Below are 576,716 nucleotides of genomic sequence, written 5' to 3' on the forward strand. Positions count from 1 at the left end.
CCTCCCACATGCCAATCAGATTACCTCCTCTGCTTTTTATAAGCTACGACTTATAAAAAAAATTCTCCCTTTCCTTCCGACCTCAGCAGGCAAAACTTTGATTACGTCCCTGGTTCTGTCCACCTTGGACTATTGCAATGCCCTATTCCTGGACACACAAGAAAGAGTTCTCAATAAAATGCAAGCCATCCAAAATGCAGCTGCCAGGCTTTTGGGAGGTGTTCCCAAATTTCACTCAGTGTCAGGAACTATCAGAGAACTCCATTGGCTTTCTATCAGGAATAGAATAAAATTCAAAACTCTTTGCATTGTTTATAAAGCTTTGCATAACCAGGGACCAGCCTTTCTCACTCAAAATCTTCCATTACCGTCCCCTTAGACCCTTGCGATCTTCTAACTTACACGAGTTAGTGGTACCCCGTACCAAACTGGTGTCATGGGGTGACAGAAGATTCCTCGTGTCAGCACCCAAACTCTGGAATACTCTACCTTTGGCCATTAAAACCAGCTTGTCTCTTTGGTCTTTTCGAAAGCAGCTTAAAACCTGGCTTTTTAATCAGTGATCCCCTTCCCCTCTTTGGCTGTACATAGCATATATTTTTAGCGCCGAGATGCCCAAGGGCCTTCGTTCGTGCTTTACAAGTGCTATAAATAAATAAATAAATAAATTTGTGTCCCACTGAAATGCAAAATCTTGATTAGCTTCCTACAAACAAGACAATGTTTGCACTAGCGGACCATGACTCACAGTCGTTGATGGATTAAACAAGAGTTTATTCCAGGATAACTACACAGCAGACAGGAGCATCAGGTAAGTAGTGCAACTCTCTTCAACAGCTCCCAGCGATTTGAATGAAGCACCTAGCAACAGGGTAACCAAGCAGCACAACAACATTCCACCTGATGAGCCCTGAAGTTAAGAGCAACTTGAAAGGAAGAATACAACAAAGTTGTACCTCAAGTAGAAGGCCTATGTGAATACACTTGCTCCCCTTTGTGTCCTACTGAAATGCAAAGTCTTGATTAGCTTCCTAAAAACAAGACAATGTTTGCACTAGCGGACCAAATACACCATCATTGTGCATCAAGTAAAAAATATGTCACTTACAACCCCATGCTGCCAGTAATTTAAATCATATTTTCTCAAAAGCTAACGCAGTTTTAAATAGGTGCACCACCTAATAATAACAGCCATGTTGTGCCTCCCAATGATTAGTTTATCAAAGCATTACATATTAGATTGATTTCATTTATGAACGTGCTTGAGAAAACAACATTGTTTGGGTCAGATGGTGATGGATTAAACTTTTCGTTTGTTAGTCAAGTGAATAAGAATTAAAGCTTAAAAAAAAAAAAACACCACAATATGAGTGGTTGTGCTTGATGACTATTGAGCACGGGGCATAAAGGTGCGAAAATTGTATTAAAAAAATGTTTTTTTGATTATTCTGACACCAGTTCTGAACACTAATCTAAAATCTAGGAACAGTATTATTCATTGTTTTGAATTCCCCTTTATTTATTTCAGCCCAAAAGTGTTCATGATTCCTTTGTTGACTTGCATGTGGCAATGTGGTCCAAATGCCTTCACTATGTTTGGATTATAGGTCTGTTTCATTTTTCAAGATGGTTGATTGAGTCTTGACTAGGTTGATTTCCACGCAAGTGTGCACTTCTGAGATCCTTAGCAAGAATTTATTCACGTTCCTTAATTCTGGAGTGAAACATTATTCCCTGTTCTGGCCTATAGCTGGTAGGGTTGTGGACTTGAATAAAAATGTCAGTATAAAGGTTTCGACGACGACCATCTGAGCCAGTGTCGAGGTCATCCTATCTTCGAGGCTCGATACACCCTGATTGAGGCGGTTTGTAATGAAGACCATAATTGTATCTGTCACCTCTCCCTTTCATTCGATGGGGCAGATTTAAGACTTCTGGTGCATCTCTGCTAATCAGCGGAGATAAGCCAGAAGAGTTGTGACGCATCTGTTCACCCTTGCGCCACCACTGATGCGACGCATTTACAATGCAGCGCACCGTGGCGCTCAGATAGGCAGATGCGTGACGCATCCCCGGCGAAAATGCAGCACATTGCTGGAGTTCCAAACGCCTGCTTCAAGTAGGTGCAGGGTTTTGATGCAGCATGGCCCGAAAAGTGACTGAGTGAATCCTTCTAGATTTCACTCAGCAACTTTTAGGAGGTGTTCCTGCGCCGGAACGCCCCCCCCCCGCACCAGAACTCCTTCATGTGGCGCAGTGCTCAACAACGTGACGCATCTCTCAGATACACTGCCAAACTTGGGCTGCGATGGTTTCCTCCGATCAGGTAGTGATAGTGATATCAGTCCCTGGCTGCTCGGAATTTGGTCTGAACTCCATTGCTTCTATGTTTCCAGACCTGGCGTGATTTAGGCCCGGCAATGCTTCCAGCAATCTTAGTACTGTGCTTTGGTTTGGAATGTTGTGAGCACCCTTTGATTTGTAATGTGGAATCAACTCAATCTTTACACATTTCTGAATTATAAAGCCCCGCACCTGTCCCCAGTCCCCCTCTGTGGGGTTTACTGCTGATGACCATACATGGATTTTTGTAGCATGTTTGGTTAACTCAACAGGAGAATGGGAAGTTCTTTGGTGGTCTATATGGGGGAGGGGGGGTGGGAGGGGCTTCCCAATGACCCTTCTTGGTGGTTTTCTTCCCACTAACTGTGAGGCGTGTACATTCCATAAGTCAGGCCTCTCGATAGAGAAAGGTTTTTTGCCACTAGGGGGATCCTCCGTTCTTTGTTCTCTGATTTGCAGGGATCGGACCAAGGAGGCTTCATTACTTCGATCCACTGCTGATTTCTTGGCAGGTCTCCTGTGAGGATAGTTGAGACGTATTTGAACTATGGGTAAAATGACCCGGAAGGCCTCTTGTCACAATAGCCTTGGCTGATTCTGGGCACTGAAATATTGGGTACGGAGTAATGGCAGGAGTTGGAAGTTTAATTGGTTCTTTGGCTGATTCTATGGCTAGCTTCTTATTACTATGTGAGCTAGGGGCTTGCATTTGGGAAGGTGTAATGAATTCAGCCGGTTCTATAGCAGACGTCTTATCGCTAATATTGCTCCAGGCTTGCATTTGTGCAGGTGTAGTAGAGGTGCTTTGTCTTTTTTTCCTTTGCTTTTCCTGGCTTTCCTCAAGTGTTTGCATTCCCTCTTCGTGAGGGAAACTTGTGGCTTGTGCTTGGTGAGACTTGTGCTGGTTTTTCTGTTGGAGCTGACTGTGATGACGAGACGTTTGGTAGTCCATTCATATGTATTATCTCCATGTGTAAGGCAAATTTTTTGTCAGGCTCCATCTGCATGGGAGGTGGGGTGCAAGCTACAGCTGGCTGACTCTTGCAATGGCATTGTGTGCTGTTGACCCACTGATGGCGGGGGTTGGGGGTAATTTCGAGACTCCTTTACTTTTCCTGGTAATTGTGTCTATATGGTGGGAACCGTGGCAAGTGTGTCCATCCTCGAGGAGGAATGACATGTATTGTTGGCGGTAACTGGCTTCGTAGAACTTTTATTATCATATTTGTTCAATGCCTGCAGTTTGTGTTCAGTTTCCTGAACATGATTTGCTAGTGCATTCGATAGATCCACATGCATGTCCATCTTATCTGCATGGTATGTTAATGCCCTTGTATATACCTCCATGGTGCTTAACAACTGATGCCAGGTAGGTGAATCTGGCAGTTGGTTTATATTGCATGTGAAGAGCCTTTCCAATTTCCATATGGGTCTTTTGCTTTTTAATCAGAGCCTATTTGGCCCCATTTACACTTGTTGCGGGTGGCTCCTTGGTATCGATCTTAAGGTGACTATCTTCCTCATAAACAATGTGGCCCCCTGAGCTATTTTGATGTGGGAGAGCAGGGTGTTGATGTTTGCACTCTAAAGAGGAAGAGGAGCAGGACTGAGCAAGAGGTAATGCCATTGGCTGTTCTACTGTAGGAATAACCAACAATCGGTATGAAGGAATAAATAATACACTCATTTTGGTGAAGGTATTTTTACTTTACCTTCCCTATGTTTTTTAGTACACAATGAATATATCATACATAAATTGTCTCATCCTAGCCAATGACACCTAATCAATGAATTACACAAATTCACATGTAAATACTTTACATACAAGGACATAAGCTCTACGAGAAAACCACTAAGTAATAGTGGCTTCTATTCACATCTGGTCAGACCACTCGGAGGTAGTCGTAGTGGCTGTTCTACTGACTTAAGAGGATCTCCCACCAAACCGCTGAGTCATCTGGGTCCTCCTTTTAAGCAGAGTTGTTTAACTAGCTTGGTGACTGAATAGATGTTTGTGTCTGATGTGTCAAGGGCAGGTAACAAGCATTATATTCTGCCGACTCCCTTTGCTCATGTACCGGAGCCTCCATCAGAAGCAACAGCCAGACCTGAGTTCCGCCGGTGATGATATGGGGGGATTGATGCAGGACAGTGATCGAAACTCTGAAATCTTGCCCGGCATGCCTGGGCTCCTCATCAGGCTTGACACTGGCTGTGATGGCTTTGGTAGCTGTTTGTTCTTGGCTATGTTGAGAAGAGTTCCCTTCTCAGAGGATAGCTCTATTTTGATTAACTAGCCCATGGGCTACTTGGGTCGTATAAATGGGCCCCTGCGATACATGATTAAACCATCCATTATCTTTACCTTTTTGGGGCCCTTGGCTTGGGACTTGATGTAATATGGAGTGATGACTAGTGTCCCTACCTGTTGGCTCTGTATCTGAATCAGAGGTTGGGTCCGGAGATCCTTTGTAGTTGATTGTAGGCTGTTCCTTCTGCTTCTTAGCCCCTCTTATGTTTTATTGCTGATTTGGAGGCTCTTTGTACTTTTCCCAACCTCATGGTGGTCTATTAGAGCAGTTACAAATAGATGATATGAAATATTGCTTGATGGAATGCACTGATGGATTCAGAAGCTTGTGGCTGCAGAGCTTCTCAGGAGGTACTAACCACACCTGAGCCTAGCCAGGCCGCTTCCATGCCCATCCCAGCTCAACACTTAACAACAGCCCATAATGCTGTCTCGCGCCCTTTCAGTGGAGTACCACGCTCTGTTTCCGGGTTTCAGGTTCCTCCAGATTCTGCAATCAGCACCGCCTCACCTTCCCCTGTGGCTAAATCACTGCTAGTTCTGCTGGGAAGGGGCACCAGCATGCTTCTGTCTCTGAATAAGAAGATCCAATAGTTGCTATGCCTGATTTGCTTCTCGGCTTGAGGGACACATGGATCAATTTGCTCTCAAAGTTAAGCTATACATTTCTCAGTGATTGTGCTTTGATAATTGAGCTTGCTGCAGCCATGCCTATGCGTTAACACACAACTATTTCCTGGTGTGTGTGATTGTGTGTCCCCCTGCCCCCAGCACTTCTTTTCATTTACTTTTGTTGGCATTCACTGAATACTCACTGAACCCTCCAGAGTTCCGGTCCTGGTCTTCCCGTCTGCTCCTTTGCTCCGGCCTTGGTCGCAAGGCCACTTCTATAGCCACCAAAGCGTGGACCCAGTACTGGGGCCGGTGCCGGTGCCAGGGGTCCAAATATAACAAAAAACAAAAAAAATATTGGTAATCAGTCTGTGATCAGAGCGTAATGTGAAGTCTTGGAGAAGAAAGTGGGATTATTGAATGCAAGGACTGAGACCTAGGAGGGTTCGGTTGAGGACATTAAGGCTAATCTAGGGTCGGCAGAGGCAAAAATTCAAGCACTACGCAGAGATGGTGATGCCTTCACGCGGAAATAATCTACGCCTCTTGAAGATCCCATAGGGGAAGGAAGGGAGCGACATTAAGACCTTCATAATGGCGCTGCTTAAGGATTCTCTGAACCTCGAGGAGTCAGTGGTTTTTTTGGAAAAAGATATTCAGAGGACCCACAGGGATCCGTTTCGATTAAATCCTAGTAGGGCTAAACCGAGGAAGATTCTCATTAATTTCCTCACCTACACTGTAAAAGAGAAAATCCTGAACTTGGCACTCAAGGCTAAATCGTTAAAGGGACCAGATTTCTCATTTGAGGTGCGTTCGGATCTAGCTAAAGTGACCTTAGAGCGTCAGTGGGAATTAGGCCAAAGAATGGATAAGTTCAGGTCATTGGGGGCCACAGTGCAAATGAGATTCCCTGCTATTCTCAAGATCATGTACAATAATAAAATGTATGATATCAAATCTCCTTATGAGGCAGACGTGCTACTGGAATCTATAAGCAGCCCATACCGGGAGAAAGTCTGGCTTAGGCCTTCTTTCTTCCCCGCTCCCTTTAGGTTTATTTTATATATGAACCTTAATTATTGAATATAATGGGGAGGAAAAAAAAGGGTTAGGAAAAATATGACAACAGTTAAAAAAAAAAGAAGAAGAGAATAAAAAAAAACTAGGAAAGAAAATGGTTTGAAAATATTTGATAAGTTGGTGGTGGGATGGAATGTTATGTATAGATTTATCACAGATTTATTATTCATTTAGCACAAGTTAGTATAGTTTAAGGGGTAGGGAAGGGGGTAAGTAGCAGTAGGACGCAGACTTGGCCATTCAACAGGCCAAAGCAATAAGGGTTGGGTTTCCCAAAGGGTGGTGGGGGGCACAGGGGGTTTAAGAGTAAAATGTCCTCATTTGCTGACACCCTATCAGTATTACGTATTCCTAAAGTTTTGTGGTGATAAAATCCAGGGATCTCAGCTGTTTGCTAAGGACAAAAAAGGCCTGAAACTAGACTGTGGCTGTGGGATGGCATTCATGGTAGCGACGAAAGAGACACCATTACTTTGTTGCAGTATCTGTCCTGGAATGGCAATGGCCTGCGCACAAAGAGTAGAAGAGTTAGAATTCTTCAATATTTAAGAGACTCTCCGGCGCATATCATCGCCATCCAAGAAACTCACCTTCTCAAGTCAGAGACAATAGAATTGTTAAAAAACCAGAGATGGGTTGATGTCTTTAAATGCACAGATCAATCAGCGAACATTAGAGGGGTGATGTTTTTATTTAAAAAGCAAGCCAAGGTGCAAATATTGGAATGCAAGGAGGATCTTAGTGGCAGATGGCTTTTATTAAAGACATTATTAGGGGATGCGCTTTTTACTTTTGTGGGTTACTATGGTCCCAATCAGGATGACCCCTCCTGTTTGGACACCATTCGCGGCCACCTCATTGACTTCCCTGATCCCGTAATTTGGGTAGGAGATTTTAACATTGTTCTAAACCCTAAGGTAGATAAATCTCCAAACTCCAGAGCTGTAGTTCCTTCTAAATCACGGCATATGCTTATGACTATAATGAAGCAGATCGGTCTCTCTGCTATATGGAGGGAACGTGCAGGAGACCAACTGGGGTGTCGTTCATCAATCTAAAATACAATCATTAATCTAGAATCGATTATGAATTGTTTAGTTATACCCTCAAAGATTTTGTCAAAGATGTCGTATACCTGCCATCCCACCTGTTGGACCACTCTGCAATAGCCTTTAGTCTAACACGTACACAGCAACAACAGAGCAGATCGTGGTCTTTTGACCGTAGCATCTTATTAGATTATATACATAAAAAAATTATATTAAATACATATAAAATATATTTTTCCTTTAAAAGAAGAATACATTTTACAGCTTTTGATATTTGCTATGTGAGAGTTGACATATATAAATAACTGTGCATAAGAGCCAGTGAATGTGTGAGTGGCTGTATGGATCATTGTGAACTTGTATCAGGGATTGTACAAGAGAGTAAATATGTGTTAGTATATGTTTGAATAAGTAAGGTGTGTATAACTGTATAGTTGAGGAAATGGAGGTGTGATTGATTCTTTGCATGACTGACTAGGTGTGTGAGTAACTCCATGGATGAGTGACAGTCTGTGAGTGTCTGTTTACACTGAGTGTATCTAAGGTTATCTTAGAGTCTGAAGAGTTTCATCGTATTATCACATGAATGATGTCATCAGTGATGTGATCAGTAATGTCAAATGAGATGTCATCAGTGATGTCATCAGTGATGTCATTTGAGATGTCATCAGTGATGTCATCAGTGATGTCATTTGAGATGTCATCAGTGATGTCATCAGTGATGTCACTGACCATGTCATGAATGATGTAATATGTGACATGATCAGCAGTGGATTGCGGGTGCGCGATATATAGTTAGTGCAACTAACTATATATGCGAATTTCGATGGTTTTGTGTGAGTAAAATAAGGTTTTGTAAATGCTAATTCCTAACTATATATGGTCTATAACCTATGGTTTTTTCAGTGAATATATATATATATATATATATATATATATATATATATATATTACCTACTGGCGATCGCCAGTAGGTAGTTATAGTTAGGACCTAGCTACCATAGGAAATCCGCAACATTCTATTGGGAATAACTTTGGCGCCGGTTGGGGAATTTGCGTGTAATTTTCCGAAATTTAGGGCAGCTCTGCTCCGCTCCTTCCCTGAAAGTTTCGGGGGGATTCGTGAAGTGGGGGCTGAGAAAAAAGGGGGGTCCCAAAACGTGTTTTCCCCATGTTAATTTCCATAGGACGAATATACAAGGCTACAGCCTGAACCGCTGAACGGAATTACGCCAAACTTTACAAAATTGTAGGGACTGGTACGCAGATGTGCCTTTGCTATATTTGGTGAAATTTGCTATCTATAGGCGCGCTCCGAGCGCTCACCGGTATGCGTACCGGGGAGCGCACCCGGCGCGCTACGGGAGTGCGCGAGCGGAAAGCTCATTGGCTGTCGACATTCTAAACAGTCCGGAGAGTCCACCATCTTGTGTCCCGGTAGAATCGAGACACAAGAGGTGAAAATAAAAAGGGGAAAATGATTAAAAGGGGGCAGGGTAAACACCCCCTGAACCCCTAGGTTTTCTGAGGGGGGCCTAGAAGGAAGGTTTTTGCAATTTTCGCGGGGTAAGCGATGGGTGCGTTCCCATGTAAGCTCACCAGTATGCGCACCCTGAGCGCACCACAGGGTAAAACAATGAAAGAAAATAGTGTAAAATAAGAATTTGGATTGCTTAGAGGTAGGGTAGCTCTAAAAAGAGCTGTTGTGTTATGTGGGTGATTTAAGTACCTACAAGTAGGTACCGATGCAGAGTCTAAAATTCAAGAGAAAGACTATGTTCCCCTCATCTGAGAAATGTACACCGTCTCCTCTGTAGATATGTTGCATGTTGTAATGCAAGTTATTGTGGTATATAGAACTCATACCATAGTCTCTCAGGAAAGCAGAAACAGATCCTTTTAGGAACCCCTGAGAAGGTCTAGGGGGTAAGGGGCACTCTACCCTGCTCCCTTTTCACGTTTTGAACTATTATATTTCACTCTCTTCTGTAACTACACAAAATGGCGGCGATAGGGTGCATCAGAGACAGACAGTGAGAGAAAGGAGGCAGGAGATGAAGAAGAGATGTCAAATACACATTGGAGAAAGTATAGTGGGAGAAGGGAAGTAAATATGAGAAAACTTACTATGTAACATAAAAATGTTGCACTCTATACTATAAGTATCACATTATACTACAATCACTTCGCTACTACCTCATAAATTAGAAATAAAAATGAATAATATGTCAACAAATTTTTAATTTGTAAATATTAATTTATTGTTCAGAATTTTCATAATTTAATAGAACTTGTAGCATGTCCTCATCTGGAATTTCCTCTTCAATCATATGATCAGGAATCTCCTCATGAAAAGTGTGCAATGATGATTGTTGGAATTCTATTGTATCCAAACATTCGATAAATTCTTCGTCAAGAGATTCATCAAAAAAATAATTTATGTCATCTCCTCCTTGTGATAAAATTGTGCTGTCAATATCCGTGACATTTTGAATTTCAATAAATGTAGTTGAAATTTCAAAAGAAATTTCCTTGGTCTCCTCATTCTGATCAATTTTAATTTCAAATTTCTCGCTGTAAATTGCAGAAAAAAGTAATCACTTTCATTTATCGTTTTTAGTAATACATAATATAAAAGTAGCTTAATCAAGTATTTAGTTCTTCAAAATTAATTGGTAGTGTATAGTATCAGGCAAGAACTAGAAATATAAAGCACTGCACGTGATGAAGCCTATCTTAATCCATAATTATAACAGAATGACTGTAAATAGCTAACAGAAAACATTTTCCAAATTATCTTAAAGTGTACAACATAGTTCCCCTTACAAAGTAACAACTCACCTTTTTGAAAGTAGGAGAAGAGTTAGTACTGTGTAATTCAAACTCCAGAAATTGAGCACCCAAAATTCCTCTCAAAAGTACCTCAGACAGGAGTATCACAAAATGGCTGTGTTTTCCTCTCATTTAAGATATATACATAACCAATCATACTTCATTACACACAAATTCAAAACGAAAGTAACATTTTGATTGGTTCTAAATTTCAATACTTTCAAATGTGTTTTCCCCATGCAATTTTCCATAGGACATTTAGACACGGCTACAGCCCGAACGGCTGAATGGAATTACACCAAACTTGGAAAAATGATAGGCACTGGTACGTAGTAGGGCCTTTTCCATATTTGTTTAAAATTGCTCCAGTGGTTTTTATGAAAAGCAACTTTAAAAACACATATATATCTATAGGCGCGCTCCGAGCGCTCACCGGTACGCGTACCGGTGAGCGCACCCGGCGCGCCACGGAAGTGCGTGAGCGGAAAGTTGATTGGCTCTCGGGTGCCTGACAACATTATAAACAGTCCGGAGAGTCCGCCATCTTGTGTCTCGGTAAAATCGAGACACAAGAGGTGGAAAAAAAGGGGGAAATGATTAAAAGGGGGCAGGGTAGACACCCCCTAACCCCCTAGGTTTTCTGAGCGGGCCTAGAAGGACCCTGAAGGGCAAAAAAACTTTAATTTTTTTTTGCAATTTTCGCGGGGTAAGCGCTGGGTGCGTTCCCATGTACGCTCACCGGTACGCGCACCCTGAGCGCACCACTGGGAAAAACTGTGTAAAAAATTAGAGTAAAAAAATAATTTAGAAAAAAAAGCTGTTGTGTTATGTGGGTGTTTTTTGCACCTACAAGTAGATACCGATGCAGAGTCTCAAATTCAAGAGGAAGACTCTATTCCCCTCATCTGTAAAATGTACACCATCTCTCCTATAGATGCCTTGCATGTTGTAACACAAGTTGTTGTGGTAAATGGAACCCATACCATAGTCTCTGAGGAAAGCAGAAACCGATTTATTCACATGTTTCCTTGCTTTCTCAATCTGTGGACAACATTGGTTGGACCTGTTCCATTTTTGCCTTTGGCATATATTAGAAAATACCAAGGCAGTTTTTGGAAAAAGTGACATCAATTGCCCAAAGATGTCCTTTAAAAGCATTTTCAGAACTACCCCAGTCAAAGTGCCTAGGTCATTGCCACCACAGTGCACAATTATGACGTCAGGGTGTGGTAGATGCATAAAGGATTTTATCAATGGTATCAATTGGTGATTTCTTAATCCTCTCTGTCCAATCCACACAATGTCCACATTTGGTAAATCAAGGTTGTAAATACCTCTGTTACTTGCACATTTTTCACTCCAGTAGACAAAGCTATGACCCACAAACCAGACTTTTGGCATCTTGAAGGTAGATGTGATTGTATTCAGATGAGTTGTGGAAATGAAATGGCAGTTTGAAAGTAGGAATTATGAAACAAGTGGTTGAGATTCAGTGCACTTGAAAAACAAGAAATGATTGGTGCTTTCTTAAAATTCACCACTGAAAATTAGAGTGCATGCTTTTTTTTTTTAAATAAGTCATTTTAATGGCTGAGAAAAAGTCATTTAAAGAAACATTGCATATGATTAGCTAGTACATTGAGAGGTCAAACACCCTTGCTGGATTTTTTTGCAACATAGTATGATGAACTTTTCAACTGTGTGCTGGGTTAGGTGGGAGTTACCATGGTAACAGGGTGAATGAGCACTGGGGGGGATATGTGAATATTATGTGAATTTTTTAAGTGTTGAAATGTACAATTAAAATGTGCAGTTTGGTTTTGAATTTGTGTGGGAAAAATTTTCATTGGTTATGTACAAGAATATAGGTCTGAAATGAAAGGTAATCTGTGCCATTATTCTGAGGCTGCAGTGACAGAAGCATTATTCAGAGATTCTGCTGAAGAAAATCTGGTGTGTTTGACTGACACTGTTCTACATCTTAAAAAGCATTTTTAAAGGTGAGTAATTATTCTTTCTATAAAGATAGACTGCTGTATGTACTATGGGAAAGATTAAGAAGCATATTGTGCTTCTTTATTCCTGCATTGTGTGTCATGTTTTTTTGTAATGCTGTTAAAAAATGTAATGGGGCATACTTGAAATGAATTTTGGAAATGAGTTAGGTTTCTGCCTTGTTTTGTAGTGGTCATTTAAATGGGCTGTACTCTGTGTTAAAAATGATTTACTATGGAATATGTTTTCTGGTAAAATGTCTGGCTTTTAAATTTTTGTCAAGGATTACAGTGAGTGTGTGTGTGAAATAAGGAACTATGGGCCCGATGTAGGTAGCCCTTTACCGATCGGAATCGGCCGAAAATACCGATTTTCGGCCGTTTCCGATCGGTAAAGGGCTATCGAGATGTAGGGGCACATTTTCGGTAATTTTACCGAATCGTTATCATTACCGAATTGGTAAATTTACCGAATCGGTAATATTTACCGATTCGGTAATGATAACGATTCGGTGAAATTACCGAACATGCAATGTAGGAAGCCAATGTTCCATCAGCACATGGCTTACAGAATCGGTATTTTACCTTGGAATACAAATCCATGGTAAAATACCGATTCCTGTGTACATGCACATCTGTGCATGTACACATGTGCCATGTGACAGACAGACGTGCCCTTAGGGCATGTCTGTGTGCCACATTGCACACATGCCCGTTTTGGGGGTGCTAGAGGGTGTCAAAGTGACACCCCCTGCACCCTTGTGAATTCTTTAATTACCGATTCGGTAAATACCGAATCGGTAATGCCTAATCATTCCTATGGGCTTCAAAGCCCATAGGAATGAATGGGCATTACCGATTCGGTATTTACCGAATCGGTAATTAAAGAATTGTTAAGGATTCGGTAACAAATCCAGATGTTGGGACCTACATCCCATTTACCGATTTTGAAATACCGAATCGGTACAATTCGGTATTTCAAAATCGGTAAATGGGATTTACCTACATCGGGCCCTATGTTTTCACATTTTTCAATAATGTCACGTGTGTCTGCTGTCAGTTTGCCTCTCTTAGCTTAAAAGGTAGTCTGTGCCTGTGTTTCATGTCACTTTGCATGTGCATAATCTCTCTTTTTATGTGTGTCATTTCTCTCTTTGTGTGTGTGTGTCATGACATGTGTCTCATGTGGCTAAGATTAAACTGTGAGTCAAGCTCGATTTTAAATGGATCTGGGTGAATAATTTGCTTAGTTGATGTTATGTTATGTTATGTTATGTTATGTTATGTTAAAAAAAAATTGTAAAGTGCAGCTAACACCTTAAGGTTTCTTGGCGCTTGTGCTGAGGGGACAGTGAAAGAAACGTGAGGGGGAGAACTAATTGTAGGCCTCAATGAAGAGGAAAGTCTTAAGAAGGGATCTGAACCTGGTGTGTGGGGAGGGCAACCTAAGAGGAAGGGGAAGGGTTTTCCAAAAAGAGGGAGCTAAAAATGAAAACCTGAGGCCGCCATGCTTCTTCCTCTTGAATCTTGGAACTGATAGCAGGGCCATCTGAGATGACCGGAGATTGCGAAGAGGAACATACGGGTGAAGAAGGGAAGAAATGAAAATGGGACCGTGACCTGCAAGGGATTTAGAAATGATGCAGCCTAGCTTGAACTTACAGCGAGCAGAGACCGGAAGCCAATGGAGACTTTTTAAAAGAGGGCGGACATGTTGATCTCTAGGTTGGCGGTAAATCAGGCGAGCGGCCTGATTTTGGATCAACTGGAGTCTCTTGATTTGATAGTCAGGGATGCCTACATACAGTGCATTTGCGTAGTCGAGTCTGGAAATGACTAACGCAAGCAAAGCCAAGGTAAGAGCCTCGGTAGTGAGTATGCGAGAGATTTTGCGGATTTTCCTGAGCTGGAAGTGGCTAGAGGACACTACTGCGCTGATCTGGGGCATCATAGAAAGATCGCTACTAATGACGACTCCCAGACTTTTGGCTGAGTTGACTGGGCAAAGGGAGCTGCCCAGACTTGCCGGCCAAAAGGATGGTTGCCAAGGGTTGGAGGGTCCCCCGACAAGAACCAGCTTGGTCTTGTCGGGGTTGAGCTTCAGATGGTTTGAGCTCATCCAATTACTAATAAAACAAAGCGTGGTTTGAAAAGTGGAGATTGATTCATCCGAGGAATCAATAGTGAAGACCAATTGAATGTCATCCGCGTAATTGAACGCAGTGACACTCAACCCGCGGAGGGAGCGGATTAGAGGAACCAGATATAAATTAAAAAGAAGAGGGGACAAAGAGTTACCCTGCGGGACGCCGCAGGTCAGCCCGACCAGAGTGGTGGAGAACTGGGACAGTCTGACTGCTTGCTGGCGTTTGATCAGAAAAGACTGAACCCAGTCCAGGGCGGTAACCTGGATGCCGGCCTCTCTGACACGGTCGACCAAAATCCCATGGTCGACCGTGTCAAAGGCGGCCGACAAATCCAGGAGAACCAGGGCCTGACAGATGTTAGCGTCGGCCCCTCTGCGCAATTCCTCCATCACAGAGAGGATGACCGCCTCTGTGGAATGCGCAGGTCTGAACCCGGCCTGCTGGGGGTCCAAAAAGCCCGATTCCTCAACAAAAGAGCTGAGAGTTTGGGTTACATGTGACTCCAAGACTTTACTGAGGAAAGGGAGAAGGGATATGGGGAGAAAGTTGCTCATGATGGAGGGATCTGCCGAGGCTTTCTTCAAGATGGCAACCACCTCGGCCTGCTTAAAGGAGCAAGGAACCTCCCCCGGGGCAAGAGAGTTGTTCAAAAGGGCCAGGGGGGGTTCAGGGCAGGCGGTAAAAGCTTCCCGAAGGGCAGAGGGGGGGCAACAGTCGCTAGGTGAACCAGAAGAAACTTTGTGCAAGAGGGCAAGAAAATTATCTTTCAAAATGAGGGGAATCTGAGTTAGGATGTGAGTATTGGGATGGTGGCAAGAAACAGCAAGCAGAGGAGGGACTGGCGGGGCTTGGACAGAAATACTGTTTTTAATCTTGATAATTTTTTCCACGAAGAATTGGTTCAGGGAGTCACATAGAGACTGAGAAGGGAGGGGTGCAATAGTGACTCTCGCTGGATTGGACAACTCCTCAACTATTGAAAATATATCTTTGGATTTGTTGGATGAATCCAAGATTCTGTTGGAGAAGTAGAGAGATTTAGCCGAGGCTATGGCTAACTTATACTCTCTAAGCAGGGAGGAGAATATCTGTTTGGTCTCAGGGGAATACCCCCGGCGCCAGCGCCGTTCTGCCTGTCGAAGCCCAAGTTTTTGGGCTTTGAGATCCTCGGTGAACCACCTTTGGGCGTCGTGACAGCGCCTCGCTCTAACTAGTTTTACAGGTGCCACGGAGTCAGAGGCAGAAGTGAGCCAGTGAGTCAGACCCTGTGTTTGAGAGTCAATAGAAACAAAAGATCCTGTGCTGGGTGGAGCGAATGTGCTAAGAAGGGAGGTGAATTTGTTCAGATGTGTTTAAAAATATGGAAATACATGTTTTCTTAAAGTCAGTTGGGCTTTAGCATATGTACTAGTAGGGAATCTTAGGCAGCATGTCTGTTAGGCCTCTTACTTCACAAATAGGCTCTAAGCTGTGCAATCAAGATACAGGGTGTGCCGTTGAAATTAAAAAGGAATGTTATGTCTTGCTTATATATATGTTCTCTGTTTTTTGCCAGTAGAGACAGTGAAATAGTATGAGCAGAGACACACATATTGCATGCAGAGACAGACATGGTAGATTACATGTAACATCCTGGTCATGTGCCTAAGATCACACTGTGAGTCAAGCTTGATTTTAAATGGATCTGGGTGAATAATTTGCTTAGTTGATGTGTTTAAAAATAGGGAAATACATGTTTTCTTAAAGTCAGTTAGGCTTTAGCATATGTACTAGTAGGGAATCTTAGGCAGCATGTCTGTTAGGCCTCTTACTTCACAAATAGGCTCTAAGCTGTGCAATCAAGATCCAGGGTGTGCCGTTGAAATGAAAAAGGAATGTTATGTCTTGCTTATATATATGTGGTCTGTTTTTTGCCAGTAGAGACAGTGAAATAGTATGAGCAAAGACACACATATTGCATGCTGAGACAGACATGGTAGATTACATGTAACATCCTGATCATGTGCCTAAGATCACACTGTGAGTCAAGCTCGATTTTAAATGGATCTGGGTGAATAATTTGCTTAGTTGATGTGTTTAAAAATATGGAAATACATGTTTTCTTAAAGTCAGTTAAGCTTTAGCATATGTACTAGTAGGGAATCTTAGGCAGCATGTCTGTTAGGCCTCTTACTTCACAAACAGGCTCTAAGCTGTGCAATCAAGATTCAGGGTGTGCTGTTGAAATGAAAAAGGAATGTTATGTCTTGCTTATATATATGTGGTCTGTTTTTTGCCAGTAGAGACAGTGAAATAGTATGAGCAGAGACACACATATTGCATGGAGAGACAGACATGGTAGGTTACATGTAACATCCTGGTCATGTGCCTAAGATCACACTGTGAGTCAAGCTTGATTTTAAATGGATCTGGGTGAATAATTTGCTTAGTTGATGTGTTTACAAATATGGAAATACATGTTTTCTTAAAGTCAGTTAGGCTTTAGCATATGTACTAGTAGGGAATGTAAGGAAGCATATCTGTTAGGCCTCTTACTTCACAAATAGGCTCTGAACTGTGTAATCAAGATCCAGGGTGTGCCGTTGAAATGAAAAAGGAATGTCTTGCTTATATATATGTGGTCTTTTTTTTGCCAGTAGAGACAGTGAAATAGTATGAGCAGAGACACACATATTGCATGCAGAGACAGACATGGTAGATTACATGTAACATCCTGGTCATGTGCCTAAGATCACACTATGAGTCAAGTTTGTTTTTAAATGGATCTGGGTGAATAATTAAATGAGAGTTAGAGAGATGGAAACTGTGAGGAGACACAGGTGACATTATTGAAATATGTGAAAATATAATTCCTTATTTCATACAGACACTCAGTGTGATACTTGTCAAAAATGTTAAAGCCATACTTTTTACCATGAAATATTTACCGGAGTGAGATGAGACACACGCATACAAACAAATGACACACAGAAAGAGAGAGAGATGGGGAGACACAGAGTGAGATGAGACATAGGAACAGAGTGAGGTGAGACACAGGCACAGAGTACCCTTTTAGTTTAGAGATGCAAACTATGAGCATACACAGGTGACATTATTGAAAAATGGGAAAATATAATTCCTTATTTCATTTAGAGACTCAGTGTGATCCTTGTAAAAAATGTTAAAGCCATACTTTTTACCATAAAACATTTACCAGAATGAGACGAGACACACACAAACAGACAAATGACACACAGAAAGAGAGAGAGATGGGGCAGGCACAGAATTGTTGTATCGGGTTCCCAAGGCCTACATGCTCCGTAGATAACCCACTTACTCTGAAAGAACTGTTGGCACTGATACTGAAAAGTACAAAGAACAAGTTTATTAAGACCCCATGGGGTGGTGGTACATTCCTACAGCACCCTTCGGTAATGCAAGAAGTATCACACCGAACATCGGTGTGACTCGTTCTCTCATACAATTTAAAGGTAATAAAAAGATAGGCGGTACAAAATTACAGAGCTTTATGTACATATATGGTCATTTTTGGAACACAGCCAGCTCATGGGAGGGGTTACAACCCCACTGGTCAGTTTGGCGGCACATTCCTGAGGGGTGACTAGCCAGTTGGGACTGCGCATGTACAGGCTTGACCGTTACTAAAAATAGCCTGTTGCTGGGCAAACTCGAGTGGTCAGTGGTACGGACAACGGACTAAAAGGCACGCTGGCCACGAGGTCGCTCATGATCTAAGATGGCCGCCGTAACGTACAAGATGGCGTTTTCCAGTATAGTCAAGTTAAGGAGAATAACGTGTAGCACAGCTAAGCGCTAACCCAGCCATCGTCAAATTACGACAGACGACCCTTTTAGCGTTTAGCTGAAGCTACCTCATAGTGGACATAGTCCGGGTATTCATCTTCGATATCAATCACCATTAGTTGAGCAGCTTATTTATGCAGTACCATTTCATTCTGAGCAAGAGTACGTCTGGACGGGATGCAAGCTGATAAACACATGGAACATAGGGCGGGACCACATTGTATACATAAGCATACGAAGAACAGTATTCCAATAATGACACATAGAATTGTTAATAGTTTCCAACCCCAAGCTGTAAGCGTTGACCAGAACCATCCTGAAAGAGTCCAAGTTCCATTGTCTGGGTGTATTTCGGCGGCTATCTTGTGCAATTTTGAAATGGCATCATAAACAGATGGCGAATTATCAGGGACGTATACACAGCAGCGCTTCCGATGATTCTACATGCCCCCCCACAGTCAGCTAGAACCACGTCTAGAACCATTCTGTTCTGGAGCGTAACAATCCTAGAAATCTGAAGTTCTTCAGTAATATTCCCTAGTGCAATAGCAGTATCATTGGCTATCATTGGCTACAGCCTCAACAACACGGGTCAATGGTCGTATTTTCCGACTATTCAAAGCAGCCCCCACAAAGGAGAACAGTCCCAAATTAAAGTCCACATATTGTTGCAAAGCAGTATCAGTCTGGTCGATGTCGTCCAGAACAACAGTACGTTTAACACGATTCAACACAAAGTCGTGATAAAGTACATAGTCATTATGATACATTGGTGGGGCGATAAATGCAGGGGGCAATACAAAGGATACATAACAAGTGCCTAACCATCCCAACGGAAGCTGATGATAGCCTTTCGTTCCACAAATAAAATAAGTATTACGAGATGCTACAAACGATATGCCATTTGGACTGTCAAATGTAAGTGTAGTGTTGCATTCACTTTTTCCAACCGGGATTGTACCTTTATTACGTATGCACAAATCAGCTTTAGTGGCAATAACATTAATAACATGTGCACTGGATACATTGATGTTCCTTTGGTTGCTGTAAACACGGGGTGCAGATGTATTATCGGGGCGATATTCCTCCCATTCAAATCGAGTACCCTCAGCTCGTGGATACCCATCCCGGTCATGGTAGCAAATCTTATTCAAACGGAAAAGCACCCCCCCTTTCGTTGGCCATCGCAAAGTGAATAGAAGAGTGTACCAGGCATTGCAGGATCCATTATGTGAAAACGGGAGTGGAATGAGTGGAGTGCCCCCTTTCTTCTGATGCCCAGGCAACATCCCACACACCCAGCAGTTGGAAGTATTGGTCATGTTATGAGTATGATGCAGGATCTGAATAAAGCTATTGTTCAAATAAGTCTGTCGGTGCAATTCTTCATGGTAGGGCAAGGTGAAATGAAAATGTTCAGATGGAGCCGGGGTAGTCGGCAGCAAATGTTCACGTGCAGGCACCACGAGTTCAACTACCCAAGCCATCACTGCTATTACCACAATTGTCAAGACGAATAACGTGGCACCAAGTATTCTTTTGTCTCGCTCTGCAGTGGACCCCATAGTTCAAAAGAGTTCGCAAAAGTCTCAAATAGTTCAAAGAGTTCACAAAGTCTCAAATGTACATATGTGTATACCTAAAAAGGAAAAAAATACGGTGCTGAGCTCCGAGGTAGCCGTTGTTTTCTTCTCCGGGGTCAAGACGGGTGTCACTACTCTTGGCAGAACTGATCCCCCCCCCCTTGAGATTCCCGGCTTCAGTTTCACAAACCCCAGAGCGGTAACCAACCAGTCTCGAAAACAAAAAAAAAAATCTTCTCCTTATCGTGTCCGCAGATCATAACGCTGCCGTCCAGAAACAGTGTGGTCCGGGAAGACTCCCTCAACTTCGGCCGATGTCACAGCTGGGCTCTTTTCTTTATCCAGAATCTCCTTGTAGTCAGTCAGCACGGCAGGATTCACCAGATCAGGAGAAACACGACGGCAGTGAGTTGAGTGCACCCACCGCTTTCTGTTGGTCACTCGTACAGCTGTTCGAGTAGCCAGGAGGACCTGCTCGGGGCCACGCCACCTCGGTTCCAAGCTGTTCGCCCTCTCAAACGACTTCAACATCACAAAGTCACCAGGACGAAGATTGTGAGCCTCTCCAGTAGAATTGTCAGGGAGCGCTTCTCGAACCTGTTGATGAATAGAAAGCAGATCATTTGTTAAACGTGCCAAATAATCGTTCATCATTATACAAGGCACATCATGTATCAATCACGGCTTGGGCACTCCCCAAATATTCATAGGCCTTCCAAACACCACTTCATACGGTGTGAGGCCTGTTCGAGAGTGGGGCACTGATCTGAGAGAGAGCAATGCTAGCGGTAAAGCGTCCGGCCACTTCAATGACGTAGATGCTACAATCTTAGCCAGTTTCAATTTCAACGTGGCATTGTACCGTTCAACAAGACCTGCCGACTGAGGGTGGAACACAGCATGAAACTTCTGCTGGATCCCCAACCCCTTCAACACATATTCCACAATCTTCCCGACAAAATGAGGCCCATTATCGCTCCACAAAAATTTGCAAACTCCAAATCGAGGGAAGTACTCCTTGAGCAACACCTTAGCTGTTGTCAAAGCTGTATTGTCTTTTGTGGGGAAGGCCTCAACCCATTTGCTAAAGGCACACACCACCACTAAGACATACTTAAGGTTATTGCAACGCTCAAGCTGGATATAATCCATTTGGAGTACCTCGAATGGTGCAGACGGTGGAACGAACCCTCCTTTCAGAGTATGGGTTCCCTTTGCAGGATTGTGCTGTAAACATATCAGGCAGGTCTGCACTACTCTCTTGGCAGTATTGGCAATCTCGGGATGCTCCCAAACTCGTGTTAACAATCGAGTGATTGCAAGAGCTCCCATGTGCGCCAATCCATGTGTCATCTGAACCATCGCCTGCAAGTAAGCTGCAGGCAATTTCCATCTCTCCATATCCTTGCTTCTCCAACAACCCTCATCATCTAGTACCCCTTCTGCTGCCCATGCCGCAAGTTCTGATTCAGTAGCTGATTTCTGAATATCTAGTATCTCTGCTCTAGCATCATACCATCGCTCAGCCTGTGATTGTGTTACGTACATGGGGGAGTCAGTTCGAGACATAGCCATTTCTATCTACAAAAGCATTTCCTTAACCCACTTTATCAGTGATCTTTTTATGGGCACTGCATTTAATTATCGCTACTTTCTTTGGACAAAGCAACGCGTTTAAGAGATCACGCACTAGTTCTCCGTGCATAATGTGTACTCCATGAGAAGTCAAAAACCCACGCTCTCTCCAGAGTAGCCCGAAGTCATGCGCTACTCCGAAGGCGTACCGGCTGTCTGTGTATATGTTTACACATAGGCCAGCACTCAATTCGCAGGCTCTTGTCAAGGCTATCAGCTCTGCTGCTTGAGCCGATTTCTGTGGTATTCTAGCTGTTTCTACCACTGTCTTAAGTGTCGTGATCGCGTAGGCTGCGGAAGTCGTACCATCTGGCAGCCTCAAACACGATCCATCAACCCACAGTTCCCCATCCACATCTGGAAGTGGCGTATCCTGTAAGTCGACACGACCCTTTGTCTGTTCCTCGGTCAGGAAAACACAATCATGATGTTTTTCTTCCTGATCCTCCTCAACCGGATAGGGCAATAAAGTGGCAGGGTTCAGGGTAGCGCATCTTTTCAGTGTGATATGTGGCGCCAGAAGTGGCAGGGTTCAGGGTAGCGCATCTTTTCAGTGTGATATGTGGCGCCAGAAGTGTGAGCTCATATCCTGTCAAACGTGCACTCGTGAGATACTGGGTTTTCGTCTGATTCAACAGGGCATCAACTGCATGGGGAACTAACACCAACAATTTGTGCGATAAAACTATTCCCTCACTCTGTCGTATAGCTACCGCTGTTGCTGCAACTGCTCGAAATCACCCAGGTAACCCTCGTGCTACAGGGTCAAGAACCGCCGAAAAGTATGCGCATGGCCTTTGTTTGTCCCCGTGTGCTTGCACTAACACTGATAACGCGCACCCATTTTTCTCGTGCACGTACAACGTGAAAATCTTTGTATAATCCGGTGTACCTAACACGGGTGCAGAACAAAGGGCTTGTCTCAATTGTTCAAAGGCATTTTGACATTCATCTGTCCATTCAAGGGGCATTGGTGTAGTTTTGGACAGTAACGCTAACAAAGGTTTGATAACGTGCGAAAACCCCATAATCCACTGTCTACAAAAGGACGTTAGTCCTATGAAGGCGCGTACATCTCTCTGAGTGCGGGGAATTGGTGTGTCTAAAATCGCCTGAATTCGATCTGATGTTAATGCATGCTCCTCCTTAGACAAAAGATGACCGAGGTAGGTCACCTTGGGTCTACAGTATTGAAGCTTTTTCTTGGAAACCTTATGATTGTTCTGTGCCAAAAAGGAAAGCAAAGCAATTGTACTCTCCTCACATTGTGCATAAGAGTCTGCAGCAAGCAAAAGGTCATCGACGTACTGGATAAGGACAACCCCAGACTGTAACTCAAAAGAATCAAGCTGTCTTTTTAAAGCCTGGCTGTAGATACTAGGGCTCTCAGTGTAACCTTGAGGAACACGACAAAATCTATACGATTTATTATTTAATGTGAAGCCAAACAAATATCTGCTATCAGGGTGGACAGGGATAGAAAAGAACGCATTTTTCAAGTCAATAACACTAAATATCGTTGCCGTTGGTGGCACCAGTGTAAGCAATGTTGTGATGTCAGATACCACCGGGTATTGGGGAATGACAATTTTGTTAATTTCTCTCAAATCAATAATAAAGCGATAGACTTTGTCGTCAGTATCTTTCTTAAGGATCGGGAGAATAGGGCTGTTGCAAACATTGTAAGGAACCTCCTCCACCACTCCTGCAGTTATCAAATCATGGACAATCTGTGTCAGGGCAATTTCACCTTCCCTGGAAATCTTATACAGTGGCACTCGTGGCAAAGGTACTCCCTCCTTTACAGTAATTCGAATAGGTGGAATACGCATCTCTCCCACATCCGTATCTGAGATCGCCCATAACGTGTGCGGGAGAGAGGCCAAAGCTGCAATGTCTTGCATAGTACAAAACCTGTCCGATGCAGGGTAATTGTCATTCAAAATGACCCGCACTCCTTCGGGAGCACAGCGTATCGTTGCTCGAAAGTATTTAAGCAAGTCAATGCCCAGGATGTTATCTGGTGTATGGGGAGATAGCAAAAACTGACCAAAACTGAAAAATCTATCGAGACAAAGTGCAAGGGGTTTTGACAATGGGCTAGGGTAGGGTGTGCCATCAAACCCTACACATGTTATCATTTCGCCAGACAGGGGAGCCCTCGGAACCAAGTTTTTTGACAAAGCGCTATGAGTAGCTCCTGTGTCGACTAATAATTGATCAGTAGAACCCAAAATGCCCGCTTATACATATGGACCTTTCTGATCTACCGGCACTTCAACTGATTCCGTACCCCATCCTACGCAGTCCTATGCATGCACATAATCCTGATGTTCCACATTCTCACCCTCCGATATCTGATATTGATTTCGTCTATCAAAAGTATTTCGTTCATCCTGGCCACGGCCCCTCTCTTCAACCCTTCCACGATCACCTCCGCCACCTCTCGCCCCCGAATAACTACTCCTCGATCTTCCACCTCCTCGACCACGCTGACTACGTTGTTCACGAAGTACCAGACAATCTTCAGCCCAATGCCCAAACTCTTTACAATAGGCACATTGATCCTCCGCTATATCCGTACGACCATACGACGTATTACTTCCACCTCGTCTACCTCTATCATTCCCTCTAGATTGTGTTCCACGAACCTGTGCCAACATCACCTTCGTTTTCAATTCCTTCGCTTTCTTATCAACACTTTCTTTAGCCTCCAATTCCTGCCACTCATAATACTGAGCCATAGTTAACAAAGACGCAGGGGTCGCCGTGGCCCAGGAACTCTCACTCGTTTTTAATCATTTTGCAATCTCCGGTAGGAGATTAGCCACATACTTATCTACAAACAAATGCCTACCCGTATCATCTGTTAATGATTGACCACTGTAATCGTGAAACGCTTCTTCGAAGCGTGTAAAGAAATCTGAAACCGTTTCATCTGACTTTTGTTTGCACGAAGCTAACATGGTCCAATCGATCTTTTTAGAAGGAATGAGCATTTTTAATTTAATCAAAATAGCCGCCGGGAGGTTTAGAATCAACTGACATGGCTTACATGCTGGTTCCCTTTCTAAATCTGCTTCGTTTATTTCTTTCCACGTTCCCCCAAGTATTGTTTCATCATTATTTTTACGAATTAATCTCCACATATCAGGCGGAAGAATTAACCCAAAAAACAAATCTATATCGACAAGAGTCATCACACAGGACGAAATAGCCCCTTCCACCCCTTCATAGAATGCTGCCGGATTCTTACGAAGGTCAGACAAAGAATTTTTCAACGCCATAACATCTGCTCTATTCCAAGGCGTATACACCCAATTATATATAAAATACCCCTTTGCATCCTTCGATGTTTTATCATCGTCTGTACCATCCCCTTTTGGTGGAACATACAAAGGCGCAGCTTCACGCATAGGCATGACATGCATTTTAGAACTCTTATCTGAACCCCGGAGAGAACACTCCTTAGACTGCCCAGTGGACTCCGGCCCGGACTCCTTATTCTTTTTCCGCTCGTCCCGCAATCTGGAAGTCTCATCCCGCAGCTGGATCAGTTGCTTGAAAAATGTATCAACATCTGCAAGAACAAATAAACCTTTATCTAGATTCTCATGATGAACCGATACAGCCTTAGTTTCTAGTGTATCCGAATATTTACGAAATGCGGTAACAACTTCATCAGCCAAAGTAGACAAAAAACACATCAATTCTAGTTCTGTCCAGTTACCCCTCTCGGTAATAACTTCAGCCACAGTTACAAAATTTGTATTCAATTTACGGGCCCAACTACGCAAATCCGCGGATCTTTTTGCAGATAACCTGACACTCGACTTGCTCCCTTTTCCCGACTTATCCTGTCCGTCGTCGTCCGAGTCCACAGTCGGAGCCGTAGGTGGAACGTACGGAGGCGGCGATCGATCTAGTAACGAAAAATCATCAATTTCATTATTAAGGACAGGATAAAGCGGTCGACGAATAGGGAATTGACCAGTCGTTTGCAATTTACGTTCCCGTTCCTCCCTCTCTCTCTTTTCTTGGGCCTCCTTTTCCTCAAGCTGTAAAGCCTTATCACGAGCAGCCTTGCGCTGCTCTTTGTCCGCCAAGGCAACCTCACGTTTCATTCGCTCACGCACTGCTTTCTCCCACATTCGCACACAATCAAACATATTTTGTCTAGACCTTCGTTGAAACAAACACTGCTCCACAAACTGAACCTTACGCAAATCGAACGACCCATGTAGTGGCCATTGCAATTCAGGATCGGTTTTGGTGTATTTATGCCATAATTTACTGTACATTATAGGGGGAAGGCCAAATTTGATGTATATTTCACGGTTTGGAGTTCCTTCTGGGGGAGCCGGCTGTGATTCCGCTAACCTTATTGTGGTACCATTCCCAAGACAGCACATCCCTCGGAGTGTGCTTAAAACAGGCATGTTCAAAAAGTATCACGAAAGCGTGATACCGTATAAAATGGCATTTACAGTACTTCACACAAATGTGCCGCTCAAAAATAGAAAACAAGATTAGAGAAACATCTCTACATGCCTGCCTATGTGAAGTGCACTACACATATAAATTCAAAGTTCACAAATTCACAAATGTTAGCTAACTCAAATCAAAGTAACAGTCACAGAACTTCGGCAAGCGTCCGTAGACTACCTTACCGATCACAAATCATAGAACTTCAGTAAGCGTCCGCAGACTACCTTACCGATCACTAATCTTACCCAAATCGCAAAAGGTCCAGATTCCAACTGCCAAGGTCTTTAATCGAATCAGCCAAACGGCACTTATCCAGCAACGCAGACGATCAAGAACTCAGTCGGAGACCGGCGCCACCTGGAAGGTCAGATCAGAAGGAAAGGAAGAAACACCGTGGGTGCCAAGACTCGGGTCACTCGGTGGCAGTGTACGTGTCCATGGCGAGTGTCCAATCCTTCTTCACGACCTTTCCTTCGGGCATCCGAGTCGCCGATAAGTCCCTTTGTGGTCGCCAATTTGTTGTATCGGGTTCCCAAGGCCTACATGCTCCATAGATAACCCACTTACTCTGAAAGAACTGTTGGCACGGAAACTGAAAAGTACAAAGAACAAGTTTATTAAGACCCCATGGGGTGGTGGTACATTCCTACAGCACCCTTCGGTAATGCAAGAAGTATCACACCGAACATCGGTGTGACTCGTTCTTTTATACAATTTACAGGTAATAAAAAGATAGGCGGTACAAAATTACAGAGCTTTATGTACATATATGGTCATTTTTGGAACACAGCCAGCTCATGGGAGGGGTTACAACCCCACTGGTCAGTTTGGCGGCACATTCCTGAGGGGTGACTAGCCAGTTGGGACTGCGCATGTACAGGCTTGACCGTTACTAAAAATAGCCTGTTGCTGGGCAAACTCGAGTGGTCAGTGGTACGGACAACGGACTAAAAGGCACGCTGGCCACGAGGCCGATCATGATCTAAGATGGCCGCCGTAACGTACAAGATAGCGTTTTCCAGTATAGTCAAGTTAAGGAGAATAACGTGTAGCACAGCTAAGCGCTAACCCAGCCATCGTCAAATTACGACAGAATGAGATGAGACACAAGCACAGACTGAGATGAGACACAGTCACAGAGTGACATAAGACACAGGCACAGAATGAGATGGTGCTGGCAGAAAGTAAGATTAATAATGAAACTGTACTGCACTGTTACTGTGACACATTTGCTGTGGTATAAAGTAACTTATGTTGTAAACTAGTGTTTATATTGTTTAGAAGGAGATATCAATTTATTGAAATTCGTAGACGAATGTTTTATAACAGAATAGTTACAAATTTATTAACAAATGTAAAGCTGTATCAATAAAAGACTACTTTTTACAAGAAAAGAAAACATAGTGAAGATTGTGGATGAAGCATTTAAAGTGAAAAAGCAATTTATTTTGTTTAGTAATCAATAGAATTCGTACACTAGATAAGGTAATCAATGTCTTCAAATAAAAATGTAAGTGGAAAAGAGTAATTAATTGGACTAATTTTTGTGATGTTTTTTCTGGAGAATGGAAGCTTAGTTCAAGTTGTGAGCCATTTTTTAATGAAGAAAGTTACTTTCAGGATAATGATTTGGTGCATGCAGTTGACACCAGTGGTCGAGCATATGAGGTGAAGGGCGGTTGTCCGGTTGAAAAAGAAAAGATTGTGCCTAGAAATACAGAAGAGGTGTTAGCTGATGCAGTTTTAGGGAGATGTCGTATGGCTCCAGTGAATACTTGGAACTGTAGTAGTATTTGTAGTGTGCGACAGGATTCAATTGATTTGTCTCTTAGTTTCTTACGGACATATACTAAGAAAAGTCTAAAACAAAAATGAAAATTTTACAAGAGTTAGATCCTTGTAGAGTGAGAGAAAAAAACAGGTTTGCATGGACATTCACTGGCTTGTCTTTCAAGAAAAGTATGTCAGAGTGTTTTTCACCATTTTAAGATGTTAGCAGTGCATCATAATAAAGTAAGGAAATTAGTGAGAAGTTTATATTATGCAAAAAGTCCAGCACTTAAGCTAAAACAGTTAAACAGTGCTCTTTTGCATGGAACTGAATTAGATGTGAAAAACATTTGCAAAGAAATTGAGTTTTGTTACTTTGGTGAAAAAGAGGACAGTGCCGAAACTTATACAGTAATAGAAGGTAATGTGGAAGAGAATGTAGAGATTTCAAGTACAGAAACTTTTGACCATGAAATTCCAAAGTTTAAGGTCAATGCAAGTGAAAGGCCTAATTTGACTTGTGTGTGTTTTCGACAAACTCATTATAAGAATCAGACTAGATTAGTTGATTTATATGTAAAAAGTGAAATGGAAAATAATAATGAGTGGAAGGACTTTGCAACTTATTTGTTGGCTGAAAATTGTTTTGATTTGGGTTCTGATCAACGTATTTGTAAATATTGTTATAATAAATTAAATGAAAACAGAATGCCTGCTAGAGCTGTTCATAATAATCTGGAGTTGGTAGACATTCCTTCTGAATTGATGGATTTAAATACCTATGAGTCTATTCTGATTCAATGTGTGTATCTTTTTCAGGCTATTGTTCGCATGGAGCCTAAGACAGGGAAATTGCCTCCTTCAGATTTACAGAGAGGATTAAAGGGAAGAGTTGTTTATTTGCCTCTATATTTTAAGAAAAATATTGATACAATTGGTTTAGAAAAAGTAGAAGATGAACCTCTGGGTATTCTAGTTAATGGTTTTCCGACAAAGAGTAAGAAAATCTGGCAAGAATTAGTGGATGTTAGGAAAGTCAAAAAAGCAACGTTGTATTGGGTAAAAAATAATCACTACTACAAAAATGTATATGTAGGAGAAGAGGAAACAACTGTAGAAGAGGACAGGGATTTCTCAGCTGGGCAAATTGAAAAATTTGATGTCTCTAGAAGTGAAGAAATTTAAGAACATTATAGTGTTCATATATTACATTCCAAAGAAGTAATGGGGAATGCTATTGACTTCTTTCAAATGAAAGAAGCAAAAGGAAGTCCCATTAGTGTATGGGAAGAAAGTTTGGAAGCTCGTTGCTTTCCACAGTTATTTGCAACAGGTCAAGGTGGTTGATATGACGACCGACCTGTTCAAATTCCTGCATCTGAATACCGGACTTCATGATTATATGCAGAAGATCCAAGGTTTCGTCAATGCATTCCATATTTGTTCCATCTAGTGTTTGAGAGTGACTTGTCTGGACTTTCTTATGCAGTGAACCATATACTGAAAAGTGGAGTACATCTACAAAATGTTTCGGCAAAGGACTTTATGGATAAAGTAAAAATGCAAGACAGTGTTTTGGAATCTCAGCAAATTAATCTCATGGCATGTCAGCATGGTACTAACGAGTATTGGTACCGTCGTCATGGGGAATTGAAATGTATGCTAAGAAACTTAGGAACTCCTACATGGTTCCTCACTCTTAGCTGTGCTGAGTATGCTTGGGAAGACTTACTTCAATTTCTACGAGAGGCAAATAAAAACATTGAAAATATTGAATACAAGACACCTGGAGAACTGTGCTCTTTGGATCAAATTAATGTATGCAGGTATTTCAATCATAGGTTTGAAGCTATGATGTCTTTTATTATAAACAAAAAAAATCCTCCGCTTGGAGAGGTTTTGGATTTCTTTTGGAGAAAGGAGTATCAAGCAAGAGGTGTTCCTCACATACATATGCTGCTATGGATTAAAGATGCACCAACATTTGGAGCAGATTCAGATGACAAAGTGATGAGTTTCATTGAGCAGTATTCCACATATGCTGTTCCGAAAAGTACAGAAGAAAACAATTTAAGACATCAAGTTTTACGCTTTCAAACCCATCGTTGTGGAAAATACTGTCATCGAAAATACAAATCCAAGGACAAGTTCTACATAAAATGTCGTTTTGCATTTCCACGTCCAGTAACATCGAAAGGAAGAGTGAACAATTTTATGTCTTCTCTGCGACATACTGTGACAAAAAAATCACCTAAAAATACATACAACCTAAGAAGAAATGAGGATTCGAAATACATAAATGACTACAACCAAGTCATTTTGTCCATGTGGAATGCTAACATGGATATTCAATATGTTGCTGACAACTCTATTGCTGTGGCTCGATATGTGACGTCTTACATCACACAATCAGAAAAGAATGAACTGAAGGAAATGTGGGAGGAAATTTCACATGAAAAGAGTCTAAGCAAGAAAGAAATTATACAGTTACAGTCTGAAGATGTTGTCGCATCGAGAAATTGGAGCTTATAAATGTTCGGATCGGTTATCATCAATAAGTCTATATGCCAAATCTAGAACCATCATTTGGGTGAGTCTAGGTATTGCTGCAACACGAAACCGAGTTTTGAAATCTGTACAAGAAATAGAGTATTTGCCGGAGAAAGAACCAAACAGTACAGATATTTTGAAGACAAACATGTTGGATACATACTATCCAAATAGAAGTAGTCATCTAGAGAACATTTGTCTGTATGAAGTTCTGCAAACCTATACTTTTAAGAAGAACGTCACGGAAGATATCAATAAAGGTGTATATGCTATAATTGGATGTGAAGGCTGTCTGGTGAAACAAAGAAAAGGCCATTTGATTAATCATCGAAAATTGAGTTGTGAATCTCCAGACAAAAGAGAATTTTATTACTTAGCTCTTTTGCAACTCTTTAAGCCTTGGCGTACAGAAGAGGAACTACTTGGATATTTTTTTACTTATGAAGATTCGTTCAATGCAACCAAGGATACCATAGGATGTCCTGTTTTTTCAAATTATCTGCAAATGTTGAACAAGGAAATACAGCAAGAAGCTACAATTGCAGCAGAGATTACTAGTTACTAGAGACAGTTCTCAAGACAGTCAAAGTTCTGCTTCATTGAGTCAGGATCCACTAGGAGGACCAATTATCCAAAATGAAGCTGCCACTGCCATGGATGAAGTTGAAAGAGCCATGGAACAAGCTCAGGAGGATGTAGTTAACTTACAAGATTTGGAAAAAGAACTAAACGTTGAGCAGAGACAAATATATGACGAAGTCACAGAACAGATTGAGCATGGTTTATCTCATGAGAAAAAAGAGTGCTCATGTACATCATTTATACCTGTCCGGCTGTACATGAGTGGAGAAGCAGGAACTGGAAAAAGTTTTCTGAGTAAAGCAATTGCAAATTATCTGCAGAAAAGAATGGAGTCATCGCTGTCTTGTGTTGTTACCGCTCCAACTGGGTTGGCAGCACATAACATTAAAGGAATTACTTTACATCGGTTATTGATGCTGCCAGTAGAGCATGATAAAAAATTACAATACTACAAGCTATCTGGAGAAGCTTGTTGTGAAGTTTCCCGAGTCTTGAAGAAAATGAAACTTCTTATTATTGATGAGGTAAGCATGGTATAAAATGTAATGCTTTCTTTTGTGCATTTAAGAATGCAAGAAATTCTTAAAACAGAGTATGATGTGTTATTTGGCGGCAAACACATCATTGTTTTTGGATATCTACTGCAGCTAACTCCAGTGAAAGGACAACCAGTGTTTAAAATGCTTACACATGAAGATACAAGGAAGTGCCTCGAAAGCATTGGAAATGTTAACATATGGTTAAAATTCAAATATGCATAACTGCTACAAAATATGCGACAGGCAAAGGATGAAGATTATAAAAATATTCTACAAGATGTAAGAATTGGAAAAGTAAGTGAGCATGAGAAAGCAGCTTTACATGCACGATTAATATCAAATTTGTTTCCAAACGAAAACATTCTCCCAGAGAATATTTTTAAGAAAATTCCTGAAAACAAATCTGTCATATGCTTGATGCCAACTCTGCAAGAATGTTCAATCTTTAACAACAAAATGTTAAAGATGAAAAATCAAGAGATTGTGAAACTGGAAGCTATTGATAAAAAAGAACATGAAGGAGAAACTATTATTTTGTCAGAAAAGTTGAAATCAAAATTGGATTCTTTAGAGAAGAAAATATTTAAAACTGCTGGTTTGGAAAAGAATCTGTATGCATCTTTAAATTGTCGTATACTTTTACGACGTAATTTACATGTGGAAAGAGGTTTAGTAAATGGAGCAATGGGTCATGTTGTTGATTTAGTGAATTACCGAAATAGAGATGGAATTGAATTTATAAAAAATAAATTTGATGATATTGAAGAAGTACAACAAATCAGTCGTTGTTGTGCCCGATTTTTGCTTGTGAAAGATTTATATGTCCGCAGAAAACAGTTTCCTGTTTCTTTGGCATATGCGGTGACTATTCATAAATCTCAAGGTTTAAGTGTAGATAGTGCTTTAGTGAATATTGGAAGTTCTGTGTTCAAGGAGGGTATGGCATATGTTGCTTTATCTCGAGTCAGAACTTTATCTGGATTGTACTTGATTGATTTTGATGAGACAAAGATTAATGCAGATCTAAATTGTGTAAAAGAATATAATAGGTTAAGAAGAGAGTATGCTCCAAATTTACCTCAATATCCTCTATTTGAAAAGTGTGTGTAGGCCGAAAAAGAAGAAATGAGAAAATTGTAGTGAAGTTGTAGCAAAAAGAAAAAAAGAAGATGAACCAGTAATTGTAAGCAGAAAGGAAAAGGATTCAGTTAAAGATGTTGTTGGATTTCAGTTTGAAAACACTTCTTTTTTTTTTTTTTGTGTCCTCATATATGCCACCAGAAAGTAATTACTCTGAATAGGCGCTCTTCAGGCCACTGACACAAACCTTCCTATTCCAACCCTCGTCTTTGTGGATAGCCCATGAAGATTGCAAAAAGGTAGGGTTGTTACCTATCCAACTTCCTGACGTGATGGAACTTGCTACACAGGAAGGACAGGACCACAAAACCTCTGGCATAATCATTGGACCATAAAGTTTATTTTTCACTCCATGCATTTAAGGCTGACCATAGATTTACTGACTTTTCTCCACCACATAACAAATCAAATTTACTCACCACCATGATGTTTTTAAGACAATCTGCAAATGTCGGAGGGAGTACTGATTTCCATACTTTACAGATTTCTCTTCTAGCAATCACTATTACATAGAAAATAAACTGTGATAAATTATTATCAAGAACATAATCCGATTGGAGGCCAAAAGAAACCAGTCCGGGGGTACATAGTATTGAAAGTGCAAGTACATCCTCCAAAAACTTACACACCTGTTCCCAGAAATTACGTATATTAGGAGATTCAAAAAACATATGAATATCATTTGCATCCTGTAACTTGCATCTGGGACAAAAATAGTTAACAACAGACATCTTGGAGAGTTTCGCAGGAGTCCAATAGACTCTATACATAGTGTATAAATGATTTCTTCTTAGATTAGAAGGTTTGATTATTTTCTGAGACATAGTGAAAGAATCTGTCCACAGTTTATTTAAATTATCTGAAATCTGGAGCGTTGAGGGGTCCCACTGTTTAACAATCTCTGATTCTAAATTTTCCTTATTATCAAGTAGAATTTTATACAATAATGCCATCTCTCCTCTCCTCACTCTAGAGTTGTTAATTAAATCCCAAAGGGGACTCTCGTCCTCTACATCCCAGGTTTGGCTTCCCCACCAAGCTGACAATTGATAAAACTTGAATCTTGTAAGAGTGCCCCCAGTTAAACTAACCAAAAATACCCAGTTTAATGCATTCGAGGCATCTAAAAGGTCCCCCCACCTCAAGAGACCAGCTCTCTTCAACGGGAGGGCTAGTTGATTATTCAAACAATCAGGGGTACCAGGGGAGTCCCATATCGGAGCATAAGAATGATAATAATGAATACTTAGCAACTTACAAATTTGAAACCAATAATGTAGGGCAGCCTTCAAAACCTTCCATCTAACTTTTTTAAAGAATTTTTGGTCTCCAAACTTAAACAAAAAGAAATCTGCATCGTATGGGAGGTCATGCAACATGGCCTGAAAAAGTATACTATTAGACGCAAAGTCCAATTTATTGGCTAAAAGCCTAAAATTTTTGAGCTGGAAGTCATAACAATAAAATAATAAATCTGGAAGAGCCAAGCCTCCTAATTTTAGTCCTCTCCTTAACTTTTTCCATGCTATCCTTGGGGATTTTGTCGCCCAAATAAAAGACCCTATCCTACCTTGTAAATTAAGGATATCTTTTTTATTGAATACTAAAGGGATAGAATTAAACAAAAATGTTACCTTCGATAAAATGATCATTTTAACTAAATTCACTCTGCCGTAGATGTTTAAGGGTAGAGAGTTCCATTTAAGCAAAAGTTTCTTAATCTCCTTTATCACGGTATCCCAACTGGTCTTAGGGATTTCTTCTAGCTTCTGAGTCAGTTGGATACCAAGATATCTCATCTTAGACTTAGCTTCAGGTATAGAGACTGGAGTATTCCAACACATAACATCTGTTTTGTCCCTATTGATGCTGTATCCAGAGACAATACCAAAATCATCTGCAAGTTTAAATAATCTGGGTATTGCTTCAGATGGATTTGAAGTGTAAAGAAGTAGGTCATCAGCATATAAAGCGGTCCTAATTATTAATTCCCCGATATTAAAGGGGATAATTACAGGGTCTCGTCTTAAGGCACAAACAAATGGCTCAATATAAATGTCGAATAGTAGTGGAGACAAAGGACACCCCTGTCTTGTTCCTCTATAAATATGCAACCAATCAGACAGACTACCGTTTACCAATATCCTTGCTCTCGGGCCCCTATATAAGGTTTTTACCCCATTAATGAATATCTCCGGAAAGCCGAATTTAGACATTGCTTTCCAAAGAAAGGGCCAATTGACTTGGTCAAAAGCTTTGGCTGCATCTATTGCAACGATAGCAAGGGGCTTCCTCTTTTCTATTGCATAATCTATGGCCCCAATTACTTGAAATGTGAGTTCGTTTAATTGGCGACCGGGAATAAATCCCCTCTGATCAGGATGAATGATATTTTTAATAACATTTGCCAATCTGCTAGCCATAATTCCAGAGTAAATCTTTAGATCAGAATTTAAGAGTGAAATGGGTCGGTATGACTCAATTTTTACCGGATCTTTGTTTGGTTTTGCGATTAATGAGATTGTTGCATCTAGCCAAGAGGACGGGATTTGTTCTCCCTTGATACAAATTTTATTAAATAATTTCTGTAATGAAGGTACAGTTTCTTCTATATTGTCTTTATAAATCTCTTTTGGAAGCCCATCGGGGCCTGCGGCTTTATTTCTTGCCATCTTCTTTAGCTGAGATCTGATCTCTCCTTCAGTTATTTCCTTTGTCAAAGAAACAATGTCTGTGTTACTTAACTGCGGGAGATCCTTAAAAAAAAACAAGTTTTCTAATTCCTCCTCCGGCCGATTAATTTTTTCCTGATAGAGTTCTTCATAAAAAGATCTAGCTTCCTTCTTAATCTCTCCGTCTTCTGACAGGAGTAGACCCGTTCCGCGTTGTATCAACAATTTAATAATATTTCTAGTCCTCTCTGTCCTGGCTTTCCACGCTAACAGTGATCCACATTTCTCTCCATACTCGAAATTACGTAATTTACTAACTTCCCATTTATTTTTAAGAATTTTTTCAGTTCTTAGTCTAAAATTTGTTTGTAACTCAAATAATTCCTTTTCCAGTATTGATACATTACTTTGATCATCATGAATAGCAGCGAGGAGTTGCTGTTCTTTTAATTTAATCAAACTGAGATCCTTATTATCCTTTTCTTTGGTAAGCTTCCTAATTAGGGTCATTTGAGAGCCATATATTCCCCTTAAGACAGATTTAAAAGTATCCCAGACAATATAATCAGGAGCTGATTCTTAATTAAACTCAAAAAACTCTAATATCTGTTCCTTAATTTTAAGGTTAAATTCTCCATTTAACAAAATAGTCCTATCTAATGTCCATCTATTTTCAGAAAAGTTCTTTTGTATGTTAATATTCATCTCAACCGCTGAGTGATCTGATAATCCATTAGGAATATAAGAAATAGAATGAGTGTTTGCTAGCAGAAAAAAATCTATTCTCGAAAACTGATGGTATTGTTTACTAAAGAAAGAATATTCTCTCTGATTACCGTGTTTAACTCTCCACACATCACACAACATATATTCTTTCATAATGTTCTTCAGCACTGAGAGAGATTTTTTTGGACAATTATATTTGGCTTTTGAAGTGCAATCAACAGCGGGGTCTAGTAGTAAATTAAAATCACCGCCCAGCACTGTGGGAATTGTAAACTGAAGCATATAGTTTTCTAATTTATGTAAGAAAAAAGGATTATCCTCATTTGGACCATAGTAAACACCACATAAAAACTTAACAGTACTAATAGAGATTAGTGCAGCCAACCACCTTCCTGAGTGATCTGTAGCCCAATCATGAACATTAATTCCTTTATTAGCGCTGATTATCATCGCAACACCGTTGTATTAGTTTGCTTTGAACAAAAAACATCCTGAACCCATTTATTCCTAATGAAAACATTTCTGCATTCCTCGGCTTCCAAATGAGTTTCTTGTAGGAGAATTATAGAAGAATCAGTATTTTTCAAAAAATGTGATACACTTAATTGTTTCTTACGGCTCCCTATGCCATTCAAGTTCCAGGAGAGGATCTTGGTATATCTAGATTGAGGCATTGTGTATTTCTGCACTTCTACCTTTTAAGGCCAACATAGAGCGCATAAAGCGCCCTGATCTATAGAGGCTTATGAATAGTAAAGAAAAATACCATTTTGTGACACATGAGGACTTTTTTATTTGATTTTCCCCTCCCCCCCTACGAACCCCCCTCTCCCTCCCCCCGAGGAACCCTGCCCTCCTGGTTGGCATGACTACTCCTTAGGAGGCCCTTGACCCCTTGAGCCCTGCCAATTTAAAAAGATAGAAGTGCAGGTCTCTTATTCTGAATAAACATTTTTATTTGTTTCTTCTTTTTTTTTTTAATTTTTATTATTTCCCAGTTCCCTTTTTAGCACACCACAACGCCCTACTATATATATTTGTTTTCCCCCTCCTTCCTCTCCCCACCTTTCAATCGCACACCCCCATATCACTCTTAATAAGAATTTAACAAGAAAGTACCAGTTAAACTACGTAGTGATACATAGTGAAAAACATACACAATGAGAACAGCCCAAAATTAATCTGTCTGATCCTTCATCTTAGTTAACACTGCATCGGCTTCCTCAGGGAAATGGCACGTATACATTTTGTTATTCCACATTATTTTGAGGAGTGCTGGAAATTTCATTTGCACTTGTGCCCCCATGGAGCGCAGCTCAGGCATTCTGGAACCAAGCTCCCATTGTCTTTGGGCTGTCTTACTGCCTATATCTGATCTAATATGGTAGGGGTTGGCTCGATAATGCAGAGAGGTACGGGAGAGGCATCTAGTGAGAATCAGCTCTTTTACACTATAGGTTTGAAAATATACTAGGATCTTACTAGGTGCTTTTCGATCAGGGTGCAACTTAAATAGATCTCTATGGACCCGCTGAATTTCTGCTTCCAAATCAATGTCTGGACGATCCTTTAGGATGTCTTCACGTAGCAATCTACATACAATCCCTTTAAGTCTTCTACCTCTGCCCCTTCGGGAATTTTTAGAATCCTCAAGTTGTTACGTCGAGTCTGTGTTTCCAACCTTTCCAAGTCCATTGCTAAGGTGCGGTTCTGAGCTTTTAGGGCTGCTATATCTTTGGAGTTCATTTTGGAGGATTCAGTTAAAGATGTTACCTTCCCTTCTAGGACACTGGCCCTAGCGCTGATACCCTCTATTTTTGCCTCTAACAAATCGAATCTATCATGCAACCCCCTCTGATTTTTTTCCGAAATCTCAAATCTCCCCAACAGGTCCTCTCTCAAAGTATATAATAGGGATCCCAGCCTTTCCTCTGCAGTTCCACCTCCCCCACTTGCCCCGGCTCCCCCATTCGAGTAAGAGAGTAGGCTAATATTTTCCATACTTGGAGTAGGCAGTAAGGGAGAACCCATAGGTTGAGAAGAAGGCTCCGTAGTATGAATCCTTTGATCTCTGCTCGTGGAACTTTCGCTAATTTGTATACTATTACAGTCAGGGGGAGATTGTACTGACACCCCCGGTAATTCTTTGAGAAGTCCAGAGTCAAACACCGCATATTTATTACTCAAAGGAAAGGCAGCTAAACAGGCCGTATTTGATTTATCACCTTCATTACATGTAGAATTGCTTGTAGGAGAAGTGGGGTTTCCTACTTCATGTAAAACATTATCATTTTCTCCAGTTTCAGGGATTGTTTCTTTATCACTCTTATTCTTGGAGGACACTGCTTGCTCCATAATTTTAAAGTAGCTTTTTAATGAGGGAGTTCCTCTAAGTAGTTGTGTTTGTTTTATGCCTTTAGATTTTCCTCTTTTAACTTCCCTCTTCCTACTTTGTTTATGCGGTGAGATGGGCGCTGGACCAGCACTCCCTCCTCCCGTCAAGTCAGTGGGACTAAGGACACCTTTTTTCTTAAGCTCTTGTTTAGAGCGCAATTGATAACGCTTTTTTACTACTGTTTTATTGGTACTCTTGATGATAGCCTCTTTAGTTATGGTATCCGAGGAGCAGGCGGATGCAAGCCCCTCCGCTGTTGTTTCTCTTCTGCAGGTATCTTCTAAACTGATAGTAGCTTTATGTGACTCAGGTGCCTCCTTATCTGCCTCCATACAAACAGCCAAATAGCTAGCAGTACTGGTCCCTAAGAGGGAAACCCGGTGTGTGAGTGCAGCTGCTCTGTACCAAAAAGCAATTCTCGAGCGCAGCCATAAATTGTTGCAGCTCACCTGCAGACCGGATTCACTCCAGGCTCGCACTCCACCTCTAGCGCCTCTATTTGTACCTGCTGACCCCGGTCTCAAGCTCCCACTGCCTGGTTTACTCGTTATCCGGTATAACAGACCGGAATACGGCACCTCAGCATACCACCGCTCTTGCATTGAAGATCGTGCAGGTCCTAGTGCCGCCGGATTCCGTGCACCGTGTTCGGCGTTCGGAAGACCGGAGCTCAAACGAGAAAAAAAAAAACACAGAAAGAGGCTCAATAACTGCCTAGCAGGTCCGTATAGTGTATCATTCCTGCTCACCCATATATTAGCTGCTGCTGTTGATATTCAGAATTCCTAGAGACTGCATCTGTGCTCATCTAGGGCAATCAGGGTCGGAGCCTCGCAGCAGCCGTTAGCCTGCCGCCGCCATGTTCCTCGGAAAAAAAAACCTCAAGTTTGAAAACACTTCTGGTGTCAACTGCTATGCTAATGTAGTGGTTAATGTTTTTTTTTTTCCAAACTGTGCAAGAACAGATTGCTGAAAATCGGGACCAAAGATTTAGTTCTTTGTTGAATTCTGTGTTTGAGAGATGTAGTAGTGATAGAACAAAAATACAAAGTGTTTCTGAAATTCGAAATGTTTTAGACATATGTTCTCGTCTAAATCAATTTTCACAGAATATTCAGCAAGATTGTCAGGAATTTCTAATGTATATGCTTGTTGTATTGCAAGATGAAGGTGTAGATGTAGAAAATCTTTTTGGCCTTTCTTATAAATGGCAGCATGACTGCGACAATTGTTCCTTTTCAAGTAGTACTACAATAGACACTGAAAGATTTATATATTTGACTTTACCAGACGGCAAATCAGTGTCTTTTAATAATCTAGTTAGAGAAGCAAATCAAAACATGGTCTGTACTAAATGTAAATCTGCAATGCTATCAACATTATTTATAGAAAGATATGGACAGTATATAATTTTAATTTTCCAACGATGTAGACCTGATGGAACTAAATTGACAACTTTAATTAAAAATGTTGTGGCTTCTCAATTATCAATTTCAGGAAGAACCTTTGCAACTGTAGCAATTATTTACCATGATGGTCCTTCAACAACATCAGGACATTACACAGCTTTTTTAAAATGTCAAAAAGGCTGGAAACATTGTAATGATACTCAATTGACTTTCAAACAACGTTTGCCTTCTGACTTACAAAATTCTTACCTAGTGTTCTTACATCCGAAATTTTAGGGAAGGTAATTGGCCTATGAAGATTGGAGCAGTTAATAAAACTTAGTTTGCTGTTCAAAATGACTTTCCGAGTGAGAGTGATCAAGATAATAAAAAACATGTAGTTCTCATAGAGGTAGTATAAGTGTATCACGTAGTGTGTGATGTGAGTATTATAGGAAATATTAATAAAAAGTAAGATAGAGGTGGAAATAAAACTATTGTTTCATAATGTAAAAGATGTTGGAGCTTTTCTTTCAGAAACTCGGGTTAATGGGAGATTAAGAATACTCTTGAGTAATTTCCAAAGAAAAGGACTTTCCATATACTATTTGGCCTCGTGGAAAAGTATGTGGATCAAAAGTGAGTTAAGATATGTTTTTTCTATATTTTACATTATTTATTGAAACGTTGTATGGGTTTTTTAAACACAATCATTTTGATTGTGGTTTTTTTTGCCCGCTGTCATTTGATGAGTAGTATTGAAGTCACTGTTTTAAGTGAAATGCAATATATTCTGAGAACAGCAAAAATAAACCATATAACATGTTGTACAAATTATTTTGTATTATCAAATATATATTATTCTCCCTTCTCTTATGCTCACTCACCTTTTTCCACCCTCTATCACTCCTTTTAACTCACCGTCACTGGCCTTCTCTCACTCTCCCTCACCTCCCTTCCCTTATTCCACTTCCCTCACTTATCCTCATTCTCCATTCCTTCACAGCCCTTTCCCTCTCTCCCATCCACCACTTTCCAGCTGTCAGTCACTCTACTTCACTCCCCTTCCCCTTCTTTCCTTTCTTTGCTCCCTCAATAATTCCCCTTCTCTCTCTCACCTTACTCCACTTCACTCACTCCTTCTCTCACTCCCTCTGTCCTCTCACATCCTCACTCCCCTTCCCTCACTCCCTCTCTCTTAGCCTCACTCTCTCGGTCCTCTCACTCTCTTACTCCTCTTCCATCACACTCACTCCCTATAACTCACCCATACTCCCTTACTTGCCTTCCTTTGCTCTCTCACTCAGTCCCTTTCTGTCACTCTTTCCTTCACTACCTCTATGTCCTCACTCCTTCACTCCCCTTGTCTCATGCTCACTTGCTTTTATCCTCCCTCTATCTTCACTCTTTCCTCAACCTCACTGCCCTTCACTCACCCTCCTTCACCCTTGTTCTCCTACTCCGGTTCCCTCAGTTATCCTCATTCATCATCCTTAACTCCCCTTCTTCTTTCTCTCCTCACGCACTCACCTTTTCCCAGTCCCTTTGCTTCACTTCTCTTCCCCTTCTTGCCTTCCTTTGCTCACTCAGTCATTCTCCTTCCCTTACTCACCTTACTCCCCTTACTCACTCTTTCTCTCACTCCCTCTGTTCTCTCATATTCTCACTTGTCTTCCCTCACTCCCTCTCTGTTACCCTCACTCCCTTTGTCCCCTCACTGTCTTATGACCCTACATTCACCCTCACTCACCTTCCATCCCTCATTGTCATGAATCCACCATCACTCACTCCTGCTTCCCTGTCACCCACTCCCCTTTCTTTACTCCCCTTTCTTTACTTCCCTTTCTTCCTTTAGTTTTCCTAATGCACATTCCTTTAGTATCTTACTCACCTTCACTTATTTTCTCTCTCCTGCTCTTCTTCTCTGTCACTGAATGTATCCATGTCATTATCCTTTTAGTAATTTGCTCTCCCTCTATTTCTTTTTCACTCTCTCTGACTTTCACCATTCCTTTGTTTTCCTTTCTGAGTCCTTCACTCCTACTTTATCTCTTGTATTGTAAAATCTATATTGTAAATATCATAACTTACTATTTTTTTCTCTTTCACAGATATTAAATTTACTGAAAATATGTAATTAAGTTTACATTACTTATAAGGTAAGTTTGAGGTACAAAATTTACTTTCTCAACACTCTTTTCCTTAACCTCACTACTCTTCTCTCACCCACCCACACCCCCGTTCTCTTACTGCGCTTCCCTCACTTATTCTCAATCCCCTTGTTTACTCCCCTTTTCCTCACTCCCCTCCCACACTCACCTTCTTTCAGACCTTCTCCTTTACTTTCCTTCCTCTCTCTTCCCTTCCTTCACTCCTTCACTCTTTTCCCTTCCCTTACTCTTCTTACTCCACTTCACTAACTCCTTCTCTTACTCCCTCTGTCCTCTTACTTCTACACTCCCCTTCCCTCATTCTCTCTCTGTTAGCCTCATTCTCTCCGTCCTCTTAGTCTCTCACTCCTCTTCTGTCACACTCACTCCCTATAACTCAGCCACACTCCCTCACTTATCTTTCTTTGCTCCCTCACTCAGTCCCTTTCTGTCACTCTTTCCTTCAGTACCTCTATCCCCTCACTTCCTCACTACCTTTGTCTTACCCTCACTCAGTTTTATCCACCCTCTTTCATCCCTCTTTACTCATGCTCTTTGTTATTCTTTCATTCCCGTTCTCTTAGTCTGGTTCCCTCACTACCCCTCATTCCATATCTTTCTCTCCTTTTCCCTTTACTTTCATCCCCCACTCACCTTCTCTCAGTACCTATGCTTCAGTCCTCTTCCCCTCTCTTCCCTTCCTTCGCTCACTCACTCTTTCCCCTTACCTTACTCACCTTACTCCACTTCACTCACTCTTTTCTCACTACCTCTATCCTGTCATATCCTCATTCTCCTTCCCTCACTCCCTCTCTCTTAGCTTAACTACCTCCATCCCCTCACTCTCTCACTCCTCTTCCGTCACACTTACTCCCCATAACTCACCTACACTCCCTCTCTTATCTTTCTTTGCTCCCTCACTCAGTCCTCCTCTCTCACTCTTTCCTTCACTTCCTCTGTCTCCTCACTCCCTCACTCCCCTTGTCTCACGCTCACTTGCCTTTATCCACTCTTTATCACCACTCTTTCCTCAACCTCACTGCTCTTCTCTTACCCTCCCTCACCCCCGTTCCCTTACTCCGCTTTCCTCACTTATCCTCATTCCCCATGTTCACTCCCCTTCCACTCACTCACCTCCCACACTCACCTTCTTTCAATCCCCCTACTTCACTTCCCTTCCCCTATCGTCCCTTTCTTTGCTCCCTCACTCATTTTCCTTTCCTCTCTCACTGTACTCCACTTCACTCACTCCTTTACAATATATAAAGAATATAGATCTTTTTGGAGAATTGGAGGTAGTTCTAAAAAGTGTTATTTTCTTCTTTTTTAGTTTTTTTTTTTTGCTTTTTCCGAACGTTTTCAATTTTTTGGGGTTTTTTTTCAGAACAAAAAAAAAACTAGGGAATGCCAAACTGCTCAACAGGAGCAAAAAAAAGGGGAAAAATTAGGGCTGGGGAGGGCAGCGGTGTTCTTCCCTTTTTCGAACAATTAGTAGGATACTCTGCTCCCCATAACAAAGCAGTTTGTCACACTGCTTACATCTAATGGTGATGTTAGTAAAAACAGGCTGAATGTTCCTCTCCCCGATGATGTTGCTCCTCCGGTGGAAGTCGAGGCGCCATCTCTCGGTGCATTCCGTGCCAGGTCCCTGACACTCTCCCAGGCATAGTTCTGGGGGTGCCTTCTTTGCACATGCATGATCATGGTGGAGTTCCCAAAGCTGTGTTTTTTTCTGGGGGTCACCACAAGACAGAATAGTGTTGCAGATCTTACATTCCACCTTAGGACCATTTACCTTCTTCTCCCCTTCTGGAATGCTAAAAAACTTCCAGATGAAGTGCTGCTTCACTTTTGGCTGAGGTGGTTCCTCCTGGAGAAACTCATCAGAGTCATCACTGCTGCTTGGTGGTCTTGCAGCCATTCTTTGCAAAGAATTGAAGAGAAGAAGGGAATAGGTCTTGCTCTCTCCAAAGTGAAAGAGGTAGTGAAGGAAATGGGTGGGGGTTTTCATTAGTTGTAAGAAAACTGTTAACAACCAATGAAAAGTGTTATTTTAAGGTCACATGAATTGACGAGCTTCTGCTACGCACTCCGGAGCGCTTCCGGGGGCGCTTACGCGGCACGTACGTAGGCGCTTCCGAGGGCGCTTACGCGGCGCGCCTGAATGACGTTTTGTTAGATTTTAGGAAATGCGTTTAAAGGTGAAATACGGTTATTAAAAATGAAAATTAGTACTTTTATGAGTATGCCACTGAATGTCTTGCCTTATTATTTACTTTAAATACATAATTATATATTTTTTCGCATGCGGGAATAGCGCTCTCGCTACGTGTACGGGTGCGTTTTGGGTGCGCGCACCCTTAGCACTCTGAGGTAAAATGGTAAAAAAAAAAAGAAGAAACAGGAAAAATACATTGAAACATTTATTTTAGAAAAAAAATAATAATAATGTTATAAAAAATATTATGATTAATAGTTATAAAAACAACTATTAAATTTTTTTTATAATTCACTTTAAAAATCGTTATAGTGAGGAATTAGCTTTTAAAAAACCTTTGAAATTCACTGAAAATACCATAGGTTTAACACTCATTATAGTTAGGAATTAGCATTTTTAAAAAACCTTTGAAATTCACTGAAAAAACCATAGGTTTCACACCAGTTATAGCTAGCTGGACATTTTACTCATACAAAACCATTGAAATTCCCATGTTATAATTAGTTGGACTCACTATAACTCGCGCACCCGCAATCCACTGCAGATGATGTCACATATTACATCATTCATGACATGGTCAGTGACATCACTAATGACATCATTCGGCATATTTTCATTACGAAAGTACCATGACTCCGCAATGCCAATATAGCGCATGGCATTACATTTTATATGCTTTTACCACGCACACATTTACAACGAAATTTGTTGTAAATGCATGAATGGTAAAAGCATGTTTTTTTAATGTTTGGATAAGGTAAGTATGGGTATAGGGGTATATGTTTTGGGGTACTGAGGTATATCTTTTGGGGTGTTTGGGTATTTTAAGGGTTCAGATATAGTTTTGGGTTATGGGGTACAGGGGTAGTTTTAGGGTTTAGGGATAGGTATGGTTTTTGGGGTACAGGGGTATTTTTAGGGTTCAGGGCTAGGTTTGGGTTTTGGGGTATAGGAGTATTTTTAGGGTTCAGCGGTAGGTTTGGGTTTTCGGGTACAGGGGTATTTTAAGGGTTCAGGGCTACGTTTGGGTTTTGGGGTACAGGGGAATTTTTAGGGTTCAGGGTTAGGTTTGGGTTTTGGGGTACAGGGGTATTTTAGGGTTCAGGGGTAGGTTTGGGTTTTGGGGTACAGTGTTATTTTTATGGTTCAGGGCTAGGTTTGGGTTTTGGGGTACAGGGGTATTTTTAGGGATCAGAGGTAGGTTTGGGTTTTGGGGTACAGGGGTATTTTAAGGGTTCAGGGCTAGGTTTGGGTTTTGGGGTACAGGGGTATTTTTAGGGTTCAGAGGTAGGTTTGGGTTTTGGGGTACAGGGGTATTTTAAGGGTTCAGGGCTAGGTTTGGGTTTTGGGGTACAGGGGTATTTTAGGGTTCAGGGGTAGGTTTGGGTTTTGGGGTACAGGGGGATTTTTAGGGTTCAGGGCTAGGTTTGGGTTTTGGGGTACAGGGGTATTTTTAGGGTTTAGGGGTAGGTTTGGGTTTTGAGGTACAGGGGTATTTATAGGGTTCAGGGCTAGGTTTGGGTTTTGGGGTACAGGGGTACTTTTAGGGTTTAGGGATAGGTTTGGGTTTTGGGGTATAGGGTATATTTATAGGGTTAAGATGGGTTAGTGTTTAAGGGTGTTGGGGTATTTTAAGGAGTAAGGGTGGGTTATGATTATGGGGTGCAGGGTTATTTAAAGGGAGCAGGGTAGGATTAGCACACGATAAAAGACATGGCATGAAGGGCGGAACGTACCAAACGCCCCCAGCGTTTATCACGCCCCCAGCACACGCCCACAGCACAACGCAGACACACCCACAAGGGACTACTTTGCTGGCACGGTTCTTTTACTTTTTAAATGTATGTGGTGGGCGTCTGCATAGCCTATGTCCTTCTGCTGCAACTGCCCTTTCCAACGCTGTATTGGATGTTGTGATTGGTGCTGTACTTTTTGAGTTTACCCGCCTCAAAAGTTTAGGCTGTCTCTTTATATTATTAGTATGGATATATATATATATATATATATATATATATATATATATATATATATATATATATATATATATATATATATATATATATATATATATAATAATATATCTTCTACTGACATAAAAAATAGAATACGCTCTCAAATGGAAAAAGTCCCCTTTCAAACTGCACTCATCCATCCAAATGTGCGCAGAATATAAACATTATGGGCCTCATTTATGAGAAATGACCCATCGCTGCGTGAAAGCAGCGATGCGTCACTTCTCAGTGCGCACTCATTGCGACATTCCTGATGCGTCATATGTAATGTATGACGCATCATGTCGCAAGGAGTTACAGATACGTCAGTATTTCTGACGTATCTGTATGTGCAAAAGTGACGCATTGCTGGAGTGTGACACAAAAGTGACTCAACTCCAGCAATGCGTCCCTTCACATGGGGCAAGCCCAGTTTTAAAATTAGGATAATATTTGCTTCCCCCTATGTGATAGGTGGTTGAACTCCAACTACCAGAATTTTATTAAACACCTCAACCATGAAAGGGATAACTATTTCACCTAATTTCTTATATATTTCCGCAGGGAGGCCATCTGGTCCTGCAGCTTTGCCCTTTTTACAATCTGAAAGAGCCTTCCTGACTTCTTGATGTGTTATTTCTGTCTCCAAGTGTTCCCGATGTGTTATATCAAGTAAAAGTAGCTGAATTGGATTTAACCAATCTTGTATAGATGTTCTATCAGAGTCACTTTCATCCTTATATAATTCCTTTAAATAAGCATGGAAGATTTCTCCCATCTACTCCTCCCTGCTTATTAATGAATTAGTGTGTACCTCCTCTATTTGTTTAATGTGATCCCTGACTCTATTTGTTTTGGCCTTCCAGGTGAGTAGCCTGCCGGCCCCCTCACCATATTCAAAGTGGGCGAGCTTGCTCGCCTCCCACCTATTGGAGATTTTTGTTTGAATTGTACTCTCCAAAAGGGCTTTTAACAAATCTAATTCTGCCCCTAGTGTCTCTCGGAGTTCTTGCTCTTGATCGGTTACACAATTAATCCTTTCCTCCAGCACCTTCATTTGGCACTCCACAGATGCAATTTCCTGCCTGTGCTGTCTGTTCTTATAAACAGTTTTGTTCATAATCAGGCCTCTCCAAAAAGATTTCAGGGCGTCCCATAAGACCATGATGTCTGCTAATCCTATATTGATATCCAAAAAGGCTTTTACCTCCTGGATCAAATACCTGGTTACAGCATCGCCTAAGAGTAGTGTGCGGTCAAAATGGTTTTCTATTTTTTGCTATTCTATTAGCCAGACGGGAAATATGTAAGAGATGGGTCGAGACAACATCCCCTACACAATCGGATTGGTTATTTTCGCTATATAAAACCTCTAAAATAGATTTGGCCCTACTGAAGAACTCTAAGAAGAGTGCCATTTGGAAAAGCTTGTTAAATTGGACTTCAGTCTGAATTTTATTTTTCCTTTTATTAAGCCTCAGTGGAACTCTCATACTGTGCTGGAGAGGGCTATAACCTTCTAGGTTTTAGCCTGCCTAGATTAAGGTAGGCCACCAGCTTCAGTCTTCGGTCTCAAATCCTGAAGAGAGTAGAACCACCCTCTCCTTAACAACAGGAGGGCAGCAACTGGAAGGAAGTCGGTTTTGCTACTGGTAGGCGTGGGACAAAGGGCGGAAATGATTACCCTGTGGCCTACTTCTCTTATTTGAGCAACAGTGGCAACCTTCTGATCTTTTGTTAGCTGAGGTTGGAGGTGAATGAGGAAAAGAAAAAACCAAAGGATAGAGCTGGACCCACTGTGATCGGTAGCCCAGCCGCTGCTGGTTTGAAGAAGATTTCAAGGGACTCTGACCCCTGGGACCAAAGTCACCCCACCTTACCCGTGGACTGAGAAATAGCTCCAGGCAGGCCCCTGTCAACTACAGAGCACCACAAGCATCTTTCAGCATCCCCAGCATCCTGCATCCCCAGCATCAGGACCACTTTATTGAAGTCTATGGTGGTCAAGATGTAAACCATGGAATTGGACTAGGGACTGCTTTGGTGACCAGTTAACAGTTCAACTATTCCTAATTGCCACCTTGACCTTTTCCTTGTTGGAATTGGTTGTCCGGTCTGGGCCGATTTAGCCGAAAACAACTTTCTCAAACTTTTCAAAAGTTTACATACTTTACGGTCACCACTGCTTGTTTGACCTTTGGACTAAAAGTAGCGGTGGGTGGAACTCGCACAGTTTTGTTCTGTGGAATTCCACAGAGTTACATGAAAACTCCATAAGATTTTGAAGAGTTCCGCTAATGAGAGGAATTAGGCACATTGCGCTACTTGCACTGATTTTTAGGGCTGGGAGCTCGTTTTGGGCTGAAAATCAGCGTGAATGGCACTACATGGAGCGCCAGGGGGTGCTGCATCTCAAATTTATTTTGCTGCTGCTCAAGTATATTTTCTACTCAAACGGCATCTTTCTCACTGCTTGTGGTCACGACTGCCTGCGATTGCCCTCATTGGGAGAAAATTCTGCCTGGCGCCCTACTAGTGACCGAAAATTGTGCTTGGGGACGCTAAATTTTGCTCACTCTTGCCAACTTACCATTGGTGAGCCGTGTGCGAGTAAAAACTCTGGCATGTGGAGGTTGGTGGAGTTTGGCCTGAATGCTATATTGCATGCATACTGTGGAGTTGCCAAACCTCCACCAACTCCACCTGATGAAGCAGAATTTATCGCCCACTCTAGGAGAGTAGGATCTGCTCCTATGTTTACCCCCACTTTTTGCTGATGTTTCACTGTTTTTCGACTTTAGTCTGGCTGGGGCCCTGCTAGTCAGTACCCCAGCCTAGCTGCTTTCTCTCTAAATTGATTCCATGTACTATAGGTACACTCCAGTTTGGTTACTGGTGTACTTTTGTGAGTCCCTAGTATGTGGTACACTAGGTACTTAGGGCATAGGTACCCCAAAGACCTACCACTGGCTGAAGCATGTATTATGCCACCCCTGGGAAGCCTTCCAAATAGACACCACAGAACTGCTACTGCAGCCTTGGTAAGGTGGTGCATGCACCCCTTAGATATAGGTTAATATATCTACCTTAAATCACTACACACATACACCTATCAGTCACCCCTTTGGCCGGCCTTATCAATCTTGAAGGCAGGGTGCTGGGTTTTGTGTGAGAGGGTGCCCCTGCATGAGCAGGGCCCCTCTGCAGCCTTCCGAACCTATTCCCTGGGGCTGTTCAGTGATGTAGCCAGACCATATACTCTTAAGTGCATTATAACCTCACGGTAAATGCTAACTTTGGAATGGTTGCACGGAAACATGTCGTGTTTGGTGTCAAAGCACTTTGGAATACTACCCCCCCGCCAGTCCTGGTGGCGGGGGTAGAATTCCACCCTTCTACAGGGAGAGACATGTCCACACCGGTATACCCGGTAATGCTCTTAAAGAGCCCTTGCATCACAAAATGGATGCTGCAGCCACAGACCCGAGTCTGGCCTCCTGCTGCTGGATGAAACTCCGGCAGGGGAGGCCTGGACAATAGGTTTCCTGTCACAGGAAGGTGTAACCACCTCCCAGACAGGCCTTAGTGTATTGGGGCTGGGTGAATGCACTCTGAGAGTGCTTTGAAATCTGCACTGGGGGCACATTTGGTGTCCCTGTCCATAGCCTAGTTCAAACCGGTTGCAGGGGCCACCAGCCCCTGCTCTGGTGCAAAACTGGACAAAGGAAATGGGTGTAGCCACCCCTCTTTCCAAATCCTCCCATAGGTGGGTCCCCAGAGTATTTCCAACCCATTCCTTGGGTATAAGAAAGGAAACCCTGGATACAGGACATTAGATTACACCTGGATGAAACTCTGCTACAGATATCCTGGCAATGCGATGATCTACACGACTAGATGACTGAAGAATCTCCCTTGGAGTAAAGGAGCTACTCCCCTGCTTGGCAGGAACCTAAGACGCATCTGACCGGTCTGCATCTCCGAAGCTCCCGCCGGACTCCGAAGTAATTGCAGCCCAGGAGGTGGATTTCCAGACTTCTCTGAGTCCCCAGCAAAGCTGAGACCCGCAGCCCTTGTGAGTACTGTGGAACCTGAATCCCTGGACACTGTGCACATTTGAATGTGCATTAGCTTCTCGAAGTTCCTTGAGGCTGTGCATTGGGTTACTTGTAGCCCAGACCCTGAGCACCTTTTTCCACCAAAGATTACTTGCCTACACTCCACAAGTGTTCGGTGAGCTGGCCCTTTGTGTTTTCAATCGAGGTACCTTTGCAATCCCTAGTCCATTAACAAGTGGGTCTCTGAGAAGGCCACTCTGACTTTCTATGGGTTTCCCTGGTTGCTCCAGATGTGCCCTGACTCTCCACCACTTGGTGAGTCCCTCGGACCTTGCTGGTCCACACCGAAGCATTTCTTTACTTTCTGCATGGGTTGCTGTTGCCCAGGCTTGTTGGGTCCAAGCCGGTCACCGATGCCACAGCACTCGACATCCTTTGTGGGACAGGTCGAATCCAGCTCTTGGTTGTCGTCGACACTTCCTGGTCCTCGTGGCTGCAGAGTCAAGCTTCACCTCTTCATCCTGAAATAACCCGACATTGGCAGGAATTCGACTATTGTGCCCCTGGTAACTGGCAAGTGACCCAGACTCTGTCCCCTCTGCTTTCAGGTTCTTCTCATCTTCAATCCAGGCTTGGATCACCCCGGACACTTTCCACTTCGACTGCAGCAGCACTTTGCAGCAGATCACCAGTGAAATCAACAACGATTCCTGAAACCAAAAGACACCTAGGCACCAAATTCCCTGGGTGAGGTAACTTGAGTACTCCGGTGCTCCAGTGTGTGTTGGCCCTAGAATCCCTTAAGTCTAAAGGGGTTTGCTCAAAGTCCTCTCCTAAGTGTCCCTAATCTTTAACTTTCGAACCGCAACTTTCCCCGTAGAAGCTAACGGTGATTTGTGTCTGTGTTCTCACACTGCACGCGTCCCCTGTGGGTCACCTTTGTCACTACCTTGGGAGATTCCTTGTGGTCCCTTTGATTCTACAGGCTCTAGGCCTTGTGTCTAGTCAAGTCGTGGTTTATATACCACGTTCTTAATATATGGTTTGGTACGCCCCAGGGCTCAACATATATTGTGCTAATTTACTATGTGCTATTAAGTGTAACTTATGTGCTTTGACCTCTAGCCTCCTAAAGAGACTAGTACGGTGTGTTTAGAATAAATCCATATATGTTATATATATACCTGATGTGGTTCTCCTTTCATTTGGTCATTCAAGAGATTATAGACTGGTAAAACAAGCTGTTTACATTCCTTCAAGACTTAGCCTGAAGGTTGCTCTCCATAGCTACCACTAGGATAGCTTTCAATAAAGGTTGTCTTTAACCTATCACCTCTAAGGGGCTGTTTGGACTGGTACAAGGTGCCCACTATAACTAGTGGACAGCATATGCCAGGCCAGCTTCTCACACCCACCCCTACTGAAAAGCTGAGATGTATGTTTTCCTGAAAAATCTATATCTCCTGAACTCTCTAGTGGATTTTAATCATATTGGTGTCTAAACATTCATAAAAATATAATCTATCTTTGTAAATTGGTGTTAGATTTCTTTTTTGTTGTGTGACTTTCTTATTTAGTTGTTTGGTACTTCGTAATGTTTTACACTAGTTCCTTTGTTTAAGCCTTGCTGCTTAAAGCCACAGCTATCCAGGGTTGAGCTAGAGGTTTTAAAAATAAGCCTGACCGGACCCAACATTGTTTCTTGAGTGTACTACCCAGTAAAGTTGCACAGTCATACTATATAATACACCACAATCCTCACATCTCCAAAGCGTCATGTCACTCTAATACCATCCAACCAAGGCAGTGGTTCTGGTATGAGACTTTTGGTATTAATCCCAAGGTCCACAGATATAGATATCGTGAAGATTTAGTTTATAGCAGTGTCCTATCAACCAAGTCAAATGCTCTGCTGAAGTCAAGAAAAGCGGCACACCTGCTCCTGAACACAACATGTGTGGTAATGTATCATCCATAACATTTACTTGCCTGCGGTGAACCACTTGGTGTAAATGTTGTCACTGATAACAAGCAAGGAGATGGTCCTAATTGGTGCTGTTAAACAGTCCCATTTGAAACAAGATACAATCTACTTTTGTTACTAGGAGGTTGGGGACTGTTTACATTTGCAAAATTTCTGTAAATACAGGAAGCATAGTCGGCCCACTCTTCAGGATTTCTAGCAAAAAATTGTGGAGTGTTTGGCTGCTGGTTGTCTCGTATCCTCTACCTCCCTATGCCCCACCGCTCTGATGCAAGGGAAAGTGTGGCCTGCTCTGGAGGAGCTGCAGTATCTGCAGCTGGTGGTGTAAGGTGCCCCCCTCTGAGTCCCTGAGATTAGAACTAGTTCCAGCTCTCACGACAGCTTTGCACCTGACAGACCCTGAGGATCTGCAGCTGCACAATCTACATACCTTCTGCTGCCATATGGAGCATTCGACCTCCCTCAACCTCAGATAAGTGCCCCCTACCTCATTTTCACCTTGCACTTTCAAAGGCCTCTTTGGAGTTAAGAGGTGGTTTATTGAGTGTACCCGACCCTGTGTTATGCTTGCTGCTCTTGGATATTGCTAGGGGGAGAAAGGGCTGTTTTCTTGACTCTCTGCTGTGGCTGACCCCCATATTTGGCCGTACGTGCTGAGGCATTATCGAACGATGCTGAACAGCCCTTGGAATTACAGACTCTGAAGCACATGCTACATGCACCCCTATTTTGAGGGCCACAAGTAAGCACCTACATATTACTTCTGTTGTACACGCCAATATTGATCCTACTTTAGCAGTCACCTATGGAGGCTAAAAGAGCCCTCCTCCACCCCCGGGCCTCACATCAGTATGGCTACATGTTCTTATTAACTCCCCTCTGTAAATGTAAATGTATTGCGATTTATATAGCGCACGTATCACCCGAAGGCATCAAGGCGCTTGCTTAGGGAACCCGTCCTGGTATTCCCCTGTGAGCTACCCCGGCAGGGTATCCGCAAGGTGAAAGCCAGGCATCCCACCGCGAGGGGCCGTTGTGGAGATTAAGCAAGCTATTGCCCAGAGTTGCAGAGTGTGAACCTGTGAATTGAGTAGGCACCGGAGCGAAATTGTCGAGTCCATGGACATTTTAGGACTCAAGACCCTGCCGAGCCGGGAATTGAACCCTGGTCCCGGGTTGACCTCTGCTTCCAGGTCTGCCTCCTCTAACCAGTGAGCCACACTTCTCCACCCCTCTAGGTCTCTTAGTAGTCTCCTGGAATACTCTGGGAGGTGAATTTGAGGATTTGACTTCATTGTGGCTACAAGAAAACCACAGGCTATAATCCACATCATCACAAAACGGGGGAAGAGAGACCGCATGCTAAAGGACATGCTTATTAAAACTTCTAGACCTCAGCTGGAGGATGCCGGTCCGGCCTTGGGTACAGATGAGACGCTAGATTCTGGGAAACCGGATGCTCCATCACCATCTCCTTTATTGGAGTGTTGTATGCTACCCTGAGAGATGATCCCCAAGCCATTAGAAAGAGCTATCTAGTTATATCAAGGAGTTTTGTCGAAACAGACAGCATTGGCGACAGAGTCTTGGTGCTCAAAGATCTCGAATCAAGCTGAAACAAAGAAATTGAGCAACTCCAGCAGGAAGTCTTCGTCTTCGAGACCAACACTAAGACCTGCAAGCCCATGTGGAAGATTTGGAAAATAGGTCGTGGCACAAAAGCATCCGTATTAGGGGCATCCCATCCAGTCATCCAGTATGGCTGATTCAGACATCACATCATTTGTGACTGCACTTTTTTTGTTCAATTCTTGAAGCACCTCCAGACACTACAATTAATTTGAATCGCATCCATTGAGTAGGTCCTAAAAGGTCAACTCCAGGACACCCTGCTGACATTTGGACATATGTTAATGAGTTCCTGCTGAAAGAATACATCCTCCAAATGGCTCAAGACAAACACCTGATACAGTTTCAAGGACACAATCTAAGTCTCTATAAAGACCTTGCAGCATCCATGCTTCAAAAATGTGGCCTTTCGTACTGTCACTACCCAACTTAGATGGTGTATCATAATCCTGGGGACACCCCTTTAGACTAGTCTACCGACTTGATGTGAAATTTCATCACCTTTGCTCACTTGAAGAGGCATGTCAAATATTGCACATTAAAGATGTCTTCCTGGAGCTGTCTCTCAATGACCGACAGGATCAAGAAACCCAAAGAACCTGCAAAAGGAGAACCAGAAGACTATCCCCTGAGGAGCTATGCCCAGACCCAGAGACAGGCAGTCCTGGTTTCGCTCACTGGAGATTTACCCAACTCGGCAGCAACATGAGGCAGACCACATCCTTTCCTTCTCTGCTCCTCATTTCCTCCTTTTCCTTTCTCCGCACTCCTGGTGGCTGACCCAGGTGGGGGCGGTGAAAAGGGGATAGTGTCCACTGTACATCCATTTTGTCTGTTTTCCTTTCCATAGGGTGCTGAGCCCTGGGCATTGACACTGTTCACAATGTTTCTACAACTGCTTTACCCTTTGAGTTGTTTATTCCTTTGTTTTTAGGGGACCTAGAGACTAGTGATCCCCTTTTCAAACACCCTTACTCTGGATATGGGCTCTCTCACGACACACCAGGCGCTTCATACATACAGCTTAAAGCACCCCATAGAGGTACCTCTGTAACTCACCAACCCCTTGTGCAGATGACCAGTGATCTGACAATTCTCACCCTCAATGATAAGGGTCTAAATAATCCCACTATGAGGCATGCTATCCTCACATACTTGAACCATTCTGGGATACTCAAATTCTTACCAGTGATACTCACAGACTATCAACCAAAGCTTTTCCCTACCAATATTTCTCATCCCTTCACAGTAAACCTACACGAGTGGCAATTCTAGTCTCCAACTCTCCTTTCAAGGAAAGGTAAGTACAACACAGGCCAAAATTAAGGGTATATTTCTGGCATATACTGTGTTATTTTGGGCTCTTATATTTTCACTTAACGAATGGCAGGGACCCTTTTTCCGACAAGCAGTGCAGAGGTGATGAATACCCCAGATCCGCTGGTTTTACAGGGAGGGGAACTGAATTTGGTTTTACAGGTCAATCCAACCTCATCGACAAATGAGAGCCCTTTCCCCTGAGGGGCACTAGGGTTAGGTGACATAGGCTTTACGGACATCTGGCAGGCCATCCATGTGCAGAATCAGGTCTTCACATTTTATTCCAATGCACACAAAACATATGCTAGATTAAATTATTTTTCGAGCTCACCTGAGGTCAGTTCCATTGGGACGGCCTCCGTTCTTTATCAGATCATGCAGCAGTAACTATTGCCCTGACCGTATCCCCAATCAGACCAGCACCCAAAACCGGGTGACTTTGAGACACCCTAATGCAACACCCTGCAGTTGTAAAATAAATCAGTAAAGCGATAGAGGAATTCTTAGCCATTAATGATCCCTCAACATTACCATTACTACACTATGGGAAACTCTAAAGGCTGGTGTTAGTGGGGAGCTGATTGTGATTTCTGCTGCAGACAATGAGATATGCAAGGACAAACTGGAATGCCTGTCCCACCAGGATTTAGAACTGTAATGCATTCCCAAATGGATGGACGCTCCCTGGATATAGCCTCAGCTCGAAGCTGCCCGTTCCCAACTGGCGGGTATTGATATTGATAGAGTGAAATATGCAGCATTCTGTCTCTGCAACATGTATTATATTGGGGGCAATAGATGTTGATGCCTTTTAGATAATAGATTGCAGGTGCAATGGCAGATGATGGGGGTTCAGACAGAGTTTGATTTCTTTAAAGACCTTAATGCAGCCCAAGCCTGTCCAGAGACATGGAAGCCACATACCTTCAAGAGGCCCACACTCCAATATTAGCCCCTGAATAAGCAGCCATTCTTGACTGTCCTATCCGAATTGAGGAACTCATCGCAATTATAGCCCACAAAAAACTTGAATTCATAGGCCCATATACAATACATTTTGCTCATTATTAGCTCCCCTCCTCGCCAGAATATTTAATATGATTGAGGATCTTTCCTCCATTCCCCCTTCAATGTTGACAGAACCCATTGTTATTCAATTTAATTCAAAAATACTTTATTTCAGCCTTTATGGTCACAAAAGCACAGATATACATTTTACAAAGATAAAGTATGCGTGCATTTCAGTATTTAAAAAAGAGTTCCGAATATAAATGTAAAAAAGGTGCTAATTTGAAATAGATATTTTTAAAACATTTAAAAAGGTAGTTGAAAAAGATTTTATACGTTTTTATTTGCGTTAACATTTTTAATATGGATAACCGTAGACACCACATCGACAACAAGTAACGAGTGACTGAATACACTATGGGCAGACTAGTATCGTATTTTAGGAGCCTAAAGGCCTCGACGCAATACTTTGTCCCAAGATTCCAGCATACCTGTTGTAGCCATCGAAATCTAGCCTTCTTGTATGCCGGGCAGACAATTAGTACACGTTGGTCCGTCTCCCGATTATCTGCACAAACTGGACAGCCCTGAGTCAGATAATTTCCCCATTTTTTTATAAAGGTTCTAGCTTATGTTGGTTTTGGACTCTAGAAAAGATAGGGTCAATGTGCCAGTGTCGGAATTGGCCTTTATCTGATTAAGTGTAAATTATCTAAAAATCTTTGACAAGGCCTTCTTGGGAGTTATCGTGCAAGTTGCTTCAGCATTAACCCATCGGTCTCCCATCCTCATATCAGCCAAGGTGTTTTCTAATATAGGACAGCCATGGGATTTTGACAACTCTTTGTTGATTTAAAACCTCCTTTAGCTCTTCTCTAAAGAACTCAAGTTCTGGAGTACTTCAGATAAATCTCCAATAGAGAAGAGGTCTAAGGGCAACTTCCTCTTCAATTGGGTTAACCCCAACGTCCATGCAGAATGGCGTCAGTGGTGTGCTTTTAGGGAGACCTAATAGCTGCCTAATAAAAGAGTTCTTGTTATTAGCGAGGGGATCAGATGGTCGATGGCCACAGATTTCTGCCCCATATAAGGCGGCTCCCCTACCCTGGGCCTTGTAAATATCCATTGCTGGACCAACCATTTTGTGGGTGCACTTCCTAGACATCTTTGCTATCCCCCCAGCTGTCTGTGCCAGCTTTAAGCTAGCCTTCTTGATTTGTGCGGTCCTCTACATTTTGTGGTGAGTGTTAGGCCAGTTGAGTGTTAGGCCAGTAGTCGAAAACAGACACTTTCTCAAAACAGATGGAAAATAGCCAAGGCCCTCTGTATTCCCAATGGGGACTTGTATAAAAAAAGGGTATCATCGGTGAACATCAGGGCCGGAACCCTGTTGTGCGCCAGTCTAGGGGCATCTTTGTCCCTCCCAGCATTCAGAACCTCCACCAGAACCTCCACCAGACCATTGATAAGTAAGAAAAAGAGAGTCGGACCAGGACGCATCCTTGTTTTACCCCTCTGTCTATAGGAATGAGGTCAGTAAGATCACTGTTTTTACCATACCTAAATTGAGCGTACTTGTTTTGAGCGTACTTGTTTTCATGGAGCCGTTTCATCTGGTAACAGAGGTAAGGGGAAATCGCCAAATCTAATAAAATGGACCACAATTTATTCCTAGGGACCAGTTCAAAGGCCGATTTTAGTTCCACAAAGATCAGATAGAGAATGCCTCCCGCCAAAAGCACTGTCTTCCAGTACAGAAGTTGCAGCCTTAGTATCTGATCTAATGTGGACATCTTGGCTCTAAAACCTACTTGGTAGGGACTGAGTATAGAATGTTCCTCTATCTAGCTTTCCATTCAATCCAATAGCACTTGTGCGTATATTTTTTGAGTGACATCTATGAGGCCTATTGGATGATAGTTGACAGGGAGGAGTGGTGAACCCTTTTCATGAACTGGAATAATCTCCGCCCGCAGTCATGATGGGGGAATCGAAATTCCATGTAAGATGGCATTAAACAGGGTCCATAGGTAGGGGGCCCAAATATTAGGTTCATTGCGTAATAGGTCACCTGGGATCTTATCTAGACCTGACACCTTTGAGGGGGATACCCTTCCCCTTATCTCTAGCAGGGAAATTTCAGTGACAGCGAAATTATGGGACTGCAGGGAAACACACTCATTATTAGCTTGCCGCGCTTCTTCCTCTTACCTTGTATAGAGGGCTTCAAAACGGATCTTCCAGATTTCTGCCCCCAAATTTGGGTCTATTGTCGACTTGCCCTCTGTGGAGCCAGTGTTGACTAAATTCTAAAAGGCTTGCATGTCCCTGGAACATAAGGCATATCTCAAGCTTTCCCATTTGTCTACCTCCCACCGTTTTTTTGCCAAGTTAATTATATTTTTATGAGTTATCCGTTTGCCTTTTATCATGGGGCAATCTTTGTTTTTAATAGCTGAGTTTAGTGCTTTCTTAGCCCTCTGGCAGTCACCATTATACCAGGGATGGCCCGTGGGATCTTTTATCTTAGTTTGCCAAGGTACACACTAAAACTTGAGGGTTCTTGCCAATTTCTGTTCGGGCAATATCTGATAGATAAGGGATGATGGTTTCGTAAAGGGATGATATCTTTTCCTGCGAATTACAGAGAGCCACCAATGTGACTTTCCTTGTACAATTAGATAAAAGTGGCCTAGATTCAATTGGATATTGATTTGTATGAATATCCATAGGACAGAACGATACCATATCTAAAATTAAGGCATTATCTTTGCTATCATGATGCAGGATGACCTTGAAATCAATCACCCTGTGCCAGGGTTTAGTGTCCAAAAGAATATAGTCTAAAATAGAGGAACAACCTGATCTATTGTCAGTATGGTTAGCCGGGGAGTCAGATTTAGTGTGCCCATTACATGCCCTAATAGATTGGGTCAGTGTGAGGGTATTCATTTGGAGTACCAATGGGGTCCAAGCCTGGGTGGCTGGTGCATTCGATTCTGATATAGCCAAATGTTTGTCTTCCTCATTAGGATCACCTCCAATTAAATCTTTCAGGGGTTCATATTGGCAATTGAAATCTCCAGCGAGAACCATCGGGTATTATCTGGAATAGTGTGCAAACAACTGGATGATTGTTTGAGAGTTGATGACTCCTGGCCATAGCTGACTGGGCAGGAATAGACATTAATTACGGCCACTCAGATCTTAGTGGAAAATGTTAGAATGACACATAGTATATACCGTGAAGATGTCTCAACCTGTTTTGCAGTGCAACACAGATGCACGGCAATCCATGTACAGAGTCCTACCGCAGGTCTACCCCTTCCTCCGCTGGTGGCTGCTAGGCAAAAGGTCGCATAGCTCTGCTTTATGGGTGCCCTCCCTTGCCCAGGTTTCTTGAAACATGTAGATGTCATTTGCATGAATGAGGGCTCCACACTTTGGATTTTCTAGTTTAGAGGTAAGGCCCGCAAAATTCCACAATAAAACATGACGTTTAGATAGATTTCTTAGTGGCTGGTTTGACTTACTGGTAGCTACTACAGCTGGCTTAAGGCCATTCCTGTTCCCATCACTCTTGGTAGGTATGATTGAGGTGGTTGGTTGCCACTGGGCTATGGGTGTTTGCACATAATTCAGTAATATATCTGGTGTAGTATGGGTATGAGTATGGAAGGGCCCCTCTTCCCCCTCAATTTGGGCACTTTCTTCCCCAGTATCCTTCCTTAATCCCTGTATTAGTTTCTGTCTAGGGCTAACGGAAATCTTATACAGTATCCTCCCATTTGGGTAGTTTTCCCAATGATCCCTCTGCAAACTTGGCTCTGGTTGGGATGGCTGAGATGGTTTTAGTCAATCAACTTGTTCTAGGGGTGCAAATCTATTTACAAGTGGAAGGTTAAGGAGCAACGCATTCAGTTGGTCCTGGGGGAGATTACTACATGGTAAGGCTGGACTACCCTCTAATGCCTCTGTTCTTAAGTCCTGCTCCCCAGTTACTCTATGCTCTAGTACAGGGTTCTGTGTATTAGATTCAGCTTGGGTTGTTCCTACAATGGGTCTTTGTTTCCTACCATCCTCCATACGCTTTCTAGGCTCTTGGCTTTTGTAGGCTAATAGCCTCACTTAGCTTACTTGATACATTTGTGTGAGTGGCCGCATCTTCCCTATTGTTCTGTATTTGTAGGGGCAGGCTCAAAGTAGGATCGCTGGCTCGCCCATACTCGGCTGGAAGGCGGGGTTATTATCGAATATTAGGGTAAGAGGAGCGGGCAAGGTAGTCAATTTATGTTTAATGCTAGTACAAACCCATGCCTCCATGGACATCTGGGTAATATAGGACGCATAGAGATTAGGCGGACGGTGTGCCTTTCGCAGGAAGGGAACCTTCTGAAGGGACGTGGCAACCACAGCACGATCTCGAAATAGCCAATGTTTCTCTGATTCCAGTCGATTTCATTCGAATAGGTAACGCATTTGTGTTGCCTGGAAATATAGCTAAAGGTCAGAAACTTCGAGGCCGCCTTCCTCAGGTGGGAGGACCACTATGGCGTGCTTCAACCGGCGTTTGCGGCTTTGTCAAATAAATTACGCCAACTCAGATTGGGTCTGCTGGATCCATCCAGTGGGAGGGCGGATGGCAGGGTTTGGAATACATATAAAATCTGGGGTAATTTATTCATTTTGGTGGCCGCCCTGCTGCCAAGCCAGGAGAGTGGGTAATGCTTCCATTGGCCCAGTTTTTTGCGAATTAGTGATCGCAGTTAAGATTGATAGCAGCTGTAGCCGAAATGGAGGGGGCCAAGTGGATCCCTAGATAGGGGACTGCATCATCTGATCACTGAACAGGGGGCTGCTCCTGGAGACACGCCTTAGTAGAGGGTGACAGGGAGAGGTCAAGCGCCACAGACTTTTCCATATTAACTTTAAACCCTGAAGCTTGCGCAAACTTTTCAGTTCCAGGAAGCAGGCTCTCAGTGCCGGAACCGGGTTTGATAATGAGATCAAGACATTGTCTGAGTATAAATTAATAGTATTGTAATCACTCTCAAATTTGATCCATGTTATTAATGAGTTATGTCTGACTCGCTGAGCCAAAGGCTCTATATAGAGAGCAAAAAGGAGGGGTGAAAGGGAACACCCCTGCTGAGTGCCCCTACCAATAGGGCTCTTTACTCAGACAGTGGCTGTGGGGAATCGTTAGCAATTTAAGATGCGAGTTCTAAGTTTGTCCTCCAGTCCCACTCGCGTGAGCACTTGTTCCAAATATGGCCAATGGACCCTTTCGAAGGCATTCTCAGCATCAATATTGAGCAGCATATACTCCCCCTGCACCCAGGAGTCGTTCTCAATGAGATGGAGGGCTCATTTGGTGTTATCGCTCATTTGACGGCGGGGGATAAAGCCTGCTTGTGTCTGGGTCTATCAGCTCTGGCATGTAGGGCGCTAGGCGAGCCGCTAAGATTTTGGTATATAAATTAATGTCAATATTAAGGAGGGATATGGGATGATATGCTCTACAGACAGTCCTGTCTCGCCCCACTTTCAGGATAACCACAATGGATTCTTCGAAAATGTCCTCAAGGATTGTCCCTGGCCGGGCAAAGGGATTGAAAAGACTAGTCAAGAATGGAGCCACAAGTTTGCAAAACGTTTTTTCAAAAAGCAGCTGAGTAGCCATCAGGCCCGGGGGATTTAGCTGGTTTAAGAAGCGACATGGTCGCAACAACCTCTTCTATTCTGATTTCCCTCTCTAAGTGGTCTGCCTGTGCTTGAGTTGAGGTGGGCAAGCGAGCCTCCATGAGGTAAGCAGTGCCAGAGGCGTTATCTAGCAGCATGCTAGTATAGAGTTGACCGTAAAAATAGCGAAAGGCTTCAGCAATCTCAAAATCCTCCAATACTCATTCGCGCGAGCGCGCAAAAGCAAGATGGCCGTGATTTGTGAGCTCTGCTTTTAGGGGCCCTTTTTACCCACAAACTTCGAATTTGGAATGCAAAAACTCCAGAAACGATGCTAGCTGCCCTGTGCAGCCTACCTGCTGTTGGGATATTGTTTTACTGGCGCTGAAGACATTGGGAACTCTGCTTTTCTTCCTCTGGTGGCAGCTTGGATCTCCTTATAAGGTACAGCCCAGATTTCCTGTCAAGGGGGTGGAGCAAGCACTCAGGAAAGGGCCTGCCTTTGGCCTAACCACTCCCACAGTCCACTTTAGCTGCAGCACCAGCCTTTTCTTTGCTGCATTTTATTCTCTTTCTTTGTGCTTTACAGTTATTTGCTGTTTCATTTTTTACATTACGAAAAGGGAGAATAAAAATGCACAGAATCCCAGCAATAAAAGGAAACAACAGATATATCCCCCTCCTGTTAAGTCTAAAGTGATGGAATCAAGTGAGCACTCTTTGACATTAATTCTTGACGAACTTCATGCTCTTCGTGCCAACACTGATACTATTGCGTCAGAAATAAAAACTCTGCGTAAAGATATGGCTAGCATGTGCATTAGGGTTTCTGATAATTCCTTTAAAATACAGGATAACAAAGTTAAAATCGACACCTGTACTCCTCTTGTGGCAAACATTTCTCCTAAGTCTGCTCAATTGTTGGATATGGAAAATCATAACAACCAATACTATTTACATATTTTTAATTTGCCAGAAGATGTTGAAGTCTCTAATTGCAGACTATATTTGGAAAATTTGATTCCTGGTCTTTTGAATGTTAAATTTCCAGAACAATTTGAGATAGATAAGGCACAGAGGATTCCATCTCAATCCTCGTCATACCAAGCCACAACAAATGATTTTTAAGGTCCTTCACCATCATCATTTGGTTTTGATAAGGAAAGCGGCACGTAAAATCCCATTCTAAATGGTAAATGGCAATAACATTTTTATCCACCAAGACTTTGCCAAAGAGATTGTTAAGATTTGCAAAGATTTCTCTCACTTGCGTACTCAACTGCGTAGTCTTGGATTTAAGTATGGCTTATTTGATCCTTCAACGATGAGCATCTGGAAAATATTTTCTCCAAGTCCTTCCAACGCCTGGAAGATTTAAAATTGTTTCTGGAGCAGCAATCACACCATTTGCAACGTTGTCCGTGGGTCCCCCAAGGCGCCCCCCCGGCTGCTTCACCTACCTTAGCCGCCGCTCCTCACCGTGCTCCTGAGTTCACCGCTCCGCCGCTCCTTGCCGCTCCTCCCCGCCTGTCCTCCGCTCCTCACTGCTCCTCCTCGCCTGTCTGCCACTCCTCACCGCTCCTCCCCGCCTGTCTGCCGCTCCTTCCCGCGCTCATGTCCGCCGCTCCTCCTCGCGCTCCTGTACGTCGTTCCTCCACGCGCTCCTGATGTCAGCACGCACCTCGCGGCTGGCGCTACTTCCAAGGGACTACATTTTTTTTATCGTAAATTTTTTAAACAACGTGTATATATTTTTTTATATAGCCTATGTCCATCTGCTTGCCCTGACGTTTTCAAAGATGTATTGGGTGTTTGGATTGGTGGTGTAGTTTTCGAGTTTACCTGGCTCAAAGGACACAGTTCTCTCTTTATAATAGTAGTATAGATTAATGTTGCAATTCCCTGCTCACTGGGTTCCATCGGTTCGGTCATGCTTGTTAAGTGCGTGTGCGTTTCACATTTGTTATTGATGTTTCTTTGTGTTTGTCATTTCTGTTGTCATCTTTTGAATGTTAGTTTGTATTTTCAAGCAGCACCCACCGCAAGGTTAAAGATACAGGATGTGACCGCCAGGGTGGCAGTCACATCCTAATTGGTATGGAGGGACCTCCGCTGACCCTACGGACGGTCCCTCCACCTCGGGGGTGGCAGACGCACGCAGGTCCGTCCACCATCCTAATAGGCCTCTTAGATATGATTTTAACTCAATCCTTAGCAAAAGAGCTGGTATTCAGATTTCTAATTCTAAAGTCAGGTTTCATTTTAATGGCAACAGATCTTTTAGCTAATTATTTGCGCATAAAAAAAGATAAAACCCAAATAAATTCAATTCATGGCTCTAATGGTAAAATTGCTCTATCCCACCATTATATCATTAGTACATTTCTGGATTTGCATTCTACTCTTTATAACAAACTGAATTTGAATGATGTCTCCTTGATTGATTCTTTTTTAACTAATTGTGGATCACCCAAGATTTCCCAATCCGATTAAATAGGTCTTGAATCACCTATTACTCAAAGATGAAATTAAACAGCCATAACATGTCTTAAAAAATAAGTCTCCTGGTCCCGATGGTATTCCTGCTGAGTTTTTACAAAGAATTTCAATTACAGCTTATTCCTTCTTTATTTCAACTTTTTACCTTTTTTGGTTCTACAGGGATTTCCTCAGGTTCTTTTACTGAAGCTTCAATTATTGTGCTGCCAAAACCTGATAAGGATTCCACACTTGTATCAAATTATCATCCTATCTCTGGCTAATTATTGACCTATCTCGTTATTGCCAGGGATTAGTAAGATCGCGGAGAAATTCGCCAACCAGCAACTGTCTGCTTTTCTGGAAGCTGCCGCAAGACTGGTCCTCAACCTGCCAAAACACTGCCACATCTCCCAGCACCTGCGCACACTCCACTGGCTCCCCGTCGAGGCGAGAATCACCTTTAAGATGCTCACCCACGCACACAAGGCCCTCCACGGCACCGGACCAGCATACCTGAACAGCCAACTCAAATTCCACGCACCCCAAAGGACCCTACGATCAGCCCAGCTTTCCTACGCCGTGGTCCCCCGCACCAGAAAGACCAGATCGGGAGGCCGCTCCTTCTCCTTCCTCGCGGCCAAAGCATGGAACGCCCTTCCGCTCCACCTCAGACAGACAACATCGCTCCCCATCTTCGCAAGAAACCTCAAAACCTGGCTCTTCAACAGACCCCCTCCTTGATGGAATGGAACCTGCACCCCCCACACCCCCCCACCCCTAGCGCCTTGAGACCCTTAGGGGTGAGTAGTCACGCTTTAACAAACTCCTGATTGATTAATTGATTGGAAGCAAGTGAGTGGCCGGGCAGCTCCCAGACAGGCTTTCGCCCTGGTCAGGGTACTGATACTGCCCTTAAAGTGGTGGTGGAAGAGGCGAGGCAGATCTTGGACTCAGGAGGGTCAGTGGCAGTGATCCTCCTGGACCAAAGCGCGGCCTTTGATACGGTTGACCACCGTATCCTTATTAAACGCCTCAGCAATTTGGGGATCATGGGCTCCGCCCCTGCATGTTTAGAATCCTTCTTACACTCTAGAACCTTTCAAGTCTTGGAAGGCAACATTTGCTCTAAATCGACCCCTCTCCAGTGTGGTGTACCACAGGGCTCGTCTCTGAGCCCGACACTTTTCAACGCATATATGGCCCCACTGGAAGATATCATCACCCCCTTTGGGATTCAATTAGTCACCTACGCTGACGACACACAACTGGTCGTTTCACTCAATCAATCTGATCACTGCTCTGAGAACCTACGGTCCTGTTTGTCAGAAATCTTTGGCTGGATGAACAAATCCATGCTCAAAGTAAACGGAGACAAAACAGAGCTGATGCTCTTAGGACATAGGACCACACCTGTGTCGAGCTCCATGTGGCCCACATGTTTGGGACCAACTCCAATACCAAAAAATGAAATCAAAAGTCTTGGGGTATGGCTTGACCAAGATCTTTCATTCAAAACCCAAGCCAAGAAAACGGCCGGGGTATGTTTTGGCTTACTCCGCACTGTACGGAAAATCGTGCCTCTCCTACCTTTCCACTCTAGGAGGCTTCTTGTGCAGGGTCTGATCCTTTCCAGGTTGGATTACAGCAATGCTTTATACTTGGGTGCTCCAGAAGCCACTATAAATAAACTACAACATATTCAGAACTCGACAGCGAGACTGCTAACTGGATCCTCAACCATGCTATCAGCCAAACCCGCCCTCAGATCCCTCAATTGGCTGCCAATAAGGGAGAGAATCAAATTCAAATCCCTGTGCATTATGCACAAATCCTTACAGGGCAAGGCCCCCCCCATCCTAAGAAGTTTGTTCAGCCCCTATAAAGCCAATAGGGCACGCAGATCTGACCACCTGTACCTCGCTAATGTCCCCAGAGTAAAGAAGGCTCGAACAGGAGGATGTCGCTTCTCCATTAATGCCGCAAAGCTTTGGAACTCCCTTCCTCTCAAGATTCCCATTGAACCTAGTCTCCAGAAGTTTTGCAAGCTTCTGAAAACCTTCCTCTTCCCTTAAAGGTTTTCTTCAGTTCCGCTAGCTCAGGTTTAATCTCTCCTCTTAGCGCTGGGACGCTCACGGGTAACCATGCGCTTTAAAAATCCCATTCCTATCTCTTTAATTAATCAAGATTGTAAATTATATGCTAAAATACTTGCTTCTACATTATCCCCTGTGTCTGATTCTATTATTCATCCAGACCAATCTGGTTTTATGAAGAATAGATATTCTGCTAACAATACAAGAACTTTGCTACATGTCATTGAACAAGTTTCCACTTTAACTCTACCGTCAGGAATTCTCGTATTAGATGCTGAGAAAGCTTTTGATAAAATTCACTGGCTATTCTTATTTCATACATTATTATGATTTAATTTTGGTGACATTTATTTGCATGATATCTGCTTTATGTTCTTCTCCTACTGCTCGTTTATTTATCAATGGCCGAATTTCAAACCAATTCTCCCTTTTTAGAAGTACAAGACAAGGTTGCCCCCTCTCCCCGCTTTTATTTCTTATAGGTATTGAACCTTTACTCATTTTGATAATATTAAAGGAATCAATATTAAGGATGTCATTATTAAAACTTTAGCTTATGCTGATGATGTTCTTTTATTTATTAGTGACCGTTTATCTTCATTCCATTCCCTATTAGGGATTATTTCGAAGTATTCCACAGTGTCTGGATATAAATTGAATACTAATAAAACCACATTTTTTCCTTTAAATATTTATTGTACTCCTGATATATTACCTATAAATGAAATTATTTGGCAAAAGGATAAATTGAAATATCTTGGTATTCTGATCTCTTCTTCAATAAAATCAACAATAACATTGAACTGTGACTTTATCCTAAATTATATTAAAGATAAAACATCCAAATGGTCTTTACCTTTCATGGAGGGGGAGAATAGATTCTATTAAAATGACTATTGCTCCTAAAATCTTCTACTACCTTGCCATGATTCCTACAGAATTTTCATTAAAACATTACAAAGACATTGACAAACTTCTCTCCAAATTTCTTTGGAATATCAAATCACCTTTGTTAGTTATATAAAATTAAAAATTCCCAAATGTAATGCAGGTTTTGGTTTACCTGACTTTTTTCATTACCATAAAGATTTTATTTTGAAACAAAATTCAATATGGCTTAACCATTCTTATTTAATTCATCCACCTAAGTGGCATCTTAACGAGAAATCAATAGGTAAACCATTTCCATTACCCACTTTGTTAACCATGTCAAATAAATCACCAATTTTTCATAAATATGTTATTCTTAAATCTACTAAATTGATTTTTAATGATTTAGATTCAATTTTTCAATCCCCCATGTTCAATACAGAAGACATGTCACCATGGCATAGCCCAGTCATTAAATTAAATAGAAATATACGTTTCTGGTATTCATGGATTAATGCTAGTATTTTTTATCTTAAAGATATATATGAAAACAATGCTTTTATATCATTCGAGGCTCTGCAAACACAATTTAGTTTACCTCAGTCTGACCTTACCAAATATGAATATTTGTGTCATACAATTTTAGATTCATTTCCTTATGGTATTCCTTCTAATGTGAGAGCTGATTTATCAATTTATATTCAAAATGTTTCCACATCATCTCATGGTGTTTCTATTTTGTATAAAAAATTACCTAATTCTCTAGGTACCAACAATAATATGATTTCAGTATTTTGGAATAATGAACTCTCCATCTCCTTATCTGTTGATGCGTGGAAAGACATTTGGCTTAGCAGTATTTGGTTGGTTACCTGTCTTGCTCTATCAAACTAACTCGTATATTTTATTCAACTGTTTATGGACTCCATTACGTTTATTTCAGGCTAAACTTCTTCAATCTTCAACTTGTTGGCACTGTAAAGTACATCCTGGTACTTTATAACACATGCTTTTTTATTGCCCTTTAGTTTTTAAATTTTGGAATGAAATTTGGGATATTATAAAAAGATATTAACTATTCATGATGATGTTTCATTCAAGATGTTAATATGTAAATCTACTGTTCTTTCACACAACTTAAATGATTTAGATGGTAAACTTTTTAATTTTCTAATATCAGCTGCTTTAAAATCCATTACATTTTGTTGGAAAGATGTTTCACTATTATCAGTTCACGCTTGGTCGTCATAGGTGATTTTTAAAAGAAGAGGAGCTCAGTTATCTTTATCTGGTATTGGTCATAATTCTAACTTGTATCACTCTTTTTTGAAACCTGTTGATATATATTTATGTTCTTTATTATATATTTATATCTATTTTTTTGTTGATTGCAATTATATTAGATAATTATTCTTGCTATACTAGCTCTATTTCATAGTTAATGCAATAGTTTTAAAGCTGTTTCCTTACCTTCCCCTTTTTATTTTTCTATGACTATTTGCACTGTTGTTACCTAATGCGATTCATTGGATGTCTTTGAATCTCTATATTGTGATTAGGTACCTTCGCTCAATAAGATTTTTTTCTGTATTGTCTTTGTTTATGGCTTAATATGAAAACTCAATAAAATCTTTGAACACAAAAGAATCCTCCGATACCCGCCTACCATTTCCTCAGCGAATTTTCTGAACCCATTGTCTCTGCCTGGCTTCCCGAAGTTTGTGGGCAAGGAGGCGGCCGTACCTATTGCCCCCGTTGTAGTACGAGTGGGGTAATCGAAGGGCCGCAACCCCTATCTCGACATCAGTCACAAGTGGATGTAAAGGTGACAAACCCAAGAGGTAATCTAGCCTAGCGTATGTTTTAAGTGCGTTTGAATAGAAGGAGTGCTCACGGCTATGGGAGTGGGAGCAGCGCCAGAGGTCACTTAGGCCTAAGTCCTGCAGTCGAGCTAGTCCTGTCACTGTGGACTCGGTGAGCGCAGCATTTAGGAACTACTCTTGCCTTTGTTGGGGGTATCTACCAACCCAAAAGTGAACGCCAGGCCTCCCAGGATAAATTGAAAGGCGAGGAGCCTTCCTTTGATTTCAGTCGCTTTCTGGAGGAATTTACTGTGGAACGTGCAGGAGACTAGAATGGCTAGGCCAACAGATTTAATGGGACCAGATGAGAACATTTGGGTCGGAAACATTCAGGATTTCAAGTGGTGGCAGTCTTTCGACAGATGACGCGTCTCCTGTAGGAGGCATATATCAGCTTTGGCATTGTCAAGATAGGAAAGGACCGCTCTGCGTTTGAAAGGGTTATTAAGTCCCCGCACATTCAAAGTGAGGATTTTAAGAGTGGTAGATGGCATCTATGGGGGCATAGGTCCAAAGACATTGATAGCCAGGCTCGAGGATCGCCTCAGGGGCTGTAGTGGCTGAGCACAAATATCAAAGGGGAGATCCCAGTGGGCATCTAAGTGATGAGAAGAAAAGGTGGACGAGGAACCCCAGAACCAAAGAAAATCAACCCAAACAAAGAATCAAATACAAAACTACAGAAGCAAAACGAAGTCAAGAGAGAAAGTCTGTCATCCTCAGAAGCAATGATAGAGAACAAGGTCATTTGACTCTCTCAAGTGTCCTCTGGAGGGTGTTTTGCAAAAGCCTCTGACATTTAATCAAGGACCGCCCACTGGCCTTTGGCTTTTGGCAATCTCAGACTGGTCAGGCCTTTGGATTTGTCACCTGCGACTCTGTCGCCACCAGCCCAATGGGGAGACCTCAGGATCAGAGGATGTGCCGTGGCGCTCATCATCATCTGGGGAAGGCACAATTCCCAGCAACTGTCAAGCTTCAGTGAGGGGGCACAACTGTGTCAGTTTACCATTATGTCTGAAGATGAACCAGAAGGGATGGCCCCAGGAGTATGAGACACCTTGCTGACAGACATGTTCCATGACAGATCTAAACTGTTGTCTCCGATGAAGAGGAAGGAGAGCCAGTGCCTGAAAAAGCACTGGAGACTGACCCTTGAAAGAGATTGGGTGCATAGCTCTGGCCTTGTAAATGATCTCCTCCTTGGTCTTGAGATCATGTACTCAGATGAGGATGTCTGTAGGTGGAGCATTGCTCACTCAGGGGGGACCAACCCTGTGGACATGGTCTAGTTTGATGGCAGCATTGGGTGAGGCACTGAGGATGTGATTGAATAACTCCCTGGAGAAAGTGAAAATATAATCAGTGTCTGCTGTGGCTTTCACTCCCCGGATGCAGATGTTATTCCTCCAGGAGCGGTTCTCCAAGTCTTCCAGGTGGATCTGCAAAATAAGGTGTTGGTCCTGGAGTCGTATCACTTCCTGCTGGAGAGTGGACAGTTCAGTGTCTCTATTGTCCCCTCTATCCACCAGGGCAGCAACCCTTTCCCCGATGCCATCCACACCTCTGCGGATATCTTTTATTTCAGAGGTAAGCTCTTTCTTTACCGTCTGGAGATCTTCCCGTAAGGTTAAAAAGAGATTCTCCAGAAATTCCTGGGTTGTAGGTTCCTCACCCGAGCTTAAGGGTGGCCCAGGCATCGAGGCCCGCGAAGCGGAGCCATGTGGAAGTATTTTGTTGAAGAGAGAAAATGTCCTTTAGCGTCTTTTCTTTCTTCCCCCTCGTAGTGGACATAAACCCATGTCCCGGCAATCCCGAGACCCTTGAGGCGAGGTGAGGAGGTGGTTCGAGAATAGCTGGTCCAATAAGTGGTTAACAGTACGTGTGAACACCAGGAGAATGTCGCTGATTAGGCTTAGGACCTATGAGCGCTGTATGGATGGCCTCTGCCGAGGAACACGTTGAGGTGTCGTGTCAGAGCCTGACCCGGCCGCTGATCATCTGCCTCCAATGCTATGGTGCTGCGGCACGGAGAGGTGACGGTGGGCTCCCTGGAGGTGAGGATGTGAGGCAGGGCACCTCAGGATGGTGAGCTGTGAGGCAGGCTCACGAGAGACGAGAGTGCAGAATGTCCAACCCAGGGCCTAGGGTGGGCCACAACCAGGACACCCACCCTCCACAAGGTGGGGGTACTCGGGCGGGTAAAGGGCCATAGCAGGGTTGGTGTTGTAGGCCAGGGGAGGCACGATCTCAGGGTGCTAGCGTGTGTGTCCCCTATGTCGGGTCCACCACAACCCGTACCTATTAACGTCAGGGCCGCCACATGTCTCGTACAGAAGACTGCCACTCGCCAGTCAGGGTCTGTCAGGGTGCCGCTCGTCTCTGTGATGACCCCAGATGCTGCCTTGAGGAGGGGTGGGAAACCTGGGGCAGTGGCGGGCCCACAAGCAGTACCCTGTCCTTGCTGGGCCACTACTATGAACCTCCAACTCTCAGCATCTGCCTCTAATGGCAGCCGCACTAGCCCTCACTCAGCGTTGTTGCCAGCAGGCGGGATGTCGTCCCGTTTTGCATTGGGGCTTTGTGGGCTGCCCACGAGGATTTGACAGCGGAGGCACCCCGGGCCACGGGGGTCCAGAAGTCCAGGCCACACGGTGATTGATGGCCCCCCAATCACTCAGGGAGCCCTGGTCCTGCCACGTTGTGTAGAGTCTTTTGTGGCCCACAGGAGCATAAGTGCCCTAGGTCGAGAGACCACCCCCTTCCAGTCTGCCAATCTCTCGGGGGCCTTCGGGTCCATGGACCACCCCACTACGGGCAAGGTAGCACTGAGGAGTGCGAAAGTCCAGGATGCATCCAAGGGTGCCCCACCATGCCGAGTCAGAGGTGCTGTGGCTGGAAGAGTATGGGCATGAGGCAGGCAGCAACTACAGCCTGAGGCCTCAAGCGGCTGCTGGGTGTGCTAAGAGGCAGAGTCAGAGATCAGAGTTCATATTTTCAAAAACACAAGGGAACCCAAAGGGTAGATAAGGACCTTGGGCAACAGTGTTGTATTGGAACAGTGGTCCTTAAACAGAAGAAATAGTCATTAGGATAAATATAGACTAGAATCAGTACTATATTGCGAGTGTCCAGCCGGACATTCAATTTAATAAATCAAAAAAGTCAAAGAACACAAATACGAACACATCAATATAGTGGGACAAAATCCTGCATCCTACATTAATACATGACCAGAACATTTAGGACATTCACATTTCAGTCAAGACAAAGGTAGCTTGTGGAATATTGAACATGATTTGTGACAAGCTTAGAAAAACAGTAATTGCACTTCTTTTATCACATCGAATTAATGTGCATAATGTTTACATTAGTCAATAACGTTTCAATCCTTTTAAGACAAGAGCAGGATCATCATCAGGACAGTTAAAGATACCAGCCTGAATTTATAAAAATGCCTGTGGTGAATAGAAAGAAGGGAGAGAGATTAGGAAGCATCAAATACGAAGTGTAAAACCTAGTACAAGCTGCAGGGCAACCATTGAACAGCCCTGGTGTCAGGCAAGGGCACGGTGCAGGTGGATGGAACAACATAAGAACATGAAGTGGCAATAATACATTCTATAATAAATTACAACATTTAAACTTACATTTCCCAATACATTCAATGTAACAGTAGGGAAAGTGTTGGATAGCGGAAGGGTAAAATGTACTATTCCCACTCCAGTGAGTGCAACAGTAGGGTATGTTTTGGATAGTGGAAGGAATTAAATTTCCCATTCCAACTCCAGTGAGTGCAACAGTAGGGAAAGTGCTGGCTAGTGAAGGGGTAAAAATTACTATTTCCACTCCAATGAGTACAACAGTAGGGAAAGTGTTGAATAGCGAAGGGGTAAAAGTTACTACTCTCACTCCAGTGAGTGCAATAGTAGGGTAAGTGTTGGATAGTGGAGGGATTAAATATACTATTCCAACTCCAGTGAGTGCAACAGGAGGGAAAGTGCTGGATAGTGGAGGGGTAAAAATTACTATTCTCACTCCAGTGAGTGCAACAGTAGGGAAAGTGTTGGATAGAGGAGGGGTAAAAATTACTATTCCCACTCCAGTAAGTGCAACGGTAGGGAATGTGTTGGATAGCATAGAGGTAAAAATTACAATTCCCACTCCAGAGAGTGCAACAGTAGGAAAAGTGTTGGATGACGTAGGAGTAAATATAATATTCACACTCCAAGCAGTTCAAAAATAAAATCTAAATAAATTTAACAATCAAAAATAATATTATAAAAGTAAATAAATGTTTACATTTATAAATATGTTAACATTAAAAAACTGTATATTTAATATAGAAAAAAGATATTTTAAAAGTAATTATAACAAATACCTGCAAATATTATATAAAATAAAAACACCACACTAATAACAAAACACTACTAAATTTTTAAACAAAATATGCTTCCATAATTAACATAATTAATTATCAATTAAACAAATAATAATGAAAAAGAATGATGAATTACCAACACTTTAACCCTATAATATCCACAACACATACCTAAATGAAACGGTAAAATAGTACATTACACATTTAAAATGTATTTTAAAATTAAAAACTATTACTATTAAACAACTAATTATAAAGTAAGTAAAATGTATTTAATACCCATTCTTTACCCCTTTAAAAATAATAACAACACATAAAAAAATAAACTTTTTCAGATGATCTCTAGTGTACCCTGCTTACTTTTAATGCTATGAACAATATTGCATTTATTGACATCTATTCCGATCCGGTAACCTTTGCACAGGAATCCCCGACCATAGACATGCTCACCACATTCATTGAGCTAGTTCCCCCAAACACTAGGATGGTGATAGGAGGTGATTTTAATTGTCAATTTGAGCCACTAGCCCTTCCTACTGACTCTTTGCTTGCTGCAGAGGATTTCATTTGGGTAATTCCTGCATTGCGAATTCCCCTGGTAAGAACATGGACACCATTGGTTTTACAGATCAATGCAGTAACACTAACCCATGCACTGAGAGCATGTAATGGTCGCACCAAGTCAGACCAACCAGGAAAGCCAACTTTTAATAGACTGGGGCAATCATCTTTATTGGACTATATCTAATAGAAGCAAGGATATGGCATTGGGTAGGTGACTTTGCTGTCTGGCCTAGACATGACAGCTGCCACAATGCCTTGGTACTCGACATTAAGGTCCCAGAACTTCATAGTCCCTCAAACTCTAACCCCTTTCTTGGTACTAGCCTATCTTTGGACAATAATAGAAGGCGAATTAGGTAGGAAACACTGAGGCAGTCACCAGGCAAGGCTGCAGCCCCTTATTCCCTAATCATTCCCCCTTTATTGGCAATGGAAAAGGTTGTCCAGACATTTAACACTCTTGATGCTTTCACTGAACTTACGGCTATCCATGTGGATCTCACCACTAGCCTGATGCACTCTAAAGGCCAGAGGCCCCTTAAATCCACTTGGTTTAATAATTCCTGCCGAATGGCAAAGGGTGCCCTCATTGATGCCACAAAATCCAAAGATAGATCTCTCATCAAAACTAGGAGGGCCCTATATAGTAATATTTGAAAGGCAGCCAAAATGGAGTGGGAGTCCGAAAAATGGGATGCGATCAAACAGGCTCTCACTAATAGAGAAATGAGGGTGTTCTGGACCCTGATTTGAACAGTTAGTTCCTCAGAGAACACACCCATTGAACCGAACATCGCTTCAGATGCTTGGAAACTTTATTTCCAATTGGTGTACTCCACTCAGGACATCATTGATCCCATAGAGGGAATCCGGCCAACTGCTGTGGGAATCCCTTTGAAGATGATGTAGGGTTCACTCTGACTGAGGTGCTGAGTGCAATTGGGAAGTTTCCCCTGGGAAAGGCCCCTGGATTAAACAAAGTTCCTGGGGATTTATTTCGGGAATAGCCCAACATCTGGGGCCCATATTCATGTGTAATATTTAATGCCATATTAAGCACCATGAAAATCCCGGATACCTGGTTAGGGGCCAATATCTTTCCAGTTTACAAGAAGCGCTCTCCCCTCCGGCACACAAATTACAGGCCAATAAACCTGATTGATGTAACTCAGAAGCTGTTTGCCAGGATTGTCCTGGAGCGTCTCCAGTCCTGGGTGGATGATCACGAGATTCTAAGTGAGTATCAGGCAGGCTTTCGTAAAAATATTTCTACCATCGACCAAATCTTTAGGCTCCAAATATTATATTGGAAAACGGTGACAATAGAGGGTGGGAGCCTCTACTTAATCTTCGTTGATCTTAAACAAGCCTTCGATTTGGTACCTTGTGTCAAACTAGAGCAAGTGGGCATTCCTCCCTATTTGCTCTCTCTGTTTAAGCGACTACATACTGGAAATCTTGCCCAGGTGAGATACGGGAAATATGGGGAATAAATCCCATGCTTCCAAGTGAATAGGGGAGTTAGGCAGGGGTGTGTTCTGGCCCCCAAACTGTTCTGTCTCTTCTTTAATGCTCTGGTGGACCAACTGAACGAGGTAGACTACATCGATGACCCAAAGCTCAGTCGTGACAAGGTGCCAGCAATGTTGTTTGCAGACGACACCTTGTTACTATCTAAATCACCCATGGGCATCCAAAGGACCCTTGACACCTTCTCCTTATTTTGCAAGAACAGGGGCCTAGTGATTAATTCACTAAAAACCAAGTACATGGTTTTTAATCCTAGTAAAACATCTCATCCTAACCCTACCCTAAATGGTACACAGCTAGAGAGGCTAGCTGTTTTTGACTATTTGGGTGTTATGTTGACGGAAACCTTTGGGTGGGGCCCGCAACAAGAAAAGGCAGGTTTGAGGTTAGCACAGATGACCGGCGGAGTAGCAAAATTATACAGGAACTCAACATCTAGACAACCGGGTCAGTTAACTGAGATCTACAAAGTTCAAATCAGGAGTGCTTTTATGTATGGGGCAAAACTTTGGGGACATCTTCCAGTAGGTGGACTGGTCAAATCTGAGAACAAGTTTATGAGACAGTTCTTGGGCCTACCGCCAAGCATTCCTCGTATCCCCCGATGTATGGATCTCGTTATTAGACCCATTGACGAGCAGATTGGGCTGCGACCCTTGACTTTTTGGTGCCGACTTTGGGCGACTCCCGAACTAACAGCCTATCAGTCAGAACTCAAGGCGATTTTTGGGCTCCCAGGGATGGGAAAACTACCTTGGTTCAAACACATAAAAGATATGTGCCACAAATTAGACCGGCCGAACCTATGGACCCACCCTGAGGAAGTGTCCCCGACAATATCGCAGCTTGAACTGGTTAAAACTTACAGACTGTTTAGACTGGCTGAAATTCAAGGGAGCACAAAACCAGGCCATCTAACCTCTGACTTTCTTAATTTTAAAGATCAGTATTTATTTGGGGGCTACCTCAACACTGTTCATCCGTCCTTGGCAAAGAAACTCTATGTCCAGTTTAGATGGGGTTGCCTACCGGTCCATGCATTTGCAAACAAATGGTCAAAAGCCCCCTCAGTTGGATGTCCTGCCTGTAACAATCAGGAAGAATCATCCAATCATGTTTTTTTCTTTTGTCCAGGATATAATGTACCCAGGAGGTATTGGCTCCTACCAATATGCAGGAACCTGGGGTATAGACAGACACGGGAGGCCTTTAGAGTTTTGAGAACTGACACTCATCCCCGATTGTTTTTGTTGTGTCCTGTTTCTGTTTTTAACTCTATGTGGCTCAGGCGCCGTAAGTTTTTTATACAGTAAATGTCCCCTTCCCATTTCCTACTGCTTTCGACCTTACTAACTCATGAAATCTCTGTTTTAACTGCTTCTTTTTAAATTTGAATGCTTTTTATTTTATTTTATTTTTTTACTTTTTTTATTTTGCAAAAAGAAACAAAGTACAGTGGTGGTCAAACACAAGGCATACTTTCATTGTGCTATACACGTATATGGAGTTCACAGGAAATAGGCAAGTTACATTAAATCATGGGTGTAAGTCTTTGTCTCTTCTGTACAAGGATTTAATGCTTTTTTAACTGCCATGAAATTTGTCTAATTGATTGTACATAGCTATACTCTGTAATGTTTACTGATGCTCTTATTGTCTAAATTCAGTGATGTATGCATTTTATGGTCTACAATGATCGAAATAAAGCTTGAAAATGAAATGGACAAAAAAATAAACAATTACCCAAAATAAATATCAATAATTAACATTTATTAACAAATATATATTATTTAATTACACACAAATTACTTGCCACCCTACAAAATAACTATAAATAATTTGCAATTAATATTTAATATTAATGAAAAACCAATTCTTAATTTATCAATAAAAAAAATACTTCCCACCCTTTACACCTATAAACACCTAAACGCACACCTAAAATTAATTACACATTTACCATAATCAATTACCTCTTCTATACACCCACAACCCGCTACAGAACTAAAGAACACAAAATTCAAATTCAAAAACAATTAACTACTAAAATTGTAACACATATATTAAAAAATATAAACAATAATTATGCATAAAAATAAACATTAATTTAATATAATTACATTACTTCTAACCCTATTCTCCTATAAACCCACAACCCGCTACGGAACTAAAAAATGTGAAATTCGAATAAAAAAAGTTATTAACTGCAAAAAATGTAACACAAAATAAAAAATATAAAAATTCTTATACAAAAAATACATTACATACATGTAAAATATATACTAAAATACATACTATTAATTAAAATATATATATTTTTAAAAACTATCTTTTTTCAAATGATATTAAACACTTCGATATCTTTTAAAGCAATATTACTTACCTTAAGTCGATATTCTTGACCACAATATTCATGCTGTCGACATTTCTCAATCACAATATTTCTGACTATATATTTCTGCAACTCAATATTTTATAACTCCATATTATGTCTGTGCACCGTACATGGCAGCCACTCTAAAGCCTTTTGCCCTTGGGGAACATTTTTGCAGATGAATCCTCAGCGGCTATGGTCAGCCAACGGCAGTGGCAAGGGTGAACGGGCACACCTCTGCTCCATTTCTGAAGGGACGTGCAATAGGGGTGCCTGCTCTCATCCCTATTGTTCGCATTATATAAGGAACCGATGAATCCGGGCTCATCCTAAGATGAAGAGAATACTCTTTGGGGAGAGGAACATGCTATCAGCCTGTAGACAGATGATGCTACAGCAACATTAGAGGATCCTTCCATTTCGTTACCCACCTTCCTTAATGCATTACCTACCTTCCTTAATGAACTGGAGTCATTCAGCCAGGCTGCAGACTTTAAAGTAAATGTGCACAAATATCCAACTCTTAATCTATCACTTCAGACACCCAAACAGCTGCAACACAAAAATCACATGCAATGGGCAACAACATTTATCCCGTATCAGAGGCTTCAACTCACAGCTAAGACCAGACAACAGCAACTCTCAATTATTAGAACTTATATCACCAATTTAAATGAAGTTTACATCACTGGGACATTATGGTCTTTCTTTGCTTGGTTGCATTGCAGCCATAAAGATGATGATTCTACCATAGATATTATTTCTCTTCCAGGTGCTCCCGGTGGAGCCCCCTCCTGGAGTATTACAGAACGTTCAAAAGGAGCATAAACACTTTGTATGGGCAGATCAGAGACCCCACATGAGCACAGACTTAAGCTTTTGATCGCTGACGGATGGAGGCTTAGGAGTTCCCAATCTCTACAATTATTATCAGGCAGCCCAGTGTAGGGTTTTTCTGGAGTGATCCCACGACAAATCTGAAAAGCATAGGCTTTTCATGGACAGAGGCGTGGCGTGGCCTCTGTGGATAAATCCCTTCCTCCACAAATCCACCCAACCAAGAAGCCTTTATCTTTCCCCCATCACTAGATCCTCTTTGGATGCCTGGGACAAAGTAGCTGAGCGGGGTGGACTTTCCTCACTCCCCTCTCCCCTGACGCCATTGGTTGGTAACGAGGATTTCACTCCAGGTTTAGTCTCTCCGCCTCCGGCTTTAAAATACTGAAACCAGATTGGTTATAGATCAACTGGTCACTTATTAGATGTAGCGGGACCTTTACCCTTTGGGAGCCTCCGCTCTGACCATGCTTTACCTGAGACAGGACACCTGCATTACATACAGATCAGACACCGGGTGATGTACCTTTTAGATGTAACTTTTAGAGCAAATCGCTTCCTCACCCCCTTTGAGAGGTGGTTGCTCTCGGAGACATCCAACATACGTTTCATTACTGAACTATATGGCCTACTTTGTCCTGCTACGACCCAGCCCAAATATACAGGTAAGAAATGATGGGAGTTGGAGCTGAGCCTTACTCTGACACAACTTGAATGGGGTATATCCACTACTTGGCTAGGCACACAGCTCGTAACATGGCTAGTATTGAAACAGCTACCAAGATCGCAAGATATTGGTATCTCACACTCAGTAACATGATGAAATCCATCACGAAAACCAGATTTGTGGCGCGATTGTGGCTCATTAGGCATGTTATGCATTTACTATGTGATTGCCACACACTCACATCCTACTGTACACAAGTGCTTGAGTACATTGATACCCATTTCAACACATAGCTTCCTGGTTTCCCTGCCTACATTCATCTGCATCTACCCAACGCACCTTCCCACTCAAGTCTCGCAAGGGCAGACAGATTGGACTTGCACTGGGTGCAGCCCTGCAGAATGTATTGACACATTTGGACGCGGGGCAGATCCCAACAGATCAAGGATGGTTATACCGGTTTTGGCACATACTTGGGATGGAGCGTCTGTCTCTTTCTTATTGAATCAAGGGACCTTTTTTCCCCGAGTTATGGCGCCCGTTCCTGACATTACTGACATCAGAGTTTTGCGAACGCTCCTGTCCCAAATCTCTACGCCTTCTTCAATTACCTGAGACACTCCGTGGCCCTACCTGAGAGAGTTCATGTTATTTTCCACATTAGCCAATGAGATCGCACTTCCTTTTATTCCAATGCTGATTGGTCCTGGGGGAAGGGGAAGTTTTAGGGTTGGTTGGGAAATTCTAATGATGACATGACTAATAGGCCAATGGCTTTGGTGTGCTTTTCTTTCTTGTTGTATAAAACCAAAAAAAGATATTTAAACCATAAAAGCAATCGCAGACATGGTGGTCTGCTGACCCCAGCAGGTTACAATCCCTGTGATGGTAGCGATTCATAGTGGGTCACAATTTACTACATATCTCATGCATATAATTGAGGTGGGTCAATCTGAATTTTGCAAACCAACATGTTTGAACACGTCAGTTCACAAATAAAAGCAGTGCATTTGTTAATATTTGTTGCACAAATTGCAACCAATTTGACCAAATGCATTGTATGAACACAAGGCACCTGATTCCTTGGCAGCTAAATCCCAATGTTCATGTGTTTGTTTACAAGAGTATGCCCCAAAATTAGAACTAGGTCCTGACTTTCTATGCTAGATATGCCTTTATATTTCTGCTTCACATTATAAATGTCACACTTAGGCATACCATTTCTTGGACCATGATCTTCAAATTCCATTTCAGATGTTTACAAACATTATGGAATCAGGAGCATGTAATAAGTATGGTCAATGTGTCCATGAATCTAGGCAAAGTTCGACCAGTAGAGGGCAGCAATGGGTGCCTGGTCCAGATTGGATATATATGTACCTTTAACTGTTTGGATGGTGGTATGGTTCCACATCAAAGTAATAAAACTCTTAGAAGTCACCATTCATGGTCTGCTACACAAAACATAACTTGTGTCCTGCCATCAAAATCAAAACGCATCCAATTTAATTTCAGTATTTTCCAGAGTTCAAGGGTTGTAGTAAATTTGTGAATTTCAACTAAAAAGAGGGAATTAAGTCATCAGGTGTGTGGCTGGATGCATGGACTGGTAAGATTCATGGTTGGTTGAATGCAGGGCTCAACATAGGCAAAAGTTTCAATCCAGCTCTTCTTCCAACACGTACTGCATAGACCCAAAAACTGTGCAATGTGACATATGGATGCCCATTTGGTTGTTTGCAGGAACTAGTCCGAGGTGAGGGCCTCCATAAACCCCATCAGCCATTTGCCGTGGGAACCAAAAACACTGGCTGTGGACCGCTGTTGATCTGCTAATATTGCTTTAAAAAACTCGTCAAAAATTCAGAAGAAAAAGTTAAGATAAATCTGTGGTTCAAATCCTGTAGCATTCACATTGGATAAAACTATGAAACTCACTGCCAAAAGTACAGTTAAAGAGGCTTAACAATTCTAAATTAAAATGTAAAAATGCCTGAAATTGATCAACAATTGTCCACTATACAAACTATAACACATGCCCACTCATAGAAAGTCTGCTGATATATCAGGTAGCAGGAGAAGGAGACAAAAGTAACCTTTATTTGGAAAGTAAAGAGCATAATCAAAGCCTGACTTCATCAAGTTAGGTGTTTTCCAAAATGAGTTTGAGTTGTGTCTCCCATCATTAAGCCGAGATTTAAGTCAGGAATTTAAACTTAGAGATTTGATAACAAATATTCTTATCTTCTACATCTGCTCCAGGTTTGTTTTAGCAGAGAAAAAACAAGGGGGCATATTATCAAGGGGGTTTATCTCCGCTTTTTTGGCTTTAAAAGCCAAGAAAGCGGAGATAACATTATCTCCCTATTATCAAGCTGTCGCTAACACCAGTTAGTGACAGCTAATAGGAAATAGCGACCATCTTGGGCCCCGCTTTGCATGTCAGTGATATTTATCACTAATGACATGCAAAGTGGGCGTGCCAAGATGTTAGCGACTGGAAACAGTCCCTAACATTGCTATCTCCTATTACCAACTTTTGGAGATATTCGCGCTAAGCGCGAATATCTCCAAAAGCTAACACCTGCCCTGAGCAGTTCTTAGCCATGTTATCCAATGGGAGGTGGATAACATGGCTAAGAGCATTTGCTCGATAATGCATGAATATCGCTGACTTTTCAGCGATATTCATGCATTGCGGCCGTTTTTTATCGCATTTGCGATAAACCTTGCTAATAGCAAGGTTTATCTGCGATAAAAATCGCCGATGTACGGCGATAATTTTTGTCTCTAAACAAGTTAGAGACAAAAATTATCGCTAGTTGTTGGTAATATGCCCCAAGGTTTTGTTGGAGTCAATCTGGGATTGTTCCTTATGAAAAGCATGTAGTATTCAAGGCCCACATTTATTAAAGGATTGTGTTGCCCTTGCATCATACAGGTGACAAAAGGGAACACAATCTTAAAGTTAAATTTTACCCTGCCAAGCAAGGCCAGCTTGCCTGGCCCTGCATTCTTTAGTAAATCTGGAGTAATGCATAGCAACACACGTCACTGCCTTGTGTTACTCCGAGGTGAGAAGGTGTTACGTGGTTGAGGGTGCATGGTCCCTCACATCTGCCGGTGCTTTTTGGTGCATTTACAGATTAATCAAGACTGGTAAACCTGGAATCGCATCAAAATTGTATGCCTACCCATTAGAGTCAAAATGAGAAGAAATAACTTTAATTCTCCTTGTTGATGTCTCGTGAGAGTACTGTACGAAGAGGAAATGCCTCTGAGGATTGTTTTTGTATGGCAAGGTGTCATTTCCTGCATAAAAACAATCTGGCTGACACGCAGGCATTCTTCCTGCATGGGGTAAGGGTGCCGGCATTGGCACTAGGAGCCCACAATGCACCAGTGCCAGGAGAAGGCAGAAATGCACTGATTTGTTTATATATACAGCACCTTCTTGCCCTCTCCATTTGATGCAGTGGAGCAAGTTGTCTTGTTGCATTGTGCTGCATCGTTTAATGATAAATCATGATAGCTGGGAAGACTCTTTGAGAAAAAGGTATCTGAGAGATGTAAAAAGGGCTTAATCTTGGCAATAGCATTAAGCACTTAATTCAAAGTTAATTTTCAGTCTTAAAACCCAATAACTCCAGACTCCTGTGGTGTGCCACCAAAGATGTTGTAGTGAAAAGGGGAGAGTTCTCTTTTTTCATCCTAGCTTCATAAAAGGCAGAGAACTCTTCCTGTCTTTTTGAAAATGTTGGAGAAGTTGCATTGGGTTCTCTGAATATGGAATAAGACACCAAATTTGTTCAGAGGCTAAGAGGAATAGTAAGCATTTTGAGTGCTTAAGTGCTGACCTTTAATTGCTGTCATCTCTTGATTATTTTCTGCACACTCCTGTCCATATCATATTTGCAATGTGCTGAGCTATAAGCCCTTTGAGTTTTTTCCCACTGGAGAGATACATTGTAAAACTTATGCACAGTATTGTTATCCAGGTATTTGACCCATTTCCTTGGTTGACAGCTGGTAGGGAACTGAAAAGGAGATGAGGAGGAGGAGTCAATAAAGATGAGCCATACTAACCTTCTTTCCGACATGGAAGGACCAGAATAAAGCTCTATTTGTGCATGGTAATTAAGAATAACTAATTGAATAAAGTTATTAATTCTTAGGAATTAGGACCAAAGTGATACAGCAGGTTTGTTTGGAGCTCCACAGTGAAGAATGAGCTATCAATGGAACATATTGGTGTCTGAAGTCATTAAAGATTCTATGGCACATTTGATAATTTTGCCAGGGCCTTTCCTATACCAGTCACATGGCTGATGCATGCTACTTAAAGATACTTTTACTAAAAGACAAGGGAACCCACTAGGTAAGCAAGGACCTGGGGTGTTGATTAAGCTAAAGACAAAGGTCCTTGACAGGTAAAATGACCACTTCAATAATTATAGGCCACAATATGCACTATAATGAAAAAAAGTCCAGCCGGACTTTGAAGTTTAATTCAATGCTTAAATATGTTTGATCAGACGAACCAACAATGAAACAGTGGGACACAATCCTGCATCCACAATGCTACACACACATTAGACAGTACATATAATTAGGGTATTTCAGGCATATAGAAAAAAGGAGCAAAAAGGAAATTTACTGTGCATTTGCTTCACATATGTGGGAAACACATGGTTTTTTGGCACATAATAGTACACTAGTGTTTAAACCACATATTGTGTCGACGGCGTTTCGATCCAGTTAATAATAAAGGATCATCATCAGGACATTCATTGCTTGCCTGAATTTAAAAGCCTATATTAACAGGGAAGAAGGGAACATATAACAGAACATTAATTAAATGTGTCACTCATAGGACATTGCTAAAGCAAACTCATACCAAGCTTAAGGTGCTAATTGTCATTCAGGTGAAAAGGTGTCAGGCAACCTGTGCCAACCATCCACGGCGCAGTAGTGAGCAAACCATGCCAGGCTCGAAGTATGTGTCGTGAACATGATGTGAACAGTTGGTGCCTATAGCATGCTATAGTGGTATGTTTCAAGGTAGTGGAAGGTAGTAAGCCGTGCACGTACCACATAGGTGGCACAAGGATTTTGAAGTAATGTACATGGGGAAATAATTACATAGGCGCGGGGTATAATGGAGTAGAAGGTGATCCGGCATCCAGTTCTAGAGCCTGGGGATGATGCGGTAGAACTAGCTGAACAATCAATTCTTACGGTGCCTGAGAAAAATGAGCCCAGATTAAACGCTACCCAGGTTAAAATTACCTGGCAAACCCTAATAGGTACAAGGAAGAATGGCTTACCTAGTGGTTTGTGGTTATCAATTGACCACGGAGGGGTGAGCCTACAACGCAATAGGTTTGTGGAGGGGCTGGCACGTGCGCATTATACCTGTTAAGGGTATACAGAAACCAATTCATGTATCGGTAGTAACCCTACTTACTAGTTAGCGCGATCCTAAAGTATGGCGCTTACCCCACAGTGGAGTTGAACAGGATCCCAATGGGGCTGAAGGGAAGCACGTTCCCGGTGATTAATCCGGTTGGTTTAAATTAAGAGGAGCTGGTGTCTGAAGTCATTAAAGATTCTATGGCACATTCGATAATTTTGCCAGGGCCTTTCCTATACCAGTCACATGGCTGATGCATGCTACTTAAAGATACTTTTACTAAAAGACAAGGGAACCCACTAGGTAAGCAAGGACCTGGGGTGTTGATTAAGCTAAAGACAAAGGTCCTTGACAGGTAAAATGACCACTTCAATAATTATAGGCCACAATATGCACTATAATGAAAAAAAGTCCAGCCGGACTTTGAAGTTTAATTCAATGCTTAAATATGTTTGATCAGACGAACCAACAATGAAACAGTGGGACACAATCCTGCATCCACAATGCTACACACACATTAGACAGTACATATAATTAGGGTATTTCAGGCATATAGAAAAAAGGAGCAAAAAGGAAATTTACTGTGCATTTGCTTCACATATGTGGGAAACACATGGTTTTTTGGCACATAATAGTACACTAGTGTTTAAACCACATATTGTGTCGACGGCGTTTCGATCCAGTTAATAATAAAGGATCATCATCAGGACATTCATTGCTTGCCTGAATTTAAAAGCCTATATTAACAGGGAAGAAGGGAACATATAACAGAACATTAATTAAATGTGTCACTCATAGGACATTGCTAAAGCAAACTCATACCAAGCTTAAGGTGCTAATTGTCATTCAGGTGAAAAGGTGTCAGGCAACCTGTGCCAACCATCCACGGCGCAGTAGTGAGAAAACCATGCCAGGCTCGAAGTATGTGTCGTGAACATGATGTGAACAGTTGGTGCCTATAGCATGCTATAGTGGTATGTTTCAAGGTAGTGGAAGGTAGTAAGCCGTGCACGTACCACATAGGTGGCACAAGGATTTTGAAGTAATGTACATGGGGAAATAATTACATAGGCGCGGGGTATAATGGAGTAGAAGGTGATCCGGCATCCAGTTCTAGAGCCTGGGGATGATGCGGTAGAACTAGCTGAACAATCAATTCTTACGGTGCCTGAGAAAAATGAGCCCAGATTAAACGCTACCCAGGTTAAAATTACCTGGCAAACCCTAATAGGTACAAGGAAGAATGGCTTACCTAGTGGTTTGTGGTTATCAATTGACCACGGAGGGGTGAGCCTACAACGCAATAGGTTTGTGGAGGGGCTGGCACGTGCGCATTATACCTGTTAAGGGTATACAGAAACCAATTCATGTATCGGTAGTAACCCTACTTACTAGTTAGCGCGATCCTAAAGTATGGCGCTTACCCCACAGTGGAGTTGAACAGGATCCCAATGGGGCTGAAGGGAAGCACGTTCCCGGTGATTAATCCGGTTGGTTTAAATTAAGAGGAGCTGGTGTAGTACCTGTGGCCAGAATAAAAGGACATAAGCAAGCGTGCCACGGTGCGTTAAGGGGGCCTGAGTGACATGACCCAAGGGAGGAACAGCTTACCTACGGATTGCCGATTGAAGCTCCTGTGGCGGAGCGCGGTAGCCTGTGATAGGGCTCCTGGAAGAAGAAAATGCGGGGCCGTATGATTATCTAATAATTAGCTCAATGCGCGATGAATCGGGTAAAGGGGATGACGCTTACCTCGGGTTCACAATGGAACTCAATTCAGTATCCCGGTGCATAGTTGCGCCGTGGAACCTCTGGTTGTGGGCGTGCTAGGGAGAAATAAGCACGGCGGCCATGCTGAGATGGGAATAAGGGTGGGCGTAAAATCCGTTTCGCGGGCGAATTTGCGGATTTTCCGCGATTTCGCGATCCGCGAATCTCGCGAAATAGCGGTAAAATCCGCAATTCAGCGGGGACGAATTTTCAGCCAAGCAAGGGTTACAGCAGCAGGTGCAAAAGTTGAACCTAATTTCTTTGTAACCTTTTACAAAAGGGTTACAAACAAATTAAATTCAACTTGGACACCTGCTGCTAATTGCTTCCTGGCGCCTCGTTGCCTACTTGCAACTATTCTCTGACCCTGCTCTGACCCTTGAAGCAGGGTCAGAGAATAGTTACAAGTAGGCAACGAGGCACCTGTCCAAGGAATTAAACCTCATCAGGAAGCACTTACAGATATAAAAAACAGGAAGAAGGTAGATGATGGCAAATACACCCATTTTGAGTTGTCAGGAGGGGTTAAACTAAAAGAGACCTTTATAGCACAATTTTCATATGCATTTTGCTAAAAATAAAAAGCTGTATGTTCTGTAGGGGCAACTCAGGATTCTGGCCCTTCAGAGATCCGGCCTCTCTTTCTTTCTCTCGTTCTCTCTCTCCCTCTCTCTTTCCCTATCTTTCTCTCTCTTTCTATCTATCTATCTATCTATCTATCTATCTATCTATCTATCTATCTATCTATCTATCTCTCTCTCCCACTCACATAAACGACTGCATGGGTAACTTCGCTATGCAGGCGGGTCGCGAAGACGCAAAAAGCCCCGCGAACACGCAAAAAACCCCGCGAACACGCAAAAAACCCAGCGAACACGCAAAAAACCAAAAATCCGCAAATTCGCACAAATTCGCGAATTTTGCAGATCCTGAATTCGCAAATCTGCAAATTCCCGGATCGCGAATTCGCAAAATTCGCCCATGCTTAGATGGGAACCGGCAAAGTGTGACGGCCATGTTGAAAGGGGCAAGGCTTAGAACCGGCTGACATATTGGAGTGGTGATTTAAAATTATCACTGAATTAAGCACGGTGGCCATGCTGAGATGGGAATTGGCACAGGGCAAGGCTCAGAACCGGCTGACATATTGGAGTGGTGATTTAAAATTATCACTGACAGTGTTGGTAAGGTGAAGGATTCTTATAGGCGAAGTGATATATTCAAGGAGCATGCAGGTGACTTGACATCTTTAGAGACAATGACGCGCAAAGTGACATATTAGAATATAAAGAGTAACATTTAGGCAAAATTCCATATTCACACGCAATTGGTCGGCTTACATTAATACAGAAGTAAGGTCCACTCATTAATTTAGAGACAAGACAACTGGTTTTCATAGAAGTGAGGTCCAATCCTCATTACGGTTAAGGCCACTTCGTATGCTATCCAGGAGTAGGATCATTTTGAGTTCTTCTCTGTTGAGCAACAGTCCGATGTCACCTCCACGAGGTGGTAGCTTCACGGATTTTAGGACAGTCCATTTCAAATCATTGTCTGTGTGTCCTTTGTCGGTGAAGTGATCCACCAATGGGGCGTTAGGAGTTTTGCAGCGAATCCGGCTGCGGTGTTGACAAATCCTTGTCTTGACTTTTTGTCTCGTTTGTCCCACATATATTAGTTTACATGGGCAATGGATCAAGTAAATCACATCACTACTATTGCAGTTGGTGAAGCCTTTACATTGAATAGTGACTTTGTCAAATACAAAAGACTTGCCTTCAATGGTGAACTCACATACATTACACGAACCGCATTTTGCATGTCCCACTAGTGGTGTTTGGGTCCAGAGGGAATCTATTGTGCTCAAAATGGGGGGATTTGGAAGGGCCGCTCGGACCAAGTGGTCTTTCAGGTTGGAACTTTTTTTGAAAGCAAACAACGGGCGATCAAAATGCAGAATACCTGCGCTCAGAGTGGGTGGCAAGTATGCTTTTTTTCAATTCATTGGACGCAGGTGAGAACGTCTTTACACAGGCTAGTCTTGTGTTGGATTCTTTATCTTTGGGGTAGAGAAGTGCCTCCCTAGGGCAGTACCAGGCACGTTTGGCTGCTGTTCTTACTAGCCTATTGGGGTAACCCCTATGTTTTCGTTTATCTGACAATACAGCAGCCTCCCTAAAGTAGTCTTCCTTGGCGTAGCAGTTCCGTCTGATGCGGAGGAACTGCGAATAGGGCAGGGAGTCCCTGAGGGCTCTGGGATGGTTACTGTTGTAGGATAACAGTGTGTTCCTTTCAGTTGGCTTACGATGTAACCTTGTGTGTAAGTGGCCATCAAGATGATATATATTTAGGTCCAAAAATGGGATGGATTCAGTGTCAATGGAACTGGTAAATGTGAGCCCACAGCAGTTGTTGTTCAGCCAGTGGATAAATAGATTCAAGTTAGCTTCATCACTATTCCAAATTAAAAAAATATCATCGATATAGCGCTTCCAACTAATGATATCTGATGAGGAGGGATTAGAGGGTGTGAGGATGGAATGAGTCTCTATTTGATCCATGAATAGTATAGCCAAGTTGGGGGCAAAAATAGCCCCCATGGAAGTTCCTTCGACTTGTTGGAAATACTGCTGGTCAAAGGAGAAGAAATTTTTTGTCAGACAAATTTCCAACAGTTGGAGTATAAAGATTGTAGGGACACGATGTGGTCTAGGCCTGGTGTTGAGAATGTCACGTATGACCAATAAGGCAGCAGTTTGGGGAATATTTGTATACAAGGACTCAACGTCCATTGTACACAGCAGTTGGTTGCCTATACTGAAGGGTGTTTCTTCAATAAAATTCACCATAGCCATGCTGTCTCTTACATAGCAGTGAGTTTCTGGTACGAAATCCTTGATAAAAAAGTTGACATATTTGCCCAAAGGTTCAAGGATCGAACCACATCCAGATACAATTGGACGTCCTGGTGGTGCAGTAATGCTCTTGTGTATTTTAGGCAAGGTGTAAATTACAGGCATACGTGGCGATTTGGTATTGAGAAACTGGTGCTGTTTTTGGTTAATGATCCCTAGTTCAAGAGCCTCTGTGGTGATTTTCAGAATTAATGTTTGCAATTCTTTGGTAGGATTAGTGGGGAGTCTCAAATAATGGTCAGTGTTCGAAAGCTGTCTCAAAATTTCAGCAGTGTAGTCATCTCTATTTTGTAGGACAATACCACCGCCCTTATTCACACTTTTAATGACAAGAGTTTCAAGATTTTTAAGGGAGCTAATGGCTTTCTTCTCTGCTAAGGGTAAATTGTAAGGAATGAATCTTTTTCTTTCAACTTAAGCTTTACATTTCATGATAGTGATATTTACTGCAGAGTGATTCTCATAGAAAAGCACTGAATTATGTTATAGGCACTTCATAATGAATACCTTCAATTTAGTAATAGCAGAAAGCATGGTTCATGGACTCAATTAGTAACATTGAAACCAACAAGAAACTGATTTGAAAATACTCTTGTAGCATTTTCAGACAATGCTGGGACATGTAAATTGCTTTTGCAAAGGAACAAAGGAACCTGCCTGTGGGTATGGGGATGTGCCCAACTACCATAAACAGCCCCTGTCAAGGCAAATGTAACTCTCACCATGCCATTTGTGAAGTAGCCAGAGTGGCACCAAAGCCAGTAGGGGGGAAAACCCTGTCACAACTCTTTTTTTGGGAAGGTAATTTCTGCAGACATCTTGGGAGGAAGATTCTGTTGCTGCCACCTGAGGAAGTTGAGCGCACACTGCTGAACCAAAGGACTAGAACTCTGCACTGAGGCTACTGTTTTACCTGTGGAGAGTACCCCCAATGACTGGACCTCCTGCCACTTAATCCCAGGATAGAAGAGTGGACTCCAAGGGCTAGTTGGATTGCACTCTGGTAATGCCCTAGGACAGAGATCTTTAATTGTGTGGCGCAACCCCCAGGGGGACCGTGGAGTCCTGGGAAGGGAGTCACACATTCCCCAAAATCACTTGTGCCTGGAATCCAAAACTATTGCTTTCGCTTTGGAAAATGATGGCTAATTTTGATTGTTAAAATAATCCAGCTGAGTCTCCTGTGCTATGAAAAGTTTTCGTGCCAGGGCACCTGGCCACTTGAAAGAAATGCAAATGGGCCCTGTGAGTTAATCTACCAGTGTAAAGGGTGCTTGGGACCAGTGAATCATTGCAAGCTCTGAGATGACAAAGATTTGCTTTTTTTAGTGGTAATGCAAACTGTTAACAACTGGACTGTGAAGTGCTTGCTTTCAATCATAACTGTATTCACACAGCCCTTAGTACCCCTAAGAAGGTGTTGAAGGGACAGATATGTAAAAAAAAAATAGCATGACATATGCCCTGGTATTACTAAAATCTACATTTTGGAAGCATCATTTTATCATAAAACTATTTACAAATTTTGTATCAGTCTATCTTTTAGTGTGGGTAATACAATGCAAGTATAAAATAATGGCTTAGATATTCACAGTGCTTTTTGTCACCAGCTGGGACCTTGTAGCACCAAAAATACACAAGTCACTATTCTCCACTGAACCAACCATGATTTAAATTTGTGGCTCTCTGGTTGCACATAGGCCTCTGCAGTGCATTAACTAATAGAGGTTTCATAATGTACTACAGTGCATTTCACACTGAGTAACAACTTAAAATGTATTTTTTTATTTACGCCGCCCATTATTTTATATGTCGGTGCCTGAAAGTGAAAGACCTAAAACTGTTTTTGACTCTATGGTGGCCCAAGCGTCTCAACCATTCCTAAGAGGCAGTGCAAAGTATCCCTACATGGCTTTGCATGGCCTCATAGATATAGAGTATGGCAAAGCATCGCAAGTCACTGCGTTGCCTTCCTCTGCTTCAAGGAGGTGTTCCATAGGCGTTGCATGGGGATTCCCATGGAGTTTGACACAGCCCCATATTTACAAAATCATGTAAAGCTGGGGCAGCGCCAAAAACATAAGTCTCCACAGGGGAGGCGTAACAAGGAGAATTTTTTTTATTTCTCCTAGTTTTTTCCCTCTTTTCATGTGTGCCGCTTTCTGCAGCTCCCATAGAAGAAGGACAATGCCTCTTGTTTTTGTGAAAGAAGGTGCCCCTTCCTGCTCTAAAGCAAACCTGCCCATGTTGGTGCCAGGCAGGCAATTTGTGCACCAATGCAAGGGGAAAGGGCAGGAATGCACCATATTTTATAAATATGGTGCATTCCTGTCTGTTGACATTGGCGTAGGGCAGCACAGCAAGAAGACATTGTGGTGCTGCCCTACGTCAGTTCCTCATAAATTAGATCTTTTTTTTTTAGTGTACACCTTAGACCATGCCCCCACGCTCACTGATCTTTTGTTTGCTAAACAATGTATAATATGATATCTCCACCATGAAAATGATTAGCTGTGGGAATTGGGGGGCGCTTATGGTCGTCGTTGATGAGAGTACCAGGTTCTAGAACTTATTGTCAGAGGGGGTCTTTATGCCTAAAAAAGTTTGACAAGGGGGTCTCAGCATCAACAAAATTTGAATACCTCTGCCCTAAAGTCACTTCCCGTCCATGCCGCGGGCGGGCGCAGCGAGCGCGCCGATGGCACGCGTGAGGCGCGCCAGGGGCAAACCCGTCTGGGCCCGTCCGGGTCAGACCGGACCTAGGGCCATTTACTCTGCCCATGGTTACTGAACAATGGAGATTATACTCTAGGGAAGACCTTATTAAGCTACGACATAAGATAGGCTCACTATGTGGCCAGTTTGAGAGTTTTGATAACCAATACAGGTGCTGTAAGCTGTGTCCCAATTCTTTCTCAGTGAGGGAAACTGGCGAGCAGGCTCGGAGTGAACTTTGCATGGCACTCCTGAACTGTAGGTCCCTAACGAAGCACGCTGTAGAGATTAACCTAATGATTCAAGATAGTAATCTTGATATATTGTTTTTAACTGAGACTTGGTTATCTCCAAACTCCGAGTTCGATATCGCAACTGCCCTTCTGGATGGATACCTTATTCAATGTCAACATAGGTCACAAGGGAAGGGAGGCGGACTTGCTATAGTCTACAAAGATAAATTCACTTGTAGAATTGAAGATTGCTGTATATCAGACTCGGAAAGCTCTCGATTTATTATTCAAATAACGCCAAATAACTCTCTCACAGGACTTCTTATTTTTCGCCCGCCGAGCGGCGTTAGACTGTTTATAGGATCTCTCCTGGACACTACTTTAGCTGCAGCTGCGTCATCTTCTAATTTTCTTATATTAGGAGATTTAAATCTGCATTTTGATGACTCGAATGATAAGGTGGCCACTGATCTCTGTTCTGATCTTAAATCTTTCGAGCTATGGGCCCGATGTAGGTAGGCCGTTACCGATCGGTAACGGCCGAAAATACCGATTTTGGGCCCTTACCGATCGGTATACTGTCATCGAGATATAGGGCAAAGAAAAAAGTCCAAATCGGAGCGAAAACCGATTCGGAATGAGTACCGAATGGAAAAGAATCCGATACGTACATACCGAAAATTGGATATTTAACGAATCGGTAACACACCGATTCGGATGCAAATACCGAATCGGTCCATGTACCGAATCGGTAGTGACACCGAATCGGAAAATAACCGATTCGGTCCATGTACCGAATCGGTAGTGACACCGAATCGGAAAATAACCGATTCGGTCCATGTACCGAATCGGTAGTGACACCGAATCGGAAATTATCCGATTCGGTCCATGTACCGATTCGGTAGTGACACCGATTCGGAATTAAGCCGAATCGGTCCATGTACCGAATCGGTAGATACACCGATTCGGACATAAGCCGAATCGGAGAACCTACCGATTCGGTAGAATCACCGATCGGGAAATTCCCCGATTCGGACAGATGGGGAGATGTAGGGAGGCACAGAAACACCGATCTCGGCTCAAAATTGGTAGAATTCACTCGGTATTTACCATGGATTACAATCAGGTGGTAACCAACTCCAACCCATAAAAACAGCCCCAAAATGCATTGCAACTTGCAGGATGGCAGCTTTTTATGTCATTGCGAGGCGGCTACGGCTAGAGCAGGAAGGACAGAGGGAATGGCAAAGAAATGAACAGGTCTACAGACAGAGGATAACCCTGTTCATGCTCACAGAGGCAGAGATCCTACAGAGATACAGGCTGGACTCTGACACCAATCTTGAGCTCATCAGGGACCTCAAACCATTGTTGGACCACCCCACCCCAAGGGCACACGCCATCCCAGCACACGTCCAGGTGCTATGCAGCCTACACCTGCTTGCGTCTGGCAGCTATCAAAGTGGAGTTGCAGCGGTAGGAGGGGTGACCCAGAGCAGCCTGTCAAGGTTCTTCCACACATTCCTTGACGCCATGATACACAGGATGGACCAATACATCTCTTTCCCTGCAACCCACGCAGAACTGCTACAAACTAAAGCTGACTTCTACCAGATGGCACAATTTCCCCAAATCATTGGCTGCATAGATGGCACGCACATTCCGATTTGCCCACCAGCTGACACAGAATACATATACCGCAATCGGAAGTCTACGCACACCATCAACGTGCAGGTGATCTGCAATGCGAAGTGCACCATCACAGACCTGGTAGCAAAATTCCCAGGGAGTACCCACGACTCCTATATTTTCCAACAGAGCGGCATCTATGCACGGCTGATGGCTGGCGAATTTGGTGAAGGATACCTCCTAGGTGAGACACATCATCAGACCCCCATAACACAAAGTAGCTAGGTGTAAAACATGTATGCATGTGTGTAATGTTACCCCTTTTCCTTCCAGGCGACAGTGCATATGCCCTCTGCTCTTTCATACTCACCCCCTACCTCAACCCCTCCACACCCAGCCAAAGGAGGTATAACCAGGCCCACAAAAGCACAAGGAATGTTGTCGAACGGACCTTTGGCATCTGGAAAAGTAGATTCAGATGCCTGCACAAGAGTGGAGGTGCAAGGCAGTATACCCCCATCACCTGCTGCAAGATCATAGCTGTCTGTGCAATGTTACACAACCTTGCGGTGAAGAAGGGCACTGAGGTGGAGTTGTCTGACTACGAGGACCATGACGATGACGAAGCTGTGCCACTAACACAGCCAGCTGGGGTGTCTACGCCAAGTGATGGCAGATACAGACGTGAGGAGATTACAGAAAACTATTTCTGAGTGAGTACAGATGCACAGACAGGTAAATGGTTGTGGTGAAAAGCAAATTTTAATACTGTTGCAACACCGTTACTGCACTGATGTGCAACAAAAGAAAATGTAAAAGCTAAGAAAACAAAAGTCTAAGGTCCGGGTTGCCTCACCCGCCCTTGCAAGCCTACTTCTTGGAGCGCTTGGCAGCCCCACTGGGGTGTCCCTCACCCCCTTCAGAATGTCCTGCGGCTTCTGCGGAGCGCCTGGTGCTCCTGCGCGGCTCTGACGCAGCGCTGGCCGGGCTGCTGCGGCTGCTGCTGTCCCCAGCATGGTCCAGGGCTGGATTGGCGGCAGTGTTTGAGATTATCATAGCCTCCATTGCTGTAGTGATGCGGGCCATTACCCTGGTTATTTCGGCGGTGTTTTGGGTTAAACTTGACTCCATATTGGCACCGCGCAGACACAGTTGGGCCGTTGCAGCAGCAAGGTGGCTAATGGAGCGGTTTTGCACGCGGGCATCCCGCCTGCGCGAGAGCTCATGCTCCTCTAGTCTGCCGCATAACTGAGTAATGGCAGTGGTCAGCCTGCCAAGACCTGCTGCTACCTCCTTGTTAGTGTCCACAAAGGCCTTGAAACCTTTCACCATCTCGCCCATCTGCAGGTTGTGCTGGCGGAGCTGGCCCTGGCAGGCCATGATGGACTTTGCCTGCTGCCGTTGGATTTTCACCATGTTCCCTTCAAGGCCCTGGAAGACACTGCCCTCCGGAGCCGGCACTGCAGTGCTGGGAATGGCACGCCGCCGGGTACTGCTGCTGCCGCCCTGCTGTGTGGGCTGGGGTGCCACTGGTGTGGGTGTGGCGGTGGCCGGGGCCTGACCCCTGCTCCCAGGATAGGGTTTACTGGAGCCACAGCCATAATCGTGGCAGGAGGTAGTGTAGGTGCAGGGTGGGCCCTTGTGGGAGAGTTCTCTGGGGAGAACAGCAAGGGGGTGTTCCTGGCATTTGTGGGGAGTGAAGTAAGTCATAGTCAATTGCCAGGTCTCCCTCAATACCCAGCCCAATGGTGTTGTCCTCCTCTTCCTCGGCAGCCTGACTCGTGCTAGGCCCTGCGACTGCACTGGTAGTTGGTGGTGCTGCCTCTGTTGCCTGTGGTCCTCCGCCTGATGGTGCCCCTAGGTATAAAGAAGCATTTGTAAATTGAGTGCCGATGTATTACAGTCAGAACAATTAAAGCATTGCACATGTCCTTGCATCTCCTTTGAATGTGTTCCACTGTTTCCTATCTTGTGATTCTGCACTGCCATATTTTGCTAACTTCTGCTGACTACATATACCATGATGCTTTTCTCTTGTATGTTGGTTACAGTACTGGGCTGGGGTTTGGCTGTGCATTGTGTCTAATGGGGAGGTGTCTGGTAAGGTGTGTCATGATGCGCATGCTTCTTACCTGTAGCTGTGGCTCTGGCTGAGCTGTCCAGGGTCCCGATTTCGGTCACGCTCTCCCTCTCGATGGTGCTGGACACCAGTTCCTCCAGGTCAGTGAGGGGTGGCGCCGGGTTCCTGCCTCCACCTGTCCCTCCAGCTTGCCTCTGGATCTCAGCCATCTTTCGTTTGGTCAGGCTGCGAATATCGTAGAAGCGTTTTTTAAGGTCATCAATGGACCTGGGGGTGACACCTACAGCATTGACCTTTTCTGCTATCTCAACCCAGAGCCTCTTCTTAGTGCTGTCCGGCACAGTGAGGGACAGCTTCCCGAATAGCTGCCTGTGCACCCTCACCACCTCCTCCACCAACACCTGCAGCTCCATGCTACTGAACTTTGGCTTTCTCTTCTGGCCGGCCTTCTGGCTCTCACTGGTGTTTGCCATCTTGCTCTCAACAGTTCTCTGCCTCCTGCTCCCACTGCTGCTAACTGTGAGTGTTCAGCTCAGGCTGGCTCTCCAGAAAGTTCTTAATTAGCTGCACCTGCCAGGGTTGCCACTCCCTGCTTGGGAGGGGGAGGGGGGATCCACCTCATTGGCTGTATCGGCTTTTACCGAATCGGATTTTACCGAATCGGCTTTTACCGAATCGGCTTTTACCGAATCGGATTTTACCGATTCGGTTTGTTCAATGCATTCCTATGGGCTTTTTGCCCATGGGTGTGTTTTCAAACCTCCGAATCGGTAATTGCCGAATCGGATTCTACCGATTCGGCTATTTCCGATTCGGTGGTAGCCGATTCGGTACTTTCCGATTCGGTCCGTGCCGATTCGGTACTTTCCGATTCGGTCCGTGCCGATTCGGTACGTAGCGATTCACAATACCGATGCCGACCGATTCGGTATTATTTCGCTGTTTTTTTCCTACATCTCGTTTTCCGATTTCAGAATACCGATTCGGCCCGCCTCGGTATTTTGAAATCGGAAAATCCCTTTTACCTACATCGGGCCCTGAATCTCATAAATAAAGAGGCTACCCATGTCAAAGGTCACCTTCTGGACCCGATATTTTCTAATATTAGCCAGCTCAACTCTAGCCCTCCACTTCCCATTCCCTGGTCCGATCATTTCCTAGTACCATTCTCTTGGAAAACCTGCACGGATGTGCGACGTGTAGCAGTACCTCGCACTTTAGAGAGGGCTTGGCCCAAGCTATCCCTGGAAAGTTTGAGCCTCAGACTTGAACAAACTGCCCCTTCGATAGAGCCAGATCCGTTGGTGGCAGATATAAGCTTTCGCAACTGGCTGAACAGCTCCCTGGATGCGGTATTACCCCTGAAAAAGATAACAAAGAAAAGTAGTATATTTAAATCACCGTGGTAAACTACAGAGCTCAGAGATCTCAGGAAAATATGCAAAAAACTGGAACATAGGTGGAGGAAAGACTTGGCCGTTAATAACATAGCGGCCTATCATTCTGCCCTGAGACTTTATAAAAATTCTCTGAAAAAGGCCCAGGTGTCTTTTTTCGAAGATAAAATCAAAATGTCATCTAATTCATCTAGGAAAACTTTTAAAATAGTAAAACAACTCCTTAAGGTACCCTCTTCGTTAAGCATTCAGGAGGGCACAGAAGCAAGATGCAACCAGCTAGCGGATTTCTTTGATACTAAAATACAAAGAATCCTTGAAAGTCTACCATATAATGCTCCAACTCTTGATGTTGACACTCACCTGGCGCCTACTTCCGGTCCCTCGCTGGACTCCTTCACTTGCATTTCCAGGGAAGACTTCTGGAAAAGTCCTTTCATCTATGAAGAGTGGCTCTCCATCTGATCGTGCACCCATGTATATTCTGAAGCGGATCGCAGACACCATTGCCCCCTTAGCAACTGAGCTCCTAAACGCCTCACTCACCTGCGGGGTCATTCCACCTAGTTGGAAACAGGCCATGGTCAAAACCCTTCTAAAAAAAACAGGGCTTGACCCTTCTAACCCGGCCATTTTCCGCCCAATTTCGCTGCTACCAGGCCTTAGTAAAATTGCCGAAAAAATGGTCAACCAGCAGCTCTCCTGGTTTCTGGAACATAATAAGCTGCTGAATCATTCCCAAACGGGCTTTCGCCCGGGGCAGGGCACTGATACAGCCCTGATAGTGGTAGCGGAAGAAACGAGGTGCATCTTGGATTCAGGAGGATCCGCTGTCGTGATCCTCCTGGATCTAAGTGCAGCGTTTGATACGGTGGACCACGAAATCTTAATACACCGTCTCGCGAGACTGGGCGTAACAGGCATGGCCTTGCAATGGCTTACATCTTTTCTGAATAATCGAACTTTTCAGATCTGGGAAGGCAGTGCACTCTCCAAATCTACCCCCTTCAGTGTGGAGTCCCTCAGGGCTCTTCTCTGAGCCCTACTCTTTTTAACGTATATATGGCCCCACTGGAGGAGGTGGTTGCTCCTTTTGGGATTAAAATAGTCACCTACGCGGACGACACCCAACTAGTCGTCTCGCTAACACAACAAGAGGGCTGTTGGGACAATCTTTCTGCCTGCCTTACCAGAATATATTCCTGGATGACCAGTTCGCGGCTCAAACTGAATGGAGCAAAAACAGAGATTGTGCTCCTGGGCCACTGTTTTACATCTCTCCCCAAATCCATCTGGCCCCCCTGTTTAGGAGAGTTACCCGCACCTAAAGATAAAATTAAAAGCTTAGGGGTGTGGTTTGAGCCCGACCTGACCTTTAGGACTCAAGCACAGAAAACTGCAGGCATATGTTTTGGCCTGCTCCGGTCGGTGCGAAAAGTTCTTCCTCTCCTGCCTCCTCATTCCAGGAAATAGCTAATCCAGTGGCTAATACTATCTAGACTGGATTATAGCAACGCCCTGTTCTTAGCAGCTCCTGAAGCAACCATCAATACCCTCCAACGGGTTCAAAATTCAGCAGCTAGGCTGCTCATTGGCGCCTCTAGAAGATCTTTCGGCCAGACCGGTCTTGAAAGCACTTCAATGGCTGCCAATACGCAAAAGAATTATATTCAAATCGCTATGTATTACCCATAAGGTTCTTCAGGGTAGAGGACCCCCTATTCTCAGGAGTTTGATCTGCCTCTCGGGCTCTCCGGTCTGACCTTGGAAATCTGGATAAGGTTTCCAGAGTGAGGAAGGTGCGCACTGGGGGACGTCGTTTCTCGGTAAATGCGCCAAAGATTTGGAATGCCCTCCCAGCCGGGATTTGAACTGAACCCTGCCACTTCAAATTCCGGAAGTCTCTTAAAACTTTTCTTTTTCCCAGTGACCCCTAAGTAACGGTACCCTTTTCAGTTTGCTCTTTGTTCTTTTTTGTTAGCGCTGGGATGCTTTCGGGCAGCCATGCGCTTTATGAATTAAATTTCAATTAATACATTTCATTTCAGTCCTCTCCTGCTGGCTCTTAAATGTCACAAGGCAATGCTTCATCTAACATATTTCAGTTCAGATCATATAAAATGCTATTAATTCATGAAAGATAGGAAGGATTCCGAGCAAATGTTTGAAATAATACAGCGGGTGGTGTAGCTTTACCATTTTAGAGAGGACAATCTCAATCTTGCACATGACCGACAGCTATAGGGTCTTCCAAATGGCTGCACTGTTCTTCAACACTGCAGACATTGAAAGGGACTTCCAAAAGGTTACACTATTCTTCTGCACTGCCATTGCTTATCAAATATTGCTTACTATTATCTTGGGATCTCTATAGTAAACATTACTGCTGAATATGTTTATCCCACATGAGATCTTTACACGATTTTGGAAGTTGCATCACAGCCAGTTCTAGGAGGAAGAGGAAAAGGCTATACTGCAAGGTCTTTATAACTGTCTAAACTCACATAGAGCCTTGGCAGATGAGTCCACTTATCAGAGTGCATCATGTAGAACACACGTTTCATCCCCATATAGTAAGACCACATGTGGTTCCTTGGCTGTGGTGAATTTCCCTGCCTGTCCTCTAGCCTGCATACAATTGCCAGGCTTTCTTTTACCCACTCAAATATAATTGAGGACAGCAGGTAGCCCCCCCACTTACCATGTACAGAGCTTCTAGTTTTGCTTATTGCCGCTTGGCTGGCATACAAAACGGGCAACCTCATTCTAAATCCCTGCTCATTGCCAAACATTCTATGCATAGTAAATGAAAATTTCCAACACATTGTGTGAAGCACTTTCTTTAAAATTTCACATTACTGCAGTGTGTGGGAAATATGGAGCATTTGTCAATAAGTGAAGACCCTACAAATATTAAGGGAAGCATTTCTACTCAGCACAAAGCCATTTTGATCTGTATGAACAATTTGGTGCAAAAAGGAGAGTATTCGACTTGTCAGGACCTTACTCTATATCCTTGATACTCAAAATACGACCCGGGGGCTGCATGTGGCTACCTTTACAAGGAGCACCCTGAGCAGCAGGGGCACCTGGCTTCTGCACACTCAACTCAGTGTAAACATTAAAAAAATCCTAAATATACAGCAAGCACCTTTTAAGAGGTTAATTGCAGATAAACGAAAGGAAGAAAGTAGGCCCTTAACCTTAGAAACACCTTCATTTTGAAAGACAGCAAACGTTAAAATAGGATAGTCTTCTCAAAATCCAAAAAGTGTATTTCATTGACCTGTAGAACCATTTCACCCTAGTAAATCAAATTATAGCAGTGCCTTCAGAATTACTATTTTGAAGTGATGGTTTTCAAACATGAACCCAGAAACGTTCATGCCCCTCCCACCCTGACAACAATGCCAGTAGTAGATGGCGTTGTACAGCTCGCATTTTGAAGTTTTGTATTTTCAGCTCCTCTTATAAGTGATGATGAAGAAATAGGAGGGAAAGTGAAATATAACAGTTGCCCAGGGTCACGCAATTTGGTCAAGTGGAAAAGCCGGGATTCATCCCAGATTTTCTGGTTACCCTTTGTGCAACTGATTAAGCAAGTAGATATACATGCTTCGATTCCCTTATGCTCACTTTACACCCTTTCTCTCCCACTGGCATCAGTGCAGCCCTCGGTCTCATCAAAGACCAAACTTTGTGGCCCCCGGGAAAATGTTTGTGAGTACCAATGATCTATATCTTAAAACTAGCATCATTGCTGAGTTTTGGTAGTGTCACAATTAACACCTCAAACATTGCCAGAGGCAAGACACCTTCTTGCAAGGCCAGTGAGTCAGTTCTGTGAGTTGGTACAAGTAGGTCTTGGAAGTGAGGTAAAATGCCACCTGAAACTCATCAGATTCTGGGGGTTTCCCTCTCACCATTTCTTTTATTACAGTCACATTTTATTACACTTTTATTACAGTCACGCTTGATGGGTGGAATTCTTGATTTAATCTCAACCACTGTAATTAGTCAAGGCTTCGTCACAATCCATCCTTATTTTGCCTCCTCAGTATGGCGCATGTATATGCAAATCAGTTCTGACCCGCCTCCAATAGGAACAGCCCAGTGCAAACTGCCAGGTCAGGTCCTCCCTGACCCAGTACACAAGCAATGCATGATCCGTTCTGCCCTGATTGGGGCTCTTCAGTCAGGTATAGCTTGGTTTCAGTGATACAATAAGCATAGAATCGATGTCTGGGTACACCCGTCACTTTGGGTTGAAGGCATGTGATGCAGAGTATACAGTCTAGCCTAACATGGAGTTAAAAGACTTGATAATGTCCTTCCATATATCAATCAGGCCCCAGTTACCACGCCATTCTTTCAAAATTCAGGCCAGCCTCATTACTGGGGAGTTAGTTTGCAGTGAGTAAGACCTATTTAAACAAATATTGCTGATGCAGTTTGAATCATCAACCCCACTATCACCAAATTAAAGCAATTGACCTAATAAATGATAATAGTAACTTGGCTATTCAGTTGGATCATAGACACCGGCCCCTTAGACTCCTTTCAATATACAACCACATACCAGCATAAATGGAACTAGGGGTCTGATTCAAACCAGCTCCCCCCTTGTGTTGCATGACAAATGAATGAAAAGCAGATGACCTCTCCATCTTTTATGTATTTCTCAACGTCCTCTTATCATAAATATGTTTCATGGAGAAATGTTATAGGTGTTCTGCATCTTTTCAAGACAAATCGATTTTATACCTCTTAATATCTTCAACAAGGGGAACTTAGACGTCATCAGGCCATGATGGTGTTTAGCATTTTTCAGTACAATTGCCACTGTGTGCTGTACTTCAATAGGCAGGCAATCACCCCTCATCCTATCAGACTTTCCCATGGTGTGCCCTAACCATGCACAGCACACGGTGGCTACTCATAAACAATAGAGCCAGAAGTATTCCCCAACACACACATCCCAGGGCCGAGTAGCAGCAGTCTCCAGTCCACTAACAGCACTGTAATCATTACAAATGTGCAGCACCTATATCTTTTAAGAGGCAAAAAGTAATGAGTGGGCTAAGCTCAATGTTCAATGACTGCTGTCGGTAACCACTATTGCTTGCAAAAATTATGAATAAACATACGTTTGCTGCCAAGTAATATACAGAGGCTCTGCTTGAAGCGCCCTTGCAAGCTCAAAATAAATTCTCAACAGAGCCTCGCAATATTCAGCATCACAGCAAGTTGTGCGCTATTCAGGGAGTGAACTTCGGTGGGGCCATTTAATTTCCAAAGGCCTGCCTAGATCCCTGGCCACTGTCACGATCAGTATGTCTTCCACTCCCAGAACTCTCCTGCTTCTGAGGGCCACCCTGCAGCACTCCTGCCACAGCCTCAAGATTTCCCCCTTCCCTTGTCAGTGGCCACGCCTAGTTTTGTTTTTCATCTTTTACTAGTCTGTCCCACAATGTTCATACTGATGCCTTATCATGCCAATTTGCTCTCAGTATGTGTGTGCCACCAATCCCAGGCATCTATGAGTTCAAAGAAGAATAGTGCTTTGTCCTTCACCATTATTTTGAGTTTAGCTGAGAACAAGAGGGCGTAGTGCAACCCCAATTCTAGTCAGTGGTTTACTGTCAGGAAATAAAAACACCAGGACTGGGCAGTTAGCGTGTAATAACAGAACAGAAGAACAATACATTTTTCTACTTCAAAATATCTTGCTACCTTTTATTAGATCAAGTCCCTTTGTCTGTAGTTTAAGATACTGACTAATATTGGTGTTGGGACCGAGCTGGGTGGCAAAGATTTAACCAGGGCTCTACATGAAATGTTCTCTAAAGTAGAATTTTGAAAGTCCTGTAGTGTAGTTCCTATATTCCCAATAGGCTCTGCGCATTGGAATAATATATCCTATAGTTTAGAGGTAGGACTGAGGTCTACTAGGTCTCCATTGAATACATTAGACTTAATTGTGAGTGCCAGCTAGCTCAGAGGTCACTAGAAACTTTCTTGAATTCACAAAAAGGGATTCGTTTCTGACAACCGCATAAACATGACAACTTTGTTTCTCCAAGATAAAACTGATCATCAAAGTCTTGGATAAGATATTTCACTTAGTCAATCGTGTATTCTTTGTTTCACCAGAGGTGCAGAGAAATAGAGAGACGGGCGTTTTCAATAAAAAGGTTTTATTGAACAGTCTTCTTTCTCAAGCAAAAGAAATGAACTGCTACAATTGTAACACTGGTTGTAAAATATAATGCATACAGTATAAAGAGTAGAATAAAATAATACTGTAAGTGCATTGTATGGTTCCTAAACCATAGGTAAATACATACATAAATAACAGAGGTTAGAAAGTACTCAACTAGTGCTTCTAAATACGCCTACCCTGATGTACCTAACCTAAGCTTAGTACGAGGGAAGAGGTAAGTGAGGTGTAGCATAAATGTAGTATTCTTTTGCCAAGAATCTGTCCAAGATTTCTCTTAGGGTCTAATCAGCTTCGTACCATAGTTTGGAATGAAGAAGGTCAGGCTCAGAACTCGATTTCCCAGCAACCCGCAAGGGTAGCCTGGAAACACTGGAGCTGGATTTCTCGGCAGGAGAAAAGACAGCGTCTCTCTCAGTGCGTCTGCTGGAGGGTCGGCTTCCTTCGGCACTTGCTGTAGCAGGATGCGTCGGGCAAGTAGATAGTCAAACTGCTCCAAACCACAGTGTGTTTGCTAAGGCAAATGTGGGCATATTTATACCTCGAAGTTGCCTAGTTTGACATAAAGTTGGACATAATAACGTCATTAAAGACTCTCTGTTCTTTGAAATCTCCATGAGATCTTGGACAAGTCAGTTGTTGAGCAAGGGAAAGTCCCTAGCTGCTGAAACCGAGTTTTCCAAGAAATTGTTGTATATTTCCGGAACTAGTGGAAGTAGCCCTGCCGTATTTGGACTGCATGAGCTATGTCTAAATATGGTTATGATTCTTATGCCTATATAAGGACTTGCAGCCTGATTCATGAAAGGTAATTGCGCTCGCAAAGGGCCAGGTTCTGAGAATCTGGCCCTTTGCGAGTGCAATTTTTGCATTTGGGATTCATCATCCCAAATGCAAAAATCGCTATTTAAGAACTTGCAAATTTGCGAGGAATAGCATTATAGGAATCTCTATTACAGATTCCTTAAATGCTATTCTTGAAAAATTTAAAAATTGCAAATTCGCAATTTTGGGCCGCTATTTACCGCTAGGTCAAACCTCGGGTAAATAGCGAAAACTTAGAAAAAAGCTTTTAAATGCATTTTTCTAAGTTGCATGTTACACACACACATGTCTTCTGGACATGTGTGTGTGTAACTTCTGTGTAATTTTACATTTCAGGGGTGTTACAGGGTGTCCTTTGGACACCCCTGCACCCTTGAAATCGCAATCTCATTTGCGATTAGCTAATTGCTAATCGCAAATAAGGAATGAATGGGGAGTTATTCCTTATTTGCGATTAGCAATTAGCTAATCGCAAATAAGGAATCTGTAGGAATCACAAAAAATATTGCAAATCCTACATGAATCCCGTTTCGCGAGTCTGGAATAGCGATTCCTTATGAATCTGGCCGATAGTGATTTATACCTATATAAGAGCATGAATCGGGAAATTTACAATGGTGTCCTAAAATGGTTTACAAAAGTCCTTCAATGCACAATGTTTGAGAAATACAGTTCTCAAAAAGAGAGCATGTTATGCCTTATGGCCTTTCCAGCATCTATTAACTCATAGGCTATTTCTCCTGGATTGCCCATCCTTCTGCATGCCTGTATGTTCAAGGAACCTCACCCGCTAAGCCAGCTCTTTTAGTTTTTTCCATAGTGCTTTTGCACTTGGTTGAAGTTCACTGTGCACTGCTTCCACAAGTCCCTCTGTATCCTCCAGCTTCTTCTGGGTTTCTCTAATTATGCCATGAGTCATTTTGATACACACAAAAGGTGATGGGTGGCTGCTTGTAATATGTCCAACCCACTGACAATATGATGGGGTAGCTCTCCAACCTATCGTTTTTTTGCTCACCATGCCAACTCAGTTTGGAACCAGAAATATGCAAATCAGTCTTGACCCTGTTCCTCATGGGAAAAATCCAGCCAGAGCTGGCAAACCAGGTTCTCCCTGAACTGGACCACATGTAACCCAGGACCGGTTTCATCCATTTTATGGGCTCATCAACATGGAGTTAGCAGCTGGCGATTAATCCACATGTGGCACAAGCCATTTACTTAGAGATCTTAGTCTTGAAATTGATAACACCTTTGGAAAGGAACAAATCCCTGAATCATATCTTTTAGATTTCTGCATTACTCAGGATATCAAGATTTAAGGTTGTGGCTTCTCTTGGTGAAGGCACTTTGGGTGCTGAAACATGCGTAGATACCATCTGTGTTTGTGCCACGCTCTTCCTTTCATTGTCTCAATGCAGACATTATTTACGTCTCAGTCATGTCTTACCCATTATCAGAAAACTAAAAATACCTTTTAACCATTCATATGTATATCAAGGAGATTGACTAGTCTAGTCATTGAAGAGTGTATTATATGTATTGAATATCATTGTGTGTTTTTTTGTCATTTTGGTTTTAGATTTTTGGATGTTTGAGTGTATGTAGACATGATTGAAGCAAATCTGTGGAGTATTTTATTAAATTTTGTTTTTGCTTAAAGTTCTTTCAAGTGTATTTAACATTTTATTTGTTTCAACTATCTTTTGAGTTGCCTTAGGACTTTGCACTTATATGCCAGTCCTCTACTCTCTATATATCTATTGTCCAACAGTGAGCCAACTTGTGTCCCAGTATTATGTATCACTGCTGTAGGGCTACAGCTGGTAATAGAGATTGGTGCCTCGCCACGTGCACCCAAATTGAGGATCTGGTACCCGGAAGTCATTTGGCCTGTTTTTCTGTGTGTCCAGACACAATAAGAAATGATCTCAGAATCTCACTTCTAACTCCTGGGTATTCAGAATTTTCAGCTGCCCTCAGCAGTAGTCTTTTAACCACTCTGGTAAGTAATGATACCTTGTGCAAAATCTGGACAATTGAGGAGTAACAAGGAACAAGAAGAGATCTGTCCTCTAGTTCTTGTGCAGCCATCCTCTCCTCCATTGCTACCGGGACCAACGCCATACATTTGGTACCCTTGCACTGCCCACTACTCCCCAGAGTTTACTCTCTACTGAACAGGATAGCGCAAAGGGGTAGCACTCCAGGCTACATTCTGCGCTAGATCATTCCTGGTATTCACTCATGTGGGCCTCTCTTCATCACAAGCCTTCTGCCGAGAGGTGATGATACATAAGTTGCTCACTAGGGGGCATATGTAGGTAGCCATTTGCGATTCGCAAACACTGAATTTCGTCGTTTGCGAATCGCAAATGGCGTTTTGATATGTAGGTGCCACTTAACAAAATAAGGAACCGCAAAAATTGGGATTCCTTATTTTGCTTATATCATTTAAGGAATCGCAATTTTGCGATTCCTTAAAGGCTATGTAGGGGTGCTTTAAAAATTGTAATTTTTTCATAAGGAATCGCAAAATACCACCTACTTCAAGTAGATGGTATTTTGCGAATTCCTTAAAAAATGCATTTTTAAAAAAAATTCAAAGTGCCATGTGGCGCACAGACATGCCCTTAGCGCAAGTGTCTGTGCACCACATGTACTTACATGCACATTCCAGGGGTGCAACAGGTGTCCTTTGGACACCCTGGCACCCTTGAAATTGCGATTCTCAAATTGCGATTTTCTCATAGAAAATCACAATTTGAGAATGTACCCCTATTCATTCCTATGGGCCTCTTGGCCGACAGGAACAAATCGCTATTTGGGAATCGCAAAATGGAAATTACCTACATATGCCCCAAGGTGATTAGAAGTGCTTTGGATGCATCTGAGGTATAATTGATAAACACTATATTGGAGTACATTTTGTGGGCAGCTCCATACATTTTTTTAACAGTTAGGCATATGCTTTTTTTATAATTGATTCTTTGGAAATATGTGTAGCTTTAATGCTACTATGAGCATATTGTTTCAAAATTATTTGTCCTGTTGAAGGAGTCTCCTAAGTAGGTGGAGTCCTGATATATTGAGGATAGATATTCCTTAATTGCGATTCGCAATTTGCTAATCGCAATTAAAGAATATTAGAGATTCGCAAAAAAATTGCGAATTTTTACCTACATTCCATTTTGCTATTCTCAAATAGCGATTCCTCAAAAATCGCTATTTGGGAATCGCAAAATGGAAATTACCTACATGTGCCCCAAGGTGATTAGAAGTGCTTCGGATGCATCAGAGGTATAATTGATAAACACTATATTGGAGTACAATTTGTGGGCCGCTCCATACATTTTTTTAACAGTTAGGCATATGCTTTTTTTTATAATTGATTCTTTGGAAATATGTGTAGCTTTAATGCTACTATGAGCATATTGTTTCAAAATTGTTTGTCCTGTTGAAGGAGTCTCCTAAGTAGGTGGAGTCCTGATATATTGAGGATAGATATACTACAAGAGACATATATGACAAAATAGAAATAAGATGCGAAGAATAAATATAATACGTGGTCTGACGAGAATGTTAGGGAATATACTCCAGTCAGCTCTATGCGCTCCTTCTGGCACTGATGAATTTATTACTAACTGTGAAGAAATGCATTAAGATTGTGATAGAATTTAATAGAGCACTTTCGAAACTGTTTAGGTAGTTTCTAGTATAAAAATGTATTTCTAAACTATTTGGAAAGTGGAGGAAAGTGCCATTTTTGGTGTGATCACCTATGCATTTTTATTTGACCAATGCTGCTGTTTTTTTTACTCTGGCAGTGGGGCGCTGCTAAACAGGTGGCTGTTGGGGGTGCGCGGGTGTATCTCATGTAATTTATTGTAGAGTAATTATGTGAAAGCACTGCATAATTGTGCAAGATAATGCAGAATTACGCGAGGACTAGTATAAGAGTGCTAAACATTATCTAGTGCTATTTTATTATTGCAAAATGCTGCTTCCATAGTTCAAAATGCACCCAAGCGTCCAAAATGGACTCAAGGATGCATTTTGCGCTAAGAAAATTTGTGCTAAATGCAACAGAACACAAGCTGCTGCAGCCAGGATCTGCTTGCTCTTGCTACATTTATTTTACCTGTGCTCCTGCTTTGGGATTTGTGTGCTAACTAAGTATGCAAACAGCTGCAATCCATAATTTTCAGTAATGTTATTTCAAAAGACTAACCCAAAATTACTCCAGCGTAATTGAAATGCCACCTGTGCCTAGTGCTCTAAAGTTTAGGAAAAGGGGATAACTCCTAATTGACAGCTTTAACATCGCTATAAGATCATGGTATATAGTGTGGAAATACACCCATGGCATTATAAGTTACATGTCACCTATGGCCTACAGCACATATAGTGCCATCTGCTAGTGTCTTACAGGAAAACATGGCTTCATGACTATCATTTTCGCCTGACTGATGTAGTGAAAAACCTACAGTGTGGTTTACATTTTAGTAAATCACCCCTAAGAAGGGCTTTTTGCCCACAAGGTAGGATGCATGGTATTTAAAAGTGGGACATGTGCAAAATTAATGTTGGCATGACCCTACAGTGATAATGCCCATAACCCTTTTCCACTGTGGCAGTCCTAGCTGTCCTATGTAGAAAATCAGAGTACAGATTAAAAAACTAACACTGTATCTTGGGAATGGGAAATGTGGTGGCAGGTGAAATTTGAAAGTGATAGTGGGGCATAATAACCATGAATGAAGTTTGGTGTGTGAGCCAGCAGGACATTTCCATGCGGGATGGGGGAGGTTTTTGCCCCAGACACGTTTTTTCAAAATTGATATAAAATTGTGCAATTGTGATCTATCTATAGGAATCAAACCCACAAATAGTGTATACAAGACCCCTGATTTTCCTCTTCATTTACTAATAGCATCACCATCAGAATGGGGCAGGAATGTTTCTCAGCCTCCTTCCGCGGAAGGAAACACAGAAGGAGGCTGCTTTTGCAACGCCAACAGACACGCAATGGCGATGGAACTTATCAAGGCTCCAGATAGCGCGTATAAATTCTGGTAATCAACATATGAATGGATTCTAGACTACCGAAATATACTGACAGCACCTTGATGTGTAAAGCAAAAGGCTTGAAGGAACAATGCCCAAAGGTTCTGTGCTAACTATCGATTCTTACAACACATACTGCTCACCATAAAGTACTTGCCTAGAAAAAACCAGTTGAGGGCGAAACGCGCATCGGCTATGATGGTTGTGACAAGAAAAGAATCAATAAAAGAACATTGAATATCAATGAACACGGTGCATTTAAATTTGTGGATGGAAAGAACATTTGAAATATTGGACTGACGTGGCTGGATGCCTATTGGATAAGAGTGACTAAAAGGGATGTGCACTGGTGTTTGTGTATATGATACTCTGCCTTACCGTGAGTGGGTAGGGGATCGTTGATTGGTGCTAAAAGGTGGATGAGCACTACATCGGATTTGCACTCCCATAGAGTGATTTAACTAACACTGCAGAAATCTTTAACAAGGGGGATATTTTTCTATGATGAGCTGATCGTACTAAGCAAATCCACCATTGGCTTTTGTTGTTATATTCGCATATTACGAAGGCTTACCAATGCGGGTCCCAGTGAAGTATTACATCCCCCCAGCCCTCGCACTCCGCTACCAGCTCACTGTAGACATGAGGGTATCGCAAGCAGTCTCCTGTAAACCCACCCTTTCCCAGTTGGTTGTGTGATGGGGTCAGTGAGACTTGCCTGCCCCACCCCACCCTGTGACAACCTGGGAGATGGTAGGATAGTGAGGAAGCCTCAGCAATGACTGACAAGCAGCCCCGGGAAGCACAGAATTGATGCCCTAAATGCCTGGAGCTGTTTCTAAAATGTGATGGTGCTACACATCATCTTTAGGTGGTCCTACAAGTCACCCGTTTATAGAAAACCTGTGCAGGCACTACTTTAGTCCTACTGATCTAAAAAAAAAGAAAATGTTACCTGGCACATGTGCACATGCCACTATAAACTGGATTGTTGCCTCACCCTCAAGTGAGCAAGGGTTAGAGAAAGGCAGACACTGAGGCACAGAAATGTTTTGTTATGTATGTCGATGCTAATTGCTAAAACGCAATTACTAGCAATTAACAATTTAGCTATCAACATCCACATGCGGCAAAATTAGGAGGACAATGCCCCAATGCTCATACACATGAAACGCCCCTGAATAGGACACGTATTAAAAACCATTAAACAACTATTTTTAACACTTATTAAAAATCTAATTCAAAGGTGAAGTCAGATTTCTTATAAATACTATGGATAAGTAACTTTAAAAAGTAAAATTTTCCATGTCTGATGTGAAAATTGGTATTAACACTCCGGAAACGGCCATCCTGAATGAGGTGTGACTGAGGTATGGCATTTGTTTCAGGACCTGAATAATAGTTCATTGTGATTAACGGGTCACCTTGAATAGACAGAGATTACTCCTTTGAAGTAAGCATAATGATGGTGTCCTGCCATCTTGCCACCTCAAGGTCAAATCCTACCTGAGAGGTCTATTTGAGCAATAATTTACATTTTTCCACCCTTGAAAGGGAGCAAACAGGATGTCCGGTCAATTCATGTGCATCCCAATCTATTGCTTAGGAACATTGTTTTTGTCTTACTAGACTTCTGTGTCATTCTTCAAACTAGATCTTAGTGGTAGTTGTGGGTGGACACTGCTGATTCTCATAGTCCTCTCCTCTACAAACCTCCAGCATTCAGAGCCCAAGTTCAGTGTGGCTAAAGACTTAGGGCCCCATTAGGATTCCACCACCCTAGCGGTGCTGGGACCAGCGCCAGAGGTGCGTCAGTTCTGTACCGCAAATTAGGATGCGACCACCACCATGGCAGTGGCGGGTGCCACAATGCCAAAGAGGCACGTTGCGCATTGCCATGCACAACGTGGCAGGCACCGCATGGTGCCTGACACCTTGTGCATGACAATGAAAGGGGGTACCATAGATACCCCCCAAGTGCAGCCCTCCACCCCCACCCCCCAGGGGCCCAAATGGCCCCCAAAGCAATTTCTGCCAGCCGTCTGAACCAAGCATCATAATGTGGATGGCGGTACCTTCTATTCCCCACCACCATATTATGCCCCATCTCAGCCAGGCCGGCAATCAGAACGATTGCCAACCAGTGGAAAAGTGGCAGACAAACTTTCCATACGGCGCGGTACCCCCAACCATGGTAATATGGAAGGGGGTAAATGTGGTTGTGATGGTGGTCGGTTCGCACTGCTGGCCGGGCGGTTGCGATTGCGATCCGCCCACCATCATAATAACCCCTCTTAGGCTATTTTGACATTGCCCTGACACATGGCCCTTTGGAACTATTTGTGATAAAGCAAAGTGGAATTACTGAAAATGTGGGTTGGGTTGCCCACAGGAACTTTTACTCCATGGGTTAAGGAGTGCCTAGGATTTACACTCACCCACCAGCTTGTGCCAGACATAAATGAGGCATGATTGATTTGATTTAAAAATGTGTAGAGCGCATGAATGCCCTGAGGCTTCTTGGCGCTGGGTCAGATGCATAGAATCTAGGACTGCCCAAGTTGGAAATCGGGCAAGAGAAGAGCCAGGTTTTTATGGCTTTCCAGAACACTAATAGTGATGGGATATTTTTTATCAAAAGTGGCAGCTGGTTCGAGGTCTTGGCTGTATGCAACAGGAAACTTCTCCCCCCCCCATCTTAGTTGTTTAAATTTTGGAGTCTTGATCAGCTTCGCTAGATCTGATATTCCTAGTTGGTTCATAATGTTTTAGATTAGATTTTAAAAATTGGGAACCAATCCCATGGCAAGCCCTGTATGCCAGGCAAGCTGACTTGAATCGCACCCTTTTCTCCTTTGTAAGCCAATGCAGGCTCCTAAGTCTGTGGGCTACCGGTTCGGAATTAGGGATGTCCAGAACTAGCCCAGCAGCAGCATTTTGTAGTCACTGGAGTTTTAGCATCAGTTGATTTTGAAGCCCTGCATACAAAGCATTCCGATAATCCAGCCTCGAAAGAGCCAGCATGGTTACCAGGGTTTTGCTGGTTTCTTCAGGGATAAACGGAATAGCTTTTTTAGCAGCTTCAAGATGTACCACACCGAGGAGGAAAGTTTGTTTGTCTGGGCTAGAAATGTAGGTTTATCGTCAAATACGAAGCCCAGATTCTTAACTTTATCCACTGGTAATGGGCAATCGCCCAGGCTGTCAGGCCACCACTTCTGTGACCAGATGTTGGGCTTTATCCTTAATAACATGACCTCGGACTTATCACCGTTTAATTTTAAACAGTTTAGTTGCATCCAGTGGTTTGTTGTATAGCGTTTTAGGACCCTAGTGTAATTTACTGATTCATGCCCGTATATAGGTATAATTCACCTTGTCCTTATATTGGCATAGAAATCATAACTATATTTAGACATAACCCATCCAGTCCAAATACAGGCATGGCTACTTTCACTAGTTCGAAAAAGCCACAACAATTTCTTGGAAAACTCGGCTTTAGAAAACAGGGACATCCCCTTTCTTGAATATTGATTTGCCCTAGAAATCATGGCGTTTTCAAAGAACTACCGTTCTTTGGTGACGTTAATATGTCTGACTTTATGTCAAACCAGGCACCTTCAAGTTATAAATATGCCTACACTTGCCCTGGCAAACACACAGTGGTTTGGAGCAGTCCGACTAGCTACTTGCCCAACGTAGCTCGCTACAGCAAGTGCCAAAGGAAGCCGACCCTCCAGCTGATGCACTGACAGAGAGGCTGCCTTTCTCTCGCTGAGAATTCAGCTCCAGTGTTTCCAAGCACCCCTTGCGGGGTATTGGGGAATCAAGTCCCAAGACAGAGATACCAGACCTCCTTCATTCTAAACCAAGGTACGGAGCTGATTAGACCCTAAGAGAAATCTTTTTTTGGCAAAGAAACTAAACTTATGCTACACCTCAATTACTTCTTCGCTCGTACTAGACCTATGTTAGGTACATCGGGGTAGGCGTATCTTAGAAGCACCAGTTGAGTACTTTTATTCTTTGTTATTTATGTATGTATTTTATGGCGTAGAAACCATACCATGCTTTTACAGGAATTATTTATAATACTCTTCTTGCTGTTCGCATTATACTTTACAGCCAGTATTACGATTGTAGCAGTTAATTTCTTCTGCTTGAGAAAGAAGACTGTTCAATAAATACTTTTATCGAAAACGCCCGTCTCTCTATTTCTCTGCACCTCTGATGAAATGAAGCATGCACGATTGACTGAGTGAAATATCTATCTATTGTTTCCGCGACTCTAGAGATACAATTCTTATTCTTGGGAAACAAAGTTGTCATGTTTATCCGGGTGTCAGAAACGAATCCCTTCTTGTTTATTCGAAAAAGTTTCTAGTGACCTCTGAGCTAGCAGGCACTCACAATTAAGTCTAATATATTTGATAGAGACCTAGTTGACCTAAGTCCTACGTCAAATCTATAGGATATATTATTCCAATGCGAAGAGCCTATTGGAAATACAGGAACTACACTACAGGTTGACTTTTTCCATGCATTTCCTAAACCTGTCCGCTGTTTCGTCTACTTGGTTGGAAATGGACACCACTATTTGGGTGTCATCAGTGTAGGAAACCGGGAGAAACCCATAGTTTCTGATGATAGCTGCTAGTGGGGCTACATATATATTGACGAGGGTGGGGCTAAAGGAGGAGCCCTGTGGCACCCCTCACGGGGACTTAAAAGATTTAGATGTGCAATCCCCTATTTTGACTGCGAAGGTTCTATCTCTCAGGAATGATGCAAGCAATGCAAGGGTTGAATCATGGACTCCCCGATCTGCGAGACAGGTCAGGAGTATATCATGGTTAACGGTATCGAAGGCTGGTGATAGATCTAAAAGAATCAAGGCAGCCTTCCCGCCCGCTTCCAATACACTCCTGAGCTCCTCTGTTGTCATGATCCGTGCTGTCTCGGTCCCGTGTTCTTTCCTGAACCCATACTGTGATTGGTCTAAGGCATGGGTGGATCTAAGGAACCCTGCCAGCTGTATGTTCAGAATCTTTTCCAACACTTTTGCCTGAAAAGGTATTCTTGAGATCGGCCTGTAGTTTGCCGGGTCGAATGGATCCAGATTAGTCTTTTTCAGCAACGGTATAACAGATGCAGTTTTCCAGGCATCCAGGAAGCTGTTTGCCTGTATTATTTTATCAAAAATTAACTGGAGTTGTTTACTGAGTAACTCTGGGAACAGATGGAGGACCTTAGGTGGACAAGGGTCTGTAAGACCTCCTGACTTAGTTTTCAGTATTATTTGGTGTATCTGTTCTACTGACGGGGTCACAAACTAGAACCCTGAGTCCCCAGCTTCTCTATACCAACAGAGGTTGAGATGTGCTTCTGTTTGTGACAATTTGGAGTGTTTGGTGGTAATAATAGATTCATATACTGATTTCAGTTTGTTAACAAAGAATTGTCCCAGCGTGTTGCAGAATACAGTGCTCCCTCTATTTGCTTGTTTGCATCAGAATTAGTCAATTTCTTAACTGGGGAAAACAGTTCTTTACAAGAGTTTTTGGCCTCATTTATTTTCTCTATAAAATATGCAGGTTTTTCTTCCAGAATTAGTATTTTTATAGGTTGCCACTGTCCTACAGTAGGTTTCTTTAGCCCCCCTTCATAGTTGGCCCTCTATTTCCTTTCGGCCCTCCTACACATCTGCTTTTGTGGCCTTATTTTCTCATAGAACCAAGGCTCTGAGACATTTTTTCTTCTTGAGTTTGTCTTTTTTATAGGAGCAGCTATTAGGACCGCGGATTTGATCCAGTTGTTTATTTGCTCGGTGGCTATGTTAAAATCAGGGTTTAGTTCAGGGGTGGTCAGAACATGTTGTTCCTGTAGGTTGGGTGTGTTTATTTTAGCCCAGTCCTGGTGTATATAGTGTGTTACTTGAGTAGGCCTTTTCATTATTGCCTGCTTTATCATCAAGGAGAATTTAATGACTTTGTGGTCCGACCAAGGAATTGGGATAATTTCACCATTTGTTAAGTTCGTTTTGGAGGAAAATATTCCATCCAGTGTGTGCTTGGCGGAATGGGTATCCTGTTGGACCATTTGTGTCAATTAGCAACTGGCCATGGTCTGCGAGATCAACAGCGTATTTTTGTGTGTTTCTTTTTCTAAGTTTAGATTGAATTCCCCCAGTATAGTGTAGTCTGCCCCTCTTAATCTGAATTCTAGGAAAGGGTCAAGTAATTGTGTCAGGGGGATTTTCGCTATTGGTTGTCTGTATAGCAAAAGGTATTTGAAGGTATAGTTTTTTGTAATAGCAATGTCAAAGGATAGAATTGTAAATGATGGCTAGCCCAGCCCCTCTTTTTCCTATCCTATCTGCCCGAATTATGCAGTAGCCCCCCAGGAGAGCCAGTGCCAGGTCTATATCTGAGGCTTCATGAGCCCAGGTCTCCATGATAAATAGTAAATCTAGATTGTGAGTTTCGATTAAATTGGCTGCTTCAGTATTGTGCTTCACTAGGGACCGCGCATTAAGCAAGGCAGCTCTGATTACTTTATCTGTCTTCCGACTATCGTGTAGATATTGCTGTGTTGATGCTCCACTCCGAGTGTGGTTAAAAGGGAGTAAACAGCTTGGGCAGTTTTTAGTTTCAGTCATCAGGTTTAAAATAGGGCAGTGTGTAGTGGGTAGGAGATTCAGTAGCTTCTTGCTATTGTAGTTTAGTCTGGCATGCCAAGGCACCTCCTAAGAAACACTTTCAGGATTTGCAAAAGCACAGACTGGCCTGCAGTCTTTACATGAAGGACTGGACTATTCCCCCTTGTACTTAGGTTGAAGAAGCAGACTCCAAAGGCCAATTAAATAAACTCCTGCATGGCTACATGGACAGAAACAAGCTGCAAAAAGCCTTTTGCTGGAATTTCACAGCAGGCGAGTGGCAAATAGAACTTGGACTGGACTTTGCTGGTGGCCTCTGCCTGACATCATGAGAGTCTCTAAATGTCCCTCTGAGGTCCTGGGGGCATTAGAAGTTTACTCCAGTGGTTGTTTGGATACTTTTAAAAAACAAAAAACTTTTTTTTCAGGTTTTTAAAATACAAAAGCAGCAATATACATCTTAGTTCACTTTGCATATTTGTCAAACAGCGATACAAAAAATCAATACCAGTCGTAAAATGCAGTCTTGAGCACAGCCACCAGGCAGGTAATTCTTGTAATGTCACTAGGAGATTATAGAATCAAGATAGGTCCCTCTATGTGCTCTCCCACCCATTCAGAAAAACCAGCATTTGAGTTGTGCAGTCAAGCGCGCCTCTTGAGGCTAACCAGCAGTGTGGCCAGTGGGCATTCTATAACTTATGAAACACAAAAATGTGATAGGATTTATCACACACCCTCCCGGACTATTCCCTGTTAAAGCTGTGAGTCCGATGTGTGACGCCTAATGTCAATGTATGAACGGTATGGGTGGCATATATCTTTAGGCTGAGATGTGGTAGGTAGCATATTGGCATATATTTCGCTATTCACATTACAGTAGGCCATACTGTTCAGCCAGTTCTGGACAGTGGGGGTAGATTTACACCCCCAGTGGATGGCTACTTCTCGCTTTGCCAACAGGAGACCCAGAGATGCAAACTTCCTGATCTTTTTGGGGAATTTGACTGTGTATCCCAGAAGGGCTATTTCTGGAGTGGAGATCAAAGGAATGTTGATCATTTGCCCAAGTGTATGATGAATGCATGTCCAGTAGTGTTGTAGGGTTGAGCAGGTCCAGGTGAGATGCGCAAAGTCGGCATTAGGGGCAGAGTAATTGCGACAGTTGTGCGGTTTAGTTGGGTCAATTTTGTGTGCCATGGCCGGGATGAAATATATCCGGCGCAAGATCTTGAAGTGTAGAAGTTTGTGTTTACTATTTAGTGAAACGTCTCGCATGACTGTGCAGCGTTTGGCCCATTGCTCATCTGTGATTTGTTGTCCCAAATCAGCCTCCTATGTGGCGCGGACTCTGTCGTCAAAGCAGCACACATTGTAAAGTTTGGAAATTAAGTGGACACTATCCGTGCTTTCTATAATCCTCGTGAGAGGGGGGAATGAGGGCATTTCTAGCGGAAAAGATGGCAAGGTGGCGCACAGTGCAGATCTGATGAGGCCCAAGATAAACTTATCCATGGTGCTGCCACATTGGAAGTGGGTGTCTTCCGATGTCGAAAAGATGTGCCCCTAGGGTATAGGTCGCCCACTCGTGTAATTTCAATTGTCGTCAGAGTGCGCTGTTCTAAGCGTTCCTCTGTAATTGGGATCCATCGAGGGTTAATAATGGGTAGTGCAGAGGAATACAACGTACCCGTTCCCGTGAATCTGCGTAGTTTATCACATGCCCAGCTCGTGGTGGAAACGGTTTGGATGTCATGGGGATCTCTGGTAAGGCCAGTTGGCAAGATCGATGAGAGTTTTTCCGGAAGAACAAAATCTGCTTCTTGTCTTAAATAAGGAATGCGGGCATCGGGATGAAACCAGGAATGATTGTAGCTACATTTTGCCACTAAATAATATAACGGAAAATCATGGGCGCTGTATCCTCCCCTGTTGTATGGTAACGTGCGGACGGACAAGCCTGCTTCCCCCCCTGACTAATTGGATCAGAAGTGAAGGAAGCATTTTAAAAAAGGCATTGGTAAGCGGAATTGGTATGTTGTTAAAAAAATATAGATATTTGGGTAGAACAACCATCTTTAAAATTGCGCCAAAGACAAGGTAAGTCTCAGCCATCACTCAATTTGCGTTTCAAGTGTTGCATTAGCACGACCGTTATTCAAACTTGTTATTTGGGCAGAGTCCAAATGCATGTGGACTCCTAAATATTTTACAGAGTTGTTGCACCACTCCAAAGAAAAGTCACAGTCCCACAAATTCGTGCTGACTGTCAAAGGGAAGATGACTGATTTATCCCAATTAATGCCTAGGCTGGAAAAATGGCTGTATCTAATGATTTCCCAAAGCAGCGGATCCAAATTGTCTTGGGGGTGTCTCACAAATAATATTGTGTCATCCGGATACAGCGAGACTAGGAGGGGGCACATGTTGAATTAAATGCCTCTATGGAGGTGACACTCTTAAAAATGGCGTATCAGGGGGGCCATGACCAGGATAAATAACAAGGGGGAGAGAGGGCAGCCTTGGTGGGTGCCACAGGAGAGTTGGAAGGGTCGCGAGAGTGTGCCATTTAGGCGGAGTCTAGCTGTCAGTTGGTGTACAATAAAGTTGTTGTGGCTATAAATCCCATGGGCATACCCATTCACCACATAACGGAAAGAAAGAAGGGCCATTCTAATGAATCAAAAGCTTTCTCCAAATCTAGGAGAATGGCCGCTGCGAGGGTATCAGGGCTAATCCTGTGTAAAACTAAAAAAAGTGTTTGAAGATTTAACATGTTACAACGGTGCGGAACAAAACCAGTCTGAGCTTGAAATATGATGAATTCCATTCATTGGGACAACCGGTTGGAGAGGACTTTGGCTAGTATTTTATAATCTAAATTGAGGAGGGACAGGGGTCTCTATGATCCGCAGTGCTTGGGGTCCTTACCTGGCTTGGAAAGCAAAATGATTACCGCTTCCCAGAGATAGGGGGAGGAGTTGCGACTATAGGGACTCCTGCCTACACCTCAATTAGCTTGTGGGCAATAAGATCTTTGTATTCTTTATAGAAATCACCTGTGAAGCCGTCCAACCCCAGGGCTGAGGAGCCATGAATAGTCTATATGGTGTTGATCACATCCGCCTCAGAGATGGGTTCTGCCAAAACATCTTGCATTAATTTTTCGAGAAAGACAAGAGCTAGCTCGTCTATGTAAGCCTCTTGCACTTTGTATGTGTTCCCTTGTCTAGAGGAATATTGTGATGAAAAATAATCCAGGAATGTGTCTCGGATTTCCGTTGTGGCAGTGTATGTTTGGTTGTCAGGGACCTGTAATTCTGTAATGTAAGTCTTGTGACAAGGCGGTCTGAGCAACTGTGCCAAAACTCTGCCTGGCTCCTCGCTCTCCCCATACCTCCTGGCCGTGTGGTTTTTCCCTAGGTATAGAATTTCCCGGTATGCTGTCTCCCTGTACTTGTCCAGGAGAGCCAAGCGTCTACTCATGAGTGTGGGTGACATGAGTTGCATGGAGGAGCGGTCTAGTGCTGTGATTTCCGGTTCAATACGGGCCAGTGAGTTCCGGATGTCCCTGAGGACTCCTGCATGTTTGCCTATTCATGACACTCTAAGGACCGCGTTGAAACCCTCCCACAGAGTTGCCCAGGAGTCCACCGAGCCGGTATTGATGGCAAAGTAGTCCTCAAGGGCCTCACAGATCTCTGTCTTAAATACTTTGTCTTGTAGAGCGCGACTGGGAAAGCGCCTTTGTCTTTCGAAACCTTAAAAACAAGGGACTTTCAGATATAGTTTGAAAGGGGAGTGGCCAGAATAGGTCCTGGGGGGTTTCCATCGAGGAGCACCAGTCATAAATGTCTAGGGATAGCAGGCAAAAGTCTATTCTCGTCCAGGTGTTGTGCTGACCTGAATACTGAGTATAGTCAGTGGTGTTGGGGTTCCATCTGCGCCAAACATCTAACAGAGTGAACTGGACACAAAGTTCCAGAAGAGCGTGTTGGGCATGTGGCTTGGAGTCCGGGGCCGTTGAAGTACTGTCTTTTCTGGGATTGAGCAAAAAATTAAAATCACCCCCAATAACCAAGGTCAGCGGATCTAAGCTGGTAAGCTGGGTCTGTAGGGTGTGGACAAAGTTGGGATTGTCTGAATTCAGGGCATATGCCAGACTAGCTAAACCTGTCTGCCCATTAGGGAATCCGGAGACCACCAGATAGCACCCCCTCGCCATCCTGCTGCACAGAACCAAGGCAGAATGGGACCCTACTATGTATTAAAATAGCTGTTCCCCGTGCGTAATTGTGGTAGTTAGCAAAATATCTATGTGTCCCCCAGCTAGTGCCAAACTGTGTCGTGTCAGTCTTAGGGAATTATGTCTCCTGTAAGTAAGCGATGTCCACCTTGTGGCGCATAAGGTAGTGGATCACCTGTCCCCTCTTACAAGTATTATTCAAAACCCACACATTCCAAGACATTAGAGAGAGGTCTAAGGGACCCTCTATATTACCAAACCTGGCCATTTATAGAATAGTACATCAATATCCTAGTATTGTAGAGACAAAGAACAATGATGAGCAATAGTGAACGAATATATACAGTGACATAGTTTCATAAAACAAATATAAATTCCCCCATCTCCCCCACCCAGCCAGACCCCAAACGGGGTAGGGCCATTCCCAAAATGAATACCTAGAGCACAGTACCAAATAGCTTTACGCTGGAGCGATAATCCCAAGAAACATTACCCCAGAATAAACCAAACAAATCTCAACGGATACACCATTGGGGGCAGCAACGCCCAACTGAGCTACCAGCTAATTGCAATAAGCCATGCAAAGTGACAAACGTATTCCCAATATCACATTTGGACAAACTGACAAAAGGTACAAAGCCTTGTCAGCCCAGGCCAGAGCTGCCAAAGAGATCCGCACGGGCATGAGACCCACTGAGTGGAGGGGAAGGGGCCTGTGCCATTCTGGCAGGTGAATGATTGTTCTGTTTGTAAATGCGACAGAATTCTTGTTCCTCTGTGGGATTCTCAAAAATGCAAGACCTGCTGTCCACATCTACCTTTAGCCTGGCAGGGTAAAGCATACCGTATTGTAGTCCCAAGTTCCTTAGAGCTGCTTTTACTCTGTTGAACTTGCGTCTTACATCCTGCACCATTGTTTTCCTTTTACCCGTGTAGTCTGGGTAAAAGGAAAGTTTAGAGCCCTTCCAGATTACTTCACCACGCTCCCTGGTCAACCTGAGAGAAGCATCTCTGTCTCTGCATTCCTTTTATGCGCCACTATGGGCCAGGGGGGAGAGACCTGGGTTTAGGGTGAGGTCCCAGCGATCTGTGAGGTCTTTCAATGACAAAACCGTAAATAATGGATTCTGCGCCGAACAGCTCAGTTAATAATGTCTCTACAAAAGGTCCATGCGGCCCGTGGGGGTTGTCTCGGGGACGCCCAATATGTGAATATTATTGCGGCGTCTGTGGGCCTCAAGGTCTTCATTTTTGATGGCCACTTCTTTCAGGATGCGCTCGATTTGTTCCAAACATTTAGCAGATTGCGCAGTTCCGTCTTTGATGTCCGAGATTCGAGCCTCCGCCACATCGAGCCGTTGGTCATGTACCTGTATTTTGGAGCCTAGACTGGAGATGTTTTTGTCGAGTAAGTCGAACCTGCTGTCTAGCGCTTTGAAGCTGGCTCTCATTTCCTGTAGCAGTGAGGTGAACATGTCTGACGAGCCTTCCCCTTGTTCTGCTTGTTTTGCAGACTAAGCCATGGTGGGGCTCTGTTGAGGAGCAGTGTCGACTAGCTTCTTAAATGTCAGTGTCTTCTGCTTGGGGTCTTTACGGCCCATGCCGCGACAGAGCAGAGCTGTTGTGACTCGCGGGTGCTGGCTGGCTTTGTGGTGTTGCCAGGCGCTGTAGGAAGGATGTGTGCTCTAGCGATCGCGAGGCGCTCGGTTGCGTGGTGCAGCGCCAGCAGGAGGCACCGGAGAGTGATTCTGTGATATGAGAGGTGGCGCCGTCGAGTGTTCGAGCAAGCCAAGAGAGTCCAAGGGGGCCACGGAGACACCACTGCCCGTACACACGTGTCAGCACCAGACCTGCTGATTTAATATTGGCGGCTATGCGATACAAGGGCCCGCTTACAAACTCCCAGGTTGAGGAGCGGCCATTTTGTGATGCTGACGCACACACAGTGAAGGCCCCGCTCTGCAGACAGACCGAGCACTGGTCATGATGCAGCGCCTTTCGTGGGGGAGGGGGCCACAGTGGGGGAACTAGCAGGCTGCCACCCGACAGCGGAATGTGCTCTCCACGGCCGAAGAATGCAGGATGGCTCAAATCACAGGCAATTGCGTTGGTGAAAGTTTAAAGGTGTTTAGGCACAGTGGGTGCGCAGAAGGAGTCCCCGCAGGCCTCTTCCTCCAAGAAGTGACAGTGAGGGGGCAACACAGCCGTTCAAGGCAGCCGCCCCTGACTGGTAAAGGTGTGCCTCTTACAGTACGTTTCCTGAATCAAAGTGATCGGCCGCAGAGGAGTTCAAGGCAGAAAGTTCAGGTAGGCTGTATCGTTCCTGGAGTGTGTGCTCTGTGGCACCCAGAAGTTCTGCTGCTGCAGTGCCGTCAGACGGTAGGGGGAGATCAGGATGCAGCACCACCTCACCGGGAATAGATATCGGGAGTCCTCATCTGAACCGGCCGTATAGGTTCATCTCCTCCACATGGGGGCTTGCGGCCTGGGAGTCAGGCGGCAGCGGGGCTCCTCCCCACCAGGCAGTGTCGCAGCACTCGGTCAGCTCCACCGCCGATGTTTCCAGGCAGCCCTCAATCACACTGTTGGGTCCGTGAGGTCTCTGTTTCCGCCACAGCCTGGTGCGCCATGCCGATCGGGATTACAGCAGCTGGATACAGCGGGATTATGGCATTTAGCCGGATGCTTGTTGGAGCTTCACAGCCAGGCGGCCATTTTAGTCGCCGGCTTGGCCACACCGCCCGTTGTTTGGATACTTAAAGAAATTTAGAAAGTTTTGAAACATTTTTGATCCAGAGCTTCCAGAGTACCTGCTGAGAAAAGTATCCGACCAGCAGTTCCACAGACTTTTAAGAATTTTGTAATTCCAAGCACCAGCAGGATCAATTTAATCCATATATTGGACCTGTGCTTCAACACAGTCAACATCAAAACACTCCTAGTTGTTGGTCTACTGTGACTATTGACCAAAATTCATGACTCCTGTTCCTCTCATTGTCTTTATGTTGTTTTGGTGTAATTTTGTTTCTTACATTTTTCTCTATATGGATACATTGGATTGGTATTTGTATTTTGTAATTTCTTTGACTTTCTCATTTTTCTGGTACTTCTGAATATTTTATGTGTTTCCCTCAAGTTAAGCCTCCCTGTTCTCGGCCATATTTACCAAAGGGTGGGGCTCAGGTTTAAAATATTTAAACTTGTGACTGGACCTACCAAGTTAGTGGACACTAGTACTTATATTGTATATGCTCAAAGTATGCAAAAAATGTACAACTTGGTAATTGCCCTTTTCGTGAAAGTTAATTTAAATAAATTAAGGGGGAGATTTATAACTAGAGGACTGGCCCCATAATGGAGGTACCACCCACCTAATTTATAAGACACTCGTTTATAAAGGCATTGTCAGGAACCCCTGTAACTGTGGTTCAGTCAAATGCATTTTTCTATTCTTTTTTTCTTTACAAAAAGAAAATCCTGAAACGGGATTTTCTTTTTGTAAAGAAAGAATACACTGCTCCCCTTGCATAGAACTTTTCTCCCATGGCGGGGGCAACATTATAATGTTTTAATTTTTCATTACTGACAGGTTTTAGGATGATAGTATTATTATAGCATTATCAGTGGAGCCAGCTTGTTATGGAGCTTTAGGACGCTTCATATGTCTCCTGCAGTTTTTCCGGCCACTTCCTGTTAACCTTTTTGTTTCCAGGGTCAGAGGTTTTCATTAAAGTACCCACTGTCCTTGATATTTGCAAACATCTTTGATCGACTGAGGGGGAGTTGTCATCGGCTGTTTTACTTAGAGAGTAAATGTTGTGACCAAGAAGTTGAACAATGTAATAATGTCACAATTAGTAGTCTTCATTAATATACATCCAAATCTTCCTTGAAACACTCTGCATTCAATCTGCAGCTATGCAACTGGACTAGGAATTTCAATCAAATTACCCACACTGAAACGGGGAAAAGACATGTTGCAAAGAAGGTTCGTCTGCACAACAAATAAAAAGTGAAAAACACTATCGTACTTTTTCATATTCGTTGGTCTTAATGCAGCATTTATTTTGGTTGATTACTGTCTTCTGGAAAAATCAACCTGAAAATTACTACAGCGAATTTCCACGATTAATGAGATGCATATTGTCAGGGAGCATTTGATCAAGAATAAGGAATGTAGAATATGTTCTTTTGAACTGAGAAGTTTTTTTCTCAAGTTTCTGTGTTCAGCAAATAGACCTCCTCAAATGCCAAATACAATTTACCTCAAGCAGAGCAAAGTAAGCCCTCCTGGGAAGAAGAATACTATACCAATCAACAACTTACAGTAATTTAGAGAGGTGTACCTTTTTTGACTGAAACAAGATGTGATTTACAAGTGATGTAGGGGGCTGACTCATAGCTCACTCTATGTATTTTATAGACAATAGGCCTTGCAGAGGCAGACGTAAAACATGCAGGAGTTACTAGAGAGTGTTTTCAGATTGAAGCATTCAATGGCATGCTTACATTTTTAGATTTCTTAAATAATTTCATATATTTTCTACTTAGGAAAAACGGATGTAAAGCTTTTGTCAGTATTACAAGCTCAGTGCCCAGGAGCCCAAGTTAATAATCATGTGGTTGAACCAAATGCTGTGCATCTCTCAAAATACCAAGGTAATGTATTCAGAAACATGCATACAGTATGTAGCTTAAAGTGTGTTTGATTCAACGTCGTTTTACAGTGTGTTTTCAAACTTATATCATTGTTTAACTTCATTGTAATGTAATATTTAAAACGGTTAAACATATAATGAGTTATGTTTATGTTTTTCTGAAGTAACCAAAAAGAGTCCACTGATCCTCGAACTAAAGGTACCACCGTAGGTCTTATTAATTGTTTAAGGAAAACAATGAGGTAGGCAGACTATGCAGGGCAGGGTTGCAGCTTTGATGATTGTGTGACTACAAGCGCCCCTTCCATCCCGTGCAGAGCTCATGGGGCTTTATTATAGTGATAACAATATCTTAACCCAAGGATATACCTAATTAGGTATTGTATTTGCATGAAAACAATTGTTTCATCATATTCTTTCTTCACCTTAATATTAATTAGGAAGACCTATTAGGTTGTCTGTAGGAGTGGAATAAGGGATCATTTATCCTGGTCCTGAAAAAAAGCCTTAGGAGATAGGCTAGAAACATGTAGACCAGGAGACAGACACCCATTACAGTGTAAGTCCCCACTCCCCCCCGTTTTTTAATAATACCAGCTACAGGATTTAAATAAGTTTAGATACCACATAGCCAGGAATTTTTTAACAGAAACTCACCTACTTGACCCTCCAGATCTCATATCACCAATCACTTAATCACCCAATAGTCAATACCCTACAAAGTACTCCCACGTTTCCATCGGTTGTAGCGCACCCCGTCTTGCAGCGGGGGCGCAGCAGGGTGGGAGGAGAACCCAATGATGAAGCATGCCACCATGGGACACATCTTGGTGGGTGAAGATTATTTTAAGAAAATGTATTTTTTTCCTAGAACTATTATAAAGACCTACGGTAGGAATATTACTTCTAGGACAAGAGGACTCTTTAAGGCTGAGTCCACGTCGAACCGGACCTCTCACGCCCCCATTTGTTTATTTTATATGTTTTTCTGAAACATTGAGTTCTGTTACATGAAACAGTTTTTTACTTTTATAAAACATGAGTTAATCCAGGTAAGAGATGAAGTGTGGGTGGTAGCTGCTTGCATTTTAAAGAGGGAAGAGAGATTCCCCCAGCAGTCAGGTACTGTGTGTGACAGCAACCGCCTGCAGGTCGATATATAAGGGGCAAATTACAAAGAAGTACGTCCAGTACAAACAGAGAAAAATATGACTGTGCCTATAAAAAGTTGGAGGGAAACCTTTTTAGGACGAGAACCTCCACTCACCCGAGGGTGGCATGCTTCATCATTGGGTCCCCTTCTCACACCCGGACTTTAAGGTCCATGGTGTGGGCTACAACTCTCCAATCTGAGAGGAGCTTGAGGTGTTTTGGATGAGTAGATTTAATGGGGTGAGGGAGGGACAGAGTGCAAAAAATGACTAGTGGTGATTAAAACTACCTCCAAGGTACCAAATAACTTTATTCTGTGGCCCACTATGGATAGATTTTAAAAGAGGACCAGGGTTATGCACCTGGACTAGGAAAGTTCAAGAGGTCAAAAGGTCGACATGTTTCTGCCTTCAGCTGTCCCACAATTGTGCTCCTTGGCATTCATCAGGACCAATGCAATAATAGTTACTCTGTACAAAAGTGAATAAATGAAATTATACTGGCCAATCAGAGTAGCCTGATGTGCGGTGGCCCATATATAATCGGGGTCCATTGACGTTCTGAAAAAACAAACAAACAAAGCACAATAAAACTAGAAAAATTGGAACATAACCAATGTCACATCTGCCTTACATTTTCCAATGACAGCTTACAATGTATTGGACACGAACTGTGGAAATGTCCTGACATTTATATAGCAACTCAGGATTACTCTATTCCAGTAGCAACCCGGTTTTAAACGTCTAACCTAAATGGTTGGTGTCTGGTGTCCACCTTCTTCCAGTGGGTACATCCAAAAGTGACCAAGTAAAGGTAAAAACATTCAAGAAATAATGCCATGGCTAATGTGAGGTAACTCCATAATGGCGGTGTGTTTGAAGTGATAATTATGTATTTCAACAAAGAATATTGCAAACATAATAGAAGTCAATCCTAGACAAATGTGCGCAAAGGAATTACTTCTATTCATCAGAATTACAGAGGTCAAATGAGGGACCAACAGGAAGGTTTACCGAGCGACCCTCGTGTGTCTGCACACTCGTAAAGAAACAAAGAAACAAAGAAACAGAAAAACACATGTGGACATTTTGCCAGACGAGTAGCGGGCATACTTAGTTGGAAGTTGACAACCTTAAGTCTAACTCTGTTGCATGCTCCACTGCAAGCTCAACCCAGGCGTGTGCCCCAACTGCTCGCTGTAAAATACTTAAAAGAAATAGAGCACGTCCCGTTCCAGAGTCCCATAGATCCACGGGGTTTCTAACTATGATAATGCGTGTCCTGGCTAAATATCTAATTCAGAGAATGATCCCAAATCATAATCATAGGAAGCATAGAAGGCGGACCCACCTCCGTGAGTCGGTGCTCAGACTACGGACGTCCCTGCAAAAGTGAAGCCCACCGCCATGGGTTCTCGTTATGAATTAGACCAACAGTGACGAGGGTACTTCAAAACATCCCAGAAATTCTGTCAGTGGTGGTCTACCTTTCAATGCAAGGCACGATTTACAGATTCACGGCCTTTCAAGGAAAGAAAATGAGTGTGTGCACATTCTCGCTGAATATCTAAATCAGAGGATAGTAATCCCGGGGGAAGAAGGGATGTCGTCACCCTATCTATATCATGAGTTTATTGGCTGACGATGATAAAATGTCACAGTCTTATTATTACAGGCAGTACCAATGGAGTGTATCGGATTCAGGCATGGCTTTCTATGTCTCAATATTGATGATTGATTTCTGTTGAGACCATAATAGTCTCGCTAACAGAGAGAACACGTGGCATGCTGAAAGAGAGTGTCATTTATGTAGGAAAAAGACTAGAGTGGTATGTCTTGGGGTTTCAACCTGGTGAACTGCTTGTCTCTCATTTTTGTAGCAACCCAAGTAAAATAACTCTCAAACATGTACATTGTTATTCAGTCTTTATTTTTATTTTTTAGCATCCCAGTTGAAATTACTCTCCAACATGTACTTTGTTAATCAGGAGTAAGCATGGGCGAATTTTGCGAATTCGCAATTCGCGAATTTAAGGATTTGCAAACTCGCAATCCGCGAAATTCCCAAATTCGTGCAAATTTGCGGATTTTTTTATTTTTGCATGTTCGCTGGTGTTCGCGGGGCGCTTTGCGTGTTCGCGCGTGATCGCGAGGCGCTTTGCGTTTTAGCGTTTTGTTTTTTTGCCTGGTTAATCACTGCCACCCTCTCGTTTTTTATGCCCATCTGCCCTCTGTACTAATCGATTCTGTGACCTTCTACCCTCTGTCCCACTCATTTTTTGTCCCCTTCTGCCCTCTGTACCACTTTTGTGCTCTTCTGCCCTCAGCCCCACTTAGAATGGCGCCGGCAAGCTGCCAGCACCATTCTAAAATAGCTACAAATAGCTTCAACAGGAAGCACTAATAGATAAAGTAAAGCAGGTGCTCGAGTTAAAGGTCAAATTAAGTTACACAATTATTAATCACCCCAAGTTTGGGGTGATTAATGATTGTGTAACTGAATTTGAGCAGCACCTGCTTTACTTTATCTATTAGAGCTTCCTGTTGAAGCTGACTTTTGTAACTATTTTAGAATGGCTCTGGCAGCTTGCCGGCGCCATTCTAAAAGAGTTACAAAAGTCAGTTTGAACTTTTGACCCAATCCATTCTGCTCACCGATTTTGCGGGAAATTCGCGAATCTCCCGGATTGCGAATTTACCGAAAATCTGCAAAATCCGCGTGCGGAACGGATTTTCCGCCCATGCTTAATCAGGAGACTCGTGTGCATTCACCATCCTAGACTCCTCTCCCCCATTTGTTTGTTTCATATGTTTTTCTGAAACAATAAGTTCCGTTGCATGAAAGAGTTTTTTACTTTTATAAAACACAAGTTTTGTTTCCTCATCTCTTGTTACCATAACCCTTTCAAATATTTGTAAATATATTCTGAGTTGATCTAGGTAAGAGATATTCCTCAGTACGAAGTGTGGGTGGTAGCTGCTTGCATTTTAAAGAGGGGACAGAGATTCCCCTAGCAGTTAGGTGCTGTGAGTGACTGCACCCGCCTGTAGGTCATTGCCTATGGGGACCATGGGAACACCTTTCCCCACCAGATGTGTGCCCTCAGTGGGCACACTGACAGTGTGTCACTTTTTTCCAAGATGTTAGAGGATATAAGGAAGGAGGTTATGCTAGAAGACAAAAGAGATTAGGGAAGTGGATCGAATGGATACATTCAAAGGAAAATAGAGGTGGGAGAGTGCAGCTTAAAAACAGATTTTGTGACCTTCATTTCCATTTTCTGACAATAATAATCCATTGTTAAGGCGTGACTTATGTTGCACGCTCAAGCTATATGGCCTACTACGCATTTAGCCTATACTCCAAGAAAAGTGGCAAAGAATTCTGTAAGACCCCACTCTTTAACCACATGTGGCATACAAACAAGGGAGCTAGAGTGAGAATTTTGAAAGCTGTAATTTGCACTGCCCGAAGCTCTGACTGTATGCGAAGAATGGGATTATTGCAATCTGGGGAAAAAAAACGAAATCAAACAATTTGAGAAATTTACATTCCTGCTGAACGGGAGTGTCAATTACGTTTTAACCCACAACACAAAATGTTGGAGGCCCCGGGGCGAGCACCATGAGCCTTGTGACTCCGCTGGCTCCCCTGCCTGCACTTATCCTTGGTGCAGCGGGAGCAGGTTTTGCTCCCACCCATCAGGAGCAGTTTCTTTCTCTGCTCCCACCAGGAGGAAGCAATCCCTGTTTTCCTGCTGGGCAGGGAGGGTATTTGTGCTTCCATCCAGCGGGAGCATTTTTGCAGCTCCTCCCGGGTGGGAGCAGACATTTTTCTCCCTGCCTGGACTGTTGCGGGAAGGGACACTGTGACCTAGGGTTGGGCTTTCCTGGGCCATTTAAGGCTTGGTGAAGGGGATGGCTGTGTGTAGCCCCTCCCCCTTTTAGAATAATAGTCCTGGGTGATGGAGACCCCAGGTCCTTAGATGGCTGGGGGAAAGGGGGGCCGGGTGATTCCCCTCCTCTTTTTGAATATTTTTATCCCAGAGGATTGTGGTCTCTTGTGCCTTTGAAGGTTTTGGGGAGGACCTCAGAGGGGCTCGGGTAGAGGGGCCACGCTAGTTATGAGCAAATCAAGGATCACTCTACCTATGGTAACTGTGTAGTTATATCTAGTACCTGGTTACCATGGGAGGAGCTTTTTTTGGTTTGCTGGTAACTTTTGCGCTATTGGACGGGTGTCCACGGAGCTTTCCCAGGGGGGTTGGTCTGCTTCTGCTCCTTCCTTGGAAGTTTTGGGGTGGTTCATCGGGTGGGAAGCTGGGAGGAAAGGGAGGTTGCGGGTGCCATTTCCATCTGCAATTTTCATGGGGATGTTTGAGCAGCACTACAGCTTGGATGACTGGATGAGGTTGCGCTGGATTTGGCCGAAGGGCTGATCCTTGGTCGGGGGGTGCTTTTTTTTGGTTTTGGTGTGGCTCCTTTTCAGTGGTTTGAAAGCAGTTGGCTTTGAGGTGTACAGAGGTCTGGCTGCGATGTGCTATCAGGGAGGGGTGGGGGGTGACAAATGAAGCATTAATTTTTTTTGTATTTGGAGAGAACTTGACCCGTGGAGCACTTCGCACGAGCGGCAGTTGCGTTGCTTGAGGGCACATTGTTTTTTGTTGGGCACAGGGTGATTGAGTGGTTTGCCCAGGGTCACAGGATGTTGGATGTCCTTGCCAGGACTTAAACCTGGTTACCCAGATTTGAGGTCAATCACCCTGGCCGTTGGGCCGACTCCTCTCCCCGGGACATTCTGATTCGCTGGACATGCGTACTGCTTGGAAGACACTGTGTGCCAGTGCTGCCTGTGCACTTGCCTAACCTCGTGCTGCCTTGCGGCTTCTAGGTAGGCAGTCACATTTTTGTGCTGCTGCCGGGTTTGGGGACTCTCTGCTTCCCCACTCTGTGGCTTCAGCTGTGGGTGGAGGGAGCGCACTGGCCTGTCGCGTCCTCTGGTGTTGGCGGAGCATGGGGTCACTGTGGGCTTGGCCACCTGCCTTCCCTCGGGCTGCTTGAGCGGTGGTGCTCCTCTCATGGTGCGAGTCCTACTGGGCATTCTTGGCTGTTTTTTTGTCCCATGTCCAGGGTGCACTTGCTGCTCCGCTTGAAGATTTGGGGCCCCGGATGGGCTTTGATTATGGTTTGGAGGGCTTTGCAGTGCTTTGCATTTTGGGGTTTGTGGTTCTGGTTTTCTTTACCATTTGCAGGTCTCTGGGTGGAGCAGAAATGGGTGTGCTTTGTCCGATGGAGCGAGTGAATTGTTGGTGGTGCGGTGGAGGTGGTGAGTCATTTTTTCCCTTTGGGTTGAGGGGTGGCGTGTCCCTAGCTGTTTTATTTATTTATTTAGCGTTTTATAGAGCGCGAACTTGACCCGTTACGGTATCAGAGCGCTTTACAAGGGTCATAGAGTTATACAAAGGTTAAGCATCACAATATTCACACAGTGCAGGAAATATGATGGAAAGAGGACAAGTATGTAAACTTTATATATACAATTAACAAGAAACGGACTCTAGGTATCTTGGGGAAAAATTAGGTACTCAGGATGGAGGCCAAAGCCGGACTTTAGAATGGGTCTCTGTAGTGATTGGTGGCAAAAGTTAAACCAGGAATTTACCCATAAGGTAGGTTTTGGCTTCCTTCTTGAAGCGTGCTAGAGAAGGGATTCTTCTAACGGAGGGTGGAAGAGAGTTCCATATTCTTGGTGCTGCCCCGTAGAAGGCTCGATTGTGCATTTTTTTTCTCAAAAACAAGCAGGTTGGAGGAGGAAGTTGCTAGCGGCCCGGGAGATTCTGCTTCCTCCAGATATCACAAGTTTCTGTGCAAGATATGCTGGGGAGTTTGTGAATAGCGCCTTGTGCATAATGCATGCCAGTTTCAGCTGTGTCCTGCCCTCAAGAGGAAGCCAGTTCAGAGCTTTCAGGTGTGGAGTAATGTGGTCGAACATCCTTGTGGCGGTAAGTAGTCTGGCGGCCGCATTGAGGCAGGCTTTCAAAGGTGCCATGGAGGTCAAGGGTAACCCAGAGAGAGTGGAACAGCCATATTCCAGTCTAAGATGACAAGTGCTTGGACTGTCATTTTTAGCTCAGGGGCGTCAAGGAAGGGTTTCAGTTTCCTAAGGTAGCTCAGGTGGAACCTGGCTGATTTAGCCATCGATTTGATGTGATTTTACATGTTTAGATTGCAGTCCAGGGTTACTCCTAGAGATTTGGCTGATTCTACGATGGTCGGTGAGCAGTTTAAGGCTGTGAAGGAATTTATCCATAGCTAAAGCTCAGGATTGATTTTTAGTAGGGGAGATTAAGAGAAATTCCGTTTTCTTTGCGTTTATTTTAAGATGATTGGAGGCAAGCCATTGGACTGTCAGTTTCAAGGCCTCATTCAGAGAGAGAATCTCCTCGAGAGAAGAAATTTCAATGTAGATCTGGGTATCGTCAGCATATATATGGTAGAGATATTTGCAGTTTGTAGAACATCGGTAAGCGGTTCTAGATAACGGTTGAAGAGGGTAGGGGATAAGGTTGATCCTTGAGGGACTCCAACCATGACCGGAGAGGGAGCAAACAGGTTACCATTAATTAGAACATCTGTGATCGGTTTTGTCGGAAGAATCTAAACCATTTTAGAACACAGCCATCCAATCCCATCCTTTGTTTGAGGCGTTCAAGTAGCTTTTCGTGACAGACCGTGTCGAAGGCTGAGGATAGATCTAGGAGGAATAGGAGACAGGTTTTGTGTGGGTCTAGGGCTTGGAGGGCATCATCAACGATGTGGAGCATGGTGGTTTCAGTGCTGTGTCCAGGTCTGAACCTGGACTGGAAGTCATCTAGTAGGTGGAAGTTGTTGATGTGTTGACTTACACACACTTCTCCAACACTTTGGCTAAGAGAGGGATGTTGGGCAATTATGTTCTGTTAGACCTGGCATCATTGGCGTGGGTCTCCCTTCATCGTTTCGCTTCCTATCTTTTACGTCGCCTGGATTTAGATGCTCTGGACGCCCTGCCACTCCTAATCAGTACCACAGCGCGAATGGTCCCCATGTAAAGATGACTGTATGAATTAGGATAAACATACAGCCTAGGTCTGTGTAGCATGTTCTAATAGCGAGTTACCCTCCATTTCACTGTTACTATCGTGAACTATCCGTTCTCATAGGCCAGAATTGGCAGGTTGATGATTACCTTCTATAATCCTATCTGACCCCATAACCTGATAGGAACTTCGAGTTTGATATGTTTATGCTCAGAACATTGAGATACACCTTTTAGTAAGGACCCTTTATTTATCCCATGTTTGAAAATGGCTCTTCTGAAAACACTGTATTTTCTTGCCTAAGTTTCCTGTAGGCTTTGCTAGTATGTGTATTGGCCCTCTGGTTTTGGAGCAGCAGGGCCAGCTGGGTCAGACCTGGCTGGAGAGAGAGATCGGTATTCAGGGAGGGGTGACTCTTTGATCTGAGCAAGGGGGTGCCTGGCAAGGTGAATGATGGCTCCACCCTCCCCCACTGGGTGTCTGTTAGCAGACCACGCATTCTGAAAGGGCAGGATGTCGCCTCGTAAACCAAGTGCTCCCTGACGCCACCAAACTGGTTCCGACTGGATTTAGTGATTTGTGGCGTTAGAGAAGAAAAGGTATAAAATACTGCGCTGGAACCTTCTCCAGGTGTGTTCCTTCTGGATGTCAAGACGAAACTCTGTCTGAGTGAACCCAGGAAAGGACTTTTGAAAGTTTCACCAAGCTTGCCGAAGAAGCTTCCCGAGGGCCTGAATCGAGAGCGCCTCCTGCCGAAGTCTCGGGTACATTAGACTTCACCCCGTCAGCCGTTGGAAATGCTGTGCGAGGAATTCTGCTTACAGGTGAGGCTTCTGTTGAGCAATCCGGAGCCTCTAATTCTACTGTGAGGAACACAGACTGGGAACCTTCGCGGAATCTGTGTGGGCCGCTGCAGCTAAGAGAGAGCTGTCGCCGCTGAGGGCCTGCCTGAATTTGAACCTTCGGAACCTTTGCTGAATATGTGTGGGCCGCTGCAGCTAAGAGACTGTAGCCGTTGAGTGCCCATGATTGTGCCAGCCTGATCGAGACCATCCTTTGTCCTGTGGGCTGCTGTAGCTAAGAGAGAGCTGCTGCCACTTAGTGCCCGCACCTTCACCAACTTTGCATCCTTGTGGTCTGTCCTGTGGGCCGCCACAGATAGGTGAGAGCTGCTGCCGCTGAGTGCCCACACCTTTGCCAACTTTGCATCATCGTGATTCATCCTGTGGGCAACCACAGCTAAGAGAGAGCTGCTGCCGCTGAGTGCCCGCACCTTTGCCAACTTTGCATCATCGTGATTCGTTCTGTGGGCCGCTGCAGCTGAAAGAGAGCTGCTGCCGCTGACTGCCCCCGCCTTCACCAACTTTGCATCTTCGTGGTCTGTCCTCTTGGCCGCCGCAGTTAAGAGAGAGCTGCTGCCGCTGAATGCCCGCACTTTTGCCAACTTTGCATCATAGGGATCTGTCCTTTGGGCCGTCGCAGCTAGGAAAGAGCTGCTGCCGCTGAGTGCCCGCATCTTGTTCCCCATTGTCGAGGACTGTCTCTATCGTCTCGTGGGCACCGCAGCTAAGCGAGAGCTGCTGCCACTGTGAGACAACCACGGAGCAGCAAGACGAGAGTCATCGCCACCACCAGCATGGGGCGCCGCAGCCGTGCTGCTGTTGCTGAGAGCCCGCCTGTCCCCTAGTGCCCGAATCACTGTGGATGCACGCTGCGGACCCCTGCAGCCAAGACATGTGGTCGCTGGGAGTCTGCCTGTCACAGTCTCAGCTTTTTCTAGAAGCTGTGTGCTGTATCCCCTTTCAACGGCAGGTATCTAGTGCGCAAAGGGTCAGGTAGGCCCAGGCCTTGTACTCAGTCAGTGTCACATCTGGTGAATACGTTATTGCCTTTTTGAGTCCCTACTGGTTTACGTGCATTGTTGCTTGTTAAAATGCTTTGAGAGTCTTGAGTAAAACCTTAGCTAAAGATATTATTTTTCTATAACTACTTGAGTTGTGTCCTTTTGTGGTGTCGTTACTGCCTTATTGTGCATGGTCATAAATGCTTCACACACTGCCTCTGAGATAGGCCTAACAGCTCATGCTACATTACCACTGGGTTGAGCAGGGGTTGTCAAAGGGAGTAGGCCACTTGCCCTGACTTAGGAAGAAGGGTCCCTATTTGGACATTGGCGCCAGCCATTGCCAACTAGAGACCCCCATTTCTAACATGTTTCATGACCTGACCTGCCATTCACCCTGGCTGCTGGCTCTTGCAGGAGGCATTGTCCTCAGAACTTGACGATAATAACTTATAATAGTCAAGTGCTGATGTCTTTTCTTTTTAATCAGCGACTTGCTGCTTCACTGATTATAAACGGTGGTGTGGGTTGCTGAACGGTTCGGTGACCTTGTGGGGGCGCTCGGCATGTGGTCTCATGCATGTTTGTGGTGACGTGGATCCTCTGTGACTTCTGTTGTCCTTGTGGTGATCCGTTGGGGCTAGATTGTCTCATGTATCTTGGTTTGGAAGCTTTCCCGTTGGAGGGGTGAGCAAAAGCTTAAAGACCTAATTTATTTCAATAAACATGTGGATTCCTAATGAAAAATAATTGAGGGTAGGTTATTAGAATGTGTTCATAAGAAATCATTCCATACTATAATGATCATCTATGAAGGTATTTTTTCCTGGTTATGGCTTGTAGAAGTACTAAGCTGTTCCAAGTACTGTCAATTTATATGGTAAGTAACATTCACAAACGTTCCTTTAGGCATTAAAAAGACGTTCAAAGCATCAGAATTTCCTCACTACCTTATAGTGGGACCCTGTGCCTGAATATAGTTTTTGTCAAGATCGAAGTAGTATGTATCACATTGTGTTGGCCATGATAGTTAATAAAATACTGACTGCCTCCAACGCCACTAAAGCCTGCTTTAGATCCTGATGCTAGCAATGTTCTAGCTCATTTAACCTCTTGTCCTGGACTCTGTAGGTTGGACTCTGATTCTCAAGATGGATTGTTAAGGATAATCTCTGTTTTTGTATCTCCATCCCACTCTCAAAAAGGCCCCAGTCCTTTGAGTGGTTTAGAGTCGATTACCATTCCCCCTCCTACTTGCCTTGCAGTCATGAATATAGAAAAAGCTACACGTGTGGAGAGAAGATGGAAGGAGGCAGAACTTGGGTTGGGAGTGCTGAGAGATGAAGGGCGTGAGTTTTGAGTGTCCAGAATTTAGTTCTGGGCACATAGGACATAGGTCAATTGTTGTTCTTGTAAATGATCATTGTTTTTGGTTTGGTTGTTGTTCCTGTACATGATTGTTGAGTTTTGATCTCCTTGAGTCATTGTGCTCCATCGTGTAGCACATTCTTCGTTCACCCAGGTGTATGTTAGATTCCCCATGTAAGACTAATGGTCTGATTTGTTACCTTTGCCTCAAATTGTAAAGCGCTCTGATATCCTTTGGGATCAAGTTCGCGCTATATAAAACTTTATAAATAAATAAAAAAAATACATCTGCTTTTATTTTCTTATGTTTGTGTTTTGTATTTGTAGTGCCTGATCTTGTCCTCAGTATTTGTGTTAAGTCTGAAATCGCTGGCCCAGAATGGCTGTCCAGTAATCTTTACCTCAACTTTTGGACCTGAAAATTGCTCATGCCCACACATTTGTTACACATGGAAACTGAATAATCACAGCTAACAATTAGCAGAAAACCATCACAGACATCCTTGTCACAAGCAAGGAACACTCTCAATGTCGGAATTAATAAAAAATGCACCTCAGATCTGAAGCCTATTCATAACTCAGTGGCCAGAATCACCCTCAACCTCCTACGCTGCACTCACATTACACCACACCTAAATAAGCACCACTGGCTCCCAGTTCACAAACAAGCATAATTCAAAGTCCTCACCCACATTTTCAATGCATTACATAACGCTGGCCCATCATGCCTCAACAATTGCATTTTCTTCTGCAAACCTTCCTGACACCACTGCTTGTCCAAACTTATATTTGCACATATCCCATCCTTACAAAAAGTTGGTGGTCAAGCCTTTTCCAACATCACTCCTAAAGCATGGTATGACCTGCCACTACATCTAAGAGCCTCCTCCTCACTTCTTGAATCCTGAAAGAAGCTGAAAACCTATCTTTTTGTGTAGTCCCAATAGGCCTTAGATTTAGTTTGATTCACACCTGCTCATGGCCAGGATACCCTCCTGGGTCATAGTGCGCTCTACAAGTCTCCATAACATACCATAACCAAGAAACTCCAAATACAAATTACAGTAAAGTCTCTATACCTCAAAGAGGGCTGGACTTTAGAGCTTTTGATTCACTTTGAGCAGCTTTTCCTTTAAACGAACTGCTATCATGCTATTATAGTGGATTTCCATTTAATAAAAATGTATGCTTAACATTATGCTTACATTCTTTATTTGTTAAAAGGATAGGGATAATTATTCTTCCACCTATCTCTGACCCCGTTTAGGATTTATAGTTCAGCAATTTTAGCCTGCCACGGTTCAGACAGGGACTTTAACTTTTTTTGCTGATGCTTAACATTATGGACATTTCTGCACTAAAACGAAAATAATGCACTTGACAGAACTTTGTTTTCCTGTGATGGACCAAACTAGGCACAAATTAAGTCAAACTGCCACTATGGATTTTAACATATGCTGTGATGTGTGTTTTAATTTCTGTTTACCGCACGTAACCAAAGTGTGCACTATATAATCCTCTGTATTGACATGTTGTTCTCTAAAATTATAAAGGAAGTCTTTTGTATCATTCAGTGCTCTTTCTGCCAGTAATAATTTAGGTCAATAATTTATGAGGCTGCCATTGTTTTGAGAAACTGGGGGGCATATTATCAAGGACCGGTGTTAAAATTATCGCCGTTTTATCGGCAGGAAACTGCCGATAAAACGGCGATAATGGGCTTGATAATACGCCCTTGGTAATTGCCATAGAAGCCCATGTTAACATCAGAACATGGGCTTCTATGGGAATTAACAAGGGCTTATTATCAAGCCCATTATCGCCGTTTTATCGGCAGTTTCCCGCCGATAAAACAGCGATAATTTTAACACTGGTCCTTGATAATATGCCCCTAGATTTGTAATGCCACATCGAATGACGTTAAATTAGAATAGGGAAACTTAATAATAATTTACAGCATAGTGCTAGGATGTGGCAATAGATGATAATGTATAATTCTGAATTGTGATTTGTTTACCTTGCACTCCTTATGTTAATATCGCCCTTTCCATTATCCTTTGTTGTGAATCGTTCTATAAAGATGGTACATTTTGGAGTAGAGCGAATCTGGTTTGCTTGACATTTTGAGAGTTAACCCTTGTCGGATTGTCTCATACTTTTGACTTTTAATATTTTTCACTTGACTTAATGTCATTCTCATGCTGTATTCCAATGAGTCTTACACTGATTCCCTATATTGATTTACTCTGCATTTCAACTAATTAGTGTGTTTGAGTTATGTATTGCACCTGAATTATTTTAATACACCCTCATGGTTTACATCTTACTATGGACTCTTAAGGAATTATTTCAGTTAAACGCTAATTAATTAATGTGTGATTGGGTGCTATTTTAGGACACATTGCCTTAAAGCTTTAATAAATAACAAGAAAAGGGTACAAAGAGCCAGCCGTTACATAGTGAAACTAATAAGCAAGAAGGTACAAAGAACGGCTATCAATAAAAGCAGAGAAGAAAGCTACTTTTTGATTTAAAACAGCAATAAGGGGTAAGAAAAGGAGGAGAGGGAAGGTAAGGATTACTCTTCACCTGAAGAACGAGTTATATTGCATAACCTGAACAAACTATAAAAACAATCTCATAATAATTGAAGAGATCAGCTTGCCAACAAGAAACTTGAGAAAAAAGAAAAGAGAAACTTAAACATTCACGGAGGTTTAAACTTTTCAGAATATATACGAGAGCCTTTTGTTTTTGCAATCTTATCTAGATATAATGTTAGTGGCAACCACAATAAATCTCTATTAACAAATGGCTTACTGGAGGAGGCAAAAGCAATGTATAATCAATGATAATGACACAGATTATTTCATCAGTGCTGAACTGAGAGTTTTGTTGAGCTAAAGCCAGCATAAGGTCAAATAAACTATGATTATATGTAGGAAGATCCAGAGTTTCTAATAGACTTCCTGTGAAAAGAGTGACATTGGAAAAGGGAACTGTATATTAAATATAAGAGAAATATAGGACCAAATTCGCCCAAAAAAGAGATAACATTAGGGCAAAGACAAGAAGATGCATTAGCTCAGCTGTGGGGGATCTGCATGGCCAACAGTTTATGTCAGCTGTGTGAGAAAAGGTAGCTAGAGACATGGGTGTGAAATATAATCCATGGTTTAGAAAGAACATACATTGAGTAACAGAGGCAGATCTAAAGATTTTGATTGATCGGCTCCAAAACTTAGCCCAGAAGCTGATGCTCCATTCACAGCCCAAACTCCGCTTCCCAGGCAAGTTCCACCTTCCTCTTAGTGCGAGAAGGATCAGGAGATAAGGTGTGTTTATAAATTAAGGAGGGTTTAGGAAGAACTGTAAGGATTTTAAGATGAGAATTTTCTTCAGAAGAGTGAGGAATTGAAGGGAGAGAGTAGAATATGTCAAGAATGATTACCATTAAAATGGAAAATGTATGCCAAAAAGAACGGGGACACTTAAAAGTGTATTGAAATTGAGGGAATGAACAAGGGGGTGTACCATCAAATAGGCCAATAGAGGGCTATTGTTAATGCTAATTAGACAATTGTGCCATATCGGTGAACGTATAAAAGATTCTCTCAAATTAATCTTTGGTTCGGTCAACGATTTCAACAAGGAACACATGTGCTTGAATAAGGGAAGTGTAGTTTGGACAGTCTTGGTTGAAAAGGCCAGTACCTCCTTCGTAGAAAAGGGCAAAGCAAAGAATGTTCAATAGTCAGCTATAGAGGCGTGAAGGGGGAGGATTCTGAAAGGAGCAATGACATTGGCAAAAGGATTTATGGCAAATTTGAAAATCAGGAAAAGTAACACCCCTCATTTAACTTTTGGTTTCCGTGGATGTGATAAGGATATTTAAGATGTTTTATTTTTCCAAAGGAATTTGGAGAGAAGAGAGTTTATCTTCTTAAAAAAAACTAGACGGAATGAGAATAGGGAGCATAGAAAAGATATATAGTAAAATAGAAGTAATCATCATTTCAAGCCATCCACACCACAAGAGAAATAGTTGATTCCAAGAGGAAAGGTGTTTGTCAATACGAGAAAGAGCCTCTACTAGATGAGATTCATGCATAAAGATGTTGAGATGACCATTAGAAGGGACAGGAATGTTATTCAGATAACATTGGGTAATGGAGATAGTGGAAGGGGATTGCAGAGTATATAAATGTTTGTCAAATAACATAAATTGACCTAGGATATGCCGATCCTTATGGATAGGCTTCTCATCTGAAGAATACAATCAATGAAAGTTCGATCTTCTGGAAATTTGAGGTAGTTAGCCAGAAGTTTACCTATTTTATTACGTCCACCATAGTAGAAAGCACTACTATGGAGTAATATAGATGATGCATTATCAGTAGTGACTTTATTCAAATTTAGTTTAGGATGAACAAGTTCTTGGAAGATAGAATCCAACGTCGAGGTGTAAAATGTGTGTTCCAGGGCTTTAATATTTGCTAATGTAGCTTTATGTTTTAGAAGGAATTGTTTCTTTTTTCTTGAGACATAATCTATGATAAAACCCTGAGCTGTGGCTTTAAAAGAATCCCATATTACATGGGAGGGTAGATTGGGATCGTTATTCAGTACAAAAAAATCTTATACAAAGGAAGTAAATGAAGAAGAGAAAAGTGGGTCCTGTAGAAGGGAATTGTTAAAGTGCTATCAAGAAGATCTGGAATACGGAAGAAGCATGTCAAAATCAGCAACAACCAGAGCATGATTTAATTAGAGATATGAATGTAAGTTAGGGATTGTGAAATAAAAATATAGTCTAATCGAGAAAAAGAGTTATGAGGAGGAGAGAAAAATGAGAAGTAAATAGTGTCTGGGTGAGATAACCTCCGTGCATCAATGAGGTGTTCTTTGGGAAAGGAATTGAGAAAGTGTTTTTAGGTTTTATGAGGGAAGAAGCGTACCTGGGATTGGCGGTCAATAAAGGGGTCAACAATCTGATTGCAATCACCTCCTAAAATAAAGAAATAGTCTCTAAACTGAATACATTTTTGTGCAACAGTAGGCCAAAATGCATAATCCGGTTGAGTTGGGCCATAAACATTAAACACTGTCAAAGAGATATTATCAATAAGCAATTTAGCTAACAACCATATCCCCTTTCTTGTGATAAAACTTTACATTTCAATTGTTTATGACACAAAATAATAAATAATAACACCGTTTTTTTTAGAAGGAGTAGGGGAAACTAAACCAGAACCAACCTAAAACGTTTTCAATTTTAATGCCGTTGCTTCCGTGAGATAAGGCTCTCGTAGAAAGACCAACTCAGGGTTATAACAGGAAAGATGAGATAAAATTCTCTGTCTTTTGATTGGGTTAATAAATTCTTTAACATTCCAAGAAAACACTCTGAATGTAGAATATCAACAATATATAAAGAGGAACACGTTCAACAGTGAAGTAATGATGTAAGTAAGAAGGAAAAGGAGAAGGAGTGAGAAATAGAAACTGTAATGGTGTAATTGAAAGGGAAAGGGATGCTGAAGTGAAAAATACCAAGAAGACATGTAAATAGAAAAGTACCACATTGGAGAAAGAAGAGAGATGCATAGGGAAAGAGAGGGGTACAAAGAGAAGAAATTGCGGTAGCTTCAAGAAAAAGGGAGGGAGAACAATACTGAAGAATAAAGAGGAAATGGGATGGAAAAGAAAGAACAAGAAGAGACAGTAATATATACCTTCACAGGGGAACAGAAGAAAGAATGAGGAGTTGCAACAGACATACAATGAGAGCATACCAAACAAGGGGCAACTCACCACATAGGGACGTCAATTCAACATAAATAGGAGTGGGAATATGAGGCGGGTACCCAATCAAGGAGTTTCAAAGGACCTATAATAGGAATAGGGAAGCCATGTTAACAAAAATGCAATTAAACAAAGTAACATGCTTCAATATATGCAAAAAAGATTAACATTACAGAAAAGCTATTAAAGTCAAGTGTTAGAAGAAGGACCAGCGATCTCCATCGAGGAAGTAGAATGGGAGTGACTGAATTTACTAAGATCTGCAGGATCCTCAAAAGAAGACATTTTGTTAATAAGCAAGGATTGAATAGGCAATAGCTAGCACCAAGAGAGCAAAGAGCAGGGCGAAGGTCCAGGAATTCCTTTGTTTTTTTAGAGGTGACAGTTGAAACATCTTGAGAGATAAAAAGTCTTATACCAGACCAAAAAGCAGTTTTTTTAGTTTAGCTGCATTTAGAACTTTTAAAAGATCAGTAAATTGCAGAAATAGGAGAATTACTCCGCGAGACTTGGACAGAGCAGATGAGGATGACAATCGCGGACCCAGTCTATGTGCCCGTTGAATAATTAATTTGATCGTCGTGGGGAGGTCCAGAAGCTGTGGGAGGAAAGTGCTTCGCAGGTTTCAGAATTCCTTTAAATAAATGCTCCTCCCAGGTACAGTAATATAGTTCAGTAGTAGAAAGTGAGGAAACATTGATAAAAAGTGGGGAAAACAGCATTTCAGAGTTCAACAGGCTGAATTCTGAGGAGAAATAGTGCAGGGTAGAGTACAAAATGGCGGCTGCAAAACCACTTGTAGAATCACCTGACATTTTTTGGGTCGATCCAGGAACATGGTAAGCTATAATGTCATCCTCATCAGGAGAAGGTGTTCAGAAATTGAGAAACACCCGCAGAATGCCAAAAACGGCACTGGAACCGCCAAAGTCACATTGACGAACCAGGAGGCGGTGCAGAGCTCAGTAGCTAGGCAGCCATCTTAAGTTGCATCACGCGCGCTCCCCTGATGGCACTTTATCTTGATTATTTTATCTGATAGTGTCAACAGTTTAGGTGGAGGATACGGGCACCACAAAAATAGGCACACCAAATATAGGGGTCGATTAGGATCGCGGACGGACTTGCGTCCGTCCGCGACCCCAGAGCAGGAGGGGACCTCCGCATGGCATGCGGAGTTCCCTCCTGTGCAATTAGGATGTGACCGCCACCCTGGCGGTCACATCCTCTATTTTTTACATTGCAGTTGGTGCAGCTTCAAGCTGCACCCGCGGCAATGTTAAAAATGCACGCATTGCATTTGCATGCAGAAAGAGGCAGGCACCGCGCGGTGCCTGCCGCTTTCTGCATGCAAATGCAGGGGGGTACCACAGGTACCCCCATGTGCACCCCCCACCCCCCTTCACCTAGGGGGCCCGCAAACGGGCCCCCGCAGTGAAGATCCGTATGCTTTTCCACGGCGGAAAACCCGCCGCGGAAAAGCACTTTTTAAAGCCCATCCTGATATGGCGGACGGTGTCTGAGAGACACCGTCACCATATCAGAGCTTTTCCGCCGCGGTTGTAAGCCGACCGCGGCGGAAATGCTGCAGACGGAAACCAGGACCCAGCAGCCATCCTAATGTGGCGGTGGGTCCTTGGTCAGTCCGCTGCGGTTTTTCCGCATCCTCTGGGCCGGCGGTGGCTTCCGCCGGCCCCGAGGATGCGGAAAAACCGCAATCATCATCGGCCCCATAATCTGGATTCTGTCTGCCCCAGTGGTTGCTAAATTTGATTATTTGCAGTGTTCCATGTTCCTGAGCTGTTCCGGACCAAAGGAAAGTGAATATAAATATGGCTATATGCATTGTGGTGAGTTTTGGTTTTGCTCAAGTGCATTGTGGTTGCTTGTAGTTTGGAGATGTTCGGTATGAATTACACTGTGTGTGAACTCTTTTGCATTGCAGTTCTGGTTTGCGGGTCTTTAGGTGGCCTAGTTACTGTGATTTTATTAATTATGCCATATATATGAGGTTGGTTTATGTGTTTGTTGTTGTGTTCATCTAGATTTTAATGTGGTCCGAATTGATTTGTTACTGTTTGTATACATTTGTTGACTGGTGGCCATGCCATTGCACCGGAAACCCCAGGTAGTGATTGTCAAGCTTTGCTTTTTAAGGGGGACCTGAACTTGTATTTGATTAACTTCTATAACAATGATTTTGATAAAATTTCAAACTCAAGGTTCACTTGTGTCTAGCTGGGGATTTTATTGCAAGGTTATCTGCCCATCCTAAGGTACAGAATCATAATTATGCTCTAGAGGTAAAGAGGTAGAGGCCTACCCCTCGCCGCTTGATCTGCATAACTTGATGGACGAGGCTGACATTAGTGACCCGGGGTTACCCATCTTCAGGGGAAGGGGCAGCTCATTCATTATTGATTAGATTTTTACTATCAGTAATTTAATTAACCCACTACTGCCTGGTGCCATCATTTGTGGACATTTCGGAGACCATGACCTCATCAAAGTATGTCTGGCCATCCCATCCAGGGTGAAATGTAATGTTGGGGACAGGATTGGCAAATTACAGTCATCCACAGACAATCTTAGAGAGGTATGGAGACTTCAGAATCATGGTTGATTTCTGGGTAAAGGAATAAATGAGAACCAGGGGTTGGTTTTGAGTTGGCTGGCAGATGAGGGAGATTATGGGGTGATATTCAGTTCTTTTGTGGATCTTTGTTTAATCATTAAAAATCCTTTTAAAAACCTTCCAAAGTGACTTACACACCATCAAGGTGGCTTAACCACAAATGCTAAGCAGCTATCCAATCACTCCGGGGGCCCTTGCTGATAACTCAGGTACACTCCTATAGTAGCTGCTGTCTGGAAACAGTATAAAGCAGCTACTGTTAACAGATGGAAGAGCTCGTAGTTTATGCTGCCATAAAAAAAGACTGCAAGTCCTTCTGGACTGCTGTATCTGCTATGCAAATTGCTGACCATACAGTCACACCAATTAGTTGTCATATCCACAATGAGGCATGTGAGGAACACGTTTCCCAAATATATTCTGCTTCAACAACAACAACACAGTTCTCATATATAAAGGTTACCCTATATGAAGTTGTTGCTTCTAATCAACAGAGTTTTGGTGAAAAGACTCCTGGCCTAGATGGAGTCCCTATCAATTAAATGTAACATCAAACTCTGGGCCCTGTAGCTGACTAATGTTTTTAACAATCTCAAACATTCATCAGTACAGAGTTCTTGGGCTACTTCTACTATTGTTCCAATCTTCAAGAAAGGGAACAGGTCACTGCCAAGTTGAGTTGTCTCATCTCACTGATCATTACTGCTGTTAAAATCCTATGAAGAGTATAAAATAAGAGAATGAAGGCATGGACAGCAGAAAGCACAATTATAAATTCTTCTCAATATGGCTTAAAAAACTGCATAGGCACTACTGATCAGTGTTTGAACCTAAATGTAATTATAGTCAAGTACATAATAGCAAAGTAAATACCTTTGCACCTCACATGTATGGGCTTATCCTCGGTGTTTGACTGTGCCCAAAGCTGTGGCAACTTTTTCTCTCAATGGGGACAGATGTGGCACTCATTCACTTTTTAGCATCTTTGCATGAGAATATGAATGCCAGGATAATATTTGGCCTTAATGGTGAAGTTTCTAATGAAAATGAGATTGGTTGCAGGGTGCAGCAAGGCTATGTGCTTGCCCCTTTACTGTGTTATTTTTTGTATTAAGAAGCTCAGTCCTTATTTACCCTTTTGCATCCCTGACTTTTCAAAGGTAAACGGTGCCCCCTCCCAGTATTGCTATATGCCGATGATGCCGTAATGGTGGCCTCTACCCCAAAAGCATTGCACCTGCTGGTGCACTCATTTGTACAATTTATGGCTGCCCTCGTTTTACAGACTTATTTCTCCAAATCATATATTATGGCATGCAACCCTAAGTGTACTCAGCTTTCACATTTTGTAATTAGCACAAACCATTCACAAAGCACTAGCACTTTTTCCTATCTAGGGGGCATGAACATCACCCACTATAAGATGAAGTTGTCTAGGGAAGTTGGTTCACTCTTCAGTCTCACACAAACACCTGTGGGTGGGCACTTTTTCCACTACTATAGGTATATATCACCCAATGGGTACCTGTGGCAACCTAGGGGGCTGAGATCTAGGGTATTGCAGATTGTGTAACTAAGGAAAGAAGAGGATTCCCTTGAGACAAAGCTAAGTGGAGGTTTAGAATACTAAACCTTACAGTGTCAAAGGTACATACAAAAGAAACATATGAAAGTTAAAAATTCATTTATTTTGAATAAATTAAAACACACGATAGGGCAAACTAATCTAGATCCCTAAGAATAAAGCACAATAAAACAATTCACCCAATAATGACCCGCACTATCGAGAACAGAAAAAAATGGGTACAACATAAAAAATTGTTGATTACAACTTGTACATTCCTGCTCCGTGGTTAAACAACCAGTGCTGTACTGCTACGACATCGGCATATCAAATCTGGTTTTGGAGACTTGAATTGTACGGTAAGTAGCGTTGATGCGTTTCGGTGGGTTCTCTTATTGGTTACCACCTTTATCAAGACAAGATTTATTCTGTCCTCACCAGGGAATGTTTACACTTGCCCTGAAATAGATATCGTACAAATAATATACGTCAGACTAATGCAGTAAACATTTTGCATAATGGCTGAATTTTACAATTTCACACCAAAAAACATGCACTTTGGCTGGTCAAAATACACAGATCGTATGATTTTGAAGGTTAAGTAAACAGTTATACAGTTTTTTATCTCCATATTTCCATCCTAGTGAAACAATAAGATTCCTATAGTTATCCTATGGTCCCTTTCATACATATGATCATAATACTTTCCCTTATAACTGAGATACTTGACTATAAATTCTGTTACATTACATTTGGAATTGAGATGTGACCATTGCAGTAGTATACAGAATACAGTCTCTTAATAGGGTTGACATCATCCTAGTTGCACAAAGTCTGCTTATTGATTAAAAAGGGTAAAGAGGGACACAAATGACATTGTTAACACATAGAAAAATGTCCCTTTGATCTGGGATTCTGACGATTGTCACTTTAATCTATAGGCACATGCTTATTCATGGACCGTTAAAGACATAAATGTAAAGGGGGAGACAGGGGGCAGCCTTCATATTATCTATTTGGTGGAGCACCCAGAATTCACAGGGAGAAAGTTGAGGTGATTAAAAGGAAGTCACCTTACCCTGAGTTGAAAGATGGACTACTATTAGTCTTCAGAGTTAACTTCTTGAAACCAGAAAGCAGTATCACTTGAGCCTTTCTTAAGTATCTGCTACCAGTGGGTTGTCCTGTTGGACCAGGTTTACTAGATTAATATCATTAACAGTTAAGTGTGGTTGTCTTATTCTACTATACAAAGGATAGATGCCTACCTGTTATACCTGTTATGGTTCGAATAAGTTCCACTTGATTCGCCGTTCCAAGTTTATTTGGCGAAGTGAAAAAGATAGTTTTTTTTGGTTTATTTGAAGACTAGGCCAGAGTTGCCTGAAGGTAAAAAAAGAGGGGGGAAAAGCGCCTAGGTTTTAGGTTACAGAGTCTTATAATCACAGATTGGTGCACTAATATCAAAAAGATAAAGAGTATACCATTTGAGGTGTTCGTGAAGTCCCAGCTAAGGCAGCTTGTTTTTAAAGTTAGTCCCTTCTGGTCTCTTTTTCCCTCTTGGCTATTTCAGTAATTGTCTTTATTTATGAAAAGAAAGAAGAAGACCATAGTCAGGATACTATCCTGGTCTATTTTGATAGACTGGTATATAGAAACCTGGGGCGAAATTAATGCCCACCTACTCAAATGGCACGGGATTCCAATGTCCATCTAGTAGTCTATCCTGGCCTTTGTTAAAGTACCTGCAAATAGTTTAAGAAAGGCAACACTATATGAATATCTAGAAGGGTATCCTTCTGTATGCATTCTCTAACTATTCTATAGAGTTCCTAGTGGAGCAGAGCCTTGCCGTTCACTCACCTATTCCTTTGGCAATTGTTCCGCCGTCTGTGGGGGTCCGCCTTGAATGCAAGGTCAGCTCGGGCAGTTCTCTGTTAGGAACCCATGGTTGCAGTGTACGCGAACCGGCAGCGTTACAGCAGTCCACCATTTTGTGTATTGGTAGAATTGAGACACAAGATGGAGGGGAAACAATGTTTGGAATTGGTAGAAGGGGGCACGGTAGACACTTTGTGACCCTCTAGGTTTTCTGAGGTGGGCTTAGGACGCTCATATAGGCAAAAAAAAAAATTGACAAATTTCGCTGGGGAGCGCCCGGTACGCGCACCGGTAAGCCAACCGGGGAGCGTACTTTGATGAAAAATAGTGAAAAAAGTTAGAAAAAGATTAACGTTTAGAATGATCAGAGGTAGGGTAGCTCTGAAAAGAGCTATTGGATTCTGTGGCTGATTTAGGTACCTACAAGTAGGTTCCAATGCACAGTTTTAAATTCAGGAGGAATATTCTATTCCCCTCATCTGAGAAGTGCACACCATCTCCTCTGTAGATGTCTTGCATGTTGTAATGCAAGTTATTGTTGTATATTGAACCCATTCTAAAGTCTCTCATGTAAGCAGAAAAAGATTTATTCACATGTTTCCGTGCTTTCTCAAATTGTGGACAAAATTGGTTGGACCAGTTCCATTTCTGTCTTTGGCATATATTGGAATATACCAAGGCAGATTGGGGAAAAAGTGTCAGGGTGTGGCAGATGCATAAAACTATTATAAATAAAACATATAAAATATATTTTTCATTTAAAAGAAGAATACATTTTACAGCTTTTGATATCTGCTATTAAAAAAACATTGAAATTCACTGAAAAAAACATAGGTTATAGACCATATATAGTTAGGAATTAGCATTTATAAAACCTTGAAAATTCACTGAAAAAACCATAGGTTATAGACCATATATAGTTAGGGATTAGCATTTGCAAAACCTTATTTTACTCGCACAAAACCATTGAAATTCGCATATATAGTTAGTTGCACTAACTATATATCGCGCACCCGCAATCCACTGCTGATGATGTCACATATTATATCATTCATGACATGGTCAGTGACATCACTGATGACATCACTGTTGACAACTCAAATGACATCACTGACAACATCACTGATGACATCATTCAATTGATAATACGATGAACCTCTTCAGACTCTAATATAACCTTAGATACACTCAGTGTAAACAGACACTCACAGACTGTCACTCATCCATGGAGTTACTCACACACCTAGTCAGTCATGCAAAGAATCAATCACACCTCCATTTCCTCAACTAGACAATTATACACACCTTACTTATTCAAACATATACTAACACATATTTACTCTTTTATACAATCCTTGATTGAAGTTCACAATGATCCATACAGCCACTCACATATTCACTGGCTCTTATGCACAGTTATTTATATATGTCAACTCTCACATGTACTGTGTTTTACATATGTACTTACTTTGACATACAGCACTGAGATATCCATTCACTCACCAATACACTCATGCACACAGTCAACCACACATACAGCTGTTTCCACATGCAGTTGTGAACCCATACATCTAGTGAATCAACTGCTCACACATCTATGCACAGAGTTATACACCTCCCAGTCACCCACACACATACTCAGTCTCCCATACAAATACTTGGGCAACCAATCAATAACCCATATAGTTACTCATATAGCTACTGATTAACACATGCAGCAGTTTACAGAACAACAGACATAATGATGCACAAATTAAGACAGTTTAGTCACTAACCCATGCACTCAGAGAGACACATTTAATCACTCTCTCATACATTCAGTCATGCACCTACTAAATCCTTCATCCAGACACTTATACATCCACTCATTCTTCAATATGTACGACATATTTTAACTTTACAGAAACATACAGTCACTGGATGATGTCATCAGTGATGTCATCAGTGATGTCACTGACCATGTCATGAATGATGTAATATGTGACATCATCAGCAGTGGATTGCGGGTGCGCGATATATAGTTAGTGCAACTAACTATATATGCGAATTTCAATGGTTTTGTGCGAGTAAAATAAGGTTTTGTAAATGCTAATCCCTAACTATATATGGTCTATAACCTATGGTTTTTTCAGTGAATATATATATATATATATATATATATATATATATATATATATATATATATATATATATATATATATATAATAACTGAAAAAAACCATAGGTTTCACACCAGTTATAGTTAGCTGGAAATTTTACTGACATAAAACCATTGAAATTCCCACGTTATAGTTAGTTGGACTCACTATAACCTGCGCGCCTGCAATGCACTGCTGATGACGTCACATATTACATCACTCATGACATGGTCAGTGACACCACTCATGACATCACTGATGACACCATCCAGTGAATGTGTGTCTTTCTGAAAAACATATATATGTTTTATATATGTATTTGTAAAGGACGATGGAAGAATAAATGGTTAAATAAGTGTGTAAATGGATGTTTGTTTTTAAAAGAATTGATTGGTTAACTGCCCTATTAAGTGTATCTTAGTGAATACATATATTAGCAAGTAACTTTTAAATATTGAAATGTATGTATCAGTGTTTCACTTTATGTATAAGTGGCTGTATGGGTTGGTGACTGACTCAGTGTTTGTATGTGTTTTGAAGACAGCATATGTACAGGACTGTATGGATGGATGAGTGTGTATATGTGTATGTTAGTGAGTAAACGACTGTCTCACTATTGTCTTTTTCAGTAACGACATATGTTTGAATCTAGTATATGTGAGTATTGATTTATAAAAGTGAGTATATGTGAGAGTGAGAGATTATAAGAGTTCCTGCTTAAATAAGTATGTGTTTCTATAAGTGATTGTTTAAGAGAGTAAGTATGTGTAAGTTTTCTTAGAAGTAAAGTGGTAGTGTGTGTATTGCTGTATATGCAAATAAATGGATGTTCAATAGTTTTTTGCATGTGTGAATATGTGTGTGAGTAACTTTTGGATGACTGTCGAAGTGTAACAGGATGTATAGGTGTATCACTACATATAATGAGTGAGTATATGTATGAGTGACTATATAGAACTGTTGGTGGATGAGTGGATGTGTATATAGATGGTGGAATTACTGAATTGCTTGTTGTAACTGGTATCGGTATCTCCTTTTTTTTGAAAATGTTAAATACTATTTTTGAATATGTGTTTCAAGGCTTACATTACACTGAAAGGAGGTCTCTCACTCTGTCACAAGGATGGTGTCATCAGTGATGTCATGAGTGATGTCACTGACCATGTCATGAGTGATGTAATATGTGACGTCATCAGCAGTGCATTGCAGGCACGCAAGTTATAGTGAGTCCAACTAACTATACCGTGGGAATTTCAATGGTTTTATGTCAGTAAAATTTCCAGCTAACTATAACTGGTGTGAAACCTATGTTTTTTTCAGTGAATTTAATAGGTTTTTTTAAATGCTAATTCCTAACTATAACTGGTGTGAAACCTATGTGTTTTTTCAGTGAATTTCATAGGTTTTTTAAATGCTAATTCCTTTCTATATCGAGTTTCTAACCTATGTTTTTTTTTCAATTTGCTGTTTTGTGTAAGTATTAATTTTTAAGTTTTTTTTTTATCATTTTTTCTTGGGGCGCTCTGGGTGTGCGCTCCGGTAAGCTCTTCGGAAAGCGCACCCAGAGCGCTACTTTCGTTCGTGAAAAAAATATGAATGAAAAGTTAATTATAACGCAAAACATTTCGTACCATACAAATAAAAGCAGTTTTTTTTATAAGGAAATGAAAAGGATTTTGCATTTCCGTAAAACTATGATGACGTTACTTCGGCGCGCAACGTAAGTGCCCCCGGAAGCGCCCACATTCGTGCCGCGTATGCGCCCCGGAAGCACCTACGTTCGTGCCGCGTATGCGCCCCCGGAAGCGCCTATGTTTGCGCTGCGTATGCGCCCCCGGAAGCGCCTACGTTTGCGCCGCGTATGCGCCCCCGGAAGCGCCTACGTTCGCGCCGCGTATGCACCCCCGGAAGCGCCTACGTTTGCGCTGCATATGCGCCCCCGGAAGCGCCTATGTTCGTGCCGCGTATGCGCCCCGGGAGCGCTCCGGTGCACTTAACACTTTTCATTGGTTGCTTACATTTTTTTTTACAAAGAATGACATCCCCACCCATTTCCTTCACTTCTTCTTTCACTTTTGTGACTGAAAGACCTGTTCTTTCCTCCTGGATCTTTCTTGGTTTACCATGGCTGCCAGAGAATCCAGCAGTGATGAAGAACCTGAATTCATCAATGAAGTGCCTCCTCAACGAAAGTTGAAGGAACATTTTATTTGGAATTTTTTTTTAAATACCACCTAACCAAAAAAGGTGAATGCTCCAAAAGTGGAGTGCAGGATCTGCAAAGAAGTCCTGTCACGGGGTAACCCCTTAAAAGAATACTCATTTGGAAACTTTACGATGATCCGGCATGTGGAGAGGAAGCACCCCCAGAATTTTGCCCGGGAAAGTGTCAGGGCTCTGGCACAACAGGTTCCCAGTGATGGGGCCTCTACATCCACCGGAGGAGCAACTACTTCTGGGAGAGGGCAATCGCAGGAGCTTGTGCCAAATATTCAACCTGCTTTTAACCATGGTGTCCTCAGATGCATATACTGCAATCAACTCCTTACCTTTGGGGAACAAAGTGTCCAGCTCATGGTTCGAGCATTGGAAAACCATCGCTGCCCTTTCCACCCCTCATTTTTTTTGTTCTTTTTGCTCCTGTTGATTTGATTTGATTGGGAATTTGTATAGCGCACTATCACTCCAGGGAGCATCTTGGCGCTTTTTATGGCTTGTGTATTCCAGGTGGTGGGCGATGTAGTGACACGTACATGAGCAGGTATGTTGGGCCTCTTTTATGAAATGCTCTGAACGTAATTATCAATAATTTGAACAGGATTCTCTTTTGTATGGGGAGCCAGTGAAGAGTGTCAAGTGCTGCTGATGCCGAGGTCTTTCTTGGCATTTTAAGCACTAATCTTGCTGCGGCATGTTGTACCATTTGCAGCTTATGTAAGGCTGCTTTGTTGACCCCAACATAGAGACTGTTACAATAGTCCAGCCTGGATGTGATTAATGCCACCGCTACCGTTTTCCTGGCTGATAGGGGGAGAAAGTCAAAAAAATTTCGAAGACTCTTTATGACATTAAAACAAGAGCCTGCCACTTCACTTGTCTGTTGCTTAAAGGACAATGCCTCGTCGAATTTGATTCCTAAGTTTCGGGCACTCTTTATAGTGCTCGGCGGGGCTTCCGCATTAGATGGCCAGCAGGGCTGGGGCGAAAACACATTGTTTTTCCCAAAAGGTAAGATTTCGGTCTTTGCGGTGTTACATCTCAAATGGTTTGTGTTCATCCACTCAAAAGTGGCTTTCAACAGTCTCTAAGGGAACGGTCAGCAATTGCCGCATCCTCATCTAGAATTAGGACTAGTTGAGTGTCATCGGCATAGGCTATTGAGCTTTTAGCAAAGGAGGAGATGAGCTTTATTAATGGGACCATGTAGAGATTAAATAGAATGGGGCTTAGACTAGAGCCCAGGGGTACCCCAGACTGGACTTCCCTTTCCTCAGAACAGTATTGCCCTAACATGATGGTCTGTTTTCTTTGTCTCAGGAAGTTGGTAAACCATTTCAACACGGTGCCCACTATGCCTACACTTCTCAGGCGATGAAGCAGAATGTCGTGGGACACCGTGTCAAAGGCTGCGGATAAATCTAATAGGATCAGGACTACTCTTTTGCCCTGATCCAAAGCAGCTCTGATTGTTTCTGTCGAAAAGATGAGGGCAGATTCTGTAGAGTGGTGGGAACGGAAGCCCGCTTGGTTTGGGTGGAGAAGATTATTGTCCTCTAGATATGCTGTGAGCTGTTTGTTGATGCATGTCTCTGTGAGTTTGCATAGTGCTGGGAGAAGTGATATAGGCCGGAGATTTGACAATATTGTAGGATCTTGAATGGCTTTTTTTTGGAGAGGTTTGACTACTGCAACCTTCCAGCATGTGGGGATATCTCCTGTATGCAGTGAGGAGTTTAATATGGAAGTAATCATTGAATTAACCTCATCTTTTATAGCCTTAAGTAATAGCGGAGGACAGGGATCAAGAGGAGAACCTGAATTAAGTCTTGAGATGGCTTGGGAAGACTCGGCTGGGCTAATCATGGCAAAGCTTTCCCATGTGGTGGTTCCAGGTGTATCCTTTGGAGGTATAGGGCAAGCTGTGTTTAATGCTACCTGATTGATCTGTGGGAACTCTTTTGTGAAATTTGTGATTTTCTGTTCAAAATATTCAGCAATTTTATCACAGAGAGCTTGGGACGGTGGAATTTCCTGAGATAATATTTTGGGTTTTCTAAAACCGTTGACAATTTGAAATATCTCTTTTTGATTATTATTAGTCGACTCAATCAGATTTGTATAATAGTTTGTTTTAGCAAGCTTGATAAAGGTATGGTAGTTCCTCCTAGCCGTTTTATTGTTTTCCTGATCTTCGCTCTTATATTGGCGTCGCCATTTTCGTTCTAAAAGTTTCACTTCTCCTAGTGTAACCTTTAAAGAGTTGGTGTATCAAGGAGCGGATTTTTTCCTTTGTGTTATTTTAGATTTCGTTCCTCTTGTTGTCATTCTTTCCCCAATAGTTTTCATCCAACCCTTGTAGTGTTCATTGTCAGTGATCACGTTTCCCTCTAGTGCTGGTTTTTCTGCCTCCACCCAGTTCATCAAGTCCGGGTGTTCAATGATTTTTCTCCAGCAGGGGGTTGAGTTGGTGTTTCCTAAGATTGGATTAATTTCTTTTTTATTATCGATTTTTAGGTTAAAACTAATGAACTTGTGATCTGACCATGTTTGGGTTAGTGGTGGCTCTACTGTAATTGTGTTTATATTAGAGCAAATGCAATCTAATATGTGCCCAGCATTATGAGTTGGCTCCACAGTTTGGATTGTCAAACCCAATATGCGTAGGGTATCTTTAAAGCATGAAACGTTAGGGTCATTTGGATTATCCAGATGTAAGTTTATATCCCCTAACAGAGTGAAGTTAGCAGATCGTAGGACTAGGTTAGCAAGCGCTTCCCCAAGACTTTCTAAGAACCGAGTTGCTTGTCCGGGGGGGTCGATATACTAATAGGCCAGAAAACGTGAAAGAATCATGAGCTTGAAGATTAAAACCCAAACATTCTGCTTCTTTTATGTCGGGTATTTCCATGGTGGAACATTTCAGGGAATCACGATGTATAATTGCTAGTCCTCCTCACCGTTGACAAGGTCTGTCCAGTCTCTGTATTAAAAAGCCCGGAGGTAGAGCTTGGACAATATCCAGATTGGACCAGTCTTTGAGCCACGTCTCAGTTACCAGTAGACAGTCAAGTTCATTTTCTGCAATAAGGTCATGTACATGTTGGGTATTCTTACACATGGAACGGGCATTATTAAGGCCTCCCTTGAGAGTCCTATCGGAGTTTTTGGGTCGTTGTTTCATGATGGGTACAATGTTTTGTTTACATTGTAGGCAGCTTATAGGTCCTACCCACTTGTCTACCACAAGGGTTTGGGGACAGTGCATAGTGTGAGTATTCAGAGATAAAAGATAATGTTTAGTTGGTAACATGTAGGTAGTAACCGGCGCAGAGTTTCTAGCCCTGAACCCGATCTCAGCGCGGACGGGCGCAGACGGCAGGACTTTGGCTTGACTTTGGCGCGACTCCGGCGCCGCTGTCCGCGTCCGCTGCACGGAGGAGTGCCCATCTCCTTTTGTAGTCTCCGGCGCTAGAGCGCTGGGACTTCCTTCTTCCCTCAATATGGCCGCCACGAACCACTATTACATCAGGGGTCAGTGAACAATGTATCCGAATGTGTGGGAAATGCAGGAATTAACTTTAAAACACGGCGCAAATCAAGTTTTAACGATAGTTTCCAAATTAAAGTTGCGAGGTGATGTAGGTAGCCTAACACCCGGCTTTCCGCCTCAGGTGTACACAAGTCACAAGTCTCGCGAGTTCTCGCGTTACCTCCTTTTGTAGTCTCCGGCGCTAGAGCGCTGGGACTTCCTTCTTCCCTCAATATGGCCGCCACGAACCACTATTACATCAGGGGTCAGTGAACAATGTATCCGGATGTGTGGGGAATGCAGGAATTAACTTTAAAACACGGCGCAAATCAAGTTTTAACGATAGTTTCCAAATTAAAATTGCGAGGTGATGTAGGTAGCCTAACACCCGGCTTTCTGCCTCAGGTGTACACAAGTCACAAGTCTCGCGAGTTCTCGCATTACCTCCTTTTGTAGTCTCCGGCGATAGAGCGCTGGGACTTCCTTCTTCCCTCAATATGGCCGCCACGAACCACTATTACATCAGGGGTCAGTGAACAATGTATCCGAATGTGTGGGGAATGCAGGAATTAACTTTAAAACACGGCGCAAATCAAGTTTTAACGATAGTTTCCAAATTAAAATTGCAAGGTGATGTAGGTAGCCTAACACCCGGCTTTCCGCCGCGGGTGTACACAAGTACCTGTTTTTGTTCCTGTTTTGAAAAAAGAAGAAAACAAAAAGTTCTTTTCAGAACTACCTCCAATTCTCATCAAAGAGCTATATTCTTTAAAAAATGAAAAAGAGTAAGTGAAATGGAGTGCATTGATAATGGAAAGGAAAATGAGTAAGAAAGAACAGAAAGGTATGAGAGAAGAAAGGAAGTGAAGTAGGGGGACTGAAAGAAGGTGCATGTTGGGAAGAAAAGTAAGGAGAAGAAGAGTGAATATAGGGAATGTTGATATTCAAAGAAAATGTTGAAAAGGAACGGGGGGGTGGAAGGGTAAGAAAAGATGCATTGCTGGAGTTGAAGGCTGAAGGCCTCATTTATGAAGCCATGTGTCACCTCAACACCACCAGAGCGTCACTTTTTGTGACACATCAGTCCAGTAAAAAATGCACCTTATTTATTCATATTTACAAAGTGGTGCATCTAGGTAGATGCGTCACTTTGTAAGCCCCTGCGCCACATTATTCCTACGTCAGCTGTAATGTATGCAAAAGGGACGTATTGACGCAAGAAAGGGTTGTAGAGGTGACGCAGTGAAATCTATGAGATATCACTGCGTCACTTTTATGACGCTGTTGCGTCCAAATCTTACGCCTGTTTCACAGCAGGCGTGCAGGCCCTTTCATATGGGGCTTGACCCCATGTGAAAGTATACATTGCTGGAGTTGCTTCAATTTTGTGACACACTCCAGCAATGCTTCACTTTTGCGCTTACAGATACGTCTGAAATACTAACGTATCTAAAAGAACTTCCAGAATAATACGTCATAAATTTAATATGACGCATGAGTAGAAGACTGAAGGACTCATTTATGAGGCCATGCGTCACTTTAACGCCACCGATGCGTTACTTTTTGTGACGCACCAGTGCTGTAAAAAATGCACCTTATTCAGTCATATTTACAAAGTGACACATCTAGGTAGTTGCGTCACTTTGTAAGCCCCTGCGCCACATTATTCCTATGTCAGGTGTAATGTATGCAAAAGGGACGTATTGACGCAAGAAAGGGTCGTAGAGGTGACACAGTGAATAAACTGGAGGCCTCATTTCTGAAAAGTGACGCATCGCGGCGTGAAAACAACGATGCGTCACTTTTCTGTGCGCACTCCTTACGACATTCCAGATGTGTCATATTTAATGTATGACGAATCATGTCGCAAGGAGTTACAGATACGTCAGTATTTCTGACGTATCTGTAAACATAAAAGTGACGCATTGCTGGAGTGTGTCACAAAAGTGACACAACTCCAGTAATGCGTCCTTTCACATGGGGAAAGCCCCATGTGAAAGGTCTTTTGTCAGTCTTACGCCTGCTGTGAGGCAGGCGCAAGATTTTGACGCAACAGCATCCTAAAAGTGACGCAGTGAAATCTCATAGATTTCACTGCGTCACTATTACGAAGCTTTTTGCGGGGGAACGCCCCCTCTGCATACATTATACCTGCCGCAGGTATAATGTGGCGCAGGGTTTTAAAAAGTGACCCATCTACCTAGATGCGTCACTTTTTAAATATAGCGCAACGAGGCGCATTTTTTACACCGCTGGTGCGTCACAAAACGCACAGGCGGCGCAAAACTGTCGCAAGGCCTTCATAAATAAGGCCCTGGATTTTCCCCATGCTTCACTCCCCGGTGCGCTTCCCGGTGCACTTCCCGGTGCGCGTACCGGGCGCTCCCCCCGCGCAAATCGAATACAAATATTTTTTTTTAAATGCCCTGCGGGACCCTATATTAGCCCCCACATCAAACCTAGGGGGTCAGGAGGAGGCTACCCTGCCCCCTTATAGTCATTTCTCCCTTTTTTTTATGTCACCTCTTGTGTCTCGATCCTACCGGGACACAAGATGGCGGCAGCTCCGGACTGTTTCGAATGTTTACAGACACCCGTGAGCCAATCAGCTTTCCGCGCGCAAGTCGCGTGTCGCGCCCGGTGCGTTCCCCGGTGCGTGCACCGGAGCGCGCCTATAGATATATATATTTTTTTGAACCAAAATTACTCAAAATCCACTGGAGTACATATCTTGAGACATAGCAAAGGCACATCGGGCTACCAGTCCCTACAATTTTGCCAAGTTTGGTTTAAATCCATTCAGCCGTTCGTGCTAAAAGTGAGGTCGACTGCCCTATGGAAATTAACATGGGGAAAACGTGTTTTGGGACCCCCTTTTATCTCGCCACCCGCTTCACGAATCCCCCCCAAACTTTCAGAGAAGGACCGGAGCTCGAAGAGGCCATTTTGAGGAAATTTTCAGGCAGATTCGTCAACCGGCGCCAAAGTTATTCCAAATAGAATTTTGAGATTTAACATTGAAAAAAATCCTAACTATAACTACCTACTGGCGACCGCCAGTAGGTAATATATATTATATATATATATATATATATATATATATATATATATATATATATATATATATATATATATAAGTATATATATATTATATATATATATATATATATATATATATATATATATATATATATATATATATATATATATATATATATATATATATATATATATATATATATATATATATATATATATATATATATATATATATATATATATATATATATATTCACAGAAAAAACCATAGGTTATAGTGGATATATAGTTAGGAATTTGCATTTACAAAACCTTGAAAATTCAATGAAAAAACCATTGGTTTTAGGCAATATATAGTTAGGGATTTGCATTTACAAAACCTTATTTTACTCGCATAAAACCATTGAAATTCCATATATAGTTAGATGCGCTAACTATATATCGCGCACCCGCAATCCACTGCTGATGATGTCACATATTACATCATTCATGACATGGTCAGTGACATCACTGATGACATCACTGATCACAACATCCAGTGACTGTATGTTTCTGTAAAGTTAAAATATGTCTTACATATTGAAGAATGAGTGGATGTATAAATGTCTGGATGAAGGATTTAGTAGGTGCATGACTGATTGTATGAGGGAGTGATTAAATGTGTCTCACTGAGTGCATGGGTTAGTGATTAAACTGTATTAATTTGTGCATCATTATATCTGTTGTTCTGTAAACTGCTGCATGTGTTGATCAGTAGCTATATGAATAACTAGATGGGTTATTGATTGGTTGCTCAAGTATTTGTATGGGAGACTGAGTATGTGTGTGAGTGGCTGGGAGGTGTGTGACTCTGTGCATAGATGTGTGAGCAGTTGATTCACTAGATGTATGGTTTCAAAAGTGCATGTGGAAACAGCTGTATGGGCTGTTGACTGTGTGCATGAGTGTATTGGTGAGTGAATGGATATCTCAGTGCTACATGTCAAAGTAAGTACATATGTAAAACACACTCCATGTGAGAGTTGACATATATAAATAACTGTGCATTAGAGCCAGTGAATGTGTGAGTGGCTGTATGGATCATTGTGAACTTTTATTAGGGATTATATAAGAGAGTAAATATGTGTTGAAATATGTTTCAATAAGTAAGGTGTGTATAACTGTATAGTTGAGGAATTGGAGGTGTGATTGATTCTTTGCATGACTGTCTAGGTGTATGAGTAACTCCATGGATGAGTGACAATATGTGAGTGTCTGTTTTCACTGAGTGTATCTAAGGATATATCAGAGTCTGTAGAGGTTCATCGTATTAACACATGAATGATGTTATCTGTGATGTTGTCAGTGATGTCATTTGAGTTGTCATCAGTGATGTCATCAGTGATGTCATTTGAGATGTCATCAGTGATGTCATTTGAGTTGTCATCAGTGATGTCATCAGTGATGTCACTGACCATGTCATGAATGATGTAATATGTGACATCATCAGCAGTGGATTGCGGGTGCGCGATATATAGTTAGCGCATCTAACTATATATGGAATTTCAATGGTTTTATGCGAGTAAAATAAGGTTTTGTAAATGCAAATCCCTAACTATATATAGCCTAAAACCAATGGTTTTTTCATTGAATTTTCAAGGTTTTGTAAATGCAAATTCCTAACTATATATCCACTATAACCTATGGTTTTTTCTGTGAATTTCATTGGTTTTTTAATAGCAAATATGAAAAGCTTTAAAATGTCAAGTACGTGATAGATAAAAACATTTTCGTATTTATGCACGCTGATGTGCTTTGAACGCTGCACCCCCCCCTCCCCTCTTTTCTCTTAGTAGTACTCTCTCTTTGCAGATAGTGAACGGTAGTTAACGCAGGCCTTTGCCCCCGTTGTAATCCGTCGTGCCTGCTTGTCTCTCCATTTGATTGATTGTTATCCAAGCATTTACTGTTTTAGAATTGGTTCTCTTTGGATCATTCTCTATTTACAAACAAGCACAAAGTCGCAATACTCTGTTTAGTCTTTGCAGATAGTGAAAAATCGTGTAAAAAAATAAAAGTAATCGAGCAAAATCAGTAGGCCACTAATTGGATCTCTTTTTGACCTCGCTAAAATAGAAATATTAGGAACAACCCTTCATGAGAAATACGAAAATAGTGAGATGAACTGAGCTCCACACCATGAGGGCTGCAAGACAGCTCGACTCTGTCACCCACCCCGCCCAAAATAACGACAAACCCTATGCAAATATTAAAAATATAGACAACACACCAGCAAAGAAACAGGGTAAAACATTTTATTAAATAACTATTTACATAACTATTTTATACTTTTTATTGCCCGATCCGGCTAGCTCAATCGATCGAGCATGAAACTCATGCACTCTGATAGCAAGCGTTGCTACTGATGCTATGCAGACCAAAACTGGTTTTCAGTTTGTACATTTTTCTAGATTTTTCAATCCAAGGTTGGTTGACTTTGTAGAACGATGGCTTCAGATTTTCAACATACGATGTGGTGGCGCGGACTGGGAGGGGGCGCTTCGCTCCTGCCCCCTCCCCAAGTAAGATTTTCATACGTGAAAGTACGTTAATGGTTTTGGTCCCTGAGTTGCTTCAATGTCACTGCCATTCTCAAATGGCATAAGTTCTGGATGTTGGGTGCCATAGTTAAGAGTTCTGAGCAGTGCTTGTAACACTGTCTGAAGCTTATTTCCACCTACTGCAGCTTCACTATTCTCAAAGTAAGTGAGTGTCGTTTGTGGACCTGACTGCATTAGAAAACAATGTGATATGTTACCTTCCTAAACAGCTTGACGGAGGCCCCTAAGGGGCGGTGTGATGGCCATGGACTCGGAGAAGACGCTTGGCTCCGACACCCTCCCCAAGTCTTATAGCACTGGTGTAGCCTGAGATCGCCCCCGACATAGGCGGCCGGCTCCCGGGGTCCGGCGGAACTTTTTGCCTTTTGATGACTCTTCAATTCTGGACCTTGTCCCACAATCCGTTTGACCTGAAGACACGCTGTAGTGGGGCGCCCCTTTACCGTTTCAGTTGCCATTCCGCCCGCTTTTGCTACACTGTGCCTCTTCCGCCATTCAGCTGTTTACCGCCCGCTCTTGCGACTACAGCGTCTCGCTCATCATGTAGTTGAGTTGCTCCCGCTCTTGCGGTGCAGCGATAGGCGGCTGCCACAGGACTCTCAAAATGGCGGCCGGCTCTTCGGTTTTGGGCCTGGTCCACTAAAATGGCCCTGGGACACCTTTGAACTCGGACGCTTCCCTGATAGGGCTTGGGTCCCATTCTCGAAAGCGTCCCCTCAGCCGTGAAGATTCTACAAAAGTCTTGGGGGCCTCCGACTCCCGCAGGCTTCTGGTGGGGAGCGGCTGCCATGATTGCTCGTGGAATGGCCACGACGGAGCTACGAGATGGTAGTGCTCTAATGCTGACGCCAGCTTTAGTCTGAAACATCCAGAAACACTGTAGACTACCAATTCGATCAGTTCCGGTAGCGCCCCAACATGACCCGGAAGAGAAGAACTTGCCCTCCCCTCTTTGACTGATGGTTCTTGTTGCCTGTCCCCTCTGTTGTCATTTAACAGAACTTTTTGGACTGCTGAAAGGGGTTGTGTTCCGAACGCTGGTTGGTGGAGACATTTTGACTATATTCTTGACCTACGTTGTCGCGTAATGCGTTATATGACACGCCGCGTTAGCGCACCCGGAAGTGATCCGAGGCGCGGCGCGCAGCGCGTAACGTAAGCATACCAGGTCATGTGACTTGTTAATAAAACTTTTCATTGGTTCATTATACTTTTGTTATTTTAATGATGAAAAGCTTGGTCATATGACCTAAAAATTACGCTTTTTATTGTTTTCGAACATTATTTTTTTTTAAACATATGTTATAATATTCCAGGCTAATGTACTTTCCCGGAAAATTTACAGCTGTCCTGCAAGTAAAATATATTCCTTTTTCGAGAAAAAGGGCGTTTCTTCCTTCCATGACGGAGCCGTTGAGTAAAAGAGATTCGGCCTGCTGTCTTAGTCGCCGATAAGCCTGATTATCAGATTCTTATCGATCACTTTATGTTGCAGAAATGAAAAACACAACTGCCCTTGACCATTTATCTTTACTGCGTTCCTACATATTATACCTTTTATCCGTCATGTAATTGGACTGCTTTATTTCACTTGCCTTTTACTGATTCGAAAACAGTGACTAAAAGTAAAAACTTTACCAATGTAAATACTACTACCGTGTTTTGTTTTAAAAACCTTTATTGTGAAAATGTCAGTATACAAATACGGGCCTATAACCACGTGGGCCGGCCACGGAGCAAACTGAAATCGTATATGATGAGGAGACATTTACACTGTAGAGGAACGTAACGAGCGGGCCATTAGGTTGCAAGAACAAAGGTGTCTAACAGTTGCGGAATCGGTGGACGTACATTTTGTAATTAAAATAAGACAGGGCCACTTACAATAACATTTTCTAGATATACATTTGCGGGCAAGGAGTTACGAGTCCCATTTATACCGGCGCCATTTTGGGCGAGGCCGGGCAGGTCCAAGATATAGTCAAAATGTCTCCACCAACCATCGGCCAGACCAGAACCCCTTTCGGCCCTTTATGCTACAAGATGGTGTCTTCCATTCAGAAAATATTGTTGGCAGCATTTTGAAAGGAAACAGAAACAGCCGTTCTCCTAGTGAGTTTCACATTGTTACATTTAGGAAGAATGTTGAAGAGTAGTATGTGGAAAATCTGAAGCCATTTTTCTACAAACTCTCAATCAGACTTGGATGGAAAAAAAAATCCTGAAGAATGTACAAACTGAAAACCAATTTTTGTCTGTATAGCATCAACAGCAACGCTTGAGTCAGCTTTGTGTCAAGCCGCCATTTTCATTCAATCAATAGCGTCCCCCTGCACACATTCAGGGACCTGGTCGTGTCTTCAGATGAAACGGATTGTAGGAAAAGAAGCAGAAAGGAAAAGGAAAAAAGTTCCGCCGGACCTCGGGAGCCGGCCGCCTATGTCATGTGCGACCTTTGGCCACACCAGGGCAATAGTGAAGCTGCAGCAGGTGCAAATAAGCTTCAGACAGTCTTACAAGCACTGCTCAGAACTCTCAACTGAGGCACTCAACATCCAGGACTTGCCATTCGGATCTTGGCGCCTTGTGCTGGTTCCGACCTATTCACACATCGGTCCACTACTGACATCACCTCATAAGCCAACGGGGCACCCCACGCCGACTTTCGGCGCAGCATTGTAGGATGGCCACACCAGTGCGGCAACTTGCTGGACACAACCTCGGTGCCATCCGGATCTCGGCGCGTTCGACTCACTGTACCGCAAGAGTGACCGCAACTCAGCTGGACACGCCGTCTTTCGGCGCAGCATTGTAGGATGGCCACACCAGTGCGGCAATTTGCTGGATACCACCTCGGTGCCACCCGGATCTCGGCGCGTTCGAGTCACTGTACCGCAAGAGTGACCGCAACTCAGCTGGACACGCCGTCTTTCGGCGCAGCATTGTAGGATGGCCACACCAGTGCAGCAATTTGCTGGACACCACCTCGGTGCCATCCGGATCTCGGTGCATTGTGCTGCCTTCGGCCTATTCGCACATCGGTCCGCTACTGACGCCGCCTCACGTGCCAACGGATTTTCTACGCTTTTTGTAGCCCTATGCCGCATAACAGGTCATGTGACTTGTTTATAAAACTTTTCATTGGTTCATTTTACTTTTGGTTTCCTAAAGATGGAAGGCTTGGTCATATGACCTAAAAATAACACTTTTCATTGGTTTAGAACATTTTTTTTTTCCAAACGATGAAAGCCCCACCTTGTTTCTGGATCATTCAGACTGAAGCTGGCGTCAGCATGAGAGCACCACCATCTCGTGGCTCCGTCGTGGTCATTCCGCGAGCAATCATGGCAGCCGCTCCCCACCGAAAGCCTGCGGGAGTCGGGGGCCCCCAAGACTTTTGTAGAATCTTCACGGCTGAGGGGACGCTTTTCGAGAATGGAGCCCAAGCCCTAGCAGGCAAGCGTCCGAGTTCCAAGGTGTCCCAGGGCCATTTCAGTGGACCAGGCCCAAAACCGAAGAGCTGTCCGCCATTTTAAGAGTCATGTGGCAGCCGCCTATCGCTGCACTGCAAGAGTGGGAGCAACTCAACAACATGGTGAGCGAGATGCTGTAGCCGCAAGAGCGGGCGCAACTCAGCTGGATGGCCGCCACCTGGGGAGGCCCGTTCACGCCGCCTCCCCCACGCCCCCTCCCCCCCCCCCCTCCCGGGCCGCCGCACGCCAATTTTCGGAGCAGCATTGTAGGATACCAAAACCAGTGCGGCAGTTTACTGGACATCACCTGGGTGCCATCAACATCTCAGCGCGTTCTGCTGCCTTGGGACTATTCGCACAACAGACCGCTACTGACGAGGCCTCCCCCCGCACTACCCGGGACGCCCCACGCCAATTTTCGGAGCAGCATTGTAGGATCCCAAAACCAGTGCGGCACCCAGGCGACATCACCTGGGTGCCGTCCAGAACTCTGCACGTTGTGCTGCCTTGGGACTATTCGCACAAAAGACAGCTTCTGACCATTGTTGCTTTTTTGGGTGAAAAATGTTTAAATGTTTTTACAGTTTTTGTTCCGTTCATTATAGTTAAAAGTTAATAAAGTTTTAAAATCTAACTTTGTTGGAGTGCTATATATGTTTAAAAAATCGGGTGAATGGGGCCTTGAATCGGGTTATTGTCATGTGTGGGCTTTGCAAGTGTACTGCTACAAGATCGGACATTTCAAACTCAAATGCACGTTCTTTTTCTTACCTTTCCGAAGCATGGAGCGCAATAGCAGGCAGAGAAAAGGTGATGCACGTGTTGAACACTGCCTGGCCTGGCAAGTTGCTGGCAGTGCCCCGCCCGCCCGCTCCTGAAAGAGGGCACACACACACCGCCGCCCCGAGTACTTCACAAATCTTTAAAAGACCATGCGCTTGTTCATGAGGCTTAAATGGTTTATCACCCCTTCTAGAACCCCTGCATCGACCCTCTGACGTTTCCTGGAAGAATTAGCACGTAACACAATACCAAGCCCTGTCAGCTGAAACCCCCGAGAAATCATGGGGCATATTATCAAGGGGGTTTATTTCCGCTTTTTTGACTTTAAAAGCCAAAACAAAAAGAGATAAAATTATCTCCCTATTACCAAGCTGTCGCTAACACCAGTTAGTGACAGCTAAAAGGAGATAGCGACCATCTTGGGCCCCGCTTTGCATATCAGTGATATTTATCACTAATGACATGCAAAGTGGGCGTGCCAAGATTTTAGCGACTGGAAACAGTCCCTAACCATCGCTATCTCCTATTACCAACTTTTGGAGATATTCGCGCTAAGCGCGAATATCTCCAAAACCTAACACCTGCCCTGAGCAGTTTTAGCCATGTTATCCAATGGGAAGTGGATAACATGGCTAAGAGCATTTGCTGGATAATGCATGAATATCGCTGACTTTTCAACGATATTCATGCATTGCGGCCGTTTTTTATCGCATTTGCGATAAACCTTGCTAATAGCAAGGTTTATGTGCGATAAAATTCGCCGATGTGCGGCGATAATTTTTGTCTCTAAACAAGTTAGAGACAAAAATTATCGCTAGTTGTTGGTAATATGCCCCCGGGTTTTTCCTTGCAGGAATCGGGAAGCGAAAGACTAGCACTGAAATCAGTAGTCTCACGCCTGAATCGCGAGGGTTGGCATGTCTGGATACTCTACAGCTGGGGCCATAAACTACATCCGCAGGGCTAGGTGATAGCCTAGGTCCGGCCTGGACAATCGGACACAGAGGAAGAGGAGTGTCAGAGGGTGCGGTAGTGAATAGGGTGAAAGGGAGGTGTCGGGCGGGCACAGGGTGTGATTCTCAGAGAAGAGCAGCGCAGATGGGGGGAAGTATATGGCCCATGCATGAGAGAAAGAGCGGGGGTGACCAGTGCGTGGGGGAGATGCTTGCGAGGGTGGGGAGCCATGCTGAGGATCGGCGGCGTGCAGAGAGTGGCCCTGGTCAAGGCATCTAAAATGGCTGCCGTGCACGACAAAATTGTGGCATTGGACAAAAACGCAAGATGGCGCAGACAATGTTTATCAATAAGGATTCATTTATAACAAAATATTTACTCGCAGTGACAAAATGGTGGTCAACACTTCCTGATTTCCATCGAATCGAACGTTAACAAACGTCACGCAGCAAAAAAAAAAAAAAAAGCTCACGCACAGAGCAGTTTTTAGCCATGTTATCCAATGGAAGGTGGATAACATGGCTAAGAGCATTTGCTGGATAATGCATGAATATCGCTGACTTTTCAGCGATATTCATGCATTGTGGCCGATGTGCGGCGATAATTTTTGTCTCTAAACAATTAAAACGAAGCACAAAATGGCGAATTCCCGTTTCGCTACCAGTTTGCGGCCCAGTTCGCGGCCCGTGAAGCGCTTCTACCGTGAAAAATAATTTTTTTTTTATTTTCCCCACGGGACCCTTTAATAACCCCAACAACATTCCTAGGGGGTCAAGAGGGGTATACCTTGCCCCCTTTCAATAAATTCCCCCTTTGTTTTTCACCTCTTCTTCTCTCTCGATCCTACCGAGAGATAAGATGGCGGCCGCTCTGGACTGTTTAGAATGTTGACAGACACCGGAGAGCCAATCAGCTTTCTGCGCGCAAAGTTTCGTTTCGCGAAAAGTAAGCGGACCGGATCGCTGCCCGGAGCGCTGTTACAGATATATATCTTGTTTTGAACGTTAATTTCTCAAAAACTACTGGAAAACATATATTGAGACCTAGCAAAGGCACATCGGGCTAACAGTCCCTACAATTTTGCCAAGTTTCGTGCAAATCCATTCAGCCGTTCGAGCTAAAAGTGAGTCCAACTGCCCTATGGAAAAATGAATGGGAAAAACGCGTTTTGGGACCCCCCTTTTTTCTCAGTACCCCCTTGACGAAACCCCCCCAAATTTTCAGGGGCTGCTCAGAAACAAAATGTGCCATTTTCCTGAAAATTTCAGCCGATTCCGTCCACAAACGCCAAAGTTATTAGACATAGAATTTTCAAAAATCCCATAGGGAAAAAATCCTAACTATATATACCTACTGGCGACACGCCAGTAGGTAATATATATATATATATGAAATAAACTTGAAGCTCTGCACTTCCATTCCATCCTTGGTGAACAGAGACATGAACCCATCGATGTGAGGCCAGATAATAAAGATGTTTCCTTCCTCTACGGCGTCATGTGATCAAGGCCTCTGGGCAGGCCGAAACGTCATGCTGGCAGGGTGCGCTTTTGTGTAAGAAACACCGAAATTGCTCACCTGCATTCCTGGGTCGACTCTCGGTTCTTGTCTTTGAAACGCTCCTTGCACTGGGGGCTCGGTGATTGGGATTGAGCCTGCTGCATTTCTTCAACCGGTTCTTGCTTTTCCGGTTTCGAGTCGAACCCTCCTTCAACTAGTGGCAGAGCGGGCATGAAGCTTCGACCTTCGGTAACCCGGAAGTCATTCCATGCTCCCGTTTGGGAGTTACTGCTCTAGCCCCCAGATGCTCAAACATTCACTGCTCCTGAGAACGGGATCGGCGCAGCGAGACGGCTATTTCTGCCTGGGCCTGGTACTCGCTGCGGAGGGGGGGATTTCCTCATTGTCCAGTGAAGGAGTTTGCTGGTCCTGTGGCAGTGTCATTGCGGCGACTGCTCCGACGACCTGTGAGTACGCACTAGCATGTCTATATTACCCAGAGCCATGTCAGCAGACGCCCTAAAAGGTAGAGAGGAAGCAGCTCTCGACATGTTTGACGACTCCCCGTCAAGGGGGGTCACATGTGATTTCAACTGCGGAACCAAGGAGTGAGCGGGGGTTCCAGTGTCCGTAAAAAATGTAAAAGGCTGGAGAAACTAATGAAAAGGGAACAGGCTAAGTGGTGGGAACATTGATCACTTAGAAGGTATTACGGGGGTGGGATGCATTCCTAGGGGTTTAAGGATCATGCTTGCCCCCAGTTACGAGCTCCCGGATCCCAACATGCTTAAGTAGTGGGCAGAAACTAATTTGGATTCATCACACAGACTATTTACCATCTTAGTAAAATATGCGGAAAGTGATTGTGCCGCACTACAGATACAAATTGAGGAATTAAATGGTGAAATTGATGCTTTGGATGTTGGGGCAGCAGTGGAATGTACAAAATTAAAAGATGAGATGCTGGTCAGACTACGGAAAGAGGAGATTATTAAAAAGAGGAAGGCGTTCAAGTCCCAGTGCGATAAGATAGATTACCAGGAAGGGCGTATCTCTCACATTCGCCAGGAAATTTTAACCCATCAAAGCAACAACTACTTCCCACACACCCTCTTCCACACAGGCTACCCCAAGTTCCACTGTGGCTCCGCTCGTGGGCTCTTCGGTTTCTGACTTGAGTTCTATGCTTGATAGTGGGTCTGACACAGAGGCAACTAGAGGCGACCCCCGTTTGAGGTTTACCCAGTTTTATCAGGCACGGGAGGTGGATTGCCTGCGCCAGGACAGGCATGAAACATTGCGCCCCAGAAGCCCCAATCAGCACCATGCCAAAATAACAACATCAAGCGTCGCAGGCGCCGACAAGCCAGCGCAAGGCACAAAACTAAAGAAGAGAAACTACTCCAGGAGATGGAACAACAACAAGAAGTAAGCACATCCACGCATATAACCAGTGAGCCTTCATTGATCAATCTCACCAAAGTCACCCTCACCAAATCTGACCTCCAAACTCTGTCGCTGGGCTTATCATATAGTCCAACGAGCAACTTTGACTATGCAAAGACCAGAATTGATCTTTTTAAATAAACTCGCAAACTCAAGTTGCACAAATTTTTCCTTTGCAATAAATTCAAGCCTGTTTCCACTGGACCATTAGGAGCAAGTGTGACGCCAGGTCTCAGCGTCAATGATCTGCAGCTGATGCAAAATTTGGAGGCATTGCAAAATGAACAACCTAACTCAGACTGTATGGAGGAACATTTAGTTCTGAACACCCCGGGTTTTACCAACTTTAAACCTCGGTCTACTTTCACGCCCCTAATGCTGCATGTATGTATGTATGTATGTATGTATGTATGTATGTATGTATGTATGTATGTATGTATTTAATGCTTATTAAGCGCGGCTGTCACCCGGGAGGGTATCCTGGCGCTGAAACCGTATCTAACCATCAGGCGAGATGTATTTACATTGCTCTTGGAAACAGGTAAGTCTTGAGATCCCTTTTAAAAGAGGGCAGATCTTGGCTGCTCCTCAATGCCAGAGGTAAAGTATTCCATATGTGGCGTCCGTGAAACTAAACGCACGGCCGCCCATCCTCACTCTATTAATCCTGGGGATTCTCACCAGGAATGCCGAGGAAGATCTCAAAGGTCTGGCAGCTTGATACCAAGAGAACAGATTTTGAATTGGTATTGGTCCTAGTCCATGCAGGGCCCTGAATACAAGGCATTAAGCCTTGAAGGCAGTCCTCTGCTGGACCGGCAGCCAGTGCAAATCGGCTAGTGCTGCAGACGAAGAAGCAGATCGTGGCAAAGATAAAGCCAGTTTAGCAGCCATGTTTTGGATCCTCTGCAACTTTAGGATCAGGATCTTAGGAGCTCCCAGAAGTAGTGCATTGCAGTAGTCTAACCTACTGAGGATAGAACTCCGCAATACCTCTTCTCTGGCTTCCCGGGGAAGTATTGGTAAGATCTTGCGTAGGGCATGAAGCAGGCCCATGCAGGTCGCTGTAGTCCTATTTACAGAGGCATCGAGCTGTAAGTTGGGTTCAAACAGAACTCCTAAATTGCGAGCCGATTCTGCAGCTTCCACCGAGCCCGGGATAGAGGTAGGCCAAAAGTTATCCAGTAACCCTTGGGGGAAACGGTCAAAGGAACAGTGGAGTACTTCCGTTTTTGACCCATTGAATTGGAGTGAGTTAGCTCGCAGCCAATCTGCTGTAGCCGACATACAGCGGTGAAAGGTGTCCCTCAAAACTATCTTGGTACCGTCAAATGAAAAAATCAATTGAGTGTCATCGGCATAATTGATGACTGAAATGCCGAATGACTTGATTAGATCTACCAGGGGTCGGAGATATAGGTTGAAAAGGATCGGGCTGACCGCAGACCCTTGGGGGACACCTTGGTTCACCTGTCGTGTGGCTGATCGAAATGGTGGTAACGCCACAGCTTGCTGTCTGTTGCTAAGGTAAGATGTTAACCAACTTAGAGCCAGACCGTTTACTCCCACGTTTTGAAGACGAGCCAAGAGGGCCTCATGGTTCACCGTGTCGAACGCGGCCGACATGTCAAGCAGCACTAAAAATGCTGACTTGCCCCTGTCAACACGCGTTCGTAGATCGTCCAACACAGTAACCAATGCGGTCTTGGTGCCATGGGCCGGTCTGAAGCCAAATTGGGCTGCATCCAGACAGGAGTTTGTTTCCAGGAAGTTGGACAAGGCTCTCGTGACCCATCTCTCAAGAATTTTTATCGCAAATGGTAAAAGCGATATAGGCCTATAATTGGCCGAGCATAGTGGGTCTAGAGAAGCCTTCTTTAGCAATGGAGTTACTATTGCCAGCTTCCAACTGTCTGGAACTGATGCTGTAGTCAATGACTGGCAGCAGATGGAATGGAGTGGAGGAAACAACTCAGCTTGAAATGCCTTCCAGATCTTATGAGGCATTGGATCGAGTGGTGAACCTGAGGATACGCCATTGGCCAAGACGCAGAATTCCTCTAACGAGGGAATAGGAAAACAAGACAGCTGAGAGGAAACTGCCTTGTTATTATCCCATACGGGTACCGAGTGGCAGGGGGATTCCAAGGGGGGGGGATAGTGACAGCGCAGACTGTCCGGACACTGAAAGTCCATTCAGGATGGTCCTTAATTTTCTCCTCGAATGCGAGGGCCAAGGAATCACAGAGTTCCTGGGAGGCCGGAATGGCTGGCACTGTACAGGATGTATTAGATAAATTATTAACCAGCTTGAATAAAGTCTGCGATTTATTAGAAGCCTTCTCCAAGGTGTCTTCTAAAAATTTGGCTTTAGCGCTTCTTAGCTGGGTCTTATATACTTGCAGGGCCGTTTTATATGCTGCCCTGTCCAGCTCCTTATACCCTCTCCTCCAAGTACGCTCCGCCTGTTTGCAACGGAGCTTATGCTGTCCAAGATCATCAGTGAACCACGCATTAGCTCCTCTTGGTCTGTCCTTCACCCTTTGCAAAGGGGCCAGCTCATCCAAGGAGGTCAAGATTTGCTGGCAAAGGGCATCATAACTCTTGTCCACGCTATCCTCCACCGGAAAAGTCCTGGGCAGTATATTGGGTCGGATCGATTCCCTCAGAAGGCGGGACCATTGCCGATTAAACTTAGTGCTGCCCAAGTTACTTGATTTTAACGGAGCAGACAAGACAAAAGACATATTGATCAGTAAATGATCGGTCCAGCACTGAGCCACGACCTCATTCACCACAACCAATTTCTTCTCGGCAAATACCAGGTCTAAGGTATGCCCCTTGTCATGAGTAGGTGACAAGACCAGCTGTGCAAGTTGAATATTGCTACACGCTTGGCAGAGTTCCCTATAGGCCAGATCATGAGGGCCAGAGGGTCAAAGATTAAAATCACCCAATACTAAAAATTTGGCATGGGAGTTAGAGAGGTCGTAGATTAGATCGATGCATAATATTGACATTTTTCATGAACTGGATACCAAGGAAATTAAAGCTTTGCATGTCACGACATTGAAAAATAAACGTCAATATCTGATACAGAACAATAAATATGTCAGCTTGGTTAAAAAATTACAAGGGGACAGCAATATCATAATCCGACAATCAGATAAAGGTGGTAATGTCGTCTTGTGGCCTCAAACACTATATATGGAAGAAGCACTCCTCCAACTAAACGATCCCTTGTGCCTCAAACGCTGTGATGCCATCGTGATGAGGAAAGCCCAAGTGGACTTCTATCCTCTACTAATGGGATTGAGATGTTCAGGACTTTTAAGCTAGGACGAATTTACGTTTTTAAAAAATGAACATCCTGTTACCCCTGTTCTTTACCTAATTCCCAAGGTACATAAAAACCCAGAGAGACCACCTGGCAGACTGATCATCTCTCCCCGCAATGGTCTGTTGGAAAACACCACTGTATGCATAGATTTATTCCTGCAGGAATTTGTATGTAGTCTGCCATCTATCATACAGGATTCTGGCAATTTCCTGAGGAAACTTTCTGTTGTCACCTGGGATTCTGACTGTTGGCTTATAACCTTGGATGTATCATCATTGTACACCAGCATCCACAATCAGGATGGTGTGACGGCGGTCCAATACTTTCTGGGCAAGAGACCTATAGAGATGTCAGAACACAACAAAATGTTTCTAGCCATGATTACCTATTGCCTAAACAACAACTACTTTATGTTTAACAACCAACACTTCCGGCAGATTAGGGGTGTTGCCATGGGGTCCTCTTTCTCTCCCAGTTACACCTGTCTTCATATGGGCTACTGGGAGAGACAGGTCCTTCATGGTAGCCATCATGACATCTGTGTTGAACATATTGGGCATTGGTTTAGATATGTCGATGATATATATTTGATTTGGCGTGGTTCCTACCAACAGGCTGTTGCATTTATTGAGTTGATCAATTCCAATGCTTTTAATCTGTCATTTACGTCTAGCATCAGTCAGACTAAGGCTTATTTTTGGGATGTTGAGATCGAGGTAGTCAATGGTAAGCTTGAAACCTTGCAGTACAGAAAACCTACGGCGGGCAACACGGTGCTGCATGCCAAAAGTCATCATCCAGCGCATCTGATACGCAGCATCCCTTACGGGGAAATGCTGCATATCCGACGTATTTGCAGCACTGAGCAACATTGCCGTCAAGCTCAAGAGGCCAGCAAAATAAGGTTTTTGGCCAGAGGCTACAAAGTTACTGCCATAGACAAAGCTATCAGAAAAGCCAATTTCGAGAAAAGAGGCCCTAATTCACAAGAAAAGTCAGATAGCAAACTCTGGTGAATTAAAACAGCCCACCAAATTAATCTGGACATATAACAGACAGCATAGGCCCTTACGCAAAATTGTTAACAAGCATTGGAGTCTTGTGCGTAATGATCCAGTTATCGGTGAGCTTATGGCATCTAGACCAGAAATAGCTTTCAGAAAGGCACGCTCTATGAGTGAGGCTCTTGTAAAATCTAGCCCTGAGGTGGTTGCTTCTAGTACTTGGTTGCAGGCCAGCAAGGGCTTCAGAAAATGTGCCGACTGTAAAGCTTGTAAACATGTCGTCAGCAAGACTAAGTTTGTTACATCATTCTCTGACATTCCTCGAACCATTGGCAAACAACTAACTTGCAAGACTGAATACGCGGACTATGTGCTGGAGTGTCCGTGTGGCCTGCAATATGTTGGGAGTACCAAGTTGCAGGTCCACAAACGGATACTCCAGCACATCAGGGCCATCAACACCAATGATGCCGCGTATCCAGTCGCATGTCATTTCAAAGATAAGCATGATAATAAAAGCGAGTTATTGCAATACTTTGTGATAGATGCCGTTGCCCCCTTGAGGAGGGGTGGCAATAGGGAGGCTATTCTGCAAGCCCTAGAAACCAGGTATATCGTGGAATTAGATAGTAAGACCCCCTCTGGCCTCAACGTGACCAAAGATTTTCATACATGCCTTTATTTTACTTCCCTGAGATTCACTTCATTTCTGAAATTTTGATTAAAGCTACAATAATAGACAGTTGCCTTCCCACTGACTTGATTACCATCCTGTCCTGGGTTATTATATGATTTGGGGTCTCCCCTCCTATTTGTACTATTCTGGTACCGTTCTTGAAGTCACATGTATATATCTACATTATAAATATTTTTAACTTCACTACAGATTCACGCTCACATTTTTGCACAATTTTGCACATGCTTGGCAAGGCACAAAAACTCTACAATGGGGACTTGTTTGAACAATTGGTCCACTTGGGCAGGCAGTTTTTTGCACATGGCGTCATTTTGCACAGTAATATCAGCGGTGAAATAAATTAAACTGATCGGAAGAAATGAGAAATGGCAATATGAATTTAATGGTTGTTTGACATTTTAGCAATAGGATGTTTTTTCAACTTTCGTCTACTTTTATGTATAGACATACTGAGGGCTATTTTCTCAATGGGTAGAGCGTCATTTATTTAGTTCTGTATTGACTGATATCTGACCAAATGAATGATAATCAATTTAGGAATATGACAGTCATTTGCATATTTGCACAATTATATTTGCACTAGTATAAAATTGCTGCTATATACAAAACATTGCTGGCATTTGCACAATTATATTTGCACTAGTATAACAATTGCTGCTATATATATAACAAATTGCTGCTATATTGTTTAAATGAATTTACTCGGGTGTATATTGATTGTAGATAGGACATTTTAGCAGCTATCTTTAATCAAATGGGGTACATTTCATTTTTTAAGATTCGTGGCATGCTCCAGTCTTTTAACCTGTCTTTGCAACGACCAGTCTGTCATCAGTGCCCATTGTCCTGTGTTTTGTGATATCCAATCATGTGCATATTTTCTATGCACTTGCACTTTAAAAGATGTTTCCTTCCTCAATGGTGTCATGTGATCAAGGCCTCTGGGCAGGCCGAAATGTCATGCTTGCAGGGTGCGCTTTTGTGTAATTAACACCAAAATTGCTCACCTGCATTCCTGGGTCGACTCTTGTTTCTTGTCTTCGAAACGCTGCATTTAAGTTCTGCACTCCTGCAGGTTTTGTCAGTGTATCCCCTATTGTTGAGTCTGGCAAAAGGGTTCTTTTTGGCCATTGTCAGTCCTTCTGTTGTGCTGCAATTCCGGGTCATCCTTAAGCATTCAGCATATGGGATGGACTGCTTTAGTGGTGTGGGGTGAAAGCTATGCGTGTGCAGGAGGGCATTGCCTGCTGTTGGTTTGCGGTACGCGTGTGTCTGTATTGTGTTGTTGTGGACATACAGCTCTAAGTCAAGGAACTGGATGGGGGTGGTGCTAATAATACATGTGAATTTTAAATTTAAAACATTTTCATTCAACTCACATGCGAATTGTTCTGCACTCTCAGGACTGCCCTGCCATAGGATAAAAATATCATCAATGAACCGTTTATACACAATAATGTTGTTGGTCATGGTTTCTGAATGAATTACTTGCAATACCTGCTCCTCCCACAAGCCCATATGCAGATTCGCATAGCTGGGGGAGAAGCAAGTTCCCATGGCTGACCCCCGCATTTGTTTGTAATGCAGTTTATCGAACATGAAAGTGTTGTTTGTTAAGCACCACTCAGTCATTTCGATCAGCATGCAGGTGTGTTTGTACAGGTTGATTGGTCTTTTTCCAAGATAGTGTCTGAGGGCATGTAGGCCATCCTTGTGCCTGATGCTTGTGTACAACGATTGTACATCCAAAGTCACGAATATATAGTTCTGTTTCCATTCCACATCATAGATTTTGGCTAGGAAATCCCCTGTGTCTTTGATGTAAGCAGGTAGTTCCTTCACTTCGGGCTGTAAGAAGTGGTCTATAAAGACACTGGTATTTTCGAAAAGGCTCCCTATTGCTGATATGATCGGCCTGCCAGGGGGTACTTTGTCATTCTTGTGAATTTTTGGAATTAAGTAAAGTTGGGGAGTTACCGGGTAGTCATTCTTCAGGAACTCAAACTCGTGTTTATTCAACAATCCCATCCCTTTCCACTTGTATAGTCCGTTGTGGTATTTTTCCTGTATGCCTATGATGTGTGTTGGACTTATTCTCATATAGCATTCACGATCTTGGAGCTGTGTGAGTGCTTCCTGATTGTACAATTCAAGTGGCCATAGGACAATGTTGCCCCCCTTGTCTGACCATCTCACCACAATGTCAGATCTTGCTTTAATTTTCTCCATCAAGTTGTTGTATTTCCTTATTTGATCACCATTTTGTGTCATACCCTCCTTGGTTCTCCGGATAGACAATTCTTTAAGGTCTTTTATCACGCAATCCAAGAAGAGATCTAGTCCATCTTTCGGCATCATTGGCATGAATACCGATTTGGGTCTGAATCCGGTTTTGACCGTTTGGTAGATATTTATCTCTGAGTTTGCAGCCGCCCCACTTGTGTGATCAGGTCAGTTCCCTTTTGCTGTTCAAGGTCTATCAAATCCTGTAGTGCCTCCATGTTTGCCACGCTAAGCATCTGGCCCTCTTCACATAATGCTGGTGGCTCTGTTGCGTGCTGGCTGTGATTAAAAAAATACTTTTGTAATTTAAGTTTACGAACATAAAAGAATAAATCTATGCGTGTTTGGGCATAGTCAAAGTTAGTGCTGCTACAGTACGTGAGGCCCAATGATAAAATTTCAAGTTCCTGTGGTGATAACTCCATGTTGGTCAAATTGATTACTGTGTTGTCACCTTCCATCATCGTCGTTTGTTGCGTCTGTATTGCTCTTTTGTTTGCTTTTGCGCTTGCTTTTCCCCATCGTCTGTCTTTTACCCACCGGCTTTTTGTCTTTGCTTTTGGTTTGATTGGCCTTTTTCCCCCATCTTGTCTCAACAGGAGTCGCGGTCGTAGCGTCCTGAGGCGCTGCATCCGTAAAAAAGCCAGTTCTTGTACTGGGGTGGGTGCGGGGCCTGTAGCTTCCACGCTGTGGTTGCTTTCTGCATCAGTGTCGTATTCGGAGCTGACTTCGTTTTCGCTCTGCTCTGTTCCAGCATTTTGATTCCCAGTAGCTGTCACCGGTAGTTGGCGCCTTATTTGATCATATTTTCTTGCAAACGTGTATATTCTCCCGTTCATGTAGTCATTTCGGTCCCTCTGTAATTTTATAGCCTTTCTTTCTTTGATATCATTTTCATGTTTTAGTATTCTCGCCTTTATTTCTTTCATGCCATTCGCAATTTCATCTTTATTCTCTTTTGTATCAAGTTCTTTTAGTATTTCTTCATTTCGTGTTATCATTTTGTCCCTGTCGCTTGCCGCAAACTTCACCAGGATTTTAAGCATATTTTGGGACGACTGTGCACTGTTATCTGCCCACATCTGGAGCATTTCAGGGTCGGGGTCCTCATATGTCGGGGCCACTAGAATTCTAAGCCCCCTGGGTACTCGCCCAACATCGAGATATCTGGTGAGCGATTTTATTTCCCACCATTTCGCTACCTCTTTCTTTCGGAGTTTTTCCAATTCTGCTAGCAGTTTCTTTGTATCGTCTTTCTCTGTTACTTGTAGTTGGGCTGTCGCTTTGTTTTTGCTGCCTTTGCCCATGTCTGTGTCTGGGAATATATCCAGAGCTGTCTCTTCTCTTTCCTTTTCCCATTCTGCAGCCATACTGAGTGTTTTTCCTAATTATGTATTATTTGCAAAGATTCACTACCCGTCTGTTTATCGCCTCTCACAGTCAGGCTACCTCTCCCATGAACCACGTTATAAGCCCGCTCCCTGCTATTCCCAGCACGTGCTGTCTTACCTTATAGTCTCCGATTACTCTCCAGCGATCGTAGACTCCCAGACAGTCAGCTTCGCACTGGTTTCACAGGTTACTCGGGTCCTTTGGTGACGGTTCCGGGGGGCGCTGTGTGTCTTTTTCAAAAAGTCAAACCACGCAAAGTTTCCTTGTAAACACAGCGCATCCAGATCGGGGAGGGTCAGCGTTGGGTTTCCTGGACAACGAACCCTTCGTATTGTGACCAAACCAAGCTTTCAATAAAAAGAAGGCGCTGACTCCGTGAATCAAAATCCAAACGATATTTAATTACTCAGTTGCTGCTTAGACGCGTTTCGGCGGCTTGCTCCCCCCTTGTTCACTACATCTGCATGAACATTTTGTTAAGCTATATATACACACATGCAAGATCACATGAGCATGAGATTGCCTTACAGGTTGCCAACTGGCTAACGGTTGTTATGGTTACAGGGTTGTTACCCTCATGGACGGACATAGAAGAGTTCGTGACTTGCACATTACAAATTCATGGCAGTCTTTTTACAATCTTTCCTGAACAAAAAAACACAATGATTACAGTTTTTCAAATTTATCCCTAATATGCTTGATGTTAACATTCACACACGCATATTTAAAAAAGAACACCCTTTGTTGGATAGAAAGTATGTATATGAAATAAACTTGAAGCTCTGCACTTCCATCCTTGGTGAACAGAGACACGTACCCAGTGATGTGAGACCAGATGATATTTTTTTACAAGAACCTCCAACCTGATGCGTTTCGGGTACCTAGTACCCTTGCTCACAAGTCAAGTAAGAAACCTCATTTGCCATTTTGAATACAATGCTGTGTGTAAGTGCAAGCACCAGGTGGTAAATAAACATAGAAAAAACACTGGCAATCCCTTGTGAATGCACTGGCAAGTCTGTTTTTCAAACATTTAGAAATTCTGCCACTAATGAGTCACTTTTACAGACATGAGTCAAAATATTCCAGCATAAATGCACAAATGATAAAATTGAAATTTGCCTATAAAATCAAGGTAAACATTCTATATTATAATTCATTAATTAGAATGAATAAAAAACTTTAGCCTTTGAGCACTTTACATAATCACTTTCTATACATGAAAGCACTACATTTTAAATTTATGAAACATATAATAAATATGCATTAAAAAAACATGAAAATAGTAGTTATTGTAAAAACTGTGGCTGTGCAAATTGCAAAGATTGTTTGTAAACAATATACCTTTGTGGCTCCTATCTGTATCAATAACAGTAGCAATCTATTTTCAACTACCTGCTTGAATGCTGCAGAGTACCCATTTCGATTTTCAGGCTGAGATGTGCAAAATTGCAAAAGACAGTGCCAGATATACCTAAAGTGCTAAATGATCTAAGTAGACCTTCATAAAGTGCTAGTGCTAAATATACATAAACAAATATACAACAACTAAAACCACTTGGCAATTAGGTAATACTCCTATTCAACGATGTTAAAATGCACTGAATTTTAATATGAGATTTGTGTCATGTCAACTGAAACCACACTGAAATGATCATGTAATCATTGGCTGTTTTTACTTTTGGTTTGTGAACTTTTATGCTTTGGCACCCGAATAAAGTTATTCTGAATTAAAGTTTTTCCTGAATTTTTGAGGTAATTGATGAAGTTTCTCATCAAAACCAAGATCCCTTGATATTCATGTTTGTTTAACCTTATCAGCACAGTGGAGATGTGTAGTTATGATGTTCCACATCCACAACATTGTAGGACATTTCTCTGTGCTGTTACTAAAGGACTAGTTTTGAATGCATTGTCATTTGGACTGCTGATTGTTTACTTCTTTTTGGATGGAACTAGACGCTGGTGGCAAACTTACCTATGTGTGGGTGATAGTGCGAAAAGGTATTATTTCCTCTCTGAGTGAAATTAATGTACCTCTTGTTTTTTGTCCTTTGTCAAGTGCAGCAGACAAGGAATTATGTTTTGAATAGATTCAAATTGTTTTTTAGTTTTTTTTTTCAAGAAGAGACCATTGCGTCACATGAATGGTGCTACTAATGGTTGATTGTCACAAGCCGTCCTACTATGATAGGCTTGTTGTAAGAAATTGTGTTTTTGGTTGAGGTGGGTGTCAAACCTTCTCAAGTAGCAACCACAAAACATGTTAGGGTGAACCACAAAAGTCATTAAATTAACCTTTAACCCTATGGTACTCTATACTACGCCATGGTGAACGGAGAACGGATCCACACTAGACATCAGCAGGCCAGGATGCTCACGGCAGCTCAGCAGACCGTCGCTGGCCTTAACTCACAGCTCAATCCTTGACCTGCCACAATCCCACCAGACCCCCCCGGGCTCTGCCGGGTGTCGCTGATCGCTAACGGCCGTCCCACTTCTGCGTGTGATTTGGCACAATTTGCGGGGGAAGAAGCGGCAGCAACGGAGGAAGGAAAGAAACACCAGGGAGCCAGCGAGCATTGAGCTGTAAGCACCAGCACAAGCAGCAAGAGGTGCGGCTAAAGGCCTGGTTAGAAAAAAAACAAGATCCAGAGACAGGATATCCCTAATCGTGACTTGACCCCAAAAGCCGTGGACAGGAGGTGAGTGAGCTGGTGGCCTCATGGACCAAGGCAGTTGTAGCTCCCCAGGGGGGGTCAGAGAGCAGATCAGTGGGTAGATCAGTGAATGACTAGAGGCCAACAAGTCAATAGGTGGCCAACTAGATGAAGCAGGAACATAAGCAGCCCATACCAGCCCATATCACCATAAAACGACTTATATAACTACAACCACAAATACAACCACTTCTGCAACCCCCATACAAACACCAAATACAAACTGCACACCATTGGCACACCATTGGCATACCACTGGCACCGCTTGTCCACACCAGTCACAACATTTGCAACAGGTGGAGCAATAAGTTAGGCCCGAGTGATCTGAGCGGAACCACTCAAAAGGCCAATTTAAAGAAGGGTTAATAACATGTTACACAAGGATAGATGGGACAATAACGCCAAGACAGAAATACTTTCAAATCTTTAAAATCTTCAAATACATTTTTATAAAGGATGAGTACCTTCAGCTAACACTTCAAACCAGCAAGATCTGAGCAATACTGAGTCCAAGCTAAGAAAGGACAGAGGGCTGTGAGAGACCCTAGGTGGTTGGTGTCTGTGGTTATAGGAGAGGAAGCAGCCAGGGTTAGCCCGATGTGGCTTGCCCCCATCCCACAGCCTGCTATCTCGCTTAGCCCACAGTGCTCCCCCATGTGCCACTTCTTAGGGCTATGTGCCCGTGTGCCTGTACGCATGTCTACTTGAACCCCAAGTACTAGCTCCAACTTAGACCCATCCACCAAAAGGCAAGAGAAGACGGATAGCTAAGGACAGCCAAAAAACTGGTGTGGAAGGATAATGACAAAGGCGATAAAGGCTATCCCTGACTCGCCGTTGAAGGAACAAGGCAATAGAAAGAGAAAAAATAGGAGGGCCACCACCAAAAATCTCCATTCCCCTCTCCATCCAACCATAGCACAGCAGATAGTACAACAGCAGCTGAAGACGGAACGTGGAGAGCTCGTAACTCCCAGAAAAGGCCCAGGCACAAACAAAACTAGAAGAAGCCAGGGAAGAAGAGAAGGCTAAAGGAAACGTGGAAAGGGGGCAAACAAGTCAAGATCCTTTGTACCAGCCAGAGTTGGAAATGCCTCAAAATTTTTAAAAGCTCACTGGGAGTGAGAATGATGGCCCTGGACAGGCTATAAGCTGCTCACCAGCCAAGTGAAAGAAGTAAAAAGACAAAAATGATGGCCTTAACCCTAACAGAGACAATCAGAAAGAAAGCCCAGATATATGGCTTGCACACCCAATGAAAAAGGAGGAGAACAAGCCACAAGCAAGCACACACCTCCCTCATAACATCATCACCTCAAGGGGAGAGGAAGGACTCTTAAAGATCTTCCAAAAACATGAGACAATCAGGGCACAGGCAGAGGCAGAATCTAAATTAGAAAGGCAACTACCCTCTTAATCATGGCAGAGGTCATCAAGGTCACTGAGGGCAACAAGGACCCCCAGCTGGTAAAGACTTGATAGCCGGTAAAGAAGGTAGACAATCTCCAGACTCATTACAAACAACAACAATAGAGCCGTTGGATCAACCATCGCAGGAACAACTGCACCACCAACTACTGCAAAGCATTATTCAAACTCAACGCCCCAATAATGCAAGGGCAATATGTATTAAAAACCCAGGATTTGGAATTACCAGAGGAATGGGAAGAACTGGTAGCTTCATACACCCTGGTCTCTTGAGATGAACGACAAGGAAACAACAGGAGCTCTCCACAACATAAGATCAAACAAGGAAAACTGCAGGAAAAAGAAGACACCTGGACCTCACTGCTGAATATAATGCACATTTTCGGTAGTGCCATGCAACACCAATCTGACAAGATGGATATTCAACTGTCAGTTTTAAACTCACTTTCCGTCTTTGTTGCAAACATCGATGCCAAACTGGCAGGACTTAACAACCTGATGAGGCGGGTCCAATCAGAAACACATTACTCAAACCAGCTGCACCTGTGTAACAATTGTTGACAAATTGTCAACACTACCAACAGTAATGGACATTCTCTAATCTGACATAAGAGAGGCTGTCACAAACCAATCAGCGAAAAGTACAGCACCTTCCAGAAATAATGAGCCACCAGTGACAAACTCAATAACCAAGGTTCGGGGCCAGCTTACTTACAACCTAGCATCAGAAGCAAAGCTGCCCCACAAGGTCTTGGAGCCAAAGGAAAAGATTCTAATACGCCATTGTCTCAAAGATATTCATCCCTCCCCCAAAAGGGAAACTTTGCCCTTATAAGTTAACCCCCTCAGGCAGCTGACTCATCAGTAAGCACACAATCCTCTAAACAGCAGAGGAAACTGAAGAGGAATGGGTGAAAACGGAAATTGATCTAACCAATATCTCCCACTAGAGGCCAGAGCCCTGGCAATCAACCATAGAAAGACTCACAAGACATCTCAACCTTAGGGAGAGACTCATCCGATCAGAATCATGAGTTAGCAGAGAACACTACTCTGGAAGGGCGGCAGGAGGAAAAGGAAGCATTACCCTAAAGAAAACCAAGCAACAACACAAACAGTAAGGATAAACACCGAAAAGGAAGAGGATGCACACATGGGGACATGGCTACAACAATAGGTCCTCACACAGAGACAGGCCAGGTAGGTGAAATGAACTCACAAGGCCCGGTACCAAAATGCAAACTGATTGAGTCACTTGGCGAACAAACAGCTCAACAGGACTCACTTGGCAAACAAACAGCTCGACAGGACTCAAAAACAATTGTGTTTCACCCGGAGTATAAATCAAAAGGATAAGCCGACACACTAAACAGGAGAAATATCTAACGTCTCCTGAAGTCTATCAGCAGACTGAAGAACTTAAACACCAATGACCTAGAGTCCATCGAATTTGTGGAGGCACCGGATCAAAGTAACCAAAACAGTCTAGGCCTCACCAGACTTAGCTGAGAAAGTCTTAAAAGAGCACGCCCAACTTGATGCCTGTTGCATTAAATTGCGGCCCTTTATTAAACTAAGATACCTGAAGCCCCTACTAGCCGAACTAAAAAATCAACCACAACCCCGACAGGACCAACTCAGTACCCGATCATACTCAATATTGTCAGAACCCTTCAGCAAATCCCCCAATATTAATGAATCCATCAAGCAGCAGAATCTAATGTATAGCCGCACAAGAGTGGGGATGGATCTCCAGGACTATAAACACCAAAAGTCATAATCTCTGACATACCTTGCCCACGACACCAAACACAAAAAATACTCTGCTCCTTGAATATCAACAGCATTGGAGAAAAGATCTCGGATCCGGAACTACAGCAATACTTTCAAAACTTTGACATTATTTAATTGCAAGAAATGTGGTGCGAGGTACCAATAGACCTACCAGGATTTAACTCACACCACTTACCAGCTACAAAGAGCACCAAATTTGGCCATAGTAAGGTGGGTCTTGCTACTTAAAGCTCTTTAAGGAGCATTTATGCAGTGGAGCCACTGCTCCACCACTTGGCGCCCCCCAATGCAATGCAATCACTTAGAATTAGGACACAGGTGGTGGACAAAAACTAACTTATGATACTAATACATGTATATCTATACCCATTTGATAAAACCAGAGGCAGCCACCAGCTGGAGGAAGAATGGATAAAAATACTAATGGAGGAGCAATCGAACAGCTTGATTATTACGGGGGATTTCAACCTATACAGGGTCAGCTAAACAGTTGACGACAACTACGTGGAAAAGGACTCATTTGCATGGGACACAATACAACAAGAAAATAATACTTGCGGAAGACATTCTAAAATAGCACAGAAGCTTCTTGCGACCTTAGAGCTGCTGGGCCTCCGTGCATTAAACAGTAGACCTACAGGAGATCACCCACAGGCAGCAACATTCCATTATGCTGTAGCAAGTACAACAATCGATTACACTTTTATCTCTCGTCATATGTTCTCAAAAGTAGAGGATTACCACATCTCAACCCTAGACTACATGGATCACTTGCCTCAAGAATCATGATAAAAGTGTTGCCAACGACTCAATTACAGCTAGCAAATGTAGACTGTCCAGAGTATACAACTAATGAGAAAAGAGTAAAATGCAAAACAGACTACCCGGAAGGCCTTTTGGCCCTTGCAAAGCAAATTCTAGGAGAATTCAAGTTGCAGAGCATGATACATTACAAATCTGGGAAACATTCATTAAAAAGGCAAATAAATCAACAAATAGTTGCATAACCGCACCACCAAATGAACTTAAAAGCGACCGCGGGCGGATGTGGCCGTTATCAAAATCGCAGCAGAAGGGCTGATCCTGCTAAAACTAAATGCTGCTGCAACTGTTGTTTTTTTAGCTGCACTGGATGGCTTTAGGAAGCCCTCCATTGTTGCATTCATAGTTGAAACATGTCCACTTCTAATTCTCCAAATCAAACGAACTCAAAAGTGACATTGGGCAGATGAGGTCTTTGCTAAAACTGCAGCAGATGATTCGACCGAGCTATAAAATAAAAGCTACCACAATCTTTGGCTTTTAACTGTACTGAAAATCCTGCTATCTGCTATCTTAGCGCATTGAACCTGCCCTCTTTTCTCCCTTGCTGGGGACTTGGAAAAACAACACCCAAGTGATGTCATTTTGAAAATTTTACCCAACCTCTCTTTGCTTTTATATGCTAAACTATGTTTTGTAAAATGAATATTATAATTTCTTCCTTATTTATTTGTGTTTTAAGTAAATTATTGTAACGGTTTTAATAAATCATGCAAATAAAGTATGTTATGTAAAGCTATGGTAAGCTGGCACAAAAACAGGCAGGATAAACTCAGACTGTATTAGGTTTTTATGCAGCACACAAAACATGATAAAGTGAGAGCAAAACACAAGAAAAATTCTGCACCAATTTACACAATAACATAGTAAAAATCAATAAATAATTTAAGATGCAAATAATAAAAATCCAATCAGTAGAACCGCAGATATGGAATTTCAAAGATTAAGATAAATATAGCACCTCAAAGCACAAGGTGCCACTCATGGCCATCTGGTCATGCTAGACTGGGGGGAAGTAGCAAGTTCAGGCCAACTGTGATGGAGCATAGGCAGAATTCAGGGACCAGATTAGTTCCACTGAAAAGGTAACTTTTCAAAGTTCTGTGCGAAGAGCCCAGTTTATGGTGGAGGAGGCTGGGAGAAGTGAGGAGAGAAATGCAGATGGCCATTGTTGTAGTGGGAGTTTCCGACCACGCTTTGTGAATCGTCGTTGATGGAACTTCGCTTTGGTGGTTAGCGTGGGCTGTCGCTGCTGTAATGCAAAAAGCAGATCTTGCATTGCTGGCGGTCTTTATAGTGTGAAGAATGGTGTTCACCGGATCTTTGAGTTGGGAGTAGCCCTGAGCGGCAGAGTCTCTGCACAAATGGGCTCATTCACAGTCACAAGGAGTTCAAACTTTAGGACTTCCCCATTCTTCACAGAGGAGTATACACTGATGGAAGCCAATGGTCCACGACCTGGGGAGGCACCTCTTGGGGATCAGAAACTCACTCTGTCAGAAGCTTGCCGGGCTCAGGAAGGTCCAGGCAGGTCCACTTGAAGCAGGTCTATGGGGCAGCTGCAATGAGGCCTCTGGAACTTGTAATTTCCATGTAGCTCATAGTTGGAGGTCACTCTCATAGTCCTAGGCTCAAGGAGATGGTCCTCTCTCCTTCAAGCCACAAGGTAGACCGCAAGCAGCAGGTCAGTCCGCTGAAGAACAAGGCAGACCTCAGGCAGCAGTGAAGTCCTCTGGTATCAGCAAGGTAGTCCTCTGGGATACAGGGCAGGCTTCAAGCAGCAGTGCAGTCCTCTGTGAAACAAGGCAGTCCTTTTGAAGTCTTCTACAAAGCCAGGAGTGTACCAAAGAGTGTTCCTGAAGGTCCAATAGTTATATATGTTGCCAGTCTTTGAAGTGGGAGAAATGTCTAGGCCTGTCTACATATGGTCTTGGAAATTTCCATTCTTCCCCTCCCAGTCTCCAAGGTGCCTAGGGTGAAAAAATTCTGATGTCAAGTTCTTTGTGAGTGTGCTGGATATAGCACATTAGAAACCTAAGTAGTCAGGGAACATCCTCCCACCCTGGCAACATCTAGTCCCCTTTTTATCACTGAAAGTGGCATTTCAAATTACAATTCCTTAGACACCAAACATGATAGTCCTACCTACTCCCAAGCAATAGTTATCACTTATCAAATATAACAATTTAATGCAATGTTATCATACAGGAGAGATAGTCCTTGCAATAGTGAAAAATGATGTTAGGAATGTTTCCCTATCAGGACATGTAAAATAAAAGTACATGTTCAGTCTTTCCAATACACTGCACCCTAACCAATGGGCTGTTTAGGGTCCTACCTTAAGGGTGACTTATATGTATTAAAAAGGAAGGCTCGTGCTTGGAAAATGGTTTATTTTCTGCACACAGCCTGCAATGGCAGGCCTGAGAAATGGTTTAAAGTGCTACTTAATTGTGCCGCACAATAAGTGCTGCCAGAGCACTAGTAGCATTTTATTTTATTGACCCTGGGTATTTGCAGTACCACTTTACTAGGGACTTATAAATAAAAGAAATGTGCCAAATGGGTGTAAGTCAATTGTATCATGTTTAGATGAATTACCACAAGCACTTTAGAACTGGTTAGCCGTGTTAAAGTGCACAGCATTAAAAGCCAAAAAAAACAAATTTCAGCAACAGGAGGGAAGAAGAGAAAAGGTTTCGGGGAAGACTACATCAAAGGCTGTCAGGTCTAACATAGGTGTTGCATAGGAGTGTTGCATTGTGAATGGTTGACCTTTACTTTAGTGATGCTATTACTGGTTTAGTGTAATTGTGTATTTTCCTCCAGAAGATTCCCTTGCCAATTAATTTTTTGTAGCTTGGCCCCTATATGTGTATGTGGTTAAAAGAATAGAATGAGCCAAGGACATGTGCTTTACTTTAGATGGTACCTTCATTGTGAGGAAGCTTGACTATCTGAGATGGAAGATGCTCGAGAGAAAGCCACAGCCTTGACCTGTACAGTTTGAAGCATGAATGATTGGGATTGTAAGGTATTTAAAAGGGAACGAAAAAGAATAAAAAAACAAGTAAAAAATGTTGTGAGCCATTGTTTAGAATCAAGATGGGGCATGCAGAAAAGGGTATGGAAAAGCAATACAGTGTTAGGTGGGGGGTGTTTCTTGCAATAGTGAGTGATACTGATAAAAAGTAAAAAGATAATGGGTCTGACAAAATTAAAATAGAAAAGCAAAATATTAAGAACAATTCAAATGAGGAGGGCACATTTTGGAAGGCATGTGCAATAAGACCTTCTCCAAACAATGATTACGATCAGAAATCAAGACTTGTGAAGCAGGGAGGAGCAGGAGATCCTTTGTGCAGCTGCCAGAATTACACGTACAGTGCCAGAAGTTCCAACAGCACCTGTTTATGAAGTAGCAAGTCCAAGTGGAGTTGATCCAACTAGTGTTATCATTGTGCCTACCATGGTTGTTTTAGCTAATGTGCCAACTGTTGACACAATAATAATTATTGCTGTGGCTACTCCAGAGCAACTAGAAGAATCAGCAAGAAAAGGGATTAATATTTATAAGCAAAAATGTCAATATGTGGACATTTCGTGAGGTAGTATTACTATAGAGAGATACATTCTCAATAATGTGGATGTTTTCAATTAAATGATTAAAGAAGCAGCTACTCATGGATGTGATGCATATGAGAAGTTTGAGGAGCTGGCATTAGTAGGTGTGGACAATAAATTCAGCTCCGCCGCTGGAGTGCCCACTTGCTTGTAATGCTGTGTTTCAAAGAAACTCCGCCAACCAACGCGTGTGACTTGCCAAAATTAATAAGGTGAGCGAGATTTGCTGTCCCCTAGTGCGATATTCTGGCGCTAGGACGGCACCCAGTGAGATTTTCTCAACAAAGGCAGTCGCGGACAGCGGTGAGCAGGGTCATTGTGAGCAGTGAGAAAGTTGCCACTCGAGCAGAAAATCTTTTCAAGCAGCGGCAAAGAAGCAGCACCAACTGGCGCGCTGCGTGGTTCCGTATGTACTGATTTTAGAGCACTCGGCAAGCTCCATGTGCTAAAAAATCAGCGCAACGTGTTGAATCTGCACGCTTGCGGAACTCTGTGGAATCTTGCTGAGTTTTTATGTAAATCCACAGAGTTGCAAAGAGTGAAACTCTGTGAGTTCCATTCACCCCTACTAATAAGAAAGGTTTACGCAAAATGTATATAATGTATATGACTAAAGAGGAGATAAATGAAATGTATTTACTCTGCCTACAGTCACACATTATGAAGTTAGCAAGCTGTACTAAAGAATGGATGGCTCTAAAAAATACAGAGAACAATGAGGACCAAAACCTAAAGGGGTGGCAAAACACAGAAGAAAAATACATGAAAAGAATTTGAAAAATAAATGGTTGTGACTGAGTTTCCAGTGTGAGAAGATCTGAGGTTTGCATTTTCAACGTGTACATGTGATGTAAAGCAATGATCAGAATGCAACTGTTATTTTTCAGGGTAGCGGTAGGGGTTTTGTAAACAGTTTACATGGAAATGAGAACATTAATATATTGAAGAAGAATGATTCCTGCATAACTGTGGGTAGCTTGGGCATTGGAAGCAAGAATGCAGACAACATCCAGATCAAATTCAGAATGATTTTGATCCCAAAATGCAGCTGAATTCAAATCAGTTAGCCCAGATTGATCCCTGAAATCTCAGTTAATGGTCCCAGCTAAACCGTCTCCTGTGCAAAATATACAGAACAAAGGACAATATGGTATGAATGTACCTGTAGTTCCAGTGATGAAGCAGAATATGCAAAATAGCAAAGTCCTTTAATCACCAATGATGAAGGTTTTCCCCACTTAACATCAAATGTTAGTGACTCACAATGACGGTGCCTGAAAGGGGGAGGAGCATTGCATGCTTGGTGGAGTCCTATATGTAGAATACACTTACCATATGTAAATGGTGATGTGAATGGCCACTAAGTATCATTGCTGATTGATACCATTGCTTCCCACTCCACTGATTGTCCCATGGTAGGCTGCAAACCTACCCCTGTTGAGAAAAGAATTCAAAGTTGTTAGTATTAGTGATAGACAGATAACGAACCAGGTCTTAGCAAATCTGAGCAAACGTTACAGTAAACATTGTCCAACTTGAGAGTGATTGTGAGTTCATAAAATGTGACACAAGTTCTGTAAGCTTATTAGGTAGGGACATCCTATACGAAATTGAATAGCATGAGCTATTGTGTTCCAGATGCTGTTGCAATGGAAAACAAGATGAAGCCTTACCCTTCAAAATTAAGGGTGTGATTTTAATATTGCCTGGACTACCGCCATCCCTGCATGGCAGCGGTTACAAGAACTCCATCGAGTTGATGATATTCCGCCAGCCATATTTAGGTGTGTGTTGGGTGAACCACTGTGCCAGCAATCTTCCTTCAGCCTGGCGGTATTGCGCCAATTCTATTTAGATGTTCCTGTTGTGCAGTATTGTCCTAGCAACAATTTGCTAATGGAGTGAGTCCCTGGTGGAGTGGAGACTGGCAAGTGCTACTTAATAATGTGCCAATACACATATATGTCACGTTTGGATCAAAAACATATGTAGGCAATGCATTATGTCTTTTTGTGTTACATATTGCATGCCAACCACATAACATACACATACAATTGAATGCACACCCACAGGCACCACAAGCACAACAACCACAACCACAAGACAAAAATTATTTTTTTGAAGTGCCAATACAGGTGTGTTCAATTTACAGCTATAAGCAGGAAAATGAACACTCTGCATCACACCTAAGAAAAATATTGTATGTAAGAGCAATACACAAGATCCATGAGACTACAGCAATTGCCAACACACAAGTTATTTTAGGACAATTGTACAAGTAGTTTACCTTAGATCCCAGCACAATGGAGTTGTTTGGCATCATGTTAGAGTCAGAGTCGCAAGGGAGGGACCTGGGCTAACAGGTACAAGATGGAAACGAAAGAGGAAAACAGGAAAAATGTACATCTTTGCCTCTTTTCGTTCAATTCCACAGGAGGTATTCCTACCATATTTGCCTCAAATCAATCAGCTCAGAGGTTTTCCTAGGCTGGATTCCTGCTGCCAGCCACTTCTGACTATCGTGCTGTTGACCTGAGTAAAGATTCCTGGTGGAGGCGGCGGGACTCTGACGGTCTTTCGCCCATGGACCCACCAACATCTAAATCGGGTGGGCGGACTGCCAAGTAGGCGGGCGGTGAAACCATTGAAATAGTGACCGTGGGACTGATTTCACCAAGATCTAAATCAGGCCCAAAGTAATTTGTATCTAGTTTTCTTAAAAGATAATTTGCGAGGCGTGGCTAAGCCGCCAATTGAGTGAGATGCGCTTTCTCATATCTCCGCTCTCCCCCGGCCTTTCATAGCCTATCCATCAGTATCAGGGCCAGTGAAACCCCACCCTGAGTCGCCCGAACACCGGAGAAGCTGTGGGTGGGACAGGAGCTGAAAATTGTTCCTCTAGCTCCCTGTGGATCGACCTACCCAGTGCTGCAGATCTCCCTGCAGGACAGCACCTGCCATATTGGGGCCTGACTCAGGGCTGCAGATCTGAGCCTAACCCTTGGGGGCTTCCTCCTTGACCTCTGGAAACACGAGTAACAGCTCCGTTCCCTCCCCCAGGAAGATGCGGCTTGAACTCACATGCAGTTTTGGCTGCCCCCCTTGATATTGACAAAGAGGACCACTGCCCATTTCAAACTTCTCTCCCTTAACCTGAGGGGTCTTAATGCTCCTAACAAAAGGAATCAGATCTGGTGCTATTTACTTATTCAAGATCCAGATATTATCTTCCTACAGGAGACTCACCTCATGCCATCTGACACACATAGAATGGCCCATCCTAAATACCTGGCACAATTTTGGGTTCCCTTCCCAACCAAAACTGCTGGGGTCACAATCCTATGCAAAACAGGACTGTGGGTGGTAAAGGACAGGGATGGCAAGTTCTTAAAAATTGTGATCCAACATAATACACAACCTCTTGGTCGGCTTAATACATAGATGCCCCTAACCAATCACAGGACCTGTACCGTAGAAACTTATTGAAAGAACAGGCTACAGGGGAGGGGGACCGACTAATCCTGGGGGAGGGACTTTAATTTGGTTTGGGACCCTGACCTAGACCGCAGCATTACATCCTTTCAGGGCACTGAGGCAATGTCTGTGGCATTCAAGAGGGCCCTCTCGGACCTGGGCCTCATAGATGCCTGGCACTACCAATTCCCGGACACCCAAGATTACTCTTACTACTCACATGTTCATTGCTCATATTCCCACATCGATTATTTCGATTATTTCTTCCTCTCACACTCATTCATACAGGACCTAGAATATGCCCTCATCTCAGACATCTCCATTTCCTACCATGCTCATCTGGAATTGCTCTTGCAAGGACACACCAACACACCAACACAGCGTGACCCCGACCCCGCTGACGATGGCCCCCCATATCCTACCCGACCCCGTCGACGTGGCAGAGATACGGCTAGAGTCTATTTCACCTCCAATGACCGACCTGAAAATCCATACTTTATCTTGTGAGACACCTTGAAGGCGACACCCCAGGGTGTAATCACCTCAATCGCAATAGCACGTAGACGGGAGACCTGATTAGTTGAAACCAGCCTGTACAGCGACATCAAGGTGCTGGAGTGACTAGCACATTTGGCTTTGGCGCCCTCCAGAAGCCACAACTGTGACTTAGCATGCTCTGGGGCTAACTGAGGGTGCATCGGATAAACAAGGCATACATGTCACTGCTGGCACTGAAGCAGTGATACTATGAAGGGTGGGAGTGGGATCTGTTCTTGCGTGCAGGCTACATAGGCAGGTGGCAAGGGACCATATTGCAAAGTTCAAAAGTGTGGAGGGTACCTGGGCTATCTTGGAACACTATAAACAACAAGCATTCTACGCTTTTTACACTACCCTATATGAGAAAGATCCATCCTCCCCAACTGAAATCAACTCCTTCCTTTCTGCATGTGCGTTTGCCCCCTTTTGACGTACACCACTCACAGCTTCTTTAAACACCAATCACCTTAACTGAACTCCAACGGGCACTAAAAGACTTACCAATTGGTAAAACTCCAGGTCCAGAAGTCCTCCCGGTCTCATTTTATCGTATGTATTTTATTAAATAGAGGACCATTTACTGTGACTTTTTAACACATTCTCCAACAGCACAGGCACATATCAGGGTTAGCGACCAGCTTGCCCAGCCCAAACATATATGTAGGGGCACCAGGCAGGGCTGCCTGCTCTTGCCCCTACTTTTCACACTCGTGGTTGAGTCATTGGCAATCGCTATGCGACTAGCTGGAGACATCAAGGGCATCTCCTTTGGAGGCACTGAGCACAAAGTAGCACTATTCGCTGACAATCTCTTGCTTATCTTGACTGTCCCTAGGAATTCCCTGTCTAATTTGATATCACTCATTTACTCTTCTGAGGGAACTTCAGGTTTTTAAATCAACTTGGCCAAATCCCAGACACTGAATATATATATTCCTAATAATGATATGCCAGAATTTCAATTGCTCATCCCTTTTCAATGGGCTCCACACTCACTCCACTCTCTTGGGCTGATCCTAATCCCCTCTTTTTCAACATGGACCCAGGCAAACTGGCCGGAGTGTAGGAAATCAGTATTAGAAGATTTACAAACTTGGAAGCTGCTCACAATTTCCTGGCTTTGTAACGACGGTCAAAATATCTATTCTGCCAAAACTCCTATACCTATTCCAAATATGTGGAAGCGGAGGTAGAGGTGTGGCCCAGCAGCCAGGGTCAATGACTCCGGACCACGGGGTTCACGGTTTGATCAGCCCAGCACCATGTTACTCTGGGCAATAGCTTGCTTAATCTTCACAAGGGCCCCCAGTACCGGGAAACCTCTTCGGAGGTAGCTGTGCGCTTTACAAAATCAAGGTTATTATTATTACAAATGCTGCCAACCCCTATACTACAGACAGACATACTGCATCTACAGCGGGACATTACCATTTTTATTTGAGCAAGGAAGCATCAGAGATTTTCCACCAAACTCCTCATGCTACCCAGGGATGGGGGGGCCTGGCATGCCCTAATCTCCTGTAGTACTACTGGGCGTCACACCACCGATTAATTTTGGAATGGGTGGTCCGCCAAAGTGAGAAATACGGGTTCCATATGAATCGGGCGGTGGCCTGCAGACCGATTTGGAACCTGGCTTGGCTCCCGCGGCATGCCCGGCCTCGTAGCACTTATATAGCCACCCTAATGAAAACAGTCTTAGAAATCAGTGACAAAAGTGTAGTACAAAAGGGCCTCACCTCCTTTCTCTCTCAAACCGGACTATCCCCCTGCTCTATAGTCACAATTCCTCTCGACATCAAGAGAATGCAAATGCTGTACGAGCGAAGATCTCTTTGAGGGAATTATGTTCAAAACCTTCAACGAGTGCAAACACAATTTTCACCTACCGGATGAGTCTAGACTGCAATATTACCAAATCTCACACCACTGAACACTCAAGAGGCAACTCGGCCACTCAACTCTTTTGAATTACTAGTCCGCCGGGCTTGATCTCTCGCACTTACCAAGTACCTCAACTCTCTACCCTGACAAGACTTCACTCATACCAAACACACTGGCATGTTGATGCTACAGAGGAGATCCCCCCAAACCAATGGGAGCAGTTACGGCACGACATTCCCAAAATATACAAAGCATACCCCAGCATGAAACTGCTTATACACTTATGACAAGATGGGACTACACCCCCTGCACTTGCAAAAGATTTTGCCTGCCTCCTCTCCCTTCTCTGGCACTGTCAATCTGTGACTGGGGACTTCAATCATATCTTGTGGTCCTGTCCCTCACTGACCCTTTATTGGAAGGAAGTTCTGAGCCACAGCACTCACTGCCATGACCCACTCCGATTGGCACCTCCTCTCACACATGCTTGGTGCAGCTAAACAATTACTAGCCCTCCATTGGAAGAAACCCTCTGCACCCTCCATCATCCTATGGTTTACTCGTCTTTGGTATGTTATGGCGATGGAACTTCTTTCATGTCGGGTGACACACACAGAACTCAAATTCAAATATTCAAATGTATCTTGTAGCCATTGAGCGACCACTTCTCCAACTGGAAAACATTTGCTTCACCCCATCTCGGCTCCGTGACCTCCAATTGTTTAAGGACCTTTCGCTAGTCCAGGGTGCTAAAACCCCTTGGGAAAATCCTTAGCTTGAAACTACAAAGAACCAAATGTCTACCCCTTAACCGCCTATAGGAGGCCTTGTTGGGCCTACTTGAGATACCTCCCCCTCCTCCCACTTCCCCCTTCCTGGCTCCTTCTCTTCCTCCTCTACTTTTCTTTCTTGTACATTTCTATGTTTCTATTGCCACAGCTTTTGCACCTTTAGCAAGATACAGTTACGATCTTAGCCGTTATGCTACTAGGAATGTGATGCACAATGTTAACATTCCCACTATAGTTGTGTAGCCTATAATGCAAGATGTACACTATTGAAACGCTTGTCATATGCCTCCATGCTGTGGTATAAGATTTAAAGCTTTTAATAAATAAATTTGAAGAGAAAATCAAAAGATCATTTGCTTTTTGATTTGAGACACACAGTGAATTTGACATGTAAAAAGATAGGACTAATTAAAAGTACAGAGTCAGCAAAAAACTTTCAGTGATATTAATGTAGACTTTCCTCAAACTCCTCAATGTAATCTTAAATGAGAAGCAGAGGAGGGAATGAAGCCTGTAACTGAAAAGACAATAGAACAGTGAATTCTAAAGGAAGTGCTAGCTTGTCTCAGAAATTACACATTGAAGGGAATTTTGAACAACAAGCGGAAAATACAGGGTAGTCCCAGATCTTCAAAATATCAACAAAATGTGTGGTATCCAATCCTGCTGTGATTATAGTTCAGATTCCTGCAGATGCAGAATGGTACACAGTTACCGACTTATGCCAAGAATTCTTCTCCATTCCTCTTAATGAAGATAGCCAATATCTTTTCACATTGAGTACCTCAATAAAGTTCTTTTGGTGCTGTATCCTACAAAGGTATGCAAAAGCCCCTCAATCCGTAATTAAATTCTAAAGAAGAATTGGAAAATCTGCAACTACCCTGTAATTCGGTGCTCATAAAATATATTGAATATTTGGTTGCAGCAAAAACAAAGAAGATTGTAAGTTGGATGCAATTACGCTCTAGAACCCTCATGCTGATAATAGTTGTAAAGTGTCTCTCACGAAAATGCTTTATTGTATGAAAGAAATAATCTATTTGGGTTACCATATTAAAAACAGGGCAAGAAAGAACATGTTTCTGCAATACTGAGACTGAATACTCCAAACACACGAAGAAAAGTAAGAATGTTCTTGGCTCCTGGGAAATGTAGAGAATGGATTAATCCTGTGCAGTTTGAAGACAAATGCATGGGTGCCTTCCTCATGCTCTGAGATTAACTCTGTAGTGCACCTGCTCCAAGAATGTAATTTTTTAAAAAGATTTCTGCCTATTCTGCCATGAGAGAGAAGGATGTACATTATCTGTGCTTGTTCAAGAATAAGACAAAATCAGAAGAACCATGGCTTATTTTTCTGCCACATTAGATCTAACTGCTGCTGCACGAATTGGATGTCTGAAGCAGTTTGCCTTGCTGTTCAGTACAGTAAAGGGATTGTGAAAGAAGGGTTACATATATAAGCTTACACTTTGTATAAGTTTACTACTTCTACTTTTAGTTAGTCACAAACTATGTGCAGATTTTTAAGAATCTGCACTCCATATTACTTATGTGTGCAGAGTTTTCGGGCCCAGAACTCCACACACATAAGTATAGGGAGTTCAGAGTCACAAAACCTGGTGTGGAGTAACTTTATTGTTTGATTAATAAAAATCATTACAATGGTGAACATGCGAGCAATATAAAACATATGTCATGAATAGTTATAAAAATATTTACATTTGTACGCTCACAATGGGAATGAAAGATAAAATTCATCAGAAAAATGATTTAAAATCCTAAAAACCTATTGATAAAAGAAGTTGTAAACCTTAGTTATCCGTTCTAGTTTTTCCATCTAATCGAACCACATGCAGACATTTGCTATTAAGAAATAACAATTGATAACTTTGATAATATAGTTCAGAGTTTGTGGTGAGGATACTGGGGTTACAATCCATTTATGTAATGAGCCCCCTGCATACAGTGTTTAAAATAATTCCAGGGATGCACAGGAAAAACAAGTCAACCCGTACGCCGGGGCCATTGTCAGCTATTCTTGTGTAGTACAAAGGACTATGCAAATCGGAAGTACAACATGGGCGCAGAGCTTTGTCTGTCTTTTGATGGATATCCGTTGGTGGCTTACAGAGTCTCACTCTTTGTAAATTTTCTTGCTGTTCCTGTAACAAACTTGGTGAACCTGATGTTAAGCTGTGGATTATCCGGGTTCATTGATGCAAGAATAGCCTGAGGGCGTGTACGAATACCAAGTTTGTTCCATTCACTCTTTAACAATTTCCTTCGGTCGTCATGAGCTGCAGGACAAAGACATACCACGTGCTCGATTGTTTCTGTATTGCTCCCGCAGCCTTTGCATGTTACATTTGGATTTGCACATCGCCATCTCGGCAAGTGATACAGAAATGGCCATTCACCCATTCTGAGGGCCAAAAATCTTTTCCACAGCACTGAGTAGGTACATGACAGATGTGGTCCCATAATCACTGGCTTGAATCCTGATACAACTGTCCAGGCGTGCTTACGTTGAACCAGTTGGGCTCTGTCTGAGTGCAAGGACCAGAGACTGACATTTCTTTTGATATGGGTTTTAAGTACCTGCTGCGATGGATTAGAGGTCCAGATTTCTTCTATATTGAGGAGTTGTAAGGAATCCTGGTGTGTTGTTTGCTAATATCTAAAAGTATTAAACTTACACAAAAATTTTAATTTACGTTAGTGAACCAGACCTTATTTTGTTAGTCCCTCATTCAGTTGAGATTGTGCTGACTCATACACAAACTCAGCATCTGACAAACAGTTGTTTTTCTACATTGCAGTGAATAATTTTGGTGGCTGACAATATTTCAATCAGAATAATACCATGACTTAATAGTAAGTTTACCACTAGGGATACTCCACAGTTGGGGCAGAGAACTCTCCACATAAAAGATGAGCCAATCTCATATTTTTATTGTAGAGTTCCCAGTCCTGACCATGGAGTCTCTCTAATCATAAACTTACTATTAAATATTAACTATTATGCCATCTCTAGTCATAAACTTATTATTAACTATTGGGCCATCTTCTGGCCATTTTTTATACGTCTGCTAGATAAACAAATCTCAACCAAGTTACACAAAGTATAACATGATAGAGCCAACTTCTTGCCCAAACTCATAATTCGGCCAGAAAAACATTTCTCAAAGAAGTTACATGAAGTCAAATGTGATAGAGAGAATTTATCTTATTTTAACTGGACTGTTCTTCAGGACCCGTTTGTTATTGATCAGATCAAGATCATCTCCTATCTCCTACCCCTTTTCCTATACACTCGAACCTGCCTAATGATACTTCTCTCATCCCAGGACGGTCGGCACTGCCATTTTGAGGATCACGTTTTCTGTCTTCCCAACTGTAATGACTATAGAACTCCGGGAACATAACCTGTGCTTTTAATCTAATTCATTATCTGACATTTTCCCAGCTCTGTCAGTATGTTGCTATGCACCACTCAAATCACAATCCATCCTTTCTTTCTTCTTTGATCCATCGATTTGTGTCCAGCTCCTTATCAGACATGGATCCTGTTTCACTTGATGCACTAGACACCTACCTGGAATTCAATTGCTGCAATGCCCATAAAATAAAATACCCTTCCAATCTAACAAAAAAGGCCTTTAAGAACTTTAAACACAGACTTCTCAATATGTACCTAGAAACCTTCATGTCTGAGCCCTTCTTCTGTGCATATAAAGGAACCATAATAAATAATGTCATCTTCTACACAACAAAAAGAGCTCAGTGGAGGAGAGCCCTCCATGCTCTCGATCTCTACATCCAGGAAAACCTCTCATAGCCTAAGACTATATGTTGCTTCCTCACCAGCCTTAAATACAAAAATAACCATCTCCATTTATAACAATAGGATAATCCTCATCCAGTGATCAGTCCACAACATAGATCTATTCAACAAATTCTTCCCTATCATCAAACATGCAGTATCTAATAAGGACTTAGCCCTCTCTCTAGATCATCCTAGATCTACACACCTCCTGCAGGTACCCCAAATGTTGTGCTCGCCCAGGCTAGCACCATTAAATGGTCCACCATTATCCTCTAAACACTCCACCACAGCAATAAGCCCACACAATACCAACTCATACATACCTCCTGATGGACCAGAATCATTCCCATCAAATCAACAAACCAATACACACCTACAAATAACGGCTACAAAAAGGGACACAGAGTCACACAGCAGCGAAAATATCTTCACCACACTGACTTCACCCCGATGTCAGAATACAAGCCTAAAACCATCATCAGCAGCCCTCCCCCTCACCATCTCTCTCAGACCAACCCAACTACACAATCCAGAGCCCCCCAACTCCTGGCCCTCTGCCCCAAACCACGACCACATACACCCACACCTCAATAGAATCTAGACTTGGCAAAATTACACAAGACCTACACGAACTCCAGTCTGACCTACAGAGCTTAATAAATATCCTGTCAGAGTTGGTCTATAACAGATGGCCAAAAAGGACTCCAGGAAGTAATAGCCTCATCCATACACAACATAACATAAAACATAACATAACATGTGTATTTGTAAAGCGCGCGTTCACCACTAAGGGTATGTTGGCGCTGAATAACAGATGTTTGTTGTTACCCAACTCAATGGTACTCATTTTATCGACCTCAGATGGATGAAAGGCTAAGTGGACCCGCCGGGATTTGAAACTGTGACCATGAGGTCGAACACAGACCCCTGCAGTAGACGCATTAGTCCACTGAGCCACCAGACACGGCTGGAACCCAACACATACCACTCATGACTACCACAAACAGGCACTCCTTACAACAGGTTGGCGACCATCTCTTCACCCCCTCTCACAAGATGGCAATCTATACCCTACCACAATGCATCCACAAGGCCTGTCAGGCAACAGAATCCGCTATCAGACAATGACATACACTCCCTCCACCTCACATATAATCCTGCACACCACAGACAACCTGGCTCCCATACTAACAATTGCCTTGAACCCACACAAAGAACCTAGGCCTAATTCCAGAGAAGTACATTAGTCCAACCTGAAGCAGGTCCCCTTTGTACAGACTCCTTCAGTAGACACCAAACCACACCTGAAATGCATGTTTCTAAATTGCAGATCTGCCATGTAACACACAGTGGACATTGCTGACCTCATCCTTTACCCAAAAGCTTGACCTCTTACTCCTAACAGAAACATGGCTAAATGACTCCTCTGCATCAATCCTAGACATATTAGTCCCACCCAGCTATGACATTTTGAGATTAGACAGACTGAACAGACTGGTTGGAGGCATTGCCTGCATACACCACAGTAACCTTGCGGTGAGCCAGTTGCTAACCGGTGAGTAACAACAAACTACTCCGAACAATGCACGTGATCTGTCACCCTCCAAGCGACAGCCTCTCCTTCATCTTCATCTAACAAATCATCCAAGTCATCCTAGTCATCACTACCAACATAGGACAAAACTTCTCCCAGATCTTCCTCGGAGACTTCAACCTTCATTAGAACGACCCAAAAGACCCTTCAGGTAACAGCCTAAAAAGTCCTTTTTAGCGGACTTTAACCTGAGCCAAATCTGCAACAGCCCTACACACTAACTGGGTGTGACCCTGGACCTAATAATTGATAAAGCAAACTCCACTCAACTCGAATCTATTGTCCCATGCCACTGGACAGACCACCACTGCATCACTTTTCTCATCACCAAATCAGTGAGGACACATAAACCGCAAATTAAGAAATCCAGACAATGGAAAAGGATCACTTGGGACATAGACCTTAATGACTTGATATCCCTCAGCAATACCGCCCTGCCTCCTCAAGCGCACATGTCAGATGTCCATGAACTTACAAACCACTACAACAACTCCATGACGACCATTCTTGATACAGTTGTGCCCTTACTGCTAAAAAGCCGTCCACTAGAAACTCCAAAACATGGTGCATTGAGAGCCTAAAGGAAGAAAGACGCAATTTGAGACTAGCCAAATGAGTTTGCAGATTCTCACCATACCTAGAACACCTTAAGCACCTGCAATCACTGAGGAACACATACAATAATCACATTAGAAACTCAATAGCAAATTTCTTCAGAGTTCAACTAGACAAAGCCAGAAATCATCCAAGAAAACTGTTCAAAATTGTCAAACCTCAATCTACTCAAAAACGGAAAAATCCCTGCACAATGGGATCCCTTCAGCTGCCAAACTGCAACATATTTGCTTCCTTCTTTCTTGAAAAGTCTAAAAAGATTGAAAGTGATCTCGAAACATCGATTGAGCTACTCCAGATGATACCCCCAAATAGCCCAAGCCTGCATATAATCGTTCAGCACCCAGACCTACAAGGACTCACCCTCACAAACTAACCATTGTGGGACAGTTTCAAAACCTTTGATGAAAATGCCATTCTTAATATCATAACAACACTTAAACCGACAAACCACTTCTGCTACCCTCTACCAGCTAACATCTTCAATGAGATAAACATTTCTTTACTCCCTCTCTGGACTAAGAGAGTGAATGCTTCACTACTCCAAGGGGCTTTACGAGACTGCCTAAAATCAGGGCAGGTAACCCCTATTCCAAAAAAAAACACAGCAGATCATAGGAACCCAGATAACTTCTGTCCCATCTCCACCATCCCCTCTCTGGCAAAGCTACTTGAGAAATGCGAACATACCCAGCTATGCAATCACATTGACCAATTCCACTTTATTGACCAATTCCAATTGGGTTTCTGTCAGGGTCAAAGCACAGAAACAGTCCTTACACACATAGTTGATGATGCACTTAAAATGCTAGATCAGAACAAATATTGCCTCCTAATCCTCCTGACCTATCCTCAGCCTTCAACACGGTCAAAAAAGAGAGACTCCTTGAATTACCTGCATACAAAATGGGATTACCAGTGGTTGTCCCAAATTGGTTCACCTCATTTCTACACAACAGATCTCAAAGAATTAAGGTTAACCAATCCTTGTTCCCAACTACTCCGGTCACTTTAGGGGTACCTCAGGGTTCCACCTTATCACCTACTCTCTTTAACCTGTTAATTCAGCCTCTGACTGAAATTCTGAAAATGTCCATTGTACAATACCACATAATGCAGATGACACCATACTATACCTTAAAATCTCCTCCCCTGAGTATATCCGTCTACTCAACACAACTTTGCAAAAACAAAAAAACGGCAAACCAAAAACCACCATAAATTCAACTCAGTCAAAACGGAATTCCTCTTAATTGCTCCACCAAAAATATCCCTCAACAGTGATAATTGAATGAAACACCTAACAGCCTTCAACTTCCTTCCACACATTATAGATTCCACAAGATCACTAGGAATTACACTTGACAAGAATCTCAACATGCAGGAACACATCAGCTCAGCCACCAGAGGAGCAAACTTACAAATGAGCATTCTAAGAAAAATAAAACCCTTCCTCACACTTGACAACTTTAAATCAGCAGTGCAAGCTCTAGTAAGCCTCAGATTAGACTATGGGAGTGCTACCCTATGTGGTCTGCCGAGATCCAAGTTGGCTCCTCTAAGGGCATCCCTTAACTCTGCTGCAAGGCTCATCACTGGATCGAAAAGGTACAACCTAATCACTCCAGACCAGAAGGCACTAAACTGGCTCCCTTGTGAGGAAAGGATTCAGATGAAAAATGCTTGCTTGACCCACAAAGCCCTATAACACCGAAGTACCTAGCTGAGAAACTGGGACCGTCCGGCAGTGGCAGATCATCTAGAATCACCACCATCTTACTGCTAAAACCTCAAACATTTCAGAAAAATAAAACCTGCAACTGATCCTTCTCCGGATTGGCACCTAGAATCTGGAACTCCCTGTCCCCTGAAATCTTACTGATCCCTTCAATAACGTCATTAAAAAAAAAGTAAACTACTTTTAATGAATAAGCCTCTACTCTGAACCCACTGACTCATTCTCTGGATACTGATATGACACAATTCTCTAACCAGGGCTTGCGTGTCTGAGTCCCGGTTTGTAACTCACTGTCCCAGTCTTGATTTGCAACGGACAATGTCAGTGTCTCTTGGGTATCTATTTTCTATTTACTGAACTATTTGTAAAGCGCGCTAATACACTTTTAAGGTCAATTTCACGCTATAAAAAAGTTTATAAATAAATACATAAAAATAAATCTTGTAATTTGTGAATACCAAAAACAGTAAACTTACATTGAAGTGTAAATTTACCCTTATGAATCAGGCCTCCACTTGTCATTTGTACAGTGTTCCCTTCTTCTGGTTTACCATGCTTTCTTTCTGCTTTCTTGTGTGCCGTTTGCTATCCAACCTGTTTATGTGTTGTCCTCTGACACTCAACCATAGCTACTAATGCCTTTTCCCAGAACACATGCATCTGCCACTTCAGCTCACCAGTCTTGTGGTCTTCACCAAGCCGCTTCAACCCTTAATATGACAGATGCTGACTTCAGGACAAGTTGCCATTGACCTTCACAACCCTCTCAGTAAACCGAAAACATCAACCATTATTTTTTTTGTATGCTTGCTCCATCTTTCCAAACATGTCACCCCCTAAATTCATCTCCCCCCATTTGGCTTGACCCTTCATATTTGGGAATCCCCCTTTCCTGGACCACAACATTAAATGTTAATTTATTATGGCTGCAGAATATAAACACTCCTGCAGTGAGAGATCCAGATTGATAACCAATGAGTGAGCAGCCTTTGGCTGCGGCAGTAAAAAGTGAACTGATGTCTTCATTGGACTTCACGAGAGAATTTTAAATGCATTAATTCCAGAAAGGATTGAGTTAATTTCTGAATACAATAATCTCTTCCTCAGAAACATTCAGAATTTGTATTTTCTGCACCACATTCTATGGGTATTGACATTTACCTCATATTGTACACCTGCTCAGTTGTGCTGGTTTTAGCTGCTGACATTTACCAATGGAAAATAGCTGCAGTGCAATATTTACGGCAAATCTCACAACTTTGATTTCTATGCAAAGATGAGATTGCATAATGATCTGAATGTACCCTTAACTGTGATCTGGACCATAGTCTGTTTGCGCCAGCTAGGCAATTCAAACGTTTAATCGATTACAACACCAGTAGACAGTCTACAACAATCTTATCCGCATTAGAGCTCAAAAACGCAATTGTTTTCCAATTGCAAGCAGTCCAGCTGTTTTCACTGTAAACTTAACTCGGCAGGGGTGTTTTAATACTTCTATAAGCAAGGCTTTGTGTGTGGTAAATAAAATTTCTATATGTACTTTGATCTGTGCTCAATCGTTGCTGTTTCTTTCCTTGGACCTATACTTTCCCCCTTCCTACAGTGACTTGGATAGTCATGGGTTATTATAAACCTGCTTTCTCCTTGTCTCAGCTATTCAACCTTAATACCATTAAACTGCTTGGGGCACGTTGACACTTTGAAGAAAAATGTTAAAGAAAATGATAAGCACATATATATTTTTTTCAGGGCTTGTCACCAAAACATCACATCTTGGAAATATACATTTCACCTGGAATGAAATGACTGTAGAAGAATATCAAAGTGAAATGGAGGATAAAAAAGAGCAAATCAAATATGACTTTATCCACATGATTCAGGTAAATATCCACTCTGTATATGAACACTGGAATAAAGAAATCAAGTTTTGGCAAATAAAAGGATATACACATTAAGCTGACAGACCATATTCTTGAAAAGAAAGTTTCTTTAGCAAATATAAAAAAGCCACGGTCACTGAGAGTTTGACAGGATGGAAGAACTCTTATAAATTTGCTGTTCTTCTTCCCTCCAAACGTGTAGCTCCCCTTCCCCCTTCAGAGCAGGGAAACCACGATTGACTCCCAGCAGTCAATAAAGGCTTTGCCTTGTCCACCACACTAGGCTGCTTTTCAGGCACTAAGAGGACAACTCTAAAAGGGCCCGATGAATATTTTCCAAATGACAAATAACAATGAAATGAAATGAAATTTGGTTTTGTAAAGCGCGTTGCTACCCGTAGGCCTCGTAGCGCTGTGGATAGGTGGGGCCGGATAAAACCGTCAAGCTATTGGCGAAAGAGAAATGTTTTCAGACTCTTGCGGATTTTTTTGAAGATCGGGTTCACCGCGCAGTATGAGCGGCAGGGAATTCCAAGCAGCGGCCGCGTTCCATGAAAAGGAGCGGCCACCCCACCTAGCACGTTTAATTTTCTTAGTTGAGGCCAGAAAGGTTTTGCTGGAGCGCAGTGATCAATGTGAGTGGTAAGGGGTGACTAGGGAGCTGATCATTGCAGGGGCTTTTTTCCACAAGGCTTTGTGCGTTATGCACATCGCCTTGAATCGTATCCTGGCCTGAATAGGCAGCCAGTGTAATTCCTTCAAGGCGGTGGCTCCCGAGTGTCTTCTGGTTAATCCGAGAAGAAGACGTGCTGCCGCATTCTGGGTTACTTGAAGTTTTTTTTATCGTGCTGACAGGTGCACCCAAGTAGAGGGCATTCCCGTAGTCAAGATGGGACAGGATAAGGGCCTGGACCATTATCCTTCAGGCTTGAAAAGAGAGGAGGGGGAGAACTTTCCTCAGCATTCTCATTAGCCCAAAGCAAGTGGCGGAGAGTTTGGTGGCTTGCTGATTGAAGCTCAGGGTGTCATCCAGCCATACGTCCAAGCTTTTAATCTGTTCTTTTGGCTCGTGGGTGGGGGTACCCATGCAAAGCGGCCAATCAATGTTGGGTCTTGGTACAGCTGTTTTTCCCAGGAACATTAGCTCCGTTTTGTCCCCGTTCAACTTTAAGTGGGACAAGGTCACTCATTTTGGTACCGCTTCTAGACATCTGGCCAGGTTGTGGGGAGTGTCTCCTGGCTGATTCATGGCCACCACTAATTGGGTGTCATCAACATAGGTTACAATTTCAAATCCATAAGGATGCATGATCTTTTCTAGAGGCTCCATATATACGTTAAAAAGGGTGGGGCTCAGGGAGGAGCCCTGGGGCACTCCCTGATTGAGGGGCCAGATTTTAGAGTGCGTGGCTCACTCTGCCACCTGAAACTTCCGATCCTTTAAGAAGGACCGTAGCCACGTAATGGCTTGTCCTGCCACTCCAAGCTGTTTTAGGCAGGAGATTACAGTGCTATGGTTCACGGTATCAAAGGCGGCACTAAGGTCTAACAGCAAAATTGCTGTGGTGCCGCCTTGATCCATGTGCTTCCGGGCTAGCTCTGTTACTGTCAGCAGGGCAGCCTCTGTCCCCAGTTTTAGGCGGAAACCTGCTTGATAGTCATGGAGTAGATGGTTAGTCTCCAAGTATTGCATCAGGATGGAATTTATATGTCTCTCAAGCAGCTTACTTATCCAGGGGTGGAGGGAGATGGGGCGATAGTTGGCCATGTTTACAGGGTCAAGGTTGGGTTTCTTTAGGAGGGCCCTAACTTGAGCACACTTCCAGGCCTTCGGGATGTTTCCTGTGGTGATCGAAGTGTTCATAATATTTAGAATGGTTGGTCTGATAGAGTCTGCCACTTTCAGCAGATGGCGAGGGGGAGCAGGGTCAGTGGAGGATCCCGATGTTACTTTAGGCATCAGTGCCTTAAGGGAGTCTACATTCAGCAGGGGAAATTCTACTAACTGACAGAGGGAATCTACATGGGTATTGACTGTCTCCAGAGAGTCCTGTTCGTTGGAATTAAATGAAAGGGAGATAGACTGAATTTTTTGGGGAAAAATACTCTGCCTGCCTATCGCAGCGGCTTTGAGCTTCGCTGGGGTCGTGCAGGATAGACAGGGTACTAATCAGGGATTTAGCAATCCGAAAGATTTCCCTCGGGGCGTTAGCTGTGGTCCTGATTTTTTCCTCAAAAAAAACGCTGATTGTGCCAATGCAATTTCAGCCTTATATTTCATGATGGATTCCCGGTGGAGGTTCTTGTCTTGCATCCCCAGTGTGCGTCTCCACAACCTCTCTAGCTTTCTACAATGAACCTCACACACTGGGAGGAAACACTATGTAACAATTCACAGTGATTCCAACACACATGGAGAAAACGTCATGTGCCACAGGACCATATGTTTTCTTTTCAGAAACAAATCACCACTTTGGAATGAAAAAAACAAGCATTGGCAAAACTAAAAAGGCCCATCTTCCCCCTCCCTCTCCTCCGGGGAGCCTATCTTCTTTGCCAATGCTATTTTTCTCATAAATGGACACCAAATGTGTGCACACAGACATAGTAGCCATCTTGTGATGCTTTTTCTTAAAGAACATACAAAATTTCAAAGATGGCTACAATACAACATGCGGAGGTTGGGAGGTCTTCATTGAATGATTAGCACTGTGCATGCACACAGTAATGCAGCAACAGCCTTTCTAATTTAGTTTAAATTTAGCGTTCTAGGATCGCAGGAATGAAGTATGCATGAGATGCCATGAAATGGGAAAGAAGCAAGCTGCCTGATAGTAGTGTGCCTCCGTAAACACTTTAGAGAAACCATTTCAAAATAAGAGGGAAAAAAATAGTTATAGACAGTTGAGAGGGCCGGGGGCGGAATATGTAGGAGCAATGCAGATCCTCCAAAGGCAGGGGACCTGCTGCAGGTCTGCCTCATGCTCCTAAAAATAACCATCAACAAGTGACTCCTTATCTTGAATTACTAAGGACACCCCCTTCAAGGAGAAACATAACTACTATGCAATTCAGCACACAAAGAAAGTTGTATCAATTGATGACCATTCTGTCTTTTATATACAATTTGGGAATGAACAATGGATGAAGGTATGGCTTGATTTTAACTTGAATGACTTACTATGTTGCTCTAATGTTGCTGCAGTATGAGTCATTCAGGAACTGCATCGCATATCATGGAGAGATGTCAGTTTAATATATTACTGGTATTGTGTGTTGACATGCTGATTTAGATTTCAAATTAAAAGGTAATGAAATAGACTTGAACCTGGGCTGTGCCACTGACGTTTTGAATGTTAGAGAAATGTTTGTTTTCTTTGTGTCCTGGTCAAAGTGAGAGGGATCCCCATGTCCTGATAACCTATAAGCACTGGTTGAAAAATACCTGGTCAATTGTGAAGGGTGCAGATCATTAGAGTGAAGGAGCAGATCCATCACTACGCTGACCGGCAACACCACCCTCCTGAAACAGCTGCTTACATGATGACACTAACTCAGGGAATGAGTGACTGCCATATATGCATTTCCTCCTCACAGATGCACCTATACGCCTCCCCTAGCAGACATACATTATTGCAAATGCTACCACTATTAATCTATGAGCACATCTGTTACCACGCTAGGTCCATCCTCTGAAGCATGAAAAGAAACAGTGTAAGGGCAAAGGAAGACGCCAAGGCCAAAAGACTGTTTTGTCCAATTGGAACACTGTGGCAGATGGAATGGGTACAGGTTGGTATTCTCACCCAGAACTCCATGCACAATAGTTGGAGACACATCTTCACCATTCAGCACACTATAACCCATGAATGTCCTGATGATCTTCCTAGTAAGACAGAGATGAAGTCAGTATACTTACAATAATAGAATGACCAATAACTGTGCCCACATTAGCACTATTGAGCAGACAACACTGATGACAATGAGATCTCCCTATCATCATCTTTACCCTGTTGGATGCTCTAAACATTGTGCTGTCTCACAGCATCCTTTTTATTTCACATCACCAGTGTGACTAGTCACCACCTTAAAAGTCTCCCTGATTTGGAGTGCGACTCTGTCAAAGCTGCCCACTCCTGCAGCAACTGTTGACCCACCATTTTCTATTAGTCACATACCTCTTGTTGTCACTTTCTTATAGCATTCACCACCCTGTGGATTTGGTACATCACATTCAACTTTTGCCTAGTACCAGTGACTGGTAAGAGGCAAATGTTGCCCCCATTACTGATAATGCCCATATGCTTAGTCAGGGATTCTCCTCTACCAGCATTTGAGTTTCTTGATTGTTGGAGTTCCATGCAGTGCTCTCATGGTATGTACTCATCCTAGCCTACTTATTGACATGACATTCTGGACACTTAAAACTATGGAAAATTCTGTTCTAACCAGTGCAGTCGAAGTTCTAACATTAAGTCAATCCTTTTGCATGTGTTTCTATGTTTTTCCATCTTCTAAGAAAGTGTATAGTGATGATCCAGTTATTTGCTCTGGTGATTGCAAGGGGGCAGCGACCCCCCTGCTCTTTTTTTGGTCTTTTTCATAGGGGAGATCTAATACTGATCTGGGTGGGCGTTTTTAATTCTGCTTTGTGTCCAGATAGTGACGATACAGTGTGCGGCCTAATGGATGTGAGAGAATGTAGCATCCCACATTTTTCTCATACCCCACAGGGCGACGCCCTCAATAAATTCTTCTTCTTCTTCTTAGGTATGAGTTTTGCAAATGTTATGACTTCCCTGCCCACACAGTTTTCGCAGACTTTTCATGGCAGGGGGATGAATACCACTATTGATTTTATAATAATCCCAAATAGGACAGCTGCGAGGGTCCAAAGTTTTAAATCCCATAAAAATGTCTTAAGTGACCACTTCCCCCAAATGGTGGCGATAACAGTGGAAAAAAAATGCAGAAAACACACCCTAAAAGAACCCTACATTTACAGCATTTAGAATGAAACAAAATAAACAGGTATTCGTTGAAATGGGCCCAGGTAGAGACTTCTGAAATAACGAAAGAAGTGGTAGAAAAAAGCTTGGACGATATTATGATATGCCTTGAGGAGTCCGCACCATATGGAGACATATTGGGGGCTTATATACCTATTACAGTCTCCATCAGGGACTCTTTGAAAAAGGAATTAAAAATGGGGAAAAGTCAGAAAGTGGGTTGGTTTGATAAAAACTGTACAAAAGCAACAACTTAAAGAATGCCCTCTAAAAGAAAGAACAAGACAGAATAGAAATAATTCAAGTAAGGAAAAATTATAATCAAGCACTAAAAGCAAGAATGAAAGAACTAAAAAAGATCGACTGGGCTGACCTACATAAGGCAAGCTGAGATATTGATAGCACTGCATTCTGGCGTGTGGTTAACTCTCCTTTTATGAGAGCGGAGACAACTCCGAGACTGAAAATTTGCATTAGTGAGGATCAATGGGTGGAGCATTTCTCGAGAATGTATGCGAAGAAGAAGGAAGTCAGCCTGCAAAATGATTGCCCCTTATTACTTAGACCCACTAAAGTGTGCTTTCCCATTAATATAAATTTTACTCTGGACAACAAAGTCCAACTTGCCCTGAAAACCAGCAAGGGTAATAAGGCCCCGGGACCAGACGGGGCGCCTATAGACATATTTAAACATAATCTAGAGCTATGGGGCCCCATTATAAAACAGGTTCTTGTAGCAACCTGCAAAGTTGGTCTAATAGGTTCTTGGTCGGAGTCAATAATGGTCCCAATCTTTAAAAAAGGCCACAGACTAATTCCAACATGCTATCTGCCGATCTCTCTACTAGATTCATTGGGGAAGGTGATGGGGCGCATTATTTTAAATCGTATTCAAGAATGGGCAGAGGACAATAAAATATTAACCGACCTGCAATTCGGCTTTAGGGAAGACCTGGAACTATAAAACAGGGCCTAAATGTAGCTATTCTGACAGAAAAAAATACAAGGGCAAAAAAGGGGAGATTGTACCTGGCCTTCGTCGATCTCTCCACTGCCTTCGACTGTGTATTTCACAAGAAATTATGGAGAACCCTCGAAGCGATGGGAGTCGAAGTGGCCTTGGTCCAAGTGGTCAGAAGATTACATTCTAATGCCAGAGCCAGGGTAAGGTTTGGATTAAATGGGGAAAACACTGCCTCATTTGCTATAGAAAGGGGGTTAGTCAGGGCTGTGTCCTGGCACCCTTCTTATTTTCCCTGTATACAAATGGGTTAGAGCGGGTGATGCTGGATGGGTGCCAGGACCTGCTTCAGGAACAAAATCGACCTATACCGACCCTACTCAATGCCGATGACACAGTGATAATGGCCCGAACACCAATAGAGCTACAGCCGGCTCTACATAAATACAATGAGTATATGGAAAGCCTCGACTTAAAGATAAATGCCGCACAAACTTTTATAATGGGCTGCGGGAATGCCACTAGGAAAGAGAAATCTATTTTTATTGTTAGGGGTAAACTCGAGAATACAAAATCAAATCCTTATTTGGGTATCCTGAGGGATAACAAGGATTCCTGGAAACAGGCCATAAGGGCGAAGAAACTCTTATTTATGAAATCCATGCCTGCTCTTGTAAATTTTGCGCCGAAATTAGGAATGTGGCCACCATTGGAATTGATAAAGATATATGAGGCCAAATGTGTTAGTGCGGTTTTATATGGGGCATGGATTTGGGGATATTGTAATGTATCAGCGATATAAAAAGTAGAAAACACTGTTATTCGCTATGTATTGGCAATCCCTCGTTCTACTTCAACGTTCGTCTGCCATGCAGAGCTGGGGATGCATTATATAACGGATAAAATGGGAGTCCAGCCACTCTTATTGTGGTATTGTATTTGGACATCAACAAAGACAACATTCAATCAAAGCGTTATAAGCAATTCCCTCAAACTAGAGCAAGCCCTAGCAATCAGATGGCTGAAATACATTAAAGATTTTAAGATGGACTTGGGACAGCCTGATTTTTTTATTAATCCATTACAATTGAATAATATTTCTAGAAAAGATTTTAAAAAACAGTGTATGCTTCACATGGACGAATTAGGATATGTTAGTGAAGCTCATAAGCTCACAGTCTGCCAAAACCAGTTGATTTTATCTACCACAGGAATACAACCATATTTGACCTATCAGGAAACTGGATATGATAGATTTGTATTGGTTTGATTTAGATTAGACTGCTTTCATCATCTAGTTTCATTTCCTGTAATTAATGATTGGTCTAGAAATTTAGGACCTTGCCCATGTGATGGTGTTGCAGCCCAATCAACAATACACGTTGTTTTATTCTGTTAATACTATGGGGTATACAGAAAAAGATGGATTATTCAAATTTTTAAAATGTGGGGTCTGAGGCAATGTCGCCCAGCCTATTTTGCACTCCAATTATTGGAGAATGATTGTTATGCCAAAAATATAGCACTATTTTAAAAAAATGTAATAAAATCACGGAAAAATTTAACACATTTTTAAGAAACTTGTCTGTTTTGCACAAAGCATCTTTGTTGAACATGAAATTGGTATGGAGTAATGAATTTACCCTTGTATGGGTGTTTGGGAAAAAATTATAATATGATCTGTGTCTCCCTCTAAAGCAAAGATTTTAAATATTTGTGTTTTGTATCTGTGTGTTAGGCTTTTATGTTTTTTTAACATTTTGAAACGAAAACCGAATATATTTGAATTTAGTCCTCACTTATCCACAATATGCTTTGTGTTCAAGAAATGAGTGCATCAACCAACCCATGTAGCAAGGTATTGTATATCCCTGGTCACTCCACAAGAGAGAGAAAGATAACATAAATCTCCGGGTCAACAACTTTAGCCTCTTGGTTGGAGAATGACACCTAACCCTGATTCTAACTTTAGACAGGTGCTTTCCTACTTTTTGAGATGATAGCAGCCCTGCCGCCTAAGCAACCTCTAAAACATATTCTTAATCATTGGACCAAGAACACATTTAAGGGGAAAAGAAGATTTAAAAAAGAAGAAGAAAGAGAAAAATAACAAGAGACAAAAAGGAGAAGAGCAAAAAATGTGTATATTGTGTGCAGTTCTAGTGTGATACATTTGGAGTATTAATCTCCACCCATTTATCCCAAGGTTTCCAGTTTTTGGTTTTCCTAATCTGTTTACTAGATGGATCTAATGATGCTACCCTCTGAATAGAATAGATCTATTATTCTTCCATAGGGGAGCAGGGTAAATTCCATTTAATACAGAGCTTTCTACGAGCAAGCAAGATCAATGTGAAGAAAAGTGCTTTGTGATTTTTTGTTAGTGATTGATTATCTAAATCCCCTGGTAATACCCCAAAATTATTGAAAGTATAGTTAATTTTATTTCGTGACCCATAAGACCTGACATGATCTTACCAACTATCTGTCAAAAAGAAAGTATTGCAGGGCAGCACCAAAACATATGTGCCTTATTTGCATTATCTTCTGCACATTTCTGGCATTTCTTTGGGCTATCTCGTCAATATTATGGACTATTTGAACACCAAAACATCTGATTTCCTTATTTGTGAAATCACTTCTAGAGAGGGCGTTCCATTTAATCAATTCTGTGTTTTGTTGATTGATCACATATCCAGATGCCCTCCCAAAGCTCTCTAACTCATCCCATGTCAAAGGGATTGATTTCTCTAGGTCACTACTGAAAATTATAAGATCATCTGAATATAGACCGATTTTCTTTCCCCAACCATTACATTTGAAGGGATGATATTCTGGCAGGCTCTCAATTTGCATGCAAGGGGTTAAATATATATATTAAAAAGTAAAGGAGAAACGGGGCAGCCCTGTCTAGTCCGCCTACCTATTTTTATTGATCTTGTAAGATTAATGTTAATGAGGATTTTAGCGGAGGAGTTATTATATTTGCTTTAATTGCTGTTAAGAAGATTAAGGCTCTGAATGATTTCAAATAGAAAAGAGCAGCTAACCCGGTCAAATGCTTTAGCATCATCGAAGGACATTATTGCTAATGGGATCTTCTATATCTGCGCCATGTCTATTGCCCTGATTAAGTCATGCGTTAATTTGCAAAGCTGCCTCCCTTTCATAAACCCTTTCTGGTCTAGGTGTATAAGTGGTACTATTACCTTATCCAGGCGTTTGGTTATAATCTGTGTGTATAATTTATGTTCGTTATTTAAAAGCAAAATAGGCATGTAAGATTCACATGTTCTTGGGTTATTGTTTGGTTTTAATAGAATAGTTATGGTAGCTTCTTTCCATGACACAGGGAGGTTATGACCCTCTATAAAGGCCAAATTGAACAATTGAGTAAGAAAAGGCGTAAGTTCTTCCTTTAAAATAACATGAATCTCATTTGGAATAGAGTCAGGGCCGGCGGCTTTCCCCTTTTTAAAACTGCTAAAAGTTGAGCAACTTCCTCCAGAGTTATGAGGTGCTTTAGTTGACTTTTTTCATTACTTTGAAGAGAAGGAAGATCTAACTCTGAAAGAAAATCATCCATGTAATCTTCATCTAATACTGTCTCTTCTGTATACAGATTTTGGAAAAATTAAACAAAGGCTTCCTCAATCCCAGAGTCATCCGTAATGATGATACCAGTGTTTGAACATCGGAGGTCCTTTATCCAATTTCTAGACTGGTCAGCTTTGTTTTTCCACGCAAGGAGTTTGTCGCACCCTTCCCCATAATTGTGATGAGACAACCTACTGGCCTCACGCTTTCTTTTAATTTTTACCTCTAGATAATCTGTGACCTTATGTCTCACAGCTGTTAAATCTCTTAAGGCAGTGGGGGCCCCTAAGTTTTTTTTCAAATCCTCCTGAGAAGTATGTACTTTATAACTATAACTATAAGTATAACTTTCTAATTTCCACCTTCACTCTTCTATTTTGGGCAATAGAAATAGTTGTTAAAAAAACCTCTAAAATATGTCTTATACGAATCCCATACAACTTGTAGGGAGGCTGAATTAAAATAAAAAACCCTTTAGTTGCTATTTTTAATTTTCCAATTACTGTATTTTCTAAACGTAGTCTACGATTTATGGTCCACCTACGAGATGGCGGGCCCTTAAGCATAGCAATTTCTAAGACCACCGCGGAGTGGTCAGACATATGTTCTGGGACAGGACTAACCTTAATGGTATTTTTATATGTAGCAGCATCAACCAAAAAAAAATCGATTCTGGAATGGTGACCACACTTCTTATTATGAAAAGTGAAATTGCCTCCAGCTGTCCTTATCTTATTACTCATCTCTCTTCATACATCCACGAGCCATATATCTGACATCAATTGCCTCAGGGCAACTCTCATATTTTTTGTATTTACCACTGCTCTGCTTGAGGTTGTCTTGGTTAGGGTCTAAAACCAAGTTAAAATCACCCCCAAATATGATAGGGTCATTTGTACTACTTAACTGAAAGAGTAGATTGTATAATGAAGCTGGGTCGTTTAAATTAGGTCCATAATACCCTACAAAAGTCAGCCAGGAACCATTTATTTTAGCCCTAGCGATTGCCCACCTATCTAGGAGATCAACCGTGCACTCACCGAACATAACTTGGGCAGTATTTCGAAACAAAAGAGCAACCTCTTTTATTGTACACGTTTGAGTTGTGCAAATACAATGTTCTAACCATTTTAGATTGTTTTTAATTGATGTCCATTCTTCTTTAAGCAAATGTGATTCTTGAATAAAGAATACATTGTTATGTTATGTTATGGTATTTTAATTTATACAGCGCACAGCTACTCAGAAGTGTTCCCGTGCTAACAGCAAAAAGGCAGAAGATGCACAAATACCAATTAAAACAGTAGGGTTATTAAAGTGTTCCTAAACAGAAGAGGATCCTGAGTGGCTCTCAAAGCCAAGGGCAGCGCATTCCGGCCAGACAAGCTTTGCGCACAAAGGAGTTCCCCCCCCCCCCCCCAGTCGCTGGCGCTTAAACTTCAAAGTCTGCATCAGCAGCTGTGAAGACGGACGCAGCTGTCTCGCTGGTGTATAAAAAGTAAGTCTCTTCTGCAAATAGGTAGGACCAAGTCCGTAAAGGGCCTGTTGCACAATTGAGAGCATTTTAAATTTCAGGCGAATTTCGACAGGAAGCCAGTGTAATGACCGTAGAAGAGCCTGAGCTCTGTGCCTGGATGACAGCCCCCCTAGGAGTCTGGCAGCCGAGTTTGGAACCACTTGTATTTTCTTCACAAGGAAACCTGGGCCGCCAACTAGGAGGGCGTTGGTATAGTCCAATCAAGAAAGAATCTGTGCCCGAACAACCGTCTCTCTGGCCGAGCTCGGCAGGAAGGGCAGAAACTTTCTCAAACTTTTCAACACACCAAAACAGGTGCCAGCCAGTTTTTTTACATGCGTTACAAAATTCAGATTCTCATCGAACCAAACGCCAAGCTTTTTGGCGGCACCCTTATTCTCAGGCGGGCAAGGAAAACCAGGAGGCCATTGCTATCAGAGAGTCTGTAATATTCTAGGATTCTCTTTCTTCTGGAAGGGACCCTAGGACCTTTGACATTCCATGACATAATTTTCATGCTTTTAGCTAACCCTGTCCTAACTGTGTCTATCCTAAAAGACAGAAGTATTAAAGGAATGCATTTTAAGAATGCTGCTTACATTTAAAGAGGAAATCGCAAGTCTTTCCGGACCAATTTGAAATATTTGACTGTTATTCACAAATGAGGATTTTTTTTTCTTTTTTCCCACATGCTCCCCCACCCTGTATATAAACCAAAAATAACTACATTTTGCATTTTGTTTTTGACCCCACCTCCCTGCCCTGGGGGACCCTTCCTTGATGAGAGAGGTGTAACAAAAATACCTCTTGGTTTTGGACTGTGTCTCTAACAAGGCAGGATTTTAGCGTCATTTGGATGTGCTTTTTATCTGTGCAATCAGGGCATTTGCCTCTACGGGATTCTTGAAGTTAAACATTTTGTTATTCCACATCACTTTTAGAGAGGCGCAGAATCATAGATTTGCTGTGGCACCCAAGCGCCTTCATTCTTGCATATATTTCCAAACTGTCATTGTTTGTCCTGTGTGATGGACAAAATATCTGATCTGATGCGGAATGACCAGTCCCCGTTGGTATACACTCCTGCTAGGATCTTTCCTTTAGTGCATAAGACTTAAAGTGGACTAGGCTCCGTCGCAGTTTTTATTCCCAGGTCTTTTTGTAAAGAGATCCAGGTGAACTCTTTGTATGTCGTCCTCTACGACTGTTTATCTATGTCAGGTTGCAACTCTCTAAGAAGGTTAATTATGAAAGATCTTATATCACCTCCCTCCGCATCTTCTGGTATTAACATGATGTTGTTTCTTCTTGCAGTATTTTCTAAACTTTCCAGTTTCTCCCTTAGATCTTTATTGTTATCCTTTAATCTTGAAATTTCTGATGCCTTTTTTTCCGCTTGTTTCGTGAGAACCTCCATGGCCCCTACTCTTTCCACAATGTCATTCATTTTAATTTCTAGAGTTCCACAGACTGCTTGAATTTTCGTCTGGTTACTTTCTGAAACTGCTAAATTTTCTATGATTTCTGTGAGTAGGGTAGCTAGTAATCCCGCACTGGGTTATGATCTGTACTAGATGGCCTACTCTGTAGACTCCCTTGTGACTCAAGACTAGCAGTTTGATTAACACTTACAGTGTTATCAGTGTATCCGTGATAACTGGGCTATCATTTTCAGCCGAGGTTGCCAGAGGGGCGAATCTATTTTCAAGAGGCACTAGATTCATGTCTATTCCTGTTCTCCTATCGTTTAATGCATTAGGTATTTCCAAAAGAGACCGTTGTATCAATTCCCTCCCGTTACTTAGGGTTACCCAAAGAGTATATTCAGGACTTTGCTGGTTATCCTGCGTGAGCTGGGTAGATTGGGTGGATAGAGACAAGTGAGCTTGGACCTTAAAATATGATCTCAATGATGGAGTAAGGCGAATATTTGCTGTTTTATTGTTAGATTATTTTTTTGTCTCCTTAATTGAGGGGGTCTTCTCCTTCAGAGACCTTTTATGCCGTGTGGCCCTGGAAGTTTTAGTGGGGTTAATTTGCACCGTAGGTGGAGCAGATTACTTATTGGTAGCCTCAGGGTGGTACTGATTTTTGCCCCAGTACAGGAGGATGTCGGGGATGAAATGGCAGCCGCTAGCTAGAAGCAGTTGTGGGCTCCCGCTCTACCGCGGCGGATAACTCGCAACAGTAAAGTAATGGATATGAATGCTATGCGAATTTAAACAGCAATGTCAGGGCAGTCTTTACCGGTAAATCTACTTACGCTTTCTTTACTTTTCCGGTGATTTTTTCTCTTCATGTTTGCTGTGGACACTCGGTGAGTGAAGATGGCGGTCGGAGGGAAGGAGACGCCACAGAGAAGTCACTGGTTGGAAGCGGCTGTACAGATTGCACAAGGCAGGCACACTGCTGCTAGGTTGGCTTCCGGGGCAGTGGGGGTCAAGCGGCTGATTGTGTGGGTTCCTGCCTACAAGCTTTGTCTATCCCCGGGGGTCCACAGGGGATTTCCCTAAAAAGCGGTTTGTCACGCAGTCAGGCATTAGAACTGGCAGATTTCAAGATAGGGATTCGGCGTTTTTCGAAAATGCTGGATTCCATTCATGTCATCCACCAATGACCCTGGTAATGATGAGAAGGGGAGACTGGGGGCCTAAATTAAAACGAGAACATATAAGGGAGGAGAGAGGAGAGGCAAATCTGTGAGGGCCCAGTCCAAACATACACAGGGGCTAATAGAATTAAACAGATATACCCTTTGAAGTAGGGATATCTGGGTCAAACCTTCGGCCGCTACAGGGCAGCAAACGAATGCAGGAATCGCCACCCCCCCTGCTCTTAACCCGTGGCCGCCGGGCGCCAAAAGCAGGAGCCGCTATTGGCATCAAATGTTCTAGATACGCCACTGCTGGTAATGACAAGGTTGACTCTACACTCATGTTCACACATGGGATTTCTGGTAAATACCAGGGAAAATGGCATTTTGTTGTTCTGAAGTTGGTTCAAGACACAGCTATCATGTGATTGACGGAGTCCAACATCTATCCTGTTGATCTAAGCCCATGCGTCTTTTAGCAATTAAAATCAAAGAGGGAGCGAACATAAATGAGAGATGCAGATTTAGAGCTCTGGCAAGGATGGTGCATCTCAATGAACATGCAATGTTGAAGCATGCTGAATTTCCTTCTGGAACAGACAGACATAGATTAACATGAGCACCATCTCCTACAGTTTCACAAGGAGCCTACTGTGATATGCTCAGCACTATTGTCAATCCCACTGATGATGTATCTATCTACGAGAATATTAACAGAGCTCCTCGGTTGAATATATGATGACATTCCGCACTCAAAAATCCCGCATACCATGACTCCGCATTATTTACAATGCGGAGCCATTACTCCGCAGTACAATCACTCCGCAAAATTTAACCCTGCATATAACTTTCAACGCATGCCTTTACAACGCAAAGGCATGTGTGGTGAAGTTATATGTGAGGTAAAGTTAGAAAATGTACTTACACTTTATATAAATAAATAAATATATATATTGCCCCTAAGGAAAGTGCGAAGTGCACGGAAACGCGTCGGGCGGACTGCAAGGAATGACGGAGATTGGTATTCCATCCTGAAATGCAATAAATAACAGTTTTTCAACTGGCCTGTTGCTGAGTGATCCTTCGAAAGCTGAGCCTTTGTGGAAAAACAAATCAACACGACAGCTGCGTCGTGGAAGGAGCACCGCCTCAGTATGGTAGGGGGGCCGGTTTGCAGAGACTGTCCCTGATGGAAACGGCGACAGCAGGCTGCTACCAATGCGGGGGAATCCAAAAACCGGAGCACACTGAAGTGCTTTTAAATCACAGCGAATGAACATTAAATAGCGCTGTGAAGTTCTTCAATTTATTGGACTAGCAGGACCCACTGTGGGCTTTACCAGTGGCAGCAATGACTACAACTCCCATAAGTGTCTTGGGATCACGTGCTACAAAGCACCCAGCCTGCATTACTTAAATGTTAGCTTGAACTGCCTTTAACACTGCTTTGCCATTTGCCCCTGAGGAAAGTGCGAAGTGCACGGAAACGCGTTGGGCGGACTGCAAGGAATGACGGAGATTGGTATTCCATCCTGAAATGCAATAAATAACAGTTTTTCAACTGGCCTGTTGCCGAGTGATCCTTCGAAAGCTGAGCCTTTGTGGAAAAACATATATATACATATATATATATATATATATATATATATATATATATATATATATATATATATATATATATATATATATGAAAAAACCATAGGTTATAGACCATATATAGTTAGGAATTCGCATTTACAGTGATCAGTGATGTCATTTGAGATGTCATCAGTGATGTCATCAGTGATGTCACTGACCATGTCATGAATGATGTAATATGTGACATCATCAGCAGTGGATTGCGGGTGCGCGATATATAGTTAGTGCAACTAACTATATATGGAATTTCAATGGTTTTGTGTGAGTAAAATAAGGTTTTGTAAATGCGAATTCCTAACTATATATGGTCTATAACCTATGGTTTTTTCAGTGAATTTTCAAGGTTTTGTAAATGCTAATTCCTAACTATATATGGTCTATAACCTATGGTTTTTTCAGTGAATTTTCAAGGTTTTGTAAATGCTAATTCCTAACTATATATGGTCTATAGCCTATGGTGTTTTCAGTGAATATATATATATACATACATATATAAACATATATCATCTGTATATCTATATAAATACAAACATAAATGCATGCATACATATACTTATATGCATACAGATGCATGTTATTTACATGAAAGTTGAAAAAACACTAATAAAAGCAAAGCTAAAAAGCCACCTCATTACAAACAGAATGGCTTTAACTTAAACGAGGGCGAGATCTATTGCATTTTCAATGCTTGTTTACTTTGGTTCCATCAAGAAGGCATTCAGATGTGTCACACATTTGCCATAAATTCTGAATGTTAGCACTCTAGTTGCACATTAGATCACTGTAGTAAAGCTACTGCTCACCAGGGACGTCTGCTGCTGGTATTCAAAGTGCATGTTTCAGTCTGCATGTCAGAATATTTTTAATGAAATAGAAGAGGATTTGAGAAGTCACTCAAAATGATCCCTAATTTTTCTTTCTGAAGCACTAATCATACTTTCTATGGCAAAATTAACCCCCTCATGTTGTTCCTTTTTAAATTGAGTGTTTTCAGACTTACCACTTCATTCCAATCAAGATGGCTTCTGGTGTGCCATACTTTTGTCATAAGTAAGACTGTTAGCGCTCTAGTTGTTCTTTAGAACACTCTGGGACATTCTGTCATTGGGCTATACTTGGGGTACATCTGGGTGATATTTGGGCTACATTTAGGCTCTTTTGTCTCTGGTGGCCATCTTGGGAGACTGTATGTCAGAATTTTTTAATGAAATTGAAGAGGGTTTGAGAAGTCACTCAAAATGTGCCCTAATTTTTCTTTCCGCAGCACTAATCATAATTCATATGGCAAAATATACCCCCTCATTTTGTTCCTTTTTAAATTGAATGTTTTAAGAGTTACCACTTTATTCCAATCAAGATGGCTTCAGGTGTGCCATACCTTTGTAATAAGTAGGACTGTTAGCGCTCTAGTTGTTCTTTAGAACACTCTGGGACATTCTGTCATTGGGCTATACTTGGGCTACATCTGGGTGATATTTGGGCAACATTTGGGCTCTTTTGTCTCTGGTGGCCATTTTGGGAGACTGCATGTCAGAATTTTTTAATGAAATAGAAGAGGATTTGAAAAGTCACTCAAAATGTGCCCTAATTTTCCTTTCTGCAGCACTAATAATACCTTCTATTGCATAATATACACCCTCATTTTGTTCCGTTTTAAATTAAATGTTTTAAGAGTTACCACTTTATTCCCATCACGATGGCTCCAGGTGTGCTATACCTTTGTAATAAGTAGGACTGTTAGCGCTCTAGTTGTTCTTTAGAACACTCTGGGACATTCTGTCATTGGGCTATACTTGGGCTACATCTGGGTGATATTTGGGCTACATTTGGGCTCTTTTGTCTCTGGTGGCCATTTTGGGAGACTGCATGTCAGAATGTTTTAATGAAATAGAAAAGGATTTGAGAAGTCACTCAAAATGTGCCCTAATTTTTCATTCTGCAGCACTAATCATACTTTCTATGGCAAAATATACCCCCTCATGTTGTTTCTTTTTAAATTAAATGTTTTAAGAGTTACCACTTTATTCCAATCAAGATGGCTTCAGGTCTGCCATACCTTTGTAATAAGTAGGACTGTTAGCGCTCTAGTTGTTCTTTAGAACACTCTGGGACATTCTGTCATTGGGCTATACTTGGGCTACATCTGGGTGATATTTGGGCTACATTTGGGCTCTTTTGTCTCTGGTGGCCATTTTGGGAGACTGCATGTCAGAATGTTTTAATGAAATAGAAAAGGATTTGAGAAGTCACTCAAAATGTGCCCTAATTTTTCATTCTGCAGCACTAATCATACTTTCTATGGCAAAATATACCCCCTCATGTTGTTTCTTTTTAAATTAAATGTTTTAAGAGTTACCACTTTATTCCAATCAAGATGGCTTCAGGTGTGCCATACCTTTGTAATAAGTAGGACTGTTAGCGCTCTAGTTGTTCTTTAGAACACTCTAGGAGGCTGCAGTAGAACACAAAGGAAACAACTGACAGTCTCTGTCCTTGTTGGATGTACATGTTTTACTGAGAATGTCAGACTTCATTTTCACATGACTGAGAAAGATAATGTGAATTTACAGAAAATATGCTTTCAGTTTAGCTTATAGATCCCCTTCCAAACCACTGTGGGAAAATCATGAGATATTAGTTTTCTTTCAAACAATATTCATGATATCACAGCAGAAGGTTTTTTCACATGGTAAAATCACCTTAGAACCCACCACAATTCCTAAAACGAGTATGGTACCATCAACAAATGATTTATAATGTAACTAAAGTCCTATAACCCTCTATTAACTACAATGCTTTTTAATGAGGTGCTATCATGTATATTGGTCCCAAGATGGCTGCCAACACTTCTTGGATGAAGTGCTGACAGCCAATCAGATCAGATGTGTGGTTAGGCTCCGCCCAGATATATATCTTTTTTTGAACCTAAATTACTCAAAATCCACTGGAGCACATATATTGAGACCTAGCAAAGGCACATCGGGCTAACAGTCCCCACAATTTTGCCAAGTTTCGTGCAAATCCATTCAGCCGTTCGAGCTAAAAGTGAGGCCAACCGCCCTATGGAAATTAACATGGGAAAAACGCGTTTTGGGACCCCCCTTTTTTCTGGGCCCCCCCTTGATGAAACCCCCCAAATTGTCAGGGGCTGCTCAGAAACAAAATGTTCCATTTTCCTGAAAACTTCAGCCAATTCCGTCCACAAACGCCAAAGTTATTAGACATAGAATTTTCATAAATCCCATAGAGAAAAAATCCTAACTATATATACCTACTGGCGACCGCCAGTAGGTAATATATATATATATATATATACATATCTATACTACTATTATAAAGGAAGAACTTTGAGGCTTTGAGGCGGGTAAACTCGGGAACCACAGCGCCAATCCACACACCCGATACATCGTTGTAATCCTCAGGGTGTGCAGATGGTCATAGGCTATATAAAGTTAAAAAATACGTTATATTTAAAAAATGTACATTATAAAAAAAGTAGTCCCCTCGAAGTAGCGCCGGCCGCGACCTGCGTGCTGACGTCAGGAGCGCGGGGAGGAGCGGCGTCCTGGAGCGCGAGGAGGAGAGGAGGACATGGCGCGGGGGAGGAGGTGAGGAGCAGCGGACTGGCGGGAGGAGTGGTGACCAGCGGCGAGGAGCGGTGAACTGAGAAGCGGGGGCTGAGGTAAGGCTCCGGGGAACAATGTCAGGCAGGCTGGGTCGGGCAGGCGGGGGACGGGGACTTACACCAAAACAGAAGGATAGAATTTAAATCGGCTGAGGTAAGGCTCCGGGGGACAATGTCGGGCAGGCTGGGGTCAGGGCAGGCGGGGGACGGGGAGTTACAACAAAACAGAAGGGTACAATTAACATTGGCTGAGGAAAGGCTCTGGGCGACAATGTCGGGGCAGGCGGGGAACAGGGACTTACAGCATCTGCCATGGAAATTTATGCAGAGCGCCTCAACACTGGGCCCTTGTGACATCCGGGGGACAATGTCGGGGCAGGCCTGGGACGGAGCGGCCGGGGGCCCGGGCTGCTGGGCAATGTTGGGGCAGGCGGTGATCGGGGAAGCCTGATTGCTCCCGGACAAGGTCGGGACGGGCTGCTAGTATATATATATATATTCACTGAAAAAACCATAGGTTTCACACCAGTTATAGTTATCTGGAAATTTTACTTGTATAAAACCATTGAAATTCCCACGTTATAGTTAGTTGGACTCGCTATAACTTGCGCGTGCAATGCACTGCTGATGACGTCACATATTACATCACTCATGACATGGTCAGTGACATCACTCATGACATCACTGATGACACCATCCAGTGAATGTGTGTCTTTCTGAAACATAAATATTAGTGAGTAATGTTTAAATATTTAAATATATGTATTAGTGTTTCACTTTGTGTATAAGTGGCTGCATGGGTTGGTGAGTAACTACATGTGTATGTATATGAGTTATTAGATTTTTTTAGTATCAGTATGAGTGTCTGTATTGTTTAGTGTGGGTATTACTTACAGCATTGATGCATGAGTGACTGACTCTCTGTATGTATTTTGAAGACTGCATATGTGCAGGACTGTATGGTTGAATAGTGTGTATATGTGTATGTTAGTGAGTGAATGACTGTCTCACTAGTGTCTTTATCAGTAACTACATATGTTTTAATCTAGAATATGTGAATATTGATGCATATAAGTGAGTATATGTGAGAGTAAGAGATTGTAAGAGTTCCTGTTAACATAAGTATATGTTTCTATAAGTGATTGTTTAAGAGAATAAATATGTGTAAATTTCCATAGAAGTAAGGTGGTAGTGTGTGTACAGCTTTATATGCAAATAAATGGATGTTCAATAGTTTAGTTGCATGTGTGAGTATGTGTGTGAGTAACTTATGGATGACTGTCGGTCGGAGCAATTTTGCCACGCGCCCCGGGGCGCGTACAGGGGAGCGTCCCGTTAGCGCTATTGCCGCGAACGAAAACAACATCGTGACGTTTCGCGCAGTCGCGTGATGCGTATTATGATGAACTGCATAAGCGCACCCGGATCACATACGATCGCGCAACGTCTCGACGCGCTCTCTGGGCGCGTAGCGTAAGCGCGTCAGGTCATGTGATCTGAAAATAACACTTTTCATTGGTGCAGATCAGTTTTGGTTTCCAAATGATGAAAGCCTTGGTCATGTGACTTGAAAATAACAATTTTCATTGGTCCAGAACAGTTTTTTTTCCAAATGATGAAAGCCCCCACCTTTTTTCCTTATTCTGACTTTGTCCTTTGACTGAGGAAGACCTTTTTGGAGTTCTCTCTCTACTTTTTACTAGTTTGAAATGGCTACATTAGCAGCAGCAGCTGGAGGATCTGCCCCACCACCACCACCATCTAAAGAAGATTACATTGGTGGTCAAGAGGATGAGGAGCAGAATGATAAATAGGAGGAACAGAGAAGGGAATTCCTGCCTGAAAATAAACAGCCCTACCAACCAAAAGAGCACTTTATTTGGGAGTTCTACAAAATCCCAAAGGGTTTTGAAAAAGTCAACGCTGCAAAGGTGACTTGTTTAATTTGTGGTGCTGAGTTGTCCAGGGGGAACCCTAACAAAAAGTATTCCTTCGGGAATCATACAATGATTCGCCACATGATGCGTTTGCATCCAAACAATTATTCTAATGCAGAGTTAAGGGACCTCTGCAGTAAGCTACCCCCATCAACGTCTAGACCCTCAACATCAAAACAACCCACTCCATCGGGTCCGGGGGCAAGAGACACATTGGCTACTATTCAACCTAAGTTTGCCGATTACATAATCGTGTGCAAATATTGTCACAAGACACTTTGCTATGGTGAGCAAAGTATCGAACTTATCATGGTTGCTGGTGATAACCATAAGTGTCCAAGAAAACCCTAAATGTTCCTGATTTTTTTTTTGCTCCAGTTGAGCCATTTACAATTTCCTGTTTTTTGTTTCTCCCCATAAGAAATACAAAAAAAATATAAAAGTGTTCAGAAAAGCCCCAAAAAGTGAAAAATGTTCCAAAAAACAATACAAAAATATAAAACAACAAAAGAATAAAAAATTAGTTCTTTTTAGAACTACCTCCAATTTATAAAAAAAATGCTACAATTTTTGAAAACTCTGTCATTCTTTTTTCCCTATGGTACGCTCCCCGGTACGCTCCCCGGTGCGCGTACCGGGCGCTCCCCCGCGCAAATCGAAAAAAAAAACATTTTTTTGCCCTGCGGGGCACTTTTATGACCCCCACATCAAACCTAGGTGGACAGGGGGGGTCTACTCTGCCCCCTTATGGTCATTTTCCGCTCCGGACTGTTTGGAATGTTTACAGACACCCGAGAGCCAATTAGCCTACTGTTCGCAAGTCGCGTGGCGCGCCCGTGCGCTCCCCGGTGCGCGTACCAGGGAGCGCTTATAGATATAAATATATATTTTTATCCTAAATTACTCAAAATCCACTATAGCACATATCTTCAGACATAGCAAAGGCACATCGGGCTACCAGTCCCTACAATTTTGCCAAGTTTGGTGAAAATTCATTCAGCCGTTCGGGCTAAATGTGAGGCCAACCGCCCTATGGAAATTAACATAGAGAAAACACATTTTGGGACCCCCCTTTTATCTCGGCCCCCACTTGACGAATCCCCCCCACATTTTCAGGGAAGAAGCGGAGCGGGCCACGAACTTTGAGAAATTCGCAAAGATTCGTCAACCGGCGCCAAAGTTATTCCCAATAGAATGTTGCGGATTTCCAATGGAAAGAGATCCTAACTATAACTACCTACTGTAGGTACCACAGTAGGTAATATGTATATATATATAGTGTATACATATATATATCTATATACATACAGATACAAATAAATATATAAAAATAAACCAAATAAAGCATATGTATATAAATAAATAAATATTTATATTTGTTTTAAAATAATTAAAAAAATATATATATATATGTACAATTAAAAAAATACACTTAACACTCTAAAAACAAATACCACCCTGCTCCCTTAAAATACCCCAGCACCCCAAAATCCAAACCCACCCTTACTCCTTAAAATACCCCAACACCATTAAACACTAACCCATCTTAACCCTATAAATATACCCTGTTCCCCAAAACCCAAACCTACCCCTGAACCCTAAAAAAACTCCTGTACCCCAAAACCCCAAAATACCCCTGAACCCTAAAAATACCCCACTACCCCAAAACCCAAACCTACCCCTAAACCCTAAAAATACCACTGTACCCCCAAAACCCAAACCTACCCCTAAACCCTAAAAATACCCCTGTACCCCAAAACCCAAACCTGCCCCTGAACCCTAAAAATACGCCTGTACCCCAACACCCAAACATACCCCTGAAACCTAAAAATACCCATGTGCCCCAAAACCCCAAAATAACCCTGAACCCTAAAAATACCCCTGTACCCCAAAACCCAAACCTACCCCTGAACCCTAAAAATACCCCAAACCCCAAAACCCAAACATACCCCTGAAACCTAAAAATACCCCTGTACCCCAAAACCCAAATCTACCCTTGAAACCTAAAAATACCCCTGTACCCCAAACCCAAACCTAGCTCTAAACCCTAAAAATACCCCTGTACCCCAAAACCCAAACCTAGCTCTAAACCCTAAAAATACCCCTATACCCCAATACCCATACCTATCCCTTAACCCTTAAATACCCCAGCACCCCATAAACAAAACTCACCCTTAAAATACCCCTGAACCCCCAAACTAAAAACATATACTTACCATACACTTAAATATAAAAAACATATGCTTTTACCAATCATGCTTTTACAACGAATTTTGTTGTAAAAGCATGCGTAGTAAAAGCATATAACATATAATGGCATGCGTTGTAAAATATTGCTGAGTAACGGTACCTGCGTTATCATGGTATGAGGAGTAAAGGTATGCAGAGTAAAAAATGCGGAGTGACAGTGTTTTACCCCTCAGTTAGGTGCACAAAAGACAATGTCTATCTAATATTTTGACCCTTAAGCATACCTAAGTGCCATCAGAGCTAATGCACCAAGACAGAACCCACAGGGATGGAGTTTATGAATGAATGATTGAAAGAGTTTTTGCATAGGGCGACGTTCACTCCAAGGAGCATCTTGGTGCTTAGCGGGCAGAAAAGGGGCATCTGGCGATGATTAACAGAGGAAAGGGTGACAGAGAGAGAATTTTAAATTAGAGATTGCGCTTGGTGGTCTGGGGTAGCAAAGATCCATGTTTTGCGGAGCTTCCTAAAGGTGAGTGTGTGTGTGTGTGCCTCAGCTGAGTGGGTAGGGCGATCCAGGCTTTTGTCCTCAGTACAGCCATTGTCTTCCCACTCCAGGTAATTGGGTACAGTTATCAGGTACTCTGATGTGGACCGCACAGTACGTTTGGTGTTGTTTGGCTTGATTTTTGATCTTAGATATTCTGGTCCAGTTTTGCTTATGTGAACTGGTAGCCAGTGAAGTGCTTTGAGTGCTGCAGCTGAGGGAGAGTCCCTGGGGAGCTTGAGTACCAATCTCACAGCAGAATTCTGGACCACCTGCAGTCCTTTCACAACTGTCTTTTTTGTTCCTGCATAAAGACTGTTACAGTAGTCCAGACGAGATAAAATTATGGCCACTGCAACAGTCTTCCTGGCGGGCAGCGGGAATAGGTCAAAACATTTTCCGAGGGTTTTTATGGTTTGAAAACACATGCCTGCGATGTTCTTGTTTGTGAAAAGATAGTGTGGGGTCGAAGTTCTTGCTTGTGAAAAGATAGTGTGGGGTCGAATTTTATTACTACATTTTTGGCTGTATTGACTGTTGTGGGTGGGGCATCAGAGTCAAAGGGCCCCCATTGGGTAGGTCTAAATACATTGGACTTTTCAAACAGCATAATTTCTGTTTTGGAGCTATTACATAAAAGGTGATTTAGTTTCATGCAGTTCATTACTGCAGGGAGACAGTGGTGGAACTTCTCTTACACCGCTGTGGAGTTTTTGTCCAGAGTGAGGATCAGCTGGGTGTCATCGGTGTATGCAATCGATTCAATATCGAAAGTAGCTATCAGAGAGAGTAGTGCGTCATGTAAAGAATAAATAGGGTAAGGCTCAGAGATGAGCCTTGGGGGACCCCTGATGACAGCCACTTTTCTCCCGATTTGTAACTATCCAATGTTACAATCTGATACCTTTTATCTAGGAAAGATGTAATCCAAACCATAGCCTTGTTTTTTATTCTGTTGTGTTCCAATCTGTCTCTCAGAATTTCACGCGAGAAAGTGTTGAACGCCGCTGATAGATCCAACAGAATCAGCACTGCCTCCTTGCCCTGATGCAAGGCAAACTTGAGGGTCTCGGTGATGTGGAGCAGCACTAATTCAGTTGAATATCCTGGTCTGAAACCTGATTGCTTGGGATGCAGGGTATTAGTTTCTTGCAAGAAGTCATTAAGTTGGGCAATGACTAGTTTCTCCGCGATTTTGCTAAGGCATGCAGTAGTGAGATAGGTCTGAGGTTGGAGAAAGTGGTAGGGTCGGGAAGTTTCTTTTTTTGGAGTGGCTTTACAGCAGCAAATTTCCAGATGTCAGGGATTTTTACTAGCCTAAAACTAGCATTGATGATCTGGTTGGTACCGGGATTTACTATGTCTACCATTGTATTTAGGATTTTCGTCGGGCATGTGTCGAAAGGTTAGCTTGACTTACAGGAAAGGATGGCCTACCTGGATTGTTCTAGATTGATTTCCTTGAAACCTGTGAGTTCCCTTTTTGTTCCTACCACCTGAGCATTGTTTGACTGTGGTGGTATGTTAGAAAAATCTTTCTTTAGGTCTTTAATTTTCTTGTTGAAGAACTCAGCAATGTCATTGCATGGTTCCTGTGTAGGAGGGATTTCACGATTAGATTTGTAGGGTTAGTGAAAGATTTCACTATATTAAAAATTGTTCTCAAATTGTCATCAGCCCTGGTTCTTACATTAGCATAGTGTGTCTTTTTCTCTATTCTGAATTGTAGTTGGTATTCTCTGAGTGCTGATTTGAAAAGCTTCATATCTTCAGCCTCATAGTGCTTCCTTCACTGTTTTTCTGCTTGTCTGCACAGTCCTTTCAAGGCTTTCAGGTAAAGGGGTGAACCAAGGGGCTGATTTTTTACTGATGGTGGTTTTCTTTACTGGAGTTAAAGTGTTAGTCATTGACAGCATCCATTCATTAAATAGGTTATTGTCGGTCTCCGGATTTCCAGGGGGAGTGGGTCTGGTGGTTTCCGCCATGCTCTGTAGATTGGGATTTGATAGCTTGCTATTCAAATTCCTTGTGAGGTCCAATTTGCTGGAAAATTTTTTCGTTTGAGCATTATCATAGACAAATTTGAAAGTAATTAACTTATGGTCTGACCAAGTTATCATGACTGGAGGGGCAACCATAAGATTTGCAGTGTTAGTGCAAATTCTGTTAAGGGTGTGTCCTGCCTGATGTGATGACCCCTGTGTTTGTTGTTTTAGTCCTAGTGTATTTATGATGACAGCTTCAAGATGAAGATTAAAATCACCTAGGATTGTAAAATTTGAGTATCGGACCACAAGAGAGCTTAGACTTTCTCCCGGGGTATCTAAAAATGTACCCACTGATCCCAGAGGACTGTGGACAAGAGCCCCTGCGAGCGTGGTGCAGTTGTCTAATTTAAAATTAAAGCAGAAACTTTCTGCATCCTTTAGTTTGGTGATATTTGTGATAGAGCATTTCAGGTGGTCCTAAAAGAATATAACTATTCCTCCTCCCTTTTTACCATTTCGATCTAATCTAGAGATGGTATACCCCTGGGGAACGGCTTGCACTATGTCTGGGTTGGAGCATTCTGTCAACCATGTTTCAGTGACAAAGAGGCAATCATAGTTGTAATCTGTCAACAAGTCCTGGATGTGAAGAGCATTTTTTACTAAGGAACTTGCGTTTATAAGGCCGCAGTGAACTTGTTTATGGTGAGTCTTGCCCTTGGGAGGAATGCTATGTTCCATCATAGTGCTGGACTCATGGTTGATAGTGCATTTGTAGGTGACAGAAGTGTGGGGGCCTTTAATAATTTCCGTGAGTGGTAGGGTTCTGCAGTTTCTAACCTGTAAGTTAAGTGAAAGTCATTCTTCCCTGGTGTATTGGAGATTTGGTTTTGGACCGGCAGCATTTCTGGCCCTGGCCGCATTCCGTACGCGGACGGGCGCAGACGGGCTTGCCTTAGGCACGCCCGCTGCACTCGTCTGCTGCGCGACCGGCTGAGCATTGAGCAATATGTGCTCTCCCCGGAAGTAGCGTTCAGCTAGATTGCTACCCCCCTACTCCCAAGATGGCTTCTCTCAGATCTCGAGAGTATCCAAATACTCCCTCTACACAAACGGGACTTCCCGCGGCGGACAAAGGAGTAAGGGGCAAACAGGTAATAATACTGTTTTATCAGACAGCACTCACATTACAACAGTACAACACATTAAAATAGTTCAAACTTTAGGATGACCCGGACTGTGCAAAATGCAAGTAGCAGCAGTTTAATCAGCAGCAGTTCTAGTGTGCGTTGTTGCAAGTACTAGCCCGCCCTTTACTCGTTTTCTAATTGCTCTATACCCCTTCTGTGATATGTTGACCCGCGTTTTTTTCTCTCCTTTGCCCTTGTAGGGAAGCACAAATGTCAGAATTAGCAAGCGTTTTCAAGATTCATCCATGATTGGGAATGTTTGTGGGCCTGTTGTACTACTGTAGCATAAGGTGGAGCAGGGCCAATAGTTGTCAAGTCACAGATTATAGGATAGTGTCTTTGAGCACTTCTCAGCGTGCATACCCAAGAGTTGTGCTGCACTGCATATCAGACACAGTAACAGTGTGTTTAGTAGATGTTCTCCACTTACTAAATCCTACATGCAGCTCTGCCCTTGTGGGAGAAAGAGGTAATTTATTAGGGCCAGCAAAGGTGGCATACTTGGAATCCATACTTTTGAAAGCCCCTTGGCCTGAACTGCAGTCCTAAACTCATTCTGCTTGGAATGGTTTTTAATATGCTAAGCAGGTGAAATTGTTAATAGGCCCACTTTAAATTACACTGAGTCCCTAAGTACATTGGAATAGTATGTATCTCTTGGATATATCATATATCTAGAGTATTGTCTGATCCCCACTGAGAATACACTTGTCGAACCAGAGGTCAATACGAATATTATGTTGCTCCTCTCCAATATAAGGAATCCTGTTATAAAGATTTTTATTAAACATGTTTAGTATACTGACCCTTATGCACCCAGCACCAAATGATTAAGTTACCTCAAATTCAGTCTCAGTTAGCTCCAGAGATATAGCTGATTATCCTCTGTGTATTAGGATACAGGGATGCTTAACTGATTTTGAAGACTACCGATGATCTAGTGTACAGGATGAACAATACAGGTTCCAGAAAGGAGCCCTAGTGTGGCCAAATGGCATAAGGTCTGGGGAAAATCATCTAGCCCGCTTGAGTTCTATGGTACAGAATGATACAAGCCAGACTCTCTCCATGAAGCCAACTATGCTGATCAGGATTAAAATGAGATGATGTAGCACAAGTAAAGTTTCTGAAAGAGCTTGTAAATAGGTACCCACAATTCTAATCCAGATGAATTCTCATCCAGCACCAATACAATTATGGTCTCTAATTGTGTTTCGCTACTTGCTGACATTTTTGATGAGTACAACTGCACCGCATGCGTATCAAGTAGGTGAAATTTAGGTAAACACATTTGAGACCTACAATACAAGAAAGATAATAACAGAAAATTACTTGTACATTGCATTAAGCCAAATGTGAAAATTGCTGAGCAGCCACAATGCCATTTCTAAGTGATACTGCTATTGTGAACATCTCGTTGACATTCTTTGTCCAGTACCTTTTTAGTGGAAAAAATATACATTTTGAATGCATTTTGTTAATTGGATAATATTATTAGCACAGTTCTTAGCACACTATTCTCAATATATCTGAATCATTATTTTTAGGTGCTTTATTATGTGAAAGATGTCAAGAAAACTATAAACTACTTGAGAAGTTGCTTGGCACCTGGTGGGAAACTTCTTATCATTCTAGTGTCAGGTCGGTAACTTTTGAATCTTTACTTGCCTTGCTAATTTATATGTATTGCTCTTTATATTTTTATTTCACTTGTGATTTTAATATAGAGTGCACCTTGTCCCACACTTACTAGCAATTATTCAAAGAAGATGTAAGTGAAGACATGCGATAAGTTTAGAGAATGTGTCACATGCCAGTTTCCTCCCACAAATTTAAAAGTATATTATGTGTTCGCTACTGCACTGTTTACTCTTTTTGTTTTTCCCCATAGCATTCCATAGCACCTGGGCCTGGGTGAAGCTTCTATTTCAAAATGTAACATACTCTTTGATTGTAGACAGTAATACAAATTTTAATAGCATTACAATAATATTTTTGTCATCCCTTTGAGGTTTCCTCCTTTCCCTATACGTAGTGAGTGTCGCTGAACTCAAAATTTCAAAGCGCTAGTTCAGTTAATTCACATATTTTTATGTTTTGCTTTTTGACTATGTAAAACATTTTTCCCTCATGTTCTCCTTCAATTATTGGTATGACTTGTACTGCTTGCAAAAGTCCTGTCCCTGCTACCACATTGCATGGCTATTTCATCACCTTCATGTGGACAGATCAGAAAAGTACCTAGGCATAAAACTTGTTCAACCAAGCAAAACCAGTCTGCAGCATGGCTGGACAACAACAGATGCTGACACCTACTCAAGTGACCCTGAATTTCAATTTACTATGATCAAGGGTCCCCAAATATAACAACAATATTGACATTTAGGTCTGGTTTCCCTATGAGTCTCTTTAGACCCTAGGCTTTGGTTTATAGATGGGTGAACAAGGCCTGAGCTTACAGCAGTTGGAGGGCCTAGGCAGCACCGTCTTTTGGCATCAAATTTATAAAACATTGGGTCATTACTATTTGAGAGGGGTGGAAGCCCCTACTCTAAAACTAAAAACAATCCTTTACAGGGGGAACCACAAAAAGTCACTAAATTAACTTGTGCTTAGCCCATTGATAGCTTGGAACAAAAGCAGTCTGGCTTCACTCAGAGGGAATCACTGGCGTAACGAAAATTGAGGGGGAGTCCCTGCACAGAACAAAGAGGGGGCCCCCTCTAGGCTCAATCAGGATCTCTCTGGCCAGAGTGCAGTGCCGAGGGGCCCCCCAGGAGCTTGGCCCCCCCCGCACAGCGGGCGCTGCAGGGGCCTGTGTTACGCCGCTGGAGGGAATGTGTAAAGTATTTATGCAGCACACTAACAGTAATAATGTGAAAACACAACACAAGAAACATTTCAAATCAATTTAGCAAAATAGAGTCAACTTTAATAAATAAAATTATACCAAATAAAAAAAATCCAATTAGCAGAACCAGAGTTATGGATTTTTAAACTTTTTTTGTAAAGTTTTTCGCCAAAAAGAACAAAGTGTATCTGATCGCACAAGACTGGATGAAAGTCAAAAGTTAAGGCAGGCTGTGATGAAGTTACAAGGGGTGGATTGGGCCCAGGCACAGCTTACCTTCAGACTTAAAAGAAATTTAAGAATACGTTCTTAGGGGTATATTCACAAGAACGTTTGCTAAACATCACCAGAAAATGCTAACGCACCTTCACACATTGCAGCCCATTGCGGGAAAATAACACCATGCCAACGTGGGATTCACAACACCATGGTACCATGCGATAGACCACCGAAACCGCGGGCAATGTCTGTGATACAACCACCGTGACAGAGATAAAAACACAAACCCCAATGCGGAAAAAGTCACGATGTGCCCAAACGCGATAAGAAAACAGTGATGACCAGCGCAAGGCCAGCAATCCCCACGCGTAATGCGGGAAAAGCACAAGATCTGATGGAAATTGCCACCAAAAAGGACATCGACTGCGTAGTACCACTAATGCACCCTGAGCCACTGCAGAGGACAACATGTACCCTCCAATACCCATGGATGAACACCCAAGAATGCACCGACCATGGAGTGGGTGGACGGGGGGAGCCGGGTACAATGGTACACACACAAACACCAAGTAGTCCCACGTACCCCATGTGCCCTAAGGGGCACCCACACCACACATCAACAGGCACACAACCAACACATGCACACGTGCGAAACACAGCAAACATGCTAATACTTCCGCCACACTGACAATGCAAGAGACACAACATGACTAGTAGCGTGGCTGCAGTGCAAGCCCCATGACAATATACACGGCACAACACTGAGGTGGCTGAGTGCGGACCACAATCCAGAAAGGAGCAGGTCACACTCAAACACAACCACCTGCACAAACAACCCCTGATGTTATCCTCACATCTGTGGACTGACCATGCCCAAGAGGCACAACTCGACAAAGAGCACAAGTCACCCAAGTCTGCAACATCTCAGCACCATGGAAGCACAGAACTGATGGGCACACCGCCTGAAAGGGCCCAGTGGCAGACAAATCAGAGCCGCACGGGCAAATCAAACACTGTGCAGAATACGCACATAAGTACAAGTGTACCTCGACATTGACAACATCCTGGTACAAACAGCAACAGCTCCACAACAGATCACAGGACACAACTGGTGCCCCAAATGTGCAGGACATGGGAAACTGTGACATGACAATGTACAAGTACAACCTGCAACCTGCAAATATCTTTTCTTCACACATGATATGTTTGTGGGCAGCTCGTACTGTCTCATGATCGCCAGGGAAGGCCACAATGTCAAGTGCTCATGAGAAGTAATTGTCAATGATGGTGTTCCTAGGGGCGATTCATGCCGCAGCTGCAGTGGGATTTGGGCCACCTGGCCCATCGTCCACATCATTGTCCAGTACATCTGTAACTGGGATCCCTGGGGCATAGGTGCATACACAGATGTGGTGCAATACACAACATGCAATGATCATCTTGCACACGATCTTTGGGATGTACAGGAGCTTTCAACCTGTGCTGTCCAGGCATCTGAAACTTGACTTCAACATGCTAAATGTGCGTTCAACGATGCCCCTGGTGCATATGTGGGCTGCATTGTACTGCCTCTGGGCGGATGTGTTCGGGTCTTGGAGTTGTGTCATCATCAAAGGGCAGAGTGCATATCCTTGATGTGACATGGTTGCGTCCACTGTTCACTACTCTCTGGTCACCAGCAGTTGTGACCTGCATGAACATATTTGTGGTTTGCATATTCACGTCTGTCCTGCACATTCACGCCTCACTTACCGTTGTGTACATTCCCATTCACGGGTCTCTTGCTTCCTTCGCACATGGCTGCATTCTGCATCTACACACGTTCAGCTGTTGTGTGGCTGTAGTGCCATGATATGGCTGTATGGTGTGCAGGGGTAGCCCAGGATCTCATGGAGTGGTGTTGTCGTGTCTGGTAGGGGGGCATGTTGATTGTCATGTGTATGTGGTTTTGTCACATGTGCATTCTCACAGTTGTGCCTTGTGTGATGGTGGCTTTGAGGTGCATGGTGTGCTGGTTTGGCACTTCCCAACTAGCAGTCCACTTCCATATGTGCCATCCTGGAAGCGCTGGTTTATGTTGGACTGTCGGAAGATGTAGGAATCGTGCACACTGCAGGGGTCATTTGCAACGACATTGGTGAAGAGTCCCTGGTGGTCCACTATTACCTGCATATTGATGGAATGTGTGTGATTTCTGTTGTGGTAGTGGTGTGCAGTATCCGCAGTGGGCACAAGTGGGACATGTGTGTAGTCTATTGCCCCTAACAGGGCCGAGAATCCGGCTACGGCATAGAAGCCCCACTATTGCCTGCACATTGATGGAATGTGTGTGATTTCTGTTGTGGTAGTGGTGTGCAGTATCCGCAGTGGGCACAAGTGGGACATGTGTGTAGTCTATTGCCCCTAACAGGGCCGGGAATCCGGCTACGGCACAGAAGCCTTGCTTGATCTCCTGCTGTTCCTGCGCAGTGTTGGAGAAGTGAAGGTACTGGGGTATGAAGCTGAGGATGGCATCCAGTACAGGTGTGACGAACTTTGTTAGGGCTGGCTGTGAGACCCCACCGACTCTGGCAGTGTTTGGTTGGAAGGTACCAGAGGCCAACAGGTGCAGCACAGCCAGCTGCTTTGTCTGCGGAGGGATGTTGGTTCTCTGCTGTGTTGGCACCGTCAATCTGTGGGCGATGTGGGTCATGATGCGGATGATGGTTGTCCTTTTAAGCCTGTAGTGGGCAATGACTTCCTTGGGCTTTAGGTCTGTGAGACTGGTGCGTTTTCAGTAGGTCCCCTGTCTTAATTTGCGCTGCCTCAGTGGTGGTCCGGGGGGCAGGTTCTGGTCCTGGGGGTGGTGGCAGTGGGTGTTGTGGCCCTGTTAGGGCTCCAAGCTGCATGATGAGTAGCTCCATGGCGTCTTTTGTTCTTCGGGTGTTGCTTTGTGCAGGGCTAAGTTGCCTGCTGCAGGTAGTCGTCCGGCTTTACACCTGCTGGAGGCAGGTGTTAATTCCTTGCTGCTAACTTGGCTTATCACGTGGTTTTGACTCACATCGTGGATCTGGCTCTTCATTGTGAAAGTGGTGTTGTTTTTTTTCCGTGTGTTTTTGCTCTGGAACGCCTACTCAACATCTCATTAGGGTTATTTGTTGGTGTCCATCGTGGAGGTAAATTTTGGGGCAGTTATCACAGGAATACTGGCAATGTCCGCAGATTGCATCAGCTTGTGAAAGGGGTGTTAAATTAATCTCTGAATTTAATGCGGTAAGGTGGGGATAAATCAGAGTTACGTCTTTGTGAATATCCCCCTTAGTGTCGCAGCGTGGCAAGGTTCCAGGCTATATCTGAGAACGTCTTGTGGATGACAGAGAGCCACTGGACGAGATCTCAGTAAAGCTGTTGACCAGGCTTACTCAGTACAGGGAAAGTAAGGAATTCACACCAAGGAGATTGCCATTGTCGATGGGGTGCTACTTGTCATTGAGGCAGGAGAAGTTTTCTACCTTTTGACTTAGACGTTTTTCTGGAGCTAGATTCCTTCAGCAGGAGGAGGCTAGAGGTATCACCAAGGAGGGTTCATGAGGTTGGATACCCTCATTGAAGGGTCCAGCTGAAGAGGATTTGCTGCTGTGGAGAAGAACATAGTGGTAGCTTTGGAAAAGTCAACCCCAATGGTAATGCGCCTTTTTCGGATCTGTGTGCAGGTAGGCAATGGTCTTCTGTCGGTCCTAAGAGCATTTTGTGATGGAAAAAGTTTTAAGTCCAAGTTTTGGTAGGAAATCCTCACTTTAGCACCACACCAAGTGTACCGAACCTGGTAGTGTCATCACTTAAGAGCTAGGACTCACTCCAGCAGTGACCATCAGCAGCAAGCAGGAAGGGTGAAGAGCCTCTGGAGGTAGTGGTCCTTCATTCAAATAGCAGGTCCAGTCTTTCCCAAGCAGCACAGCAGTCATTCCAACATCAGGGCAGCAAGACAGTCTTTCTTCTGAGTGTTTCCCAAGTCCATAAGTGATATGATTCGGGGGTCTGAGAGTGACACCTTTTTATCCCCAGTGTAATATCTTTCTGTAGGGGGCAATGTCTGGCCTTCCTAGCTCTGGCTCCGAAATGTCTAAGGTGACAAAAGGCTTGTGTCCGGCACAACTCATCCTCAGCCATCCTGCCAGAAAAGCCCATACTGTCACAACTATGTCATTTTTGTTCATATGTCTGGGAGGAGTACACAGCAGGAGAGCCATTCACATTTATGTGACCCAGTAGACTGGCAGTAAGGCACGCTGGTTTAGGCACAGAAAATGCCAACTTCCCAAAAGTGGTATTTTCAGAATCGAGATTTAAAATCCAACTTTACCATTAAAGAAAATTTTAAATTACAATTCATTTGAGTGTATACATAATTTCTCTACCTCATAAAAAGTGACTTCAGGAATTTTACACTATAAGGACATGTACAGCCTGAACCCAGATCTCCTACTTTTCAAATACCTTGCTATCTGCCTTAGTGCCTACCTTAGGGGTTACTTATGTATATTAATATGAAAGGTTTAGCTCTTGTAAATGGTTTATTTTTCCAGATCAGGATGGCAGTTTAAAACTGCACTACAGGCTTGAGACATGTTTTAAATTGCTACGTTAGTGTGGCACAATGATTGCTGTGGGACTATTAGTGGTACAAAAGGGGGTGGTAATGGACGGAGCATCTGAACCGATCAAACACTCACACCCAGTCAAAAGATCTGGGTTTAATCTATCACCGTTCTTTAGCCCACTCTGCCACCCCAGTTCAGACATGGCTATTTGCAAATCAGTCTGACCCTGTGCCTCATGGGAACAGTCTAGCCTGAACTGCCAAGCCATGCCTTCCCTGGACCTGAAACAAGCTTCTGAGGACCGGTTTCTGGCATTCCAGCCGTCTTCATCCCGGCTTGCTTGAATCCAGTGGCAAAGTGAGGAAGGGACTCACGTCTGAGCATACCCTGCCACACTTACGGCGGCCAAAAGCGGTACAAAAGGGGGTGGTAATGGACGGAGCATCTAATTTAATTTACAGGCCCTGGGTATGTGTAGTACAATTTACTAGCAGCTTATAAGTAATACTGGGTGAAGTTAGTGTAGCCGCGCCACGCAAGGCTACGCAAATGTAGCACAAAAACTCTGCAGTGCTACGCGTAGATATTGGAACATGCGGAGTTGCTTGTTTCCGCATGCTCGCAAGATGTTTTTGATGTTTAGCAACATGGATTACATGTTCGGGGAAAATATCGCGTGAACTTCACCACGCTGTCGCCAATGGTCGGGGCCATCTTGTTTTCCTTTTCTTTGCATGGTTCTGGGGCCTGTTCTTCAATCCCTCTCTAATCTTTTCAATCCTTTGTTTTTTACACTGTTTTTCAGATTTTTTTAAATTATTATCTATCCCTCTCTGTCCCTAAGTGTATATTTTGCTTTTTATTTCTACATTAACTGAGTTTTTTAAAACTTTTATCTACTGTTTTATATTACTTACTTTTTTACTCTACTACTTCTTCTCCTGACTTTGTTTTTTACTCCTACATTTTATTTTCTGCCTCCCACCCATCCCAGAACCATCGCTAAGCTATTGGATCCAAGGGGAAGGCGCTTGCACCCAAGAAGAAGAGCCGCCTTCCTTGAGGCAGACTGCACCCAGAAGGTGTGCAGGCCCTGTCCCTTTTTAGCGAGACAGAGGTGGCCCTCCATTTTTTTCCGCAGCGCCACCTCCCCTTGACCTTGGCAGCAGGCAGCAGGCCTGGCTCTGGGTATGCTACCTAGGAGCTTCACCGCCGGTGGGTGAGGGTGCGCTGAGCAGTGTTTCGCTGCTCTGGGGTCAGGCATACCTTTAACCAGCTGACCCACCGGTGGTCAGATATCTTGGACCAGGAGCAGGACCTGCTGGACCTGCTAGGTGTTGATGTCGTCGGGCTTGGTGAGTAGCTAATACTATAATACTAGTAGTATTTTGTGTTCTGTAGACTGTGTTGCTGTTATTGTGAAAATATTTTTTTTCCGAGTAGCAAGATTGCTGCTGCTTACATTGCAGGTAAATTAAGTTTACAAATCTTCAATGATTGGTATTCGTCTAGACACAGGTGCTCGACGCTACTAATCTTACTTGTTTGCAACTTTGCGCTCACTTGGGCTGATTATGTAAGAGAGTTTACTTTAGAGAACTTAAGTTAGGTGATGCTAGAGAGTCTCTAGTCCTTCCTTTGTCCTCCTGTCACAGAGATAGTAGTCGATTTATAAATAGTTTAGTTACTTAGTTACTCAAATTTGAGGACCATTACGGGGGTCTGTTTCTCCACTTTGAAAACTCTACGTAGGTTTTTTCCCCTCCTATCGAGAGAGGCTAAAGAGGCTGTTATTTGCGCTCTAATACTCTCCAGGTTAGATTACGCGAATGGCCTGTTCTGTGGACTACCGGCCTATCTGATCCACCGTCTTCAGGTCATACAAAATGCCGCTGTGAGACTCCTGTTCAACATACCTAGGAGCTCCAGTGTTCGCCTCCTACTCTGCGACCTCCATTGGCTCCCAGTTGCCCTTAGGATTATGTTTAAAATTCTTGTTCTTTCCTATCTCGCTGTTCATCAAATTGGCCCAGTTTACCTGAGGAAAAGGTTTTCCCTTTATGTTCCTAACCGCTCCCTCCGGTCGGCCAATCTGTGCCAAATGTCCGTGCCTAAATATAAGTACTGCAGACTAGGCGGCCAATCCATCACAGTCAGAGCCGCGAAAGCCTGGAATGTTCTCCCTCTCCACATTAAAACAGCGCCTACCATCATTGCTTTTAAGAAAGGACCAAAGACCCATCTCTTCAACACTACTCTGTAGGTCTCTCTCCACTTTCTGTTATGTCATCCCAGGAACTGTTTGCTATGCCCTCACTTTTTCTAGCCAGGATACTATTTTTTATTAATAGAGCGCACTATAAAAGCCTTTATAATAATAATAACTTAGTATTAGTTAGCAATTATATAGCGATCTACATGGCGCATCCTCTGTCACGTCACTTGCTGCTGAGTGCTGTTTGCGCCAGTCCTTAGTAGAACCTTTTGTAGTTTGTTAGTGAGTGAGGAATAGGCTTAGCAGAACATCAGCAGCAACCAATCAACAATTTGGTGTATGCAAAAATGTATGCATGTGTCCTCCATCTATCCATTTTTGCGGACTAAAATAAATGGAAATGGAGACTTAGGGCCATTTACCGATTCTAAAATACCGAATTTTACCGATTCAGTATTTTAGAATGAGTAAATGGTATGTAGGTATTAATTCAGTAATTTTTACCAAATCTGTAAAATTCGGTAAATACTGATTCGGTAAGGGCCTCCAGGCCCATAGGAATGAATGGGGAATACCGATTCGGTAAATACGGAATCGGTAAGGGGGGAAGACCTACCAGGGTGGCAGGGTGTCACATTGACACCCTGTTGCACCCCTGAATAGTGCATGGGTGCACATGTGGCACACATACATGCCCTAAGGGCATGTATGTCTGCCACATGGCACTGTTAAAAAAGCACAAAATTGCTTTTTTAACGGTTTTCATTATTTACCACCAACTTGTAGTTGGTGGTAAATAACGAACCCTCACAGGTGAAAAGCACTCACTTGAGTGATTCCTACATTTCAGATTCGGTAATTTACCGAATCAGTATTTAAGAATTCGGTAAATTACTGAATTCTTAAATACCGATTTGGTAAATTACCGAATCTGAAATGTAGCCACCTACATCCCAAATGCCTCGTCAATGGCCAAAATTTGGTCATTTCGGCCGTTACCGACCGGTATTAGGGTACCTACATCTGGCCCTTAGTGAACAATTGGTCCTTCTGGAATAGGTGGTACTTAGGCTTAGGATTCTGAAATCAGAATGAAATACTGGATTATGTTCATAAATAATAACAAGACGGTCCGCAAATCCTGCAATACTACTAGTTGATCAGATGAGATAGGTCAATTGTATTGCAATTGTTGTTTCCAAAAAAGTGTTTTTGAGCGTTTTTTTAAATATTTCATTTTGTTTCACACCAATCATCAATGTTTGTCTCTTTCTTTATTACATCTTATATGATCAGCACCCAGGGGCAAGAAGACGAGGTAAGAGTCGGCGGCAGCAGGACATGATACCTCCCAGGGCCAGGACCGCTCATCTACAGAGGGCTCCGCTGCTGGATCCAGTAAGTCCTCCAGTTGTTATTATTATAATTATATTTCCCTAACTTTTACTGCACCGTATTTTTTCTGAACTATTATTTCTGTTTTCTAATTCTATTTTTTATCAAATCTTCTTCGATCTAGACAATCTGTTTCTAAATTCTTGTTATCCCTGCCTCTAATTGCCTCTGCTCTGACTCTCTGTACTACTACTATATTAGTCTGTCTGTAGCTAAGCCTTCCCAGTTGGCCACTCTTTATTTTTATTTAAAAGGTTTTAAAATTCAGATTCACCAATAGCTCTAGCCACTGAGTCCAGTCCTTTGGGTTGTCCTCTTCTAGTCTTATTAATCGTGAGGCTTTTTGACAATTTCCACCAACAAATGCGCAACCAGAAACTTTTACTATTTATGATAGGATAGGACATACTACTACTAGTTTCTACTCAAGTACCAGATTTGTACTAGTGATGTATGTGGTATAAGTAATATGTATTTTAACTTTTTTTTCAATCTTGCTAGTGAAAAAGAATAAATAGGGGTAGGTGTATATGGCATCTAAAAAATGTGTAATCTTTTTTCTAGATGTACCAACCTCCAGTGCCGGGGATAACTGTGGGGCAGGTGACGCCAGCCAGAAGGGAACAGTGGATGCGGCAGCTGCCACAGGGGTGGGTGAGCCAGCAGCAGTGACGGGCGGTGGTAAGTTATACTTATATTCCTTACTTATTGACAATAGTTACACACTTGCCTCCCAGGGTGTACACGGTAGGTTAAGAGTGACTATGTTGTTGTGAACAATGGTGGAAGAAGACACCCTTTACTTAGCATCAGAGCAATGGCTTTAGCGGCAGGAGTAGTAGTTGAGAGAATAATGGCCTCTTCTGTCTGACTTCAACTCAGCAGGGAAAGTTTTATGGAGAAGACTAAGAGTCAGATCAGATGACCTTGATGGATAGGTTGATCGAAAAGGGAAAGAAGGATGGAAGGAGGAAGGATGGGCGAGATGTAATATATAAGACTGGCAGAGAAGGATACGTGGGATAAATGTATAGGTGGCTGAAAAGGAATCAGGTGAATGGGTGGTTGAAGGACGGGTGGACGGTGAAAGAAAAGATGCCAGCCTAGGTGGGTGAAACTGTATGGGTGATAGCAAGAGTCCTCTGGGGTTTTCATGGGTCAAACTCAAAGGCAAGCAAGGAAGGAAGGATGCATGGGTGGTGGCTTAAAGAAAAATAATAAATGTTGTTGGTGAAACAAACTAAGGTTTGTTGAGAGATTAAGAAGAATGATAGACTTTGAATGGATGGATGCCTGGGTGGTATTCCTCATAGCATAGGTGGAGACTGTGACTGGATGAAAAGTCTTTGAAGAGAAAGTAAAAGAAAATAAACCATGACAGAGTAGCAAAGCCAAGGAGAATACAACAAAGTTGTAACTATTTTCAGAATACTCCCTTGACTCACAGTAGTTTGCAAGCACAGTATATAAATTTAGAATGTAATGTATGTTGTTATCAAGCGCCTTCCGTCAACTCTGAAGCCTACTCTGTTAATTTATTTTTGACTGTGTGAGCCTGCCATGGGTGACCTGGCCTATCAGCTGCATGATTGGTTACACACTCAATCAAAACAAAGTACCTCATGTCATCCCATATATAAGCAATGATCATTTGGATCAGATATCATCTGCCTTGTAGTAGTCAGGACAAGGTAAAAGTGAAATTGAGCAGTTGCCCTTGATGTAACAGAGTATGGCCAGTGCCACCCATAATGGAAAAATAAGGTGATTGTGTAGGCAGCTTCCTTACCTGCAGACAGTAGTAAATAAATATAACGTGAGTGTGTGTCACAAGTATGTTTGTCTTGGGCGCAAGCTTATTGAGCTGACATGCCGGCTACAAGGTTACTTAATTTACCTAAACAAGAGAGAAGAAGAAGACTAGTGTACTTGAGTCCATAGTGCTAGTATATTGACTGAAACTTACATCAGTACTGCATCTAATAAGCCCTTACTGTAGATACCAATCCTGTGCCGATTTTACTAGGGCTGATAATCCTGTTCTTGCTGTTGTTGATAGTGTTGGTGACTGCTGTGAGCCAAACGCACTGCCCTCATGCTCTGAAGTTGAACTTGACGCCGGATGCCCTGCATTACTTGTGGGTTGGAGTAGCAGGCCTATAATTACCAGCTGTTCTTTTTCAAAGTCACTGGCTACCTCAGCTATCCAAGTTTTGTACTTGGCAACATCCACTTCTGAAAAATGAATTAATGCCTTAGTGTTCAGTGCTGATTTGTACCGTGGATCCAGATTTGTGGCAGAAATTTAATGTTTATCTGACACAATCCTAGGGCCTTATTTATGAAAAATGACGCATCGCTGCGTGAAAACAAGCGATGCGTCACTTTTCACTGCGCACTCCTTGCAACACCAATGATGCGTCATATTTAATGTATGACGCATCATGTCGCAAGGAGTTACAGATACGTCAGTATTTCTGACGTATCTGTAAGCGCAAAAGTGACGCATTGCTGGAGTGTGTCACAAAAGTGACGCAACTCCAGCAATGCGTCCTTTCACATGGGGAAAGCCCCATGTGAAACGGCTTGCGTCAGTCTTACGCCTGCTGTGAGGCAGGCGCAAGATTTTGACGCAACAGCGTCCTAAAAGTGACGCAGTGAAATCTCATAGATTTCACGGCGTCACTATTACAAAGCTTTTTGCGGGGGAACGCCCCCTCTGCATACATTATACCTGACGCAGGTATAATGTTTCACTGGACTGGGGTGAGTGTGTGACATTGATCCACATTCGGTCCATAACCTGTGGTGTTTGCATATTCCACCCTAAGTGCGCTGGGGATGCCCAGACGTGGGTCCCAGGCACTCCACACCACTGGAGTCAAGCTAGCCGGGCTGATGAGAGGTGTTACCTCGAAACCGGTCCGGTCCTTGGATGCTTGATTCCGTTCTGGGAAGGACATGGCTTTTGTAGTTCGGACTGGACTGTTCCCATGGGGCACAGGGTCAGAGCTGATTTGCATATCGCCATTGTCTAACCCAGGGTGGTGTGGAGAGCAAAAAAACGATGGATTTGGGCCCAGATCTTTGGACTGGGGTGAGTGTGTGACATTGATCCACATTCGGTCCATCACCTGTTGTGTTTGCATATTCCGCCCTAAGTGCGCTGGGGATGCCCAGACGTGGGTCCCAGGCACTCCACACCATTGGAGTCAAGCTAGCCGGGCTGATGAGAGGTGTTACCTCGAAACCGGTCCGGTCCTCGGATGCTTGATTCCGTTCTGGGAAGGACATGGCTTTTGTAGTTCGGACTGGACTGTTCCCATGGGGCACAGGGTCAGATCTGATTTGCATATCGCCATTTTCCAACCCAGGGTGGTGTGGAGTGCAAAGAAACGATGGATTTGGGCCCAGATCTTTGGACTGGGGTGAGTGTGTGACATTGATCCACATTCGGTCCATCACCTGTTGTGTTTGCATATTCCGCCCTAAGTGCGCTGGGGATGCCCAGACGTGGGTCCCAGGCACTCCACACCACTGGAGTCAAGCTAGCCGGGCTGATGAGAGGTGTTACCTCAAAACCGGTCCGGTCCTCGGATGCTTGATTCCGTTCTGGGAAAGGACATGGCTTTTGTAGTTCGGACTGGACTGTTCCCATGTGGCACAGGGTCAGAGCTGATTTGCATATCGCCATTGTCTAACCCAGGGTGGTGTGGAGTGCAAAAAAACGATGGATTTGGGCCCAGATCTTTGGACTGGGGTGAGTGTGTGACATTGATCCACATTCGGTCCATCACCTGTTGTGTTTGTATTTTCCGCCCTAAGTGCGCTGGGGATGCCCAGACGTGGGTCCCAGGCACTCCACACCACTGGAGTCAAGCTAGCCGGGCTGATGAGAGGTGTTACCTCGAAACCGGTCCGGTCCTCGGATGCTTGATTCCGTTCTGGGAAGGACATAGCTTTTGTAGTTAGGACTGGACTGTTCCCATGGGGCACAGGGTCAGAGCTGATTTGCATATCGCCATTGTCTAACCCAGGGTGGTGTGGAGTGCAAAAAACCGATGGATTTGGGCCCTGATCTTTGGACTGGGGTGAGTGTGTGACATTGATCCACATTCGGTCCATCACCTGTTGTGTTTGCAGGTATAATGTGGCGCAGGGGTTTAAAAAGTGACGCATCTACCTAGATGCGTCACTTTTTAAATATGGCGCAACAAGGCACATGTTTTACGCCGCCGATGCGTCACAAAAAGTGGCGCAGCAGCAGCGCAAAACTGACGCAAGGCCTCATAAATGAGGCCCCTAGTTTGCACCCTTGTATTTTCAGCTAAGCGAAGGGCTAAGCTCTCATCAACTCATATGCTTCTTTTGTTTCTCCACATCTCTGTACGTTTCAGACACCGTCTTCATCTGTTGCTCTAACATGTGTAACAATGGGATAGCTTGGCCCATGGTACAGTCCTCCTTGCTGACTTCACGTGTGAAGAGCTCGAAAGGAAGTAGCATCTCTGTCAGGCATTTAACTAGGTGCCATTGGTCCATCTCAATGGTCATGCCTTTCACAGTAGCATCCCCTAGTCTTTGCATGACATCGTCATTGATTAGGCTGTATTTATTTATTTTTATTTATTTATGAAATTTATAAAGCGCGCGGCTACCCCCAAAGGGGGTGTCCCGGCGCTGAGGACAGCAGCGGCAGTGACCCTAGGAGCTAATAGCTGTAGAACAGCCATGTCTTCAATTTACACCTGAACTGAGATTCTGATTCGATCAGTCTGAGGGTTAACGGAAGGGCATTCCTTAGCTTTGCAGTGACCACTGCAAAAGCTCTGCCACCTTTTCTTGCTCGATGGAAGCGGGGGGAGCATGAGACGGAGTGGTTGGATCTGAGAGCTCGTAATGAGTGGACTTGCTTCAACCTGGGTCTGAGATAACTTGGTCCCTTCCCATTCAGAGCCCTGAATGTCAGGACCAGGGCTTTGAACTGGATGCAAAAAGATATCGGGAGCCAGTGTAGGTTCTTTAAGTGCGGGGAGATAGAGTGGCGATAAGGGATGTTACATAGCAGCCTTGCTGCAGCGTTCTGAACAATCTGCAACCTATGCAGAAGATACGCTCGGGCCCCTACATATAGGCTATTGGTATAGTCAAGATGGGAGGTAATGAGGGCATGCACAATGGTTCTCATATAATCCATGGGCAATTTGCCAATGCAGACATAGGGGACTCTTTGGATTTGGGTTTTGCAAGATAACTCGTTGTCAATTTGAAAGCCCAGATTCCGAGCAGATTTAACGGGAGACGGGGGAGGGTTCCGCTCGAACGGCCACCACATGGATGGTAGTGATGTTGATTTTTTGTTGAAGAACAGCACCTCAGTTTTATCGGTGTTCAACTTCAGGGTATTAGAAGTCATCCACGATACAATGTTAGCGAGGCAAGCTTTGAAATTAGCGAGTCCAATGTCAGAGAGGTCTCTAAATGAAAACATTAGCTGAGTGTCATCAGCGTATGAGACCACTCTGACACCATGGTCCTCGACTACCTTCGCCAGTGGTGACAGATAAATATTAAAGAAAAGGGGCCTGAGAGCCGACCCCTGAGGGATTCCACAACCAATGGGTTTCTTATCTTTGGACAGATAGGGTCGACACCACGCCTGTTGTGTTCTGTTTGTTAGAAATGATTTTATCCATGCCAAGGGAGTGTCTCGTATCCCTATATTGTGGAGTCTTTCGAGCAATATGGAATGAGAGACGGTGTTGAAAGCCGCGGACAGATCGAGGAGCACTAACATGGCTACCTCGCCTCTATCCATGCACTCCCTAATCGTCTCTCCAACTTCTAATAGCGCTGTCTCCGTACTATACCCGGATCTAAATCCGGATTGTGAGTCATGGAGAAGATTACTAGATTCCAAATAGTCGGCCAGCTGTTCTTGCACAACTTTTTCCAGTAGCGTAGCAGGTTTGGGGAGAAGCGATATGGGCCGGTAGTTGCTGTATACAGACAGATCAGCCTCTCCCTTTTTTAGGATGGGAATCAACATGGCCTGTTTCCATTCTGTCGGGAATTGGCCAGAAGAGAGGGAGGAATTCCAGATGGCAATTAGAGGGGAGGTGATCACCGTAGCCAGGGTAGTGAACACCTGGGCGGGAAGCCGATCAAGAGGTGAACCTGATTTGCATCGCTGAATTTTTAGTAGGGCAGTGTTCAGTGGGATGGTATTGAAGGCACTGAAGATCTTTTCGTTAGAGAGGGTGGAGTGCTGGGCAGAAGGGCCCTCTCTGGGCCCCTCAGTAGGAATAAAGGAGGAGAAAATATCAATAATTTTATTGTGGAAAAAGTCAGAGACGCCATCGCAAAGTTCTTGACTAGGTTTCGTAGGACAAGTACGGTTTAGTGAAGTCCTTCACAATTTGATAAAGAGTTTTAGCTGAATTGTCCGCAGAGTAAATTTTATTGGCAAAATATTCTTTCATGGTGGCCTGTTTTAATTTGTGGATTTTTTTAGGGTAGCTCTGTATATGACTTTAGCAGGAGGGTCGTAGGTGAGACTCCACAGCCGTTCGAGCTTCTTACATTTACTTCTCTCTTCACGTAGAGTATGAGAGAACCAAGGGTCAGAGGGTTTCAAACAGGCAGAAGAAAGGGTTTGTAAGGGGGCAATAGTGTCAATAGCTGTGGAGAGGTACGAGTTAAACTTATAAACATCGGCATCTAAGTCATCCGGGGATTGCCATTTCAGGTTGGCCAGCGAGGGTTGGAGCGCGTCACAGGTAACATTATATCACTTTCCACCTAAGTTCTCTGCCCTACTGCACCTGGCCAGTGGGGGATGGGTAGTCAAATTGAAAGGGATAAGGAAGTGGTCTGACCAGGTGAGGGGAAGTGGTGGCAAGGTTGTAAGGGCAGGCAGATTTGTGAATACAAGGTCCAGGGTGTGACCCGTACTGTCGTCCAGGTTTATGCCAGCCAAAGTTTCCACCAGGGACCTCGCTTTTGACCAGGAAATGTTGTCAACATGCAGGTTAAAATCGCCTAAGATGGTGAAGTGTGGGTGTTTCAGGGAAAGGTCTGCTAGGGTCACTAATAACTCCGTGAGATATGAAGGCTGGGTGCCTGGGGGTTGTAAATCAGGGCTTCTGCAAGGATTAGATGAGTAGAGTCAGAGATACTGAAGTACATCGCTTCAATAGGGCCAGTGTTTGCTAATTTCCTAGAGGTTATCTTCAATTGGGGCCGTAATATTATGGCGATCCCTGCTCCCACTTTTGTTCCAGGCCGACTGATCTCAATAAAGTGGTAGTCCAGGGGAATCGCCAGAGAGATGTCTGGATTAGATGTGTCTTTAACCCAGGTCTCAGTCAAAAACATCATGTCCCAGGAATGGGAATTTAGGGAGAGCCAAATGTCACTTGCGTGACGAGGGAGAGATCGGCAGTTAAGGAGACAGGCTTTTATTTCTTTGGAAGGCTCTCTGTGTGGCTCATTTTTGCAACTGTCTTGAGGGCAGTCTGTTGGGGGGGCGAGAGAGAAGGAGTAGTCATTACACACAAAGTGCCTAACAAGCAGCCGGGAGGGGTTGCACTTGGTGTTGCAGCAACCGGTCGACGGCCTCAGAGCTAATAATTGGGACCTTGACCAACAGGTTAGTCTCGTTGGAGGGCCATCAGCAGCATGCCTGGCGCTGGTCGCGGCACAGGTGCGGACCGGCGCAGACGGGCTTGCCTTTGGCTTGCCCGCTGCGTGCGTCCTGGAGTGCATCTCCTTAAGTGGCTGACGCGCTGACCCCTGACTCCACCCTCCCAGCGTCGTGAGTTGTGATTGGCCAACCTGCCTACCCTCAGCATCAATCGGGAAAGCCTGTGGTGGACCGGGGTAGAGGCGGAAGTAGCTGGCATTACGAGTGAGTGAGTGCAGAGGAGATCAGGCACACAAAAGGTATTTACAATAAAAGCTGATTTTAAAAGTATCAGGGCAAATTAAAAGCAACACAACCTGTAGCAGCTAGAGCGACCAAGTACTAGCACGCATCCACAGCAATCAGATAGCAGCCTTGCCTTAAGTGGCTGACGCGCTGACCCCTGACTTCACCCTCCCAGCATTGTGAGTTGTGATTGGCCGCCCTGCCTACCCTCCACAGCATTTGAGCAAGGCCGTGGTGGACCGGGGTAGAGGCGGAAGTAGCTGGCATTACGAGTGAGTGAGTGCAGAGGAGATCAGGCACACAAAAGGTATTTACAATAAAAGCAGATTTTAAAAGTATCACGGCAAATTAAAAGCAACACAATCTGTAGCAGCTAGCATGACCAAGTACTAGCGAGCGTCCACAGCAAACAGATAGCAGCCTTGCCTTAAGTGGCTGACACGCTGACCCCTGACTCCACCCTCCCAGCGTCGTGACTTGTGATTGGCCGCCCTGCCTACCCTCCACAGCAATCGGGCAAGCCAGTGGTGGTCCGGGGCAGAGGCGGAAGTAGCTGGCGTTACGAGTGAGTGAGTGCAGAGGAGATCAGGCACACAAAAGGTATTTACAATAAAAGCAGATTTTAAAAGTATCAGGTCAAATTAAAAGCAACACAACCTGTAGCAGCTAGAGTGACCAAGTACTAGCACGCGTCCACAGCAAACATATAGCAGCCTTGCCTTAAGTGGCTGACGCGCTGACCCCTGACTCCACCCTCCCAGCATTGTGAGTTGTGATTGGCCGCCCTGCCTACCCTCCAGAGCATTCGGGCAAGCCCGTGGTGGACCGGGGTAGAGGCGGAAGTAGCCGGCGTTACGAGTGAGTGAGTGCAGAGGAGATCAGGCACACAAAAGGTATTTACAATAAAAGCAGATTTAGAAAGTATCAGGGCAAATTAAAAGCAACACAACCTGTAGCAGCTAGTGCGACCAAGTACTAGCGCACGTCCATAGCAAACAGATAGCATCCTTGCCTTAAGTGGCTGACGCGCTGACCCCTGACTCCACCCTCTCAGCGGCGTGAGTTGTGATTGGCCACCCTGCCTACACTCCACAGCAATTGGGCAAGCCCGTGGTGGACCGGGGAAGAGGCGGTGGGCCTGATTTTTCTGTACGCCTCTTTCCAGTCCTCCTCTATACCACTCAATAATCCCCCATTTACCTTTATTTTATTCATTTGTGACTTCGTATTTGTGTATTTTATGTTTTTGTCTTTTTCCTTGACTTTTTTGTACTTTTTTTGTTTTCACTTTTCTTCCTTAGTTCTTCCTTACTTCTTATAGTAATTCCTTTCTTTTCCTATTTCTTCTTTTTAGACCTCACCCAGCGCCATGGCAGAGGAAGGCGAGACAGAGAGAGGCAGCAGCAGTGCAGCTGTTAGCCACACACCTTGCAGTCGCTGTCACTGCCACGGGTGCCGCCCTTGCCATTTTTTCAGAGGTGAAGGTGGCTGTACTTATTTATTATGTGCAGCGCCACCTCCCTTCCATGCTGGCAGCAGGTGTCTGGCCTGGGAGTGAGTATGCCCTGCAGGAGTATCAGCTGCTTAGGGGGAAGGTGCACCAGAATGTGCACCAGAGCAGTGGAGTCCAGAGCTTACCCAGCAGCCGTTGATACACCACTGAGTGGACATACTGGACCGGGAGATGGACCTTCTCGACCTGCTGGGTGTTGAGGTTGTGGGGCTCAGTGAGTAATTATTTATGTGTTACTTGTGTTCTATAATGCATTTTTTTTTCAAATAGCATGCTGTTCACACTCAGAGTTAAGTTAAGTTTCTGTTATGAATATTATGTGATCTAGTTTGAGCTAGCAATGTGCTCGGCGCTACCTAATTGTACTCGCCGGCATTCCCTTGGGCTGATTTTTTAAGAAGTCATGAAGACTCCTCTGTCCTGTCACTATAATAATGGTATAGTGAGTTAGCTTTCTTTGTTCCTTTCTTTATGTAGCTTGTACAGTCCCAAGCATTCTCTGATTGATGTGTAGTATGCACCTATGCATTTTAAAGGGATACTGAGCTACCTATTCAAAGGAAGTTGAGAATGAGATGAGAAGCAAAGATAATTTGTTACAATGCATTATTAGTTCCAAAGAAATTTGGAATAAGACTTAGGTTTAGGAAATTAGGACTAGGTGAACTCGATAGAAAGTAAAAGTACAAAGATATTGTGTTTGCATTTGCCTGTCCAAATATGTACCACTAATCTATTTTATTCTTCTTTATTCCTTACATCAGCACTCAAGGGCAAGAACAGGGCATTGGAGATGGGTCAGGGAGCCGGGGCTGCCACCTCCGGTGCAGAGGCGGGTGAAATCATCTTGTCTGCAAACAAAATAAAGTCCAGGAATAACTGTTTCTTCTCCTTGTACAATTTGCTACCATGTACCTCCCATAATTTCAAATGTGTATTCGCAATGACTAATTCGTACATGTTTATATCCAGATAATGTTCTTTGTTAGGCTTGCCGTGGTTTCCCTTCTGACCTCATGTTTGCTTGCATAATTTTTGCTGGCCTTGGAATTCTGGCCACTTATGGGCACATGCATCAAGCTAGGCAATTGTGATTCCTTAGTAGCGATTATTAAGGAATCGCTATTAAGGAATCGCAATTGCCTATGCATGTAGGTTTTGCAAAAAAATTGCAATTTCTACACATTTCCTAATAGCGAATGGCAATGCATTCCCATTCATTCCTATGGACCTAGAGGCCCATAGGAATGATTGGGAAACAGTCACAATTTGCGATTGCCAAATAGGTAATCGCAAATTGCGAATGCAATTTCAAGGGTGAAAGGGGGCCAAAAGGACACCCCGATTCACCCCCAAAACTGGCATTTGTGGACATGTGGCGCACACATATGCCCCAAGGGCATGTTTGTGCACCACACCACAAGTAGAATAATGCAATTGTTTGCATTTTACTAAGGAGTATAGAAAAAAAAGGAAATAAAATTTGATGGTAATTTGCGATTCCTTAATGTAAAGTTGCAATCTCAGATTGTTTCTTGCATTGCATTTAAAAAATCACAAATTTTGATTCCCTAAATGCATTTGCAAAATAAGTAATCGGAAATTTTGCAATTACCTAATTTGCGAATAGGTTTGGGCTTCATGCATCCCAAATGGCTAAATACCGGTCACAAAGTGGCCACATTTGCGAATAGGCCCTTTTGGGATCTGTATTTTGCTTGATGCATGTGCCCCATACCACTGCTAAACAGTGCTAAAGTGCATCTGCTCTTTCCCTAAAACATCACAAGTATTTGCCGATGACGCATCTCTGACTGCGTCAGCGGAACCGACTCATCACTTACATCCGGCCAGATCAATGACGATGCACCAACTCCTCTGCTCCTCACATCAGGTCCTCGACAAGGACTCATTCTCCATCCAAGGTACTTTTTCAGTGGGACAAGTTTGGTCCCTGTATTTGACATGCATTTCATCGCAGTTGGTTGAAATTTTTTATTTATTCTTTTATTTTTCCTGGTCAAGCATGAACAGATGTCCCTGGTTGGTGCTTTATGATTTTAACCACTATGTTTCAATTTAATGTTTAAAAGTTCAGAACTAAATTTTTCTTACTTGGTGTGGATTCATTTTGTGTGGTGTTTTCAGTGATTCACTCTATTTTGTACTGCGCACATACTTTGCACATTGCCTGCTCTGTGCCAAGCTACCAGAGGGTGAACAAAGGTTTTTTAGGGTGTTTCTGACTTACCCTGACTAGGAATGTGGTTCCAACTTGGACAGGCTACATAACTATGCCAACTAGAGCCACAGTATCTAACACTGGTGATCAGCGGTGAAGGTAGGACTTGTGTGTTATCAGTGTCTTACAGTAATTTGGAGTACGCTACCATTCATATATTAGACCAACTCAATTGACTCTGATCCCCATTGGCATTTTTCCCTACTATCTTTGATTGACATTTTCACTTTTTTTCTAATCTCACTGTTTGGCCTTCTTGTTTCTTCCTAAAATCATGTCTCTGATAGGAGGTCACACATTTCAACCTGCACCTGAAGATATTGATTTTGAATTGACCAAATTTCACGGTGGTCCAGCTCAAGGATGTCTGCAAGGGATTTGAGATTTCCACTCAGGACTTTACCAAGAAGGTGGAGCTGCAAAAGGCACTGAGGGATTGGGTAGAAGCTTGTGTTGCAGCATCTGTACCCCCGGAGGAGGAGGATAAGATAACGGATGATGAGGAGGAGGAGATGGACCAGAAATCACTGGAGAATCTGGAACCACCTGTGGGACAGGAGGCAAACACCCTGCAAGGAACAGTGGTCACCCCAGAGCAGGGAGCAGTTGTAGTGTAGTTCCTATATTCCCAATAGGCTCTGTGCATTGGAATAATATAAACAGCAGTGTAGACGTAGGACTGAGGTCGACTAGGTCTCTACTGACTATATTAGACTTAATTAGTTTTGCCAGCTAGCTCAGAGGTCACTAGAAACTTTCCTGAATGTTCAGGAAAGAGTTAACTCTCCGGATTTAGACAAGAAGGGATTAGCTTCTGACAACTATACAAACTATACAAACATGACAACGTTGCTCCCTCAGAAAAGAGTGTATCTCTAGAGTCATGTGAAAACAATAGGCAGCTATTTCACTCAGTCAACCGTGCATACTTAGTTTCACCAGAGTGCAGAGAAATAGAGAGACAGGCGTTTTCAATAAAAGGTGGTATTTATTGAGCAGTCTTCTTTCTCATGCAAGAGAAATGAATTGCCACAATTGCAATACTTATCATAAAGTAAAGTGCGTACAGTAAAAGTAGTATTATGAAATAATACTGTAAAAGCATTGATATGGTTTCTTAGCCATATGGTACTTTAAAATGGATAAAATATATACATACATAAAAACATTGACTAACGTATTCAACTGGTGCTTCTAACTAGGCCTACCCCGGTGTACCTGACCTAAGCCTAATACTTGGGAAGGAGTAAGTAAGTAGCAGTTTAAGTTAAGTTGGTTAAGATTGTTTTGCCAAGAATCTGAATCAAGAATCATCTTAAGGGTTTAGTCAGCTCCGTACCTTGGTAATAGAATGTGGGAGGTCTGGTATCTCTTTCTTCAGGACTCGATCTCCCAGCAACCCGCAAGGGTGGCTGGAAACACCGGAGCTGGATTTTCTCGGCTGGAGAAAAAGACAGCGTCTCTCTCAGTGCGTCAAACGGGAGGGGCGGCTTCCGTGGGCTCTTGCATCAGCTGGGCTCTCGGGCAAGTAGATAGCCGCTCTGCTCCAAACCACTGTGTGTTTGCTTAAGGCAACTGTTGGTATATTTATACCTGAAAGGTGCCGAGTTTGACGTAAGGTTGGACATAAGACGTCACTAAGAACTAACAGTTCTTTCTGGACTCCAGGAGTTCTTGTTCAAATCAAAACAAAATCAGGGGGATTTCCGAGGCTGCTGGAGGCTTGGTTTGTTTAAAGAACTTGTTGTGCTTTCTAGGAGTCAATGGGAGTAGCTGTGCTGTGCTTTGGACTGCATGGGCTATTACTGTATATATATGATTCTTATGCCTTTATAAGGATATTAATAATTATAACCACATAAGGGCATGAATCGGGAATATCGAATTGGGGTCCTAAATAGAAATACAACACAGTATGACATCCAGAGGCCTGTCCTAAGAGCAGCTGGAGGGCAGATGGTAGGAGAGAAAGTTGACATTGGAGATGACCAAGCTCACATTGGAGAAATAGAAGGTTAAGAGAGCCTTAGAGGAGAAAATAGTGGCCCTGGAGGAGAGCAAACTCGTGTTGGCTCATGAACTGAATCTGAAGGACGATACGGCCAGGTGGGCAGAATCCAGCAGTGATGACGGCAGCAATTTTTCAGTGCCCTCTGACAGAAAGATATAGATGCCTAAAAGTCTGGTGTCTGTCTTTGTGGTGGGAGACAATATAGACAGATGGTTTGAGGTCTATGAAATTGCTTGACAGATGCATAAGCTCCCCTGAGGACGATTGCAGAGCTAGTCTCGTGAGGCATATCCCGTGAGGGTAAGGACACTCTACAGACACTTGAGGGGAGTGACAGGATAAGGTTTCCTCCCATAACGGATACCCTAATCAGGAAGTTTGGTTTAATCCCAGAGAAGTACAGGCAGAAGTTCATGGACAATGATAAACCATCCCAATAGACTGGGTGGATTGTGTGGATTCCTTTTGCTAGGCACTGGATGGTTGTGTGAAGGGCTATTATATAAAGGATTATCAGGGGGTGAATAATTTGTTTACAAAAGAGCCCATGTTCAGTCTTTGTTTTCCAGGTCTGTGATATTAAGCTTACTGTAACCAGTGAGTTTGCTAAGGAGGCTGACTGCTGGGTTAACACCAGCGTCCACAAGAAGGGGGATCATTACAACAGTTGCTAGGGTCCTCACCAGAAGAAGGGGAGGGCAAAAACCCCAAAGCAAGGAATGATTTTAAGGACAGCAAAACAGTTCTTTGGGTCAGGACTCCTATTCTCCTACTGAAAAGAAGAAGAAATGGTTCCTTGACAGTAGATCTGCATGGAAGGCATCCCTGAAGTGCTTCGACTATCAGCAGGAAGGGCAATTTAAGGGAGATGCCAAGTGTCCCAAGCGGAATTGCCCCCCACCAGTGGGCAGTCACTGGGGTTGGCTAGTATAGCGCTTGGAGAGGAGATTACCTCCAATAGTTTGGGGAGAGCATAGAGTTAACCCTTGTGTCCATTGGTGAAGGACAGGTGGTGCAGAGAACTCACATACCTGTAAATGCTAGTAAGGACAGTCAGTGGGTCACCATCAATTGGCAGAGAGTGGAGGCTCTGAGAGACCCAGGACCCAGCATGACAACCATCAGGTGTCATCTGCTGTCTTCAGAGTAGGTAGTACCTAATGAGTTCCACCAAGTTGTTGCTGCTGACAACCATGAAAGCCACTAGCCAGTGACTCTGGTTCTCTTTGAATGGTGGGGGTCTTACGTTCATTGAGAGTAGTTGTCCATCCATACCTGTGAATTGTCTGCTTGGCAATGACCTGGACCATACCTCCCTTAAAGAGGTGTAACTCAGGTCTCACGTGGAGATGTTGAGATTGCCTGAGGGGGTATGCCTGACCAAAAGGCCTATGGCAGCCAGACAGGGTGGTCAAGAGGACCTGGAGACTGGAAGAATGGCCCAGGTACATGCCAAAAAAGAGGAAATCCACTCTAGTGACTTCCACAGTTGGGGAAGAGGCTGAAACTGATGGGGATGTGCTGATACCTACAGGGGAGGATGTGGATAAACTAGGGGAACCTGACTGAGCTGTCCAACTGGTAACAGGAAGGGTGTCCCACCAAAGAGGAATTCTGCAAGACACAGAGAGAATGCCCTACTCTTGTCGGTCTGTGGCACCAGCCCGCACCCAGGCAGCTGGTGACGCCTCTAGAAAGCACTTGAGTTATTATATAGTGAGCCTGGGTCAACTGAGCCTAGTGTAACACGTATGTTGGTGGTCACCCAGTGCTTCAGAACCTTTCTACAGGGCCTGGCTCCTGATGTGCCACTGGCAGGTCATTTGGGACAAGACCTTTGACAGTCTTGTCACCCACACGTATTAGCCTAAACTGAGGCATACTGTAGGTTGTGTCCTACCTGGTAGGCAAGCTGCAGGACAGGGGGGAAATGCAAGGCACCCAACAACTTTTCTTCTCATTTAGCACTCGCTTTGAGAGGGTGGGCAATGACATCATTGGGTGCCCGGACCCCAAGACAGACATGGGCAACATATTTGTGCTGGTCTTGGTGGATCATGCCACCGGTACCCAGAAGCTATCCCTCTGCGGACAGTGACTGTGCTTGCCATGGCCAGGGTGCTGTTGGGGATCTTTACCCATGTGCGCTTCCCCAAAGACCTGGTATCTGACCAGGGTACCAACTACATGTCAAGGAGTGTATGGTAAGCTACAAGTTCTCAAATCCTCAACACCTCAAACCAATGAGTTGGTTGAGAGTTTGAACTGAACTCTAAAAGGCATGATTATGGGTCAATTAGGACCCATGAGGCGTAAGTGGGATGTCCACATGCCATGTCTTTTGTTTGCGTACAGGGAAGTAGCACAGAGGGGGGGTGTTGGCTTCAGTCATTTGAACTTCTGTATGGGCACCCTGTGAGAGTGCCTCTCAGGTTGATAAAAAAGGGTTGGGAGAAAGCTCCTGGGCGTGCACCCAAGATGTGGTCAGCTGCATGCTGGCCCTTCACAACCAAACAGTCCACTTTGGGAAACTCGCTCAGGAGAATCTGGAAGCTAGCCAGGAGGACATGAAATGCTGGTATGACCAGAATGCCATTCAAGTTGCTTTTCAACCTGGCCATAAAGTGTGGGTGATAAAGCCAGTTGAGCTCTGAGCTCCACAAGACTGCTGGTCTGGATCCTATGAGGTGAAGGACTGTATGAGTGATGTCACCTACTTGATGGACCTCAAAACTCCTTGGAACCCTTTAAAAGTAATGAATCTTAATTGCTTCAAGCCCAACTTTGAGAGGTCTGAGATGGCCATGCTCTTGGTCACTGATGATAGGGTGGAGGAGGATAGTGTACCGCTTTCCGATCTCCTATCTTCCAAGTAGCTGGATGAGTCAGTGGGGGGTGTCAAACTCTCCCCTACACTGACCCTAGATCAACAGAGAAACTGCAGTCCGTTGTTGGGGCAGTTTGCCTCTCCATTCTCACTCTCCCCATGACCACTACATTGTGTATCCATGATATTGATACTGCAGAGCAGATCAGTGAAAAACAACATTTACAGGCATGGGCGTCCGCAGAAATGTTTCCAGGGGGGGCAAAAATTTAACTTCAGTGTTTGAGGATCTAATTTCCGTTTGCTTTTTTAAATGTTTAAGCTTGTATTTATTTTGTTACTAAAATATTAAACATTACTTCTGAACTGAGCTTCCCAGCTTCATGCAGTTTTGCACAACTAGACTACTTCAATGCAATATGTGAGAACATGAGGCTGGGAAACTCGGTTCAGAAGTAATGATTAATATTTACAAATAAAAAATAAACACGAGCTAAACAGTTTAGGCTAAAAAAAAAAAGCTAACGGATCTAATAATAGATTTTTTTTGCTCAGATGTGGGGGGTATAATCTACTGCCTCCAAGCACTTGTCTTCAAGGCCCGTAAAAGGCAGACGGCCCATTGTCATTCTTTATGCGATGATCAGCAGCAGACAGAATGACAATGGGCCCGTCCACAGTCCACATGAGGTCGGGGAGGGGCTGCTGCAGCCTCTGGAGTTCAGAGAGAAGTGCGAGAGGCCCCAAGTGGGAGAACGTTTAAACTCCTGGGGCTTCTCGCAGGGGAACAGCACAGCCTGCTGTAGTTGTGAAAATTAGGGATAAGAGGAATGTTGATGGCCTTCGGAACGCATGGGGTCTGCTACAGCAATGTGCGCTGCCTAAGCGATAATATCACATCGTCATTGGGCCAGCACCGGATAGACCGGCGATCCAGGGGGGGGCAAGCGCACCCCCTTGCCCCCCCCTGCGGAAGCCCATGTTTACAGGTTGTCTGGCAAAGTGAGGGCTAGCATTAAGGAAGCTGCCATTAGTGGTAATTGAGCCCTAAAACAGCCATTGGGCTAGCCCAGTCTTATTGGTCCCCAAGGCTGCCTCTCCAGGTAATGCACCAGAACTTTTTGTGTGTGGACTACCATGGGCTCAATGCGGTAACCATGACTGGCGCACACCCCATCCCCAGAGCTTATGAGCTCATTGATTAGCTTAGAGCTGCCAGGCTCCTTAGCATATTTGACTTAACGTCTGGGTACTGGCAGATTGCCTTGCCCTATGGGGCAAAAGAGAGGTCTGCGTTCGCCACACCAGAAGGGCAATTATAGTTCTGGGTCATGCCCTTCAGGTTAAGGGATGCCCCTGCAAACTTCTAGAGGTTGGCCAACCAGGCCCTGGCTGGGTTGGAGAACTTCAGTGCCCCCTATCTAGACAGCATTGTGGTCTTCAGCTCTAGCTGGAAAGACCGCCTATGCTGCCTCAAAGAAGTGCTTCAGACTCTGAAGAGGGCAGACCTGACTATCAAGGCCAGTAAGTGCCGGATAGGGCAGGCTTCGGTGGTCTACTTGGGTTACTAAGTGGGTAGTGCCAAGTTGCAGCTCCTACAGGCAAACATTGAGACAGTTCTCTCCTTGAAACCCCCAAGACCCAGACCTAGGTGAGCTTTCTTAGGCCTCACCGGCTATTACGGAAAATTCATCAAGGGGTAGGGCACCATTGTTGCCCCATGACAGAGCAGACTTCCAAGAAGCAGCCACGTCAGGTGATCTGGACGGAGGCATGCCAAAAAGCTTTTGACACCCTGAATGAGGCCATGTGCATGGCTTAGTGCATTCACTCTAGACAGCCACACACAAAGAGAGCCTAGGTGTGACTGATGGGCCATTCACATCCCGATGGGCAGGATGGGAGGGAGGAGCTGATACTTGCACCTGAATTTGGCTAAGCCTGTCCTCAAATAAAGAGTGGCATACCCCCTTGTAGTGAGTCTGGAGCCAGGGCAGGAAGGGCAGGGACCTTGCGCACTTGAGAAGCCTCTTTTAGAAGTCTCTTGCACTTCAAATGCACAACTGGGTATAGGTACTGGACCACTGACAACACCAACTCAGCAGACTTCTGTACCTGAGGACATTCTTCGAGGAAGAAGGACTGCTGTGCTGCTGAAAGGACTGTCACTCTGATGGATCTGCTGGACTTTGCTGATCTCCTGCATAGCCGTGACTGCCCTGGTGCCTGCTGCCCTCCTTGCCTGGGAGTCAGATGGACAGGACCTTCATCTCTACATCCCCAGAATCAAAGTGTCTCCAAGGGCTTGCCTCCTGTTCTTTACGTTCCCACAGATACCAAAGACTTCTAACAACCCTTCTGCAGCCTTTGGACTCGGCTAACTGTGAGTCATGCTCTGTCAAGTAGTGCCAATCCACTTCTGGGCCCTTGGAGGTGAGTTTTCAGGCCCTTTTACTTCAACATTCATGCATCACCGTCATTGTGCCCATCGGAACCAACATATTCCCCTTGGCGCCAATGCACTGCTGCTGAGGAAAAAGACGTTTCCTTGCCAGCTGCACAGCTCGATGATAACGCATCAACTTTATTGAGAGGGGTTGGCCGACAACACATCTCGGACTGCTCAGATCGAAACAAACACATTGCCTACATCCAGCCAGATCAATGACGATGCATCGCCTCCTCTGCTCCTCACATCGAATCCTCAATGACAAGGCATCCTCCATCCGAAGGTACTTTTTCAGCAGGAAAAGGTTGGTCTCTGTATCTGAACTGTGCTCCATTGTGGTCAGCCTGAACATTTTGATTTACCCCTTTCAAACACAACCCGATATCCTTGGTTGGCGCCTTATACTTTTAAACACTATATTTCAATTTAATCTTGAAAAATTCATAACATTCATTCTACTTATTGGACTTATGTCATTTTGGACTTGTTTTGTTCATTAAAGTAGGCTTTATTCTTTTAACCTGGTGTGGATTGAGTGTGGTGTTATCACTGTTTTACTGTCTTAAGTGTTGCACAAATACTTTGCACAATGCCAGTGGCGTAAAGAAAATTGAGGGGGGTCCGCCGACAAGGTACATGGAGGGGCCCCGCTCCAGATTTAATCCAGAGCTCTCAGACCTGTGCTGCAGTTCGAGGGCCCCCTACACAGCAGGGGCTGCGGGTCCTGTGTTACGCCACTGCAAAATGCCTCTTAAGTTAAGCTTGCCTGCTCTGTGTCAAGCTGCCAGAAGGTGCGCACAGGTTAATTTAGAGTGTGTACCTGAGTTACCCTGACTAGGATTGTGATCACTACTTGGTCAGGGTGCATACCTCTGCCAACTAGAAATCCAAGTTCACAAATTTAATATAACATATGAAGTACATTGAGGCTGTTAGCGGGTATCACAAGATGCATGCTGTGGTAATACATCAAAAACCATTCAAGCAAGAATAAAATGAGAAAAATGCGGAAAAAGATCTCTCCAACCACATACGAGATAATGCACTTAAGGTAAGTGAACTCAGAAAGATTTTTATAAAAAAGAATCATAGAACCCAATAAACCAATGAAACTAAAGAAGAGGTGCAAAGTAGACCCCCGGAAAAGTGATAAAAGAGTTGACATGTGACAAGAAAAGAACGATGTAAAAAAAGCCAAATAGTATCACGTGATTAAGTCAAAAGTAAGATGTGACCAGAAGGCGTTGAATTGAGGTGCCCCTATATGCAGCAATGGCTAGGCCTTACCTACAGGTTTAGATAGTTAGAAACAACGTTGGAAACTGGACAACGCATTAAGCAGGATAAAAACAGCTGTTGAGTAAAATTAACAGAATAAGTTTAAAACAACCTGGTCATTAAAGCTTCTGGGTCCAGAGGCTATAATGATAATAATTAGTTACCTATTTGTTGCATTAAGGGTACGACGTCGAGGATAAAGAGCAGTGCATAAAGCTGCTCGCAGTACTGCAACAGGACGGATCTAGAAGAATATGTATACAATCAAATATCTGGAAATGCAAAAATTAACTACGTTAAATGAGAGAAGCCATGTAAATGCAACTACCTGATCCTGTTTGATAAGACAATCAGGAAGAAATATGGACCGCCAAGGATATGAGGCTAGGTCTGTCCAGTTGAGGACATTTAAAAAGCTGTGTAGTAAAAACAGATCTGGCTGAAATACATAAACAATGCGAAAAGTGATCAATAAATTGTACTAGTTTACAAAAGATAATGCGGCCTAGCTCAAACAGTGGAAACACTGTCCGTGTGAAGTTACCTGGGCTGGAAAAGGGCAGTGGAGAGCCCAAGTCTTGGATGAACTGTAGGGTATCAATGTTTTGGAAGGGAAGAGACGTCAAAGGCACCTACAAAGGATGATCTGGAACAAAAAACCAACAAAACTATCGTATAACGGCATGTCCGAGATGATGTCACGGTACGGACATGAATATTAAATTAAAATGTGAAGCCCGGGAATATATTTGCAGCTGACCTATTCACCGAGTAAACAAAATGAAGCAGAGCAAACTGCAAGTATGAGAATATACAATAGTGAATACAGATGACCCAATAGTGAAATGCAAAGTGCGTACCCCACAAGATAAAAAGGAAGCTATACAAGATAAAGCAAGCTTGAAAAAATACACCATACTAATGAAACACAGGTACTAAAAGGCGGGGACTTGATTGAGTACGAGTTTGAAACAGAGTAATCCTGTAATATAAAGAAAGTCCACACATACATCAAAAAATGACTATCCTTCTAGTGGTTGGTTTGTGCTAGTCAGGGAAAATGATGAGTTTTCTTTAAAATGACCCTCACCCACCAAAAGGTCCCTTGGTGGCATTATTCATCATCAGGTTCTTCCTGCCCCCATGCTACGACCGATGGAGAAGTGGGAGCCCTTTTGCGAAGTGATTAATATTTACTATGTAAGGGTGGAAGGGTCAAGGAAATGTTGTGAGTTAAAACATACCTGACTAAGTGGATCCTAGACTTTATTAATTCCTGTGGCTTGTATTATTAAAAATGGGGAGAGGGGAAATGTACACTATAACATGCATGTTCATATACACATTCCGCCTTGATAGTTAAATATGTGCGTCATGCATGTCCTTAAAAAAAAAAAGTCCAAAACACCGCAAAAGGATGTGACGTATTTTGGTGGAAGTCCAAATACAAGAAATGTCAGAGAACCTTGCCCCACAGCCCATTCCTGTAATGCAGCAGTCAGTAGAGGATCCAGCTACCAGTATCCCCAAGTAAATGGTTTGCACCTGTATTGTACCCACACTATTTTTCCATGCTAATCTTTTTTTGTGCTGCTTCGCGTCACTTTGTGTGAGTCTTTTAAATATCTGTGTCTACAGGGTTTTGGAGCTTTTTGCATGGGTAACGCCCTGATACACCCACTATGCATGCATTAAATCGAATTTGGCGCAGAGAGACGCAAAACCATTTGTGCGTCACGCTAACCTTCAAATATGGCGCAAATACTTACTTGCTCCTAACTGAAAATGTGTGGGAGGTTTTGCACCGATATGCGTCATGGGAGCACCAACGCAGACTCTTTGAAAATATGCCCCAAGGTACTATACATATATATATTGCAGTTTTATTGCTGCGACCCAGAGTTATGGGAGTGCTTTACATGAGCCCAAGTTATACTACTTAGGGACACATTAATTTTTGGGAGGCACCCGGAGAGTAGTGATATACCGAGAATCACAGTTTGTTGAGCCGATGCTCGAACCTGCTTCCTCAGCTCCAAAGTTGGCAGCTTTGGCGTTACATCACATCATTTCATATAGAGGATAATGCGTCCTTGATTGCGCATGCAAATCTGTGTAAACACCTCAAAAACTTGGCCAGCTGGACAGGAGGATTCTTGCTATTGCACTAAACACAGATAGGGGCTTTGCCTTAGTTACAAGGCAGCGTGAAGCCACTTTAATGACATTAAGTGGCTTAACGCTGCCTTGTAAATAAGGCAAAACCCCTATCGCCACTACAACGTCCTGTAAAAGTGACACCGTGGTGGCGATAGGGGCTTGTAAATAAGCCCCTTAGAGGCATATATACTACAACAGCATTAGCCTCCTTGGCTTAACGCAACTACGCCACTTCTGAAATGGGAAGCTGCACCATATATACAACATTATGATGCAGCCCGCATTTTCCTCTGTGCTGGCACTAAATTTAGCATCCTAGTGCCAACACAGGCTCCCTTGAAACCATAGTGCATGGGTGTCTGCATTGAGGGGAAGATTGTTTATGTGCAGAAAGGTCTCCCTTCATGCACATATACAATCTTTAAATTATGTTTTGTAGAAGTTGCAAACATAATTTTTTTTATTGATTGTTTATGTGCAGGAAGGGTCACCTTTCAGCACATAAACAATCAATGGCCTTTTGCTATTTCTATATGTGCTGCACAATTAAACATTTCTCCTTGTTGCGCCTTTTTAAGACCAGGTTTTCCCTGATCTTAATTTTGGCACTGCCCCTCTAAATATGGTGCAGTGTCAAAATAAATGGGTGCTGTGGTGGAACACCCACAGAAAAACCCATTGCCCACCCCTTTCACATTAAGTATAGTGTGAAAGGGTGCCTTGTTTACAAGGCAGCATTACGCCACATTAAGTGGCTTCACGCTGCCTTGTAACTAAGGCAAAGCCCCTATCGCCACTACAATGTCCTGAAAAGTGATGTTGTGGTGGAGATATGGGCTTGTAAATATTCCCCTGTGTTTCTCACTTTCCAAGATCACCACTGTTATCTGTGGAGTTTTAAGGTACTGTCATTTCACCAAACATTCTGTGAAGGCCACAATTTTGGTATATCAGATGTTCAGAAAGGCACACATATTCATGTCAGATTAGAATAGATCTCTAGATAATGCACACCAAGCTAGCTTGAAGAATGTTCAACATTGGGTGAAGCAAAATGCACTCTGTCTGAATAGCCAAAAGACTGAGACCATCCTCTGGGCCCTGCAAGCCCATCTTTGCTTCCTATCGCCTGGCTATATTCTAAGGGATTTTCAACGACTTTCCAAAGTGCAGAATGATGGTGTCTTGTTTAACAAAGATTTCACTTTCATCCAACTATTGAACACAATTAGCATGAATGCACTTTGAAATATCTGTGAGAAGTTAGCCTGGCATATGCTGTCCACTATTCCAGTGGGCACCCTGTACCAGTACAAACAACCCTTATTGATGGTAGGTTAAAGACAACCTTTATAGAAAGCTCTCCTAGTGGTAGCTGTGGAAAGCAGCCTTCAGGCTAAGTCTTGGAGGAATTTAAAGCAGCTTGTTTTACCAGTCTATAATCTCATGAATGACCACATGAAAGGAGAACCGCACCAGGTACATATATAAAATATATGTATTTATTCTAAAGACATCCCACTAGTCTATTTATGAGGCTAGAGGCAAAAGTACATTCAGCAAGACTTAATATCACACAGTAAATTAGCACAATATACGTTGAGCCCTAGGGGCGTACCAAACCATATATTAAGAAAGTGGTATAAGAACCATGACTTGCACAGACACAGGGCCTAGAGCCTGTAGAACCGCTGGGGCCACCAGGAACCACCCAAGGTAGTGGCACAGGGGAACCCATGGGGGACGCGTGCAGTGTGTGAACACAGCCACAAATCATCATTAACTTCTATAGGGAAAGTAGCTGTTGGAATTTTAAAGAAAAGGACACTTAGGAGAGGACTTTGAGCAACCCCCTTTAGAATTAAGGTGTTCTAGGGCCAACACCAACGGGAGCACTGGAGTACTCGAGTTACCTCACCCTGGGAAGCCGGGTGCATAGGTGTCTTTTGGTGTCGGGTTTCATCTTCGTTTTCAATGGTGATCTGCTACAATGTGCTGCTGCCGTCGTATAAGAAAGGGTCCGGTGTGATCTAAGCCTGGATCAAAGATGAGAAGAACCTGAAAGCAGAGGGGACAGAGTCTAGGTCACTTGCCAGTGATCAGGGACACGATAGTCAAATGCCCAACGATGTCGGGTGATTTCAGGTGAAGATGGTGAAGCTTGACTCTTCAGCCACAAGTACCAGAAAGTGTTGACGACAACCAGGATCTGGAATCAATCTGTCCCACAAAATATGTTGAGTGCTGCTGTGTCGGTTTTCGGATTGGACCCAACAAGCCTTGGCAACAGCAACCCACGCAGGTATCAAAGAAATGCTTCGATGTAGACCAGCAAGGTCCGAGGGACTCACCACTTGGTAGCAAGTCAGGGCACGCCTGGAGCTTCCAGGGAGGTCCAAGGAAAATCAGGATGGCCTTCATAGGGACCCACCAATTGACGGACCAGGGATTGGGAAGGAGCTTCAAACTGAAATGCAAGAAGTGGGCTCACGGAACACTGATGGAGTGTAGGCCCAAAATCTTCGGTGCAGAAGGTGCTCAGGCTTGGGCTACAAGCAACCCAAAGCACAACTTCAGGAAAGATTGGGAGGTTAATGCCCTAGCAAATTTGCACGTGTACAGGGGTTCCGGTTCCACGTCACTCGTGAGGGCAAGTCTGGAAATCCTCTTCCTGGGCTGCAAATACTTTGGAGTCTGGCGGGAGCTTCAGCGATGCAGACCGGGAAATGCTATGTTGGTGCCTGCTTGAGCAGTGGAGTCACTCCTTGACCCCGTCCTCTAGTCTTTAGTAGAGTGTCGAAGTTCCAGGATTCAGTTTCAGAGTTTCATCCATGTGTAATCTAAAGTCCTGTTGCCAGGGGTTCCTTACTTATACTAAAGAAAGGGGGTGGACATACTCTGGGTACCCACCTATTGGAGGGTCTGGAAAGAGGGGCGCCTACACCCATTTCCTTTCTCCAGTTTCGCACCAAAGCTAGGGCTGGTAGCTCCTGCAACCGGTTTGAACTGGGCTATGCATAGGGACCCTAAATGTGCTCCCAGTGCTGACTTCATAGCACTCTCAGGGTACACCCACCCATCCCCAATACACACAAGCTTGTCTGGGTGGTAGTTACACCTCCCTGTGACAGGAAACCTATTGTCCAGGCCTCCCCTGCTGGAGTTTCAGTCAGCAGCAGGAGGCCAGACTCGTGTCTGTCTCTGAAGCATCCATTTTGTAATGCCAGGGCTCTTTTAAACTATTATCGGTTAGACCGATAATACCCTCCTTATGCGAGAACCTCACATCTTTTTTCATGGAGAAAATAGAAAAAATCTACAAAGCCTTTCCCCCATTGCCCTCCTATGTTCCCACAGATACTATGGCGACCTCCATACTAGCTGATATACCTGCACTCAGTCAGGAGCAATTCCTTCATCTATGTAACCAAGTCAAATCAGGTTCACCAGCAGACCCCCTAAAACCAGACTACTTTAGAACCGTGGATAGGACACTGCTTGGGCCCCTTAGGGATATTATCAACTCATCCTTTTCCACTGCCATCATTCCCGCCAGATGGAAACAAGCTTGGGTCACGCCCATTATAAAAAAGCCCACATTAGATCCTACCCTACCTGAGAATTTTAGGCCAATTTCATTACTTCCTTGGCCTGCCAAGGTGGCAGAGTCATATGTCAATTCTATCCTGACTAAATTCCTGACAGCCAACTCCATCCTGGATAATTCTCAACATGGCTTTCGGGCGGGCCACAGTACAGAAACGGCCCTCTTAAGTGTGACGGAAAATCTCAGGACTATCCTGGACTCCGGTGATACCGCAGCACTGATTCTTTTAGATCTCAGTGCTGCCTTCGATATGGTTTCACACGAGGTGCTGTTGTTCAGACTGAAGGAGATTGGAGTTACAGGTCAGGCCCTGAATTGGTTCAACTCCTTTCTATCAGGAAGGACATTCAGAGTATCTACTCCCCCATTTATTTCCAAAGAATGTCCCATCAGACAGGGGGTCCCCCAGGGGTCGGCGCTCAGCCCCACACTATTTAACATTTATGTTCGACCATTAGCTGAGGTCGCCAGGAGAGGGGGGCTGTCGCTTGTATCCTACGCCGATGACACCCAGCTGGTGGTGGCCTTGAGGGATGGAAATGGGATGAGCGCAAAGAACTTCAAACAATGCCTCATTGACATTACAACTTGGATGACCTCTAACTATCTACAGCTCAATGCTGGTAAAACTGAGGTACTGTTGGTAGGCAAAGAAGTAAGTACCTGGGACACCAAATGGTGGCCTGAAGCTCTTGGCAATCTACCAGATCCCAAAAACCACGTAAAAAATCTCGGAGTTTGGATTGACTCTGCCTTGAATTATACCCAACAGACAAAAAAGGGCGCGGCCACCTGCTTTGGGATTTCGCGAAATCTCAGGCCAATCCTAAAGTTCTTTGACCCAAAAACCCGGCAGATAGTGGTTCAGTCTGCCAACCTTTCTCGGCCGGACTACGCGAGTTCCCTGCTCCTTGGAGCAAATCTGGAGGAGAAAACAAGCCTGCAACGCGTCCAAAATGCGGCAGCCAGAGCGCTGACCGGTATCCCCCGGCACCAGTCAGTGGCAAACACCTTAATTAAACTGCACTGGCTCCCGGTGGAGAAGAGGATCCACTTCAAGACATTATGCATGGCGTTTAAAATTTTGAAAACTGCATCACCGCCCATGCTTACTCCCCTTCTATCACCTTACTTACCCAGACGCACCCTCGGCTCAGAAGGCCAGAACTTGGCAAATGTCCCCCGCATTAAGCTAGCCTGGCTGGGTGGTCGCTCCTTCCGTTATCTTGCGGCCAAGCTTTGGAATGCCTTACCTCCCCCGATCCGTGGCCTGAACGATCTTCTATCTTTTAGAAAGGCATTGAAAACCCACCTCTTCTGCTAAGCTGGTATTGTTATGTTCATTGCAAGTTCCATCTGCAGCTACACCTTTTGTCTTTAAAGCGCCGGGACGCCCCTTTGCTGGGGCAGCCTAGCGCTATATAAGCTCTTTTAACATAACCAGTATTTAAATGTCTCTCCCTCTAGAAGGGTTTAATTCTACCCCCGCTGCACATCTGGCGGGGAGGTAAGATTCCAAAGTGTTTGACGCCAAACACAACATGTTTCCTTGTAGCCATTCCAAAGTTAGAATTTACAGCAAGGTTATAATGCACTTAAGAGTATATGGTTGGCATCACAGAACAGCCTCAGAGAATAGATTCCGAAAGCTGCAGAGGGGTCCTGCTCATGCATGGGCACCCTGCCTTCAGGATTGATAGGTCATGCCATAGGGGTGACTGATAGGTTTCTATGTGCAGTGAATAAAGGTAGACATAGGTAACCTATATCTCAGTTAAGGGGTGCATGAACCACCTTACCCAGGCTGCAGTAGCAGTCCTGTGGTGTCATTTTGGAAGGCTTCCCATGGGTGGCATAATACATGCTGCAGTCCCTGATAGGCCTCTGGGCAACCTATGCCCTTAGTACCTAGTGTACCATATAGTAGGGACTAAAAAGGGTACCCCAGTAACAAAACTGGAGTGTACCTATAGTGCATGCAATCGATTTAGAGAGGAAGAAACTATGCTGGGATCCTGGATAGCAGGGCCCCAGCCAGACTGAAGTCAAAAAACAGTGAAACACCATCAAAACGTTGGGGTAACCATAGTAAGCAGATCCTACTCTCCTACAATTCTCCCTGGATATCTTCTTTCACAAAACTTACCTTGCTACTTTCATTGTTCTCATCTCACCTAGGCTACAGCAACAGGCTGCACATGATTCTGCCTAGGTAGACTTTTAATAAATTGCAACCCATTCCAAAACTATCATGTTTGTTGTATATTTATTGTGAGACAATTGGATGTTCTAAAACTCATGTTTAGGACAATCTACTGACATTGGATCAGAAAGAGGAAAAAATTCAAGACTTGTTTGCAAGGCAGACCCAAGGCTACCTTGCTAAAGTTATTTACCCCTATCAGCGTTCCAGACGACCAAAATCAGCCTCTGTGAACATAAGGGATCATTCTTGTAAAATTTGGTGAAAAAGTTTTCTTTGTACAAGATAATCCCTCTAGACATTTCCTATGACTGAGGAAAGCTTGAAACATATCTCTTCTGCTTGGCCCTCAGTCCGATTGTACTGAACTAGAATGCATGTTCCAATCATTGCCTCATGTGCACTTGCCCCTCAGCTGGTCAGAGCCAAAAAGTTGGTTATGGTAATTTGGTTACTTTTTTCCACTAATCCTACCAGATCTCATCTCTGATTTTGTGTCTGTGGTGCAGCTGCCTGGCTGCACAGGGGCAGGCATGTACCACTGGGTGCCGGGAGGGGCTGGGGTGGGTTCCATGATCTCATTTGCATTTTTCTCCTAACCTTCCTCTGATCCAGCCCTGCTGTTCAGCTTTTGAAAAATGTTACTGCAACCTTTTGAACTCTTCCCATTTGTCCGTTACTGACAACAACTTTGAAAACACAGTGACCTCCTCACATTCACCCTTGTAAGCTCCGCTAAATGTCTGGACCGCTAGGACACACAACTGTGCAACTTCACCAGAATATCTGTTTTCAACTGCAATGTAACCATTGCCACTTGGGGGCATGGCTAACCGCCTCAAATGGTTTTGTGAGGCTTCGGATCCTGGGGGGATTAAATCCTGAAACATCGCCAGTCACAGACCTGATACCAGAGATTCCATTGCAGCCCTGCAGCCCATGAGTGCCTGTGATGCCAGCGCACTGATTTAAACTCGATCGGAGTTGGGGATCGGCTGGTGGGCCGCTCCAAAGAGAAACCACGAACTCTGCGGCCTGTCTGCATCGACACAGCTTATATTGCTGCGCTGCATCTCTTACTGGCTGTGGCGACTCTGCCCCCACCCCCCCGGATCCTGCGCCATGCCTAGTGGCGGTGTCCAGCAGGCGGCTGAGGTTGATTGAGCCCAAGGACACAAAGCAGTGGAGAGCTGCAGCGCTCGGATGCCGTGGGAGATGTCTGGTGGTATGCAGTAATGTGGGCTGCGCACTTCCATTGTAGCCAGTCCTACACATCTCGCATTGTGCCCTTCCTTGCCGCTGCTGGGGGACATGCCCAGTGCTGCCCCCTGACCTTGTCTCAGACTACCCGCTGCCCCTCTCCTGCCCCTCTCCTGGTCGGGTGGTGTTGTCGGGCCAACAGGAGGGCTCATCATGGGGCCACTCGCGAGATGCTGGTTGCCCGAGCCCTATCATCGGAGTGGTGCTCCAGCTGCAGCCCCAGGCCTGCAGTTCCCAGAGACTGCTACAACCTGCTCATCCCCTGGTGCCAGCAGGGATGAAGCTGCATGACCTCTGCCTTCCTCTGATGGCACAGGCCCGGTGCGTGCGGCCGAGATCAGGTCCAACTGCCGGCCCGCACTTGACTGCTGGAGCAGATTACTGGCGGGAGTGGCTGCATCATCGGGGGCTGCGAAGGAGGATCACAGACAGCCTAGGTGCCTTTTGATTATGCGGACCCTGGGCCCCCTGGTGAGTGCCACCGTACGGTGCCGTATGCTGGGCCTGCTGAGCACCCTCCCTTAACTTAAAACTTAACTTAATGACATTTGTTAAGCGCCTGGTTGCACAAAGAACAGTGCGTCCCCGCGCTGACAATCCCACTAAACATCTCTTCAGCTTAGCTCACAGAGGATGAGCACTATGGTCAGGGGAAACTTTACTGATTATGTCTTGGGGAAGAGATGGGTTTTCAGCCTCTGTCTGAACCTAGTTTCAGACGGTTCCATCCTCAATTCGACCGTCCTCCCATCCTTGCTCTGTGGATCCGTGGAACCACTAATAGCATGCTGCTCATCGACCTAAGAGGGCGTGAAGGACGATAGATTGGAAGCAAGTCCTGGAGATATGGAGGTGCTTTTTTGTGAGCTATGCGGTGGGTAATGCACATAGTTTTAAATTTAATTCGTTCCTTTATTGGGAGCCAGTGCAGGGAACGCAATGCATGTTTCCCAGAGGCTCTCCTAGGGAGGTTCAGGACCAGCCTGGCAGCTGCGTTCTGGACGCGTTGTAACTGTGTAAGGCCTTTTTTACTGAGTCCACATAGGAGGGAGTTCCCATAGTCTAAATGGGAGGTGACCAAGGCATGTACCATTGTTTTTCTGGAGCTGGGGGGCAGTAGGTCCAGGATTTTCCTCAGGACCTTCAAGATGCCATGGCATTTACCGGCAACATTACTAACATGATTAGTGTAGGATAGATTAGAATCAAGAAGAATGCCAAGGTTTTTGACTGTGTCCACCGGGGCAGGGACAGAGCCCAGTTCTATGGGCCACCAGGCAGATGTCCAGATGGAAGGACAGGGACCAACAATAAGAACTTCCGTCTTATTACCATTGAGGCGGAGATAGTTCTGCTTCATCCACCCATCAAGTGCCACCAAGCAGGCCGAGAAATTCTCAGCATCCACAACTGGATCACGGGACAGGTTGATCACCAGTTGTGTATCGTCTGCATAGGAGACTATGGCAACACCATATGACTCCACCAGTTTGGCAAGGGGTTCCATGTACAGATTGAATAACGTGGGGCTCAAAATCGAGCCCTGTGGAACCCCTTGTCTAAGACATCTTATACTGGATTTACATGGTGGACAATGCACTTGAAATCTCCTGTTCTTAAGGAAGGAAACCAACCACTCATGGGCAGGTCCGGTTATTCCCTTTTCACTCAACCGGTCCAGTAATACGGAGTGCGATACGGTGTCAAACGCCGCACTTAAGTCCAGTAGGACCAGTGCGGCCGTGTGACCCTCATCCGCCCTACACCGCAGCAGTTCTGTTGATAGGAGGAGGGCGGTCTCAGTCGAGTGTTTGGCTCTGAATCCCGACTGAGACACCTGAAGAGTGCGGGATGGACAATGTGACAAGGACATGCATTTTACTTCACACGTCCTGTACTTGGCCAGACTCGTGCACAGACGGACTTGTGCTGTCTCCCTGTAGTGTCTGTGCAGAGGGGTGTGACTGTGATTGTTACCCACTGGTCATGCTGGGAGACCTACTGGGATGCACTCTTTGGACCCCTGGTTGGTGAGGGGCGCTCGTGCTAATGGATGGCGTGGCTGACTACCTCTACAGTTATGGATGCAATGGGAGGCGTGTAGTGATTAGCTGACACGGGGCCCCCCTGCACCTGATTATGCCCGCCACTGGTCTGCAATTGGAACTGTGTGAAGTCCATCGCGGAGAGCCTCTGTTGGGTACGTGGATCTGAATACTGTGAAGGAGTGTGTGCGGGGGTGTCTTCTGAGTTGTGCCACATCTGGGTTCATTCTGTCTGTCGCACCCCGTAGTGTATTGTGCTGTGATGAAGGTATCTACATCTGAAATAAACATACACAGGCTGGATTGCATGTGCTCTCGGCCCTCTTGTGGATAAGTCTGTTAAGATTCTGTCCTCAGGATCGGTTTGTTGTTTAGTATATCCACCTCTAGATCTAACCAGCGCCTGAATTGTCGTGATCCCAGTAAACAACCACAAAATTAAATACAATTAACAAAAATCAATTGACAACAGTTTGCTAACATTGTTTTTATTTTCAATGTAGCTCAGCCATAATATTCAGGCAATTGAAGTAACACTTATAATTTACTATAAAGTGCCCTGAAAAAGGGGGAAGGGATTAGTGCAGTTCAATAATAACCTCAATAAGTCTGCTACACACTAAGTGGATCAGCAGTTGAACTAATTCAAACCATAACCGAGTGCAGGCGGCATCTACTGAAGCAAACAGAATGAATCCCTGAGTCGGTAGCTACGCGAGGGCTGCCGACTCAGGGATTCATTCTGTTCGCTTCAGTAGATGCCGCCTGCACTCGGTTATGGTTTGAATTAGTTCACCGATTTTTGCCGACTCCGTGATTCATTCCCTTTGATGCAGATGTTGCCTGTACATTCTCATGACCTGAACTAGTTCACCGAATTCTCCTCCTGATACGGTGACCGCCATTCAACTGCTGATCCACTTAGTGTGTAGCAGACTTATTGAGGTTATTATTGAAATGACATCTTGTCATGTTGTATAAGACTTGCTGATTTTCCCGCCACAAAGTATATTTATTGTGACAATTTCCATAGTAGACACGAAGTTGCCCAATCAGTTTTTTCATTCGCTGATGCATTTTTTACGTAGTTTGATCACTGAGATTACTATCCATAGGAGAATACGTTGTGTATAACCAGAGACTGCTGCTTCTTCCATGATTAATCTGGACCGGTACCCTTATTTGAACTAGACACCGACTCGACCAACCAGAACTACGTTCTGCGTTCCGTTCAACGCTCTTCAGTGGTTTTGAGACCAGACTTATGCCTTACATCTAGTCCTTGCATGTTTCTGCCTTGTGGGAGTAAATCGCTCTCTACCAACAACAACCAGCATCTACGGTTGTGCCCCCTTCTTTTCGTCCTGATGAAGACCCCATTGCAAGGCATCAACTTCTTCCTGCGGTCACAATAGGGGTCGAAACGTCGACTGTTTTGTGTGTTTCTCAGCTTCATCCCATGAACAACGATATCTAATACTTACATGAAGCATGTTATACTATAAATAACAATTTGGAACCTATGGTCATCACCAATTTGAACTAGTTTTAATTCCTTTGACTGTTTGTAGCCTCTGGCTCTGTGTTTTTTTATGTCACTTACCCTTCCTACACTCACTGCACTAATCCCTTCCCCCTTTTTCAGGGCACTTTATAGTAAATTATAAGTGTTACTTCAATTGCCTGAATATTATGGCTGAGCTACATTGAAAATAAAAACAATGTTAGCAAACTGTTGTCAATTGATTTTTGTTAATTGTATTTAATTTTGTGGTTGTTTACTGGGACCCCTTCTCTCAGCAACATATGTACCCAGGTCCCAGTGACTTATTTGGGTGAACCCCCCTTTACCTAACTGAATTGCCGTGATGGCACAGAGCATTGGGAGGATCAAGCGGGGGATGTTGGGTTGGAGGGGAGGAAGGAAAGGAAGGGAACAGCGGGGAGGGAGATCTGAAAGACACAAAGAAACAGGATACAATGAGAACACTAACTATCTTGATATGCATAAAACATTTCCTTACACCCTATATTACTATCTAGTTCATCTACCTGTAAAGGAAAATACGTAATCGTTGATGTACAGAGCTGCCTGAATGAGCGGTGGATTGCTGGTGTATCACTGCATGAATACATAAGGATGGTAACATGTGAACATAGTTGTCTACACACATACTGGATACCACAAGATCCCATAAGATTCACCCTCATGCAGCATTGAACATACCCATGTCTGAACTCCCAATCGCATCACAGGGATAGAGTGTAGCCACTACCACCCAAAAGGAACCCCTGTTAAATAAAGGAGTTATGGACAAAAGGTTAAATACACAAGCTACCAATACTGTCACATCAATACTGGATACGTGCAAAGAAAACACTTCATAAGAGATACTCCAATAAACCTGGGATCAGGAACTTCCAATATAATACATCTTATGTGGGCCTGTGTGAATCCCAGCATGAATAGACAAAACAAGACTTGTCTGTGGACAGTACGAAATGCAAATCAAAGAGGGGAATAGCCCAGTGGATCTCAGAACATCCACGTCCCCGTCGGCCGGCAATACCGACCGAATCACCTCCAAAAACAGTAAGTAACTGATCCCCAAGCGCAAGGTGCAGCTTGTGACCTAAACGCGGTTCAGGGTCCTCTAAACTCAGCGGTCCTGCTGGGAACACTAATTGGTGCAGAGCACCCTTACCGCACCACGGAGAAGACACAAATCGAAGTAGCAGGCAATCCTGGCATTTGGTAATGGAATTCCCGACGCCGAGCCCGGGCTTCAACTTCCTTTTATGCTTCCTCTTGCGAGTTCCCGCTCGCGTCGAGGAGGCTCATGGGATATGTAGTTCTTGGCTCTTGGCCTGCAGGGAAACGAAGTTCGATTGTGGCGCGATCGTGACAGTACATACCCCCCTGCAGCGAGAGGGAGCCTCACGGTCCAGGTTTAGCAGGACGTCTCCGGTGGAAAGCAGACACCAAAGCCGGCGCATGGATCCCCATGGCCGGCTCCCACGAGTTCTCCTCCGGTCCATACCCCTTCCAGGACACCAAATACCACAGCTTATGACCCCGTACTTGGAATCCAACAAACAACGGACCTCATATTCCAGTTCACCCTGCACCAGCAACGGAGGGGGACGTGAGCGTCCCTTCGTCCGTGAAGGTTTCAATTAGGAGACATGAAAAACAGGATGAATGTGCAAGTGAGAAGGGAGCTTCAACTTCACCGCCACGGGGCTCACACGCTTCAATATGGTGGATGGCCCAATGTACCTGGGATTGAAAATGCTGTGCTTCCTGAAACGCGATTTCCTAGTGGACAGCCACACAGCATCCCCCCCAGCAGTACAACGGACCCTGCCTCCGGTGCTTGTCGGCCGCGGCCTTGTACTTGAGCTTTACTGACTTGAGATGTTCCTGCGCCTTAGACAGTGTCTCACGGATGTGCACCACTCTTTGTGCGACCTCGGGAAGGTGCGTATCGGCTCTGGGATGAACAAATGGGAGGAATCTGGGATGACAGCCATACACACAATAAAAAGGTGTAGTCTTGGTGGAACTATGCGCTGCATTATTATAAGCCACTTTAGCCAACCATAGATATTCCACCCAATTTTCCTTGCCAATGTCAACATAGCATCTCAGATATTGCTTGAGAGTCTGATTTAACCGCTCCGTCTGTCCATCGGTCTGAGGATGGAAACTAGTGGAGAGAGCAGTGTCAATGTGCAGCGAAGAACATTATTTCTTCCAGAATTGTGCAGTGAACTAAGATACCCTATCGGACACGATCACACTCGGCTAGCCGTGTAAATGGACCACGTTAGCCAAGATCAACACAGCCAACTGACCTGCGGATGGCACCTGTTTGCAGGCAATAAAATGCCCCATCTTCGTCAGATAGTCGACCACCACCAAGATCGCAGTACATCCCTGATCAGCAGGTAAACCCACAAGGAAACCCAAGGAAATCCAATCCCAGGGGAAGGATGGAGTGGGCTGCAACAGGCCCTGTGGTCGGACATGATCCGACTTCATCCGCGCACATTGTACACAGGAGGACACCCAACTCCTAACATCAGGCCGCAAGGAGGGCCACCAGAAGTGGCGCAAAACGCGTTCTACAGTCTTAGCAACCCCAAGATGTCCGGCACAAGGGGACTCATGACACCACACAAAGACCTGTTTCCGCAGACGTAATGTGGGCACCAACAACCATCAACATCGGAAGGCCGCCATATAACCTCCAGTCAGAGTGACCACGGAGCCAGGTCCTCCACGAGAAGGAATCAACCCCCTTCCTCACATCCCTCAAGAAAGTATCTGGCTGCATCGCACCAGCACCATACCCGGATCAATGATGCTGGCCTCAGAGACACCCTCAGACGGGGAAACCGTGGACTGGCTCCTGAGAGCATCGGCCTTCCGACTGTCCACCCCAGGGCGATAGGTGATGACGACATTGAAACCAGAGAAAAACATCATCCACCTAAGCTGTCTAGCAGTGAGATGACGAGCAGCTGACATAAAATGCAGATTCCTGTGATCTGTGTAAACAGTGACCATATGACTGGCCCCCATGAGAAAATGTCTCCATTCCTGAAAGGAGCCCCGGATCGCTAAGAGTTCCTTCTCAGCTATGTGATAGTTGCGTTCTGCCGGGTTCAGTTTCCTAGACATATATGCCACCGGGTGAAGCTGGCCTGTAACCGTATTTCTTTGAGACAAAACAGCCCCAATTGCCACCTCAGAGGCATCTGCCTCCACCACATATGGTTTCTCAGGGTCAGGATGGGCCAAAACGGGAGCCGACACAAAAGCTGATTTAAGGACAGAAAAAGCTGTTTGATCGTCATTAGTCCATACGAAAGGACGTGCCTTCTTTAGCAACTGTGTAATGGGAGCTACAAGATTGGAAAACTGATTGATGAATCGCCTGTAAAAGTTGGCGAACCCGATGAAGCATTGCACATCGCAAATGTTACATGGAACAGGCCAATTCATCACTGCCGAGACTTTTCTTTCAGCCATCTCCTGACCAGCAGGGCTCAGCATGACCCCCAAGAATTCCACTGTACGGACACTAAAATCGCACTTACTCAGTTTGCAGAATAAGTTGTTGGATTGTAGGATGTCGAGTACGCTTTGTACATGTTGGCAATGGGAGTCTTCCGACTCAGAGTACACCAGAATGTCGTCTATGTAGACAATCACATAACGGTCCAGGATGTCACGAAGGACATCGTTCAAGAAGAACTGAAAAGCCGCAGGGGCATTACAGAGCCTGAATGGCATCACCCTGTACTCGAACAGACCATACCTGGTCTTAAAAGCGGTCTTCCATAAATCCGCGCTGCGCATGCGAACCAAATGGTATGCCCCTTTCAGATCCAGTTTCGTGAAAACAGTAGCCTTTTTTACTTGTTCCAACAAAACACTGATCAAGGGCAATGGGTACCTGTTCTTCACCGTTATGGCATTCAAGGCCCTAAAATCCACACAAGCCCGCAGCTCGCCATTGGCCTTAGGAATGAAGAAAAGGGGCGAGGCAGCCGGGGACTTAGAAGGACGTATAAAGCCTAACCTCAGAAGCTTGTCCAAATACGCACGAAGGTGTACCTTCTCAGGTTCTGTTAAAGCATAAATACGCCCACTAGGTACCAGCCCCTGGGACCAAATCGATCTGGCAATCACACTGCCGATAAGGAGGGAGTTCCTTGGAATGAACCTCACTGAACAATCTCGCATATCTATGGTATACAGCAGGGAGTTGGACACTTTTCTCTGCCGCCGTGGCAATAAATGACCCACAAGACAATTCCCTAGCTGGTTTCATCGACCCACCACAACAATGTTCCAAGCAAAACTCAGACCCCATGTGAACAATTCTTGTTTCCCAATTGGTACTAGGGTTATGTTTCTCCAGCCAAGGCAAACCAAAAATGATACCATATTGTGGGGCCCTGATGATGTTAAACGTGATCAACTCAGAGTGTGTATCTACATAAAGGACCTCTATTTCTTCAGTGATATAACTTATGGGACCAGTACAGAGATTCCTACCGTCCACAGCATAAACATCCTCAGGTGTCTCTTTCTGAACTAATGCTACACCCCTACGTTGGGCTTTTTGCATGTCCATAAACATTCCGGTTGCCCCTGAGTCAACCATGGCAGACGTGAACACCTTTTCACCCGCAAGCATCAACATAATCGAGATAAAGAGATGACCTTTCACTGATTCCTTTTTGTCACTCAAAGAAGGGACGTACAAAGGACTCCAAGAAACCCCTCAGTTTTTCTCAGAGCCTCTCAGTTTTCCGACACAGTGTCAGCACCAGTAGAAGCCATTCGAGTACCCCGAAAGCGATTGGTTTTGGGGTTCACAGGGCATTCCCTCACATAATGACCCTTTTTTACGCAATACAAACAAAGACCCTGCTTGTGGCGTGTTTCTCTCTCAGCTGGCATTAAAGCCGTTCTAACAGCTCCTATATCCATAGGTTCAAAGGAGGCAGCCGGATTCGAGTCCATGGTAGCATGCCTATCGCCCATGGGCTTCCTACGGTAATCTCCCCTCCTTTCACTGAGCCTATGGTCTAGTCGTAACGCCAAATTAATCAAATCCTCACCAGAGGTGAGTTGGGGGTCAATCTGGGCTATAACATCCTTAAGCTCCTCATTTAACCCTTGGTGAAACATTGAGACCTGTTTACTTTCCGACCAATTGGTTTCAGCCACCAATCCTCTAAAAGCTTCAAAAAGACAACTAAGTCTTTCTTACCCTATCGCAACTCTAGCAACTGTCGGTCTGCAGTATATGAGTCTGCCCTTCTATCAAACACTCTCAAAAACTCAGTTTTAAAGGCTTCCCAATCGTGCAACAGAGGATTGTTGCGATTAACTAAAGGTACCGCCCATTGTGCGGCATTACCTGCTAAGTATGAAATCAAAAAGGCCACCTTGGCTTGGTTAGTAGGGAAGGACTTGGGTTTGCAAGAATAATGTAATGCGACCTGGGTCAGAAACAATTGAACTTTGTCAGTGTTCCCATGAAAACGTTCCGGAGAAGCCAACGGAATAGACACGGGCATCTCTACCACCACTGAAGCAGGGGGGTGCAGCCCCCACATCAAACGGATTACGCTGAATACCATTTATCCTTGCTCTTAAATCAGCAGTCTCCTACCTAGAGGCGGTCACTTCTAACTGAAGGTTGGCCAAAACCGCAATAACATCCTCTAAAGTGGTCATAGCTACACAACCCGACCGGGAGGACTACATTCTTGGGTCGGGAATTCTGTTAAGATTCTGTCCTCAGGATTGGTTTGTTGTTTAGTATGTCCACCTCTAGATCTAACCAACGTCTGAGTTGCCGTGATGGCAAAGATCATTGGGAGGATCAAGCGGGATATGTAGGGTTGGAGGGGGGAAGGAAAGGAAGGGAACAGCGGGAGGGAGATCTGAAAGACACAAAGAAACATGATACAATGAGAACACTAACTCTCTTGATATGCATAAAACATTTCCCCACACCCTATATTACTATCTAATTCATCCACCTGTAAAAGAAAATACGTAATCGTTGATGTGCAGAGCTGCCTGAATGAGCTGTGGATTGCTGGTGTATCACTGTATGAATATATAAGGATGGTAGCATGTGAACATAGTTGTCTATACATATACCGGATACCACAAGATCCCATAAGATTAACCCTCATGCAGCATTGAACATACCAATGTCTGAACTCCCATTCGCATCACAGGGGTAGAGTGTAGCCACTACCACTCAAAAGGAACCCCTGTTAAATAAAGGAGTTATGGACAAAAGGTTAAATATACAAGCTACCAATACTGTCACATCAATACTGGATACGTGCAAAGAAAACACTTCATAAGAGATACTCCAATAAACCTGGTGTAAGGACCTTCCAATATAATACGCCATATATGGGCCTGTGTGAATCCCAGCATGAATAGACAAAACAAGACTTTACAAAATGCAAATCAAACAAGGGAATAGCCCAGTGGATCTCAGAACATCCACGTCCCCGTCGGCCGGCAATACCGACCTAATCACATCCAAAAACTGTAAGTAACTGATCCCCAAGCGCAAGGTGCAGCTTGTGACCTAAACACGGTTCAGGGTCCTCTAAACTCAGCGGTCCCGCTGAGAACACTAATTGGTGCAGAGCACCCTTACAGCACCACGGAGAAGACACGAATCGAAGTAGCAGGCAACTCTGGTGTTCGGTAATGGAATTCCCAATGCCGAGCCCGGGCTTCAACTTCCTTTTATGTTTCCTCTCGCGAGTTCCCGCTCGCGTCGAGGAGGCTCATGGGATATGTAGTTCTTGGCTCTTGGCCTGCAGGGAAACAAAGTTTGATCGTGGCGCGATCGTGACAAAGTCACACATCCACTGGCACGTTTGCTCTTTGGGACACTCTGATTGGGTTCGAAACACTCTGCATGGTGCCCCTCTGCCCACCGCATTGCTTGCGCAGTGCACATCCGGTATGAATCTGTGGCCGTCATGGGGAGGTTAAAGGGGAAGACTCTGGACAATAATCCTGTTACAGGGGGCTTGACGGATGTACCAGCTACTGCTGATAGACCCCCCTTTCCCGGCTTCTCCTCTTCCTCCAGGACTCTCAAGGTTCCCCTGATAAACTTGACCTTATCCTACCGGAAGTCAAAGACTCCTGTAAAGCTTTAGAACAACAGATAAAAACTCTTACAATTGGCTTTAAACTTCTCTGGGCAGACAATGCAAAGCTCGCCAATACAATCCACGCGCATGAGACGGCCCTAGTGGGCATGGAGCCCCGGGTAGCTTAACACTCTAAACAGATAACTGACCTACAACACCTCGTTCAAGGTCTATAGGACAGGGTCGAGGATGCGGAAGGCAGGAACTGATGGAATAATATACGCGTCATCGGCCTTCCAGAGGGTAGCGAAGGCCTCAAAGCTACTGATTTCATGGAAACCTGGTTTAGGAACACGTGGCCCAGGAGGGCTTGTTGCCATTCTTCTGTGTGGAGAGGGCTCATCGAAATACTACTGGGGCGCCTCGATCTAAACTACTGAGACCGAGATGTCTTATTGCGAAAAGTGAGAGAATGAACGCAGATCCAGTTTGAAAACAATCAAATCTCTCTCTACCCTGACTATACAGTAATGGTGCAATGCCAGCGCTCTTCCTTCCAAGCAGTAAAGAAGAAGCTGCGGGCAGCCCAACTCAAATATGCCTTAATGTTTCTGGCTCGGTTAAAAATGATACATGACCGGAAACAAACTTTTTTGACAGCCCATACGATGTAGAGGAATGGTTGGAGGGGATGAACTTTGACTCGAGCCAAGGAGGATTGTCAGGCTCTGTACATCACAATCACATAGGAACTTAGGGACGTGGTCCTCGCCGTGCCGCCAAGGGCTTGCACGGCTCCGCCACCACTGGCACTGTCCATGAACAGATGATGTCTGGCAGGACTGAGACGCTGGCAATAGCTAACTCTTTCAGTGACAACAAACTTAAGATTGTGACCGACTCATTGGAGGACAGCATCATTCAATTGGACTCTGAACATAGTATCACCCTGTTTCCATCAGTGACACCTCAGACTGTTTATGACCTGGCGGATGAATAACGAGCCTTGCCTGGTCACCGAATGTTTTCTACTGCTGCAACAGGGCCACACATGCACTATGGTGGAACTACTGATCCTACCTGTATCCTTTCCTATTCCCCACCTCATACGACTTAACCTAAACCTGTCATGTAACGTTAGATGCATCATTTGTTGCATATTAGCACTTAGGGCCCAAACTGCCAGACAATGTCTCTCTGTTTAAATTTGATGGTCATCTCAATGTTGTGCTCTAATGTAGTCTGTGATCTAGGGCGACCTGTTATATTTGATGAAAATGCTCATATGTATAACACCCCCCCATGCTCTGTTGAGCTACTGGAACCTCTGAGACTACACTAGTGGCATTATTTGCAGTGGTGGTGACCCCCCTCGAAGCGAACGCACTGTATTATGCTATTTGTATGTTTTTGTTATTTGTTTGGCCCAGCATAGTTCAATAGCTGAGCCGAGTGTTATTAGTTTGATGGGGAAGGGACACTCCTGGCCCGTGAAAGATACAGGGCTCCAGGCGATGGGGAACGTTGTGTACACTATTGACCCATGCATAGTCATTCCACCACTTCAGGCCCATATAACTTGCTGACTTGAAACGTGCAGGGACCTGGCTCTGTACATAAACGACATAGAGTTCATGCACACCTCCTTAGGCGAAAATCTCAAGTTGTTTTTATTCAAGAATCACCCCTGACTGATTCGGAGGCCTTGAAGGTCCAAAAAAATGGAGTGGCCAAATTTTCTCAACCAACTACTCAGCTTTTGCACGAGAGGCAGACATATGGATCCGCCACGGTGTCCCATTTATAGAACTGGACCGCCACGTGGACAAACAGGGCAGGTACATTTCAATGAAGGGAACCCTCGATGGCCTACCAGTGATTTTGGCAGTATTTATGCCCCAAACTGTGATCAAGACAAGTTTTTAAATCAACTAGGCATAGCCCTGACAGGATGTGACACATATCCCTGGATATTAGGTTGGAACTGTAACACTGTTTTGAATGTGGCCTTAGATAGATCCCATCCCCTGCTGCATGGCGCTGGCGCCCACAAGCAAGCTGCTGCCCTGGAATCATGGACGTATGGTTGGGGACTGAGAGACGTTTGGTGAATACTACACCCCACACATAGGAATATTCCTTCTATTCCCCAGTACACAACCTTATACTAGAATTGATAGGTTTCTATGTTCCATGCACTGTGCCACCCATATACAACACTCCACATACCTGGCCAAGACCTTTTCTAACCGCTGCCCTTTAGAGATCACACTTAACTGGGGCAGCGAACACACCCCGGTCCCAACTTGGAAACTGTGGCCCCAGCTACTAGAGGATGCCCCCTTTCGTATCATGCTACCTACAACTATCACAAATTACTTTTCTGAGAACTGGAACACGGAACACGGCTTCCTCCAATCTTTTTGAATGGGACGCACTTAAGTTGGTTGTGAGGGGTGTGGCAATTGGATCGACAGTGAGGGCTCGGCAGGAGATTCATAGAAACCTTATCTGTATAGATAACTTAATGACCAAGTTAGAACACGCTGCAGCAAGGGACCCAGCCAAGCAGGCCCCTTTACCGGACACACGCATCTGGCATGCTGAGATCCTTTAAACCTTTCGGGTCATTGACTTTAGGGCTTTTGCACAATTGAAGCATACCAAGGCTGATAATTCTGGATCGCTGTTGCCTCGAATATTGAGAGACAGCCCAACACTCCCCTCATCACCCGGATTAATGTACCTAACAAGGGCCTAGTCCACACTCAACTAGAGATAAACAATGCCTTTTGTAACTATTTCTGTACTCTGTATAGCGAACCTACACATATTGGTGACACTGTAGTGGATGACTTTCTCAATGGTTTCACATACCCATGTCTTACAGCAGACATACAAAAGGAGCTTATGGGGCACCATTACTAGACATGAGATACGGCCCTCGACGGCCTGCCAATAGATTTCTTTGAAACTTACTCAGACGTTCTTGTTCCAAAGTTAGAAGAGCTGGGACAGCCTTAGAGTCCGGTCACCTGGCCCATTCCACCATGAAAGCCTTAGTCATTTCACTGCCCAAAGCAGGACGAGATGGTGCAGACCTACCTAGTTACCGACACTTGTATCTATTAGCGACCGAATACAAGATCCTAAGTAAGGTTCTAGCCAACCGACTCCTACCCCACCTAACTAACCTAATTCAGAAAGACCAATGTGGTTATTGCCTGCACGCAGTACCTTCCTAAATATTAGACGCTTACATCACATCATGCAGGCTACCCCAGCGGAGTATGCTACCGCAGGCTGTATAGCATTGGACCTACGCCAAACTTTTGACTCCATTACATGAGGATACATATTCGCAGCCCTGCGACGCTTCGGCCTTCCGCCAGAATATCTTCAATGGGTGCGTCTGCTATATACTGGCCCTACTGCAAGAGCTCATACCGGAAGTCATATCTCATGAGAATACGCTATACACACAGGCACACGGCAGGGATGTCCCCTTTTCCCTCCATTGTTTGTCCTTGCCCTGGAGCCGGTAGCGATAGCATTAAGGCAGACTGCTGAACACCTTGGAGTCCTAATAGACGGTACCACACACTTAATCTCAATTTATGCCGATGATATACAAATTTACCTACGTGATCTCTCTGCCAGGGTAGAACTTCTCCCCAAAATCTTTTCCACCTTTGAACATATTTCAGGGCTGGCCATAAATGAAGGGAAATCGAATGCATTCTATCTACATGACGGACCTCACCCAAACACGCTCTGCTTCGGTGATTATAAATTACCAGTAGCCCATCATACATTTAAGTATTTAGGAATCCAGATATACAGAACACAGGGGGACCAACTAGGTGGTAATCTGTCAAAGGCGATTACTGGCAGACGCTTCAGTGTCATTTTGGACATCCTTGCCACTCTCTTCTGTATTTCTTTGTGAATTTAACTCTCGTTGTGCCTCAGTCTACCTTTTGAATTCTGGATACAATACTGCTGGAGCTTGTTTGGGGGAAGGGCTGACAGAGGATAAGCCTCAAGAAACTTCAGTTAGAACCTCATAAGGGCGGATTGGGGAAACCTGTCTTTAGAGCCTATTAGCATGCTTGCCTGCTCCAATGGTTGTCTTATTGGACAGCAGGCAGGAACCTGCAGGAAATAGGGTATGAAACCTGTGACTAAGAGCGGGGAGCCCAACACACCCTGCTCCTACCGAAGGTAAAAATCCCCCTGTTGCACCTCCACTACTTAAAACAGCACTTCACTCCTGGATGAATGCCCTCCTTTACACCCCAGCTGCAATTTCATATCCTGGTAACATCCCACTTTTGGGAATACTGACCGCTGGTGGCATACTCATGAAGGCCTGGCTAAATGTTTGGGCGGATGCAGGAAAAATGAAGGTTAGGTCGCTGTTTGGCGATGGTACCCTCCTGGATCATGATGCCTTTGTGCAGGCCACTAGTGTGCCAGGCCAACTTTATTTAACCCAATCAGCAGTCTCTCACTATGTAGGACGACTTGGGCACCTCAACGCACTGAACCCCCGCAACACAAGCTAGCAAGATCTCTCTACTGTATGGGGGAGGGTAGCCATCTTATTAAATGGTTATACATTGGCATCCGGGCACAAGCTTCCATTCCACTCACCGACCTTAGAACAAAATGATCAGAGACAACCGAAGTTGCACTGACTGATAAAGCATGGACAAGTGTTCTGGAACATCCTAAGCGTGTATCCCGCAATGCCAGACTCAAATTCATACAATACAAGATGTTACACATCCTATTTAAACCCAAAAAGAATTCAACACATGTTTCCAGACGCCCAACATCACTGCCCATGCTGCAGATCCGAGGAAGCAGGCTTTACTCACATGGTATGGGCCTGTCCGCAACTTCGTGACTACTGGAGGGGGGTCCAAACGGCACTCAGGGAGAATACACATCTACAGCTCGTGGTGTGTCTGCTGGCCCTCCATAAGCGCACAAGTGCTTTGAAGGTTCCACTGCGTTTCCTTGACCTTGCCCTCACACTAGCCATACGAGCGATCACCATGAGATGGAAATCCCCTAGATGCCCTACTTTACCTGCATGACAGGAAGAGGTGGTACATTGTTGCGGTGCGGAAAGCATGGCAATTAGACGCGAAGAGGCCAGCAGGCTGGGTTAGCATCCCATTTCTATGGAATGGGATCTCATGCCGGAAGGTTTTAAAGCACTAGCTGGCACATGCATCAACAATACCTTTTGCAATTCCTTATTAGCAAAAAATAAGGATTCGCTAATAACGAATAGCAAAAGGCATGCATGTAGAAATTGCTTAAAAAATAGAGATTTCTAAACATTCCTTAATTGCGACTCGCAAATTGCGAGTCGCAATTAATGAAAGGTAGATTACTATACAAGAAACGACAGGCCAGGAGGGAGGGTGGTGGGAGAGGGGTTATATGTTAATGGGGTTGTTTAGTTATATATTACTCATCGAACTGCACAATATTGTATATTCTGTATGTGCACCCATTTTTTTTTGCCTTGAGACTATCCTCTCCTAGTTTGGCATATGCTAGCACTTTTCTTTAAAAGTGCATGAAGGAAATTAGTGTATACGATTAAAAAAACACAGAAAATTCCATGCTGTACTTGTCATGACAAATCTGAACTCACTCTGTGGTGCTCAATAAAGTTTGTTAAAAAAAAAAACATTGCCACTTTGGTGAGCTGTACATTTAACCACTGCAACCTCTGTTGGTAACTGGTGCTGTGAGCACATTTTTTACATGTTCCCGGTTTCGGATGGGAATGCCAGATGAGGTCATGAAAAGATTTTTGTGACCATAACTGTCTAAAATTAGGGAAAACACCATAGCCATACTGATTATCTCTAAATATAGTCACTCTCAATTGTGCTGTTAACCTGCATGCTCTGGTAAGGGCACGTAATTCTGCAACTTGTGCTGAGGTAACACCTCGAACCCTTGAAGCTTCCACATTATTAATTGTACATACAGCGTAAGCTGCTCTCAGGGTGCTTTCATTATTTCTCAAACATGAGCCATCAACAAATATTACAAAATCAAACTCAATCAGGTGTTCATTTTCAATGTTGACAGGTTGGTGCATAAGTCTGTGCCATCTACAGAATCATGTTTAACTTCATCACAATTCGGTTGATGGGTAGAAGTGTTGAGGGATTCCGAATTTGGCATCACCTTAAAATCACGTTCTCCGATGCCAGGATTTGCTGCTCATACTTAGTGAGCCTATTGTCAGTCATGTACTGGGCTTTCATTCTGTTGAGTAATATCTTAATGAAGTGAGGAACCATTACCGTGAAAGAATGTCCCATCACTATGATCTCACTCCTCTCAATATGACACCAAAGACTGTGACCGCTTTAACACAGCCGGGCTGTCCTGCTGCTACAGGGTCATGGGTAGTAAAAGAATAAACCACAGGTACATTTGAGTAAGCACTAAGCGAACGCAGCCTCTCTCACACTGCAAAACAATGTAAAAATCTAACTGTAATCTGGCATTCCCAGAGCTCTAGGAAAGCTTTCAAGCAATCGTTGCCCCATGGAAGTGGGTCAGTCAGATCTTGGTGTGTCAACCTCAGTAAAGGCATAGCCACTGTGAAAAAGTTAGGTATCCACTGCCTGCAGTAGCCAACCATTCCCAAAAACACTCTGACTTCTCTCTGTGTTTGGGGTGGAATAATCTGCAGAATTGCCTTCACTCTTTCTGGGGACACCTTCCAAGCTCCTTTTTCAATGATATGCTGCCGATATTGGACTTCTTTCTGACAGTATTGCAGTTTACCCGGAGACACTTTGGCCTTATTTACAAGAAATGACGCATTGCTGCGGTAACGCATTGATGCATCAAATTTACTTTCACCTGCAGCAAACATCATTACGACACCATGGATGCACAGTATTTACAATATGGGGATTCATGGTGACAGGATGATTAAAAAATACTGACGGATCTGTGGGCAGAATGCCACAAGGCATCAGGCCTAAAAGTTGTGCATTGCTATAGTTGGACATAAGACTGACACAACTGCAGTAATGAATCAAAAAAACAGAGGCAATGCATCAGTATTAACTGACGGAAGTAGCCTACTTTATGGGGACTAGATGTAAAACTCACCTTGGACTCTTTTACAATGGTCCTGTATGTATTTTATATAAATAGACGTCGTTATGTACCACAATGCCTACGTATATGTGGCATATTGTGTGAGAGTACTATATGTGTGGATACAAGTCATTAATGTTGTGTAATGTGACATTTAATGTGATTCCTGCCATATGTGTACACTTAACTGTTGAGGGGACGTTAATTCCTTGCAGATTAGATTGTTGGAAGTGACTTCAACTGGCCATATTCCAATGCCACAGCCTATGCACCATCCCTATGCCTGGTTTTTAGAGGCGTACAAATTTAGAAACATTGCAAGCGCAGCTCCCAGCTTCATGATTATACATGACTTTTTCAAAAAGTCTTTAATACCACTTCATCAGTTTTACGTGGGATTTTACGTGGGAACGCCTACCTTGCATATATCAATTTTAAGGTGACACAGCTGATTCAGACAAAGGTAAAAATCAATGCAGGCCAATGAAAAGTGATGCACTTGCCTAGATGCATCCCCTTGTAAATATGGATCAAAGAAAGTGCAGCCGGTATGTCAAAAAGAATGACGCAGCAGGGGAGCAAGGTCCTTGTAAATATGCCCCTGTGTGTCCATTCTCAGCTAGGTGATTCAATAATGCAATTGTATCTTGTTTGCAAACTTCTCATGTCTCTGATGCCACAAGTATGTCATCAATGCACTGCACAAGAACTAAAGTGTAGAACATCTGTAGTTTTTCAAGATCTGATTGAGAATGGAAATACTCTCTGCATAACATTGTGGAACTCGGCATCATGCCAAAACCCTCTGTTGAAAAATTAGGGCAAATTGGAGAAGATAGCCTGACAGCGGCCCACGACGTTTAACCATTCTGAAATGCATAGAATCTGATAAAGAATGGTCCAGCACAATCCAATATTTACCATTAGGTTTCTACAAACACATGATCGGAGAGTTGCTGAAACTTCCAACAAGCTCTTTTAAAATCCATTTATTCAACATGTCTTCAATTACGGGCATTATACCTGTAATCGTTTATGGAGTCAAATTGTATGGTGGTGTTCTTGGATACCCTGCTTTTGGCTTAACTGTGAATCTGACAGGTTCTACACCTTTAATCAGTCCTCTAACCTTTCCTGTAAAATCAAATACTTCTGGGTTCACTGTCTCTTTCATATCAGGAATTACTCTTCAATTGTTCTCACTGGAAATAATGCTACTTTTAACAATGGGGTCTCTAGTTGGCAATGGTTTGCACCCTGTCCAAGTATGGACCTTCACTCTAGTCAGGGTAAGGGAGTCACATAGTTAAGATTTCCTCTGCTCAACCCTTAAGTATGTTAGCATGAGCAGTCTGGCTTATCCCAGAGGCAATGTGTGAAGTATTTCTTACACACACAGTAACACAGGGAAAACACCACAAAAGTAATTCACACCAGTTTAGAAAAACAGACAATATTTATCTGACTAAAACAAGACCAAAATGACAAAAATCCAACATTACAAATCAAGATATCTCTTTTGAAAAGCTCACTTAACAGTACAGATCATTAAAATCAATAGTTCCAACTGGGGTTATATTGACTTTGTGACAGGTACTAATCCAACAGTTCAGCACCGACCATAAGGAAGTATGGGCCGGTTGAGGAGTCACACAGACCCCTGGTTAGAGTACCTTAGAGAATGAGGAAAGGAAAGACTTTGCACATTGTCAATGAGGTGAGGCATCGCTAGGCCAGTGCTGCATCAGTTCCTTACTGCCACAGGGGAGGGAAGGTGTCCGTTCCTTACTGTTTAAGGGGAGTTGATGAGGATTCGGCGGCGATACGTCGGTGTTGATGAATTCAGAAGGTCACACACGTCGGTTATAGACTCCTCTGTGTTGCAGATGAGGCCTTGGCATCAACAAGTGTAAGGTGGGGCAGTGTGTCGTGCTGTTCATGAGTGGGGCCCTTGGCTGTGGTGCAGGCAGCATAGCGGCATCAATGCGGAGAGCTATCATCAGGGAGGTCAGGGGTGTGGCGTGAGTCGGGTGGTGCATCATGCTCTTCATGAGTGGTGTCATTGGCTCTGATGCAGGCAGCGACCTCGATGATGGAGTTGGACTCAATTAGTTGCTGCCATCGGCAACAACAGGGCTGTAGTGAAAGTCAGGGCAGGGCCTACAGCTCTTTATGAGCAATGCCCTTGGCTCAGGTGCAGGCAGCAACATTCCAGATGGTGTTAGGGTTGGTTTTCTTGAGTTGCAGCACCAACCACACGGTTATAAGGGCCCAGAAACTGGATTTGATACCACTTGGCAATCAGACCTCCCAGCCAAGATGTCCAGGTGCTGTTAACAAGATGCAAGTGAAGTCTTTGATCAACCGGAACACCTCTACCCTGTGAAACAACATATCCTCCAACCACTCATAGTAATCACGCACTGATTCTTTTGGATCTTACAAAGTTCTTTTAATCTTTAACCAATCAATATCTTTTGAAAGAACCTTGCCTTTCAGAACACACAATTCTATAACTTTAAACAACTGTAATGTAAACAAACAAATCTTTGCTTCACTAAAGAAACAAAAAGGCAACTCAACCATAGAAATATAATGTTTTTACACCTTCCAACTTTTCCTCTCAAAAAACGATTTCCACAATCGCAAGTGAAATCTAGACCAACGAGAAATCCCACTAATAAATGTGGCTTCATTCTGTGCACACTTAGGTTCTGCTAACACTCATCATTATAAGAACATTCACAACAATTCCATTGAAGTCCCTATCTCAATAGTGTAGTCAACAGTACCTCACGATCTACATCACAAAATCTTAGAAGACATGAAAACCATAAAGTGTATTCTTCACCTTTCTCAACATCAATTAAGTGTATTTCACAGTTTTCCCAACATGCATTAGTTTCTATAGACATCTCAATATCAATCTTAGGCTACGTCAAGCCTGATAACTTCATCAACTTATTCCCAATAAACACATAAACATTACTAAGTCATGCAGCACACATACTCCATAGTTCTCTCCAATAAAACACCACAATAATTACCTTCAAAATCACATCTTGACAGTATTCAAGTTCTGGACATTGCGCTTTTGGACTTGGGCATTAATCTAACTTGGGCAAATATTTAATGCTCCTCCTCTCAGAACATAAACCATTCCTCTGCTACCAACCTTTTCTGGAGTGGGAATCAGTTTTAAATACGGTTTACCATCTCACACAAGGCTGATCCCTAGTTGGGTCTCTCAAGGTGGCCTGGACCTTTGTTGTTGTTTTAGAAAAGATCACGAGCAAAGTATCACAGAAATGATAATCACAATCGCTATTCTAAGCGCAGTCCATAACAAGAGCTAGGTGTCAGTTTTGAAGGCTTTTACAATGTATTTAATAAATCATCTTCATTCGAAGTCATAAGTTGTATGCATTAGTTTCCGTGAATCATTCATGAACAGAAATAGATAATACAATTGATTTATCAGAAGTTCATAATAAATGCATTAGGCATGTTCTATAAATGAAAGAATCCCTATTCTAAGAAACGTGCAAAAAAGGTGTCAGCTAGAGCCCACAAAGAGTTCAAGCTTGAGAGGGTGAGAGATCAACCATAAACATCATCGGTAATTTAAAAAATCTACAATCGATCAAGAAGAACTTCCCCTGAAGAGATGTTTGAGAAACTCAGTAGAGTCTTAGAGCAATGGAGAATAAGGTGGGGTAGAGGGGGATTTGTAAGTTATAAAGTCAACGGATATAATGGGTCTGAAGTTGGCAATGGGAAATTGGTGAAAAGGTGGGGAATACCATATTCTAGGAACACACACTAATATAAACAGTTGGAAACAATGTTGCAGCTAATGTTGCATCGTCTCCTCCTTTCATCCAATCTGCCCTTGTTGCTCTCCTAGGGATAGGGTCACTCATCTTCTTCTCACAATACACTGGACTTCAGACTACAGTGTTAGATTTTAAAACTAAACTGAAGCTCTATGCTCATGTTAGCACATTTGCAGATTCAAACTATTTTCCCAAATAGTGTTCAAACTTCCTGAATATGAAATTTAAAATTTCTCTCACAATGATCTATGTAGAAATCTAAACTTCTAAAGTAACGAAAAGAAAATATTTGCACCACATCATCCTCTGGTATCAAAACAAGTATGTTGAAGGAGGTGAAGTCCGGTTTGTGTGCTGCATTTAATACGTGGTTATTGTTCCTAATTCTACTAAACTCACAATTCATAAGCAAGCATTTGACAGCTTTCTTTCAATAAGTAGAAACATTTTGCAGAGTTCAGTAGAAATCTGTTGTGTGCAAATAATTGAAAAATAACAACACGATCATAGAAAAGTCAAAAATGTATTATTTTATCCACGTTTCAGCACATCTAGTCAAACTACTTGTTAATCAATGCTGCTTGGAACACATTTGAGGCGTAGTACGGGTAAATATAACTATCTACTATAATTTTACACATTTTAAACTTGTTTTTCATTCATTTTAAGTTTGTGCGTTAATATTGCACATGTATTATATATTTTGCGTTTTATTTAAAATGTCCCTTCATGCATAACCCAGATTCTGGGAGTAAGTCTTCTCAACCCAGGATGCTCTAAATGGCTACCATGGGCACAAATTCTATACATGCCTGGCAGTGTTGATCCTGTCCTGGGCTACAGAAGGCCAACGTCAGGTCTCTCCAGCACAGCTCCTCACAGTCACCGACTGTTAGGCAGCCTTTACTTCATACAGGTGAACCTCCAGGACCCCTCTTCAACAGTCAGTGGGATCCATCCTTTAAGGTTGCTCAATGTAGCTCCTTCTAAGAAAATTCAGATCCCAGAATCCTGACATAAGAGTTCGAAGTCAAAGATTCAAACACTGGAACAGATAATTATTTCTCTGTCCCCCCAGGTGTGGGATTGCTGGAACAGGTCAATGAGAAATGTCTCCTTGGTATTTATCATACTTTTCCAGATGCAAATGTGTATCGCTGAGTCCATTTCTCAGGGGGCGTGGACCTTATTCACACAGACTGCTCTGTGATATTTCCATGATTTGCAGATTTTGGCAGGAAGATAATGGAGCTTGGTGTTTCTTGTCAGGGGACGTAAAAGCCCCTAACTCACTTCTAAATGTCCCAGTAATGTTCCCCGGTTTTATACCAGGTCACATCCCAGCCTGGCAGGCTGATCTGCAACCTCTATCTTATCTACAAATCACATGCAGGAGACCAAAAATAGACACCGGTTTGCATAAAGTAAGCACCACATACATATCTATGCTAACTCTGTCCGTCCATAAAGAGCAAATGTATTTGCAGCAACCATATTCCTTAAGGATGTACCGAAGGACCCGGTTGAAATTTAGTGGTAAACTTTTTTAAACTGTAAAAGCCATTGGGAAACTAGGACACTGAAAATAATAGATGAAAAAAGGTCTCTTGACCTCCTCCACTCCATGCACCATACACTAAGGGCCTGATTCACAAAGGAAAACTCACACTTTCGCATAAATTGTTTGCTATTCACAAAGGGATTTACGAGTAGTATCTTTTCTCCGTGAATAAAAAGACCTATGTTTTTATGTGCAGAGACTCTGCACTCGTAAAGATACTACTGTAAATCCCTTTTTGAATTGCAAAAAATCGTAAATTGACATGAATGTTTAAATTTACATTTGTGAATTTGGCCCTCAGCATGGGAGTGCCAGCTTTCTACAAGAAGAGCACTGACAGAGAGGAAGAGAAAAAAGCACGATACCTGAACAGCAATTAGTATAGGACACCCTCCACTGTGGCAAGGGACAATATTTCTATTAAAACATGTTTCAGTAGTCTCAGCACAGCCCTTCGTTCTCCCGGCTTCTAAACAGCATAGACATAATTCTGATGGGGATATCCTGATTGGCTGTCAAACAAAGGTAGATTTATATAACACAGCACCTTCCTACGCCCTGAGAATATTATTTTTATCATGTTCATCCTCATCTTCAGAGTGTATTGCACTATTTAATGTGTGTTTCTCTGAAGATGAGAGCTTTCCACATTTGTATGAATGTACTGCTGGAAAGAGTTCAACTTGAGTGCACTGCAAGATAGTCAGCACTGTCCAAACACTTCATTGGCACTATTTACCATGCACAATGCTGGAGGCATCTCTACCAGCCAAGACGCAGATAACATGAGTCACTGGGTGTGCTGGAAGGTAGCACCCAGTACATGTCAAGAAGCTGCCAGATGAAATCCAGCATCTTTTATGTTGCAGGTGATAGAAAGTTGTACGGTAGGCTGAAATTTAACAGATGTTTGCAGCAAGATCACAGAAGCCTCAAATATGTTATTTTCATCGGAGCCTGTCATTATAAAAATGTGGAAAAAATACTACAGTACAGCCGGAATGATTCTCGGCACTGTAGTAGACCACAAGTTAGTGGACTTTTAAGGCATGGGCAAAGTGGCCAGTTGCTGGAGGGCCACACCTCCATAGAAAAATGAACTTTTTTTCTTTCTCACATCACTGACTTTCTCTCTCTTCACTCAATGTCATTTTAAGGAGTTTTGGAGACTTTATGGTTTAAATCTTTTATAGAGTTTTCACAAAGAACAAGACAATAGGGCCATATTCCGTTAGGCAAGGTTAGCAAGGCAAATGTCAATGTAAATGCGATAAGTACATCCAGTGCCTGCCAAAGCAGGCAGCAATGTAGGCCGTCTATATCTGTAAACACAAAACAGTGGGTCCCACCCCCATCCCTTCCCCCCTCCCCCCCTGTCCACCTATCTAAAAGAAAAAGTCCAGTGTAGTCTAGAGGTAGAAAATATGTAAGGAGCATCAGTGTTTGTGGTGTCGTGCTCCCTTGGTCGTCTTGGGTTCCGGGATTGGAGTGTCGGCCAGCCTGAGAAGACGTAAGTATCTGGGGCAGCTCAGTTCGCGGAACTCCCCTGTGAGCAGAGTCAAGAAGGGACGCCATAGCTCTGGGAATTTGATTCCCCGGCCGGCCCGTACCAGGGACAGCTTCTCCATGCCGAGCACCATCCATAACCTGTGCAACCAGCCCGTGTGTGGGGGAGCCTGCGGGGTCCTCCAATGTGCTAGGATGTTTTGTGTGGCAGCTCCTAATGCAATCGCTATGAGGCGACCCCTCCAAGATTTCAGGGTATACATCAGGGTGTTGGGCAGCCCCAGTAGGATGTAAGCAGGAAATCAGGGAAGTTGAGTGTCCAGGTGGGAATCAATTTCATCTATTATCATGTCCCAATACCCTTGTATGCGATCGCAGCTCCAGAGTAGGTGCTCCAATCTGCCCAGTTCTCCGCAACCTCTCCAACAGCGGTCGCTAATGTGTGGGTCAGCTTGATGAAGGCGTGCAAGTGTGAGGTACCAGTAGGTGGCCACTTTGGTTAGGGTTTCGGTCAATCTGGTGTGGTATACGGAGTGTCGTGCCCTGTGGTATATACCACTCCATTCCTTGTGCGTGAGAGTTCTGCCTAGTTCCCGCTCCCATCGGCATCTGCCTGCGTTGTATGTATGTATGTTCGTGAGGAGGAGGTGTTGGTATAGGTCCGAGATCAACTTTTTCTCGAATGTGCGAGTAAGAAGCCACTTCTCATAGGGGGTAAGAAACTGCTGCGCACCAGGCTTAACATCAGAGTGGAGTGCCCAGTGTCGAACCTGCAGGTAGGCTAGTCGGTCGTCCTCTGGGATGCCGTAATCCTCTTTCAGCTGCGAGAAGGAAAGGATTCCTTCCAAATTGAAGAGGTGCCCTAGTTCTCTGCAGGGAGAGCGGCGCCAATTCGTGAATGCTTTCGGGTCGAGGCCCGGAGTGAGGTCGGGATTATCAAAGAGCGGTGTTAGAGGGGAGGGGAAGGAAGACAGTTCATGTTTGGACACAACCCGGTCCCACACTTCCATGACCGTGCCTGTGATATAGGAGGCATAAAGATTAGGCGGCCGATGGCGCCTAGGAAGAAAGGGGATCCCCTGTAGGGGCTTCCCTGCTACTGCCAGATCTTGAAAAAGCCAGTGCTTGCCTGACTCTGGCTGATACCACTCCACCAGGCTCCGGAGTTGTGCCGCTTAGAAGTAGAGCTGGAGGTCTAGTATCCCTACGTCGCCATGACCGGGTGGGAGGACTGCAATGGCTTGTTTAAAGCGTGGTCGACGACCCTGCCATATATAGCGTGTCAGCTCGGACTGCATCTGTTGGATCCAGCCGCGCGGTGGTCGCAGGGGGAGGGTTTGGAACAGATAGAGAATCAGTGGTAGCAGGGTCATTTTGGTGGCGGCTATCCTCCCCAACCAGGAGAGGGAGTGTCGTTTCCATCTCCGGAGTTCTTCACGGAGTTGCGTGCGAAGTTTGGTATAGTTTACTTCTATCGTAGTGGGAATGGTGGGGCCCAGAAGGACCCCCAAGTAGGGGACTGTAGAGTCGGACCACTTCACATCGTGTTCTGCTCGCACTTCGGAGAGGGTGTCAGGTGATAAAGAGATATTAAGGGCAATCGATTTCTCCATGTTGAATTTAAACCCGGAGGCAAGCGCAAAGCTATGGAGCTCAATGAAAAGCGCCTGAAGTGATTGCACAGGCTCGGTAAGGCAGAGCAAGACGTCGTCTGCGTAGAGACTAATTTTGTGGATGTCACCCCCAAATTAAATGCCCTTGATGAGGCGGTGCTGCCTAATCCTTTGCGCCAGCGGCTCCATGTAGAGGGCAAACAAGATGGGGGAAAGGGGGCAGCCCTGTCTGGTCCCTCTTCCGATCGGGAAGCGGGAGGAGGTATGCCCATTGACACGGACCGTGGCGTTAAATTGTCTATAGTAGTTCAGAATGCGGGTGCAGAGGACTTCCCCGAAGTCAAAATGGTGCAGGACTTGTTCCAAGTATGGCCAGTGCACCCTATTGAATGCTTTTTCCGCGTCGATCGTGAGGAGCCTACAGTCTGGGCGTGCGCGAGAACCGGCCTCGATGAGGTGGAGGACACGTCTGGTATTGTCACTGGTCTGTCGCTGGGGTATGAAACCCGCCTGGTCTGGATCCACTAGTTGTTGCATCTACGGGCCAGTCTGCCTGCTAGAATACCTGTGTAGAGTTTGAAGTCGATATTTAATAGCGAAATCGGACGGTTCAATCCACAACGGGTAGTGTCCCTGCCCGGTTTTGGGATGACTGAGATTGACGCCTCCAGGAGTTCCGCAGGGATCGCGCCAGGCTGGTCGAAGGAATTGAAAAGGTCACGTAGAAGGGGGGCTACCTGGTTGCAAAATGTTTTATAAAAACTTGCGGGGTAGCCATCTGAGCCAGGGGATTTCCCAAGCTTCAGGCGGGAAATCGCTGATATCACCTCCTCCAGGCAAATGGGCCTGTCCAGGAGATCCGCTTGCGCCGGATTCAACGACGGGAGATGTGCTTCCTGCAGGTATGTCTGACCTGCTTGCAGGTCAAGGGTGTCCCCAGTGTAGAGGGATTCGTAGAATTTCCCAAAGGCTTCCGCCATCGCCGCGTCGTCCGTCACAAGGCCTCCCCCCTCCGTTTGTATGGCCCGAACCCCCTGTTTTTGGCGTTGTTCCCGCAACTTGTTCGCTAAGAGCCGGCCGCATCGGTCACCACCTGAGTAATACGCCTGCTTGAGGCGTAGAGCTGTGTACTCCGCAGCGTCTTGATCTAGCACGGCCAGCATCTTCCTCTCGGTGCATAGTTGCCGCCAGGCTCGTGCAGCCCCCGTGCGCTGGTGCATTTGCTCCAGCTCTGACACTCATTGCGAGATTTCGTCCCTCTTCTGCGCCCTGTCTTTGTTATTGGCCATGGCTATGGATATAAACTCGCCACGCAGGACCGCTTTCAGGGTTGCCGACTGAGTGGCTCTCGAGGTGTCTGTATTGTGATTGTGGGTCAGGAATTGCGCGATGGCAGTTTTGATCCGCTCCACTGTGGAGGGAGTATGCAGGAGGGTCTCTCGGAGGCGCCAATGTCGGCGCGGGGTCCGTGTCACTGGCATGAGGAATGTGGCCACCATTGGAGAGTGGTCTGAGAGCGAGGCTGGCAAGATGTCAACCTCCTGTGCCTGCGCTACCAGTGGGGAGGTGCATAGGAAGTAGTCCAGCTTGGCGTATGATTTATGGCCCCAGAATGATAGGTGTAGGCGGTGCTGCGTGGGTGGAAATGTCTCCAGAGGTCAGTCAGGTCAAGGTTGTGCAGGTAAGCTTAACTGGCGCTGGAGAGGGCCCCCACCTGCCCCCACCGCTGACATGAGCGATCTTGTGTGTTATGAAAGACTAAGTTGAGATCTCCCCCCAGTAGGAGCCGGCGCTCTGTGTTTGCTGTGGCTGCTGCTAGCGCTGTCTTGAGAAATGTTTCCTGCCTCTCATTAGGTGCATATATGGAGCCCACCATTAACGTCTGCCCTGCCAGGAGGAAGCAGTGTACCAGCAATTTCCCTTTGATTTCTGCCTCCCGCTGCAGAACCTTGCCTGAAATTGACCTGGACACTAAGATCGCTACCCCTGCTGTTTTCTTAGAGGATGAGGAGAAAAGCTGTGTAGGGAAGGCTTGAGATCTAAGACGGTGCTGGTCTTTGGGTAAGAGGTGTGTCTCCTGTAAGAGGCAAATGTCGGCTGCGGTGTGCTCTAAGAGGGACAAGACTGCCCGGTGCTTAATGGGATTATTAAGGCCCCGCACATTCACAGAGAGCACTTTAAGCTTGGTGTGTGACATCGGTCAATCGGGTGCTTCTGGGGCTGTGAACCGTGTGCAAGAAACAAAAGGACAAGAGCTCCTCTGGGAAGTGTCTGAAATAGGTGGACAAGGGTAACCCGCGCAGCAACCAACCCCCCAACCCCGACCCCAACCCTCCCCCTGTCCCAACCCCAAAACTCCCCCCCTACCACCCACCCCCCGACCTCCCCATCCCCCATCAAACAACCCCATGAGCAAACCATAGTCCCAGGTCAGTCAACTTGTAGTCCAGACCTGTGGAAGTTCAACGTGAAGGAATGTGGCAGCAGCAGCCCCAGCGGCTCCCCGGCCCCTTCCCCCCCTTGCAAATATGATGCATTAAATCAACCCCCAAACCTCAACGTGTCAGTCAGAGTTCGATGTGTCTTTGACCACCTCTTGGATGGCCGCCGCCTGTTCCTGGGCCACAGTCTCTGGATCAGGTTTGAGGTCCTTCTTGGGATGTCGGCGTCTCCGTACTCACTGCCACCCATCAGATCGCGATGGTGAGGGTCCCTCATGCGACCATCGCGATGATGTTCCTCCAGGCGAGTCATCCTCCGTCATGTCGATGCCTAGTAAGGGGCACGTGTCTCGAAGGGAGCGCATCTGATGCAGGGCTCCTTGCCATTTGAAGATGATCTGAAAGGGATGACCCCAAGAATATGGTATCCCTTTATCTTGAAGAAAAGACGTAACTGCGCGGAAGGATTTCCATTTCTGGAGCGTAATGGCCGAGAGATCCTGAAATAAGGCCACCGAATGACCCTGGAAGCTAAGAGGTTGTTTCTGGCGCGCCTCTCTCAGAATGCGCTCTTTCAAAGGGAAGTCCGGAAGAAAGGCCAGAATGTCCGGCGGAGGGGCAGGGGCCCGCCTCGCTAGGCCCACTCTGTGTGCACAGTCAATGGGGACCTCGAAGTCGGCTGGTTCCCCGAGAATCTCCCTGAAGAGTTCCTGCAAGTAGCACGACACGCTATTACCCTCAGCCTTTAAAGGAACACCCCATACGCAGATGTTATTTCTCCGGGAATGGTTTTCAAGGTCCTCTGCGTGCGCCTGAAGGTCCACTTGTTGTTCCCAGAGCTGGAGTACCTCCTGCCGCAAAAATTCGACTTCTTCACTACAGGCTTGGTCTGCGTTCTCCACTTCCGACACCCTCTCACCCAGGCCGTCCACATCCCTGCGCAATTCTCGTTGCTCCCCGGCGAGATCTTGTTTCAAGGCCGTGAAATCATCGCCCAGGGTATTCAATAAGGATTCTAGGAATGCCTTTGTGATAGGGGCAGTTCCGTCGTCCTGCGCTGTAATGTTAGCCGGAGTAGTGGACGAGAGAGGCGTGCGAGTCTTGTCTCCCTTCGCAGCGCCCCTAGCCAGCATGTCTGGTATTGTGCGGCCTGCTCTGCTTCCCGTGTTGGCCATGGCACCCGACCTCCGAGGGGTGCAGAGTGGGGTGGGGGCCTCTTCTCTGGCCATGTAGGAAAATTGGACAGTCTCTAGGGGCCCAGGCAGAGAGGCAAGGAGCAGGGGTACAGGGGAACGTCATGGGAGGGGGTCCTTCGCCCTGACGCAGCTCCCGCGAGGGCCTGTCGTGGTAAGTACCAGGTGGTGTCGGGCAGCGGGGTATAAGCAGAGGGGTTTCCACTCACCACCCACCTCAATGTCCTGTGTGGCGGCGACACTGTCCTCGGGTGGTAAGAGGTGGCAGGGTAGCTGTAGTGGGCACCTGCAGGGGGCTCGCTGCTCGCAGCCCCCATCGCACCCGGTTGCTCCTTTCCCAGGTCGCAGGGATGGCAGGCAGAGCAGCGTGGCTGGCCGAGGCCTCCAACAGCAGCGTCGCGGCGTAGGCCTCCTCGGGCGTCAGGAGCGGGCCCCCGCCGCCAGCGAAGCCGGGTCAGGTCGGGTAGGTGTCAGCCCCTCGATGGTGGGGCGCGTGTGACCATCTAGGAGCGATGGGCGGCACCAGGGGAGATGTCCGGTGCTATACAGCGTGTCCGGGCACCATGGACGCCAGATTCACCATCCGCCGCCGAGCAGGCCCAAAGCCAGGGACTCGATTTTTGGGACAGCTGCTCTCTATGCGCCGCCCGCAGGGGTTCCGACCGTGCTGTGGCCGGCACTGCGCACCCAGTGAAGCGATGGCAGCAGAAGTCGATCACCAGCAGAGACCTCCGCAGCACAGTCCGCTGCCGCTATCCCCTTCCGTCATGGACTCCAGCACCCAGGCGTCCAGTCCGCGGCAGCTAGGCCCCAAAGCCGGGGAACTCAAGTTTCGTGGCAGCGCACCGATCAGCTCCAGATGCAGGTGCACCAGGGTCAGGACGCTGCCGCACCTCCGACAGGGAGGCGGCGGAGCTCACGGGGACACAAAGGGTCGTTCCACGGATGAGCACCAGTCCACTGCCCTGGCAGGTAGTTCTTTGGGGGCCAGGGCCCCCAAAGCGCCCGCTCACAGTGCAGCGTTGCGCCCATGGTGCATCACTAAGCACGATGAAAAGGCTCGGCCCGATGGGTGCAGGCAGATCCCCGGCTGGTCAGGGTCACAGCGCTTGGTGGCGCCGACAGGGGTTCAAGAAGCTGACCGTGTGAGGGGGCAGCAGGCTGTATAGAGGGGCGAAAGGGGTTCAGGGCCAGGGAGCCTCCGGATTCACGTCTTGTTTTGGAAACTTTAGAAAGACCTATTTCAACTGATTTTGTTTGACTGCATTTCAGAAAATTTGATTCAAACCATGGCAGCTTGAGCCAGAAGAAAATGAGTAAAACAAGTTCCAGTGCCAATTGCTATAAAAGTTGCCCACAAGTTCCCCTGAAATGTGAGGCAGTGAAGTGTGAACAAAAGTGAGGACCCAGTGACAGCTGCAGGGGAATCGCCGAATACTCTGCATTTTAAAAAACAAGCATTGGCAAAAACCAGTAGATCTCGCCTCTGAAAGAGCTAATGGCTTTGCCAATGTGTTTTGGTCAAGTTGTACACCAGCAAGGCTGCTGTTTAGCATGGCTAAAAGTTAGTGTCATACAGTTGAGTGTTGTAGAGCCGATTGGAGTAGAGTAGTGAAAAGTGAAGTAGGTGGCAAACGGTGAAGTAAAAAACTAGCAAACTGTGGAGTAGAGTGCATGGGCATAGAGTGGAGGGGCATAGAGTGGAACTAAGTGAAGTAGAGTGGAGTGTCAGAGTGACAGATTGGAGTGAGAGAGTTGTAGAGTGTAGTGTCATAGAGTGGTGTGGAGAAAAATGTTGTAGAGTGTAGTGTAGTAGAGTGGAATAGATTGGAGTACAGTGTTGTAGGGTGGAGTGGAGTGGTGTAGAGTGTCATAAAGTGGAATGGCATAAAGTGGAGTAGTATAGAGTGACTTGAATTGGAGTAAAGTAGTGTGTCAGAATGGAGGGTCCTAGAGTGGATCAAAGTGTCATAGAGTTGAGTGGCGTAGAGTGGTGAGGCATAGCGGCATATGCATCAAACTTTACTTCTGAGACTCGCAATTCGCAATTTTTACCGAATTGCAATATGTGAGTCACAAACAGCAATGCATGTAAAAAATCGCAATCGCGAATTGCGTGAATGAAATTGTGACTCACAAAAATTGTGAACTCGCTATTTACGAGTCGCAAATAGCAATTTGCAGAATACTATTCACCATGATGATGTCAGAACCAGGAAGTGGCCACACCCATGCAGCTACCTGTGTGCTGAGAGTGAGGAGGAGGAGCAAGAACACTGGAGAACTGCAATTAGGAAGTGTTTGTGTTTTGGAAACTGGTGCAGACAGCAGCATGGCTAAGCATTCACCCCTGAAGGAGAAAAAAAGGTAGAAGAAGTTCAGTGAGAAGTAATTGGAGTTACTAATCGAAGAAGTGGTGAGGAGCCATGACAAATTGTTTGGGAAACTTTCACTGCAAGTCCCTGAATCAAAAAAAAGAAAACTGTGGCTGGCAATGCAAACTAAATTTAATGCAGTGGGAGATGCTCACCGCAGCATAGGAGATTTGCCCAGTCGTGCAAAAGAAAGGATTGCGGATAGGCTTGCGGAAGCAAAAAGAACTGGAGGTGGCCCATCAACCCAAGCCACCCCCACAGCCATGGAGGACCTTGTGGAGTCTACCCTGCAGCTGGAGGCAGTAGTTTGAGTCACAACAATGGATTCCTCTGCACCACCCAGTACCTCACAAGGTAAAATGCATGCAACTTCATTACCACATTTCAGTTTTAGCTAACAAACATTGTAAATGAGATCAGGCTTGTGCAGGATATAGCATTCCTGTCCATGTTTTACTTATTAAAACCAAAGGGGATGATGGATGGAGTGTTGAACATTGCAAGCATGTTTTACTTATGACACACCAATGCATTATGGGACTTGTAGTCAGCATAGGCACATGGCAAGTCTGGTGTCTAACAAACAAGATGAGTTCAAATCCATTGCACCAGGGAAGTCAGTCTACACACACACACACACACACACATTGCAATTCAAAATAACTTTATTGAACAAAACGCTGTACTAAAACAGGAAACATGTCCCAAATGCCAACTAATCATGTACTGTTCCACATCACAGATGTATGTGACCAAGAGTCTGAGGACAGTGATAGACATGCACCACCAGAGAATGGGTCTCAGTCAGAAGAGGACATTGCAGCACCACTAGCACTCACTGCATCATCTCCAAAAAAATGCAGGACCACTGTGGCCCCATTGCCAGCATTGGAAAGTGAGGATGAGGGACAACCTGAGCCCACAATAGCAAAAGCAGTGGTTACACCCACATCTAGACCACGCGAACTGTTGCGACATGGGAACATGCGAGTTCGGAGAAGAAGGGCAGCAACACTGTTGAGATCTGGAGCAGGCGACACTTTCACATCGCATGATGGCCTGGAGAGGGCCATGTTAAGTGTACAGCGCCTGCAGGTGAAACACATGTGTTTAATGCAGTAAAACCTATCAACTCTTCCATGCAAAGTGGGGGACATGTGTAACAGCATCAACCATCTAACTACTGCTGTGCAGGAAGGTCACAGGGAAAGCAGAGAACAATTTGGAGAACTGACTTGGGCACTCAGGCACCTATGCAGTGTCCCATCGCAAAAGACATACCCAATTACTTGGACGCGTGGATGGGATCACCAGAGCCACCAACCATCTCAGTACTGCCACAGCACAACTATCACAATGTGCAACAGCCATGCAGTTGGAAATGAGTCATTGCTGCAGTGATGTTGCTAATGGACTGGTCCAAGTGACTAATGTTGTGGAGTAGGTGCAGACCATTGCTGTTGTTGGCAGTTGTATAATAGGGTGGGGAAAGTGAGGAAGCCTCCAGCCTCAGTAGCAGCTTGGCACCAGTGCTGGACTCCAGGAGGTGAGTCACACGGAATACGGCAGAATCAGAGAGCTCACAAAGGGATGCGTCTGACCCTCCCAGAATGGGCAATAGGAGTGAGAGGATGCAGGAGATAGTGTGGCCATATCCACAGCAAGTGTCACTGGTGAACCAACCAGTAGCAATATTTGTCTGGGCTGAAGTAAAGTTCCATGACATACTATATTGTGCATACATCATTGTATTCAGGCTATGCAAGTGTGCATTAACTCAACAGTTTAAGTTGTTTTAAAGAAATCTATTTGGCAAAGTAACAGTGTTGTGTTGTGTTGGATTAGTACTCACATCAAAAATAATTCTGTGTGATTTCTGCATGTCGCTTTCTCCCTTTAGCTGCACTTGCTGCATTTCCTGCATGTTGTGCGTGTATGGTATCTTCTTCCTCATCAAGGTCACTATCCGATGTTTCAAGTGGTATGCCTCTTGTAGTCGCTATGTTGTGCAACATGGCATATGTGGCAATTATCTTACAACAGGTGTCTGGCCTGTATTGCAAAGCACTGCCAGTTTTATGGATGCAGCTAAAGCAACTTTTCAGAATTCCAAAGGTCCTCGCTACCACATTTCACATTGTCCTGTGTGCTGCATTGAACCGTTGTTCACTAGGTGTGCTTGGATGCAGGTATGGTGTCAATATGAAAAGAACGCACAGCATATTCGCTGTCACCTGTGAAGAAAACTTGTAGGATTAACAGGAGTGTAACCCGTAGACCAGTTCAGGACTGGGTAGGTAAGATGCAACAAGAACACAGTGTCCTGAAAGGTGGGAGTCGGTAGACAATTATAAATAGCATGCACATAGCATTATTTGAGCAGAAAAGAAGGAGAATACTCGTTTTTTAAGGCAAAAGATAGTTATTCATCTTTATATAGGTACATCAGTTCCAAGGTCGGACGTATACAGTTAAGAACAGCACTGCATAAATTGAATTAGTGACAACCACATGGAACTTGGTGCAAAAAAAGTGTACATAAGTGCAAGTGGCGACGCAAGTGAAAAGTGAACAGCGTTGGTGGCGCACTGTGCATAAGGTGCAAACTATTTACAGTGAGTGGCTTATTTAATTTAAATGTAGAGCCACAAGGAAGAAGTGGGCCTATTGATCAGGCTGTTAGGTCGACGGCGTTTCGATCCGGGTTAGGTCGGATCATCATCAGGACTAGTTGTCTGGATAATTGCCTTCTGATTCGGGAACGCTGGGGACGTCGATTAACTCAGCACACGCGAAGCACGGCTGATTCCTATAGCCGGCGAGAGCATTGAGTCAACCAGCAAGCTCCTTCGTGCAGCCCACAGACGACCCATTCTGGGGCTCCAAAAGTCACCCTGACATCTCCCAAGACTGTTGCTTATAAGGATTCTACTCACCCAGGATCCTCCCAGCACTCCTTCATCCAGTCAACCAGTCCTGATGATGATCCGAACTAACCCGGATCGAAACGCCGTCGACCTAACAGCCTGATCAATAGGCACACTTCTTCCTTGTGGCTCTAGATTTAAATTAAATAAAATGAATCGTGCCTGCTGTGATATCACAATGTCACATGCGCCGTTAAGCCACCCACTGTAAATAATTTGCACCTTATGCACAGTGCGCCACCAACGCTGCTCACTTTTCACTTGCGTCTCCACTAGCACTTATGTACACGTTTTTTGCACCAAGTTCCATGTGGTTGTCACTAATTAGATTTATTCAGTGCTGTTCTTAACTGTATACGTCCGACCTTGGAACTGATGTACCTATATAAAGATGAATACCTATCTTATGCCTTAAAAAAAGAGTATTCTCCTTCTTTTCTGCTCAAGTAATGCTATGTGCATGCTATTTATAATTGTCTACCGACTCCCACCTTTCAGGACACTGTGTTCTTGTTGCACCTGTGAAGAAACAGCATATATATTAGTAACTGTGATCTTTCATCACAACATGTAGATATGAATGAGACAGTGGAATGTGTTTACAGAGCAGGAATCCTTCTCCAATTTCACCCCCAAGTAGACGTGTATGTATGCCGCTGTGCCTAAAGATGTAGGAATCATGCGTACTACCTGGGTATCTTGCCAAAATGTCTGTGATTATGTACTTTGCATTGCTTATCACCTGTATGTTCAGTGAATGAAATGACTTTCTATTCCTGAAGATATACTCATTCGCTGATGGAGACATATGGCTACATGTGTCCCATCTATGCAACCTTTTAAAAGGGGGATATCTGATAACAGTATTTTTTAGTTTCAAACAACTCCTGTGGGGTAGTTGGGAATCTGATGTGTTGGCCCATCCACAGCAACATATCGACCAGGAACGTGTTGAAGAAATGCAAAAGTAAACTTTGTGACACTCTGCCAGGTGTAGTTATTACCCCCTGGAAGCTACCAGATGCTAGGAGGTGCAGGTAACACATGACCTGCACATGGGTGGGGATGGCATGTGTTCTGCGAGATTGTGGCTGCAGTAGTGGGTCTAAATCAGCAATGAGATCATATATCATTGTTGCATTCAATCTATACTTCTCATAGATTTCTTCATCTGTCTTCCCCAACAGAGTAACGCGCACTCTGAAAATGCGCTCCTTTATTCTCTTTTTTCTCTGTGCTGCTACTCTTAGCCTCATCCTCCTCGTCATGACATAAACCGCTGCCATTGTGAAACATTCTGAGGCCTTCTGGGCCTTTTAAAATACTTTCCTGATGTTTCCCACCTATTCTGAGGGTTTTCACCTGGTTACCACCTAGTTTGATTTGGTGGTGTTTTGGGAATGCAAAATTACGATTCGCAATTTTTTTGCAACACTTCATGCATTGCTGTGCCACTTCACAACAGCTAATCTAAAATAAGGGGGGAACATCCTTTACAACGCGGATGTTACACCGCAGTTCCCTTACGACGCAACTTTTACAACGCAAGTTGTAACAACGAATGGCGCTGGGGGGCGCTCCAGGATAGTAAATAGTTTAATTTACTATCCAACTCCTTCCCTACTATCCACGGGGACTGGAGTTGGAATAGTAAATTAAACTATTCACTATTCAGCCCCCAACAACGCAAGTCGTGGTAACGACTTGCGTTGTAAAACATGCGTCGTAAAGTACTGCGATGTAAAACATCACGTTGTAACGACATACATCCAAAATAAGGATTCGCTGTATTTGGTAATAACAATTTTGGTAAGCGCTAAATTTAGCAAATACTTGCGATATTCTGCGATTTGGGTCGATGCATTGCTTGCTGCTATTTTGCAATTGCAAACGCTCATTTTTTGCGATTCACACTGTTTGCGATCGCAAAATAGGTTGCTGCATCTGGCTCATAGTAAGTACAATAGCTACAGTGGTTGCAATTGGCAACACAATTCAACATTGAGCTCAATGGGTTTTGCTAGATAAATGCAATTGATTACTTTATGGATTACTTTTCTAACCCCAGGACTGGATCCTAAATTCAGTCCCAGGACATATACTGTAAACAATTAAGTAAAAGCATTTTGGTTACAGTAGTGATTTTTAAAGAATATAAATGTATTTTCAAAGTTGACACTTAAAACCTTTTCATTGAAAACCAAGCAATGTTATCCTAGGGGAGGAAATTCAAGTCACAGGTAAAGTGGGTTCTCGTTACTTTTGTAATCCAGTACTCTACTGTACTCCTATGTTCAGCACTGGGACCTCTACCTAATACAGGTAAGTAATCACGTGTTGGTAGTTGGAAAGATTTTTAAAGAATGTTTGTAGTTTGCAAAAATCGACACTGAAGAAATTTCACAGAAAAACAGTCAATGGTTTCCAATGGAAGAAAATTGAGGTTACTGGTAAGTACAGTTGTGATTACTTTTTCGGTTCAGTACTGGGCTAAAAGGTACAGTACTGGCTTCTCTCCTGATCACAGGTGAGTAATTCGGCTGATTTTAGATGAATATTTTAAAGTTTCAAAACTCCACGCAAAAGAAATTTCCAGTGAAACCAGTCAATGTTAACCTATGGAAGGAAAATGAGTTATCAGCTTTTAGGTAAATACTTGACTGGTGGAGTTAAGGTTCTGGGCATAGACTCAGGGGTCTCCCAGGGTCGGAAAGGTACAGTTGTTACACCCCCAGCGGCACAGGGGCAGCCGAGTGCAGAGAGAGTAGGCCCAATTCAATCCATTGGAGGCACGTGGCTGTGGGAGCTGAGTTCCTGGTCACTCACTCAGGGCAAGTGGGTAAGTAAAGTAGAGTAGTAGTTGCACTTCCAATGGCACTCAGGGCGGCTGGGTGCAGGGTGCTTTTGAGCCGTCGGGCTCTCAATGTTATCCAATGGAGAAGCTAAAAAGTGGACAAAGGCTGCAGACTCGGGGACGGAGATTCTTTAGGTGCAACCACCACTTCGAGAGGTAAGTTGGGATCTTGGAGAAGAGATAGGTACCCCAAAGGAAGGCACAGGGGGCCGCTGGGCACCGGGTGCAGGGGTGACTTCTGTTGTCGGGAAATCTTACTCTCAGATGGTAGTGGTTGGAGGAGTCCCTGGTTCTGAGGCTGCAGGCATCGTCTGGTTCATCGAGCAGGGTCTTTGGGCACTGGACTTCAGGTCCCAGTTGCCTGGGGGACGTCTTTGCGGTCTTGGTTCACTGAGGCACAGGCCGGGCTCGGGGGGGTGCAGAGTGGGCTGGATTTGCGTTCCTGGCTGGCACCAGGGGTATTGCTGTTTGAGCAGAACCACTGCTCATGGGAGTCACAGTCTTTTGAAAGGTTCAAGGCAGGTAGGTCCTCCGGGGTTTTCGATGTTGGTGTCCGCAGGAGACGCCAGAGTTTTGCAGGAGCAGGTTCAAGGATCAACAGGCCTGTAGGGTTCTGGGGCCAAGTCAGTGGGCGTTGTCCTCTGGTTAGCAGCTGCACGGCAGGTCTTCTTGTTTCTTGTTCTACTTCTTATTGCAATCGGAATCTGAGGAAGAAAGGTTCAAAGGTGCCCCTAAATACAAAATTTAGGGGCGTTACAGGTAGGGCAAGGACAGTGACCAATGGGTCCCTGTCCTGGGTGAGTACACCCCCTAGCCTGCTCCTCTCCTGTGGGAGGGGGGCAAGAGCCTAGCTGTGATTGAGCAGGTCTCCTCATATGCAAGATGGCCGAAGCCCGGAGTTGTGCTTCACCTCGCCTCTCCCACCTGAAGGGTGGAGTTGGCATACACTGGAACACCCGCTTTCCTAACTTAGGGTTTCCTGCCATTCTTCCCACCAGAGTGGGGGTCAGAACCGGTGGGGGCCGGTTGCTGAGTACAGCAAGTGGCCTGGAGAAGCTCACGAAGGCAGCATGCCTTTGAAGCTTCCCCTGCCCATACTGGGGAAGGAGGCTTTGCACCTCGTCCCAGGATGTGCATTGTTTCAGCCCCCCGAGAGTGGCAGACTCTCGACCCAGGGGACAAGTAACCTGTCTGGTGGTGGCAGCCTCAGTAGCCAAGCAGTCAGGACACTGGGAGTTGGTTAGGTTTCATGGGGCATCTCTAAGATGCCCTCTGTTGTGCATTTTACATTAAATCCCACACTGGCATCAGTGCGGGTTTAATGTGCTGAGAAGTTTGATATCAAACTTCTCAGTCTTCAGTGAAGCCATTATGTTGCGGTGGAGTTCGTAATGACAACCTCCCAGCACCATATACTCTTAATGGCAGCACTGCACTTAAAAGGCCGAGGAATGGCCCTGGTTACTGTAGGGCCACAGGGCTCGTGCACCTGTGCCCATGCCACTGGCATAGGGCACCCAGCTAGAGGGGTGACTGACGGATGCCAGGGCAATGAGCTTGTGGGCATGGCGCACAGGGATGTGTGCCATGTCGACTCTTTGTTTAGTTATTTACTTAGACACTCAGCCTGCAAAGGCAGTGAGTGGGTGTCAGGGTACAGGGCCCCTAAGGGTGGCACAATAATTGCGGCAGCCCTTTGGAGTCTTCTCTGGTGACCATGCCATGGGTACCTAGGGTACCATTTACTAGGGAATGACAGGTGGCCAGAGATGCCAATTGGGTTTCAGTTTCAACACAGTTTTAGGGAAGGAACACAGGCCCTGGGCACCTGGTTGGCAGAGGCCAGGGCACACTCAGTCAAAGCACATCAGCAATTCAGCAAAAAGTGGGGGCATACCATGCAAGGAAGATGGCACTTTCTCATAGTCATCCATATCACTACTGTTTGTTGTGACATGATAGAGCATCCCTGTAATGCTTCATGGTTACAGAGCCTTCTCATGGTCACTTTGTATCTCGTCAAAGCCCTTTCCCTGTTTCCTATAATCAAACGTCCTCAAGGTCTTGTCAGCTAGGGAGGAATCTGTATAATAAGATCATTTTGACATAATTTATGAAAGTGATAGTCAAAGGGTTAAGCTGAATCTTCAGTGGAAATATTTTTAGTACCAAGCCAGAGAAGGTGAGGGCTTGAATCAATGATTTTCTGAATCTGGCAGACTCTAGTAGGAGGGAGCTTGTATTTTCTAGAGAGCAACCACCACCTGCGTGAATTATATTATTGGTTAAGAGCTCAGGAGTCCTATAATGCACAGCTTTTGTGAGTCAGGCAATCTCTCTTCAAAAGGAAACTTGTTTCAATTGGAAGACACTGTAGGGATTTGAGTGAAGACGTGATGTGGTCAAAACGCTTCATACCTGTTATTAGTCTAGCTGTGGCGTTGAAGGATGCCTTTAGTGGTGCCAGTTGTGTTTTGGTGGATGTGTTAGTGTGGCGTTTCTATTGTCAAGTCTGGATTTGACTAGGGATTGTACTGCTATTTTGAGGTCAGTTGTTGGGATGAATGGTTTCACCTTCTTTAGGAGTCTGAGTTGGAGGAGTGTCCCACATGTGCTGATGTGAGTTGCATGTTGAAATTTCTGTCTAGTGGTATCCCTAGGGATTTAGACGATTCAAAAATAAGTGCGTGCAGTCAAGAGCATCCAGGTGCTTCAGCTATTCCTGAAGAGAGCGGATGCTATGTTATCAAGCGACAAATAGGAATTCGGTTTCCAGAGCATTAAGTTGTTGTTAGTTAGCCAGCTGTGGATCTTCTGCAGTGAATTGTTGAGATGGACAATAGCTTATAGGCAGGAAATCGTTATGTATCATCTGCATACATGTGGCAAGCAGATTGGCTTGTTTCAGGAGATCTGTCAACGGTTCCATATAGAGATTGGAGAGCACTGAGGAGATTGTGGAATCTTGGTGCTCCCAGTCTGACCGAAGATGGGTTAGAGAGCCTGCTACCCAATTTGGCATGCTCTGATTGGTTTTGTCAATAGGAAATGATGAGGTTAAAAATACAGAATGGCACTAAAAAACTATGATTGATTCTGTAGAGCTGCTTGTGCCACCTTCTACTCAGACAAAGTCTCTTAATCCAAAAACTGGCCCAAAACTCTATTCAGAATAGAAAAGGAACTCTCTGACCCATAAATTGCATCTTCTTTGCTGACATTGTCCCACATACAAGGCAAGGAGCTGATGTACTTCTTTGTCAAAAAGGTAGCGGACATCCAGCATTCTCCAATGGCTAGCCAAAGGGAAACATCCCAGGTGACCAACACCATACTTTACTCCAGACCAGGGAAGTCTCCTATCACTGAGGACTCATTTACCTCAGCTGATACACAGCCCTGACAGAAATTGAATTTGTGGGCCATGATGGACACTCCTCTGTTTCTGTCCATACGTCCCTAATCCAATCAATTAATTAATGCTCTCCGCAAGAATCCTTCCCCCCTGCCAAGCTGAGCATCCTAGATATAGACCCTGCCGGTAGTACTTCTCAATTCCTCATTACAGGAGACTCATATTCCATATGCCATGGTCTTGTCTCTCCTGAAGCAACCTAATCTGGACCACACCAATTTGTCAAATTAAAGACCAATCTCTATGTTACCTATCCTATCTAAAATTTCGGAAAACACTTTAACAAACAACTCACCACCTTTATGGAATCCCAACATTTTTTACATTTGTCCAAATTAGATTTCAGAGCAGAACATAGGCCCTCATTAGGATTGCGGTTTTTCCGCATCCTCCGGGCCGGTGGAAGTGTCCGCCGGCCCGGAGGATGTGGAAAAACCGCTGCGGACACTTCAAAGACCCCCCACCAGATTAGAATGGCTGGGGGGTCAGGAAGACTGTCCGCCGCTTTTCTGCCACGGTCGCCTTACGACCGCGGCGGAAAAGATCTAATATGGAGGCGGTGACTAACAGACACCGCCAGCCATGTTAGGAAGGGGGAAAACTGATGCCTTTCCGCGGCGGCTTCTCCGCCGTAGAAAGGCATATGGAGATGTCTTTGGGGGCCCGTTGCGGGCCCCCATGGTGACGGGGAAGTGGGGGGTGCACATGGAGGGTACCTATGGTACCCCCCTGCATTCGCGTGCACAAAGCAGCAGGCACCGCGCAGTGCCTGCCGCTTTGTGCATGCAAATGCGATGCATGCGTATTTAACCTTGCGGCGGGTGCTGCTTCAAGCAGCACCCACCGCAATGTTAAATATTGAGGATGTGACCACCAGGGTGGTGGTCACATCCTAATTTGCATGGAGGGACCGCCGCTGCCTCTGTGGACGCTCCCTCCTACTCTCCTGCGTCCGTCCGCCATCCTAATGAGCACCCTAGTACTGAATCTGCCCTTCTAGGAGTCATGGAACACCTTAGGTGGCTCCTAGATAAGGGTGACACTGTTGTGCTGATTTTACGCGATCTAGTGTGAATCCAAGGTCGATTTTGGGTTTCATTTTAATATTACATGGTAAGGCCTCCCAGCCATACCGCATAATATGACCACTTTGCCACATTAGGTATGAATTGTTTTTAACTGTGATGTATCATTCTGCCTCGGCCAGATTATTCACCCTGGAACTAGATACAGAATAGGAATTCTGGGATTGTCTGATGTATTAATTCCAACAAGCCATGTATATCTAAACTTACATTTGAGTTCATCCTGTGCCAAAAATAATCCCACACTGCAGGAAAAAAACATAAGTTGCAGGAGAATTTTAAAAATTATTTATTTATATATTCCAAAATGTACAACGTACATTATGTAATGTACAATGTATAGGCTCTGCGCATTGGAATAATATATCCTAGATATGTGTAGTAGGACTTTTGTCTACTAGGTAGCTATTGAATATATTAGAGTTATTTGTGAGTGCCAGCTAGCTCAGAGGTCACTAGAAACTTTCTCGAGTTCACAAGAAGGGATTTAGTTTCTGACAACCGCATAAACATGACAACTTTGTTTCCCCAAGATAAAACTGATCTTCAGAGTCGTGGAAACAATAGATAGATATTTTACTCAGTCATTCGTGCATGCTTCGTTTCACCAGAGGTCCAGAGAAATAGATAGACGGGCGCTTTCAATAAAAGAATATTTATTGAACAGTCTTCTTTCTCATGCAAAAGAAATTAACTGCTACAATTGTAATACTGTTTGCGAAGTATAATGTGTATAGTAAAAAGAGTATTATAAAATAATACTGAAAAAGCATTGTATGGTTCCTAAAACATAGATAAATACATACATAAATAACAAAGGCTAAAAAGTACTCAACTGGTGCTTCTAAAATATGCCAACCCCGATGTACCTAACCTAAGTCTAGTTTGAGGGAAGAAGTAAGTGAGGTGTAGCATACATTTTTTATTCTTTTTGCCAAGAATCAATCCAAGATTTTTCCTAGGGTCTAATCAGCTCCATACCTTGGTTTTAGAATGAAGGAGGTCAGTCTCAGGACTTGATTTCCCATCAACCCGCAAGGGTAGCTTGGAAACACTGGAGCTGGATTTCTCGTCAAGAGAAAAGACAGCGTCTCTCTCAGTGCGTCTGCTGGAGGGTCGGCTTCCTTCGTCACTTGCTGTAGCAGGATGCGTCGGGCAAGTAGATAGTCGAACTGCTCCAAACCACTGTGTGTTTGCTATGGCAAGAGTGGGCATATTTATACCTTGAAGGTGCTGAGTTTGACGTAAAGTTGGATATAATAACGTCATCAAAGAGTCTTAGTTCTTTGAAAACTCCATGAGTTCTTGGATAAATCAATATTGAAGCAAGGGGAAGTCCCTAGCTGCTGAAGCCGAGTTTTCCAAGAAATTGTTGGGGATTTTCGGACCTAGTGGAGGTAGCCCTGTTGTATTTGAACTGCACGAGCTACGTCTAAATATGGTTATGATGTCTATGCCTATATAAGGATATGGTGATTTATACCTATATAAGGGCATGAATCGGGAAAAGTACACTAGGGTCCTAAAATGCTATACAACACCCAGCCCACTTTATTATGTTCATCATTACTAAGTTCAAGCACTAAAACATATTCTAAAGCATGTGTTAACAATCCCAATCAAAAATACATAAAAATGCATTTGAAAATGGTTGCACACGAAAAGAATGAGCGTTTGTATTGTACTGCACGTATTTTAAAAGCAATGATTTCATTTCAATCATTAGGCATGTTGTTAGTATTGCTAACTGAAGTTATCATAACAGTTACATTTATGAAATGGCTCTAAATACAGAAAAAAAAGTTGAGACCATCCCATAGCAGAGTATATAAACTGTTTTGGTTTCTTGATAAGGTCAATATTGTTTCTAGGAAGTGTTCAAAGAATAAAAGTTGAGACCATCCCATAGCAGAGTATATAAACTGTTTTGGTTTCTTGATAAGGTCAATATTGTTTCTAGGAAGTGTTCAAAGAATTCTTGTTCTCTAAGAATAGTTCTACTTTAAGCAGATTGCTTTGTGCCAAAGTTCATTTTGGAATAAAAATCAAATCAAATCGTAGAAAAATAGAGTTCCGAAGTTAGAAATTTTTGTTTTGAAAAAGCGAAGGCCGAATTTCAGAGTTGAAAGGAACACTGTGTGCTAACTTTAAAAGTTATTCTCGGTGTCAGAAGAAAACATTAAATTGTCTAGGCTGGCAAAGAAGTCCTCTTCCACAGTAGATGAAAGTTGAACCACTTCATTAAGTAGATCAATCGTACACAGATGAGAAGCATCACCTTCAGCATCAGTCTCTTTAGCAATGTTCGCAGTAGATGGTACCTGTGTGCCTGATGGTCCGCGTATCTCACCTTCAGCTGGAATTGCTGGTGAGATCTCTATGAATGCCGGCATCAAGATTGGTGGCCGTTGGGGGCAACACAATACATGAGCCGTTACCAGACCCAGTAAGGTGTCAACATCCGTTGGCAGTGCTGATGGAAGTGTTTGACAGATATCCAACACGCATTCCTCTCCACAAAGCAGGCATTGTAGAACAGGTAAGATGCAATCTTGCCCTATTGGTCCAAATGACAGGAACCACGTGGTATTCAGATCTCTCAAACAAGACAAGCCAAGAATCTGTGTTATGCGTTCACCATACAGTATTGCCAGAAGAGCGTTCTCCATGGTAATCTGGGTATCGCTGGTGACCGGACTTGCCATAACGGAGCAGGAGGAACAAAAATAGTATCCCTGCTACGAGTCCCAAGATGAGAGGCAGGCCGCCGAACACAGAGTGCACGAAGTTAGGAAAAATGCCCAGGACTGCGTCAAAGGGTGCTAACAGTCCCAAATAAATCGTCTTAAATACATGTACAATACCACTGGTATCCGACATGTTTAAGATATGACCTAACATTTCTGCGAAATGTATGGGGCAGTTTGTTGATAATAAGGCATGTATCTCCGCAGAGGAACTTGCAACTTGCAGATCATACGTCTCTCTGAACAAGGTCAGTGGCACCGTTTTTTGTAAATGAATGGCTTTAATTCTGCTTAAGGTATCAATTCGTATAGAAGAGATGTTCAGTGAAGGCCACAGTGGCGACTCCCCGTCTGTCTTAGTTTTTGGAAACAATACTTGCATACAGCATGTGACCCTGGCTGACACACTAACGAGATAGGCTATTCCTGGCATCATTCCACAACAGCAGTGATCATTCAGCATTATGTAGCTCCCATTGGAAAGCTGCCCAAAAATTGGATCTATCACTGCTGCCGGGGAACCCTCAAGGTGGCATGATAAGTTGTTTGAAGAACCATCACAGGCTCCGTGTAAATTAATGCCTTGACAAAGAAGTGTACCACTCAATGTTGTTTTACAGTTGTTACCACTAAGAAATACCTCCTTTTCCCCACTCCAACATTTGTGTGTGTATGGTAAATCCCAGGTCGACTTTATGTATTCTTTACCCAACCTTTCATACAGGCCTGCTGGTATGTGTTTTAAGCAATATTGAAACTGAAAAATCGTCCCTGGTATTGTGATGGTGTCATGTATTATCCATTCAATGGCTGGTTTCTCAGAAACAGTTCATGGTAATCTCTCCAGTTTTTCTATGCTCAGCACCGTATAGTCTGCTCCCCTCTGTGCCAAAGAGATTTGTTTATCTGTAAGGTTAAATACAGTAAACAATGACATGGTGTTCATTAGACGCCAAGGCACATAGCCTGAACGAAGGTATTGTAACGTCCAGCCTAGCAGCATTATAGAACACAATTGAGACTAGCCATGTTGTAACATTAGCAACTCCTGTTCAATTATGTCTATGGCAGAGGATACAATGCTGTCCAAAGAATAAATTCTGGGCGACAGAGTTGTTAACCCATTGTCAACTACAGAGAGAGCTTTCTCTAAATTTCCCATATTCATAATGCAGTTTCTATTTGTGGGACTTTCCATGCTTCATTATAAGCAGCGTATATCTGGCGTATATGAAACGTTTATGGCATTGTTTGCGAGGTCCAAGTAAAAATTCTCTCAAATCAATGCCATCTTTAAGTAAATTTAAGTGTTGTTTTATATCCGGTAGTGCAGATTTTTGTAGCCACTCAAGGCACAGTTTTTCTACACTGTAAGTTGTTATTATCCCTGGATGTTGTCTCTGGATATATATTGGATCTGGCCTAGTTACTGTAAACCCTTGAGTCTTGTTCAGGAATCTAGCTTGACAGTTATTCATGTCTGTGGGCCAGATTAACCATTTTTTCCAATCAGGAATAGTTCTGTTGTGTTGTAAAATATAATTACGTCTACCTCCTCATCTGTAGTTCTGTTACTATCAGGTGTGGGCTTAGATATGGACGGTTTGTTTAAATCTTTTATCTTAGCCAGGCCAAGACATGATGTCTGTTGAACAGTTTCATTTAAGAACATTATTTGTTCCGGGATGATGCAGGCTCTGAATAATGCTTCTAAACCTAGTACCTGCCAGTCTTAGTGCCCCAGACAGTTTTTGTCCTAATGTTGTCTTTCCAAAAGTCAAATCCTAATGTGGACAATGGAGCATAAAAGGCGCAGAATAAATTTGCTTAGTATTAGTCAACATACTTTTCATGCCTGTCTTATTAACATTTTTAAAGTAAAAAGTTTCTGGATTTTTGACATTAAAACCTGTAAAGTATGGACATTTTTCATAAAATGTTTTCGAGCTACCTTTTGGTGGCGTTGGACAATGTTCCCATTGATTATATGTTGAATCATTTCTTGGGTTTGCAGATTTGTGCAAATAATGATGACCACAATTATTAAAACAACACATTTCTTCATAATTTGATGAACCATCTAAGTCTTCATATTTTGCAAATTTTGCCGACATTTCTAAGTCTGCCATCATGTTATTAACAGTCTCAAAGTCCCAACCATCAGAAAATGTACTGGGTGAAACAAAATCACTCAAGGAAAACTTAAATTGGTGTGGACTCTTCACCAGCTCGACAGGGCCATAAATGTCATAATCAGTTCTATCCCAAGCTATACCACCAGGTAGAGGAACGGCTGTGATGTTTACTGATTACAAGTCTCTTTGCTCACGATGAGATGATTTGTGTGGCTTCAGGAGCAAGTTGGTGTTCTTACTTGCTGTGTCCATTGTACTATATTTTCCATCTATCAGCTTTCCAAAACTTAAAACAAGAATGAGCCAAAGTAGGAGAAAAAGTATACCTAACACAATCCAAAATTCAACCCATGGTGAAACCAGATATGTATTTGTAAGCTGGTGAAAAAGTTCTGTTACTTGTTCCTTGAAAGTTTTGTTTGTTTGCGTTATTTCAGGCTCACTGGGATCCTCAGATAAGGTATTGAAGTTGATGAAATAGCCACAAGCAGTTCTGTCAATGGTTGGTATTGCATCCGGATTATTTGAAATCACTGGAGCTGCTTGTTCCCTTGACATGTTAGTATAGTCAGATGCTACATAATTGTAGACGGGAGTTTCTTGACAAACTGTTATTTGGGTTTCAAGAGGCACAAGTTCCATCCCTTTGTTGAACAGTCCTTCTTTTCTCACTGCAGATTCTTCAAAGGTGATGAGTCTTTCAGTTTGAACCTCTTGGATGGTAGCCAGATTTGGTCGTCTGCTACATCTTTGGAGCCCACTGGGCTTTCTACTTATTATCGGCCACATGGTTTGGTTTTACCAGGTCAATTGATACGGAATGGTTCTCCTTTTTCCAGCAAGGGGCGGCAGTAACACTGTTCTCGATCCGTGGACTGCTAGTACAGGTACTGGTTTTCTGTAAGAAGGCCCAAATTCCTTCTTATCCGCTATTTTCTCTCTGACCAGACCCCCAATCTTTGGAATCCAGACAGGTCTTGCTGGGACAGGTGGTTTTTCTTCAGTGGTCGTTGGCTTTTGTATGGTGTTGCTTAGACTTCTTTTTTCATTTAAGTCCTGTAAAACAGCCAAACGATCTTTGATATCAAAGGGTTTTTGTTCTACCACTGAAGTATGATGATCGAGGTTTTCAACCAACATTCTAGTACCAAAAAGGATTTCATATGGAGTGATTCCACCCAGAGAATTTATTGGCAGATTATTAAGACTACGTTGGACACTTATTAGATGTTTACCCACCAATCACCCGAACCTAATACCCTGGCTGTTATAGATTGCTTTATGTCACAGTTTTTTCTTTCCACAACCAAATTTCCCTCAGGATGGAATGGACTTGAGTACCTCAATGCAACGCCCAAGCTGGTCATGGCATCCTTGTAGGCCCGAGAGCTAAAAACAGGACCCTGGTCAGAATGTAGCGTGCTGATTGCGTATGTGCCGTTATGGCCACATCTAAATGAATCTTGAAATGAATCCACTGTGACCATGATATATTTATAGTTACCATTCCTCTGCAAAGGACCACAGTGGTCAAGATATACAAATGCTAATGGTTTATCTGAAATTAGAAGGGGCGTCTGCGCCGGGCGTTTCACTGTTGAAACTTTCATTTTCTGGCAGATTTCACATTCCAAAACATAGTTTCTGGTTTGTTTCCTCATGCGTGGCCACCAATATCTCTCTTTTGATAAAGAAACTGTGGCGGAAACACCTTCATGTGCTGCTAAGATTAGTCCTAACCTGTGTTCCATGTTTGGGATTACTCTATCCCCCACTCCAGGGATTCGAGCAAACGGAACATTATTTGCATCAGTTAAGTATGAGTACTTGAGTGGAAAGCCTTTTGGTAGTGTTTTACCACTGTCTTTTATTGAAGCAGTGACAGCTTGCATTATTTCGCTGTCTGTTTTTGTTTTCGAACAAGTGATTGCAGATACGGAAGCCGTTTGCACAGCTGCCATCGCGGCTTCATCAGCCAATGAATTCCCTTCAACGTGAACGCCATCATGTTGATGACTCAGTGTATGGATAACATGGGTCTTTTGTAGTTCTTTCTGTAAAAGAACTACTAGTACCCAAAGCATTTTATGCTTGATTGTGCCACCTTTTGCGTCTTTGAAACCGTTTTGAACCCAGTTCTGCAAATATTCATTGTAAGATTGGATGCAGTAATACGAATCGCACACTCTGATTGTGGGGAATTCTCGATCGGTAATTTCAAGCGCCATCTTCAAAGCCTGTAGTTCAGCTCGCTGAGCTGTACAGTCTCCGAGAGATTGAGTTTTTGTGACCATAAGTCTGAATTTACCATCGAGCCAGCGACCTTAAACGATCGCGCACGCAGCACTATAAGCTTGTTTTCTGCCAATTACGGGCTGTGCTGATCCGTCTGTATAAATTCTACATTGTAATGTTCTAGAGGCAGAATTTCAGTGGGCAGAGGACATTCGTGTTCGTATTGGAGAAATTCTTGAGTCTTCAAGTAGGGGTCAAAAACGTATTTAACGTCTGTTGCAGCAAGAGAATTAACCCATTTTATCCATCTTGGATGTAAAGCTTTTGCATTTGGAATGCTTGCCTTTGTCACTGCCTCTAAGGCAGGTACAGGAGTAACAACTTTTATGCGTTTACCCTGTGCGAGGGCTCTCTCTCTTGCTACTGCAGTTTGAACCGCTGTCAGAATTTTTTCTGTTGAAGTGAATTTCATTTCAGCTTGTGTGTACAAATGTGATTTGTAAGCTATTGGAACCTTTTCACCTTCATTAAAGGTTAGGTATGTGAATCCGCATCTCTCTGGAATGATTCGGACTACAAGGTTTTGTTCATTTACTCATGTCGGTAAATGTGTTGTTGCTAACATGTCTGTTTGCACTGAACGCAAAATTTCTGTGTGTTTTTGAGTCCAATTAGTAGGTTTGAAATCAGGTTTGATTAATTCGTAGAGAGGTTTAACTCTTTCTGCGTAGTTTAAAATGTCCGTCCTGACTCGTCAGAAGCGGTCGCTCCTCCTCACGCTGCTTCCCCGAGCTTCATTCTGGTATCGTGACCACAAGACCACTGCCTGCATTTAACTGCGCTTGAATTTCTGAATAATTTTCCTTCGTGAGCCAGATCGCCACATAGCGCTTCATTACCTGATAAATTGTGCTGATTAACATAGTAGCGTAGCGCTAGTCTCAATTGTGCTGATTAGCATATTAGCGTAGCGCTAGCCTCCCATAGCACGCTGCAACGCTCTGCTTTCTTTGTGCTGCCTGCATTTAACTTTATGCTTAATTCTGTCCTGTGCCGGTCCCACTAGCATTGTCATAGCGTTTTTACACACTTTGTGCCCCAACCCTGCATTGAATTTGGTCGACTGCCATCTTGTTTTGGTTGTTGTTTTTTTGCCTTCCCTCCCCGGATCTCCACCCCGCCTCCCGCCTCCCAGCTGCTCTGCCTTCGCCCCTCCACTTCCTGCATATGACACATGCTTTTGCGCGCAGCGTTCACACGCGGCGGTCGCGCCCCATGCACGCCGAAGGTGCGCCAAAGGTAAGCCCGTCTACGCCCGTCCGCGCCTGGACCGCGCCCAGCGCCAGTCCCCTTGGCCCCCGCAAACCGCACTCCTACCGCACTACGTATGACGCCGCCACCCTCTTAGCCCTCAACCCCGGATGCACTCCACAATGCTACAAAGCTGCCCCAGGACGTTCCCATGGTCCCTTCGCCTGCCACTCCTGCAAGTTCGCCTGCATCAAGACCTACACCAAAACATCTTCCCCCAGACACAGCCCCGACTCTAACCACCTGAAGTGCATCCTACTAAACACCCGCTTGATCCACAGACACGCCACTGAACTCTGGGACCTACTCGACACTGCTTCACCGGACATCGCCTTCCTTACAGAAACCTGGATGAACGCTTCATCAGCGCCCGACATCGCCATAGCCATTCCGGACGCCTACAAGATCATCCGAAAAGACCGCACCAACCAAACAGGAGGAGGCATCGCCATCGTCCATAAGAACACCATCAGAATCACGACCAGCTTCAACGACAACCTTGCAACCGCCGAACACCTCCACTTTCAGATCCACACCGACCCCATAACCAAGCTTAGAGGCACCCTCATCTACAGACCACCAGGAACCCGTCAACAATTCAGCGAAGACATCACTGACTTCATCAGCCAACATGCCCTCGCCTCCGAGAACTACATTCTACTGGGAGACCTCAACTTCCACCTGGAAAAGAAAAATGACAGCAACACCACCACCCTTCTGGACAACCTGGCCAATCTTGGTCTCAAACAACTTGTTGACACCCCCACCCACATAGCCGGACATACGCTCGACCCAATCTTCACCTCCAGCAAGCACATCTCCTTCGATCGCACCACAGCTCTCCATTGGACGGACCACAGCTGTGTTCACTTCAGCTACAAAACTGCCTCGACCCACAACCGCCCACAACATATTCCACGAAGAAACTGGAATAAAATCACCACCAACCAACTCCTCACATCGCTCAAGCAAAACCCTCCCGCCCTATCATCGGACCCAAACCAAGCGGCCACCAAACTCAAACAATGGATCACTCACAGCGCTGACGAACTAGCACCCTTGAAAAAACACCAAACCAAACAGGGCAGCAAAAAGCCCCCCTGGTTCAACGAGGACCTTAAGAAATCCAAGAAACTATGCCGTACTCTCGAGAAAACATGGAAAAAAAACCAACCACTGACAACCTGACCACCTTCAAGACAGCCACCCGCAAACACCACCAATTAATCCGATCCACCAAGAAGTCAGCATTCAAGGATCGACTCAACAACAACGCCCAAAACAACAAGGAGCTATTCAACATCGCCAAAGAATTTACCAACCCCACTACTGCCTCAAACAACATTACTCCCTCCCAAGAACTATGCGACTCGTTATTCTCTTTCTTCTACAACAAGATCGCCGACATACATAACAGCTTTGAGAACATTTCCAAAGAACAGTCCACTCCACCCACCTCCGAACCTAAACCGCCCTCTAACATCCTGAACTCCTGGAACCCAATCACCACTGAAGACACCATCCGCCTAATGAACTCCATACATTCAGGCTCGCCAACCGACCCCTGCCCCCACCACATCTTCAACAAAGCAGACTCCATCATCGCACTCCATCTCCGTGATGCCATCAACTGCTCCTTCAACTCCGCTACCTTTCCAGAAAGCTGGAAACACGCTGAACTCAACGCCCTCTTAAAGAAACCCACAGCGGACCCCTCTGAACTTAAGAACTACCGCCCCATCTCCCTCCTCCCATTCCCTGCCAAAGTCATTGAGAAAGCCGTCAATAGACAGCTCGCCGCCTTCCTTGAATCCAACAACTCCCTCGATTCCTCACAGTCCGGCTTTCGGGCCAAACACAGCACCGAAACCGCCCTCATCGCAGCAACAGACGATATTCGAACACTACTGGACAACGGAGAAACAGTTGCCCTCATCCTACTCGACCTCTCCGCTGCCTTCGACACAGTCTGTCATAGCACCCTCATACAACGCCTCAGCAACATCGGCATACAAGGAAAAACCTTGGACTGGATCATCTCGTTCCTCGCCGGGAGAACCCAGAGAGTCCGACTCCCCCCATTCATATCAGAGGCCACCGAAGTCATCTGCGGAGTACCACAAGGATCATCACTCAGTCCCACCCTTTTCAACGTTTACATGAGTCCCCTCGCATCCATCGCGCGACAACACAACCTCAACATCATCTCCTATGCAGACGACACCCAACTGATCCTTCCGCTTACCAAAGACCCTAACACCGCCAAAACCAATCTTCATGAAGGTATGAAAGAAGTAGCTGAATGGATGAAAAACAGCCGACTAAAACTTAACTCAGACAAAACGGAAGTCCTCATCCTAGGATCATCCCCCTCCGCCTGGGACGACTCATGGTGGCCATCGACCCTGGGCTCGGCACCCATACCCACAGACCACGCACGTAACCTAGCTCATCCTAGACTCCTCCCTCTCGATGACCAGACAAGTCAACGCCGTCTCATCCTCTTGCTTCAACGTACTTCGTATGCTCAAAAAAAACTTTCGTTGGATCCCCACCGAAACTAGAAAGACGGTTACCCACGCCCTGGTCACCAGCCGACTGGACTATGGAAACACCCTATACGCCGGAACCACATCCAAATTACAGAAAAAACTCCAACGCATCCAAAACGCATCAGCCAGATTCATATTGGACATCCCGCGCCAAGCTCACATTTCCGGTCACCTCAAAGACCTCCCTTGGCTTCCCGTCAACAAGAGAATAACGTTCCGTCTCCTCACCCACGCACACAAAGCCCTCTACAAACTAGGACCCGAATGCCTCAACACTCGAATGTCCTTCTACACACCGACCCGCCAACTAAGATCCTCCAATCAAGCCCTCGCCGCAGTTCCACGCATCCGCAGATCCACCATGGGAGGAAGATCCTTCTCCTACTTGGCGGCCAAGACCTGGAATTCTTTCCCCACTCACCTCCGCCTTACCCAGAACCACATTTCCTTCAGGAAGGAACTTAAAACCTGGCTATTCGATAGATAGTGCCCCCCTCCCCCAAGCGCCTTGAGACCCTCTGGGTGAGTAGTGCGCTATACAAATTCCTGAACTTGAACTTGAACTTAAGTTCTTCCGAAATTCAGGAATCCTAGAACTGACAGTAAGTTTTTCAGCATTTTTGGAGGTTGGAGCAGCGAACATTTTTCTAAAAAGTTCGCTGCCAGGCTTTTCCCTTCACTTGAAAGTTTGTATCCTAAGAATAGGATGTTGAGGGGGGCAATCCTTGATTTTTTAAAATTGAATTTGTACCCTTCAGAGGCGAAGCCAAGTATTATGGTGTTCACCCTGGTCAAGTGCCTGTCCAAGTCGTCGTCTGTAAGATAGATGACATCGACATAAGATAATGCTTCATCATCATATGTTTGCAGTAACCCAGGACTGTTCTTGAATCCCTGTGGGAGAAGACAGAAGTGACGCTGTGTCCCCATAATTGAGAAAGCGGTCAAGTACCTGCTTTCAGGTGCGATATTTTGACAGAAGAAACCGTTTGAAATATCTAATGTTGTTTTATATTTTTTGCGCACAATGTTATTCATCAATGCTGCACTGTGTGCATTTTGTACTGCAAATGTTTTGCAACAAGAGTTTAAATGTCTGTAGTCCAAAACTAGACAATATGTATTTTCTGGGTTGGGGACAGGAAACAAAGGATTGTTCATGGACGAGGTGCATGTTTCAATCACCCCTTGGTGTGATTGAATCTCCCTGACCTGTTTTTAGATTTTTGTGTAGCTGGATACTGCTTTTGAGCAGTTGGTTGATTTTTTAACTGGATCTTATGGTGAGTAGAATCCTCATCCCATCCCACATAATTTTTGTATAATACTGGTGTCTGAGCCACAGCCCATTTTCAGGCATAGGTGTATTTTTTACGAATCGGAATATGATTTGAGAAGGCTGGCATAATGATCTCTTCGCCATGTGGGCACTCCCTGACAAATTCAGGTGGCCAGTCTTTTTCAGCCAGAAGAATGTCATAACCCTTAGATAGTTTTTCCCAAAAGAGTGCTTTTATTTTACTAGTTATATCCCCCTCTATTCCGAGTGTTACTTCATATAACTTATGTGGTACACTAATCCTGGTATCTGCAGTTTCAACCTGAATGCATTCATTCAGGTCCACCGTCTCCAGATGATCCTTCGGGATCTTGCGAGCTATGGTAACCTCGGCTGCGCTGTCCAGCAATGTCTGGGCCCACGCCCTGTTAAAGATCCTTGGCATGTCTGATTTTAAGACCTTCTTTTTGGTAAATTGAGTTTTCTTATTTTTCAAAACGTGTTGATCCTCTTTGGACTTCATGCGTTCTTCCTTGTGTTCTGATCGTCCTCTTCTTTCGGATTTCAGCGAGGAAGTCTGAAAGATACGAGAGGAACGTGTATCAGTATCTTGATATCTATCAGGTTTTCTCAAATTTTCCCTGTTTTTGAGGTTATACCTCTTTTCAGAGGGCTCCTTTTGAGGAGACCTTCCTCTGGATTCAGAATGCTTCTCTTTAGGAAGTGTCTGTCTAGTATTTTCCCACTTCTTTTTAGGAGTAGTGAGTGTGTTTTTGATAAAAAAACTTTTTCTGGATTTTCTGTTAGTTCGGGCTTTACTGGTTTCCCTCCCAAACTATCTCTTCCTAGTTCTTCATAGGATGTTTCTATTATTCTGGCAAGTTCATATGGTTGCTCAATTACATCAAGTTTTTTAATTGTTGGCGGATTGCCACGGATGCTGCTTCACCTTTATTATTTGCTAATATTATAGCTGAGACCTGTTTGAAATCTTTCAGTAACTTCATACCAAGATTTAAAGCAGGTTCTTCCCCGTATTCATTTTGAATCTGTTTCAGGACGTCTGGTATTAACACCATGGACGGAACACCATGTGTTTTTGTGTAGATTGCAGCAAAGACTGTACCCCAAGTGTCACAGTCCTCCAGGTGTGGTGCGATCCCCATTGGTAAACAGATTGTTAGAATCCTGTGTTTCTCATGAGGTGTACTTTCAGGGAATACTGCCTCGATCCGAGTAATTGTTTGAGCTAACCAGAATGGAATGTGTTCCCTTTTTGTGGGTAATTTACCAATGACTGATTGTATGGTCTGTGGTGTAATTTTGTTTGTGTTCCCTTGATGAAGGGTTTGTTGTGAAATTCTGATAGCAGGTTGGACTGTTAGTGTCTGCATACCATATTGTACTCGATTTCCCAGCAACCCACAAGGGTAGCTTGGAAACACTGGAGCTGGATTTCTCGGAAAGGGAAAAGACAGTGTCTCTCTCAGTGCGTCTGCTGGAGAGTTGGCTTCCTTCGGCACTTGCTGTAGCAGGATACGTCGGGCAAGTAGATAGTCGAACTGCTCCAAACCACTGTGTGTTTGCTATGGCAAGTGTTGGCATAGTTATACCTTGAAGGTGCCAAGTTTGACGTAAAGGTAGACATATTAACGTCATCAAAGAGTCTCAGTTCTTTGAAAACTCCATGAGTTATTCGATAAATCAATTTTAAAGCAAGGGGAAGTCCCTAGCTGCTGAAGCAGAGTTTCCCAAAAAATCGTTGTGGATTTTCGGTACTAGTGGAAGTAGCCCTGCCGTATTTGGACTGCACGAGCTATGTCTAAATATGGTTATGATGTATATGCCTATATAAGGATATGGTGATTTATACCTATATAAGGGCATGAATCGGTAAAAGTACACTAGGGTCCTAAAATGCTATACAACAAGAGGGCATATTCAGAGATTTACATTTACACCTGCATAATTTCAACAAAAGAACAAAGAAACAAAAATCCAAAGTTCAGGAACGAAAAAAAAGAAAACAAAGTGTGCTGTGTGCATACATGGACATGACATTAGGTAGGGAACAATAGACAGCTCTGCAGCTGCGTGGTCATTAGACATGATATGCGTGATCGTTCCATGGATAAGTTGCTTTGGGGAGAAAGGTGGTGAATGAGGTGAGAGGTTAGAGGAGGGGGCAGGGAGTATACTAATAGAAGTTCTAGCTCAGCTTCTACCCTAACTGTGGATCCATCTGTAAGGGTGAACAGATTGAAGATAAACTTCCTTATAGTCCTGTAAATTGTATATGAGTCTCTAATATGAAGCAGTTGTATATATTTCAGATATCCACTCATTATGACCATGTAGGTGTGGTAATCTTCAGTGGCATAGAACAGAGATCTTGGCCATGGTTAGTTCTCTGGAGAGTAAATGTTGTTTATGGTTTGTTAAAGAGGGAAGTCAGTCATGTCATGCAACATGATCAACTTTCGCGTTAGGGGTAGTGGAATAGCAAGGGTTTTGTTGAGAGTATCCCCTACTCTAAGACACAGTCCAAGTATGTTTATGCAACCATTGAGAACATGCACTATAACACACCCCACCTGGACACATCTCCAACAGTTCATGTAGTGAAGTAGACTGGCTGTAAACAGTTGTTGTGGGGTACAGTACCAATCCTGAATTCTTATAAGAAAGAACATTTCATTCCAGATACCTCACCTCCCATCCTGCCCATCAACATTCTGATTATTTCTTTTCATTCCATAGCAGTGTATTCAATTTGTAAAATGACTTGCCATTTCTGATAGTAAATGGCCTGGCTTGCAATTGAGACATTAAAAGGTTATAAACTGCTGACATTACTCCCCCTTATGAAGGCCCCAATGCGTTAGGTATCGTTCAGTTGGGCAGTTCTGTACTTTTCAGGGTGGTGCCCCTAGTCGGCTCTGAAGACAGGGCCAAAGCTTTACATATTAACATTTTTGTTTGAATGTTAAGTGGAATTTGTCTTGTAACATTTCTAAGGTTTAAGGTTACCCTGCGTCAGGAGCTGTTCAAGGGAGACACTAGCCGTTGTCTGTATTGATTCCCAATTTTAACAAATTATATTTGAGAAGAGTTTCACTCGCTCTGCCAGAAGGTTGAGGGGTAAAAACCCTCCTCAAGCAGAAACTACAATTCTTGTCAGTGTGGAGCACAAGCAAACCCCAAATTCACCTGTGCACAATTCCTTGGTAGCATGGCACAGAGCAGTCAGGCCTATCTTAGAGTCAATGTGTAAAGTATTTATGCAGCACTTCAAACAGTAATAAAGTGAAAACAAAAGGAAGATTCCACACCAGATTAGATAAATAGAGTAAAGGTTAATAAATAAATCAAGACAAAAATGAAAAAAATCCAATTAGTATGACCGGAGATATGCAATTTTCAACTTTTAGTGAAAATAGCACAGAAAAGCACAATAAGCACAAACTGTGGATCTCTGGTTATGCCAGCCCGGTATGAAGTCACAAGTTCAGGCTGACCATGATTGAGCACTGTCCTTCTACAGGGACCAACTTAGGCCTGTTGAACAACTGTACCTTAAAGCCTGGTTGTACAGCATTGCAAGGTCCGGCGTCGGGGATGAGTCACACAGCTGAGGTTGATGAGTCGGTTCAGAGGAGTTGTGATGCTGCGATGCGAGGTCCTGCATTAACATCCAGGCGCCTATCAATGAGGCGCTTGCGCTATGACGTTTTGCATTGAGGATGTGTCATGCAGTCTGAGCGATGCATCTGTTCCAAGTAGCTGCGGGCCTGCAATGCATAGTCTGGCATCATTGTTAAGTTTGCTGTCCATGAGTGACTTGTGATGTGATCGCCTGCGGCAAGGATGTGTCATGCTGTAGTGGTTCTGATGAGGCTACGGGCTGTGAGGGCAATGCGAAGTCCTGATAACCAGAAAGGCCATGCAGAAGAGGTGATACATCGGTTCTGAATGGAGTTGTGCCATGCAGCAGAGAAAATGCAACGGTTCTTCTGGTTACATGAAACTGAGCCCTTACAGGCACTCTGGTGGTCCTGGGTACAGGTTTCATGTCCAGTCCTCACTCAGTCAGGAGGGTTGCAGGGGCAGCAGGCCAGCACAGCACAGCAGGCAGTCTTTCAGGACAGCAGCCAGCAGAGTGGCAGTACTTGTAGCAGCACAGCTATCCTTCTTCCTGGCAGAGTTTTCTACAGGTTCAGAAGTGTACCGAGGCCCAATATTTACACCTGGTGCATTCCTTTAAGGTGAGAAAAATTTCTAGAGGATTACCTTTGAAGTACTCAGGTTTCCTGCCTCCACTGGCTCCAGACATAGGGCCTGATCAGATACTCTGTCAAAAACATGACAGCTGCATTACAATTGGCATAGGATATAATTCACTTGTAATACGGTGGACGGGTTATCGTCACGTTTGTATGGTGAGTATCCCATCATGAATATCCCATCAGCCAAGATCTAAATCAGGCTCTAAGCCTATTGAGTTATCGGAGGAATAGAAAAAAGACCAACTGCCAGCTACACCTTGTCATGTGACCCAGAGGCAGGCTGCAGGCACTAAATGGGTAAATGGGTAGGGCAGAAAAAATACCAACTTTTCTATAATTTGCATTTCCAAAATTGTAATTCAAAATCCAACTTCACCATGATGGAGGATTTTTCATTACAGTTCTAAAGACTTAAAAAATTAACCCTTTACCTGTTACCATTTGGAAGACATCTTTAAAAAAAAGTAATGAGTTAATTTCACTGTTATCCCATGGTAGAGGCAGGCCTTGCAATATTGAAAAATTAATTTAAGAGTTTTTCATTATCAGGACATGTAAAACTTAAAAGTACATGTCCTATTTTTTAAATACACGGCACCCTACTCTCTGCTGTCCAGGGCCTACCCTACGGGTGACTTAAATGTATTAAAAAGTGAAGGTTTGAGCCTGATAGTAGGTATTTTTTGCCAGGTCAAAATGGCAGCTTAAAACTGCACACACAGTCTGCAATGACAGGTCTGAGACATGTTGAAAGGGCTACTTAAGTGAATGGCACAATCGGTGCTGCTGGACCACCAGTAGCATTTAATTCCAGGCACTGGGCACATGTGGTACCACTTTACTAGGGGCTTACATGTATATAAAATGTGCCAATTGGGTATAAGACAATTTTATCTTGTTTAGAGGAGAGAGTATGTGAGAGGCTGGCTCAGTATATGATTTTCACTCATGTAAGTGGACACTTTGCACTGATCCAGGCAACGCTTATGGTGATTTAAGTGGTCTTAGACAACCTCAGATCTCTCTAAGCGGTAGCTGTGGAGGGAAGCCTTCAGGCTTAGTCCAGAAGGAGTGTAAAGCAGTTCGTATTACCAGAACATACCCTCAGATGCATCAAGCATCCATTTTGCGATTCCTTATTAGCGAAAAATAAGGAATCGCTAATAAGGAATAGCAAAATGCTATGCAAGAAGAACTTGCTCAAAAAATAGCGATTTCTTAAAATTCCTTAATTGTGACTCGCAAATTGCAAGTCTGTTTATGCAACCATCTCAATTGGCGAATCGCATTTAGCGAATCGCAAATTAAGAATGCAATTTCAAGGGTGCTGGGGTGTCCAAAGGACACCCTGTTGCACCCCTGAAATTGATCTGTGCACATATGTTGTGCACACACATGCCCTTAGGGCATGTGTCTGCGCAACATGCAACTTTGAAAAATGCACAAAAGTGCATTTTTCAAAGTTTTTGCAAATTACCATGAAGTTGAACTTCATGGTAATTTGCTACTCCTATTAGCGAAATCGCACATTTTTTTACTTTGAGGCATTGCATTTAAGGAATCTCAATTTGAGATTCCTTAGCCCCAGTAACCAGTAGCCCCACGGAGGCCGTGTGTAGAGTGGGAACACAACAGTGGGATCAATGCAAGTCAATGAGTAAGTCGGGCTGCAATTTTAAAGGAAGAGGACCCTTCCCAGCAGACCCTGAAGAAACCCCATAGAAGAAAAGAGCTTGGAGAGCCACCCAAACCGTGGATACCTTAGGAACCAGGATACCTGCAACAGGGAAGCTGGGTGCATAGGTGAGAAGTGGTGTCGGAAACCGTTGTCGAACTCAATGGGAGACTTCAGAAAGATGTTGCTGCTGGAGAAGCTGAAAGTGTCCGGTGGAACCCAAATGTGGATTCAAGATGTTAGAAACCTGCAAGCAGAGGGGACAGAGTCTATGCCACTCAGGAGTTACCAGGAGATACAGAAGACGAATGCCCACCGATGATGGGTGTTGTGCGAGAGTTGAAGTGACCTTTAAACTGCAGCTGTGTGGACCAGGCAATGCTGTGGAAGACCAGGAGCTGTGTACAAGCTGTGTCAGATAGGATGTTGAGAGTTGTTGGGTTGGTGTCTGGCGGGAGCACAACCAAGTCTTGGCAACTGCAACCAACAAAGGAGTAGAAGGAGGTGCAATGTCGGGACAAGCAAGGTCCAGGAGACTCAATACAAGCTGGGGAGTCAGGGCAAACCCAAGCAATCAGGAGAGCCCACAAGAATTCAAATGTGACCCTTGACATGACCCACAGGCTGGAGGCACTGGAGTCGCAAGAGGACCTCAAGCAGCTACCAAAGAAGCAGGCCCATGGTGCAAGTAATGTGGTGTGGTTAAATATTATGGTCACTGGAGATACTTGAGGTTGGGGCTACATGGAGCCCGAAGATCTTAGAGAAAGGAAGCCAACAAGCCTTTGCAACTGCAAGTCAATGCAGTGCACAGGGGTTCGGTTTCTGAAGCTCTGACGAGGGATACTGGCCTCAAACTTTGTGAGAGGACAGGGCAGGTCTAAAGGGATGTGAAGAACCATCACCTATGTTTCTGAGCCTTTTGGAGTCTATAGGATCCCAGGATCAGCAGATCAGTCAGCTTAGTTGCAGTGCCTGCAGATGCAGTGGAGTGGCTTCTTTACTTCAAGGGAGATTCTTTTAGGTGTCTTGGATGTCCATAGGCCATGGACGGGTTCCTGTATGGAGCACAGGCATGGATGTTGCAGCAGATGAGCAAGGCGAAGAGATCAGGAGCAGCAGGAGTCTTCCCGGTTGCAGTCTTGATGCCCAGAGCGAAGTCCAGCCAAATCAAGAGTGCCCAGGTGGTCGAAGTTGAAGTAGTCTCTGGACTGTATCATGTCCCACAACTCATCTAGGGACCCATCTACAGGTAAGCCCTTAAATGCCCTAAGGAAAGGGTTGGGACGATACAGGGGTCCCTCCCTAAGAAGGGGCTGGACAAGGAGGAAGATATTCGCCTGTCCTTTGTCCAGTTTCACATCAGAGTTGGAGCCAATGGCTCTCTGAACTGGTTTGAGTTGGACTATGCATGGAGGGCACCAAATGAGCCCTGCATGCAGAGTATGGGGCGCTGACAAGCGCTCCCACCCTGCCCCAATACACTAAATCCTGTCTAGGATTTGGTCACCTTTCCCTCTGACAGGATGCCCATTGTTCTGCCTCCCCTGCCAGAGCTTGGCAGGAGGGCAGAATTGTTTCTCCGATCAGCAATAGCCATGTTGTGCTGTCCGGGTCTCGAAGACTAATACCGGGAGCACTGAGGGCCTAACGGAGGGCCTTTACAGTGCTTGTAATCATACCTCCCACACAGCGTACAGTACGGAGGTATGATTCCAACATGTTTGATACCAAACATGACAGGGTTCGTTACAGGTACTTTCGAGAAGGTCATCGCGTAATGATGGGGTGCCCCTCTATATGTTATATGACTTCTCACAACCCGGGAAAATGGACTCCGAAGGCATTAAGGTTGTCCTGCTCATGCAGGGGCACCCTCACACTTAGAACCATGCACCCTGCCTTAAGGATTGAAAAGGCCTACTATAGGAGTGGCCTATAGGTTTTAAGTGCAGTGACTTTAGATACAGTGAAACCTATATCTTTCGTAAGCGGTGCTAGCTCCAGCTCACACAGGCTGCAATGGCAGGCCTGTAGAGATAGCTTGAATTGTCTCCCATGGGTGGCATAAGACATGTTTCAGTCTATGGGGGGCCTCCGGGGTACCTATGCCCTGGGTACCTTAGTACCATATACTAGGGACTTATAAGGGTACCCCAGTATCCAATAAGGGCTGTACCTAAGAACTTAACATAACAATTTATGGAAGAAAGCAGAGAGACTGGGGTCCAGTTTAGCAGGATCCCAGTCAGACTGGTCAGAAACAGCAGTACATAAAGCAAAAAGTGGGGGTAATCATAGAAGCAGATCCTACTATCCTACAGAGTACACACACCTTGGTATTGGTAAAATGCATAGTGTACAATGGCCAACAAAAGCAAAATCAGCAAATAAAATGGAGTAAGAGGGCAAAAAGCCTGCGGATGACATTGCAAGAAAGGCTAAGTCCAACACAAGGCTTAAAGGTATACAGGGAAAAGCAGTTCGCAAAGGGCTGAAAGTAGACTGCAAGTATGCACAGTTAGTCAAAACAAATAAATACAGCATAATACTCTTTCACCTGCTTTAGGGAGATCACCTACACCCCTCAGGATGTCCTCGGGTAAGGTCTCCAGACAACTGTTCTTTGCAGAGGTTTTGGGAGGTGCCAAGTCACACAGCAACACAAAAATCCATGGAAGCCATCCGATGAGACATCAATGTGGTGGGGGCTAGGTTAGGAACAATGGAATCCAAAATGACGACCCTTGCCATTGAATTTAAAACAATTTGTACTGAAATAGAAGCCTTCAATGACAAGTAGAATGTATCGACAAGAGAGTATAAACACTTGAGCATAGTTTGAAAAATGCAGATGTCTGGCACGCTGACATTTGGCATGTTCCTCAGAAGTAGTAGAATTAGAGTATAGATCACAATGTTCGAATCTACGGTATCCACAACAATTGGGAAAAGGAATATGTCAACGGCTTCCTTTTGGAGCTTCTACCTAACCTTATGGATTAGTCCTCACTGTCCCTGGTTCTCCAACACGCACATATGATCCAAAATTTCTCAACAGCCAACGGGGACACAGACAGACAGATGATCGCCTACTTTCCCAGCTATGAATAAACTTGGCAACTACTGCTGGCAGCAAACAAACATGGGCCATATGATCTCAATGGCTATAAAATCCAGCTATCCTCTGGCTTTTCTAGAGAAACAAATGGCAAAAGAAAGGCCTTCTTTTCTCTAAAACCCAGGCTTTGGACATTAAGTTTGGCCTTTTGGAATCTGTAATTACATGGATAACAATGGATGTTAAATGAAAAGACTTTCATGAACCTGCTTATCTAATGCGCTTTCTTGAGGACTTGTAGAGTTCAAGTATGAAGATCAGATCACGATTATTTAGAGAGAATATCACCCCCTGCACAAAGACAACCCTCATAATAGCCATAGGTGAGCCAGCTGACCTTCTTTTCTGAGCTACACGGACATAACAAGATCCAGAAACTCCCTGCAACTGCCAAGCTAACCTGCTGCCTGGATCTACAACTGGACCTGCAACTGTTCCTGCATAAGCCCTGCTGACCTCTGCTTGAGTGAGTTCCTGACCCCTAAGTCATGCCTCTCAGATCCTGAACTTTTGTTGGGGCACTGTTGAGCTCCCCTGAATTTTTCTGACTCATCATGACTAGGTTCCAGAGAACTGAGGGGCATATTATCAAGAATGGCATTAAAATTATCCCCGCTTCAGAGGCAGGAAACTGCTGCTAAAGCGGCGATAATGGACTTGATAATATGCCCTTGAGAATTCCAATAGAAGCCCATGTTCACACCAGAACATGGGCTTCTATGGAAATTCACAAGGGCATATTATCAAGCCTATTATCGCCGCGTTAGAGGCAGTTTCCTGCCGCTAAAGAGGCGATAAATTTAACACAGTTTCTTGATATTATGCCATCAACTCTTTTCTCTACAGCATCCACCAGCAATGCAGCCCTGACAGTCTGATGTGCCGACAGGATCTTTGAGCTTCAGCAATGAAAGTCTGTGATGCCTAGCTAGCTCTTCCCACTACTTCTACTGAGACCCACAACACTCTCCCTGGTCCTCATGGCCCCTTCCACCATGAACAGATCTCTTGACACTTGACTGAAAAGGTAACTTTTTCATATGGACTAGCATGGCTACTGTATCTGGCACACACTCCATTGCTGTTGGCTTTAACTTGTAACTTTCACCTGGTCACGCAGAACCAGACCTCCACGGGTGGCACTTTGGGATTTTTGGCGCAATTTTCACTCTTAAAATTCATGACTCCAGTTCTACTTATTATACTTTGGTTGTTTTGGTGTGAAGTTATTTATGAAATTTTACTCTATTTATCGAAATTGTGGAATTTGTATTTTGATGTGTTTTCACTTTTTTACTGTTTGAAATGCTATATAAATACTTTACACATTGCCTCTAAGTTAAGCCTGACTGCACAGTGCCAAGCTTGTGGCTTCACCCTGACAAGAATTGTGGTTGCTGCTTCAGAAAGGCTTCAACACCCCTCAACCAGTAACCCAATTTCTTATACCTTCTTTAAGTTCACAGGCTAGCCTTAAGGTCAGCAGGTTTTAACAAATCAGGAGCAGGGGTGGGGTTCTTCTTAGCTCACAAAGCATAACCTAATGTGTCTGAGAGAACGTGTTCTTGTTGATGATGTACACAATATACCCCACTAATTGCGGGGACAAATAGAGACCGCATTGTCAGAGCTGAGCGACAGTTCCAGTCCCAGGAGTATATCCTCACTAACTTCTGTGCTGTACTTGTAGAATGCAGAATGGTCTCTCCTTGTATAGGGAAGCACAGCTTCTCAATCTTTTCTCTAATTCATTCAAGTAAATCAGTGATGAAGGTCATGCAGGTTCAGTTAAAGTCCCTTTTGTAGAGCTATTTCACATGTTCCCTCTTTAGGGGTAAAGGCTATTGGTATTCAACCATTGATCATCTTTGTCACTTTTTCTTTGTTCCCCTCTAAGTAACAAGTCCTGTACCCCAACCGATGATCTAATTGGGAAAGGTGCCAATGAGTTAATGTGGCAACTCAGTACACATTTAGGTATGCTAAGAACTATCCTTGATGGTGGGGGATGGGTGCTGCTGTTGAGGGAGCTGGTGAATCACCTCAATGACAATGCATGTTCTTACAGAGGTGTTTGGTACATTTCCTAGAGACAACACGGAAATGGTGCAGTTATGCACAATGCTGGAAAGTGGAATGTTGCCCAGGCTGATAGGATTTAAGGGCGCATGGCAAGGGATTCTGGTCCGGTAAATGCCTGCCTTTGCAGTCTTTCAAGACATCTTCTTTCCACTCCTCTGTATGCAGTGCCAGTACCTGGCTGCAGTTTCTTGTCTGGGTGTGGTCCGCACACCACCACCTCAGTGAGTGAAAAGCAGGTTCCTCACTCTGCTTCCCACTCGCTTAGTGGCAGCCGGCTATATATAGAAAGAAGCTCTCCTCTGGACTTCTTAATTTCTCCTACCCTTTTCCTTAACTGATATGTGTCTTGTGCCAGTTAGATCATCTCTTGGACTTCAGTTTTCTTGCAGGCCATCAGAGCTTCGCATTGAGGTGACCATCTTCATCTGTGGCCAGACTCCTGAGATGTTGCTGGAGACTTGGCTTGAAGATCAGAGAATGTTCAAAACCATACGATCTGAGAAAAACTGACCACTGACCGTCAGGCCAATTCTTTGCCATTTGTGATGAGTACAATTGCAAAAAAACAAAGGAAAAAAGTGTTACTCCAAATCTGTGTGTATTAGTTGATAGTAGTGATGTTTTAACTTTTGCCCCAAACACATCATATTTTCCAGGCATCTGGAATTGTTTTAAACCTCAATAATTTAAAAATTGACAAATTCCTATGTAGACATTACTTTTCTAACCCCTCTCTCCTTTCGAAGAGAGCAGATACACCAACCAAAGGATGCCCAGAATTACATTTTAAAGTTTGGTAAGACCTAGCTTTATGAATCAGATAAATCCTTTTGCTCTCTGATACCCCATATAAAGCTGCCAATGGCTAATTCTATTTGCCTAAAAAAAGAATTTGGCAAAAGCAGTAGGATTGCATGAAACAAAAAGGATCCATTTTCACAATAATATATTGTCCAATGAGACTAATCTGTAAGCAGTACGAGTGACACATTTTGAATATTCATTGAACATGTTGCATCATCAATCATGAACCAATGTTTCCCTCTCGTTTGTAATTCAGAATACTCTGTGTTTTAATAGTGTTCTGTTTATACCAAGATACTATGCCAATCTGCAGGCCTTGCCTTCGATATCGGAAATAGTTTTGATGGCATTAGTAGAATATATGGCAGTGTCATCAGAATGAGCTGTAATTTGAATCCTGACCCCACTGAGGATGATGGGGATATTGAATGTGTTGTCCATTTTCCAATGTAGATTGAGTTCAAGATAAATTGCGAACAGCAATGGGGATATTGGGCAGCACTGGCAGGTGCCTCTGTAAATCAGGAATAATTGGGACACTAGCCTAGTAATAACAACTTTTGCTTCTGGGTTTTTGTTTGTGAAGTGCCAGAACCTGGTTCACACATTTCACACTGAATCCTATCATCCTCAAGGTGGCCATAAGAATGGCCACCAACCTCTATGAAGCCTTCTCTGCGTCTAGAAGGATCATTCAAACTAATCTATTAAAGTAGCATCAAACAATGAGATTGCTTCATTTTGGTGAATGGTAGTATAACGTCCAAGTATAAAGCCAAGTTGCTCTGTACTAACAAGTACTTCAATAATGGAAAAAGGTGAGTGGCTAAGATTTCGGCATATATTTTAGCATCTTTGCCATATAGGTAAGTAGGATACTATGTCTTCAGCAGAGTTCGCCTTTAAAAAAACTGCAATATTGATTGAGTTCTATCAAATGGTATTTCAGGTCCCCGTTCTATACCAATGATAGTTACTCAAGTATAAGAGCTAATTTATGTATAAATACCTTATAAAATTTAACAGAAATGCCATTATTTACAGTACCTTTCCCAGATGGTAGGGATACTATGGCAGATCTAATCTCTTCTAGGAAGATATCATCACACACCCCACACACAACCCCACACATACCACCCCACAGACCCCCCCCCCCCCCACACACACCAATATCCGTGTCATGGATGGTGAAACATTATTGGCTATTAAAACATACAAGTGAGTTTTATTTGCACAGGTCATCTTAAACTGAATTTGACACATGAAGTAAATTGATTTGACTTATATTCACACAATTTAGTCATGCAGGAAATCTGGGATTTGAACCCAGGCTTTCCAGTAACACTTAGTGCACTAAAGCCATTGAGTAGGTTGTTCATTTCTTTTTCTCAGTCCCCTTTAAAACCAGTATATAGTTTTTGTACAATTCTGTAGGATGAATAGTACACTGTAAAATAAATGCTGATCACAGGTTAATCTAACACAATATTTAAAAATAAATAAATGTACATAATGAAGGTGAGGGAAAGCAGGACACTATCTACTAATATCACTGGCTTTTTCAGACATTAGCTAGCTATTCTATGCAGCGATTTAAGTGCTTTACAAATCGTATGGATAATGCAGCAGGGACAGGGCTAGGGAGCGCAGAGGCGGAATCCAAAGGCGAGGCTAAAAAGAACAAATTCTGGAACCATTGTGTTGATTTTTCACAATCAAGTAACTACATATAAAATAACACAGAGCTTAAATGGAAAATTAATGAAAGTTAAAATATTCAGTGGGAAATGCTCTATTTTATCTTATGAAACCGCTATTTGTTAATGCAATCACTGCAGATGTCTATGTATACAATCACAGGCCCATAGCATTCAATCCTGGTGCAGCTGGGAAAGTGACGTGTATTTTTAGTGCTACGAGGTCCCTGAAAGCACTGTGAATGTGTAAATCATTACTTTAAAAGCGCGTTACACATAGTATAATATAGGCTGTCACAAAATGTGCATATACATTTAGGTTAAAGGTAAAAAGTGCATCTAAAGTACAGATTTTAATAATAAGGGGATTATACAAGGTACAACATTTTTATAACTGTCCATTTAAAGCACACACTCCCCAGCTCGGCTTGGAACACTTTTACAATACTTCTAAAAAAGAAAATATCTCTGCCATCAGGAAGCTTCAAGTAACTCCATCAATTAATGCCTATATCGGCTCCTAAGCAACCTTTACATTCGCACATTTAAAAGTTGTGCACATTTGCATTTCTTTCAGGAAGCATGCACAAGAAAGCTTGTTTTTTATCTGTCTGCCTCTCCTTCAGTATTACAGCCCAGGCGACTCCCTCCCTTCCACTCTATCTGGGGAATTTGAATTGCTGGAATTAACTTTTGTCCTTTAGCTGAAAGGTTAAAATGACTGACAAATGAGTGCCCGGAGGGTTGACTTATACGAGAGATGAGGTGGGCATCAAAGGGTTTCAGCCCCCACCCCTATTGGCATCAGAGGGCTTCAGCCCCCACTCATTCCCCCCCCCCCCTCGTGTGTAACGGCCCGGGACCGCTCACAGCCACACCCGAGCACTTCACAGGTCTTTAAAGATCTTGTGCATGTTAATAGGTCCTATTAACATGCACAAGGTCTTTAAAGACCTGTGACGTGCTCGGCAGAGTCGAGCTGCAGGGGCTCTTAGAAGGGGTCAAACAACAACAAAGCCCTATTTCCGGCAGAAGTCATCTCATCGCGCGACACACCTACGGTTAGGGCGCGACACAGTAATGTGTCGCGCCACACAGTTTGGAAAGCTGTGATCTAATAAGCTAGATTTTATTTTGTTTAGCTTCAGGTTATTAATGGTTTTTGAGTGAGACTATTGAGTCAGGAGTACATACTGAGTCCTCATAATATACACTATGGGGCGGATTACATTGTTGGTCGGAAAGGCTCCGACAGACAGTCAGATTCTCCTAGACAGTGTCAGAAACCTTCAGACTAGTTTACAATCTGCTAGACCGATCATGATGTTTGTGGTCGGGATGTAAGTGTACAGTCATTCCGAATCGGTTCCGACAGGTTCTTTGAGTATTCGTGTCGGTTGGAAAAGAGTCTTAAACTCTTATGGACAGCATTTCTGACCTCGCACTTAGGAAATCGATTTTCAACAGCCTTTGCTAGTCTGCTTGTCTGACACAAAAAGGCTGCCAGGAAGTAATTTTGGGGGCCCCCAGCAGGGCCCGCTTAATCATGAGGAATCAGGTTGGGGGTCGAGGTGATACCTAAGGGACCCCCCTGTAAAACCCTTCACTGCTTGGCAGGCACAGAAGGGTGCCTGCAAGAGGGTGCAGGGTTGTCTGCACCCCTCCCCCCCCCCCTAGGAGCCTATGTTACAGCCGGTTGTCGGGTGGAATGTGGGCTCGTATATGGAACAATGGAACTCCATCCGAACGGTGTTCTGTTGCATCATAATCAGGCTGGTGGAACCGCTGACCCTGAGTCGGTCAATCCCGATTCAGAGTTGGTGTTGGGCAGAAAGTTTCCGCACAACATCCTAAACAGCCCTATATTGTGCTCGCTAAAAGATTAGGAATTGTTTGAGGTATCTCCTTTAGTTGATGGACAGTGCCTCCCTGACTAACTTGAAGAAAGATGGAATGGTTTTATTCAATTTTCTTTACCTTTATAAGTTATGGCTTTACCAAACGATTTGCCATATTCAAAATCTGCTCTCATGCATACTTTATAGGCAGAAGCAGCTTGCTTCCTCAGTGAATGATCCTCCTCAGTGAATGGCCAATTTTTGTTCTATATTCAACCACTTGCAAAATAATATATTTAGTCTCATGGATCTTGACTATATTAATCTAGTAAGTTCCATTTCTAGTGTCAATAGATTTAAATACATGTTTTCCTCCCTTTTACTTTGTATCCTACTTCGATTAGAGAAAGATATCATAGTAGTTACCCTGAAATATGCTGTGGGAGTGTTAACAATCCATGTTATTAGTCAGAAGCGCATGTGGGGTAGTTAAAACCCCTTTTGAATTCAAGATCAAGGAAATGGGAGCATTAGTTATTACATTTCTGCTTTCCCTTGATGAATAAATAAGATGACCGTGCTACAAGTCACTTTAGGGGAGATTTCAATACAAGCATTGAATGCTATTTTATCTGGTGCTAGGTCCAAATCTATATAGGATTAATATTTATTGAGAGGAGAGTAATAAGTGTAGACTATTTAATCTCTTTTCAGCGCTTGGCAGAAATCAATAAGACCATGAACTTTCATCAACGCTTGTATTACATTATAAGCTCTTGACATCCAAGATGTGGCATGGTGAGCAGAGTCAACTTTATATTCCAGCGCTCAACAGAAATTGCTAAGTATGACTAACTTCCCTAGTCAAGCTTTCAATCCTAAAACTAGCATATAATAATCTGAGGATCATCTAGATTATTATAAATTACACATATGCCATGTAGAACATGATCCATCTCTGGGTAGGCTATGATCCATGTATCAAATCGGTTAACATCCATCTTAGACACTGTCTTAGAGACAACAGAACCACTCCTCGGATAGATATTTATTGTGAAGTACTTTCAACTAGATTATAATACAAGTGGTGAAAAGCAGCAAATCTTTATAAATGGTATTTGTCTCTGCTCATTTTAGAGAGTCTTTTAAACCACATACATTCCAGCTTCTTAAGTTTATAGATGCCATGTAATCATAAATTCATAGCAGCTAAGAGCCTCCATTGTGCTTTGTTTTCATTTTTTTTGCTCACTAATTTCTGTCAACAAGAATACAAACTTATTTTGCCCTTCTCTCCCTTTTATTAATGCAAAAATCCCTATGTCCTCCGCAGATTATGTACACCATTATTCCCTGTGCCAGCATTTAATCAGCCTTGAGTAAGCCTCTTGTTCAGTCTACATCAATAGTATAGTTTCCATGTCTATTTCTTGAAGACTAATTTTTTAATTTCTACCATTGTTTCAAAATGTCAACAAGTTCCATTTCTGTAAGAAGAAAGTAAGTATGGCCATGTCTCTGAATCTTCAGTCTGACGGGTTTCTGCAAATAAACCGGTGCTCTTGTTGTTTTCAGTGGTTCAATCATTGTACATAGTCGCCACAGATGCACAACATTTTAAATGGCTTAACCGGATCAACCAGAAAATGTGTAGTGCTAAACAGGTTTGAATTAGTAGGGTGTACCTTGAGATAGCTTGTTTGTCATAATAAAGATTTATATTTATCAAAATGAGTCTTTGTCTGGTAGCAGTAAACAAATTAGATTGCATATTTATAGACAAATGAAGCCGATTGGCACATGGAATTTGGTAGTCAAAACCCAAGTCAGTTAGGGCAGGAAATGCTTTTTGGAACAAGTGTGTAATGTGTTGCTGAAGATCACTCCCCTCTTGCCATTCTAGAATACCAAACACCTGAATATTATCCCTCCAATGTTGGTTCTCTAGATCGTCAAATTTTGCAGTGGATTTTCTGAGCTTGTCACTCATGCCCTTAAACTGATGCAGTTATCCCTGCTGTTTCTTCCTTGGTCTGAGCAGTGCATTTTTCATAGTCGGCCATCGGCTCAGTTAGGGTACAGTTATATCCAGCCACCACTGCTAAGAACTGTTAGTTCTTCAGCTTATCAGGCTTGGGCTTCACATAGTGTGCTAGTGGCTCATTTCTATGTATCTGAATCAGTTGAAAGATGGTCCCCAAGGAAAGTTCTATTATCTGTGTGCGTCATGAATTTTCCTTAAGTTGCTGGAGCTTTAATGGATTGGTAAACCAAAATTGCCCAATTAGTCATTCCCACATCAAAATGCTGAAAAAACCCATCACAGATGGTTGACTCTGTCTCACTTGGCTCTTTACACTCCTGTGCTGATACTGGTTTTACTGTAGACTCTTAAGTTTTTGAAACATCCTATGGTTTGCCCTGCAGTCTAGGTACTTCTTTTTTATAGTCAGTCATGTTTGGATCACCTCTCTTATTTGTAAGTTTGAGCACCCAATTTCCAATGGAAAAATTGTTAGGCCCACCTTTGAGCCTATCTAGTGCTGTTTTACCCCTGACTACCTGTCTAGAATAAAGAATATTTTACATTTCAGAAGAGTCGCTGGGGCTTAAAAAAGCAGTGAAACATCAAGTGTATGAGATAAATCTGAGTCAGTGGTGTTTATATAGGGAAAAATAGCACCACTCACGAAAGTCTACAAGTAACTCTGTCACTTTAGACAATGTTGTATGGAGGTGCTGCAGTGGTCGAAGGGGGTGAAAAAACGTAGGTCAACTGTGGGTGGAGAATCAGAGGGCTGGAATAACGCAATGATAGGATCAGTGGGCGGAGTCAGAGGTGTGGCCAGAATCCACAAATATCCCAATTTTTAGTATTTGTTTGGCATTTCACTGGCCAGTTTAATCAACCAATGGATACACATGATTATTTAAGGTTTAATGAGTTATTTACATTAAAATGCATTCAGAAAGTGGGATATGCTTCTAATCACAGAATGTCCCAAATAAGATAAAATGTGGAAGCCCAAGCCATTTGTCTCCAAGCCATGGAGTTTCTGTCATCAGCACTTCTCTCTTTTTCCACAACAGAAGTTCAAACATGAATGGCAAAATATCCTTCTTTGCTAATGTTTTCTATATAATTATGGCTCTGCCATATTTGCCTCATAATGCAAGATCTGCTGCATGATCTGACCATTTAAACTAAGAAATTGCTGTAGCTCAAATGTATCAAAAGTTGATAATAAATGTGACTTGTGTTGCTGCGGAGTGAACAGCCTATTGCAAAGGTTGACTGATCACCTTTCCCACTGCTGCATTTGTATATTACACTGGTACTAATAAGGCAAAATCTTTCCAGAGACTGTTAGCATGTGTACACATGTCAAAATAATGAACTCTTCGAAAATATGCTGCATTACGCTTCAGCCTTTTTTTAATGATCAGCGTAGTCAACAGTGCGGCATACTTTTGTCCCACATTGCTGTATAATGAATTCCAGTGGTGATACTGTAACATAGTATCGCTTATAGGTCATTATGGGTCTTTTTACATCATTGTTTAAATTTAATACCTTTTTTAATTCGGTTTTAAAAAGTATTTATTATCTTATTTATCCTATTTACTAAATTGTATGAACTGCATTTTTATGTATATTGTCTTTTATGATGCAAATCAAATAAAGACCTGTTTGAAAGTAAAGAATTCCAGTGGCCCCACAGCAGACCGCACATGTTAAAAGTGCTTATAAATGAAGCAGAGAGACTGACAAGTTTGCAAACTTAGTTTAGTGTTCGTGTAAATCCTGTATTGCCAATCCCTGTTGAGTTGTTCAAATGAAAAACTAGGCAACCACAACAGCAGACTATAGATGTTGCGCTTCACTATCTGATTTCTTTTGATCTATTCATCAGTGCACAACAATTCATGTACCTGCTATCGTTCGGTACCACTGCTATGCAGAATACTTGATTTGAAATGGTGCACCAGTACTGTACAGTAGGTGTTCCTTTTTCTTTTCTTTTCTTTTCTGATCATTTAATTCCATATAAAACATCCAGCCAATGTGTTTCATTCAAATAGATAACTTGAACTTCATCAAGGCTTTTCAATTATCAATGGATTGTGGAATATTCCCAATACTTTGTACGATAAAATCATAAGGTTCCTTCTTTGTGTATAGGAAGCTGAATCATCAGCAAACAAAACGCCAAGAGTTAGTCAAGCTGTGTGGACAGTTTGCTGCGCATTGCGGCGCAACTGACGGGCTATTAAACCAGTGGCTATTCGTATGGACTATTAGTAAAGGAAGGTTTCACTATGGAATTAAAAGACCAGAAAATAAAATAAAAAAGGAACACCTATCCTTATGACTGTCTGCTTAATTTTGGATAAAGAAGAGTACTGGTGCACCATTCCATATCAAGTACACCAAGCATTGGCATAGCCAATAGGTCTCGCTTTGGGACCTTATACGTGTTTAACCATGCAACAGTTATTGTTGTTGCACCAAGGATATTGTGCTGCATAACTAAATACTTATAAGGTCCCAAAGGCGAGACCTATTGGCTATGCCAATGCTTTTTGTGACATGCAATGGACAAATACATGCGAAAAAGATCTTAGTACACAGTATTCCTTCTTGCATGGTTTCCCCCTGGTAAAGCATAGCCGAAATAGCTGTGCAAAACAAGTAACCTGAGAAAATATCTTGAGTGAAAGGTGGAAAACTGGTGCAAAAATGTTTTGGTTGATTGAAATACTTGCAAGTAACTTGAAATGAAGGGCTTACGTAGCTGGGTTGTATTAACTAATACAAATAAATGCCCATGTCTTTAACACGGAGTAATTATGGCAGAATATGGGCGTTAGCTGAAATACTATTGAAAATCCAGCAGGGGGCTCGGATGGCCATATAGTACAAAGGAAGTGCTCTGAGAGGCTGGGGACCAGGGTGTTGATTTTACGGGTGGGCAACCCAGAAGGATCATTATCTATGCAGCCAGACAAACAGCCCTGAGAAAATGCACACTATTTGTAGACACGGATGTATGATGTTACAACGCGTACTTTTAGCACGCATACCATTACCACGGATTTTTTACAACGCAGGTCATTTTACAACGGATACCTTTACAACGCAATACACTACAACGCAGATACTATTACAACGCATACCATTACAACGTAAGTATAATTATAGGTAAGTATATAATATTAATATATAATGTAAATATTTATTTTTGAATTATTAAATTTAATTATTTATTATTTAATTAATAAAAAATATATTAATACAATTATTTTTATTTTTTTATTTGTAAATATATATTAAAAATAACCCTGTACCCCAAAACCCAAGCCCAGCCCTAAAACCTAAAAATACCCCTGTACCCCAAAACCCAAACCCAACCCTGAAACCTAAAAATACCCCTGTACCCCAAAACCCAAACCCAGCCCTAAAACCTAAAAATACCCCTGTACCCCAAAACCCAAACCCAACCCTGAAACCTAAAAATACCCCTGTACCCCAAAACCCAAACCCAGCCCTAAAACCTAAAAATACCCCTGTACCCCAAAACCCAAACCCAACCCTAAAACCTAAAAATACCCCTGTACCCCAAAACCCAAACCCAGCCCTAAAACCTAAAAATACCCCTGTACCCCAAAACCCAAACCCAGCCCTAAAACCTAAAAATACCCCTGTACCCGAAAACCCAAACCCAGCCCTAAAACCTAAAAATACACCTGTACCCCAAAACCCAAACCCAACCCTGAAACCTAAAAATACCCCTGTACCCCAAAAGCCAAACCCAGCCCTAAACCCTAAAAATACCCCTGTACCCCATAACAAAATACCACTAATAAATGTTTTTAAAAAAAAATAAACTTACCTATAATTATACTTACGATGTAATGGTATGCATTGTAATAGTATCTGCGTTGTAGTGTATTGCGTTGTAAAGGGATCCGTTGTAAAATGACCTGCGTTGTAAAAAATCCGTGGTAATGGAATCCGTTGTAAAAAATCCGTGGTAACAGTTACATACCGTAGACACGTGTATAACTCTCCCCTTCCCAAAACTCCAGAAGGCATTTCAGCTCCATCGCCGCAGTCACTCTATGGAACAAAGTTTTGATATAAACACGCTTTCTGGGGCTACGCCCACCACTGGTCCAGTCGAATTCTACCTGCAAAGAAACTAAGGGTGGGCGTAGTTCGCGTAGCCGCACTCCGCGAAGCTACGCGAAGCCGTTCTCGCACTACGCGAGCTTCGCGAGCTTGCGTAGTAGCTTGCTGGTCCCATTCGCAAGCCGTTTTTCTTGCTCGGGAGCGCGTAGTGCGTGTTCGGGGCGCTGTCTGCGTGTTCGGGGGTTTGTAGCGTGCGACCTTACCCATGTGGTGGGCTATGGGCGCGGCCATCTTGTTTTTTCAATTGTCCCGCCCGCCCGCGTCCTCTACTTCCTCTTCCGGGTCGCGAATAACGCGTTTGCGCGGTGCATGTCTTGTTCGGGAACACAACTACTTGTTCACTTGTTCGAGCGTCTGAATGACGTTATCGTGTTCTCACAGTCAGGTTGAATTGTGCGGCCGGATTCCAAACATCGTAGCGAACGCGACCGGGAGAGAAAAGCGAGAAAGCGAACGCAGAACCACGGTAAGTCATTACTGCGCACACAAGAATGCTATTGAGCGCACAAGAAAGAAAAACTACTATGCTACGCTGTAGATTGTGAAGTAGGCAACAGCTTCGCGTGCTCCGCGAAGTGTGAAGTTGCTGAAACTTCGCAAACTCCGCGAACGGAGCGTAGTTCTCCGTCCAGGCCTAAAACAAACCCGCCGACTGGCTTTTTATCAGGACACATACCCAGGTATTAGTGTGACTAAAAGTGGCCGATACATAACCTGTCTGAGCAGTATACTTAGCAGGCAGCCCTGCAATGTATATATACATTGTAAAATGGCTGTCTCCGCTACAAGTGAGTGACGTCTGCTGCACACAGCGCCATGTGGGAGATGGTAACGTGACACCCAGGGCTCGAGTCGGGGTACCACACGGGTGGACGGCGTCCCCCCACTTATTTTACCAGGTGGACGCCGCCCCCCTGCCAAACAGCTGGACTTCACTCTTTGGCATCTCTGGGACGAGATCGGAGCGCATCTTTCGTCCGGTCGTGACGTCACTGCCGGTGACAGCGTCCCCCCACTTCTCTTTTTAGGACTCGTGCCCTGGTGACACCTAATTAACAAATAGTAATCGGAGCGGCACAATAAATGAGCAGGGAGGCCACATGCAATGCTTTGTCCTGTCATGCTTTGCAATAAAAGCCCCTGGGTTGCTTGCAGGGATCAGACAAGCCTTGATAGACGGCAGATAAACCCATGTTGACATTGCTGAATGGACTGCGCCGGTGCCGTCTATTTTCATGAAGCTCACTCCAATGCCGATGCTTTGTTGGGAATGAGTGCCGTGTTTAACCCTGGGTTTGTGTATTGTTGTGTTTGGACAGCTGTTTGCCTAGGACAGCAGTTCAGTGTTTCCATTGATTAAATCGTGCTTTTTTTGCATTGTTAAGCTTGAATGGAAAACCACCAAGGTGTGTGAGAGGAGAGGACTGTATAAAATCTGTGTGTGGCTCATGTGAGTGAAAAGCTACTTTAACAAGTACAAACGTGTCTCACTCTCGGCACAGCTGCCGGGTTAACTGATGCTGGGTAAACAAGTGGGAGGGGTGGGGGGAGTGTGGCCGAGAGCAGGGATGCACAGCGTTCACCTTGCGGGAGCAAGCACGATAATTGCTAATGGATGGCGACGCTCGCTCCTGCAAGGGAAACGCCAAACGTGCACGTGTTACAATAGAAAGCAATTCAAAACCTGCACGTTTTTGGCCAAAATGCTGACCAATTCCAAAGGGTCCCCTCCTCAGCAGCGCATGCCCTGCGTAGGCGAGACCTAAAAATCCCTGGTGAGTTGAAGCTACTATTGCTGAAACAAGGCCAATGGAGGCACCTATGGATGAGGCAGACTGGCCTTAAGGGCAGGGCCAGCTTTAGCACTGGTGGGGCCCTGTGCATTAATGTTTGTTAGTGTGCCCCAATGACCACCTCCTCCATGGGCTCCCTCACTACCACACTTTTACAGTCCCCTCAAAAGTCTCCATAACCACACTCTCTCTCATATGCATTTAATTTAATTTACATTGCCACTCATACCATTGTAGTGTGTCAGAGCACTTTACATCACATAGACTACACAGAGACAATCAATATGTGTGTAAATCACTGTATAGAACATGTTACATAAGACTAAGTACTGCAAGGTGTAGGAGTCACATGACAACCATACAAATAGGCCGTATAGTTTAATAGTGATTGGTCTCGGAGAAACACAAACTCATAATTTAAAACGTAATACCATGGTTGGGGGTTCTCTTTAATAATCAGAATTGATTTCTATCCAAAAGAACACTTTCTGCAACATTAGGATAATCAAAGACTGGGGGAAAAATATAACACTCTAATGTATACCTTGCAGTTTGTATGCAGCTCTTAGATGACAGTTAATAGCTCACCATTCTATGTTAGGATTTTAACTTATAAAGTGCAAGTACCAAAAGGATGTCTCTGACAAAAGCAGTAACTCACTGACCTATTTACATTATGTGCAATGTGTTATCTGCATGATACATGTTCTTTGCAGGAGGCATATTAACCCTCTGTGCTACCTTTCATGTGAGTCAAAACTTCCACTGGACAAAACTCAGATCTCTCTAGGAAGAACATTAATCACCACTGTCATCATGACATTTTTATTGTTGCCGAAAATTGATGGAGGCCAGGAAGTAGGCAGCAAGCGCTTTTAAAACCATGATATACTTGCAAACATGATGCCTCCACCCAAAGTCAGCACTCGGTGCGGTCACACCGGTTGCACCACCCTAGAGCTGGCCATTTAAAGGATCATGTGACCTCTGTGACAGAGTCACTGTTGCTCTAGGGTCTGCGGCTTCATAGGCCTGCCCTGAAGACTGGAGGTTAACTTTAGTATGGATTTTGGTGGACAAGCCTTAAAGGTTAACCTACACTTGTCATGCTAGGGTCCACCTGCTGGTGCTAAGACATAAGGGCTTCTAAGGTCTTGCGTGGCCTTCTAAGATCTTGCATGGGATTGTGCTCCCTCAGGAGAGTGGTGTGGTGGACTGTTTAATAAGGCTGAACCTGGTTCCCCAGTTCCAAATTCAGCAGCTCTGGCCATAGTGCCACATCCTCTCCCCAACAGAACAAGATATTTCCCCACTGAGAAAAACTCACACTGACTTCAACTACAACCCAATTGTGCCCGATATAAACACCTGGATGCAGCTCAATTTTAATTACGCACTAGACAAAAGCAATATGCTGCCTACAAATAAAAAGTAACAACATCCTGGAAAAAGCAAACACCCATAAGGATTAAAAAATTTAGCAAACTATGTGAAATGTAAGCAGGAACAACATGGTTACCTTAACGCTGTAAAAGTGTTGCTAATGTGTTTGGGTGTGAATTGGACCAATCTGGCCACTTTGCTACCACTCTGTCTTACTTTATTTAGATATTTATTTTTCATATTTTTAACCCTTTATTCCTGATGCTGCACTTTGAAATTAAAATGTCAGAAAATACGACATTTCCAGCAAAAGTGTTTGTTTTTTTGGATTCATTTCACAGTGGAGCAAATAAAAGAAAGGAGAGGAAAGAGTGAGAACCCGGTCTTTAACTCACGGTTTTCGGTAGGAGAGGAACTGCTAGGCAGAAATAGAGGGAAGAAGGAAAGAGTGTCGGGGGCAGATGAAGTGGCAGAGCAGAAGTGGACACTGTCTTAGTCTTCTCTGGGCAAGAAGGAAAAGAAGCAAAGACAGTGTCTTGTTACTTATCTGCCGAACGACAGGAATGCTGATCATTATCTATAGGCCATGGAGATTTCTTGCATCCTGGGACACATGTTTAAAACAAAAAAGTAGGGGAAAGGAATCTTTAGAATGAAAGAAGTAGGGGCACGCCGTGCCCTGCTGATCCCGACCACTATGTTGCTGCTGGGTAGAGAGACCACCTATAATGCGGCCTAGGCCAAACCAACAAGGCAAACACAGTCCCTAGCACATGCTGAAATTGCAATTAATATTCATGCAGTGTAATATATTCAAATATTCAGTCTTGTTGTGTTCCTTTTTTCTTTATTCTTTTTCTTTTTTCTGTAATTAGGTTAATTCTTAGCCAGCCAACACGGGTTTCGTCCCCAGAAGGAAAATAGTCCCACAACTTTTTCAAGGCTCAATCCTCTAAATACCGTGACTTCTCATATGGTGATAACTCCATCCAACATGATGATAAAATCTGGGTGCATATAGGTCCCAATATTAGCGTAGGTCCAATGAATAATGGCGATTTCTCTGGTTCTGTCCTCCACTTTTGTGCAGTGAAAGTGACGCCCACATTTTTAATAGATATGTTGCAATATACAACAGGTTCAACAAGGCTGCTAAAATTGAGCAACAACTTCAAGTCTGTTCCAAAAATATTGATTGCAATTTCAACATGTGCTAGGGACTGTGTTTGAAACATCAAGTGTATGTAGGCTCATTTAAAGACCTATTTTACTTTTCTGGTCTAGCACTTATAGACTGGGGTACCAATTGTGCATCAGTCCACCCTTTGCGGATGTACTCATTGTTTAATTCAGAGTGGTTATCTTATCAGAGGAGCTCAAGCTTTCTTTGAAGGTTTCTGAGTCTGTTCCAAAATTAGTGAATTGCTTTAGTTTCTCATGTGAAATAATGTGAAAAACATTGGAAGACACCAATGCTATTCCACGAGAATTGAGTGCAACATTTGTCTCTGTTTTGTTGCTGAACAAGTGGCTTTGCTGGATACTTTTTTTGTTATCCCAATCCATCTTGCCTCTCGATGGAGCCCCTGCATGTGCCCTGAATTCCACCCCAGGTGAATCTGAGTTCTTCTCATGGAGCTGGAGCACAGATATCACAAAATATTTTGCAGCTAAGTTCTCTTGCATGGCAGCACAGAGGCATGAATTGACCAGGAAATCCTAAACATTGGCTGTGCCATCAGTTAGAAGACTGGCTCAATTTGACACGTACTCAGGCATGCATTGTCCATTCTGGAATGGCTAATTCTGGTTGCCAAATCATCTCCTTTCTGTTTGCTTGAGCCCCAACTGGAACACTCGTCACCTAGGGATTGAAAGCCACGGCCACCGCTGTTGCTTCTCCTGGGTACAACCATGAAACTGATGGTTGCTGTTGTCACCCACGGAGAGTAGATAAGTATGGCTATTGAAAATACCAAAACTGGCTTCAATCCTCTCACTCTTTTGCTCCATAGGTGAAAACTATGTATCTACATGGTGCGGGACAGGCAGGAGAGCTAAACAGCACTATCTGTGTCTCGCTTTGCCACAATCTGTCTCCCCCTTAACAATGCCTAATTCATAAAAATAATTGTGAACGTGAGACTAGAGGAACTCTAGTTGCATCCCATGGTTGGCACTCCTCATTGTTTGTCTTTCCTTATTGTAAGAAAACGACTTTCATTCAATATTGTGATGTTAATCTTTTATTATGTTTCTTAGTTCAAATTTCCATGTTTGGAGATTCAGTTCAATAAATCATTTCAAAGTTCATTACAGATCATGGTAGTCATTTGTAGAACTCAGGCACTGTCATTTATGTGGGTCCAATGCATTTCGGGCATTGATGACAAGCCCTTCGTCAGGGAATTGACACTAAAAATAATGATAATGACATAAATTAATCTGAGACCTAAGGTGTGAATGTATAAAAAAACGATGCAAAACAAAATGCAAAATGTATCAGGATAACATGTTAGTTACAAAGACAACTCGTGATAGGTAACGGTTGTGTGTGGTGAGGTGTACATATTCCAAAAAGCGATACAAACAAAAGACAGGGTATGACAACATTTGTGTCCGAGGTAATAGCGTGAAAAAGTCATGTTGGATCGCGTTTACACATGGTGTTAAAAAATTAGATTCTGAAATTGCCGATGACGTGATTAAATGAACACTTAGATTTAATTTGCACTTACATGCCTGTTGATCAAGGGAAATCGCGTGATCTAAAGAGGGAAAGATAAACAAAGAACCGTCAGCGCCTCTGGGCGTGCGGTGTTCCGTAATGCTCGCGTCTTGTAAAAGTGGGGTTGTAACCACTAACCTGAAAGAAATCTGAAACGGGTTTATTCGGCCGGTGATCATCTCCTGTGGAACGCCGGTGAAAGCGATAGCTTCCCGCATTGGTTTAATTCAAAAGTCGGGAATCACGTGATTGGTCACGTGTGATCGGGGGGTAAACAGACTGAGGAAGTCCTAATTCGTGGGGAAAATGAACAATAAAGGATGGGTTTGTTTTGAAAAAATGGCTCGGGTCGAAAATTAGATTATATGGCGAGCCGTGAAAAAACTGTAAACGCAGAAGGTAAAAAAATAGGACTAAACGTCACTATGAGATCGGTGGAACGAGTTCTGATGCAGAAATTGGGGTTTGGGAGTGGTATATAGAGTCCAATACGATCAAAACATAAAATCTAAATGTGATGTGAAGAGGAGTATTATGTGTCAATAGTATAAGGAACATACACATTAACAATCAATTCGATATACAGAGCAGATACTTTACAGGTAACATGCAAATTCTATTCTTTCGTTCAATCCTGTGGGATTCTGGGTTGATAATTTCTGAATCCAATAATTTTCTCTTCTTAGTAGGAATTTATTATTGTCTCTTCCTTCTTGTTTGGTTACAGTCTCAAGAACAATTAACTTTATTTGAGAGACGTTGTGGGATTTCTCAACAAAATGAGCTGATAATGCTGACTTGGAGTTTCTCAGTCGGATGTTGGACTTGTGTTCCGTGAGACAGACTTTGATACATCGTTCGGTTTTCCCGATATACATTTTCCCACATGGGTACTTAATCCCATAGATTAAGTTGGCAGTATCGCAGGTTGCGTTCACTTTGAGTTTAATGGCATAACCTTGACTTGGGTGGTTGATGATGTTCCCTTTGATTATGTTATTGCAGTTGCCGCAATTTAGACAAGGTTTGGTTCCTGTGTAAGTGGTATTCTCTTCTGGTTTCTGCTGAAGAATTTCTCCCAAGTTTTTAGCCCTGGTATATGCAAATATAGGTGGTTGGATAAATGCATTTCTGAAATCTGGTTCCATATTGAGTATGGCCCAATGTCTCATAATGATCTGTTTGTATTTTCTACTACTCGTGGAGTATTTTGAGACCACTACTGTCCGTGTTTGCTCTGTTTTCATAGTTGGTGTTAAAAGTTTGGGTCTATCCTGTTTGTCAATTCTCAATTTGGTTTCCTCGATTAGGGTCTTGGGGTAACCTCTATTCATAAATTTTTGTGACATCTCTGTGAGTCTTTGTTTGAGTGTTATTGTGTCCGAGGTGATCCTTTTAACTCTCGCCATTTGTGAATATGGTAGGTTACGTATCAAATTGGGTTCATGGAAGCTAGAGTGTAGTAGCAGGTTGTTCCTGTCGGTGGGTTTTACGTAAAGATCTGTGATAAATCCATGAGGGGTTACCGCAACCTTCACATCCAGGAAAGTTGACCGACGTTTCTGAGATATCCCAGGTAATTCATAAAAATAACAGAAAAAAACAATGTCACATCATCACGTAGCTGCATCTTGCTTTTGAGCCATAGATTTGCAGGTTTGTAAAGAAATTCCTCAAATCAGGGAGTCACTTGGGTCCACATTTTGCGATCAGCCCTTAACCTCTTTGGGAAAGTATTCAGGAACTTGCAAGGCTCTACAATGAAAAAGTTCCCACCGATGAGTCTTTCAAGAAAGAACTAACAGGAAAGGAGTCATTCTGAAGCTGAGATTTCTCCTTTTACCTCATAGTTTAGGCTTTGATTGTAGCAATGATGGTACTATGCTGGGGATTTCCACACAAGCAGTGCTGTCTGTGAGTCTGATTATGAGTAAGTCGATTTCTGGTTTGTGCATCTCTTTACTTTCTCCTCAAGCATTCAACATTGTTTTATAGAACATGACTTACTATGTATAATAAACTTTATTTTCCCCTTCACAGGAAACAGTGGATGGAACACATTATGGAAACAACATGACCTGTATTGTGCCAAGGACGATACAGGCTCAAACATCACTTCTTCAGATGTGAAGACAATTCTAGATGAGCAGAGAGTTAACTATGCATATTACCATTTACCATCTGAAATAGACATTTCAGAATGCTATGTCAAAGACAGCAGAGATGGAGAGCTTCTGGTGGATTTCATAACACGCACAATTGACTATTTTAAAGTAGCCCCATCTGACTGGGTAGTTGCGTTATTAGACATTTTAAGAAAACAAGACTGCAGTGATGAGAAAGATGGAAAGTTGTTTTTTAAAAAACATCTTGGTACAATTGTGATTTCACACTGAATACTTGATGTGTGCATTGCGAGTAAATAAATACAATTAAAGTTAGTGTACCTAGTGAAAAGAATGAATATTTCACTCAGTTAAATTTCCTTTACAGATGCATATTCAGTCAGGTGTGACATATTAGGTGATGGCAGTAGTGTAAATGGATTTGTATTAATTAATCATAAACATCGTGCTTTAGTTGCATATAGGCATCAATAAAAATGTGCCTTCCAAATTATACTTTTCCAAATTTAATCATGTTGTGGAGTAGAGGAAACTGTTTACAGTTAAGTTTTCTGGTGTTTGCAGGAAGGAATATTTTTCTTTTGGTGTCAATAGTTTTTGTATTATAGTTTGTCGGACAATTCCAAATAATATTCGTGCATTCTGTGTTAGACCGGGACTTTCTCTGTGCAGTACATCAGGACAATTTACTACATTTATAATTTACAACATAATGAGAAGGCAGTATATTTGCTGTTAAAGTCAACTATGGAAAATTAACGTACACCACATTAAACATACTTTGCACAATTCACTGTTCAGGGCCTCATCATGAGTGTGCCAGACAAATTGGCGTTAATTTGCACCCACAGAGTTAACAATACTGAGGGTCCAATTAACACTGGGGGTACAACATTAACATGGATTGCTGGTTGAATCCTGAGATTCCCCTGAGTATTTAGAAATTACCTTTGGAATTCCCCTTATATTTCATAATTTCTCTAAGACTTTCATTCACCTGAGGGACGTCTTAGGGTAAATGTAAACAATGTTACTGTTGTGGCATTCTTGCACTAAAGTCAGTACAGGGAAACAGCATGCCCACTAGATCAGAAAAGCAAATGAATACATGGGTTGCCAGTTTCTTTTCTGAAAATCAGTATTTTGTGAATAATCAGTTGCATTATAAAAATGAAACAAAATGTGCCTGACATTGCATAAACAACCAATTCACCAAATATTACTCAATCTTTATTTTTTAGGCTCTTTCTTATTGTTTTTTATGTATGTAAAATGGATAATTATATTTCTACTATGTTTTGGTCATGTAAAAGTAATAAAGGCACATTACTTCATATGGTATTTGTTTTATGTAAATGTGTTTTATTTATTTTGAACCATGGAATGGTCGAAATCCTTCAAAACTTTGCAAAGTAATGTTCCCCATTCATTTAAATATGTTCTTTTGTATTTCATTCATCTTTTCTGATTGCAACTCTACTTTTAATGTCAACTTATTGGACTTGTTTCTTGATGTTGCTTTCAGGCAAATATCTTTGTGCTTTGTAACATCAATCATGGTTGAATCTTGTACGTGATAATCATAGGCTTGATATTACTAATTAGACAATAAAGTTAATTTAATAGTGATTTGTCGTGGGTGCCTCTTAACTATATTTTTATCCAATTGCTCAGCTGCTTAAATAATGTTATATTTTTTAAAATCTATTCTTCTAATGTCTTGCTTCTTTTATTCTGTACTTTCTCTTACTTTCATTTACTCCTTTCTATATGTTCATTGTAAATAATTTGTATAACTCTTAAAAGTAAAACTTAAAAGTTTTTCCAATAGTAAAGTAAGGAAATGGCCATAATAGGATTGCTATTGCATGTTTTATTTTATATAATACTGCTTTTATTGATTTAAATACAATTTTATCAAACAGAATAATGATATTTGGGATATATTTCTGGGAATTTTTTTTAATTTCAAAATAGTTTTTATTGTTTTTACAACATACAACATACAACATATAACATATAGTCATCACCGCATGTAGTTACTGAGTGGCCTTCTATACTGGCTGTGTTGCTGGCAGCACATTGTCACCATGTAGATGCTAGGCTGCACCCCCTATCAGCTGTCGCTGTAAGCGGAGAGGGGTGTGAAGAAAGGGGGAAGGAAAGGAAAGGACTTAAGGAGGTAGCATACAGAAGTTGCTTTCCTTCTTGTTATTGCCTTAAACCAGTGAGGGAGAGCCACACGCTGCTTTTTGCTCGTAGTTTTCACAGTGGCTTAAAAGGGTCTAGAAGTTTGTCAAGGGATGCCCACATCTCCCTGTTAGGTTGTCTCCATGGTGAGTTGCGCAGGGCAGTGTTGTCCGCACCTCTGAGGTATGTCACCCAGTTGATCGAACGCTTGAAGCTTGCCTTGGAGGTGTCCTTCCATTTGGTCAGTACTATTTTGACGGCCGCTGTTAGTAGGAGATCTAATAGGTCTCTATCCTGTTGTGAGTCTAACTCCGTTATCATAAATGCTGTGGTGAGTGTGGCAAAATCTGCTTTTAGTGTGCACCCTAATGTTTTATTTATAAAGGTGAATATTTTTTCCCAGATTTTTTTGACCTTGGAAAAGTGGTAAATGAGGTGCGCCAGGTCCCCCTTTTCTTTGTCACAGTTCCACCATTTGTCATTTTCCCTCAGGCCCAGAGTCACTAGTCGAGCCGGTGTCCAGTATATTTTATGCAGTAACCAGAATTTTGTTTGCGCTAGGACCGGGGAGATTTTGTTTTGCGTGGGAGAGGCCCAGAGCAGGTGTAGATGTTTCTCGCTTATTGTTGACCCAAGTTGTTTCTCCCAGTACGTGATCGTTTTTTTGTCGAGTTTGGTGTCGCTGGGGCATAGTAGCTTGTAGAGGGGCATAGTACCTGGTGGCCTATTTTATTGAGGTTTGCCATATATTGGATGATAGAGGGCTTATGTTTTGTGAGTCTTGCTTTGGTCAGAGCTGTTTCGATTTTAAGGAAGTTGTACAGCTCTATGTCCAGTAGCTTGTGCTTTGCTCTTAGCATGTTGAAGGAAGAGGGCCTTCCAACTTCCTCCGGTTGTGCCGGGTATGTGATACCACTCCTTTTCCATGTATCTATGGAGAGAGGTTTCCCCTGAACTTTATCTTGGTATTGGCCCCCAGTGATTCCCACATTGATTTTTTTAACAATGTGCCCCATTTTCTGATATACTTTAAGCAAGGCATTCCTTGTGTTTTCGAATATTGGGTTTCTTGCCTGTGTATGTTTGTTGGCTGTGAGGAGAGCTATTGGGCCCAGGTTGCTCAGTATGGCTCTCTCAATGGTGAGCCAGACTGGCATGTACACCTGGGCGGGTAGGACCCAGTATGTCCCCTGTTTCGCCAAACAGGCAGTTTGGAAAGTTTTAAAATTCGCCAAATTTAGTCCCCCCAGTTTCTTGATTAGCCTTAGCTTTTTAAGGCTAATCCTCGCTTTTTTGTCTCGTCATAGGAAATTATTTACCATCTTGTCGATTTTGCGGTGGAACTCATCAGTTAATGTAAGAGGGAGTATACTCGACAGGTAATTAACCATTGGGGTGATCATCATCTTTATTGTATCAATCCTTCCCCACCATTTCATGAATTTGGGTGGGATCACTGAAATAATATCGACTGCCAAAATATCGACTTGCCAAAATATCGTGGACAAAATATCGACAGTCAAAATATCGAGTTTGTATCTACAAACAGGTAAGTACAAAAATATCGAGTACAAAATATCGTTAACAAAAATATAGATGTAAAAAATATCGACTTTATTAAAAACAGTGTTAAATTAAATTAATATTAAATTTTAATTACTAAAATATACTTAAAACGACTTAAATTAAATTATAATAATAAAATAATAAATGAAAATAATAAAAATAATTTTTTAAAATCTTATTTGTTGACCCTGAACCCTAAAAATACCCCTTTACCAAAAAACCCAAAACTGACCCTGAACCCTAAAAATACCCCTTTACCCAAAAACCCAAAACTGACCCTGAACCCTAAAAATACCCCTTTACCCATGACCTGAAAACTGACCCTGAACCCTAAAAATACCCCTTTACCCATGAACTGAAAACTGACCCTGAACCCTAAAAATACCCCTTTACCCATGACCTGAAAACTGACCCTGAACCCTAAAAATACCCCTTTACCCATGACCTGAAAACTGACCCTGAACCCTAAAAATACCCCTTTACCCATGACCTGAAAACTGACCCTGAACCCTAAAAATACCCCTTTATCCATGAACTGAAAACTGACCCTGAACCCTAAAAATACCCCTTTACCCATGACCTGAAAACTGACCCTGAACCCTAAAAATACCCCTTTACCCATGAACTGAAAACTGACCCTGAACCCTAAAAATACCCCTTTACCCATGAACTGAAAACTGACCCTGAACCCTAAAAATGCTCCTTTACCCAAAATTTATCAATATTATTTAATTACCAATTAATTATTAATTAACAATAACAATAAAGTAAATATATTAGAACATTAGGTGTAATTATTTTAATAATTAATATTATTTTATCAAAATTAATTACTTAAAAATAACACAAAATTATATATATAAAAAATGTACTCTAATTAATGTAATTAACTAATTACAATTAATTAATTAACAATTATTTACTAATACAAAATATATTCAAAATTATATTAATTAATTAACTAATTAATATTAATTAATTATCAATTAATTATTAATTAAAAATATTAACAAACATATATTAATTAATTAATTATTATTAAATTACTTCCCACCCTATTCCCCTATAAACCCACAACCCGCTACAGAATTACATTACGCATTTATTATCAAAACAAAATTCATGTAATAAAATATTTAATAACATTAATACACACTATTCACACATATTATTACATAAAAATACACTATAAAATATTATATATTATTAAAAAATCGATATTTTTGCTATCTATATTTTATACAGTCGATATTACTTCACTTACCTGAAAAACGATATTTTTGTAGTCGATATTATGTCCAGTCGATATTTTGTCCAGTCTATATTTAAAACTCGATATTATGTCCAGTCGATATTTTGGAGTCGATATTTTGTCTCTATACCATTTGGGTGACCAGGCCTCCAGCAGTTTCTTTATCTTTTATATTAGTAACTTTTCGTTGTGGTCGAGTGTGCTTTTGAGGTCTTTGCCAAAATGTATTCCTAGGTACTTGATGTACCCAGTTTGCCATCCCAATCCAAAGTTTCACAGTATCTCCCTAGTGGTGTGGATTTTAAGTGGTTTACATTCCGATTTGTCCTTATTAAGTTTGTAGCCTGAGTGGATTGAGTACTTTCCTAGAGTCTCCATGAGGGCCATGATGGAGGATCTGGGTTTCTCTGTGACTATGAGGATGTCGTCCGCATGCTTGGCTAATTTGGCTGTGGTATTGTTGATGGTAATCCCCCTACTCTTCTCATTGGTCCCGATATCTTTGATCAAAGGCTCCAGGGCCAGGAGAAACAGTGACAGGGATAATGGGCACCCCTGGCTTGTCCCCCGTTGAAGGATGAAGGGTTCAGAGACAGCCCGTTGACTACTATCTGGGCTCTGGGGTTCTCGTACAGTGCCATTACCTTCTGTGTATGTGTTTCTCCTAAGTTGTATGACAGCATGCATTGTTCTAAGAAGTTCCAGGATACCCTGTCAAACGCTTTCTCTGCGTCTAGTGTGACAGCAACGCCGGTTCTTTGTGTTTGGATGCTCTTTCTAGTATGTGGCACAAGAGTCTGGTATTGTCGCATGACATACGGTTCTTTAGAAAACCGACTTGTGAGTTGCCGATCAGACGTGGGAGAACCTTGTTTACTCGTGTTGCTAGAATTTTGGCGTACACCTTGCAGTCTGCATTGATTAGTGAGATTGGCCTGTAGTTTTGGGGTAGCTGAGTGTCTTTGCCTTCCTTGGGGATAACTATTATATTTGCCTCTGACATTATTGGTGAGATCGCTCCGAGATCCTTGCAGTGATTGAACACTTTTTTCATGGGCGGTAGCAGCTGTGTGAGGAATGTTTTATAGAAGGTGACCGTGCAACCGTAAAGCCCCAGCGCCTTATTCTCCTTAAGAGACTTGATCGCCGTTTCTATTTCTATAGATGTCATTTCCCGTCCCAATGCTAGGGCTTCCTCATTAGTTATTTTGGGCAAGTTTAGTCTGTCTAGGTATCCTGTACAGTCTCCCTGTTCTAGCAAGTAGTCCTTTCTGTACAGATCTTCGTAGAACTCTCTGAATGTTCGTAGGATCTCCTTGTGTCTTGTGTGTGTGTTTTCTTGTGAGTTTGTGATCGATGAGATGGTGTGTTGTGTTTGTTTGTGTTTCAGATATGAAGCTAGTATCTTCCCTACTTTGTTCGCCTCGCATAGGTTAATTGCCTTGCATTTGTTCACCCATAGTCAGGCCCTCTCGCTCAAAATTTTGTTATATTCGTATTTTTTTTGTGAGTTCCGTTAGGGCGCTACTGTTTTTTTTGTCTATGACGTGGATCGACTCTAGGCTTCGGATGACTTTTTCTAGTTGGGTTAGGTATAGGTTAGCTCTTTTGTTCATTTTGGATTTGATATCTAATATTGTGCCCCTGATAGTTGCCTTGAGTGCATCCCACGTGATCATTGGGTCAGTCTTGCGTGTGTTGTTCAGTCTAATATATTCTTTAATTGCTTCTTCTAATTTTGTTTTTGTTGGCCTGATCCTTCAGGACATCGCTATTGAACCTCCACCTACGTGGTAGGTCCTTGTTGTGCCGCCCACCCAGTTGTAGGCCAATGCACGAGGGATCAGAGATAGTTCTAGTCGCAATGTCAGTGTGCTCTACTAGGTGAGTGTGTGTTCCTGAGATTAGTATGTAGTCTATCCTACCATAAGAGTTGTGTGGGTTGGAGTTAAAAGTGTAGTCCTTAGTTTCTGGGTCTTGAGGTTAAATCTGGTGCATATGTTTTTTAGCATGTTGTGTGCGCTTGGGGGAGTGAGTGGCACTGCGATTGTCTGTCGAGGGTGTAGTCTAGTGCTAAATAGTTGCCCGCCATTCTAGGGGATGGTATTCATCCTTTTCGCGACTGCCTCCCAGAAATCAGTGTCATCTGTGTTTGGCCCGTAGATGTTCACCACGTGCATTGTGTTGCTCCCCCTTTTTCAGTTGTGTTACCAACACCCTCCCTTCTTCATCACATTGCTGGTCTACTAGTGTCATCTTGGAATTTTTGTTTATGAGGGTGATCGCCCCCGCTTTTTCCCTGTTGCGGGAGAGCAGGCGACCTGACCTAAGGCGTTCGCTATCCTCCAGGGACAACCTGGTCTCCTGTAGCAGGAAGACATTCTCCTTTGTCTTTGCTAGGTAGTCTAGAATTATTTTCCTCTGAACTGGGTGGTTGAGGCCTTTGCCGTTCAGGGAGACTATCTTTAGGCTAGATAGTGTGGCGTTTAGGCTATTTTGTGTCATTGGCTGTGTTCGCCATTTTGCTTTGCCTCTTACATAGAGCGTTTATAACCTTCCTTCTTGAGCGCCCCTACACGCTGGCTGTCGGCTAGTCTTTAGGCCTTCTCCCTTTGGCTCTCTTAACCCCCCACCAGATCTTGGTTTTAAGCTACTTCTTGTGTGAAGAGATGTAGATAAAGGGAATAGAATAGAGTGGAGGACAGTGGATAGATCCAGAGAAAGTATAGTGTACAGACAGTACGAACGTAACAAACATCCCTCCCCTCCCTCCATCCCTCCCTCCCGCCCCCCAGTTTCCATAAATTGTATTCTGAACGTGCGACGGCAAGATCCCCATTCCGTCCCCTCTGGGAGACTGTTGCTTCTTTACCTATGGTTTCTCCTAATTCCCTAATTGTCCCCTTATTGTACCTCTTTTTGCTATTTCGACAGCGTTTATGCAGTTTCTTGTTATTTTTGTCAGTCCTTCCGAGTGTTCTCTTGACTTTAGGCCCTAGTTTAGGCCCACCTTTAGGCCCTCCCCCCCTGCCCGCCCCTCCCAGTGTATACACATTTTTCACCACTAAAATAAAAGGATATATAGTCATCTCCACTTCCTCTGTCGTTATGGGCTGTGAATATTGAGGTAGGTGAGACTAAAGTTTTGTTTGAAAAGGTAGATCAATGAATGCAGCACTCCGTTTTGAGATAGATGTGTTGTGTCGCTGGCATCGGCATTGCCCTTGATTGATCTTGGCTGGGTGCCGAGGTATATTCTTGAGTACTGAGGTAGACTCGTTTTAAATCCTGAGTGAGTATTACAAGTATTACAGGTGTTGAATTCCCGGTTCATTGCACTCTTAGTTCCGGTGATGCTCTTCTCTTGCTTGATCCTGGCTGTGCGGTTTCCATCTCTTGGTGCGACGGACCTTGTAAGTATCTGGAGAGCTCCCTTGGGTCCTCAAAGACGAGCGTTTTCCCTTTGTCACTAATTCTGAATTTTGCTGGTCGCACAAATGAGAAGATGATGTTCTCCTTCCTTAGTCTGTCCCTCAAGGCCAAGAAACCCTTCCTTAAGTCAACAGTGGGTTTGGAGTAATCCTGTGTGATGTTTATCTTGTGGCCGTTCCATTGCATATTCTCGGTTTTTCTTGCTACCCCGAAAATGGCATCAGTATGTTGTGACCATAAAGGTTTGCAAATTATTGGACGCGGACTGGCCCTATTTGTGGTTTTGAAAGATGGCACTCTGTATGCTTTGTGTAGCTCGAAAGGGTGGTCAAATGTGATGTTGGTGACTTTGGGGATCATGTCTTCAATTAGGGCCATGCAGGACCCAATTTTATCTTCCTCCCCCTCCGGAACACCAAGAATCCTTATGTTTCCCGTTCTGTTACGGTCATCAAGTTCTGCCGTCTGTCTTTCAAGTATTGCCATTTTCTCCGATAGTGCCTGGAGGGCTTTATTTGTCTGTTGGTCTCCATCTGGTATGTCGCTAACCCTCTGTTCTACCACCGTCAGTCTATTGTTTCCCGCGTGGATATTTGCTCTAACTGCGGCCAGCTCTAGTTGTATTCCGTCCGTTGTTTGTTTTGTAGTTTTGGCTAGGTCGTGGACCTCCGCTAGCTTTTTCAAGATCATGTCCAGTGTGCTGTTGATGTCTTGTTTTTGTTTGATGGGAGAGTCTGTTAGTGTGTCCCCTATGTTTTTCTTGGACTGCTGTGTGATTTTGCCTTCGCACCTGGCCATGGTTGTCAGGCCCCTCTTCTCTAGTAGGACCTCAAATCTTCTTTCCCCTTTCTGAGCTGTGTTCTTGTGTTTCCGCCCTTGCAGAAGAACATTTGGGTCCCCTTTGCGATCCTCTTCCCACGGTGTGCGTTGTGCGGTCTTGTCTTGTTGCCTTGTGGAGCCTCCTTGCGTTCCATTAACTTTTGTGGCTTCTGGTGTGCTGGGGATCTTCTCCTGTTCTTGCTCATGTTGTCTCTGCACAGCTCTCGTTGACACCACACTTCTATTAGTGGTATCTGCATGCCCTCGTTTTTTTTTTCCTGAGTTGGTCCGCCGTCCTTGGTGGAGGTTTGATGGGGTTTTGGGGGGGGTTTGCTGGATCTGCTTGCTATGCACAGCCGTTGTGTTGTGCAGCAGTCAGTTATTTGTCACTTGCAGTGGGCAGTGTACAGGCAGTGTCCAGGGCAGTGTGCATCCCCTGCTCTGCCTCCGGTACTTTGTCCTAGTCCTCCAGGGACGTGTGTCAGCCAGCTGTAGGTGAGGGGGTCAGCAGGCCCATATTTGTCTTTATTGACCACTGTGTTCCAGACTATGGCCGTCCCAGGCGACACTTTCTCTAAAGGTTGCTGCCAGAAGTTCTGCCCCTGCAGGTCGACCAACCAGCTTGCGGTATTATAGCTGTGTGTGCCACTTTTCTGCCCCTAATGCCTGTATTGCTTGGCTTGGTTGGCTGTATTTTGGTAATAGCTCTTGTTGGATCTAATTGAGTGTTCGAGTCCGCTGTGGACAGTCGGTATCCTCCCCACTTTTTTGTCTCTCAAAATTGCACCCCTCTGCTCGGTTTCGGTTTTATTTTCACTTTTCTATTTTAGACTTCCTGGATCTGTAATACAGCCTCCTGCACATTTACTTTACTCTCTCGGGATTTAGTTTGCAAACTTTCCTCGTTATTGTGTTCCCTTTGCAGTTGCTCCCCGCTCCCCCGCCTCACTGCACCACTGCACCGCCCCTCTTTGTTTGTGCGTTTTCTAAGATGGCGGCCCCCATCAGGTTACATTCAGTTTCGATACTGGCTTTGTGGACGTCCCGCAAGGCAGCCTCAGTGGTTGCGGGCTCACTAACCTTAAGGTAGGCGGGTTTTTAGTCGGTTGGTTTTCACATCTGTCCTGATCTTCTTTATGGGCGCCTTGGCTGAGGTTTTGATCTCTCCTGGTGTGTGGGGGTATGGCGCTTCGTTCCTTGCTTCCAAGATGGTGTCTCCCACTTGGTAGGATCCGATTCACTTACCACTGCTCGTCGTAGGGCTATTCTGACTCTTCTACACCCCCGGGGGTGTCAGACAGAGGAGCCTCCAGCAGTTGCAGCTCACATAAACCTTGACGTTGGTCTTTTCTTACAGGGTTCCTTTGTGGGCACCGTAACTACTTCTCTTCTATGTTGCTATCTTAGAACACTCTGCTTAGAGGCTGCCAAGGTTTTCTTTCCGCGATTATGGCCTTTATAACCCACTGAAAATATTCAGTTTTCGTTCTATCTTCCTCCGGCCCTTTTCCGATTCTTGAAGGAGCCTCTACCTCCTCTTAGTGTGGCGTAAGTTCGGGAATTCTTCGCTTGCTCCCAGGGTAAATGTAAATTGATACTTGTATAGCACACTACTCACCCGCAAGGGTTCGGACAGAGCATCGGATTTAGGCAACTGTCCACATTGCCGTTCAAGCCACACCCCCCTCAGAGAACTTCTGATAGAAGATTGGCTTATAGAGACCAGAGAGCTCTACTTGGAAGGTCCAGTTTTAATTTTTGTGTAAGATGACTGGGTCTGCAATTGTGGGCTGGTCAATGCACTAATCATAAGGTTTTAAATGTGAGGCAACCCTCTGTAGGTACACAATTTGTGTCATACAAGGTGCAAAGACAATGAAGTACGAGCAGTGTGACCAATAATTAGTCTTGAATGATCTGAAGGTGATGAGCGAGGTAAACAGGGAGTCCAAGGTAGAGGGAGTTCCCACAATCCAACTGAGAGACTATCAGAAGTGTATAACTGTCTAACAGGCTGAAGAATGAAGTATGGGGACACAGTTCTTGTTGGTTAAAGATTAAACCCAAATTCCTGGCAATGAGAATTAGTGCCTGGGAGATTCCCAGTTCTGCTGGTCACCAAGATTTGACTACAGAGTTTTTTTTTCGGCCAAACCTAAGAACCCCTATTTTGTCCACACTAGGTTTAATGCAGTGAGAGTTCATTTCCCAAACAACAGAGCTAATGCAAGCAGAAAATCTTGTCAAGACCAAAGGAAAGGGTAACTTTGGCTGACAAGGTAATGTAAACATTGTACAGCATAGGACTAGTAGAAGATCAATTAGGAACCTGCCCAAGTAAAATAAACTACATTAGATTTGAAAGGTAGTAGATAGACTGACTATGCTCTCCTACAGAATGCTCAATTACAAATCCCCAAGGTCAAAAGGGGCTTTGATTTTTTTTTTTTTTTAAATATATTTTTATTGCAGGAATTAGTAAATCGTTACAATATCGACCAGCATTGTATCATAAGCAATATCAACACGGTAAAACCCTCTTGCTCCCCACCGTAAGTTTCGTACACAGCCATCCGGCCCACAACCCTGGGGTCGGGCGGCGAAATGCAATGGGGGCTCAGCAGGATGCTTGAGCTGGTCCGGATGATCCACTGTACGTCATCTGCTTTTCCAAACAAGGCTATAAATTCAAAAGAAACCCCCCACCCTCAAAATACTACTTCTAACCAAAAGAAAACCCACCCAACCCCGCCACCAGCGCCTGGGAGCTACCGCTACAGGATCTGCCATGGGACCCACGGGGAAAGCAATGGGATTAACAGTGCAATCGTTTACCGGGACTCGGGGCGAGTCGCTTCTTCACCTTCAGAGTCGCTGGGGGCACAATAATCTCTAAGGGCCTGCACCAATATTTCCCACTCCAACGCGGCCTCCTGCGCCTTTTCATTACGCTGCCTCCAAGCTAGTTGATATCTCAGCGCGCTCTCCCCCGCCGCCCATTTCAAAAGCTCACTGTGCCATCTGTTGCCTGTCGGACCAACTCGTGCCTTCCAGTTCCTGGTCACCTCTCGTTTAGCAAGGAGGAGTCCTAGGTCGATAAATTTACTAGAAATTTTATTCCTGGGGGTATGGGGGAACCAGTGTAAGAGCCCTACCGCCGCATCAAATGATAAGGACCTCCCCGTCACCTCCTCCAGGGTCTTCTCTACTTCCTGCCAATAAGATGACAGACCCGGACAGGCCCACAACATATGAAGGAGGTCCGCCTCCTGAGCTGGGCACCTAGGGCATTCCGCCGAATTCGTGGCAAAATATCGCCTAATTTTCACTGGGGTCAGGTACGCTCTGTGGAGCACGTAATAGTGGACCAGCTGGAAACGGGCGTGACGTGTGCCCTTCCAGGCTCGTCTCACCAACTGGTCCCAGGTCGGCTCCGGGATCTCCTTGCCAATGTCCTCCTCCCAGCGGTTTCTCAGGGTGGTGAGAGGAGCCAACCCTTCGTTGATCAGCCTGCCATAAAGGCAAGTGACCGCCTTCACCGTGCCCGCAGACATCATCACATACTGGCACACCTGAGAAAAGGGGGGTTCCTCCTGTCCGCTCTTCCAGTGTGCCTGGATTGCTCGGACAATGGCCGAGTGCAGCAGAAAATCACCACGGGGGATCTCGAAGCGGTCAATAAGATCCTGGAAGGACAAGAGCGCTCCATCCTCGTACAGATCTCCAACCAGCTGTAAGCCGGCATCCTCCCAGGCCGCCAACCGTGACCAATCCCCTCCGTGGGGGAGGGCCGTCAGCATCCCCAACGGTATTTCAGGCGCATACGGTGTTCTCAGTTGGCCTCGGGCGTGGGCCCGATTCCAACACAGGCAGACAGTCCGCTCCTCCATCGACAAATCCCGCAGGGCCAAACGCTGTCGCAGCACTATCAAGGAGAGAACATGCCTGGCCATGCCCGTCCCCCTCCTGTCTTCCGGGCCCCGGAATTCCCTGGCGATCTCCTGGGTGAGGGACTGGAGCTGCGCCGCCAGATAATACTTTTCAAAGTCCGGCACCGCGAGCCCCCCCTCGTCTTTCGGCCTCATCAGGGTTTTGAGGGCTACCCGCCGGCGGCCCGACCCCCAGAGGAATCCGACCACCATAGAGCGTAACAGTCGAAACGTGGCCGGTGGGACCTAGATCGGTAGGGTCCGAAAGTAATATAAGAGCCGGGGAAGCGCCACCATTTTAAGCAGGGCGATCCGTCCCGCCACCGAAAGCGGCAGCGTGGCCCAAAAGTCCATGCAGCCTCGAAGTGCTCGAATGCTGCGGGCAATGTTTCCATCCAGGAGGTCGGGTTGGTCGTGGTAGACGAACACTCGAGATACTTAAAGCAGTCGGGTTCCCATCTAATCTCCCTATCTAGGGTAGGGGCGGGAGCACCTCTGCGCACCGGAAAGAGACAGGTCTTGGACCAATTCACTCGGAGGCCCGAAACCTCCCCAAACTCTGTGAGCGCCACCGCCGCTCCACGTAAAGCGTCGAGCGGGTCCTCTAGAAAGAGCAACAGGTCGTCCGCATACAGCGAAACATAATGCTGGCCCGCAGGCGTCCACAAGCCCGTATAGTGGGCTCCCGATCGCAGGTGCAGCGCGAGTGGCTCCACCGCTAGCGCAAAGAGAAGTGGGGACAATGAACACCCTTGCCGCGTGCCTCGTTCTACCGGATACTGTGAGGAAATCAGTGGACCCGCCCGGACCCTGGCTGATGCAGAGGCATAAAGAACCGCGGTCCACCTAACAAAGCCCTCCCCGAGGCCGAATCTCCGCAGCACCGTGCAGAGGTAGTCCCACTCCAGGCTATCAAAAGCCTTCTCTAGGTCCACCGACAAGACGACCGGGGATGGAGCATCCACAAAAGGTTCCCCTAGCAAACGGAACAACCTGCGAATATTCATAGTCGTGTTTCGCCGTGGGATGAAACCAGCCTGGTCTTCATGCACTAGGGAACTCATGTGTCCCAGCAGCCTCGAGGCCAAGATGCTGCTCAGTATTTTATAGTCCACCGTCAACATCGATAGGGGACGGTAAGACCCTGGGTCGGACGAGTCTCGACCCGGTTTGAGGAGAGGAACCACCAACGCCTCACACATCGAGCTCGGGAGTCGCCCCAGCCTCTTCGCCTCCCTGTAGACCACCAACAATCGAGGGGCTAGGAGATCAGCGTAAGCTGCATAAAACTCCACGGGTAGGCCATCCAGGCCTGGGGTCTTGTTTCTCGCCATCCGTTTAATGGCCCCGCGGATCTCCCCCAGTTCAATGTCGGACCCGAGGGCCTTCGCCACTTCTTGCTCCACTACGCGGAGCTCCAGCGGACGCAGATAATTATCGAGCCGGGCAGGGTCCCGTGCGGAGCGACTGCGGTACAAACGTTCATAATAATGCCGGAAGCAGCTAAGAATCTCCGGTTGAGTGTGTACCTCCGTGCCGTCTGCCTCACGCATACTTGTCGTCAATTGGGACTGGCGCGTAGGGTTGGCCAACCATGCCAGCAACGCGCTCGATCTGTCTCCCTCTGCGATGGATCGGACCGTATAGGCTTTATAATCAAAACAGCGAAGCCGTTCGACCTCTGCCGCTACCTTTTCCCTCGCCTCCGCCGTTCGTACCTGCAATTCCGGGTGCCCAGGGCGGCGAATTTCAAGCTCGCGGAGTTGCTGGTCCGCTGCGTCTAAGTCAGCCAGGATAACGCGCCTCATGCCCACTTTCTTAGAAATACAGTAACCCCTCACCACTACCTTAAAAGCGTCCCATTCTAACGCTCGTGTACTCGCGGTGCCACCGTTGGACGCAAAATATTTCACTACCTTATCCCCCAGGTCCGCTCTGAAAACACTGTCCTCAAGGATCTCGGGTCGCAGCTTCCAGGTGGGCACCGCCGGCGCCCCAGGGAACCAGCGAAGGTCCAGCAGGAGTGGGTTATGGTCTGAAATCGTTCTGGACAAGTACTCAGATCGAACCGCTGCCGAAACCAGTTCGGGCGACCCAAGAAAGCCATCCAGTCGGACATGCAACTCATGAAGGCTCGAGAAGTATGAATAATCCCTAGACGCGGGGTGGTGCGCCCTCCAGATGTCCGTCAAACCCCATCGGGTCTGCCAATCCTGACGCCCCTTAGCCGTGCGACGAACCGGAGAGTCGGGAAGTGGTGGATGGGAGCGGTCAATATCCACGTCCACTACGGAGTTGAAGTCTCCCCCAAGCAGAAGGGGCCCGGAGAAGAAGTGGGCCAACGAGCTTGATAGCCTGGAAAGGAAGGCAGTCTGGTCCACGTTAGGAGCGTACACACAGCAAACGTTCAAGTCCCTCCCTCCCAGGGTGCCCGAGATGGCCACGTAACGCCCCTCCGGATCTATCACTGTTCTCGTGACTTGGAAGGGGACCCCTGCTCTGATCCATATTAGCGCCCCTCTGGCATACGCGGAGTACGACGTGGAAAAGACCTGCCCCCGCCATCTACGCTGTAGCGCCGCCCCTTCCGCCTTGGTCAGATGAGTTTCCTGCAGCAGCGCCATTTGCACTCCCCTACGCACTAAATAAGCGTGGACTTTGTGGCGCCTGGACATAGTGTGAAGCCCCCTTACGTTCCAAGTAACACATTTCAAGTTAGGAACATCAGCCATTGTCCCATATTGTTCTCGCCCAGTTTCCCCGACCGGGCTCCCACAAAGAAAAGACATCATACATCCCAGTACTGATGGCGGCCATTTTCCCCAACCAAAACCACACAACCCAAGAACAAACCGAACTCCCACCCACCCACCCCAGAACAGGACCCAAACTACACCATCCAGATCCCATCCAAACCTCGCCTTCCATCAACTCAATACCCCCTACTAATCCTACGGTCGCCACCGTAGGAAGGCCTTAAGGGCCAGGTGCATGCCGGGCGGAGGCAGTGGGCCCTCGACGCTCAAGCCACCAGGACTAAAACAAGCCCTAAACAGTACCAAAACGCCCTCGGGGCAGAAACAGGGGCACCCCACCCCTCCCTCCCTCTTAGTCAGCATCAGTGGACGGCAACCGCCTCCCCCCTGCCGGGCCCCCACCCAAAATAAGGCAGCACACCCCGTTACCCTTGACCATCCAAAAGGTCCTCCACCGATTTCGGTGTGATCACCGGTGTATGGGCACTATCAGTCACTGAGTCCTCCGATTCCGATGGTGCCTCCTCATCACCCGGGTTGTCTTCCTCCACAATGGCTTCGTCCCGTGCACCAGATAACTCCGACAATACTTCCAACACTCCCCTCCGCTCCGACGATGTCTCTGCAGTTGAGGGCCCTCCTGTACGGCCGCGGCAATTCCTGATCCTCCTGGATCGCCGTCTCTGTTCCGGCTCATCTGCCTGTTGGGACGAGGAGCCGAAGCCATCTTTCCCTGTCCTGTAAAGTTCGAGCCAGGCACAGACATCCTCCGGGGTGTCGAAGAACTGAGTTTTGTCATCGACAATGATGCGGAGCCTCGCAGGATAGAGGAGCGAGCACTGAATGCCCTCGCTCCTGAGCTCGCGCTTGACCGCCAGAAAGGAGAACCGCTTGCGTTGAGTCTCATAGGTGTAATCCGGGAAGATGTTCACCTGACTGTTCGCCACTTTGAATGGACCATTATGTCTGGCGGCATTAAGGATTAAGTCCCTGTCCCGAAAGTGCAGTAACCGTGCCACCACCGGTCTCGGGGCGCGTCCCTGTTGCGGTGGCCGCGCCGGGACTCGGTGGGCACGCTCCAGAGTGTAGAAGGAGGATAGCCCCTCCAGGGCCACCGTGTCACGGAGCCAGGTCTCCAAGTATGTCACCATGTCGCCCTCCTTGATCTTTTCCGGGAGGCCCACTACACGGATGTTGTTCCTTCTGTTGCGGCCTTCCGCATCCTCCGCCCTCTGCTCCAGGGACGCAATTCGGGATAAGGCATCCTTCATCGTTGCAGCCAAGGTCCGCTGCGCCGGCTCCAAGGTTTTCACCGAGCTCTCCACTTCCTTGACCCGGTCCGAAAGTTTGCCGTGGTCCGCTCTGAGGAGGCCTAGGCTCGTCGCCACCTGGGCAATGTCCTGTTGGAGGGCCGATCTCGTGGACGCTATCACCTCCAGGATGCGGTCGAACTGTTGTTGCATCGGTGCGCCATCAGAACTCTTTGGGTCCCCACGTTCCTCTTTGTCCAGGGCTTCCGAGTCTGAGGCAGTCGGGGTAGTCCCCTTGGCTCCTCTAGGTTTCCCCATGTCACCGGGGGCACTCCGTGAAGGTCCCGGAGTAGGCGTCTCCGGGTGCAGATGTCGACCACGACCCTCCCGGTTACTGGTCTTCAAATCGTGTATGGGAGACCTCCTTCTCCAGGGCCTGTGGAGACTTCTCCGCTTCGGCTCACGCCACCGCCACGGCGTCCGAGGGCACCGGTGAGGGGGCGGAGATAATTGCCGCCGAGTCGGACAGGCCCGCTCAGCCGCTAGAGACCCGGGGTGAGGGTCACCAACTCCACCGGACGATTTGTGGCGCCAAAGTGTCGCGCCTCCCATGGAAGTGGACTGGCCAGGAAAACGTAGCTAGGTGCGGTGTCGAGAGTTGGGCCACCGTCTGGATCACAGGGCGTCCGCTCCCGGGGTCCCCTATAACATGGGCAGCCGCCCAGTCACTCAACCGAGCGCAGGCTCGTTGTAAAAAGTCCGATCCAATTGATATCTTGTGCACAGAGCCGCCGGGGATGGCAAAGCCGGGCGCAGGTCGCTGCTCGCGCTGCTCCTCCGAGTCAGTGGGTCCGACCAGGGGGACAAAGAAGTCCGGGCGCCATGTTGGGTCGCACTCCGCAACTCCGCAAACTTCGGTGTTACTCCGGATCAACCCTCGTCCAAGCCCCACCAGGGGCCCCGGCAGGTCTCCGTCGGTCCGCTCAGCGGAATGCGGGGTCTGGGGTGCCCCGCAGCCTCCAATTTACAGGATAATTCCGGGCTCAGTCCCGGAGCCGAGCTCTCAGGCGACCATCGCCATCGGCGCCCAAGCCACGCCCCTTCTGTTCAAAAGGGGCTTTGATCAGAGCAAAATGAGATATGTATCAAATACCATTGACAGGTCAAGTAATATATGAGCGGGGACATCTTAGTTCAACTGTTATTGAAATGACAGCAGTTTTTGTGCTGTGAAGTGGGTGAAAACCAGATTGAGAGTAGTTCAAGAGCTCGATGCCTTTAAGGTATTGTGAAATATGTTTATTTAATGTTCCTTTGATGATTTTAATCAGAATGGGTAATAGCAATGTAGGAAAAAATTTGGATAGGATTTCGAGGTCACAGGGATTTTTGTTTTGAGAAGCAGAACAACACTGGTCTCCTTCCAGCATCTGGTGCTGTGGTAGAAAAGATTGACTAAAGTAGAGTGGACAGATCCTATCAACTAAGAGGCGTGACCTGCTATACTGGGGACAGTTGTCAGGTGAAGAGCCCAACTTAGTGGCTGTGGCAATAAACCCCAATAGTGGAGAATAATTTACATTCTGAGAGAGCGATAGGTTGTGCCAGAGGATTCTTCCAAGAATTCCATATCGAGACCGGAGATGGTTGAGGAGGAACCTTTTTCTGAACTATGGCTATTTTGTTAAAGGAAAAAGAGTACTGGTCTTGGCAGAGTTGAGATGAATGGAAGATAGATTTGAAACAAGCTGTGGGAGCAAAGAAGCTTCTGACAAGGCTGAACATTTCTCGCAAAGAATTGGCCAAGGCCATGAATTTCTCAAAAGAGCAGGAGGTGGTATTTCTGCTTTATAGCTTTGTTGCAAGAGACATAGGAAAGGCATCATTGGAGTTCTAAGGCCTTGCAATGATGTTTAACTCTTGTTAATTTTTCCAAATACCATGAAGTAGAGGGAGATATGCAGAATGAAAAAACAACTTTTAAATGGGATGGTCTCATCAAGGTTATTTATGATCTAATTATTGAAGGCCACAGCTGAATTTGAGGGAAGAGGTAAACTTGTAGGGCCTAACTTTACAAAAGGATAGACGCAGATGAGAGGAGGGATTAGCCGTTATCGAAGGCATATTAGAGGACATGGAAAAGATAAGGGGGGGTAGCAAGCTGATATAATCAGGCTAAGGGCATGATAACTATCATATAGTGATTAGTGGCTGCTTGTAAGTGCTGGTACAGATTTTTTTCAAATCTGTTGTTTTTAGTTTCCTTTGAAAAATGTGTTCAGTGATATTGTGTGAAGAGTGTGGAGGCTTAATAATTTTACTGAGTTACGTGTGGGGTTTCTGCATTTTTGTACTTCCGATTCCACCACAGAGGTTCCATTTTAGTCACACAACTCTAGTGTTTGGAGTCAGCCTCCATTCCTGGCATTTAAACTGGGCCATTCTGCAGATGCAGGATGGGTTTTAAGTGCTGGTACAGATCTTTTTATACCTGTTGTTTTTAGTTTCCATTTAAAAGGTTCTTAGAGTGACCCCATCCGCAGGACAATATATATTCCTCCAACCTGTGTGCCCTGTGTGGAAGAGGAGAGTATTGAAGGTAGCAAGGCCCTGTCGAGTGGATCGCCTGTCCGAGGTGTGAGATAAAAACTGCTGCCATGATCGGGCATCAGTGCCCGTCTGCAGTACAGAGTTGATGACTCCTGTATGCCAGGACAGGGCCACCGTGAATTGGGCTATGGGCTGTGCTGCATCGATCGGGCTGGAGCTCATATGTAGCGCCAAGTCAGCTACCTCGTATGCCAGGAGGTGCCACGGTGAAAAAAGCATTGGTCCTTGGCCCATAGTCCTGGTCAGAAGAAGAAGTTTTGCAAAGCTTCCCGTTCTCCCCCAGCCCGTTTGGCTGCTTAGAAGACAATTTTTACGGTCTCAAACTTCCCTTCCAACAGTCCATTTCCAGACGGAAAATGTGATTTAGGGTCTGACTCTTTAACTTTTTATGTTGGGGCTCTTCTTTTGAAGTATCCACTCATTTGCTCTCTCCCCCTCTTGAAAAACATTCAATCACAGTAGGAGCTACTCCAAAGATTATTAAACTTTGTTTATTAACATTTTCATTTGTATACAACAAGCAGCTCGTGGCATGTACAGTAAATCATAATCAAGTTACAGTTCTTACAGTGTGTACCCATCATACCTTGCATGTACATCAATGACAGTTTATTTGTTGTTTTGTTCTCTATATAGATCACAACATATTTACATTTCAATGAGGCTTACACATTAACCCCTTCGATGCTCATGACGAGCTGAGCTTGTCATAACCACACCCGTGGTTGCTGTCCAGCACAGCAGGAGAATATCTCAAGCAGGGATCAGGTTAAGTTTCCATTCCGTGAGGGTCCATTATTATCCTGCGTAACAGAGGCCATGTTCAAGGGGTGCATGCAGGCATGACTAATTGACAGATTGGTGCTGAAAAGTTACTCCTCCCCCTCCATCCGTGAGATCTGAAGAAGGTAATTTGGGAGAGGACCCCACATGTCTCAGGGTCTGGAACTTGGCGGAAGCAATTCGGCATATATGCTGTTTGGTTCTGCTAAATAATCTGGTAATAGGAGCTCAGTCACAACCAATATCTTCATATACAGATTGTAGTTGTGCTCCACTGATCAACAAACTAGCCACGATTCCGGAAGTATTAAATACAATAATTGAAGACCTAAGAGGAAATGTATTCACCCTCGGACAAAAATGGGAGCGCAATTGAAAAAATGATCAAGTATTTAGTTGATGAAAAAAATGAAGCCCAACCAGGAAACACCAATTATTGCAAACAATACAATCGGAAACACCAATTATTAGGCCTGAGCGGTAAATTCCGTTCCGCTCGCGGAATTAGCGGAATTTGGGTAATTTTGAGTTCTGCAGAGAATGCGGAATTGCCAAAAATTCCACGTTCCGCGGTTTCACAAATGTTTTGCTTGTTTGCGCTGTCTAAATGCGTGTTCACGAGATATTTCTCCCTGAGCATAAAAAAAATGGTTGCGAACAGGAAAAAAGCATCGTAAACACGCGGAACAAGCAATTCCACGTGTTTGCAAAACTTTTGCGTGCTTGCAGAGATTTTTTACCGTTTCCCAGTGCTTTGCGTAGCGCGACTACGCAAATTCCGCCCACCCCTACCAATTATCAAAAAGACTGAAAAAAACAACAGAAAGCAAAGAACAAAGTAACAATAGCTTAAAAATTGAATTTACCCCTGATATTGAGTTATTAAAAACAGGGAATAGCCTTCTGAATTCAAAAGGACCAACAAACGTAACTTCGAAACATGTTGACAAAGTTATAGAAGTAACAAAACCCCTCTATCATATGTTTCATAAAAAATTGTCCGGCGGAATGAATAAAACCATCAAAGACTCGTTATATCATAAAAAATCGAACTATCGCACAATGAAAAGACAAAAATACAATTTTACCAATCTGCATTAACTGAAGATATTATGGGTACCATAAAAAATCAGAAGGAAAGTAAGACAGCACAAGAGTGCGTAACAGAAAGAATAAAAATTCCTAGTACGTCAAATATAATATCCCAGGTTAATCAATCAGTAAAACAACCTTCATGGACCTAGGAACCACTGAAACATTTAGGAGAACCAAACGAGCAGGATCTACTAAAATATTGTAATCCACTGCAAAAAGCCAAAATAAAAAAAATCTGTTCAAAAGAAGGGAGGAGTCCAATTGATTTTTAAACCATAATATAAATCCAGGGGAACAACGACATCCTGAATCGTGGTAACATCTTGAGACTGTGTAAAGCAATATTGTCACTAGAAAGAATGAGAAGCACTGATAGTGCACCAATTGAATTTTTAGGAAGTGAAAGCAGCAATCAAGAACCAACTCTGGTAACTTGGATCTCACCCACCTCTCTAGATATTATTATACAAGAATATGACCTTTTTTTGGCTTGGGGAATAAAAGTTTCGAGACCGCTTCAACCTTCCCACCCAAGCCTATTAAAATCATCAAAAAAACACAACTAAATATTGGACGGGATCGGAGAATGACCAGGCATTCTAAATATAAAAAAATCCAATAGGACAAAATATGGGACAAACATCAAAATTCATTACTGCAAAAGAAAGATAACAAAATGGAGGAGCTACAACAAGGGTGGTTGGCGACAGCATTGCACGGAGTAAGGGAGGATTGACAACTTACAAATGATGATCCCAAGAAGGAAGTAAAAAATCGAAGTGCTACGATACAATTATGCTTCTGGAACGTAAATGGAATTCAATCTAAATTACAAAATGAACAACTGACCCAAAGGTCAGAAGATTTTTAAATAATCAGCGTACAAGAGACCTGGGCTGAACCCCTTGCACTTTCCCTCCGGGATGTAGCTGACCGCTTGGGCATACCAGTTAATGGCACACACCACCTTATATCCATGTACGCGTACGCTATCTTATTATATGTCCGGGATCTCACAGGTACTCACGATCCGATGCCGGAGGTGTTTGGTACATTTGAACAGATTTCGGGTCCGGAAATAAACCCACCAAAATCATTAGTCTTCTTCTTTCAAGAGACTCCTCACCACACTCACATACAGTTCGGCGCCCATGACATACCAGTGACCCTTGACACGTTTAAGTACCTTGGAATTCAGGTGTACAGATCTCCCGTAGATCAGATCGATGGAAACATTCAGAAGGCGATAATCAAACTTAGAGGCAGTGTGGGGTTCTGGAATTCTCTGCCCCTGTCCGCGATGGGCCGCATTGCCATTTCCAAGATGGTGATGCTCCCTCGCCTTCTCTATTATTTTGTAAATATTCCGGTGATCTTACCCCAATCTATTTTTACTACTTTAGATACTCTATTGCTCCAACTCATATGGGGGACAGGCAGGAAACGTCTGAGTCTCTGGAAACTCCAGTTGGGTACGAAAGCAGGCCAATTGGGGGCCCCGGATTTCTGGGGATATTATTATGCTAGCCAACTTCAGTGGCTCTCCTATTGGACTGAGGGCCGGAACTTACACGAGATTGGATTTACGCCTGAGAGACTAGGACAAGGAGAGCTCCATTCCCTACTGTTACCTAAAGCTAGGATCTCCACAGACTGTCCCCTTCTGTTGAGATGTGCCTTGACTTGCTGGAGGAAAACCCTTTCCTATACATCGTCGACCCCACCATTTGCGGCGAATATCCCATTGTTGGGAATACCCACGCCACATGGCAGGCTCACGCGAACTAGGCTCCGGGAGTGGACGGATAGCAGGATAGAGGAGGTTGGTTCTTTCTTTGGAGATGAGACGCTCCTAGATCATGCTACGTTCCTGCAGATTACGGGCGCCCGCCTCATTTGTATCTGTTACACGCAATGGTTGCACATTTTATTAGAACAACCTGGGCACCACAAAGACTTAAACCCATGCAGCACGAGCTAGTGCACCTATTGTACTACATGGGACCGGGCGGACACTTGGTCCGCTGGATCTATACTGGGATAAGGGCTCACGCAGCAATCCCATTAGAGGCCTTGAGAGCTAGATGGGAAGATGACACAAACACAGAGCTTACAGATAGAGCATGGCAGACTATACTAGAACATCCCAAAAAGGTGTCTCGTAATGTAAGATTTAAATTCATTCAAACAATGATACGCCATAGAGCATATCTTACCCCTAAGAGAATACATCTTATGTTACCGGGCGCCCCTCACTGCTGCCCTCGCTGTGGGGAGGACGTAGCGGACTTTATCCATATGATATGGTTCTGCCCACGCTTACGTGTTTATTGGAATGAGATTTGCCGCATACTTAATACCCTCACAAATTTGCCGGCCCCTACGGAGGCTTTACCCTGCTTATTGGGGTTACAGCATAGATCTGGGAAGCAGAAAGTTGGATTCAAATTTACAGACTTGTCGTATGTTTTGGCTATCAGGGCTATAACCATGAAATGGAAGTCCCCCCAGACCCCCCTCAGTAACAGCATGGCAGGCTGATTTGTTGCAGTGGGTTAGGGCGGAAGAAGTGGCCCTTCGTAGGGAGGAAGAGAGGGGGCTAGGTAAACATCCAATTGCTCTGGAGTGGGAAGCCCTCTTGCTCGCCCTAGAGGCGATGGACCTCACCCTAAACTCTCTGGTTCGGCCCCAGTGAGACACGTCTCCTTTTCCACATACTGCGCTTTACGACCCCCTTTAGGGAACAATGGACACATAGTTTTTAGCATTCCATACCAAGTACTCTACGGACTGCCGAGGATACCTGCGGGAGGTGAGGGTTTGAGCTGGAACGACCAGGAGGGGGTGGGGGGTGGGAAGGAGATTGTTGGGGTAAAGTTAGGTTAGCAGATTTGTTTATTGAAAAGGGAAATGAATACACGACATTGTATTGATAATCGAACTATCTACTGTATGGTATTGCACTAATTTGTGGGGGGACTGCCAGAATCTGTCGTTTAAGTGGATTGTGATTAAGTTATACTGTACAGGGGCAATGATTGTAAATTGCTGCAATTGGTCGATCTAGAATTTGGGAAGAAAATGGAAAATGACTGATGATGCTTCCCATTGCTCTGTATCTTACTCTTGATTCTTCTGCAGTCAACAATCAAGTGTGTTTAAAAAAAAAACAAGAGACCTGGGCAAACAAACCCTTTAAATTAGAGGGCATTAAGGGTTACTATATGTCTGTCACGAAAACAAGCAAATTCGGCAGATTTTGTGGGGGACTAGCTACCTTCATTTCAACAGAAATAAAAATGTAAGTGAGGGGGAAATACAAAATATAACCTGCTGTTTGACTATGATATGAAGATAAATGGGCAAATAAAACACTCCTATTATTAAATGTATATGTATATATACCCGGATGGCAGTTCAAGAAAAGCAATGGCTACTAGTTTGTCAACTATAATATTGCAGCAACTGGAAAAGGACATGCAACCTGAGGTCATCATTACGGGTGATTTTAATATGAACATGTTATGGTCTTACGTGAGAGATGAAGAAATATAAGAACAGAAGTACTTATGGGCAATTCCAAGTCCCTGCCCCACATCGGACACTAGGGAAGAGAGAAAAGGGAAAATTGGAAAGAATTTTCTAAAAGATCTAGAATACTTTGGTTTAAGGGTGCTAAATGGACGTTTTCCGCAAGATAGACCACCTGCCTGGACTTATCAAGCCTTGGGTAACAAGTCACAAAAAGACTACACTGTAGCGTCATTCAAATTATTTCAAAAGATTTAAACCTTCCAGATTGGTGAAGCAAATGGAAGTGACCATAATCAACAAATAATTGAGTTAAATTTAAACTGTGTAAGGCATGGCGAATATGTGACACTGCTGGAAGATATAAATATGGTAAACTATAAGAAACTTTATTGGACTGAAAACACCAAAGAATCGATCACAGCAACATCGAAAAAATGGTTGAAATTTGTTTTGATGGGGAAGGTTCGAACGCTATTGAAAAATGGCCCCTCTTTACAAATAAATTACCCTAAGTCAGAAACAAAAAGTTAGTAATAAGGAGTGGAAGGGTATAAAATCAATGGCGCTGGTCAAACTGTCTTCAGAAAGTCACCTATTAAAAAAAGAGAGCAACAAAATCTTGAGATTGGTTAAGAAACACCCAGGGGATCACATCTATGGAGATACATTAAAGACAATAAATGCAGAAGTAAGAAAATTAATTTGGAATGAGAAAATGCAAGAAAAACAAGCACTATGAACCAAGACATTTATATACCAGCAAAAAGCATAATGCAAGGGAGTTTTGGTCTTTAATTAATAACCTAAATAGATCTGGCAGAGTAACTACATCCTCTGTCATCCCTGAGCCAGATTGGGTCAACTTCCTTTATTTACACCTAAACTCCAATGCAAACACAAGCACGGAATGGAGTCCCGGTGTGAAACTCAGAGGATAAAAAGAATACTGCCATTTCTATAACGGAAAGTCACGTATCCAAATTTATAAAGAAACAGAGATTTGACGGCGCTTGCGATCCAAATGGGATTATAGCGGCCTTTTATAATGAGAATGCTTTACTTTGGGCCAAATACCTAACATTAATATTTAGTCAAGCAGTGCAAACATCAACCATCCCTTCCTTGTGGAGGGGTTCCATAATCTCACCTATTTATAAGAGCGGTGAGTGGTCAAATCCAGCTAATTGTAGACTAATAACACTGCAAGATATTGAAGCTAAGGTCTTTGCAATAGTTCTTCTGAAAGAACTAACAGAATGGGCAGTGGGAAAGCATTTAATTCCTCCTAACCAATCAGGTTTTATACAAGGACAAGGCAGGACAACGAATATATTATTACTTGGAATGTTAACAGAAAAATATAAAGTGAAAAAACAACCGCTATATTTATGTTTTGTTGATTTTAAATCAGCTTTTGACTGTGTAGCTAGACAAATCTTAGGCCTTTTAAAAGCAATTCAATTATTATATACAGAGACATGGACAAGGGTTCAATTAGGTAATGGCTCACGGTTATCATGAAGAATAGATACATCTCAAGGTCCAAGGCAAAGATGTGTATTAGCGCCATACTTATTTAATCTATTTTTATCTGACTCACCGAAATTGGCTAACAACAAATTTCAAATGCCAGAGCTATTCAGTAACCCGGACTTGATCTGTGGGGTATCAAAGAAAGCACTAAAAAAGCTATGCATGAACCACTTTGACTTACTAAGATGCTCAGGGGAGATTACGAAGAAAACGGTTATCCAACACCAACTGTCTTTGATCTGTTTTACAATACAACCTTATCTAACCTTAAGCACAATGGGCTTTGACCGCTTCATTCTGACCAGGTTTAGGTTTAACATTTTTCATCGGCTGGTCACATTTCCAACCAAAAACGACAGGAACAGAACCCTAGAACAATGCCCATGCGACAATTTGTCGTTACAGTCTACTTTTCATGTGGTGCTATTCTGCAAATTGTATGAGGGGGAGCGTAGCGGATGGATCAAACAATACCTTAGACAGGGAGCCTGGCGGCAATGTAGGCCCGCGTACCTTAGCCTGCAACAGCTGGGAAATGGTAAATGTACCATGGTTATGATAGGTTTTTTAAAAAGTGTTTTAAGGAAACATAACTTAATGATTTGCTAAACTTTGATATGTGACAGACTATGTATAACTCTGATTTAATACTTTTTTTTTAACTCAAATGTTATTTATTTGTTAATACATGAAATGTTAAGATGTATATATATGTATTGCTGCTTTTCTGATTTTATGCTATGAAAATCGAATAAAGCTAATCTGAGTGAAATTTATTGTACGCTGAAGATGTTATCTTACTCAGCCAAACAAAGACAGGGCTGCAGCGACTTATAAATAAAATATCAATATATTCTACTAAGAATAAGATGGTAATAAAAGAAACAAAAACAAAAGTAATGGCAGTTTGCAATAGGGCACCGAGCCATAGTAAACATAAATGGTACTTACATAATCGGCAGGATGAACAAGTGAAAAACTACAAATATTTGGGCTTATGGTTTGACGAGAAGGGCTCATTTTTCCAACACAAAACAGAGCTGAAAAAAAGAAGTAACTGCTTGATTATGGCCTTTTGCTCATTACATAGCTCTCTGGGTGGTCCAACTTATCTACCGCTATTAAAGGTTAAAAAAGCGAAATGAATGCCCAGACTCACTTATGGAAGCGAAGTTCTCTGCGGTATGGATTCTGTACTTTTAAACAATGCTATAACAAAAACATTTGAAATTCTGTTTCGACTGCCGGTTAATGCATCAGAGGCCCAGATCCGACTGGAATTTGGCTTTTGTAATCAGCAAGTTGCAAGAATGGGCCAGTATGTAAAGGTATGGAAACAAATAAAAATGGATACTCTGAATCCAATGAGCTGCCTACTCTGGCAAGAAATGCAACAGAACCAAACTTTTCATACAAACCTCCAAAAATCACTAGAAGAACTATCTGCATACGAGATTAGGAAGATATCAATAACACCATTATCTTTTAAAAAACTAATCAATAGAGTAATAAAACATCTATCACTTCTAAAGGATAAAGAGTTATCCATCAAAAGATCACATGCCTGGAAGTCAAGGCGATCTGCCAGTACCCAGACGTTAAATCAAACGTGCTAAGGTACCATGCAGCCCCTAACCGATCAATGAGCTCATCAGCTCTGGGGATGGGGTGTGCATCAGTCTTGGTGACTGTGAATTGAGCCCTTTGTAGTCCACACAGAACCGGAGTTCAGGTGTGGCACCCGGCGTGGCAGCCTTTGGGACCAAGACCACTGGGCTCGCCCAAGGACTGTTTGAGGACTCATGGACCCCTAAATATGACATCTTGCAGATTTCCTCCTTAATGTAAGCCCTAACCTTGTCAGTTACTCTGTAAGCCTTGTGCTTCACAGGAGTACTGTCTCCAGTGTCCACATCATGGACTCACCACTCTGTGACACCATGAACCAAGGAAAATAGATCAGAGAATTGCCCCAACAGCTGGGCGACAATCTTGCTGCTGATCAGGGGTCAGTGTGGCAGAGAGGCTGACACCATCCACTGACCCATCTTGCTCTGTTGCAGACAAGAGGTCAGGAAGAGGCTCGGTCTCCTCCTCCATTCCATCATCTGTCGCTGGGAGCATGCCCACTTTGGACCTTTCTAAGTGGGGCTTTAGGCAGTTAACATGCAGGACCCACAAGGGGTTCCTGGGAGACCGTAAGTTCACCAAATAGGTGACATCTCTCTTGCACACCACCACCTCATATGGACCGGTCCACCTGTCCAGGAGCGCACAGGGCTCCACAGGGCTCATGACCCAAACTTTTGGTCCAGGCTGAAGCTCAATCAGAGTGGCATTCTGATTGGACCAACGCTTCATCTCCTCCTGGCTGGCTTCAAGATTTGACTGAGCGAGATCTCTGAAACGCTGAGTCTGGTTCCTGAAGGCCAGCATGAAACTATATACATCCTGGGGAGGTTTCCTGGGAGATTACTCCCAGCCTTCCTTGACCAAACTCAAAGGTCCTCTTACCGGGTGACCATACAAAAGCTCAAAGGGGCTGAACCCTAGAGACTTTTGTAGCACCTCTCGGTTGGCAAACAGAAGGCATAGCAAGAGGACGTCCCACTTACGCCTCATTGGTTCTTCAAGACCCATGATCATGCCTTTAAGGGTCTGGTTGAATCTTTCAACAAGCCCATTTCCTTGTGAGTGGAAAGGAGTGGTAAACTTGTAGGTAACACCATACTCCTTCCACAGGGACATATAATTAGAAGTTTGTACCTCGGTCAGACACTACCTCTCTGGGGAACCCCACACGGGAGAAGATCCCCATCAGTGCACGTCTTACCACGGGGGCCGTCACTGTCCTGGCTTCCGGGTACCGGGTAGCATGGTCCACCAAGACCAGGATAAACCTGTTGCCCATGTCTGTTTTGGGGTCCAGTGGCCCCACAATGTCAATGCCCACCCGTTCAAAGGGGGTACTGACTACAGTAAAAGGTTGGAGGGGGTACTTGTGCCTCCTTCCAATTTTCTCACTTGCTGGCAAGTTTGACAGGTCCTACAATGAGTATCGGAAATCTTCTGCATCTGGCGCCAATAAAAGTGGGAGACAAGCCTTGCAAAGGTCTTGTTCTGCCCCAGATGACCAGCTAAAGGAACATCATCAGCCAAACTCAGAAGGAAGGCTCTGAAGCACTGGGGTACCACCAGCACACGGGCTGACCCAGGCTCAGCAACCTTAGGCTCGATATATAGGAGACCGTTCTCCCAGTAGATCCAATGTGATCCAAACTGATCACCTGCTGCCTGGTTTGTGCCCTGTTGACTCAAACCCACAAGAGAAGAGCATTTCTGCTGCTCTTCAAAAAATTCCTCTCTGGAGGGACCCCTTCTTGCCACCAATGGGTCAGCTCAGGTAGGTTCCCCAATTCAGAAACGTGCTCCCCCTGTAGGTTCCAGGGCATCCCCTCAAGGTCTGCCTCCTCCTGGACCGTGGGAACAATGGGGGCTGGTTTCCCGCGCCTCCTACCTCTTCTCTTTAAGGCATGTCCCTGGGCCATACTTTCAGGCTCCAGGGTTTCTTGAACACTCTTAGCTTCCATAGACCGAGTGGTCACACATGCCCACTCAGGCTGATCCAACACCTCTAAATGCGCCTTCCTCTCCACCTAGCCCAAGGGGAGCTTTCTAAATCATTGCCAAACAGACAATCAACAGGCATGGATGGCCTCACAGCTACTTGAAGAGTACCAGAGACCCTCCCCCCACTCAAAGGGAACTAGAGCCACCTTGCAGCGGCTCTCAATATTGTCAGCGGCAACAACTGAGAATAATGCATTGGGGACTACCTGCTCTTCAGACACCAAGTAACACTTGACAGCTGTCACACTCACTCTGGTGTCTCTCAGAGCCTCCACTCTATGGCCAATGATGGTCACCCACTGCCTGTATTTCTTAGTGTTATCAGACAGCTGAGTTCTAGGGACCATCTCAAAGTTTCCTAATGAGACAAGGGACATTTTTGCGGGACCCCACCCACCTTGGACACCCATCTCCTCCCCACCCAGTTCTACACTGGCCATCTGATGGGGTGGTGCACGGGTGGCACATCCTGACCCTTTTGGGGACACTGGTGATCATACCAACGGTGTCCCACCTGCTTACACTGAAAACTGGTAACAGGCCCCATTGGAAATTACTTTGGGGACCTTTTAGGAACTCCCTCTGTTTACCCTTTCCCCCCCCACTCTTCTGCTGGCGACCCTGCCCACCTTTGCCGGAGTCTCCCACAAGACCCTTGTGGACCCTGGTACTCACCCAGTGGTCCGCCTCTTCAGCAAGCTTTCTGGGATTAGTCAACTTGCTATCAATAAGGTGCTGGCTTAGCTCTGGAAAACAATTAGCAGACAAGTGCTCCCTAGCAATCAAATCATAGAGCGCTTGAAAATTATCAACATTGCTACTCCTCACCCAACCATCCATAGCTCTGCAAAAGAAAGACACATATTCTACCCAAGTGGTTCCCTCCAGCTTCTTACAATTCCTGAACCTCTGTCTATAGAGTTCTGGAGTTAGCCCATACCTTGTCATCAGTGCTTCTTTCATGTGGGCATAAGACATCCTATGAGTACTGGGCGAGTCTAACAAAGTATCCCTACCTTCAGTTAAAAAGCGACCCCACAACCCCGCGCCCCAATCCTTCTCAGGGACCCGGTGGGCCAACATTGCTATCTCATAGGCTGCAAACCACTGCCCAATATCCTCATTCTTGTGAAAATCTTTGATGACATCCTTGGGAATATGTATTCTGCCTTCTGAAGGCACAAATGGTGCGTTGCCACCATAGGAATTGATCTCTAAGCCCTTGGCCTTGATCTCTAACTCCCTCAACACTCTCTCATGCTCCATTCTCATTCTCTCCCTTTCCAAGGACAACCTATTATTTTCTGTTTCCCTCTGACTCTCCATTTTAAGCTTAGTCAACTCCAGCTTCAGTGCCCTATTTCTCTCCATGTCTTTCAATTGTCTGGGGGACAGGTCTTTGGAAGAGATGCTGCTGCCGGGTGGGTATGGAACCCCTCCCCTGGCTGGAAATTCAGGCCTACCACAAGATCAGGGACATTTCTGGCTTCCACCCAGGCCCTCAGCGCCTTTTGGTAGTCTTCCTTTTTATAAATGCCTGGTGTAGCAACTTTCAATGTCCTGCAGAGATACTTGAGCTGTTTCACAGTGTAGGTTTCCAACCTCTCTTCCTCAAAATCAAGATCCATAGATGCAACAGATGCTGGTTTACTCATGGTAATAAGAATTGGGAGTTTTCAGGAAACTAACAGTCCAACGAAAAAAGATTCTAAAAAAAAGTATGTGGTCGCGTTTGGTCTTCACTCAATAGTAGTGTACACCAATCACTGTACATGAAACACAAATGCAAAGTCCAAATCCTCACCGTTGACCGCCAATGTTAGATCTGGGGGTCCCTAGTTGGCAATGGTATTCACCTTTGTCCAAATAGGGACTCCTACTTCTAAGTCAGGATAAGGGGATTACACTACTTAATAACCCCTGCTCGCCCCCTTGGTAGCTTGGCACAAGCAGACAGGCTTATCTCAGAGGCAGTGTGTTATGCATTTGTGAATATACACAGTAATACAGTGATAACACTACAGACGGACACAACATAGGTTTTATAAAAATAAGTATTCTTTATATAGACTTAAACTCAAGACCACAAACAACAAAAATCCACAATCCTACACTTAAGATTACTGAAAAGATTATTAAAGTTGCTTAGTTCAAGTTGATGATGATTGCGACAAAGTTCTCAACAAAGTACCTGGATGCGTAACGCAAAGTAAAGAAAAGGCTTGCAAAAGAGGAGATGCGCTGGTTCCGTGATCGGGGGGAGAGGATGCGTTGTGCCTCATGCTTGCGCAGAGTAGGTAATGCGTCGTGATCCTTACCGGTGCGGAGGTGATGCTTAGATTCTCGGCCTGCGGGCCCGTTGCATTACACAAGATGGCGCCTTGATGCGATGCGACGATCTGGTTGTGATGCGAGAAGATGGCACCCTTGATGCGGCGATGCGATGATGATGCGATGACACCTTGGCAGCCTTGCAACAGCTCTTTACTTTGGAGCTGCGACAGGCCCTGTGACACGCTTCTCCGGTGATGCGATGGCGACTCTCACAATGGTGTCACGCTTCTCCGGTGATGCGACAGCAGACAGCTTCGATGAACACACGCTTCCAGGGAGATGCGGTGAAGGCTCGCTTCTCCGACTTTGCGACAATTTCAGCTGCGGCGGCGACGCGCTTCTTCTCGATGCGTCGCGCTTTCAGCTCCCAGTGGCACGGAAGTGTCTGGAGTCAGAATTCCCAGCAAGGAAATTCAGTGGGGAGCTGGAGATGAAGGCTTTTGTCCCTAAGAGTTCAGCAGGAGGCAAGCACAGTACAAGCCCTTGGAGAATATTATGTAGATGAAAGTCCTTACAAAGATCCTTCTCCTTTCCCTTGGCAATGAAGCAACCACTGCAGGCCAACCCAGCAAACAGCACACTGGCAGAGGGGCAGTACAACTCCTGCAGTTTCCTTAGTTCTTCTCCTTGGCAGAAAGGTTTCTTGTCCAGAAGTGATATCATTTCTTGGGATCAGGGTTCCAGTATTTATACCCCAAAATCCTTTGTTCATTTAGTGAAGTAGTGTGGCTCACTGGTTAGAGGCGGCAGACCCGAGAGCAGAGGACGGCCTGGGACCAGGGTTCGATTCCCGACGCGGCAGGTTTCTGGACCAGGGTCAGCGGACTCGATAATTCTCTCGCCTCGGTGCCCACTCTGATCAGCGATCACACTCGGCAACTCTGGGCATTAGCTTGCCTCATCTTCACTAACGGCCCCACCAGACCGCCGGGGATGCCTGGTCTCACCCTGGAGGTACCCATTAAGGGACCATCTCTCAGGGAAGCCAGGAAGGGTTTCGCAGCGGTCGAAGCGCCTTGGGACCCTACGGGTAAGTAGTGCGCTATATAAATGCCTATACATACATTTAGGCAGAGAGGCCTCTGCCTAGTCCAAACCAGTTCCCGAGCACTTTGTTTACATGACTCTATTCTTCCTTTCACTGTGCAGGGCAAAGACATCAGCCGCCCCATAGGAGGTGGAGACAGCACAGGGGAGGGTAGATACAGTGCTGGAGCACTCTGTTGACATGATTCCTCCTCTCCTTTCACAGTGCAGGGCAAAGACATCAGACAAGCCACAGGAGGTGGAGCCAGCATTGTATAGGGAAGGCTCAGCCCTATTCAGGTCCCAGGTGCAACTCCTCCCTCCCATCTAGATGCAGATCTATCTATTCACCACTGGGCTGCCCCAGCCTGTCTCCTGGAATCCCCCAGCCCTGTCACTCACAAACTCAGACAAGGATTACATAACCCAGCAGAGGCAGGCCTGGATATTTAGGCAAGAAAATACCTACTTTCTAAAAGTGGTAATTTCAAACACAGAATATTAAAACCAAATTTACTAAAAGATGTATTTTATTGTCCTGAGTTCAGGCATACTATATTCGAATTTCTACCATGTTCCCTGAGTCAGTTAGGATTATAAGAATGTAATAATCTAACTGCCCATTCTGACCTATGAGAATAGGTAGCCTTAAATAGTGAAAAACGAAAATGGCTGTACTTCACCATTAGAACATGCTACACACATCAGAACATGTCCTACCTTACACTTACAATGCACCCTGCCCTTGGGCCTACCACAGGGGTGTCTAATATGAAGCAAAGGGAAGGTTTAGGGATTGGCAAGCGGGTGCACTTGGCCAAGTCGACATGGCAGTGCTACACTGCACATAGGCCTTGCAATGGCAGGCGTGAGACACACTTGACAAGCTGCTTCTGTGGTTGGCACACCTGCGTGCCATGAGTGGTACCGAACCTGAAGATATTTTTTGGCAGCCTATGCAGCACCCCTACATACATGCCTATTACCTGCTGACTAGTGGTAACAACCACGAAACACGTGTCCAGGGATGGCCAACGCGACTTGGATTTTTTGCTCAAGACCCTGGCAGAGGCACACCCGCTGATGCTAACTACATGGACCACAGTGCTTTGGGGCAACACGCTGATAGGACAAGCAGTGTGCGACCATTTGGACTTTCATTTATATTCAAGCTCCCTTGAGCTGGTGGGGCTGACGAGCTGGGTTACGTACCTGCGTGCCACGAGTGGTACCGAACCTGAAGATATTTTTTGGCAGTCTATGCAGCACCCCTACATACATGCCTATTCCCTGCTGACGAGTGGTAACAACCACGAAACACGTGTCCAGGGATGGCCAACGCGACTTGGATTTTTTGCTCAAGACCCTGGCAGAGGCGCACCCGCTGATGCTAACTACATGGACCACAGTGCTTTGGGGCAACACGCTGATAGGACAAGCAGTGTGCGACCAAGTGGACTTTCATTTATATTCAAGCTCCCTTGAGCTGGTGGGGCTGACGAGCCGGGTTACGCACCTGCGTGCCACGAGTGGTACCGAACCTGAAGATATTTTTTGGCAGCCTATGCAGCACCCCTACATACATGCCTATTCCATGCTGACGAGTGGTAACAACCATGAAACATGTGTCCAGGGATGGCCAACGCAACTTGGATTTTTTGCTCAAGACCCTGGCAGAGGCGCACCCGCTGATGCTAACTACATGGACCACAGTGCTTTGGGGCAACACGCTGATAGGACAAGCAGTGTGCGACCAATTGGACTTTCATTTATATTCAAGCTCCCTTGAGCTGGTGGGGCTGACGAGCCGGGTTACGCACCTGCGTGCCACGAGTGGTACCAAACCTGAAGATATTTTTTGGCAGCCTATGCAGCACCCCTACATACATGCCTATTCCCTGCTGACGAGTGGTAACAACCACGAAACACGTGTCCAGGGATGGCCAACGTGACTTGGATTTTTTGCTCAAGACCCTGGCAGAGGCGCACCCGCTGATGCTAACTACATGGACCACAGTGCTTTGGGGCAACACGCTGATAGGACAAGCAGTGTGCGACCAATTGGACTTTCATTTATATTCAAGCTCCCTTGAGCTGGTGGGGCTGACGAGCCGGGTTACGCACCTGCGTGCCACGAGTGGTACCGAACCTGAAGATATTTTTTGGCAGCCTATGCAGCACCCCTACATACATGCCTATTCCCTGCTGACGAGTGGTAACAATCACGAAACACGTGTCCAGGGATGGCCAACGCGACTTGGATTTTTTGCTCAAGACCCTGGCAGAGGCGCACCCGCTGATGCTTACTACATGGACCACAGTGCTTTGGGGCAACACGCTGATAGGACAAGCAGTGTGCGACCAATTGGACTTTCATTTATATTCATGCTCCCTTGAGCTGGTGGGGCTGACGAGCCGGGTTACGCACCTGCGTGCCACGAGTGGTACCGAACCTGAAGATATTTTTTGGCAGCCTATGCAGCACCCCTACATACATGCCTATTCCCTGCTGACGAGTGGTAACAACCACGAAACACGTGTCCAGGGATGGCCAACGCGACTTGGATTTTTTGCTCAAGACCCTGGCAGAGGTGCACCCGCTGATGCTAACTACATGGACCGCAGTGCTTTGGGGCAACACGCTGATAGGACAAGCAGTGTGCGACCAATTGGACTTTCATTTATATTCAAGCTCCCTTGAGCTAGTGGGGCTGACGAGCCGGGTTACGCACCTGCGTGCCACGAGTGGTACCGAACCTGAAGATATTTTTTGGCAGCCTATGCAGCACCCCTACATACATGCCTATTCCCTGCTGACGAGTGGTAACAACCTCGAAACACGTGTCCAGGGATGGCCAACACGACTTGGATTTTTTGCTCAAGACCCTGGCAGAGGCGCACCCGCTGATGCTAACTACATGGACCACAGTGCTTTGGGGCAACACGCTGATAGGACAAGCAGTGTGCGACCAATTGGACTTTCATTTATATTCAAGCTCCCTTGAGCTGGTGGGGCTGACGAGCCGGGTTACGCACCTGCGTGCCACGAGCGGTACCGAACCTTAAGATATTTTTTGGCAGCCTATGCAGCACCCCTACATACATGCCTATTCCCTGCTGACGAGTGGTAACAACCACGAAACACGTGTCCAGGGATGGCCAACACGACTTGGATTTTTTGCTCAAGACCCTGGCAGAGGCGCACCCGCTGATGCTAACTACATGGACCACAGTGCTTTGGGGCAACACGCTGATAGGACAAGCAGTGTGCGACCAATTAGACTTTCATTTATATTCAAGCTCCCTTGAGCTGGTGGGGCTGACGAGCCGGGTTACGCACCTGCGTGCCACGAGTGGTACCGAACCTGAAGATATTTTTTGGCAGCCTATTGAAGGACTGGGTTCTTTTGGACCCAGCGGTGCCAGGGCACAACACCTGAAACCTTCGTGGGTAACCTGCTCCGGCGTACAAGTCACAGAGACACGGGACACTTCCTTGGGCGTCAAAGATTCAAGGTTTATTTGCTGCAGGGAACACAGAAGTCACAGGAAGTACATCAAGTGTAGTTCGGGGAGACTGCTTCAAATTGGTTCTGTGGATCGCTCCTTTTATACAGTTTTTACCCATAGGATAACATTGAACACAAAAGTTTACAACCCGGTTCCCACATTTAGCTCCCAGAGGGGTCGCTTTGGTCACTTTGAAACACACAAGGTCCGGAACATAAGTGCGGAAACATTTGGCGGTTCCCAACTGTAAAAACCCATCTTCCCACCATTAGCAAATTCCAATCAGCAGTAAAGTAGATCGAAATAGGAACGAAGACAGGTGCAGAGGAAGACGGAGACAGTGGGGAGATCGGAAAGGGTGTAAAAGGAGAGGTATCGAGAAACACGAGATACAGGCATCAAAGGGACGTGCCTAATGAGATGCACGGCTTGAGACAATAAGCCCGTGCGGCCAGATGAGCCTCGAGCGGCGCCACCTGCCTTACAGCAGCAACCCCCCCCCGCCATAAAGACACTTACAAAGAACATGTGTCTTCCGCAAATATCTTGGGAGTCCCAGGGTCGCGAAGCGGACAGCGTCCGTTCGCTGACTACTTGAGGGCAAGAGACAAAATGGATGCCGTATCTAAGATGGAACCCGTGGGTACAGATGAAAAACCCACATAACAAACGAACGGTTTAAGTTAGCACAGCGAAACTGCGCACACTTACTAGACTCGTCATTTGCGGTTCGTAGATACCAGACTCGACCATATTCGTGCGAGTCGAAAACACCACTTACAATTGTCACGGAACCTCAGACGCTCCTTTTGCCCTCATGTAGGCAAGCACTAGTCAGAATCATATTCAATATTCATCAGACCATCAAGATGTCGTTGTAGCATAGCTCTGTCCAATCGAGTCCCCTTGGTAACAGATGGTTGTCTCATACACGTTGTAGCACAGAGGCCACATAAGGCAGGACCACACTGCACACAAAGGCAACACGTGAACAGGAACACTACCACAACTCCGATGATCATCAGAATCTTCCAACCCCAAGTCGATATCAGGCCCCAAAACCATCCAAGTAGCGTCCAATCCCCTACATCCACGTGTATGGATTCGGAGATCTTATGCAACTTCGAGATGGCTTGATAGACAGTAGGAGCATTATCTGGAATGAAAATGCAGCAGCTCGAATGGATCACCTTACATACCCCACCGCGATCTGCTAAGACGACATCTAAAACCATACGGTTTTGTAACGTCATAAGTCTCTCCGCCTGAAGTTCTGTGGTGATATTACCAAGGGCACTGGCAGTAATATTAGCTGTCGATTCTACCACTCGAGTCAACTGTCTCAGGTTCCTACTATTAACCATAGGTCCCCAAAACGGGAGGAAACCCTTGAAAAAGTCTCCTGCCTCTTGACCGGCAGTGTCCTCTTCGCTAATTACGCCTCGTACAACTCTAGTCTTATGGTAATCGGCATCTACAGTGAACGTCGGAGGCAACAGATTTGCAATAAAACATGAGCCCATGAAGTCTGCGGGCAACCATGTGTATGCACGATCATAACAGATGAAGTATGTACCCTTGGCAGCCAGAAACACAGGGGACGAGAACATTGGCAGAACGTAACTTTCAGTGCAAGCACTTGCTCCAGGTAGGGCTTGCGAACCACGACCCACAAGACAAAGATTACCAGTGTGGGGTACGACCCATATTGGAGGCGAGCTTTTAAGCTGCTTTTCATTAGTGAACATACTATATTCCCCTCTACTTAGGACCCTATAGGCTTGGACCTCCTCTTTAGGGATAAGAAAAGGATCATGGATCTCATCTTCCATATCCTCTATTGCCATCGATAGCAGCCTCTGATATGAGGTAGGACCAGAGTTGGGGGAACGTTGTTCTTGAATGGGGTGGAAACCCAGTGTGCTTCGAAACATTGTTTGGAATGCTCGAGCTGACCCTTGGGAACTATACGGTAACACCAGATATGGAATTCCCTTACCCGCAGTATGTGGCATCAACCCACACACCCAACAATTAGTAGTGTTAACCACTAACTGATGCTGATGGAGGAGCTGAATAAAGGAATTGTTGCGGAATTCTACACGTCTAGCCTGCTCGTGTTCCGGTAACATATGAAAGGAATGGGGAGAAGCAGTAGTGGTAAGATTAGGGTGAGGAGTAGGAGTAGGGGTAGCAGGTAAGAAGTAAGACATAGTGTAATACACCCCACCCGCCAATAATGCAGAAGCAGTCAAAAACAACACAAACAATTGAAATATGAAACATTTGGTACGACTGAGTTGCTGCAGCTTGAATCTGTATGCCTGAGCTCCTTCCAAATCATTCAGCTTCGAAAATGCCATTCCCTACGACCGTCCGCAACGTTTCTTGACGCACTCCGTTCTGTGCAGCAATAGTCAATCCCCAGGAGTTCCTAGGAACCGACGGCCTTTAACCTAGCGTCAAGACCTACTGTCCAGAAGGAAGTACGCGCGCGGCCCTACGGCCTTCAATACACAATATGTATATATATAAGCACAATGTTTCTCAGCTGTGGAAGTAAAAAAAGATACAAGGAAGAAGCTTGATATATGTACAAAAAATTTCAATGATACGAATGTTCAAAACTGATCATGGGAAACGAAGATATTGCAGTTGTCAATTTCAGCAAAGCAAGAAAATTTTATTTGTCCTTAGTGTGAGATCGCAAAGAATATCGATGTTTCCCGGGACGTGTCTGCTCGTCGAACAAAGGATCCGTTGAAGAAACAGCGTCCTGCTGATCAGTTGGTTGATCTGGTCTTGAGTCTTTTGCTGACAAGTGTTCAACAGTGGCTCTCTGCTGCGCTGAGGATTCTCCAACAAGCTGTGCGTCACTGAAAGGCACAAACGCCGGCAATGTTTCTGTTTCTGTTGACGCAATGCCTTTCCTTACCCACGGGTCTGCCGGCAAAGGAATAGGGACTCGCTTACAATGGGTAGCATGTACCCAATTTTTCCGCCCCTCTAGACGAACGGCAGTCCTCGTGGCCAGGAGCACCTGGTAAGGTCCGACAAATCGGGGGTCCAGATTGTTCTTGCGTGAGAAGTTACGAGTAACCACCCAGTCCCCGGGCTGGAGCTGGTGGCCTGGACCCTCCGTCTGCGTCGGCAAGGCGTCGTAAACCTGTTGGTGAATTAACCTCAGTTTAGCAGTCAAGTCATGTAAGTAGTCAATCAACATCGGATACTCAAGATCAGAGAATATTCCTGGCCTAGGAACCCCCCACACATTCGCAGGACGGCCGAACACTATTTCATAGGGACTAAGCCCTATTCGGGAGTGTACAGTCGCCCTAGTTGACAGTAATGCTAGAGGCAAAGCGTCAGGCCACGAAAGACCAGTCGTAGCCTGAATCTTTGCTAGCTTTAGTTTAAGGGTGCCATTGTACCCCTCAACCAATCCAGCTGACTGGGGATGATTGGCGCTGTGGAATTTCTGATTAATTCCAAGGCCCTTACACACACTCTTCATCACACTTCCAACAAACTCACTTCCGTTATCTGACCACACGACTCTAGGCATTCCATACCGAGGAAAATATTCCTTCAGTAGGATTTTCGCAGTAGACAAAGCAGTATTGTCTTTGAGGGGATAGGCCTCAATCCATCGGGAGAATGCGCAAACCACAACCAGAACGTATTTCAGGTTATTGCATCGCTCCATATGGATGAAGTCCAATTGGATCACCTCAAAGGGATATGAAGGAGGAGCAAAACTGCCAGGGGGAGTTGGGGTTCCTTTGCCAGGATTGTACATTATACACACCATACAATTCTTCACCAAACGTTCAGCACATTTCGTAATGCCATCATTCTTCCACACAGCAGCCAGCAACTTGCAAATACCTTTCGCGCTAATATGTGCTAACCCATGTGCCATTGTCACAACGGCCAGCACATACGCATCAGGCAACATCCATCTTTTCTGATCTGACAAATCAATCCAACAACCATTCGCATCCAACTTTCCCGTACTTTCTTTCCACTTCGTCTTTTCAGTCTCAGTGGCCTCATTCTGAATCGCTTTCACACTCTCTATAGTATCCTCACACATACTCGATTCTGTAGGCCACCTAACCGAACTCGTCACATACATTCGAGTGCTAAGGTTCCGGGCAGTCTCCTTAGCAATCTCATCCGCAAACGCATTACCACGACCAACATCATCCGTCACTTTACGATGCGCACTACACTTAACAATTGCAACTTGCGCAGGCAAAGTCAATGCATCCAAAAGATCGTTCACAAGCTGGCCATGCTGTATTTTCGTGCCATGCGACGTCAAGAAACCACGCTCTCGCCACAATCGTCCAAAACTATGCGCTACACCGAAAGCGTACTGGCTATCGGTGTACACATTCACACGTTTCCCTTTCGCTAACACACATGCTCTAGTGAGAGCAATCAGCTCTGCAGCTTGGGCAGAATTCTGATTCAATCTTGCAGTCTCAACAACAGTATTCAATGTTACAACAGCATAAGCAGTAGTCACATCGCCATTCGGCAACTTAAAACATGACCCATCCACATACAGAGTGCCATCCGGGTCTTCCAATGGGGTGTTTTTAAGGTCCACTCGACCTTTCGTTTCCTCTTCTGTCCGCAAGTAACAGTCATGTTCTGCTACTTCATCTGACTCTGCACTAATTGGTAACAAAGTTGCCGGATTTAGGACATTACAACGTTTTATCTGAATATGGCTTGCCAAGAGCGTCAATTCGTACCCAGACAACCTCGCACTCGTCAAGTGCTGAGTTTTCGTTCGATTCAAAAGAGTATCGACTGCATGCGGAACCATCACCGTAAGCATATTATCCATGACCAATCCTGCTGATTGTCGGATGGAGACCGCAGCTGCCGCAGTTGCTCTCAAACAACTCGGCAATGCTCTAGCTACTGGGTCTAAGGTCGAGGAAAAATATGCACATGGACGTTGCTTACCACCAAAAGGTTGCGTTAAGACGCTCAAAGCACAACCTTCCCTCTCGTGAACATATAGCGTAAACGGCTTGCTGTAATCAGGGGTACCTAACACAGGAGCCGAACACAATGAATCACGTAATTCAGAAAAACTTTTCTGACATTCTTCCGTCCATGGTAAAGGAGTTGAAACATCCTTGCACGTAAGAGCCACCAATGGTTTCGCTAGCAATGAAAAATTAGGAATCCACTGCCTGCAGTACGACGTGATACCTAGAAAGGCACGCACATCTCTTTGGGTTTGTGGCACAGCCATTCGCGCAATCGCTGCAATTCTCTCAGGGGTCAATCTCCTTCCCTCCTTTGACAATAAGTGACCTAGATAGGTTACTTCTTGACAACAATATTGGAGTTTAGAAGGTGACACCTTGTGATTTAACTCACAGAGATGTTGCAGCAACGACACTGTAGCAATTTTGCAAATGTCCTGAGTATCAGCAGCCACCAATAAGTCATCGACGTATTGGATTAAAGCCGCACCAACCGGCAACCGAAACGCATCCAGTTGACCCTTCAAGGCTTGACTGTAAATCGATGGACTTTCACAGTAGCCCTGAGGAGCGCGTTTGAACCGGAAGCTACGTCCACCAAGAGAGAAACCGAAAAGGTCCCTGCTCTCTTCGGCAATCGGGATGCTGAAAAATGCATTTTTCAAATCAATCACCGAAAACCATGAAGCAGTAGCTGGAATCAGAGTCAGTAGCGCCGTGATGTCAGGCACAACAGGAAATTGAGGAACCACAATTTTATTTACCTCCCGTAAATCGATAACAAAACGATAAACAGGCGGTTTGGTAGGATCAGTACGTTTAAGAATGGGCAGTACAGGGCTATTGCACACGTTTCCCCGAGTTTCTTCAATAACATCTTTCTCGATCAAGTCATAGATGATCGCTAACAAAGCTCGTTCACCATCAAGGGAGATACGATATTGGGGAATACGTGGCAATCGCACATTCGATTTCAACTGAACAACATAAGGGGAGATATCAAGTAGGCCCACGTCATTTGGACCCGTCGCCCACAAAGACGCAGGAAGAGAACTCAATTCCGGTGGAAGCTTATCGAGAGACAAATACATGGGAGAGACTGCTCTCTCTCCTAACGTAAGCTTTACACCCGCAGGAGAACAATACAAAGTTGCATACAAGCGTTTAAGCAAATCCAGACCCAAAAGATTTTCGCCACAACCAGTAGTCAAAATCAACGGAGCTTCGAGCTCACGAGGCCCAATTTTAAGGGGCAAAGGGCGCGAAACTGGATTGCTAACGGGGGCGCCAGAGAATCCAACGGAAACATTTGTTAAGCCAGACAAAGGTGCGCCAGGGAGTTTCGAATGCATGATAGAACTTTTCGCTGCACCAGTGTCCAACAGAAAAGGCTCAACGACGCCCGATGTAGCAACTGCGACGTAAGGCCCTCTCTGGTCAACCGGAACTGATACCACTCCCTCTCCTTGTCTTTGGCTGTCCTAGTAATTACTGTCGTCAGTTCCCTGATCGACGTAATAATCGTCTACATTGTACTGTGCAGATCGTCCTTGCGATGATCCACGTTGATCGAAACAATTATTGGAATTTGATGAATTGTCTGAGCGATCGTTCTGAGCACCACGACCTCTACCACGTGATGCCTGTTGTGAACCACCACGACCTCCTTTAGACGCATTACCGCTATTACGTCCATTTAAAGCAGGACAATCAAATTTAATATGTCCCTCCTGTCTACAATAAGCACATTGATTGTACCCTAACGAGGATCTTTGGAAAGAGGAATCATTACGCGGCTGCGATCGATTCAATTGCGACTGCGATCTATTCTGTTGAGGCGCATTCTGATTAGAACGTGGCGGATACGCTTGTTGTAACAACACTTTAGTTTTTAGTTCTTTCGTCTTTTTGTCAGCACGGTCATTCTCCTCTTTCTCCCTATTCTCATAATATTGCGCCGTAGCCAATATCTGAGCTGAGGTAGAAACGGCCCATGCACTTTCTGAATTCCTTAATTTATTGCTGAGATCGGGCAACAAGTTCGACACAAATTTATCCACAAACAACCGTTGTCCACCCTCAGTACCCATATCTTGCCCACTATGATCAATGAATGCTTCCTCAAACCTCGTAAAGAAGTCTGATACACTCTCATCTTTCTTCTGCTTACAGGCTGACAACTTGTCCCAATTGACTCTCATGGCTGGCATAAGCGTTTTCATTAATGTTATTATTCGCTGAGGAAGAGCAATAATCAATTGATCGGGTTTAGTAGCAGCCACTTGTCCAGCATCTGCCGCTGTAATGGCAGCCCAATCACCACCTAATTCATTTGCGTGATCTTGGTGACGAATCTTAGCCCATACCGGTTGCGGTACGACGTTGCCAAACAACATATCGATATCAGCAAGATTCATCACCGTAGCATCTACGAGCTGCGATAATTCCTTATAATACCCAGTAGGATTTTTACGAGGATCGGGCAAAGATTGTTTCACCTGAAGCACTTCCGATCGTTTCCATGGGAGGTGTATCCACACTCTCTCAAAATGTGCCAATATCGGATGAGGTTGAGCATTAGGATCAGCTGGTATCCAAACCGGCGGAACTTCACGCATAGGATATTGGCCAGACTCGTCTGGTTGTTTTTCAATATCCTCCAGAAATAGTGCATGAGGAATTGGAGCGGGACGAAGAGATAGCAACCGCTCAATAGCACGTCGAACATTAGTATCCACTATCAGTCCAGTTGCGAACTGAAGCCGAAGGTCGGACAGGGCGGTCAGCACCTCGTCAGGCGCATCGGCCGCTATCTGATCATGTAGGAACTTGCACATTTCGTCAAACACATATCTCTGAGTTGGTATGTTGAATTGACTAAATGTCTCGAGAACAACACGGGGTGGATTTCTAAGGGGGTTTACCATCCAACCCATCGCCATATTATATAGCGCAACACGCTCTCTGTTTCCAGGAAGCTGGCTACGTCTCTGAGGACCATCAGAACCAGCGGACCCACGAACAGGTCCGAGTGACTGAAAGAAACTAGCTGCAATAGGAGAATTACGATTACGAGTAGAGGGAGAGTGATACGACACAGGACTAACAAGAGAAGGAGTAGAGACAGTAGCAACAACAGGGGTTAACAACACAGGAGCAGTAGCGGGAGCAGGAGTATGTGGAAGCGGAGGAGCAGTAGGAATAGAAACAAACAAAGGAGTAGGAACAGTTGGAAGAACGGGTGCAGGTTGAGGAACAGGTGGAGGAACGATAGGTGGAAGAACAGGTACGGCAGGGACCACAGGAACTGCGGTACCCTGTACGTACGGAGGTGGCGACTTCATAAGATAGGACATTAAAGGATCCTCAACTGCCTCTTCCTTCTTATCCGACTCCGTAGGCAAAGCAGGATAACTTATCTATGGTCATACGCTGTAGCCTCTCAAACACTTCCTTATCCTTATCCTCCTTATCACGCTGAAACTGCTCAGCTTTCTTCACTATGGTAGCAACAGTATCTCGCTGACTACGTTTATTTTGTCTGATCTCTTTCTGTCGGGCTTCTTTGCGCCACAACCGAAAGGCATCAAACATGGCCGGCCTTGATTTACGTTCGAACAATTTTATTTCCAAATTATCTAAGATCGACGCTTCGAAGCTACCGTGAGGTGGCCAACGAAGGTCGCCGTCTTTCTTTGTATATTTAATCCAATAATCGTTAAAAGCAATCGGGCCTAGCCCATGTTTGCTATATAAGTCATAAGTAGGAGTTCCAACCGGAGGTATCGGACACGAGTCCTCCAGCAGGGAATCCGCACCACAAGGTCTAAAACAACTGAACAAAGTACTGCGACCAGGCATCTCGCACACTAGCCGAGTTTCACAAACTTCAAGGGTTACGGGATTTACCAAGTCCCAGCAAGAACAAAACCCTCGGTTTTTGGCGGCTGCAGTCGTCAAACAAATACACCAACAAAGTACGCTAGCAAAGTGTCACCGACAAAAACACTCACACAGCGTGAACAACAAAAACACTCGCTAAAGTGTCAACAACCAAGAACTCTGGGAGCGACCCACAAATACTTAACTCTAAGATCGATGGCGTCCTCAGGAAGGCCCGTCAATCGTCTCGCTATACCAAGGTCTACGCCAGGCGCCAAAACAGGTCTACAGTCAGGGCAGCAGTCCGTCGCAGCCGTCAGGAGGCGGGAATCTTCGCGGGAAAAGTCTTCGGGCCACTTATTTCGACAACAGGATCGATGAAGCGGGGTGCACCTTCCCTCGGAGATTTCACACGAAGTTCCTCACGATCGTCGGGCTTGGACCGGTACCACTGATGCAGCCCCACGTTGGGCGCCAACTGAAGGACTGGGTTCTTTTGGACCCAGCGGTGCCAGGGCACAACACCTGAAACCTTCGTGGGTAACCTGCTCCGGCGTACAAGTCACAGAGACACGGGACACTTCCTTGGGCGTCAAAGATTCAAGGTTTATTTGCTGCAGGGAACACAGAAGTCACAGGAAGTACATCAAGTGTAGTTCGGGGAGACTGCTTCAAATTGGTTCTGTGGATCGCTCCTTTTATACAGTTTTTACCCATAGGATAACATTGAACACAAAAGTTTACAACCCGGTTCCCACATTTAGCTCCCAGAGGGGTCGCTTTGGTCACTTTGAAACACACAAGGTCCGGAACATAAGTGCGGAAACATTTGGCGGTTCCCAACTGTAAAAACCCATCTTCCCACCATTAGCAAATTCCAATCAGCAGTAAAGTAGATCGAAATAGGAACGAAGACAGGTGCAGAGGAAGACGGAGACAGTGGGGAGATCGGAAAGGGTGTAAAAGGAGAGGTATCGAGAAACACGAGATACAGGCATCAAAGGGACGTGCCTAATGAGATGCACGGCTTGAGACAATAAGCCCGTGCGGCCAGATGAGCCTCGAGCGGCGCCACCTGCCTTACAGCAGCAACCCCCCCCCGCCATAAAGACACTTACAAAGAACATGTGTCTTCCGCAAATATCTTGGGAGTCCCAGGGTCGCGAAGCGGACAGCGTCCGTTCGCTGACTCCTTGAGGGCAAGAGACAAAATGGATGCCGTATCTAAGATGGAACCCGTGGGTACAGATGAAAAACCCACATAACAAACGAACGGTTTAAGTTAGCACAGCGAAACTGCGCACACTTACTAGACTCGTCATTTGCGGTTCGTAGATACCAGACTCGACCATATTCGTGCGAGTCGAAAACACCACTTACAATTGTCACGGAACCTCACTATGCAGCACCCCTACATACATGCCTATTCCCTGCTGACGAGTGGTAACAACCACGAAACACGTCTCCAGGGATGGCCAACGCGACTTGGATTTTTTGCTCAAGACCCTGGCAGAGGCGCACCCGCTGATGCTAACTACATGGACCACAGTGCTTTGGGGCAACACGCTGATAGGACAAGCAGTGTGCGATCAATTGGACTTTCATTTATATTCAAGCTCCCTTGAGCTGGTGGGGCTGACGAGCCGGGTTACGCACCTACATGCCACGAGTGGTACCGAACCTGAAGATTTTTGGCAGCCTATGCATCACCCCTACATACATGCCTATTCCCTGCTGACGAGTGGTAACAACCACGAAACACGTGTCCAGGGATGGCCAACGCGACTTGGATTTTTTGCTCAAGACCCTGGCAGAGGCGCACCCGCTGATGCTAACTACATGGACCACAGTGCTTTGGGGCAACACGCTGATAGGACAAGCAGTGTGCGACCAATTGGACTTTCATTTATATTCAAGCTCCCTTGAGCTGGTGGGGCTGACGAGCCGGGTTACGCACCTGCGTGCCACGAGTGGTACCGAACCTGAAGATATTTTTTGGCAGCCTATGCAGCACCCCTACATACATGCCTATTTTCTGCTGACGAGTGGTAACAACCACGAAACACGTGTCCAGGGATGGCCAACGCGACTTGGATTTTTTGCTCAAGACCCGGGCAGAGGCGCACCCGCTGATGCTAACTACATGGACCACAATGCTTTGGGGCAACACGCTGATAGGACAAGCAGTGTGCGACCAATTGGACTTTCATTTATATTCAAGCTCCCTTGAGCTGGTGGGGCTGACGAGCCGGGTTACGCACCTGCGTGCCACGAGTGGTACCGAACCTGAAGATTTTTGGCAGCCTATGCATCACCCCTACATACATGCCTATTCCCTGCTGACGAGTGGTAACAACCACGAAACACGTGTCCAGGGATGGCCAACGCGACTTGGATTTTTTGCTCAAGACCCTGGCAGAGGCGCACCCGCTGATGCTAACTACATGGACCACAGTGCTTTGGGGCAACACCCTGATAGGACAAGCAGTGTGCGACCAATTGGACTTTCATTTATATTCAAGCTCCCTTGAGCTGGTGGGGCTGACGAGCCGGGTTACGCACCTGCGTGCCACGAGTGGTACCGAACCTGAAGATATTTTTTGGCAGCCTATGCAGCACCCCTACATACATGCCTATTTTCTGCTGACGAGTGGTAACAACCACGAAACACGTGTCCAGGGATGGCCAACGCGACTTGGATTTTTTGCTCAAGACCCGGGCAGAGGCGCACCCGCTGATGCTAACTACATGGACCACAATGCTTTGGGGCAACACGCTGATAGGACAAGCAGTGTGCGACCAATTGGACTTTCATTTATATTCAAGCTCCCTTGAGCTGGTGGGGCTGATGAGCCGGGTTACGCACCTGCATGCCACGAGTGGTACCGAACCTGAAGATATTTTTTGGCAGCCTATGCAGCACCCCTACATACATGCCTATTCCCTGCTGACGAGTGGTAACAACCACGAAACACGTGTCCAGGGATGGCCAACGCGACTTGGATTTTTTGCTCAAGACCCTGGCAGAGGCGCACCCGCTGATGCTAACTACATGGACCACAGTGCTTTGGGGCAACACGCTGATAGGACAAGCAGTGTGCGACCAATTGGACTTTCATTTATATTCAAGCTCCCTTGAGCTGGTGGGGCTGACGAGCCGGGTTACGCACCTGCGTGCCACGAGTGGTACCGAACCTGAAGATATTTTTTGGCAGCCTATGCAGCACCCCTACATACATGCCTATTCCCTGCTGACGAGTGGTAACAACCACGAAACACGTCTCCAGGGATGGCCAACGCGACTTGGATTTTTTGCTCAAGACCCTGGCAGAGGCGCACCCGCTGATGCTAACTACATGGACCACAGTGCTTTGGGGCAACACGCTGATAGGACAAGCAGTGTGCGACCAATTGGACTTTCATTTATATTCAAGCTCCCTTGAGCTGGTGGGGCTGACGAGCCGGGTTACGCACCTGCGTGCCACGAGTGGTACCGAACTTGAAGATATTATTTGGCAGCCTATGCAGCACCCCTACATACATGCCTATTCCCTGCTGACGAGTGGTAACAACCACGAAATACGTGTCCAGGGATGGCCAACGCAACTTGGATTTTTTGCTCAAGACCCTGGCAGAGGCGCACCCGCTGATGCTAACTACATGGACCACAGTGCTTTGGGGCAACACGCTGATAGGACAAGCAGTGTGCGACCAATTGGACTTTCATTTATATTCAAGCTCCCTTGAGCTGGTGGGGCTGACAAGCCGGGTTACGCACCTGCGTGCCACGAGTGGTACCGAACCTGAAGATATTTTTTGGCAGCCTATGCAGCACCCCTACATACATGCCTATTCCCTGCTGACGAGTGATAACAACCACGAAACACGTGTCCAGGGATGGCCATCGCGACTTGGATTTTTTGCTCAAGACCCTGGCAGAGGCGCACCCGCTGATGCTAACTACATGGACCACAGTGCTTTGGGGCAACACGCTGATAGGACAAGCAGTGTGCGACCAATTGGACTTTCATTTATATTCAAGCTCCCTTGAGCTGGTGGGGCTGACGAGCCGGGTTACGCACTTGCGTGCCACGAGTGGTACCGAACCTGAAGATATTTTTTGGCAGCCTATGCAGCACCCCTACATACATGCCTATTCCCTGCTGACGAGTGGTAACAACCACGAAACACCTGTCCAGGGATGGCCAACGCGACTTGGATTTTTTGCTCAAGACCCTGGCAGAGGCGCACCCGCTGATGCTAACTACATGGACCACAGTGCTTTGGGGCAACACGCTGATAGGACAAGCAGTGTGCGACCAATTGGATTTCATTTATATTCAAGCTCCCTTGAGCTGGTGGGGCTGACGAGCCGGTTTATGCACCTGCGTGCCACGAGTGGTACCGAACCTGAAGATATTTTTTGGCAGCCTATGCAGCACCCCTACATACATGCCTATTCCCTGCTGACGAGTGGTAACAACCACGAAACACGTGTCCAGGGATGGCCAACGCGACTTGAATTTTTTGCTCAAGACCCTGGTAGAGGCGCACCCGCTGATGCTAACTACATGGACCACAGTGCTTTGGGGCAACACGCTGATAGGACAAGCAGTGTGCGACCAATTGGACTTTCATTTATATTCAAGCTCCCTTGAGCTGGTGGGGCTGACGAGCCGGGTTACGCACCTGCGTGCCACGAGTGGTACCGAACCTGAAGATATTTTTTGGCAGCCTATGCAGCACCCCTACATACATGCCTATTCCCTGCTGACGAGTGGTAACAATCACGAAACACGTGTCCAGGGATGGCCAACGCGACTTGGATTTTTTGCTCAAGACCCTGGCAGAGGCGCACCCGCTGATGCTAACTACATGGACCACAGTGCTTTGGGGCAACACGCTGATAGGACAAGCAGTGTGCGACCAATTGGATTTCATTTATATTCAAGCTCCCTTGAGCTGGTGGGGCTGACGAGCCGGGTTACGCACCTGCGTGCCACGAGTGGTACCGAACCTGAAGATTTTTGGCAGCCTATGCAGCACCCCTACATACATGCCTATTCCCTGCTGACGAGTGGTAACAACCACGAAACACGTGTCCAGGGATGGCCAACGCGACTTGGATTTTTTGCTCAAGACCCTGGCAGAGGCGCACCCGCTGATGCTAACTACATGGACCACAGTGCTTTGGGGCAACACCCTGATAGGACAAGCAGTGTGCGACCAATTGGACTTTCATTTATATTCAAGCTCCCTTGAGCTGGTGGGGCTGACGAGCCGGGTTACGCACCTGCGTGCCACGAGTGGTACCGAACCTGAAGATATTTTTTGGCAGCCTATGCAGCACCCCTACATACATGCCTATTTTCTGCTGACGAGTGGTAACAACCACGAAACACGTGTCCAGGGATGGCCAACGCGACTTGGATTTTTTGCTCAAGACCCGGGCAGAGGCGCACCCGCTGATGCTAACTACATGGACCACAATGCTTTGGGGCAACACGCTGATAGGACAAGCAGTGTGCGACCAATTGGACTTTCATTTATATTCAAGCTCCCTTGAGCTGGTGGGGCTGACGAGCCGGGTTACGCACCTGCGTGCCACGAGCGGTACCGAACCTGAAGATATTTTTTGGCAGCCTATGCAGCACCCCTACATACATGCCTATTCCCTGCTGACGAGTGGTAACAACCATGAAACACGTGTCCAGGGATGGCCAACATGACTTGGATTTTTTGCTCAAGACCCTGGCAGAGGCGCACCCGCTGATGCTAACTACATGGACCACAGTGCTTTGGGGCAACACGCTGATAGGACAAGCAGTGTGCGACCAATTGGACTTTCATTTATATTCAAGCTCCCTTGAGCTGGTGGGGCTGACGAGCCGGGTTACGCACCTGCGTGCCACGAGTGGTACCGAACCTGAAGATATTTTTTGGCAGCCTATGCAGCACCCCTACATACATGCCTATTCCCTGCTGACGAGTGGTAACAACCACGAAACACGTCTCCAGGGATGGCCAACGCGACTTGGATTTTTTGCTCAAGACCCTGGCAGAGGCGCACCCGCTGATGCTAACTACATGGACCACAGTGCTTTGGGGCAACACGCTGATAGGACAAGCAGTGTGCGACCAATTGGACTTTCATTTATATTCAAGCTCCCTTGAGCTGGTGGGGCTGACGAGCCGGGTTACGCACCTGCGTGCCACGAGTGGTACCGAACTTGAAGATATTATTTGGCAGCCTATGCAGCACCCCTACATACATGCCTATTCCCTGCTGACGAGTGGTAACAACCACGAAATACGTGTCCAGGGATGGCCAACGCAACTTGGATTTTTTGCTCAAGACCCTGGCAGAGGCGCACCCGCTGATGCTAACTACATGGACCACAGTGCTTTGGGGCAACACGCTGATAGGACAAGCAGTGTGCGACCAATTGGACTTTCATTTATATTCAAGCTCCCTTGAGCTGGTGGGGCTGACAAGCCGGGTTACGCACCTGCGTGCCACGAGTGGTACCGAACCTGAAGATATTTTTTGGCAGCCTATGCAGCACCCCTACATACATGCCTATTCCCTGCTGACGAGTGATAACAACCACGAAACACGTGTCCAGGGATGGCCATCGCGACTTGGATTTTTTGCTCAAGACCCTGGCAGAGGCGCACCCGCTGATGCTAACTACATGGACCACAGTGCTTTGGGGCAACACGCTGATAGGACAAGCAGTGTGCGACCAATTGGACTTTCATTTATATTCAAGCTCCCTTGAGCTGGTGGGGCTGACGAGCCGGGTTACGCACTTGCGTGCCACGAGTGGTACCGAACCTGAAGATATTTTTTGGCAGCCTATGCAGCACCCCTACATACATGCCTATTCCCTGCTGACGAGTGGTAACAACCACGAAACACCTGTCCAGGGATGGCCAACGCGACTTGGATTTTTTGCTCAAGACCCTGGCAGAGGCGCACCCGCTGATGCTAACTACATGGACCACAGTGCTTTGGGGCAACACGCTGATAGGACAAGCAGTGTGCGACCAATTGGATTTCATTTATATTCAAGCTCCCTTGAGCTGGTGGGGCTGACGAGCCGGTTTATGCACCTGCGTGCCACGAGTGGTACCGAACCTGAAGATATTTTTTGGCAGCCTATGCAGCACCCCTACATACATGCCTATTCCCTGCTGACGAGTGGTAACAACCACGAAACACGTGTCCAGGGATGGCCAACGCGACTTGAATTTTTTGCTCAAGACCCTGGTAGAGGCGCACCCGCTGATGCTAACTACATGGACCACAGTGCTTTGGGGCAACACGCTGATAGGACAAGCAGTGTGCGACCAATTGGACTTTCATTTATATTCAAGCTCCCTTGAGCTGGTGTGGCTGACGAGCCGGGTTACGCACCTGCGTGCCACGAGTGGTACCGAACCTGAAGATATTTTTTGGCAGCCTATGCAGCACCCCTACATACATGCCTATTCCCTGCTGACGAGTGGTAACAACCTCGAAACACGTGTCCAGGGATGGCCAACACGACTTGGATTTTTTGCTCAAGACCCTGGCAGAGGCGCACCCGCTGATGCTAACTACATGGACCACAGTGCTTTGGGGCAACACGCTGATAGGACAAGCAGTGTGCGACCAATTGGACTTTCATTTATATTCAAGCTCCCTTGAGCTGGTGGGGCTGACGAGCCGGGTTACGCACCTGCGTGCCACGAGCGGTACCGAACCTTAAGATATTTTTTGGCAGCCTATGCAGCACCCCTACATACATGCCTATTCCCTGCTGACGAGTGGTAACAACCACGAAACACGTGTCCAGGGATGGCCAACACGACTTGGATTTTTTGCTCAAGACCCTGGCAGAGGCGCACCCGCTGATGCTAACTACATGGACCACAGTGCTTTGGGGCAACACGCTGATAGGACAAGCAGTGTGCGACCAATTAGACTTTCATTTATATTCAAGCTCCCTTGAGCTGGTGGGGCTGACGAGCCGGGTTACGCACCTGCGTGCCACGAGTGGTACCGAACCTGAAGATATTTTTTGGCAGCCTATTGAAGGACTGGGTTCTTTTGGACCCAGCGGTGCCAGGGCACAACACCTGAAACCTTCGTGGGTAACCTGCTCCGGCGTACAAGTCACAGAGACACGGGACACTTCCTTGGGCGTCAAAGATTCAAGGTTTATTTGCTGCAGGGAACACAGAAGTCACAGGAAGTACATCAAGTGTAGTTCGGGGAGACTGCTTCAAATTGGTTCTGTGGATCGCTCCTTTTATACAGTTTTTACCCATAGGATAACATTGAACACAAAAGTTTACAACCCGGTTCCCACATTTAGCTCCCAGAGGGGTCGCTTTGGTCACTTTGAAACACACAAGGTCCGGAACATAAGTGCGGAAACATTTGGCGGTTCCCAACTGTAAAAACCCATCTTCCCACCATTAGCAAATTCCAATCAGCAGTAAAGTAGATCGAAATAGGAACGAAGACAGGTGCAGAGGAAGACGGAGACAGTGGGGAGATCGGAAAGGGTGTAAAAGGAGAGGTATCGAGAAACACGAGATACAGGCATCAAAGGGACGTGCCTAATGAGATGCACGGCTTGAGACAATAAGCCCGTGCGGCCAGATGAGCCTCGAGCGGCGCCACCTGCCTTACAGCAGCAACCCCCCCCCGCCATAAAGACACTTACAAAGAACATGTGTCTTCCGCAAATATCTTGGGAGTCCCAGGGTCGCGAAGCGGACAGCGTCCGTTCGCTGACTACTTGAGGGCAAGAGACAAAATGGATGCCGTATCTAAGATGGAACCCGTGGGTACAGATGAAAAACCCACATAACAAACGAACGGTTTAAGTTAGCACAGCGAAACTGCGCACACTTACTAGACTCGTCATTTGCGGTTCGTAGATACCAGACTCGACCATATTCGTGCGAGTCGAAAACACCACTTACAATTGTCACGGAACCTCAGACGCTCCTTTTGCCCTCATGTAGGCAAGCACTAGTCAGAATCATATTCAATATTCATCAGACCATCAAGATGTCGTTGTAGCATAGCTCTGTCCAATCGAGTCCCCTTGGTAACAGATGGTTGTCTCATACACGTTGTAGCACAGAGGCCACATAAGGCAGGACCACACTGCACACAAAGGCAACACGTGAACAGGAACACTACCACAACTCCGATGATCATCAGAATCTTCCAACCCCAAGTCGATATCAGGCCCCAAAACCATCCAAGTAGCGTCCAATCCCCTACATCCACGTGTATGGATTCGGAGATCTTATGCAACTTCGAGATGGCTTGATAGACAGTAGGAGCATTATCTGGAATGAAAATGCAGCAGCTCGAATGGATCACCTTACATACCCCACCGCGATCTGCTAAGACGACATCTAAAACCATACGGTTTTGTAACGTCATAAGTCTCTCCGCCTGAAGTTCTGTGGTGATATTACCAAGGGCACTGGCAGTAATATTAGCTGTCGATTCTACCACTCGAGTCAACTGTCTCAGGTTCCTACTATTAACCATAGGTCCCCAAAACGGGAGGAAACCCTTGAAAAAGTCTCCTGCCTCTTGACCGGCAGTGTCCTCTTCGCTAATTACGCCTCGTACAACTCTAGTCTTATGGTAATCGGCATCTACAGTGAACGTCGGAGGCAACAGATTTGCAATAAAACATGAGCCCATGAAGTCTGCGGGCAACCATGTGTATGCACGATCATAACAGATGAAGTATGTACCCTTGGCAGCCAGAAACACAGGGGACGAGAACATTGGCAGAACGTAACTTTCAGTGCAAGCACTTGCTCCAGGTAGGGCTTGCGAACCACGACCCACAAGACAAAGATTACCAGTGTGGGGTACGACCCATATTGGAGGCGAGCTTTTAAGCTGCTTTTCATTAGTGAACATACTATATTCCCCTCTACTTAGGACCCTATAGGCTTGGACCTCCTCTTTAGGGATAAGAAAAGGATCATGGATCTCATCTTCCATATCCTCTATTGCCATCGATAGCAGCCTCTGATATGAGGTAGGACCAGAGTTGGGGGAACGTTGTTCTTGAATGGGGTGGAAACCCAGTGTGCTTCGAAACATTGTTTGGAATGCTCGAGCTGACCCTTGGGAACTATACGGTAACACCAGATATGGAATTCCCTTACCCGCAGTATGTGGCATCAACCCACACACCCAACAATTAGTAGTGTTAACCACTAACTGATGCTGATGGAGGAGCTGAATAAAGGAATTGTTGCGGAATTCTACACGTCTAGCCTGCTCGTGTTCCGGTAACATATGAAAGGAATGGGGAGAAGCAGTAGTGGTAAGATTAGGGTGAGGAGTAGGAGTAGGGGTAGCAGGTAAGAAGTAAGACATAGTGTAATACACCCCACCCGCCAATAATGCAGAAGCAGTCAAAAACAACACAAACAATTGAAATATGAAACATTTGGTACGACTGAGTTGCTGCAGCTTGAATCTGTATGCCTGAGCTCCTTCCAAATCATTCAGCTTCGAAAATGCCATTCCCTACGACCGTCCGCAACGTTTCTTGACGCACTCCGTTCTGTGCAGCAATAGTCAATCCCCAGGAGTTCCTAGGAACCGACGGCCTTTAACCTAGCGTCAAGACCTACTGTCCAGAAGGAAGTACGCGCGCGGCCCTACGGCCTTCAATACACAATATGTATATATATAAGCACAATGTTTCTCAGCTGTGGAAGTAAAAAAAGATACAAGGAAGAAGCTTGATATATGTACAAAAAATTTCAATGATACGAATGTTCAAAACTGATCATGGGAAACGAAGATATTGCAGTTGTCAATTTCAGCAAAGCAAGAAAATTTTATTTGTCCTTAGTGTGAGATCGCAAAGAATATCGATGTTTCCCGGGACGTGTCTGCTCGTCGAACAAAGGATCCGTTGAAGAAACAGCGTCCTGCTGATCAGTTGGTTGATCTGGTCTTGAGTCTTTTGCTGACAAGTGTTCAACAGTGGCTCTCTGCTGCGCTGAGGATTCTCCAACAAGCTGTGCGTCACTGAAAGGCACAAACGCCGGCAATGTTTCTGTTTCTGTTGACGCAATGCCTTTCCTTACCCACGGGTCTGCCGGCAAAGGAATAGGGACTCGCTTACAATGGGTAGCATGTACCCAATTTTTCCGCCCCTCTAGACGAACGGCAGTCCTCGTGGCCAGGAGCACCTGGTAAGGTCCGACAAATCGGGGGTCCAGATTGTTCTTGCGTGAGAAGTTACGAGTAACCACCCAGTCCCCGGGCTGGAGCTGGTGGCCTGGACCCTCCGTCTGCGTCGGCAAGGCGTCGTAAACCTGTTGGTGAATTAACCTCAGTTTAGCAGTCAAGTCATGTAAGTAGTCAATCAACATCGGATACTCAAGATCAGAGAATATTCCTGGCCTAGGAACCCCCCACACATTCGCAGGACGGCCGAACACTATTTCATAGGGACTAAGCCCTATTCGGGAGTGTACAGTCGCCCTAGTTGACAGTAATGCTAGAGGCAAAGCGTCAGGCCACGAAAGACCAGTCGTAGCCTGAATCTTTGCTAGCTTTAGTTTAAGGGTGCCATTGTACCCCTCAACCAATCCAGCTGACTGGGGATGATTGGCGCTGTGGAATTTCTGATTAATTCCAAGGCCCTTACACACACTCTTCATCACACTTCCAACAAACTCACTTCCGTTATCTGACCACACGACTCTAGGCATTCCATACCGAGGAAAATATTCCTTCAGTAGGATTTTCGCAGTAGACAAAGCAGTATTGTCTTTGAGGGGATAGGCCTCAATCCATCGGGAGAATGCGCAAACCACAACCAGAACGTATTTCAGGTTATTGCATCGCTCCATATGGATGAAGTCCAATTGGATCACCTCAAAGGGATATGAAGGAGGAGCAAAACTGCCAGGGGGAGTTGGGGTTCCTTTGCCAGGATTGTACATTATACACACCATACAATTCTTCACCAAACGTTCAGCACATTTCGTAATGCCATCATTCTTCCACACAGCAGCCAGCAACTTGCAAATACCTTTCGCGCTAATATGTGCTAACCCATGTGCCATTGTCACAACGGCCAGCACATACGCATCAGGCAACATCCATCTTTTCTGATCTGACAAATCAATCCAACAACCATTCGCATCCAACTTTCCCGTACTTTCTTTCCACTTCGTCTTTTCAGTCTCAGTGGCCTCATTCTGAATCGCTTTCACACTCTCTATAGTATCCTCACACATACTCGATTCTGTAGGCCACCTAACCGAACTCGTCACATACATTCGAGTGCTAAGGTTCCGGGCAGTCTCCTTAGCAATCTCATCCGCAAACGCATTACCACGACCAACATCATCCGTCACTTTACGATGCGCACTACACTTAACAATTGCAACTTGCGCAGGCAAAGTCAATGCATCCAAAAGATCGTTCACAAGCTGGCCATGCTGTATTTTCGTGCCATGCGACGTCAAGAAACCACGCTCTCGCCACAATCGTCCAAAACTATGCGCTACACCGAAAGCGTACTGGCTATCGGTGTACACATTCACACGTTTCCCTTTCGCTAACACACATGCTCTAGTGAGAGCAATCAGCTCTGCAGCTTGGGCAGAATTCTGATTCAATCTTGCAGTCTCAACAACAGTATTCAATGTTACAACAGCATAAGCAGTAGTCACATCGCCATTCGGCAACTTAAAACATGACCCATCCACATACAGAGTGCCATCCGGGTCTTCCAATGGGGTGTTTTTAAGGTCCACTCGACCTTTCGTTTCCTCTTCTGTCCGCAAGTAACAGTCATGTTCTGCTACTTCATCTGACTCTGCACTAATTGGTAACAAAGTTGCCGGATTTAGGACATTACAACGTTTTATCTGAATATGGCTTGCCAAGAGCGTCAATTCGTACCCAGACAACCTCGCACTCGTCAAGTGCTGAGTTTTCGTTCGATTCAAAAGAGTATCGACTGCATGCGGAACCATCACCGTAAGCATATTATCCATGACCAATCCTGCTGATTGTCGGATGGAGACCGCAGCTGCCGCAGTTGCTCTCAAACAACTCGGCAATGCTCTAGCTACTGGGTCTAAGGTCGAGGAAAAATATGCACATGGACGTTGCTTACCACCAAAAGGTTGCGTTAAGACGCTCAAAGCACAACCTTCCCTCTCGTGAACATATAGCGTAAACGGCTTGCTGTAATCAGGGGTACCTAACACAGGAGCCGAACACAATGAATCACGTAATTCAGAAAAACTTTTCTGACATTCTTCCGTCCATGGTAAAGGAGTTGAAACATCCTTGCACGTAAGAGCCACCAATGGTTTCGCTAGCAATGAAAAATTAGGAATCCACTGCCTGCAGTACGACGTGATACCTAGAAAGGCACGCACATCTCTTTGGGTTTGTGGCACAGCCATTCGCGCAATCGCTGCAATTCTCTCAGGGGTCAATCTCCTTCCCTCCTTTGACAATAAGTGACCTAGATAGGTTACTTCTTGACAACAATATTGGAGTTTAGAAGGTGACACCTTGTGATTTAACTCACAGAGATGTTGCAGCAACGACACTGTAGCAATTTTGCAAATGTCCTGAGTATCAGCAGCCACCAATAAGTCATCGACGTATTGGATTAAAGCCGCACCAACCGGCAACCGAAACGCATCCAGTTGACCCTTCAAGGCTTGACTGTAAATCGATGGACTTTCACAGTAGCCCTGAGGAGCGCGTTTGAACCGGAAGCTACGTCCACCAAGAGAGAAACCGAAAAGGTCCCTGCTCTCTTCGGCAATCGGGATGCTGAAAAATGCATTTTTCAAATCAATCACCGAAAACCATGAAGCAGTAGCTGGAATCAGAGTCAGTAGCGCCGTGATGTCAGGCACAACAGGAAATTGAGGAACCACAATTTTATTTACCTCCCGTAAATCGATAACAAAACGATAAACAGGCGGTTTGGTAGGATCAGTACGTTTAAGAATGGGCAGTACAGGGCTATTGCACACGTTTCCCCGAGTTTCTTCAATAACATCTTTCTCGATCAAGTCATAGATGATCGCTAACAAAGCTCGTTCACCATCAAGGGAGATACGATATTGGGGAATACGTGGCAATCGCACATTCGATTTCAACTGAACAACATAAGGGGAGATATCAAGTAGGCCCACGTCATTTGGACCCGTCGCCCACAAAGACGCAGGAAGAGAACTCAATTCCGGTGGAAGCTTATCGAGAGACAAATACATGGGAGAGACTGCTCTCTCTCCTAACGTAAGCTTTACACCCGCAGGAGAACAATACAAAGTTGCATACAAGCGTTTAAGCAAATCCAGACCCAAAAGATTTTCGCCACAACCAGTAGTCAAAATCAACGGAGCTTCGAGCTCACGAGGCCCAATTTTAAGGGGCAAAGGGCGCGAAACTGGATTGCTAACGGGGGCGCCAGAGAATCCAACGGAAACATTTGTTAAGCCAGACAAAGGTGCGCCAGGGAGTTTCGAATGCATGATAGAACTTTTCGCTGCACCAGTGTCCAACAGAAAAGGCTCAACGACGCCCGATGTAGCAACTGCGACGTAAGGCCCTCTCTGGTCAACCGGAACTGATACCACTCCCTCTCCTTGTCTTTGGCTGTCCTAGTAATTACTGTCGTCAGTTCCCTGATCGACGTAATAATCGTCTACATTGTACTGTGCAGATCGTCCTTGCGATGATCCACGTTGATCGAAACAATTATTGGAATTTGATGAATTGTCTGAGCGATCGTTCTGAGCACCACGACCTCTACCACGTGATGCCTGTTGTGAACCACCACGACCTCCTTTAGACGCATTACCGCTATTACGTCCATTTAAAGCAGGACAATCAAATTTAATATGTCCCTCCTGTCTACAATAAGCACATTGATTGTACCCTAACGAGGATCTTTGGAAAGAGGAATCATTACGCGGCTGCGATCGATTCAATTGCGACTGCGATCTATTCTGTTGAGGCGCATTCTGATTAGAACGTGGCGGATACGCTTGTTGTAACAACACTTTAGTTTTTAGTTCTTTCGTCTTTTTGTCAGCACGGTCATTCTCCTCTTTCTCCCTATTCTCATAATATTGCGCCGTAGCCAATATCTGAGCTGAGGTAGAAACGGCCCATGCACTTTCTGAATTCCTTAATTTATTGCTGAGATCGGGCAACAAGTTCGACACAAATTTATCCACAAACAACCGTTGTCCACCCTCAGTACCCATATCTTGCCCACTATGATCAATGAATGCTTCCTCAAACCTCGTAAAGAAGTCTGATACACTCTCATCTTTCTTCTGCTTACAGGCTGACAACTTGTCCCAATTGACTCTCATGGCTGGCATAAGCGTTTTCATTAATGTTATTATTCGCTGAGGAAGAGCAATAATCAATTGATCGGGTTTAGTAGCAGCCACTTGTCCAGCATCTGCCGCTGTAATGGCAGCCCAATCACCACCTAATTCATTTGCGTGATCTTGGTGACGAATCTTAGCCCATACCGGTTGCGGTACGACGTTGCCAAACAACATATCGATATCAGCAAGATTCATCACCGTAGCATCTACGAGCTGCGATAATTCCTTATAATACCCAGTAGGATTTTTACGAGGATCGGGCAAAGATTGTTTCACCTGAAGCACTTCCGATCGTTTCCATGGGAGGTGTATCCACACTCTCTCAAAATGTGCCAATATCGGATGAGGTTGAGCATTAGGATCAGCTGGTATCCAAACCGGCGGAACTTCACGCATAGGATATTGGCCAGACTCGTCTGGTTGTTTTTCAATATCCTCCAGAAATAGTGCATGAGGAATTGGAGCGGGACGAAGAGATAGCAACCGCTCAATAGCACGTCGAACATTAGTATCCACTATCAGTCCAGTTGCGAACTGAAGCCGAAGGTCGGACAGGGCGGTCAGCACCTCGTCAGGCGCATCGGCCGCTATCTGATCATGTAGGAACTTGCACATTTCGTCAAACACATATCTCTGAGTTGGTATGTTGAATTGACTAAATGTCTCGAGAACAACACGGGGTGGATTTCTAAGGGGGTTTACCATCCAACCCATCGCCATATTATATAGCGCAACACGCTCTCTGTTTCCAGGAAGCTGGCTACGTCTCTGAGGACCATCAGAACCAGCGGACCCACGAACAGGTCCGAGTGACTGAAAGAAACTAGCTGCAATAGGAGAATTACGATTACGAGTAGAGGGAGAGTGATACGACACAGGACTAACAAGAGAAGGAGTAGAGACAGTAGCAACAACAGGGGTTAACAACACAGGAGCAGTAGCGGGAGCAGGAGTATGTGGAAGCGGAGGAGCAGTAGGAATAGAAACAAACAAAGGAGTAGGAACAGTTGGAAGAACGGGTGCAGGTTGAGGAACAGGTGGAGGAACGATAGGTGGAAGAACAGGTACGGCAGGGACCACAGGAACTGCGGTACCCTGTACGTACGGAGGTGGCGACTTCATAAGATAGGACATTAAAGGATCCTCAACTGCCTCTTCCTTCTTATCCGACTCCGTAGGCAAAGCAGGATAACTTATCTATGGTCATACGCTGTAGCCTCTCAAACACTTCCTTATCCTTATCCTCCTTATCACGCTGAAACTGCTCAGCTTTCTTCACTATGGTAGCAACAGTATCTCGCTGACTACGTTTATTTTGTCTGATCTCTTTCTGTCGGGCTTCTTTGCGCCACAACCGAAAGGCATCAAACATGGCCGGCCTTGATTTACGTTCGAACAATTTTATTTCCAAATTATCTAAGATCGACGCTTCGAAGCTACCGTGAGGTGGCCAACGAAGGTCGCCGTCTTTCTTTGTATATTTAATCCAATAATCGTTAAAAGCAATCGGGCCTAGCCCATGTTTGCTATATAAGTCATAAGTAGGAGTTCCAACCGGAGGTATCGGACACGAGTCCTCCAGCAGGGAATCCGCACCACAAGGTCTAAAACAACTGAACAAAGTACTGCGACCAGGCATCTCGCACACTAGCCGAGTTTCACAAACTTCAAGGGTTACGGGATTTACCAAGTCCCAGCAAGAACAAAACCCTCGGTTTTTGGCGGCTGCAGTCGTCAAACAAATACACCAACAAAGTACGCTAGCAAAGTGTCACCGACAAAAACACTCACACAGCGTGAACAACAAAAACACTCGCTAAAGTGTCAACAACCAAGAACTCTGGGAGCGACCCACAAATACTTAACTCTAAGATCGATGGCGTCCTCAGGAAGGCCCGTCAATCGTCTCGCTATACCAAGGTCTACGCCAGGCGCCAAAACAGGTCTACAGTCAGGGCAGCAGTCCGTCGCAGCCGTCAGGAGGCGGGAATCTTCGCGGGAAAAGTCTTCGGGCCACTTATTTCGACAACAGGATCGATGAAGCGGGGTGCACCTTCCCTCGGAGATTTCACACGAAGTTCCTCACGATCGTCGGGCTTGGACCGGTACCACTGATGCAGCCCCACGTTGGGCGCCAACTGAAGGACTGGGTTCTTTTGGACCCAGCGGTGCCAGGGCACAACACCTGAAACCTTCGTGGGTAACCTGCTCCGGCGTACAAGTCACAGAGACACGGGACACTTCCTTGGGCGTCAAAGATTCAAGGTTTATTTGCTGCAGGGAACACAGAAGTCACAGGAAGTACATCAAGTGTAGTTCGGGGAGACTGCTTCAAATTGGTTCTGTGGATCGCTCCTTTTATACAGTTTTTACCCATAGGATAACATTGAACACAAAAGTTTACAACCCGGTTCCCACATTTAGCTCCCAGAGGGGTCGCTTTGGTCACTTTGAAACACACAAGGTCCGGAACATAAGTGCGGAAACATTTGGCGGTTCCCAACTGTAAAAACCCATCTTCCCACCATTAGCAAATTCCAATCAGCAGTAAAGTAGATCGAAATAGGAACGAAGACAGGTGCAGAGGAAGACGGAGACAGTGGGGAGATCGGAAAGGGTGTAAAAGGAGAGGTATCGAGAAACACGAGATACAGGCATCAAAGGGACGTGCCTAATGAGATGCACGGCTTGAGACAATAAGCCCGTGCGGCCAGATGAGCCTCGAGCGGCGCCACCTGCCTTACAGCAGCAACCCCCCCCCGCCATAAAGACACTTACAAAGAACATGTGTCTTCCGCAAATATCTTGGGAGTCCCAGGGTCGCGAAGCGGACAGCGTCCGTTCGCTGACTCCTTGAGGGCAAGAGACAAAATGGATGCCGTATCTAAGATGGAACCCGTGGGTACAGATGAAAAACCCACATAACAAACGAACGGTTTAAGTTAGCACAGCGAAACTGCGCACACTTACTAGACTCGTCATTTGCGGTTCGTAGATACCAGACTCGACCATATTCGTGCGAGTCGAAAACACCACTTACAATTGTCACGGAACCTCACTATGCAGCACCCCTACATACATGCCTATTCCCTGCTGACGAGTGGTAACAACCACGAAACACGTCTCCAGGGATGGCCAACGCGACTTGGATTTTTTGCTCAAGACCCTGGCAGAGGCGCACCCGCTGATGCTAACTACATGGACCACAGTGCTTTGGGGCAACACGCTGATAGGACAAGCAGTGTGCGATCAATTGGACTTTCATTTATATTCAAGCTCCCTTGAGCTGGTGGGGCTGACGAGCCGGGTTACGCACCTACATGCCACGAGTGGTACCGAACCTGAAGATTTTTGGCAGCCTATGCATCACCCCTACATACATGCCTATTCCCTGCTGACGAGTGGTAACAACCACGAAACACGTGTCCAGGGATGGCCAACGCGACTTGGATTTTTTGCTCAAGACCCTGGCAGAGGCGCACCCGCTGATGCTAACTACATGGACCACAGTGCTTTGGGGCAACACGCTGATAGGACAAGCAGTGTGCGACCAATTGGACTTTCATTTATATTCAAGCTCCCTTGAGCTGGTGGGGCTGACGAGCCGGGTTACGCACCTGCGTGCCACGAGTGGTACCGAACCTGAAGATATTTTTTGGCAGCCTATGCAGCACCCCTACATACATGCCTATTTTCTGCTGACGAGTGGTAACAACCACGAAACACGTGTCCAGGGATGGCCAACGCGACTTGGATTTTTTGCTCAAGACCCGGGCAGAGGCGCACCCGCTGATGCTAACTACATGGACCACAATGCTTTGGGGCAACACGCTGATAGGACAAGCAGTGTGCGACCAATTGGACTTTCATTTATATTCAAGCTCCCTTGAGCTGGTGGGGCTGACGAGCCGGGTTACGCACCTGCGTGCCACGAGTGGTACCGAACCTGAAGATTTTTGGCAGCCTATGCATCACCCCTACATACATGCCTATTCCCTGCTGACGAGTGGTAACAACCACGAAACACGTGTCCAGGGATGGCCAACGCGACTTGGATTTTTTGCTCAAGACCCTGGCAGAGGCGCACCCGCTGATGCTAACTACATGGACCACAGTGCTTTGGGGCAACACCCTGATAGGACAAGCAGTGTGCGACCAATTGGACTTTCATTTATATTCAAGCTCCCTTGAGCTGGTGGGGCTGACGAGCCGGGTTACGCACCTGCGTGCCACGAGTGGTACCGAACCTGAAGATATTTTTTGGCAGCCTATGCAGCACCCCTACATACATGCCTATTTTCTGCTGACGAGTGGTAACAACCACGAAACACGTGTCCAGGGATGGCCAACGCGACTTGGATTTTTTGCTCAAGACCCGGGCAGAGGCGCACCCGCTGATGCTAACTACATGGACCACAATGCTTTGGGGCAACACGCTGATAGGACAAGCAGTGTGCGACCAATTGGACTTTCATTTATATTCAAGCTCCCTTGAGCTGGTGGGGCTGATGAGCCGGGTTACGCACCTGCATGCCACGAGTGGTACCGAACCTGAAGATATTTTTTGGCAGCCTATGCAGCACCCCTACATACATGCCTATTCCCTGCTGACGAGTGGTAACAACCACGAAACACGTGTCCAGGGATGGCCAACGCGACTTGGATTTTTTGCTCAAGACCCTGGCAGAGGCGCACCCGCTGATGCTAACTACATGGACCACAGTGCTTTGGGGCAACACGCTGATAGGACAAGCAGTGTGCGACCAATTGGACTTTCATTTATATTCAAGCTCCCTTGAGCTGGTGGGGCTGACGAGCCGGGTTACGCACCTGCGTGCCACGAGTGGTACCGAACCTGAAGATATTTTTTGGCAGCCTATGCAGCACCCCTACATACATGCCTATTCCCTGCTGACGAGTGGTAACAACCACGAAACACGTCTCCAGGGATGGCCAACGCGACTTGGATTTTTTGCTCAAGACCCTGGCAGAGGCGCACCCGCTGATGCTAACTACATGGACCACAGTGCTTTGGGGCAACACGCTGATAGGACAAGCAGTGTGCGACCAATTGGACTTTCATTTATATTCAAGCTCCCTTGAGCTGGTGGGGCTGACGAGCCGGGTTACGCACCTGCGTGCCACGAGTGGTACCGAACTTGAAGATATTATTTGGCAGCCTATGCAGCACCCCTACATACATGCCTATTCCCTGCTGACGAGTGGTAACAACCACGAAATACGTGTCCAGGGATGGCCAACGCAACTTGGATTTTTTGCTCAAGACCCTGGCAGAGGCGCACCCGCTGATGCTAACTACATGGACCACAGTGCTTTGGGGCAACACGCTGATAGGACAAGCAGTGTGCGACCAATTGGACTTTCATTTATATTCAAGCTCCCTTGAGCTGGTGGGGCTGACAAGCCGGGTTACGCACCTGCGTGCCACGAGTGGTACCGAACCTGAAGATATTTTTTGGCAGCCTATGCAGCACCCCTACATACATGCCTATTCCCTGCTGACGAGTGATAACAACCACGAAACACGTGTCCAGGGATGGCCATCGCGACTTGGATTTTTTGCTCAAGACCCTGGCAGAGGCGCACCCGCTGATGCTAACTACATGGACCACAGTGCTTTGGGGCAACACGCTGATAGGACAAGCAGTGTGCGACCAATTGGACTTTCATTTATATTCAAGCTCCCTTGAGCTGGTGGGGCTGACGAGCCGGGTTACGCACTTGCGTGCCACGAGTGGTACCGAACCTGAAGATATTTTTTGGCAGCCTATGCAGCACCCCTACATACATGCCTATTCCCTGCTGACGAGTGGTAACAACCACGAAACACCTGTCCAGGGATGGCCAACGCGACTTGGATTTTTTGCTCAAGACCCTGGCAGAGGCGCACCCGCTGATGCTAACTACATGGACCACAGTGCTTTGGGGCAACACGCTGATAGGACAAGCAGTGTGCGACCAATTGGATTTCATTTATATTCAAGCTCCCTTGAGCTGGTGGGGCTGACGAGCCGGTTTATGCACCTGCGTGCCACGAGTGGTACCGAACCTGAAGATATTTTTTGGCAGCCTATGCAGCACCCCTACATACATGCCTATTCCCTGCTGACGAGTGGTAACAACCACGAAACACGTGTCCAGGGATGGCCAACGCGACTTGAATTTTTTGCTCAAGACCCTGGTAGAGGCGCACCCGCTGATGCTAACTACATGGACCACAGTGCTTTGGGGCAACACGCTGATAGGACAAGCAGTGTGCGACCAATTGGACTTTCATTTATATTCAAGCTCCCTTGAGCTGGTGGGGCTGACGAGCCGGGTTACGCACCTGCGTGCCACGAGTGGTACCGAACCTGAAGATATTTTTTGGCAGCCTATGCAGCACCCCTACATACATGCCTATTCCCTGCTGACGAGTGGTAACAATCACGAAACACGTGTCCAGGGATGGCCAACGCGACTTGGATTTTTTGCTCAAGACCCTGGCAGAGGCGCACCCGCTGATGCTAACTACATGGACCACAGTGCTTTGGGGCAACACGCTGATAGGACAAGCAGTGTGCGACCAATTGGATTTCATTTATATTCAAGCTCCCTTGAGCTGGTGGGGCTGACGAGCCGGGTTACGCACCTGCGTGCCACGAGTGGTACCGAACCTGAAGATTTTTGGCAGCCTATGCAGCACCCCTACATACATGCCTATTCCCTGCTGACGAGTGGTAACAACCACGAAACACGTGTCCAGGGATGGCCAACGCGACTTGGATTTTTTGCTCAAGACCCTGGCAGAGGCGCACCCGCTGATGCTAACTACATGGACCACAGTGCTTTGGGGCAACACCCTGATAGGACAAGCAGTGTGCGACCAATTGGACTTTCATTTATATTCAAGCTCCCTTGAGCTGGTGGGGCTGACGAGCCGGGTTACGCACCTGCGTGCCACGAGTGGTACCGAACCTGAAGATATTTTTTGGCAGCCTATGCAGCACCCCTACATACATGCCTATTTTCTGCTGACGAGTGGTAACAACCACGAAACACGTGTCCAGGGATGGCCAACGCGACTTGGATTTTTTGCTCAAGACCCGGGCAGAGGCGCACCCGCTGATGCTAACTACATGGACCACAATGCTTTGGGGCAACACGCTGATAGGACAAGCAGTGTGCGACCAATTGGACTTTCATTTATATTCAAGCTCCCTTGAGCTGGTGGGGCTGACGAGCCGGGTTACGCACCTGCGTGCCACGAGCGGTACCGAACCTGAAGATATTTTTTGGCAGCCTATGCAGCACCCTTACATACATGCCTATTCCCTGCTGACGAGTGGTAACAACCATGAAACACGTGTCCAGGGATGGCCAACATGACTTGGATTTTTTGCTCAAGACCCTGGCAGAGGCGCACCCGCTGATGCTAACTACATGGACCACAGTGCTTTGGGGCAACACGCTGATAGGACAAGCAGTGTGCGACCAATTGGACTTTCATTTATATTCAAGCTCCCTTGAGCTGGTGGGGCTGACGAGCCGGGTTACGCACCTGCGTGCCACGAGTGGTACCGAACCTGAAGATATTTTTTGGCAGCCTATGCAGCACCCCTACATACATGCCTATTCCCTGCTGACGAGTGGTAACAACCACGAAACACGTCTCCAGGGATGGCCAACGCGACTTGGATTTTTTGCTCAAGACCCTGGCAGAGGCGCACCCGCTGATGCTAACTACATGGACCACAGTGCTTTGGGGCAACACGCTGATAGGACAAGCAGTGTGCGACCAATTGGACTTTCATTTATATTCAAGCTCCCTTGAGCTGGTGGGGCTGACGAGCCGGGTTACGCACCTGCGTGCCACGAGTGGTACCGAACTTGAAGATATTATTTGGCAGCCTATGCAGCACCCCTACATACATGCCTATTCCCTGCTGACGAGTGGTAACAACCACGAAATACGTGTCCAGGGATGGCCAACGCAACTTGGATTTTTTGCTCAAGACCCTGGCAGAGGCGCACCCGCTGATGCTAACTACATGGACCACAGTGCTTTGGGGCAACACGCTGATAGGACAAGCAGTGTGCGACCAATTGGACTTTCATTTATATTCAAGCTCCCTTGAGCTGGTGGGGCTGACAAGCCGGGTTACGCACCTGCGTGCCACGAGTGGTACCGAACCTGAAGATATTTTTTGGCAGCCTATGCAGCACCCCTACATACATGCCTATTCCCTGCTGACGAGTGATAACAACCACGAAACACGTGTCCAGGGATGGCCATCGCGACTTGGATTTTTTGCTCAAGACCCTGGCAGAGGCGCACCCGCTGATGCTAACTACATGGACCACAGTGCTTTGGGGCAACACGCTGATAGGACAAGCAGTGTGCGACCAATTGGACTTTCATTTATATTCAAGCTCCCTTGAGCTGGTGGGGCTGACGAGCCGGGTTACGCACTTGCGTGCCACGAGTGGTACCGAACCTGAAGATATTTTTTGGCAGCCTATGCAGCACCCCTACATACATGCCTATTCCCTGCTGACGAGTGGTAACAACCACGAAACACCTGTCCAGGGATGGCCAACGCGACTTGGATTTTTTGCTCAAGACCCTGGCAGAGGCGCACCCGCTGATGCTAACTACATGGACCACAGTGCTTTGGGGCAACACGCTGATAGGACAAGCAGTGTGCGACCAATTGGATTTCATTTATATTCAAGCTCCCTTGAGCTGGTGGGGCTGACGAGCCGGTTTATGCACCTGCGTGCCACGAGTGGTACCGAACCTGAAGATATTTTTTGGCAGCCTATGCAGCACCCCTACATACATGCCTATTCCCTGCTGACGAGTGGTAACAACCACGAAACACGTGTCCAGGGATGGCCAACGCGACTTGAATTTTTTGCTCAAGACCCTGGTAGAGGCGCACCCGCTGATGCTAACTACATGGACCACAGTGCTTTGGGGCAACACGCTGATAGGACAAGCAGTGTGCGACCAATTGGACTTTCATTTATATTCAAGCTCCCTTGAGCTGGTGTGGCTGACGAGCCGGGTTACGCACCTGCGTGCCACGAGTGGTACCGAACCTGAAGATATTTTTTGGCAGCCTATGCAGCACCCCTACATACATGCCTATTCCCTGCTGACGAGTGGTAACAATCACGAAACACGTGTCCAGGGATGGCCAACGCGACTTGGATTTTTTGCTCAAGACCCTGGCAGAGGCGCACCCGCTGATGCTAACTACATGGACCACAGTGCTTTGGGGCAACACGCTGATAGGACAAGCAGTGTGCGACCAATTGGATTTCATTTATATTCAAGCTCCCTTGAGCTGGTGGGGCTGACGAGCCGGGTTACGCACCTGCGTGCCACGAGTGGTACCGAACCTGAAGATTTTTGGCAGCCTATGCAGCACCCCTACATACATGCCTATTCCCTGCTGACGAGTGGTAACAACCACGAAACACGTGTCCAGGGATGGCCAACGCGACTTGGATTTTTTGCTCAAGACCCTGGCAGAGGCGCACCCGCTGATGCTAACTACATGGACCACAGTGCTTTGGGGCAACACCCTGATAGGACAAGCAGTGTGCGACCAATTGGACTTTCATTTATATTCAAGCTCCCTTGAGCTGGTGGGGCTGACGAGCCGGGTTACGCACCTGCGTGCCACGAGTGGTACCGAACCTGAAGATATTTTTTGGCAGCCTATGCAGCACCCCTACATACATGCCTATTTTCTGCTGACGAGTGGTAACAACCACGAAACACGTGTCCAGGGATGGCCAACGCGACTTGGATTTTTTGCTCAAGACCCGGGCAGAGGCGCACCCGCTGATGCTAACTACATGGACCACAATGCTTTGGGGCAACACGCTGATAGGACAAGCAGTGTGCGACCAATTGGACTTTCATTTATATTCAAGCTCCCTTGAGCTGGTGGGGCTGACGAGCCGGGTTACGCACCTGCGTGCCACGAGCGGTACCGAACCTGAAGATATTTTTTGGCAGCCTATGCAGCACCCCTACATACATGCCTATTCCCTGCTGACGAGTGGTAACAACCATGAAACACGTGTCCAGGGATGGCCAACATGACTTGGATTTTTTGCTCAAGACCCTGGCAGAGGCGCACCCGCTGATGCTAACTACATGGACCACAGTGCTTTGGGGCAACACGCTGATAGGACAAGCAGTGTGCGACCAATTGGACTTTCATTTATATTCAAGCTCCCTTGAGCTGGTGGGGCTGACGAGCCGGGTTACGCACCTGCGTGCCACGAGTGGTACCGAACCTGAAGATATTTTTTGGCAGCCTATGCAGCACCCCTACATACATGCCTATTCCCTGCTGACGAGTGGTAACAACCACGAAACACGTCTCCAGGGATGGCCAACGCGACTTGGATTTTTTGCTCAAGACCCTGGCAGAGGCGCACCCGCTGATGCTAACTACATGGACCACAGTGCTTTGGGGCAACACGCTGATAGGACAAGCAGTGTGCGACCAATTGGACTTTCATTTATATTCAAGCTCCCTTGAGCTGGTGGGGCTGACGAGCCGGGTTACGCACCTGCGTGCCACGAGTGGTACCGAACTTGAAGATATTATTTGGCAGCCTATGCAGCACCCCTACATACATGCCTATTCCCTGCTGACGAGTGGTAACAACCACGAAATACGTGTCCAGGGATGGCCAACGCAACTTGGATTTTTTGCTCAAGACCCTGGCAGAGGCGCACCCGCTGATGCTAACTACATGGACCACAGTGCTTTGGGGCAACACGCTGATAGGACAAGCAGTGTGCGACCAATTGGACTTTCATTTATATTCAAGCTCCCTTGAGCTGGTGGGGCTGACAAGCCGGGTTACGCACCTGCGTGCCACGAGTGGTACCGAACCTGAAGATATTTTTTGGCAGCCTATGCAGCACCCCTACATACATGCCTATTCCCTGCTGACGAGTGGTAACAACCACGAAACACGTGTCCAGGGATGGCCATCGCGACTTGGATTTTTTGCTCAAGACCCTGGCAGAGGCGCACCCGCTGATGCTAACTACATGGACCACAGTGCTTTGGGGCAACACGCTGATAGGACAAGCAGTGTGCGACCAATTGGACTTTCATTTATATTCAAGCTCCCTTGAGCTGGTGGGGCTGACGAGCCGGGTTACGCACTTGCGTGCCACGAGTGGTACCGAACCTGAAGATATTTTTTGGCAGCCTATGCAGCACCCCTACATACATGCCTATTCCCTGCTGACGAGTGGTAACAACCACGAAACACCTGTCCAGGGATGGCCAACGCGACTTGGATTTTTTGCTCAAGACCCTGGCAGAGGCGCACCCGCTGATGCTAACTACATGGACCACAGTGCTTTGGGGCAACACGCTGATAGGACAAGCAGTGTGCGACCAATTGGACTTTCATTTATATTCAAGCTCCCTTGAGCTGGTGGGGCTGACGAGCCGGGTTACGCACCTGCGTGCCACGAGTGGTACCGAACTTGAAGATATTATTTGGCAGCCTATGCAGCACCCCTACATACATGCCTATTCCCTGCTGACGAGTGGTAACAACCACGAAACACGTGTCCAGGGATGGCCAACGCGACTTGGATTTTTTGCTCAAGACCCTGGTAGAGGCGCACCCGCTGATGCTAACTACATGGACCACAGTGCTTTGGGGCAACACGCTGATAGGACAAGCAGTGTGCGACCAATTGGACTTTCATTTATATTCAAGCTCCCTTGAGCTGGTGTGGCTGACGAGCCGGGTTACGCACCTGCGTGCCACGAGTGGTACCGAACCTGAAGATATTTTTTGGCAGCCTATGCAGCACCCCTACATACATGCCTATTCCCTGCTGACGAGTGGTAACAATCACGAAACACGTGTCCAGGGATGGCCAACGCGACTTGGATTTTTTGCTCAAGACCCTGGCAGAGGCGCACCCGCTGATGCTAACTACATGGACCACAGTGCTTTGGGGCAACACGCTGATAGGACAAGCAGTGTGCGACCAATTGGATTTCATTTATATTCAAGCTCCCTTGAGCTGGTGGGGCTGACGAGCCGGGTTACGCACCTGCGTGCCACGAGTGGTACCGAACCTGAAGATTTTTGGCAGCCTATGCAGCACCCCTACATACATGCCTATTCCCTGCTGACGAGTGGTAACAACCACGAAACACGTGTCCAGGGATGGCCAACGCGACTTGGATTTTTTGCTCAAGACCCTGGCAGAGGCGCACCCGCTGATGCTAACTACATGGACCACAGTGCTTTGGGGCAACACCCTGATAGGACAAGCAGTGTGCGACCAATTGGACTTTCATTTATATTCAAGCTCCCTTGAGCTGGTGGGGCTGACGAGCCGGGTTACGCACCTGCGTGCCACGAGTGGTACCGAACCTGAAGATATTTTTTGGCAGCCTATGCAGCACCCCTACATACATGCCTATTTTCTGCTGACGAGTGGTAACAACCACGAAACACGTGTCCAGGGATGGCCAACGCGACTTGGATTTTTTGCTCAAGACCCGGGCAGAGGCGCACCCGCTGATGCTAACTACATGGACCACAATGCTTTGGGGCAACACGCTGATAGGACAAGCAGTGTGCGACCAATTGGACTTTCATTTATATTCAAGCTCCCTTGAGCTGGTGGGGCTGACGAGCCGGGTTACGCACCTGCGTGCCACGAGCGGTACCGAACCTGAAGATATTTTTTGGCAGCCTATGCAGCACCCCTACATACATGCCTATTCCCTGCTGACGAGTGGTAACAACCATGAAACACGTGTCCAGGGATGGCCAACACGACTTGGATTTTTTGCTCAAGACCCTGGCAGAGGCGCACCCGCTGATGCTAACTACATGGACCACAGTGCTTTGGGGCAACACGCTGATAGGACAAGCAGTGTGCGACCAATTGGACTTTCATTTATATTCAAGCTCCCTTGAGCTGGTGGGGCTGACGAGCCGGGTTACGCACCTGCGTGCCACGAGTGGTACCGAACCTGAAGATATTTTTTGGCAGCCTATGCAGCACCCCTACATACATGCCTATTCCCTGCTGACGAGTGGTAACAACCACGAAACACGTCTCCAGGGATGGCCAACGCGACTTGGATTTTTTGCTCAAGACCCTGGCAGAGGCGCACCCGCTGATGCTAACTACATGGACCACAGTGCTTTGGGGCAACACGCTGATAGGACAAGCAGTGTGCGACCAATTGGACTTTCATTTATATTCAAGCTCCCTTGAGCTGGTGGGGCTGACGAGCCGGGTTACGCACCTGCGTGCCACGAGTGGTACCGAACTTGAAGATATTATTTGGCAGCCTATGCAGCACCCCTACATACATGCCTATTCCCTGCTGACGAGTGGTAACAACCACGAAATACGTGTCCAGGGATGGCCAACGCAACTTGGATTTTTTGCTCAAGACCCTGGCAGAGGCGCACCCGCTGATGCTAACTACATGGACCACAGTGCTTTGGGGCAACACGCTGATAGGACAAGCAGTGTGCGACCAATTGGACTTTCATTTATATTCAAGCTCCCTTGAGCTGGTGGGGCTGACAAGCCGGGTTACGCACCTGCGTGCCACGAGTGGTACCGAACCTGAAGATATTTTTTGGCAGCCTATGCAGCACCCCTACATACATGCCTATTCCCTGCTGACGAGTGGTAACAACCACGAAACACGTGTCCAGGGATGGCCATCGCGACTTGGATTTTTTGCTCAAGACCCTGGCAGAGGCGCACCCGCTGATGCTAACTACATGGACCACAGTGCTTTGGGGCAACACGCTGATAGGACAAGCAGTGTGCGACCAATTGGACTTTCATTTATATTCAAGCTCCCTTGAGCTGGTGGGGCTGACGAGCCGGGTTACGCACTTGCGTGCCACGAGTGGTACCGAACCTGAAGATATTTTTTGGCAGCCTATGCAGCACCCCTACATACATGCCTATTCCCTGCTGACGAGTGGTAACAACCACGAAACACCTGTCCAGGGATGGCCAACGCGACTTGGATTTTTTGCTCAAGACCCTGGCAGAGGCGCACCCGCTGATGCTAACTACATGGACCACAGTGCTTTGGGGCAACACGCTGATAGGACAAGCAGTGTGCGACCAATTGGATTTCATTTATATTCAAGCTCCCTTGAGCTGGTGGGGCTGACGAGCCGGGTTACGCACCTGCGTGCCACGAGTGGTACCGAACCTGAAGATATTTTTTGGCAGCCTATGCAGCACCCCTACATACATGCCTATTCCCTGCTGACGAGTGGTACCAATCACGAAACACGTGTCCAGGGATGGCCAACGCGGCTTGGATTTTTTGCTCAAGACCCTGGCAGAGGCGCACCCGCTGATTCTAACTACATGGACCACAGTGCTTTGGGGCAACACGCTGATAGGACAAGCAGTGTGCGACCAATTGGATTTCATTTATATTCAAGCTCCCTTGAGCTGGTGGGGCTGACAAGCCGGTTTACGCACCTGCGTGCCACGAGTGGTACCGAACCTGAAGATATTTTTGGCAGCCTATGCAGCACCCCTACATACATGCCTATTCCCTGCTGACGAGTGGTAACAACCACGAAACACGTCTCCTGGGATGGCCAACGCGACTTGGATTTTTTGCTCAAGACCCTGGCAGAGGCACACCCGCTGATGCTAACTACATGGACCACAGTGCTTTGGGGCAACACGCTGATAGGACAAGCAGTGTGCGACCAATTGGACTTTCATTTATATTCAAGCTCCCTTGAGCTGGTGGGGCTGACGAGCCAGGTTACGCACCTGCGTGCCACGAGTGGTACCGAACTTGAAGATATTTTTTGGCAGCCTATGCAGCACCCCTACATACATGCCTATTCCATGCTGACGAGTGGTAACAACCACGAAATACGTGTCCAGGGATGGCCAACGCGACTTGGATTTTTTGCTCAAGACCCTGGCCGAGGCGCACCCGCTGATGCTAACTACATGGACCACAGTGCTTTGGGGCAACACGCTGATAGGACAAGCAGTGTGCGACCAATTGGACTTTCATTTATATTCAAGCTCCCTTGAGCTGGTGGGGCTGACAAGCCGGGTTACGCACCTGCGTGCCACGAGTGGTACCGAACCTGAAGATATTTTTTGGCAGCCTATGCAGCACCCCTACATACATGCCTATTCCCTGCTGACGAGTGGTAACAACCACGAAACACGTGTCCAGGGATGGCCATCGCGACTTGGATTTTTTGCTCAAGACCCTGGCAGAGGCGCACCCGCTGATGCTAACTACATGGACCACAGTGCTTTGGGGCAACACGCTGATAGGACAAGCAGTGTGCGACCAATTGGACTTTCATTTATATTCAAGCTCCCTTGAGCTGGTGGGGCTGACGAGCCGGGTTACGCACCTGCGTGCCACGAGTGGTACCGAACCTGAAGATATTTTTTGGCAGCCTATGCAGCACCCCTACATACATGCCTATTCCCTGCTGACGAGTGGTAACAACCACGAAACACCTGTCCAGGGATGGCCAACGCGACTTGGATTTTTTGCTCAAGACCCTGGCAGAGGCGCACCCGCTGATGCTAACTACATGGACCACAGTGCTTTGGGGCAACACGCTGATAGGAGAAGCAGTGTGCGACCAATTGGACTTTCATTTATATTCATGCTCCCTTGAGCTGGTGGGGCTGACGAGCCGGGTTACGCACCTGCGTGCCACGAGTGGTACCGAACCTGAAGATATTTTTTGGCAGCCTATGCAGCACCCCTACATACATGCCTATTCCCTGCTGACGAGTGGTAACAACCACGAAACACGTGTCCAGGGATGGCCAACGCGACTTGGATTTTTTGCTCAAGACCCTGGCAGAGGTGCACCCGCTGATGCTAACTACATGGACCACAGTGCTTTGGGGCAACACGCTGATAGGACAAGCAGTGTGCGACCAATTGGACTTTCATTTATATTCAAGCTCCCTTGAGCTAGTGGGGCTGACGAGCCGGGTTACGCACCTGCGTGCCACGAGTGGTACCGAACCTGAAGATATTTTTTGGCAGCCTATGCAGCACCCCTACATACATGCCTATTCCCTGCTGACGAGTGGTAACAACCTCGAAACACGTGTCCAGGGATGGCCAACGCGACTTGGATTTTTTGCTCAAGACCCTGGCAGAGGCGCACCCGCTGATGCTAACTACATGGACCACAGTGCTTTGGGGCAACACGCTGATAGGACAAGCAGTGTGCGACCAATTGGACTTTCATTTATATTCAAGCTCCCTTGAGCTGGTGGGGCTGACGAGCCGGGTTACGCACCTGCGTGCCCCGAGCGGTACCGAACCTTAAGATATTTTTTGGCAGCCTATGCAGCACCCCTACATACATGCCTATTCCCTGCTGACGAGTGGTAACAACCACGAAACACGTGTCCAGGGATGGCCAACACGACTTGGATTTTTTGCTCAAGACCCTGGCAGAGGCGCACCCGCTGATGCTAACTACATGGACCACAGTGCTTTGGGGCAACACGCTGATAGGACAAGCAGTGTGCGACCAATTGGACTTTCATTTATATTCAAGCTCCCTTGAGCTGGTGGGGCTGACGAGCCGGGTTACGCACCTGCGTGCCACGAGTGGTACCGAACCTGAAGATATTTTTTGGCAGCCTATGCAGCACCCCTACATACATGCCTATTCCCTGCTGACGAGTGGTAACAACCACGAAACACGTCTCCAGGGATGGCCAACACGACTTGGATTTTTTGCTCAAGACCCTGGCAGAGGCGCACCCGCTGATGCTAACTACATGGACCACAGTGCTTTGGGGCAACACGCTGATAGGACAAGCAGTGTGCGATCAATTGGACTTTCATTTATATTCAAGCTCCCTTGAGCTGGTGGGGCTGACGAGCCGGGTTACCCACCTGCGTGCCACGAGTGGTACCGAACCTGAAGATTTTTGGCAGCCTATGCAGCACCCCTACATACATGCCTATTCCCTGCTGACGAGTGGTAACAACCACGAAACACGTGTCCAGGGATGGCCAACGCGACTTGGATTTTTTGCTCAAGACCCTGGTAGAGGCGCACCCGCTGATGCTAACTACATGGACCACAGTGCTTTGGGGCAACACGCTGATAGGACAAGCAGTGTGCGACCAATTGGACTTTCATTTATATTCAAGCTCCCTTGAGCTGGTGGGGCTGACGAGCCGGGTTACGCACCTGCGTGCCACGAGTGGTACCGAACCTGAAGATATTTTTTGGCAGCCTATGCAGCACCCCTACATACATGCCTATTCCCTGCTGACGAGTGGTAACAATCACGAAACACGTGTCCAGGGATGGCCAACGCGACTTGGATTTTTTGCTCAAGACCCTGGCAGAGGCGCACCCGCTGATGCTAACTACATGGACCACAGTGCTTTGGGGCAACACGCTGATAGGACAAGCAGTGTGCGACCAATTGGATTTCATTTATATTCAAGCTCCCTTGAGCTGGTGGGGCTGACGAGCCGGGTTACGCACCTGCGTGCCACGAGTGGTACCGAACCTGAAGATTTTTGGCAGCCTATGCAGCACCCCTACATACATGCCTATTCCCTGCTGACGAGTGGTAACAACCACGAAACACGTGTCCAGGGATGGCCAACGCGACTTGGGTTTTTTGCTCAAGACCCTGGCAGAGGCGCACCCGCTGATGCTAACTACATGGACCACAGTGCTTTGGGGCAACACCCTGATAGGACAAGCAGTGTGCGACCAATTGGACTTTCATTTATATTCAAGCTCCCTTGAGCTGGTGGGGCTGACGAGCCGGGTTACGCACCTGCGTGCCACGAGTGGTACCGAACCTGAAGATATTTTTTGGCAGCCTATGCAGCACCCCTACATACATGCCTATTTTCTGCTGACGAGTGGTAACAACCACGAAACACGTGTCCAGGGATGGCCAACGCGACTTGGATTTTTTGCTCAAGACCCGGGCAGAGGCGCACCCGCTGATGCTAACTACATGGACCACAATGCTTTGGGGCAACACGCTGATAGGACAAGCAGTGTGCGACCAATTGGACTTTCATTTATATTCAAGCTCCCTTGAGCTGGTGGGGCTGACGAGCCGGGTTACGCACCTGCGTGCCACGAGCGGTACCGAACCTGAAGATATTTTTTGGCAGCCTATGCAGCACCCCTACATACATGCCTATTCCCTGCTGACGAGTGGTAACAACCATGAAACACGTGTCCAGGGATGGCCAACATGACTTGGATTTTTTGCTCAAGACCCTGGCAGAGGCGCACCCGCTGATGCTAACTACATGGACCACAGTGCTTTGGGGCAACACGCTGATAGGACAAGCAGTGTGCGACCAATTGGACTTTCATTTATATTCAAGCTCCCTTGAGCTGGTGGGGCTGACGAGCCGGGTTACGCACCTGCGTGCCACGAGTGGTACCGAACCTGAAGATATTTTTTGGCAGCCTATGCAGCACCCCTACATACATGCCTATTCCCTGCTGACGAGTGGTAACAACCACGAAACACGTCTCCAGGGATGGCCAACGCGACTTGGATTTTTTGCTCAAGACCCTGGCAGAGGCGCACCCGCTGATGCTAACTACATGGACCACAGTGCTTTGGGGCAACACGCTGATAGGACAAGCAGTGTGCGACCAATTGGACTTTCATTTATATTCAAGCTCCCTTGAGCTGGTGGGGCTGACGAGCCGGGTTACGCACCTGCGTGCCACGAGTGGTACCGAACTTGAAGATATTATTTGGCAGCCTATGCAGCACCCCTACATACATGCCTATTCCCTGCTGACGAGTGGTAACAACCACGAAATACGTGTCCAGGGATGGCCAACGCAACTTGGATTTTTTGCTCAAGACCCTGGCAGAGGCGCACCCGCTGATGCTAACTACATGGACCACAGTGCTTTGGGGCAACACGCTGATAGGACAAGCAGTGTGCGACCAATTGGACTTTCATTTATATTCAAGCTCCCTTGAGCTGGTGGGGCTGACAAGCCGGGTTACGCACCTGCGTGCCACGAGTGGTACCGAACCTGAAGATATTTTTTGGCAGCCTATGCAGCACCCCTACATACATGCCTATTCCCTGCTGACGAGTGGTAACAACCACGAAACACGTGTCCAGGGATGGCCATCGCGACTTGGATTTTTTGCTCAAGACCCTGGCAGAGGCGCACCCGCTGATGCTAACTACATGGACCACAGTGCTTTGGGGCAACACGCTGATAGGACAAGCAGTGTGCGACCAATTGGACTTTCATTTATATTCAAGCTCCCTTGAGCTGGTGGGGCTGACGAGCCGGGTTACGCACTTGCGTGCCACGAGTGGTACCGAACCTGAAGATATTTTTTGGCAGCCTATACAGCACCCCTACATACATGCCTATTCCCTGCTGACGAGTGGTAACAACCACGAAACACCTGTCCAGGGATGGCCAACGCGACTTGGATTTTTTGCTCAAGACCCTGGCAGAGGCGCACCCGCTGATGCTAACTACATGGACCACAGTGCTTTGGGGCAACACGCTGATAGGACAAGCAGTGTGCGACCAATTGGACTTTCATTTATATTCAAGCTCCCTTGAGCTGGTGGGGCTGACGAGCCGGGTTACGCACCTGCGTGCCACGAGTGGTACCGAACTTGAAGATATTATTTGGCAGCCTATGCAGCACCCCTACATACATGCCTATTCCCTGCTGACGAGTGGTAACAACCACGAAACACGTGTCCAGGGATGGCCAACGCGACTTGGATTTTTTGCTCAAGACCCTGGTAGAGGCGCACCCGCTGATGCTAACTACATGGACCACAGTGCTTTGGGGCAACACGCTGATAGGACAAGCAGTGTGCGACCAATTGGACTTTCATTTATATTCAAGCTCCCTTGAGCTGGTGGGGCTGACGAGCCGGGTTACGCACCTGCGTGCCACGAGTGGTACCGAACCTGAAGATATTTTTTGGCAGCCTATGCAGCACCCCTACATACATGCCTATTCCCTGCTGACGAGTGGTAACAATCACGAAACACGTGTCCAGGGATGGCCAACGCGACTTGGATTTTTTGCTCAAGACCCTGGCAGAGGCGCACCCGCTGATGCTAACTACATGGACCACAGTGCTTTGGGGCAACACGCTGATAGGACAAGCAGTGTGCGACCAATTGGATTTCATTTATATTCAAGCTCCCTTGAGCTGGTGGGGCTGACGAGCCGGGTTACGCACCTGCGTGCCACGAGTGGTACCGAACCTGAAGATTTTTGGCAGCCTATGCAGCACCCCTACATACATGCCTATTCCCTGCTGACGAGTGGTAACAACCACGAAACACGTGTCCAGGGATGGCCAACGCGACTTGGATTTTTTGCTCAAGACCCTGGCAGAGGCGCACCCGCTGATGCTAACTGCATGGACCACAGTGCTTTGGGGCAACACCCTGATAGGACAAGCAGTGTGCGACCAATTGGACTTTCATTTATATTCAAGCTCCCTTGAGCTGGTGGGGCTGACGAGCCGGGTTACGCACCTGCGTGCCACGAGTGGTACCGAACCTGAAGATATTTTTTGGCAGCCTATGCAGCACCCCTACATACATGCCTATTTTCTGCTGACGAGTGGTAACAACCACGAAACACGTGTCCAGGGATGGCCAACGCGACTTGGATTTTTTGCTCAAGACCCGGGCAGAGGCGCACCCGCTGATGCTAACTACATGGACCACAATGCTTTGGGGCAACACGCTGATAGGACAAGCAGTGTGCGACCAATTGGACTTTCATTTATATTCAAGCTCCCTTGAGCTGGTGGGGCTGACGAGCCGGGTTACGCACCTGCGTGCCACGAGCGGTACCGAACCTGAAGATATTTTTTGGCAGCCTATGCAGCACCCCTACATACATGCCTATTCCCTGCTGACGAGTGGTAACAACCATGAAACACGTGTCCAGGGATGGCCAACACGACTTGGATTTTTTGCTCAAGACCCTGGCAGAGGCGCACCCGCTGATGCTAACTACATGGACCACAGTGCTTTGGGGCAACACGCTGATAGGACAAGCAGTGTGCGACCAATTGGACTTTCATTTATATTCAAGCTCCCTTGAGCTGGTGGGGCTGACGAGCCGGGTTACGCACCTGCGTGCCACGAGTGGTACCGAACCTGAAGATATTTTTTGGCAGCCTATGCAGCACCCCTACATACATGCCTATTCCCTGCTGACGAGTGGTAACAACCACGAAACACGTCTCCAGGGATGGCCAACGCGACTTGGATTTTTTGCTCAAGACCCTGGCAGAGGCGCACCCGCTGATGCTAACTACATGGACCACAGTGCTTTGGGGCAACACGCTGATAGGACAAGCAGTGTGCGACCAATTGGACTTTCATTTATATTCAAGCTCCCTTGAGCTGGTGGGGCTGACGAGCCGGGTTACGCACCTGCGTGCCACGAGTGGTACCGAACTTGAAGATATTATTTGGCAGCCTATGCAGCACCCCTACATACATGCCTATTCCCTGCTGACGAGTGGTAACAACCACGAAATACGTGTCCAGGGATGGCCAACGCAACTTGGATTTTTTGCTCAAGACCCTGGCAGAGGCGCACCCGCTGATGCTAACTACATGGACCACAGTGCTTTGGGGCAACACGCTGATAGGACAAGCAGTGTGCGACCAATTGGACTTTCATTTATATTCAAGCTCCCTTGAGCTGGTGGGGCTGACAAGCCGGGTTACGCACCTGCGTGCCACGAGTGGTACCGAACCTGAAGATATTTTTTGGCAGCCTATGCAGCACCCCTACATACATGCCTATTCCCTGCTGACGAGTGGTAACAACCACGAAACACGTGTCCAGGGATGGCCATCGCGACTTGGATTTTTTGCTCAAGACCCTGGCAGAGGCGCACCCGCTGATGCTAACTACATGGACCACAGTGCTTTGGGGCAACACGCTGATAGGACAAGCAGTGTGCGACCAATTGGACTTTCATTTATATTCAAGCTCCCTTGAGCTGGTGGGGCTGACGAGCCGGGTTACGCACTTGCGTGCCACGAGTGGTACCGAACCTGAAGATATTTTTTGGCAGCCTATGCAGCACCCCTACATACATGCCTATTCCCTGCTGACGAGTGGTAACAACCACGAAACACCTGTCCAGGGATGGCCAACGCGACTTGGATTTTTTGCTCAAGACCCTGGCAGAGGCGCACCCGCTGATGCTAACTACATGGACCACAGTGCTTTGGGGCAACACGCTGATAGGACAAGCAGTGTGCGACCAATTGGATTTCATTTATATTCAAGCTCCCTTGAGCTGGTGGGGCTGATGAGCCGGGTTACGCACCTGCGTGCCACGAGTGGTACCGAACCTGAAGATATTTTTTGGCAGCCTATGCAGCACCCCTACATACATGCCTATTCCCTGCTGACGAGTGGTACCAATCACGAAACACGTGTCCAGGGATGGCCAACGCGGCTTGGATTTTTTGCTCAAGACCCTGGCAGAGGCGCACCCGCTGATTCTAACTACATGGACCACAGTGCTTTGGGGCAACACGCTGATAGGACAAGCAGTGTGCGACCAATTGGATTTCATTTATATTCAAGCTCCCTTGAGCTGGTGGGGCTGACAAGCCGGTTTACGCACCTGCGTGCCACAAGTGGTACCGAACCTGAAGATATTTTTGGCAGCCTATGCAGCACCCCTACATACATGCCTATTCCCTGCTGACGAGTGGTAACAACCACGAAACACGTCTCCAGGGATGGCCAACGCGACTTGGATTTTTTGCTCAAGACCCTGGCAGAGGCACACCCGCTGATGCTAACTACATGGACCACAGTGCTTTGGGGCAACACGCTGATAGGACAAGCAGTGTGCGACCAATTGGACTTTCATTTATATTCAAGCTCCCTTGAGCTGGTGGGGCTGACGAGCCAGGTTACGCACCTGCGTGCCACGAGTGGTACCGAACTTGAAGATATTTTTTGGCAGCCTATGCAGCACCCCTACATACATGCCTATTCCCTGCTGACGAGTGGTAACAACCACGAAATACGTGTCCAGGGATGGCCAACGCGACTTGGATTTTTTGCTCAAGACCCTGGCCGAGGCGCACCCGCTGATGCTAACTACATGGACCACAGTGCTTTGGGGCAACACGCTGATAGGACAAGCAGTGTGCGACCAATTGGACTTTCATTTATATTCAAGCTCCCTTGAGCTGGTGGGGCTGACAAGCCGGGTTACGCACCTGCGTGCCACGAGTGGTACCGAACCTGAAGATATTTTTTGGCAGCCTATGCAGCACCCCTACATACATGCCTATTCCCTGCTGACAAGTGGTAACAACCACGAAACACGTGTCCAGGGATGGCCATCGCGACTTGGATTTTTTGCTCAAGACCCTGGCAGAGGCGCACCCGCTGATGCTAACTACATGGACCACAGTGCTTTGGGGCAACACGCTGATAGGACAAGCAGTGTGCGACCAATTGGACTTTCATTTATATTCAAGCTCCCTTGAGCTGGTGGGGCTGACGAGCCGGGTTACGCACCTGCGTGCCACGAGTGGTACCGAACCTGAAGATATTTTTTGGCAGCCTATGCAGCACCCCTACATACATGCCTATTCCCTGCTGACGAGTGGTAACAACCACGAAACACCTGTCCAGGGATGGCCAACGCGACTTGGATTTTTTGCTCAAGACCCTGGCAGAGGCGCACCCGCTGATGCTAACTACATGGACCACAGTGCTTTGGGGCAACACGCTGATAGGAGAAGCAGTGTGCGACCAATTGGACTTTCATTTATATTCATGCTCCCTTGAGCTGGTGGGGCTGACGAGCCGGGTTACGCACCTGCGTGCCACGAGTGGTACCGAACCTGAAGATATTTTTTGGCAGCCTATGCAGCACCCCTACATACATGCCTATTCCCTGCTGACGAGTGGTAACAACCACGAAACACGTGTCCAGGGATGGCCAACGCGACTTGGATTTTTTGCTCAAGACCCTGGCAGAGGTGCACCCGCTGATGCTAACTACATGGACCACAGTGCTTTGGGGCAACACGCTGATAGGACAAGCAGTGTGCGACCAATTGGACTTTCATTTATATTCAAGCTCCCTTGAGCTAGTGGGGCTGACGAGCCGGGTTACGCACCTGCGTGCCACGAGTGGTACCGAACCTGAAGATATTTTTTGGCAGCCTATGCAGCACCCCTACATACATGCCTATTCCCTGCTGACGAGTGGTAACAACCTCGAAACACGTGTCCAGGGATGGCCAACGCGACTTGGATTTTTTGCTCAAGACCCTGGCAGAGGCGCACCCGCTGATGCTAACTACATGGACCACAGTGCTTTGGGGCAACACGCTGATAGGACAAGCAGTGTGCGACCAATTGGACTTTCATTTATATTCAAGCTCCCTTGAGCTGGTGGGGCTGACGAGCCGGGTTACGCACCTGCGTGCCCCGAGCGGTACCGAACCTTAAGATATTTTTTGGCAGCCTATGCAGCACCCCTACATACATGCCTATTCCCTGCTGACGAGTGGTAACAACCACGAAACACGTGTCCAGGGATGGCCAACACGACTTGGATTTTTTGCTCAAGACCCTGGCAGAGGCGCACCCGCTGATGCTAACTACATGGACCACAGTGCTTTGGGGCAACACGCTGATAGGACAAGCAGTGTGCGACCAATTGGACTTTCATTTATATTCAAGCTCCCTTGAGCTGGTGGGGCTGACGAGCCGGGTTACGCACCTGCGTGCCACGAGTGGTACCGAACCTGAAGATATTTTTTGGCAGCCTATGCAGCACCCCTACATACATGCCTATTCCCTGCTGACGAGTGGTAACAACCACGAAACACGTCTCCAGGGATGGCCAACGCGACTTGGATTTTTTGCTCAAGACCCTGGCAGAGGCGCACCCGCTGATGCTAACTACATGGACCACAGTGCTTTGGGGCAACACGCTGATAGGACAAGCAGTGTGCGATCAATTGGACTTTCATTTATATTCAAGCTCCCTTGAGCTGACGAGCCGGGTTACCCACCTGCGTGCCACGAGTGGTACCGAACCTGAAGATTTTTGGCAGCCTATGCATCACCCCTACATACATGCCTATTCCCTGCTGACGAGTGGTAACAACCACGAAACACGTGTCCAGGGATGGCCAACGCGACTTGGATTTTTTGCTCAAGACCCTGGCAGAGGCGCACCCGCTGATGCTAACTACATGGACCACAGTGCTTTGGGGCAACACGCTGATAGGACAAGCAGTGTGCGACCAATTGGACTTTCATTTATATTCAAGCTCCCTTGAGCTGGTGGGGCTGACGAGCCGGGTTACGCACCTGCGTGCCACGAGTGGTACCGAACCTGAAGATATTTTTTGGCAGCCTATGCAGCACCCCTACATACATGCCTATTTTCTGCTGACGAGTGGTAACAACCACGAAACACGTGTCCAGGGATGGCCAACGCGACTTGGATTTTTTGCTCAAGACCCGGGCAGAGGCGCACCCGCTGATGCTAACTACATGGACCACAGTGCTTTGGGGCAACACGCTGATAGGACAAGCAGTGTGCGACCAATTGGACTTTCATTTATATTCAAGCTCCCTTGAGCTGGTGGGGCTGACGAGCCGGGTTACGCACCTGCGTGCCACGAGTGGTACCGAACCTGAAGATATTTTTTGGCAGCCTATGCAGCACCCCTACATACATGCCTATTCCCTGCTGACGAGTGGTAACAACCACGAAACACGTGTCCAGGGATGGCCAACGCGACTTGGATTTTTTGCTCAAGACCCTGGCAGAGGCGCACCCGCTGATGCTAACTACATGGACCACAGTGCTTTGGGGCAACACGCTGATAGGACAAGCAGTGTGCGACCAATTGGACTTTCATTTATATTCAAGCTCCCTTGAGCTAGTGGGGCTGACGAGCCGGGTTACGCACCTGCGTGCCACGAGTGGTACCGAACCTGAAGATATTTTTTGGCAGCCTATGCAGCACCCCTACATACATGCCTATTCCCTGCTGACGAGTGGTAACAACCACGAAACACGTGTCCAGGGATGGCCAACGCGACTTGGATTTTTTGCTCAAGACCCTGGCAGAGGCGCACCCGCTGATGCTAACTACATGGACCACAGTGCTTTGCGGCAACACGCTGATAGGACAAGCAGTGTGCGACCAATTGGACTTTCATTTATATTCAAGCTCCCTTGAGCTGGTGGGGCTGACGAGCCGGGTTACGTACCTGCGTGCCACGAGCGGTACCGAACCTGAAGATATTTTTTGGCAGCCTATGCAGCACCCCTACATACATGCCTATTCCCTGCTGACGAGTGGTAACAACCATGAAACACGTGTCCAGGGATGGCCAACACGACTTGGATTTTTTGCTCAAGACCCTGGCAGAGGCGCACCCGCTGATGCTAACTACATGGACCACAGTGCTTTGGGGCAACACGCTGATAGGACAAGCAGTGTGCGACCAATTGGACTTTCATTTATATTCAAGCTCCCTTGAGCTGGTGGGGCTGACGAGCCGGGTTACGCACCTGCGTGCCACGAGTGGTACCGAACCTGAATATATTTTTTGGCAGCCTATGCAGCACCCCTACATACATGCCTATTCCCTGCTGACGAGTGGTAACAACCACGAAACACGTCTCCAAGGATGGCCAACGCGACTTGGATTTTTTGCTCAAGACCCTGGCAGAGGCGCACCCGCTGATGCTAACTACATGGACCACAGTGCTTTGGGGCAACACGCTGATAGGACAAGCAGTGTGCGACTGTGAGAAGTTGGCCTGGTATATAATGCTCACTAATTCTAGTGATCACTTTGTACCATGCCAAGCAACCCTTATGATGATGGTTGTAATTCAACCTTGTAGACCAGTTATCCTAGTGGTAACGTGGACAAAGCAGTCTTAGGCTAAACTCTGAAAGGCATGTGAAGCCAGCTGTTATACCATACACAACCCCCTTGAATACCAAATGAAAGGGACACCACACAGATATATATTGAAAATATATATTGATTTATTAACTATTAAAATCCCCTGGACTCTTTATGAGCACAGAAGCACAAGCGTTAAATCACAAGACAGTTTAAAATACACAAAAGTTGCACAATATGGATGAGCCCTAGGGGCCACCTAAACCATATACTAAGAAAGTGGTATAAGAGATACCAAGAGGAAAGTGAAGAGGCCTAGGGCCTTGGGAATCGCTGGAGCTATTCGAGACTGGCAATGACTAAGTCGGGAAAGGCCCACGGGACTCGGGTGCAGTGTTCAAAGTGCACGCACTTTTCAATACAAAGTCTATGGTGCGTAAAAAGCACAAAGTTAGTTTAAGGGCACTTCCGCTGAACCTAGAGGAACAAAACTTAAGACACAGACCCTAGAGGTGTGTACCAGTGTCGGGACACCAGCTTTGCAATGTTACCTCACCCACAGGAAGTGGGTGCACAGGGTCGAAGTGGCGTTGGGTTTTGACACGCAGGTTCTTGGCGCTTGAAGCTGAAGATGCTGCAGGCGATGTGAAGGAGAAGTGTCCGGTGGATCCAAGGGTGGATCTGAAGTGGTGAAGACCTGAAAGCAGAGGGGACAATGTTCAAAGTCACTGACCAGTGACCACCGTGGAACCAGATTGGAACCAGGCGATGTCGGGTGCAAACAGGTGATGAGGTGTTGCTTCTCTCTGCAGCCACGTGGACACGAAGAGGTCAAGGACGTCCAGGAGTGGATCACGAGCTGTCCCTCGAAGGCTCTAGCTGATGGGGGTGTCGGCAACTCGATTGAAGCAAACAAGCCTTGGCTAATGCAAGCCACGGGGAAAGTGAAAAAGGCTTATTACTCGGACCAGCAAGGTCAGAGTGGGTACTCCTTTCTACAGGAGCGAGGGCAGGTCGGGAGCAACCAGACCCACAGTGTAAATTGTAGGTTTCGTCGCCAAGATGGCCGCTGGCCACGTGACAAGCGGCCGGGATGGCGAGTCGAGTGGCACAAAGCAAAAGGGCCCCATGCAGATCGTGGAGATGCTGGAGGGCTGATCTTCGGTGCAAATGCTGCTCGGTTGTGGGGCTTCTCAAACCCAAAAGCACAGAGTCGAGGGTGCCTCGGGTGCTGCGCAGTCAGCGTCTCGGGGGACTTTCAAGATGGCCGCTCTCACGTCTCTCGGTGCCTCCACGGGTCCCTTCTTTGCAGGGACTGTGGATCGGGCTGTGAGAAGTTTGGGAAGCTGGGTCTTGTCAGGCTCTAGGCTCGGGTTCTGGCGGGAGGCGGCGGCAAAGCAGACGTCGAGGTGCTGGGTGGTGCCTGTGTTCACAGGGTGGCCCCTCCTAGGCCACAAGGGAGATTCTCTTCAGTCTTCTGAGCAGCAGAATGTCGAAGTCCAGTCTTCTTCTTTGTTTAAAGTTGATTTCAGGATGATCTGCTGTGCAATGGCACTGCTCCCTCTCTTATTCCCATCTGAGGGGTGGATCTCCTGCTAGGTCCCTCCCCTATGGGTGGGACCAGGAAGGGGGGTGGTTACACCCCCTCTCCTTTGTCCAGCTCCTCGCCAGGACTGGGGCTGGAAAGCCCCAGAACCGGTTTGGGCTGGCTTATGCACAGGGACACCTTGTGTGCCCCAGGCATGTCTCAATCTATTCAGCCCTGTCCTACCCAATACACAAAACCCTGTCTGGGGTGGTGCTCGCACCTCCCCAGGCAGGAAACCCTTTGTCCAGGCCCTCCTCGCTGGAAGGACTCCCAGCAGCAGGAGGTCAGATATGTGTCTGTGGTGGCAGCATCCATTTTGTGATGCTGAGGCTCTGTTTAACTTTAACCAGGGTTAAGGCTACACACATGTCGTGTCCCTCTAGAAGGGTGGAATGCTATCCCCGTCGCCAGAACTGGCGAGGGGATAGTATTCCAATTCGTATGACACCTTACTCAACATGTTTTGATAAAGCCAAACCAAAGATAGCATTTAACCGCGAGGATTATAATGCACTTAAGAGTATATGGTATGGCAATATCCCAGAACAGCTTAGGGATTGGTTCCCGACAGCTGCAGACAGGCTCAGCTCATGCTAGAGCACCATCTCACATGTAACCATGCACTCTGCCCCCAGGATTGCAGGGGCCTTCCATAGGAATGGCTTACAGGTTAACATGTGTCCAGTTTAAGGTTAGATATAGGGATACTATATCTAAGTAAGAGGTGATTACACCAACTTACCCCAGCTGAGTGATCAGCCAGTTGTGTCAAATCTGGAGGCCAGGCCAGGGGTGGCACAAGACGTGCTGCAGCCCCTGGTAGGCCTTGGATGCACCTATGCCCTGGGTACCTAGGGTACACTGTTACAGGGGCCTATAAGGTGAACCAGTTCCAATTATGTTATGCACCTAGGGTACATGGAGTCCATTTTAAGGAGAGAGCAATCAGCCTGGGGCCCTGAATAGCAGGATCCCAGGCCAACTAAGTCAAAAACCAGCTAAACACCAGGCAAAAAGTTTGGGGGTAACCATAGTCAGATATCCACCTTCCTACATAACCCCCCCCCCCCCAAACGAAAGGAGATAAGGCTATCCTTGACCAGGTAAGCCTATATTGCCTAAGTGGCCATATAAGGAAGTACCAGCTCTGGCTTGGTAACCCCCTGTCTCATGGTCCACTAAGCAATCCCTCACCCTAAGGGTATCTGAGGGTCTCCACCATAGGGAATCTCTACCTGTGGTGTGTCTTTGCAAAGTCAAAGGCTGGTGTTGAGATGGAGTACTGAAGTGAGTTTCCTCTGTAGGGCTCAGCTTCCTCCAATCACTCGCCACCATGTGTGCCTTTCTTTCTCTGACTGAGTTGCACTGTGCTCTCAGGGTCAACCTCTGGCTACCTAAAGCTGGAGGCTGGGTCCCTCTGTTTGGCTTACTGGAGGGACAGGTCAGGTTTGGGCCCTTAGGGTCCCAGGTTTGGCTGTGCCCAACAATATCCATCTGGGGGAGGTCCCTAACTACTTTTAAGGGGGATCCCTCAGGAGTTTTTAAAGCTTGCACCTCACTAGGGCTACTAGTTTCGGTGCCCCTAATCTGCTGATGGGGGTGCTTTATTTGACAGGGGGCCCTTTGGGTCTCACTGTCCTTCTTGTCCTCTGCAGCCCTGGGCTGAGTAAGGCAAGGTAGAGAGGGGCAGGTTACCTGCTCCAGACTGGGTCCCACCTGAGAAGGGTCCACTGCCATCAGAGGCTCTGTCAGGCCAGGCCTAACAACCTCTGGGACAGTTCCTTCATCAGGGGTAAGATCAGTTCCCTGAGGAGGCTGATCCTTTCCTAAAGTCTGGTGGGAGGGAGATTTCTCTTCCTCCTCAATGCTCTCTGTTTGGGTGGAGTGATCCATCATTTCAGGCTTCACTACCCAGGTATCGGTTTGAGTTTGGGCTGTGGCCATCACAGCCCCACCAACCTTTTCAGGAGGAGACTCCGTTTGGGTATGGGCTGTTACTAGTACAGCCCTGCTACTCTTTCCAGGAGGGAAGTTATCTAAAGATGGGGCTGAGGTTTGCTCAGCCCTCCCAACCTTTTCAGGAAGGACATCTTGAATTGGGGCTCTAGCCATTACAGCCCCACTAACCTTTCCATGGAGATTTACCATTCTAGAATGGGTTTGCTGTTCAACCTCAGCCCAGGCTGAGATTTCCAAATCATTACCCAGTAGGCAATCTAGAGGCAAGTTTGCTGACACTGCCACTCTCTTTGGGCCAGTGACACCTCCCCAGCTAAGATTGACTACTGCCATGGGATGATTGGATTCTATGCCATCAATGTTTGTCACCTGATATTTGGCATCAGGTAAAAGTTGCCTTGAGGGGACTAGACATTCAGCCACCATGGTGATGCTAGCCCCTGTGTCTCTGAAGGCCTCAACTTTCAAGCCATTGATGAGGGGCTCCTGTCTATACTTGCTCAAAGTGTTTGGGCAAGCTGTGAAATTGGCAAACCCCATGCCAGTCTCATAGACAAGAGTATCTGAGTTAGGGGACCTGGATAGGCCAGAGTCCACCTGTCCTCCAAAATTAAACCCACCCAAATTCTTGGGGGTGCTCCCACCACCTGGGGGACCACTGCTAACAGTGACAGGAGGTGTTGGAGCCTTACCTGGAGGTATATTCTCTTTATTGCCATTCTTGGGACAACAGCTATCTGTTTTGTAATGCCCCACCTGTTTACAGGTATGACAATAAGGCTTTTTCTGGGATGTAGAAGTGTCTTGGGACCCACCCCCATTCTTGGAGTTTTGGGGCCCTGGGGAAGTCTTTTCCTTACTTTTATCCCCACCCTTCTCTTGAGGCTTGGTAGTCTCTTTCTTTTGGTCACCACCCTGGTTCTTAGGCCTGATCCTGGTTCTGACCCATTTGTCTGCCCTCCTACCCAATTCTTGTGGGGAGGTCAGATCAGAGTCAACCAGGTGCTGATGTAGAAGCTGATTTTGACAATTACTTAAGATTTGCTCTCTCATAATTAAATTATACAATCCTGTATAGTCAGTAACCTTACTTCCCAGCAACCAGCCCTCCAGAGCCTTAGTGGCGCACTCAACAAATTCAGACCAGTCCTGAGTCTGTGTCTTCTGGGTATCTCTGAACATTAACCTGTACTGTTCAGTGGTTAAGCCTAACCCATCAATCAGAGCACTCTTCAGGACCATGTAGTTTCTAGAATCCTCATCACTAACTGTGAGGAGTCTGTCTCTGCCTCTACCTTCAAAGGAGAGCCACAAGATTGCTGCCCACTGCTCCTGAGGGATCTGCTGTACCATGCAGGCTCTCTCAAGTGCAGTCATCCATTTGTGGATATCATCCCCAGCTTTGTAGGGGGGCACAATCTTACTCAGGTTTCTTGTATCAAAGGACCTGTCTTTATCCTTCTGGATATTGCTGCCACCAGTGGATCCTAATCCACTCTCTCTAGGCTGTCTTGCTCTAGCAAGTTTCTCTTGGGCCAGGGCAATCTCTAACTCTTGTCTCTGGACTCTCAATTCAGCCTCTCTAATTTGAGATTCTCTCAATTTGGCCTCATGTTCCCTTCTCTGAGGGCTAGTCATCCTTTTTCTGGAGTGACCATGAGAACCTCTAGAAGCATGGGAGTTGTCAGAGTCACCTGAGTGAGTCCTTCTCCTCCTAGGCTTCTGGTTAAGTCCACCTGGGGGTCTGAATGGGTTGTTACCTGATTCATTCCCAAGTAAGCTTAAGTTAGCCTGGTTCAGTCTGCTGACCAGCACCTGACTATTTCTGTCATTATCTGACTCACTGCTTTCCACCTCCTCCTCTTCCTCTTCCTCTTCATCTACCTGAGGAGCTCCAGTGGTGGAGGCTTCCTCATCTACCAGGATGATAGGGGCAGGGGTGTCTACAGTGTCATCCTCTGAAGGATGGCCTCCTTCAGCATTCCCTGTGGGGTTTGCTTTAGAGGGCTTTAGAGTCTCAGACTGGTCTAAGAGCTCTCTTAGGTGGTCTGTTGTAGGGGAAGGCCCTGTCTTCAGACCCCTTAAGACACAAAGCTGTCTTAATTCCTTAAAGGAAAAAGTAGCAAACTGGGATGGTGCCCTTGGAGGGTCACTCTCAACAGGAGTAAGTCCACTGGACCACCCCCTGTTCCAGACATTGCTCTAGTGTGGGTGGATGTGTTGCAATCTACCTACACTGGTGTTTACCTACTAAACCTATCTAGTAGTTGTAGCTAGGGTGTGCTACTCCCTTTGCTCTACAACAACTAGGTTCAGTAGAACTTATGTATACTAGTCTTGTTTTATATGTACCTAGCAGGTACCTGTATGATCTTTCAAATGATAATCTCAAAGATTGTAATGGTAAAACAACAGCAAGCTCAGATCCCAATCCGCTGCTCACCAATGTGAGAAGTTGGCCTGGTATATAATGCTCACTAATTCTAGTGATCACTTTGTACCATGCCAAGCAACCCTTATGATGATGGTTGTAATTCAACCTTGTAGACCAGTTATCCTAGTGGTAACGTGGACAAAGCAGTCTTAGGCTAAACTCTGAAAGGCATGTGAAGCCAGCTGTTATACCATACACAACCCCCTTGAATACCAAATGAAAGGGACACCACACAGATATATATTGAAAATATATATTGATTTATTAACTATTAAAATCCCCTGGACTCTTTATGAGCACAGAAGCACAAGCGTTAAATCACAAGACAGTTTAAAATACACAAAAGTTGCACAATATCGATGAGCCCTAGGGGCCACCTAAACCATATACTAAGAAAGTGGTATAAGAGATACCAAGAGGAAAGTGAAGAGGCCTAGGGCATTGGGAATCGCTGGAGCTATTCGAGACTGGCAATGACTAAGTCGGGAAAGGCCCACGGGACTCGGGTGCAGTGTTCAAAGTGCACGCACTTTTCAATACAAAGTCTATGGTGCGTAAAAAGCACAAAGTTAGTTTAAGGGCACTTCCGCTGAACCTAGAGGAACAAAACTTAAGACACAGACCCTAGAGGTGTGTACCAGTGTCGGGACACCAGCTTTGCAATGTTACCTCACCCACAGGAAGTGGGTGCACAGGGTCGAAGTGGCGTTGGGTTTTGACACGCACGTTCTTGGCGCTTGAAGCTGAAGATGCTGCAGGCGATGTGAAGGAGAAGTGTCCGGTGGATCCAAGGGTGGATCTGAAGTGGTGAAGACCTGAAAGCAGAGGGGACAATGTTCAAAGTCACTGACCAGTGACCACCGTGGAACCAGATTGGAACCAGGCGATGTCGGGTGCAAACAGGTGATGAGGTGTTGCTTCTCTCTGCAGCCACGTGGACACGAAGAGGTCAAGGACGTCCAGGAGTGGATCACAAACTGTCCCTCGAAGGCTCTAGCTGATGGGGGTGTCGGCAACTCGATTGAAGCAAACAAGCCTTGGCTAATTCAAGCCACGGGGAAAGTGAAAAAGGCTTATTACTCGGACCAGCAAGGTCAGAGTGGGTACTCCTTTCTACAGGAGCGAGGGCAGGTCGGGAGCAACCAGACCCACAGTGTAAATTGTAGGTTTCGTCGCCAAGATGGCCGCTGGCCACGTGACAAGCGGCCGGGATGGCGAGTCGAGTGGCACAAAGCAAAAGGGCCCCACGCAGATCGTGGAGATGCTGGAGGGCTGATCTTTGGTGCAAATGCTGCTCGGTTGTGGGGCTTCTCAAACCCCAAAGCACAGAGTCGAGGGTGCCTCGGGTGCTGCGCAGTCAGCGTCTCGGGGGTCTTTCAAGATGGCCGCTCCCACGTCTCTCGGTGCCTCCACGGGTTCCTTCTTTGCAGGGACTGTGGATCGGGCTGTGAGAAGTCTGGAAGCTGGGTCTTGTCAGGCTCTGGGCTCGGGCTCCGGCGGGAGGCGGCGGCAAAGCAGACGTCGAGGTGCTGGGTGGTGCCTGTGTTCACAGGGTGGCCCCTCCTAGGCCACAAGGGAGATTCTCTTCAGTCTTCTGAGCAGCAGAATGTCGAAGTCCAGTCTTCTTCTTTGTTTAAAGTTGATTTCAGGATGATCTGCTGTGCAATGGCACTGCTCCCTCTCTTATTCCCATCTGAGGGGTGGATCTCCTGCTAGGTCCCTCCCCTATGGGTGGGACCAGGAAGGGGGGTGGTTACACCCCCTCTCCTTTGTCCAGCTCCTCGCCAGGACTGGGGCTGGAAAGCCCCAGAACCGGTTTGGGCTGGCTTATGCACAGGGACACCTTGTGTGCCCCAGGCATGTCTCAATCTATTCAGCCCTGTCCTACCCAATACACAAAACCCTGTCTGGGGTGGTGCTCGCACCTCCCCAGGCAGGAAACCCTTTGTCCAGGCCCTCCTCGCTGGAAGGACTCCCAGCAGCAGGAGGTCAGACATGTGTCTGTGGTGGCAGCATCCATTTTGTGATGCTGAGGCTCTGTTTAACTTTAACCAGGGTTAAGGCTACACACATGTCGTGTCCCTCTAGAAGGGTGGAATGCTATCCCCGTCGCCAGAACTGGCGAGGGGATAGTATTCCAATTCGTATGACACCTTACTCGACATGTTTTGATAAAGCCAAACCAAAGATAGCATTTAACCGCGAGGATTATAATGCACTTAAGAGTATATGGTATGGCAATATCCCAGAACAGCTTAGGGATTGGTTCCCGACAGCTGCAGACAGGCTCAGCTCATGCTAGAGCACCATCTCACATGTAACCATGCACTCTGCCCCCAGGATTGCAGGGGCCTTCCATAGGAATGGCTTACAGGTTAACATGTGTCCAGTTTAAGGTTAGATATAGGGATACTATATCTAAGTAAGAGGTGATTACACCAACTTACCCCAGCTGAGTGATCAGCCAGTTGTGTCAAATCTGGAGGCCAGGCCAGGGGTGGCACAAGACGTGCTGCAGCCCCTGGTAGGCCTTGGATGCACCTATGCCCTGGGTACCTAGGGTACACTGTTACAGGGGCCTATAAGGTGAACCAGTTCCAATTATGTTATGCACCTAGGGTACATGGAGTCCATTTTATGGAGAGAGCAATCAGCCTGGGGCCCTGAATAGCAGGATCCCAGGCCAACTAAGTCAAAAACCAGCTAAACACCAGGCAAAAAGTTTGGGGGTAACCATAGTCAGATATCCACCTTCCTACAGCGACCAATTAGACTTTCATTTATATTCAAGCTCCCTTGAGCTGGTGGGGCTGACGAGCCGGGTTACGCACCTGCGTGCCACGAGTGGTACCGAACCTGAAGATATTTTTTGGCAGCCTATGCAGCACCCCTACATACATGCCTATTCCCTGCTGACGAGTGGTAACAACCACGAAACACGTGTCCAGGGATGGCCAACGCGACTTGGATTTTTTGCTCAAGACCCTGGCAGAGGCGCACCCGCTGATGCTAACTACATGGACCACAGTGCTTTGGGGCAACACGCTGATAGGACAAGCAGTGTGCGACCAATTGGACTTTCATTTATATGCAAGCTCCCTTGAGCTGGTGGGGCTGACGAGCCGGGTTACGCACCTGCGTGCCACGAGTGGTACCGAACCTGAAGATATTTTTGGCAGCCTATGCAGCACCCCTATATACATGCCTATTCCCTGCTGACGAGTGGTAACAACCACGAAACACGTGTCCAGGGATGGCCAACGGGACTTGGATGTTTTGCTCAAGACCCTGGCAGAGGCGCACCCGCTGATGCTAACTACATGGACCACAGTGCTTTGGGGCAACACGCTGATAGGACAAGCAGTGTGCGACCAATTGGACTTTCATTTATATTCAAGCTCCCTTGAGCTGGTAGGGCTGACGAGCCGGGTTACGCACCTGCGTGCCACGAGTGGTACCGAACCTGAAGATATTTTTTGGCACCCTATGCAGCACCCCTACATACATGCCTATTCCCTGCTGACGAGTGGTAACAACCACGAAACACGTCTCCAGGGATGGCCAACGCGACTTGGATTTTTTGCTCAAGACCCTGGCAGAGGCGCACCCGCTGATGCTAACTACATGGACCACAGTGCTTTGGGGCAACACGCTGATAGGACAAGCAGTGTGTGACCAATTGGACTTACAACCAATGCTGCTGAACTGCTGTTCACGAGTAATCATCCGAGCAGTCTGAGACAAAACTTACCCTTTGGACAATTCCTCAGGATTCGGAGGAATTGTTCACGCAAAGAGGAATATTTTGAGCATGCAAATTTATTCAAGGAGAGGCTTCTCCTAAGAGGATATCCGAAGAAACTACTAAAGATGTCTCTTAAAAGAGCATGGTGGACGCCACGTGAGACATTAATGCAAAAGAAAACTAGAGTGGAGCAAAATCGAGTGGTGTGTGTGTCAACTTTTTGCCCTGCGGCGAATCAACTCAAGAAATTGATAAACCTGAATCGGCATTTAGTGAAAGATCTACATGAGGATTTCAGGAATCCGCCTTTGTTTGCTTTCAAGAAAGAAAAGAGTGTGGCAAATCATATTGTGAGGGCAGCCCTACCTAGTGAGAAATCCCCGACTCTAAGAAGTCTATTTGGTTTTCCACAGACTAAAGGACACCATAAATGTGGAACTTGTGTCTGTTGTCATGAAACCATAGAAGAGACGTTGTTCTCGTTTAATAACATCAATTGGAAGCATGAAGTTTTTACTAATTGTAAAACAAGGAATGTTGTATATGCGATTTTATGCCCCTGTCCCAAGTTATATATTGGGAAAACAACTCAAGAGGTAAGACAACGCATCACTCAGCATCAATCCAGACTGCGCAGAGAAGTTGAGAATGCGCCCTTAGTACATCACTGGTTGACCCAGAAGCATGATAAAAACAATCTCAAATGGACTGTCTTGTCTAAAATTGAAAATGACCCAAGAGGGGGTGATTTGGAAATAAGATTGAACCAAAGGGAAGCTCTGCTGATCATGAAATATGACACAGCGGTTATTGGATTAAACGAGATCTCTGAAATTTATAAAACCAATCCTTGAATCCGGATAGAGGACTTCATCTCCCACAATCCTCCTGTTTCTGACATACCACCGACAGCACTACAACTCCCAACACCCTCCACGGCTAAGCCACACCCATAAGCTACATCGCAGTGAGGCTTCAGTTACCCGCCATTGATTGCAGGGTAAGGAGCAAGTACTTCGAATGATCGCAGACTTCGAGCACCGGAGCACAATCACGGTAAGAAGGATCCCTGTGGCGCCAGTGAGCGCCAGCACTCAGCGTCTGTCGATCCACGATTGACGGTAACACTCTATTCCCGTATTGTTTTCCCCAGCTTTTTTGGCGCCGGCACCGAATCACCGGACCGAGCGCAACCCAACTGGGATGAACCTTTATAACGCCTACGCGTCGCAGTGAAGGTAAGCGCGCAGACCCGCTTTGTAAAGATCAGTCTAGACATAGTGATGAGTGAAATCCATAGTGAGACTGAGTACACTTTCTTTGTTTTTCAGCACCCTTCGCTCCCCCTCCACTTGGAATACATCTGTCTTCTCTTGTTTTCTTTGGATCCTTGACCCACTATTTGAGGTAGGCTTAGGGAAACTGGGTAGCGATGGAGACGTTGATCTCTTAGTTTTTGGCTAGTGACGATTGTTTCCTTTCTCTTTGTAGTTAAACTGTGGTCCTGAAGAGAACCCTAAGAATTGCAGGGTTCGAAACGCGTCGACCGACCCGGTCCCGTGTCATTCTTTTGAATCCACATGGAATGTGTCAACTGATTGAAGGATTATTTTCTTCTGTTTTTCAAATTTTGAGAAATAATTATGATTAATGTGTAAAAAGACAGCAAATAAGATTGTTTTGTACATACACAATTGTTTTATGACACTGGGACCAGTATGAATATGGTTTAGTATGAATGGACGGCCAAGTATGTGTTGAATGTGAGTTTGTTTGAATCATTGTACATACCAATTTGTGTTTTCTGTTTGTATATAAATGTAAAATATTTTTCATGCTTTTGTATTCCCATGCACAAAAAGAAAAAAGGCTAAAAATTAAAATAGTCTTCACACAAGAATTAAAGTAAAAAGTTGTAATTGAAAAAGCAAGTGTTCATGCTATTCTTCATGTATGCTTTAATGACGGTTGTGCCTTAAAAAATAGCTTCTCAGTATAGGCAAGTTTGTTGTTTCTTCAGTTCATTGTTGGCTCAGCCTTGCTGAGTTTAGAGTCAAGACCCTCTTTGTTATTTAAACTGTATAGCGGGCGCCCGCTCGCGAGGTTCTGTTGGGCAGATAAGGAGCTGCCACAGGACTAACCCTGGTCCACCATTGATTGGTCATCAGTGCACTTTCAGGTCATGTGGTGGGTTTTAGTGTTTGTTTAATATCTTTTTTTCGTTATCTCATCTATCTGTCACACACTGTTTTTTCAATTCCTTCTTTTCCTTGCACGTGTGTTCAGTTGTGGTATGGCTGAACAGGACACGGTAGCCTACACGGAGGAACATATTCAAAATCTTATAAGAGATCCGCCTCCATTTGCATCAGCAACCCTTAGTATCGCGGCAAACACCCTAAACGAATCGGAGAAACTTACACGTTTACGTAAAAAACAAATCAGAACGGATCTTCACGGACATTTTCTACTCCAGCATTTAAAATCGGGCACGATCCCTGCAGGACTTCAAATTCGCAACATTCCCGTCGTGTTCACAGACGACCCTGAATATAAAAAAGGATTCAGTGGTGTGGAAACAAAGTGTAGCAGGGACCTGATGGTCCTCACTATTGAGACAGCACACAGAATTTCGGTAAAAGAACTAGAAGAAATTGCAGTGCTAGAAAAAGAAATTCAAGATAATCAATTAATAACTGACTGAAAAGGACTATTGGAAAAGGTGGAAAAAGAAATCGGTGAATTCAAGGATTTCACAGTCGCCCAAAAAAACAATAAATTTGAGCTGGACAAGAAAAACTTTTCCCTGGAATCCGTATACCCATACTTAAGAAAAGATTTCTATTCGAACTCTGACTCACGGCGGTTCCTCCAGGACAACCAAGGCCGATCACGTCGTAAATTTGTCACATTCTCAGATACATCATCTTCTGGAAGTGACTCAAATAATTCAAACAGATCCTATCAAAATAGGCAAGGCAACCAACAAGATCAGGGGCAAAGACAACAACAAAACCAGGCTCCTTTTTTAGGACAAGGCCCACAGAAGAGCAGAGGACGCTCACGACCCGTCCAGCCATGGGAAATGAGGACACGATCCCGGTTCTACAAGAACTAGACCTCCCATCTATATTCAACTTATCCGATAGAATTTTGACAGAAGCTGAAACATCTATTTTGACAAAGGGACTTGGATTTGTCCCGTCGAGACCCACAGATTTCATCAAGATGAAGTTAGAAACACTTGAATTCTGTTGCAAAATAAGATTGAAAACATTCTTTTTGGACATATGCGAGGAACAACAACCCGAAGTAACGGGACTAAGAAAGAAATCTACTTTTTGCCCAGCCGGCTCAAAAATACCAAAGGAGATTATTACTTTTGAACGGACGGTTCTATCAGGAATATCAGCCCTAGAAAAAAAGAGGGACTTCGTTAAATACAATCTTGCGAAAGCTGAAAAGGATGCTTTAACAACCTTGAAAAACGATAAAACAGTAGTCGTAAAGCAAGCAGACAAGGGAGGAGCGGTGGTCATCTGGGATATTAATATATATAAAACAGAAGTCTACCGCCAACTTAATGACAACTCATGCTATAGACGCATTACAAAAAATCCCACAAATGAAATTCAAAGTGAATTGTTTCAAGCGATTCAGAGAGGATTCGATCAAGGTTTTGTGGGACCCAAAGAACTGGCATTTTTACAAAATAAAAATCCACGAACCCCAGTTTTTTATTTACTACCAAAAATTCATAAGGATGAAGTAAATCCTCCAGGACGCCCTATAGTTTCTGGGTGGGAATCCTTATTAGAACCGGTTGCTAAGTACATCAACTTCTTCTTAAAACCCTTCATTGAAGAAATCCCAGCTCACCTCCAAGATACTACTGCTTTCCTCCAAAAAATCAGCACAATATCTTTTGAAGAAAGTGCACAGCTATTGGTGATGCTAGACGTCATTTCGCTGTACACTCAGATTCCTCAAGATCAAGCCCTTGAGACGCTTTCATTTTTTCTGGACACACGCGATAGACCATGTCAGGTTCCTTCAGAATTTATCCTGCAGCTGGCATCTTTCGCATTGAAAAATAATTTTTTCACTTTTAATTCCGAATACTTCCTCCAGGTTAAGGGAGTAGCTATGGGGTGCCCATTTGCCCCGGAATTAGCAGTTATGTTCATGGGTCTCTATGAGCAAAAGTTCATTTATAACGACAATCCCTTCAGTCACCAGATTTCGCATTACATGCGATATATAGATGATGTTTTTCTCATCTGGACTGGGAACCTTGAAACTCTTAATATGTTTGTTGAGTGGCTTAATGGACGTACAAGTGATATAAAATTTAATTGTACGTCCTCTAACCAATCCATCACATTCCTGGATGTCCAAGTTGTACCTCGCAATGGAAGCCTTGAAACAACTTTATTCAGAAAACCGACAGATAGAAACAAGGCATTGCTGTTCACGAGTAATCATCCGCGCAGTCTGAGACAAAACTTACCCTTTGGACAATTCCTCAGGATTCGGAGGAATTGTTCACGCAAAGAGGAATATTTTGAGCATGCAAATTTACTCAAGGAGAGGCTTCTCCTAAGAGGATATCCGAAGAAACTACTAAAAATGTCTCTTAAAAGAGCATGGTGGACGCCACGTGAGACATTAATGCAAAAGAAAACTAGAGTGGAGCAAAATCGAGTGGTGTGTGTGTCAACTTTTTGCCCTGCGGCGAATCAACTCAAGAAATTGATTAACCTGAATTGGCATTTAGTGAAAGATCTACATGAGGATTTCAGGAATCCGCCTTTGTTTGCTTTCAAGAAAGAAAAGAGCGTGGCAAATCATATTGTGAGGGCAGCCCTACCCAGTGAGAAATCCCCGACTCTAAGAAGTCTATTTGGTTTTCCACAGACTAAAGGACACCATAAATGTGGAACTTGTGTCTGTTGTCATGAAACCATAGAAGAGACGTTGTTCTCGTTTAATAACATCAATTGGAAGCATGAAGTTTTTACTAATTGTAAAACAAGGAATGTTGTATATGCGATTTTATGCCCCTGTCCCAAGTTATATATTGGGAAAACAACTCAAGAGGTAAGACAACGCATCACTCAGCATAAATCCAAACTGCGCAGAGAAGTTGAGAATGCGCCCTTAGTACATCACTGGTTGACCCAGAAGCATGATAAAAACAATCTCAAATGGACTGTCTTGTCTAAAATTGAAAATGACCCAAGAGGGGGTGATTTGGAAACAAGATTGAACCAAAGGGAAGCTCTGCTGATCATGAAATATGACACAGCGGTTAATGGATTAAACGAGATCTCTGAAATTTATAAAACCAATCCTTGAATCCGGATAGAGGACTTCATCTCCCACAATCCTCCTGTTTCTAACATACCACCGACAGCACTACAACTCCCAACACCCTCCAGGGCTAAGCCACATCCATAAGCTACATCGCAGTGAGGCTTCAGTTACCCGCCATTGACTGCAGGGTAAGGAGCAAGTACTTCGAATGATCGCAGACTTCGAGCACCGGAGCACAATCACGGTAAGAAGGATCCCTGTGGCGCCAGTGAGCGCCAGCACTCAGCGTCTGTCGATCCACGATTGACGGTAACACTCGATTCCCGTATTGTTTTCCCCAGCTTTTTTGGCGCCGGCACCGAATCACCGGACCGAGCGCAACCCAACTGGGATGAACCTTTATAACGCCTACGCGTCGCAGTGAAGGTAAGCGCGCAGACCCGCTTTGTAAAGATCAGTCTAGACATAGTGATGAGTGAAATCCATAGTGAGACTGAGTACACTTTCTTTGTTTTTCAGCACCCTTCGCTCCCCCTCCACTTGGAATACATCTGTCTTCTCTTGTTTTCTTTGGAGCCTTGACCCACTATTTGAGGTAGGCTGAGGGAAACTGGGTAGCGATGGAGACGTTGATCTCTTAGTTTTTGGCTAGTGACGATTGTTTCCTTTCTCTTTGTAGTTAAACTGTGGTCCTGAAGAGAACCCTAAGAATTGCAGGGTTCGAAACGCGTCGACCGACCCGGTCCCGTGTCATTCTTTTGATTCCACATGGAATGTGTCAACTGATTGAAGGATTATTTTCTTCTGTTTTTCAAATTTTGAGAAATAATTATGATTAATGTGTAAAAAGACAGCAAATAAGATTGTTTTGTACATACACAATTGTTTTATGACACTGGGACCAGAATGAATGTGGTTTAGTATGAATGGACGGCCAAGTATGTGTTGAATGTGAGTTTGTTTGAATCATTGTACATACCAATTTGTGTTTTCTGTTTGTATATAAATGTAAAATATTTTTCATGCTTTTGTATTCCCATGCACAAAAAGAAAAAAGGCTAAAAATTAAAATAGTCTTCACACAAGAATTAAAGTAAAAAGTTGCAATTTAAAAAGCAAGTGTTCATGCTATTCTTCATGTATGCTTTAATGACGGTTGTGCCTTAAAAAATAGCTTCTCAGTATAGGCAAGTTTGTTGTTTCTGCAAGCCCACTAGCAGCATTTGATTTGCAAGCCCCGGTGACACATGGTGCACTGTACTAGGGGCTGACAGATAAATCAAATAAACCAATCATGGAATAACCAATTAGTACATACGTTTAACATAGAGAGCACTTGCACTGTGGCACTGATTAGCAGTGGCACAGTGCCCAAAGCATAAAACCAGCAAAAGCATATCAAAACAGAGGAGGCAATCCATCAAAAATGGAAGGGAGACTCATGCCAATGATGCCAGGTCTAAAACTGAAGAAGGAGAAGTTTGCTTGGAGTTCTTAGACAGAAGACGCCTTTCAGTTATTAAAAGTTACCTTTACCACAGCACCAATTTTGCAGCATCTGGATTTGGAAGAGTCGTTTTTTATTGAGGCTGATGCTTCCGATTCGGTCATTGGTGGAATTCAGTCTCAAGGGCACAAGAAAACTGGGCAGCTTCATCCGGTGGCTCTTCAGTCCAGAAAGTTAACTGAGGCAGAGGTCAACTATGCAATTAATATTATTATTATTTTGAATTTTGTAGAGCGCACAGCTACCTCCGACGGAGGTGTCCCGGCGCTGAAGACATAGTCTCAAGAGGGTCGAGAAGGAGTGGAGTGGGATCTGTTAGATCTGTGCGAATAACCAGGTCTTTAGTTTTTTTCGGAATTCGGGTTCGGACGTCAGGAATCTTAACTCTGTGGGTAGCTGATTCCACAGTTTGGAAGTGGCTACTGCCAGGGCCCTTCCTCCTGTACGTGTAAGGCGAAAGCGGAGGCCAGATCATGAGGTGAAGATGATTGGATCTCAGGTTTCTTGGTGCTTGTGAAAACCTCATTCTGCGACGTAGGTAGGTTGGGCCTCGGTCATTGAGTGCTCTGAAGGCTAGTGTTAAGGCCTTGAATTGAATACGGAGTTTTATTGGAAGCCAGTGTAGTTTGATTAGGTGGGGTGTGATGGAATGGCGGTAGGGGATATTACAGACTAGCCTGGCCGCAGCATTCTGGACTTTTTGAAGTTGGTAGATGAGGTAAGTAGGGTCGCCTACGTATAGGCTGTTGGCATAGTCCAGATGAGCAGTAATGAGGGCATGAACTACTGTTTTTCGGGATTCAAGTGGTAGGTATGGGATGATTTTTTTTATCATTCAAAGTTTCCCGAAACATGCTGAGGTGACTTTATTGATTTGAGTTTTGCAGGAGAGGGAGGTGTTGAATTGAAAGCCAAGGTTGCGGACGGTTTGAACTGGTTCTGGGGGGGGGGGTTGAGTTCAGATGGCCACCAGAGATTGGAAGGTATAGGCGATTTTTGATTGAAGAACAGGACCTTGGTCTTGTCAGTATTGAGTTTTAGGTTGTTCGCGGACATCCAGGTGGCGATGTTGAGCATACAGAGGCGAAAGTTGTTAAAAGATTTTTCAGTGTGTTCTTTGAAGGAGAACACCAGTTGGGTGTCGTCAGCGTAGAAGGTTACTTTGACGCCACAGGCAATAGCAGACAATGAACTATTGGCAGTGAAGCATGATTCAGGAATGAAGGAATTATTTATTGGGAGCTAAGCATGAGATTACGATCGTCACGGACCACAGAAATTTGCTGTTTTTAAAGTCTGCAAGAACAGTTACCCCCAGACAATTGAGATGGTGACTTTTCTTTGCAGACTACAATTTTGTCCTTGCCTGATACAAAAAAAATGGGAAGACGGATGCCTTGTCTCGAGTCGATACAGGAGAAGGTAAAGAACTCACTACTGAGTGATTGATCATACTTAAAGAAAAGATCCTTGGAACCATTCAGTATGTTGAATTGGAGGAAAACCTTAAGAGTTACCTTTCAGATGAAGATAGGTTGAAATAGACCGAGGAAGGCTCTGGAAGAGAATTAAAAGATAGACATCTCTATTATCAAGGAAACCTTTATGATCCATATGAAGAATTACAGAAGTAGGTCATTCAACATTGTCATGATAATCTATTGGCTAGACACAAAAGAGTGAAGAAAACTTTGAAATTGATAAAACAAGAATTTTGGTGGCCAGAAATGATTTGGCATCCTGTGAACAGTGCGTCAAGGAAAAGGTAGTCAGGCAGGCCCCTCAAGGTTTGCTGATGATTTTATCTGTAGACCCCTATCCATGGCATTTCAGTTTCCATGGACTTCATCGTAGATTTGCCCTCCAGTCAGGGTTATTCCACAATTTGGGTGATAGTTGACCATTTTTCTATAATGAGTCATTTCGTCTCACTCAAATCCCTGTCCAACTCTGCACTGTTGGCTATTTTATTCTCAGAACGCATAGTGAAGGTACATGGAATTTCTAAAGTGGCGATTTCAGATCGGGATCCCCAGTTTATTTACCATTTTTGGAGAGCCTTTTTAAAAAGATTGGGAGTCAATTCTCGTTTGTCCATGGGTTTCCATCAAGAGACTGATGGGCAAACTGAGAGGGTAAAGCAGGATTTGGAGCAATACCTGCGCCTATATCTGATGGAGCAGGATGGTGAATGGCTGCGTTCGATTTGGGCGGCAGAGTTTCCATTCTTTCTTAACTTAGGCAGGCACCCTAACATGTTAGTTGGGAAACAGGGGAGAGAAGTTCCGGCAGTGGAGGTAGTGGTAAAGGATTTGCAAAAGGCCTATCAGACTGCCACCAATAATCTTGTGAAAGCTAAAGGTTCCTTTAAGCAGCAGACTGACAACAAGAGAAGAGAGAATCCAGTTTATGAGTCAGGTGATGTGGTTTTGATCTCCACTCGCAATATCAAATAAATACATCTTTTTTTATTGATTTTAAATGTAATGTCACTCACTTACACGCAATTGCTGATATCAGGGGTCAGTTTGGAGGGTTGATTCGGCTCTGCTTCACGGAGGGGCGCCATCTTAGGGAGGACATGGTTGGCAGACTAGGCGTTCCCTAACTTGAAGTTTAAAAAACGAGGCTGGCGCGAGCGCGCGTTGTTAGCTCACCTGAGGCTTGAGCCGGGAGAACACGGAGGCATTGCTTGTCTTGCCTGCTATTTGTTATTTGCACATTGTTATTGAGCTGCTAAATGATACTAAGTTCTGTTTTTAATATCTTTTTTTATTGATTTGCAATGTAATGTCACTTACTTACACGCAGTTGCTGATATCAGGGGTCAGTTTGGATGGCTGATTTTGCTCTGCTTCACAGAGGGCCGCCATCTTGGGGAGGACTTGGTTAGCGGACCAGGCTTTCCCTAACCTGAAGTTTAAAAAAACGAGGCTGGCGCGAGCGCGCAGCATTAGATCTCCTGAGGCTTGAACCGGGAGAACACGGAAGCATTGCCTGTCTTGACTGCACTTTGCACGTTGTTATTTGCACATTATAATTGAGCTATTATACTGAGTTCTGTTTTTAAAATCGTTTTTTATTGAATTTAAATTTAATGTCACTTGGGGGGCGGAGCTAGCCTGCAGAGGAGATGGCCGCTTAAGCCGTCCGCTCCCCGACCAGATTAATTATCTTGCAAAACTATCCTATTTGCCAGTGCCTAACCTGTGCCAAAACGCAAACAAACGGTGTCGGACAGTGAGGGGCACGCAAGCTGAAATCCTTGCCTGACTCAGAAGTGGGGAAGTGCTGCTGAGAGCCGGACCGCGCTTGCAGGCGGGATAGACAGCTACGTGGCTCACCGGGCTCTGCGTGACGGCCCCGGCCTGCCCTGAGAGACACTGAGGTGGGTGCCGCCTGGGTAAACCTGCACACCGAGCCCGCTGCTACGGAGCTTCGTGGAAGTAGACCGGTGCCTGTGGTAAGGAGCGGCAGGCAGGGGAGCAGAGCCGCAAGTGCTGCGCCGGCCCGGTGGCCTGAGACGGGCGCGGCGCAGTAATTGAGGCCCCGGCTCCAACTGGGCCTACGGACCTCCAAAAACCTGAGACATCGGCGGAGAGTAACCGCTGACCAGCTGGGACCCGATTGCCTTGCCATCAGCTGTGGTAATCTGCGGATCACTGGGTGCTCAAGCCCAGGGGGGAAACAGTAGCGCCTGGAAATATCAGCACAGCCCAGGAACTGTGCAGAAGTGCGCGAGAGCAGCTGCTGAGGGCACCACGCAGGGAGGGCTACGAAGCCCCAAGCGCTGCTGAGAGACTGTCATCCCAGTGCTGCTTTACATCGGTACTTGGACCTGGGGCCTTGCATCACGTGGCCTGGTACTGACCGGGTGTTGGGTCTGGGCAGTCTCGCGACACCAACCCCCTATTGAGGCCCTGGTGTCTCCCAGTGAAAGTTGCGCCATTTACGTGCCCTACACTGCAGCCTAGTGTACCACGTGGAAGATAGGGATATTATAGCATTGTGAGTGTGGGCGCTTGGGGGATGTTCCGAGGTCTCGTTTCTTTGCCCTACCCCGCCTGCCACGCTGCACCTGCAGACTTGATTCCCTCCCCTGGAGGTTATCTTATAAGCGCGTTTACTAGAAATTGAAGGGCAAGAGACCACGCGTGACACTACGTCAGAGAGGGAGCCTGGCTGCTGAGTGAGCGGGCTACTTGAACGTTGCTCTCCACCTTTACCCCAGGAAGCGTCTGCCTGTGTGGTCATACGAGGCTAGTGAAAATACGAGAAGGCTCCCCTTCACCTTTAGCCCTGAATTGCGACTGCAGTGGGCCGCGTACACGCTGCCTGCCCTAGATTAGTGCTGTTAAGGCCGCATGAGGGAAAGGTGTACTGGACTGGCTGGTGCCTGTGGAATTGGAGTCGACTAGGAACGCCCAGGTCGCACGCAACCAAAGCTGTCGTTTGACAGCAACAAAAAACCCAAATCCATGGACCCGCCATCAGGTGAAACGACTGCGGGAGCTGAGAGATCAGGTGAAAACGATATAGCTGAACCCGACATTCGCTGTATTCTAATGGCCATGGAAAAGAACTCACAGGGTGGAATTGCCTCCCTAGGCACTAAAATGGACGCCCTCACGTATCACATGGATCGGATGGCGGAGAGGCTAGACAAGCATGCCGAGTGCCTCGACATGTCGGAACGCCGTATAGGGGAGGTGGAGGAAGCGCAGACGACTCTGGACTTGGAACACAAACAGCTGGGTAAGGTGATCCAGCTTCTTCAAGATAAAGCCGAAGATTTGGAGGCGCGGTCGCGCAGATGCAACATACGCATCATAGGCCTTCCAGAGAACACCCAAACTGGAAACATGGAACAGTTTGAGGAATCGCTGCTTAAAAAACTGTTTGGAGACACAGCATTTTCAGGCATGTTTGTTATAGAACACGCTCCTCGCACGCTTGCCCGAGACCGAAACCCGGGGCTCCACCGCAGCCCATTGTGGCAAAGTTACTCAACTACCGGGATCGCGATACTGCATTGCGACTGGCCCGTGAGAAGAAACCATTAAACTACGAGGGCAGCACGCTATCCTTGTTCCCGGACTTTACCACCAAAGTACAGGAAGTGAGACGCCAATTTGTTCCCATGAAACGACAACTACGGGACCTTGGGGTTGATTATGCAATGCTGTACCCTGCCAAATTGAGGGTTAATAGACAGGGCAGATCCACTATTTTCACAGACCCGAGGGTGCTCCAGAAGGCCATGAAGAATTGGTGCAAGGAAACCCGAGGCGCAGACAACGACGGAGGATTCGAAGAAGCTGCTGGGGGATCCATAGAAGAGCAGGACTAAGGGTGATCTATATGTATATGTAAGGTATTTGTGCTTTTCAATTAGCGCCGTGGAGAGAGACTGATCCTATCTGCTGATAGCGCTGGCCAAGCGGTGAGAGGGGGTTAGTTCAGGGATTGTGATTTGCTGGAACTACTGGTCTGTAAGAGGGACATTGGTACATGCGGTGTCGCCTGGGAGGGAGTGAGCTTCCACAAGAGACTTAACTACACTGAAACCCATGCAGACATTAGCTCTTGAACTTTATTTGTGCATGACACCTGGGTGCCAGTGATCATATAGTGACATTGCATTTGTCTCAGCTATTCTACTGCTCTCTTTCTGTATGGCCTATATTAGGTGTGCAATACAGGATAGGCGACAGGGCAGGGAAGATAGAGAGAATAATACAAATTTGAAACTGATTATTATCACCTCATATTGTCGTGGAACACTGTTTGAATTTTCTTAGAGGGCACTGGCTAGCACTCGTTTTTTCCTTTATGGAGGCGGAGGGGCGGGCGAGGTGGCAGAAACATTGTATAGACGCTGTTATAGACTCACTATGAGCGAGCTACCTGCGCCCCTGTGTGTGTACCACATTTCCTTACGTAGTAGTTGTTTTTGCTATGTGCTGATTGTTATGATGGGGACGATTTGGAGGGGAGGGGGGAAGGGGAGTGAGTTGAGAACCCGACTGCTAGGGGCAATGCGGGGTGGGGAGTGGGATGGGTCAGGGCACGTTAGTGGTTATTTGAAAGTGTGGGGGAGGGATGAGAGGGGCGGGGATTTGGGGCGCGGCCATGTTGGGGTTGGGCATGCGTGGGTGGGGGGTAGGGCTGAGCTGCAGGTTTTTCTATTGTTGTTGTTTAGGCAAATGGTTTGTTGAGGATGTGCTGTGGACCTATATTGGCTGAGACGTTGACAGATGTGCGCGTTGTTCCCTGACAAGTAGCAAAGTGCTTGGTGACATGAGCCCTCATTGCCCCTGCAATGGCCCAACACAGACACGGCGATGAAGTGCTCCCCCCATACAATCCTCCCCTGACATGACACAACAACTGCAGGATAATGATACTATTACTTTACTGACCTGAAATGTTAGGGGTCTCAACAACCACAGGAAGGTCCGGCCGGCGGGTACTTCAATACCTTTCTAGACACAAGATTGACATTGCGTTATTACAGGAGACCCATTTGCATATGGACAGTCCGACACTACATTATAGAGGGCTACATAGTTGTGTACACGCCGCTGGCTTCACATCGAGTGCCAGGGGAGTGCTGACTTGGGTGAATCCGAGGTACCCTTTGACATTTACTCCAATTGACTCGGATTCCGAAGGACGTTATGTAATCACAAAATGTACTGGTAAAGGTATGACATTTCACGTGATCAACACATATGGCCCTAACTTTGACTGCCCCTCGTTTTATATGACGCTTGCTAGCAAAATTAGAGATTTGGAAGAAGGACAGGTCCTGTGGGGTGGTGACTTTAACCTGACACGACAACCAGCCTTGGACCGCTCGGATGGGCCTAGCAGGCGCCCTTCTGCCTCATCACGAGTCCTAGATGTTGAGATGACTCGACTGGGATTGCAGGATGTCTGGAGGACCAAACACCCATCACAAGGGGGGTACACACACTTCTCATCACAACATGACATTCACACCCACATTGATTATTGGCTCCTCTCTGCGCACCTCCTCCCCAGGGTACAGGCGTGTGTGACCACTCCCCGGTGCTTGTTGCTCTCCGCGCTCCGGCGCGTCATATTCCTCCCTTTTCATGGTGACTACCTCCTTATGCGCTGCTGGATGACGCTTTTCACGAAGAGTTAGCCACTGCCATTGACGACTTTTTTTGCAGAAACGAGGTCACGGTGGACTCCTTCCTTATTGTGTGGGAGACCTTTAAAGCATATATGCACGGAGTCATTATTTCCAAACACGCTGGAGTCCTCAAATCCATTTGTGAACGTCTGTCACTCTTAGAGAACAGGCTGAAGGACATAGAGGCACGTCGTCTGCGTGAACCGTGCGAAGATCTGACGCAGGAGCTTGCGCAAACGATTTGTGAATACCACGATGAGGCGGACGTTGAGGTGAAACATCTCGGGATCGTATGGACAGAATGAGCGCCCGGGTGCGGTTTTGCCCAAGATGGCCAAACAGCGCAGGCAAAATGTGACCATGTCCGCTCTGAGGTCTCCGCTAACTGGGGAAGAACTGGACGACACTCAGGTTGCGGCCCGTTTCCGAGAATATTATGCTGCGCTATACACCTCTATAGGGCCGATATCGGGAGATCGAATCGAGGAGTATTTAACATACATCCATTTACCTTGGCTCACTAACACTCACCGCGAGTTCCTAGCGCGTCCGTTTGAGAGAGAGGAAATAGTTTGGGCGTTGTCTTCTATGAGGGCAGGCAGTGCACCGGGCAGTGATGGGTTTCCGGCCTCATTTTACAAGATGTTTTCCGAACTGCTTATCCCTAAATTTTTGAGGCTTGTTGAACAGATTGCGGAGGATGGTGAGATGCCCCCAACAATGCGGGAAGCAGTCATAATAGCTCTCCTAAAGCCTGGTAAGTCTCCGGAGGACTGTGCCTCATATCGACCGCTATCTCTCATCAATGTAGACGCGAAGATCTTTGCAAAAATCATTGCTAATCGTTTCAGCCCATTGATCCCGACGCTTGTGGCCCCCGAACAGACGGGATTTGTCCCCAGCCGCACGTTGACTTATAATTTACGTACAGTGTTTGCAGCATTCCACACACACGACAGGAAGTGCCGGTGGTAGCGGTCTTCCTGGATATGGAAAAGGTGTTTGATTCTGTCGAATGGCCTTTTCTTTGCACTGTGTTACGGCGCATGGGTGTTTGGGGAACTTTTCATTCAATTGCTGAACACGCTCTATACATCTCCGACGGCACGTGTCTTTATAGGTGCGCATACGACGGAACCCTTCAATATAGGACGCGGCACTAGACAGGGCTGCCCCCTCTCTCCTCTCCTTTATGCCTTCGTTGTGGAGCCCCCAGGGGTGCTCTTTGCGTGAGTATCATGGACACCGCAGTATACGTTTCCCTGGGTACAATTTGATAGTGTACACGTACGCTGACGACACATTACTTTACGTACGAGACCCGGAGACTAACCTCTCACGAGTGTTGAGAGAAGTGGTCTTGTTCGGTTCGCTCTCTGGGATCCACGTGAATTGGAACAAAACTGTAATGTTCCCACTTACCCCAGCCACGAGAAGGGTAGACTCGGACTACCCTATACAATGGACCACTGATTCAGTCAGATACCTGGGAATACGGCTCCACACAGACGCGGAGGTGGAGAAAATTATGGTGTGGCTATCTCCAAACTCCAAGACGATGTAGAAAAATGAATTCACCTTCCTCTCTCCTTGATGGGCCGCATCTCACTGTTGAAAATGATCGTACCCCCCATTTCTTATTTCTTTTTAGCAATATCCCCATGGTATTATCTAGTGCATTTTTTAGACAGTTGCATACTCTGGTGTTGCGACTGGTTTGGGCTGGTAAGCAACCAAGAGTGGCGTGGGATATCCTTATACGTCCTTACGATGACGGGGGCCTGCAAGCTCCTGGTCTGGAATTATACTATCGTGCTGCACAGGGCGCCCATGCGAATGTATGGATGCACGGTCCTGTTAACGCTCCCCACATACTTATTGAAGGTATAGTGGCTGATCCAACTCCGTTGCCGGCACTCATGGCTCAGCCCCGAGATCGAGGTACGGGACTACTAGACTCGTTAAACGCTGTGACACATGCGTGGCACTATCTTATGGATGCACAGGCCTGCTCGCTACTGTATGCCCCGGGGGCCAGGCTGGAATGGTGCTCATTGTTAGGCCCATGCAGAGACAAAGGTGTCCTGTCATTGCTTGCATAATTAAACTTAACCGCCATGGGAGATCTATTCCTTAGTGGCACGGCTCGCACATGGGAAGAAGTGGACATAAGAGACGGACCAAGCGCTCCGCTTCTAGCTCGATTCCAGTTCCATAGGGTGAGGCTTGCACTCAGAGGCTTGCTCGGGGGGATATGGAAGAGCCCCCAACGATACGGACGTACGAATATGTAGTCACGGCTAAGTCTCCAGCTCATCTAATATTGCGACTTTACCGTGACACACTGTAGGAAAAAACAACACATTACGCAAAGCCTAGATTAGCGTGGCAGATGGATTTAGAGATTGATCTCCCTGAGAAAAAGTGGAAATATTGTTGCGCTAACGTTAGGAGGGTATCCCTTAATGGTCCGACACCGGTTACTGCATTTTAAATTTCTTAATAGGGTGTATTATACCCCTGAGCGATTGTTCCGATATGGACTGCGTGATGCTCCCAACTGTGTAATGTGCTCAGAGCAATCTGCAGATTTTTTACACCTCGCCTGGCTCTGCCCGAAGATCGCAGATTTTTGGCACGAGGTTTACACCGAGGTGAACAGGGTCACTGACTTGTCGCTGTCCCCCTCACCACAGCTCGCATTGCTGGGATACTCCAAAGAAGTTGCGTCCGAACTTCGCAGACTGGTGGATATTGCTTTCCTTGTTGCAAAGCGCTGCGTAGCGCTCACCTGGATGAGAGGACCCGTCCCGATGCTGGCCAGATGGTCTCGGGACATGCTATACTGTTGCACACAAACAGGGTTATACAGTGAGTTATTACCCCCTCGCAATCCACCAAAGAACTGCTGGGCGCTGTACCTTGAGAGGAGGTCTGTAGTGGAAGATGGTGATTCTGGGGACGCATGCTTGGGGTTGGGGATGGGGAGTGCGAGGGAGCACACACCACAGTGCGATGGGGAGGTGACATAATTGAAATATTATCTGGACTGATACTGACGATGTATGGGGGTGTTCGTGTACCGACAATATTCTAAACTTACCGCTATATCTTGTCATACCACTATTCATGTTATTGATTGAATTTCTTTTTGGTGACAGCGGGCTGTGAGGTCGGATGTGGGCGACGTTGATGGAGGGATACGTACTGATAAAGTTTATGTTACCTTCACTGTGGGCACTTGATGAGTGAGGAATTGTAATGTAAGCCAGACAGGGGATATTGATATTGATGTTGCTGTGGGTAATGCGCACATGCAAAACTGAAACAATGTTATTCTTCTGATACGGATGTCAGCGTTTCTGCCGATTGATTGTAACTTTTTGATATGCCAATAAATTTTAAAAAAAATGTATGTCACTTACTTACACGCAATTGCTGATATTAGGGGTCAGTTTGGAGGGCTGATTCTGCTCTGCTTCACAAAGGGCCGCCATCTTGGGGAGGACTTGGCTAGCGGACTAGGCTTTCCCTAACCTGAAGTTTAAAAAACGAGGCTGGCACGAGCGTGCTGCTGCCACGCCAAAGGTGAGCCACAGGCAAGCCCGTCTGCGCCCGTCCGCGCTTGGCCCATGCTCAGCGCTAGGATCCCTGAGAGTTTTGGGGCTGGTAAACCTCCTACAGCTACTATGGAAGAACAACACAGTTGGAGTTATATGGTGAGGGTATTTGCCTTTCATTGGAGGCGTTGCTAGTTCCCTTCCCTGAAGCATGCTCCAAATGTGGAAGATTCCTCCCTAAAATCATGATGCATCCCATTTCTCCAAGTGTCAATATGAATTCAGGGCCAGTTGGAGGCGTTGATCAAGTATTCAAATGCATTATGCTTAATGCTAGATCATTGGTCAAGCATAGTTCGGAGTGTGCAAGGCTTATAGAGGAAGAGGAGATAAAAATTGCCTTTATTATAGAGCCATGGATGGATAATTATTCTGGCCCAGACATAGTGAAGGCTACCCCTCTGAGGATTTTATGTTATAATTTAGACAAGCCTTGTAAGAAAGGTGGAGGATTGGCCGTGATGTATCACGGTGTGATCAAGGCAGTTTTTCAGCCTATCACTATGGAGGCATGTGAAGCCTTATTTTTTTAATTTTAGTCTATCCCATCATCATACTTTTAAAGGAAGTTTACTGTACAGGCCTTCAGGAGTAAGCAACTCCATCTTGGTAATGTACAGGAAGAAGGTTTATGTACAGATGACTATACAATCATGGGAGATTTTAATTTTTATTTAGAGGCACTCATTGATCCGGACACTTTGGCCCTGAATGATATGATGAATGGTGCTGATTTGAGGTAGTTGGTAAATGGGCCCACTCATGCAGCAGGACATACCCTAGGTGGTATTTTTTCTAATCACCAGGTCTCAAGTTTATGGGACAACTGCCACTCGTCTGATCGGATCATGCCACCATCCGATTCGAGTTGACACTGATGGGGCTGCGTATGATGGGGCGGTGCCCAAAAGACCCTATAGCCACTAGAGCATGGAATAAAATAGAAGGTGCAGCCCTGCAGGAGCTTCTAATTGCCATGACTGTTCAGTGGGAGTGGATGAAGCCTCTATGGTTTATGCAAATTGCCTGGAACAAACCTGCGAGACATTAGCTCCAGTTAAGACTCTCCGCCCCAAAAGATCGCAACTTTCTGCGCCATGGTTAACGGCGGATTTGAGAAATGAAAAACTCATGTGTAAATGGCTGGAGCAGAACTGGATGATGGGATATAGAGAAACGGAGAAAACCCTCATCTTTTCTTCCAAACAAAAGTGCTTTGCAACCCCCATTGATTTAGGGAAGAATTCAGCTAAAGAACTATTTAGAACTGTTTCTAATCTGGCTTCTCCGAGTCCAGCCAGAGTTCAGCCTAGTCAGGTACTTTGCTAAGACATTGCCAAGTTTTTCCTGACCAAAGTTGAGTCCATCTTTTGCGCTTTTAGCGTGTCGAGCACTAGGGGAATTTATGCAAGTGGGGTCACATTTTCCTTGGAGATTAGCAGCAGCAGCAGCAGTGGGGGCTACGAGTGAGGTGAACCACGCTCCTCATCCTTGGCAGCAGCAGCAGTGGGGGCTACGAGTGAGGAGAACCACGCTCCTCATCCTTGGCAGCAGCAGCAGTGGGGGCTACGAGTGAGGAGAACCACGCTCCTCATCCTTGGACTTCGATTTTACTTCTCGCGTTTCCCGCTACGCGGGAACAGATTGCAGCAGAGCCTGTCACCAGCAGCTGTGGGGGCCACGATCCGGTGGAGCACTACGCCAGCCACAATCCAGCGGGGCAGTGAGACGCCCTCCCGCCATGCCCTGCCTAGGTGTACTTAATCGGTCTGCCAGTCCCGCCCCGCGGGACGAGCCGGGCGAAGCCCGGGCCAAGGGCGGGCCTGTTTAAGCCCGTTCAAGACCGGCAAAGGACGGGACGGGCAACCCCTCTAACGTCTACTCCAGAGACAAAGGTCAGTGTCCCTGTTCAGCCACAGTTTGTGTTGTAAAAATCTGCTTTCTAAAAAGTAGCTGAAGATAAGGATAAAGTGACCACTATTGCAACAGTAACTACTACAGGGGACAATTGTGGTAAAAATCCTAGTGGGTCTTTGATGGGCACCCTGGACAATTTTCTTATACCGGTGTCGTCAGCTTTGGCTAAAGATATTGAACTGACTGAAAAGAGGTTATCCTTGGAACCTCTTTTCGACAAGCGGTCATCTATGGGAAGCTTGGATGGTACTGGGTCCCCTGTTCCTAATGAGTCTAACCCTGATGATATTTTATCCTCCTCGGAGGATGAAGCCAGCAGCTCTATTTCTTACACAAACAGGCATGCACTATCCCCAGAACAACAACTTATAGCTCCTCTAGGGAAGTCTAAGCAAAGCATTCCCCAGAAAATTTGCAAAAAAGGGGCCGGGTCAACAACCAAAGGGAGTCACGGCGGAAAGTAAACGGCCAGGGGTGCAATGAAGAGAACATGCTACGGGCACAAAAGGGAGGAAAGGAAAAGAACGAGTGCCGAAAGAGAGTGTCTTATCCAATAGTACTGACTGCCCTAAACCACTGAGAACAGCTAGCAAAGAGACAATCTCTCTGTCAAATACCGAACGTGAATTACCAAAGGAGTCGGGTGCCTTGTTTTGGAAAAAACTGGAAACTGTCCTGGAGAAGACAATTCACCCGATACATGAGAGGCTGGACTGTATTAAGACTAGATTGGTATGCCTGAAACTCTCGATGGCATCAGCCCAGAAGATGATGGGAAACGGGGGTAGTGGGACAAACTGTAAACAGACTATCCCGCAAGGTCAAGCTGATGTGGATGTAACCTTGAATTGTTTGTCAAATGGTAGTAGTAGTATAGTGGTAAATAAGCTGGAGGTTCTTAGAGCTACTGCTCCATTGTCTAATGCTGGAGGGGTTAGCCAACCTCCCCAGCTAGTTAGGGATAAAATCGTGGCAATTAGTAAAACAGTAAGTCACGCCCCCCTATCAGCTAGTAACCCCTCAGCTTATGTGGCACCTAATGCACCTACTGTAGAATTCCCCCCTGAATCTGCCCCCCTATGTGGTCATATTGGTAGGGATTACGTCATTGGATCAAGGTAAGAGGGAGATACACATGGAATTAAAAAATAAGTGCACATTCTGGCTTAATGATAATCGGCCTTTGCCAACTCATGTTCGGGCAGAGATTTTATCCGTTAGAAGTGTAAATTGGGTCGGCAGGAGTGTAAAGACAGTTGGGGGGATTGTGTTATTATTAATTTTAGGGACAGGAGATGTGTAGAACATATCCGCAATTGGCAACATATAGATCCTAGATCCCGGATCCAATCGCTCCCACTAACCTATTTTTACACCCCAGCACAGGATCCACACAGAGAAATCCTCCTATGGAATGAGCAATTTAGTTACCCCGTTGAACGGAGTCTAAGACTACATAATAGGTTCTCAGCCTTGTCGGGACTGGAGGAGTGCGACTGACAGCAAATAAAGGAAGGGGATGAGAGTATGATCATTAAAAGTTCATGTATTGTAAATGTAGCCGGGAGTGAGGAACTAAAGAATAAAAGTGCAGGATTAACTGTGGGTGGGATGAGTCCTAGGGAAACTATTAGAACGGGTATTACCCTCCAAAAAGGTGTAAATCATCTCCCTTGGTTTCCTGTATCTAGGAAAAGCCCTCCCTCTGTAACTGCCCCAATAATGATGCCACATTCCATCCCCACTTTGGCAAGGAAAGTAATAAATGGGGGACCACGACCTCTAGCTTGCTTGACTTCATTGGTGTCATGGAACTTGGCTGGTATGGGGACCAACTTAACGTCACCATGCTGGCTAAGTTTCATTGACAAATTTGACATCTGTCTTTTCCAAGAGACCTGGTCTGTTGAACCGGTATTTATTTCAGGTTACTTGAACTTCTATGTTCCTGCGGTGAGAGGGCGAAGGTGACGCCCAATGGGAGGAATGGTGATCTGGATTAAACAACAGCTAAGTTGTAATATTCAATTATTGCCAGTCAGGCATCGAGACATTATGGCAGTTAGGTTTAGCTTTCCGGGGGGTCAAAAAATTGATATCTTTAATGTGTATGCTAGAGGTGTACCAGGTGGTAAAAAGTCAGAGGTGATAACGGCATTAGAACTACTGACTGAATCCCTACCAGATGGGGTATTGCCGCTAATTGTGGGTGACTTCAATACAACCTTTGAACCCCTAGGGCAGGAGGATGTAAACCTGTTGGAAGAGGAAGACTCTAGATTGAGTGTTCCCAACTGGAGGTTAGGTCAACAGTTAAATGGACTGAGGTGGCACTACAGCTGAATGGGTTTTGTTTTGGTAACCAATTAAGGGCTGCAAATGGTCGGACTTTGTCCGATAGGAAGGGGGAAAATACCTATGATAATGGCACAAGATCAAGTAAAATTGACTACATACTTGTACATTTGAAGCTCTGGCACACTTTGGTGGATGTGGAGGTGAGGTCCCGTGCCCAGAGTGATCATAACCCTCTTACAGCAATTTTTAGGTTAGTCCAGGAGGGAGTGGTAAATAAGCCTGGAGAGCTATCAGCCCCTGAAACCTTTTTAGCAAATGATGAGCGCCATCTTAAGTGGTGTAAAGTGATTAATCAACCAGAAACACTTCATGCCATTAAAAGTAGCCTAGATATGGTACTTGGTAAAATTGGAGCAGATGGAAAGGATGGTACCAAGTATAGTCCATTTGAGGAAGTTCATATTGAATTGTTTGAAAATCTTAAAGCGCACTTTTGTAAACCAAGTACTGCCGGAGTAAATGCAAGGAAAAAAGTAGAAAGGCGGTATAACAGATCATGTAGGGAAGCTCGGGTTGAGCTGAGTTTAGCACTAAAAACAAGGAATTCAGTGACAATAAGAGCCGCCCGGTGCAACTATCGGAAAATGATTGGTAGGGCAAAAAGAGAATGGGATGACCAGATGTGGCAGGATCTCAAGGGAGCATGCCAGTCTAAAAACCAAAAGCTCTTTTGGGATACCTACAAATGGGAAGGAGGTGGGTGTGCGGACAGCCCACAAAATAATGTTCCCCAAAACTCCTGGATTGAATACTTCAAGCCCCAGTATGCTAGCATAGAAGGCCATTTAAGCATTGCGGCTCCTAGTTTTAAATTTTATGAAGGTATTGTTTTTAGCTTAGGGGATGTGGATAGAGCCCTGAACTCAGTAACCGAGGGGCGTGCTCCAGGGATGGACTGCATACCTGCAGACTTATTCCTTAGCGATAAAGATAGATGGAGATTATACATCAGCTGTTTATCTAATGCTATTGCCCAGGGGATGGCTGTTCCCAACTCATGGAAAGGTGCAGAAATTGTGCCTGTTTATAAAAAAGGGGACAAATCCCTAGCGGGCATTTACAGGCCTATTAGCCTGATCGATTCCGTACAGAAAATAATGGGCCGACTGGTCCTGGGAAAGATCCAGGACTGGATGGATGAGGGGGAGATCCTGAGTCCATTGCAAGCCGGGTTCCGCCCTAGGACCAGTACTGTAGACCAGGTTTTTCGATTTATTGTCATATATTGGCGAGTAGTTGTCCTAGAAAAAGGGGTATTATATGCAGTATTTGTTGACCTAAGGGCGGCATTCGACCTTGTCCCACGAGGGAAACTTTGGCAAGTACTGGAGGAGCTAGGCATGCCCCTGGAATTGCTGACGTTGATTGTCCGCTTACACAAGGACACTTATGCTAGGGTCAGATGGGGCAGACAGGGTGAGGTTACAGATGCCTTCCCGGTGGAGCGGGGAGTGAGGCAGGGGTGCGTCATGGCGCCAACCCTGTTCTCGCTCTTCGTGACCGGGGCGGCAGAATACCTTTCCCTGGTTCCGACTGATGCCCCGATGATGGCTGGAGAGAGCGTCTCGATCCTAATGTTCGCTGACGACACTTTGATAATTTCGAAGACTCCCAGTGGACTCCAAAGGGCGCTCCAGCGCTTTATGGATTTTTGCCGTTTGCGTGGGTTGGAAATAAACACAGCTAAAACTAAATTTATGGTCCTCACCGAACCTAAACGCCCTAAGCCAATGAAACGGTTTAAGGGAAGTGTATTTATGAATAATTGCCCGTTAGAACAGGCTGAATCCTTTACTTATTTAGGGGTCAATCTACAGAATGACATGTCTTGGAGTCCCCAGTATGACATGACCGTATTAAGGCACAAGCAACAAGCGGGCATTCTTCTTAAAAGATATAAGTCTTCCTTTACTAAACCTATGAGATCATTGCTGGAAATTTATGGGATGAAAGTTTTGGGCTCTGTCCTATATGGTGCTGAGATGTGGGGGTTCTCAAATATTTGACATTATTAGAAAATGAATTTCTGAGAAAAGCTACCCATGTTCCCCAAAGTACCTCATTAGTTCCTCTGTTTTGGGATCTTGAGTTTGAGTTTGAGTTTAAAATTACTTTTAGAGCGCACGTATACCAGCGGTTTCTTGGCGCTATAACTAACAGGATCCGGGGCTAAAAGGCTGGGAGGGCTAGAGGAGAGTTATTGAAAAGACTTCGTAAACAGGTGAGTCTTGAGGTGTTTACGGAATTGTGAGTAGAGAGTAATGGTACGAAGTTCAATGGGAAGGGAGTTCCAAAGGGTTGGGGCAAGGGTAGCAAATTTAGAGCCTCCCCACTTTTTTCTCCGGTAGCGTGGGATGGTGAGGAGGGACTGGGAAGACGAACGAAGTTCCCTGGTGGGAACATATGGAACGATCTCGGAGGAGATGAACGCTGGTGCCAGGCCAAGTCGGGCCAGAAAGGTGATGGAGGCGAGCTTGAATTGGATTCTGGCTCGCACTGGGAGCCAGTGTAGAGATTTCAGAAGAGGGGTAGAATGATGAAATTTTGGAAGTTTGAAGGCCAGGCGGGCCGCCTGGTTTTGTATCTGCTGTAGGGGGCGCAAGCTATATGCAGGAATGCCGGCATACAGGGCGTTGCCATAATCCAGGCGGGACACCACCATGGCCAGGATGATAAATTTGAGAGCAGAGAAAGTAAAGAAACGAGACACCCTGCGTATAGTGTGCAGTGAAAGGAAAGAGGAAGATACCACAGAGCTAACCTGGGAGTGAAGGGTGAGTTGGGAATTAAGTTTTATGCCTAGAGTTTTGACAGAGGAGGAGGGTGCAGGAGAGGGGCCAAGAGAGGGAGGCCAGAAAAGGGAGGACCAGGGGCTGGATGAACCACCAGTCAGCACCAACTCGGTCTTGTCGGGGTTAAGTTTGAGGTGATTGTGGTTCATCCTGTCCCTGATGTGGAGCATGACAGATTGAAAGTTTAGAACAGAAGAAGGGGAAGAGGAAAGATTGAAGACAAGCTGGAGGTCATCCGCATAATTAAATACGGCGACCTCCATCTGTTGGAGAGAGAAAATCAGAGGGGCGATATACAGATTAAACAGGAGGGGGGAGAGGGAAGAACCTTGGGGAACCCCGCACTGGACTTTCCGGAGGTCCGCTGTGAAGTCACCCAGGCGAACAGCCTGGGTACGGTCGCTCAGGAAGGAGGACAACCAGACCAGGGCGGTCCCCCCGATCCCCGCCGCCTTGATACGGGAAAGTAAGATGGTGTGATCCACCGTATCAAAGGCGGCTGAGAGATCGAGGAGCACAAGGGCCTGGTGCTGATTAGTATCCATACCCTCCCTGAGGTTGTCCAGGACCGAAATGACAACGGACTCCGTAGAGTGTGCGGGGCGGAAACCGGCTTGGCGAGGAGGCAAGAGCTCTGTGCTTCTCCACAAAGGAGCTCAGAGCGCAGGTGACATGGCGCTCGAGCACCTTGGCCAAAAATGGCAAGAGGGAGATGGGGCAGAAATTGGCGGGGACAGAAGGATCTGCCCCGGGTTTTTTCAGAATAGGCACAATTACCGCAGACTTCAAGGGGTTGGGAACTACGCCTTGAGCAAGAGAGCTGTTAAGGAGGTGAAGGGGGGGGTCTGGGCAAGAAACAAAGATATGACGAAGGATGTGAGCCGGACAGGGGTCAAGTGGAGAGCCAGATTTGACCAAGGGCACCAAGGAGGTCAAACATTCCCGAGTGATAGGGGGGAGGGTGGTGAGTTCACCCTTGGGAGGGGGACATTGGGGGTCAACAAAGGAGGGAGAGGGAGGAGGGATGTTGGCCTTGATGGTAGCAATCTTGGAAAAAGATCAGTGCAAGACTTAGCCATGCTGCGTCCAGTTTTATACTAGAGCAGAATATGGACAACTGAGGAATTGTTTCACTACGCTAGGGGTCTCAAGGAAATTATAGAGAAGGACCGCTTTCACAAAATCAGCTGGTTGAAAGCAATTAGATCTCATCTAGGGAGAATGGGTTTTATTGACCTGTGGGATGACCCAACAAACGCTGTCTTCCCTTCTAAGGCAGAAATGAAGAGGAGATATTGGGAAATGATTATAACAGAGAAATGTGCCATGATTTTGTCAACTCATTTCACAGAGCGCTTTCTTGAATTCAAGGCCTACCCAGCATTGGAACCATATTGGGATGCAATTGAAAAACCATTAGATCGTAAGCTCTACTTTCAACTCAGGGCAGGAACCCTTCCCATAAGGTCATTCACCGCAAGGTGGACAGGGAATACAGAAGATAAATGCCCTAACTGTAAAGACAAGAAAGAGACGATAAGCCACTTCTTGTTCTTTTGTCCTTTATATGCAGCAGCACGTGACAAATGGATAAAACCAATATGTCGTCAAATTGGCTTACGAAAACATGATGAGGCATTGAGAATACTATGTACTGATCCTGCCTCCCGATCGCTATTGCTATGGCAACATTTTTGAAATGGGCATGGATAATTCGATTGAAAGAAGATTGTTAGTAGCAAGGGCTGATGTGTATTATCATGTTGTGGGGCCTTCCCCTGGTGAAATTAACCTAGCCTATGTGACAATTAGATAAATATCGGCTATATCGCCCATCCCTTTTTTTTTAAGAACATTCAACATAATCTTCTGGTGTTTAATTACTTTTTAAAACTTCTTTAAATATTTATATAAACGTTTAAAAAAAAAGTGATTTTGTATTATGAAAAATGTATGCTTGTGATACTTTTATGATCAATTTGTCGAATAAAGTTTTTTGAAATGCAAGTGGGGAGGAACCAAAGGCAACAACAGTTCTTACTGCCACTTTTGAGAATTTTTAACCAGTGTCCTTTGAAAACATTCAAGAGCGGGGTCACCTTATGACCCATGTCCAGTTGCAGTGACCAAGCAGGCTCCGGTCACGATTGCGTCAATGCTATTATCAATTTTTAGTGGCATGTTTGTAACTGGGCAGTTTCCTATATGTTGGAAACTAGCCTCTATCGTGCCCCTATTTAAAAAAAAAACAGTCTGGGCCCTAAGGATACAAACAATTTTTACCCCATTTTTAGGCTTCCGTAACCAGCAAAACTGATAGAAAAGAATATGAATACACAACTTAGCGCCTTTCTAACAGAGACACAAGCTTTGGACTCTTCCCAATATGGCTTTAGGAAAGGTCATAGTACAGAGACGGCCCTCATCAAGGCCAGAGAGGAGATTAGGGGAGCTGTGGATCTGGGGGGGCAAGGTAGCCCTGGTTTTGCTGGATCTGCCAACTGCCTTTGATACGGTCCATTATGACATTTTGATGGACCGTATAAAGGCATGTGAAGTCCCTGGGAAAGTCTGGGGCCTTTTAAGATGCTTTTTATCAGGCAGAAGTCAAATTGTGGCACTTGGAGATCATCAATCAAAAACTTTTGCACTGCCCTGTGGGGTTGCACAGGGATCTTACCTTAGCCTCACGCTTAGCCTCACGCTTTTTAGTATGTACGTTTCCTCCCTGGCGCCTATTGAAAGGGAATTTGGTTTTGGCCTCACATCATATGCAGATGACACCCAAATTGTGGTTTTCCCGCTACCGGTGAAGAGACAGGTTTAGACAACCAATTCCAAAACTGTATGTTATCAGTGAGGAGTTGAATGGCAGAGAACTGCCTAAAACTCAACACTGGTAAAACTGAGGTCATATTGTTTGGTAACAATATTGACTTCTGGACTCCAAATTTGTGTCCAGAGTCGATAGGTTCTTTTCCCACGCCCACCAATAAGGTGAAAAACCTGGGTGTGATAATAGTCTAACTTTTAGTCATCAGGTTAACTCAGTGGCGTCTAAAACCTTTTATGTGATCAAAACAATCAGGAAAATATTGCCCTTCCGGCCTTCGAGCAGCTGGCTAACAGTAGTCACAACTCTTGTAATGTCGAGATTGGACTACTGTAACAGTCTGTACCTCAATGGTCAACAAAGGCTCCTGAATAAACTTCAAATACTGCAAAATGCAGCAGCCAGACTGGTTCTGGGCACCCCTCGGTTTGCACCTATTGCCAGGGAAATAAAGAAATTGCACTGGCTTCCGGCAAGGAACCACGTTTTCTTCAAAGCCCTTTGTCTGGTTTTTAAGGCGCTGCAGGGTTCAGTACCTGACTTTTTAAAACAGCATTTCTGCTGATATACACCAAAAAGACCATTTTGTTTGTTAGGGGCCAGGCAGGAGTCAGTGCCACGCATAAACAAATTTCGATGGGGAGGCAAAAGTTTTATATACGGTGCGGCAAAAGCCCGGAACAAACTGCTGTTTCACTTAAGAAATATCATGAACCTCCCAGCTTTCAGGAAGAGCCTAAAGACCTGGCTCTTTGCTCAATAAACTTCTTCCATTTTTTGCCACAGGAGATGTACCTAGCTCCAGGACACCCCCTGGGTAACAGTGCGCTGTATACATTTCATTAACATATGCGATTAAAAGGGATCAGGAAATTCCATCCTCGATTTTTGGGGCCTTTTCAGGTAGAGAAGATGGTTAACCCAGTCAGTGTAAAGATTCAACTCCCTTCAATTTTAAGAATGCACCCTGTGTTCCATGTGACTTTGATTAAAAGGTCCTTCCACCGGCCCCAGTTCAGTTCCAGTCAGAAGAAGAATTCGAAGTAAAACAATTCTTAGATTCTAAAGTAAGGAACAGGAAGTTCTATTACCTTTTAGCCTGGAAGGCTTTTGGTCCAGAGGAAAGGTCCTGAGAGCCCAGTACAAATTTTGATGCCCCTAGACCGATTCTAGAATTTCACAAGCCCCAACCCAAGAAGACTAAGGTGGGAGGAGAGGGTTCTTTGGTGGGCAGCACTGTCAGGACTGGTAAATTTAAATCTCGACTTGGGGTTTATCAGGCACTCTATGGTCTAAAAAAGAAGATATTGATTAATTGCTCATTAAACAAGAGACACAGTATTATTTCTAGAAGGCCTATTCACTCTTTTACTAAGAATGCTCATTTCAGTTCTCTGGGGTATTCCAAGATGCCAGCTGTCATCTGTGCCGTTCCTAGTCAGCACTGTAGTGTTTGGCCCCCAGTTGAAGATTAGTGTACTTCACACACGCGCTCTATGCATGCTGCGCACTTCAACTGTAGATTCATGGCGTGAGGCAGTGTTTTGTTTTGCGCATGACTAATTCTGAAGAAGTTTCCTCAGGAGAGTAGCGTTTTCGCTATTATCGCTGCTCTGCCTGACTCGTTTGAGTGTTGGGAGCATATCTTGTGGAAATACTTTTGAGTTCCAGTCTCCAGGTATTTAGGGAATACAACATTTTCCTGAGACTGGTGAGTACCTTTATTTTTGTAAACTGTAATCCGTAGATTTTCAAAGAAGAATCCAGAACTGCAAGTAAGTCCTAAGCATACCCTTCAGTGAGGTGTACAGTACCTCTCTGCATAAGGGAGCCTCTAAAATAAAGTACATTCGGGACTTGCAGAGAAATTTGAGTGAATTTAATAGGAGGCAATTGTGAGTTTTTAAATAGCTTTACAGGCTACACAGAATACCATCTCAAAACAGACTCATTAGGGTAGTTTGGTCACTGTGCAGTTAGTACAACTTCCTAAGAACATATTGGAGAAGATACTCAAAATTTGTAGTGAATTTTCTACACATTAGTACAGTTGTCTATCTACACTCGACTCTACGCCACAGTAGATGTAAATATATATATATATATTTGTACTTATCATCTTTATTTGCATCCAACATCTGTGAGAGAAAAAAGAGAGAAAATCCAAAAGCCATTTAAGAAGAAGAAATACAACAATTCAATGCTACAAGTAGGAGCGCAGTAGTATCAGTGCGTATTTTAAAGAACTATACTTTAAGTAGGTCTTGTCACAAACTAACAAAACTAAAGAGAACAGCCAAACCACTGTGTCTAAAAGGTAATTAAGTTCCATGGGAGGAGTAGGTTGGGAGTATTGAGAGAGCATTTGCGTTTGAAGTAGTAATTTCTGTTCTTGAATTTACAGGTGTTCGTGAGAATCCTTGCAGGGTTTCCAGTGAGGTGAACACAGCAGTGGCAGTCTCTCTTGTTTTTCCCATTCCCCTTCCCCCTTCTCTACTGTGAGTGAATATACTTACTGGCAGGGGAGTCTGGGATTTGGGACTTGCTCTTCTGCTCCTGTGGAAGCCAAGTTACGAGGTACGTGGTACTTGACAGAGATACATAGCATTTTGCCCGGATATCATGGACGCCTTGTCATTGAGCTCAATCTAAACTCTGGCAAGGGGCACTCCATGCCCTCTCTACTGGCTACAAAATGTGTAGCCTTTATGACTGGGACAAGTCCCATTGTGTTAGGATGAATGTGCTTCAGAACAACTGGGTCCCTCCCCCACATTTCCATAGCTACTAGATTAGGAACAACCGGGCCCTTTCGAGTCCTTTCACCCGCATGTAAAATGCTTTTAAAAAATGGGTGTTTCTGGGTCAGGATCCTTCACCTTACAATTTCTCTTAAAGTTTCCCTCCTTGTTGCACTTGAAGAAAATCACCACCTTGCACTTGTAAGGACTACCCTACACTCCCTTCTCCTGATGATCTTTCCAGCTCACACTATTACCATTCCCTTGTTTCCTGGGCCATCCTTGAGTCCCATGAGAAGTGCCCTGGCACTTACACTCTATTAGGACCAGTCTGTGGAGAGTTCTCCTCCTTCCTTTGGCTTAGAACCATGCTGATCTAGCCCTTTCGGAACCCTATTAGTTAACCACTTGTCAGCCTACACTGCAAGTTTCTCTGGATCCTTTTCTGTCAAGCCTGATAGATATTGCCTAGGTTGGGTAGAGCACTTCTCCTTGAGTCTCTCTGTCACGATCAATTGGTTAAGGGACCAAAAGTCATCAGCCTCCATCTTTCTTACCCACTCATTCCAATCAAGTAACACACCACAAATCTAAGTTTAAAATGAAAAAACATCTGCCCTCTTGCAGTCATTGATTCTCTGAAGGCACTGAGCTGGGTTCAGCCAAAATTGTCTAATCAGAGATTCCTTCATTCACTGATAGACCATTTGGGGTAAGTGTCTGGTTCGTCTCTCTGTGAGTGGTGGCTGTGACTATCCTGTCTCTGGTATCTTACCTCGCTGATGGTGTGCAAGTGCTCCCACAGGGTCCTCACTTCCCTGGTGGGAAGTGGCGGATCAGGACACAGTTCTTGATGGTCCTGGTGAATCACTCTGGCATACAGGGTCATCGTATCTCACAGTACATGGGATCCTGCCTGATCAGCACAGTTAAATCCTTTATGGTGGACCCTCCTGGCATACAGAGTGGCCACCCACTACTGCACAAGGCTATGGTCCTTACTGCACAGCCATGTTGTTCACTGCAGCCCCTCCTGGCATACGAGATAGTCAACTCAGCACTATGCATGGGGTCCATGCAGCGTGTCATATAGCTTAATTCATAGCAACTCACTCCTGGCATACAGGGTTCACTGACTCTGTCCTGCACACATGCAAAGAAGGGATCAGTGTAGCATCCATTTTCTCAAACCTCAATTAGAAGAGTCCACTCGACAGGGCTCCCCACTGGACCTTTCTCCATTCAACAATCTCCTCTTCCTCACAGGACACACTGGTCTTGGTAAGCAGGCAGGTGCAGGTGCTCCAGGTCAGGTGGTCTTGGTTTCCCTGGGTGATGTCCCCTCACCCAGCAGGCAGAAAAATAGGACTTGCCCCCAGACCTGGTCACAGACAGAAGTCCTACAGAACTTCCCCACCTCACACAACCCGTCTGGCTGCTTGGCAGAAGAAAGCTTTTAGGGACTCTAACTCTCCTTCTTATGGTGCATTTCCAGACACCAAATTCGATTTAGGGTCTGAATCTTTCAGGTTTTATGTTGGGGTGTATCTTTTTTTCTACTCCTCTGCTCTCTCTTCCTCTTGTGAAACCAGTCTGTCTCAGCAAAAGCGACTCTGACACATATAGTCCCACAACACAGGCTCTGGGTGTGACTAGAATTCAAATCTTGGATGTAAGCCACAATGATATGTGCATCAAAAGGTGAGCCCAGGGGTCCCAGACCTATTCTTTGTTATTCTCTTATCAGTAGGTCTGGGCAGAATTCTGTGGAGGGGCAGAGTGGGCAGTGGGCATGCTGGAAAAATGAACAACAGATCCCCGTGTGCCACAGCACCAGTAAAAAGTAAATGCAGGCTCATGCTACGCTGCATTCACCACCTTGAGCTGCTCCTCCTCCTGACAGTCATGCAGGTTGTACTCCAGCCAACATTTACCCAGAATAGAGGCTCAACTGCCCGAGCAGGGCAGCCCACAGACCAGGACAGCGGGAGGAGGAGACACTCCTACCGTCTGTGGATGCCAGGGTCACAGAGTCTTCTGAGGCGGTCAGTCCAGTGTAACTGCAGATGCAGAATATAAGGGTCAGCAGCACACACTGTGCTTGCGGCGAGACCTGTATGACACTTTTCAGAGGCTTACATACAAGTGGAAGGTTAGCTGCACTGGAGGCGATATTTCAGTGATTCACATTTCACAATATTAATCAGCATCTAATTGGCCACCTTCTGCTGGAGGAGGGGTGATCAGGTTATGGGTCATAAACTACAACGTTCCACCACACTCGAACTCACCCATAGAGCACCCAAAGCACTGCTTTCAAAACTTTCTAAATAAACAAGCATTGGAAATTGCATTAGGTTTCTCATATTGGAATAATAATTGAAGAGGTGAGGAAGCTGTGTATGAGAGCAGGGAGAATGGTGTGAGTGCAGGGTGATTGGTGCATGAATGAAGGTTGATAAGTGTCTGAGATCAGGGTGAAAGTGCCTCAATGCATGGTGATTGGTGTGTGTTCAGTGCAGAATGAGAAGTGTGTGACTGTAAAGGGTGAGAGAGGTTACCCTGTACAAGGTAGGATGTGTGCAAGTATAGGGAGAGCGGTATGCCAATAGTATAAATGCAGGATGAGCGGTTTGAGTTCATGGTGAGAGGTGTGGGTGGAGGCTGAGAGGAATGTCAGTGCAGAGTGAAAGGTATGTCAATTTTGTGTGAATGCAGAGTCAGCACTGTGTGAGTGGTGAATGAGCACTACCTGACTACCAGTGTAATGTAAGGGTGACTCTGCAGATTAAATGGTGGGTGAGTGTGCAGGATGAGTGGTGTCTGCGAGTAGGTGAAAGGTGTTTAAGTGTTGTACACAGTTACAAAATGAGGCAAATCACTGCAGTGTCCTTTGCTGCTCCCTGCAAAGTAAATGGCAACAAATGCCATTTTTCCATTCGCTCCTCGAGCTGTGCTATACTTAAAAAGTACTACACACTGTTGCCACTGTGGCCACCTCTCTTTCTGTTGAAAGCCAGCAGCTGTTAAAAGCGATAACAGGACTTTGAAATGGCATGGTTTAAGAATAAAATGAAGGGGTAAAAATACATTACTTTGACAAATAAGATATGTGTGTAAAATAAAATTACTTGGGGCAAGAAAAAAGAATGTAGGACAAGACAAATGTGTAGGAGAAGAAGAAATAACAAAAAGGAATATAAGGGCATGAGGTAATGAAAGAGCTGAACTAACAAACATCTGCAAAGTTAATAGGTCTGGGTTTAATGTGCTAATCAATGCCAATACATTGGCACATGCATTTGTTTTCTGGCTTCACTACATAAAAGCCAGACCTGTTGGCTGCATACATGCTCATTTTGTTTCAAGCAACTAAATTAGCGGCAAGTATACATATGTGTGTGTGTGTTGTAAAGATACGTGCATGTCTGTGACATGCTTGTGATTCCTGACTAATACTTAAGAATAATGGTTAGGTCTGTTGTAAGCAGCACATGTAGTCCTGAAACAGGGAGGGTTGAAGTGTATGCTGATCAATACAAATAATATGAAAGACCTTTACAAACAACATATATGAAAAGCTGTTAAATTCATCCATACACTTGTATTACATTCACTAGTATCATACAGATAAAAAGTAAAAGAAAAGTCATCTGGCCGAAGGTCTTCCTAGTGCATATGCAATGCATACAGCGTTTGTAAACAACACAACCCAACCTCATTTGCATGCACCCAGATGCTTGATCTAGTTCATAAAACTGTGCTGTGCAAGCCTGTTCATTTAACCATTTGTTCATAATCTTTACAAACACTTGGTTGTACAGAGGACTGCAAAAGTTGGGAACAGATTTAACCAGAAGGCATACAAGCGACACATGCCAACATTCGGAAATACTCAAGTGGAGACAAAGTTTTGCGAATTAACGAACACTGTGTTTTTTAAAAATCTTATTCAAGTTACTACAGCCAAATAACCAGATGTATCAAGATAGGATTTTGGGATTCCCTATCGCAAATCACAAGGATTCGCAAATAGGGAATCACAAAATGCAATGTATGAATGTGTATAGTACACCTTTTGCGATTCCTAGGTGGTTGCAAATGACCTACCTCATGAATATTAATGAGGTAGGTTTCAATTTGCGACCCCCTAGGAATCGCAAAAATCACAGGGATAGTGGCCTGCTGAGATCAGCAGACCACCATGTCCGCGATTGCTTTTAACTAAAGCAATCTTTTTTTTTGTAAAGCAGCCCGTTTTCCTTAAAGGAAAACGAGATGCTTTACAAAACAAAAAATTAAAAGTTTTCTTTTCATTTTTTAATAGCAGGCAGTGGTTTTACGAACATTCACATAGGGGAAGGGGTCCCTTAGGGACCCCTTCCCATTTGCGAATGGGTTACCACCTACTTCAAGTAGGTGGTAAAATGAGAATGTGTTGCAATCACAATTGCGATCACAAAACATTCATACATATAAATGCGATTCAGTATTAGGAAGGGATGCCCTAAACACGCCCCTTCCTAATACCGAATTGCAAACCCATTTTGCGATTCGTTAACAGGTTACTGAATCGCAAAATTAGGTTTGCTAATTCGGAAAAAACATTTTGCGTTTGCAAACAGGCAGATTCTGTGAATCTGCCCATTTGCGAAAGCAAAAATGCTTGATACATCTGGCCACTAGATTTATAACTAAATAGCGAATCTGGCGCACCTTAAGAACATTATTCGGACAAAAAAGAGAGAAGTCTGTTTCCTAAAAATAGAGTGAGGTGCTCCAGATGTAGAATAAATCGCTACAGAAAAGACTATGTTAAAAAAGTGAATTCATGCATGCAGAAAAACAGCTGGTGGTACCAAAGGAGGGAAGCAAAGGGGCACATGCCAGCAAATTCGGAGAGCAGGCAGGCAAACATCCTAGCAGTTTACAGAGATTAAGCAGGCAGGTAATCTGCACAGCAGTACATATAGATAAAGCAAGCAGCCAAGCATCCCATCATTTCGAGGAGATAGAACAGAACAGGCACGCTCCCAGCAGGTCGCAGAAACTGGACAGCTAGTGCTAGACTTGGCTTTTTAAGCGGGTTTACCCCAGACTTTTTGCTTTTTAGCCTCCTGTATTTTCCTCTGTTTTGTTGGTTTTAGGACTCTGGACATATGTTACCACTGCTAATCAGTCCTAAAGTGCAGACCCATCAATATTGTGCTTATGGATTGGTGGTTCCATGATTGGCTTATTTTATTTACTACTAAGTCCCTAGTAATGTGCACATGTGTGCCCAAGCCCTGTAAATCAAATGCTGCTTGTGGGCCTGCAGCACTGATTGTGTCACTCACACAGGCAGCCTTTCCAAGGTGCCTCAGACCTGTCACTGCAGGGTCTGCTCGTAGTTTTTACTGTCAGGTCGACCTGGCAAGTGTACCCACTTGCCAGGCCCACACCTCCTCTTTTCTTACATGTAAGGCCCCCTTAGGTAGGCACAAGGTCCCCCATGGGTAGGGTGCAGTGTATGCGAAAAGTAGGACATTTACTGGTGTGTCTTACATGTCCTTTTAGTGAAAGACTCTGTATTTCGTTTTTCACTATTGAATGGTTGTTTGTCCAATAGGATTAACATGGGAGTTGCCATTGGGATAAAATAGAGTAATGGAATGTAGTATACCTGAACTCAGAATTTAAAAAATACATCTTTTAGTAAGGGTGATTTTTATATTAGAAAGTGGGTATTTTCTGTGTAACCATCCTGTGTGCCTCTGCCTCAGGGTTTAGAGTGACAGGAGGAGGGAATGTGAATTCACACTAGACAGACAAAAGGTGAGGTTGAGGTGTGTCCTGCCTTTCTTGTGCCAAGCTGAATAGACCTGGCTGCATTTAAAGTAGTGGGAGGATTGGTTGTTTGCACCTAAATGGACTGTGTCTGTGTTCCATAATGCTGTCTCCACTCCATAGGGAAATGTGATATCAATATTTGGGTTAACACGTCTGTGATTCAATACTCTGAACTTTATGGTAGCTTTTCAGTCCTTGACTTCCTATCATGCGACTCCTCCATTATGCCCTGTGATGATCATTTTACACAATGACCTTTGCACTTATTGTTCTTTTGTAAATATTTTGGGGCATATTTATATTAAAGTGGAGAAGCAAGACATTAAGCCAAGAAGGCTAACAACATGCTTCGTCACTTTAGAAATGCAGGGCTGCACCATTTTTACTAGAATATGGTGAAGCCCTGCGTTTCCCCCTGCACTGGTGCTAGATTTAGCAGCCTAGCACCAATGCAGGCACCCTCGCACCATAGTGCAAGGGTTTCTGCATTGAGGAGAAAATTGTTTATATCCTCCTAGTATTTCGCAAGACGTTTTTTTAATGAAAGGTGCATACTCGCTTGCTTAAAAAATAGTAATGTGATGTACCAGCTAACCACATTTCAGTCAGAAAGTGTGATTTTGCAAAATTGTCATTACATTTAAAAAAAGAAAATTAGGCAGTTTTGTGCAACCCTTCGTAAGTCCTTCCAAGCCAGCTGCACTTACTAGGACAATTTAGGGGCATATTTGATTGATGAGCTTAATCCTGATGCCCTATTTTTAACGGAAACTTGGCTTCAGATTGGCAACGACCCGACCTTAATATGGGCCACTCCTCCAGGCTACACCCTTAAGCACCTCGACCGCCAATCGGGGAGAGGCGGGGGCTTAGCTATTATATATAGGGACACCTTTAAGTGTCGGGTCACTTCTAATTCCTTGCTGACCTGTGAGAGCTTACACTTTGGACTTGATCTCTCCCCTACCACCACTTTTTCTGGTATTCTACTCTATCGACCACCAGGCTCCCTCAATAATTTTATCACTCAAATTACTGATCTCACCGCTAACGCAGCCGTGACCTCATCTAACCTCACTCTGCTTGGGGATTTTAATATCCATTCAGATGACCCCCAGGATACGGCAGCTAATAACTTGCGGGCCAACATGCAAGCGTTAGACCTCTGCCAGAGAGGCTATCAGGCGACCCATAAGAAGGGACATCTTCTCGATCACATATACAGTAATATCAACCTTAATGTAGAGTCCCCTGTTCCTCTGCCTTGGACCGATCATTTTTGGATACCGTTCACCTGGCTTTCTAACTCTTGTCCCCCTCCTGAAGCCTCTATAAAGTACATGGGCAGGAAATGGTCCTCACTTCCCCTCACCGATTGGACAACGGCCCTTACTCAAGACCCCCCGAGAAATGCCTTGAACCCTGCCTCAGCTTCTAGCAACTTTGATCACTGGATCTCCAGCACTTTAGACCAAGTTCTTCCCAAACGCCTTGTAATCTCATCAGAAGACCGAAAGTTGCACCCTGGTACACTCCTGCTCTGAGGTTATTAAAGCTTGACTGCCGCAAACTAGAGAGAGCGTGGAGGAAGGACCATTCTCAGTCTAGGAAAGACGAATACAGGTCCGCAATGAGGCTCTATAAATCAGAGATTAAAATGGCGCAAACCTCCTTCTATGAAGGTAAAATAAGTGCTGCAGCAAATGCGCCTAGAGAAATCTTTAGGATAGCTAAGTCCCTCATTTCAGCTCGGGGTGAGCGTCCTTCTGTTGAAGGGGCACAAGACCGCTGTAATGAGCTAGCTGCCTTTTTTTCCAAGAAAATCTCAACCATAAATTCATCTTTTAGTAATCCTACAGTCAATACCCCCTCCGTCCCTCCTAGGCCAGCTGACTCCTCGGTTCCCTGCAAACTGGACACAATTCCGCTTCTTGATGCCGCCAGCCTGGATAGATTAATCTCCAAAGTTTCTTCTGGCTCCCCCAATGACCCGGCAACCCCCCGGATCCTTGTCAAGGCACTGGACGTTATTCGTCCTGTGATCCTGGAAGCTTTAAACACCTCCATTGTGTCCAGGTCGGTCCCACTCGCTTGGAAGTGTGCCATGGTGAGGGCGCTTCTCAAGAAACCCTCCCTGGACCAGAACAACCTGTCCAACTACCGCCCCATTTCGTTGCTTCCCTGGTTGAGTAAACTGCTGGAGAGGCACACCAACAATATCTTAACAGACTATCTGGAGTCCAGCTGTCTGTTGCGTGCCTCCCAGACAGGTTTTCGCCCTCAACATGGCACAGAAACTGCCATGTTGGCGGTCACAGAGGAAGCAAGAACGACTTTGGATCGGGGAGGAAAGGTGGCCATTATCCTGTTAGACCTTAGTGCCGCGTTTGACACGGTGAACCATGCCATGCTAGTATACCGACTGGCGGGCATGGGCGTGTCGGGCGCAGCCCTGGACTGGCTCACCTCCTTTTTGAGTGAGCGCTTTTTCCGGGTCTTTGAGGGTGAGACAGTCTCTCCTAAACATCCTCTCAGGTGTGGGGTCCCTCAGGGCTCCTCCCTGAGCCCGACCCTCTTTAACGCCTACATGGAACCTCTGGACAGGATAGTCCATCCCTTTGGTGTGCGTATAGTCACCTACGCGGATGATACGCAGCTGGTGGTCTCGTTAGACCACGCAGATGGATCATCCAACACCTTAGGCCCCTGTCTAGAGGCTGTTGCCAGTTGGATGCAAGCTTCCTGTCTCAAGCTTAACGGGGAGAAGACAGACATCATTCTCCTTGGAAATCCCTCCCCGTCTGCTCTTGCACCCGTCTGGCCACCATGTCTTGGCGCTCCTCCTGCGCCCAAGTCCCAGATAAAGAGCCTCGGGATCTGGCTTGACACTGCCCTTGATTTCTCTGTCCAGGCTACTAAGACTGCTGCCACTTGCTTCAGACTAATGAGGATGCTCCGGTGGGTGCTCCCTTTGCTCCCTTTCCAGGCGAGGAGGATCATGGTCCAGGCCCTCATTCTCTCTCGCCTGGATTACGGGAACGCTCTCTACCTGGGAGCACCGGCTTCGGTCCTTCAGAGGCTCCAGGTCACACAAAACAGTGCGGCCCGCCTATTGTTCAATCTGTCCCGTCGGCAGTCGGCGAGGAAGGCTCTGAAGGACCTTCATTGGCTCCCAATGGCTGCCAGAGTGCAGTTCAAAGCTCTGTGCATCATGCACAAATCCTTCCACCGTGTAGGCCCAGCGATTCTGCACCCTCTGGTTACGCCTTATGTTCCAAAACGCCCCCTTCGGTCTGGTACCCTGCAGCTGGCCACCTCCTCTAGAATTAACAAAGTCCGTTGGGGTGGCCGCTCTTTTTCCCATTCGGCGACCAGACTCTGGAATGCCCTCCGGGGTAACAGCAACCTCCTCTCGTTCAGAAAGGCCCTAAAAACGCATTTGTTTGCTAAATCTCTCTGATCTGCTCCGAGCCTGCGCTAAAACCATTTTATCTTCAAGCGCTGCGAGGCCCCAGGGCGGTTATGCGCTATACAAATGCAATTTTTCATTTCATTTCATTTCATTTGCTAAGAAGTGTCGAATCACGGCGATAGCCTCCTTATCTTAACGCTGCGTTCTGCCACTTCTGAAACTCAGGGCTGCATTATATTTATAACAATATGGTGCAGCCCTGCGTTTCCCCTTGCACTGGTGCTATCTTTCGCAGCCCTGCGCGAATGCAGGCACCCTTACACCATTGTGCAAGGGTGCTTGTTTTCAAGGGAAGATTGTTGATGCGCAGGAAGTTCCCACTTCCTGCACGTAAACAATATTTAAATGCAGTTCTGAAACTTCTATGTGTGCTGCTTAATGCAGCACACATAGACGTTGAAAAACTATTTTTTTTTAAATGACTGTTTATGTGCAGGTAGGGGTACCTTCCTGAAAATAAACAATCATCGGCAATTTGCTGTCTCTATGTGTGCTGCACAAGGCAGTGCACATGGAAACAACAACATCAAGGAGAAAAAGCATTTCTCCTGTTTAAGACCAGGTTTTCCCTGGTCTTAAATGTGGTTCTGCCACCTATTAACACTGCCCTTGTCTATAGGAGACAGCGACAAAATCAATGGCTGTTGCAGTGGATTGCCTACCGCAACAACCATTGCCCTCCCTTTTCACGCTAAACACAGCGTGAAAAGGTGCCTTATTTACAAGGCAGCGTTAAGCCACTTTAAGTGGATTAATGCAGCATTGTAAATAATGCGAGGTCCATATTTCTATCACAACATCACTGAAAGTGAATTTGTAGTGTGATAGGGGCTTGTATATATGCCCCTATGTCTATCCTAGAGGTCGCTTCCTGATGCCCATTTTGAAAGATGCGAATTTTAGGCACAGCATGGAAGCCACAGCTTATATTCAATCGGTACCCTCATTGTATATGTACTGGTCTGTGGTGAATTTTTTTACTGTGTGTAATCAAGCTGCGGAAATAGTTGAGCTGTTTTTTATGTTTTATTAAGCTTGGCCATTTTTACTGCTATTTATGTGATTTTATATATATTTTACGACTGTAAATGTACTTTTTTTGTTGTTGTTTTGAACTGTACTTTTACTTTTATGGTTGATGTATCCAATCGAATAAAGTATGACCTGATTTGACTTGTCCTAAACACACTTCACCAATAGGTGGTTTGGTGAGAGACATTGATGAAAACATCCCCTGCCAAATCGCCAGTGAGACAAAAGTGAAAAACTACAAGCCATAAATAAAGCAGATAGCCTGCAGATATGAAAAGTACATGCATTTGAGTGCCAGCATCTCCATCGACTGGCCTTAAACACATCGCATAGAAAAGTGGGGACGAATTACAGTAACTACACCACACAGTGCTAGAAGTATACCCCAGTACATCCCTGAAACAAGCAACCTACCCACTCTAAATCAAGTCAGTGATGTTGACAGAATCCCTCCCTTTGGTGTGCTTGCTGGTCTTTCTCGGAGCCAAACAGTGATGTCACTGCTCCTCAGGTTAATTTTCTTGCAGACAGCAAGCCACTTGGCACTGAGGTGAACAATACCTAATAACAGAACCCTAGCACAAACAAGAACTTGAAGAAATATCACAGGAAGGGAAGACACAAAAAAACGCTATCCAATGACTGCTGAGAAACCAGAGGAGCCAGTGAAAGAAAGAATCGTGAAAAGAGATGTTTGGTCATATCCGGGAGAGCACTACCACTGAGAATATTTATTGCAACACCGAGGGGGATATTTACAAGGAAGTGGTAGAGAGAGGCGTTACCCTTCCTGGCTTAATGCCTCTCTCCGCCACTTATGATGCGCAAGCCTGCACCATATTTATAACGATATGGTGCTGACCTTGCGTTTCCCCCAGCGATGACGTAACACTTAGCAGTGAAGCGCCAAAGCAGGCCCCCTTGCACCATAGTGTAAGGGTGCCTGCATGCAGGGGAGGATTGTTTATGTGTACGAAGGTGTTCCTTCCTGCACATAAACAATCCTGAAATGCCATTTTGTCACGTTCATGAATGCTGCTTAATGCAGCACACATGAAAGTCACAAAATTACATTTTTTAAAAATATTGTTTATGCACAGGAAGGAGGACCTTCCTGTACATAAACAATCCATGGCATTTTGATTTTTTCAAGTGTGCTGCACAAAGCAGGACACATGTAACAAGCAAAAACGAGCAGAAATAATGCATTTCTCCTCATTTCGCCAACTAAACACCAGGTTTTCCCTGGTGTTATTTTTGGCACTGCCTTCTATGTGCACCACCCTTGTACATAGGGGGCAGCATCAAAAATATTGGGTGTTGTGGTGAAACGCCCACCACAACACTTACCCCTTTCACGCTAATCATAGTGTGAAAGGGAGCCTTATTTACAAGGCAGCGTTAAGCCATGTTAAGTGGCTTAACGCTGCCTTGTAAATAAGTCTAAGCCTGTATCGTCACCACAACGTCGATTAAAGTGACATTGTGGAGGCGATAGGGGCTTGTACATATGCCCTGAATGCAGAAAATCAAGAGGAACTGTGAGGATTCCTTGTTTCCTTGTAGAAAGAACAGAAAGGCGAATAGCTCACATTTGACTTTCACCAACTTCTACCTGTGAGCTCGTGGTCACAATTCCAGGCCCTGTACTACAAGCCTGTTACCACTTCACCTGCTGCTGTTGTGCCTACAGGCATGTGCTCTGCTAATCACAACCTCAGAGGATAGAAATCAGGAAATCACCCCTTTTCTTAACCAGTACTTTTCATTGAATTTCATTAGAGTGTATTTATTGTACATGTGGGATTCGTGTCAATTTAGCAAATGTGTAGTGCTTTAGCACATTACATGCAAACATGACATTTGCAATATGACTGTCATGTACCTCTAGGTTAGACTAACAAATGGATGCCTAATAGTTTCTGCACAATGTGTCGCAGACAACTTTGATAGGTACAAAACATAATTGACATGTTCTTGATTGTGACTTCAATTATGTGTTCACTCATTTGTGTGTCTAATGTTACTTTAACTACCAGTGCACCATGGCTACAATTAAAAGCTAACCATTGGCCCCACTGGCCTTCTCTTTCATGTTCTTCACGTCTTTCAGGAGGTCCAATGGCTAAAATCAAAGTACTTCCGTTCACAGCAATGGAAAGTACTAAACCTTGATGATGACATGTGAAAAGGGGAAGTGCCCCTTTTCACAGCTACAGTTGTCCACCATCCCCGTGACACAACACAAAAAGTTTCACCCATCTGCCCACATCACTGGATACTCTGGAAGCACGACATAGGCTCCCAGTTATTCATTAGTAAGGAATGTGCAAGAATTCAAGAAAGGATTTATCATGAAAATAGTAGATTTATTGTAAGAGAGCACAGTACAGCAGCTAACATCTTCAAGAGCAGTACACAATTCATTCCATGGAACATAGAACCTAACAAACCATGGTAACAGATTACAGACTGAGTTTTAAGGAGAAACAAGAAATAAGGATAACATTAAAGAAACAGTAACATAATTTTATATATAGAACATAAGTATGCAAAATATGCCACACATCTTATCTCTTAAAAAGAAAAAAGAAAAAAACTTAAACAAAAATTAAGCTAAACATAGTCCTTATACCTAGCAGGAGAATAATTAACCCTATTGCTGATTTTCACTCTGGACGCTACAGATGTGTTTTTATCAGACAAACTCTGATCAGGAACAACTCTCCTTGGATCCAAATTGTTTCTCAAAGAAGATCCTTCTTCACAGCTTGAGGGTTGAACATGAGAGTGATTATCTTGACATTTGACAACATGTCTAACATTCCAAACTTTCCCATCATTGGTAACATTACTTTTCAAATTAACTTTAACAACTTTGCGAATAGGACCATATTTGGAAAAACCTTTTGCAACAAAACCTGGCTTCCGTATTCTCACAAAATCACCCACCACAAAAGTAGGAACTTTAACTTTGTGTAGAAGCATCATAATACATAAATACATCTTAATTTTGTCCTGACGATGTTTAACTCTCAATGAAGTACTGAAACTATCCGCTGGCAGAGTGTCACAAATGTTTTCTTTAATCCACCAGGGACAAAGTTTCGAAACAGGTTCCCTACCTCTCAAAAGATGGAACGGACTGAGTTCTGTAACAGAATGGGGTGTAATCCTGTACATCCAAAACTTTTCACGCAAAACACGCTTCCATTCAGTTCCACTCTTCCTAGCCCATTCCACACATTCCTTGAGTACTTGGTTGAACTTTTCTACTTGGCCATTACCCTGTGGTTTGTATAAAGTGTAATATGCCTTATACCACATGAACGAAGAAATTCTTCCACTTCATAAGATTTTAATTGCACACCATTGTCTGTAATTAGAGTCTCAGGACTTCCTTTTCGTGCAAAAACTTCTCTGAAAAACTCCACAATCACTTGAGAAGTGGCATGAGAAACAAATCTAACTTCAGGCCACTTAGAATGATAATCAATTAAAACAAGGGCAAAACGTGCATCTTGGGTAAACAATAAAATGGACCTGATATATCACATGCCAATTTACGCCACAGATTTTCTGGCCAAGCTATACGTATCAGGGGCGCAGGGTGAGTTTTTAACATTTTATCACTATTAACGCAAAGAGTACAGTCCCTCACAACTCTAGCAATCATCTTGTCCATACTAGGCCACCAAAAACTAGATCTTATGAGTCTTTTCCTAGAAGACATACCAATGTGACTCTCATGAGCAAGTTTTAGATTAACATCTTGCATGTGATCTGGGGGGACACACTTATTAGACTTTCCATTGTCAATTTCCAACTCAATTAGATACTTGCTGAAAAGATTTCAACTCTGGAGGTACAAGAATAACTCTAGGCCACCATTTTTTAATATAACCTTTCAACAGATCCCAATTCTTATCTCCATTAGTACTATTTCTCCAATCATCTTCAGAGATAGCAGCAAACTCACTGGCTACAAAATCTCCTAAAGAAGCAACAATTTCCACATCATCTTCCCCATTATTCTTACTTTCCAAATTACAAGGCAACCTGGAAAGACAAGCAGCTGTCACATTACTTTTCCCTGGGACATATTCCACCGAAAAATTGTACACTTGTATTCTAGACATCAATCTACTAATGCGTGCAGTGGCATTCTGCCCTCCATCTGGAGAAAGTATGGCAACCAAAGGTTTGTGATCCATTCTTAAAAGGAAACGACTTCCCCACAAAACATTTCGAAAATGTTTGATTCCCCAAACACATCCCAAAAGCTCTTTTTCAATAACAGAGTATTTCCTTTCTGTTTCATTCAGAGTACGGGAATTAAACGCCACACACCACTCATCCTTTCCATATTTTTGTGATAAGACTTCTCCGAGGCCATAATCACTGGCATCCACAGTAACACTAAATAGTTTATTGACACAAAATGGTTTCAAGGTAGGAGCATGAGCAATTTCATTTTTTATCAGTTGAAAAGCAGATTCTTGCCTCTCACCCCATTTGAACTCAACCGTTTGCCTCATTAACTCTCTTAAATGTTCCATCTTGGCAAGACCCCAACTCAACTCTGTCACAAAACATTTTGCATTTGTTATCTTGGAGGGTAAGACCATGCAACTCCAAACGTTTGCAAACCTCCATCACATGTTTTTTGTGAGAATCATTATTCGGGGAGAAAACAAGAATATCATCTTGAAAACACTTGACTTTGCTCTCAAGATCTTTAAAAATATGGTGCATGGCACGTTGAAAAACTGACGCCGCGGAGGCTCGCCCAAACAGAATTCTTTTGTATTGAAACAACCCTTCTGTCATAAGAAAAGCAGTCAAATACTTTGAATTTTCAGTCAGCACAATTTGATGGTATGCCGACCGCAGGTCGAAGGTGGTAAAAACTTTTTCTTCCTCCAGCATACATACAACCTCACTAATCCTAGGTAGAGGATGACAGTCTACAATTAGATTGCATTTAACACACTCAAGTCCACACACAACCTTAAACTTTGGTCTGACTTGCAAGCTAAAACAATGGGTGAAACTCATTCAGCAGATTCGATCTCTTCAATGATGTCCTCCTCAATAAGTTTTTGTAGTAAGATTTTGATTTGCTTTCTAATATTGATTGGTACATTTCTAAATTGTTGTTTAACAGGAATAGACCCCTTCTTTAGTTTATTCTGATGTTGAAAGTTATTAAGCTTACCTAAATATTTAGAAAAAACTTTGGGAAATGACTCAATATTTTTATGAGCCATATCACTAACATTAATCACTCCTCTGATAACATCAGACTTTTTTACACTTATCGGTGATGACCTTCACAGGATCAGAGTTTCTTGGATTGAGCATAATACCTAGGCTCCATTGATCCTTCCAACCAAGTATATTCACTCTCTTGAGCTCTAGTATAACATTTGTATCTGTTCAAAGCTATGCTAGACGTAGGTTTGAATCCAGCTTCCAGGCGTACCATGGCATCTTCAAACACATTTCTATCACCACCACCATCAAATTGAGGAAGTGTTCTGAAGACAACTTGCCCTTCAGAACCTAAAGAGTGTAACAAAATGTTCTTCCTTTCTGCAGAAAATCTATCTCCGTCAATAGCTTTTAAAAATGTTAAAAATGAATCCTTCCATCTGTTCCAAGGTATGGGAAGTTCACCTATAGGTTTGAGAAATTTAGACACTGAAACTGCATTTTTGCATATACAATGTGAAAAAAATATTGTTCATTTAATGCATTGAGTAGAACACTGTAACTTGCCACAATTAAAATAGTGTAATCCTTATAGAAAAATGAAAAAATAAGGAGAATAACTAAATTATAATAAGTACAATTAAGTAAAATTGTCCAATATAAAATAGAAAAAACCTATAATGCTGGTAAAATACTCTTCATGTGAAGTCAGTTTTATCGTTGGTCAGCGCTCGTGAGCCCCGATATTATTCTTGTAACTAAGTTCTCTATGAAACGCCAAAAGAGCGTGAAAACTGCCGATACTGCATATGTTGTCAAGGTAACCCAAAATGGCTGTCACGTATACACGATGACAAGGAGCGTAACGTGAGGCCAGAGAGTCAATGAGGAGGAATGAACGTGAAGCAGAACGTCTCTGACAGGGCTAGAGAGTGACAGGAAACAAGGTTCCAGGGAATCGCTTGAGAGGATCGCACGCACGCTCTTGGTTTGAAGGTAAACAGAGCGCGTGGGACCCATTAACGAGGCTGTTTGCGGTAATCTTGATAAATAATAATGATAGGCTTTACCTTTAGAATGCACCACTATGAGTAGAAGAGGAAAATGTCATATCAATGTAGACGCAATTCTCGGAGAGATGTAAATTTAACAATAGTACAAGTCAGCATCTAAAAAAAACTAGCAAAATTGTGACAAGAAGATTCAAATACGAGGACAAAATTAAATCCAATAATAATGATGAAGTTCTCAACGAAGATTCATAAGGATGGTAGAAGTCCATAAAAGATAGTGGTGGAAAGTCTTCAGAAAGAAGAAATAAAAAACATAGGTTCAACAAAGTGGTCGCTCCTGTGCTCAGGATGAACAGTAGCAGACCGGATACTTTGTCGCCAATTTTGTAAGAATCCAAGAAAGGATTTATTATAAAAATAGTAGATTTATTGTAAGAGAGCACAGTATAGCAGCTAACATCTTCAAGAGCAGTAAAAAATCTGTTCCATGGAACATAGAACCTAACTAACCATGGTAACAGATTACAGATTGAGTTTTAAGGAGAAACAAGAAATAAGGATAACATTAAAGAAACAGTAACATAGTTTTATATGAAGAACATAAGTATGCAAAATATGCAACAGTATGCATGTCGATACCAATGCCTGGACAACTCCTCTATGGTGTATGCAGGCAAGTACAATTGTACAGGTGGGTACTTACATGTTTCCCTTTTGTTTAGACACACATCACCACAGCAATGTTAGTTGGCAACAGTCACACTGTGCTTCATTACCCACCTTACCCACCTCTGACAAATAGAGAAGACCTTGGGGAGATGGAAACTTGGGCCAAAACTGACACTGAGCTTCAGAACAACCTGGTGAGAGAGAGAACTCCATGCCACACTGATGGAGCGTATGTGATGTCTAGATTGGAGAGCACATATGGCCTGCAGCAACACAGAGCTTGACAAAATAGGCAAGTTACTGGCCTGATTGGTCACGCCTCACTGCTTAGAGACTGGGAGGGAACACAAAAAACCTCACAAAAAGGCATTAATGAAGTTTTCAGCACATACTATGTCACACTATATGAGAGGGACACACCTAATACTCACTTTCCATGATATGAGGCTATGGCTGAGCTGGTTCTGTGAATTAGTACATGAGTCTCTCAGTGGGTCAGTAAGTGGGAGCATGAGCTTGACTGGATCTGTGAGTTGGTGCGTGAGTGTCTAGGTGAATCTGTGAGTGGGTGCATGATTCTCTTAGTAGGCCTGTGAGTGGATTTATGAGTCCTGAATGGATCTGTGAGTGGGTGTTTGTCTCTGAGTGGGTCTGTGAGTGAGTTTATGAGTGTCTCAGTGGATCTGTGAGTGAGACTGTGATTCTCTGAGTGTGTCTGTGAGCGTGTGTATGTGAATATCTGAGTGCTCTCTGTTTGGCCCTCTTCTGATTTGTATTGCCTTTTCTGCTTGTTTTATACCCTCTGTTTTACCTTTCCTGCTAATTTTTGTGCATCTGTTTTGCATTTTCTGCTCATTCTGCCCTCTGTTTTGCCCTCTTCTGCTCTGTTTTGCCATTCCTGCTCATTTTTCTTCCCTCTGCTTTATCTTTTCTGTCCTCTATTTCTCCTTTTAATACCCTCTGTTTTGCCCTTTCTGCTCTTTTTTCTGTCCTTCCGTTTGCCTTTTCTGCATGTTTTTCTTTCCTCCTCTACACAGTGGAGGGGGCAATGCAGCTCTGCTCCCTGGGTTGATTAGGCCCTAGGAACCCCACCCCTGGCGCTTGGCCTTAAAATAATGGGTATTGGGGACCCATGTGATGCTCCTCCCTGAGCCGATTCGGCCACAGGGACCCCATTCCCTGGGGCCCTGCTTTCATTGAATAGGGGCAGCGGCCATGCTGCCCCCTCCCTGGGTTGACTCCAGGCCTTGGGATAACATCCCCCATGGATTTTTTTTATAAATAAAGCCCAGGGGGCTGGTGTTACCCAGGGCTCAATAGCCTTAGGCCCGTGCATCCCCATCTTTTAAAAATAAAAATTGCCGCCTGGACCTGCCCCACTCAGTGGTTCAAAACAAGTGTATTTGTTTCATATTTGCCGTGGACTTGTGGCTCCGTCACATTTTCCCAGCTAAAAATGTTAAAAAAATATTTGTTGCCCTGGTGAGGTCCCTCTGGTACCCAATGACCAGAGCTAAGGGGTCAGGGTAGTCCTACCCTGCCCCCTTTTCTTTTATTTAAAACAATGTTTGTGGGACTCAGGTGAAGTCAAGTCCCAAGATGGCTGCCAAAACTTCCTGGTTGAAGAGCTGCCCAGCTAACTAAATTTCAGCATGTGGGCAGGTGAATCCTCGGAGGATCTGCGTCCTTATCTATCCTAACTTGGTTTGTTTTAATAAGCAAAAAACTACCAGACAGATTTACACCAAATGACAAAAGGGTTCTTTCTGGACTAAGAGCTACCATTTTGCCAAATTTGGTGCAATTCCGCTCAGTGGTTCGGCTGTAGTCATGCCTAAAATCTCTATAGAAATTAACATGAGAAAAACGTAGTTGACCCACCGTATTTCTCAGCCCTCGAAGCGCCCCAAAACTTTTCATGCACAACAAGAATCACCAGAGCACTTTCTTTGGAAAAAGTTGTGAAGATTTGCAATACGGCACCAAAGACATAGGTAAGACAAAAATGCTTTTCCATTGGAAACATGGTCCTAGCTCTAACTACCCACATGCCCAAAACCACAGCACACTTCAAATTTCAAGGGGTGAGCCCTCTCCAGCCACTGATCATTTAATATGGCACTATTGTATATGTATATGTATTGAGCAGCAATCCTCAGCTTAAGCATGAACATAAACAATGGATTCATTTGCTCACATATTCATGAATTAATTGGGGGCCATTTTGTAATATCTATTTGTATTACTTTTCATACTTGCCAATTAAGAATGTATTTTATTTTTATAGACACATTATGACCTGCTAATCCTGACTGAAACATGGCTAAATGACTCATCTGCTCCTACCCTTGACCTACTAATCCCTCCTAACCACAGCATTACTAAATTGGATAGACCCAGTAGACCAGGTGGAGGCATAGCCTGCATACACAACATCAACCTGCCAGTTAAACACACAAATCCCGTTCTATCCACCTGTGAATACCTTTGCCTCAACATCACTTGCAACAAAATATCTATATACAAACTATACACAATTTACCACCCTCCAGGAGACAATCTGGGTTTCATAGAACAAATCATGGAAACCATTGAAATGTTAAAATATGCTTTTTGACGCTTTAGTAATGTCATGTATCAATTAGCATTTGCGATACCCTTTTCTTTTCAGGCTCTATTATGCGTGGTGTTTGAAACTAATCCTTCTCTGTTCCGAGAAATCTCCTTTGCTGAGTTTTGTTTCTGTAATGAAGAACTGCTTGCGTTAGTGCATAGTTTCCCGCGATAAAAAATCTCTCCCACTTGTCTGGCAGTCAGATCGTACCACTAGCCAGAATTGCCTTCAGTGTATCCCAGACATGTTAAGATATGAGAGTAGAAACCTTTTCTTTGTTTTTCACTATCCGGCCACATCTGTTTGGAAAGTTCCACGGTGGGCGTGTTTTTAGCTAACCATGCAATGTACAAAACGTATCTTCATGCTTACGATTTTCCAATTCTCTATATAGACTCTTCTGAAGCTGTGCAGACGGAGCCTTGCTCTTAGCGTATATAAACAAACAATGTTTAGTGTATATTCTTCATTGTCTCACTGACTCTTCATTTGGTATGGAAGGCTGACAGGTGGTCTGCAGTGACCTGGGTGGCCCTAAGCAGGTCACTTATTTCGGCAACAAATGCTGGTCAACATTGTACGCAAATCTTTCTAGGAGACTTCAACCTCCACTGGAACGTTCTGAAAGATTTTGCAGTTCCCAGTGTTAAAACCTTTTAATACCTTTCTTGCTGACCTTAACCTGACCCTAGTTTGTGACAGGTCCACATTCAACAAAAGGATTGACCTTAGATCTTATCACCGGGAATCCCAACTCAATTAAGTTAGAATCTATCCCCCCACTGATCACCATCGCATCACATTCTTCATTAGGAAAGCTGTGATAACCAACACAACCTAACTAACAAAACCCAGATTTTGGAAAAGGAGCATGCACAACAGCACTGTAATGAACTGACCTCTTAGCAACAATGTCCTGCCTCCTCCTGGAGAGATATCAGATGTCCTTGATCTTAAAAATCACTATACTAGCTCAATGTTGACTGTTCCTGACACAGTCACTCTACTACAACTAAAAAGAGTGTCCGCAAAAAATTCCAAACCTTAGCTTAATGGTAGCATCAATACAGAAAGATGCAACTTGATGCTAGTTGAATGTCAGTGGAGATCAACTCCGTCCCTTAAATACCTCAAGCACTTGAGATCACTGAGGAACAGATACTGCACAAGCATCAGAACTTCGAAAACAAATTGTTTCAGAAACCAGCTGGATCAAGCCAACAACTGACCCAAAAACTTCTGAAACAAATAAAAAATCAATTGAACTGCGCACCTATTTTGCCCATTGCTGGATCTAATCCACTACCAAACTTCAATGAATTTACCTCCTTCTTTCTTCAGAAGACAGGGAGCTTGAAACATTATCTGCAGATTACTGTGGAACAACCTCCTCGCCCACCTCAAACCATCCTGTCCGCCTACTGTTCTACTGTTCCTTTGTGTCCCCCGGAGCACTTCCCCAAAAATAATGCCTCATGGAACTCTTTCAAAAACTTTGAGGAAAGTAACATTTATAATATTCTAACAATGGTCAAACCCTCAAACCACTTCAAGAACCATCTACATCCTAACTCTCTCAAGGAGATCATACCTGCAATACTCCCACTTTGGACAAAGATTGTCCATGCCTCCCTCCTTCAAGACACTATCCCCAACTGCCAAAAGCACGGTCAGGGTTCCCCCATCCTACAAAACACCAAAAGCGGATAAAACTGACTTAAACAACTTCAGATCTATCTCCAATATTCCTACCCTGGCGAACCACCTTGAAAAATGTGTTCCTATCCAACTCTGTAACCACATTAATTAATTTTGCTTATTAGACCAATTTCAATCTGGTTCCATCCAGGGCACAGCACTGAATTGGCTATCACATACATAGTGGACAAAGCCCTAGAAATGCTGGATTAGAACCAATCCATTCTTTTAATCATCCTTGACTTATCATCGGCATTTGATACAGTTAAGCATGACAACCTACTAGAAATTTTGGAACAATGTATGGGGTTATCAGGATCAGTCCTTAACTCACCTCCTATGTCCATAACAGGACTAAAAGATTCAAAGTTACTCACTCACTATCGTAGACCATGCCGGACGCAATAGGGGTCCCACGGGGTTTCTCACTTTCACCCACTCTTTTCAGCCTTTTCATTTTTGTGTTCATCCAACATCCACTATCAAATGTACGCTAATGATACTCATCTATACTTAAAGGCCTCGGCTCCAGAAGACATCAGTTTCCTCAACACAACCCTTCAAAAAACTCAAAATTGGCTTGCATCCAATCACCTCAAACTAAAACTTAAAAAACGGAATCCCTCCTAATTGCCTCACCTAACCAGATACCGCCTGGGTAATTGAAGGTGTGAAAGAAAAGTGTGTAGGTGGTTAGAGGACTGCATGCATAGTGGACAGGGGTTTGTAGCAGTGAATGTGTTAAGGCCTGGGTCACTGCATGAGTTCCAGGGTAATGCCTGAATGATTAGAGTACTGCAAGGAGAGTGCCTGGGTGAATTTGGCGCAGTGAATTGATTAGTACATGGTGCTAAATGTGTTACTGGAGGAGTGCAAGGGGAGTGACAAGGTGTTTGCTGGTGTGTATGGATACTGACTGGGGTACTGAAGGTGTGAAAGACAAGTGTGTAAGTGGTTAGAGGACTGCATACAAAATGGACAGAGTCTTTATAGCAGTGCATGTGTTAAGGCCTGGGTCACTGATTGAGTACTTGGATACTGACTGAATGATTAGAGTACTGCAAGGAGAGTGCCAGGGTGAATTTATAAGTATTTGGGTTTTGTCACAGTGTTTGGATTAGTACATGGTGCGGGATGGCTGACTCGAGGAGTGCATGGGAGTGACAGGGTGTTTGCTGTAGTGTATGGGTACTACCTCAGTAATTACAGGTGTGAAAGACAAAGTGTATAGGTGATTAGAGTACTGCATGCATAGGGTACATGGGTTTGTAGCAGTGCATGTGTTATTAGTGATTAGGTTTTGGCACAGTGAATACATTAGTACATGGTGCTGAATGGGTCACTGTAGGAGAGCAAGGGGAGTAACAGGGTGTTTGATGGAGTGTATAGATACTGCTTGGGGAATTGAAGGTGAGAAAGACAAGTGTGTAGGTGGTTAGAGAACAGCATGCGTAATGGACAAGGGTTTGTAGCAGTACATGAGTTAAGGCCTGGGTCATTGAATGAGTACTTGGGTACTGACTGAATGAATAGAGTTCTCCAAGGAGAGTGCCTGGGTGAATGTATACGTGTTTGGGTTTTGAAGCAGTGAATGGATTAGTACATGGTGCTGGAGAGCTGATTGGCGGAGTGCCTGGGAGTGACCCGGCATTTGCCGGAGTGTATAGTTACCGCCTGGGTAATTGAAGGTGTGAAAGACAAATGTGTAGGTGGTTAGAGGACTGCATGCGTAGTGGGCAGGGTTTCGTAACAGTGCATGTGTTAAGGCCTGGGTCTCTGCATGAGTATTTGGGTACTGACTGAATGATTAGAGTAATGCAAGGAGAGTGTCCGTATGAATTTATAAGTGGTTGGGTTTTGGCTCAGTGAATGGATTAGTTTATGGTGCTGAATGGGTCACTGGAGGAGGGAAAGGGGAGTATCAGGATGTTTGCTGTAGTGTATGCATACTGACTGGGGAATTGAAGGTCTGAAAGTCAAGAGTGTAGGTGGTTAGAGGACTGCATGCATAGTGGACTGGGGTCTTTATAGCAGTGCATGTGTTAAGGCCTGGGTAACTGAGTGAGTACTCGGGTAGTGACTGAATGATTAGACTACTGCAAGGAGAGTGCCTGGGTGAATTTATATGCGATTGGGTTTTGGCTCAGTGTTTGGATTGGTACATGGTGCTGAATAGCTGACTAGAGTAGTGCATGGGAGTGACCGGGCATTTGCCGGAGTATATAGGTACCGCCTGGGTAATTGAAGGTGTGAAAGACAAGTGTGTAGGTGGTTAGAGGACTGCTTGCGTAGTGGACAGGGGTTCGTAGCAGTGCATTTGTTAAGGCCTGGGTCACTGCATGAGTACTTGGGTACTGACTGAATGATTAGAGTACTGCAGGGAGAGTACCTGAGTGAATTTATAAGTGGTTGGAATTTGGCGCAGTGAATGGATTAGTTCATGATGCTGAATGGGTTACTGGAGGAGTGCAAGAGGAATGAAAGGGTATTTTCTGGAGTGTATGGATACTGACTGGGGTACTGAAGGTGTGAAAGACAAGTGCGTAGGTGGTTAGAGGACTGCATACATAATGTATGGGGTCTTTGTAGCAGTGGATAAGTTAAGGCTTGGGTAACTGAATGAGTACTTGGGTACTGACTGAATGATTATAGTACTGCAAGGAGAGTGCCTCAGTGATTTTATAAGTATTTGGGTTTGCACAGTGTTAGGATTAGTACATGGTGCTGGATGGCAGACTGGAGGAATGCATGGGGAGTGACAGTGTGTTTTCATGGAGTGTATGGGTACTACCTCAGTAATTGAAGGTGTGAAAGAGAAGTGTGTAGGCGGTTAGAGGACTGCATGCGTAGCGGACAAGGGTTTGTAGCAGTGCATGTGTGAAGGTCTGGGTCACTGCATGACTACTTGGGTACTGACTGATTGATTACAGAACTGCAAGGAGAGTGCCTGGGTGAATTTGTAAGTGGTTGTGTTATGGCGCAGTGAATTGATTAGTACATGGTGGTGAATGTGTTACTGGAGGAGTGCAAGGGGAGTGACAAGGTGTTTGCTGGAGTGTATGGATACTGACTGGGGTACTGAAGGTGTGAAAGACAAGTGTGTAGGTGGTGAAGAAATATAAAATCGATACTATATAATGTTGTCATAATGTATCCAATATATATTTGCTACTTTGATAGAAACCTCTTGTAAATACACTCAACCCATGTATAACAAAACTTAGGCCTGAATCGAACAAACAGCATCCTGATTTCATTTCCCTGGGCCTCTTTCGTTAGTAAGGAAAACACATGACATACTGCTGAGCGGAGAGTCTGAAAGGGTGGCCCGGGCTATGAACAGAGCATTGATTCTAACTTAGGAAACTCAAGGTCACATCAGTCTTTCTTTCAGGATGAGCACATTCTTGCAGGCGCCATGCCTGTACTCCCATGCACCAGAACCAAAGGGAGGCACCTTTACTGACCTACCCCCGGAATAGCTTGAGCTAAGTTTCAAACTAATGTATTGTGCCTTATATGGGTCTTCCTGTTGGTTTCACAGTTGCTGGTACTTTTGCATGTGCGGGGTTTCAATGAGGTATGCCGAAAGTATATATGCACTGTCTTGAATGTGATCCAGCAGTCTTCTCTGCACACCTTTGAGAGCTGTGGCGAGAGGAAGGCTCCCCTATATAGGGTGCTTTGCAAAATAAACGATTGAACCTTTTCCATTGCTGACAGATTTATGTATGGTAAATAAGGTATATGGGCTATTGGTAAGTATAGCTCTATGGTATATTTTTTGTAGTACTTCAGTTGGCGACTCCGCCGGGACTCCGAGATAGGGTTGTCCCCTCCTGTAAACAGGAGAAGAGGGATGGGGAGGGGTTCTGGTCGAGGGGTTGGACTGAAAAAAGATCCTAATTGAGAAACCAGTTTGTGGTAGAAAAGGAAAATTCCACTCTTCGACCCAGTGACCTTCCCAGCTGCTAAATAACCCTTCGCCGGAGTCCTTCAGGCTTAACCCGGGAACAGCAGACCGTGTTGGTCTATAAAAGACGTTGGCGGTGGAGAACGCTCAATCAGACCTGAGTGCACCAGGTGAGTGAATTGTATTGTATGGAATGAGCACTTTTTAAGAAGTGGCTCAGAAGAACAGTTAACTGCGTATGGAATAGTGGTTAGTGAACCACAAGGGAATCTGGGGGTCTGACGTGGCAGAGGTGTGACTGCACGGGCAGATGCCCCACAGACGTTTTTGGTGATTAGTTGGGACAACGTCGGACGCCTTAGTGTTGCACGGTGGGTGCTCACTCGGCCGGATCCTCTTCAGAAAAGCCCCCAGGAGCAACTGGGTAAGCGCAGGGTCTGGGGTGGCACCCATAACGCCTGGCCCAACCAGCACAGGACTGGGGGATAGTCTGTAAGAGGGTCCGTGGTGCGCCTGTCTGATGATCCCAGGGCAGTCTCTGGACTGTCTCTTTTGTGAATTCTTTTGGTGGTCTGGAATCCAGGGTGATCGATTCCCCGAACAGGAGTCGAAGGGCTCTGTTCGCGTATGAGACATTTCGTCGTATGGAATTGTAAAGTCATGTTCCGGAGTATTCTATCGATCGAAATTTATGCACTTTAAGTATATTATGTACATTGACTTGCTGTAAGTTGAAAAAGTGAAAGAGTGTGTGGTGAGTAGACGCGTCTATCAGTGTAACTGCGGTTGGAATGATATGATCTGTTGAATACATAAAAATGCCTTATTTTAGTAAATTATGTTTTGGCTGCTGCCGTCGGAAAAATGGGCGGCTGGAAGAAAGACAGCCCACTCCTCCGGAAGTCAGTCCTAGTTTTGACATGTACGTTAAACATGGTATTTCTCCCATTTTGTCTAATACACTGTGGAACAAGTATACTAAAGGTAATGCAGAATTACAGTGGCCTTTAACATCGTCTTTTGATGAAAGGAAAATTAATTACTTACAGAATAAATTATTTTTGAGAAAAAGCCGTCAGACTATGTTTGACTCATTAACTTTATGGTTAAAAGAGGCAAAGCGACGGCGAATACGAGAAGAGAAATTAGGAAAGATTAAAGCAGCACAGACAGTAACTCAAAAGGCAGTGGCATATGAGGAAGAAAAAGTAGAGAAGAATATCGAGCAATTAGATAGACAGTTTAGATTGCAGACTGATAAAAGTTATGTGACATGAACCGAAGCAGAAGACGAAATAGAGGAACTATTAGAGGCTCGCTCTCCGCCACCATCTGCACCCCAAGGTTTGTACCCAGCGGTCCCAGTGGACCGTACAGGAAGGACGGGAGCAGCGGTTGCTACCGCTCCAGTAGCTGTGCACCCTTCTGCTCCGTTGTCTGCCCCTCCTACCCTCCGTCCCACTACCTCAAATTTAATTACCTTGTTACCGGGGATGGTGGATGCTCCCTCCGTATCCCCAGTATTTTAACACCCCCAGGTAGTGGAATGAAGGTTACCCCTAAAGGGATGACCGATGCCTCTGCAGATGACAGCAACAACGCCCTGTGGGAGGGATGGAGGGTCGACAAGTTTTTACTCGATCATCCTTAGGGGATGAAGAAAGATGGGCGTAGTTGTTCAGGCGTCCCAATGGATGCGGAATCCAATTGATACTTTAGAGGACATTTGGAGCACTATGAAAGCTTTTGAACCAGTTACACAACAACTAGCATTAGAGCATATGGCAATAAGATTGATTTCCTTATGGGAACAATGGTTTTCAAGAAGGGCTGGCCCCTCAGATATTATTCGATATCAAAGATCGAGCTTTTAAATTCGAATTACAGGTCGACGAGGTGTTTCAGAATGTCGAAACTTTGATTAATTATCGAGACAGAATGACTAGGAGATGCCCAGATGTAGGTACACAGTACCCTATGAGAGAAGTGCATCCTCTTTTCCATCCTGAGGTTCCCGAAGTATTGGACGGAGGAGGCCAAGTCGTTAGAGCATTTGTAGAGGCACATTTTCAAGACCAATGGGTTTATACTCCTTGGAGGCGGAGTGAAGTCCTTACTTTAAAAGCTCAGCTTTCTGACCCTCGAAAAAATCCTACGGCTTATTATAAAGAATTAACTGAAGCTGCGAATTCGGCCATTATGACTTTAGCTGATATGGAGTTATTTTTCGGTCTTTTAGTCCCAGTAGATATATGGAGACAAGTGCATGATTCAGATCATGCCGCCGAACTTGGAGGGACCTGGGACCAAATCAAGGCATGGGACAAGGATCGGAAGCATGGTAATAAACTTAAAGATGAGATTTTAGCTATACCGGCTCAAATTATTACGTTTATGCAAACCTTTATTCCCCCGCGAAAGGTGGATTGGGACAAACTAACAGCTTGCAACCAGAAGAAGGAAGAAAATATATCCGACTTCTTTACCCGGTTTGAGAAAGTGTTTATCGACTTCAGTGGACAGGATTTGTCCACAGAAGGTGGCATACGGCTGTTTGTCAATAGATTTGTCACTAATTTGCTACCAGAAATAAGAACGTGATTACAGGCTGCCGAAAGTACTTGGATCACGTCAACCCCTTCAGTTATTCGTAGTATGGCTCAGTATTATGAGCATCGAGAAAACGAGAGCAAGGATAAATCTGCTAAGAAGGTTAAATAATTGAAAACCCGGGTATTGTTGCAGCAAGTCAGTAGAGGGCAAAATGCCAGAAGGGGAGGAAGGGGCTCTTTCCCGAGGGGCACAGTGATTTGAGGAGGTGGAGGACAAGGACCCCCAGTAAGATATGATCAGTGCTCAAATTGCAGACAAGAAGGACACTGGCGAGCCCAGTGTCCATTAATATGCGGACGGGGTGGTTTTAATAGAGACGAGGAAGAGGGGGTACCGATTGGAGTAGTATGAGACGTAGTGACAGGTCCGGCGATGAGTCACAGAAAAACTATTTTGATGATTTTCAAGGAAGACAGTACTACAATGAGGATTATCGAGAAGACAGTTATGTTGGAAACAATTATGCATGAGACAGCCACGGACAGAGCAGGGCCATATATCAGTACCAGTTGACCAACAGGGACCTTACGTAAAGGGACAGTTGATCGGGACATCTGAGAAGTTTTTGGTGGATACTTGAGCTATGAACAGTTCTGTTGCTCATACATTGGTCCCAGGGGCTGCTCTGTCTGGGCAAAATACCGTATCAGTGGGGTTTTCAGGAATCCCCGTGGTCAGCCCCGTTTCAAAACCACTTCCCTTTACTATTGGGCCTGTTACTGTGGATTCACCATTTTTGCTTACTTCTAGTTGCGGCGAAAATTTGCTAGGCTTAGATATATTGGAAAAGTTGCATGCACGTATTTATTGTTCCCCAGACGGTGTGTATCTTACATTTCAGCCTCCCATTGAATGTATATCTCAATGTTTAGTCAAAAATGCACCTCTCCCTCCTGAGTTTGCAGATATACCCCCCAATCTTTGGGCGAAAGGGGACACGGATATCGGACTGTTGAAAATCCCCCCTGTATCCATAACTCTAAAACCAAATGCGCATCTATCACGTATTCCCCAATATTGAATTTCGCCTGAAGGTGAACAGGCCTTATTGCATGTTATTCGTGATTTAATTAAGAAAGGAGTTGTAGAAGAAACAGCAGCAAATATTTGTAATAGTACCATTCTACCGATTTTGAAAAAAGCTCCTTTAGATGGTGATCCTGATTATAAAGATACTTATTGTTTTGTAATTGACCTTAGAGAGGTTCATAAAATAGTGGTTCCTCAATATCCTGTGGTCCCAGACATTACTGCCATCTGGACTATGATTCCCCCTACCGCACAGTATTTTTCGGTCGTTGATTTAAAGAACGCTTTCTTTAGCATCCCCATATATCCAGACAGCCGTCATATTTTTGGATTCTCATTATCTGGCCGCAGTTTTAGATTTCGTCGTGCACCTCAAGGCTTTACTTAAAGTCCTAGTATATATAGTCAGGCTCTGAAAGCAGTATTGGATGAATTGGTTCTCCCTCCAGTGAATGTCCTCGTCCAATATGTGGATGATATTCTGGTGGCATCTGATACGGCAGATGGTTGTAAGGAAGCCACTGTTAAACTGTTGCACCACTTGGCTGCTAATGGTAATAAAGTGTCCTTGTCTAAATTTCAGTATTGTCGACAGGAAGTGACCTATCTTGGTCATTTACTGTTGAAAGCAGGGAGACGATTAACTCCTGAACGAATAACTGTTATTACTAACATGTCTGTGCCTCGTACTCAGCGTGATGTTCGTGCTTTTCTGGGCATAACCTCCTACTGTCGCCAATGGATTCCTAATTTTTCCCTTCTGGTTAAACCCTTGCTGCATTTGGTTACCAAAGATGTGCATGAACCCTTGCCCTGGACAGATGAATGTCAAGAAGCTGAAGGACTGGGTTCTTTTGGACCCAGCGGTGCCAGGGCACAACACCTGAAACCTTCGTGGGTAACCTGCTCCGGCGTACAAGTCACAGAGACACGGGACACTTCCTTCGGCGTCAAAGATTCAAGGTTTATTTGCTGCAGGGAACACAGAAATCACAGGAAGTACATCGAGTGTAGTTCGGGGAGACTGCTTCAAATTGGTTCTGCGGATCGCTCCTTTTATACAGTTTTTACCCATAGGATAACGTTGAACACAAAAGTTTACAACCCGGTTCCCACAATTTGCCCCCAGAGGGGTCGCTTTGGTCACTTTGAAACACATGAGGTCCGGAACATAAGTGCGGAAACATTTGGCGGTTCCCAACTGTAAAAACCCATCTTCCCACCATTAGCAAATCCCAATCAGCAGTAAAACAGATCGAAATAGGAACGAAGACAGGTGTAGAGGAAGACAGAGACAGTGGGGAGATCGGAAAGGGTGTAAAAGGGGAGGTAACGGGAAACACGAGATACAGGCATCAAAGGGACGTGCCTAATGAGATGCACGGCTGAGACAATAAGCCCGTGCGGCAAGATGAGCCTCGAGCGGCGCCATCTGCCTTACAGCAGCAACCCCCTCGTCATAAAGACACTTACAAAGAACATGTGTCTTCCGCAAATATCTTGGGAGTCCCAGGGTCGCGAAGCGGACAGAGTCCGTTCGCTGGCTACTTGAGGGCAAGAGACAAAATGGATGCCGTATCTAAGATGGAACCCGTGGGTGCAGATAGAAATACCCACGTAACAGACGAACGGTTTAGGTTAGCACAGCGAAACTGCGCGCACTTACTAAACTCGTCATTTGCGGTTCATAGATACCAGACTCGACCATATTCGTGCGAGTCGAAAACACCACTTACAATTGTCACGGAACCTCAGACGCTCCTTTTGCCCTCATGTAGGCAAGCACTAGTCGGAATCATACTCGATATTCATCAGACCATCGAGATGTTGCTGTAGCATAGCTCTGTCCAACCGAGTCCCCTTGGTAACAGATGGTTGTCTCATACACGTTGTAGCACAGAGGCCACATAAGGCAGGACCACACTGCACACAAAGGCAACACGTGAACAGGAACACTACCACAACTCCGATGATCATCAGAATTTTCCAACCCCAAGTCGACATCAGGCCCCAAAACCATCCAAGTAGCGTCCAATCCCCTACATCCACGTGTATGGATTCGGAGATCTTATGCAACCTCGAGATGGCTTGATAGACAGTAGGAGCATTATCTGGGATGAAAATGCAGCAGCTCGAATGGATCACCTTACATACCCCACCGCGATCTGCTAAAATGACATCTAAAACCATACGGTTTTGTAACGTCATAAGTCTCTCCGCCTGAAGTTCCGTGGTGATATTACCAAGGGCACTGGCAGTAATATTAGCTGTCGATTCTACCACTCGAGTCAACTGTCTCAGGTTCCTACTATTAACCATAGGTCCCCAAAACGGGAGGAAACCCTTGAAAAAGTCTCCTGCCTCTTGACCGGCAGTATCCTCTTCGCTAATTACGCCTCGCACAACTCTAGTCTTATGATAATCGGCATCTACAGTGAACGTTGGAGGCAACAGATTTGCAATAAAACACGTGCCCATGAAGTCAGCGGGCAACCATGTGTATGCACGATCATAACAGATAAAATAGGTACCCTTGGCAGCCAGAAACACAGGGGACGAGAACATCGGCAGAATGTAATTTTCAGTGCAAGCACTTGCTCCAAGTAGAGCTTGCGATCTTCGGCCACGACCCATAAGACAAAAATTACCAGTGTGGGGTACGACCCATATTGGAGGCGAGCTTTTAAGCTGCTTTTCACTAGTGAACACACTATATTCACCTCTACTTAGGACTCTATAGGCTTGTACCTCTTCTTCAGGGATAAGCGAAGGGTCATGGATCTCACTATCCATATCCTCTATTGCTATCGATAAAGGCTTCTGATACGAGGTAGGACCAGAGTAGGGGGAACGTGGTTCTCGAATGGGGTGGAAACCCAGTGCGCTTCGAAACATTGTTTGGAATGCTCGAGCTGACCCTTGGGAACTATACGGTAACACCAGATATGGAATTCCCTTATCCGTAGTATGTGGCATCAACCCACATACCCAACAATTAGTAGTGTTAACCACTAACTGATGCTGATGGAGGAGCTGAATAAAGGAATTGTTGCGGAATTCTACACGTCTAGCCTGTTCGTGTTCCGGTAACATATGAAAGGAATGAGGAGAAACAGTAGAGGTAAGGTTAGGGTAAGGAGTAGGAGTAGGTGTAGCAGGTAAGAAATAAGACATAGTGTAGTACACCCCACCCGCCAATAATGCAGAAGCAGTCAAAAACAACACAAACAATTGAAATATGAAACATTTGGTACGACTGAGTTGCTGCAGCTTGAATCTGTGGACTTGAGCTCCCTCAAAATCATTCAGCTTCGAGAATGCCATTCCCTATGACCGTCCGCAACGTTTCTTGACGCACTTCGTTCTGTGCAGCAATAGTCAATCCCCAGGAGTTCCTAGGAACCGACGGCCTTTAACCTAGCGTCAAGACCTACTGTCCAGAAGGAAGTACGCGCGCGGCCCTACGGCCTTCAATACACAATATGTATGTACAAGCACAATGTCTCTCAAGCTGGGGAAGTAAAAAGATACAAGGAAGGAACTCGATATATATATATATACACAAATCACAGTGATACGAATGTTCAAAACTGATCACGGGAGACGAGGATATTGCAGTTGTCAATTTCAGCAAAGCAAGAAAATTTTATTTGTCCTTAGTGCGAGATCGCAGAGAATATCTGTGTTTCCCGGGACGTGTCTGCTCGTCGAACAAAGGATCCGTTGAAGAGACAACGTCCTGCTGATCAGTTGATTGTTCTGGTCTTGAGTCTTTTGCTGACAAGTGTTCAACAGTGGCTTTCTGCTGCGCTGAGGATTCTCCAACAAGCTGTGCGTCGCTGAAAGGTACAAACGCCGGCAATGTTTCTGTTTCTGTTGACGCAATGCCTTTCCTTACCCACGGGTCTGCCGGCAAAGGAATAGGGACTCGTTTACAATGGGTAGCATGTACCCAATTTTTCCGCCCCTCAAGACGAACGGCAGTCCTCGTGGCCAGGAGCACCTGGTAAGGTCCGGTAAATCTAGGGTCCAGATTGTTCTTTCGTGAAAAGTTGCGTGTTACTACCCAGTCTCCGGGCTGGAGCTGGTGGCCTGGACCCTCCGTCTGCGTAGGCAATGCGTCGTAAACCTGTTGGTGAATTAACCTCAGTTTAGCAGTCAAGTCATGTAAATAGTCAATCAACATTGGATACTCAAGATCAGAAAATATTCCTGGCCTAGGAACCCCCCACACATTCGCAGGACGGCCGAACACTATTTCATAGGGACTAAGCCCTATTCGGGAGTGTACAGTCGCCCTAGTTGACAGTAATGCTAGAGGCAAAGCGTCAGGCCACGAAAGACCAGTCGTAGCCTGAATCTTTGCTAGCTTTAGTTTAAGGGTGCCGTTGTACCCCTCAACTAATCCAGCTGACTGGGGATGATTGGCGCTGTGGAATTTTTGATTAATTCCAAGGCCCTTACACACACTCTTCATCACACTCCCAACAAACTCACTTCCGTTATCTGACCACACGACTCTAGGCATTCCATACCGAGGAAAATATTCCTTCAGTAGGATTTTCGCAGTAGACAAAGCAGTATTGTCTTTGAGGGGATAGGCCTCGATCCATCGGGAGAATGCGCAAACCACAACTAAAACGTATTTCAGGTTATTGCATCGCTCCATATGGATAAAGTCCAATTGAATCACCTCAAAGGGATACGAAGGAGGAGCAAAACTACCAGGGGGAGTTGGGGTTCCTTTGCCAGGATTGTACATTATGCACACCATACAATTCTTCACCAAACGTTCAGCACATTTTGTAATTCCATCATTCTTCCACACAGGCGACAACAACTTACAAATACCTTTCGCGCTAATATGTGCTAACCCATGTGCCATTGTCACAACAGCCAGCACATACGCATCAGGCAACAACCATCTTTTCTGATCCGACAAATCAATCCAGCAACCACTCGCATCCAACTTTCCCGTACTTTCTTTCCACTTCGCTTTTTCAGTCTCGGTGGCCTCGTTCTGAATTGCTTTCACGCTCTCAACAGTGTCCTCACACATACTTGATTCTGTAGGCCACCTAACCGAACTCGTCACATACATTCGAGTGCTAAGGTTCCGGGCAGTCTCCTTAGCAATCTCATCTGCAAACGCATTACCACGACCAACATCATCCGTCACTTTACGATGCGCACTACACTTAACAATCGCAACTTGTGTAGGCAAAGTCAAAGCATCCAAAAGATCATTCACCAACTGGCCATGCTGAATCTTCGTGCCATGCGATGTCAAAAAGCCACGCTCTCGCCACAATCGTCCAAAACTATGCGCTACACCGAAAGCGTACTGGCTATCGGTGTACACATTCACACGTTTCCCTTTTGCTAACACACATGCTCTAGTGAGAGCGATCAGCTCTGCAGCTTGGGCAGAATTCTGATTTAATCTTGCAGTCTCAACAACAGTATTCAATGTTACAACAGCATAAGCGGTAGTCACATCACCATTCGGTAACTTAAAACATGACCCATCCACATACAAGGTGCCATCCGGATCTTCCAGTGGAGTGTTTTTAAGGTCCACTCGACCTTTCGTTTCCTCTTCCGTTCTCAAGTAGCAGTCATGTTCTGCTACTTCATCTGACTCTGCACTAATTGGTAACAAAGTTGCCGGATTCAGGACATTACAACGTTTTATCTGAACATGGCTTGCCAAGAGCGTCAATTCGTACCCAGACAGCCTTGCACTCGTCAGGTGCTGAGTTTTCGTACGATTCAACAGAGTATCAACTGCATGCGGAACCATCACCGTAAGCATATTATCCATGACCAATCCTGCTGATTGTCGGATGGAGACCGCAGCTGCCGCAGTTGCTCTCAGACAACTCGGCAATGCTCTAGCTACTGGGTCCAAGGTCGAGGAAAAATATGCACATGGACGCTGTTTACCACCAAAAGGTTGCGTTAAGACACTCAAAGCACAACCTTCCCTCTCGTGAACATATAACGTGAACGGCTTGCTGTAATCAGGGGTACCTAACACAGGAGCCGAACACAATGAATCACGCAGTTCAGAAAAACTTTTCTGACATTCTTCCGTCCATGGTAAAGGAGTTGAAACATCCTTGCACGTAAGAGCCACCAATGGTTTCGCTAGCAATGAAAAATTAGGAATCCACTGCCTGCAGTACGACGTGATACCTAGAAAGGCACGCACATCTCTTTGGGTTTTTGGCACAGCCATTCGCGCAATCGCTGCAATTCTCTCTGGGGTCAATCTCCTTCCCTCCTTTGACAATAAGTGACCTAGATAGGTTACTTCTTGACAACAATATTGGAGTTTAGAAGGGGACACCTTATGATTTAACTTACAGAGATGTTGCAGCAATGACACCGTAGCAATTTTGCAAATGTCCTGAGTATCAGCAGCCACCAATAAGTCATCGACATATTGGATTAAAGCCGCACCAACCGGCAACCGAAACGCATCCAGTTGACCCTTCAAGGCTTGACTGTAAATCGATGGACTTTCACAGTAGCCCTGAGGAGCGCGTTTGAACCGGAAGCTACGTCCACCGAGAGAGAAACCGAAAAGGTCCCTGCTCTGTTCGGCAATCGGGATGCTGAAAAACGCATTTTTCAAGTCAATCACCGAAAACCATGATGCAGTAGCTGGAATCAGAGTCAGCAGCGCCGTGATGTCAGGCACAACAGGAAATTGAGGAACCACAATTTTATTTACCTCCCGTAAATCGATAACAAAGCGATAAACAGGCGGTTTTGTAGGATCTGTACGTTTAAGAATGGGCAGTACAGGGCTATTGCACACGTTTCCCCGAGTCTCTTCGATAACATCTTTCTCGATCAGATCGTAAATGATCGCCAACAATGCTCGTTCACCATCAAGGGAGATACGATATTGGGGAATACGTGGCAATCGCACATTCGATTTCAACTGAACAACATAGGGGGAGATATCAAGTAGGCCCACATCATTTGGACCCGTCGCCCACAAAGACGCAGGAAGAGAACTCAATTCCGGTGGAAGCTTATCGAGGGACAAATACATGGGAGAGATTACCCTCTCTCCTAACGTAAGCTTTACACCCGCAGGAGAACAGTACAAAGTTGCATACAAACGTTTAAGCAAATCCAGACCCAAAAGATTTTCGCCACAACCCGTGGTTAAAATCAACGGAGCTTGGAGCTCACGCGACCCTATGGTAAGGGGCAAAGGGCGCGAAACTGGATTGCTAACGGGGGCGCCAGAGAATCCAACGGAAACATTTGTTAAGCCAGACAAAGGTGCGCCAGGGAGTTTCGAATGCATGATAGAACTTTTCGCTGCACCAGTGTCCAACAGAAAAGGCTCAACGACGCCCGATGTAGCAACTGCGACGTAAGGCCCTCTCTGATCAACCGGAACTGATACCACTCCCTCTCCTTGTCTTTGGCTGTCCTAGTAATTACTGTCGTCAGTTCCCTGATCGACGTAATAATCGTCTACATTTGACTGCGCAGATCGTCCTCGCGACGATCCACGTTGATCGAAACAATTATTAGAATTGGACGAATTGTCTGAGCGATCGTTCTGAACACCACGACCTCTACCACGCGATGCCTGCTGTGAACCACCACGACCTCCTTTAGACGAATTACCACTATTACGTTCATTTAAAGCAGGACAATCAAATTTAATATGTCCTTCCTGTCTACAATAAGCACATTGATTGTACCCTAACGAGGATCTTTGGAAAGAGGAATCATTACGTGGCTGCGATCGATTCGATTGCGACTGCGATCTATTCTGTTGAGGCGCATTCTGATTAGAACGTGGCGGATACGCTTGCTGCAACAACACTTTAGTTTTTAGGTCTTTCGTCTTCCTGTCAGCACGGTCAATCTCTTCTTTCTCCCTATTTTCATAATATTGTGCCGTAGCCAATATCTGAGCCGAGGTAGAAACGGCCCATGCACTTTCCGAATTCTTTAATTTATTGCTCAAATCAGGCAATAAATTCGACACAAATTTATCCACAAACAACCTTTGTCCACCCTCAGTACTCATATCTTGTCCACTATGATCAATGAATGCTTCCTCGAACCTCGTAAAGAAGTCGGAAACACTCTCATCTTTCTTTTGCTTACAAGCTGACAATTTGTCCCAATTCACCCTCATAGCTGGCATAAGAGTTTTCATTAATGTTATTATTCTTTGAGGGAGAGCAGCAATCAACTGTTCAGGCTTAGCACCACCGACTTGCAACCCATCTGCCGCTACAATGGCCGCCCAATCACCACCCAATTCATTTGCGTGATTTTCCTGACGAATCTTAGCCCATACCGGTTGCGGTACAACATTGCCGAACAACATGTCGATATCGGCAAGATTCATTATCGTAGCGTCTACGAGCTGCGATAATTCCTTGTAATACCCTGCAGGATTTTTGCGAGGGTCAGGCAAAGATTGCTTCACCTGTAACACTTCCGATCTTTTCCATGGGAGATGTATCCATACTCGCTGGAAATGCGGCGGAACAATAGGAATAGCAGTAGCATCGCCGGGCATCCACACTGGTGGAACTTCCCGCATAGGGTATTGGCCAGACCCGTCTGGTTGTTTTTCAATATCCTCAACGAACAATGCATGAGGTATTGGAGCGGGACGGAAAGATAGTAACCGCTCAATAGCACGTCGAACGTTAGTATCTACTATCAGTCCAGTTGCGAACTGAAGTCGAAGCTCAGACAGGGCGGTTAGCACCTCGTCAGGCGCAACGGCCGCTATCTGATCATGAAGGAACTTGCACATTTCGTCAAACACGTATCTCTGGGTTGGTATATTAAATTGACAAAACGTTTCGAGAACAACACGAGGTGGATTTCTAAGGGGGTTTACCATCCAACCCATCGCCATATTATACAACGCGACACGTTCTCTGTTTCCAGGCAGCTGACTACGTCTCTGAGGACCATCAGAACCAGCAGACCCATGAACAGGTCCGAGCGACTGAAAGAAGCTTGTCGCAAGGGGAGAATTACGATTACGAGTAGAGGGAGAAGAATAAGACACAGGACTAACAAGAGAAGGAGTAGAAACAGTAGCAGCAACAGGGGTTAACAACACAGGAGCAGTAACAGGAACAGTAGCGGGAACAAGAGTATGTGGAAGCGGAGGAGCAGTAGGAATAGAAACAGACAAAGGAGCAGGAACAGTCGGAAGAACGGGTGCAGGTTGAGGAACAGGCGGAGGAACAATAGGTGGAAGAACAGGTACGGCAGGGACCACAGGAGCTGCGGTACCCTGTACGTACGGAGGTGGCGACTTCATAAGATAGGACATTAAAGGATCCTCAACTACCTCTTCCGTCTTATCCGACTCCGTAGGCAAAGCAGGATAACATTTATCTATGGTCATACGCTGTAGCCTCTCAAACACTTCCTTATCCTTATCCTCCTTATCACGCTGGAACTGCTCAGCTTTCTTCACTATGGTAGCAACAGTATCTTGCTGACTACGTTTATTTTGTCTGATTTCTTTCTGTCGGGCTTCTTTGCGCCACAACCGAAAGGCATCAAACATGGCCGGCCTTGATTTACGTTCGAACAATTTCATTTCCAGATTATCTAAGATCGACGCTTCGAAGCTACCGTGAGGTGGCCAACGAAGGTCGCCGTCTTTCTTTGTATATTTAATCCAATAATCGTTAAAAGCAATCGGGCCTAGCCCATGTTTGCTATATAAGTCATAAGTAGGAGTTCCAACCGGAGGTATCGGACACGAGTCCTCCAGCAGGGAATCCGCACCACAAGGTCTAAAACAGCTAAACAAAGTACTGCGACCAGGCATCTTGCACGCTAGCCGAGTTTCACAAACTTCAAGGGTTACGGGATTTACCAAGTCCCAGCAAAGAACAAAACCCTCGGTTTTTGGCGGCTGCAGTCGTCAAACAATACAACAACAAAGTACGCTAGCAAAGTGTCACCGACAAAAACACTCATACAGCGTGAACAACAAAAAACACTCGCTAAAGTGTTCAACAACCAAGAACTCTGGGAGCGACCCACAAATACTTAACTCAAAGATCGATGGCGTCACCAGGAAGGCCCGTCAATCGTCTCGCTATACCAAGGTCTACGCCAGGCGCCAAAACAGGTCTACAGTCAGGGCAGCAGTCCGTCGCAGCCGTCCGGAGGCGGGAATCTTCGCGGGAAAAGTCTTCGGGCCACTTATTTCGACAACAGGATCGATGAAGCGGAGTGCACCTTCCCTCGGAGATTTCACACGAAGTTCCTCACGATCGTCGGGCTTGGACCGGTACCACTGATGCAGCCCCACGTTGGGCGCCAACTGAAGGACTGGGTTCTTTTGGACCCAGCGGTGCCAGGGCACAACACCTGAAACCTTCGTGGGTAACCTGCTCCGGCGTACAAGTCACAGAGACACGGGACACTTCCTTCGGCGTCAAAGATTCAAGGTTTATTTGCTGCAGGGAACACAGAAATCACAGGAAGTACATCGAGTGTAGTTCGGGGAGACTGCTTCAAATTGGTTCTGCGGATCGCTCCTTTTATACAGTTTTTACCCATAGGATAACGTTGAACACAAAAGTTTACAACCCGGTTCCCACAATTTGCCCCCAGAGGGGTCGCTTTGGTCACTTTGAAACACATGAGGTCCGGAACATAAGTGCGGAAACATTTGGCGGTTCCCAACTGTAAAAACCCATCTTCCCACCATTAGCAAATCCCAATCAGCAGTAAAACAGATCGAAATAGGAACGAAGACAGGTGTAGAGGAAGACAGAGACAGTGGGGAGATCGGAAAGGGTGTAAAAGGGGAGGTAACGGGAAACACGAGATACAGGCATCAAAGTGACGTGCCTAATGAGATGCACGGCTGAGACAATAAGCCCGTGCGGCAAGATGAGCCTCGAGCGGCGCCATCTGCCTTACAGCAGCAACCCCCTCGTCATAAAGATACTTACAAAGAACATGTGTATTCCGCAAATATCTTGGGAGTCCCAGGGTCGCGAAGCGGACAGAGTCCGTTCGCTGGCTACTTGAGGGCAAGAGACAAAATGGATGCCGTATCTAAGATGGAACCCGTGGGTGCAGATAGAAATACCCACGTAACAGACGAACGGTTTAGGTTAGCACAGCGAAACTGCGCGCACTTACTAAACTCGTCATTTGCGGTTCATAGATACCAGACTCGACCATATTCGTGCGAGTCGAAAACACCACTTACAATTGTCACGGAACCTCAAAGCTTTTAATTCTTTAAAGACTGCTCTTTGTTCTTCACCCGTCTTGGGTACTCTGGACTACCGGAAACCTTTTGTACTCTATGTGCATGAGGTGGACGTTGTTCTCTTTCAGTGTTAACCCAGGGTTTTTGGTGGAAAACAAAGACCCTGTGCGTATTTTTCGGCAGTATTAGATAATGTTGCCAGAGCCCTTCCTAGCTGTCTAAGGGCTACTGCTGCTGTGGCGGTGGCCATTCGACAGTCGGAGGGGATTGTTTTGAATACTGACCTCACAGTGATGGTACTGCACGCTGTGGACATAATATTGAATCGAACAAAAACTCAGCACCTCACGGGAGTACGATTAACTGGTTATGAATTAACTTTATTTGCACCCCACATTAAAATAAAACAATGTGCCACTCTGAATCCAGCCACGTTACTACCCCTCCCTTCGAGTGATGTAATGGACGATGTCCATGATTGTATATTTCGGACGGAAGAAGAAACGAAGGGACGTGTAGACCTCACTGACTCCCCTTTATCTGACCCACAAGGGGAGTTGTATGTGGATGGCTCTTGTTTCAAGTTACGAGCTGGCACGACAACAGCTGCTTATGCTATAACTACCCTTAGAACAGTAGTAGAGACCGCTCGGGTTTCTCAGCAATCAGCGCAAGAAGCAGAACTAATAGCATTATTAAGAGCCTGTGAACTGAGTGAAGGGTTGAGAGTAAATATTTTTACCGACAGCCAATACGCCTTTGGTGTGGCCCACAGTTTTGGGTGGCTGTGGAGGGAACGAGGATTTCTTACCTCCCATGGTCAAAGAATACAACATGGCCCATTGATTGAAAGATTGTTATATGCCTTAATTTTACCAGAGAAGGTAGCTATCATTAAGTGTAGTGCCCATAAGAAAATCATTCATACTACAGGAGAAGGAAATGCCTTTGCAGATCAGGTAGCGAAGGAAACAGCACAAACTAAAACGTCTACAATGTTCCCCAGTGTAGCAACCCAATGGGTGGCGGAGACTACAGTATTTGATAATACTATTGAAAGTGTTAAAGAATTGCAGAAAGAAGCCACGCCTGATGAATTAGTAAAATGGGAACAGGAAATAGGGCGGTTAGACAATAACGAATGCTGGATTGACTTGACTGACAGGCAGAGATGGCTATTGCCTAATGCACTGGTGTACGCGGTAGTAGTGATGGCCCATGGCACTGCCCACATTGGAGCAAAAGGTATTTGTTCATTATTGGACCCAGTGTGGAATAACTCGAACATACCCAAAACTGCTGCCCATGTGGTTAAATATTGCATGGTCTGTTTACAGCATAATTCTGGAGGAAGGGAGACAGTCCTTAGTGGAAATTTTGCGCCCCCTTCTTTACCGTTTGAAGTATTACAGATGGATTATATTCAATTCGACAGAGTAAACAATCTCAAGTATGTGTTGGTGGTGGTTTGTGCATTTAGCAAAATGGGTTGAAGCGTACCCCACCAAGGAGAATACTGCCCTAGCTACTGCAAAAGCCCTAATTAAGGAATTCCTGCCCCGCTTTGGTTTGCCTCGAGTTATATGGACAGACAATGGGGTACATTTTAATGCAGAACTCGTTAAATATGTTTGTACAGGATTTCAAATAAAATATAATGGCATATTGAAATTGAAAATGGCAAAGATACAGGAGAGTACGGGTTTGAGTTGGCCAGATGCACTGCCCCTAGCATTAATGTCAATATAGGTAACCCCTCATTCTCGGGCTGGGCTGTCACCCTATGAGGTCGTTTTTGGTCGACCAGCCAATGTGTGGGGTGTTCCAAGACCTAGATCCCTCCGTGATCTTGATTACCCTATGTTGACAGATTATCTGTACGCTTTAAAGACCTGCGTTCTGCTCATCAACAGGTGTCAGCAGTACTGCAGCCGCTGCCGGAGGGTCCCGGACATCGCTTAGAGCCAGGACAGTGGGTCCTCGTGAGAAATTATCAACGGAAATCAAGTCTGGAACCCAGGTGGAGCCGCCCCTACCAGATCCTCCTGGCCACTCGGACAGCAGTGAAAGTGGATGGGAAAAAGAATTGGATCCATGTGTCGCATGTGAAGAAGCTACCCTTGCCGCTTCCTTCTGATCAGCAGAACCAAGATGGAGTTCTGACACAAGAGGGAGAACGAAGGGTGAGGTTTGTGCCTTTCTCGGACGACATTGAAATTGGGCAAGAGGAAGGATTGCTGATACCACTGTAGTGTAGTTCCTATATTCCCAATAGGCTCTGCGCATTGGAATAACATAAACAGCAGTGTAGACGTAGGACTGAGGTCATCTAGGTCTCTACTGACTATGTTAGACTTAATTAGTTTTGCCAGCTAGCTCAGAGGTCACTAGAAACTTTCTCGAATGTTCAGGAAAGGGTTAACCGTCCTGATTTAGACAAGAAGGGATTAGTTTCTGACAACAGCATAAACATGACAACTTTGCTCCCTCAGAATAAAGAGTGTATCTCTAGAGTCGTGTGAAAACAATAGACAGCTATTTCACTCAGTCAATTGTGCATGCTTAATTTCACCAGAATGCAGAGAAATAGAGAGACGGCGTTTTCAATAAAAGGTGTTATTTTATTGAGCAGTCTTCTTTCTCATGCAAGAGAAATGAATTGCCACAATTGCAATACTTATTATAAAGTAAAGTGCATACAGTAAAAGTAGTATTATGAAATAATACTGTAAAAGCATTGATATGGTTTCTTAGCCATATGATACTTTAAAATATATACATATATATATACATACATATATATCAGGTAATCCACTTTCAAATGCGCTGAACCAGAATCTCGCCAGCCGGCAAGGAAACTCGGACACGGACCAATTGGGCGCTGATTTTTCTTTATTGCAGAGTTTCTGTCAAAGACGTTTCGGCTCAACGGAAACTTGTTCACATGACGTATATATATACATACATAAAAACATTGACTAACGAACTCAACTGGTGCTTCTAAGATACGCCTACCCCGGTGTACCTGACCTAAGCCTAATACGTGGGAAGGAGTAAGTAAGTTGCAGTTTGAAGTTAAGTTAGGTTTTTGCCAAGTATCGGAATCAAGAATTCTCTCTAAGGTTTTAATCAGCTCCGTACCTTGGTTATAGAATGAAGGAGGTCTTGCATCTCGCTTCTCAGGACTCTATCTCCCAGCAACCAGCGAGGGTGACTTGGGAACACCGGAGCTGGATTTTCTCGTCTGGAGAAAAAGACAGCTTCTCTCTCAGTGCGTCGAAGGGAGGGGGGTTTTTCTTTGGCTCTGGCATCAGCTGGGCTCTCGGACAAGTAGGACGTCGCTTTGCTCCCCACCACCGTGTGTTTTCTTAAGGTAAAGTTGGTATATTTATACCTGAAAGGTGCCGGCTTTGACGTAAGGTTGGACATAAGACGTCACTAAGAACTAACAGTTCTTTCTGGACTCCAGGAGTTCTTGTGCAAATCAAAACAAAAGCAGGGGGAATTCCCGGGCGGCTGGAGGCTTGGTTTGTTTAAAAAACGCGTTGTGCTTTCTAGGAGTCTATGGGAGTAGCCTTGCCGTGCTTTGGACTGCATGGGCTATTACTAAATATGGATATGATTCTTATGCCTTTATAAGGATACTATTTATTATAACCACATAAGGGCATGAATCGGGAATATTGAATTAGGGTGCTAGATAGAAATACAACACCCACTCCACGTATTAATGTCCATCATTACTAAAAATAAGCAATATTAAACATACGATGCATGTGTGTTTTCCAACCCACCCCAAAATACATAATTGCATTTGAAAATATTATGTTTTAACTGTGGAGACATTTTATTTGGTGTTTCTGTATTCAATTGATGGGGAGATTTTTAGCTCGTTGCACTTTGCACTTTAACTCTTGGCCGGACTCTCGGGGAGCTGTGTTATAGCTCTGGGAGCCGCAATTGGTTTTCCTTTCCCTTCCGGTCTGAGGTCAGCAGTCTAGTTACTGACCCAGATGCAGTTCTTTGCGCGCAAGCCCTACGAGAAAGGAGGATGTTGATGCGCCCATCTGTGCCCGTCCACGCCCAACCGGGACCAGGGGCCATAACCCCTGGTAGTTTTCCAAGAGACACTCTCCTATACATCCGACCAGCTCCACCAGCTTAGTAGGACTTCCAATGTATCCATCCTATTTGGCCAGGTGGAGAGGCAGCTTACTGCCCCAATTGTTTATTTAATCCTTCACCTGTTTCCTCTTAATGTTTTTACTTAATTTTCGCTCGATCTCATGGCATACCACGGAAATGTGATTACTGCTAGAGGAATAGAAACCTGATGTTCTGTTTCTAACAGTAACATGGCTAACGAATGAGGCTGATCCGGCCATCATTCAAGCTCTCCCCCCGGGATTTGTCATACAAAGACAAGACAGAGAATTGAACAGAGGAGGTGGCTTACAGATTGTTCATAAAAGCAATTTTAACTGCCGCACGTCAGCAAATCCTGTTCCTGACTGTGAGAGTCTGATCTTTTCCATTAGCCTCTCTCACACCTGCACTACCTCTGGGATTTTAATTTACGGCCCCCCTGGGCCTGTGGGCCAATTTTGCAAGGACCTACTGGGCATCACAGCCAACTTAGCCAGTCCCCTTTCCAACTTCTTCCTATTGGGAGATTTTCACATGCATTTTATTGTTGCCGCAGTGTCTGCAACTCTTGAATTAATAGACGGTTTGGGAGCCCTCCAACTTAGTCAAAAAGTGAGAGGTCACATGCATTCGAAAGAACACCTGCTTGATCCCATTTTTCCGAATGACAATACCCTTCAGGTGGGAGTCCCAGCCCTGGGCCCTGGACATATCATTATCTGATCTCTTTCTCCTGGACACTTCAATCTAATGAAAGACTGGTGGCAAAGTTCACCAAATTGCTTTGACCTGGTCAAAACTCCCACTAGAGCATTGGGTATCAATACTTAATGGTACCAGACAGACCTTCTATTTTAATCCTATCACTGCCACTGACATTCTGGATAAATGGCTAATATCCTCTCTAGATACTGAGCTTCCAAAAAAGCAGATCAATAACAAGATGGGAGCTAATAGAACAGCTTGGTACACTCCCAAACTTCGCAAACTCAAGCAAGCTTGCAAACGGGGCGAAAGAAAATGGAGGAAAGATTTCTCTGCAATTAATAAAACAATTTATAGGGAGAATATAAAATTATATTAAGAAGAAATTAAACAGACCCAGGCCCTCTATTACAAAATGCAAATCCTCCCAGCCTCTAATTCCCCCCGCAAAACTTTTTGCATAATAAAACCCCCCCCTTAAACACCCCCCCACAAGGTCTTAGGCAATTTACCTTACAGCTGCAATTAATTTGCAATCCTCTTTTTTAATAAAATACAGGACATTTATATATCCTTTCCTCAGGGCACTGTTCAATCAAATACCCCAGATATTAACGCCGGAGCTGGTACTAATAACTGCCTTTTAACGGACATCCCTTCCTGGACCAGTGTTCTTTACAAAGTATTCTTAGCCAGCTAAAGTCAGGCTTTCACAGAGACGTCTTTCCTCCCCCCATTTTAAATCTAGTCTTTGACACTGTGTCCTCCACTTTCCTAGTCACAATCAATGCCACATTTTCAACAGGATTGGCCCCCCTGTATGGAAGTCAAGCAATGGTCAAAGCCCTTTTAAAGAAACCAAATTTAGATCCAGAGGTGTTAGGGAATTATCGCCCCATATCATTATTGCCTGGTATTAGTAAAATTGCTGAAAAGCATGTAGACTCTGGGCTCTCTACATTTCTGGAAAGCAAGAAATGTCTTCACCCCTCCCAAAATGGTTTCAAGCCCCAACAGGAGAACAAGAGTGCCCTTCTGGCAGTAGTTGAGGAAACTAGAAAAATCTTAGACAACAGAGGCTGCGCTGCCATTGTGCTTCTGGATCTTAGCCAGCCTTCTACACAGTCAACCACCAGCTGCTTACTCAGAGACTCAGAGAAGCCAGAGTGACAGGCGTGGCCCTTAATTAGCTCTGCTTCTTCCTGGAGGACAGGTCCTTTCAGGTATTCCAAGATTAAACTACCTCTGAACCTAGGTGAGGAACTAAAATCTGAATTAGGCCCAGTAAAACACATAAATACGGTTAGAAATTAGTGTGATGTACCTATTAGACTAAGATAAGTGTTCAAGTATTAATAAACTCACGTATGTAATATTGTCGGGATTAACGTACACCCTATTTTAGCTTTTCGTCTTTTCACTAGCAATATAGTTCGAACCGACGGGCGCCATCTTGGGGCCTAGTCCGCTTGCAGCATTAGTGGAAACCTACCATTACACTTAGTAAGAGCCGTTCTCCTGAGAAATAGTCTGACAAATGTAACAAGCTGCTGCTTCTGCACATCAGGCCTGTCAAGGTTGTAGGTGGGGGTAGGCTGGATAAGCACATTCCAGGAGGCGCTGTGCGGACTCTCCTAGAGCTGGCAGAAGGGAGTCACCCTCCTCGACCTTGCTATAACGAGCTGAGCTAAAACTAAGGATGCTTTGTGTGCCATATATGGTCTTTCCTTTGCACCAACCTGTACCAACTTGTATTTTTCCTTCTTAGGTAACGGTTTCGAAATGTAACAGTATATATGTGATCTGTTGATAATGTGCCAGCAGTCTTCTCGGCGGACCTCGAGGGGTTAGGTCGCGAGAAGCTCCTCTGGCAGAGTTTGTTTGTATAATAAATGATTTGACCTTCTGCACTGCCAAATGAATGATTATTGGTAAATGGTATTGGGGCTATTTGTAAGTATAGCTCTATTGGGTTGTAATAAATTTTCAGTACTTCAGTTGGCGACTCTGCCCGGACTCCGCGTTGGGGTCGTCCCTCTGTAATCAGAAAGGAACGGGACATTGGGAAGGGTGATCTTGATCGGGGTGGAGGATCGACCGAAAAGTTTTGGGCGTTGCTCCACTCTCCCGATCAAGAGAGACCCAGCTGCTAGTGACCTCACGCCAGAGTCCAACGGGTGTAATCCAGGAACAGACCATGTTGTTCTACAGGAGTTGGCAGTGGAGAACGCGCAATCAAACCAGAGTGCACCAGGTGATTGACTTGTTTTGTGTTGAATATCCTTTGGATTTGAATTTGGAATTTTGTAGTTTCAGGCCACGGAGAACTCAGAAGGGGGTCTGACGGGGCAGTATTGAGACTGCACGGGCAGATGCTCCTGTCTTTGAATATTTTGGAGAGTAATAGAGATTGGAACCAGACGCCTTGGTGTAACTTGCGAAGTGTACACCCGGCCGGTCTGCTTTCGGAAAGGCTGACAGCTGAGATTGGGTAGCCCTCGGACAGATCTGGAGCAGCGCTTGGAAAAGCGGGCTCAGCCAGAATAGTCCAGAAGGTGAACCATGAAGGTTGCCGGATGGTCCGTAGGTCGGTCTGTGGTTTGAAGAAACCTGTGTGGCTATCTCTAGACAGTCTAAGGACAAGACTGTTTGAGTCTGATGATTGATTTTGGGGCTTTTCGTTGTGGAAATATTGGAAAGAGATCTCCATAGGTGGGAGTCGACGGGCTCCACCTTCTGTTTGATATGAATTTGTTTGTCTTTTTATGTCGATGTAAAGGTTGTGGTCGATCTATCTGTGTAATTGAATTTGATTGAAAACATGGCCATGTGTGTGAGAGCATTGTAAACTAACCTTTTTCCTTTTCAGCTAGACGTAGTTAGATTCTAGAGGAGGGGCAATGCCGTGTTTTAGTAAGTTATGCTTCGGCTGTATTTGCCGGAGAGGTACGAGACTGGACGAAAGCCAACCAGCCCCTCCAGAGGGAAGTCCCAGTAATGATATGTATTGTAAACATGGGATTGGCCCACTCCTATTTTATACTTTATGGAATAAGTACACCAAAGATAATGTAGAATTACAGTGGCCGCTGACAGGATCTTTTGATGAGAAAAAGATCTAGTATTTGCAAGACCGTCTGTTTGCTAAACGCAGCAGACAGGCCATGTTCGATACTCTCAATAAATGGCAGAAGGAGGCCAAGCGGAGACGTATCAGGGCAGAGAAATTATTAAAGATAAAGCAAGGACAAACTGTGACCCAGAGAGCCATTGCTCATGATAAAAATCAGACTGAGCAAAATATTGAATGTTTAGGCAGACAGTTCAGGTTACAGGTAGACAAGAGTTATGTGACCCGAAATGAAGCGGAAGATGAGATAGAGGATTTATTGAATGTTCGGCCTCCGCCACCGTATGCGCCTCAGCGCATATACTCCGCTGTGTCTCTTCATCCGGCTACTGCCTCTTTTGCCTCCGCCCCGGAGGCAGGTGTGTCTCTCAACCCCTTAGGTACTACTGGTGCCACCACTACCTCATTGAGAGACATGGCTACCCTTATCCCAGATACACGGCAACCCCCGGGAACTTCCCGTATAGTTCTGGCCACCCCAAGTCCCATATGGACATCTCAATCAGCTAGTGCGACCCCTGAGGAGGGGGAGCGTACTCCATTGGGGGATCCAGGTGGAATGACTAATCTGACCGGACCGGCAGATCACGGACGACTGCAGACTCTGACTGTAGAAGGCTCTGACTGACAGCGAGAGATTGATTCCCGCCCAGACGCTTTTTAGCAGACTCGTCTCCTTCGCACAGCGTTCATCGCGTGCAGCCGCCTTCTACGTTATAAACACTAAAATTAAGAGAATGTGAGTCCTTGACTAATACGGCTCGCCCTGGGCGCCACTTGATCCGGCATCTTTGACACCACTTGCAGACCAATTCCAGTGGCTCTTCACCCTTCTCTCCATGCAGTCAATGTTCTGGCTGAGAAGGTACATCGTCATCCAGTCCTCGTCCTGAGGAGAACCTAGAATAAATAAGGTTCGAAACGCGTTGACCCCCAGTCTGTGTCAAGAACTAGGGGTGCAGATAGGGACAAACTCATACCACTATTGTGGACCCTTCTTGCAACTTCTTATAATTTATTATTCACAGGTGTTGCGTGACAGGCAGGCTATTCCATCTTAGTTCCGCCCTGTTCACAGGTTTTTGTTATCATAGGACTGGCTCTATTTTCTTTAATAATTTGTCAAAAAAGTGTTCAATTTGCAACTGTGTGCTTTTGAATCTATGTCACAGACAACAGTTGGTGTCACCATATGAATTTGATTATATGTTTTCTCACCATTTTTGTAAGTGTATGTTGCCTTCACTGTGATATACCTTTGTATATATTTGTATATATTTCTTCACGTTTTTGCACTGACTGTCGTGATGAAGTGTCTATTTGATGCCATGTTTCTTATGTAGTAATACAAAAAGTTTTTTCAAAAAATATTTGAGTTGTTGGGTAATATTCGAATCCCTGGCTGCACCGTACTGATTGGCTGTGCAGTTTCTTACTCTGTTTCTAACTTTCCTGATCAGCCACCTAGCTCTGTTTTTCGATTATTGAGGTCCAGGTTGGTCAGTAGTAGGACCCCACACCTTCATTGGTGTACTGTTTGCTAAACGCAGCAGACAGGCCATGTTCGATACTCTCAATAAATGGCAGAAGGAGGCCAAGCGGAGACGTATCAGGGCAGAGAAATTAATAAAGATAAAGCAAGGACAAACTGTGACCCAGAGAGCCATTGCTCGTGATAAAAATCAGACTGAGCAAAATATTGAATGTTTAGGCAGACAGTTCAGGTTACAGGTAGACAAGAGTTATGTGACCCGAAATGAAGCGGAAGATGAGATAGAGGATTTATTGAATGTTCGGCCTCCGCCACCGTATGCGCCTCAGCGCATATACTCCGCTGTGTCTCTTCATCCGGCTACTGCCTCTTTTGCCTCCGCCCCGGAGGCAGGTGTGTCTCTCAACCCCTTAGGTACTACTGGTGCCACCACTACCTCATTGAGAGACATGGCTACCCTTATCCCAGATACACGGCAACCCCCGGGAACTTCCCGTATAGTTCTGGCCACCCCAAGTCCCATATGGACATCTCAATCAGCTAGTGCGACCCCTGAGGAGGGGGAGCGTACTCCATTGGGGGATCCAGGTGGAATGAACGCTAGGCGACTGTTCACAAGAGCTTCTTTGGGCTATAGTGAGAAGGAGGCTATAGCAGAACAGGCAGCTAAATGGATGCGTAAGGATGTATACACAGTGGCCGATTTATGGAGTACCATAAGGGACTTCGAACCGGTTATGCAGCAACATGTTTTGCATCAAATGTCCCGGTACCATATTGACGCATGGGAACGATGCTTTCAGGACGGATTAGCCCCTCAAATATTGTATGACATCTTGGACCGAGCTCATAAGTTTTGACTTGAGTCCGGTGGAAGTGTACAAAAACGTAGAAACCTTGGTAAAATACCGGGGCAGAATGTTCGTGAAATGTCCCAACTGGGATTTTCAACATCCCATGAGGGAAGTGCATCCTATTTTCCATCCTGAAATGCCTGAAACACGCGATGATAACAATCAAGTCACAAGAGCTCGAGTAGATGCACGGTTTCAGGAACAATGGGTATATACACTGTGGAAACGAAGCGAGGTCCTTGCTCTAAAATCACAACTGCCGACCCTCGTAAGAACCCCACCGCTTACTATAAAGAACTGACTGAAGCTGCAGCATCGGCTGTAATGACCTTAGCAGATGTCGAAGTGTTTTTCGGGTTGCTGGTTCCTGCAGACATATGGCGACAGGTTCATGACACTGATCACGCAGCGGAACTAGGGGGGACTTGGAATCAGCTGAAAGACTGGGACCGAGATCGCAAACCTGGGGACAAACCCAGTGATGAAATTACTACCCTCCCCGCAAAAATAATTGCCTACATGCACACACTGATTCCCCCAAGTAAAGTTGATTGGGATAAATTGACCGCTTGTAAACAAAAGAAAGACGAAAGTGTTTCCGATTTCTTCACTCTGTTTGAGGGTACTTTCATAGACTTTAGCGGGCAGGACCTAGCCACTGAGGGCGGGGTCCGGTTGTTTGTAAACCGTTTTGTGACTAACTTGATACCTGAAATCTCTGCTCGGTCGCAAGCCGCCGAGAGTACTTGGACTACCTCTACTCCTTCTGTGATATTAAGTATGACCCAATACTATGAGCATAAGGAAAATGAGAGCAAGGATAAAGTGGAGAAAAAGGCTAAGGATCTTAAGACCTGAGTATTGCTGCAGCAAGTCATTCGAGGACAAGGAGGAGGGAGAGGAGTCCGAGGGCCAGTATCTCGAGGGGTGGGGACAGGACAAAGTGCTGGCGCGGCCATGCCATTAGGGATAAATCAGTGTGCTTATTGTAAACAGGAAGGATATTGGAGGGGTCAGTGTCCGTTACTGCTTGCCCAGAACGGAGCTCTCCGGGGACGGGGACGTGGGCGAGGTGGCCCAGACCGGAGCGATATGCGTAGGGAAGAAGTTGCTCAAGGCAAGCCTGAACGGAACCACTTTGATAACCCTCAAGGTAGGCAATACTATAATGAGAATTATGCATTCGGAGAACAGGATGGGTATGATCATCCATAGGACAGCCAGGGACAGAGTAGGGGCCAAGTGTCGATCCCAGTTAATCAACAAGGACCTTATGTGAAAGGGGAATTGATGGGGACTTCTGAGAGTTTTCTGATTGAAACAGGAGCAATGAATAGTTCTGTTGCTCGATCATTGGTCCCAGGGGCGGCTCTGTCCGGGCAAAATAATGTATCAGTGGGATTTTCAGGACTTCCGGTGGTAAGCCCCATCTCTAAACCCCTCCCATTCACTATTGGTCCTACAACTATCCATTCCACCTTTCTGTTGACCTCACATTGTGGTGAGAACTTGTTAGGTTTAGATATGTTGAAGAAGTTGAATGCGAAAATCTATTGTTCCCCTGATGGTGTTTACTTAACGATACAGCCACACACAGATAATATGAAACAGTGCTTTACCAAAAATGAGCCTCTTCCCCCTGAGTTTGACGCCATCCCTACTACATTATGGGCCACAGGGGATGCGGATGTCGGTAAACTAGACATCCCTCCCATCCATATCACGCTGAAACCTGGTACGAAATTACCACATATTCCCCAGTACAAAATTTTGCCGGCTGGCGAACGAGCATTACTCTCAATTATTCAGGACTTAATTGATAAAGGGGTGGTTGAGGAAACAGCTGCTAATATTTGTAACAGTCCTATTCTCCCGATTTTGAAGAAAAGCTCTGATTCTGGATCCCCTGGGAATATTGATGCATATCATTTTGTGATAGACCTGAGGGAGGTTAATAAGATTGTAGTACCACAGTACCCTATAGTGACTGATATCACCACTATACTAACAATGATCCCACCAACTGCCCAATATTTTTCAGTCATTGATCTGAAGAATGCCTACTTCAGCATCCCGGTTCATCCAGACAGCCGGCAGATCTTAGGCTTCTCATTATCTGGCCGGAGCTTTAGATTCTGTTGTGCAACTCAAGACTATACTGAAAGTCCGAGCATCTATAGTCAGGCCCTTAAGTCCCTGCTGGACGATTTAGTGTTACCCTCAGGCAATGTGCTCTTGCAGTACGTGGATGATCTGTTGATAGCGTCCGACACTGAGGAGGGTTGTAAGGATGCCACTGTTAAATTATTGCACCATCTGGCAGCGAAAGGCAATAAGTTGTCCCTGTCTAAGTTCCAATACTGTCGACAGGAGGTGACCTACTTAGGTCATCTACTGTCGAAGGAGGGAAGGCGTTTGACTCCTGAACGAATTACTACTATTTCTATTATGTCTGTCCCTTGCACCCAACCTGAAGTTCGTGCTTTTCTTGGCATCACTTCTTACTGTCGCCAATGGATACCTAATTTTTCTCTCCTTGTTAAACCTTTGTTACATTTAAACACTAAAGATGTGCATGAACCCCTTCCTTGGACTGATGAATGTCAGCATTCTTTTGATTCTTTGAAATCTGCTCTTTGTTCTGCACCCGTCTTGGGTACTCCTGATTACCGTAAACCTTTTGTACTATATGTGCATGAGGTCGACGGTTGCTCGCTTTCAGTGTTAACGCAAGGATTTGGTGGTAAGCAAAGACCTTGCGCTTACTTCTCGGCCATATTGGATAATGTTGCCAGAGCGCTTCCGAGCTGTCTGAGGGCCACTGCAGCTGTTGAGGTGGCCATCCGACAATAGGAGGGGCTCGTTCTAAATTGTAGCCTAGCAGTGATGGTCCCACATACTGTGGATGCATTGCTAAATAAAACTAAAACACAGCATCTTACAAGCGCTCGCCTCACTGGTTATGAATTAACACTATTTGCTCCACATATTACGATTATGCGATGTGCCACGTTAAACCCTGCCACATTGCTACCTCTCCCTTCAAGTGAAACTACAAATGATGTACATGATTGCATATTTTGAACTGAGGAAGAAACGAAGGGGAGAATTGACCTCACTGACATTCCTCTATCTGACCCCCAGGGGGAATTATATGTGGACGGATCTTGTTTCAAGTTGGCGGATGGCACAACAACAGCTGCATATGCAGTCACCACACTGAAAACGGGCTGCTGAACTAGTTGCATTATTACGAGCCTGTGAATTGAGTGAGGGACTCGAGGTTAACATCTATACAGACAGCCAATACGCCTTCGGCATGGCCCAAAGCTTTGGGTGGCTGTGGAGGGAGCGGGGTTTCCTCACCTCTCACGGTCAGAAAATACAGAATGGCCCCTTGGTGTTACGATTACTTGCTGCCCTAACCTTACCCAAGAAACTAGCTATAATCAAATGCACTGCCCATAAGGCGGTGGTAAATGAAGTGGGGGAAGGGAATGCCTTTGCTGACCAGGTTGCTAAACAGACGGCTCAGTCCTCATTATCGACTATGCTTGTGACCTCTTCTGCAAGATGGGTGGGAGAATCCGATCTGTTCAATAATACCATAGAGAGTGTGAAAGAAATACAGTAGGAGGCCACTCCAGTTGAATTGGCGCGATGGGAGAAGGAAGGAGGAAGGTTGGACGAAAATAACTGTTGGGTTGATTTGACGGAAAAACAGAAATGGCTGTTACCCAATGCTTTGGTTCAAGCCGTCTTAACTATGGCCCACGGTCCAGCTCATATTGGAGCTAAAGGTATTTGTGCATTGTTGGACCCAGTTTGGAATAATCCCAACATTCAAAGGACGGCTGTCCATTTGGTCTGTTTACAACACAATCCGGGAAAGGGAGAAAGTATTTTGAGTGGGAATTTTGCACCTCCTGATTTACCGTTTGAAGTACTCCAGATGGATTACATCCATATGGAGCACGTCAACAACTTAAAATATGTTCTGGTAGTGTTTTGTGCCTTTAGTAAATGGGTTGAGGCCTACCCAACTAAGGAGAACACTGCTTTGGCTACAGCAAAAGCTCTTATCAAAGATGTTATCCCTAGATACGGGCTGCCCCATTTGATTTGGTCAGATAACGGGGGACATTTCCATGGGGCTCTTGTTAGACATATCTGTGACGGACTGCAGATATGACAGAAGTTTCATGCAGCTCAACACCCTCAGTCGGCAGGTTTAGTGGAAAAGTATAATGGGATTCTGAAACTAAAAATGGCTAAGATTCAGGAAAGTACTGGTTTGAAGTGGCCCGATACCTTGCCCCTGGCCCTCATATCTTTACGAGTTTCCCCTCATTCACGTTACGGTCTCTCTCCATACGAAGTAATTTTTGGACGGCCTGCCAATGTATGGGGAGTGCCCAGACCACGGTCCTTTACCGATGTTGAATATCATATGTTAATTGACTATCTGTATACTTTGACTAAAGACCTCCATTCTATTCATCAGCAGGTACTGCAGGTTGTAGGTGGGGTAGGCTGGATAAGCACACTCCAGGAGGCGCTGTGCAGACTCTCCTACAGCTGGCAGAAGGGAGTCACCCTCCTCGACCTTGCTATAATGAGCTGAGCTAAAACTAAGGATGCTTTGTGTGCCACATATCGTCTTTCCACACTGGAGAAGTGTTCAATACCCCACCTCTGCGGGTCTTGGGCTCACAATTCCACGGACCTGATAATTCTCGCCTCAGTGCCTATTCCAATCATGGAGAGCCACTCTGCAACTCTGGGCAATAGCTTGCTTAATCCCCACCTGACCGTCCTGTTCCTTACAGACACGGTCACTCCAGATGCTGCTCCCCACTCTGCCTGCCACCTGAACTGCTTACTGCCTCTTCACCTCACTCCCACATACGCCATGCCTGCCTCGAGGTCGCAAGTACCCAGTAGCGCTAGATTGCCTGAGAGGCTGGGAAATTGTTGAGCATTGTATAATCGTAGCGCTCTGTTTGCCTAACTACGCTGTAAATATATTTTAAAGATTGCTGCGCTGCCTGTCTAACTAATTGCTGCCTGATTTTACCGGTGCCACTGCCATCAGAATCGCGTTATTTATCTCTGTAATCCGGTTTCGATTTTGGATGAGGCTATTTTGAGCTTGTTGTTGTTGCTTTCTGTGCCTTCCCTGCCTGGATCTGCGCCCAGCTCCCGCCTCCCAGCTGACCATCCCTCCCACTGACACCGTAAGCCCCGCTCCCCCGCTGCAGCGCTGTGACCGTCCTGTTCCATACAGATACGGTCGCTCCAGACGCTGCTCCCCGCTCTGCCTGCCACCTGAACTGCTTACTGCCTCTTCACCTCGCTCCCACATACGCCATTGCCTGCCTCGAGGTCGCAAGTACCCAATAGCGCTAGATTGCCTGAGAGGCTGGGAAATTGTTGAGCATTGTATAATCGTAGCGCTTTGTTTGCCTAACTACGCTGTAATTATATTTTAAAGGTTGCTGCGCTGCCTGTCTAACTAATTTCTGCCTGATTTTAACGGTGCCACTGCCATCAGAATCGCGTTATTTATCTCTGTGCCCCAATCCGGTTTCAATTTTGGCTGAGGCCATTTTGAGCTTGTTGTTGTTGCTTTCTGTGCCTTCCCTGCCCGTATCTCCACCCAGCTCCCACCTCCCAGCTGACCATCCCTCCCACTGACACCGTAAGCCCGCTCCCCCGCTGCAGCGCTGTGACCGTCCTGTTCCTTACAGACATGGTCGCTCCAGACGCTGCTCCCCGCTCTGCCTGCCACCTGAACTGCTTACTGCCTCTTAACCTCGCTCCCACATACACCATTGCCTGCCTCGAGGTCGCAAGTACCCAGTAGCGCTAGATTGCCTGAGAGGCTGGGAAATTGTTGAGCATTGTATAATCGTAGCGCTCTGTTTGCCTAACTACTCTGTAATTATATTTTAAAGATTGCTGCGCTGCCTGTCTAACTAATTGCTGCCTGATTTTACCAGTGCCACTGCCATCAGAATTGCGTTATTTATCTCTGTGCCCCAATCCGGTTTCGATTTTGGCTGAGGCCATTTTGAGCTTGTTGTTGTTGCTTTCTGTGCCTTCCCTGTCCGGATCTCCGCCCAGCTCCCGCCTCCCAGCTGACCATCCCTCCCACTGACACCGTGAGCCCCGCTCACCCGCTGCAGCGCTGTGACCGTCCTGTTCCTTACAGACATGGTCGCTCCAGACGCTGCTCCCGCTCTGCCTGCCACCTGAACTGTTTAATGCCTCTTCACCTCGCTCCCACATACGCAATTGCCTGCCTCGAGGTCGCAAGTACCCAGTAGCGCTAGATTGCTTGGGAGGCTGGGAAATTGTTGAGCATTGTATAATCGTAGCACTCTGTTTGCCTAACTACGCTGTAATTATATTTTAAAGATTGCTGCGCTGCCTGTCTAACTAATTGCTGCCTGATTTTACCGTTGCCACTGCCATCAGAATTGCGTTATTTATCTCTGTGCCCCAATCCGGTTTCGATTTTGGCTGAGGCCATTTTGAGCTTGTTGTTGTTGCTTTCTGTGCCTTCCCTGCCCGGATCTCCGCCCAGCTCCCGCCTCCCAGCTGACCATCCCTCCCACTGACACCGTAAGCCCCGCTCCCCCGCTGCAGCGCTGTGACGGTCTTGTTCCTTACAGACACGGTCGCTCCAGACGCTGCTCCCCACTCTGCCTGCCACCTGAACTGCTTACTGCCTCTTCACCTCGCTCCCACATACTCCATTGCCTGCCTCGAGGTCGCAAGTACCCAGTAGCGCTAGATTGCCTGAGAGGCTGGGAAATTGTTGAGCATTGTATAATCGTAGCGCTTTGTTTGCCTAACTACACTGTAATTATATTTTAAAGATTGCTGCGCTGCCTGTCTAACTAATTGCTGCCTGATTTTACCGGTGCCACTGCCATCAGAATCGCGTTATTTATCTCCTTGCCCCAATCCGGTTTCGATTTTGGCTGAGGCCATTTTGAGCTTGTTGTTGTTGCTTTCTGTGCCTTCCCTGCCTGGATCTCCGCCCAGCTCCCGCCTCCAAGCTGACCATCCCTTGCCCCTCCCCCTCCTCTATCCGCATATGACAGATGCATTTCCGCGCAGCGGTAACGCGCAGCGGTCGCGCCCCATGCGCGCCGAAGGTGCGCCAAAGGTAAGCCCGTCTACGCCCGTTCGTGCCTGGACCGCGCCCAGCGCCAGACCCCCTGCCCCCGCAAACCTCACCCCTCCCTCATAACGTATGATGCCGCCACCCTCTTAGCCCTTAACCCCGGACGCACGCCACAATGCTATGAAGCTGTCCCAGGAAGTACCCACGGTCCCTTCGCCTGCCACTCCTGCAAGTTCGCCTGCATCAAGACCCACACCAAATCCACTTTCTTCAAACACAGCTCCGACTCTAACCACCTGTAGTGCATCCTGCTGAACACTCGCTCGGTCCACAGACACGCCACTGAACTCTGGGACCTACTCGACACTGCGTCACCGGACATCGCCTTCCTTACAGAAATCTGGTTGAACGCATCATCAGCACCCGACATCGCCATAGCCATCCCGGATGCTTACAAGATCATCCGAAAAGACCGTACCAACCAAACAGGAGGCGGCATCGCCATCGTCCATAAGAACACCATCAGAATTACGACCAGCTTTGACGATAACCTTGCAACCGCCGAACACCTCCACTTCCAGATCCACACCGACCCCAGGACCACACTTAGAGGCACCCTCATCTACAGACCACCAGGAACCCGTAAACAATTCAGCGATTACATCACTGACTTCATCAGCCCACATGCCCTCCCCCCCGAGAACTACATTCTATTGGGAGACTTCAACTTCCACCTAGAAAAGAAAAACGACAGCAACACCACCACCCTTCTGGACAACCTGGCCAATCTCGGACTCAAACAACTTGTTGACACCCCCACCCACTTAGCCGGACACACGCTCAACCTTATCTTCACCTCCAGCAAACACATCTCCTTCGATCATACCACAGCTCTCCATTGGACAGACCACAGCTGTGTTCACTTCAGCTACAAAACTACCACATCTCTCAACCCCCCACAACCTATTCCTCGAAGAAACTGGAGCAAAATCACCACCGACCAACTCCTCACATCGCTCAACCAAAACCCTCCCGCCCTCTCATCGGACCCAAACGAAGCTGCCACCAAACTCAAACAATGGATCACTCACAGCGTTGACGAATTAGCACCCTTGAAAAACCACCAGATCAAACAAGGTAACAAAAAGGCCCCCTGGTTCAACGATGACCTTAAGAATTCCAAGAAACTATGCCGTACTCTCGAAAGAACATGGAGAAAAAACCCAACCACTGACAACCTGACCACCTTCAAAGCAGCCACCCGCAAACACCACCAATTGATCCGATCCACCAAGAAATCAGCGTTCAAGGATTGACTCGACAACAACGCCCATAACAGCAAGGAACTTTTCAACATTGTCAAAGAATTTACCAACCCCACCACAGCCTCAAACGACATTACTCCCTCCCAAGACCTCTGCGACTCGTTATCTTCTTTCTTCTACAACAAAATCGCCGACATACATAACAGCTTTAAGAACATTTCCAAAGAACAGCCCACTCCACCCACTTCCAAACCCGAACAGCTCTCTAACAACCTTAGCTCCTGGAACCCAATCAACACTGAAGACACCATCCGCCTAATTAACTCCATCCATTCAGGTTCGCCAACCGACCCCTGTCCCCACCACATTTACAACAAAGCAGACTCCATCATCGCACCCCATCTCCGTGATGTCATCAACTGCTCCTTCAACTCCGCTACCTTCCCAGAATGCTGGAAACACGCCGAACTCAGTGCCCTCCTGAAGAAACCCACAGCAGACCCCTCTGAACTTAAGAACTACCGCCCCATTTCCCTCCTCCCATTCCCTGCCAAAGTCATTGAGAAAGCCGTCAATAGCCAGCTCGCCGCCTTTCTTGAATCCAACAACTCCCTCGACTCTTCACAGTCCGGCTTTCGAGCCAAACACAGCACCGAAACCGCCCTCATTGCAGCGACAGACGACATCCGAACGCTACTGGACAATGGAGAAACAGTTGCCCTCATCCTACTCGACCTCTCCGCCGCCTTCGACACAGTCTGTCATAGCACCCTCATACAACGCCTCAGCAACGTCGTAATACAAGGAAAAGCCTTGGACTGGATCATCTCGTTCCTCGCCGGGAGAACCCAGAGAGTCCAACTCCCCCATTCAAATCAGAGGCCACCGAAGTCATCTGCGGAGTACCACAAGGATCATCACTCAGTCCCACCCTCTTCAATGTTTACATGAGTCCCCTCGCATCCATCGCGCAACAACACAACCTCAACATCATCTCCTACGCTGACGACACCCAGCTAATCCTTTCCCTCACCAAAGATCCTAACACCGCCAAAACCAATCTTCATGAAGGCATGAAAGAAGTAGCCGAATGGTTGAAAAACAGCCGCCTAAAACTTAACTCAGACAAAACGGAAGTTATCATCCTAGGATCTTCCCCCTCTGCCTGGGACGACTCATGGTGGCCATCGGCCCTGGGCACAGCACCCATACCCACAGACCACGCTCGTAACCTAGGCTTCATCCTAGACTCCTCCCTCTCGATGACCAGACAAGTTAACGCCGTCTCATCCTCTTGCTTCAACGTACTCCGTATGCTCAAAAAAATCTTCCGTTGGATCCCCACCGAAACAAGAAAGACGGTCACCCACGCACTGGTCACTAGCCGACTGGACTATGGAAACACCCTCTTCGCCGGAACCACAGCCAAATTACAGAAAAAACTCCAACACATCCAAAATGCTTCAGCCAGACTCATATTGGACATCCCTCGCCAAGCTCACATTACCGGCCACCTGAAAGACCTCCACTGGCTTCCCGTCAACAAGAGAATAACGTTCCGTCTCCTCACCCACGCTCACAAGGCCCTCTACAAACTAGGACCTGAATGCCTCAACACACGACTGTCCTTCTACACACCCACCCGCCAACTAAGATCTTTCAACCAAGCACTCGCCGCAGTTCCGCGCATCCACAGATCCACCATGGGAGGAAGATCCTTCTCCTACCTGGCGGCCAAGACCTGGAACTCTCTCCCCACTCACCTCCGCCTCACACAGAACTACATCTCCTTCAGAAAGGAACTTAAAACCTGGCTATTCGATAAATAATGCAACCCTCCCACAAGCGCCTTGAGACCCTCTGGGTGAGTAGTGTGCTATACAAATTCCTGAACTTGAACTTGAACAACAGCCCCCACAATGCTAAGGATGCCTGGCCTCCACCTTGGGGTTGCCCAGGAGTGGACGCCTCACAGAGAAAGCCAGGATGGGTTCCACAGGGGTATTCACACACAAGCGCCTTGAGACCCTTGCGGTGAGTAGTGCGCTATACGAGTATTAATTTACATTTTTTTTCCTTTGCACCAACCTGTACCAACTTGTATTTTTCCTTCTTAGGTAACGGTTTCGAAATGTAACAGTATATATGTGATCTGTTGATAATGTGCCAGCAGTCTTCTCGGCGGACCTCGAGGGGTTAGGTCACGAGAAGCTCCTCTGGCAGAGTTTGTTTGTATAATAAACAATGGGACCTTCTGCACTGCCAACTGACTGAATATTGGTAAATGGTATTGGGGCAATTTGTAAGTATAGCTCTATTGGGTTGTAAAAGATTTTCGGTACTTCATAGGCCACTAAGATGTGGGCTTCCCTAGGGATCTTCCCTGAGCCCCACTCTTTTCAATGTCTATATTGTCAAACCCTTCGGCATTCAGATGGTTACATATGCAGATGACACAAGCTGATTGTCTCTTTTAATCAGCTCAACAAAACTGGCCCTGATTTAATAGGGTGCCTTGAAGAAATTTCATCTTGGATGGAAGCATTATTTCTGAAACTCAATGGGTCCAAAACAGAGCTGATGCGACTAGGCAATCCCTCACCCAATTTAGTCTACCTTGGCCTAGCTGCTTTGGCCCTACTCCCTCATCTAAAGAATATATTAAAAGTTTAGGGGTCTGGCTGGATCATTCACTAGCTAGATTTCGGAGAACAAGCTCGGAAGGTGGCAGGCAGCTGTTTTGGGTTTGCTGAGAATGTTACGAAAAGTTTTCCCCCTGATTCCTTTCCTCACCAGGAAAATGGTGGTTCAGGCCCTTATACTCTCTTGGCTCGATTACACCAACGCCTTTTATTTAGGAGCTCCTGCCACCACCATCAGGAAACTTCAAACTGTGCAGAATTGTGCAGCCCGCCTGCTGCTGAATATTCCCAGACGACAGTCAGCTAGGACCGCTCTTGGCAGTCTGCACTGGGTACCCATTCAGGAGAGAGTTCAGTTCAAGGCACTATGCATTGCACATAAAGCACTGCTAGGTAACGGCCCGCCTATTCTTTATTCCATCATCTCCCTGTATCACCCAAACAGAGCCTTGCTGTCTAGCAACAAACAGATGGCGATTGTTTCCAAAATTAGGAAATTACGGATTGGTGGTTGCCTCTTCTCGTATAATGCAGCTAAGTTGTAGAACACTCTTCCCCTGGACATTTGTTGCAAGCCCAATCACCTGGCCTTTTGGAAACGTTTCAAAACTTTTTTGATTCCATAATGCTGGTACTTAGTTCCTGAGGTACAGCCTCTAGCGCTGGGATGCCTCCGGGTAAAAATGCGCTCTACAAATGCTTATTCAATTCAATTCAATTACAACTTGTTTGTTTTGGAGTATATGTGCATACTTGCTAATTGAATGGTGATGTCCTGTAAAGCTGCCACTGTCGAATTGGATAAAATCTGTAATTTGCACCCAAAATACTCTCTAGCACGTTCATTTCTGGCCATAGCAGTACCACCGAAAGTGATACTGGAAGAAAGGATATACCCAAAAGTAATACCATTGATATAATTATTAACTTCCAAATCTGCAACTCCTGCGCAGAATTCCTTGGTCAATGTTCTTTTTACCCATCTTATATTTGGTTTACCATGCCTGGTTTACTATGCCCGTCTCCTCCACCACCCATAACTTAATCAGATCCTGTATAATCCGGATCAGAGCCTGTTCCCCAGCTTGCAATATTTTGTATTGAGGAATACGAGGGAGCACAGCATTATCTTTGTTCTTGATAGAGACGGGTGGTATCTGTAACAACTCAACATCAGTGTCCCCTGTCACCCACAAAGAAGATGGGACATCCTGAAACTCAACAAGAAGTGGAGCATCCTTTGCAAAACACTATTTCATGCCATCCACATTAAGTCTAGAAGTCTAACAAACACCATCAGGGGAACACTAAATAGTAGCACATAACTTCTTTAACAAATCGAATCCTAATACATTTTCACCACATTTTGATGTCAACAAAAATGGAGACTCTACTGTAAAAGGACCAACAGTCAAAGCTAAAGGTGTGGAAATTGGGCTCACAACCGGTATGCCTGAAAAACGTACTGAAACATTGTTGCGGCCAGACGGGGCGGCCCCTGGGACCGGTGAATGAGAAACAGAGCTATTTGTTGCAACTGTAACCACCAAACATTTCTGCGTCGAACCATGTAGGTCTGCTGTGACATAAGGACCACGCTGATCTACAGGATTCTGGACTGGTCCCTTACCCTGTCCCTTGCTGTCTTAGTTATAGGACATCCCTGTAACTTCATAGATAACATAATCATTGTGATAATACTGTCTTCCTGGGGATCATCAAAATAATTCTGATTAGACAGGTCCCCTGAGAATGCATCCCCTTGAGTCTCGCCTAGGCTACCCTCACCATAATCCCAGCCATTCCATCCCCTGCCTCTCGATACTGCTACTTTCTGTAACAGGTCTGGGCACTCACTTCACCAATGCCCCTTCCTTTTACAATACGCACACTGATTCAGGACCCGCAGCACACCACCTCTACCTGCATCTCGGGACATCTTAGCAACTTACTGCAACAACACCTTTGTTTTTAAATTCTTTCCCTTTTTCTCCACCTTATCCTTCTCCTCATTTTCTCAATGTTCATAATATTGAGCCATGCTTAATATTAATGAAGGGGAGGAAGTGGTCCATGTTCTCACAGAGGCTTGCAACTGAGCTGCAATTTCAGGAAGCAAATTTGTAACAAACCTGTTAACAAACAAACAAACCCAACCTTCCACTGACAAATCCTGCCCACTAAAATACCAAAACACCCCTTCAAACCGGGTAAAAAAATCAGACACACTCTCCTCCTTCATTTGGCAACATGCCGTCAACTTGTCCCAATCCACTCATCTGGGTGGAAAAAGAGAATGCATGTAAGTAATATTACAATTTGGAAAGCCAATATCTCAGCCCTAGGTTTGTCGCCAGGCTTCCGTTCCTTATCCCATGCATTAATCTCATCCCATGTACCACCCAATTCCACTCTGTGATCCTGTGTATGTACCTGTCTCTATATATCTACTGGCACTAACAGCCCAACAAATATCTCAATATCTCCTAATGTCATGACTGACGGGGAGGCAGCCTCTGTTAATTCTTTATAATAGTCAGTAGGATTTTTTCTGGGATCTGGTAAATGACTCTTAAGAGCAAGTACCTAAATTCTCTTCCACGGGGTATAAACCCATTGCTTCTGGAAGAGGGCCTCTATCCATTGCTCAGCAATAACATTTGATGCGTTACGCTGCTCTGGAATCTCAGAGTGGTAAGTGGTCTGCACTTCACTTCCCTCATCGGAAACTGAGATACTGGAATCAGAGTACTATGATATAATTTCGCCCGATAACTAAGTAACGTCCCAACATTACTAAGGACTTTTGCTGGAGCCATACCAGCGGAATATACACTATCTCAAATATCATAAATGATTTGAGGGGCTTTACTTCCAATACACTGTTCCCACAGACCAATCAATGTAGTCGACACATGCTGAAGGGCATGCTGCTGTACAAATGGATCAAAATCCTTCATGATACTCCATAGATCCTCCAAACCATAAATCGCACTCTGAGCCCACTGTGCTGCCTGAATTTCAACCATCCTTTTCTCTTCTTCGCCCACATCAGTTCGAATCATTGCCCCCTCGAGTCGTTCTCTTGCCGCTGCCCAATTCATACCATATGAACTTCGCACCGGGGTCCCAGCACTACTCAATACTGTGGGTGACACATCTAGGGGAAACACATAGGGTGCAGACACAGGTGACAATGTCAACAATGGCTGTGTAGTGGGTGTAAGAGAAGGAGGAGAAATGGAAACAGAAGCAGCTGACACTGCAAGGGTGCCCGCAGTCACTGTACCAGTAATTTGCAAAACCAGGGGGGAGACAGATACGGCAGGAGCCAGAGCTATTGGGACTGTGAGGAGTCAGGGGAAGGCAAGGGAACAATGGAGGACCTATCACACTAATAGAAACTTACTATCTGCACCCTCAATACCCTTCTCTGTTTTTTCCTTATCATAAGCTACCACTTTCTGCACCACCGTTTCCATTGCCTTCTTCATAAACTCTTTTTCAGCATGTATACGCCTCTGCTTAGCTTCCTTCTGCCATACCTGCAAAGTATCAAACATCGACTGCCAACTTCTTCTAGCAACTGATTTATCCTGTAAGTAATTCAATTTTTGTTCATCAAAGGTACCATCCTGTGGCCACTGAAGCTTAGTATTGCCCCTCGTATACTTGTGGCACAATGTACAAAACATAATAGGGCCAATAGCAGGCTTCACATACATATCAAAATTCGAAGTGCATTCCGGAGGTGCAGGCTGTCGCTCCTCTAAGCGATGTTCCGCAGAGCAGCATCAGCACCCCAAGCACCACACTTTACTCTAATAAGACATCCTGGTGTTAGGTACCTCCACGTATTCACTCGGTCAACACGCGCAGGCACAATAAAACACACATAAACAAAAGTTCTCAAGAACAGTCCATAGACTGTGTCAAAACAAGTCAGTCCTCAGACTTCAACAAGATAGGATCTAGCATCAGCCCGTTTAAAAAATAAGCCGAATTCAACATTTGGCCCAGCAGAATGTTAATCAACACTCTTTATTACAAGGGTCCGCAGACCTACCAAATTAATCAAGACTAGGCTACACTTACCAAGACTTCAAAATAAACTCACCCGGTGCACACAGGTCAAACAAGGTTAGTCTCTGCTTCCGACACTTTGGACCAATGTGTCAAACTCAAGGGTTTCGGCCTTTCAGGACCCCGGCCAAGGCAATCGCCCGATCAGACAGACGGAACAGCTGTGAGAACCAAGGGATCCCTGATCCACCCATCTGACCAGATGCAAACTTGACTTCCACAACCCAACTACGGGCGGGACGGGTCAACTGAGGGGTTCTTGTTCGGGCACCAACTGAAGGAAGTGACGGATTAGGGCCACCCTGGTTACTCTTGACCTACTCTAGCTTTCCAAGAATGAAGAGTCACTGATGTAGTAGAGAAGACCAGCAAACTAGTTTATTCACAAATTACACTGCAGACCAGCTTCCTATGATGGCTGACGAGGGACTGACTTTTACAAGCATAAAGTTACATTATGTATGTTGCGGAATCCACAAACACCCGCTTACCATGGAAAATCACTGGTGGCTGTCGTAATACAACGGGGCTACAGAACAGAAGTCCGATTTCACAGCCTGGTACAAGCTTTCTACTCTTCAAGTTTGTGTGGCCTATCCTCCCCTCTAGACAGGTGTCAGAAAACCTTGATGTAAGAGAAAAGGCATGTAGTAACGAGCTAAGATGAAACATTAAAGAAACAAAACTTGCCAGAGGCTATTTCTCATAAATGAGCAAAATAGAGTTTCGAGTATGCAAGCAACAGTTACGATTAACCCAGAACATGGCCTCTTTTCTAACTAAAATGGCAGCACAGATGTCAATCTAACTGATGTGACATTTCTATCAACAGATTACATCTTACACACAATACGTATATATAATGTATTTAGCCATATAAATGCGAACATAATATAGAGTAAAACACGAGTAAAATAGCAAAACTATGCTTCAATTCTGTCAGTATCTGGGTCAAGGCTGGGTAAATGCTGTCCAGTCCTTTGGTGTAGATGCATGAGGCCGAGGACTGAAAAATTGCATTGTCACTGCTGTTTCTGCCTTGGTAATGATGAGCTAGAAGGTCATGACTGCATCTGGGAGGTTCTCCTGCAGACACTACAAACTTAATTATCTCATATCACAGCTTAGTCTCAACAAAAACCAAACGTTCACAGACAGGGATACTTGTGTATCACATCTAAGCTGAAATTTTCCAGGAATTATGAAGCTCTGACTGAACATTATGGTGCAATCGCTATTGGCTCATGTGACCCAAAGTATTGTGTATACTATCCACCAATCCAGTGCCTCACAATCTTACCTATGCTTCCCCAGAGTCTTGTTTGAGGGTTTTGGTACTTTTTGCTCTTCTCTTTTAGAATGTCATTTACATGAACCTCCTTGGAAGTCTGTGAATTAGCCTTTAGGCTTGCAAAGTCTACCTCTTTCATTGAAGTGCTCATGCGTGAGTTGTACTTACTGTTGCAAAGTCAGCTGCCATGTTGGGAATGGGTGCTTTAGTTAAACTAAGTACTATAGTTAACTCACCCTTGAATTTAGGAACTCTGTTGTGACCTCACTACCACCCAGCATTTGCCCTTTAAATCCTACTGAAGCTACAAAACTGAGCAATATGTAGGTGTATCTTTTTGCGTTGACAATCCAGTGGACCTCTTACTAGATCTTCTTTTATGATCATTAAGACTAACTATGATAAGAAGTTTGATTCCCAGCATAGTTCAATATGGAGTAGTCAGTCCCTTCAGCTCTGGTGCTCTTATTCCAATTGAGAGTTAGGACAGCAAAATGACTCCGGCTTTTACTAGCAGAGGGCTTTTACTTGAAAGGTGCATTTGTGACACACTCATTAGATGAGGCTTCCTTTCAGCGATTCCTGGGTTAGAAAAAGGGCCTAAACTTCTTGTGAGTTTAGGCCACCTGGATGCATAGTATACTTTTATCATGGTTAGTAGCCTAAAAAAACAGCCATACTTTAAAAACAGTTGCACTTTGAAAATTAGAGTGTCTCCACTCGACTGAATCCCTAGTCCTTCTCTGCCAGGAAAAAGGGTGAGAGAGTCTCCACACTGTTCTGCCCTCTTTGTGAAAGCAGGATACATTACATGTACTTATCTCTCCTCCCTACCCATGAGATATAGACATTACCTCTCTTTAGGTATAGAGGGCCAAAACACTTTCAGTTATAACTTCAATGTTCCGCTAAAATTCTGAATGTGCGCCAATGTGAGGGATGATATTTCATTGTTTCTGTGCACCCACTAGCATATCCTAAATGATAGTCTGTTCAGGCTAAATGGTGATTTGTGCATGGTGCCTAACACTCCGGGGAGGGGGGGGGGGCTTATTATGGAAAGTGCCCCTAGGGTGCAATGGACTTGCATACCTGCTATTTGTATCCCTGGGGCACTTTGGTATTACTGAAGTAGCCGTCCATGCTTGCACAGTCCCTTCTGTAATATAGTTCACATCAGCATTAATTGTGCACTGATTTAATCCTAAAAGGTGTTTCCTCATTTGCATGGGTTCCCCATTAAAATGAGTAAATCCTTTGCCTTTGTGCCTGAACTGCACTACGAGGGTGGGCGCAGAGAAAAATGCGCTGTTGGGAAGCGCGTGGATTGAGCACCACATAGTGTAGTGTAGTTCCTAGTTTCCCACTAGGCCCTGCGCATTGGAATAACATAAACAGTAGTATCGACGTAGAAGTGCGGATCTTCCAGGCCTCCACTGACTATGCTAAACTTAATTGGGTTTGTTACCAACTAGCTCAGAGGTCACTGGAAACTTTCTTGACTGAATAGGAAGTGATCAGCTTCCCTGGCACAGACAAGAAGGGATTCAGTTTTCCAACAACCGTGCAACATGACAACTTTGCTCCTCAGATCAAGAGTCAATCTCTAGGGTCGTGTGAAACAATAGACAGGTATTTCACTCAGTCAGATTAGTGCAGATTACTTTCACAATATGTAGAGAATAGAGAGACGGGCGTTTGTCAATAAAGGGTTAACATTTATTGAACAGTCTTTCTTCTTGTACAAGAGAAATGAATTGCCACAATTGCAAGACTTGTTATCATAAAAAGTACGTACAGTAAGATAAGTATTGCGAAATAATACTGTAAAAGCATTGATATGGTTTCTTAGCCATACAATGGTTTATAAGTAATAAAACATATATACAGTCATATATACATTAGGCTAAAATACTCAACTGGTGCTTCTAACTAAGCCTACCCCGGTGTGCCTGACCTAAGCCTAACACGTGGAAGGGGAGTAAGTAAGTAGCTTTAAGTTAAGTTGGTTTTGCCAAGGTTTGCTTCAAGAATTCTCTTCTAAGGGTTTAGTCAACACCATACCTCTGAATAGAATGATGGAGGTCTGGTATCTCCTTCAGGGGGAACTCGATATCCCAGTCACCCGCAAGGGTAGACCAGAAACGCTGGAGCTGGATTTCTCTGCAGGAGAAAGGCAGCGTTTCTTCTCAGCGCGTCGAGGAGGAGGAGGGGGGACAGCGTCCGCGGGCAGCTGGCATCTGCTGGGCTCTTCGCAGAGGGACGGCTGTTCAGCTCCTAAGCTCACCACACCATCGTTCGCGTTTTAGCAGCGATAATGGTATCAGTAGCTTCACCACCAGCAACGGGACAGCAGCAGCATCAGCGTACTGCATACAGCATACAACAGCAATGGGACACCAGCTCTTACTTAAGGCAACGTTGGTAGTATTTATACCTGAAAGGTGCCTTGTTTGACGTAAGTTTGCTGGACATAAGACGTCAATAAAGATGTCACTTAGGAAGTGATTGCTTATCAGTTGCTCATTAGAGTTCCATTACTAATCAAAACACAGCAAGCGGGGATTTCCAGGTTTGCTGAGTTTTTATCTTGTTGAAGAACTCGGAGTGTTAATCTAGGAATATCAGATAGTGACTTCTGCTCTGTCATTGCACTAATTGGTTGCAAAGGAAGTGGCAGAGAACTATTCTGGAATGTGGCTCTGTTCGTGTGAGGCCAGAGATGACTTTCTGAATATCGCCCTTGAACGGTTATGCCAATATAGGGAATAAATGGATTTATAGCCGAATAGGGGCATAAGGTCACAGTATCGATCAGGATCCTAGATAAACACGCAACAATAGAGGTGGTACACAGGAGTTTGCAGGAACTTACCCAAGGCATCCACTTTTGAAATGTAGGCCAGGTTGCCACCTAACCAGTGAAACGTGGGTTGGCTGCTTCAAACTGCTGGTCTGTCTATCACTAAGATGATTCTCCCAGTGCAGGCCTGGGTTTGTGCCTGTACTGTGAATAGTGAATTTGATGTGTAATGGCACTCTGTCCCCCTCTGCATGCAACACACACCCTTCAGTGTGCACCATGACACCGAATGGGATCATGTGCAATATCAGTAGTATGGCCCCTGGAATCTAAAGGTTGATTCCTACATGGCACAGCAAAGTTCCGGAATCTAAATGTTGACTCCTAATAACATAATAATCCATTCATCACGATGGTGGCTCCTGCATGTCCCCCAAAAATCCAGTAATAGAAATTGTTATTACTGCATGGTACCCAACACTCCTGGGATACATAAGTATGTGGTGTGCGGGCCAAAGGCTGGGTCAATCAGCTGAATCCTAGCAAATGCACTGTTCTCATTGTAGGCGGAGACCCAATGACTGCACTGGCAAGAGCACCTTAGTGAAAGATGGATTGGCTGTTGACAATCTTTTATTGACTGAGCAGGCAGCAACCATTCTGCATTCCAAAGGGGAGATTGATCACCCTGCTGGTGGGTGAAATTAGTAAGTGCACCCACCTGCAGGATAATGCCTGAGAGCTAACTGGTAATCCAGTGAGCCCCTGCCAAAGGGCACCTTTGCGGGGTGCACTGACTGTGCGATACCTCTTTTTGACACACAATCAGTACACTCTCTATGGTTTTTTGCGCTCTACTCCCACACCTGTGAAAATGGAATGGGTGCAAATGCACAGTGTTTACTCATTTCCATAAAGTTACACCAGCATGCAAATGAAAGAATACCCCCTTATGATTATGATAGCATAAAGTATGCACAATGTGATCCGTGTTATACAGGAGCCACACCAGTATCTGCAGCCCCTTCTACAATAACAAAATGCTTCAGATGATGCACATTCCCATTTTACCCAGAGCAATTTTTGTTAATTTGCCCTGGAATCAAAATGTGATTTTTTTGTAAAGCACCTAATGCTTACGGAATCAAAATAGCGAATCCTGCATGGCATCCTAAACTGATGGAAACAGGAATCACAATGGTGATTCTTTTATGGCACCTAACACTCCAAGAATACAGATTCCTGCCTAAAATATTGTTACAGCACTGTCTGCCTCTCATCTATTTTAGGTGTAGCAAAGGAGAGTTAGCCACCTTATCTCAAGGCTTCGATTGGAATTCATAGAGCATATTATCAAGGCCATTATCGCCGCTTTATTGGCAGTTAACTGCCGATAAAAGCAGCGATAATGTATCGCCTGTCCTTGATAATATGCCCCAAGGTCTCATCTGCTTGTCTCATGGAAGGCCAAAGGGAGACAGTGTAGAACATGCTGAAACCTGTTATTGTGGTTTGTCTGATTGCCTGAACTCCTTTCAGATGCCCACAGGGCAAACAGGAGCTATTAGGCCCAACTGTTGCATTGTGACCTTTTACTCATGTTGCCCCAGGGCCTGCATTACTGTGGGCTCTGAGTAACTGGGCCAAGTACTACCTCTTCAGCACTTGAATGTCAGTGATAGTGTGGGTCGAGCAAGCCAAGGTTCGACAGAGGACGGTGGGTATAAGTCATACGAGGCCCACAACTTCTAGCACTGAATCAGGCTGTTTCCCCCCTCTGTGTGTCACTTCCCTCCTCGCCTCCTCGAACACTGACTTTATGTCCCTAGATGGAATTCGGGTTCGGCCCACTAGCAATCAATCAGTCAATCAATCAATCAATCAAGCAGAACATTTGGAAAGCGCACTACTTACCCGTGGGTGTCTCAAGGCACAGGGGTGGGGTGCTGCTACTGCTCGAATAGCCAGGTCTTGAGGAGTATTCTGAAGAGTAGCAGGTCCTGGGTCTGCTGTAGGAGGATGGAGAGGGTGTTCCAGTTCTTGGCGGCAAGGTGGGAGAACGATCTGCCGCCGGAGGTCGCTCTTCGGATGTGGGGGAATGTGGAGAGGGTGACGTCGGCGGAGCAGAGCTGGTGGTTAGGGGTGTAGAAGATGGGTCATCTGTTGAGGTATGCTGGTCCGGTGTTGTGGAATGCCTTGTGTGCATGGGGGAGGAGCTTGAAGGTGATCCTTTTGTTGACAGGGAGCCAGTGCAGGTCTCTCAGGTGGGGTGTGATGTGGCTGCGGCAAGGGATGTTGAGGATCAGGCTTGCAGAGGTCTTTTGTATGCGTTGCAGTCGTTTCAGGAGTTTGGCCGAGGCTCCTACATAGGGGGAGTTTCCGTAGTCCAGCCTGCTGCTGATGAGGGCCTGGGTGACCGTTCTTCTTGTTTCGGTTGGGATCCACTTGTAGATCTTGAGGAGCATGCAGAGGGTGTTGAAGCAGGAGGATGAGACAGCGTTGGCCTGCTTTGTCATGCAGAGAGTGGAGTCAAGGATGAACCCTAGGTTACGTGCGTGGTCGATGGGTGTTGGAGCTATTCCCAATGCGGGAGGACACCAGGAGTCATCCCAGGCCAAGGGGGTGGAGCCGAAGATGAGGACTTCCGTCTTGTCCGAGTTTGACTTCAGTCGGCTGTTCTTCATCCACTCGGCGATGACTTTCATTTCTTCATGGAGGTTGGTTTTGGTGGTGAGGGGGAGCTTGGTGAGGGAGAGGATCAGCTGTGTGTTGTTGGTGTATGAGATGATGTTGAGGTCGTGCATTCGGGCGACGTGTGCGAGCAGTGCCATGTAGATTTTGAACAACGTCGGGCTGAGGGATGAGCCCTGGGGCACGCCACAGATGATCTCGGTGGCTTCAGAGTGGAAAGGGCAAGGCAGACGCTCTGGGATCTGCCAGAGAGGATGGAGGTGGTCCAGTCCAGAGCCTTGTCTCGGATCCCAGCGTTGTGGAGGCATGTGTGTAGGGTGCGGTGGCAGACGGTGTCGAAGGTGGCTGACAGGTCCACGAGGATGAGGGCCGTGGTTTCTTTGTTGTCCAGCAGGGCTCTGATGTCATCGGTGGCAGTGATGAGGGCAGTTTCGGTGCTGTGGTTGCTGCAGAATCCGGACTGGGATGTGTCCAGGATGCTGTTCTCCTCAAGATAGGAGGTCAGTTGTCTGTTGACGGTCTTCTCGATGACCTTCACTGGGAACTGGAGCAGGGAGATGTGCCAGAAGTTCTTGAGGCCTTACGGGTCAGCCTTGGGTTTTTTGAGTAGAGCGTGATCTCAGCATGCTTCCAGCTCTCCGGGAAGGTTGCTGTCTCGAAGGAGATGTTGATGGCTTTCCAGAGATGGGGTGAGATGGTGGTGCTGGCTTTGTTGAAGATGTGATGTGGGCATGGGTCTGACGGAGATCCAGAGTGGATGGTGTTCATGATTTTGATGGTGTAATTGTTGTTTATGTTGGTCTAGGAGAGCAGGGGGTCGGTGCTGATTGTAGCCGTGAGGACTGAGGTCTCAGTGGTTGTCGGGCGGTCGTGACATTGAAGCTGTCATGGATGTCTGCAATCTTGCGATGGAAGAAGGTGGCAGGGGAGTTGCACAGGTCTTGCGAAGGTGGGATGTCTTTGGTGTTGGAGCTGGGGTTAGAGAGTTCCTTCACGATGTTGAAGAGCTCTTTGCTATTGTGTGCGTTGTTGTCTAGGCGGTCTGTGAAGGAGGCTCTTTTGGCGGATCTGATGAGTTGATGGTGTCTGCGGGTGGTGTTCTTGTGGCTGCGTGGCTGTCCAGTGTCTGTTCGCGGTGCCATTTCTTCACTAGCTTACAGCAGGTTTGCCTGGAGGCCTTCAGTAAATCAGTTGGCTTTCTTGCTGGTGTGTCTGTTGGAAGGTTTCCTGATCGGGGCAAGGGTGTTGGCACAGCCGCTGATCCATTGTCTGAGGTTGTGGGCGGCGGTGTCGGGTCTGAGGGGTCCGTGGGTGGGCTCTGGGCAAGGGTGGTGGTTAGCTGCTCTTTGGTGACTTTGTTCCAGCAGAGGGGGGGGATCTGTTGGGTGCGGTGGGTTTCCGGAAGCTGAAGTGGATGCAGGAATGGTCGGTTCAGTGGAGTTTGGTGGTGTGGTTGAAGGAGACCTAGAAGCTTGCGGAGAAGATGGGGTCAAGCATGTGGCCGGCGGAGTGGGTGGATGTGGTGATGAGTTGTCTGAGTCCTGAGGTTGGCGAGGTTGTTGATCAGGGTGGTTGAGTTGCAGTTGTTGTTCTCAAGGTGGAAGTTCAGGCCCCCGAGAAGGATGCAGTCTGTGGAGGCGAGGGTGTGTGTACTGACAAAGTCGGTGATGGAGTCGCTGAACTGTGGTTGGGGTCTGAGGGTCTGTAGATGAGGGTTTCTCTGAGGGTGGTGTTGGGATCGGTTTGGATTTGGAAGTGCAGGTGTTCGACGGTGCTGAGGGTGTTGTTGGTGTGGGTCGAGACTCTGAGAGGGTTCCTGTGGACGATTCCTCCTCCTACTCCAGTGGTTCTGTCCATGCGGGTATTTGTAGCCGTACGGGATGGCTATGGCAATGTTGGGTGCCGAGGAGGGGTTCAGCCAAGTCCCCGTCAGGAAGGCAACGTCTGGGGAGGTTGAGTCGAGTAGCTCCCAGAGTTCAACGGCGTGTCTGCGGGCGGAGCGGATGTTGAGAAGGATGCATCTGAGGTGGTTGTGTTCTTTCACGGTGGGTGGCTTGGCGGATCGGATACTGGTGAAGCTGCAGTTCCGGCAGGAGAAAGGTCCTTGAGTGCACTTCAGGTGGTCAGGAAGCAGGTGTGTGATTGTCCAGTGTTTAGTGCGAGGAGGGTGCTGGCATCGTAGCGGAGATGGACATTGTGGGGTTTGGGGGGCCTGGGGTTCTGGCGCTGAGCGCGGTCCAGGTATGGACGGGCGCAGCTGCACAGTGGCCGCCATAAGAAGGGGAGGTGGGTGGGAGGAGCAGCTGGGAGGAGGGAGAGGACGAATGGGCGAGCGGGGGTGGGGCCACAGGGAACACAGCAGCTGGAAAAACGGGGTATGAACAGCAAGGGAACAGAAGGCAAAAGAGGGTACAGGGCACAGAATCCATGGGGAAGGAGAAAAAACAAGCAACTTAAATGTTCAAAAAAACAGAGGCAATACAGTACAAACAGGGGGGGCGGGCCGCAGGGGGCACAGCGGCAGGAAAGACACGGGCAGGAGCGGCGAGGGGACAGAAGGCAAAAGAGGGCACAGGGCATAGAATTAAACAATGCAAAACCGAAGGAGGAGAAAAACAAAACAATGAAACAATAAAAACAAAGCAATACAGGTAAAGCAGACCTACGGCCACCCACTGGCCACCAGCGATGAGGCACAGGTGGTAGCCTGCAGGTGGAGGAGGGCCTCGAACTCGTGGCAGTGGCAGCAGCAGCAAACAGGGAAACACAGGCACAACAGGTGGTGCTGTCGCGGCATGGGGAGCAGCCTGCCTGGAACAGGGTCAAGGGTAGCATGTGCATCTAAGTCTGGCTACCTCCTTAAAAAGTCAGCACTTGGACAGAACACAGATCTCGATGAAGGGCCTGCATTCTTCCAGTGTCTGGGAGCCAGGGCTCTTCGCACCCTGCACTCCCAAAGCAAGCAGCATACTCTGAGTTATCCTGCATTCAGCAGGGGCAGCGCTTATGAGGCGGTCACAGTAAACCTACAGGTTTCTGGGTTCCTCCATGGATTGTGGGCAGTGGCAGCTGGTATGGAACTGGGGTGGCGAGGAGGGGTATATGTGAGAAAAAAAATAACACTTGTAGTAGTCTTTTATTTGATCAAAAATATGATCATTCACATCATATAAAACAGTACATTAAAATAAAGCAATTAAAATACATTAAAATACACGTTATACATGTTATAGACAATTGAATACGACAAACTGATAATTCTTTCATTTTCAGAACAAGAATGCATGACACGGGTAGTGCTAGAGGGCACCAAGCAAGATGGCTGCACCTGTGTGAGGCTCCTGCTGCCCGGAATTTCATCAAGCCTTTATCCTCACTAACCCTGGGCAAAGCACTACTCTACGCTCATGTAGTTTGCGAAGTTTGCGCTACTTCAAGGCCAATTTTTGCTTGCTTGCGGTCCTCAACATCAAGTTGGCGACCGCGAGCAAGCAAAATGACATCCCGGCGAGACTTTTTCCTCGTTCGCGCTCAGCAACATCAAGTTTCCGATCGCGAGCGTGGAAAATAAACCTCCCGGCGAGATTCTCAACGCGGGAAAGTCAGGTTTCTCATTGCAAGTGGTTGCGTATGCTCGCAACCACTCGTGATGAGAAACTACCAGTCTGTGCTGAGAAAGCTACAGCTCGAGTAAAAATCAACTCGAGCGGCAGAAAACTACAGCTCGCACTGTGCAAGATACCATTTTCAATGATTGCTCAGTGCCTGCTACTTTTCCGCACTGTGCAACGATTGAAAAAGGCATCCTGCACAGTGCAAACACGGTACTACGCAGTTCCCGTAGCGCTACACGTAGCTCACGTAGTGCAAAGTGCAATTTACAAGCTTCGCGCAGCGCTACTTCGCAAACTACGCCCAGCCCTAATCCTGTCCATCCCTTGATCATCGCACTGCTGAATGGTGCCACCCTAATGCCCTGACCACTGAGCTCCCTGTGAGGGCAATTGAGGAGCATTAAACTGCCAAAAATCGGATTGCTCGCCCCTCATTCCCCACCACCGGCATTCGTAAAATGACAGCTGCGGCACCCAGATAGCAAGCCGGCTACCCTGGCGCGCTGGCTGCTGAGGTGATAGCGGATTGGGGAGGCGATGGCGTGTTGCGCAGTAAGCCCCTGATGACCGGAGATTCCTGACGTGTGAGGTGACACTGGCAGAGGTGGGAGACCGCCCGCTGCAGCCGCTGAGACTCCTGTTGCCTATAGACGGAGCGCCACGGGGAGGCCGAGGTGTCGGAGGCTCCGGAGGAGACCGCGCTGGACTGTGGCGGTGAGTGCTTTGTGCCGGTTGGGGGCCCCGCCGAATCCGCTGCTGCACCCGTCGCCCCCCTGTATTGAACTGATGGGTGACCCTATCGCTCCTTGAGATATGTGCTGTGGCGGCAGCCGGGCGGGACGAGGGAAGGAAGCCCTAGTGGCCCGTGGCCTAGCGCACTGAGCCCCTAGTTGAAAAAACTGCACAGGGGGGTCCCTCGAGCTGAATGCTTGGCTCCAGTGGTGAGGGCTGCCCTGCGTGCGCTGCTGTGGCCGAATCCGCTGCTACCATCCTCCTAAACACAGGGCCTGCTGTGCAGCGGTAGAGAAGAACAATTGGGAAAGACAAGACGACTGCTAATTCCCTGCTGCCCTGCTCAAGTAGTGACGCAGCCTTAGACCTACTGGAGCACTGACAGGGCTCAACCCTCCCCTCTTGGATGCTTTGGGGAGTGACGGGAGCGGAGCGCGTGCCTCCCCCTGACTGAGGGGACGCTAGAGAGGGCCCTAGGGGCAAATAACTGAACATCCCCATAGGCCCACACACAGAGCCACTGTTCTGCTGAGCACCGGGCTCTGGGAAATGAGGAGAGACCGTTGACTGTCTAGCTGTGCACCCACATAGGCCTCTGGCCCGCTTATCGGCCCAAATACTATAATCTTAGTCGGCGGCTCGTGGAGCGCACAGCCGGCACAGCCCGAGCGCATAGCATTGACAATCCCCTGCCTCACACTGGCAGGAATACATATCGCCATCCACTGCGGAAGAAAGCATATCGGGAGGAACCCGCTCCCTCTGCTGTCGTCGCACACAACACTTCTGGCCCCCACCACAACTCATTGAGTGTGCACATCCGGAGTAGAAGACGGATCGTTAATGCCCCAGTCGAATCGTAGGGCCTCCTGGCTGGCCACCATGGGTAAACCAGACGGTAAGCAGCCGAAACTTAACTTTGACACCCGAAAAACTCCCTGCTCTCAGACAGAGCCCAACGACGACCACGCTGATCCTCCTACTACGTCTACAGTGGATCTAAAGGAACTATTGCTTGTCATACAATCAAGCCTGACGTCTATAGAATCTAAAATGGACTCCATGTCTGCCAGAATGGATGGCCTAACCAACAGAGTGGAGAAGCACGATGACCAATTAACCGAGGCAGAGAGGAGGATATCGGACCTGGAAGACGCATCTAGCATTACCACTAGCCGTACAGAGTTCTAAAAGTGATAGCTGCTGAAAATGAGGAGCTGGAATCTCGTTCAAGGAGGAATAAGCTTCGCATCCTAGGTGTACCGGAGTCAACGGACACCGGGAAAATGGAGATCTACGTGGAACACCAGCTCATAGCGCTATATAGCCGAGAGGAATTTTCATCAGTCCTTGTGGTGGGGAGAGTGCACCGCTCTCTGGTGAGCCGTCCTGCCCACCGGAACCCTCCACGTCCCATTATAGCCAAATTGTTGAATTATCACGACAGCGTCACGGCCCTCAGACTCTCCCGTGAGAAAGGACGCCTCAAACACAAAGGAATGGTGATATCAATATACCCTGACTTCACCATGGCCGTCCAAGAGCAGCGACGCAAATTCCTACAGGTCAAGAAAAAACTGCAACAACTCAATATGCCATATGCTATGCTCCTCCCGGCCCACCTCAAAGTAACACATAAAGGCAAACAGCACTTTTTCACTAACCCGCAACATACCCAGGACTTTATCAAGATTCTACCTAAACAGCCTGGAGACCGGATGTCCCCTGAGCATCGGCTAGAAGACAATGGAGGAGCCTCAGATATAGAGTATCACCTTGTACAGCAGACACTTTCAGCACTGGAAATGATACCATTCCTCAGCAGAGGCTCTACACTACCCCATGACTACTGCTGTCCGTGACTAATGCTCAATGGCCCCCACTCATATAACGAGGACTTAACGGGAAAAGAGGCCGGAGCCTTGCAGTCTACAGGCCAGCCGCAGTGGTCGTATATCTTGACTCTGCTCAGACCAGAAGATAACACGCTCCCAGGTACATACCATGCTCACTGCCCTATCTTGCCAACTCCTAATCTCCGCAAGGCACAATGCAATGCAACTAGATTAAGCTGAGAATCTGTGTCTCGGAACCACCACCCGCTGCCCTGTGATGGGCCCGGCATGTGTCTGTACTGGGAAACATGCTCTGCTTCACCTCACTGACAGGGCTCAAAATAGGCTAGGCGCCACACTAGACAAAAGGCTAAGATTGATTTATAGCATTTCACCCGAGCACCCTCGCCCCTGCGAGGTGAATCTGGCCGCCCTTTAGCTGCCGCCCACCAGGTGAACCCTACACCTTGAATTTAGTAAAAGTGTTTGATGGCTTACCACAGCGTCCCCTGTTGGGACTGGAGGATATGGGATTGTTGGGGAGGGGGGAGGCACAAGGCATGGCAGGTTGGGGTTGCTTTCTTGTAATGGCTGATTTTTCTGCTTCTTCGGGTGTTTTAGTTAGTTTTACAGGCAGCCATTACTTATCCAAGTCCCTTCCCAGATTTTCGGAGAACACCTTACTTCAGAATACTCACCTGAAAAAGGAATAGAACTAACTACTAAAGATGAAAGAAGTCATAACTCTGAGGGTATGTATAGCAATGTCTCCCGACGAACAACGCAAATCTACATGACCAACGCACCCTGGTGCAAAATCAACAACGTCTCCCGACGAACAACGCGCATCTGCACGAGCAACACCTTTCGGTGAAAAATCACTACATACTTCATACGCTTTGTTGGGTTGATCTACTTTTAGCATTCTTGCTCAGGTGCCGATTTCCCTCCCGTATCAACAACTACTCGTTAGAGGGGAAATAGCCCATCCCTCTGTAAGCACTTGGTAAAAAAGGGGCCCGACCTTTCTTTACAAAAAATAAGAACCAAATTCACATTCCAAGGGTCTTTATTATATAATAATAGTGGTGGCAAGAAAGAAATAATGGTTAAACATCAACACGCATATACACATAAAACCTGAAAATGAAAGGCAAAATTAGATAGAATATACCTGCAAAAGTGGCAGGCCCAGATGGTATCCCGGGCGATCTGTTTTTATTGGAACCACACAAATGGGCCCAATATATTCTACTCATGATCAATAGTATAATGGAAGGAGTGGAAGTCCCAAATTCGTGGAAAGAAGCAGAGGTAATACCCATCTACAAAAAAGGCGATCGTCAGGACCCTGCCAATTACAGGCCTATTAGTTTACTAGATTGCATGCAGAAAGTGGTAGGCAGAACCCTCCTAAATAGGATTCAGCTTTGGATGGAGGAGGAGGGAATCCTTTCCAATTGCCAAGCAGGCTTTAGTAAAGCAACTAGCACATTTGATCAAGTCTTTAGACTACTTCTCCTTTATTGGAAAGTGGTAGTCATTGGTAAAGGAAGCCTATATCTTGTGTTCATTGATCTCAAGACGGTTTTCGACTTGGTCCCACGCGCAAAGCTATGGTCGGTGCTACAGGACATGGGTATTCCCCCCTACATTCTATCACTTTTAATTCGCCTCCATGAGGATACTTACACACGAGTTAGATGGGGGGAACAAGGGCAAACCACGGAGAGGATACCAGTAAACAAGGGTGTCCGCCAGGGTTGCGTATTGGCTCCCACACTTTTTTCACTCTATGTGAATGGTGTGGTCGATTTTTTGAGCCAAGTTCCAGCTGACGCTCCAACCCTGGCGGGGGAAAAAATTGCCACCCTTCTTTTTGTGGACGATACCCTTCTAATTTCAAAAACTCCGATGGGTCTCCAAAAACTCCTTACCCGTTTTCAATCTTTTTGTTCAGCAAGGGGTCTTTCTATAAACATTTACAAGACTAAGTTCATGTCTTTTAACCCTGGGAACCATTTTAGACCTAAACTCGCACTTAATGGCTCTCTTCTTGAGCGAGTTCACTCTTTTGATTATCTGGGGATTAGGCTCTCAGATAAAATGCTATGGGGGCCCCATCTGAGTAAGATGCTTCTAAACCATAAGCGGGTCGCGGGAGCTATCTCAAGAGAGCAACGTTCTTCCTCATGTAGATTAATTGGCCCGGCTTTGGTCGTATATGAAGGCAAAGCGGTGAGTTCGGCAACCTATGGTGCCGAACTCTGGGGTTTTGAAAAAATAGCAGAGATTCAAAGATCTGAGAATACATTTATCAGAGACTTGGTCTCTGCTCCTATTTATACTCCATTAAAACCCTTGTTCCTTGACATAGGCAGACGACCGATCAGTGAGGTGACCAGACTCCGTCCCCTCTTGTATTGGGCTAGACTAAGACGCACCCCTGAATTGACACATTATGCGGCTGGCCTTTCTGAGCTGATCACCCTGGACTCTAACAAAAGGGTCAAATGGCTAAGGGATTTGAAGGACCTCATGTTTAAATTGGGACTAGCCGAATCTTGGGAGAATCAGGCCCCTTTGACTAAGGCAGAGCTAAAAAAGACCTATTGGAACTGGGTTAATCACCAGCTTCGACAACACCCAATTCTTGTGAGATTAACTGATGAATTTTTCCTCCACAAACAAGTAGGTTATCAGGAGCCATACCTAGATTTTATTAGAATCCCTAGAGATAGGACACTTTACATGCAGTTCCTATTTGGGTCCCTAATTCTAAATTCCATGCTTGCACAATGGGAGCCAAATAAATACACCTCAGCCCATTGTCCGTGCTGCCAAGCCCAGCAAGAATCGGTAGCCCATCTATTATTTGCATGCCCTGCTTACAAACAGGCAAGGTCAAAATGGCTTAAGCCAATTTGTGCCCAACTGGGAACAAAAAACCATTTAGTAGCACTTCGTATTTTGCGAACTGAGGCCTCAAAGCCTCTGTTTGTCTGTGGAGTTTCCAAGTTTTTGGGCTGTGCATGGAGTATCCGCTTAAAAACAAATAATAAGGTAGTAGGTCCGAAGGAGTAGCCTAACAACCACTGTTTAAGCGGACTCAGCCCCATTTTCTTTTGCCTTGTTAACCTTGATGCTTAGCGACACGCATGCGATATCTGAAGTAGAAACTGTGTATTTTACCTGGTAATGGCAATTTATTATTTATTATTGTGGAAAAGTATGCTTCCCCCTAGGATGGCTACGAAGTGTAATGTTTTAAATCTCTGTTTTTAATTTTTAATACTTTTATGCACTGTCAAATTTTTATATTCCTTTTATGAATATAAATATGCAACCACAGCATACTTGCTATCGAATAAAGCTTATTTGATTGATTGAGATAGAATTACATGTACATGGAACATCTCACCATGATGGTGTTCATCTGTTTCTTGAAGAAGGGTCCAACTCTCTCTCTCTGTCCCTCTCTGGTTAGGCCAAGACTCTCTGCTCCACAAACACGACTGCACGTCTGCACCGTGAAGTTTCGGCAGACCATCAAAACCGCCAGACTGTTGTCTCACAGGCCATCAATTCATCTCACCTCGCTTGGACCAACTTTCACTAATATAGTATCTAACCCTATCTCGAAGCTTCTAGAAGAACCCGCCTACCGCTCTCACAGGATTCCTGTACCGCCCCGTACCAGGCACACAACAGCAGCTGGCCAAGCGTTTGTTGCGTCTCCGGCACGAAGAGAGCACATTCCACCGATAAGAACCAATCTGTGCTGGATCACTGCTAGCGAATAACACCTCAAACATAAAACATTACCCTTCACCTAGAGGAGCTCAGCAAGATGGGGTCGGGGAAAGAATATGGCTTCGCTTGAGCATAGGCCTCTAGGCCCGAAAAAGAGCAAAAACAGTGTACAAGACAGCATAAGGTTGTCAAAGTCTATCAGCAAGCTCTACAAAAAGGGTGGAATAAGAGTCAAAACTATATCATAAACTGAGATGGTGGGGGAAGATGGTCCTAACCACGCCAATCAGAACCGATATCTCAGTCACTACAGTTCTTAACATATTATTTTTGCACTGTTTCATTTTAACCACACTTGATGATGTATTCCTTTGTAATCACACACATCGCACCTTACGACAACAATATTTTCTACATGCACTATGGAGTCCTGGGCCAGTGCCCTCCAGCATAACATTTTGATGTGGAACGTGCGTGGCCTGGTGAACCCCCGCAAACGTCGCCATATGCTTGCTTATCTAGATCGCCACAACATCCACTGTACTATGCTCCAGGAAACGCACTTGTCTCCCAGCTCACTCCTCACTTTCCCTGCCCGCTGTTCCAGACACAGATGCTGCTCATGCTATTCCTATTACACCAGAGGCACCCTAATACTGGTGAAACACACGCTCCCTTACACCCCCATTGGCTTCTATGCAGACCCTCAGGGCCGTTACAATATTATATGGGGAAGGCTATCTGCACAATCCATAACACTAGTATCCTGCTATGGGCCGAAAACCGATGACCTGGAATTTTTTCGGGTGTTATGGGGACGGGTGCAGGACGTAGGATCCACGCACTTAATATGGGGAGGGGATTTCAATGTTACAATCAACCCGAGTCTGGACAGGTCACGCCTGCAACCACAGCATTACACCAAAGTGCAACTAACCCTCAAACACATAGTTGAAGACCAAAACCTTATAGATCCCTGGAGAACTCTCCACCCGCAGACCCAACAGGGTTCTTGCTACTCCTCGGCTAACTCCTCCTGGTCGCATATAGATTGCTGGCTGGTCGACCAAGGGCTTGCAACCTGGACGTCACATGCTTCTAACCTTTCCTCGCACATACTCAGATCATTCTCCCGTGCTCCTAACTCTTAAGCCACCACAGGAGGAACCCCCCCTTCCTCTCCTGGCACCTCAACTCACAGTTGCTGTTAGACTCCTTCTTCAAAGACGAACTTGAGAACGTGGTGTCAGACTTCTTCCTCCGCAATGGTGACTCAGTCTCATACTGTTCCACGATATGGGAGGCCTTCAAGGTCGCCAAACAAGGCGTCTGTATTGCCAAAAGCAGGGGAGTATTAAAAGATATTCGTAACACACTCCGGAAATTAGAATTAGATATTAAACACACTGAGTCGGCTATACAGTCAATACCCTCCCCCACACTGCAAACACACCTACGTACCCTGCTAACAGAATACCAGGAAATGGTAGAACAGGAATGTAAATTTCGGGGAAAATGTCATCAGGCTCACCGCTATGGAGAAAGTGAGAGACCGGGAAGAGCGCTAGCTTCTTCTATCCGACCCTCTCGCTTCACCAACACTGTCCTTGTGATTGAAGATGAGGATGGCCTAACACTCAGAAACACTTTGGCTATACTCACCACGTTTAATAGGTTCTATAAAGCACTGTACGCAACCCACTGACAAGCCCCAGTAGCCTTCACTACATTCTTTAATAATAATGATAATAATCCACATTCGTAAAGCGCCAACCACCACCCGTTAGGGTCTCTAGGCGCTGGGGGCTGTCGGGAAGATTAAGCACGCTATTGCCCAGAGTCACATGGTGCTGGGCTAATCTGCCGCCAGCCCTGGGGATCGAACCGTGATACCCAGATTCCAGAGTCAGTCACCCTGTCCGCGGCGCCACACCTGAAAACGCTGCTATCGCCTGGCTGGGAAATGGCCAGAGGGAATTTCTTCTTGCACATCATGAGGATGAGGAGATTATCACCGCCATTTCGCAGTCATAATCTTGTAAGGCTCAGGGGCCTGACGGCCTTCCGGCCAAATTTTATTAAATATTTTGTCACCTACTCATCCCGATATCTGGCATTTTGGCCCAAACAGTGCGCAAGGTGCTTATTATCTCCCTAGCCAACCCAGGGAAACCAACCACATATATGGACTCGTAAAGGCCACTGTCCCTCATGAACATAGACACCAAGGGCCTTATTTATGAAGGATCCGAGAAATCATCAATCGGTCCCTTCTGACTGCTAAAGTTCCCTCCAAGTGGAAGCAGGCCTGGGTTTCTCCCATTCTGAAAAAACCCACTCTAGACCCCTCGCTTCCTGAGAACTTTAGACCTATCTCCCTGCTCCCCTGGCCTGCCAAAATCATCGAGGCACATGTCAATAATATTCTGACAGATTTCCTCCTTACCAATAACATCTTGGATGACTCTCAACACGGGTTTAGAGCTGGTCATAGCACCGAGACCGCCTTGCTCAGTGTTTCAGAGGACCTTCGTACCATCCTAGACACCGGAGGCACGGCAGCACTGGTCCTGTTGGACCTCAGTGCTGCCTTTGACACGGTGTCACACGAGGTCCTCTTGTTGAGATTGGAGGAGATTGGGATCACAGGGCCAGCGCTGGAATGGTTTAGAGACTTCCTTTCCAACAGGTCTTTTAGAGTCTCTACCCCTCCTTACATCTCGGAGGAACATAACATTGGACAGGGAGTGCCGCAAGGCTCTTCTCTGAGCCCCACCCTGTTCAATGTATATGTCCGCCCCCTGGCAGAGGTAGCTAGAAGAAATGGACTTGCCCTGGTTTCCTACGCCGACGACACCCAGTTGGTGGTGTCACTTAATGACAACAGTGGTCTGGAGGCTCAACACTTCAAACAGACACTCACCGACATCACCGACTGGATGACGGCGAATTTTCTTCAACTAAACGCCGGGAAAACGGAGATTCTCCTCCTGGGCAAAAACACCTCGTCCTGGGGTGACAACTGGTGGCCGGATGTGCTAGGCCCTCCCCCTATGCCGAAGGAGTGTGTCAAAAACCTGGGAGTTTGGGTGGACTCTGCTTTAAAATTCACGCACCACACCAAAAAAGTTGCCGCCACATGCTTTGGCGTTTTGCGTAACATCAGGCCCATTCTGAAGTTCTTTGATTGCCGCACTCGTCAACTTATCATCCAGGCGACCATTCTCTCCAGACTGGACTATGCGAGTTCCCTTTTATTGGGAGCTAACCTAGCTGAAATCACTAGATTGCAAAGAGTTCAGAATGCGGCCGCCAGGGCTCTGGTTGGTCTCACGCGCCATTCCTCTATATCGGGAACCTTGAAGAAACTGCATTGGCTCCCGGTGGGCAAAAGGGTCCAGTTCAAAGCATTGTGCTTCGCCTTCAAAATTCTTAAAACCTCCTCCCCCCCAATGCTTCGCCCACTTCTGTCAAAGTACATCCCTAGGAGATTACTCCGGTCAGAGGGGCAACATCTTGCGGTCGTCCCCCGCACCAGACTGGCTAGAGTGGGCGGCCGCTCTTTCAGTTTCCTAGCGGCCAAGCTATGGAACAGTCTCCCTGAAGCTATCCGCGGGATTCAGGATCTCCTAGTCTTCAGAAAGGCTATCAAAACACACCGTTTTCAACAATAGTTCCCTCCTTAGCGTCTCCACCTCACTGTACTCTGTCCTTCCGCAGCGCCGGGACGCCCCTTTGCTGAGGCAGCCGTGCGCTATATAAATCACTATAGCATAGCATAGCATAGCATAGCATAGCCTTGCGCCGCCGGTGCGTCACTTTTAAAATGGGAAAAAGTGGCGCACCGGTAGCGCAAGGCCTTCATAAATAAGGCCCCAAGATCGTAGCCAAGCTCATCGCAAACCGTATTAGTCCACTTATGCCAGTGCTGGTCCTCCCCGATCAATCAGGATTCATCCCGACTAGACCCATATCCCATAATATACGCACTCTGTTCGCATTACTCCATGATATTGATCCCGACGAAGATGCTGCTTCCATCTTCCTGGATGCCACTAAGGCATTTGATTCACTGGAGTGGGACTACCTATTTGTTGTATTAGTGCGCATGGGCTTCCCCCCCATTCCTTGCTTGGATACATTTATTGTATACAGGGCTCCGAGCTGCAGTGATGGTCAATGGCAGGCGGTCCTCCTCTTTTTTGCTGACCAGAGGCGCCAGGCAGGGTGCCCGCTGTCCCCCCTCCTTTTTGCCCTGGGTATTGAGCCCCTTGCCGCCAAGATTCAACAACATTATCGGGACCATGCCATCATCTATCCAGAAAGACAAATACTCATCTCTTTATACGTGGATGACCTCACCCTTTACTTACATCCTCCGGAAGTAAGCTTGAACCCCATCCTCCGATTATTCATTCTCTTTGGGCAGTTATCTGGAATCAACATAAACTGGAGTAAGTCCCAGATATATCCCCTTACTGAATCCACTCTAAAATTCAAACCCTACTTTCCTCTCAAATGGTGCATTGACACGCTCACGTATCTTGGAATCATCGTCTCTTGCAATCGCAAGGAGCTGATGGGAGCCAACTATGGACAGGCGCTAGACACCATAACCGATAAGATCATGGGATGGATTGCGATGCCCCTATCAATGGCTGGCAGAGCGGCCATCATAAAAATTATCAATTTACCCATGTTTTTATATCTGTTTGTAAATTTTCCCTTTGCCCCCAGCCACTATTTTTTTTCGGCCATTAGGACTCAGCTTATACGACTCACTTGGGGAGGGTAGCAGGGCAGGCCGCAATGGGACACCCTTATGCACCCTTTTTTCCCAGGGGGATTGGCTATACCCGATATGGAGTTATACCTTAGCTGTGCACAAGCTCACTATGTAGCATACTGGATGAAGCCCCTCCTACATGCCCCACCTTGTGATTGAGGATGTTTATATGGCCCCTACCCCTTGTACCCCCTAACTCAGCTCCCCTGTAGTCCAGCAACGCCTTGCATCTACCACTGTCCAATGCACCGTCAGTGCCTGGCATGACCTAGCTAAGGCCATACAATGCACACGTCTGTATTCCCTGCTTCTGCCCCTCTCTGGGCGACAGGGTGTCCTGGTTACACAGGAGGGTGGCTGCCGCCGGCTCTTCCGTAAGCTATCCATGCAAACCTGGGGACAAGTAACACATTTTTTAAGGATACAAACCCCACTCCCTTAGAGCGATTTCATTATATTAGAGTGCGCCAGGGTGGAAAGGCTATTACAACCTGGTTTTTCACAAGAGCCCCTTGGTATGCCCCGGCTACATGCACTAATGCAGCAAGTTACCCCGGGCGTGTGCTCTCACTTTTGTTCCGAACGGTACAGTTTAACAGGGAATACGACCCCCCCTTGGCCCGAAGCAGGTGAGAGGAAGAATGAGGACACTCTCTCACTGAGGAACAGTGGACTTTCTACTGCAAACAGGAGACATATCCTCCAGCAGCAGATTTAGAATAATACACTACAAATATGTACATCGCCTCTATTACATGCCGGCAAGGCTGTTCCGCCTGTGTCTTCGAGATAACGACAAATGTGATCGCTGCGGACAGGAGGGCGCTGATTTTAATCATGTAGCCTGGGACTGCCCACTCATTCAGCGCTATTGGTCGGAGATCTTAACAGCACTAGACCACATGACAGGCCTACATATTCCTGAAGACCCTCTGATTGCATTATTGGGGTACACTGAACCCCTCGCTGCCAATGTGTGAAAATACACATCTCTTGCGCTCCTTCTCGCTAAGAGGAGAATCGCCTGTAGGTGGGGAGGAAAGCACCAACATTTAACCACTGGCTCCAAGACCTTCTTTACTGCCAAGAGCAACTACATACAATATCTCTAACGGATCTCCAACCCCTTTCATCACGCCCAAAGGACATCTGGGCCCCCTTACAAACCTATCTATTGGAAGACACCACTGATACAGACGCTACGACACCCTAGTGGACATATGCCATGACGCAAAGGAACCCCTACCCTCGCCCACACACATCATTCACCGGAGTACACGGGACACCACCCTATACCCCATTGATTGGAATGCATCATCACCTCAGATATACATAATTTGATTAAAGTGTATTAGAGGACACATCACTTTCCATTATTGTTAATGTTTTGAATCACAATGATGCCACTGCACTTAAAGTTCAATGCTCCAACTAACGCGGCAGTCCTGGAGGGGTTGTAGGCAGCTTGCTGTGTATCCCCTTACCCTTTTAACATATCACCTCTACAATTGACGCAACGCAATGCCGGCCCACCTGGGGATGTAGGCAGTATGCTGTTATTGATACTTTTTACCCTCAAGAAAGGTTTTTTTAAATAAAAAAAATGTATAACATCATGCCCTTTGTCAGTATTATGCTACAAAATGAAAAAGGAAAAAAATTCTAGTGTTCAGAAGACAATTTGCCATGTTTAGACCTCTTCCACCAGGCAAATAACAAAAACCTCGAAATTTCGAACACTAGCCACCTTGTGATATCTGACCTGAATAGGCATAAAGCTTCCATAGGACGAGTAAAAGATAAAATACGGCAAACAGGCGCTATCCAAATTTTTCTGAGGGCCGCATAAAAATGGCACCAGAATAGAAAGTGCTCAATAGTCTCAGGAAAAATATGACAAAAAGGACACAATGGATTGACTGGCACATTTCCCCAAGAACTTCTTTTGGCATTCAGAGGGAGTGTTCCATATTTAAATTGGATATACAACGCTCGAGCCTGGGGTGGTTCAATATCATCTAAAAACATCTCAAAGCCAAAACCGCCTTTAAAGTGCAAAAACCTCTCGGTTAAAATGCCATGTGCAATACAGTTTACACTCTCCGTGTCCATTAAGTCCCAAAACCCCTGTTTAACAAGGGGGCCATAAATTTAGTAATGGGCTCTGGTTCCTCCCATAGCTGCCCCAACCCTATTTTTAAGAACCAGACCATGATCTTGCTGAACCACTTAATGCGGCCTGTTTGCTTATGCAGGGCAATCAGCTCGCCTAGGGCCTCCTTCAATGGGACCTGTGTGTTACTTGTCCATACACTTACCCAGAATAAAAGTGCCCTGAGGATGGCAAAATGATGTATAGATTTTAAGCCTAAGTCAATCCTTAGCGGAAGTAGGGGAGTATTCACTGGCAGAGTCATGATAGATCTAAGGAATTTGTTTTCGGCGAGGGTGAGATCCTTTCATATTTTCCAACCTCCAGAGCTCCCCATACAGGGCTGCTCCACGGACTTACGACACAATCAGCATGTTGGAGGGTCAGTATACTCTTCTCCAACTATGGAGTCCAGACCAGTCTGTCGCTAATGTGGACACCCACTTAACTTGCTCCAAAACTTGCGACCCCAACACAAGTTTACCTCTATCGATTTATATGGATTACAAATCACATATTTGGATTTGGAGCAATTTATTTTTAAGCCCTTGTCTTTGCATACTTTAGGAAATGTATTTAAAAGATTCTGGATGCCACAAGGTGTTCTGGCTATAAGTGGTGTATCGTCTGCGAAAAGCCTGCCTGCCAGTTTGGGGGGATCGCCACCACAGTTATAGAGTTCTCCTATTAGACCATTAATATAAAGGGTAAGTAATGTAGGGGCAAGAACGCAACCTTGGGGAGCACCTTTCTGAACCAGTATATCCAGGGTCAGGCTACCATCGGCATTCCATCTAACCTTAGCATAGGTTCACATGATGTAACCAAATCAAAATACTGAGTAGATAAGATGGTAGTCCTAGTTCACTCAGTGTTGACC

The 576,716-nt window shown here is 45.1% G+C and overlaps 1 protein-coding gene across 1 annotated transcript; it reads left to right on the plus strand.

Annotated features, from left to right (window-relative positions):
• Positions 1-74,995: 74,995 nt before the first annotated feature.
• LOC147732922 (histamine N-methyltransferase-like) lies at positions 74,996-359,146 on the plus strand. Its single transcript, XM_086955067.1, has 5 exons — positions 74,996-75,170; positions 125,062-125,169; positions 205,501-205,631; positions 233,970-234,063; positions 357,720-359,146. The coding sequence occupies exons 1-5, from the start codon at positions 74,996-74,998 to the stop codon at positions 358,073-358,075; spliced, it is 864 nt and encodes a 287-aa protein (XP_086811193.1). The 3' UTR covers positions 358,076-359,146.
• The last annotated feature ends 217,570 nt before the right edge of the window (positions 359,147-576,716 follow it).

The sequence above is a fragment of the Lissotriton vulgaris genome, chromosome 2_1 (genome assembly GCF_964263255.1).
Source record: "Lissotriton vulgaris chromosome 2_1, aLisVul1.2, whole genome shotgun sequence".
NCBI lineage: Eukaryota > Metazoa > Chordata > Amphibia > Caudata > Salamandridae > Lissotriton > Lissotriton vulgaris.

Excerpts from the sequence above, each read along its gene's own strand:
- LOC147732922 (XM_086955067.1), top strand. The coding sequence starts at position 74,996 with ATGAAAATCCCGGATACCTGGTTAGGGGCCAATATCTTTCCAGTTTAC. Across the intron at positions 75,171-125,061 it reads GGATGATCACGAGATTCTAA|GAAAAACGGATGTAAAGCTT; the intron begins GTGAGTATCAGG and ends TTTTCTACTTAG. Across the intron at positions 125,170-205,500 it reads GCATCTCTCAAAATACCAAG|GGCTTGTCACCAAAACATCA; the intron begins GTAATGTATTCA and ends TATTTTTTTCAG.